This window comes from Sorex fumeus, unplaced genomic scaffold (assembly GCF_029834395.1).
Source record: "Sorex fumeus unplaced genomic scaffold, SorFum_2.1 ptg000034l, whole genome shotgun sequence".
In the NCBI taxonomy this organism is placed as follows: domain Eukaryota; kingdom Metazoa; phylum Chordata; class Mammalia; order Eulipotyphla; family Soricidae; genus Sorex; species Sorex fumeus.
Window position 1 is genome coordinate 29,617,205 of NW_026606091.1, and position 563,972 is coordinate 30,181,176.

The 563,972-nt window shown below is 53.2% G+C and overlaps 2 protein-coding genes and 6 pseudogenes across 2 annotated transcripts; 4 read left to right on the forward strand and 4 right to left on the reverse strand.

Annotated features, from left to right (window-relative positions):
• Window positions 1-10,656: 10,656 nt before the first annotated feature.
• LOC130026620 (polypeptide N-acetylgalactosaminyltransferase 12-like) lies at window positions 10,657-135,305 on the reverse strand. The gene is made up of 13 exons (XM_056117456.1): window positions 135,289-135,305; window positions 131,238-131,407; window positions 130,008-130,188; window positions 128,218-128,403; window positions 125,396-125,513; window positions 123,289-123,465; window positions 122,019-122,150; window positions 120,356-120,469; window positions 115,848-115,987; window positions 115,262-115,277; window positions 75,216-75,323; window positions 33,755-33,862; window positions 10,657-10,710 (listed from the first exon to the last, which is right to left on the reverse strand). Exons 1-13 carry the CDS (start codon window positions 135,303-135,305, stop codon window positions 10,657-10,659), a joined length of 1,521 nt encoding a protein of 506 aa, XP_055973431.1.
• Window positions 55,366-55,446, forward strand: LOC130026780 (uncharacterized; annotated as a pseudogene).
• A 12,806-nt stretch (window positions 135,306-148,111) lies between the features above and the next one.
• LOC130026621 (polypeptide N-acetylgalactosaminyltransferase 12-like) lies at window positions 148,112-350,098 on the reverse strand. Its single transcript, XM_056117457.1, has 11 exons — window positions 350,076-350,098; window positions 349,658-349,827; window positions 348,427-348,607; window positions 346,647-346,832; window positions 343,800-343,917; window positions 341,642-341,818; window positions 340,378-340,509; window positions 338,714-338,827; window positions 334,212-334,351; window positions 333,632-333,647; window positions 148,112-148,165 (listed from the first exon to the last, which is right to left on the reverse strand). Exons 1-11 carry the CDS (start codon window positions 350,096-350,098, stop codon window positions 148,112-148,114), a joined length of 1,311 nt encoding a protein of 436 aa, XP_055973432.1.
• On the forward strand, window positions 205,789-205,869 carry LOC130026672 (uncharacterized; annotated as a pseudogene).
• LOC130026653 (uncharacterized) lies at window positions 270,358-270,438 on the forward strand (annotated as a pseudogene).
• A 45,572-nt stretch (window positions 350,099-395,670) lies between the features above and the next one.
• On the reverse strand, window positions 395,671-458,672 carry LOC130026622 (polypeptide N-acetylgalactosaminyltransferase 12-like; annotated as a pseudogene).
• Window positions 458,673-487,127: 28,455 nt separating this feature from the next.
• On the reverse strand, window positions 487,128-502,201 carry LOC130026623 (polypeptide N-acetylgalactosaminyltransferase 12-like; annotated as a pseudogene).
• A 15,214-nt stretch (window positions 502,202-517,415) lies between these two features.
• LOC130026657 (uncharacterized) lies at window positions 517,416-517,496 on the forward strand (annotated as a pseudogene).
• The last annotated feature ends 46,476 nt before the right edge of the window (window positions 517,497-563,972 follow it).

Consider the following 563,972-nt stretch of genomic DNA (forward strand, 5'->3'; position numbering starts at 1 on the left):
ACTGGTAGGGGGAGGCATCTCTGCTCTCCCATCCCTGGCATCTAGTGATTGGGGGTCATCTCTGGCCCCACCGATCCCTGGCGTCTAGTGGTGAGGGGCATATCTGCCCCCCTGATCAATGGCGTCTAGTGGTGGGGGGGCATGTCTGGCCCCCCCTCGATCAATGGCGTCTAGTGGTGGGGGGAGGCATCTCTGGCCCCCCAGATCCCTGGCGTCTAGTGGTAGGGGGGGTAACTCTGGCCCCCCCAATCCCTCGTGTCTAGTGGTGGGGGGACATCTCTGACCCCCCATCCCTGGCATCTAGTGGTTGGGGTGGCATCTCTGGTCCCCACGATCCCTGGCGTCTAGTGGTGGGGGGGCATCACTGGCCACCCCGATCCCTGGCGTCTAGTGGTGGGGGGGCATCTCTGGCCCCCCAGATCCCTGGCGTCTAGTGGTAGGGGGGGTAACTCTGGCCCCCCCAATCCCTCGTGTCTAGTGGTGGGGGGACATCTCTGACCCCCCATCCCTGGCATCTAGTGGTTGGGGTGGCATCTCTGGTCCCCACGATCCCTGGCGTCTAGTGGTGTGGAGGCATCACTGGCCCCCCCGATCCCTGGCGTCTAGTGGTGGGGGGGCATCTCTGGCCCCCCGATCCCTGGCGTCTAGTGGTGGGGGGGCATCACTGGACCCCCCGATCCCTGGTGTCTAGTGGTGGGGAGGCATCATTGGCCCCCCCATCCCTGGCGTCTAGTGGTGGGGAGGCATCACTGCCCCCCCCCACCCCTGGTGTCTAGTGGTGGGGGGGCATCTCTGGCCCCCCCGATCCCTGGCGTCTAGTGGTGGGGAGGCATCATTGGCCCCCCCATCCCTGGCGTCTAGAGGTGGGGGGGCATCACTGGCCCCCCCGATCCCTGGCGTCTAGTGGTGGGGAGGCATCACTGGCCCCCCCACCCCTGGCGTCTAGTGGTGGGGGGGCATCTCTGGCCCCCCCGATCCCTGGTGTCTAGTGGTGGGGAGGCATCATTGGCCCCCCCATCCCTGGCGTCTAGTGGTGGGGGGGCATCACTGGCCCCCCCGATCCCTGGCGTCTAGTGGTGGGGAGGCATCACTGGCCCCCCCCACCCCTGGCGTCTAGTGGTGGGGGGGCATCACTGGCCCCCCCGATCCCTGGTGTCTAGTGGTGGGGAGGCATCATTGGCCCCCCCATCCCTGGCGTCTAGTGGTGGGGGGGCATCACTGGCCCCCCCGATCCCTGGCGTCTAGTGGTGGGGAGGCATCACTGGCCCCCCCCACCCCTGGTGTCTAGTGGTGGGGAGGCATCACTGGCCCCCCCCACCCCTGGCGTCTAGTGGTGGGGGGGCATCTCTGGCCCCCCCGATCCCTGGTGTCTAGTGGTGGGGAGGCATCATTGGCCCCCCCATCCCTGGCGTCTAGTGGTGGGGGGGCATCACTGGCCCCCCCGATCCCTGGCGTCTAGTGGTGGGGAGGCATCACTGGCCCCCCCCACCCCTGGCGTCTAGTGGTGGGGGGGCATCTCTGGCCCCCCCGATCCCTGGTGTCTAGTGGTGGGGAGGCATCATTGGCCCCCCCATCCCTGGCGTCTAGTGGTGGGGGGGCATCACTGGCCCCCCCGATCCCTGGCGTCTAGTGGTGGGGAGGCATCACTGGCCCCCCCACCCCTGGCGTCTAGTGGTGGGGGGGCATCTCTGGCCCCCCCGATCCCTGGCGTCTAGTGGTGGGGAGGCATCACTGGCCCCCCCCACCCCTGGTGTCTAGTGGTGGGGAGGCATCACTGGCCCCCCCCACCCCTGGCGTCTAGTGGTGGGGGGGCATCACTGGCCCCCCCGATCCCTGGCGTCTAGTGGTGGGGAGGCATCACTGGCCCCCCCCACCCCTGGTGTCTAGTGGTGGGGAGGCATCACTGGCCCCCCCCACCCCTGGCGTCTAGTGGTGGGGGGGCATCTCTGGCCCCCCCGATCCCTGGTGTCTAGTGGTGGGGGGGCATCACTGGCCCCCCCATCCCTGGCATCTAGTGGTGGGGGGGCATCTCTGGCCCCCACGATCCCCGGTGTCTAGTGGTGGGGGGGCATCACTGGCCCCCTGATCCCTGGTGTCTATTGGTGGGGGGGCATCTCTGGCCCCCCCTTGATCCTTGCCCTCTAGTGGGGGGGGGAATCTCTGCCTCCCCCGATCCCTGGCGTCTAGTGATGGCTTGATCCTTGCCCTCTAGTGGGGGGGGAATCTCTGGCCCCCCCTGATCCCTGGTGTCTAGTGGTGGGGGGGGCATCTCTGGCTCCCCCTTGATCCTTGCCCTCTAGTGGGAGCGGAATCTCTGACCCCCACCCGATCCCTGGCGTCTAGTCCTGGGGGGGATCTCTGGCCCCCCCTTGATCCTTGCCCTCTAGTGGGGGGCGGAATCTCTGGCCCCCCCGATCCCTGGCGTCTAGTGGTGGGGGGCCATCTCTGGCACCCCCATTTCCTGGGGTCTAGTGGAGGGGGAAACTGTGCCCCCTGATCCCTGGGGTGCCTTGGGGTGGGGACATTTCTTACCCCACATCTCGGGGTCTAGTGGATGGAGACTTTACTGTCCCCCTGGTCTCCCGTTTCTTGAGATGGAGAATAGTTGTGCCTTTGCCCTGATCCCTGGTCTTGCAGTGAGGGATATCCCTGGTTCTAGTGGAGGGAGAAGAGCAAAGGGCCAAGGCAGAAGGCAGAATTCCGGTGGCGTTGGGAGGACGGGTCTGGGCTAGATCAATTGGGTGAGAGCGGCAGCGTGCGTCGGTGCAATAAAATCGAGGTGTCAGCGGGGTGTCAGGCTGCCAGTGCTGTTCTTGCTGACCAGCTGCGTTTTCTGGATTTTCGGCGGGTCATTACAGGACCTGGGTCCGATGTGGGTGGACTCCTCTTCCTTAAGGACAGCAACAGGAGCGTCTCTGGATCTCACACAGGCCATGGTCCCTGCCCCCTGGGACTTGACTGACTCCTCCAGCTCCTGGACTCTGGCACTCCTCCTGCCTGGCCTCCTGTGCCTCCTCCTTGTCTGTGGCCTCCAGCTCCTCACGTTTTGTGTCCAGGAGCACCTGTGTGATGTTGGTCTCCATGCCAATCCCTTTGGAGTGGATGGGATGTGGGGCAGCATAAGGGTCTCAGCCAAGCAGGGGAGGTGGGGGGCTGGGGGTGGGGCCTCCTGGCTCAGCTCCCCAGTAGCCCCGCCCTCTGACCCACAGGGGCTTCTCCCTGTCACTCACCCTTTTCCGGGACTCCTTTTCACTTTACCAGGTTCTGCAGCTGCTGTTTCTGCTGCTGAGTCCCACAGAAGAGCACCTGGGGTGAAGGCACTAGCTGAGGAGGCAGGTCTAGGGCCTACCTGCCCCAGAGCCCGTGGCCCCTCTCTCACCTGGTCTCCCTCAGCTCCCTGATGGCGGCCTCCTCAGGGCCTGCTGCCTTGGTGGCACCTGCAGCAGCTGGTCTATGGGTTGTTTTTGCCGCAGCATCCGCTGGTACAGCTGCTCCTCCTTGGAGCCCAGGTGACGGGGGGCATCCAGGTGCTCTTGTCGGCAGCTATGTGCATTTCCAAGTACCAGCAGAAAATTCCCCCGGGAAGCCACTGACACTGCACCTTTTCGTCGTGCACTGGCATCTGTGGGAGGTAGGACAGTGTCTGTGAGGACAGGCAGGAGGGCCGACTACATCCCAGCCAGGAGATGCAGGGCTCAGACCCTCAGCCACAGGCCCCCATGGGGTCTTTGTCCCAGAGCCTAGGAGTTGGGTCTCCCTCTGCCTCGGACCCTGACTCCTACCTGGCAACTGCCAACTCCAGACCCCTCTGTGTAGTGTGGGCCAGTCAGTGCCACCACAGCCCTCAGTTAGGGCATTCTGACCTGTCCTTCCTGCCATCACCCAAGACAGGCTCTTGGCCTCACAGGGGGTCTCACCAGCCCATTTCACAGACCAGGAAAGTCACAGCCCAGAAGACTGAATGGTTATGCCCCAAGAATACCCCAGGGTGGAGGGGAGCTGATGGCCAGCAAACCCCTGCACCCTCTCTCAAAACTCTTCGTGTTCGGCAACTTTTCCTGGGCTCGCCGTGAAGACATGTTGGAATGATAGGTGATAATTGGAGATGATAGGAGACTCGCTCAGCTCCAAGACTGGGGAATGTTACCCAGACCCCTTCCCAGACCCAGACTGTTACAGAGACACAACTCGAGCCTGGCCGGGCTCCCGGTCGGCCACCACACAGCCCTCAGACTCCAGGCGGCACTGTGCCCGCTTCTCTCACCCCAGCTCAGTCCCCTCGGCCCCCACTCGCATCCGCAGTTATTCTCCGGGTTCACCCGTTGTTCCTGGAACCTCCTGCCTCCACCTGTCCTTGGAAATGTTGTCAACGATGTGGCTGTTTCAGGGGCACCCAGAGGCCGGTAAACCTGAGAGGAATCAGACAGTCAAGGACCCCAGACCTTCAACCCCACCCAAACTTCATGGTCCACAGCCCCGACTCTTGGTTCCTCCTGCTCATCTCGGGGGCTGCTCATTTCTCACCGCCATCTGCTGCTCCGGGCACCTTACTAAGTAGATTATTTCCTGCTTTGGACCCACTGGAGCCCTCCTGGCAGTGCTGGCAGGGACACGAGGGACAACTAGAAACAAGCGTTCTATGTCCCGGCCCTAGAGCTCTCTGCATTTTCATGGTCGTAACATTCTGGGGAGTGGACAGCTGACCCCATCTCCTCTGGCTGCCCGCGGAGCAGGACACAGGTGCGGAGGGACGGGGAGACTCGCCCAGCTCCTGCTCCCAGCCTGTCTCCCCTGTCACAGTGCCCCATTCACAGGGCCCCTCCCTCAACACTCGAAGTCACTCCTCCCCGCCTTGCCCTCCTCAGACATCACAGGCTTCAAGCTCCTGGTGCTGTGCACCAGCCCATATCACTCTCCCCTAAAGGATGACGCTCTGCCAAGCAATCTTCCGCCTTTATAAGATACACTTGATGTTTTAAAATTATGTTCTTTCAGCTCTTTCTGTCCCAAACAAGAGGGAAGGGGTGTTTTCGCACAGTTAGACCCACTGCCAGGAGGGTCTGTGATGAGGGGTCTGGGAGTCGGGGACCCTGCTTTGACTCCCCAGCTCCTCAGTGCTGCCCTGAGTTCCCACCCCCATTGTTTCCTGAGCTGGGGAGCCAGTGTCCAGCCACCCAGGTCTTTGGACAGCAGGAGCCCAGGAGTTCCTATTCTGGCGACAGGAACGGACAGGTCCTGGAGAGGGGCTCTCTGGGGACTCCCATCCCAGAGTCCCGGGAGACCCTGACGAGGACAGAGGCTGCTGGGGACAAAACTGCCGGAAGACTTGCTGGAAATGGGCCCGGGCTTGATCCTGTGGCCTCGGGGCCATACACTGACCAGTGCAGGACCAACGCAGGGCCTTTTCTTACCGTCCGTTGCGCTCTGCCAATTTCCAACGTTCCCCTAGAGATGACCCCTAGAGGTGACCCGTAGATGACCCGTAGAAGGGTCACCATCTGGAGCTGACCCCTAGATGACCCCTCGAAGGGTCAACAGGGCAAAGGTGTGATGGGGCCACTTCTCCCTCAAGCATCCTTGAGAAAGGGTGCCCCGAGCTTTTTTACAGGCAGGGATGGGGGTGTGGCCTCGGGTCTACAACCCCATTGGCCAGGGAGAAATCTAGAGCTCCAGGGGTAACCTCACAATGAAGGCTGCACCAGCCTCTGCCCTGGTGGGCCTGACGGGCCTCCCCGCCCCCAGCCAGACCCTCTGGCACTGTCCCCTACCGACGATGGTGGCTTGGAACTCTGTGGGCCCCACGGTGGGCCAGGAGCACTGACCCTTTCGGTCTCCCGTAGCTCAGTCCACGACTTTCTCATTCCCAGAGATCACGTCCCCCCATGCCCAGGCTGGGCTGCAGCTGCCAGGATTCGCCCCTGAGCACCCCTAGGTCTGGCCTGGCTGCTGCTGTGGGAGCCCAGCGAGCCTGGCAGAGGGGCTGTCCTGGTGGCTGTCCCCACCGCCCTTCACTCCCCAGGCCCCTCTCCTTTCTCTCCTTGGAGCCCCTGCCCTCCCTGCCCTTCCTCTCTCCTCTCCTCAGGCCCGCAGAGTTCTTGCTCCCTTATCCGGTGTCCACGTTCTCTCTGTCCTGTCTCTGCTTCTTCCCAGACTCGCAGCAGCCACTTTGTGGGGCTTTTGAGCCCGCAGACCCAGTTAGTCCCTGACCAGTTCCCCATGTTGCACAGAGACTTCCCTTTCTGAGCCCTGGAGGGCTCTTAATGACCCCACAGAACCTCCCTATCCCAGCTCTGCCCCTTTCTCTGAGGCTCAGTCTATCCTACTGGGAGCTGGACACCAGACTTGGCCTTGGGGAAGCTGGACACTTCTCTGGTGTTGCTCCGGGCCTGTTCTGGAAATCTCTCTCAATACACACACTCCCACCTAGGGCCGCTCAGCCTGGCCACGCTGCCTTCAGGTGTCCTGCGGCCTGAAAGTGACCCCAACCCCCCCATATCGCCTGTGCCCACTATGGCACCCCGAGTGCCCCTGTTCTCCCTGCCCTGAGCACATTCAGGCCCCAGTGGTCTGCGGCTGTCTCCTGTAGCTCTGACATCTCCCCCTCTCACTTTCGCTGGTCTGAGAATCAAATCCATCCCTGATGGTGGGTCATAGGGTCACTGTGGGCTTGTGCTGTCTGGGGACCCCGTGGGCAGTGAAGGGTTCCACACTGGGCTTAGGCTCTGGGCAGAGAAAGTCCATCCAGTCCTTGAGACGTTTGGGAAATACCTGGAGGTTTGCAGGTTCTTTTCCTGAGGCATGATATGGCCACTAAGGGGACTGGCCCCCAGGAAGCATTGGGGGCAAGGTAGGGGCTCTTCCCGGTGGGCACTGCAGAGGGGGTGTACACGGAATAGGCCCCATGGCATGGGCATGTCATGTCAGGTTCTGATCCATGGGGAGACCCCCACAGGACAGCTCATGCTTCATCAAGAAGCATGAGCCGTTCCCTGGCAGGACCCACACACCCAATGCCACACACCCACACAGGCTGGGATGCATCCATTTGTAGAAACAATCTTGGAAACAGGACAGTGGCTGTCAGGGAGACTGATTCAGTCCTCTCCCCTCTCTCTCCTCTGCCACCAATTCATGATCCCCTAAACCGTCCCAGGTAGTGCCTAGAAATCAGTTGCTGACTGTTCCAGCCTCCATCCTTTTCAGGACTTCCTTTTCCAGAATAGAAAAAGTGCACTGGAGGAGGGGGAGCTCTCGGCTCAGACTTTTGCTTGGTCTGTAGCCCATGAACCAAAGGTTTGAGTGTGGCCTCGTTTTCCCTGGGTCAAGGAGGGGTAGATGGTTGTACCCAAGTGCCGTTTTGAAAATCGGATGCTCTGAATGAGTGTTTCCTCTAAGCACTGAGATCCTTCCAAGTACTGCTTCATTGACCCTCATGGCCTGTGTACATACCTGAGAGGTTTGGGGTTTGTGGGGATCTCTATTTGCTCCAGCCTTTGTGATCAGGAGACCCTGTGGTGCCAGGGAACGTTCTTGACCTCATGCATCCCAAGCCTGTACTGAGTCTCCTGAGATTTCTCTCTGGACTTCTGGACAGAATTTTAACTCAAAAAAGTGGAAAATGCCCTGGACCATGCAAAGACAGCCCACAAACCGGAAATATCTCAACATTTAGGTGGGAAAGCAGGGGTGAGGTGTCATTCTCCACTCCTCTCTCCTGGGATATAGTCTAAGGTGGGGGGTGGGGAGGTGGTCATTTATTATTGCTACTCTTTGAACTATTTCTATGGGGGTGAGTATTTCTGCTCCTGGGACTCCTTATTGTGTAGTGTTGGAGGACATGTCTCCTATCTGAGCTCTGTTCTCTGTTGTGGGATATTTCTTACCCCAGAGCTCTTGTGTCTAGTATTGGAAAACAATTTTCCCCAACATCCCTAGTGTTATTTTCTGGAGGAAATTTCAGCTCTGCTCATCCCTGGTGCCAAGTAATTGTGAACATTTCTCTCCCCGGAACCCTGCTGTCTATTGTTAGGGGAAACCTCTGCACCCCATGTCACTGGTGCCTACTGCTTGGGGCCTGTTTTTGCCTCCCAGACCACTAGTGTCTATTATTGGGGGACATTTGTGCCCCCCACATCCCCGGTGCCCAGTGTTGGGGTAGATTTCTGCCTCCAGATGCACAGTCTTGCCCACACTACCAGCTTGTCCTTCTTGACTGTTACCACCTCCAGCTCCTAGGGCTTTATGATCTCCACTGTGTTCGCCTCCACTTCAGTGCCCTTGGATTGACTGAAACTGGATAGACTGCGGGGCAGCCCCAGGCTCTCAGCCAACCAAGGGAGGTGGAGGGCTCGGGAGCAGGGTCTGCCTGGTTCTGCCCCCAGAGTGTCCTGCCTCTTGACCCCCACTGGGGTCAAGTCCTGGCCAAGTCCTGGCCAAGTCCTGGCCTGAGTCAGGCCACTGTGGAATGTCCAAGTGGACTGTCACTGCTCAGGCAGAGTCACAAGTGGAGGGCCAGTGCTGTCACCCCCTTTCCCTCCCTCACCCCTTCCCACTAGCAGGGAAATCCCTCTTATGGCCTCTAAGAACTTGAGCAATCCTTCCTTAGGGCACTGGGAAAAGGCCGGCCCTGTCTGCTTGCAGCACTTTTCTTTGGGTGCTGGCACCACACCCAGGCTTTACTCCTGACTTAGTTCAGGGACCATACCTATTGGACCTAGGGGGGCCCATTGATCCAACGTCAGCAGTGTGCAAGACGATCACTTTATCTGCTGGACTAATACCCTGCTCCAAGCAGTACTTTTCTTTCAGCTGCTTCCCACCTAAATCTCCTTCCTGTAGAGTTGGGCTCCCTTAAAGATGCCCCACTCCCCCATCTGTCCGGCACAGTGCCCAGGGAGATAGCCCCGTGGAACCCGAAGCTTCCACTCCCAAGCACTTTCAGACTTTTCAAGAATGGGCCCCAGGGATATTGCAGGGTTTAAGGTGCTTGCCTTGATGCAGCCCAGCCCTGTTCAAGTCCTGATACTAGGATCTCCTGAGCCCTGCTGAAGAGGAGAGGGGACCTCTGCCCACATTTCCTGCAGGCTAACTTCAGACAGGCTATCCTGGAGAGCAGGAGCTGCCATGAGGCACAGGGTCTGGGGGAGACGAGACAGCCACGGAAATCACCCGGGATATCCCAGAGGTGGTCTGTCACACTGTTCAACTTAGAAACCTGGGAAAATCCCCCAAATTTTCCTACGTTATTCATATGCTCCAGATCCTTATCTGCACCAAGAAAGCTTGGTCATTTCTTGTTCCATACTCTCCGGTCAGCTGCACGGTAATACCCCGTCGCCCATCAGATCTGCTGTAAAACTGATCTCTCGCCTTGTGCGGTGTTCAGACTTTGGAGCTGTTCATTCCATTAGCACTATTATCTCATCATGTTCTCCCACATTCCAAAATGTGCTTTTTTTTCCTTTACGGGTCACACCCAGCGATGCACAGGGGTTACTCCTGGCTCATGCACTCAGGAATTACTCCTGGTGGTACTCAGGGAACCATATAGGATTCTGGGAATCAAATCCAGGTCAGCCGTGTGCAAGGCAAACACCCTACTCACTGTGCTATCACTCCCGTCCCTGCTGCTTGGTTTTTATTTAGCTTTAGGCAGAAATTTTAGCAAAGTACGTATGTGTTCATAGTCGTTGAAAACTCAAGATTATATTAGTGCTGCAATTCTCATTTGTGAAACAACAAAACTCACTACCAAGCAGGGGAGAAAGGAAGACAAGACCAAAAGGAAAAAGAGCAACACCCAAGCAGTGGCACCTGGTGCACAGGAGGATTTGGCAGAGAGCATGGAGGCTGGGTGGCACTGCCACTCGTCCAGTGGAGACAGCACTACCCCAATAGAGTTGTTAAGGCCAGGCCCCAGCACCTCCAGTGGAGACAGCCCTACCCCAGTGGAGAGTTTAAGGCCATACCCCAGCACCTCCAGTGTGCCCTTGGTCTAGAGGAGGCGAGAACTGGCAGGGCAGACAAGGGGCAGGGAGAAAGAGGGGAGCCGGAGCAGGAGCAGGAGTCAGGGGTGGAGGATGGGGAGGGGCAGAAGGCAGGCCCCAGATCATTGGCCCAGAGGGCCATGCCAAACTGCAGGAGAGAACAAAGTGCCTATATGACAGCAGACAAGCTGTGACCCTCTGTGAATGGGAGTGGCAGACATTCAAAGTTGGGTAGCTTCCAGAAATGTCTACTGACATCAGGACCACTTGGACAGTCTGACAGAGTCACAGGGAGTCCCCAGGCAGGCAGGGAAGGCAGGGTAACTTGGTACCTACACTCCCAAGAAAAGCCTCGTGGAAACGGTCGCCCCATGACCTCCAAGACAGGGCAACATAGGAAGCAGAGCTCGATGAAGGTATCGGATGTGCAGCCCTTCCCTGCTTTTGCTGGGCCTGAGAATCCATGGTCTCAGCAGATGCTGGGGGTTCCATATGGAAAACAAGGTTCTCCCTGTTCCCCACTTTAGTATCTTATTGGTGTTAGAGCTTCCGACAGAGCTAGAAGAGCAAATAAATGTCCACCTTGACACTGTGGATTCCCACTTTGGAAAATACCCTCTCCAGGCGCCCTCTAATGGCAGTATCATGCCCCTCTGCTGGTAAACTCATGCTAGGAGTGAGCCTCCAGAGACAGTGACAATGTCAGGTAGACCGTGAGGTGTGGCTAGGGATAGGGAAAGATACTGCGCAGGTGTGGGAGGCAGGAATAGTGGTGGGATGCAGCTCAACTGGGAGCAACCCATTGGCCTCAGTTGAGAAGTCATGACCTGCGCCGAGTCAGTGTGGTCGGTCCTGCTGGTCACCTTGTGGTACCCAGCCCTTCCACTTTCTTGAGTCTGTTTTCCTCTAGTGCCCAATGATTGACAGGCTTGAACCTCAAAAGATGTGTTTCTCCCTTTGCAAATTGTTCCAGGAAGCAGACCCCCGTTTGCCTTTGGGCCAAAGGATCCAGAGACAGGAGGAATCCTCAGTTAGTGTGGACCCGTTGCCCAAGGATTCAAAAACTCGGCCACCTTCTTCAGGAAGACCCTGGCTCTGGACTTAAGGAAATCCTTGTTGGAGCCCTAGAATGCACCATCCTGCAGTCTGTAGATGATTCAGTCCTAGTGTCAGAAGCCAAGAGGACTGAAAGAGAGCCTCAGAGGCTCTGCTCCAGCTCTTGGTTGAGGCTTGGCACCACACCTCCTGGAAGAATGAGCATTTAGAAGTGAAAAAAAGAAAAATAACCCCAAAAAACCCTTTCTAATCAGCAGTAGGGCCCAGAGGCAAAGAGGTTGATCCTCTTAGTGCCTGAGAAAGGGCACCAGGTTCTAGGTGCCCTGACCCAGAGTAGGGCCATTGGCAGAGGTCTGGGCATACCTGTCTCTGAGGCAGGGGGCTCTGATCTCTCCCTGTGCCACAGAGGTAAACAAACTATCTACCTCCAGGTCCCCATTCAGGAGTGACACTGATGACTAACAAAGGGCCCCAGTGGCTACCAATTGCCCAGATGGCACAGTCCCTGGGATTATGTGAAAATCCACGTCTAACTTTTGCGACTCTAGATTTTGGTGTGAAAACCCACTCTAACGTTCGCGACCCCAGCCTTTCTGCCTATCGGATGGGACCACATCCTCTGACTTGCAAGGAGCAGTGGATTAAATCTCTTGCTCAGAACCACTGAACAGTTCAGGAGCAGTTTCCAAGCTGAGTGGCATCCGGATAAAGACCATAAGAAAGAAGCCCTGAACCCTCTGGAAAGGCTAAGAGGGGCGCGCTCGGGGAGGGATAGGGACAAGCACGAAACATGGTGAGACCCCACGATCTCTATATTTCATATTAAAAATTGAAATTTATTTCTTTGGATTTATTTTTTGATTGGGTTTTTATTTCATGTTTTGAGTTTGTTTCTGCATATATGGATGTGTTGGCGGCGGTGTAACTTTTTTTATCCAAGTATTTTTAAAAATTTTTTTATTAGTGAAACACCATGAGGTACAGTTATAGACTTACAAATTTTTCTGCTTGGTATTCAGTCACACAATGATCAAGTAACCATCCCTCCACCAGCGCCCATCCTCCACCACCACGGGTCCCAGCAACCCTCCCACCCCCCCCATCCCCCCTCCCCACCCTGCCTCTGTGGAAGGGCATTCCCCCTTGTTCTCTTTCTCCTTTTGGGTGCTGTGGTTTGCAAGAGAGGCACTGAGTGGCAATCATGCTTGGTCTATAGTCTACTTTCAGCATGCTTGTCCCACCCTGGGAGGATCCTCCCAACACCCTTTATTTGGTGCTCTCTGCTCTATCTGAGCCTACTTGGAGGCTGTGTAACTTTTTTACATGCAGAGTACGAGTCTCAATGTTGTTCTGTTTGGGTCATCTCGCCACTCCTAGTACGCAGTATTCCTGCCATGGGGGCACGTCTGCAATTGCTTTGTGTAGCCGTAGAGCCTCATAGTCCCATAGCCCCATTCCTCAATGGGAAGGGGCAGAGGAGGGGAGAAGGGAGGGTGCAGGAAGGAGGAGGGGGAGAGGAGAAGGGCGGGAAGGAAGAGGGAAGAAAGACAAGATTGGGGTAGATGAATATGATTTTGACAGGGTAGGTAAAAGACGGAATTACAGGTGAGTAAGAATTCTCTTTGACCCTTTTCAGGGGCATGCAGGTGACAGGCTCTAGACATGGTGAATCTCATGTCAAGGGCCACCCACAATCTAGAAGCAACTGCCAACTGCCGGCAGGACCCACCTCGCCCAATACACATACCCACACGGCCTGGGATGGATCCATTTATTGAAACAGGCTTGGAAATAGGACAGTGACTGTCAGAGAGTGATCCAGCATGCCTCCTTCCTCTCTCCTCTCCTCAATTCATTAGTGCCCAAACAGCCCCCAAAGAGTGTCTAGAACTGGTTGCTCGATGTTTCCAGCTCTCGTTAGCTTCAGGGCTGCCATATGCAGAAACAGGGCTGTGTACTGGGGAGGGAGAGCTCGACCTCAGCCCTTGTTTGGCTTTTGAAGCTATCATGACTGAGGTTGGAGTGTGGCCCAGTTTAAATTTCTGCTCCCAACATCCCTGGTGCCTAGAGGTAGGAGACATTTTTGTCCCACTGATCCCTGCGGTCTAGTGTTGGGGGACCTTTCTGCCCCCTTGATCCCTAGGGTCTAGTGCTGAGGGAAAGTGGAAGAGTGTGGAGGAGGGAGGAAGGAGGAGAGTGGGAAGAACTGGATAAGGGCTAGATTAGTTGGAATTGAAGAACACAGGGTACATCATCAGGGTAGAAAAAGTGGATTAATGGTGAACAAGTTGTCCAGCAGAACTCGAGTGGACGAAATAGATTCTGGTTATTTGGGGGCAGGTCATTACAGTATCCTGATCTGAGGTCTGCGGCCTCCTGTTCCTCACAGACAGGAACAGGAGGGCCTCTCTGGGTTCTTTACACAATCCATGATCCCGCTCCCCGGGTCTGGACGCCAGACCTTAGTCTCAGATGCTTAGTCTTCTCACACGCCACCAGCCTGTCCTTCATGACCATCACCTCGAGTTCCATAGAGGTCATGGTCTCACAAACCTCCACTATGTTCACCTCCAACTCCGTGTTCTTCGACACTGGATTGAATGTGGGGCACTCCAGGGTCTCAGCCAAGCAAGGAAGTTGGATGCATCTCAGGGGTCCCGCCTGGCTCCACCTCCCATATAGCCCCACCTCCAGATCCCCAACAGGCACTTCTCCCTCCTGGAGACTGACCCCACCACTCACCCTCTTCAGGGTACCCTTGGGATTCCAGCAAGGCCTGGGGCTCAGTTGCTCCTGATTTCAGGACTGAGGATCCCCTAAAGATGAAGGCACCTGGTGAGTAGGCAGGTCTAGGACCGGATGTGCCTTCCTGTCCCTGAGCCCCTGCCCACCCCCTCACCTGGGTTTCCCTCAGCTCCCTGAAGGTGTCCTCCATCAGGGCCTGCTGCCTTGTTAGCACCTGCTGCAGCTGGTCCATGATCTGCTTGTGCCTCAGCACCTGCTCAACCTTGGAGCCCAGGTGAGTGGGACATCAAGGTGTGGGGTTGCCGCTGTGTGCTGCTTTTGGTACCAGCAGAAGCATTCCAAGCTGCAGGCACTGCACCTTCTGGTCTTGCATGCACATCTATGTCATGAAAAAGGTCGAAGGCTGTCCAAATCCCAGCCACAACATTCAGGGCCCAGACACTCACACACAGGCCCAAGGAAAACAGCACATCGGGTAACCTGTGCCCTGCACATTCCCCTGGGGGCCTTTCTCCCAAGGCCTTAGAAATGGGGCCTATCCCTACCTCAACCCAGCAGCCTCCCCGCTACTAGGACCCTCTCTGTGCAGTGAGGGCCAGTCCGCACCCCCACAACCCCTCTAGCCTCTTCTAGATTTTGATACATTATAGTGAGTGGCGTCCTGGCCGGTCCTTCCTCCCACCACCCCAGGCGGGCTCCTACCCTCACAGTGGGTCTCCCCCGGCACCTTCTGTCATTTCTCCATATCCACCTTGTCCTGATTCACTCCCCTTGCAGCTGATCTGGAGTTGGCTCTGCAGTAGCACCTGCTCCTCCTCCTGCTCATTCTCAGAGACCGACACTGGTCAGAGGCCACGTCCTACTGCGGGAGGCCGAGATCCCAGTCCTGTTGCTGCCGCAGACACTCACCTGTTTGTCTTGCAGTCCCACCTGTGGGCGCAAGGCTGGGAGTGAGGACAGGCAGCCAGGGCATCCTGCTCTGGGTCCAGGGATGTGGAGGTCAAGTACCGACTGCCAGGCCCAAGGCTGATAGCACTTGGGCAATCTGTCCCCTGTGCAGGCCCCCATGGTATTGCTCCAGGGGCCTAAAAGATGAGATCTCCCTTGACTGGGGACCCTGTCTCCTGTCCTGTGTTCAGGGATCACCCCTAATATTGCTCAAGGATCCATAGGAGGTGCCAGGAATCAACCCAGGATAGAAATATGCAAAGCAGACACCTCACCACCTGTTCTAGCTTTTGATATATTACATTTCCTTGTTTGTTTGCTTATTTGGTTTTGGAACCACAGCAGGGATCAGTCCCAGCCATGCTCAAGGGACTCTATGGGATGCCAGAGATTGAAGTCAGAGAGCCCAAGTGCCCTTCCCGCTCTACTATCTGCCGACCTCTTGTATCTTTTTCAAAATTAAAATTTTAACTTACCGTTGATTTTTCTACATTGCATCCCGAAAGGAATACCAGTTTACAATGGTGCGTGTGAAATTCCCAAATTCTCCAGCGAGTCCCACTGCAATAAGAACCGTCCCTCCCATCTTCCCCCTCCTCTTTTTCGCATACTTGGAGATTTTTGGAGGGACATACCCAGTGTTGCTCAGGCCTCACTCCTGGCTCTGTACTCAGGGACGACTCCTGGTGGGGTTTCGGGATCATATGGGGTGCCCTGGGTCACATCTGGATTGGCTGGTCCACAGGGCAAATGCCCTACCCTCTGGACTACCTCTTTAATCCTGCAAGATAGTTTTCTTGAAAGAAACTTACTCAGTAAGATATGAAGGGAGCACGTGTTCAAAACAGAATCTGGGCTAAAAGAGCTGACCACTCCCCCTAACTTCTAACAGCCAGTAACTGCCTGTACCCCTCATCACTGTTTTGTGTGTGTGTGTGTGTGTGTGTGTGTGTGTGTGTGTAATTTATATTTTTAATTTTTTTTTAATTTTTATTAGAGAGGCATCCTGAGGTACAGTTGTAAACTTACAAACTTTTGTGTTTGGGTTTCAATTATACAATGATCAAATACCCATCCCTCCACCAGTTCCCATTTCCCACCAACACGGATCCCAGTATTCCCCCTACCCCTCATCCCCCACATCCCACCCTGCCTCTGTGGCAGGGCATTCCCTTTGGTTCTCTCTCTCTTATTGGGTGTTGTGGTTTGCAAAAAAGGCAATGGGTGACAATCATGTTCGGTCTATCTACTTTTAGCCTGCTTCTCTCATCCTGGGAGGATCCTCCCAACACCCTTTATTTGGTGTTCCCTTCTCTATCTGAGCTCCCTTTGCCCCTAGCATGTGTGGCTGGCCTCCAAGCCATGGAGTAAAATTCCTGGTACTAATCTTGGCCAATCTTGGATGTTAATCACTTAATCACTTAACTTCCCGTTAGTCGTCGATTTGCTCGAGCGGGCGCCAGTAACGTCTCCATTTGTCCCTGTCGCGTGCTAGTGTAGCCCAATGGCATCTCTTCGCTCCGGGAACATGGAGGGCCTCAAACCGATCGTTCATGACCTTTACAAAGAAGTCTGACCATCTGGTAGGTGGGGGGCCACGCGGTCTCTTGACATCCCGTGGAATCCAATCAGTAACAGCTCTAGTCCAACGGTCGTCTTTAAATCTCATTACGTGACCAGCCCATCTGATTTTCGACACCTTGGCAAATGAGACAGCGTCCCTGATCCTTGATCGTCGACGGATGTCAGAACTCCGGATTCGTTCTCTCATTTGAGTGAAACGTGATATTCCAAGCATAGCTCTTTCTATTCTTCTTTGGGAGACCTGAATGGCGTTCTCATCTTGTTTGCGTAGGGCCCAGGTCTCTGAGGCATATGTTAATGCAGGAAGAACAGTGGAATCAAAGAGATGTGCCCGGAGCCGGAGGTTCTTCGTCCTCTTAGCTATTTCTTCGACGTTCTTGAAGGCGTTCCAAGCCGCTCTCTTCCTCCTGCGCAGCTCGGGTGCCAGGTCATTTGTCATGTTGACCTCTCGACCTAGGTACACATAGCTGTTGCATTCGGAGATGGTCGTTCCATTGAGAGCGAATGGGGTGTCAGGAACAAGGCTGTTTCTCATAAACATTGTCTTCGTAAGATTCAGCTGTAGTCCTACCTTTCCACACTCACGGTCAAAGTCGTCCAGCATTTGTGCCGCTTGGCTGATGTTTGGTGTTATTAAAACAATGTCATCAGCAAAGCGGAGGTGGTGTAGTTGCCGACCATCTATCTTCACTCCCATTCCTTCCCATTCCAGTCGTCGCATGATGTTCTCGAGGGTGGCACTGAAGAGTTTTGGTGAAATGGTATCACCCTGCCGCACCCCTCTCTTGACATCAACGATCACTTCTTTGTAAGAATGGTGAGATCCTGGTAGTGAATCCGCAATACAGCTCACAGAGGATCCTGATGTATTGGGCTTGAATGCCCTGATTGGCTAGGGCTTCAATGACCGCTTCCGTCTCAACAGAATCAAAGGCCTTCTTTAAATCAATGCGGCAGAAGCCGGGAAAAGTATTCGTAACGCCCGCCTGTCCTTCGCCAACTATAAGACCAAGATGACTGCCCTCCGACGTCCTGATCGATCCATCACATCCTCCAGAACGGCAATGGAGAAGATTATCCATGACTTCTACTCAAATCTCTTCGATAGCCATGTCCACTTGCCGACATACCAAATTCCACAGGATGGGTATGTCGTTCCCAACGTTCTCCCTTCCGAAATCCGACACGCCATTTCGTCAGTAAAGAAGCAAACAGCACCCGACCCAGACAAGGTCAGACCTGAACACCTGAAGAACCTGCCGTCAGTACTCATCAATACACTGGCTCGGCTCTTCACTCGCTACCTGTCTGAATGCAAGGTTCCATCTCAATGGAAAACCAGCAGGACCATACTACTGTTCAAGAAGGGAGACATCCATGACATTGGCAACTATCGCCCGATCTGCCTATTGTCTGTCATCTACAAGTTGTTCACTCGAGTCATCCTGAATAGGATTGGCAGAACACTAGATGAAGGACAACCATGTGAGCAAGCAGGGTTCCGCAAAGGATTCAGCACCATCGACCATATCCACACGATAACCAAACTCATTGAGGTTTCTCGGGAGTTCAAGATGCCGCTCTGCTTAACGTTCATTGACTTGGGTGTTAGTCTACTATTTTGTTGCTTTATGTTCCCCAGATGAATGCAATCTTTCTATGTCTATCCCTCTCTTTCTGACTCATTTCACTTAGCGTGATACTTTTCATGTAGTACCACTTGTATGTAAATTTCATGACTTCATCTTTTCTAACAGCTACATAGTACTCCATTGTGTAGATGTACCAAAGTTTCTTTAACCAGTCATCTGTTCCTGGGCACTCAGGTTTCTTCCAGTTTCTGGCTATTGTAGAGTGCTGCAGTGAACAAACAAGTGCAGATGTCATTTCGACTATACTTTATTGCCTCTCTGGGATATATTCCCAGGAGTGGTATTGCTGGGTCAAATGGAAACTCAATTTCTAATTTTTTGAGAATCGTCCATACTGTTTTCCAAAAGGGCTGAACCAGTCGGCATTCCCAACAGCAGTGAAGGAGGGTCCCTTTCTCGCCACATCCGTGCCAGCACCGGTTGCTTTTATTCTTGTGGATATGGGCCAGGCTTTGTGGTGTGAAATGATATCTCATTGTGGTTTTGATCTGCATCTCCCTGATGATTAATGATGTGGAGTATTTTCTCATGTGCCGTTTAGCCATTTGGATTTCTTCTTTGTGAAAGTTTCTATTCATTTAATCTGCCCATTTTTTTTAATGGGGTTGGATGTTTTCTTCTTGTGGAGTTCAACCAGTACTTTGTATATCCTTGATAAATCAACCCCTTATCGGATGCGTATTTGGCAAATATCCTTTCCCATTCTGTAGGCTGTCTTTGTATTTTGGTCACTGTTTCTTTTGAGGTGCAGAAGTTTCTTAGTTTAAGATAGTCCCATTTGTCTATCTCCGCTTTCAATTGCTTGGCCAGTGGCGGGAATGACTAAATTTGACAAGAAACAAATGTGAGGTTTGCTCTGACAAAATGGTGACCAAAACCAAATGGCAACCGGCTGAGTGGACAGCCACATTCCTGGAGTCAGAGATCACCTTGTCCCAGGTGAGGAAGAAAGACTTATCGCCCACCTGATGACAGGAAGCCACCAGGCTGCATTCCAGGTTCCTCACCATTGACTCACGAACAGATGACTAGGACCAGACCAAGACAACTTAAAAGCCCCTTTGGTCTAACCCAGGGCACGGGTGTACCACTGCCTCACCTGAGGTCTGCCCAGGAGGGCCCCCAGTAAGCTACTTCTATTTCCTTAGCTTTATCTGTCTCCGTCCCTCTGTCTGGCCTGGATGGGCTTCCCAAATCTCTCACCGAGCAAGAGAGTAAGGGATAGCAGTTTGCCCGAGCAGGGAGGGATGGAAGAGTCTCACGGGAACGCTCGAACTCTGGAGCTTAGAAACTGGAGTCACCGCTATGGGAGCACCTGAGAGCACTAGGCACCACTGTATGTTAGATGAAAGTTGTTACCACAGAATCGAGGTAGCCTGTAAACAACCTACATAATTATGCTGTGACCTGCTAAAGCCTGTTTGAGGGTAGCTGGATAGAGCCTGCACACGTGGAATACACTGGGATGCTTCCGGCAAACTCTTGGGTGCCACCTGTGTCTGGGTGAGACTCTGTAAGATCCTAAGAGGAAAAACTCCCAAGAGAGTCGTTCAATGGGAGAACAGCTCTCCCCACCGGCAAGGGGTGAGAGGGGTCAAGCTGCTGATCCCCACACTCTCCCAGCTCCCCAAACCTCAAGGCAAACCTGGACTTGGTGTTTCCAGAGCCCAGGGACCCAGAGGCCGGACACGGGGAGCTAAGCCCAGAGCCCCAGTAGAGGCTGCGAGAGGGTGTGCAGGACATGTGTGAGGTGTGCAGAACCGTGAGAGTGAATGGGCGGCCCCAGGTCCATGGTGCAGGTAGAGGGGCAGGGCTATGAACTGGGCACCGAGGGGTAAACCAGGACCTGCCTGTGCCTGCCCTGGCCAGCCTTACCAGGAGTGTGACTCCCAGTAGCAGTGGCAGGAAGGGGCATGGCTGACCAAATTCCTGCAAATGACTGGAACAGGATGGCTCTTCCTTTTGAGGCTTTGCCATCTGATCTGACACATGGACCTGGACGCACGTCTTGTCACCAGTAGCTTGTCACTCAGCCAAGGCTGTCCCACCAGGTCCAGGCGTGCAGGAACAAAGAGGAGTCAGGGCCTGGTTCTCTATTACATGGGGTCTGACCGTGCTGTGATGGTGGCAGTGGGACTTGTATTACGGAACATGATGGTCCACAAAGAAGTGGGGCGCTATTATCAGGGATCAGCTCCGTACAGACTCGGGGACACTAGAAACATGTTCCATCCACGGCCCCATCCTGCTCCACTGATAACACACTGTCTTTCTGCTGGGGTGGGTGCCATCCAGGGGGAGCCTGGCTGAGGGGACAGCATCTTGGACCCACCTGCTGCAGGAGCAATTTCAAGTCTTTTGCCTTGCACGCAGCCAACATGGCCGACCCGAGTTCGATTCCTCCGCCCCTCTCTGAGAGCCCGGCAAGCTACCGAGAGTATCTCGCCCGCACGGCAGAGCCTGGCAAGCTCCCCATGACGTATTCGATATGCCAAACACACTAACAACAGTCTCCAATGGAGACATTACTGGGCCTGCTGGAGCAAATGGATGATCAAGGGGAGGGCCATCCTGAGAAACCTGATGTGGCCACAAGGGGGCAAAGTGGGGTCTGTCCCTGGTGCCACTGCAGAGGGGAATGGGGAAACAGGCTCCAGGGGCAGGGGAGGCCACGGAGGTGCTGCAGTGGAAGGCAGGGCTCTGGGTGCTGCATCCTGCCCTCCCTCCTGGGGACCCATCCGTGATTGAGACCTTCAACCCTTGGGGTGGACTCTCCTGGGGTCATTGACAGGCTTCACACAGGGGCAGGCAGGTGAAGCGTCTTGGCATGGTGACATGGCCAAGGCTTCCCACAATCTAGAAGCAATTGTCAACTACTGGCCAGACCTGCCCCGCCCAGTGACACACACACCCACACAGGCCTGGGATAGATCCATTTATTGCAACAATCGTGAAAATCAGACAGTGGCGGTCAGGGAGAAAGCCCGCCTTCCTCCTTCCCTCTTCTCAGCCAGCAATACAAAGTCCCCAAACAGCCCCAAAGAGTGTGTAGAATCCGGTGACTGTATGGTACCAGCGGCCAAGCTTCAGGGTTGTCATGCACAGAAACAGGACCCCACAATGGGGAGGGGAGAGCTGAGTTGTGACTTCTGACCTCCAAATCATTGTTTGCTAGTGCTGGCGGGATATAACTGCCATCCTGATCCCTCGGATCTTGTGGAGGGGGACATCTCGGCCCCTCCAATACCTGGGGTCTAGTGTGGGGGGACACATCGACACCCCCCGATCCTGGCGTCTAGTGGTGGGGGGCATCTCTGGCCCCCCCGATCCCTGGCATCTAGTGGTGGGGAGGCATCTATGGCCCCCCCGATCCCTGGCGTCTAGTGGTGGGGAGGCATCACTGGCCCCCCCACCCCTGACGTCTAGTGGTGGGGGGGCATCTCTGACCCCCCCATCCCTGGTGTCTAGTGGTGCGGAGGCATCACTGGACCCCCCATCCCTGGCGTCTAATGGGGTGGGGCATCTCTGGCCCCCCAGATCCCTGGTGTCTAGTGGTGGGGAGGCATCACTGGCCCCCCCATCCCTGGCGTCAAGTGGTGGGGGGGCATCTCTGGCCCCCCCGATCCCTGGTGTCTAGTGGTGGGGGGGCATCTATGGACCCCCCTTGATCCTTGCCCTCTAGTGGGGGGGAATCTCTGCCCCCCCGATCCCTGGCGTCTAGTGGGGGGGCATCTCTGGCCTCCCCTTGATCCTTGCCCTCTAGTGGGGGGGGAACTCTGGCCCCCCCCGATTCCTGGCGTCTAGTGGGGGGGCATCTCTGGCCCCCCCCTTGATCCTTGCCCTCTAGTGGTGGGGGGAATCTCTGGCCCCCCCGATACCTGGCGTCTAGTGGGGGGGCATCTCTGGCCCCCCCTTGATCCTTGCCCTCTAGTGGGGGGGGAATCTCTGCCCCCCCGATCCCTGGCGTATAGTGGGGGGGCATATCTGGCCCCCCCTTGATCCTTGCCCTCTAGTGGGGGGGGAATCTCTGCCCCCCCGATCCCTGGCGTATAGTGGGGGGGCATCTCTGGCCCCCCCTTGATCCTTGCCCTCTAGTGGGGGGGGAGTCTCTGGCTCCCCCCAATCCCTGGTGTCTAGTGGTGGGGGGGCATCTCTGGCCCCCCCTTGATCCTTGCCCTCTAGTGGGGGGGGAATCTCTGGCCCCCCCAATCCCTGGCGTCTAGTGGTTGGGGGGCATCTCTGCCCCCCCTTGATCCTTGCCCTCTATTGGGGGGGGAATCTCTGCCCCCCCCGATCCCTGGCGTCTAGTGGGGGGGCATCTCTGGCCCCCCCTTGATCCTTGCCCTGTAGTGGGGGGGAAATCTCTGCCCCCCCCGATCCCTGGTGTCTAGTGGTGGGGGGGCATCTCTGGCCCCCCCTTGATCCTTGCCCTCTAGTGGGGGGGAATCTCTGCCCCCCCGATCCCTGGCGTCTAGTGTGGGGGGCATCTCTGCCCCCCTTGATACTTGCCCTCTAGTGGGGGGGAATCTCTGGCCCCCCCCCCGATCCCTGGCGTCTAGTGCGGGGGGCATCTCTGGCCCCCCCCTTGAAACTTGCCCTCTAGTGGGGGGGGGAATCTCTGGCCCCCCCGATCCCTGGCGTCTAGTGGGGGGGCATCTCTGGCCCCCCCTTGACCCTAGCCCTCTAGTGGGGGGGGAATCTCTGGCCCCCCCCCGATCCCTGGCGTCTAGTGCGGGGGGCATCTCTGGCCCCCCCTTTATCCTTGCCCTCTAGCGGGGGGGGAATCTCTGCCCCCCCGATCCCTGGCGTCTAGTGGGGGGGCATCTCTGGCCCCCCCCTTGATCCTTTCCCTCTAGTGGGGGTAATCTCTGGCCCCCCCCGATCCCTGGCTTCTAGTGGTGGGGAGGCATCACTGCCCCCCCGAATCCTGGCGTCTAGTTGGGGGGCATCTCTGGCACCCCCATTTCCTGGGGTCTAGTCGAGGGGGAAACTGTGCCCCCTGATCCCTGGGGTGCCTTGGGGTGGGGACATTTCTTATCCCACATCTCGGGGTCTAGTGGATGGAGACTTTACTGTCCCCCTGATCTCCCGTTTCTTCAGATGGAGAATAGTTTTGCCTTTGCCCTGATCCCTGCTCTTGCAGGGAGGGATATCCCTGGTTCTAGTGGAGGGAGAAGAGCAAAGGGCAGAGGCAGAAAGCAGAACTCCGGTGGCGTGGGGAGGACGGGGCTGGGCTAGATCAATTGGGTGAGAGCGGCAGGGTGCGTCGGTGCAGTAAAATCGAGGTGTCAGCGGGGTGTCAGGCTGCCAGTGGAGCTCTTGCTGACCAGCTGCATTTTCTGGATTTCCTGCGGGTCATTACAGGACCTGGGTCCGATGTGGGTGGACTCCTCTTCCTTAAGGACAGCAACAGGAGCGTCTCTGGATCTCACACAGGCCATGGTCCCTGCCCCCTAGGACTTGACTGACTCCTCCAGCTCCTGGACTCTGGCACTCCTCCTGCCTGGCCCCCTGCGCGTCCTCCTTCTCCGTGGCCTCCAGCTCCTCACGTTTTGTGTCCAGGAGCACCTGTGTGATGTTCGTCTCCATGCCAATCCCTTTGGAGTGGATGGGATGTGGGGCAGCATAAGGGTCTCAGCCAAGCAGTGGAGGTGGGGGGCTGGGGGTGGGGCCGCCTGGCTCCCCTCCCCAGTAGCCCCGCCCTCTGACCCACAGGGGCTTCTCCCTGTCACTCACCCTTTTCCGGGACTCCTTTTCACTTTACCAGGTTCTGCAGCTGCTGTTTCTGCTGCTGAGTCCCACAGAAGAGCACCTGGGGTGAAGGCACTAGCTGAGGAGGCAGGTCTAGGGCCTTCCTGCCCCAGAGCCCATGGCCCCTCTCTCACCTGGTCTCCCTCAGCTCCCTGATGGCGGCCTCCAGCAGGGCCTGCTGCCTTGGTGGCACCTGCAGCAGCTGGTCTATGGGCTGCTTCTGCCGCAGCATCCGCTGGTTCAGCTGCTCCTCCTTGGAGCCCAGGTGACAGCGGGCATCCAGGTGCTCTTGTCGGCAGCTATGTGCATTTCCAGGTAGCAGCAGAAAATTCCCCCGGGAAGTCACTGGCACTGCACCTTTTCGTCGTGCACTGGCATCTGTGGGAGGTAGCACTGTGTCTGTGAGGACAGGCAGGAGGGCCAACTACTTCCCATCCAGGAGATGCAGGACTCAGACCCTCAGCCACAGGCCCCCTTGGGGTCTTTGTCCCAGAGCCTAGGAGTTGGGTCTCCCTCTGCCTAGGACCCTGACTCCTACCTGGCAACTGCCAACTCCAGACCCCTCTGTGTAGTGTGGGCCAGTCAGTGCCACCACAGCCCTCAGTTAGGGCATTCTGACCTGTCCTTCCTCCCATCACCCAAGGCAGGCTCTTGGCCTCACAGGGGGTCTCACCAGCCCATTTCACAGACCAGGAAAGTCACAGCCCAGAAGACTGAATTGTTATGCCCCAAGAATACCCCAGGGTGGAGGGGAGCTGATGGCCAGCAAACCCCTGCACCCTCTCTCAAAACTCTTCGTGTTCGGCAACTTTTCGTGGGCTCACAGTGAAGACATGTTGGAATGATAGCTGATAATTGGAGATGATAGGAGACTCGTTCAGCTCCAAGACTGGGGAAGGTTACCCAGACCCCTTCCACTGTTACAGAGACACAACTCGAGCCTGGCCGTGCTCCCGGCCAGCCACCCCACAGTCCTCAGACTCCAGGCGGCACTGTGCCCGCTTCTCTCACCCCAGCTCAGTCCCCTCAGCCCCCACTCGCATCCGCAGTTATTCTCCGGGTTCACCCGTTGTTCCTGGAACCTCCTGCCTCCACCTGTCCTTGGAAATGTTGTGAACGATGTGGCTGTTTCAGGGGCACCCAGAGGCCGGTAAACCTGAGAGGAAGCAGACAGTCAAGGACCCCAAACCTTCAACCCCACCCAAACTTCATGGTCCAGAGCCCCGACTCTTGGTTCCTCCTGCTCATCTCGGGGGCTGCTCATTTCTCACCACCATCTGCTGCTTCAGGCCCCTTGCTAAGTAGATTATTTCCTGGTTTGGACCCACTGGAGCCCTCCTGGCAGTGCTGGCAGGGACATGAGGGACAACTAGAAACAAGCGTTCTATGTCCCGGCCCTAGAGCTCTCTGCATTTTCATGGTCGTAACATTCCGGGGAGTGGAGAGCTGACCCCATCTCCTCTGGCTGCCTGCAGAGCAGGACACAGGTGCGGAGGGACGGGGAGACTCGCCCTGCTCCTGCTCCCAGCCTTTCTCCCCTGTCACAGTGCCCCATTCACAGGGCCCCTCCCTCAACACTGGAAGTCACTCCTCCCCACCTTGCAATCCTCAGACATCACAGGCTTCAAGCTCCTGGTGCTGTGCACCAGCCCAAATCACTCTCCCCTAAAGGATGACGCTCTGCCAAGCAATCTTCTGCCTGTATAAGATACACTTGATGTTTTAAAATTCTGTTCTTTCCGGAGGGGCTCTCTTGGGACTCCCATCCCAGAGTCCCGGAGACCCTGACGAGGACAGAGGCTGCTGGGGACAAAACTGTCGGAAGACTTGCTGGAAATGGGCCCAGGCTTGATCCTGTGGCCTCGGGGCCATACACTGACCAGTGGAGGGCCAACGCAGGGCCTTTTCTTACCGTCCGTTGCGCTCTGCCAATTTCCAACGATCCCCTAGAGATGACTCCTAGAGGTGACCAGTAGATGGCCCGTAGAAGGGTAAACATCCGGACGTGACCCCTAGATGACCGCTCCAAGGGTCAACAGGGAGAAGGTGTGTTGGGCCCACTTCTCCCTCAAGCATCCTTGAGAGAGGGTGCCCCGAGGGGCGGGGCCACGAGCTTTTTTTATAGGCAGGGAAGGGCGCGTGCCCTCGGGGTTGCAACCCCATTGGCCAGCGAGAAATCTAGAGCTCCCAGGGGTAACCTCACAATGAAGGCAGCACCAGCCTCTGCCCTGGTGGGCCTGATGGGCCTCCCCACCCCCACCCGGACCCTCGGGCACTGCCCCCTACCAACGATGGTGGCTTGGAACTCTGTGGCCCCACGGTGGGCCAGGAGCACTGACCCTTTCGGTCTCCCATAGCTCAGTCTACGACTTTCTCATTCCCAGAGACCATGTCCCCCCCTGCCCAGGCTGGGGTGCAGCTGCCAGGATTAGCCCCTGAGCACCCCTAGGTCTGGCCTGGCTGCTGCTGTGGGAGCCCAGCGAGCCTGGCAGAGGGGCTGTCCTGGTGGCTGTCCCCACCGCCCCTCACTCCCCAGGCCCCTCTCCTTTCTCTCCTTGGAGCCCCTGCCCTCCCTGCCCTTCCTCTCTCCTCTCCTCAGGCCCGCAGAGTTCTTGCTCCTGCCTTATCCGGTGTCCACGTTCTCTCTGTTTTGTCTCTGCTTCTTCCCAGACTCTCAGCAGCCACTTTGTGGGGCTTTTGAGCCCGCAGACCAGGTCAGTCCCTGACCAGTTCCCCATGTTGCACAGAGACTTCCCTTTCTGAGTCCTGGAGGGCTCTTAATGACCCCACAGAACCTCCCTATCCCAGCTCTGCCCCTTTCTCTGACACTCAGTCCATCCTACTGGGAGCTGGACACCAGACCTGGCCACTCAGCCTGGACACGCTGCCCTCACGAGTCCTGCAGCCTGAAAGGAACCCCAACTCCCCCATATCGCCCGTGCCCACTATGGCACACCAGAGTGCCCCTGTCCTCCCTGCCCTGAGCACATTCAGGCCCCAGTGGTCTGCGGCTGCCTCCTGTAGCTCTGACATCTCCCTCTCTCACTTTCAATGGTCTGAGAATCAAATCTATCTCTGATGGTGGGGCACAGGGTCACTGTGGGCTTGTGCTGTCTGGGGAGCCTGTGGGCAGTGAAGGGTTCCACACTGGGGTGAGGCTCTGGGCAGAGAAAGTCCATCCAGTCCTTGAGAGGTTTGGGAAATACCTGGAGGTTTGCAGGTCCTTTTCCTGAGGCATGATATGGCCACTAAGGGGCCTGGCACCCATGAAGCATTGGGGGCAAGGTAGGGGCTCTTCCCGGTGGGCACTGCAGAGGAGGTGTAGACGCAACAGGCACCATGGCATGGGCATGTCATGTCAGGTTCTGATCCATGGTGAGACCCCACAGGACAGCTCATGCTTCATCAAGAAGCATGAGCCGTTCCCTGGCAGGACCCACCCCACCCGATGCCACACACCCACACAGGCTGGGATGCATCCATTTGTAGAAACAATCTTGGAAACAGGACAGTGGCTGTCAGGGAGACTGATTCAGCCCTCTCCCCTCTCTCTCCTCTGCCACCAATTCATGATCCCCGAAACTGTCCCAGGTAGTGCCTAGAAATCAGTTGCTGACTGTTCCAGCCTCCATCCTTTTCAGGACTTCCTTTTCCAGAATAGAAAAAGTGCACTGGAGGAGGGGGAGCTCTCGGCTCAGACGTTTGCTTGGTCTGTAGCCCATGAACCAAAGGTTTGAGTGTGGCCTCGTTTTCCCTGGGTCAAGGAGGGGTAGATGGTTGTACCCAAGTGCCGTTTTGAAAATCGGATGCTCTGAATGAGTGTTTCCTCTAAGCACTGAGATCCTTCCAAGTACTGCTTCATTGACCCTCATGGCCTGTGTACATACCTGAGAGGTTTGAGGTTTGTGGGGATCTCTATTTGCTCCAGCCTTTGTGATCAGGAGACCCTGTGGTGCCAGGGAACGTTCTTGACCTCATGCATCCCAAGCCTGTACTGAGTCTCCTGAGACTTCTCTCTGGCCTTCTGGACAGATTTTTAACTCAAAAAGTGGAAAATGCCCTGGACCATGCAAGGACAGCCCACAAACCGGAAATATCTGAACATTTAGGTGGGAAAGCAGGGGTGAGAGGCATTCTCCACTCCTCTCTCCTGGGGTATAGTCTAATGTGGGGGGTGGGGAGGTGTTCATTTCTTATTGCTACTCTTTGAACTGTTTCTATGGGGGTGAGTATTTCTGCTCCTGGGACTCCTTATTGTGTAGTGTTGGAGGACACGTCTCCTATCTGAGCTCTGTTCTCTGTTGTGGGATATTTCTTATCCCAGAGCTCTTGTGTCTAGTTTGGAAAACAATTTTCCCCAACATCCCTAGTGTTTTTTTTTTTTTGGAGGAAATTTCAGCTCTGCTCATTCCTGGTGCCGAGTAATTGTGAACATTTCTGTCCTCGGAACCATGCTGTCTATTGTTAGGGGAAACATCTGCACCCCATGTCACTGGTGCCTACTGCTTGGGGCCTTTTTTTGCCTCCCAGACCACTAGTGTCTATTATTGGGGGACATTTCTGCCCCCCCACATCCCCATTGCCCAGTGTTCGGGGACATTTCTGCCTCCAGATGCACGGTCTTCCCCACACCGTCAGCTTGTCCTTCTTGACTGTTACCACCTCCAGCTCCTCTGGCTTTATGATCTCCACTATGTTCGCCTCCAGTTCAGTGCCCTTAGATTGACTGAAACTGGATAGACTGCGGGGCAGCCCCAGGCTCTCAGCCAACCAAGGGAGGTGGAGGGCTCGGGAGCAGGGTCCGCCTGGTTCTGCCCCCCCGGGTGTCCTACCTCTTGACCCCCATGTGGGCTTCTTCCTCCTGAGGACTCTGACACACATTTTCAGGACACTTTTGTGTCAAACCAGCAGCCAAGTCCTGGCCTGAGTCAGGCCACTGTGGACTGTCCAAGTGGACTGTCACTGCTCAGGCAGAGTCACAACTGGAGAGCCAGTGCTGTCACCCCCTTCCCCTCCCTCACCCCTTCCACCTAACAGGGAAATCCCTCTTATGGCCTCTAAGAATTTGAGAAATCCTTCCTTAGGGCACTGGGAAAAGGCCGGCCCTGTCTGCTTGCAGCACTTTTCTTTGGGTGTTAGCACGACACCAAGACATGCACAGGCTTTACTCCTGACTTAGCTCAGGGACCATACCTAGTGGAACTAGGGGGGCCCATTGATCCAACATCAGCAGTGTGCAATACGATCACTTTATCTGCTGGACTAATGCCCTGCTCCAAGCGGTATTTTTTTTTTCAGCTGCTTCCCACCTACATCTCCTTCCTGTAGAGTTGGGCTCCCTTAAAGATGCCTCACTCCCCCTTCTGTACGGCACCGTGCCCAGGGAGACAGCCCCGTGGAACCCGAGGCTTCCACTCCCCAGCACTTTCAGAATTTTCAAGAATGGGCCCCAGGGATATTGCAGGGGAGAAGGTGCTTGCCTTGATGCGGCCCAGCCCTGTTCAAGTCCTGATACTAGGATTTCCTGAGCCCTGCTTTAGAGGAGAGTGCACCTCTACCCACATTTCTCGCAGGCTAATTTCAGACAGGCTACCCTGGGGAGCAGGAGTTGGTACCTACACTCCCAAGAAAAGCCTCGTGGAAACTGTCGCCCCATGACCTCAAGACAGGGCAACATAGGAAGCAGAGTTCGATGAAGGTATCGGAGGTGCAGCCCTTCCCGGCTTTTGCTGGGCCTGAGAATCCATGGTCTCAGCAGATGCTGGGGGTTCCATATGGAAAACAAGGCTCTCCCTGGTCCCCACTTTAGTATCTTATTGGCGTTCGATCTCCCGACAGAGCTAGAAGAGCAAATAAATGTCCACCTTGACACTGTGGATTCCCTCTTTGGAAAATACCCTCTCCAGGCGCCCTCTAATGGCAGTATCATACCCCTCTGCTGGTAAACTCATGCTAGGAGTGAGCCTCCAGAGACAGCCTCAATGTCAGGTAACTCCTGAGGTGTGGGTAGGGATAGGGAAAAATACTGAGCAGGTCTGGGAGGCAGGAATAGTGGTGGGATGCAGCTCAACTGGGAGCAACCCATTGGCCTCAGTTGAGAAGTCATGACCTGCGCCGAGTCAGTGTGGTCGCTCCTGCTGGTCACCTTGTGGTACCCAGCCCTTCCACTCTCTTGAGTCTGTTTTCCTCTAGTGCCCAATGATTGACCGGCCTGAACCTCAAAACATATGCTTCCCCCTTTGTAAATTGTTCCAGGAAGAAGACCCCTGTTTGCCTTTGGGCCAAAGGATCCAGAGACAGGAGGAAACCTCAGTTACTGTGGACCCATTGCCCAAGAATTCAAAAACTCGGCCACCTTCTTCAGGAAGACCCTGGCTCTGGACTTAAGAAAATCCTCGTTGGAGCCCTTGAATGGACCATCCTGCAATCTGTAGATGATAAGGTCTTAGTGTCAGAAGCCCAAGAGGACTGAAAGAGAGCCTCAGACGCACTGCTCCAGCTCTTGGTTGAGGCTGGGCACCAGACCTCCTGGAAGAATGAGCATAGAGAAGTGAAAAAAAGAAAAATAACCCAAAAAAACCCTTTCAAATCAGCAGTAGGGCTCCAGAGGCACAGAGGTTGATCCTCTTAGTGCTTGAGAAAGGGCACCAGGTTCTAGGTGGCCTGACCCAGGATGGGGCCATTGGAAGAGGTCTGAGTATACCTGTCTCTGAGGCAGCGGGCTCTGATCTCTCGCTGTGCCACCGAGGTAAACAATCTACCTACCTCCAGGTCCCCATTCAGGGGTGACACTGATGACTAACAAAGGGCCCCAGTGTCTACCAATTGCCCAGATGGCACAGTCCCTGGGATTATGATGTGAAAACCCACATCTAACTTTTGCAACTCTAGATTAATTCACTAGCCTTTCTGCCTATCGGATGGGACCCCATCCTCTGACTTGCAAGAAGCAGTGGATTACATCTCTTGCTCAGAACTACTGAACAGTTCCGGAACAGTTTCCAACCTGAGTGGCATCTGGGTCAAGATCATAATAAAGAAGCCCTGAATCCCTCTGGAAAGGCTTGGGGGGGAGGGGTGCGCTCGGGGAGGGATAGGGACAAGCGCGAAACATGGTGAGACCCCATGATCTCTTAATTTTCATATTAAAAATTGAAATTTATTTCTTTGGATTTTTTACTGGTTCTTTATTTTAGGTTTTGAGTTTGTTCCTGCACATATGGATGTGTTGGAGGCTGTGTAACTATTTTTTTATTCAATAATTTTTTATTATTTTTTTATTAGTGAAACACCATGAGGTACAGTTGTAGACTTATAAATTTTTTGCTTGGGTTTCAGTCAGACAATGATCAAGTACCCATCCTCCACCAGCGCCCATCCTCCACCACCACGGGTCCCAGCATCCCTCCCACCTCCCTTCCCCCTCCTTTCCCACCCTACCTCTGTGGCAGGGGATTCCCCCTTGTTCTCTTTCTCCCTTTGCGTGCTGTGGTTTGCAAGAGAGGCACTGAGTGGTAGTCATGTTTGGTCTATAGTCTACTTTCAGCATGCTTCTCCCACCCTGGGAGGATCCTCCCAGCACCCTTGATTTGGTGCCCTCTTCTCTAGCTGAGCTTCCTTGGAGACTGTGTAACTTCTTTACTTGCAGAGTACGAGTCTCAATGTTGTTCTGTTTGGGTCATCTTGCCACTCCTAGTATGCAGCATCCCTGCCATGGGGGCACGTCTGCAATTGCTTTGTGTAGCCCCATAGCCTCATAGCCCCATAGCCCCATTCCTCAATGGGAAGGGGCAGAGGAGGGGAGAAGGGAGGGGGCAGGAAGGTGGAAGGGGTAAGAGGGGAAGGGCGGGAAGGAAGAGGCAAGAAAGACAAGGTTGGGGTAGAGGAATATGATTTTAACAGGGTAGGTAAAAGACGGAATTACAGGTGAGTAAGAATTCTGTTTAACCATTTTTGACTCTTGGGGGGAACACATCACTTTCAGGCAGGTCCCTTCGTGCCCTTGGATGGGTGTCTGCAGCCTACTTACCTCACGGGCATCACAGTCTGTCTGATTTTCTGCCAACACAATTTTGTCTTTGACGGGTTGTTGGCTCAGGTCTGTCTTGGATCTGGGTGTGATTTCCACCTCTAGGTGAGAGGGAGGATGGGGTGTGCATGGGGTGTCTTTAGGAAGGACACTGCCTTCTGGTTCTCACAGAACACTTGGGGTTCCGAGGCGGGTGTAGCCCGTAGGATGGCGGGGATCAAACCCAGATCAGCCACGTGCAAAGCAACAACCTACCACTGTACTATCGCTCCAGCCCTTGAATTTCTTCTTGGAGTAAGTTTCTGTTCATTATTCCTCTCTGCATTTGTTTGATGGGGTTGGGAGATAATGTTTTTGTAAAGTTCTACCAATGTGCTATATAACTTGGATATTAGCCTTTCATCAGCTAGGTATTGGGTAAATAATTTTTCCCATTCTGTGAGCTATCTTTGTAGCTTAGACGCCATTGCCTTTTCTGTTTTTTAAAAAAGAGCATTAGATTGGTGTATCTTTGATTTTTCTGTTCTCTTTTCATGCTTTATATTTTGCTGACTTTTTTGCAAATTTTTATATTGTTTTTATAAAGTTGTTTACAATAATTTATTACATTTAATATGCAAACACCAATTCCACCACCATCGTACCTTCCCACCACAGTATTTTGAATGTTACCACTCCAAATCTTAGAGGTACTCTCCTGGGGTCATTGACATTGTACTCAGGGGCATGCAGATGACAGGCTCTAGACATGGTGAATCCCATGGCAAGGGCCACCCACAATCTAGAAGCAACTGCCAACTGCTGGCAGGACACACCTCGCCCGAGACACATACCCACACGGCCTGGGATGGATCCATTTATTGAAACAAGCTTGGAAATAGGACAGTGACTGTCAGAGAGTGACCCAGCATGCCTCCTTCCTCTCTCTTCTCCTCAATTCATTAGTGCCCAACCAGCCCCCAAAGAGTGTCTAGAACTGGTTGCTCTGATGTTTCCAGCCCCCATTAGCTTCAGGGCTGCCATATGGAGAAACGGGACTGTGTACTGGGGAGGGAGAGCTCCCACCTCAAGCCCTTGTTTGGCTTTTGGAGCTATCATGACTGAAGTTTGAGTGTGGCCCAGTTTAAATTTCTGCTCCCAACATCCCTGGTGCCTAGAGGTAGGAGACATTTTTGTCCCACTGATCCCTGCGATCTAGTGTTGGGGGACCTTTCTGCCCCCTTGATCCCTAGGGTCTAGTGCTGAGGGAAAGTGGAAGAGCGGGGAGGAGGGAGGAAGGAGGAGAGTGGGAAGAACTGGATCAGGGCTAGATTAGTTGGAATTGAAGAACACAGGGTACATCATCAGGATAGAAAAAGTGGATTAATGGTGAACAAGCTTGCCAGCTGAACTCAAGCGGAAGAGCTGGATTCTGGTTATTTGGGGGCAGGTCATTACAGGATCCGGATCTGAGGTCTGCGGCCTCCTGTTCCTCACAGACAGGAAAAGGAGGGTCTCTCTGGGTTCTTCACACAATCCATCATCCCGCTCCCCAGGTCTGGACACCAGACCTTAGTCTCAGACCTTAGTCATCCAGATCCTTAGTCTTCTCACACGCCACCAGCCTGTCCTTCATGACCATCACCTCGAGTTCCATAGAGGTCATGGTCTCACAAACCTCCACTATGTTCACCTCCAACTCCGTGTTCTTCGACACTGGATTGACTATGGGGCACTCCAGGGTCTCAGCCAAGCAAGGAAGGTGGAGGCATCTCAGGGGTCCCGCCTGGCTCCACCTCCCATATAGCCCCACCTCCAGATCCCCATCAGGAACTTCTCCCTCCTGGTGACCCACCGCACCACTCACCCTCTTCAGGGTACCCTTGGAATTCCAGAAAGGCCTGGGGCTCAGTTGCTCCTCATTTCAGGACTGAGGATCCCCTAAAGATGAAGGCACCAGGTGAGTAGGCAGGTCTAGGGCCTGATGCGCCTTCCTGTCCCTGAGCCCCTGCCCATCCCCTCACCTGGGTTTCCCTCAGCTCCCGGAAGGTGGCCTCTAGCAGGGCCTGCTGCTTGGTTAGCACCTGCTGCAGCTGGTCCATGAGCGGCTTGTGCCTCAGAACCTGCTCGACCTTGGAGCCCAGGTGAGTGGGACATCCAGGTGTGGGGTTCCAGCTGTGTGCTGCTTTTGATACCGGCAGAAGCATTCCAGGCTGCAGGCACTGCACCTTCTGGTCTTGCATGCACATCTCTGTCATGAGACAGGGCCGAAGGCTGTCCAGATCCCACCACAACATTCAGGGCCCAGACACTCACACACAGGCCCAAGGAAAACAGCACATCAGGTAACCTGTCCCCTGCACATTCCCCTGGGGGTCTTTCTCCAAAGTCCTAAGAGATGGGGCCTACCCCTACCTCGACCCAGCAGCCTTCCCGCTACTAGGACCCTCTCTGTGCAGTGAGGGCCAATCCGCACCCCCAAAACCCCTCTAGCCTCTTCTAGATTTTGATATATTATAGTGGGTGGCGTCCTGGCCTGTCCTTCCTCCCACCACCCCTGACAGGCTCCTACCCTCACAGTGGGTCTCCCCCGGCACCTTCTGTCATTTCTCCATATCCACCTTGTCCTGATTCACTCCCCTTGCAGCCGATCCGGAGCTGGCTCTGCAGTAGCACCTGCTCCTCCTCCTGCTCATTCTCAGAGACCGACACTGGTAAGAGGCCACGTCCTACTGCGGGAGGCCGAGATCCTAGTCCTGTTGCTGCCGCGGACACTCACCTGTTTGTCCTGCAGTCCCACCTTTGGGCGCAAGGCTGGGAGTGAGGACAGGCAGCCAGGGCATCCTACTCTTGGTCCAGGGATGTGGAGGTCAAGCACTGACTCCCAGGCCCAAGGCTGGCAGCGCCTGGGCAATCTGTGCCCTGCACAGGCCCCCATGGTCTTGCTCCAGGGGCCTAAGAGATGAGACCTCCCTTGACTGGGGACCCTGTCTCCTGTCCTGTGCTCAGGGATCACCCCTAATGGTGCTCAAGGATCCATACGAGGTGCCAGGAATCAGCCCAGGATAGAAGTATGCAAGCAGACTCCTCACCACCTGTTCTAGCTTTTGATATATTACATTTCCTTGTTTTTTTGCTTATTTGGTTTTGGAACCACAGCAGGGATCAGTCCCAGCCATGCTCAAGGGATTCTATGGGACGCCAGAAATTGAAGTCAGATAACCCAAGTGCCCTTCCTGCTCTACTATTTCCTGGCCTCTTTGATCTTTTTCAAAATAAAAATTTTAACTTTCCGTTGATTTTTCTACACTGCATCCCGAAAGGAATACCGGTTTACATTGGTGCGTGTGAATTTCCCAAATGCTTCAGTGAGTCCCACTGCAATCAGAACCACCCCTCTAACTCTCCCCCGCTCTCTTTTTGCTATACTTGGACATTTTTGGAGGGACATACCCAGTGTTGCTCAGGCCTTACTCCTAGCTCTGTACTCAGGGACGACTCCTGGTGGGGTTTCAGGGATCATATGCGGTGCCCGGGGTCACATCTGAATTGGCTGGTCCACAAGGCAAATGCCCTTCCCTCTGGACCACCCCTCCAATCCTGCAAGATAGTTTTCTTGAAAAAAACTTACTCAGTGAGATGTGAAGGGAGGACGTGTTCAAAAGAGCATGTGGGCTGAAAGAGCTGACCACTCACCCTAACTTCTAAAGGCCAGTAACTGCCTGTACCTGTCAATCACAAACTGCCACTCAGGAAGGTCCCTTGGGCCTGTCCCTCACCCCCATCTCTGTACCCGAGAGGCCTCTGCAGGTTCCCTGCAGCATTTTCCCACTTCCATATCTAATGCAAATGAAATTTGTTTGCCATTTATAAATGCCCATACAGAGTTTCCCCTTAAAGTAAATGAAATAATCATTTTTAAAAAAGAGATTAAGTAATGACATGTTGAATGGTGCTCAAAGCAGGACACATTTAAATCAACGATCTACTCATCATGCACTGTCTCCAAACTCAAGTCCAGCATCACATCTCCCCAATTCTATAAAGATCCCAGTGCCTCAGCTGAGCTCTGGATTTCACCTCAGAAAATGTACTACACATCTAATTCTATAAATCCAAATATAAGGCATTCTCCTATTAAATTTTTTTTATTAAATCGATGTGAGATAGACCCTTACAAACCTGTTCATGATTAGGCTTCAGTCATCATTGTTCACCCATCCCTCCATCAGTGTACATATCCCACCTCCAAAGTTTCCAGTTTCCCTCCCATCACCCGCCCACCCACCTCTCCACCCAGGCCAGTCTTTTTAAAAAAATTTTTATTAGTGAAACACCATAAGGTACAGTTATAGACTTACAAATTTTTGTGTTTGGATTTCAGTTACACAATGATCGAGTACCCATCCCTCCACCAGTGCCCATTCTCCACCACCACGGATCCCAGTATCCCTCCCACCCCCCATTCCCTCCATCCCACTCTGGCTCTGTGGCAGGGCATTCCCTTTTGTTCTCTCTCTCCTTTTGGGTGCTGTGGTTTGCAAAAGAGGCATTGAGTGGCATTCATGTTTGGTCTATAATCTACTTTCAGCATGCTTCTCCCATCCAGACAGGACCCTCCCAACACCCTTTACTTGGTGCTCCCTTCCCTATCTGAGCTGCCGTTTCCCCCAGCATGTGTGGCTGGCCTCCAAGTCATGGAGCAAACCTCCTGGTACTTACCGAGACTATTCTTGGGTGTTAGTCTCCTATTTTGTTACTTTATATTCTACAGATGAATGCAGTCTTTCTATGTCTGTCCCTCTCTTTCCGACTCATTTCACTTAGCATGGTACTTTCCATGTAGTACCACTTGTATGTACATTTCATGAATTCATCCTTTCTAACAGCTGCTTAGTATTCCATTGTGTAGATGTACCAAAGTTTCTTTAACTGTTGCCTACTGACCAAGTAAAAGAATGCTTGATTTTTCATTCCCCCTTTGTCCTGCTCAAAGCTGGGCAACTTCCCAGGTTTCCAGGCTTTCAGGGATTCCCCACAAAACCCCAAGCAAGGCTGCTATCAATGCGGACAGCCAGGCCATTTCAAAAAGGAATGTCCCAACAACCCCTTGAGGAAGAAGGGGGGATCACCCGGGCTATGTCCCAGATGCAAGTGAGGCAATCACTGGGCAGCCGAGTGTCCCTCCGACCGGATAATTTAGGCAATACACTGCCACAGGGAAACGGCGGGAGGGGCCTGCCTCGGGCCCTGCAAGCCTTCAGGCAGGAGGCCTATCAGACATCCGGTCAAAGTATCAGCCCGCTCCCGATAGCTTCCCTCCCTCTGTCAGGGGCTCCTCAATTCCCAGCTCAGGTCTAGACCTTTATGCCTCTGTCTGGGCGGTACTAACACCATCTATGGGAATTGAAAGTTTGGAGACGGGGGTCTATGGCCCCCTACCACCCGGAACCACTGGCCTCATTCTAGGGTCAGAAAAGGCTCTCCTGCAAGGATTGCAGATATACCCAGGATCTATCACAGAGAGCTACATAGGACAAATTCATGTCTTGGCAGATTCCCCCCGTGGCATTGTGACGATAGAAAAGGGACAGCTGATTGCACGCCTGCTCCTCCTCCCGACATGGCAAGGCCCCACCTCGACGCTCTCGGTCCAGGGTCAGACAAACGGAGACTTCTCAGATAATCCAGCCCAAATATTTTGGATTGCCCATATGGCTTCCCGACCACGCTATGCGCTAAGAATCAACTCAAAGGAATTCTCTGGGCTATTAGATACTGGGGCGGATATCTCAGTGATATCCAGTAAATATTGGCCTGCCAACTGGCCTGCCACAATGGCTACAGCCGTTTTGCAAGGACTTGGCCAAGTCCGACCCAGCCGTAGCACCCAAGTATTGACCTGGGAGGACGCCGAGGGCCATAAGGGCCAGTTCCAGCCTTATATTGTCCCAGACCTCCCCACCAATCTTTGGGGATAAAATATACTCTCAGCTATGGGCGCGGTTCTGGTTACATCACCCAGTCGCTCGCAGACATCGCCAGTCTCCTTTAAGACCATAGCCCATATCACTAGTGACTGCCCATCCTCCAGCATCACATTTCCCGGGCAGGAAAATCCCGTGACTTTAATGCACATTGAGGAACTGGAAGAAACTAGCCCTTTTTAATCGGGGCCACTGTCGAGCGGCCTCCCACCCCAATTACCTGGAAATCAGATGATCCAGTCTGGGTGGAGCAGTGGCCCCTACCTAAAGAGAAATTACAGGCCGCACATGCCCTAGTGTCTGAGCAATTAGAAAAGGGGCACATTACCCCATCCACATCTCCCTGGAATACCCCAATCTTTGTTATAAGGAAAAGGACAGGCGGGTGGAGATTATTGCAAGATCTCAGAGCAGTCAATGCCACCATGCATCCAATGGGGGCCCTGCAGCCAGGGCTCCCCCATCCCTCCGCTATACCAAAGTCCTGGTAATTGTTAGTGATAGATCTTAAAGATTGTTTTTTCAATATTCCATTAGCTCCTAAAGATTGTCAAAGATTTGCCTTCTCTCTACCTTCCCCCAATTTTCAGGAGCCCTATCAGCGCTAGCAATGGGTAGTCCTTCCCCAGGGCATGACTAATAGTCCCACTATGTGTCAGATATATGTTGCAGCGGTTTTAGCGCCAGTCCGGGCTCGTTTCCCCAGTGCACTTTTGATTCATTATATGGATGGCATCTTAGCCGCCTGCCCCACCAAAGACCTGTTACTTCAACTCTATGATCATGTCCGGGTCGCCCTGGAATCAGCAGGCCTTGTAATCTCCCCGGACAAGGTACAGCTCTCCCACCCATACAGATATTTAGGATACACCATTAACAAGGTGGGAATAGTGCCTCAAAAAATATAGTTTGCCACGTCTCATTTAAAGACTCTACACCACTGGCAACAGTTTTTGGGAGAACTCCAATGGCTCCGACCATCCTTCTCCCTGCCCACGGGAGAGCTCAAACCTCTTTTTGAACTATTGAAGGGGGATTCTGACCCCTCCTCACCTTGTCAATTGACCCCAGAGGCACAATTGGCTCTTAGAAAAGCAGAACATGCCTTAGAAGAAATGCAAATACACCATATTGATTACAATCTACCACTACAATTTATAGTGCTTGCTTCAGAGTTTGCCCCAACTGGAGTTTTCTGGCAGATTGGTCCATTATATTGGGTCCACCTCTCAGCTTCCCCCACCCGAACGGTGATTCCCTATCCCACCTTAGTTTCTCAATTACTCTGGAAGGCTAGAACCATAGGGTGTGCACTCTTTGCTAAGGATATGGACATATTGGTCGTTCCCTATTCCAAAGACATGATTAATAATCTGATGCAATATGATGATTCCTGGTGCCTTTTTGTCTGCTCCTTTAAAGGCCAAATTACACAGGCATATCCCAAACATAAACTCCTGCAAAGCTTCAGGATTTGCCCTATTATCTTCCCTCGAATCATAAAGACCACCCCCCTTCCGGGTGCACGGACCCTCTTCACTGATGGCTCTAAGCGCGGTCGAGCCTTAGTGGTTGATGGGCAGGATGTTCACGCCATACAGCTTGCTGAGACCTCGGCACAATTTGCAGAAGTATCTGCTGTATTATTGGCCTTGCAGACATTCCCTAATGAGCCCCTCAATATTTACACTGATAGTGTGTATGTTGCTAATATCTTCCCCCGATTAGAAACAGCACCCCACATAGGTGAGGGTTCGAAAATTTTATCTCAATTACAAACATTGTAATTTTATCTCAATTACAAACTGTTGATTTGGGCCAGAAAGGACCCCCTCTTTGTGGGTCATATTAGAGGACACTCTGGCCTCCCGGGACCCCTTGCAGAAGGCAATGAACGAGCAGATAAAGCTACCCGCTTAATAATGACATCCCTAGAATGTGATAAGGCCATGCAGCTACATAAAAAATTCCACCTTAATTCCCAGTCTCTTCGTTTTCATACGGGTTGTTCCAAAGCTGAGGCTCTCTCCATAACCACTGTCTGTCCCACTTGCGCTCCTTATATACATTCCCCATCCCTGGGAGTCAATCCTAGAGGACTGAGAGCAAATGGTATTTGGCAAATGGATGTGACCCACACTAACTCATTGGGAAACCGGCATTATCTCCATGTCTCGATAGACACACACTCGGGCATGATTTTTGCCTCACTACATGCCGGGGAAAAAACAAAACATGTTATAGATCACCTTACTGCTGCTTTCTCATATATGGGAAATCCCAGGCAAATTAAAACTGACAATGGACTGGCCTATACAAGCCGCGCTTTTCATTCCTTTTGTGAAACGTGGGATATTACATATACAACAGGCATTCCCTATAACCCCCAAGGACAGGCTATCATAGAGCGAGCGCACTGACATCTCAAAACTTACATTTCTAAAACAAAAGAGGGTGAGATCTACCAAGGCTGTCAAGGGCCACAAGCGCTCCTATTTGCAACCTTATTCATTTTGAATTTTTTGCTCCTCGATGATTCAGGCCGCAGTGCAGCCCAACGTCACTTTGCTACTCCGGCTCCCCTTAAAGCAATGGTGAAATGGAAGGATCTGTCCTCAGGAACCTGGCAACCACCGGCAGCAATCCTTGCCAGAGTCAGAGGCGCAGTCTGTGTATATCCAACTAATACAGAAAAACCCATTTCGGTGCCGGAACGCCTGGGCAGGCCAGTACATGAGCCCCCCGATCATTTGTCCCCCACAGCTGGGAAAAATAATGAAACTCACCTCCTGGGTACTTAGCCCTGAGACGAATTTCCTTCTCTTTTTTCCACAGGAACAAAATGACCACAACGACGCTTGTCGCCTGGACCCTCGCTATATTATTAATGAAGGACCCAACTGAAACTCATGCCAATCGACACCAACCATTCAGGCAGACCTGGGTCATAAGGAGTGGAGAGGACTATGAGGTTTGGAGTACCACAAGCTGCGACGCAGCACCCCTTAATCAGTGCTTCCCTGACTTATATTTTTCCCTGGAAGACGCCTACCCCTTTCAGGATGGTTTTGAAAGGTCCGGGGCCAGAGCCTCTATGAGACGCAATGGCTTTTTCACCTGCCCCGGGTTCCGGACAGGCCAATGGAGGAGAACTTGTGGTGGCCCTGAATCTTACTATTGTGCCAGCTGGTCTTGCGTAGATTCTAACGATGGCTATTGGAAATGGTCGGTTGACCACGACCTGGTTAATATTTCTTATGCTGTGCCACTGAGATATGGCTCATATTCTGTACATTACCACCCCCAAATGCTTCTGGTCAAAATCTCCTTCACTGATAAGGGAAGGTCGGAGACCTGATGGGTCAACCGCCTGAATTGGGGACTTATGTGGTATAGCAGGCCATGGCATGGGGTTATCCTGCAGATCCTCTTAAAAATCGAACCCGTGCAGCAGGTTCCTCTAGGCCCTAACCAGGCACTTTAGGCTCCAAAACCCCCTCTTAAGCCCACCATTACTACCATGGCTGGCCCTAAGACGACACAACCTCCTGTTACAGCCGGCCTATCCATCCCAAAACCCAGATTTGGCCCAATCATTAACTCCCTCAGGAGTCTTATCGAAGCCACATATCAGACTCTGAATGCTACTGCCCCAAACCTGACTGAAGCCTGCTGGCTGTGCTATAGCCCCACGCCACCGTTTTATGAGGCTATGGGTATTAACGCCTCATACAATGTTAATTACAGAGCCCCTGGAGAGTGGAAGGCCCGCCCCCTGGGACTAACCATGACCCAAATTAGCGGTCAAGGGACATGTGTAGGTACAGTCCCTCAAAACAAGGAGGAGTTGTGTGCACAGAGTGTGGAGTCCCCGGGATGGAGTAACTCCGCCTGGATCTCACCAAAAATGGGAGCTTGGTGGGCCTGTTCACGTTCAGGATTAACTCCCCACTTGGCAGGCTCAGTATTTAATGTCTCCCAAGAATTTTGTCTTATGGTTATTGTTTTCTCCAAAATTATATACCACCCTGCTGAGGTACTCCTTGACTATTGGTCCAATTCCCCTGATGTCATGCGTAGGAACCGCAGGGAACCCATATCCGCACTAACCATCTCCACTCTGTTTGGCATAGGCCTGGCAGGTGCCAGCACTGACATCGCTGCTCTGGTAACCCAACATTCTGGTCTATCTTCTCTAAGACCAGCTATTGATGAGGACCTGGACCGAATAGAAAAATCTATTAGCCATCTTGAAAAGTCCTTGACCTCCCTGTCGGAAGTAGTCTTGCAAAATAGGAGGGGGCTCGACTTGCTCTTCCTTAAAAATGGAGGGCTGTGTGCAGCGCTGGGAGAAGAGTGCTGCTTTTACGCCGACCACACGGGGGTAGTCGAGATTCCATGGCTAAGCTGAGAGAAGACCTGGACCGGCGTAAGAAGGAGAGAGAGGCTCACGAAGGGTGGTTTGAGTCATGGTTTAATCAATCCCCCTGGTTCACCACCCTGATATCTACTATAGCAGGCCCTCCGATCATACTATTACTGATGCTTACATTCAGGCCCTGCATCCTGAGTCGACTTGTCTCATTTGTCAGAGACCAGATTGGCAGGGTTGATCGGCAAATCACTCAAATTCACTTTATGCAACTGAGAGAAACTAGCAAAGAGCAGCCCTATTCAGAAAGGTATTTCTAATGGGCCTGGGAAGCCTCTTCCTTTCTCTGTTGCAGTGACCTGATCCCGTGGCCGGTACCGGAAAACGCAGGAGGAGAAGGAGTGCGGACCGGACCTGTACAGAACCCCCCCGATCACTGAACGAAGAGATCCCCATCACCCCTCTACCCTACCCCTGCCCCTCTTTTCTGAGCCATGCTCCATTCTGGTCAAGCCACACTGGGTCCTGCCTGGTTTGGTAGAAATGTCATCAATCCTCCCCTGTGCCTCCTCGTGGTTAAGGAAGTATGCCCTTGCCCAGGATACCCAATGACGGGCAACTTCTGTCACCGCCGCGCACACCTAAGACAGGGGCTAAAGCATTCTCCCCAATGACGGGTACCACGGCGGGACGACGGACGACCTAAGACAGGGGTCCGGGCGTGCCATAATTGGAAAAAGGGGTGAGATGTTGCCTACTGACCAAGTAAAAGAATGCTTGATTTTTCATTCCCCCTTTGTCCTGCTCAAAGCTGGGCAACTTCTCAGTATAGGAGGTTTCAGTTTGGGGGACAAAGCTGGGCAGCTTCCCAGTACATGACGTTTCAGTTTGGGGAAAATGCACCCTCGTAAATGATTTGTAAATGATGTACGAGGAACAGCAGTCTCTATGGATATGTCAAAACTGTAACAAAGCAGGCCGCTCCGACCGGTAGCGTTAGGTCGAAAGGGTCACCAGGTGGCTGACCAACGGTGCATGGCTCTGCCCACTGTGACTGACCAACGGTGCATGGCTCTATTCATCGTCCCATCCACTTTCCCACGTCCCATCCCCTTTCCTTTCTTTTGGGTGGGTTGTGGAAACATACTTAAGTCTGTACCTGTGCTCTGAATAAACGCACGCATTCATGCCATCTCCTGAAAGACGGAACCCTGAGTGACTCGAGTGCTGATTTCACCCTGACGGCCCACCCTGGCTCGGCCCCACAGCGCCGGACGCGACATTTAACCAGTCATCCGTTCTCAGGCACTTGGGTTTTTTCCAGATATTTCAGGTCAGCCTTTTTGGAAGATGTTTTTATTATCTCTCTTTCTCTCTGTTTGTTTCTGTCTCTGTCTGTCCCTGTCTCTGCCTTTTCTCTCTCTCTTTTCTCTGTCTCTGTCTCTCTCTCTTTGTCTCCCTTTTTGGGGTTTACAATATAGATACTGAAAGGGTATCAGGAATATCCCTTTACCTACTTTTAACACTCAAGGATTTCAAATTTGGACAAAAAATAGAATTGTTGTTTCAGGCACGTTGGCCAAAGGGAGAACTGGAAATGGTCTCTGCTATGGATTTCCAGGGAACTGCAGATCTGCAATGACTGACCACAGCCTGGGCCCTGCTCTCAGGGTCCAGACAAATCCTGAAGACCAGGAGGTCTCCCAACCTCAGATAGGGATGTGATGGACACATGCCTGCCAGGACACTCCTACAGAAGATGAAGGTCCGAGGCCAACTGGGAACACTAAGCTGGCCTGGTTTCTCATCTTCACAATGGCCAGGCCTGGGTAACCATGACATGACATGACAGGTAAAATACTCATAGTATTATATGTGTGTCTCCTGGGTGGCTCACCACAGTCTTAGAAGAACAGAGTGGGGGTCTGGTGTTCTTTGGGAGGTCAGGAACTGTGCTCAAGGGCCGCTACTTTTTCTAAGCTGCCGGAGGTCAGAGCTGGCACATGTCCAGCACTCCCCTCACCCTGCCACCTTTATGCCCTAAGAGGAGACTTCCACTTACCCCGTGACCTTCAGGAAGTGCAAGATGACATGTATTTCCTAGCCCATGGGGATGTACCTTGTGACCCTGTGGGCTCAGGCACCAAATTTCCAACTGTGGGCTAGTGTTGGGTGAGGACTGGAAGGAAGAAGCCCTCCAAGTGCCCCCTCCCCACCCCAGGAACGGACCCTTTTGCAAGGTCCCTGAACCCCACGGCTCTCACAGCGGCAGGTATCATGCCCTAGACTCACCACACTCAGGAAGACACAGGGGTCCCAGAGAGTGTTGTCAGAAGAGGGGACCTGCTTGGTATCACACTGAGTAGTCAGCCTTGCCCTGGCCGTGTCCCAGGAGCTGCCTGTCAATGCAGTGCAGAGTGTGAGGATCCCATGCGGGCCTCATCGGGTCTCTGCTGTTTCCTAGCCTGTGACTATTTCTCTCTTGCATCTACAATGTGGGGTCCCCGCCAAACTGACTCTGGAATTTTTATGTGGGGTTGAGGGCATTGATTGGTCTAGGATGTTGACTCCCAAGTTCCAGGTAAAGCCCATATGTTTCCTTTGGTATTTGGCATGTGATTCAGTGAGGATGTTGGGAATTTTCTACTGTGAAACTATGTAGACAAAAGAGCATCATTTCCCAGACCAGAATACCAGTGAAATGTTAGTTTTTCTCTCCTTGATGGCCTTGGTATTCTCTTGGGCTCCTGGCAAAGAGACCCCCACACAGACACTGCTTGATGCTTGATGCAGTCACAGGTGGGTTCTGATCTCATCCTGGATATTCGTCTTACTAAAGTTTCAGTTTCCCAGTGATTGTCCTTAATTCAAACATTCTCAAATGTGCATCACGTGGAGGGCCTTGGATGGACCTCAGACATGCGCCAGGTGACCCTGATTTGGACAAGGGAAGGCCTAAGGTCCCACATGTGATATGGTCCAGAGTACAGCATGGGACAGTCTCTGGCCAAAAGAATTGTCAAGGAACCCTTGAGTCTGGGATAGACAAAATAAAACTGGCCCCAGATTTGGAGTCTGGGGAGTAGGAGCAGATGACATGGGCCAGGAAAAGCCAACAGATCTGACCATTCATGCCTGATTTTACATTGAACTAAATTTGAAGCGGCAGATTAAAGGAATCTGTAATTCTCTTACTGAGCTTATGCAAGATGACAGGCAACATTGATGAGAAGCAAATTTCACCATTGTTGTAAACGTTTAACTTAAAGAGGCGAGGAAACAGAAACATCTGCATCAGCAACTTGTTACCATGTCCAAGTGTAGAACCGTGGGTCTTCTGGCAGGGAGAGCTGGAGGCAGACTGGGTGTGAGCAGGGCAAGAAACGCTCGGGCACTGAGGGTCTGCCCCAACGGCACTGCTGCCAGCACCTAGACTAGCCCTGGTCTCCTTGGTCACAAATACTAACAGTAATAGAAATGGGGAGTTGTGCTGAGCCCCCAGGGTCGACTCTCTGGTGCACCGAGCTAACACCATGGATTGCCTGAGGCTGCCAAAGCAGATGCAAACTCTGCAGGTACCTGTAGAGACCAGAGAGGGGAAGGAGACAGTGTCTGGGTGGGTGGCGGTGTGCGGGGCAGGAATCCTGACAAAGGTCACCAGCAAGTGCAGACCAGGGTGCTAGTTTCAACTTGATTGACAGTTGACCCTTGATGAGCATGGAGTCATTGAGAATATACCCTGGTTGGTAGGATCATGACAGGGGTGAGGGGGCAGGGGGAGGATGTGCCTGCTAACTGTGCTCTGCTCTCTTGCCTGAGCAGCCCAGAGGTGAAAAAACATCACCCCATCCCCAGGGCTGATTCTGGTCTCCTCACTGCTCTGTGTGCCCCAGAGGCCAGATGGGGGCTGTGGTGATTGGGAACAGGAAGAGGGTCTCTGACTCAACTAGCCATCCAGGTAGAAAAACACCTTACAGGTCCAGAATGCCATGGGCAGTAAGGGTCCAGAACAAAACAGACTCCCTGGCTGCAGTTGTCTCTTCAATCAATGGGCCCTGGGCCTGCTCAGTGCCTAGCAGGGAGGAAAAGGTGTTTTCTCCAATGAAGACTGAACGCTGCTCTACTCAAACCAGCCAGGAGGGGGAGGGGGCTTTGAGCCAGTTGAAAGAATGAACTTGAGAAGGGCCAGGGAGCTGAAGGCTGGTCAGGCCCAGCCGTGGTCAGGTTTGGCCACTCCTGAGGGCCTCACTGTAGAATGGACATCTCTCAGAGTCAGGCCAGAAATGAGAAAAAATCCCAGAGAGTCACTCATCACTAAGCATCGCCAGAAGATTAACCTGCAGGTGCTAGTTTGTCAGGATCAGCCCAGCGGGGTGAGCTAAGGGACTCGCAAATGACTCTGTCTGCCAAGCCTAAGGGAGAGAACCAAGCAGGAAGCAAGAGGCAGAAGCGAAAAACTAGGCAGGACCTCTGAGAGACCCACTCTAGGAGGTGGAGAAGATGGATGAGTCAGGAATCACCGAATTTGACAAGAATCCAATGTGAGGTTTGCTCTGAAAAAATGGTGACCAGAACCAAATGGCAACCGGCTGAGTGGACAGCAACATTCCTGGAGTCAGAGATCACCTTGTTCCAGGTGAGGAAGACAAGACTTATCGCCCACCCGGTGACAGCAAGCCACCAGGCTTTATTCCAGGTTCCTTACCATTGACCCACGAACAGATGACTAGGACCAGACCAAGACAACTTCATAGCCCCCTTAGTCTAACCAGGGCGCGGGTGTACCACTGCCTCACCTGAGGTTCAGAGAGTCCCCCGGGAGCTCCCCCATTAAGCTACTCCTATTTCCTTAACTTTATTTATATGTCTCTGTCCTTCTGTCTGAACCGGATGGGGTTCCCAAATCTCTCACCTAGCAAGAGAATAAGGGAGAGCAGGTTACCCGAGCAAGGATGGAAGGGGCTCAAGGGAACGCTCGAACACTGAGCGTAGAAACGGGAATCACCACTGTGGGAGCACCTGAGAGCACTAGGCACCACTGCATGTTAGATGAAAGTTGTTACCGCAGAATCAAGGTAGCCTGTAAACAAGTTACATAATTATGCTGTGACCAGCTACTGCCCGTTTGGGGGATAGCTGGGTAGAGCCTGCACACATGGAATACACTAGGATGCTTCCAGCAATTCTTGGTGCCACCTGTCTTGGTGAGACTCTGTATGATCCTAAAAGGAAAAACTCCAAAGACAGTCGTTCAATGGGAGAACAGCTCTCACCACTGGCAAGGGGTGAGAGGGCTCAATCCGCTGATCTCCACAATCTCCCAGGTCCCCAAACCTCAAGGCAAACCTGGACTTGGTGTTTCCAGAGCCCAGGGACGCAGAGGCAGGACTCAGAGAACTAAGCCCAGAGTCCCAGTAGAAGCTTCGAGAGGGTGTGCAGGATATGTGTGAGGTGTGAAGATCCATGAGAGTGCACGGGCAGCCCCAGGTCCATGGTGCAGTTAGAGGGGAAGGGCTATGAACTGGGCACCGATGGGTAAACCGGGACCTGCCTGTGCCTGCCCTGAACAGCCCTACCAGGCTGATCCCTGGTGCCTCCCCGATCCCTGGCTCCCATCCAAGTAGGAATGTGACAGGCAGGAAGGGGCATGGCTGACCAAATTCCTGGAAATGACTGGAACAGGATGGCTCTGCCTTCTGAGGCTTTGCCATCTGGTCTGATACATGAATTTGGACACACTTCTTGTCACCAGTAGAGTGTCACTCAGCCAAGGCTGTCCCAACAGGTCCAGGTGTGCAGGAGCAAAGAGGAGTCGGGGCCTGGTTCTCTATTACATGGGGTCTGACCGTGCTGTGATGGTGGCAGTGGGACTTGTATTAGGGAATCTGATGGTCCACAAAGAAGTGGGGCGCTATTATCAGGGATCAGCTCCGTACAGACTCGGGGACACTAGAAACATGTTCCATTCACAACCCCATCCTGCTCCACTGATAACACACTGTCTTCCTGCTAGGGTGGGTGCCATCAAGGGGGAGCCTGGCTGCGGGGACAGCACCTTGGACCCACCTGCTGCAGGAGCACTTTCAAGTGCTCATCCTGAGAAACCTGATGTGGCCACTAGGGTGCAAATTGGGGTCTGTCCCTGGTGCACTGCAGAGGGGAATGGGGAAACAGGCACCAGGGGCAGGGGAGGCCATGGAGGTGCTGCAGTGGAAGGCAGGGCTCTGGGTGCTGCATCCTGCCCTCCCTCCTGGGGACGCATCCGTGATTGAGACCTTCAACCCTTGGGGTGGACTCTCCTGGGGTCATTGACAGGCTTCACACAGGGGCAGGCAGGTGACGCGTCTTGTTATGGTGACATGGCCAAGGCTTCCCACAATCTAGAAGCAATTGTCAACTACTGGCCAGACCTGCCCCGCCCAGTGACACACACACCCACACAGGCCTGGGATAGATCCATTTATTGCAACAATCGTGAAAATCAGACAGTGGCGGTCAGGGAGAAAGCCCGCCTTCCTCCTTCCCTCTTCTCAGCCAGCAATACAAAGTCCCCAAACAGCCCCAAAGAGTGTGTAGAATCTAGTCACTGTATGGTACCAGCGGCCAAGCTTCAGGGCTGTCATGCGCAGAAACAGGACCCCACAATGGGGAGGGGAGAGCTGAGTTGTGACTTCTGACCTCCAAATCATTGTTTGCTAGTGCTGGGGGGATATATCTGCCATCCTGATCTCTGGGACCTTGTGGAGGGGGACATTTCTTCCCGCCGATCCCTCGGACCATGTGGAGGGGGACATCTCGGCCCCTCTGATCCCTTGGACGTTGTGGAGGGGGAAATCTCGGCCCCCCCCCCGATCCCTGGCGTCTAGTGGTGGAGGGGACATCTCGTCACCTCTGCCCTGGTGGGCCTGACGGGCCTCCCCACCCCCACCCGGACCCTCGGGCACTGCCCCCACCGATGATGGTGGCTTGGAACTCTGTGGGCCCCACGGTGGGCCAGGAGCACTGACCCTTTCGGTCTCCCGTAGCTCAGTCCACGACTTTCTCATTCCCAGAGACCACGTCCCCCCACGCCCAGGCCGGGCTGCAGCTGCCAGGATTAGCCACTGAGCACCCCTAGGTCTGGCCTGGCTGTTGCTGTGGGAGCCCAGCGAGCCTGGCAGAGGGGCTGTCCTGGTCGCTGTCCCCACAGCCCGTCACTCCCCAGGCCCCTCTCCTTTCTCTCCTTGGAGCCCCTACCCTCCCTGCCCTTCCTCTATCCTCTCCTCAGGTCCGCAGAGTTCTTGCTCCCGCCTGATCCGGTGTCCACGTTCTCTCTGTCCTCTCACTGCTTCCTCCCAGACTGGCAGCAGCCAGTTTCTGGGGCCATGAGCCCCCAGACCCAGTCAGTCCCTGAACAATTCCCCCTGTTGCTCAGAGACTTCCCTTTCTGAGTCCTGGAGGGCTCTTAATGACCCCACAGAACCTCCCTATCCCAGCTCTGCCCCTTTCTCTGAGACTCAGTGCATCCTACTGCCAGCTGGACACCAGACTTGGCCTTGGGGAACCTTGATGCTTCTCTGGTGTTGATCCCGGCCTGCTCTGGAAATCCCTCTCAATACACACACTCCCAACTAGGGCCACTAAGCCTGGCCACGCTGCCCTCACGAGTACTGCAGCCTGAAAGGAACCCCAACTCCCCCATAACGCCCGTGCCCACTATGGCATCCACGAATGCACCTGTCCTCCCTGCCTTGAGCACATTCAGGCCCCAGTGGTCTCCGGCTGTCTCCTGTAGCTCTGACATATCCCCCTCCACTTTCACTGGGCTGAGAATCAAATTTATCTCTGATGGTGGGTCACAGGGTCACTGTGGGCTTGTGCTGTCTGGGGAGCCTGTGGGCAGTGAAGGGTTCCACACTGGGGTGAGGCTCTGGGCAGAGAAAGTCCATCCAGTCCTTGAGAGGTTTGGGAAATACAGGAGGTTTGCAGGTCCTTTACCTGAGGTCCTTTACATGATCTGGCCACTAGGGGGCCTGTCACCCAGGAAGCATTGGGGGCAAGGTGGGGGCTCTTCCCGGTGGGCACTACAGAGAGGGTGTAGACGGAACAGGCACCATGGGCATGGGCATGTCATGTCAGGTTCTGATCCATGGGGAGACCCCCACAGGACAGCTCATGCTTCATCAAGAAGCATGAGCCGTTCCCTGGCAGGACCCACCCACCCAATGCCACACACCCACACAGGCTGGGATGCATCCATTTGTAGAAACAATCTTGGAAACAGGACAGTGGCTGTCAGGGAGACTGATTCAGCCCTCTCTCCTCTCTCTCCTCTGCCACCAATTCATGATCCCCGAAACTGTCCCAGGTAGTGCCTAGAACTCAGTTGCTGACTGTTCCAGCCTCCATCCTTTTCAGGACTTCCTTTCCCAGAATAGAAACAGTGCACTGGAGGAGGGGGAGCTCTCGGCTCAGACTTTTGCTTGGTCTGTAGCCCATGAAGCGAAGGTTTGAGTGTTGCCTCGTTTTCCCTCGGCCAAGGAGGGGTAGATGGTTGTAGCCAAGTGCCGTTTTGAAAATCGGATGCTCTGAATGAGTGTTTCCTCTAAGCACGGAGATCCTTCCAGGTACTGCTTCATTGACCCTCATGGCCTGTGTACATACCTGAGAGGTTTGGGGTTTGTGGGGATCTCTATTTGCTCCAGCCTTTGTGTTCAGGAGACCCTGTGGTGCCAGGGAACGTTCTTGACCTCATGCATCCCAAGCCTGTACTGAGTCTCCTGAGACTTCTTTCTGGCCTTCTGCACCGAATTTTAACTCAAAAAGTGGAAAATGCCCTGGACCATGCAAGGACAGCCCACAAACCGGAAATATCTGAACATTTAGGTGGGAAAGCAGGGGTGAGGAGGCATTCTCCACTCCTCTCTCCTGGGATATAGTCTAAGGTGGGGGGTGTGGAGGTGGTCATTTATTATTGCTACTCTTTGGACTATTTCTATGGGGGTGAGTATTTCTGCTCCTGGGACTCCTTATTGTGTAGTGCTGGAGGACATGTCTCCTATCTGAGCTCTGTTCTCTGTTGTGGGATATTTCTTGCCCCAGAGCTCTTGTGTCTAGTTTGGAAAACAATTTTCCCCAACATCCCTAGTGTTTTTTTTTTTTGGAGGAAATTTCAGCTCTGCTCATTCCAGGTGCCTAATAATTGTGAACATTTCTGTTCTCGGAACCCTGCTGTCAATTGTGAGGGTTAACCTCTGCACTCCATGTCACTGGTGCCTACTGCTTGGGGCCTGTTTTTGCCTCCCAGACCACTAGTGTCTATTACTAGGGGACATTTCTGCCCCCCATATCCCCGGTGCCCAGTGTTGGGGGACATTTCTGCCTCCAGATGCACGGTCTTCCCCACACCGCCAGCTTGTCCTTCTTGACTGTTACCACCTCCAGCTCCTCAGGCTTTATGATCTCCACTGTGTTCGCCTCCACTTCAGTGCCCTTAGATTGACTGAAACTGGATAGACTGAGGGGCAGCCCCAGGCTCTCAGCCAACCAAGGGAGCTGGAGGGCTCGAGGGCAGTGTCCGCCTATTTCTGCCCCCAGGTGTCCTACCTCTTGACCCCCACTGGGGGCTTCTTCCTCCTGAGGACCCTGACACACATTTTCAGGACACTTTTGTGTCAAAGCAGCAGCCAAGTCCTGGCCTGAGTCAGGCCACTGTGGACTGTCCAAGTGGACTGTCACTGCTCAGGCAGAGTCACAACTGGAGAGCCACTGCTGTCACCCCCTTCCCCTCCCTCACCCCTTCCACCTAACAGGGAGATCCCTCTTATGGCCTCTAAGAATTTGAGCAATCCTTCCTTAGGGCACTGGGAAAAGGCCGGCCCTGTCTGCTTGCAGCACTTTTCTTTGGGTGTTAGCACCACACCCAGACATGCTCAGGCTTTACCCCGACTTAGCTCAGGGACCATTACTAGTAGAACTAGGGGGGCCCATTGATCCAACGTCAGCAGTGTGCAAGATGATCACTTTATCTGCTGGACTAATGCCCTGCTCCAAGCGGTATTTTTTTTTCAGCTGCTTCCCACCTAAATCTCCTTCCTGTAGAGTTGGGCTCCCTTAAAGATGCCTCACTCCCCCTTCTGTACGGCACCGTGCCCAGGGAGACAGCCCCGTGGAACCCGAAGCTTCCAATCCAAGCACTTTCAGACTTTTCAAGAATGGGCCCCAGGGATATTGCAGGGTTTAAGGTGCTTGCCTTGATGCGGCCCAGCCCTGTTCAAGTCCTGATACTAGGATCTCCTGAGCCCTGCTGAAGAGGAGAGTGCACCTCTACCCACATTTCTCGCAGGCTAATTTCAGACAGGCTACCCTGGAGAGCAGGAGCTGCCATGAGGCACAGGGTCTGGGAGAGACCAGACAGCACGGAAATCACCCGAGATGTCCCAGAGGTGGTCTGTCACACTGTTCAACTTAGAAACCTGGGAAAATCCCCCAAATATTCCTACATTATTGATATGCTCCCGATCCTTCTTGGCACCAAGAAAGCTTGGTCATTTCTTGTTCCATACTTCCTGTCAGCTGCTTGCTAATACCCCGTCGCCCATCAGATCCGCTGTAAAACTGATCTCTCGCCTTGTGCGGTGTTCAGTCTTTGGAGCTGTTCATTCCATTAGCACTATTATCTCATCATGTTCTCCCTCATTCCAAAATGTGCTTTTTTTTCCTTTTATGGGTCACACCAAGCGATGCCCAGTGATTACTCCTGGCTCATGCACTCAGGAATTACTCCAGGTGGTGCTCAGGGAACCATATGAGACTCTGGGAATCAAATCCAGGTCAGCCGTGTGCAAGGCAAACACCCTACTCACTGTGCTATCACTCCCGTCCCTGCTGCTTGGTTTTTAGTTAGCTTTAGGCAGAAATTTTGGCAAAGTTCGTATGAGTTCATAGTCGTTGAAAACTCAAAGTTATATTAGTGCTGCAATTCTCATTTGTGAAATAACAAAACTCACTACCAAGCAGGGGAGAAAGCAAGACAAGACCAAAAGGAAAAAGAGCAACACCCAAGCAGTGGCACCTGGTGCCCAGGAGGAGTTGGCAGAGAGCATGGCAGCTGGGTGGCACTGCCATTCGTCCAGTGGAGACAGCACGACACCAGTCGTGTGGTTAAGGGCAGGCGCCAGCACCTCCAGTGTGCCCTTGGTCTAGAGGCGGCGAGAACTGGCAGGGCAGACAAGGGGCAGGGAGAAAGAGGGGAGCCAGAGCAGGAGCAGGAGTCAGGGGTGGAGGATGCGGAGGGGCAGAAGGCAGGCCCCAGATCATTGCCCCAGAGGGCCATGACATGCTGCAGGAGAGAACAAAGTGCCAATATGACACCAGACAAGCTGTGACCCTCTGTGAAAGGGAGTGGCAGACATTCAAAGTTGGGTAGCTTCCAGAAACGTCTACTGTCACCAGGACCACTAGGACAGTCTGACAGAGTCGCAGGGAGTCCCCAGGCAGGCAGGGAAGGCAGGGTAACTTGGTACCTACACTCCCAAGAAAAGCCTCGTGGAAACGGTCGCCCCATGACCTCAAGACAGGGCAACATAGGAAGAGAGCTCAATGAAGGTATCGGAGGTGCAGCCCTTCCCGGCTTTTGCTGGGCCTGAGAATCCATGGTCTCAGCAGATGCTGGGGGTTCCATATGGAAAACAAGGTTCTCCCTGTTCCCCACTTTAGTATCTTATTGGCGTTCGATCTCCCGACAGAGCTAGAAGAGCAAATAAATGTCCACCTTGACACTGTGGATTCCCCCTTTGGAAAATACCCTCTCCAGGCGCCCTCTAATGGCAGTATCATGCCCCTCTGCTGGTAAACTCATGCTAGGAGTGAGCCTCCAGAGACAGCCACAATGTCAGGTAACCCGTGAGGTGTGGTTAGGGATAGGGAAAGATACTGAGCAGGTCTGAGAGGCAGGAATAGTGGTGAGATGCAGCTCAACTGGGAGCAACCCATTGGCCTCAGTTGAGAAGTCATGATCTGCGCCGAGTCAGTGTGTTCGCTCCTGCTGGTTACCTTGTGGTACCCAGCCCTTCCACCCTCTTGAGTCTGTTTTCCTCTAGTGCCCAATGATTGACCGGCCTGAACCTCAAAAGATGTGTTTCTCCCTTTGCAAATTGTTCCAGGAAGCAGACCCGTTTGCGTTTGGGCCAAAGGATCCAGAGACAGGAGGAAACCTCAGTCACTGTGGACCCGTTGCCCAAGGATTCAAAAAATCGGCCACCTTCTTCAGGAAGACCCTGGCTCTGGACTTAAGAAAATCCTCGTTGGAGCCCTTGAATGGACCATCCTGCACTCTGTAGATGATAAGGTCCTAGTGTCAGAAGCCTAAGAGAACTGAAAGAGAGCCTCAGAGGCTCTGCTCCTGCTCTTGGTTGAGGCTGGGCACCAGACCTCCTGGAAGAATGAGCATTTAGAAGTGAAAAAAAGAAAAACAAATAACCTAAAAAAATCAGCAGTAGGGCTCCAGAGTCATAGAGGTTGATCCACTTAGTGCCTGAGAAAGGGTACCAGGCTCTAGGTGCCCTGACCCAGGGTAGGGCCATTGGCAGAGGTCTGGGCATACCTGTATCTGAGGTAGGGGGCTCTGATCTCTTGCTGTGCCACAAAGGTAAACAAACTATCTCCAGGTCCCCATTCAGGGGTGACAGTGATGAATAACAAAGGGCCCCAGTGGCTACCAATTCCCCAGATGGCACAGTCCCTGGGATTATGATGTGAAAACCCACATCTAAGTTTTGCGACTCTAGATTTTGATGTGAAAACCCACTCTAACTTTCACGACCCGAGCCTTTCTGCTTATCGGATGGGACCCCATCCTCTGACTTGCAAGAAGCAGTGGATGAAATCTCTTGCTCAGAACCACTGAACAGTTCAGGAGCAGTTTCCAACCTGAGTGGCATCCGGATAAACACCATAAGAATGAAGCCCTGAATCCCTCTGGAAAGACTGGGTAGGGGCGGGTGCGCTCGGCGAGGGATAGGGACAAGCACGAAACATGGTGAGACCCCACGATCTCTTAATTTTCATATTAAAAGGTAAAGGTAAAAGGTAAAGGCACTCCCGTTGATCGTCCATTTGCTCAAGCGGGCCCAGTAACGTCTCCATTGGAGACTTTGTTGTTACTATGTTTGGCATATCGAATACTCTCGGTAGCTTGTCGGGCTCTCCAAGAGGGGCGGAGGAATTGAACTCGGGTCGGCCATGTTGGCCGCTTGTAAGGCGAACGCCCTACCACTGTGCTATCACTCCATCCCCCTGAGCTTCTCGGCCTTTTGGCTAAGATCAAGTGTAGTATCTGTTCATATTAAAAATTGAAATTTATTTATTTGGATTTATTTTTTAATTGGGTTATTATTTTATGTTTTGAGTTTGCTCCTGCACATATGGATGTGTTGGAGGCTGTGTACCTTTTTTTTTAATCCAAGAATTTTCTTTTTATTATTTTTTTATTAGTGAAACCCCATGAGGTACAATTGTAGACTTATAAATTTTTGTGCTTGGGTTTCAGTCACACAACGATCAAGTACCCATTCCTCTACCAGCACCCATCCTGCACCACCACGGGTCCCAGCATCCCTCCTACCCCACCAACCCCCTTTCCCACCCTGCCTCTTTGGCAGTGCATTCCCCCTTGTTCTCTCTCTCCCCATTTGGGTGCTGTGGTTTGCAATAGAGGCACTGAGTGGTAGTCATGTTTGGTCTATAGTCTACTTTCAGCATGCTTCTCCCACCCTGGGAGGATCCTCCCAGCACCCTTTATTTGGTGCCCTCTTCTCTACCTGAGCTTCCTTGGAGACTGTGTAACTTCTTTACTTGCAGAGTACGAGTCTCAATGTTGTTCTGTTTGGGTCATCTCGCCACTCCTAGTGTGCAGCATCCCTGTCATGGGGGCACGTCTGCAATTGCTTTGTGTAGCCGCAGAGCCTCATAGTCCCATAGCCCCATTCCTCAATGGTAAGGGGCAGAGGAGGGGAGAAGGGAGGGGGCAGGAAGGAGGAGGGGGAGAGGAGAAGGGCGGGAAGGAAGAGGGAAGAAAGACAAGGTTGGGGTAAATGAATATGATTTTGACAGGGTAGGTAAAAGATGGAATTACAGGTGAGTAAGAATTCTGTTTAAACATTTCTGACTCCTGGGGGGAACACATCACTTTCAGGCAGGTCACTTCATGCCCTGGGCTGGGTGTCTGCAGCCTCCTTACCTCACGGGCATCACAGTCTGTCTGATCTTCTGCCAACACAATTTGTCTTTGACGGGTTGTTGGCTCAGGTCTGTCTTGGATCTGGGTGTGATTTCCACCTCTAGGTGAAAGGGAGGATGGGGTGTGCATGGGGTGCCTTTATGAAGGACACTCCCTTCTGGTTCTCACAGAACACTTGGGGTTCCAAGGCGGGTGTAGCCCGTAGGATGGCGGGGATCAAACCCAGATCAGCCACGTGCAAAGCAACAACCTACCACTGTACTATCGCTCCAGCCCTTGAATTTCTTCTTTGACGAAGTTTCTGTTCATTATTCCTCTCTGCATTTGTTTGATGGGGTTGGGAGTTATTTTTTTTAAAGTTCTACCAATGTGCTATATAACTTGGATATTAGCCTTTCATCAGCTAGATATTGGGTAAATAATTTTTCCCATTCTGTGGGCTATCTTAGTAGCTTAGACACCATTGCTTTTTTTTTTAAAAAAAAACAACGCATTAGAACTGCTTTGTCACCTCTTGATCGATCAACCAGACTCAAGCTTAGCAAGGACATACTTCATTTGAGGGAAACAATGGAAGAAAGGGACTTAGTAGATATATACAGAACACTTCATCCACAAAAAGCTGAATACACATTCTTCTCAAGCGTACATGGAACATTCTCCAAGATAGACCATATGCTGAGCCACAAAACATGCCTCCATAAAATTAAGAAGGTAGAGATTGTATCAACAATCTTCTCAGACCATAATGCGCTGAAATTAGAGGTAAATCACACACAAAAACAGAAAACTATATCAAACACCTGGAAATTAAACAGTGCACTATTGAACAATGAGTGGATTAGACAGGAAATCAAAGAGGAAATCAAAAGATTCCTAGAAACGAATGAAAATGAGAACACGAGTTACCAAAACTTATGGGACATAGCAACGGCTGTGTTAAGAGGAAAGTTTATAGCTCTACAAGCATTCCTCAGAAAGGAGGAGCGAGCACACATAAGTAACCTAACCTCACAGCTTAAGAGCTTGGAGAAGGACCAAAAAAAGGAGCACAACCCGAACAGGAGAAAGGAAATAATAAAACTCAGAGCAGAGATTAATGAGATGGAAACACAAAAAACAATCCGAAAGATCAATGAAACCAAAAGCTGGTTCTTTGAGAAAATTAACAAGATCGATAAGCCTCTAGCAAAACTCACAAAGAAAGGGAGAGAGAAAACCCTAATAAATCGAATCAGAAATGAAAAGGGGGTCATTACAACAGAAACCACAGAAATTCAGAGAATCCTCAGGGAGTACTTTGAGAAGCTTTATGCCACGGAACATCAAAACCTCGAGGAAATGGATAAATTCCTAGACTCCTACAGACTCCCAAGGCTGAACCAAGAAGACCTGGAATACCTGAACAGACCTATCACCGTCAAGGAAATTGAAATGGTAATAAAAAGTCTCCCCCAAGCACAAAAGTCCTGGCCCGGATGGATTCACTAGTGAATTCTTCCAAATCTTTAAAGAGGACTTACTCCCAATGCTCTTTAAGCTTTTCTACGAAATTGGAATATCAAAAACACTTCCGAACAGTTTCTACGAAGCAAATATCACACTGATACCAAAAGCAGACAGAGATACCACAAAGAAAGAGAATTACAGGCCGATATCCCTGATGAACACAGATGCAAAGATCCTCAACAAACTACTAGCAAATAGAATCCAACTACTCATCAAAAAGATCATACACCATGACCAAGTAGGATTCATCCCAGGGATGCAAGGATGGTTTAACATTCGGAAATCAATCAACATAATCCACCATATCAACAAAAGAAAAGATAAAAAGCATATGATCATATCAATAGATGCAGAGAAAGCATTTGATAAGATCCAGCACCGCTTTATGATGAAAACCCTAGCCAAAATGGGTATAGAGGGGACTTTCCTCAACATAATTAAAGACATCTACCACAAGCCTACAGCAAGCATCATCCTCAATGGGGAAAAACTGAGAGCCTTCCCTCTAAGATCAGGGACGAGACAGGGATGCCCACTCTCTCCACTGCTGTTCAATATAGTACTGGAAGTACTTGCAATAGCGATTAGGCAGGAAAAAGATATTAAGGGCATTCAGGTAGGAAAGGAAGAAATCAAGCTCTCACTATTCGCAGATTATATGATACTCTACTTAGAGAACCCAATAACCTCCACCAAAAAACTCCTAGAAACAATAGACCTGTATAGTAAAGTTGCAGGTTATAAAATCAATACCCAAAAGTCCATGGCTTTCCTATACGCAAACAGTGAGAGAGAAGAAAGCAACATGAAAAAAACAATCCCGTTCACAATTGTGCCCCAGAAAATCAAGTACCTAGGAATCAGCTTAACTAAGGAAGTAAAGGAACTGTACAAAGAAAACTACAAAATGCTACTTCAGGAAATAAAAGAGGACATGAGGAAATGGAAAGATATCCCCTGCTCATGGGTCGGGAGACTTAACATTGTCAAAATGGCAATACTACCGAAAGCATTGTATAAATTCAATGCAATCTCTATAAGGATACCCATGACATTCTTCAAAGAAATGGAGCAAACACTCCTGAAATTTATATGGAACAATAAGCCCCCACGAATAGCTAAAGCAATTCTTAGGAAAAATAAAATGGGAGGAATCAACCTCCCTAACTTCAAACTGTACTACAAAGCAGTAATAATTAAAACAGCATGGTACTGGAACAAAGGCAGAACTGCAGACCAATGGAAGAGGGCTGAATACACTGACATCTCCCCTCAATCATATGCTCATCTAATCTTTGATAAAGGTGCAAGTAATGTGAAGTGGAGTAAGGAAAGCCTGTTTAATAAATTGTGTTGGCATCACTGGACGGCAACATGCAAAAAAGTTGGCTCAGAACTCTGCCTAACACTATGTACAAAAGTAAGATCAAAATGGATTAAAGACCTCAACATCAGACCAGAAACCATAAGGTGCATTGAAGATAACGTTGGCAACACCCTCCATGACATTGAAGCTAATGGTATCTTCAAAGATGCCACGCCACTGGCCGAGCAAGTGAAAACAGAGATAGATAAATGGGACTATCTTAAACTAAGAAGCTTCTGCACCTCCAAAGAAACAAATACAAAGACAGTCTACAGAATGGGAAAGGATATTCACCGAATACACATCTGACAAGGGGTTGATATCCAGGATATACAAAATACTGGTTAATCTCCACAAGAAGAAAACATTCAACCCCATCCAAAAATGGGGCAATGAAATGAACAGAAACTTTCTCAAAGAAAAAATCCGAATGGCAAAAAAGCACATGAGAAAATGCTCTACATCATTAATCATCAGGGAGATGCAGATCAAAACCACAATGAGATACCATCTCACACCTCAGAGACTGGCCCACATTCAAAAGAACAAAAGCAACTGATGCTGGCGTGGATGTGGCGAGAAAGGGACACTCCTTCACTGTTGGTGGGAATGTCCACTGGTTCAGCCCTTCTGGAAAACAGTATGGATGATGCTCAAAAAATTAGAAATTGAGCTCCCATTTGACCCAGCAATACCACTCCTGAGAATATATCCCAGAGAGGCAAAAATGTATCGTCGAAGTGACATCTGCACTTGTTTGTTCATTGCAGCACTCTTTACAATAGCCAGAAACTGGAAGAAACCTGAATGCCCACGAACAGATGACTGGTTAAAGAAACTTTGGTACATCTACACAATGGAGTACTATGTAGCTGTTAGAAAAGATGAAGTCATGAAATTTACATACAAGTGGTACAATATGGAAAGTATCATGCTAAGTGAAATGAGTCAGAAAGAGAGGGATAGACATAGAAAGATTGCATTCATCTGGGGGATATGAAGTAACAAAGTATGAGATTAATACCCAAGAATAGGTGAGATCAGCACCAGGAGGATTACTCCATAACGTAAAGGCCAGCCGGGTATCCTAGAGGAAAGGGCAGTTCAGATAGAGAAGGGAGCACCAAATAAAGGATGTTTGGAGGATCCTCCCAGGAGGGGAGATGCATGTTGAAAGTAGACTATGGACTGAACATGTTTGCCAATCAATGCCTCTTTTGCAGACCACAACACCCAAAAGGAGAGAGAGAACACAGGGGATTGCCCTGCCACAGAGACAGGGGGATGGGGGGATGGGGGTGGGAGGGATATTATCCATGGTGGAGGAAAATGGGCACTGGTGGAGGGATGGGTATCTGATCATTGTATAATTGAAACCAAAGCACAAAAAATTGTAAATCTACAACTGTAAAAAAAAATAAAATAAAAAAAACACGTCTAGGGAAAAAAAAACGCATTAGATTGGTGTATCTTTGATTTTTCTGTTCTCTTTTCATGCTTCACATTTTATTGAATTTTTTTGCAAATTTTTATTTTGTTTTCATAAAGTTGTTGACAATAATTTATTACATTTAATATTCAAACACCAATTCCACCACCATCGTACCTTCCCACCACCATATTTTGAATGTTACCACTCCAAATCTTAGAGGTACTCTCCTGGGGTCATTGACATCGTACTCAGGGGTATGCAGATGACAGGCTCTAGACATGGTGAATCCCATGGCAAGGGCCACCCACAATCTAGAAGCAACTGCCAACTGCTGGCAGGACACACCTCGCCCAAGACACATACCCACATGGCCTGGGATGGATCCATTTATTGAAACAAGCTTGGAAATAGGACAGTGACTGTCAGAGAGTGACCCAGCATGCCGCCTTCCTCTCTCTTCTCCTCAATTCATTAGTGCCCAACCAGCCCCCAAAGAGTGTCTAGAACTGGTTGCTCTGATGTTTCTAGCCCCCATTAGCTTCAGGGCTGCCATATGGAGAAACGGGACTGTGTACTGGGGAGGGAGAGCTCCCACCTCAAGCCCTTGTTTGGCTTTTGGAGCTATCATGACTGAGGTTGGAGTGTGGCCCAGTTTAAATTTCTGCTCCCAACATCCCTGGTGCCTAGAGGTAGGAGATATTTTTGTCCCACTGATCCCTGCGGTCTAGTGTTGGGGGACCTTTCTGCCCCCTTGATCCCTAGGGTCTAGTGCTGAGGGAAAGTGGAAGAGCGGGGAAGAGGGAGGAAGGAGGAGGGTGGGAAGAACTGGATCAGGGCTAGATTAGTTGGAATTGAAGAACACAGGGTACATCATCAGGGTAGAAAAGTGGATTAATGGTGAAAAAGCTTGCCAGCTGAACTCAAGCTGACGAGCTGGATTCTGGTTTTTTGGGGGCAGGTCATTACAGGATCCGGATCTGAGGTCTGCGGCCTCCTGTTCCTCACAGACAGGAACAGGAGGGTCTCTCTGGGTTATTCACACAATCCATGATCCCGCTCCCCGGGTCTGGACCCCAGACCGTAGTCTCAGACCTTAGTCATCCAGATCCTTAGTCTTCTCACACGCCACCAGCCTGTCCTTCATGACCATCACTTCGAGTTCCATAGAGGTCATGGTCTCACAAACCTCCACTATGTTCACCTCCAACTCCGTGTTCTTCGACAATGGATTGACTATGGGGCACTCCAGGGTCTCAGCCAAGCAAGGAAGGTGGAGGCATCTCAGGGGTCCCGCCTGGCTCCACCTCCCATATAGCCCCACCTCCAGATCCCCATCAGGAACTTCTCCCTCCTGGAGACCCACCGCACCACTCACCCTCCTCAGGGTACCCTTGGAAATCCAGCAAGGCCTGGGGCTCAGTTGCTCCTGATTTCAGGACTGAGGACCCCTAAAGATGAAGGCACCAGGTGAGTAGGCAGGTCTAGAGCCGGATGCGCCTTCCTGTCACTGAGCCCCTGGCCACCCCCTCACCTGGGTTTCCCTCAGCTCCCTGAAGGTGGCCTCCAGCAGGGCCTGCTGCCTTGTTAGCACCTTTTGCAGCTGGTCCATGAGCTCCTTGTGCCTCAGCACCTGCTCAACCTTGAAGCCCACATGCGGGGGTCATTCAGGTGTGGGGTTGCAGCTGTGTGCTGCTTTTGGTACCAGCAGATGCATTCCAGGCTACAGACACTGCACCTTCTGGTCTTGCGTGCACATCTCTATCATGAGGCAGGGCCGAAGGCTGTCCAGATCCCACCACAACATTCAGGGCCCAGACATTCACACACAGGCCCAAGGAAAACAGCACATGGGGTAACCTGTCCCCTGCACATTCCTCAGGGGGTCATTCTCCCAAGACCTAAAAGAGGGGGCCTCCCCATACCTCGACCCGGCAGCCTCCCCGGTACTAGGACCCTCTGTGTGCAGTGAGGGCCAGTCCGCACCCCCACAACCCCTCTAGCCTCTTCTAGATTTTGATACATTATAGTGGGTGGCGTCCTGGCCTGTCCTTCCTCCCACCACCGCAGGCGGGCTCCAACCCTCACACTGGGTCTCCCCCGGCACCTTCTGTCAGGGTGGGCCTGACGGGCCTCCCTACCCCCACCCGGACCCTCGGGCCTGGCACCCACTAAGCATTGGGGGCAAGGTGGGGGCTCTTCCCGGTGGGCACACAGAGGGGGTGTAGACGCAACAGGCACCATGGGCATGGGCATGTCATGTCAGGTTCTGGTCCTTGGTGAGACCCCCACAGGACAGCTCATGCTTCATCAAGAAGCATGAGCCGTTCCCTGGCAGGACCCACCCACCCAATGCCACACACCCACACAGGCTGGGATGCATCCATTTGTAGAAACAATCTTGGAAACAGGACAGTGGCTGTCAGGGAGACTGATTCAGCCCTCTCCCCTCTCTCTCCTCTGCCACCAATTCATGATCCCCGAAACTGTCCCAGGTAGTGCCTAGAACTCAGTTGCTGACTGTTCCAGCCTCCATCCTTTTCAGGACTTCCTTTCCCAGAATAGAAAATGTGCACTGGAGGAGGGGGAGCTCTCGGCTCAGACTTTTGCTTGGTCTGTAGCCCATGAACCGAAGGTTTGAGTGTTGCCTCGTTTTCCCTGGGCCAGGACGGGTAGATGGTTGTAGCCAAGTGCCGTTTTGAAAATCGGATGCTCTGAATCAGTGTTTCCTCTAAGCACTGAGATCCTTCCAAGTACTGCTTCATTGACCCTCATGGCCTGTGTACATACCTGAGAGGTTTGGGGTTTGTGGGGATCTCTATTTTCTCCAGCCTTTGTGATCAGGAGACCCTGTAGTGCCAGGGAATGTTCTTGACCTCATGCATCCCAAGCCTGTACTGAGTCTCCTGAGACTTCTTTCTGGCCTTCTGGACAGAATTTTAACTCAAAAAGTGGAAAATGCCCTGGACCGTGCAAGGACAGCCCACAAACCGGAAATATCTCAACATTTAGGTAGAAAAGCGGGGGTGAGCAGGCATTCTCCACTCCTCTCTCCTGGGATATAGTCTATGGTGGGGGGTTGGGAGGTGGTCATTTCTTATTGCTACTCTTTGGACTATTTCTATGGGGGTGAGTATTTCTGCTCCTGGGACTCCTTATTGTGTAGTTTTGGAGAACATATCTCCTATCTGAGCTCTGTTCTCTGTTGTGGGACATTTCTCCCCCCAGAGCTAGTGTGTCTAGTATTGGAAAACAATTTTCCCCAACCTCCCTAGTGTTTTTTTCTGGAGGAAATTTCAGCTCTGCTCATCCCTGGTGCCGAGTAATTGTGAACATTTCTGTCCTCGGAACCCTGCTCTCTATAGTTAGGGGTAACCTCTGCACTGCTTGTCACTGGTGCCTACTGCTTGGGGCCTGTTTTTGCCTCCCAGACCACTAGTGTCTATTATTGGGGGACATTTCTGCCCCCCACATCCCCGGTGCCCAGTGATGGGGGACATTTCTGCCTCCAGATGCACAGTCTTCCCCACACCGCCAGCTTGTCCTTCTTGACTGTTACCAGCTCTAGTTCCTCGGGCTTTATGATCTCCACTGTGTTCGCCTCCACTTCAGTGCCCTTAGATTGACTGAAAATGGATAGACTGAGGATCAGCCCCAGGCTCTCAGCCAACCAAGGGAGGTGGATGGCTCGGGGGCAGAGTCCGCCTGGTTCTGCCCCCCGGGTATCCTGCCTCCTGACCCCCATTGGGGGCTTCTCCCTCTTAAGGACCCTGACACTCACATTTTCAGGACACCTTTGTGTCAAAGCAGCAGCCAAGTCCTGGCCTGAGTCAGGCCACTGTGGACTGTCCAAGTGGACTGTCACTGCTCAGGCAGAGTCACCAGTGGAGGGCCAGTGCTGTCACCCCCTTCCCCTCCCTCACCCCTCCACCTAACAGGGAAATCCCTCTTATGTCCACTAAGAACTTGAGCAATCTGTCCTTAGGGCACTGGGAAAAGGCTGGCCCTGTCTGCTTGCAGTACTTTTCTTTGGGTGTTGGCATCACACCCAGACATGCTCAGGCTTTATTCCTGACTTAGCTCAGGGACCATACCTAGTGGAACTAGAGGGGCCCATTGATCCAACGTCAGCAGTGTGCAAGAAGATCACTTTATCTGCTGGACTAATGCCTGCTCAAAGCAGTACTTTTCTTTCAGCTGCTTCCAAACCTAACTCTCCTTCCTGTAGAGTTGGGCTCCCTTAAAGATGCCTCACTCCCCCTTCTGTACGGCACAGTGCCCAGGGAGACAGCCCCGTGGAACCCGAGGCTTCCACTCCCGAGCACTTTCAGACTTTTCAAGAATGGGCCCCAGGGATATTGCTGGGGTTAAAGTGCTTGCCATGATGTGGCTCAACCCTGTTCAAGTCCTGTTACTAGGATCTCCTGAGCCCTGCTGAAGAGGAGAGGGGACCTCTGCCCACATTTCCCGCAAGCTAACTTCAGACAGACTACCCTGGAGAGCAGGAGCTGCCATAAGGCACAGGGTCTGGGAGAGATGAGACAGCACGGAAATCACCTGAGATGTCCCAGAGGTGGTCTGTAACACTGTTCAACTTAGAAAGCTTGGAAAATCCCCCAAATTTTCCTACGTTATTGATATGCTCCAGATCCTTCTTTGCACCCAGAAAGCTTGGTTATTTCTTGTTCCATACTTCCTGTCAGCTGCTTGCTAATACCCCGTCGCCCATCAGATCTGCTGTAAAACTGATCTCTTGCCTTGTGCGGTGTTCAGACTTTGGAGCTGTTCATAACATTAGCACTATTATCTCCTCATGTTCTCCCACATTCCAAAATGTGCCTTTTTTTCCTTTATGGGTCACACCCAGCGATGCACAGGGGTTACTCCTGGCTCATGCACTCAGGAATTACTCCTGGTGGTGCTTAGGGAACCATGTGGGATTCTGGGAATCAAATCCAGGTCAGCCGTGTGCAAGGCAAACACCCTACTCACTGTGCTATCACTCCCGTCCCTGCTGCTTGGTTTTTAGTTAGCTTTAGGCAGAAATTTTGGCAAAGTTCGTATGAGTTCATAGTCGTTGAAAACTCAAAGTTATATTAGTGCTGCAATTCTCATTTGTGAAACAACAAAACTCACTACCAAGCAGGGGAGAAAGCAGCAAGACAAGACCAAAAGTAAAAAGAGCGACACTCAAGCAGTGGCACCAGGGGTACAGGAGGAGTTGGCAGAGAGCATGGCAGCTGGGTGGCACTGCCACTCGTACAGAGGAGATAGCTCTACCCCAGTGGAGTGGTTAGGGCCAGACCCCAGTATCTCTAGTGTGCCCTTGGTCTAGAGGAGGCGAGAACAGGCAGGGAAGACAAGGGCCAGGGAGAAAGAAGGGAGCCAGAGCAGGAGCAGAGGTCAGGGTTGGAGGATGAGGAGGGGCAAAGGGCAGGCCCCAGATCATTGCCCCAGAGAGCCATGACATGCTGCAGGAGATAACAAAGTGCCAATATGACACCAGACCAGCTGTGACCCTCTGTGAATGGGAGTGGCAGACATTCAAAGTTGGGTAGCTTCCAGAAATGTCTACCGACACCAGGACCACTTGGACAGTCTGACAGAGTTACAGGGAGTCTCCAGGCAGGCAGGGAAGGCAGGGTAACTTGGTACCTACACTCCCAAGAAAAGCCTCGTGGAAACGGTCGCCCCATGACCTCCAAGACAGGGCAACATAGGAAGCAGAGCTCGATGAAGGTATCGGATGTGCAGCCCTTCCCTGCTTTTGCTGGGCCCGAGAATCCATGGTCTCAGCAGATTCTGGGGGTTCCACATGGGAAACAAGGTTCTCCCTGTTCCCAACTTTAGTACCTTATTGGCATTAGATCTCCTGACAGAGCTAGAAGCGCAAATAAATGTCCACCTTGACACTGTGGATTCCCCCTTTGGAAAATACCCTCTCCAGGCGCCCTCTAATGGCAGTATCATGCCCCTCTCCTGGTAAACTCATGCTAGGAGTGAGCCTCCAAAGACAGCCTCAATATCTGGTAGCCCATGAGGTGTGGCTAGGGATAGGGAAAGATACTGTGCAGGTCTGGGAGGCAGGAATAGTGGTGGGATGCAGCTCAACTGGGAGCAACCCATTGGCCTCAGTTGAGAAGTCATGACCTGCGCCGAGTCAGTGTGTCGCTCCTGCTGGTCACCTTGTGGTACCCAGCCCTTCCACTCTCTTGAGTCTGTTTTCCTCTAGTGCCCAATGATTGACAGGCCTGAACCTCAAAAGATGTGTTTCTCCCTTTGCAAATTGTTCCAGGAAGCACACCCCTGTTTGCCTTTGGGCCAAAGGATCCAGAGACAGGAGGAAACCTCAGTCACTGTGGACCCGTTGCCCAAGGATTCAAAAACTCGGCCACCTTCTTCAGGAAGACCCTGGCTCTGGACTTAAGAAAATCCTCCTTGGAGCCCTGGAATGGACCATCCTGCAGTCTGTAGATGATAAGGTCCTTGTGTCAGAAGCCTAAGAGGACTGAAGGAGAGCCTCAGAGGCTCTGCTCCAGCTCTTGGTTGAGGCTGGGCACCAGACCTCCTGGAAGAATGAGCATTTAGAAGTGAGAAAAAGAAAAACAAATAACCTAAAGAAATCAGCAGTAGGGCTCCAGAGGCTAACAGGTTGATCCTCTTTGTGCATGTGAAAGGGCATCAGGTTCTAGGTGCCCTGACCCTGAGTAGGGCCATTGGCAGAGGTCTGGGCATACCTGTCTCTGAGGCAGGGGGCTCTGATCTCTCGCTGTGCCACAGAGGTAAACAAACTATCTACCTCCAGGTCCCCATTCAGGGGTGACACTGATGACTAACAAAGGGCCCCAGTGGCTACCAATTGCCCAGATGGCACAGTCCCTGGGATTATGATGTGATAACCCACATCTAACTTTTGCAACTCTAGATTTTGATGTGAAAACCCACTCTAACTTTCGCGACCCCAGCCTTTTTGCTAATCCGATGGGACCCCATCCTCTGACTTGCAAGAAGCAGTGGATGAAATCTCTTGCTCAGAACCACTGAACAGTTCAGGAGCAGTATCCAACTTGAGTGGCATCCAGGTAAAGACCATAAGAAAGAAGCCCTGAATCCCTCTGGAAAGGCTGGAGGGGGGTGCGCTCGCAGAGGGATACGGACAAGCGTGAAACATGGTTAGATCCCATGATCCCTTAATTTTCATATTGAAAATTGAAATTTATTTCTTTGGATATATTTTTTGATTGGGTTTTTATTTTATATTTTGAGTTTGTTCCTGCACATATGGATGTGTTGGAGGCTGTGTACCTTTTTTTTTTAATCCAAGAATTTTCTTTTTATTTTTTTATTAGTGAAACACCATGAGGTGCAATTGTAGACTTATAAATTTTTGTGCCATGGTTTCAGTCACACAATGATCAAGTACCCATTCCTCTACCAGCAGCCATCCTCGACCACCACGGGTCCCAGCATTCCTCCCACCCCCCAACCCCCTTCCCACCCTGCCTTTTTGGCAGTGCATTCCCCCATTTTCTCTCTCTCTCTCTCCATTTGGGTGTTGTGGTTTGCAAGAGAGGCACTGAGTAGTAGTCATGTTTGGTCTATAGTCTACTTTCAGCATGCATCTCCCAACCTGGGAGGATCCACCCAACACCCTTTATTTGTTGCCCTCTTCTCTAGCTGAGTTTCCTTGGAGACTGTGTAACTTCTTTACATGCAGAGTGAGTCTCAATGTTGTTCTGTTTGGGTCAACTCGCCACTCCTAGTACGCAGCATCCCTGCCATGGGGGCACGTCTGCAATTGCTTTGTGTAGCCCCATAGCCTCATAGCCCCATAGCCCATTCCTCAATGGGAAGGGGCAGAGGAGGGGAGAAGGGAGGGTGCAGGAAGGAGGAGGGGGAGAGGAGAAGGGCGGGAAGGAAGAGGGAAGAAAGACAAGGTTGGGGTAGATGAATATGATTTTGACAGGGTAGGTAAATGACAGAATTACAGGTGAGTAAAAATTCTGTTGAACCATTTCTGACTCCTGGGGGGAACACATCACTTTCAGGCAGGTCACTTTGTGCCCTGGGCTGGGTGTCTGCAGCCTCCTTACCTCACGGGCATCACAGTCTGTCTGATCTTCTGCCAACACAAGTTGTCTTTGACGGGTTGTTGGCTCAGGTCTGTCTTGGATCTGGGTGTGATTTCCACCTCTAGGTGAGAGGGAGGATGGGGTGTGCATGGGGTGTCTTTAGGAAGGACACTCCCTTCTGTTTCTCACAGAACACTTGGGGTTCCAAGGCGGGTGTAGCCCGTAGGATGGCGGGGATCAAACCCAGATCAGCCACGTGCAAAGCAACAACCTACCACTGTAGTATCGCTCCAGCCCTTGAATTTCTTCTTGGAGGAAGTTTCTGTTCATTATTCCTCTCTGCATTTGTTTGATGGGGTTGGGAGATATTTTTTTTTGTAAAGTTCTACCAATGTGCTATATAACTTGGATATTAACATTTTATCAGCTAGGTATTGGGTAAATAAATTTTCCCATTCTGTGGGTTATCTTTATAGCTTAGACGCCACTGCTTTTTTTTATTAAAAAAAAGTATTAGATTGGTGTATCTTTGATTTTTCTGTTCTCTTTTCATGCTTTAAATTTTGCTGACATTTTTGCAAATTTTTATTTTGTTTTTATAAAGTTGTTTACAATAATTTATTACATTTAATATTCAAACACCAATTCCACCACCATCGTACCTTCCCACCACCATATTTTGAATGTTACCACTCCAAATCTTAGAGGTACTCTCCTGGGGTCATTAACATCGTACTCAGGGGCATGCAGATGACAGGCTCTAGACATGGTGAATCTCATGGCAAGGGCCACCCACAATCTAGAAGCAACTGCCAACTGCTGGCAGGACACACCTCGCCCAAGACACATACCCACATGGCCTGGGATGGATCCATTTATTGAAACAAGCTTGGAAATAGGACAGTGACTGTCAGAGAGTGACCCAGCATGCCTCCTTCCTCTCTCTTCTCCTCAATTCATTAGTGCCCAACCAGCCCCCAAAGAGTGTCTAGAACTGGTTGCTCTGATGTTTCCAGCCCCCATTAGCTTCAGGGCTGCCATATGGAGAAACGGGACTGTGTACTGGGGAGGGAGAGCACCCACCTCAAGCCCTTGTTTCGCTTTTGGAGCTATCATGTCTGAGGTTGGAGTGTGGCCCAGTTTAAATTTCTGCTCCCAACATCCCTGGTGCCTAGAGGTAGGAGACATTTTTGTCCCACTGATCCCTGCGGTCTAGTGTTGGGGGACCTTTCTGCCCCCTTGATCCCTAGGGTCTAGTGCTGAGGGAAAGTGGAAGAGTGGGGAGGAGGGAGGAAGGAGGAGGGTGGGAAGAACTGTATCAGGGCTAGATTAGTTGAAATTGAAGAACACAGGGTACATCATCAGGGTAGAAAATGTGGATTAATGGTGAACAAGCTTGCCAGCTGAAATCGAGCGGAAGAGCTGGATTCTGGTTATTTGGGGACAGGTCATTACAGGATCCAGATCTGAGATCTGCGGCCTCCTATTCCTCACAGACAGGAACAGGAGGGTCTCTCTGGGTTCTTCACACAATCCATCATCCCGCTCCCCAGGTCTGGACACCAGACCTTAGTCTCAAACCTTAGTCATCCAGATACTTAGACTTCTCCCATGCCACCAGCCTGTCCTTCGTGACCATCACCTCGAGTTCCATAGAGGTCATGGTCTCACAAACCTCCACTATGTTCACCTCCAACTCCGTGTTCTTCGACACTGGATTGACTATTGGGCACTCCAGGGTCTCAGCCAAGCAAGGAAAGTGGAGGCATCTCAGGGGTCCCGCATGGCTCCACCTCCCATATAGCCCCACCTCCAGATCCCCATCAGGAACTTCTCCCTCCTGGAGACCTACCCCACTACTCACCCTCTTCAGGGTACCCTTGGGATTCCAGTAAGGCCTGGGGCTCAGTTGCTCCTGATTTCAGGACTGAGGATCCCCTAAAGATGAAGGCACCAGGTGAGTAGGCAGGTCTAGGGCCTGATGCGCCTTCCTGTCCCTGAGCCCCTGGCCACCCCCTCACCTGGGTTTCCCTCAGCTCCCTGAAGGTGGCCTCCAGCAGGGCCTGCTGCCTTGTTAGCACCTGCTGCAGCGGTTCCATGAGCGAATTGTGCCTCAGCACCTGCTCGACCTTGGAGCCCATGTGAGTGGGGCATTCAGGTGTGGGGTTGCAGCTGTGTGCTACTTTTGGTACCAGCAGAAGCATTCTAGGCTGCAGGCACCCCTACCTCGACCCGGCAGCTTCCCCGCTACTAGGACCCTCTGTGTGTAGTGAGGGCCAGTCCACACACCCACAACCCCTCTAGCCTTTTCTAGATTTTGATATATTATAGTGGGTGGCGTCCTGGCCTGTCCTTCCTCCCACCACCGCAGGCGGGCTCCAACCCTCACAGTGGGTCTCCCCCGGCACCTTCTGTCATTTCTCCATATCCACCTTGTCCTGGTTCACTCCCCTTGCAGCTGATCCGGAGCTGACTCTGCAGTAGCACCTGCTCCTCCTCCTGCTCATTCTGAGAGACCGACACTGGTCAGAGGCCACGTCCTACTGCGGGAAGCCGAGATCCCAGTCCTGTTGCTGCCGCAGACACTCACCTGTTTGTCCTGCAGTCCCACCTGTGGGCACAAGGCTGGGAGTGAGGACAGGCAGCCAGGGCATCCTGCTCTGGGTCGAGGGATGTGGAGGTCAAGCACCGACTCCCAGGCCCAAGGCTGGCAGCGCCTGGGCAATCTGTCCCCTGCACAGGCCCCCATGCTCTTGCTCCAGCGGCCTAAGAGATGAGACCTCCCTTGACTGGGGACCCTGTCTCCTGTCCTGTGCTCAGGGATCACCCCTAATGGTGCTCAAGGATCCATAGTAGGTGCCAGGAATCAATCCAGGATAGAATTATGCAAAGCAGACACCTTACCACCTGTTCTAGCTTTTGATATATTACATTTCTTTGTTTGTTTGCTTCTTTGGTTTTGGAACCACAGCAGGGATCAGTCCCAGCCATGCTCAAAGGACTCTATGGGATGCCACAGATTGAAGTCAGATAGCCCAAGTGCCCTTCCCGCTCTACTATCTCCCAACCTCTTTGATCTTTTTCAAAATACAAATTTTAACTTTCCATTGATTTTGCTATATTGCATCCCAAAAGGAATACCAGTTTACAATGGGGCGTGTGAAATTCCCAAATGCTCCAGTGAGTCCCACTGCAATCAGAACCGCCCGTCCCACTCTTCCCTCTCCTCTTTTTGCTGTACTTGGACATTTATGGAGGGACATACCCAGTGTTGCTCAGGCCTCACTCCTGGCTCTGTACTCAGGGACGACTCCTGGTGGGGCTTCGGGATCATATGCGGTGCCCGGGGTCACATCTGAATTGGCTGTCCACAAGGCAAATGCCCTACCCTCTGGACTACCTTTCCAATCCTGCAAGATAGTTTTCTTGAAAGAAACTTACACAGTAAGATGTGAAGGGAGGACGTGTTCAAAACAGAATGTGAGCTGAAAGAGCTGACCACTCCCCCTAACATCTAATGGCCAGTAACTGCCTGTACCTTTCAATCACAAACTGCCACTAGGGAAGTTCCCTTGGACCTGTCCCCCACCCCCATCTCTGTACCCTGAGAGGCCTCTGCAGGTTCCCTGCAGCATTTTCCCACTTCCACATCTAATGCAAATGAAATTTGTTTGCCATTTATAAATGCCCATACAGAGTTTCCCCTTAAAGTCAATGAAATAATCATTTTTAAAAAAGAAATTAAGTAATGACATGTTGAGTGGTGCTCAAAGCAGGACACATTTGAACCACTGATCTACCTGTCATGGACTCTTTCCAAACTCAAGTCTAGCATCACATCTCCCCAATTCTATAACGATCCCTGCGCCTCAGCTGAGCTCTGGACTTTACCTCAGAAAATGTACTACACATCTAATTCTATAAATCCAAATATAAGCCATTCTCCTATTAAACTTTTTTTTCATTGAATGGATCTGAGATAGACCCTTACAAAGCTGTTCATGATTAGGCTTCAGTCATCATTGTTCACCCATCCCTCCACCAGTGTACATTGCCCACCTCCAATGTTTCCAGTTTCCCTCCCAACACCCGCCCACCCACCTCTCCACCCAGGCCAGCCTTTTTTAAAAAATTTTTATTAGTTTTCTTTGTACAGGTCCTTTACTTCCTTAGTTAAGCTGATTCCTAGGTACTTGATTTTCTGGGGCACAATTGTGAATGGGATTGTTTTTTTCATGTTGCTTTCTTCTCTCTCACTGTTTGCGTATAGGAAAGCCATGGACTTTTGGGTATTGATTTTATAACCTGCAACTTTACTATACGAGTCTATTGTTTCTAAGAGTTTTTTGGTGGAAGTTATTGGGTTCTCTAAGTAGAGTATCATATCATCTGCGAATAGTGAGAGCTTGATTTCTTCCTTTCCTACCTGAATGCCCTTAATATCTTTTTCCTGCCTAATCGCTATTGCAAGTACTTCCAGTACTATATTGAACAGCAGTGGAGAGAGTGGGCATCCCTGTCTCGTCCCTGATCTTAGAGGGAAGGCTCTCAGTTTTTCCCCATTGAGGATGATGCTTGCTGTAGGCTTGTGGTAGATGGCTTTAATTATGTTGAGGAAGGTCCCCTCTATACCCATTTTGGCTAGGGTTTTCATCATAAAGGGGTGCTGGATCTTATCAAATGCTTTCTCTGCATCTATTGATATGATCATATGCTTTTTATCTCCTGGGAATATATCCCAGAGAGGCAAAAATGTATAGTCGAAGTGACATCTGCACTTGTTTGTTCATTGCAGCCCTCTTTACAATAGCCAGAAACTGGAAGAAACCTGAATGCCCAAGAACAGATGACTGGTTAAAGAAACTTTGGTACATCTACACAATGGAGTACTATGTAGCTCTTAGAAAAGATGAAGTCATGAAATTTACATACAAGTGGTACAATATGGAAAGTATCATGCTAAGCGAAATGAGTCAGAAAGAGAGGGATAGACATAGAAAGATTGCATTCATCTGGGGGATATAAAGTAACAAAGTATGAGATTAATACCCAAGAATAGCTGAGATCAGCACCAGGAGGATTACTCCATAACTTAGAGGCCAGCCGGGTATCCTAGAGGAAAGGGCTATTCAGATAGAGAAGGGAGCACCAAATAAAGGATGTTTGGAGGATCCTCCCAGGAGGGGAGATGCATGTCGAAAGTAGACTATGGACTGAACATGTTTGCCACTCAATTCCTCTTTTGCAGACCACAACACCCAAAAGGAGAGAGAGAACACAGGGGATTGCCCTGCCACAGAGACGGGGGGATGGGGGGATGGGGGTGGGAGGGATATTATCCATGGTGGTGGAAAATGGGCACTGGTGGAGGGATGGGTATCTGATCATTGTATAATTGAAACCAAAGCACAAAAAATTGTAAATCTACAACTTTAAAAAAAATAAAATAAAATAAAGGGGAAAAAAAAAAAAAAAAAAAAAAAAAAAAAAAAATTTTTATTAGTGAAACACCATAAGGTACAGTTATAGACTTACAAATTTTTGTGTTTGGATTTCAGTTATACAATGATCGAGACCCATCCCTCCACTAGTGCCCATTCTCCACCACCACGGATCCCAGTATCCTTCCCACCCCCCATTCCCCCCATCCCACTCTGGCTCTGTGGCAGGGCATTCCCTTTTGTTCTCTCTCTCCTTTTGGGTGCTGTGGTTTGCAAAAGAGGCATTGAGTGGCATTCATGTTTGGTCTATAGTCTACTTTCAGCATGCTTCTCCCATCTAGGCAGGACCCTCCCAACACCCTTTACTTGGTGCTCCCTTCCCTATCTGAGCTGCCTTTTCTTCCAGCATGTGTGGCTGACCTCCAAGCCATGGAGCAAACCTCCTGGTACTTATCTCGACTATTCTTGGGTGTTAGTCTCCTATTTTGTTACTTTATATTCTACAGATGAATGCAGTCTTTCTATGTCTGTCCCTCTCTTTCCGACTCATTTCACTTAGCATGGTACTTTCCATGTAGTACCACTTGTATGTAAATTTCATGAATCCATCATCCCGCTCCCCAGGTCTGGACACCAGACCTTAGTCTCAGACCTTAGTCATCCAGATCCTTAGTCTTCTCACACGCCACCAGCCTGTCCTCCATGACCATCACCTCGAGTTCCATAAAGGTCATGGTCTCACAAACCTCCACTATGTTCACCTCCAACTCCGTGTTCTTCGACACTGGATTGACTATGGGGCACTCCAGGGTCTCAGCCAAGCAAGGAAGGTGGAGGCATCTCAGGGGTCCCGCCTGGCTCTACCTCCCATATAGCCCTACCTCCAGATCCCCATCAGGAACTTCTCCCTCCTGGTGACCCACCACACCACTCACCCTCTTCAGGGTACCCTTGGATTTCCAGAAAGGCCTGGGGCTCAGTTGCTCCTGATTTCAGGACTGAGGATCCCCTAAAGATGAAGACCCAGGTGAGTAGGCAGGTCTAGGGCCTGATGCGCCTTCCTGTCCCTGAGCCCCTGCCCATCCCCTCACCTGGGTTTCCCTCAGCTCCCGGAAGGTGGCCTCTAGCAGGGCCTGCTGCTTGGTTAGCACCTGCTGCAGCTGGTCCATGAGCGGCTTGTGCCTCAGAACCTGCTCGACCTTGGAGCCCAGGTGAGTGGGACATCCAGGTGTGGGGTTCCAGCTGTGTGCTGCTTTTGATACCAGCAGAAGCATTCCAGGCTGCAGGCACTGCACCTTCTGTTCTTGCATGCACATTTCTGTCATGAGACAGGGCCGAAGGCTGTCTAGATCCCACCACAACATTCAGGGCCCAGACACTCACACACAGGCCCAAGGAAAACAGCACATCAGGTAACCTGTCCCCTGCACATTCCCCTGGGGGTCTTTCTCCAAAGTCCTAAGAGATGGGGCCTACCCCTACCTCGACCCAGCAGCCTTCCCGCTACTAGGACCCTCTCTGTGCAGTGAGGGCCAATCCGCACCCCCAAAACCCCTCTAGCCTCTTCTAGATTTTGATATATTATAGTAGGTGGCGTCCTGGCCTGTCCTTCCTCCCACCACCCCTGGCAGGCTCCTACCCTCACAGTGGGTCTCCCCCGGCACCTTCTGTCATTTCTCCATATCCACCTTGTCCTGATTCACTCCCCTTGCAGCCGATCTGGAGCTGGCTCTGCAGTAGCACCTGCTCCTCCTCCTGCTCATTCTCAGAGACCGACACTGGTCAGAGGCCACGTCCTACTGCGGGAGGCCGAGATCCTAGTCCTGTTGCTGCCGCGGACACTCACCTGTTTGTCCTGCAGTCCCACCTGTGGGCGCAAGGCTGGGAGTGAGGACAGGCAGCCAGGGCATCCTACTCTTGGTCCAGGGATGTGGAGGTCAAGCACCGACTCCCAGGCCCAAGGCTGGCAGCGCCTGGGCAATCTGTGCCCTGCACAGGCCCCCATGGTCTTGCTCCAGGGGCCTAAGAGATGAGACCTCCCTTGACTGGGGACCCTGTCTCCTGTCCTGTGCTCAGGGATCACCCCTAATGGAGCTCAAGGATCCATACGAGGTGCCAGGAATCAGCCCAGGATAGAAGTATGCAAGCAGACTCCTCACCACCTGTTCTAGCTTTTGATATATTACATTTCCTTGTTTTTTTGCTTATTTGGTTTTGGAACCACAGCAGGGATCAGTCCCAGCCATGCTCAAGGGATTCTATGGGGCGCCAGAGATTGAAGTCAGATAACCCAAGTGCCCTTCCTGCTCTACTATTTCCTGGCCTCTTTGATCTTTTTCAAAATAAAAATTTTAACTTTCCGTTGATTTTTCTACACTGCATCCCGAAAGGAATACCGGTTTACAATGGTGCGTGTGAATTTCCCAAATGCTTCAGTGAGTTCCACTGCAATCAGAACCACCCCTCTAACTCTCCCCCGCTCTCTTTTTGCTATACTTGGACATTTTTGGAGGGACATACCCAGTGTTGCTCAGGCCTTACTCCTAGCTCTGTACTCAGGGACGACTCCTGGTGGGGTTTCAGGGGTCATATGCGGTGCCCGGGGTCACATCTGAATTGGCTGGTCCACAAGGCAAAAGCCCTTCCCTCTGGACCACCCCTCCAATCCTGCAAGATAGTTTTCTTGAAAAAAACTTACTCAGTGAGATGTGAAGGGAGGACGTGTTCAAAAGAGCATGTGGGCTGAAAGAGCTGACCACTCCCCCTAACTTCTAAAGGCCAGTAACTGCCTGTACCTGTCAATCACAAACTGCCACTCGGGAAGGTCCCTTGGGCCTGTCCCTCACCCCCATCTCTGTACCCCGAGAGGCCTCTGCAGGTTCCCTGCAGCATTTTCCCACTTCCATATCTAATGCAAATGAAATTTGTTTGCCATTTATAAATGCCCATACAGAGTTTCCCCTTAAAGTAAATGAAATAATCATTTTTAAAAAAGAGATTAAGTAATGACATGTTGAATGGTGCTCAAAGCAGGACACATTTAAATCAACGATCTACTCATCATGCACTGTCTCCAAACTCAAGTCCAGCATCACATCTCCCCAATTCTATAAAGATCCCAGTGCCTCAGCTGAGCTCTGGATTTCACCTCAGAAAATGTACTACACATCTAATTCTATAAATCCAAATATAAGCCATTCTCCTATTAAACTTTTTTTTCATTGAATGGATCTGAGATAGACCCTTACAAAGCTGTTCATGATTAGGCTTCAGTCATCATTGTTCACCCATCCCTCCACCAATGTACATTTCCCACCTCCAATGTTTCCAGTTTCCCTCCCAACACCCGCCCACCCACCTCTCCACCCAGGCCAGCCTTTTTTAAAAAATTTTTATTAGTGAAACACCATAAGGTACAGTTATAGACTTACAAATTTTTGTGTTTGGATTTCAGTTATACAATGATCGAGACCCATCCCTCCACTAGTGCCCATTCTCCACCACCACGGATCCCAGTATCCTTCCCACCCCCCATTCCCCCCATCCCACTCTGGCTCTGTGGCAGGGCATTCCCTTTTGTTCTCTCTCTCCTTTTGGGTGCTGTGGTTTGCAAAAGAGGCATTGAGTGGCATTCATGTTTGGTCTATAGTCTACTTTCAGCATGCTTCTCCCATCTAGGCAGGACCCTCCCAACACCCTTCCCTATCTGAGCTGCCTTTTCTTCCAGCATGTGTGGCTGACCTCCAAGCCATGGAGCAAACCTCCTGGTACTTATCTCGACTATTCTTGGGTGTTAGTCTCCTATTTTGTTACTTTATATTCTACAGATGAATGCAGTCTTTCTATGTCTGTCCCTCTCTTTCCGACTCATTTCACTTAGCATGGTACTTTCCATGTAGTACCACTTGTATGTAAATTTCATGAATTCATCCTTTCTAACAGCTGCTTAGTATTCCATTGTGTAGATATACCAAAGTTTCTTTAACTGTTGCCTACTGACCAAGTAAAAGAATGCTTGATTTTTCATTCCCCCTTTGTCCTGCTCAAAGCTGGGCAACTTCCCAGGTTTCTGGGCTTTCAGGGATTCCCCACAAAACCCCAAGCAAGGCTGCTATCAATGCGGACAGCCAGGCCATTTCAAAAAGGAATGTCCCAACAACCCCTTGAGGAAGAAGGGGGGATCACCCGGGCTATGTCCCAGATGCAAGAGAGGCAATCACTGGGCAGCCGAGTGTAGCTCCCGACCGAATAACTTAGGCAATCCACTGCCACAGGGAAACGGCGGGAGGGGCCTGCCTCGGGCCCTGCAAGCCTTCAGGCAGGAGGCCTATCAGACATCCGGTCAAAGTATCAGCCCACTCCAGATAGCTTCCCTCCCTCTGTCAGGGGCTCCTCAATTCCCAGCTCAGGTCTAGACCTTTATGCCTCTGTCCGGGCGGTACTAACACCATCTATGGGAATTGAAAGTTTGGAGACGGGGGTCTATGGCCCCCTACCACCCGGAACCACTGGCCTCATTCTAGGGTCAGAAAAGGCTCTCCTGCAAGGATTGCAGATATACCCAGGATCTATCACAGAGAGCTACATAGGACAAATTCATGTCTTGGCAGATTCCCCCCGTGGCATTGTGACGATAGAAAAGGGACAGCTGATTGCACGCCTACTCCTCCTCCCGATGTGGCAAGACCCCACCTCGACGCTCTCGGTCCAGGGTCAGACAAACGAAGACTGCTCAGATAATCCAGCCCAAATATTTTGGATTGCCCATATGGCTTCCAGACCACGCTATGCGCTAAGAATCAACTCAAAGGAATTCTCTGGGCTATTAGATACTGGGGCGGATGTCTCAGTCATATCCAGTAAATATTGGCCTGCCAACTGGCCTGCCACAATGGCTACAGCCGTTTTGCAAGGACTTGGCCAAGTCCGACCCAGCCGTAGCGCCCAAGTATTGACCTGGGAGGACGCCGAGGGCCATAAGGGCCAGTTCCAGCCTTATATTGTCCCAGACCTCCCCACCAATCTTTGGGGACAAGATATACTCTCAGCTATGGGCATGGTTCTGGTTACATCACCCAGTCGCTCGCAGATATCGCCAGTCTCCTTTAAGACCATAGCCCATATCACTAGTGACTGCCCATCCTCCGGGCAGGAAAATCCCGTGACTTTAATGCACATTGAGGAACTGGAAGAAACTAGCCCTTTTTAATCAGGGCCACTGTCGAGCAGCCTCCCACCCCATTTACCTGGAAATCAGATGATCCAGTCTGGGTGGAGCAGTGGCCCCTACCTAAAGAGAAATTACAGGCCGCACATGCCCTAGTGTCTGAGCAATTAGAAAAGGGGCACATTACCCCATCCACATCTCCCTGGAATACCCCAATCTTTGTTATAAGGAAAAGGACAGGCGGGTGGAGATTATTGCAAGATCTCAGAGCAGTCAATGCCACCATGCATCCAATGGGGGCCCTGCAGCCAGGGCTCCCCCATCCCTCCGCTATACCAAAGTCCTGGTAATTGTTAGTGATAGATCTTAAAGATTGTTTTTTCAATATTCCATTAGCTCCTAAAGATTGTCAAAGATTTGCCTTCTCTCTACCTTCCCCCAATTTTCAGGAGCCCTATCAGTGCTAGCAATGGGTAGTCCTTCCCCAGGGCATGACTAATAGTCCCACTATGTGTCAGATATATGTTTCAGCGGTTTTAGCGCCAGTCCGGGCTCGTTTCCCCAGTGCACTTTGGATTCATTATATGGATGGCATCTTAGCCGCCTGCCCCACCAAAGACCTGTTACTTCAACTCTATGATCATGTCCGGGTCGCCCTGGAATCAGCAGGCCTTGTAATCTCCCCGGACAAGGTACAGCTCTCCCACCCATACAGATATTTAGGATACACCATTAACACGGTGGGAATAGTGCCTCAAAAAATATAGTTTGCCACCTCTCATTTAAAGACTCTACACCAGTGGCAACAGTTTTTGGGAGAACTCCAATGGCTCCGACCATCCTTCTCCCTGCCCACGGGAGAGCTCAAGCCTCTTTTTGAACTATTGAAGGGGGATTCTGACCCCTCCTCACCTTGTCAATTGACCCCAGAGGCACAATTGGCTCTTAGAAAAGCAGAGCATGCCTTAGAAGAAATGCAAATACACCATATTGATTACAATCTACCACTACAATTTATAGTGCTTGCTTCAGAGTTTGCCCCAACTGGAGTTTTCTGGCAGATTGGTCCATTATACTGGGTCCACCTCTCAGCTTCCCCCACCTGAACGGTGATTCCCTATCCCACCTTAGTTTCTCAATTACTCTGGAAGGCTAGAACCACAGGGTGTGCACTCTTTGCTAAGGATATGGACATATTGGTCGTTCCCTATTCCAAAGACATGATTAATAATCTGATGCAATATGATGATTCCTGGTGCCTTTTTGTCTGCTCCTTTAAAGGCCAAATTACACAGGCATATCCCAAACATAAACTCCTGCAAAGCTTCAGGATTTGCCCTATTATCTTCCCTCGAATCATAAAGACCACCCCCCTTCCGGGTGCACGGACCCTCTTCACTGATGGCTCTAAGCGCGGTCGAGCCTTAGTGGTTGATGGGCAGGATGTTCACGCCATACAGCTTGCTGAGACCTCGGCACAATTTGCAGAAGTATCTGCTGTATTATTGGCCTTGCAGACATTCCCTAATGAGCCCCTCAATATTTACACTGATAGTGTGTATGTTGCTAATATCTTCCCCCGATTAGAAACAGCACCCCACATAGGTGAGGGCTCGAAAATTTTATCTCAATTACAAACATTGTAATTTTATCTCAATTACAAACTGTTGATTTGGGCCAGAAAGGACCCCCTCTTTGTGGGTCATATTAGAGGACACTCTGGCCTCCCGGGACCCCTTGCAGAAGGCAATGAACGAGCAGATAAAGCTACCCGCTTAATAATGACATCCCTAGAATGTGATAAGGCCATGCAGCTACATAAAAAATTCCACCTTAATTCCCAGTCTCTTCGTTTTCATACGGGTTGTTCCAAAGCTGAGGCTCTCTCCATAACCACTGTCTGTCCCACTTGCGCTCCTTATATACATTCCCCATCCCTGGGAGTCAATCCTAGAGGACTGAGAGCAAATGGTATTTGGCAAATGGATGTGACCCACACTAACTCATTGGGAAACCGGCATTATCTCCATGTCTCGATAGACACACACTCGGGCATGATTTTTGCCTCACTACATGCCGGGGAAAAAACGAAACATGTTATAGATCACCTTACTGCTGCTTTCTCATATATGGGAAATCCCAGGCAAATTAAAACTGACAATGGACCGGCCTATACAAGCCGCGCTTTTCATTCCTTTTGTGAAACCTGGGATATTACACATACAACAGGCATTCCCTATAACCCCCAAGGACAGGCTATCTTAGAGCGAGCGCACTGACATCTCAAAACTTACATTTCTAAAACAAAAGAGGGTGAGATCTACCAAGGCTGTCAAGGGCCACAAGCGCTCCTATCCGCAACCTTATTCATTTTAAATTTTTTGCTCCTCGATGATTCAGGCCGCAGTGCAGCCCAACGTCACTTTGCTACTCCGGCTCCCCTTAAAGCAACGGTGAAATGGAAGGATCTGTCCTCAGGAACCTGGCAACCAATGGCAGCAATCCTTGCCAGAGTCAGAGGCGCAGTCTGTGTATATCCAACTAATACAGAAAAACCCATTTGGGTGCCGGAACGCCTGGTCAGGCCAATACACGAGCCCCCCGATCATTTGTCCCCCACAGCTGGGAAAAATAATGAAACTCACCTCCAGGGTACTTAGCCCTGAGACGAATTTCCTTCTCTTTTTTCCACAGGAACAAAATGACCACAACGACGCTTGTGGCCTGGACCCTCGCTATATTATTAATGAAGGACCCTACCGAAACTCATGCCAATCGACACCAACCATTCAAGCAGACCTGGGTCATAAGGAGTGGAGAGGACTATGAGGTTTGGAGTACCACAAGTGCCCCTCTTTTCTGAGCCATGCTCCATTCTGGTCAAGCCACACTGGGTCCTGCCTGGTTTGGCAGCACCCCTTAATCAGTGCTTCCCTGACTTATATTTTTCCCTGGAAGACGCCTACCCCTTTCAGGATGGTTTTGAAAGGCCCCCGGCCAGAGCCTAAATGAGACGCAATGGCTTTTTCACCTGCCCCGGGTTCCGGACAGGCCAATGGAGGAGAACCTGCGGTGGCCCTGAATCTTACTATTGTGCCAGCTGGTCTTGCGTAGATTCTAATGATGGCTATTGGAAGTGGTCGGTTGACCACGACCTGGTTAATATTTCTTATGCTGTGCCACTGAGATATGGCTCATATTCTGTACAATACCAACCCCAAATGCTTCTGGTCAAAATCTCCTTCACTGATAAGGGAAGGTCGGAGACCCGATGGGTCAACCGCCTGAATTGGGGACTTATGTGGTATAGCATGCCATGGCATGGGGTTATCCTGCAGATCCTCTTAAAAATCGAACCCGTGCAGCAGATTCCGCTAGGCCCTAACCAGGCACTTGAGGCTCCAAAACCCCCTCTTAAGCCCACCATTACTACCATGGCTGGCCCTAAGACGACACCACCTCCTGTTACAGCCGGCCTATCCATCCCAAAACCCAGTTTTGGCCCAATCATTAACCCCCTCAGGAGTCTTATCGAAGCCACATATCAGACTCTGAATGCTACTGCCCCAAACCTGACTGAAGCCTGCTGGCTGTGCTATAGCCCCACGCCACCGTTTTATGAGGCTATGGGTATTAACGCCTCATACAATGTTAATTACAGAGCCCCAGGAGAGTGGAAGGCCCACCCCCAGGGACTAACCATGACCCAAATTAGCGGTCAAGGGACATGTGTAGGTACAGTCCCTCAAAACAAGAAGGAGTTGTGTGCACAGAATGTGGAGTCCCCGGGATGGAGTAACTCCGCCTGGATCTCACCAAAAATGGGAGCTTGGTGGGCCTGTTCACGTTCAGGATTAACTCCCCACTTGGCAGGCTCAGTATTTAATGCCTCCCAAGAATTTTGTCTTATGGTTATAGTTGTCCCAAAAATTATATACCACCCTGCTGAGGTACTCCTTGACTATTGGTCCAATTACCCTGATGTCCTGCGTAGGAACCGCAGGGAACCCATATCCGCACTAACCATCTCCACTCTGGCATAGGCCTGGCAGGTGCCGGCACTGGCATTGCTGCTCTGGTAACCCAACATTCTGGTCTATCTTCTCTAAGAGCAGGTATTGATGAGGACCTGGACCGAATAGAAAAATCTATTGGCCATATTGAAAAGTCCTTGACCTCCATGTAGGAAGTAGTCTTGCAAAATAGGAGGGGGCTCGACTTGCTCTTCCTTAAAAACGGAGGGCTGTGTGCAGTGCTGGGAGAAGAGTGCTGCTTTTACGCTGACCACACGGGGGTAGTCGAGATTCCATGGCTAAGCTGAGAGAAGACCTGGAACGGCGTAAGAAGGACAGAGAGGCTCACGAAGGGTGGTTTGAGTCATGGTTTAATCAATCCCCCTGGTTCACCACCCTGATATCTACTATAGCAGGCCCTCTGATCATACTATTACTGATGCTTACATTCAGGCCCTGCATCCTGAGTCGACTTGTCTCATTTGTCAGAGACCAGATTGGCAGGGTTGATCGGCAAATCACTCAAATTCACTTTATGCAACTGAGAGAAACTAGCAAAGAGCAGCCCTATTCAGAAAGGTATTTCTAATGGGCCTGGGAAGCCTCTTCCTTTCTCTGTTGCAGTGACCTGATCCCGTGGCCGGTACCGGAAAACGCAGGAGGAGAAGGAGTGCGGACCGGACCTGTACAGAACCCCCCCGATCACTGAACGAAGAGATCCCCATCACCCCTCTACCCTACCCCTGCCCCTCTTTTCTGAGCCATGCTCCATTCTGGTCAAGCCACACTGGGTCCTGCCTGGTTTGGTAGAAATGTCATCAATCCTCCCCTGTGCCTCCTCGTGGTTAAGGAAGTATGCCCTTGCCCAGGATACCCAATGACGGGCAACTTCTGTCACCGCTGCGCACACCTAAGACAGGGGCTAAAGCATTCTCCCCAATGACGGGTACCACGGCGGGGCGACGGACGACCTAAGACAGGGGTCCTGGCGTGCCATAATTGGAAAAAGGGGTGAGATGTTGCCTACTGACCAAGTAAAAGAATGCTTGATTTTTCATTCCCCCTTTGTCCTGCTCAAAGCTGGGCAACTTCCCAGTATAGGAGGTTTCAATTTGGGGGACAAAGCTGGGCAGCTTCCCAGTACATGACGTTTCAGTTTGGGGAAAATGCACCCTCGTAAATGATTTGTAAATGATGTACGAGGAACAGCAGTCTCTATGGATATGTCAAAACTGCAACAAAGCAGGCCGCTCCGACCGGTAGCGTTAGGTCGAAAGGGTCACCAGGTGGCTGACCAACGGTGCATGGCTCTGCCCACTGTGACTGACCAACGGTGCATGGCTCTATTCATCGTCCCATCCACTTTCCCACGTCCCATCCCCTTTCCTTTCTTTTGGGTGGCTTGTGGAAACATACTTAAGTCTGTACCTGTGCTCTGAATAAACGCACGCATTCATGCCATCTCCTGAAAGACGGAACCCTGTGTGATTCGAGTGCTGATTTCACCCTGACGGCCCACTCTGGCTCGGCCCCGCAGTGCCTGACGTGACATTTAACCAGTCATCCGTTCTCAGGCACTTGGGTTTTTTCCAGATATTCAGGTCAGCCTTTTTGGAAGATGTTTTTATTATCTCTCTTTCTCTCTGTTTGTTTCTGTCTCTGTCTGTCCCTGTCTCTGCCTTTTCTCTCTCTCTCTTTTTCTCTGTCTCTGTCTCTCTCTCTTTGTCTCCCTTTTTGTGGTTTACAATATAGATACTGAAAGGGTATCAGGAATATCCCTTTACCTACTTTTAACACTCAAGGATTTCAAATTTGGACAAAAAATAGAATTGTTGTTTCAGGCACGTTGGCCAAAGGGAGAACTGGAAATGGTCTCTGCTATGGACAACCAGGGATCTGCAGATCTGCAATGACTGACCACAGCCTGGCCCCTGCTCTCAGGGTCCAGACAAATCCTGAAGACCAGGAGGTCTCCCAACCTCAGATAGGGATGGGATGGACAACTGCCTGCCAGGACACTCCTACAGAAGATGAAGGTCCGAGGCCACCTGGGAACACTAAGCTGGCCTGGTTTCTCATCTTCAGAATGGCCAGGCCTGGGTAACCGTGACATGACATGACAGGTAAAATACTCATAGTATTATATGTGTGTCTCCTGGGTGGCTCACCACAGTCTTGGAAGAACAGAGTGGGGGTCTGGTGTTCTTTGGGAGGTCAGGAACTGCGCTCAAGGGCCACTACATTTCTAAGCTGCCGGAGGTCAGAGCTGGCACATGTCCAGCACGCCCCTCACCCTGCCACCTTTATGCCCTAAGAGGAGCCTTCCACTTACCCCGTGACTTTCAGGAAGTGCAAGATGACATGTATTTCCTAGCCCATGGGGAAGTACCTTGTGACCCTGTGGGCTCAGGCACCAAATTTCCAACTGTGGGCTAGTGTTGGGTGAGGACTGGAAGGAAGAAGCCCTCCAAGTGCCCCCTCCCCCCCACAGGAACGGACCCTTTTGCAAGGTCCCTGAACCCCACGGCTCTCACAGCGGCAGGTATCATGCCCTAGACTCACCACACTCAGGAAGACACAGGGGTCCCAGAGAGTGTTGGCAGAAGAGGGGACCTGCTTGGTATCCCACTGAGCAGTCAGCCTTGCCCTGGCCGTGTCCCAGGAGCTGCCTGTAAATGCAGTGCGGATGTGTGAGGATCCCATGCGGGCCTCATCGGGTCTCTGCTGTTTCCTAGCCTGTGACTATTTCTCTCTTGCATCTACAATGTGGGGTCCCCGCCAAAATGACTCTAGAATTTTTATGTGGGGTTGAGGGCATTGATTGGTCTAGGATGTGGACTCCCAAGTTCCAGGTAAAGCCCATATGTTTCCTTTGGTATTTGGCATGTGGTTCAGTGAGGATGTTGGGAATTTTCTGGTGTGAAACTATGTAGAACGAAGGGCGTTATTTCCCAGACTAGAATATCAGGGAAATGTTAGTTTTTCTCTCCTTGATGGCCTTGGTATTCTCTTGGGCTCCTGGCAAAGAGACCCCCACACAGACACTGCTTGATGCTTGATGCAGTCACAGGTGGGTCTTGATCTCATCCTGGACATTCATCTTACTAAAGCTTCAGTTTCCCCGTGATTGTCCTTCATTCAAACATTCTCAAATGTGCATCACGTGGAGGGCCTTGGATGGACCTCGGACAGGCGCCAGGTGACCCTGATTTGGACAAGGGAAGGCCTCAGGTCCCACATGTGATATGGTCCAGAGTACAGCATGGGACAGTCTCTGGCCAAAAGAATTGTCAAGGAACCCTTGAGTCTGGGATAGACAAAATAAAACTGGCCCCAGATTTGGAGTCTGGGGAGTAGGAGCAGATGACATGGGCCAGGAAAAGCCAACAGATCTGACCTTTCATGCCTGACTTTACATTGAACTAAATTTGAAACAGCAGATTGAAGGAATCTGTAATTCTCTTACTGAGCTTATGCAAGATGACAGGCAACATTGATGAGAAGCAAATTTCACCATTGCTGTAAACGTTTAACTTAAAGAGGTGAGGAAACAGAAACATCTGCATCAGCAACTTGTTACCGTGTCCAAGTGTGGAACCGTGGGTCTTCTGGCAGGGAGAGCTGGAGGCATGCTGGGTGTGAGCAGGGCAAGAAACGCTCGGGCACTGAGGGTCTGCCCCAACGGCACTGCTGCCAGCACCTAGACTAGCCCTGGTCTCCTTGGTCACAAATACTAACAGTAATAGAAATGGGGAGTAGTGCTGAGCCCCCAGGGTCGACTCTCTGGTGCACTGAGCTAACACCATGGATTGCCTGAGGCTGCCAAAGCAGATGCAAACTCTGAAGGTACCTGTAGAGACCAGACAGGGGAAGGAGACAGAGTCTGGGTGGGGAGGCGGGGTGCGGCGCAGGAATCCTGACAAAAGTCACCAGCAAGTGCAGACCAGTTTGCTAGTTTCATCTTGATTGACAGTTGACCCTTGATGAGCATGGAGTCATTGAGAATATACCCTGGATGGTGGGATCCTGACGAGGGTGCGGGGGGGCCAGGGGGGATATACCTGCTAACTGTGCTTTGCTCATTTACCTGAGCAGCCCAGAGGTGAAAACACATCACCCCACCCCCACGGCTGATTCTGGTCTCCTCACTGCTCTGTGTGCCCCAGAGGCCAGATGGGGGCTGTGGTGACTGGGAACAGGCAGAGGGTCTCTAACTCAAGTAGCAACCCAGGTGGAAAAACTCCTTAAGGTCCAGAATGCCATGGGCAGTAAGGGTCCAGAACCAAACTGACTCCCTGGCTGCAGTTGTCTTTTCAATCAATGGGCCCTGGGCCTGCTCAGTGTCCAGTAGGGAGGAAAAGGTGTTTTCTTCAATGACTGAACACTGCTCTACTCAAACCAGTCAGGAGGGGGAGGGGGCTTTGAGCCAGTTGAAAGAATGAACTCGAGAAGGGCCAGTGAGCTGGAGGCTGGTCAGGCCCAGCCGTGGTCAGGTTTGACCACTCCTGAGGGCCTCACTGTAGAATGGACATCTCTCAGAGTCAGGAGAGAAATGGGAAACAATCCCAGACAAACTCATCACTGAGCATCGCCAGAAGATTAACCTGCAGGTGCTAGTTTGTCAGGATCAGCCGCAGCGGGGTGAGCTAAGGGGGGCTCGCAAATGATTCTGTCTGCCAAGCCTAAGGGGAGGGAACCAAGGAGGCAACAAGAGGCAGAAGCGAAAAACTAGGCAGGACCTCTGAGAGACCCGCTCTAGTAGGTGGACAAGATGGATGGGTCAGGAATCACCAAATTTGACAAGAATCCAATGTGAGGTTTGCTCTGACAAAATGGTGACCAGAACCAAATGGCAACCGGCTGAGTGGACAGCAACATTCCTGGAGTCAGAGATCACCTTGTCCCAGGTGAGGAAGACAAGACTTAATGCCCATTTGGTGACAGGAAGCCACCAGGCTTCATTCCAGGTTCCTTACCATTGACCCACGAACAGATGACTAGGACCAGACCAAGACAACTTAAAAGCCCCCTGAGTCTAACCCAGGGCGCAGGTGTACCATTGCCTCACCTGAGGTTCGGAGAGTCCGCCCGGGAGCCCCCCAGTAAGCTACTCCTATTTCCTTAACTTTATTTATATGTCTCTGTCCCTCTGTCTGACCCAGATGGGGTTCCCAAATCTCTCACCGAGCAAGAGACTAAGGGAGAGCAGGTTACCCGAGTAGGATGGAAGGGGCTCACGGGAACGCTCGAACATTGAGCCTAGAAACTGGAGTCACCACTGTGGGAGCACATGAGAGCACTAGGCACCACTGCATGTTAGATGAAAGTTGTTACCACAGAATCAAGGTAGCCTGTAAACAACCTACATAATCATGCTGTTGCCTGCTACTGCCCCTTTGGGGGACAGCTGGGTAGAGCCTGCACACATGGAATACACTAGGATGCTTCCAGCAAATTCTTGGGTGCCACCTGTCTTGGTGAGACTCTGTGTGATCCTAAAAGGAAAAACTCCAAAGACAGTCGTTCAATGGGAGAACAGCTCTCACCACCGGCAAGGGGTGAGAGGGCTCAAGCCGCTGATTCCCACAGTCTCCCAGCTCCCCAAACCTCAAGGCAAACCTGGACTTGGTGTTTCCAGAGCCCAGGGGCCCAGAGGCAGGACACAGAGAACTAAGCCCAGAGCCCCAGTAGAAGCTTCGAGAGGGTGTGCAGGATATGTGTGAGGTGTGAAGATCCATGAGAGTGAACGGGCGGCCCCAGGCCCATGGTGCAGTTAGAGGGGAAGGGCTATGAACTGGGCACCGAGGGGTAAAACGGGACCAGCCTGTGCCTGCCCTGAACAGCCCTACCAGGCTGATCCCTGGTGCCTCCCCGAACCCTGGTTCCAATCCAAGTAGGAATGTGACAGGCAGGAAGGGGCATGGGTGACCAAATTCCTGGAAATGACTGGAACAGTATGGCTCTGCCTTCTGAGGATTTACCATCTGGTCTGATACATGAATCTGGACACACTTCTTGTCACCAGTAGAGTGTCACTCAGCCAAGGCTGTCCCAACAGGTCCAGGTGTGCAGGAGCAAAGAGGAGTCGGGGCCTGGTTCTCTATTACAAGGGGTCTGACCGTGCTGTGATGGTGGCAGTGGGACTTGTATTAGGGAATCTGATGGTCCACAAAGAAGTGTGGCGCTATTATCAGGGATCAGCTCCGTACAGACTCGGGGACACTAGAAACATGTTCCATCCACGGCCCCATCCTGCTCCACTGAAAAACACTGTCTTCCTGCTAGGGTGGATGCCATCCAGGGGGAGCCTGGCTGAGGGGACAGCACCTTGGACCCACCTGCTGCAGGAGCACTTTCAAGTGCTCATCCTGAGAAACCTGATGTGGCCACTAGGGTGCAAATTGGGGTCTGTCCCTGGTGCACTGCAGAGGGGAATGGGGAAACAGGCACCAGGGGCAGGGGAGGCCATGGAGGTGCTGCAGTGGAAGGCAGGGCTCTGGGTGCTGCATCCTGCCCTCCCTCCTGGGGACGCATCCGTGATTGAGACCTTCAACCCTTGGGGTGGACTCTCCTGGGGTCATTGACAGGCTTCACACAGGGGCAGACAGGTGACGCGTCTTGGCATGGTGACATGGCCGAGGCTTCCCACAATCTAGAAGCAATTGTCAACTATTGGCCAGACCTGCCCCGCCCAGTGACACACACACCCACACAGGCCTGGGATAGATCCATTTATTGCAACAATCGTGAAAATCAGACAGTGGCGGTCAGGGAGAAAGCCCGCCTTCCTCCTTCCCTCTTCTCAGCCAGCAATACAAAGTCCCCAAACAGCCCCAAAGAGTGTGTAGAATCCGGTCACTGGATGGTACCAGCGGCCAAGCTTCAGGGCTGTCATGCGCAGAAACAGGACCCCACAATGGGGAGGGGAGAGCTGAATTGTAACTTCTGACCTCCAAATCATTGTTTGCTAGTGCTGGGGGGATATATCTGCCATCCTGATCCCTTGGACCTTGTGGAGGGGGACATTTCTTCCCTCTGATCCCTCGGACCTTGCGGAGGGGGACATCTCGGCACCCCGATCCCTGGCGTCTAGTGGTGGGGAGGGCATCTATGGCCTCCCCGATCAATTGCGTCAAGTGGTGGGGGGGGGCATTTCTGGCCCCCCCATCCCTGGCGTCTAGTAATTGGGGGGCATCTCTGGCCCCCCCAATCCATGGCTTCTATTGGTGGGGGGGCATCTCTGGCCCCCCGATCCCTGGCGTCTCGTGGTGAGGGGGTATCTCTGGCCGACCCAATAACTGGCGTCTAGAGGTTGGGGGGGCATCTCTGGCCCCCCCATCCCTGGCGTCTAGTGGGGGGGGCATATATGGCCCCCCCATCCCTGGCGAATAGTGCTGGGGGGGCATCTCTGCCCCCCCGTTAATCCTTGCCATCTAGTGGGGGGGGAATCTCTGCCCCCCCCAATCCCTGGCGTCTAGTGGGGGGGGCATCTCTGGGCCCCCCTTGATCCATGCCCTCTAGTGGGGGGGAATCTCTGGCCCCCCCTGATCCCTGGCGTGTAGTGGGGGGGGCATCTCTGCCCCCCTGTTAATCCTTGCCATCTAGTGGGGGGGAATCTCTGGCCCCCCCCAATCCCTGCCGTCTAGTGGTGGGGGGGCATCTCTGGCCCCCCCTTTATCCTTGCCCTCTAGTGGGGGGGAATCTCTGGCCCCCCCTGATCCCTGGCGTGTAGTGGTGGGGGGGCATCTCTGCCCCCCGTTAACCCTTGCCATCTAGAGGGGGGGAATCTCTGGCCCCCCCTTGATCCTTGCCCTCTAGTTGGGGGGGAATCCCTGGCCCCACCTGATCCCTGGCGTCTAGTGGTGGGGGGCCATCTCTGCCCCCCCATTAATCCTTGCCATCTAGTGGGGGGGAATCTCTGGCCCCCACTTTTTCCTTGCCCTCTAGTGGGGGGGGGAATCTCTGCCCCCCCCTTGATCCTTCCCATCTAGTTGGGGGGGAATCTCTGGCCCCCCCTTGATCCCTGGCATCTAGTGGGGGGGGGAATCTCTGGCCCCCCCGATCCCTGGCATCTAGTGGTGGGGGGGCATCTCTCCCCCCCTTAATCCTTGCCCTCTAGTGGGGGGGGAATCTCTGGCCCCCCCTTGATGCCTGGCGTCTAGTGGGGGGAGCATCTCTCCCCCCTTAATCCTTGCCATCTAGTGGGGGGGAATCTCTGGCCCCCCCTTGATCCTTGCCCTCTAGTGGGGGGGGGAAATCTCTGGCCCCCCCCTTGATCCTTCCCATCTAGTGGGGGGGGAATCTCTGGCCCCCCCTTGATCCTTCCCATCTAGTGGGGGGGGGAATTTCTGGCCCCCCCTTGATCCTTCCCATCTAGTGGGGGGGGAATCTCTGGCCCCCCCTGATCCCTGGCGTCTAGTGGTGGGGGGGCATCTCTGCCCCCCCTTAATACTTGCCCTCTAGTGGGGGGGGAATCTCTGACCCCCCCGATCCCTGGCGTCTAGTGGGGGGAGCATCTCTGCCCCCCCTTAATCCTTGCCCTCTAGTGGGGGGGAATCTCTGGCCCCCCCTGATCCCTGGCGTCTAGTGGTGGGGGGGCATCTCTGCCCCCCCTTAATTCTTGCCCTCTAGTGGGGGGGGGAATCTCTGGCCCCCCCGATCCCTGGCGTCTAGTGGTGGGGAGGCATCTCTGCCCCCCCCGAATCCTGGCGTCTAGTGGGGGGGGCATCTCTGGCACCCCCATTTCCTGGGGTCTATTGGAGGGGGAAACTGTGCCCCCTGATCCCTGGGGTGTCTAGGGGTGGGGACATTTCTTACCCCACATCTCGGGGTCTAGTGGATGGAGACTTTACTGTCCCCCTGATTTCCCGTTTCTTGAGATGGAGAATAGTTGTGGCTTTGCCCTGATCCCTGGTCTTGCAGTGAGGGATATCCCTGGTTCTAGTGGAGGGAGAAGAGCAAAGGGCAGAGGAAGAAGGCAGAACTCGGGTGGCGTGGGGAGGACGGGGCTGGGCTAGATCAATTGGGTGAGAGCGGCAGGGTGCGTCGGTGCAGTAAAATCGAGGTGTCAGCTGGGTGTCAGGCTGCCAGTGGAGCTCTTGCTGACCAGCTGCGTTTTCTGGATTTTCGGCGGGTCATTACAGGACCTGGGTCCGATGTGGGTGAACTCCTCTTCCTTAAGGACAGCAACAGGAGCGTCTCTGGATCTCACACAGGCCATGGTCCCTGCCCCCTGGGACTTGACTGACTCCTCCAGCTCCTGGACTCTGGCACTCCTCCTGCCTGGCCTCCTGTGCCTCCTCCTTGTCTGTGGCCTCCAGCTCCTCACGTTTTGTGTCCAGGAGCACCTGTGTGTTGCTTGTCTCCACGCCAATCCCTTTGGAGTGGATGGGATGTGGGGCAGCATTAGGGTCTCAGCCAAGCAGGGGAGGTGGGGGGCTGCGGGTGGGGCCGCCTGGCTCCCCTCCCCAGTAGCCCCGCCCTCTGACCCACAGGGGCTTCTCCCTGTCACTCACCCTTTTCCGGGACTCCTCTTCACTTTACCAGGTTCTGCAGCTGCTGTTTCTGCTGCTGAGTCCCACAGAAGAGCACCTGGGGTGAAGGCACTAGCTGAGGAGGCAGGTCTAGGGCCTTCCTGCCCCAGAGCCCGTGGCCCCTCTCTCACCTGGTCTCCCTCAGCTCCCTGATGGCGGCCTCCAGCAGGGCCTGCAGCCTTGGTGGCACCTGCAGCAGCTGGTCTATGGGCTGCTTCTGCCGCAGCATCCGCTGGTACAGCTGCTCCTCCTTGGAGCCCAGGTGACAGCGGGCATCCAGGTGCTCTTGTCGGCAGCTATGTGCATTTCCAGGTACCAGCAGAATCGGCCCCAGGGAGGCCACTGGCACTGCACCTTTTAGTCCTGCCCCGGCATCTGTGGGAGGTAGGACAGTGTCTGTGAGGACAGGCAGGAGGGCCGACTACATCCCAGCCAGGAGATGCAGGGCTCAGACCCTCAGCCACAGGCCCCCATGGCGTCTTTGTCCCAGAGCCTAGGAGTTGGGTCTCCCTCTGCCTCGGACCCTGACTCCTACCTGGCAACTGCCAACTCCAGACCCCTCTGTGTAGTGTGGGCCAGTCAGTGCCACCACAGCCCTCAGGGCATTCTGACCTGTCCTTCCTGCCATCACCCAAGGCAGGCTCTTGGCCTCACAGGGGGTCTCACCAGCCCATTTCACAGACCAGGAAAGTCACAGCCCAGAAGACTGAATGGTTATGCCCCAAGAATACCCCGGGGTGGAGGGGAGCTGATGGCCAGCAAACCCCTGCCCCCTCTCTCAAAACTCTTCGAGTACGGCAACTTTTCGTGGGCTCTCAGTGAAGACATGTTGGAATGATAGGTGATAATTGGAGATGATAGGAGGCTCGTTCAGCTCCAAGACTGCGGAATGTTACCCAGACCCCTTCCACTGTTACAGAGACACAACTCGAGCCTGGCCGGGCTCCCGGCCGGACACCCCACAGCCCTCCGACTCCAGGCGGCGCTGCGCCCGCTTCTCTCACCCCAGCTCAGTCCCCTCGGCCCCCACTCGCATCCGCAGTTGTTCTACGGGTTCACCCGTTGTTCCTGGAACCTCCTGCCTCCACCTGTCCTTCGAAATGTTTTCAACGATGTGGCTGTTTCGGGGGCACCCAGAGGCCGGTAAACCTGAGAGGAAGCAGACAGTCAAGGACCCCAAACCTTCAACCCCACCCAAACTTCATGGTCCACAGCCCCGACTCTTGGTTCCTCCTGCTCATCTCGGGGGCTGCTCATTTCTCACCGCCAGCTGCTGCTCCGGGCACCTTACTAAGTAGATCCTTTCCTGCTTGGACCCACTGGAGCCCTCCTGGCAGTGCTGGCAGGGACACGAGGGACAACTAGAAACAAGCGTTGTATGTTCCGGCCCTAGAGCTCTCTGCATTTTCAGGGTCGTAACATTCTGGGGAGTGGACAGCTGACCCCATTTCCTCTGGCTGCCCCCAGGGCAGGACACAGGTGTGGAGGGACAGGGAGACTCGCCCAGCTCCTGCTCCCAGCCTGTCTCCCCTGTCACAGTGACCCATTCACAGGGCCCCTCCCTCAACACTCGAAGTCACTCCTCCCCGCCTTGCCCTCCTCAGACATCACATGCTTCAAGCTCCTGGTTCTGTGCACCAGCCCGTATCACTCTCCCCTAAAGGATGACGCTCTGCCAAGCAATCTCCCGCCTTTATAAGATACACTTGATGTTTTAAAATTCTGTTATTTCAGCTCTTTCTGTCCCAAACAAGAGGGGAGGGGTGTTTTCGCACAGTTAGACCCACTGCCAGGAGTGTCTGTGATGAGGGGTCTGGGAGTCAGGGACCCTGCTTTGACTCCCCAGCTCCTCAGTGCTGCCCAGAGCTCCCACCCCCATTGTTTCCTGAGCTGGGTGGACCAGTGTCCAGCCACTCAGGTCTTTGGACAGCAGGAGCCCAGGAGATCCTATTCTGGTGGCAGGAGGAAACAGGGCCTGGAGAGAGGGTCTCTGGGGACTCCCATCCCAGAGTTCGGGGAGACCCTGTTGAGGACAGAAGTTGCTGGAGGACAAGACTGCCTGAAAACGTGGCTGTCAATGGGCGGAGGCTTTATCCTGGGCTTCCTGGCCACACACTGACCAGTGCAGAACCAGCGCATGGCCCAGTGTTGGCGGGTTAGCACCGACCTAGCACTTTTTCTTCCCATCTTTTCATGCTCTGCCAATTTCCAATGATCCCCTAGGGAAAGGGTCAACATGCAGAAGGTGCATTGGGGCCACTTCTCCCTTAAGCCTCCTTGAGAGAGGGTGTCCCGAGGGGCGGGGCCACGAGCATTTCTATAGGCAGGGATGTGGCCATGGCCTCAGGACACTCTGGGTGATTCCTCCCTGCCTTGCCCTCCTCAGACATCACAGGCTTCAAACTCCTGGTGCCAAGCACCAGCCCAAATCATTCACCCCTAACGGATGAGGCGCTGCCATGTGACTCTCCGCCTTTACAAGATATATCTGATGTTTTAAAATTCTGTTCTTCCATCTCTTTCTGTCCTAAATGAGACGGGAAGGGTGTGGTCGCACGGTAAGAGGTTTTTGGCAGGAGGGTCTGTGGTGAGGGGTCTGCGCACCCGGGGACCCTGCTTTGACTCCCCAGCGCCACTGAGGCAGCTCCTCAGCATTTCCCTGAGCTCCCACCCCCATTGTTTCCTGAGCTGGGGAGCCAGTGTCCAGCCACCCAGGTCTTTGGACAGCAGGAGCCCAGGAGGTCCTATTCTGGGGACAGGAACGGACAGGTCCTGGAGAGGGGCTCTCTGGGGACTCCCATCCCAGAGTCCCGGGAGACCCTGACGAGGACAGAGGCTGCTGGGGACAAAACTGCCGGAAGTCTCGCTGGAAATGGGCCCGGGCTTGATCCTGTGGCCTCGGGGCCATACACTGACCAGTGCAGGGCCAACGCAGGGCCTTATCTTACCGTCAGTTGCGCTCTGCGAATTTCCAACGATCTCCTAGAGATTACACCTAGAGGTGACCCGTACATGACCCGTGGAAGGGTCACCATCTGGAGGTGACCCCTAGATGACCCCTCGAAGGGTCAACAGGGGGAAGGTGTGATGGGGCCACTTCTCCCTCAAGCATCCTTGAGAGAGGGTGCCCCGAGGGGCGGGGCCACGAGCCTTTTTTATAGGCAGGGATGGGGGCGTGGCCTCGGGGCTGCAACCCCATTGGCCAGGGAGAAATCTAAAGCTCCCAGGGGTAACCTCACAATGAAGGCTGCACCAGCCTCTGCCCTGGTGGGCCTGACGGGCCTCCCCACCCCCACCCGGACCCTTGGGCACTGCCCCCTACCGACGATGGTGGCTTGGAACTCTGTGGGCCCCACGGTGGGCCAGGAGCACTGACCCTTTCGGTCTCCCGTAGCTCAGTCCACGATTTTCTCATTCCCAGAGATCACGTCCCCCCATGCCCAGGCTGGGCTGCAGCTGCCAGGATTCGCCCCTGAGCACCCCTAGGTCTGGCCTGGCTGCTGCTGTGGGAGCCCAGCGAGCCTGGCAGAGGGGCTGTCCTGGTCGCTGTCCCAACTGCCCCTCACTCCAGCCACTCTCCTTTATCTCCTTGGAGCCCCTGCCCCCTGCCCTGCCCCTCTCCTCTCCTGAAGCCCGCAGAGTTCTTGCTCCCACCTTATCCTGTGTCCACGTTCTCTCTGTCCTCTCACTGCTTCCTCCCAGACTGGCAGCAGCCAGTTTCTGGGGCCATGAGCCCCCAGACCCTGTTGGTCCCTGACCAATTCCCCCTGTTGCTCAGAGACTTCCCTTTCTGAGTCCTGGAGGGCTCTTAATGACCCCATAGAACCTCCCCACCCCAGCTCTGCCCCTTTCTCTGAGACTCAGTCTATGCTACTGGGAGCTGGACACCAGACTTGGCCTTGGGGAACCTTGATGCTTCTCTGGTGTTGATCCCGGCCTGCTCTGGAAATCCCTCTCAATACACACACTCCCAACTAGGGCCACTAAGCCTGGCCACGCTGCCCTCACGAGTCCTGCAGCCTGAAAGCAACCCCAAATCCCCCATATCGCCCGTGCCCACTATGGCATCCACGAATGCACCTGTCCTCCCTGCCCTGAGCACATTCAGGCCCCAGTGGTCTCCGGCTGTCTCATGTAGCTCTGACATCTCCCCCTCTCACTTTCGCTGGGCTGAGAATCAAATTTATCTCTGATGGTGGGGCACAGGGTCACTGTGGGCTTGTGCTGTCTGGGGAGCCTGTGGGCAGTGAAGGGTTCCACACTGGGGTGAGGCTCTGGGCAGAGAAATTCCATCCAGTCCTTGAGAGGTTTGGGAAATACCTGGAGGTTTGCAGGTCCTTTACCTGAGACATGATCTGGCCACTAGGGGGCCTGGCACCCACGAAGCATTGGGGGCAAGGTGGGGGCTCTTCCCGGTGGGCACTACAGAGGAGATGTAGACGGAACAGGCACCATGGGCATGGGCATGTCATGTCAGGTTCTGATCCATGGGGAGACCCCCACAGGACAGCTCATGCTTCATCAAGAAGCATGAGCCGTTCCCTGGCAGGACCCACCCACCCAATGCCACACACCCACACAGGCTGGGATGCATCCATTTGTAGAAACAATCTTGGAAACAGGACAGTGGCTGTCAGGGAGACTGATTCAGCCCTCTCCCCTCTCTCTCCTCTGCCACCAATTCATGATCCCCGAAACTGTCCCAGGTAGTGCCTAGAACTCAGTTGCTGACTGTTCCAGCCTCCATCCTTTTCAGGACTTCCTTTTCCAGAATAGAAAAAGTGCACTGGAGGAGGGGGAGCTCTCGGCTCAGACTTTTGCTTGGTCTGTAGCCCATGAACCGAAGGTTTGAGTGTTGCCTCGTTTTCCCTGGGGCAGGACGGGTAGATGGTTGTAGCCAAGTGCCGTTTTGAAAATCGGATGCTCTGAATGAGTGTTTCCTCTAAGCACTGAGATCCTTCCAAGTACTGCTTCATTGACCCTCATGCCCGGTGTACATACCTGAGAGGTTTGGGGTTTGTGGGGATCTCTATTTTCTCCAGCCTTTGTGAACAGGAGACCCTGTGGCGCCAGGGAACGTTCTTGACCTCATGCATCCCAAGCCTGTACTGAGTCTCCTGAGACTTCTCTCTGCCCTTCTGGACAGAATTTTTATTCAAAAAGTGGAAAATGCCCTGGACCATGCAGGGACAACCCACAAACCGGAAATATCTGAACATTTAGGTGGGAAAGCAGGGGTGAGAGGCATTCTCCACTCCTCTCTCCTGGGATATAGTCTAAGGTGGGTGGTGGGGAGGTGGTCATTTCTTATTGCTACTCTTTGAACTATTTCTATGGGGATGAGTATTTCTGCTCCTGGGACTCCTTATTGTGTAGTGTTGGAGGACATGTCTCCTATCTGAGCTCTGTTCTCTGTTGTGGGATATTTCTTACCCCAGAGCTCTTGTGTCTAGTTTGGAAAACAATTTTCCCCAACATCCCTGGTGTGTTTTTTTTGGAGGAAATTTCAGCTTTGCTCATTCCTGGTGTCGAGTAATTGTGAACATTTCTGTCCTCGGAACCCTGCTGTCTATTGTTAGGGGAAACCTCTGCACCCCATGTCACTGGTGCCTACTGCTTGGGGCCTGTTTTTGCCTCCCAGACCACTAGTGTCTATTAGTAGGGGACATTTCTGCCCCCCACATCCCCATTGCCCAGTGTTGGGGGACATTTCTGCCTCCAGATGCACGGTCTTCCCCACACCGCCAGCTTGTCCTTCTTGACTGTTACCACCTCCAGCTCCTCAGGCTTTATGATCTCCACTGTGTTCGCCTCCACTTCAGTGCCCTTGGATTGACTGAAACTGGATAGACTGCGGGGCAGCCCCAGGCTCTCAGCCAACCAAGGGAGGTGGAGGGCTCGGGAGCAGGGTCTGCCTGGTTCTGCCCCCAGAGTGTCCTGCCTCTTGACCCCCACTGGGGGCTTCTTCCTCCTGAGGACCCTGACACACATTTTCAGGACACTTTTCTGTCAAAGCAGCAGCCATGTCCTGCCCTGAGTCAGGCCACTATGGACTGTCCAAGTGGACTGTCACTGCTCAGGCAGAATCACGACTGGAGACCCAGTGCTGTCACCTCCTTCCCCTCCCTCACCCCTAACACCTAACAGGGAAATCCCTCTTATGGCCTCTAAGAATTTGAGCAATCCTTCCTTAGGGCACTGGGAAAAGGCCGGCCCTGTCTGCTTGCAGCACTTTTCTTTGGGTGTTAGTACCACACCCAGACATGCTCAGGCTTTACCCCTGACTTAGCTCAGGGACCATACCTAGTGGAACTAGGGGGGCCCATTGATCCAAAGTCAGCAGTGTGCAAGACGATCATTTTATCTGCTGGACTAATGCCCTGCTCCAAGCGGTATTTTTTTTTCAGTTGCTTCCCACCTAAATCTCCTTCCTGTAGAGTTGGGCTCCCTTAAAGATGCCTCACTTCCCCTTCTGTACGGCACCGTGCCCAGGGAGACAGCCCCGTGGAACCCGAGGCTTCCACTCCCGAGCACTTTCAGACTTTTCAAGAATGGGCCCCAGGGATATTGCAGGGTTTAAGGTGCTTGCCTTGATGCAGCCCAGCCCTGTTCAAGTCCTGATACTAGGATCTCCTGAGCCCTGCTGTAGAGGAGAGTGCACCTCTACCCACATTTCTCGCAGGCTAATTTCAGACAGGCTACCCTGGGGAGCAGGATCTGCAATGAGGCACAGGGTCTGGGAGAGACGAGACAGGCACTGAAATCACCCGGGATGGCCCAGAGGTGGTCTGTCACACTGTTCAACGTAGAAACCTGTGAAAATCCCCCGAATTTTCCTACGTTATTGATATGCTCTAGATCCTTCTCTGCACCAAGAAACCTTGGTCATTTCTTGTTCCATACTCTCCTGTCAGCTGCTTGCTAATACCCCGTCACCCATCAGATCTGCTGTAAAACTGATCTCTTGCCTTGTGCGGTGTTCAGACTTTGGAGCTGTTAATAACATTAGCACTATTATCTCCTCATGTTCTCCCACATTCCAAAATGTGCCGTTTTTTCCTTTATGGGTCACACCCAGCGATGCACAGGGGTTACTCCTGGCTCATGCACTCAGGAATTACTCCTGGTGGTGCTTAGGGAACCATATGGGATTCTGGGAATCAAATCCACGTCAGCCGTGTGCAAGGCAAACACCCTACTCACTGTGCTATCACTCCCGTCCCTGCTGCTTGGTTTTTAGTTAGCTTTAGGCAGAAATTTTGGCAAAGTTCGTATGAGTTCATAGTCGTTGAAAACTCAAAGTTATGTTAGTGCTGAAATTCTCATTTGTGAAACAACAAACTCACTACCAAGCAGGGGAGAAAGCAAGACAAGACCAAAAGGAAAAAGAGCAACACCCAAGCAGTGGCACCTGGTGCCCAGGAGGAGTTGGCAGGTATCATGGCAGCTGGGTGGCACTGCCACTCGTCCAGTGGAGACAGCACTACCCCAGTGAAGTGGTTAAGGCCAGACCCCAGCACCTCCAGTGTGCCCTTGGTCTAGAGGAGGTGAGAACTGGCAGGGCAGACAAGGGGCAGGGAGAAAGAGGGGAGCCAGAGCAGGAGCAGGAGTCAGGGGTGGAGGATGCGGAGGGGCAGAAGGCAGGCCCCAGATCAGACACTCATCTGTTTGTCCTGCAGTCCCACCTGTGGGCGCAAAGCTGGGAGTGAGGACAGGCAGCCAGGGCATCCTGCTCTGGGTCCAGGGATGTGGAGGTCAAGCACCGACTCCCAGGCCCAAGGCTGGCAGCGCCTGGGCAATCTGTGCCCTGCACAGGCCCCCATGGTCTTGCTCCAGGGGCCTAAGAGCTGAGACCTCCCTTGACTGGGGACCCTGTCTCCTGTCCTGCGCTCAGGGATCACCCCTAATGGTGCTCAAGGATCCATACGAGGTGCCAGGAATCAGCCCAGGATAGAAGTATGCAAAGCAGACACCTCACCACCTGTTCTAGCTTTTGATATATTACATTTCCTTGTTTGTTTGCTTCTTTGGTTTTGGAACCACAGCAGGGATCATTCCCAGCCATGCTCAAGGGCCTCTATGGGACGCCAGAGATTGAAGTCAGATAGACTGAAGTCCCACTTCCATATCTAATGCAAATATAATTTGTTTGCCATTTATAAGTGCCCATATAGAGTTTCCCCTTAAAGTAAATGAAATAATTATTTTTAAAAAAGAAATTAAGTAATGACATGTTGAATGGTGCTCAAAGCAGGACACATTTGAACCACTGATCTACTCATCATGGAATGTCTCTAAAGTCAAGTTCAGCATCACACTTCCCCAATTCTATAATGATCGCAGCGACTCAGCTGAGCTCTAGATTTTACCTCAGAAAATGTACTACACGTCTAATTCTATAAATCCAAATATAATCCATTCTCCTCTTAAAAATTTTTTATTGAATCGATGTAAGATAGACCCTTACAAAGCTGTTCATGATTAGGCTTCAGTCATCGTTGTTCACCCATCCCTCCACCAGTGTACATTTCCCACCTCCAATGTTTCCAGTTTCCCTCCCAACACCCTCCACCTCTCCACCTAGGCCAGCCTTTTTTTAAAAAAATTTATTAGTGAAACACCATAAGGTACAGTTATAGACTTACAAATTTTTGTGTTTGGATTTCAGTTATACAATGATCGAGTACCCATCCCTCCACCAGTGCCCATTCTCCAGCACCACGGATCCCAGTATCCTTCCCACCCCCCTTCCCCTCATCTCACCCTGCCTCTGTGGCAGGGCATTCCCTTTTGTTCTCTCTCTCCTTTTGGGTGCTGAAGTTTGCAAAAGAGGCATTGAGTGGCAATCAAGTTTGGTCTATAGTTTATTTCCAGCATGCATCTCCCATCCTGGGAGGATCTTCCCAATACCCTTTACTTGGTGCTCCCTTCCCTATCTGAGCTGCCTTTTCCCCCACCATGTGTGGCTGGCCTCCAAGCCATGGAGCAAACCTCCTGGTACTTATCGTGACTATTCTTGGGTGTTAGTCTCCTATTTTGTTACTTGATATTCTACAGATGAATGCAGTCTTTCTATGTCTGTCCCTCTCTTTCTGACTCATTTCACTTAGCATGGTACTTTCCATGTAGTATCACTTGTATGCAAATTTCATGAATTCATCCTTTCTAACAGCTGCATTGTATTCCATTGTGTAGATATACCAAAGTTTTTTAACCAGTCATCCGTTCTCAGGCACTTGGGTTTTTTTCCAGATATTCAGTTCAGCCTTTTTGGAAGATGTTTTTATTATCTATCTTTCTCTCTGTTTGTTCCTGTCTTTGTCTGTCTCTGTCTCTGCCTTCTCTCTCTCTCTCTCTCTCTCTCTCTCTCTCTCTCTCTCTCTGTCTTCCTTTTTGTGGTTTACAATATAGATACTGAAAGGGTATCGGGAATATCCCTTTACCTACTTTTAACATTCAAGGATTTCAAATTTGGACAAAAAATAAAATTGTTGTTTCAGGCACGTTGGCCAAGGGAGAACTGGAAATGTCTCTGCTATGGACAACCAGGGATCTGCAGATCTGCAATGACTGACCACACCCTGGGCCCTGCTCTCAGTGTCCAGACAAGTCCTGAAGTCCGGGAGGTCTCCCTACCCCAGATCGGAATGGGATGGACACCTGCCTGCCAGGACACTCCTACAGAGGATGAAGTCCTCAGGCCACCTGGGCTCACTAAACTGGCCTGGATTCTCATGTTCACAATAGTCCGGCCTGGGTAACCGTGACATGACATGACAGGTAAAATACTCATAGTATTAGACGTGTATCTCCAGGGTGGCTCACCACAGTCTTGGAAGAACAGAGTGGGGGTCTGGTGTTCTTTGGGAGGTCAGGAACTGTGCTCAAGGGCCGCTACTTTTTCTTAGCTGCCGGACGTCAGGGCTGGCACATGTCCAGCACCCCCCTCACCCTGCCACCTTTCTGCCCTAAGAGGAGCCTTCCACCTACCCCGTGACTTTCAGGAAGTGCAAGATGACATGTATTTCCTAGCCCATGGGGAAGTACCTTGTGACCCTGTGGGCTCAGGCACCAAATTTCCAACTGTGGGCTAGTGTTGGGTGAGGACTGGAAGGATGAAGCCCTCCACGTGCCCCCTCACCTGCCCCAGGAACGGACCCTTTTGCAAGGTCCCTGAACCCCACGGCTCTCACAGCGGCAGGTATCATGCCCTAGACTCACCACACTCAGGAAGACACAGGGGTCCCAGAGAGTGTTGGCAGAAGAGGGGACCTGCTTGGTATCCCACTGAGAAGTCAGCCTTGCCCTGGCCCTGTCCCAGGAGCTGCCTGTCAGCGTAGTGCGGAGTGTGAGGATCCAACACGGGCCTCCTCGGGTCTCTGCTGTTTCCTAGCCTGTGACAATTTCTCTCTTGCATCTACAATGTGGGGTCCCCGCCAAACTGACTCTGGAATTGATCTTTTAATGTGGGGTTGAGGGCATTGTTTGGTCTAGGATGTTGACTCCCAAATTCCAGGTAAAGCCCATAAGTTTCCTTTGGTTTTCGGCATGCGGCTCAGTGAGGATGTTGGGAATTTTCTGGTGTGAAACTATGTAGAACGAAGGGCGTTATTTCCCAGACCAGACTATCAGGGAAATGTTAGTTTTTCTCTCCTTGATGGCCTTGGTATGCTCTTGGGCTCCTGGCAAAGAGACCCCTACACGGACACTGCTTGATGCTTGATGCAGGAGTCACAGGTGGGTCCTGATCTCATCCTGGACATTCATCTTACTAAAGCTTCAGTTTCCCAGTGATTGTCCATGATTCAAACATTCTCAAATGTGCATCGCGTGGAGGGCCTTGGATGGACCTCGAACAGGCGCCAGGTGACCCTTATTTGGACAAGGGAAGGCCGAAGATCCAACATGTGATATGGTCCAGAGTACAGCATGGGACAGTCTCTGGCCAAAAGAATGGTCAAGGACCCCTTGGGTCTGGGATAGGCAAAATAAAACTGGCCCCAGGACTGGAGTCTGGGGAGTAGGAGCAGATGACATGGGCCAGGAAAAGCCAACAGATCTGACCTTTCATGCCTGACTTTACGTTGAGCTAAATTTGAAGCGACAGATTAAAGGAATCTGTAATTCTCTTACTGAGCTTACGCAAGATGACAGGCAACATTGATGAGAAGCAAATTTCACCATTGCTGTAAACGTTTAACTTAAAGAGGTGAGGAAACAGAAACATCTGCATCGGCAACTTGTTACCGTGTCCAACTGTTGAACCGTGGGTCTTCTGGCAGGGAGAGCTGGAGGCATGCTGGGTGTAAGCAGGGCAGGAAACGCTCGGGCACTGAGGGTCTGCCCCAACGACACTGCTGCCAGTACCTAGACTCGCCCTGGTCTCTTTGGTCACAAATACTAACAATAATAGAAATGGGGAGTTGTGCTGAGCCCGCAGGGTCGACTCTCTGGTGCACTGAGCAAACACCATGGATTGCCTGAGGCTGCCAAAGCAGATGCAAACTCTGCAGGTGCCCACAGAGACCAGGCAGGGGAAGGAGACAGAGTCTGGGTGGGTGGCGGGATGCAGGGCAGGAATCCTGACAAAGGTGATCAGGAAGTGCTGACCTGGGCGCTAGTTTCATCTTGATTGACAGTGACCCTTGATGAGTATGGTGTCATTGAGAATATACCCTGGATGGTGGGATCCTGACGAGGGTGGGGGGGGGGGGCCAGGGGGGATATACCTGCTAACTGTGCTTTGCTCATTTACCTGAGCAGCCCAGAGGTGAAAACACATCACCCCACCCCCACGGCTGATTCTGGTCTCCTCACTACTCTGTGTGCCCCAGAGGCCAGATGGGGGCTGTGGTGACTGGGAACAGGCAGAGGGTCTCTAACTCAAGTAGCAACCCAGGTGGAAAAACTCCTTAAGGTCCAGAATGCCATGGGCAGTAAGGGTCCAGAACCAAACTGACTCCCTGGCAGCAGTTGTCTCTTCAATCAATGGGCCCTGGGCCTGCTCAGTGTCCAGCAGGGAGGAAAAGGTGTTTTCTTCAATGACTGAACACTGCTCTACTCAAACCAGTCAGGAGTGGGAGGGGGCTTTGAGCCAGTTGAAAGAATGAACTCGAGAAGGGCCAGTGAGCTGGAGGCTGGTCAGGCCCAGCCGTGGTCAGGTTTGGCCACTCCTGAGGGCCTCACTGTAGAATGGACATCTCTCAGAGTCAGGAGAGAAATGGGAAACAATCCCAGACAAACTCATCACTGAGCATCGCCAGAAGATTAACCTGCAGGTGATAGTTTGTCAGGATCAGCCGCAGCGGGGTGAGCTAAGGGGGGCTCGCAAATGATTCTGTCTGCCAAGCCTAAGGGGAGGGAACCAAGGAGGCAACAAGAGGCAGAAGCGAAAAACTAGGCAGGACCTCTGAGAGACCCGCTCTAGGAGGTGGAAAAGATGGATGGGTCAGGAATCACCAAATTTGACAACAATCAAATGTGAGGTTTGCTCTGACAAAATGGTGACAAGAACCAAATGGCAACTGGCTGAGTGGACAGCAACATTCCTGGAGTCAGAGATCACCTTGTCCCAGGTGAGGAAGACAAGACTTAATGCCCACTTGGTGACAGGAAGCCACCAGGCTTCATTCCATGTTCCTTACCATTGACCCACGAACAGATGACTAGGACCAGACCAAGACAACTTCATAGCCCCCTTAGTCTAACCCAGGGCGCGGGTGTACCATTGCCTCACCTGAGGTTCGGAGAGTCCGCCCGGGAGCACCCCAGTAAGCTACTCCTATTTCCTTAACTTTATTTATATATCTCTGTCCTTCTGTCTGACCCGGATGGGGTTCCCAAATCTCTCACCGAGCAAGAGACTAAGGGAAAGCAGGTTACCCGAGCAGGGATGGAAGGGGCTCACAGGAACGCTCGAACACTGAGCGTAGAAACGGGAATCACCACTGTGGGAGCACCTGAGAGCACTAGGCACCACTGCATGTTAGATGAAAGTTGTTACCGCAGAATCAAGGTAGCCTGTAAACAACCTACATAATTAGGCTGTGACCTGCTACTGCCCGTTTGGGGGATAGCTGGGTAGAGCCTGCACACATGGAATACACTAGGATGCTTCCAGCAAATTCTTGGGTGCCACCTGTCTTGGTGATACTCTGTATGATCCTAAAAGGAAAAACTCCAAAGACAGTCATTCAATGGGAGAACAGCTCTCACCACTGGCAAGGGGTGAGAGGGCTCAAGCTCCTGATCCCCACAGTCTCCCAGCTCCCCAAACCTCTAGGAAAACCTGGACTTGGTGTTTCCAGAGCCCAGGGGCCCAGAGGCAGGACACAGAGAACTAAGCCCAGAGCCCCAGTAGAAGCTTCGAGAGGGTGTGCAGGATATGTGTGAGGTGTGAAGATCCATGAGAGTGAACGGGTGGCCCCAGGCCCATGGTGCAGTTAGAGGGGAAGGGCTATGAACTGGGCACCGAGGGGTAAACCGGGACCTGCCTGTGCCGGCCCTGACCAGCCCTACCAGGCTGATCCCTGGTGCCTCCCCGATCCCTGGTTCCCATCCAAGTAGGAATGTGACAGGCAGGAAGGGGCATGGCTGACCAAATTCCTGGAAATTACTGGAACAGGATGGCTCTGCCTTCTGAGGCTTTGCCATCTGGTCTGATACATGAATCTGGACACACTTCTTGTCACCAGTAGAGTGTCACTCAGCCAAGGCTGTCCCACCAGGTCCAGGCGTGCAGGAACAAAGAGGAGTCAGGGTCTGGTTCTCTATTTCATGGGGTCTGACCGTGCTGTGATGTTGGCAGTGGGACTTGTATTAGGGAATCTGATGGTCCACAAAGAAGTGGGGCGCTATTATCAGGTATCAGCTCCGTACAGACTCGGGGACACTAGAAACATGTTCCATTCACAACCCCATCCTGCTCCACTGATAACACACTGTCTTCCTGCTAGGGTGGGTGCCATCAAGGGGGAGCCTGGCTGAGGGGTCAGCACCTTGGACCCACCTGCTGCAGGAGCACTTTCAAGTCCTCATCCTGAGAAACCTGATGTGGCCACTAGGGGCAAAGTGGGGTCTGTCCCTGGTGCCACTGCAGAGGGGAATGGGGAAACAGGCACCAGGGGCAGGGGAGGCCATGGAGGTGCTGCAGTGGAAGGCAGGGCTCTGGGTGCTGCATCCTGCCCTCCCTCCTGGGGACGCATCCGTGATTGAGACCTTCAACCCTTGGGGTGGACTCTCCTGGGGTCATTGACAGGCTTCACACAGGGGCAGGCAGGTGACGCGTCTTGGCATGGTGACATGTCCAAGGCTTCCCACAATCTAGAAGCAATTGTCAACTACTGGCCAGAACTGCCCCGCCCAGTGACACACACACCCACACAGGCCTGGGATAGATCCATTTATTGCAACAATCGTGAAAATCAGACAGTGGCATTCAGGGAGAAAGCCCGCCTTCCTCCTTCCCCTCTTCTCAGCCAGCAATACAAAGTCCCCAAACAGCCCCAAAGAGTGTGTAGAATCCGGTCACTGGATGGTACCAGCGGCCAAGCTTCAGGGCTGTCATGCGCAGAAACAGGACCCCACAATGGGGAGGGGAGAGCTGAGTTGTGACTTCTGACCTCCAAATCATTGTTTGTTAGTGCTGGGGGGATATATCTGCCATCCTGATCCCTAGGATCTTGTGGAGGGGGACATTTCTTCCCCACTGTTTCCTGGGGCCTAGTGTGGAGGGGGACATCTCGGCCCTTCCGGTCCCTGGGTCCTAGTGGGGGGGACATCTCGGCCCCCCGATCCCTGGCTTCCAGTGGTGGGGGGGCCTCTCTCTCTGGCCCCCACGATCCCTGGCGTCCACTCATGGGGGGGCCTCTCTCTGTGGCCCCCCCCTCCGATCTCAGGCGTCCACTGGTGGGGGGGCCTCTCTCTCTGGCCCCTCCGATCCCTGGCGTCCAGTGGAGGGGGCCTCTCTCTCTGGCCCCCCGATCCCTGGCGCCCAGTGAGGGGGACCTCTGTCTCTGCTCCCCCGATCCCTGGCGTCCAGTGGGGGGGCCTCTCTCTCTGCCCCCCCCCCATCCCTGGCGTCCAGTGGTCGTGGGGGGGGAGTCTCTATCTGTCTCCTCCCAATCCCTGGCGTCCAGCGGTGGGGGGTCCTCTCTCTGGCGTCCCCCGATCTCTGGCGTCCAGTGGGGGTGGGGGGGCCTCTCTTAATGGCACCCCCCAATCCCTGGCTTCCAGTGGTGGGGAGGCCTCTCTCTCTGGCTCCCCCCGATCCCTGGCGTCCAGTGGTGGGGGTGCCTCTCTCTCTGGCTCCCCCGATCCCTGGCGTCCATTGGGGGGGGAGTCTCTATCTGTATCCTCCCAATCCCTGGCGTCCAGTGGTGGGGGGGTCCTCTCTCTGGCGTCCCCCGATCCCTGGCGTCCAGTGGTGGGGGGCCTCTCTTAACGGCACCCCCCCGATCCCTGGCGTCCAGTGGTGGGGGGCCTCTCTCTCTGCCCCCCCGACCCCTGGCGTCCAGTGGTGGGGGTGCCTCTCTCTCTGCCCCCCCGATCCCTGGCGTCCAGTGGTGGGGGTGCCTCTCTCTCTGGCCCCCCAGATCCCTGGCGTCCAGTGTGGGGGCCTCTCTCTCTGGCTCCCCCAGATCCCTGGCGTCCAGTGGGGGCGGGTGCCTCTCTCTCTGCCCCCCCGATCCCTGGCATCTGGTGGGGGGGCCTCTCTCTCTGGCCCTCCCCAATCCCTGGCGTAGAGTGGTGGGGTCTCTCTCTCTGGCCCCCCTGATCCCTGGCGTCCAGTTTGGTGGGGGCCTTTCTGGCCCCCACCCCGATCCCTGGCGTCCCGTGCTGGGGGTGCCTCTCTGCGCCCCCGATCCCTGGCGTCCAGTGGTGGGGGGACCTCTCTGGCCCCCCCGACCCCTGGCGTCCAGTGGTGGGAGGACATCTCTGGCCCCCCCGTTCCCTGCGTCCAGTTTTTGGGGAGACATCTCTGGCCCCCCATCCCTGGTGTCTAGTGAGGGGGGGTCTCTGGCCCCCCTGATCCCTGGCGTCTAGTGGGGGGACATCTCTAGCCCCCGATCCCTGGGGTCTAGGGGGTGAGACATTTCTGTCCCCCTGCTCCCGGGGTCTAGTGGAGGGGAAACTGTGCCCCCTGATCCCTGGGGGACCCAGGGGTGGGGACATTTTTTCCCCGACATCTCTGGGTCTAGTGGAAGGAGATTTTACTGTCCCCCTGATATCCTGTGTCTTGAGATGGAGAATAGTTGTGCCTTTGCCCTGATCCCTGGTCTTGCAGGGAGGGATATCCCTGGTGCTAGTGGAGGGAGAAGAGCAAAGGGCAGAGGAAGAAGGCAGAACTCGGGTGGCGTGGGGAGGATGGGGCTGGGCTAGATCAATTGGGTGAGAGAGGCAGGGTGCTTAGGTGCAGTAAAATCGAGGTGTCAGCTGGGTGTCAGGCTGCCAGTGGAGCTCTTGCTGACCAGCTGCGTTTTCTGGATTTTAAGCGGGTCATTACGGTACCTGGGTCCGATGTGGGTGGACTCCTCTTCCTTAAGGACAGCAACAGGAGCGTCTCCGTATCTCACACAGGTCATGGTCCCTGCCCCCTGGGACTGGACTGTCTCCTCCAGCTCCTGGACTCTGGCACTCCTCCTGCCTGGCCCCCTGCGCCTCCTCCTTCTCTGTGGCCTCCAGCTCCTCACGTTTTGTGTCCAGGAGCACCTGTGTGTTGTTCGTCTCCACGCCAATCCCTTTGGAGTGGATGGGATGTGGGGCAGCATTAGGGTCTCAGCCAAGCAAGGGAGGTGGGGGGCTGGGGGTGGGGCCGCCTGGCTCCCCTCTCCAGTAGCCCCGCCCTCTGACCCACAGGGGCTTCTCCCTGTCACTCACCCTTTTCCGGGTCTCCTTTCCCTTTCACCAGGTTCTGCAGCTGCTGTTTCTCCTGCTGAGTCCCACAGAAGAGCACCTGGGGTGAAGGCACTAGGTGAGGAGGCAGGTCTAGGGCCTTCCTGCCCCAGAGCCCGTGGCCCCTGTCTCACCTGGTCTCCCTCAGCTCCCTGATGGCGGCCTCCAGCAGGGCCTGCTGCCTTGGTGGCACCACAGCAGCTGGTCTATGGGCTGCTTCTGCCGCAGCATACGCTGGTACAGCTGCTCCTCCTTGGAGCCCAGGTGACTGCGGGCATCCAGGTGATCTTGTCGGCAGCTATGTGCATGTCCAGGTACCAGCAGATCGGCCCCAGGGAAGCCACTGGCACTGCACCTATTCGTCCTGCCCTGGCATCTGGGGGAGGTAGGACAGTGTCTGTGAGGACAGGCAGGAGGGCCGACTACATCCCAGCCAGGAGATGCAGGGCTCAGACCCTCAGCCACAGGCCCCCATGGCATCTTTGTCCCAGAGCCTAGGAGTTGGGTCTCCCTATGCCTCGGACCCTGACTCCTACCTGGCAACTGCCAACTCCAGACCCCTCTGTGTAGTGTGGGCCAGTCAGTGCCACCACAGCCCTCAGTTAGGGCATTCTGACCTGTCCTTCCTGCCATCACCCAAGGCAGGCTCTTGGCCTCACAGGGGATCTCACCAGCCCATTTCACAGACCAGGAAAGTCACAGCCCAGAAGACTGAATTGTTATGCCCCAAGAATACCCCAGAGTGGAGGGGAGCTGATGGCCAGCAAACCCCTGCACCCTCTCTCAAAACTCTTCATGTTCGGCAACTTTTCGTGGGCTCGCAGTGAAGACAAGTTGGAATGATAGGTGATAATTGGAGATGATACTCGCCCAGCTCCAAGACTGGGAAATGTTACCCAGACCCCTTCCACTGTTACAGAGACACAACTCGAGCCTGGCCGGGCTCCCGGCCAGCCACCCCACAGCCCTCAGACTCCGGGCAGCACTGTGCCCGCTTCTCTCACCCCAGCTCAGTCCCCTCATCCCCCACTCGCATCCGCAGTTGTTCTCTGGGTTCACCCGTTGTTCCTGGAACCTCCTGCCTCCACCTGTCCTTGGAAATGTTGTCAACGATGTGACTGTTTCGGGGGCACCCAGAGGCCGGTAAACCTGAGAGGAAGCAGACAGTCAAGGACCCCAGACCTTCAACCCCACCCAAACTTCATGGTCCACAGCCCCGACTCTTGGTTCCTCCTGCTCATCTCGGGGTCTGCTCATTTCTCACCGCCATCTGCTCCTCTGGACCCCTTACTAATTGGATTCTTTCCTGGTTTGGACCCACTGGAGCCCTCCTGGCAGTGCTGGCAGGGACACGAGGGACAACTAGAAACAAGCGTTCTATGTCCCGGCCCTAGAGCTCTCTGCATTTTCATGGTCGTAAAATTCTGGGGAGTGGACAGCTGACCCCATTTCCTCTGGCTGCCCGCAGAGCAGGACACAGGTGCGGAGGGACGGGGAGACTCGCCCAGCTCCTGCTCCCAGCCTTTCTCCCCTGTCACAGTGCCCCATTCACAGGGCCCCTCCCTCAACACTCGAAGTCACTCCTCCCCGCCTTGCCCTCCTCAGACATCACAGGCTTCAAGCTCCTGGTGCTGTGCACCAGCCCAAATCACTCTCCCCTAAAGGATGACGCTCTGCCAAGCAATCTTCCGTCTTTATAAGATACACTTGATGTTTTAAAATTCTGTTCTTTCAGCTCTTTCTGTCCCAAACAAGAGGGAAGGGGTGTTTTCGCACAGTTAGACCCACTGCTAGGAGGGACTGTGATGAGGGGTCTGGGAGTCGGGGACCCTGCTTTGACTCCCCAGTTCCTCAGTGCTGCCCTGAGATCCCACCCCCATCATTTCCTGAGCTGGGTGGGCCAGTGTACAGCCACCCAGTTCTTTGATCAGTGGGAACCCAGGAGATCCTATTCTGGTGGCAGGAGGAAACTGGGCCTGGAGAGAGGGTCTCTGGGGACTCCCATCCCAGAGTCCCGAAAGACCCTGTCGAGGGCAGAAGTTGCTGGAGGACAAGAATGCCTGAAAACTTGGCTGGAAATGGCCGGGGGCTTTATCCTGGGCCTCCTGGCCACACACTGACCAGTGCAGAACCAGCGCATGGCCCAGGGCTGGCGGGTTAGCACCGACCTAGCACTTTTTCTTCCCATCTTTTCATGCTCTGCCGATTTCCAATGATCCCCTAGGGAAAGGGTCAACATGCAGAAGGTGCATTGGGGCCACTTCTCCCTTAAGCCTCCTTGAGAGAGGGTGTCCCGAGGGGCGGGGCCACGAGCATTTCTATAGGCAGGGATGTGGCCGTGGCCTCAGGACACTCTGGGTGATTCCCCCCTGCCTTGCCCTCCTCGGACATCACAGGCTTCAAACTCCTGGTGCCAAGCACCAGCCCAAATCATTCACCCCTAACGGATGAGGCGCTGCCATGTGACTCTCCGCCTTTACAAGATATATCTGATGTTTTAAAATTCTGTTCTTCCATCTCTTTCAGTCCTAACTTAGGGGGAAGAGTGTGGTCGCACACTAAGTGGTTTTTGGCAGGAGGGTCTGTGGTGAGGGGTCTGCGCACCCGGGGACCCTACTTTGACTCCCCAGCGCCACTGAGGCAGCTCCTCGGCATTGCCCTGAGCTCCCACCCCCATTGTTTCCTGAGCTGGGGAGCCAGTGTTCAGCCACCCAGGTCTTTGGACAGCAGAAGACCAGGAGGTGCTATTCTGGGGACAGGAACGGACAGGTCCTGGAGAGGGGCTCTCTGGGGACTCCCATCCCAGAGTCCCGGCAGACCCTGACGAGGACAGAGGCTGCTGGGGACAAAACTGCCGGAAGACTTGCTGGAAATGGGCCCGGGCTTGATCCTGTGGCCTCGGGGCCATACAGTGACCAGTGCAGGGCCAACGCAGGGCCTTTTCTTACCGTCCGTTGTGCTCTGCCAATTTCCAAAGATCCCCTAGAGATGACCCCTAGAGGTGACCCGTAGATGACCCGTGGAAGGGTCACCATCTGGAGGTGACCCCTAGATGACCCCTCGAACGGTCAACAGGGGAAGGTGTGTTGGGGCCACTTCCCTCTCAAGCATCCTTGAGAGAGGGTGCCCCGAGGGGCGGGGCCACGAGCTTTTTTTATAGGTAGGGATGGGGGCGTGGCCTCGGGGCTGCAACCCCATTGGCCAGGGGGAAACCTAGAGCTCCCGGGGCAACGTCAGGATGAAGGCTGCACCAGCCTCTGCCCTGGTGGGCCTTACGGGCCTCCCCACCCCCACCCGGACCTTCGGGCACTGCCCCCTACCGACGATGGTGGCTTGGAACTCTGTGGGCCCCATGGTGGGCCAGGAGCACTGACCCTTTCGGTCTCCCATAGCTCAGTCCACGACTTTCTCATTCCCAGAGATCACGTCCCCCCATGCCCAGGCTGGGCTGCAGCTGCCAGGATTAGCCCCTGAGCACCCGTAGGTCTGGCCTGGCTGCTGCTGTGGGAGCCCAGCGAGCCTGGCAGAGGGGCTGTCCTGGTTGCTGTCCTCACCGCCCCTCCCTCCCCAGGCCCCTCTCCTTTCTGTCCTTGGAGCCCCTGCCCTCCCTGCCCTTCCCCTCTCCTCTCCTCAGGCCCGCAGAGTTCTTGCTCCCGCCATATCCGTTGTCCACGTTCGCTCTGTCCTTCTGTCTCTGCTTCCTCCCAGACTGGCAGCAGCCACTTTGTGGGGCCTTTGAGCCCCCAGACCCAATCAGTCCCTGACCAGTTCCCCGTGTTGCACAGAGACTTCCCTTTCTGAGCCCTGGAGGGCTCTTAATGACCCCACAGAATCTCCCCATCCCAGCTCTGCCCCTTTCTCTGAGACTCAGTTCATCCTACTGGGAACTGGACACCAGACTTGGCCTTGGGGAAGCTGGACGCTTCTCTCATGTTGCTCCCGGCCTGTTCTGGAAATCCCGCTCAATACACACACTCCCAACTAGGGCCACTCAGCCTGGCCACGCTGCCCTCACGAGTCCTGCAGCCTGAAAGGAACCCCAACTCCCCCATATCGCCCGTGCCCACTATGGCACCCCCGAGTGCCCCTGTCCTCCCTTCCCTGAGCACATTCAGGCCCCAGTGGTCTGCGGCTGTCTCCTGTAGCTCTGACATCTCCCCCTCTCCCTTTCGCTGGGCGGAGAATCAAATCCATCTCTGATGGTGGGGCACAGGGTCACTGTGGGCTTGTGCTGTCTGGGGAGCTTGTGGGCAGTGAAGGGTTCCACACTGGGGTGAGGCTCTGGGCAGGAAAGGTCCATCCAGTCCTTGAGAGGCTTAGAAAATACCTGGAGGTTTGTAGGTCCTTATCCTGAAACATCGACTGGCCTCTAGGGGTGGGAACTCACATAGCATTGGGGCAAGGTGGGGGGCTCTTCCTGGGGGGCACTGCAGAGGGGGTATAGATGGGATAGGCACCATGGGTGGGCAGTGACAGGCTCTGGACATGGTGAGACCCCATGGCACGGATTCCTCATCATCCAGAAGCACGAGCCATTCCTGGCAGGACCCGCCCCGCCCAATGGCACACACCCACACAGACTATGATGGATCCACTTATTGAAATAGTCGTGGTAACAGGATGGTGGTTGTCATGGAGAGTGGCCCAGTCCTCCTCCTCTCTCTCCTCTGCCACCAATTTATGATTTCCTAAACTTCCCCAAGACATGCCTACCACTCAGTTGCTCTGACTTCTACTGTCTGATGCTACAGTAACTTATTAGTCCTTGTTTCCGGCAATTTTTCAGGTTTTACTGTTATTATTCAATCTCTATTATGTATAATAAAGTTTCTCTTTCTCCTCCTTTTTCCTCTCCCACTCTTTCTCTCTCTCTCTCTGTCTCTCTGTCTCTGTCTCTGTCTCTCTCTCTCTCTCTCTCTCTCTCTCTCTCTCTCTCTCTCTCTATGAGCTTCTTAAAGTTTTCCATTAGCAACCTCTTTTTGTTAGGAAATTTTTTCCGTGGTCCCTGATTTTGAGGTATGTAAAATAAGGATACAAATATTTATTTGATAAATCATAAATAAATTTATTTGATTTTTTCTTTCTTTTTGGGTCACATCCAGCGATGCACAGGGGTTACTCCTGGCTCTGCACTTAGGAATTACTCCTGGCAGTGCTCGATGGACCATATGGGATGCTGGGAATTGAACCTGGGTTGGCCGCCTGAAAGGCAAACACCCTACCTGCTGTGCTATCGCTCCAGACCCCTACGTCATAAATAAATTTAAAGTAAAACAAGTATCTTTTAAGTTATGCAAACCCCGTGTGTAGTCTTGATCTACAGTTTAAGAAGCCAGGCCTGGTGCTCACACAAAGTGCTACCCTTATTTCTACACATATGTGAACAAAAGTGTGCACACATACATGCATACACATAGTCCATCTTCACTTTTACATACACGTGCACACACATAAAAATGCACACTTTTACACATGCACATACAGTACAATCCACACATCTATACACATGCATACACACACCATGTACATACAGTGCCATCCTCACGTCTACACACGAACATAAAAGTCAGACGTATGTTCTCACTGGTGCTGGGGGCCACCAGGGCCATCCCAGTGATGCTTGGGACCTCCAGGGCTGTAAATGGTGAAGTTCAGGAGGGGCCACGTGGGATAAATCCAGGGCTGGGTGTGTGCTTTGGTGACCCCTGTGACCATCTCCCCTTCCGCTCCCCCTGATTCCAGAGCTGGGGAAAATGGGGGTGAGGTTTACAGAAGTAAAACAGTTTCCCCACCACCCCAACCCTCCCCCCGCAGGATCTGCCCTCACATCTGCTTTAAGGAGACCACATTCAAGCAGCAGCAGCAGCAGCAGCAGCCCCCAGGCCGGTCCCAAGCCCCGCCCAGCCCCCAGCAACTCCAAGTGAACAAGAGAAGACAGGCCAAGCATTAGGGATCCTGCAAGACAAAGGCGCCAACAGTTCCCCATCCCACCCCACCCCCATTCCCAGCATGTCCCTTATCACAGCATGCCTGGGGCCTGCTCCTCCCTGAGACTCCCAGGGTCTACTTCAGCCCCAAGATTGACAGCACAGATAACACTGCCCACTCACCTAGCGCAGGAGGAAGTAGTGGTTCTCGGGGACCGGGTTCTGGCAGAGCTCTATGACCAGGCTCTCCCCGCCCGCCTCCACCGCCAAGCACCCCTCGGGCTGGTGGGTGTTGTAGAGGATCTCCTTCTGGGATGTATACTCGAAGAACTGCAAAGGAGCCGTCCGTGGGCAACGGTTACTGTCGGCCATGGAGGAATGGACGGACACCAGGCAGGATCAGAGCACAGAGGCCAGGCAGAGAGCCTGAGTGTCCAGTTTTGAGGGTCTGTGAGTGTCCTGCCAGAGTTCCCCAAGGCCCCCTTCTCATGCTCTGCTTCTTCCCTGAGTGTTTGAGACCCCACGCTGTCCCTACCCTTGAGCTGGCCAGAAAATGGACGGTCTCAGTAGCTGAGTGGGCAACTCTGAGGCCTGAGCTGCCCTTTCTCTTCTCTGGGCTTTTCTGCCTCTTCCCGGCAAACTTGAGGGAGTTTGATCCAAAGCAATGGCACTGTGGAATCACTAAAATGTCCTTTGCAGGCAGGAATTGCACTGCCAGGGAGAGGGCAGGCCTGGGTCACACAGGGAGACAGGGTGCTGGAATCCAGCTTCTCCGGCCAAGTAGGTGCCCTCCTGAGCCGACCCAGATCTGCAGGGTTTTCCTTTTTCTTCCTCTAACTGTAGGTATTGGTGCACAGTTAGTCATAACTGCACAAGCGGGTTTCTCTGAGTCCTATCAGGCACTGCTTGCTTCATTTTCTATTTCCCAGATGTTCTACAATGTCTTGCCTGCACGGGAGAGCCTGGCAAGCTGCCCGTGATGTATTCCATATGCCAAACACAGTAACAATAAAGTCTCCAATGGAGACGTTACTGGGCCCGCTTGAGCAAATCGATGAACAACGGGAGGACCGTGACAGTGAGCTACAATGAGTCTGTATTACCTTTGCAGGCAGAGAATCAGTTCATCTCACCGCTCCAGAATTACATGGTGCAGGGCCAGAGGGATAATACAGTGGAGAGGGTGTTAGCCTTGCTGACCTGAGTTCAATCCCTGGCCTCCCATATGGTCCCCTGAGCACTGCCAGGAGTGATTCCTGAGTACAGAGCCAGGAGTAACCCCTGAGTAACCCCAGGTATGACTCAAAAACAAAAATAAAAACAAAAAAGAACTACATGATGTGAACCACCAGGAGGTCAAAAGGCACAATATTCCCAAAGAAGACATCTGAGCATGTATGGATCATGCAAGAGGAAACAATCAAATATAAACCATAAACATACAATGATGACAATTAGTTAAAACTAATTTTAACTTGTCAACACAAACTTGGCCAAGAGCATTGATTCATTCGAATGCCTAACAACCGGAATTGGACGTTTACATTTGAATGATGTGGCTCACTGCCTGCAGTTTCTATCTTTGTTGTCTATACACCAACATCTCATTATGATGAAAGAGAAATCTAGAAGTTCTACATGGAGCTAGACAAGTTCTATAAAGAAGACCACACCTTCTACAAGATCATTGTGGGTGATTTTAATGCCAAGATAGGACCGAGAAGATCAGCTGAAGAACTTCACATCGGGACCCATGGCCTAGAATGGAACGAACAGGGTGAGAGACTGTCTGAGTTCATCATGTCGACCAAGACCATTCATGGTAACTCACAGTTCCAGAAGGCAGAATCTAAACGATGGACATGGGAGTCTCCCGGTGGACGATTCCACAACGAAATAGACCACATCATATTCAATCGACGGTTTTGCCTGACTGATGTCGCTGTTGTCCCAAAATTTCGAACGGGATTGGACCACCGTCTCCTTCGTGCAAAATTCTACTTCACAGAGCGGGGAGAAAGGGCTGAAAAGTTCAAAAAGAGAACTCCCAGAACGACCACCAACTGGGAACTCTTTGGTACTATTGCGGCAACATGGGAAGATGCCATTGTTGACAACATTGACGAGGAATACGATCGACTGGTTCAGCACCTCCATGAATGTGCGAGGAACGCCAAGAGAGAGATAGCCACAAAAAATCACCTATCTTCAAAAACTCTTGAGCTAATTCGCCAGCGTGGTTTGGCGCGTGCCTCAGGCAACCGCAAGCTAACATCCAAGCTCCCAAAGCAGTGCAGAGATGCAATCAAGGAAGACCTCAAAGAGAAAAGAGCAGAAGTACTGGGAGATGCGGCAGAAGCCGGGAAAAGTATTCATAACGCCCGCCTGTCCTTCGCCAACTACAAGACCAAGATGACTGCCCTCCAATGTCCTGATGGATCCATCACATCCTCCAAAACGGCAATGGAGAAGATTATCTATGACTTCTACTCAAATCTCTTCGACAGCCATGTCCACTTGCCAACATACCAAATTCTACAGGATGGATATGTCGTTCCCAATGTTCTCCCTTCCGAAATCCGACACACCATTTCGTCGGTAAAGAAACAAACAGCACCCGGCCCAGACAAGATCAGACCTGAACACCTGAAAAACCTGCCGTCAGTACTCATCAATACACTGGCTCGGCTCTTCACTCGCTACCTGTCTGAATGCAAGGTTCCGTCCCAATGGAAAACCAGCAGGACCGTACTACTGTTCAAGAAGGGAGACATCCATGACATTGGCAACTATCGCCCAATCTGCCTATTGTCTGTCATCTACAAGTTGTTCACTCGAGTCATCCTAAATAGGATTGGCAGAACACTAGATGAAGGACAACCATGCGAGCAAGCCGGGTTCTGCAAAGGATTCAGCACCATCGACCATATCCACACGATAACCAAGCTCATTGAGGTTTCTCGGGAGTTCAAGATGCCGCTTTGTTTAACATTCATTGATTTAAAGAAGACCTTTGATTCTGTTGAGACGGAAGCAGTCATTGAAGCCCTAGCCAATCAGGGCATTCAAGCCCAATACATCAGGATCCTCCATGAGCTGTATTGCGGATTCACTACCAGGATCTCACCATTCTACAAAGAAGTGATCGTTGATGTCAAGAGAGGGGTGCGGCAGGGTGATACCATTTCACCGAAACTCTTCAGTGCCACCCTCGAGAACATCATGCGACGACTGGAATGGGAAGGAATGGGAGTGAAGATAGATGGTCGGCAACTACACCACCTCCGCTTTGCTGATGACATTGTTTTAGTAACACCAAACATCAGCCAAGCAGCACAAATGCTGGCTGACTTTGACCGTGAGTGTGGAAAGGTAGGACTACAGCTGAATCTTACGAAGACAATGTTTATGAGAAACAGCCTCGTACCTGATGCCCTAATCGCTCTCAATGGAACGACCATCTCCGAATGCAACAGCTATGTGTACCTAGGTCGAGAGATCAACATGACAAATGACCTGGCACCCGAGCTGCGCAGGAGGAAGAGAGCGGCTTGGAACGCCTTCAAGAACGTCGAAGAAATAGCTAAGAGGATGAAGAACCTCCGGCTCCAGGCACATCTCTTTGATTCCACTGTTCTTGCTGCATTAACATATGCCTCAGAGACCTGGGCCCTACGCAAACAGGATGAGAACTCTATTCAGGTCTCCCAAAGAAGAATAGAAAGAGCTATGCTTGGAATATCACGTTTCACTCAAATGAGAGAAAGAATCCGGAGTTCCGACATCCGTCGACGATCAAGAATCAGGGACACTGTCTCATTTGCCAAGGTGTCAAAAATCAGATGGGCTGGTCACGTAATGAGGTTTAAAGACGACCACTGGACTAGAGCTGTTACCGACTGGATTCCACAGGATGTCAAAAGACCGCGTGGCCGCCCACCTACCAGATGGTCAGACTTCTTCGTCAAGATCATGAACAATCGGTTTGAAGCCCTTCATGTTCCTGGAGCGAACAGATGCCATTGGGCTACACTAGCACGCGACAGGGACAAATGGAGACGTTACTGGCGCCCGCTCGAGCAAATCGACGACTAACGGGAAGTTAAGTGATTAAGTGATTAAGTTAAAACACAGAATCCAGAGTCTGTGCATAGAGGAAAGAGGGACAAGAAACTCACCTTCATCCTAAGGCGGTTTCTCCAGGTCCTCTCGGGCACACTTGCTTCACTTTCTAGTTCTCAAATATTTTACAATGAGTCTCTATTACCTTTACAAATTGAAGAGGTCAAATATTCACTTTTTAAAAAACACACATAGAGGTGCTGAAAGTAGATAAAGGACCAAACATAATGGCCTCTCAGTATCTGTATTGCAAACCATAATGCCCAAAAGTAGAGAGAGAGTAAGAAAGAAATTGTCTGCCATAGAGGCAGGGGATGGGGGTGGCAGGAGGGACACTGGGAACATTGGTGGTGGAAAATGAGCACTGGTGGAGGGATGGGTGTCTGATCATTGTATGACTGAAACTCAATCATGAAAGCCCTGTAACTGAATACCACAGTGATTCAACAAAAAAAAAATTAAAATTAAAAAACAACAACACACATAGATCTTCCCCAATTTTCCTCTTTAAGAGGCTCCCAAGACCTTGAACCCAGGGGCCCCTGCTGCCTTTTTCCAGAGAGAAGCGTCACCTACCTGGTTCTGGCCCAGGCCATGACAGGTGTACAAAATGACCTGGTGCCCCACAATCTGGTTTTCATCAGGAGGATTATAGTCAAAGCAGAGTCCTTGCAATCCTTTATTCTGGAGCTACCAAGAAACATAACGGGAGTTTCCAGTTCAGGTTTACACACAACTGAGTCAACCCAGGATGCTGTGGGAGGAGAAACAGGGAGTGAGGAGGGCCCGGCACAAGAGCCAGGCCCAAAAGTAAGAGCTTCTGGGACCTGAGCGATAGTACAGAAGGTCAGATGGCTGGCCTTGCACATGGACAAACCCCAGCAACCCACAGGACCTCCTGAGCACCGCCAAGAGTGATCCCTGAGCACAGAGCCAGGAGTAAATCCCTGAGCACCGCAAGGCATAGACCCCACACCAAAAGTAAACAAATAAATAAATAAGAGCTTCCTTAATTTATTCATTTTGGATTTTTTGGGGGGGATTGAAGGAGGGGAGTATCACATCTAGCAATGCTCAGGGCTTACTTCTGGCTCTGTGCTCAGAGATCACACCTGGTGGTGCTTGGTGGGGAATCCTATGGGGTGCTGGGGATAGTGCCCAGTTTGGTCACGTGCAAAGGCCTGAAGAGCATCATGCCCCATCATCCCCTCCAGGGCTGCACTTGGACAAAAGAGAAATGCAGTGGGACGGGGTGGGGTGGGGATGCAGGAGACAAAGGCAGGGCGAGCAAGAGTGACACACTCCCTGGGGCAGGCAGCCCACGACGGCCTCCTGATCCTCTCGGCACCTCGGGAGACCTGGACACTTCACAGTGGCCAAGGATTCAAACGTGTTCAGAGCCCGCTGGGTGCTGACCAAAGGGCTTCCAGAATGGGGGAAGCAGCGTCGCCCAGCCGTGCAGCCCAGGAGAGGGGAGTCTCTACCTTGGCGTGATTTCTCTCCGGAGTGAATGGCACTGGGGCCGGAGAGGGTCTGGGGGGTGAGGGCACTTGCCAGGCAGGCAACCAAGCCCCAGTCTGATGCCAGCACCATCATGAGTCACCACTGAGCACCACCGGGTGAAGCCCAACCCCAACCCCCACAGCGCAAATACTTCCCATTTGTGTGCAGGGGTTTGGGGGGGAGCAGAACGGGTGTTTAGGCCATACTTCGAGGTACTCAACGGCCACTCCTGACGGTGTTCAGGGGACCACGTCTGGCACCGGGGATCAAACTAGGGTTGGCCACACAGAGGGCAAAGCTTAAACTTAACCCCGGGACTATCTCTCTGCCCCCCCCCCCAAAGATTTCTTTTCTCTTTCTTTTGGTGAACAACAGAAGTGACTCTCCTTTTCCTGCCCCATCCTCCTGTACCCCCCCACTGGTCCCCAAGGACCCCTGCGGTGGGAATGACTAACTGGCCCAGACACTGAGACTCGGGTGTGAAGTGATGTGATGGGTAGAGGTGGTGTGGAGAGTCCAGGCAAGCCTCAGTCTCCTCATGCAGAAAATCACAGGCAGAACCTGACTCTCGTTCACATGCTCCCACGTGAGCGAGCTGAGAGCCAAAGCCAGCCGGGGGAGGGGAAGAGCCGGGGAGAGGGCCGGGGCTGGGGAGCCCAAGGGACCCCATCGAGGACCTGCCTCATGCAGGGCGTGGGGACCCTGCTGGCAGCCCCCCCGGGCGCAGCCCTCTCACCATCCCGAAGCAGCCGGGCCGGTCCTCGGGCACGTGCAGCTCAGGATACACGTTCTCCAGGAACCACCTGAAGTCCTTACACTTGAGCTTCTCACGGAGCTGCCGCCTCTCGGTCACGTCTCCAAAGAACTCCTGAGGGGGTCCATGCGGTCAGCCTGAAGGTCCTCCACAGTCCCCCACTCCACCCCACCCCAGTCCTGGGGCGTGACGATGCCCCCAAGCCCTAGCTGTGCAGGTGTGGGTGGGTGCCTAGGGAGAGAGCTGTGGCAGCCGGGGTACCACGCCCCCCCCACACACACATGCGCGCGCACACACACACAGGGTTCCCCGTTGCCCAGCTCCAGCCTGGGGAGACCCAGTGCACCTCGATGGTCATGAAGCGCCTAGGACATGATGGGAGCCCCAAACCCCAGCCCTGTGGGCATCCCTGGACACACAGCACTTCTTCAATGGGACAGATTGAGGAAGGGTGGCTGAGGTAGACACGCATGCAAAGCCAAGAGACGGGGCTGGGATGAGATGAGATAGCGCACATATGCATGACCCATCCCCGGCACCACACACACACACACACACACACACACACACACACACACACACATACTCTGTGTTGAAGAGATAGCTCAATGGTCAAGAGCACATACAGGAGGCCCAGGTCCGAGTCCCGGCACGGCAGGGAACCCCCAGCACTGAGTCAAGGGTAGAACCCAAGCACCTCCAGGTGGGGGTCATAAGTAAACAGGAACCAGAGAGCTCGTGCAAAGGGCAGGGCGCTTGCCTGGCAGGTGGCCACCCTGCCCTGGTCCCTGCCACCTCATTTGGTTCCCAGAAAAAAAATCACCAGGCATGATCCCTGAGTGCAGAGCCAGGAAGAGGCCCTGGCGACCATGGCATGGGGCCTGACCTCCCCTCCACGACAGAAATACCCACGATCTGAAGATCATGCAGTGGCTGGAGGTAGCTGAAACCCAGCCCTGATTTTCCTAGAAGCAACAAGCTCAGGGTACCCCAACCTGGGGTGGGCAGCATGAGCTGCTTGGTGTGATTCTCAAGGCCGGGTGGGCATCAAGAGACATCAGCAAAGGGTCATCACAACCATGGAGGAATCAAGTAGTTCCCCACTGGCCTCACCAAGGCCCACCGCAGCTTCTCCCTCCGGAAGTGGATGTGCGGGCACGGAGGGTAGAGGGAGGACGGAGGAGGAAGGGGGGGTTAGTTCTGAGGAGGCCTGCAGGGGTGAAGGCAGACGGGGCGGGTGGGAGGAGCTCACCAGGCGTGCGTGGGGGTTGCGGTGGTAGAAGAGCTCCTTGAACTCATCCAGCCACACTTCGGCAGCGCGGACACTGTTGGCCAGAGCCTTTTTGCGTGAGTAGGGAGCTTGCTTGGGGAAGACGTGACCGACGTGTGAGCAGGGGTGCGTTTCCAGGGTCCCGCCGCACTGCCAGATCTGCAGGGCAGAGGAGTGGCTGGGTGAGGGGAGCGGGTCCATCGGCACGGCTGTCCCTTGAGTACAGAGGCCGGGCACCAAGCATCACCCAAAGAGACACTGCCGAGACCACACCCTCCAGGGCATGAAACAGGCGGCCCCCTCCACCCCACTCCTCACCCCACCGCCCATCCCTGCCTCACCCACCCCCATGCACACACGGGCTCCAGAGCGCAGCCAAAGAACAAGGGAGCGGCCCAAGGTCTAGCCACCAGAACCAAGACCACAAGCCCATGCACTGTTTGTTCATGCGTGGGGCTCACCTGGCCCAGAGTGGGCCCGGCCAGGAGCTCGTGGGTGGGTGACAGTCCACACGGGCGGATTACCTGATCTCCTAGCCAGAGAAGAGAGGAAAGCAGCTAGGAAGGAGAGAAGTTGGGAAGGGAGAAAGAGGAACTGCCAGACACAGGAGAAGCAGCCTGGCACCTGGAGGAGAGGCAGAAAGACCATTAAAAGCACACCTCAAAACCCAACGAGGTAGACTCATGCAAGGGCAGAGGGGTGTGAACCACCACACCCCACCACTGGCCCCCAGGATGAACCATCCAGAAAAGCAGCTGAAGGGCTGGAGACACAGTACAATGGGGTTGGGCACCTGCCTTGCATATACCTGACCCAGGTTCAGTTTCTGGCAGCTCCGACGGTCCCCTGAGCACCGCCAGGAGTGAGCCCTGAGTTTGGGTTTCAACCAAATTCAAAAAGAAAATTTTTTTTGAAAAATAAGACCCAAAAGGACAGTACCTTACGATGGGAGAAGGAAAGCCCTGCGTGGAAGATAAAATTTCTATTTGGTTCACTCTTTATGCAAAGCTGGGATGTTCTGTTACTTAAAAAAAAATTCCAGGGGCCAGAACACTAGTACAGCGAGTAGAGCATACTGCCTGGCATGGGGCCAACCCAGGTTCAATCCCCGACATCCCATAGGGTCCCTCGAGCACAGACAGGAGTCATCTCTGAGGGTAGAGCCCAGTGTATCCCCTGAGCCCCACTGTGTGTGGCCCCAAAACAAAACAAGCAATCAGAAAAGATGAAAAAAATTCTCACAAAAATTAAACAGAGGGGCTGGAGCGATAGCACAGTGGGTAGGGCGTTTGCCTTGCACGAGGCTGACCCAAGTTTGATTCCCAGCATCCCATATGGTCCCCCAAGCACCGCCAGGAGTAATTTCTGAGCACAGAGACAGGAGGAACTCCTGAGCATCGCAGGGTGTGACCCAAAAAGCCAAAAAAAAATTAAACAGAAAATTTTAACATCATCAAAAAGCATGACCAATGGCATATGGTCTTGAAATGTAATATGCCAGACACAAGTTCATTGGGAATCCCACGGAAATGGCGGGGGTTCTCACAGAACTGTCACTCAGGGATTCTGAGGGCAGAGGGCGGCCTCAGGGGGTGCGCTCGTTAATGTGACTCTTGCTCCGGCCTGCACGTCCAGCTACTGAACCTGACCCCTTTAACAAGCTCTCCCGAGAATCCTTCTCGGTGTCAGACTCTGAATGTCACCCTGCTACATACATATAGAGGCGACTTCCTAAAGTGCTTAGCAAGCCTGGCGACCAAAGGTGGACCAGGAGGCAGGATGCTGTGTCTGGGGCCAACCTCGGCCCAGGGCAGCAGAGGGGAAGAAAAGAATCAGGGGACCTAGGAGGTTCCTTCCCTGCCTCCTGCTTTTCTAGTTAAAAGCACGTTCTGTGAGAAGGTCAGATGAGAGAAGCACATATATAGGCTGTCCACGTGTCCACTCTCAGGACACTGGACAAAAGGCCAAGGCGGGGAAAAGTCCAACAGGTTTTCATGAAATCCAGAGAGACAGAGGCATGGAGAGAGAGAGAGAGAGAGAGAGAGAGAGAGAGAGAGAGACAAGCACGGCTACAGAAAGAGAGACAGACCCGAAAGGAGAATTCGAGGTTTTCTCCGCCCCAAACTTCCATTCCTGTATCATAAGACCCCAGATACTGAAAATATTTCTTACTCACAGCAAACAGCCCACCAGCCATTGTCGGGGACCTGGAAGAGTTGCAACACCTGCGTCTCAGTGCCAGCCGCAGGAACCCTTACCCAGGCCTGATCTGCCTTCATCAGTCTGGGAGCACTGGTGGTGGGGGGGCTCTGCTGGGAGTCCTAGCTGGGGAAGCTCCCAGACCCCTCCAAATAATCACAGAACTGCGTGTGATGCATGTGCTCTCGAGGGGTCAAGGGCAGGGACAGCTGTTTCCAGGGCGGAGAGGGTACAGGCCCGGGGCGTGTCCAGTATAGAGGAATGAACGGTGCTGGGAAGGCCTCAGCATGGGCAAAGTCTAAGCATGAGAGGACCCCGGCAGCTGCAGATGGACCCGGAGAGAGGGCGGAGAGAGCACATGGCTGGGAGGGTGGCGGGGTGGGCGGTGGTGGTGGTCTCACAGCAGAGCCCAGGCACTCACAGATGCAGCTGGGGTCTGCTGGAGGCCATGAAAGATGATTCTAGCACATTTTCCTGAAGCCCTCGATTCCCCCAACCCCACTGAGCAGGCATGGCATCTTCCCCGGCCCCCAGAGGTGGCTCAGGTCGAAAGCTGGAAGGGAAGCACCCCAGAGTGCAGATGTGGGTGTGGGAAACTGGTGGCAGCCGGGTCCCTGTGGTGGCACTGGGGGGCCCTCCCAGCACTGCAGGCTCAGAGTACACGGGAAAGGTCAGTGGGACTCCTTGGTGGGGGATGGAAGAACAGGAGGGAGGGAAGACCAAGGAAGGGGGAGAAGAGAGAGAAAAGGGAGGGAGAGAAGGAGGGAGGGAGAGAAGGAGGGAGGGAGAGAGAGAGGGAGGGAGAGAGAGACGGAGGAAGGAAGGAAGGAAGGAAGGAAGGAAAGAGGGAGGGAGGGAAAGAAAAAAGGGAGGGAGTGAGGGAGGGAGGGAGGGAAGGAAGGAAGGAAGGAAGGAAGGAAGGAAGGTAGGAAGGAAGGAAGGAGTGGGGGAGGGAAGGAGGGAAAAGGGAGGGAGGGAGGGGTGCCAGCATGAGAGCACATTCACATGGCTTTAGGGTATAAGATTAGGGAACATGGTGACTGAAACATGCAAGAAAGCTGAGATGATGTGTGGAGTTCATGCACAATTCAATCAGCTAATCAGTGGCTGAATAAATAGCAGTACTCCTACATTTAAAAAAAACTGAGATGAGACTGTGGGAGGGGCAGGCAACTGACCATGAAGCTGCTGCATGTGTGCATGTGTGTGGGTTTGTGCAAATGTCTTCATATGTGTGCACTGGAGGAGGGAGTTGGGGGGGAGGGAGTATGTCTCGACATCACAGGCTGCATCTGTGACCTGACACATGATCCCTCCTCCTCTGCCTCAGTCTCTAAATCTGCTGTGTGAGCTGCAATGCCAGCGGCTCCCCAGTGGCCACTCCAGCAATCCGGGTGCCACTCTCAATCCGTCCTTTTTCCCAGATGTCAATCAGCTTCTCCAAATCCCCCCACCGCCCCGGAGGTCCCCCCACCCCCCAGTCTCAGCCTCCGTCTTCTCCTGCGCCCGCATTTCTGACGGGGAAGTCTGCAGAGCCTCCTAACACATGCCTGGTCCCTGCACCCCATCCTGTGCCCACCAGCTCCCTCACCACGAGGCACCAGGAGTAATTCCTGAGTGCAGAGCCAGGAGTAACCCCGAGCCTCAGCAAGTGTGGCCCGAAAACTAAGCCAAACAAATGAAACAGAACGCGAGCAGCCGGGCTCAGACCCAGGCTCACCCACTGACCAACGCTGGCTCTCGGCCGCCCTCACCCTGCACCCTCACCCATCCCCTAACTGGCTTCAGTCCCACAGAGGCCTGCCACTAAGTGCTCAGAGTCGTCACCATGGAGTCCCCACCTGACCCAGAACCCCACGCCCATTTGGACAGCCGGAAGTGGCAGCCAGCCACCTCGGGCCCTGGAGACTGGCACCAGTCCAGGGGGCAGGGCACCTGTGATATCAGTCCTCCCCGGGGCATGGCACACAACTCCTGGAAGGCGGACACACCCACCGGAGGTGAAGGGGCCAACAAAACCGGCCACGTTGACACAAGGCAGAATTATGGGTTCCCAAGGCAAACATCTCGGGACCGGCAAGAAGGCAAACGCGAAGGGACAAAGCGTGGTGGCCTCATTCGCGTGAGGCGTCTGGAAGGGGGAAAGTTTTTGTGGGGGTGTGTTAGAGGCCATGGAGCCGTTAGGGGCTGGGGTTGACACACACCGCCTGACGGTTGGAGAGATTCTGCGTGGTCGAGGGAAAAGCGCGCTTGAGTCTCCCAAGTTATATATTTAAGAACGGTCAGAGCAGTACATTTTAGGATACATACTTCACCCTATTTTTATTTATCTTGTTTTGGCTTTGGCTTTGGGACCACACCCGGCAATGCTCGGGGGCAACTTCTGGCTCTGCACTCAGGAATCACTCCTGGCGGTGCTCGGGAAACCATAACAGGGTGCCTGGGGGATCGAACCCAGGGCAAACTCCTGCAAGGCAAGCGCCCTACCCACTGAACTCTCTCTCCAGCCCCCTCACCTTTGTTTTTAAATAAACAAAATAGGCCAATGAATATGAACCCCACACTTAGAGCGGGGTGGGTGTAGAGTAAAAAAATAATCAGCAGATGCTTTAGAACAAAACCAGGTGGGGCCCCAGCGAAGCATCCCTGCCCTCCCCCCGGGCGTCTGCTGCAGTTGTTGGGGGGGTTGTTACGCTCCCAGCCAGTCCTGACCTGATGACAATGATGGGGGACCGCATCCGCTTCCGCTCCCGCTCAGGGACCACGTGCCACGTGAACACCAGCCACCAGTCAAAGCCACCGATCTGAGGCTCTCCGGAGTTGCCCAGGTACTCAAAAGTGTTCCAGTCAATAACGTCGATCACGGGGCACACCACCGCCGGCTCCTCCTCCCCGATCCTGCAGTGACCACACACACACACACACACACACACACACACACACACACACGCACACACACGCACACATACGCACACCACCCAGATGTGGCCAGGACCGGGGTGACCAGGAACAGCCCCCCCCCTTCCAAGCCATGCTCGCTCCCACTCCACTCAGGGCCAGTGTGTGCCCTCAGGTCCCCTGCTTCTGGACCCTGCATGGCATCGGTCCCCAATGCCACCCTCCAGCCTGGGATTCAGAGGGAGAGCGAGACACGATGATGGCTCTGCTCTCAGCCCCTGGCACTGGCCTGGGCCCCTGGGAGTCCAGCTGCTGGGACCCTCTTTGAAGCTGGGGAAAAGAAAGAAGCCATGAAGGGAGCCAGAGTGGGTGAGGACAGAGATGGGGAGGGCAGAGAGCAGCAGGGTGAGGCTGGGGGCCAGATGATGGACACCCACGCCTGGGAGAGGAGACAGTGGGTGCGTGTGCTCCAGAGGCCAGCTGCGCAGACCCTGAACCCCTCCCCCCGCATCCTTGTCCACGCCACATGGGGGCACAGCCCACCCGGAGGAATCTGGGGGTAGCTGACAATAGTGATGCAGCATCAGGAGGGAGGAAGTGGAGGGAGTAAGGTGGGTCTGGGGGAAGGGCAGCCTGGAGTGGTTCCCCTCCCCCCTGCATTTAAAACCCTTTCAAACAATGATACTTAAAAGCATAGTTTAAGACTACAGGGGTAAGAAGATAAAAAATAACCCAGGCGAGGGCCATCTGCTTCCTGTCCATGATTCTGCTCATGGTTTCCTAGTGACGCTAAGGAAGGTGGGGGCCAGAGACACAGGACCCCAGGGAAGGTGCCTGCCCGACAGGTGGCTGCCCTGGTTCAATCCCCGGCACCCCATGTGGTCCCCTGAACACCACCAGGAGTGATCCCTGAGCAGAGCCAAGAGTAAGCCCTGAGCACTCACGGGTAAGCCCCTTCACACACACAAATCCCCCCCCCCAAAATAAAATGCAGGGGCTGGAGCCATAACACAGTGGGTAGGGCATTTGCCTTCCATGCGGCTGACCCGGGTTTGATTCCCAGAATCCCATATAATACCCTGAGCACCACCAGGAATAATTCCTGAGTGCATGAGCCAGGAGTGACTCCCTGTGCATTGCCGGGTGCGACCCAAAAAAGCAAAAAATAAATAATAAATAAATACATAAGAGAAATTACTGTGAATCACCATTTCTGTGGGTCCCTTCAGGCTTGAGGAGCCCCAGGCAACACAGGTACTGGCTGACCTGGGAAAGTCAGCCCAGCATGAAGGAAAGATGACCAAAATGTGCTGCCTAGGGCTGTGATCTGATAAGATCCACACCATCCTGTTCTTGGCCTCTCTGCCCATGGCAGCACTTTTCGACTCAGGCACCTGACCAGCAGCAGTAAAAGCAAGTCCCCTGCACCAGTAAGCCGTGGGTACAGCAGCGCCTGATGCCCTCGAAGGCTCCCAGACCAGGGTCCCTGATCATGTGACCAGGGATGGAGCCGTGGCCTGAGACTGGGGGACGGGGCACCCAGGCCGAGCCCGAGGCCCACGGAGCTGGGTCTCCCGTGTTCCCACTGGGCACCGCCCACGCACCTCTGCAGCAGCGGCTCCAGCCAGCCCTCGTGGCACTCGCAGTGGCAGTCCAGGAAGGTGAGGATGTCGCCCTTGGCCCCCGAAGCCCTGAGTAACCGGGCGCGCACCAGGCCCTCCTTCTTGGTGGCGCGGATGAGGTGCACCTTGGGCAGGTGGGCTTCCAGGCGCTCCTTCAGGTGCTCTGGGGAGGAGAATGGGGCAGCCGGCTCACTCCCGCCCTGCCCGGGCAAGGGAAGGCTGGGATGGAGAACTCTAGAACCACCAGCAACGTTCCCACGTGCCCCCCTTGGACCCAGACGCCCAGGTCTCAGGACTGTCAGGACTTGGTGCCCAGCTGGCTCTATCGGCATCGCCTCACACTCACCTGCCCTGCACTCTGTCATGGGCAACGCTGAATGACCCCGAATACTCTCTCCACGATTTCCAGCCGAGTACATGGCCACCACCCCAAAGACATCAGTCCCCCAGGTTAAGATGTGTGATCCCAACGCCCCACCTGGTCCTCTGAGCACACCAGGAGTGAGCCCTGAGCACAGTGCCAGGAGCAAGCCCGGAGAACCGCCCAGCGGCCCCCAGAACAAACAAGCGAGACTACAGTCCTGAGCGTCCCCTGTAGCCAGGTGTGGCCAGGTGACTGTTCTTCTGCAGGGTGGGAGGTGAGACCCCCTACTAGGTGCTGCCCAAGTCCCCTGGACACCCTTCAGTACAGGTGGGAGTGAGAGAGAGGGGAGGGGCAAGGCTGGGGCATCCCAGGGAGCACAGCACCCCAAAGAAGGCGAGTGTTCACCCCTGCCCCCACCCCTGGCCCCCACACCTGCCTCCACACCTGCCCTCACACCCTCCCTCACAGTTGGCCCCCAACACCTCTCCCCCACCTCTGTCCCCAAGACCTCTCTCTCACACCCACCCCCCAACACCTGCCCTCTACACCTGTTCCCCCATGCCTATAGCCCATACCTATCCCCCACACCTGTCCCCCACACCTGCTCCCACACCTGCCCTCTACAGCCATACCCCAACTGCAGGGAGACGTTCCCTGTTATCTCCTGTAAATCACTGTTATCTAGAGCCTCACAGAGAACAGCCCAGCACAGCCTTCAATCAGAACCCGTCCACAGCGAGAACCAGACAGAGCTCAGAGGCAAGAGCAGGGGAGGGGAGGGTGGGGGTCAAGGGAGGGCGGGGTGGGGGGAGGGGAGGTCAGGGCAGGGTAGAGGGGAGGCCGGGTACCTCTATCGCTGTAATCATCCACCAGGATGACCTCCTCCAGCAGGATGTCTGGGGACATCTCGAGGACACTGTAAACGGTGCGAAGGAGGGTTGACCAAGCTTCGTTATAAAACGCGATGATCACGGACGTCGTTGGCAGACCTTCATAATTGTACTTCTGCTCTCTGCACCTGCAGAAGCAACACAGCCTCAGGGACGGGGAACACCCTGCACCAGGGCATCCCAGGCCTGGCACGGTGCTTCGAAGGACCTCTGAAGGGAACGTCAGTCATGGTTGAGACCTGCCATAGAATTTGGTCGCATCTTCTAGAAATGCATTGCCCTGGAGCCTCCTGGAAGCCTCGGTAGCTCCCAAGAAAGGTTGTACAACGACACCCAAAAAGCCTGAAGTCACTCTGGTAAGGGCAGGCTGGGTCACCCACGAAGTCGTACTGTTGACATGGCCTCCAGGGACAGATGGCCCAATGATGAACCTGGCTCAGACCCAATGCGACAGGGCCATCCTGGGCCGGGATGGGATCCCCCAGAGCCAAACTTGATGGTGCCCAGGAGGCAGGCAGTGTCCAAGGAGGCACTTGGGTCTTTTCACACGGTCCCCTGACCCTGAGCTCTCTCCCTGCTCTGAGGTTGTGTATTTAAGCTGGGCAGCAACGTTCACAGTTTTGCCACCCAAAACCTAGGCAGGCTCCAAAGACAGGAAGACGGTTCCATCCTCAGGCTGTGCAGGTTTCACCTCTGTCCACTCCCACTTGAACCCCACTGCCCAGCTTCTACTCAGCTCTCTCCTCCTCTGCCTGGCACCCTCCCTGCCCTCCTTCCAGAACCACTTGGAAAAATCCCTGTGTGGAGAACACCTGTCTGGGGTGTCCGCTCCCTCCGACCGTCTCCCGTTCCTGCATACCACAAACTCATGTACCCTCCACTCATCCCCTCCTCCCACGCCCCAAGTCTCCTCACAGACACGTTTGACTCATGCGAGGCTTGGGGCTGGGGCACAAGAATGCTAGGGACACTGGTGGACACCACGGGGCAGCCTTGTGGGGAGAGGAGGTTCGGGAACACGTATGTCTGGCTGAGAATCAAATCCATCTCTGATGGAGGGTCACAGGGTCACTGTGGGCTTGTGCTGTCTGGGGAGCCTGTGGGCAGTGAAGGGTTCCACACTGGGGTGAGGCTCTGGGCAGAGAAATTCCATCCAGTCCTTGAGAGGTTTGGGAAATACCTGGAGGTTTGCAGGTCCTTTACCTGAGGCATGATCTGGCCACTAGGGGGCCTGGCACCCAGGAAGCATTGGGGGCAAGGTTGGGGCTCTTCCCGGTGGACACTGCAGCGGGGGTGTAGACGCAACAGGCACCATGGGCATGTCATGTCAGGTTCTGATCCATGGGGAGACCCCCACAGGACAGCTCATGCTTCATCAAGAAGCATGAGCCGTTCCCTGGCAGGACCCGCCCCACCCAATGCCACACACCCACACAGGCTGGGATGCATCCATTTGTAGAAACAATCTTGGAAACAGGACAGTGGCTGTCAGGGAGAGTGATTCAGCCCTCTCCCCTCTCTCTCTCCTCTGCCACCAATTCATGATCCCCTAAACCGTCCCAGGTAGTGCCTAGAACTCAGTTGCTGACTGTTTCAGCCTCCATCCTTTTCAGGACTTCCTTTCCCAGAATAGAAAAAGTGCACTGGAGGAGGGGGAGCTCTCGGCTCAGACTTTTGCTTGGTCTGTAGCCCATGATTCTGTCTGCCAAGCCTAAGGGGAGGGAACCAAGCAGGCAACAAAAGGCAGAAGCGAAAAACTAGGCAGGACCTCTGAGAGACCCACTCTAGGAGGTGGAGAAGATGGATGAGTCAGGAATCACCGAATTTGACAAGAATCAAATGTGAGGTTTGCTCTGACAAAATGGTGACCAGAACCAAATGGCAACCGGCTGAGTGGACAGCAACATTCCTGGAGTCAGAGATCACCTTGTTCCAGGTGAGGAAGACAAGACTATCGCCCACCTGGTGACAGGAAGCCACCAGCTTCATTCCAGGATCCTTACCATTGACCCACGAAGAGATGACTCGGAGCAGACCAAGACAACTCCAAAGGCCCCTTCATCTAACCCAGGGGGCGGGTGTACCATTGCCTCACCTGAGGTTCGGAGGGTCCACCCGGGAGCGCCCCCAGCAAGCTACTCCTATTTCCTTAACTTTATTTATATGTCTCTGTCCCTCTGTATGACCCGGACGGGGTTCCCAAATCTCTCACCGAGGAATAGAGTGAGAGCAGTTTGCCCGAGCAGGAATGGAAGAGGCTCACGGGAACGCTCAAACAATGGAGCTTAGAAACTGGAGTCACTACTGTGGGAGCACCTGAGAGCAGTAGGCACCACTGTTTGTTAGATGAAAGTTGTTACTGCAGAATCGAGGTAGCCTGTTAACAACCTACATAATTATGCTCTGACCTGCTAATGCCCGTTTGGGGGTAGCTGGATAGAGCCTGCACACATGGAATACACTGGGATGCTTCTGGCAAACTCTTGGGTGCCACCTGCGTCTGGGTGAGACTCTGTCAGATTCTAAGAGGAAAAACTCCCAAGACAGTCGTTCAATGGGAGAACAGCTCTCCCCACCGGCAAGCGTGGATAGGGGAGAGCCTCTGATCCCCACAGTCTCTCAGCTCCCCAAACCTCAAGGCAAACCTGACTTGGTGTTTCCAGAGCCCAGGGACCCAGAGGCAGGACACGGGGAGCTAAGCCCAGAGCCCCATAGAGGCTGCGAGAGGGTGTGCAGGACATGTGTGAGGTGTGCAGAACTGTGAGAGTGAATGGGCGACCCCAGGCCCATGGTGCAGGTAGAGGGGCAGGGCTATGAACTGGGCACCGAGGGGTAAACAAGGAGCTGCCTGTGCCTGCCCTGGGCTGCCTTACCAGGAGTGTGACTCCCAGTAGAAATGTGACTGGCAGGAAGGGGCATGGCTGACCAAATTCCTGGAAATGACTGGAAAAGGATGGCTCTTCCTTCTGAGGCTTTGCCATCTGGTCTGACACATGGATCTGGACACAATTCTTGTCACCAGTAGAGTGTCACTCAGCCAAGGCTGTCCCATCAGGTCCAGGCGTGCAGGAACAAAGAGGAGTCAGGGTCTGGTTCTCTATTTCATGGGGTCTGACCGTGCTGTGATGGTGGCAGTGGGACTTGTATTAGGGAACCTGATGGTCCACACAGAAGTGGGGCGCTATTATCAGGGATCAGCTCTGTACAGACTCGGGGACACTAGAAACATGTTCCATCCACGGCCCCATCCTGCTCCACTGATAACACACTGTCTTCCTGCCAGGGCAGTTGCCATGGAGAGGGACCCTGGCTGAGGGGACAGCACCTTGGACCCACCTGCTGCAGGAGCACTTTCAAGTCCTCATCCTGAGAAACCTGATGTGGCCACTAGGGGGCAAAGTGGGGTCTGTCCCTGGTGCCACTGCAGAGGGGAATGGGGAAACAGGCACCAGGGGCAGGGGAGGCCATGGAGGTGCTGCAGTGGAAGGCAGGGCTCTGGGTGCTGCATCCTGCCCTCCCTCCTGGGGACTCATCCGTGATTGAGACCTTCAACCCTTGGGGTGGACTCTCCTGGCGTCATTGACAGGCTTCACACAGGGGCAGGCAGGTGAAGCGTCTTGGCATGGTGACATGGCCAAGGCTTCCCACGATCTAGAAGCAATTGTCAACTACTGGCCAGACCTGCCCCACCCAGTGACACACACACCCACACAGGTATGGGATAGATCCATTTATTGTAACAATCGTGAAAATCAGACAGTGGCAGTCAGGGAGAAAGCCCGCCTTCCTCCTTCCCCTCTTCTCAGCCAGCAATACAAAGTCCCCAAACAGCCCCAAAGAGTGTGTAGAATCCGGTGACTGGATGGTACCAGTGCCCAAGCTTCAGGGCTGTCATGCGCAGAAACAGGACCCCACAATGGGGAGGGGAGAGCTGAGTTGTAACTTCTGACCTCCAAATCATTGTTTGCTAGTGCTGGCGGGATATAACTGCCATCCTGATCCCTCTGACCTTGTGGAGGGTGACATCTCGGCCCCTCTAATACCTGGGGTCTAGTGTAAGGGGACACATCGGCACCCCCGATCCTGGCGTCTAGTGGTGGGGGGCATCTCTGGCCCCACTGATCCCTGGCGTCTAGTGGTGGGGGGCATATCTGCCCCCCGATCAATGGCGTCTAGAGGTGGGGGGCATGTCTGGCCCCCCTCGATCAATAGCTCTAGTGGTGGGGGGAGGCATCTCTGGCCCCCCCGATCCCTGGCGTCTAGTGGTTGGGGGGGCAACTCTGGCCCCCCCAATCCCTCGTGTCTAGTGGTGGGGGGCATCTCTGACCCCCCCATCCCTGGCATCTAGTGGTTGGGGGGGCATCTCTGGTCCCCACGATCCCTGGCATCTAGTGGTGTGGAGCCATCACTGGCCCCCCCGATCCCTGGCGTCTAGTGGTGGGGGGCATCTCTAGCCCCCCGATCCCTGGCGTCTAGTGGTGGGGAGGCATCACTTGCCCCCCCATCCCTGGCGTCTAGTGGTGGGGGGGCATCTCTGGACCCCCCGATCCCTGGTGTCTATTGGTGGGAAGGCATCACTGCCCCCCCCATCCCTGGCGTCTAGTGGTGGGGAGGCATCTCTGGCCCCCCCATCCCTGGCGTCTAGTGGTGGGGGGGCATCTCTGCCCCCCCGATCCCTGGTGTCTAGTGGGGGGGGGCATCACTGGCCCCCCGATCCCTGGTGTCTAGTGGTGGGGGGGCATCTCTGGCCCCCCCTTGATCCTTGCCCTCTAGTGGGGGGGGGAATCTCTGCCTCCCCCGATCCCTTGCGTCTAGTGATGGGGGCATATTTGCCCCCCCTTGATCCTTGCCCTCTAGTGGGGGGGGAATCTCTGGCCCTCCCGATCCATGGCGTCTAGTGGTGGGGGGGCATCTCTGGCTCCCCCTTGATCCTTGCCCTCTTGTGGGGGGGAATCTCTGGCCCCCCCCCGATCCCTGGACTCTAGTGGGGGGGCATATCTGGCCCCCCCTTGATCCTTGCCCTCTAGTGGGGGGGGGAAATCTCTGGCCTCCCCCGATCCCTGGCGTCTAGTGGTGGGGGGCACCTCTGGCCCCCCCTTGAACCTTGCCCTCTAGTGGGGGCAGAATCTCTGCCCCCCCACCCGATCCCTGGCGTCTAGTGCTTGGGGGGATCTCTGGCCCCCCCTTGATCCTTGCCCTCTAGTGGGGGGGAATCTCTGGCCCCCCCGATCCCTGGCGTCTAGTGGTGGGGGGCCATCTCTGGCACCCCCATTTTCTGGCGTCTAGTGGAGGGGGAAACTGTGCCCCCTGATCCCTGGGGTGCCTTGGGATGGGGACATTTCTTACCCCACATCTCGGGGTCTAGTGGATGGAGACTTTACTGTCCCCCTGATCTCCCGTTTCTTGAGATGGAGAATAGTTTTGCCTTTGCCCTGATCCCTGGTCTTGCAGTGAGGGATATCCCTGGTTCTAGTGGAGGGAGAAGAGCAAAGGGCCAAGGCGGAAGGCAGAACTCAGGTGGCGTGGGGAGGACGGGTATGGGCTAGATCAATTGGGTGAGAGCGGCAGCGTGCGTCGGTGCAGTAAAATCGAGGTGTCAGCGGGGTGTCAGGCTGCCAGTGCAGTTCTTGCTGACGAGCTGCATTTTCTGGATTTTTGGCGGGTCGTTACAGGACCTGGGTCCGATGTGGGTGGACTCCTCTTCCTTAAGGACAGCAACAGGAGCGTCTCTGGATCTCACACAGGCCATGGTCCCTGCCCCCTGGGACTTTGACTCCTCCAGCTCCTGGACTCTGGCACTCCTCCTGCCTGGCCTCCTGTGCCTCCTCCTTCTCTGTGGCCGCCAGCTCCTCACGTTTTGTGTCCAGGAGCACCTGTGTGTTGTTCGTCTCCACACCAATCCCTTTGGAGTGGATGGGATGTGGGGCAGCATAAGGGTCTCAGCCAAGCAGGGGAGGTGGGGGGCTGGGGGTGGGGCCGCCTGGCTCCCCTCCCCAGTAGCCCCGCCCTCTGACCCACAGGGGCTTCTCCCTGTCACTCACCCTTTTCCGGGACTCCTTTTCACTTTACCAGGTTCTGCAGCTGCTGTTTCTGCTGCTGAGTCCCACAGAAGAGCACCTGGGGTGAAGGCACTAGCTGAGGAGGCAGGTCTAGGCTCTTCCTGCCCCAGAGCCCGTGGCCCCTCTCTCACCTGGTCTCCCTCAGCTCCCTGATGGCGGCCTCCTCAGGGCCTGCTGCCTTGGTGGCACCTGCAGCAGCTGGTCTATGGGCTGTTTTTGCCGCAGCATCCGCTGGTACAGTTGCTCCTCCTTGGAGCCCAGGTGACAGCGGGCATCCAGGTGCTCTTGTCGGCAGCTATGTGCATTTCCAGGTATCAGCAGAAAATTCCCCCGGGAAGCCACTGGCACTGCACCTTTTCGTCGTGCACCGGCATCTGTGGGAGGTAGGACAGTGTCTGTGAGGACAGGCAGCAGGGCCGACTACATCCCAGCCAGGAGATGCAGGGCTCAGACCCTCAGCCACAGGCCCCCATGGGGTCTTTGTCCCAGAGCCTAGGAGTTGGGTCTCCCTCTGCCTCGGACCCTGACTCCTACCTGGCAACTGCCAACTCCAGACCGCTCTGTGTAGTGTGGGCCAGTCAGTGCCACCACAGCCCTCAGTTAGGGCATTCTGACCTGTCCTTCCTGCCATCACCCAAGGCAGGCTCTTGGCCTCACAGGGGGTCTCACCAGCCCATTTCACAGAGCAGGAAAGTGACAGCCCAGAAGACTGAATTGTTATGCCCCAAGAATACCCCAGGGTGGAGGGGAGCTGATGGCCAGCAAACCCCTGCACCCTCTCTCAAAACTCTTCGTGTACGGCAACTTTTCGTGGGCTCACAGTGAAGACATGTTGGAATGATAGGTGATAATTGGAGATGATAGGAGACTCGCTCAGCTCCAAGACTGGGGAATGTTACCCAGACCCCTTCCACTGTTACAGAGACACAACTCGAGCCTGGCCGGGCTCCCGGCCAGCCACCCCACAGCCCTCAGACTCCAGGTGGCGCTGCGCCCGCTTCTCTCACCCCAGCTCAGTCCCCTCAGCCCCCACTCGCATCCGCAGTTGTTCTCCGGGTTCACCTGTTGTTTCTGGAACCTCCTGCCTCCACCTGTCCTTGGAAATGTTTTCAAGGATGTGGCTGTTTCAGGGGCACCCAGAGGCCGGTAAACCTAAGAGGAAGCAGACAGTCAAGGACCCCAGACCTTCAACCCCACCCAAACTTCATGGTCCACAGCCCCGACTCTTGGTTCCTCCTGCTCATCTCGGGGGCTGCTCATTTCTCACCGCCATCTGCTGCTCCGGGCCGCTTGCTAAGTAGATTCTTTCCTGCTTTGGACCCACTGGAGCCCTCCTGGCAGTGCTGGCAGGGACACGAGGGACAACTAGAAACAAGCGTTCTATGTCCCGGCCCTAGAGCTCTCTGCATTTTCATGGTCGTAACATTCTGGGGAGTGGACAGCAGACCCCATCTCCTCTGGCTGCCCGCAGAGCAGGACACAGGTGCGAAGGGACGGGGAGACTCGCCCAGCTCCTGCTCCCAGCCTGTCTCCCCTGTCACAGTGACCCATTCACAGGGCCCCTCCCTCAACACTCGAAGTCACTCCTCCCCGCCTTGCCCTCCTCAGACATCACATGCTTCAAGCTCCTGGTGCTGTGCACCAGCCCAAATCACTCTCCCCTAAAAGATGACGCTTTGCCAAGCAATCTTCCGCCTTTATAAGATACACTTGATGTTTTAAAATTATGTTCTTTCAGCTCTTTCTGTCCCAAAAAAGAGGGGAGGGGTGTTTTCGCACAGTTAGACCCACTGCCAGGAGGGTCTGTGATGAGGGGTCTGGGAGTCGGGGACCCTGCTTTGACTCCCCAGCTCCTCAGTGCTGCCCTGAGCTCCCACCCCCATTGTTTCCTGAGCTGGGTGGACCAGTGTCCAGCCACTCAGGTCTTTGGACAGCAGGAGCCCAGGAGGTCCTATTCTGGGGACAGGAACGGACAGGTCCTGGAGAGGGGCTCTCTGGGGACTCCCATCCCAGAGTCCCGGGAGACCCTGACGAAGACAGAGGCTGCTGGGGACAAAACTGCCGGAAGTCTTGCTGGAAATGGGCCCGGGCTTGATCCTGTGCCCTCGGGGCCATACACTGACCAGTGCAGGACCAACGCAGGGCCTTTTCTTACCGTCCGTTGTGCTCTGCCAATTTCCAACGTTCCCCTAGAGATGACCCCTAGAAGTGACCCATAGATGACCCGTAGAAGGGTCACCATCTAGAGGTGACCCCTAGATGACCCCTCGAAGGGTCAACGGCAAAGGTGTGATGGGGCCACTCCTCCCTCAAGCATCCTTGATAAATGGTGCCCCGAGGGTCAGGGCCAGGAGCTTTTTTTATAGGCAGGGATGGGGGTGTGGCCTCGGGGCTGCAACCCCATTGGCCAGGGAGAAATCTAGAGCTCCAGGGGTAACCTCACAGTGAAGGCTGCACCAGCCTCTGCCCTGGTGGGCCTGACGGGCCTCCCCACCCCCAGCCGGACCCTCGGGCACTGCCCCCTACCGACGATGGTGGCTTGGAACTCTGTGGGCCCCACGGTGGGCCAGGAGCACTGACCTTTTCGGTCTCCCGTAGCTCAGTCCACGACGTTCTCATTCCCAGAGACCACGTCCCCCCATGCCCAGGCTGGGCTGCAGCTGCCAGGATTCGCCCCTGAACACCCCTAGGTCTGGCCTGGCTGCTGCTGTGGGAGCCCAGCGAGCCTGGCAGAGGGGCTGTCCTGGTCGCTGTCCCCACCGCCCTTCACTCCCCAGGCCCCTCTCCTTTCTCTCCTTGGAGCCCCTGCCCTCCCTGCCCTTCCTCTCTCCTCTCCTCAGGCCCGCAGAGTTCTTGCTCCCGCCTTATCCGGTGTCCACGTTCTCTCTGTCCTGTCTCTGCTTCTTCCCAGACTCGCAGCAGCCACTTTGTGGGGCTTCTGAGCCCGCAGACCCAGTCAGTCCCTGACCAGTTCCCCATGTTGCACAGAGACTTCCCTTTCTGAGCCCTGGAGGGCTCTTAATGACCCCACAGAACCTCCCTATCCCAGCTCTGCCCCTTTCTCTGACACTCAGTCCATCCTATTGGGAGCTGGACACCAGACTTGGCCTTGGGGAAGCTGGACGCTTCTCTGGTGTTGCTCCCGGCCTGTTCTGGAAATCCCTCTCAATACACACACTCCCAACTAGGGCCACTCAGCCTGGCCACGCTGCCCTCACGAGTCCTGCAGCCTAAAATGAACCCCAACTCCCCCATATCGCCCGTGCCCACTATGGCACCCCAGAGTGCCACTGTTCTCCCTGCCCTGAGCACATTCAGGCCCCAGTGGTCTCCAGCTGTCTCCTGTAGCTCTGACATCTCCCCCTCTCACTTTCAATGGTCTGAGAATCAAATCCATCTCTGATGGTGGGGCATAGGGTCACTGTGGGCTTGTGCTGTCTGGGGACCCTGTGGGCAGTGAAGGGTTCCACACTGGGGTGAGCTCTGGGCAGAGAAAGTCCATCCAGTCCTTGAGACGATTGGGAAATACCTGGAGGTTTGCAGGTTCTTTTCCTGAGGCATGATATGGCCACTAAGGGGCCTGGCCCCCAGGAAGCATTGGGGGCAAGGTAGGGGCTCTTCCCGGTGGGCACTGCAGAGGGGGTGTACACGGAATAGGCCCCATGGCATGGGCATGTCATGTCAGGTTCTGATCCATGGTGAGACCCCCACAGGACAGCTCATGCTTCAGCAAGAAGCATGAGCCGTTCCCTGACAGGACCCGCCCCACCCAATGCCACACACCCACACAGGTTGGGATGCATCCATTTGTAGAAACAATCTTGGAAACAGGACAGTGGCTGTCAGGGAGACTGATTCAGCCCTCTCCCCTCTCTCTCCTCTGCCACCAATTCATGATCCCCTAAACTGTCCCAGGTAGTGCCTAGAACTCAGTTGCTGACTGTTCCAGCCTCCATCCTTTTCAGGACTTCCTTTTCCAGAATAGAAAAAGTGCACAGGAGGACGGTGAGCTCTCGGCTCAGACTTTTGCTTGGTCTGTAGCCCATGAACCAAAGGTTTGAGTGTGGCCTCGTTTTCCCTGGGTCAAGTAGGGGTAGATGGTTGTACCCAAGTGCTGTTTTGAAAATCAGATGCTCTGAATGAGTGTTTCCTCTAAGCACCGAGATCCTTCCAAGTACTGCTTCATTGACCCTCATGGCCTGTGTACATACCTGAGAGGTTTGGGGTTAGTGGGGATCTCTATTTGCTCCAGCCTTTGTGATCAGGAGACCCTGTGGTGCCAGGGAACGTTCTTGACCTCATGCATCCCAAGCCTGTACTGAGTCTCCTGAGATTTCTCTCTGGCCTTCTGGACAGAATTTTAACTCAAAAAAGTGGAAAATGCCCTGGACCATGCAAGGACAGCGCACAAACCGGAAATATCTGAACATTTAGGTGGGAAAGCAGGGGTGAGGAGGCATTCTCCACTCCTCTCTCCTGGGATATAGTCTAAGGTAGAGGGTGGGGAGGTGTTCATTTCTTTTTGCTATTCTTTGGACTACTTCTATGGGGGTGAGTATTTCTGCTCTGGGGACTTCTAATTGTGTAGTGTTGGAGGACATGTCTCCTATCTGAGCTCTGTTCTCTGTTGTGGGACATTTCTCCCCCCAGAGCTCTTGTGTCTAGTATTGGAAAACAATTTTCCCCAACATCCCTAGTGTTATTTTCTGGAGGAAATTTCAGCTCTGCTCATCCCTGGTGCCAAGTAATTGTGAACATTTCTGTCCCTGGAACCCTGCTGTCTATTGTTAGGGGAAACCTCTGCACCCCATGTCACTGGTGCCTACTGCTTCGTGCCTGTTTTTGCCTCCCAGACCACTAGTGTCTATTATTGGGGGACATTTCTGCCCCCCACATCCCCGGTGCCCAGTGTTGGGGGAGATTTCTGCCTCCAGATGCACAGTCTTGCCCACACTACCAGCTTGTCCTTCTTGACTGTTACCACCTCCAGCTCCTCAGGCTTTATGATCTCCACTGTGTTTGCCTCCACTTCAGTGTCCTTAGATTGACTGAAACTGGATAGACTGCGGGGCAGCCCCAGGCTCTCAGCCAACCAAGGGAGGTGGAGGGCTCGGGGGCAGAGTCAGCCTGGTTCCGACCCCCCGGGTGTCCTGCCTCCTGACCCCATTGGGGGCTTCTCCCTCCTGAGGACCCTGACACACATTTTCAGGACACTTTTGTGTCAAAGCAGCAGCCAAGTCCTGGCCTGAGTCAGGCCACTGTGGAATGTCCAAGTGGACTGTCACTGCTCAGGCAGAGTCACAAGTGGAGGGCCAGTGCTGTCACCCCCTTTCCCTCCCTCACCCCTTCCCACTAGCAAGGAAATCCCTCTTATGGCCTCTAAGAACTTGAGCAATCCTTCCTTAGGGCACTGGGAAAAGGCCGGCCCTGTCTGCTTGCAGCACTTTTCTTTGGGTGCTGGCACCACACCCAGGCTTTACTCCTGACTTAGTTCAGGGACCATACCTAGTGGACCTAGGGGGGCTCATTGATCCAACGTCAGCAGTGTGCAAGACTATCACTTTACCTGCTGTACTAATACCCTGCTCCAAGCAGTACTTTTCATTCAGCTGCTTCCCACCTAAATCTCCTTCCTGTAGAGTTGGGCTCCCTTAAAGATGCCCCACTCCCCCATCTGTCCGGCACAGTGCCCAGGGAGATAGCCCCGTGGAACCCGAAGCTTCCACTCCCAAGCACTTTCAGACTTTTCAAGAATGGGCCCCAGGGATATTGCAGGGTTTAAGGTGCTTGCCTTGATGCAGCCCAGCCCTGTTCAAGTCCTGATACTAGGATCTCCTGAGCCCTGCTGAAGAGGAGAGGGGACCTCTGCCCACATTTCCTGCAGGCTAACTTCAGACAGGCTATCCTGGAGAGCAGGAGCTGCCATGAGGCACAGGGTCTGGGAGAGACGAGACAGCCACGAAAATCACCCGGGATGTTCCAGAGGTGGTCTGTCACACTGTTCAACTTAGAAACCTGGGAAAATCCCCCAAATTTTCCTACGTTATTGATATGCTCCAGATCCTTATCTGCACCAAGAAAGCTTGGTCATTTCTTGTTCCATACTCTCCGGTCAGCTGCTCGGTAATACCCCGTCGCCCATCAGATCTGCTGTAAAACTGATCTCTCGCCTTGTGCGGTGTTCAGACTTTGGAGCTGTTCATTCCATTACCACTATTATCTCATCATGTTCTCCCACTTGCCAAAATGTGCTTTTTTTTTTCCCTTTATGGGTCACACCCAGCGATGCACAGGGGTTACTCCTGGCTCATGCACTCAGGAATTACTCCTGGTGGTACTCAGGAAACCATATGGGATTCTGGGAATCAAATCCAGGTCAGCCCCGTGCAAGGCAAACACCCTACTCACTGTGCTATCACTGCAGTCCCTGCTGCTTGGTTTTTAGTTAGCTTTATGCAGAAATTTTGGCAAAGTTCGTATGTGTTCATACTCGTTGAAAACTCAAGGTTATATTAGTGCTGCAATTCTCACTTGTGAAACAACAAAACTCACTACCAAGCAGGGGAGAAAGCAAGACAAGACCAAAAGGAAAAAGAGCAACACCTAAGCAGTGGCACCTAGTGCACAGGAGGAGTTGGCAGAGAGCATGGCAGCTGGGTGGCACTGCCACTCGTCCAATGGAGACAGCACTACCCCAGTAGAGTTGTTAAGGCCAGACCCGAGCACCTCCAGTGTGCCCTTGGTCTAGAGGCGGCGAGAACTGGCAGGGCAGACAAGGGGCAAGGAGAAAGAGGGGAGCCAGAGCAGGAGCCGGACTCAGGGGTGGAGCATGGGGAGGGGCAGAAGGCAGGCCCCAGATCATTGGCCCAGAGGGCCATGCCAAACTGCAGGAGAGAACAAAGTGCCAATATGACAGCAGACAAGCTGTGACCCTCTGTGAATGGGAGTGGCAGACATTCAAAGTTGGGTAGCTTCCAGAAATGTTTACTGACACCAGGACCACTTGGACAGTCTGACAGAGTCACAGGGAGTCCCAAGGCAGGCAGGGAAGGCAGGGTAACTTGGTACCTACACTCCCAAGAAAAGCCTCGTGAAAACGTTCGACCCATGACCCCCAAGACAGGGCAACATAGGAAGCAGAGGTCGTTGAAGGTATCGGAGGTGCAGCCCTTCCCTGCTTTTGCTGGACACGAGAATCCATGGTCTCAGCAGATGCTGGGGGTTCCATATGGAAAACAAGGTTCTCCCTGTTCCCCACTTTAGTATCTTATTGGTGTTAGAGCTTCCGACAGAGCTAGAAGCACAAATAAATGTCCACCTTGACACTGTGTATTCCCACTTTGGAAAATACCCTCTCCAGGCGCCCTCTAATGGCAGTATCATGCCCCTCTGCTGGTAAACTCATGGTAGGAGTGAGCCTCTAGAGACAGCCTCAATGTCAGGTAACTCATGAGGTGTGGCTAGGGATAGGGAAAGATACTGCGCAGGTCTGGGAGGCAGGAATAGTGGTGGGATGCAGCTCAACTGGGAGCAACCCATTGGCCTCAGTTGAGAAGTCATGACCTGCGCCGAGTCAGTGTGGTCGGTCCTGCTGGTCACCTTGTGGTACCCATACCTTGCACTCTCTCAAGTCTGTTTTCCTCTAGTGCCCAATGACTGACAGGCTTGAACCTCAAAAGATGTGTTTCTCCCTTTGCAAATTGTTCCAGGAAGCAGACCCCCGTTTGCCTTTGGGCCAAAGGATCCAGAGACAGGAGGAATCCTCAGTTAGTGTGGACCCGTTGCCCAAGGATTCAAAAACTTGGCCACCTTCTTCAGGAAGACCCTGGCTCTGGACTTAAGGAAATCCTTGTTGGAGGCCTGGAATGCACCATCCTGCAGTCTGTAGATGATTCGGTCCTAGTGTCAGAAGCCAAGAGGACTGAAAGAGAGCCTCAGAGGCTCTGCTCCAGCTCTTGGTTGAGGCTGGGCACCAGACCTCCTGGAAGAATGAGCATTTAGAAGTGAAAAAAAGAAAAACAAATAACCTAAAAGAAGCCCTCTCAAATCAGCAGTAGGGCTCCAGAGGCATTGAGGTTGATCCTCTTAGTGCCTGAGAAAGGGCACCAGGCTCTAGGTGCCCTGACCCTGAGTAGGGCCATTGGCAGAGGTCTGGGCATACCTGTCTCTGAGGCAGGGGGCTCTGATCTCTCGCTGTGCCACAGAGGTAAACAAACTATCTACCTCCAGGTCCCCATTCAGGGGTGAAACTGATGACTAACAAAGGGCCCCAGTGGCTACCAATTGCCCAGATGGCACAGTCCCTGGGATTATGTGAAAATCCACATCTAACTTTTGCGACTCTAGATTTTGGTGTGAAAACCCACTGTAACGTTCGCGACCCCAGCCTTTCTGCCTATCGGATGGGACCCCATCCTCTGACTTGCAAGAAGCAGTGGATTAAATCTCTTGCTCAGAACCACTGAACAGTTCAGGAGCAGTTTCCAAGCTGAGTGGCATCCGTATAAAGACCATAAGAAAGAAGCCCTGAACCCTCTGGAAAGGCTAAGAGGGGCGCGCTCGGGGAGGGATAGGGAAAAGCGCGAAACATGGTGAGACCCCACGATCTCTATATTTCATATTAAAAATTGAAATTTATTTCTTTGGATTTATTTTTTGATTGGGTTTTTATTTCATGTTTTGAGTTTGTTTCTGCATATATGGATGTGTTGGCGGCTGTGTAACTTTTTTTATCCAAGTATTTTTTTAAATTTTTTTATTAGTGAAACACCATGAGGTACAGTTATAGACTTACAAATTTTTCTGCTTGGTATTCAGTCACACAACGATCAAGTAACCATCCCTCCACCAGCACCCATCCTCCACCACCACGGGTCCCAGCATCCCTCCCACCCCCCACCCCCCCTCCCCACCCTGCCTCTGTGGAAGGGCATTCCCACTTGTTCTCTTTCTCCTTTTGCGTGCTGTGGTTTGCAAGAGAGTCACTGAGTGGCAATCATGCTTGGTCTATAGTCTACTTTCAGCATGCTTCTCCCACCCTGGGAGGATCCTCCCAACACCCTTTATTTGGTGCTCTCTGCTCTATCTGAGCCTCTTTGGAGGCTGTGTAACTTTTTTACATGCAGAGTACGAGTCTCAATGTTGTTCTGTTTGGGTCATCTCGCCACTCCTAGTACGCAGCATCCCTGCCATGGGGGCACGTCTGCAATTGCTTTGTGTAGCCGCAGAGCCTCATAGTCCCATAGCCCCATTCCTCAATGGGAAGGGGCAGAGGAGGGGAGAAGGGAGGGGGCAGGAAGGAGGAGGGGGAGAGGAGAATGGCGGGAAGGAAGAGGGAAGAAAGACAAGATTGGGGTAGATGAATATGATTTTGACAGGGTAGGTAAAAGACGGAGTTACAGGTGAGTAAGAATTCTGTTTGACCCTTTTCAGGGGCATGCAGGTGACAGGCTCTAGACATGGTGAATCTCATGACAAGGGAAACCCACAATCTAGAAGCAACTGCCAACTGCCGGCAGGACCCATCTCGCCCAAGACACATACCCACACGGCCTAGGATGGATCCATTTATTGAAACAAGCTTGGAAATAGGACAGTGACTGTCAGAGAGTGATCCAGCATGCCTCCTTCCTCTCTCCTCTCCTCAATTCATTAGTGCCCAAACAGCCCCCAAAGAGTGTCTAGAACTGGTTGCTCGATGTTTCCAGCTCCCATTAGCTTCAGGGCTGCCATATGCAGAAACGGGGCTGTGTACTGGGGAGGGAGAGCTCCCACCTCAGCCCTTGTTTGGCTTTTGAAGCTATCATGACTGAGGTTGGAGTGTGGCCCAGTTTAAATTTCTGCTCCCAACATCCCTGGTGCCTAGAGGTAGGAGACATTTTTGTCCCACTGATCCCTGCGGTCTAGTGTTGGGGGACCTTTCTGCCCCCTTGATCCCTAGGGTCTAGTGCTGAGGGAAAGTGGAAGAGTGGGGAGGAGGGAGGAAGGAGGAGGGTGGGAAGAACTGGATCAGGGCTAGATTAGTTGGAATTGAAGAACACAGGGTACATCATCAGGGTAGAAAAAGTGGATTAATGGTGAACAAGTTGTCCAGCAGAACTCGAGTGGACGAACTGGATTCTGGTTATTTGGGGGCAGGTCATTACAGGACCCGGGTCTGAGGTCTGCGGCCTCCTGTTCCTCACAGACAGGAACAGGAGGGCCTCTCTGGGTTCTTCACACAATCCATGATCCTGCTCCCCGGGTCTGGACGCCAGACCTTAATCTCAGACCTTAGTCATCCAGATGCTTAGTCTTCTCACACGCCACCAGCCTGTCCTTCATGACCATCACCTCGAGTTCCATAGAGGTCATGGTCTCACAAACCTCCACTATGTTCACCTCCAACTCCGTGTTCTTCGACACTGGATTGAATGTGGGGCACTCCAGGGTCTCAGCCAAGCAAGGAAGTTGGATGCATCTCAGGGGTCCCGCCTGGCTCCACCTCCCTATAGCCCCACCTCCAGATCCCCAACAGGCACTTCTCCCTCCTGCAGACTGACCCCACCACTCACCCTCTTCAGGGTACCCTTGGGATTCCAGCAAGGCCTGGGGCTCAGTTGCTCCTGATTTCAGGACTGAGGATCCCCTAAAGATGAAGGCACCTGGTGAGTAGGCAGGTCTAGGACCGGATGTGCCTTCTTGTCCCTGAGCCCCTGCCCACCCCCTCACCAGGGATTCCCTCAGCTCCCTGAAGGTGGCCTCCAGCAGGGCCTGCTGCCTTGTTAGCACCTGCTACAGCTGGTCCATGATCTGCTTGTGCCTCAGCACCTGCTCAACCTTGGAGCCCTGTTGAGTGGGACATCAAGGTGTGGGGTTGCCGCTGTGTGCTGCTTTTGGTACCAGCAGAAGCATTCCAGGCTGCAGGCACTGCACCTTCTGGTCTTGCATGCACATCTATGTCATGAAAAAGGTCGAAGCCTGTCCAAATCCCAGCCACAACATTCAGGGCCCAGACACTCACACACAGGCCCAAGGAAAACAGCACATCGGGTAACCTGTGCCCTGCACATTCCCCTGGGGGCCTTTCTCCCAAGGCTTTAGAGATGGGGCCTACCCCTACCTCGACCCAGCAGCCTTCCCGCTACTAGGACCCTCTCTGTGCAGTGAGGGCCAGTCCGCACCCCCACAACCCCTCTAGCCTCTTCTAGATTTTGATACATTATAGTGGGCGGCGTCCTGGCCTGTCCTTCCTCCCACCACCCCAGGCGGGCTCCTACCCTCACAGTGGGTCTCCCCCGGCACCTTCTGTCATTTCTCCATATCCACCTTGTCCTGATTCACTCCCCTTGCAGCTGATCTGGAGTTGGCTCTGCAGTCGCACCTGCTCCTCCTCCTGCTCATTCTCAGAGACCAACACTGGTCAGAGGCCACGTCCTACTGCGGGAGGCCGAGAACCTACTCCTGTTGCTGCCGCAGACACTCACCTGTTTGTCCTGCAGTCCCACCTGTGGGCGCAAGGCTGGAAGTGAGGACAGGCAGCCAGGACATCCTGCTCTGGGTCCAGGGATGTGGAGGTCAAGTACCGACTGCCAGGCCCAAGGCTGACAGCACTTGGGCAATCTGTCCCCTGTGCAGGCCCCCATGGTATTGCTCCAGTGGCCTAAAAGATGAGACCTCCCTTGACTGGGGACCCTGTCTCCTGTCCTGTGTTCAGGGATCACCCCTAATGGTGCTCAAGGATCCATAGGAGGTGCCAGGAATCAACCCAGGATAGAAATATGCAAAGCAGACACCTCACCACCTGTTCTAGCTTTTGATATATTACATTTCCTTGTTTGTTTGCTTCTTTGGTTTTGGAACCACAGCAGGGATCAGTCCCAGCCATGCTCAAGGGACTCTATGGGATGCCAGAGATTGAAGTCAGAGAGCCCAAGTGCCCTTCCCGCTCTACTATCTGCCGACCTCTTGTATCTTTTTCAAAATTAAAATTTTAACTTACCGTTGATTTTTCTACATTGCATCCCGAAAGGAATACCAGTTTACAATGGTGCGTGTGAAATTCCCAAATTCTCCAGCGAGTCCCACTGCAATAAGAACCGTCCCTCCCATCTTCCCCCTCCTCTTTTTCGCATACTTGGAGATTTTTGGAGGGACATACCCAGTGTTGCTCAGGCCTCACTCCTGGCTCTGTACTCAGGGACGACTCCTGGTGGGGTTTCGGGATCATATGGGGTGCCCTGGGTCACATCTGGATTGGCTGGTCCACAGGGCAAATGCCCTACCCTCTGGACTACCTCTCTAATCCTGCAAGATAGTTTTCTTGAAAGAAACTTACTCAGTAAGATATGAAGGGATCACGTGTTCAAAACAGAATCTGGGCTGAAAGAGCTGACCACTCCCCCTAACTTCTAACAGCCAGTAACTGCCTGTACCCCTCATCACTGTTTCTTGTGTGTGTGTGTGTGTGTGTGTGTGTGTGTGTAATTTATATTTTTAATTTTTTTTTATTTTTATTAGAGAGGCATCCTGAGGTACAGTTGTAAACTTACAAACTTTTGTGTTTGGGTTTCAATTTTACAATGATCAAATACCCATCCCTCCACCAGTTCCCATTTCCCACCAACACGGATCCCAGTATTCCCCCTACCCCTCATCCCCCACATCCCACCCTGCCTCTGTGGCAGGGCATTCCCTTTGGTTCTCTCTCTCTTATTGGGTGTTGTGGTTTGCAAAAAAGGCAATGGGTGACAATCATGTTCGGTCTATCTACTTTTAGCCTGCTTCTCTCATCCTGGGAGGATCCTCCCAACACCCTTTATTTGGTGTTCCCTTCTCTATCTGAGCTCCCTTTGCCCCTAGCATGTGTGGCTGGCCTCCAAGCCATGGAGTAAAATTCCTGGTACTAATCTTGGCCAATCTTGGGTGTTAGTCTACTATTTTGTTGCTTTATGTTCCCCAGATGAATGCAATCTTTCTATGTCTATCCCTCTCTTTCTGACTCATTTCACTTAGCGTGATACTTTTCATGTAGTACCACTTGTATGTAAATTTCATGACTTCATCTTTTCTAACAGCTACATGGTACTCCATTGTGTAGATGTACCAAAGTTTCTTTAACCAGTCATCTGTTCCTGGGCACTCAGGTTTCTTCCAGTTTCTGGCTATTGTAGAGTGCTGCAGTGAACAAACAAGTGCAGATGTCATTTCGACTATACTTTATTGCCTCTCTGGGATATATTCCCAGGAGTGGTATTGCTGGGTCAAATGGAAACTCAATTTCTAATTTTTTGAGAATCGTCCATACTGTTTTCCAAAAGGGCTGAACCAGTCGGCATTCCCAACAGCAGTGAAGGAGGGTCCCTTTCTCGCCACATCCGTGCCAGCACCGGTTGCTTTTATTCTTGTGGATATGGGCCAGGCTTTGTGGTGTGAAATGATATCTCATTGTGGTTTTGATCTGCATCTCCCTGATGATTAATGATGTGGAGTATTTTCTCATGTGCCGTTTAGCCATTTGGATTTCTTCTTTGTGAAAGTTTCTATTCATTTAATCTGCCCATTTTTTTTAATGGGGTTGGATGTTTTCTTCTTGTGGAGTTCAACCAGTACTTTGTATATCCTTGATAAATCAACCCCTTATCGGATGCGTATTTGGCAAATATCCTTTCCCATTCTGTAGGCTGTCTTTGTATTTTGGTCACTGTTTCTTTTGAGGTGCAGAAGTTTCTTAGTTTAAGATAGTCCCATTTGTCTATCTCCGCTTTCAATTGCTTGGCCAGTGGCAGGAATGACTAAATTTGACAAGAAACAAATGTGAGGTTTGCTCTGACAAAATGGTGACCAAAACCAAATAGCAACCAGCTGAGTGGACAGCCACATTCCTGGAGTCAGAGATCACCTTGTCCCAGGTGAGGAAGAAAGACTTATCGCCCACCTGGTGACAGGAAGCCACCAGGCTGCATTCCAGGTTCCTCACCATTGACTCATGAACAGATGACTAGGACCAGACCAAGACAACTTAAAAGCCCCTTTGGTCTAACCCAGGGCACGGGTGTACCACTGCCTCACCTGAGGTCCGCCAAGGAGGGCCCCCAGTAAGCTACTTCTATTTCCGTAGCTTTATCTGTCTCCTTCGCTCTGTCTGGCCTGGATGGGCTTCCCAAATCTCTCACCGAGCAAGAGTGTAAGGGAGAGCAGTTTGCCCGAGCAGGGATGGAAGAGGCTCACGGGAACGCTCGAACACTGGAGCTTAGAAACTGGAGTCACCGCTGTGGGAGCACCTGAGAGCACTAGGCACCACTGTATGTTAGATGAAAGTTGTTACCACAGAATCGAGGTAGCCTGTAAACAACCTACATAATTATGCTGTGACCTGCTAATGCCCGTTTGGGGGTAGCTGGATAGAGCCTGCACACATGGAATACACTAGGATGCTTCCAGCAAATTCTTGGGTGGCACCTGTGTCTGGGTGAGACTCTGTAAGATCCTAAGTGGAAAAACTCCCAAGAGAGTCATTCAATGGGAGAACAGCTCTCCCACCGGCAAGGGGTGAGAGGGGTCAAGCTGCTGATCCCCACACTCTCCCAGCTCCCCAAACCTCAAGGCAAACCTAGACTTGGTGTTTCCAGAGCCCAGGGACCCAGAGGCCGGACACGGGGAGCTAAGCCCAGAGCCCCAGTAGAGGCTGCGAGAGGGTGTGCAGGACATGTGTGAGGTGTGCAGAACCGTGAGAGTGAATGGGCGGCCCCAGGTCCATGGTGCAGGTAGAGGGGCAGGGCTATGAACTGGGCACCGAGGGGTAAACAAGGAGCTGCCTGTGCCTGCCCTGGCCAGCCTTACCAGGAGTGTGACTCCCAGTAGAAATGTGACTGTCAGGAAGGGGCATGGCTGACCAAATTCGTGGAAATGATTGAAACAGGATGGCTCTTCCCTTTGAGTCTTTGCCATCTGGTCTGACACATGGACCTGGACGCACTTCTTGTCACCAGTAGCGTGTCACTCAGCCAAGGCTGTCCCACCAGGTCCAGGCGTGCAGGAACAAAGAGGAGTCAGGGCCTGGTTCTCTATTACATGGGGTCTGACCGTGCTGTGATGGTGGCAGTGGGACTTGTATTACGGAACATGATGGTCCACAAAGAAGTGGGGCGCTATTATCAGGGATCAGCTCCGTACAGACTCGGGGACACTAGAAACATGTTCCATCCATGGCCCCATTCTGCTCCACTGATAACACACTGTCTTTCTGCTGGGGTGGATGCCATCCAGGGGGAGCCTGGCTGAGGGGACAGCATCTTGGACCCACCTGCTGCAGGAGCAATTTCAAGTCTTTTGCCTTGCACGCAGCCAACATGGCCGACCCGAGTTCGATTCCTCCGTCCCTCTCTGAGAGCCCGGCAAGCTACCGAGGTATCTCGCCCGCACGGCAGAGCCTGGCAAGCTCCCCATGACGTATTCGATATGCCAAACACAGTAACAACAGTCTCCAATGGAGACATTACTGGGCTTGCTGGAGCAAATGGATGATCAAGGGGAGGGCCATCCTGAGAAACCTGATGTGGCCACTAGGGGGCAAAGTGGGGTCTGTCCCTGGTGCCACTGCAGAGGGGAATGGGGAAACAGGCTCCAGGGGCAGGGGAGGCCACGGAGGTGCTGCAGTGGAAGGCAGGGCTCTGGGTGCTGCATCCTGCCCTCCCTCCTGGGGACGCATCCGTGATTGAGACCTTCAACCCTTGGGGTGGACTCTCCTGGGGTCATTGACAGGCTTCACACAGGGGCAGGCAGGTGAAGTGTCTTGGCATGGTGACATGGCAGAGGCTTCCCACAATCTAGAAGCAATTGTCAACTACTGGCCAGACCTGCCCCGCCCAGTGACACACACACCCACACAGGCCTGGGATAGATCCATTTATTGCAACAATCGTGAAAATCAGACAGTGGCAGTCAGGGAGAAAGCCCGCCTTCCTCCTTCCCCTCTTCTCAGCCAGCAATACAAAGTCCCCAAACAGCCCCAAAGAGTGTGTAGAATCCGGTCACTGTATGGAACCAGTGCCCAAGCTTCAGGGCTGTCATGCGCAGAAACAGGACCCCACAATGGGGAGGGGAGAGCTGAGTTGTGACTTCTGACCTCCAAATCATTGTTTGCTAGTGCTGGCGGGATATAACTGCCATCCTGATCCCTCAGATCTTGTGGAGGGGGACATCTCGGCCCCTCCAATACCTGGGGTCTAGTGTGAGGGGACACATCGGCACCCCCCGATCCTGGCGTCTAGTGGTGGGGGGCATCTCTGGCCCCCCCGATCCCAGGCGTCTAGTGGTGGGGAGGTATCTCTGGCCCCCCCGATCCCTGGCGTCTAGTGGTGGGGAGGCATCACTGGCCTCCCCACCCCTGGCGTCTAGTGCTGGGGGGGCATCTCTGGCCCCCCCGATCCCTGGTGTCTAGTGGTGCGGAGGCATCACTGGACCCCCCATCCCGGGCGTCTAGTGGGGGGGCATCTCTGGCCCCCCCTTGATCCTTGCCCTCTAGTGGGGGGGAATCTCTGGCCCACCCCCGATCCCTGGCGTCTAGTGGGGGGACATCTCTGGCCCCCCCTTGATCCTTGCCCTCTAGTGGGGGGGGAATCTCTGGCCCCTCCCGATCCCTGGCGTCTAGTGGGGGGGCATCTCTGGCCCCCCGTTGATCCATGCCCTCTAGTGGGGGGGGGAATCTCTGGCCCCCCCCGATCCCTGGTGTCTAGTGGAGGGGGGGCATCTCTGGCCCCCCCTTGATCCTTGCCCTCTAGTGGGGGAGGGAATCTCTGGCCCCCCCCAATCCCTGGCGTCTAGTGGTGGGGGGGCATCTCTGGCCCCCCCTTGATCCTTGCCCTCTAGTGCGGGGGGAATCTCTGGCCCCCCCCGATCCCTGGCGTCTAGTGGGGGGGCATCTCTGGCCCTCCCTTGATCCTTGCCCTCTAGTGCGGGGGGAATCTCTGGCCCCCCCGATCCCTGGCGTCTAGTGGGGGGGCATCTCTGGCCCCCCCTTGATCCTTGCCCGCTAGTGGGGGAGGGAATCTCTGGCCCCCCCAATCCCTGGCGTCTAGTGGTGGGGGGGCATCTCTGGCCCCCCCTTGATCCTTGCCCTCTAGTGCGGGGGGAATCTCTGGCCCCCCCCGATCCCTGGCGTCTAGTGGGGGGGCATCTCTGGCCCTCCCTTGATCCTTGCCCTCTAGTGGGGGGGGGGGAAACTCTGGCCCCACCTGATCCCTGGCGTCTAGTGGGGGGGCATCTCTGGCCCCCCCTTGATCCTTGCCCTCTAGTGGGGGAGGGAATCTCTGGCCCCCCCGTTCCCTGGCGTCTAGTGGGGGGGCATCTTTGGCACCCCCATTTCCTGGGGTCTAGTGGAGGGGGAAAATGTGCCCCCTGATCCCTGGGGTGCCTTGGGGTGGGGACATTTCTTACCCCACATCTCGGGGTCTAGTGGATGGAGACTTTACTGTCCCCCTGATCTCCAGTTTCTTGAGATGGAGAATAGTTGTGCCTTTGCCCTGATCCCTGGTCTTGCAGTGAGGGATATCCCTGGTTCTAGTGGAGGGAGAAGAGCAAAGGGCCAAGGCGGAAGGCAGAACTCGGGTGGCATGGGGAGGACGGGGCTGGGCTAGATCAATTGGGTGAGAGCGGCAGGGTGCGTCGGTGCAGTAAAATCGAGGTGTCAGCTGGGTGTCAGGCTGCCAGTGGAGCTCTTGCTGACCAGCTGCGTTTTCTGGATTTTCGGCGGGTCATTACAGGACCTGGGTCCGATGACGGTGGACTCCTCTTCCTTAAGGACAGCAACAGGAGTGTCTCTGGATCTCACACAGGCCATGGTCCCTGCCCCCTGGGACTTGACTGACTCCTCCAGTTCCTGGACTCTGGCACTCCTCCTGCCTGGCCTCCTGTGCCTCCTCCTTGTCTGTGGCCTCCAGCTCCTCACGTTTTGTGTCCAGGAGCACCTGTGTGTTGTTCGTCTCCACGCCAATCCCTTTGGAGTGGATGGGATGTGGGGCAGCATAAGGGTCTCAGCCAAGCAGGGGAGGTGGGGGGCTGGGGGTGGGGCCACCTGGCTCCCCTCCCCAGTAGCCCCGCCCTCTGACCCACAGGGGCTTCTCCCTGTCACTCACCCTTTTCCGGGACTCCTTTCTAGTTTACCAGGTTCCGCAGCTGCTGTTTCTGCTGCTGAGTCCCACAGAAGAGCACCTGGGGTGAAGGCACTAGTTGAGGAGGCAGGTCTAGGGCCTTGCTGCCCCAGAGCCCATGGACCCTCTCTCACCTGGTCTCCCTCAGCTCCCTGATGGTGGCCTCCAGCAGGGCCTGCTGCCTTGGTGGCACCTGCAGCAGCTGGTCTACGGGCTGTTTTTGCCGCAGCATCTGCTGGTACAGTTGCTTCTCCTTGGAGCCCAGGTGACAGCGGGCATCCAGGTGCTCTTTTCGGCAGCTATGTGCATTTCCAGGTACCAGAAGAATCGGCCCCAGTGAGGCCACTGGCACTGCACCTTTTCGTCGTGCACCGGCATCTGTGGGAGGTAGGACAGTGTCTGTGAGGACAGGCAGGAGGACCGACTACATCCCAGCCAGGAGATGCAGGGCTCAGACCCTCACCCACAGGCCCCCATGGCGTCTTTGTCCCAGAGCCTAGGAGTTGGGTCTCCCTCTGCCTCGGACCCTGACTCCTACCTGGCAACTGCCAACTCCAGACCCCTCTGTGTAGTGTGGGCCAGTCAGTGCCACCACAGCCATCAGGGCATTCTGACCTGTCCTTCCTGCCATCACCCAAGGCAGGCTCTTGGCCTCACAGGGGGTCTCACCAGCCCATTTCACAGAGCAGGAAAGTCACAGCCAAGAAGACTGGATTATTATGCCCCAAGAATACCCCAGGGTGGAGGGGAGCTGATGGCCAGCAAACCCCTGCACCCTCTCTCCAAACTCTTCGTGTTCGGCAACTTTTCGTGGGCTCGCAGTGAAGACAAGTTGGAATGATAGGTGATAATTGGAGATGATAGGAGACTCGCTCAGCTCCAAGACTGGGGAATGTTACCCAGACCCCTTCCACTGTTACAGAGACACAACTCGAGCCTGGCCGGGCTCCCGGCCGGACACCCCACAGCCCTCAGACTCCAGGCGGCGCTGCGCCCGCTTCTCTCACCCCAGCTCAGTCCCCTCAGCCCCCACTCGCATCCGCAGTTGTTCTCTGGGTTCACCTGTTGTTCCTGGAACCTCCTGCCTCCACCTGTCCTTGGAAATGTTGTAACGATGTGGCTGTTTCGGGGGCACCCAGAGGCCGGTAAACCTGAGAGGAAGCAGACAGTCAAGGACCCCAGACCTTCAACCCCACCCAAACTTCATGGTCCACAGCCCCGACTCTTGGTTCCTCCTGCTCATCTCGGGGGCTGCTCATTTCTCACCGCCATCTGCTGCTCCGGGCACCTTACTAAGTAGATTCTTTCCTGCTTTGGACCCACTGGAGCCCTCCTGGCAGTGCTGGCAGGGACACGAGGGACAACTAGAAACAAGCGTTCTATGTCCCGGCCCTAGAGCTCTCTGCATTTTCATGGTCGTAACATTCTGGGGAGTGGACAGCAGACCCCATTTCCTATGGCTGCCCACAGAGCAGGACACAGGTGTGGAGGGACGGGGAGACTCGCCCAGCTCCTGCTCCCTGCCTGTCTCCCCTGTCACAGTGCCCCATTCACAGGGCCCCTCCCTCAACACTCGAAGTCACTCCTCCCCGCCTTGCAATCCTCAGACATCACAGGCTTCAAGCTCCTGGTGCTGTGCACCAGCCCAAATCACTGTCCCCTAAAAAATGACGCTTTGCCAAGCAATCTTCCGCCTTTATAAGATACACTTGATGTTTTAAAATTCTGTTCTTTCCGGAGGGGCTCTCTGAGGACTCCCATCCCAGAGTCCTGGAGACCCTGACGAGGACAGAGGCTGCTGGGGACAAAACTGCCGGAAGACTTGCTGGAAATGGGCCCGGGCTTGATCCTGTGGCCTAGGGGCCATACGCTGACCAGTGCAGGGCCAACGCAGGGCCTTTTCTTACCGTCCGTTGCGCTCTGCGAATTTCGAACGATCCCCTAGAGATGACCCCTAGAGGTGACCCGTAGATGGCCTGTAGAAAGGTCAACATCCGGACGTGACCCCTAGATGACCCCTCGAAGGGTCAACAGGGGAAGGTGTGATGGGGCCACTTCTCCCTCAAGCATCCTTGAGAGAGGGTCCCCGAGGGGCGGGGCCACGAGCTTTTTTTATAGGCAGGGAAGGGGGCGTGGCCTCGGGGCTGCAACCCCATTGGCCAGGGAAATCTAGAGCTCCCGGGGCAACCTCAGGATGAAGGCTGCACCAGCCTCTGCCCTGGTGGGCCTGACGGGCCTCCCCACCCCCACCCGGACCCTCGGGCACTGCCCCCTACCGACGATGGTGGCTTGGAACTCTGTGGGCCTCACGGTGGGCCAGGAGCACTGACCCTTTTCGGTCTCCCGTAGCTCAGTCCACGACTTTCTCATTCCCAGAGACCACGTCCCCCCACGCCCAGGCTGGGCTGCAGCTGCCAGGATTAGCCCCTGAGCACCCCTAGGTCTGGCCTGGCTGCTGCTGTGGGAGCCCAGCGAGCCTGGCAGAGGGGCTGTTCTGGTCGCTGTCCCCACCGCCCCTCACTTCCCAGGCCCCTCTCCTTTCTCTCCTTGGAGCCCCTGCCCTCCCTGCCCTTCCTCTCTCCTCTCCTCAGGCCCGCAGAGTTCTTGCTCCCGCCTTATCCGGTGTCCACGTTCTCTCTGTCCTGTCTCTGCTTCTTCCCAGACTCGCAGCAGCCACTTTGTGGGGCTTTTGAGCCCGCAGACCCAGTCAGTCCCTGACCAGTTTCCCATGTTGCACAAAGACTTCCCTTTCTGAGCCCTGAAGGGCTCTTAATGACCCCACAGAACCTCCCCATCCCAGCTCTGCCCCTTTCTCTGACACTCAGTCCATCCTATTGGGAGCTGGACACCAGACTTGGCCTTGGGGAAGCTGGACGCTTCTCTCATGTTGCTCCCGGCCTGTTCTGGAAATACCTCTCAATACACACACTCCCAACTAGGGCCACTCAGCCTGGCCACGCTGCCCTCACGAGTCCTGCAGCCTGAAAGGAACCCCAACTCCCCCATATCGCCCGTGCCCACTATGGCACCCCAGAGTGCCCCTGTCCTCCCTGCCCTGAGCACATTCAGGCCCCAGTGGTCTGCCTCCTGTAGCTCTGACATCTCCCCCTCTCACTTTCAATGGTCTGAGAATCAAATCCATCTCTGATGGTGGGGCATAGGGTCACTGTGGGCTTGTGCTGTCTGGGGACCCTGTGGGCAGTGAAGGGTTCCACACTGGGGTGAGGCTCTGGGCAGCAAAGTCCATCCAGTCCTTGAGACGTTTGGGAAATACCTGGAGGTTTGCAGGGTCTTTTCCTGAGGCATGATATGGCCACTAAGGGGCCTGGCACCCATGAAGCATTGGGGGCAAGGTAGGGGCTCTTCCCGGTGGGCACTGCAGAGGGGGTGTAGACACAACAGGCACCATGGCATGGGCATGTCATGTCAGGTTCTGATCCATGGTGAGACCCCCACAGGACAGCTCATGCTTCATCAAGAAGCATGAGCCGTTCCCTGGCAGGACCCACCCACCCAATGCCACACACCCACACAGGCTGGGATGCATCCATTTGTAGAAACAATCTTGGAAACAGGACAGTGGCTGTCAGGGAGACTGATTCAGCCCTCTCCCCTCTCTCTCTTCTGCCACCAATTCATGATCCCCTAAACTGTCCCAGGTAGTGCCTAGAACTCAGTTGCTGACTGTTCCAGCCTCCATCCTTTTCAGGACTTCCTTTCCCAGAATAGAAAAAGTGCACAGGAGGACGGGGAGCTCTCGGCTCAGACTTTTGCTTGGTCTGTAGCCCATGAACCAAAGGTTTGAGTGTGGCCTCGGTTTCCCTGGGTTAAGGAGGGGTAGATGGTTGTACCCAAGTGCCGTTTTGAAAATCGGATGCTCTGAATGAGTGTTTCCACTAAGCACTGAGATCCTTCCACGTACTGCTTCATTGACCCTCATGGCCTGTGTACATACCTGAGAGGTTTGGGGTTTGTGGGGATCTCTATTTGCTCCAGCCCTTGTGATCAGGAGACCCTGTGGTGCCAGGGAACGTTCTTGACCTCATGCATCCCAAGCCTGTACTGAGTCTCCTGAGACTTCTCTCTGGCCTTCTGAACAGAATTTTTACTCAAAAAGTGGAAAATGCCCTGGACCATGCAAGGACAGCGCACAAACCGGACATATCTGAATATTTAGGTGGGAAAGCAGGGGTGAGGAGGCATTCTCCACTCCTCTCTCCTGGGATATAGTCTAAGGTGGAGGGTGGGGAGGTGGTCATTTATTATTGCTACTCTTTGAACTATTTCTATGGGGGTGAGTATATCTGCTCCTGGGACTCCTTATTGTGTAGTGTTGGAGGACATGTCTCCTATCTGAGCTCTGTTCTCTGTTGTGGGATATTTCTTATCCCAGAGCTCTTGTGTCTAGTTTGGAAAACAATTTTCCCCAACATCCGTAGTGTTTTTTTTTTTTTGGAGGAAATTTCAGCTCTGCTCATTCCTGGTGCCGAGTAATTGTGAACATTTCTGTCCTCGGAACCATGCTGTCTATTGTTAGGGGAAACATCTGCACCCCATGTCACTGGTGCCTACTGCTTGGGGCCTTTTTTTGCCTCCCATACCAGTAGTGTCTATTATTGGGGGACATTTCTGCCCCCCACATCCCCATTGCCCAGTGTTCGGGGACATTTCTGCCTCCAGATGCATGGTCTTCCCCAAACCGTCAGCTTGTCCTTCTTGACTGTTACCACCTCCAGCTCCTCTGGCTTTATGATCTCCACTATGTTCGCCTCCAGTTCAGTGCCCTTAGATTGACTGAAACTGGATAGACTGCGGGGCAGCCCCAGGCTCTCAGCCAACCAAGGGAGGTGGAGGGCTCGGGAGCAGGGTCCGCCTGGTTCTGCCCCCCCCCCCCCCGGGTGTCCTGCCTCTTGACCCCCACTGTGGGCTTCTTCCTCCTGAGGACTCTGACACACATTTTCAGGACACTTTTGTGTCAAATCAGCAGCCAAGTCCTGGCCTGAGTCAGGCCACTGTGGACTGTCCAAGTGGACTGTCACTGCTCAGGCAGAGTCACAACTGGAGAGCCAGTGCTGTCACCCCCTTCCCCTCCCTCACCCCTTCCACCTAACAGGGAAATCCCTCTTATGGCCTCTAAGAATTTGAGCAATCCTTCCTTAGGGCACTGGGAAAAGGCCGGCCCTGTCTGCTTGCAGCACTTTTCTTTGAGTGTTAGCACGACACCAAGACATGCACAGGCTTTACTCCTGACTTAGCTCAGGGACCATACCTAGTGGAACTAGGGGGGCCCATTGATCCAACATCAGCAGTGTGCAAGACAATCACTTTATCTGCTGGACTAATGCCCTGCTCCAAGTGGTATTTTTTTTTCAGCTGCTTCCTACCTAAATCTCCTTCCTGTAGAGTTGGGCTCCCTTAAAGATACCTCACTCCCCCTTCTGTACGGCACAGTGCCCACGGAGACAGCCCCGTGGAACCCGAGGCTTCCACTCCCCAGCACTTTCAGAATTTTCAAGAATGGGCCCCAGGGATATTGCAGGGGTGAAGGTGCTTGCCTTGATGCGGCCCAGCCCTGTTCAAGTGCTGATACTAGGATCTCCTGAGCCTTGCTGAAGAGGAGAGTGCACCTCTACCCACATTTCTCGCAGGCTAATTTCAGACAGGCTACCCTGGGGAGCAGGAGTTGGTACCTACACTCCCAAGAAAAGCCTCGTGGAAACTGTCGCCCCATGACCTCAAGACAGGGCAACATAGGAAGCAGAGTTCGATGAAGGTATCGGAGGTGCAGCCCTTCCCGGCTTTTGCTGGGCCTGAGAATCCATGGTCTCAGCAGATGCTGGGGGTTCCATATGGAAAACAAGGCTCTCCCTGTTCCCCACTTTAGTAATTTATTGGCGTTCGATCTCCCGACAGAGCTAGAAGAGCAAATAAATGTCCACCTTGACACTGTGGATTCCCCCTTTGGAAAATACCCTCTCCAGGCGCCCTCTAATGGCAGTATCATGCCCCTCTGCTGGTAAACTCATGCTAGGAGTGAGCCTCCAGAGACAGCCGCAATGTCTGGTAGCCCGTGAGGTGTGGCTAGGGATAGGGAAAGATACTGCGCAGGTGTGGGAGGCAGGAATAGTGTTGGGGTGCAGCTCAACTGGGAGCAACCCATTGGCCTCAGTTGAGAAGTCATGACCTGCGTCGAGTCAGTGTGGTCGCTCCTGCTGGTCAACTTGTGGTACCCAGCCCTTCCACTCTCTTGAGTCTGTTTTCCTCTAGTGCCCAATGATTGACCGGCCTGAACCTCAAAAGATGTGTTTCCCCCTTTGCAAATTGTTCCAGGAAGCAGACCCCTGTTTGCCTTTGGGCCAAAGGATCCAGAGACAGGAGGAAACCTCAGTTACTGTGGACTCATTGCCCAAGAATTCAAAAACTCGGCCACCTTCTTCAGGAAGACCCTGGCTCTGGACTTAAGAAAATCCTCGTTGGAGCCCTGGAATGGACCATCCTGCAATCTGTAGATGATAAGGTCTTAGTGTCAGAAGCCCAAGAGGACTGAAAGAGAGCCTCAGACGCACTGCTCCAGCTCTTGGTTGAGGCTGGGCACCAGACCTCCTGGAAGAGGTCTGGGTATACCTGTCTCTGAGGCAGGGGGCTCTGATCTCTCACTGTGCCACCGAGGTAAACAATCTACCTTTCTCCAGGTCCCCATTCAGGGTTGACACTGATGACTAACTAAGGGCCCCAGTGTCTACCAATTTCCCAGATGGCACAGTCCCTGGGATTATGATGTGAAAACCCACATCTAACTCTTGTAACTCTAGATTAATCCCCTAGTGTTTCTGCCTATCGGATGGGACCCCATCCTCTGACTTGCAAGAAGCAGTGGATTACATCTCTTGCTCAGAACCACTGAACAGTTCAGGAACAGTTTCCAACCTGAGTGGCATCTGGGTCAACATAATAATAAAGAAGCCCTGATTCCCTCTGGAAAGGCTTGGGGGGGAGGGGTGCGCTCGGGGAGGGATAGGGACAAGCGCGAAACATGGTGAGACCCCATGATCTCTTAATTTTCATATTAAAAATTGAAATTTATTTCTTTGGATTTTTTACTGGTTCTTTATTTTATGTTTTGAGTTTGTTCCTGCACATATGGATGTGTTGGAGGCTGTGTAACTATTTTTTTATTCAAGAATTTTTTTATTATTTTTTTATTAGTGAAACACCATGAGGTACAGTTTTAGACTTATAAATTTTTTGTTTGGGTTTCAGTCACACAATGATCAAGTACCCATCCTCCAACAGCGCCCATCCTCCACCACCACGGGTCCCAGCATCCCTCCCACCTCCCTTCCCCCTCCTTTCCCACCCTACCTCTGTGGCAGGGGATTCCCCCTTGTTATCTTTCTCCCTTTGGGTGCTGTGGTTTGCAAGAGAGGCACTGAGTGGTAGTCATGTTTGGTCTATAGTCTACTTTCAGCATGCTTCTCCCACCCTGGGAGGATCCTCCCAGCACCCGTGATTTAGTGCCCTCTTCTCTAGCTGAGCTTCCTTGGAGACTGTGTAACTTCTTTACTTGCAGAGTACAAGTCTCAATGTTGTTCTGTTTGGGTCATCTCGCCACTCCTAGTACGCAGCATCCCTGCCATGGGGGCATGTCTGAAATTGCTTTGTGTAGCCCCATAGCCTCACAGCCCCATAGCCCCATTCCTCAATGGGAAGGGGCAGAGGAGGGGAGAAGGGAGGGGGCAGGAAGGAGGAGGGGGGAAGAGGGGAAGGGCGGGAAGGAAGAGGGAAGAAAGACAAGGTTGGGGTAGAGGAATATGATTTTGACTGGGTAGAAAAAGACGAATTACAGTTGAGTAAGAATTCTGTTTAGCCATTTCTGACTATTGGGGGGAACACATCACTTTCAGGCAGGTCACTTCGTGCCCTGGGATGGGTGTCTGCAGCCTCCTTACCTCACGGGCATCACAGTCTGTCTGATCTTCTGCCAACACAATTTGTCTTTGACGGGTTGTTGGCTCAGGTCTGTCTTGGATCTGGGTGTGATTTCCACCTCTAGGTGAGAGGGAGGATGGGGTGTGCATGGGGTGTCTTTAGGAAGGACACTGCCTTCTGGTTCTCACAGAACACTTGGGGTTCCAAGGCGGGTGTAGCCCGTAGGATGGTGGGGATCAAACCCAGATCAGCCACATGCAAAGCAACAACCTACCACTGTAGCTCCAGCCCTTGAATTTCTTCTTGGAGGAAGTTTCTGTTCATTATTCCTCTCTGCATTTGTTTGATGGGGTTGGGAGATATTGTTTTTGTAAAGTTCTACCAATGTGCTATATAACTTGGATATTAGCCTTTCATCAGCTAGGTATTGGGTAAATAATTTTTCCCATTCTGAGAGCTCTCTTTGTAGCTTAGACGCCATTGCCTTTTTTGTTTTTTAAAAAAAAAGCATTAGATTGGTGTATCTTTGATTTCTCTGTTCTCTTTTCATGCTTTATATTTTGCTGACTTTTTTGCAAATTTTTATTTTGTTTTTATAAAGTTGTTTACAATAATTTATTACATTTAATATTCAGACACCAATTCCACCACCATCGTACCTTCCCACCACAGTATTTTGAATGTTACCACTCCAAATCTTAGAGGTACTCTCCTGGGGTCATTGACATTGTACTCAGGGGCATGCAGATGACAGGCTCTAGACATGGTGAATCCCATGGCAAGGGCCACCCACAATCTAGAAGCAACTGCCAACTGCTAGCAGGACACACCTCGCCCAAGACACATACCCACACGGCCTGGGATGGATCCATTCATTGAAACAAGCTTGGAAATAGGACAGTGACTGTCAGAGAGTGACCCAGCATGCCTTCTTCCTCTCTCTTCTCCTCAATTCATTAGTGCCCAACCAGCCCCCAAAGAGTGTCTAGAACTGGTTGCTCTGATGTTTCCAGCCCCCATTAGCTTCAGGGCTGCCATATGGAGAAATGGGACTGTGTACTGGGGAGGGAGAGCTCCCACCTCAAGCCCTTGTTTGGCTTTTGGAGCTATCATGACTGAAGTTTGAGTGTGGCCCAGTTTAAATTTCTGCTCCCAACATCCCTGGTGCCTAGAGGTAGGAGACATTTTTGTCCCACTGATCCCTGCGGTCTAGTGTTGGGGGACCTTTCTGTCCCCTTGATCCCTAGGGTCTAGTGCTGAGGGAAAGTGGAAGATCGGGAAGGAGGGAGGAAGGAGGAGAGTGGGAAGAACTGGATCAGGGCTAGATTAGTTGGAATTGAAGAACACAGGGTACATCATCAGAGTAGAAAAAGTGGATTAATGGTGAACAGGCTTGCCAGCTGAACTCAAGCGGACGAGCTGGATTCTGGTTATTTGGGGGCAGGTCATTACAGGATCCGGATCTGAGGTCTGCGGCCTCCTGTTCCTCACAGACAGGAACAGGAGGGTCTCTCTGGGTTCTTCACACAATCCATCATCCCGCTCCCCAGGTCTGGACACCAGACCTTAGTCTCAGACCTTAGTCATCCAGATCCTTAGTCTTCTCACACGCCACCAGCCTGTCCTTCATGACCATCACCTCGAGTTCCATAGAGGTCATGGTCTCACAAACCTCCACTATGTTCACCTCCAACTCCGTGTTCTTCGACACTGGATTGACTATGGGGCACTCCAGTGTCTCAGCCAAGCAAGGAAGGTGGAGGCACCTCAGGGGTCCCGCCTGGCTCCACCTCCCATATAGCCCCACCTCCAGATCCCCATCAGGAACTTCTCCCTCCTGGAGACCCACCGCACCACTCACCCTCTTCAGGGTACCCTTGGAATTCCAGCAAGGCCTGGGGCTCAGATGCTCCTGATTTTAGGACTGAGAATCCCCTAACGATGAAGGCACCATGTGAGTAGGCAGGTCTAGAGCCTGATGCGCCTTCCTTCCTGTCCCTGAGCCCCTGGCCACCCCCTCACCTGGGTTTCCCTCAGCTCCCTGAAGGTGGCCTCCAGCAGGGCCTGCTGCTTGGTTAGCACCTGCTGCAGCTGGTCCATGAGCGGCTTGTGCCTCAGAACCTGCTCGACCTTGGAGCCCAGGTGAGTGGGACATCCATGTGTGGGGTTACACCTGTGTGCTGCTTTTGATACCAGCAGAAGCATTCCAGGCTGCAGGCACTGCACCTTCTGATCTTGCATGCACATCTCTGTCATGAGACAGGGCCGAAGGCTGTCCAGATCCCACCACAACATTCAGGGCCCAGACACTCACACACAGGCCCAAGGAAAACAGCACATCAGGTATCCTGTCCCCTGCACATTCCCCTGGGGGTCTTTCTCCAAAGTCCTAAGAGATGGGGCCTACCCCTAACTCGACCCAGCAGCCTCCCCGCTTCTAGGACCCTCTCTGTGCAGTGAGGGCAAATCCGCACCCCCAAAACCCCTCTAGCCTCTTCTAGATTTTGATATATTATAGTGGGTGGCGTCCTGGCCTGTCCTTCCTCCCACCACCCCAGGCGGGCTCCTACCCTCACAGTGGGTCTCCCCCGGCACCTTCTGTCATTTCTCCATATCCACCTTGTCCTGGTTCACTCCCCTTGCAGCCAATCCGGAGGTGGCTCTGCAGTAGCACCTGCTCCTCCTCCTGCTCATTCTCAGAGACCGACACTGATCAGAGGCCACGTCCTACTGCGGGAGGCCAAGAACCTACTCCTTTTGCTGCTGCAGACACTCACCTGTTTGTCCTGCAGTCCCACCTGTGGGCGCAAGGCTGGGAGTGAGGACAGGCAGCCAGGGTATCCTGCTCTGGGTCCAGGGATGTGGAGGTCAAGCACCGACTCCCAGGCCCAAGGCTGGCAGCGCCTGGGCAATCTGTGCCCTGCACAGGCCCCCATGGTCTTGTTCCAGGAGCCTAAGAGCTGAGACCTCCCTTGACTGGGGACCCTGTCTCCTGTCCTGTGCTCAGGGATCACCCCTAATGGTGCTCAAAGATCCATACGAGGTGCCAGGAATCAGCACAGGATAGAAGTATGCAAGCAGACTCCTCACCACCTGTTCTAGCTTTTGATATATTACATTTCCTTGTTTGTTTGCTTCTTTGGTTTTGGAACCACAGCAGGGATCAGTCCCAGCCATGCTCAAGGGATTCTATGGGACGCCAGAGATTGAAGTCAGATAACTCCAGTGCCCTTCCTGCTCTACTATCTCCTGGCCTCTTTTATCTTTTTCAAAATAAAAATTTTAACTTTCCGTTGATTTTTCTACACTGCATCCCGAAAGGAATACCAGTTTACAATGGTGCGTGTGAAATTCCCAAATGCTCCAGTGAGTCCCACTGCAATCAGAACCACCCCTCTAACTCTCCCCTGCTCTCTTTTTGCTATACTTGGACATTTTTGGAGGGACATACCCAGTGTTGCTCAGGCCTTACTCCTAGCTCTGTACTCAGGGACGACTCCTGGTGGGGTTTCGGGGATCAAATGCGGTGCCCGGGGTCACATCTGAATTGGCTGGTCCACAAGGCAAATGCCCTTCCCTCTGGACCACCCCTCCAATCCTGCAAGATAGTTTTCTTGAAAAAAACTTACTCAGTGAGATGTGAAGGGAGGACGTGTTCAAAAGAGCATGTGGGCTGAAAGAGCTGACCACTCCCCCTAACTTCTAAAGGCCAGTAACTGCCTGTACCTGTCAATCACAAACTGCCACTCGGGAAGGTCCCTTGGGCCTGTCCCTCACCCCCATCTCTGTACCCCGAGAGGCCTCTGCAGGTCCCCTGCAGCATTTTCCCACTTCCATATCTAATGCAAATGAAATTTGTTTGCCATTTATAAATGCCCATACAGAGTTTCCCCTTAAAGTAAATGAAATAATCATTTGTAAAAAAGAGATTAAGTAATGACATGTTGAATGGTGCTCAAAGCAGGACACATTTGAACCACTGATCTACTCATCATGCACTGTCTCCAAACTCAAGTCCAGCATCACATTTCCACAATTCTATAAAGATCCCAGTGCCTCAGCTGAGCTCTGGATTTAACCTCAGAAAATGTACTACACATCTAATTCTATAAATCCAAATATAAGGCATTCTCCTATTAAATTTTTTTTATTGAATCGATGTGAGATAGACCATTACAAACCTGTTCATGATTAGGCTTCAGTCATCATTGTTCACCCATCCCTCCACCAGTGTACATATCCCACCTCCAAAGTTTCCAGTTTCCCTCCCATCACCCGCCCACCCACCTCTCCACCCCGGCCAGCCTTTTTTTAAAAATTTTTATTAGTGAAACACCATAAGGTACAGTTATAGACTTACAAATTTTTGTGTTTGGATTTCAGTTACACGATGATCGAGTACCCATCCCTCCACCAGTGCCCATTCTCCACCACCACGGATCCCAGTATCCCTTCCACACCCCATTCCCTCCATCCCTCTCTGGCTCTGTGGCAGGGCATTCCCTTTTGTTCTCTCTCTCCTTTTGGGTGCTGTGGTTTGCAAAAGAGGCATTGAGTGGCATTCATGTTTGGTCTATAGTCTACTTTCAGCATGCTTCACCCATCCAGGCAGGACCCTCCCAACACCCTTTACTTGGTGCTCCCTTCCCTATCTGAGCTGCCTTTTCCCCCAGCATGTGTGGCTGGCCTCCAAGCCATGGAGCAAACCTCCTGGTACTTATCGAGACTATTCTTGGGTGTTAGTCTCCTATTTTGTTACTTTATATTCTACAGATGAATGCAATATTTCTATGTCTGTCCCTCTCTTTCTGACTCATTTCACTTAGCATGGTACTTTCCATGTAGTACCACTTGTATGTACATTTCATGAATTCATCCTTTCTAACAGCTGCTTAGTATTCCATTGTGTAGATGTACCAAAGTTTCTTTAACTGTTGCCTACTGACCAAGTAAAAGAATGCTTGATTTTTCATTCCCCCTTTGTCCTGCTCAAAGCTGGGCAACTTCCCAGGTTTCCAGGCTTTCAGGGATTCCCCACAAAAACCCAAGCAAAGCTGCTATCAATGCGGACAGCCAGGCCATTTCAAAAAGGAATGTCCCAACAACCCCTTGCGGAAGAAGGGGGGATCACCCGGGGTATGTCCCAGATGCAAGAGAGGCAATCACTGGGCAGCCGAGTGTCGCTCCAGACGGGATAACTTAGGCAATCCACTGCCGCAGGGAAACGGCGGGAGGGGCCTGCCTCGGGCCCTGCAAGCCTTCAGGCAGGAGGCCTATCAGAAATTAGGTCAAAGTATCAGCCTGCTCCCTATAGCTTCCCTCCCTCTGTCAGGGGCTCCTCAATTCCCAGCTCAGGTCTAGACCTTTATGCCTCTGTCCGGGCGGTACTAACACCATCTATGGGAATTGAAAGTTTGGAGACGGGGGTCTATGGCCCCCTACCGCCCGGAACCACTGGCCTCATTCTAGGGTCAGAAAAGGCTCTCCTGCAAGGATTGCAGATATACCCAGGATCTATCACAGAGAGCTACATAGGACAAATTCATGTCTTGGCAGATTCCCCCCGTGGCATTGTGACGATAGAAAAGGGACAGCTGATTGCACGCCTGCTCCTCCTCCCAACGTGGCAAGGCCCCACCTAGATGCTCTCGGTCCAGGGTCAGACAAACGGAGGCTGCTCAGATAATCCAGCCCAAATATTTTGGATTACCCATATGGCTTCCTGACCACGCTATGCGCTAAGAATCAACTCAAAGGAATTCTCTGGGCTATTAGATACTGGGGCGGATGTCTCAGTGATATCCAGTAAATATTGGCCTGCCAACTGGCCTGCCACAATGGCTACAGCCGTTTTGCAAGGACTTGGCCAAGTCCGACCCAGCCGTAGCACCCAAGTATTGACCTGGGAGGACGCCGAGGGCCATAAGGGCCAGTTCCAGCCTTATATTGTCCCAGACCTCTCCACCAATCTTTGGGGACGAGATATACTCTCAGCTATGGGCGCGGTTCTGGTTACATCACCCAGTCGCTCGCAGACATCGCCAGTCTCCTTTAAGACCATAGTCCATATCACTAGTGACTGCCCATCCTCCGGGCAGGAAAATCCCGTGACTTTAATGCCCGTTGAGGAACTGGAAGAAACTAGCCCTTTTTAATCGGGGCCACTGTCGAGCGGCCTCCCACCCCAATTACCTGGAAATCAGATGATCCAGTCTGGGTGGAGCAGTGGCCCCTACCTAAAGAGAAATTACAGGCCGCACATGCCCTAGTGTCTGAGCAATTAGAAAAGGGGCACATTACCCCATCCACATCTCCCTGGAATACCCCAATCTTTGTTATAAGGAAAAGGACAGGCGGGTGGAGATTATTGCAAGATCTCAGAGCAGTCAATGCCACCATGCATCCAATGGGGGCCCTGCAGCCAGGGCTCCCCCATCCCTCCGCTATACCAAAGTCCTGGTAATTGTTAGTGATAGATCTTAAAGATTGTTTTTTCAATATTCCATTAGCTCCTAAAGATTGTCAAAGATTTGCCTTCTCTCTACCTTCCCCCAATTTTCAGGAGCCCTATCAGCGCTAGCAATGGGTAGTCCTTCCCCAGGGCATGACTAATAGTCCCACTATGTGTCAGATATATGTTGCAGCGGTTTTAGCGCCAGTCCGGGCTCGTTTCCCCAGTGCACTTTTGATTCATTATATGGATGGCATCTTAGCCGCCTGCCCCACCAAAGACCTGTTACTTCAACTCTATGATCATGTCCGGGTCGCCCTGGAATCAGCAGGCCTTGTAATCTCCCCGGACAAGGTACAGCTCTCCCACCCATACAGATATTTAGGATACACCATTAACAAGGTGGGAATAGTGCCTCAAAAAATATAGTTTGCCACGTCTCATTTAAAGACTCTACACCACTGGCAACAGTTTTTGGGAGAACTCCAATGGCTCCGACCATCCTTCTCCCTGCCCACGGGAGAGCTCAAACCTCTTTTTGAACTATTGAAGGGGGATTCTGACCCCTCCTCACCTTGTCAATTGACCCCAGAGGCACAATTGGCTCTTAGAAAAGCAGAACATGCCTTAGAAGAAATGCAAATACACCATATTGATTACAATCTACCACTACAATTTATAGTGCTTGCTTCAGAGTTTGCCCCAACTGGAGTTTTCTGGCAGATTGGTCCATTATATTGGGTCCACCTCTCAGCTTCCCCCACCCGAACGGTGATTCCCTATCCCACCTTAGTTTCTCAATTACTCTGGAAGGCTAGAACCATAGGGTGTGCACTCTTTGCTAAGGATATGGACATATTGGTCGTTCCCTATTCCAAAGACATGATTAATAATCTGATGCAATATGATGATTCCTGGTGCCTTTTTGTCTGCTCCTTTAAAGGCCAAATTACACAGGCATATCCCAAACATAAACTCCTGCAAAGCTTCAGGATTTGCCCTATTATCTTCCCTCGAATCATAAAGACCACCCTCCTTCCGGGTGCACGGACCCTCTTCACTGATGGCTCTAAGCGCGGTCGAGCCTTAGTGGTTGATGGGCAGGATGTTCACGCCATACAGCTTGCTGAGACCTCGGCACAATTTGCAGAAGTATCTGCTGTATTATTGGCCTTGCAGACATTCCCTAATGAGCCCCTCAATATTTACACTGATAGTGTGTATGTTGCTAATATCTTCCCCCGATTAGAAACAGCACCCCACATAGGTGAGGGCTCGAAAATTTTATCTCAATTACAAACATTGTAATTTTATCTCAATTACAAACTGTTGATTTGGGCCAGAAAGGACCCCCTCTTTGTGGGTCATATTAGAGGACACTCTGGCCTCCCGGGACCCCTTGCAGAAGGCAATGAACGAGCAGATAAAGCTACCCGCTTAATAATGACATCCCTAGAATGTGATAAGGCCATGCAGCTACATAAAAAATTCCACCTTAATTCCCAGTCTCTTCGTTTTCATACGGGTTGTTCCAAAGCTGAGGCTCTCTCCATAACCACTGTCTGTCCCACTTGCGCTCCTTATATACATTCCCCATCCCTGGGAGTCAATCCTAGAGGACTGAGAGCAAATGGTATTTGGCAAATGGATGTGACCCACACTAACTCATTGGGAAACCGGCATTATCTCCATGTCTCGATAGACACACACTCGGGCATGATTTTTGCCTCACTACATGCCGGGGAAAAAACGAAACATGTTATAGATCACCTTACTGCTGCTTTCTCATATATGGGAAATCCCAGGCAAATTAAAACTGACAATGGACTGGCCTATACAAGCCGCGCTTTTCATTCCTTTTGTGAAACGTGGGATATTACATATACAACAGGCATTCCCTATAACCCCCAAGGACAGGCTATCATAGAGCGAGCGCACTGACATCTCAAAACTTACATTTCTAAAACAAAAGAGGGTGAGATCTACCAAGGCTGTCAAGGGCCACAAGCGCTCCTATTTGCAACCTTATTCATTTTGAATTTTTTGCTCCTCGATGATTCAGGCCGCAGTGCAGCCCAACGTCACTTTGCTACTCCGGCTCCCCTTAAAGCAATGGTGAAATGGAAGGATCTGTCCTCAGGAACCTGGCAACCAACGGCAGCAATCCTTGCCAGAGTCAGAGGCGCAGTCTGTGTATATCCAACTAATACAGAAAAACCCATTTGGGTGCCGGAATGCCTGGTCAGGCCAATACACGAGCCCCCCGATCATTTGTCCCCCACAGCTGGGAAAAATAATGAAACTCACCTCCAGGGTACTTAGCCCTGAGACGAATTTCCTTCTCTTTTTGCCACAGGAACAAAATGACCACAACGACGCTTGTGGCCTGGACCCTCGCTATATTATTAATGAAGGACCCTACCGAAACTCATGCCAATCGACACCAACCATTCAATCAGACCTTGGTCATAAGGAGTGGAGAGGACTATGAGGTTGGGAGTACCACAAGTGCCCCTCTTTTCTGAGCCATGCTCCATTCTGGTCAAGCCACACTGGGTCCTGCCTGGTTTGGCAGCACCCCTTAATCAGTGCTTCCCTGACTTATATTTTTCCCTGGAAGACGCCTACCCCTTTCAGGATGGTTTTGAAAGGCCCCCGGCCAGAGCCTAAATGAGACGCAATGGCTTTTTCACCTGCCCCGGGTTCCGGACAGGCCAATGGAGGAGAACCTGCGGTGGCCCTGAATCTTACTATTGTGCCAGCTGGTCTTGCGTAGATTCTAATGATGGCTATTGGAAGTGGTCGGTTGACCACGACCTGGTTAATATTTCTTATGCTGTGCCACTGAGATATGGCTCATATTCTGTACAATACCACCCCCAAATGCTTCTGGTCAAAATCTCCTTCACTGATAAGGGAAGGTTTGAGACCCGATGGGTCAACCGCCTGAATTGGGGACTTATGTGGTATAGCAGGCCATGGCATGGGGTTATCCTGCAGATCCTCTTAAAAATCGAACCCGTGCAGCAGATTCTGCTAGGCCCTAACCAGGCACTTGAGGCTCTAAAACCCCCTCTTAAGCCCACCATTACTACCATGGCTGGCCCTAAGAGGACACCACCTCCTGTTACAGCCGGCCTATCCATCCCAAAACCCAGTTTTGGCCCAATCATTAACCCCCTCAGGAGTCTTATCGAAGCCACATATCAGACTCTGAATGCTACTGCCCCAAACCTGACTGAAGCCCCACGCCACCGTTTTATGAGGCTATGGGTATTAACGCCTCATACAATGTTAATTACAGAGCCCCAGGAGAGTGGAAGGCCCACCCCCAGGGACTAACCATGACCCAAATTAGCGGTCAAGGGACATGTGTAGGTACAGTCACTCAAAACAAGAAGGAGTTGTGTGCACAGAATGTGGAGTCCCCGGGATGGAGTAACTCCGCCTGGATCTCACCAAAAATGGGAGCTTGGTGGGCCTGTTCATGTTCAGGATTAACTCCCCACTTGGCAGGCTCAGTATTTAATGCCTCCCAAGAATTTTGTCTTATGGTTATTGTTGTCCCAAAAATTATATACCACCCTGCTGAGGTACTCCTTGACTATTGGTGCAATTCCCCTGATGTCCTGCGTAGGAACCGCAGGGAACCCATATCCGCACTAACCATCGCCACTCTGTTTGGCATAGGCCTGGCAGGTGCCGGCACTGGCATCGCTGCTCTGGTAACCCAATATTCTGGTCTAACTTCTCTAAGAGCAGCTATTGATGAGGACCTGGACCGAATAGAAAAATCTATTAGCCATCTTGAAAACTCCTTGACCTCCCTGTCGGAAGTAGTCTTGCAAAATAGGAGGGGGCTCGACTTGCTCTTCCTTAAAAACGGAGGGCTGTGTGCAGCGCTGGGAGAAGAGTGCTGCTTTTACGCCGACCACACGGGGGTAGTCGAGATTCCATGGCTAAGCTGAGAGAAGACCTGGAACGGCGTAAGAAGGAGAGAGAGGCTCACGAAGGGTGGTTTGAGTCATGGTTTAATCAATCCCCCTGGTTCACCACCCTGATATCTACTATAGCAGGCCCTCTGATCATACTATTACTGATGCTTACATTCGGGCCCTGCATCCTGAGTCGACTTGTCTCATTTGTCAGAGACCAGATTGGCAGGGTTGATCGGCAAATCACTCAAATTCACTTTATGCAACTGAGAGAAACTAGCAAAGAGCAGCCCTATTCAGAAAGGTATTTCTAATGGGCCTGGGAAGCCTCTTCCTTTATCTGTTGCAGTGACCTGATCCCGTGGCCGGTACCGGAAAACGCAGGAGGAGAAGGAGTGCGGACCGGACCTGTACAGAACCCCCCCGATCACTGAACGAAGAGATCCCCATCACCCCTCTACCCTACCCCTGCCCCTCTTTTCTGAGCCATGCTCCATTCTGGTCAAGCCACACTGGGTCCTGCCTGGTTTGGTAGAAATGTCATCAATTCTCCCCTGTGCCTCCTCGTGGTTAAGGAAGTATGCCCTTGCCCAGGATACCCAATGACGGGCAACTTCTGTCACCGCCGCGCACACCTAAGACAGGGGCTAAAGCATTCTCCCCAATGACGGGTACCACGGCGGGGCGACGGACGACCTAAGACAGGGGTCCTGGCGTGCCATAATTGGAAAAAGGGGTGAGATGTTGCCTACTGACCAAGTAAAAGAATGCTTGATTTTTCATTCCCCCTTTGTCCTGCTCAAAGCTGGGCAACTTCCCAGTATAGGAGGTTTCAGTTTGGGGGACAAAGCTGGGCAGCTTCCCAGTACATGACGTTTCAGTTTGGGGAAAATGCACCCTCGTAAATGATTTGTAAATGTACGAGGAACAGCAGTCTCTATGGATATGTCAAAACTGCAACAAAGCAGGCCGCTCCGACCGGTAGCGTTAGGTCGAAAGGGTCACCAGGTGGCTGACCAACGGTGCATGGCTCTGCCCACTGTGACTGACCAACGGTGCATGGCTCTATTCATCGTCCCATCCACTTTCCCACGTCCCATCCCCTTTCCTTTCTTTTGGGTGGGTTGTGGAAACATACTTAAGTCTGTACCTGTGCTCTGAATAAACGCACGCATTCATGCCATCTCCTGAAAGACGGAACCCTGTGTGACTCGAGTGCTGATTTCACCCTGACGGCCCACCCTGGCTCGGCCCCGCAGTGCCGGACGTGACATTTAACCAGTCATCCGTTCTCAGGCACTTGGGTTTTTTCCAGATATTCAGGTCAGCCTTTTTGGAAGATGTTTTTATTATCTCTCTTTCTCTCTGTTTGTTTCTGTCTCTGTCTGTCCCTGTCTCTGCCTTTTCTCTCTCTCTCTTTTTCTCTGTCTCTGTCTCTCTCTCTTTGTCTCCCTTTTTGTGGTTTACAATATAGATACTGAAAGGGTATCAGGAATATCCCTTTACCTACTTTTAACACTCAAGGATTTCAAATTTGGACAAAAAATAGAATTGTTGTTTCAGGCACATTGGCCAAAGGGAGAACTGGAAATGGTCTCTGCTATGGACAACCAGGGATCTGCAGATCTGCAATGACTGACCACAGCCTGGCCCCTGCTCTCAGGTTCCAGACAAATCCTGAAGACCAGGAGGTCTCCCAACCCCAGATAGGGATGGGATGGACAACTGCCTGCCAGGACACTCCTACAGAAGATGAAGGTCCGAGGCCACCTGGGAACACTAAGCTGGCCTGGTTTCTCATCTTCAGAATGGCCAGGCCTGGGTAACCGTGACATGACATGACAGGTAAAATACTCATAGTATTATATGTGTGTCTCCTGGGTGGCTCACCACAGTCTGGGAAGAACAGAGTGGGGGTCTGGTGTTCTTTGGGAGGTCAGGAACTGCGCTCGAGGGCCACTATATTTCTAAGCTGCCGGAGGTCAGAGCTGGCACATGTCCAGCACGCCCCTCACCCTGCCACCTTTATGCCCTAAGAGGAGCCTTCCACTTACCCCGTGACTTTCAGGAAGTGCAAGATGACATGTATTTCCTAGCCCACGGGGAAGTACCTTGTGACCCTGTGGGCTCAGGCACCAAATTTCCAACTGTGGGCTAGTGTTGGGTAAGGACTGGAAGGAAGAAGCCCTCCAAGTGCCCCCTCCCTGCCCCAGGAACGGACCCTTTTGCAAGGTCCCTGAACCCCACGGCTCTCACAGCGGCAGGTATCATGCCCTAGACTCACCACACTCAGGAAGACACAGGGGTCCCAGAGAGTGTTGGCAGAAGAGGGGACCTGCTTGGTATCCCACTGAGCAGTCAGCCTTGCCCTGGCCGTGTCCCAGGAGCTGCCTGTAAATGCAGTGCAGAGTGTGAGGATCCCATGCGCGCCTCATCGGGTCTCTGCTGTTTCCTAGCCTGTGACTATTTCTCTCTTGCATCTACAATGTGGGGTCCCCGCCAAAATGACTCTAGAATTTATATGTGGGGTTGAGGGCATTGATTGGTCTAGGATGTGGACTCCCAAGTTCCAGGTAAAGCCCATATGTTTCCTTTGGTATTTGGCATGTGGTTCAGTGAGGATGTTGGGAATTTTCTACTGTGAAACTATGTAGACAAAAGGGCATCATTTTCCAGACCAGACTACCAGTGAAATGTTAGTTTTTCTCTCCTTGATGGCCTTGGTATTCTCTTGGGCTCCTGGCAAAGAGACCCCCACACAGACACTGCTTGATGCTTGATGCAGTCACAGGTGGGTCTTGATCTCATCCTGGACATTCATCTTACTAAAGCTTCAGTTTCCCAGTGATTGTCCTTGATTCAAACATTCTCAAATGTGCATCACGTGGAGGGCCTTGGTTGGACCTCGGACAGGCGCCAGGTGACCCTGATTTGGACAAGGGAAGGCCTAAGGTCCCACATGTGATATGGTCCAGAGTACAGCATGGGAGAGTCTCTGGCCAAAAGAATTGTCAAGGAACCCTTGAGTCTGGGATAGACAAAATAAAACTGGCCCCAGATTTGGAGTCTGGGGAGTAGGAGCAGATGACAAGGGCCAGGAAAAGCCAACAGATCTGACCTTTCATGCCTGACTTTACATTGAACTAAATTTGAAGCAGCAGATTGAAGGAATCTGTAATTCTCTTACTGAGCTTATGGAAGATGACAGGCAACATTGATGAGAAGCAAATTTCACCATTGCTGTAAACGTTTAACTTAAAGAGGTGAGGAAACAGAAACATCTGCATCAGCAAATGTTACCGTGTCCAAGTGTAGAACCGTGGGTCTTCTGGCAGGGAGAGCTGGAGGCATGCTGTGTGTGAGCAGGGCAGGAAACGCTCGGGCACTGAGGGTCTGCCCCAATGGCACTGCTGCCAGCACCTAGACTAGCCCTGGTCTCCTTGGTCACAAATACTAACAGTAATAGAAATGGGGAGTAGTGCTGAGCCCCCAGGGTCGACTCTCTGGTGCACTGAGCTAACACCATGGATTGCCTGAGGCTGCCAAAGCAGATGTAAACTCTGAAGGTACCTGTAGAGACCAGACAGGGGAAGGAGACAGAGTCTGGGTGGGGAGGCGGGGTGCGGGGCAGGAATCCTGACAAAGGTCACCAGCAAGTGCAGACCAGGGTGCTAGTTTCATCTTGATTGACAGTTGACCCTTGATGAGCATGGAGTCATTGAGAATATACCCTGGATGGTAGGATCATGACAGGGGTGAGGGGGCAGGGGGTGGGATGTGCCTGCTAACTGTGCTCTGCTCCTTTGCCTGAGCAGCCCAGAGGTGAAAAAACATCACCCCATCCCCAGGGCTGATTCTGGTCTCCTCACTGCTCTGTGTGCCCCAGAGGCCAGATGGGGGCTGTGGTGATTGGGAACAGGAAGAGGGTCTCTGACTCAACTGGCCACCCAGGTAGAAAAACACCTTACAGGTCCAGAATGCCATGGGCAGTAAGGGTCCAGAACCAAACAGACTCCCTGGCAGCAGTTGTCTCTTCAATCAATGGGCCCTGGGCCTGCTCAGTGCCCAGCAGGGAGGAAAAGCTGTTTTCTCCAATGAGGACTGAACGCTGCTCTACTGAAACCAGTCAGGAGGGGGAGGGGGCTTTGAGCCAGTTGAAAGAATGAACTCGAGAAAGGCCAGGGAGCTGGAGGCTGGTCAGGCCCAGCCGTGGTCAGGTTTGGCCACTCCTGAGGGCCTCACTGTAGAATGGACATCTCTCAGAGTCAGGCCAGAAATGAGAAACAATCCCAGAGAGTCACTCATCACTAAGCATCGCCAGAAGATTAACCTGCAGGTGCTAGTTTGTCAGGATCAGCCGCAGCGGGGTGAGCTAAGGGACTCGCAAATGACTCTGTCTGCCAAGCCTAAGGGAGAGAACCAAGCACGAAGCAAGAGGCAGAAGCGAAAAACTAGGCAGGACCTCTGAGAGACCCACTCTAGGAGGTGGAGAAGATGGATGAGTCAGGAATCACCGAATTTGACAAGAATCCAATGTGAGGTTTGCTCTGACAAAATGGTGACCAGAACCAAATGGCAACCGGCTGAGTGGACAGCAACATTCCTGGAGTCAGAGATCACCTTGTCCCAGGTGAGGAAGACAAGACTTAATGCCCACTTGGTGACAGGAAGCCACCAGGCTTCATTCCAGGTTCCTTACCATTGACCCACGAACAGATGACTAGGACCAGACCAAGACAACTTAAAAGCCCCCTGAGTCTAACCCAGGGCGCAGGTGTACCATTGCCTCACCTGAGGTTCGGAGAGTCCGCCCGGGAGCCCCCCAGTAAGCTACTCCTATTTCCTTAACTTTATTTATATGTCTCTGTCCCTCTGTCTGACCCAGATGGGGTTCCCAAATCTCTCACCGAGCAAGAGACTAAGGGGAAGCAGGTTACCCGAGTAGGATGGAAGGGGCTCACGGGAACGCTCGAACATTGAGTGTAGAAACTGGAGTCACCACTGTGGGAGCACATGAGAGCACTAGGCACCACTGCATGTTAGATGAAAGTTGGTACCGCAGAATCAAGGTAGCCTGTATACAACCTACATAATCATGCTGTGGCCTGCTACTGCCCCTTTGGGGGATAGCTGGGTAGAGCCTGCACACATGGAATACACTAGGATGCTTCCAGCAAATTCTTGGGTGCCACCTGTCTTGGTGAGACTCTGTATGATCCTAAAAGGAAAAACTCCAAAGACAGTCGTTCAATGGGAGAACAGCTTTCACCACCGGCAAGGGGTGAGAGGGCTCAAGCCGCTGATTCCCACAGTCTCCCAGCTCCCCAAACCTCAAGGCAAACCTGGACTTGGTGTTTCCAGAGCCCAGGGGCCCAGAGGCAGGACACAGAGAACTAAGCCCAGAGCCCCAGTAGAAGCTTCGAGAGGGTGTGCAGGATATGTGTGAGGTGTGAAGATCCATGAGAGTGAACGGGCGGCCCCAGGCCCATAGTGCAGTTAGAGGGGAAGGGCTATGAACTGGGCACCCAGGGGTAAACCGGGACCTGCCTGTGCCTGCCCTGAACAGCCCTACCAGGCTGATCCCTGTTGCCTCCCTGATCCCTGGTTCCCATCCAAGTAGGAATGTGACAGGCAGGAAGGGGCATGGCTGACCAAATTCCTGGAAATGACTGGAACAGGATGGCTGTGCCTTCTGAGGCTTTGCCATCTGGTCTGACACATGGATCTGGACACACTTCTTGTCACCAGTAGAGTGTCACTCAGCCAAGGCTGTCCCAACAGGTCCAGGTGTGCAGGAGCAAAGAGGAGTCGGGGCCTGGTTCTCTATTATATGGGGTCTGACCGTGCTGTGATGGTGGCAGTGGGACTTGTATTAGGGAATCTGATGGTCCACAAAGAAGTGGGGCGCTATTATCAGGGATCAGCTCCGTACAGACTCGGGGACACTAGAAACATGTTCCATCCACGGCCCCATCCTGCTCCACTGAAAAACACTGTCTTCCTGCTAGGGTGGGTGCCATCCAGGGGGAGCCTGGCTGTGGGGACAGCACCTTGGACCCACCTGCTGCAGGAGCACTTTCAAGTGCTCATCCTGAGAAACCTGATGTGGCCACTAGGGGGCAAAGTGGGGTCTGTCCCTGGTGCACTGCAGAGGGGAATGGGGAAACAGGCACCAGGGGCAGGGGAGGCCATGGAGGTGCTGCAGTGGAAGGCAGGGCTCTGGGTGCTGCATCCTGCCCTCCCTCCTGGGGACGCATCCGTGATTGAGACCTTCAACCCTTGGGGTGGACTCTCCTGGGGTCATTGACAGGCTTCACACAGGGGCAGGCAGGTGACGCGTCTTGGCATGGTGACATGGCCGAGGCTTCCCACAATCTAGAAGCAATTGTCAACTACTGGCCAGACCTGCCCCGCCCAGTGACACACACACCCACACAGGCCTGGGATAGATCCATTTATTGCAACAATCGTGAAAATCAGACAGTGGCGGTCAGGGACAAAGTCCGCCTTCCTCCTTCCCTCTTCTCAGCCAGCAATACAAAGTCCCCAAACAGCCCCAAAGAGTGTGTAGAATCCGGTGACTGGATGGTACCAGCGGCCAAGCTTCAGGGCTGTCATGCGCAGAAACAGGACCCCACAATGGGGAGGGGAGAGCTGAGTTGTAACTTCTGACCTCCAAATCATTGTTTGCTAGTGCTTGGGGGATATATCTGCCATCCTGATCCCTTGGACCTTGTGGAGGGGGACATTTCTTCCCGCCGATCCCTCGGACCTTGTGGAAGGGGACATCTCGGCCCCTCTGATCCCTCGGACCTTGCGGCGGGGGACATCTCGGCACCCCGATCCCTGGCGTCTAGTGGTGGGGAGGGCATCTCTGGCCTCCCCGATCAATCGCGTCAAGTGGTGGGGGGGCATTTCTGGCCCCCCCCATCCCTGGCGTCTAGTAATTGGGGGGCATCTCTGGCCCCCCCAATCCATGGCTTCTACTGGTGGGGGGGCATCTCTGGCCGCCCCCGATCCCTGGCGTCTAGTGGTTGGGGGGTATCTCTGGCCCCCCGATCCCTGGCGTCTCGTGGTGAGGGGGTATCTCTGGCCACCCCAATAACTGGCGTCTAGTGGTTGGGGGGGCATCTCTTGCCCCCCATCCCTGGCATCTAGTGGGGGGACATATATGGCCACCCCATCCCTGGCGTCTAGTGGTGGGCGGGCATCTCTGCCCCCCCGTTAATCCTTGCCATCTAGTGGGGGGGAATCTCTGGCCCCCCCAATCCCTGGCGTCTAGTGGGGGGGCGTTCCTGGCCCCCCCTTGATCCTTGCCCTCTAGTGGGGGGGAATCTCTGCCCCCCCCGATCCCTGGCGTGTAGTGGGGGGGGCATAACTGCCCCCCTGTTAATACTTGCCATCTAGTGGGGGGGGAATCTCTGGCCCCCCCCAATCCCTGCCGTCTAGTGGTGGGGGGGCATCTCTGGCCCCCCCTTGATCCTTGCCCTCTAGTGGGGGGAAATCTCTGGCCCCCCCGATCCCCGGCGTGTAGTGGTCGGGAGGCATCTCTGCCCCCCCGTTAACCCTTGCCATCTAGAGGGGGGGGGAATCTCTGGCCGCCCCTTGATCCTTGACCTCTACTGGGGGGGGGAATCTCTGGCCCCCCCCCGAACCCTGGGGTTTAGTGGTGGGGGGGCATCAATGCCCCCCCGTTAATCCTTGCCATCTAGTGGGGGGGAATCTCTGGCCCCCCCTTGATCCTTGCCCTCTAGTGGGGGGGGAATCTCTGGCCCCCCCTTGATCCTTCCCATCTAGTGGGGGGGGAATCTCTGGCCCCCCCTTGATCCTTGCCCTCTAGTGGGGGGGGAATCTCCCCCCCCCCAATCCCTGCCGTCTAGTGGTGGGGGGGCATCTCTGGCCCCCCCTTGATCCTTCCCATCTAGTGGGGGGGGGAAATCTCTGGCCCCCCCTTGATCCTTGCCCTCTAGTGGGGGGGAATCTCTGGCCCCCCCCAATCCCTGCCGTCTAGTGGTGGGGGAGCATCTCTGGCCCCCCCTTGATCCTTGCCCTCTAGTGGGGGGGGAATCTCTGGCCCCCCCCTTGATCCTTCCCATCTAGTGGGGGGGGGAATCTCTGGCCCCCCCTTGATCCTTGCCCTCTAGTGGGGGGGAATCTCTGGCCCCCCCTGATCCCTGGCGTCTAGTGGTGGGGGGGCATCTCTGCCCCCCCTTAATACTTGCCCTCTAGTGGGGGGGGAATCTCTGGCCCCCCCCGATCCCTGGCGTCTAGTGGGGGGGAGCATCTCTGCCCCCCCTTAATCCATGCCCTCTAGTGGGGGGGAATCTCTGCCCCCCCGATCCCTGGCGTCTAGTGGTGGGGAGGCATCTCTGCCCCCCCGAATCCTGGCGTCTAGTGGGGGGGGCATCTCTGGCACCCCCATTTCCTGGGGTCTATTTGAGGGGGAAACTGTGACCCCTGATCCCTGGGGTGTCTAGGGGTGGGGACATTTCTTACCCCACATCTCGGGGTCTAGTGGATGGAGACTTTACTGTCCCCCTGATTTCCCGTTTCTTGAGATGGAGAATAGTTGTGGCTTTGCCCTGATCCCTGGTCTTGCAGTGAGGGATATCCCTGGTTCTAGTGGAGGGAGAAGGGCAAAGGGCAGAGGAAGAAGGCAGAACTCGGGTGGCATGGGGAGGACGGGGCTGGGCTAGGTCAATTGGGTGAGAGCGGCAGGGTGCGTCGGTGCAGTAAAATCGAGGTGTCAGCTGGGTGTCAGGCTGCCAGTGGAGCTCTTGCTGACCAGCTGCGTTTTCTGGATTTTCGGCGGGTCATTACAGGACCTGGGTCCGATGACGGTGGACTCCTCTTCCTTAAGGACAGCAACAGGAGCGTCTCTGGATCTCACAAAGGCCATGGTCCCTGCCCCCTCGGACTTGACTGACTCCTCCAGCTCCTGGACTCTGGCACTCCTCCTGCCTGGCCTCCTGTGCCTCCTCCTTCTCTGTGGCTTCCAGCTCCTCACGTTTTGTGTCCAGGAGCACCTGTGTCTTGTTCGTCTCCACGCCAATCCCTTTGGAGTGGATGGGATGTGGGGCAGCATAAGGGTCTCAACCAAGGAAGGGAGGTGGGGGGCTGGGGGTGGGGCCGCCTGGCTCCCCTCCCCAGTAGCCCCGCCCTCTGACCCACAGGGGCTTCTCCCTGTCACTCACCCTTTTCCGGGACTCCTTTTCACTTTACCAGGTTCTGCAGCTGCTGTTTCTGCTGCTGAGTCCCACAGAAGAGCACCTGGGGTGAAGGCACTTGCTGAGGAGGCAGGTCTAGGGCCTTCCTGCCCCAGAGCCCATGGACCCTCTCTCACCTGGTCTCCCTCAGCTCCCTGATGGCGGCCTCCAGCAGGGCCTGCTGCCTTGGTGGCACCTGCAGCAGCTGGTCTATGGGCTGCTTCTGCCGCAGCATCCGCTGGTTCAGCTGCTCCTCCTTGGAGCCCAGGTGACAGCGGGCATCCAGGTTCTCTTGTCGGCAGCTATGTGCATTTCCAGGTACCAGCAGAATCGGCCCCAGGAGGCCACTGGCACTGCACCTTTTCGTCCTGCCCTGGCATCTGTGGGAGGTAGGACAGTGTCTGTGAGGACAGGCAGGAGGACCGACTACATCCCAGCCAGGAGATGCAGGGCTCAGACCCTCAGCCACAGGCCCCCATGGCGTCTTTGTCCCAGAGCCTAGGAGTTGGGTCTCCCTCTGCCTCGGACCCTGACTCCTACCTGGCAACTGCCAACTCCAGACCCCTCTGTGTAGTGTGGGCCGGTCAGTGCCACCACAGCCCTCAGGGCATTCTGACCTGTCCTTCCTGCCATCACCCAAGGCAGGCTCTTGGCCTCACAGGGGGTCTCACCAGCCCATTTCACAGACCAGGAAAGTCACAGCCCAGAAGACTGAATGGCTATGCCCCAAGAATACCCTAGGGTGGAGGGGAGCTGATGGCCAGCAAACCCCTGCCCCCTCTCTCAAAACTCTTCGAGTACGGCAACTTTTCGTGGGCTCGCAGTGAAGACATGTTGGAATGATAGGTGATAATTGGAGATGATAGGAGACTCGTTCAGCTCCAAGACTGGGGAATGTTACCCAGACCCCTTCCACTGTTACAGAGACACAACTCGAGCCTGGCCGGGCTCCCGGCCGGCCACCCCACAGCCCTCAGACTCCAGGCGACGCTGCACCCGCTTCTCTCACCCCAGCTCAGTCCCCTCGGCCCCCACTCACATCCGCAGTTGTTCTCCGGGTTCACCCGTTGTTCCTGGAACCTCCTGCCTCCACCTGTCCTTCGAAATGTTTTCAACGATGTGGCTGTTTCGGGGGCACCCAGAGGCCGGTAAACCTGAGAGGAAGCAGACAGTCAAGGACCCCAGACAACTAGAAACAAGCGTTGTATGTCCCGGCCCTAGAGCTCTCTGCATTTTCAGGGTCGTAACATTCTGGGGAGTGGACAGCTGACCCCATTTCCTCTGGCTGCCCGCAGAGCAGGACACAGGTGTGGAGGGACAGGGAGACTCGCCCAGCTCCTGCTCCCAGCCGGTCTCCCGTGTCACAATGCCCCATTCACAGGACCCCTCCCTGGAAACTCGAAGTCAGTCCTCCCCGACTTGCCCTCCTCGGACATCACAGACTTCAAGCTCCTGGTGCTGTGCACCAGCCCAAATCACTCAACCCTTAAGGATGACGCTCTAAATTGCAAACTTCTGCCTTTATCAGATACACTTGATGTTTTAAAATTCTTTTCTTTCAGCTCTTTCTGTCCCAAACAAGAGGGGAAGCGTGTTTTTGCACAGTTAAACCCACTGCCAGGAGGGTCTGTGGTGAGGTTTCTGGGAGTCAGGGACCCTGCTTTGACTCCCCAGCTCCTCAGTGATGCCCTGAGCTCCCACCCCCATTGTTTCCTGAGTCGGGTGGGCCAGTGTCCAGCCACCCAGGTCTTTGGTCAGCGGGAGCCCAGGAGATCCTATTCTGGTGGCAGGAGGAAACAGGGCCTGGAGAGAGTGTCTCTGGGGACTCCCATCCCAGAGTCCCGGGAGACCCTGGCGAGGACAGAAGTTGCTGGAGGACAAGACTGCCTGAAAACGTGGCTGTCAATGGGCGGAGGCTTTATCCTGGGCCTCCTGGCCACACACTGACCAGTGCAGAACCAGCGCATGGCCCAGTGTTGGCGGGTTAGCACCGACCTAGCACTTTTTCTTCCCATCTTTTCATGCTCTGCCAATTTCCAATGATCCCCTAGGGAAAGGGTCAACATGCAGAAGGTGCATTGGGGCCACTTCTCCCTTAAGCCTCCTTGAGAGAGGGTGTCCCGAGGGGCGGGGCCACGAGCATTTCTATAGGCAGGGATGTGGCCGTGGCCTCAGGACACTCTGGGTGATTCCTCCCTGCCTTGCCCTCCTCAGACATCACAGGCTTCAAACTCCTGGTGCCAAGCACCAGCCCAAATCATTCACCCCTAACGGATGAGGCGCTGCCATGTGACCCTCCGCCTTTACAAGATATATCTGATGTTTTAAAATTCTGTTCTTCCATCTCTTTCTGTCCTAAATGAGACGGGAAGGGTGTGGTCGCACGGTAAGAGGTTTTTGGCAGGAGGGTCTGTGGTGAGGGGTCTGCGCACCCGGGGACCCTGCTTTGACTCCCCAGCGCCACTGAGGCAGCTCCTCAGCATTTCCCTGAGCTCCCACCCCCATTGTTTCCTGAGCTGGGGAGCCAGTGTCCAGCCACCCAGGTCTTTGGACAGCAGGAGCCCAGGAGGTCCTATTCTGGGGACAGGAACAGACAGGTCCTGGAGAGGGGCTCTCTGGGGACTCCCATCCCAGAGTCCCGGGAGACCCGGACGAGTACAGAGGCTGCTGGGGACAAAACTGCCGGAAGTCTTGCTGGAAATGGGCCCGGGCTTGATCCTGTGGCCTCGGGGCCATACGCTGACCAGTGCAGGGCCAACGCAGGGCCTTTTCTTACCGTCCGTTGCGCTCTGCGAATTTCCAACGATCTCCTAGAGATGACACCTAGAGGTGACCCGTAGATGACCCGTGGAAGGGTCACCATCTGGAGGTGACCCCTAGATGACCCCTCGAAGGGTCAACAGGGGGAAGGTGTGATGGGGCCACTTCTCCCTCAAGCATCCTTGAGAGAGGGTCCCCGAGGGGCGGGGCCACGAGCTTTTTTTATAGGCAGGTAAGGGGGCGTGGCCTCGGGGCTGCAACCCCATTGGCCAGGGAGAAATCTAGAGCTCCCAGGGGCAACCTCACAATGAAAGCTGCACCAGCCTCTGCCCTGGTGGGCCTGACGGGCCTCCCCACCCCACCCGGACCCTCGGGCACTGCCCCCTACCGACGATGGTGGCTTGGAACTCTGTGGGCCTCACGGTGGGCCAGGAGCACTGACCCTTTCGGTCTCCCGTAGCTCAGTCCACGACTTTCTCATTCCCAGAGATCACGTCCCCCCATGCCCAGGCTGGGCTGCAGCTGCCAGGATTCGCCCCTGAGCACCCCTAGGTCTGGCCTGGCTGCTGCTGTGGGAGCCCAGCGAGCCTGGCAGAGGGGCTGTCCTGGTCGCTGTCCCAACTGCCCCTCACTCCAGCCCCTCTCCTTTATCTTCTTGGAGCCCCTGCCCCCTGCCCTGCCCCTCTCCTCTCCTGAAGCCCGCAGAGTTCTTGCTCCCACCTTATCCTGTGTCCACGTTCTCTCTGTCCTTCTGTCTCTGCTTCCTCCCTGACGTGCAGCAGCCAGTTTGTGGGGCCATGAGCCTCCAGACCCAGTCAGTCCCTGACCAATTCCCCCTGTTGCTCAGAGACTTCCCTTTCTGAGTCCTGGAGGGCTCTTAATGACCCCATAGAACCTCCCCACCCCAGCTCTGCCCCTTTCTCTGAGACTCAGTCTATGCTACTGGGAGCTGGACACCAGACTGGGCCTTGGGGAACCTTGATGCTTCTCTGGTGTTGATCCCGGCGTGCTCTGGAAATCCCTCTCAATACACACACTCCCAACTAGGGCCACTAAGCCTGGCCACGCTGCCCTCACGAGTCCTGCAGCCTGAAAGCAACCCCAACTCCCCCATATCGCCCGTGCCCACTATGGCATCCACGAATGCACCTGTCCTCCCTGCCCTGAGCACATTCAGGCCCCAGTGGTCTCCGGCTGTCTCCTGTAGCTCTGACATCTCCCCCTCTCACTTTCGCTGGGCTGAGAATCAAATTTATCTCTGATGGTGGGGCACAGGGTCACTGTGGGCTTGTGCTGTCTGGGGAGCCTGTGGGCAGTGAAGGGTTCCACACTGGGGTGAGGCTCTGGGCAGAGAAATTCCATCCAGTCCTTGAGAGGTTTGGGAAATACCTGGAGGTTTGCAGGTCCTTTACCTGAGACATGATCTGGCCACTAGGGGGCCTGGCACCCACGAAGCATTGGGGGCAAGGTGGGGGCTCTTCCCGGTGGGCACTACAGAGGAGGTGTAGACGGAACAGGCACCATGGGCATGGGCATGTCATGTCAGGTTCTGATCCATGGGGAGACCCCACAGGACAGCTCATGCTTCATCAAGAAGCATGAGCCGTTCCCTGGCAGGACCCACCCACCCAATGCCACACACCCACACAGGCTGGGATGCATCCATTTGTAGAAACAATCTTGGAAACAGGACAGTGGCTGTCAGGGAGACTGATTCAGCCCTCTCCCCTCTCTCTCCTCTGCCACCAATTCATGATCCCCTAAACTGTCCCAGGTAGTGCCTAGAACTCAGTTGCTGACTGTTCCAGCCTCCATCCTTTTCAGGACTTCCTTTCCCAGAATAGAAACAGTGCACTGGAGGAGGGGGAGCTCTCGGCTCAGACTTTTGCTTGGTCTGTAGCCCATGAACCGAAGGTTTGAGTGTTGCCTCGTTTTCCGTGGGCCAGGACGGGTAGATGGTTGTAGCCAAGTGCCGTTTTGAAAATCGGATGCTCTGAATGAGTGTTTCCTCTAAGCACTGAGATCCTTCCAAGTACTGCTTCATTGACCCTCATGGCCTGTGTACATACCTGAGAGGTTTGGGGTTTGTGGGGATCTCTACTTGCTCCAGCCTTTGTGATCAGGAGACCCTGTGGTGCCAGGGAACGTTCTTGACCTCATGCATCCCAAGCCTGTACTGAGTCTCCTGAGACTTCTCTCTGGCCTTCTGGACAGAATTTTTACTCAAAAAGTGGAAAATGCCCTGGACCATGCAAGGACAGCCCACAAACCGGAAATATCTCAACATTTAGGTGGGAAAGCAGGGGTGAGGAGTCATTCTCCACTCCTCTCTCCTGGGATATAGTCTAAGGTGGGGGGTGGGGAGGTGGTCATTTATTATTGCTACTCTTTGAACTATTTCTATGGGGGTGAGTATTTCTGCTCCTGGGACTCCTTATTGTGTAGTGTTGGAGGACATGTCTCCTATCTGAGCTCTGTTCTCTCTTGTGGGATATTTCTTACCCCAGAGCTCTTGTGTCTAGTTTGGAAAACAATTTTCCCCAACATCCCTGGTGTGTTTTTTTTGGAGGAAATTTCAGCTCTGCTCATTCCTGGTGTCGAGTAATTGTGAACATTTCTGTCCTCGGAACCCTGCTGTCTATTGTTAGGGGAAACCTCTGCACCCCATGTCACTGGTGCCTACTGCTTGGGGCCTGTTTTTGCCTCCCAGACCACTAGAGTCTATTACTAGGGGACATTTCTGCCCCCCACATCCCCATTGCCCAGTGTTGGGGGACATTTCTGCCTCCAGATGCACGGTCTTCCCCACACCGCCAGCTTGTCCTTCTTGACTGTTACCACCTCCAGCTCCTCAGGCTTTATGATCTCCACTGTGTTCGCCTCCACTTCAGTGCCCTTGGATTGACTGAAACTGGATAGACTGCTGGGCAGCCCCAGGCTCTCAGCCAACCAAGGGAGGTGGAGGGCTCGGGAGCAGGGTCTGCCTGGTTCTGCCCCCCCCCCCCCCGGGTGTCCTGCCTCTTGACCCCCACTGTGGGCTTCTTCCTCCTGAGGACTCTGACACACATTTTCAGGACACTTTTCTGTCAAAGCAGCAGCCAAGTCCTGCCCTGAGTCAGGCCACTATGGACTGTCCAAGTGGACTGTCACTGCTCAGGCAGAGTCACGACTGGAGACCCAGTGCTGTCACCTCCTTCCCCTCCCTCACCCCTACCACCTAACAGGGAAATCCCTCTTATGGCCTCTAAGAATTTGAGCAGTCCTTCCTTAGGACACTGGGAAAAGGCCGGCCCTGTCTGCTTGCAGCACTTTTCTTTGGGTGTTAGCACCACACCCAGACATGCTCAGGCTTTACCCCTGACTTAGCTCAGGGACCATACCTAGTGGAACTAGGGGGGCCCATTGATCCAACGTCAGCAGTGTGCAAGACGATCACTTTATCTGCTGGACTAATGCCCTGCTCCGAGCGGTATTTTTTTTTCAGCTGCTTCCCACCTAAATCTCCTTCCTGTAGAGTTGGGCTCCCTTAAAGATGCCTCACTCCCCCTTCTGTACGGCACCGTGCCCAGGGAGACAGCCCCGTGGAACCCGAGGCTTCCACTCCCGAGCACTTTCAGACTTTTCAAGAATGGGCCCCAGGGATATTGCAGGGTTTAAGGTGCTTGCCTTGATGCGGCCCAGCCCTGTTCAAGTCCTGATACTAGGATCTCCTGAGCCCTGCTGTAGAGGAGAGTGCACCTCTACCCACATTTCTCGCAGGCTAATTTCAGACAGGCTACCCTGGGGAGCAGGATCTGCAATGATTCACAGGGTCTGGGAGAGACGAGACAGGCACTGAAATCACCCGGGATGGCCCAGAGGTGGTCTGTCACACTGTTCAACGTAGAAACCTGGGAAAATCCCCCGAATTTTCCTACGTTATTGATATGCTCCAGATCCTTCTCTGCACCAAGAAAGCTTGGTCATTTCTTGTTCCATACTCTCCTGTCAGCTGCTTGCTAATACCCCGTCGCCCATCAGATCTGCTGTAAAACTGATCTCTCGCCTTGTGCGGTGTTCAGACTTTGGAGCTGTTCATTCTATTAGCACTATTATCTCATCATGTTCTCCCACATTCCAAAATGTGCTTTTTTTTCCTTTACGGGTCACACCCAGCGATGCACAGGGGTTACTCCTGGCTCATGCACTCAGGAATTACTCCTGGTGGTACTCAGGGAACCATATAGGATTCTGGGAATCAAATCCAGGTCAGCCGTGTGCAAGGCAAACACCCTACTCACTGTGCTATCACTCCAGTCCCTGCTGCTTGGTTTTTAGTTAGCTTCAGGCAGAAATTTTGGCAAAGTTCGTATGAGTTCATAGTCGTTGAAAATTCAAAGTTATATTAGTGCTACAATTCTCATTTGTGAAACAATAAAACTCACTACCAAGCAGGGGAGAAAGCAAGACAAGACCAAAAGGAAAAAGAGCAACACCCAAGCAGTGGCACCTGGTGCCCAGGAGGAGTTGGCAGAGATCAGGGCAGCTGGGTGGCACTGCCACTCGTCCAGTGGAGACAGCACTACCCCAGTGAAGTGGTTAAGGCCAGACCCCAGCACCTCCAGTGTGCCCTTGGTCTAGAGGAGGTGAGAACTGGCAGGGCAGACAAGGGGCAGGGAGAAAGAGGGGAGCCAGAGCAGGAGCAGGAGTCAGGGGTGGAGGATGCGGAGGGGCAGAAGGCAGGCCCCAGATCATTGCCCCAGAGGGCCATGACATGCTGCAGGAGAGAACAAAGTGCCAATATGACACCAGACAAGCTGTGACCCTCTGTGAATGGGAGTGGCAGACATTAAATGTTGGGTAGCTTCCAGAAATGTCTACTGACACCAGGACCACTAGGACAGTCTGACAGAGTCACAGGGAGTCCCCAGGCAGGCAGGGAAGGCAGGGTAACTTGGTACCTACACTCCCAAGAAGAGCCTCGTGGAAACGGTCGCCCCATGACCTCAAGACAGGGCAACATAGGAAGCAGAGCTCGATGAAGGTATCGGAGGTGCAGCCCTTCCCGGCTTTTGCTGGGCCTGAGAATCCATGGTCTCAGCAGATGCTGGGGGTTCCATATGGAAAACAAGGCTCTCCCGGTTCCCCACTTTAGTATCTTATTGGCGTTCGATCTCCCGGCAGAGCTAGAAGAGCAAATAAATGTCCACCTTGACACTGTGGATTCCCCCTTTGGAAAATACCCTCTCCAGGCGCTCTCTAATGGCAGTATCATGCCCCTCTGCTGGTAAACTCATGCTAGGAGTGAGCCTCCAAAGACAGCCGCAATATCTGGTAGCCCATGAGGTGTGGCTAGGGATAGGGAAAGATACTGCGCAGGTCTGGGAGGCAGGAATAGTGGTGGGATGCAGCTCAACTGGGAGCAACCCATTGGCCTCAGTTGAGAAGTCATGACCAGCGCCGAGTCAGTGTGGTCGCTCCTGCTGGTCACCTTGTGGTACCCAGCCCTTCCACTCTCTTGAGTCTGTTTTCCTCTAGTGCCCAATGATTGACCGGCCTGAACCTCAAAAGATGTGTTTCCCCCTTTGCAAATTGTTCCAGGAAGCAGACCCCTGTTTGCGTTTGGGCCAAAGGATCCAGAGACAGGAGGAAACCTCAGTTACTGTGGACCCATTGCCCAAGGATTCAAAAACTCGACCACCTTCTTCAGGAAGACCCTGGCTCTGGACTTAAGAAAATCTTCGTTGGGGCCCTGGAATGGACCATCCTGCAATCTGTAGATGATAAGGTCTTAGTGTCAGAAGCCCAAGAAGACTGAAAGAGAGCCTCAGAGGCACTGCTCCAGCTCTTGGTTGAGGCTGGGCACCAGACCTCCTGGAAGAATGAGCATTTAGAAGTGAAAAAAAGAAAAATAACCCCAAAAAACCCTTTCTAATCAGCAGTAGGGCCCAGAGGCAAAGAGGTTGATCCTCTTAGTGCCTGAGAAAGGGCACCAGGTTCTAGGTGCCCTGACCCAGGGTAGGGCCATTGGCAGAGGTCTGGGCATACCTGTCTCTGAGGCAGGGGGCTCTGTTCTCTCGCTGTGCCACAGAGGTAAACAAACTATCTACCTCCAGGTCCCCATTCAGGGGTGACACTCATGACTAACAAAGGGCCCCAGTGGCTACCAATTGCCCAGATGGCACAGTCCTTGGGATTATGATGTGAAAACCCACATCTAACTTTTGCAACTCTAGATTAATCCCCTAGCCTTTCTGCCTGTCGGATGGGACCCCATCCTCTGACTTGCAAGAAGCAGTTGATTACATCTCTTGCTCAGAACCACTGATCAGTTCAGGAACAGTTTCCAACCTGAGTGGCATCTGGGTAAAGACCATAATAAAGAAGCCCTGAATCCCTCTGGAAAGGCTGGGGGGGAGGGGTGCGCTCGGGGAGGGATAGGGACAAGCGTGAAACATGGTGAGACCCCATGATCTCTTAATTTTCATATTAAAAATTGAAATTTATTTCTTTGGATTTTTTACTGGTTCTTTATTTTATGTTTGAGTTTGTTCCTGCACATATGGATGTGTTGGAGGCTGTGTAACTATTTTTTTATTCAATAATTTTTTAATTATTTTTTTATTAGTGAAACACCATGAGGTACAGTTGTAGACATAAATTTTTTGCTTGGGTTTCAGTCACACAATGATCAAGTACCCATCCTCCACCACCACGGGTCCCAGCATCCCTCCCACCTCCCTTCCCCCTCCTTTCCCACCCTACCTCTGTGGCAGGGGATTCCCCCTTGTTCTCTCTCTCCTTTTGGGTGCTGTGGTTTGCAAGAGAGAAACTGAGTGGTAGTCATGTTTGGTCTATAGTCTACTTTCAGCATGCTTCTCCCACCCTGGGAGGATCCTCCCAGCATCCTTTATTTGGTGCCCTCTTCTCTAGCTGAGCTTCCTTGGAGACTGTGTAACTTCTTTAATTGCAGAGTACGAGTCTCAATGTTGTTCTGTTTGGGTCATCTCGCCACTCCTAGCACGCAGCATCCCTGCCATGGGGGCACGTCTGCAATTGCTTTGTGTAGCCGCATAGCCTCATAGTCCCATAGCCCCATTCCTCAATGGGAAGGGGCAGAGGAGGGGAGAAGGGAGGGGGCAGGAAGGAGGAGGGGGAGAGGAGAAGGGCGGGAAGGAAGAGGGAAGAAAGACAAGGTTGGGGTAAATGAATATGATTTTGACAGGGTAGGTAAAAGACGGAATTACAGGTGAGTAAGAATTCTGTTGAACCATTTCTGACTCTTGGGGGGAACACATCACTTTCAGGCAGGTCACTTTGTGCCCTGGGCTGGGTGTCTGCAGCCTCCTTACCTCACGGGCATCACAGTCTGTCTGATCTTCTGCCAACACCATTTGTCTTTGACGGGTTGTTGGCTCAGGTCTGTCTTGGATCTGGGTGTGATTTCCACCTCTAGGTGAAAGGGAGGATGGGGTGTGCATGGGGTGTCTTTAGGAAGGACACTGCCTTCTGGTTCTCACAGAACACTTGGGGTTCCAAGGCGGGTGTAGCCCGTAGGATGGCGGGGATCAAACCCAGATCAGCCACGTGCAAAGCAACAACCTACCACTGTACTATCGCTCCAGCCCTTGAATTTCTTCTTGGAGGAAGTTTCTGTTCATTATTCCTCTCTGCATTTGTTTGATGGGGTTGGGAGATATTTTTTTGGTAAAGTTCTACCAATGTGCTATATAACTTGGATATTAGCCTTTCATCAGCTAGGTATTGGGTAAATAATTTTTCCCATTCTGTGGGCTATCTTAGTAGCTTAGACGCCATTGCTTTTTTTTTTTAAATAAAAGTTTTATATTGGTGCATCTTTGATTTTTCTGTTCTCTTTTCATGCTTTATATTTTGCTGACTTTTTTGCAAATTTTTATTTTGTCTTTATAAAGTTGTTTACAATAATTTATTACATTTAATATGCAAACACCAATTCCACCACCATCGTACCTTCCCACCACAGTATTTTGAATGTTACCACTCCAAATCTTAGAGGTACTCTCCTGGGGTCATTGACATTGTACTCAGGGGCATGCAGATGACAGGCTCTAGACATGGTGAATCCCATGGCAAGGGCCACCCACAATCTAGAAGCAACTGCCAACTGCTGGCAGGACACACCTCGCCCGAGACACATACCCACACGGCCTGGGATGGATCCATTTATTGAAACAAGCTTGGAAATAGGACAGTGACTGTCAGAGAGTGACCCAGCATGCCTCCTTCCTCTCTCTTCTCCTCAATTCATTAGTGCCCAACCAGCCCCCAAAGAGTGTCTAGAACTGGTTGCTCTGATGTTTCCAGCCCCCATTAGCTTCAGGGCTGCCATATGGAGAAACGGGACTGTGTACTGGGGAGGGAGAGCTCCCACCTCAAGCCCTTGTTTGGCTTTTGGAGCTATCATGACTGAAGTTTGAGTGTGGCCCAGTTTAAATTTCTGCTCCCAACATCCCTGGTGCCTAGAGGTAGGAGACATTTTTGTCCCACTGATCCCTGCGGTCTAGTGTTGGGGGACCTTTCTGCCCCCTTGATCCCTAGGGTCTAGTGCTGAGGGAAAGTGGAAGAGTGGGGAGGAGGGAGGAAGGAGGAGGGTGGGAAGAACTGGATCAGGGCTAGATTAGTTGGAATTGAAGAACACAGAGTACATCATCAGGGTAGAAAAAGTGGATTAATGGTGAACAAGCTTGCCAGCTGAACTCAAGCGGACGAGCTGGATTCTGGTTATTTGGGGGCAGGTCATTACAGGATCCGGATCTGAGGTCTGCGGCTGGGTTCTTCACACAATCCATCATCCCGCTCCCCAGGTCTGGACACCAGACCTTAGTCTCAGACCTTAGTCATCCAGATCCTTAGTCTTCTCACACGCCACCAGTCTGTCCTTCATGACCATCACCTCGAGTTCCATAGAGGTCATGGTCTCACAAACCTCCACTATGTTCACCTCCAACTCCGTGTTCTTCGACACTGGATTGACTATGGGGCACTCCAGTGTCTCAGCCAAGCAAGGAAGGTGGAGGCATCTCAGGGGTCCCGCCTGGCTCCACCTCCCATATAGCCCCACCTCCAGATCCCCATCAGGAACTTCTCCCTCCTGGAGACCCACCGCACCACTCACCCTCTTCAGGGTACCCTTGGAATTCCAGCAAGGCCTGGGGCTCAGTTGCTCCTGATTTCAGGACTGAGGACCCCTAAAGATGAAGGCACCAGGTGAGTAGGCAGGTCTAGGTCCTGATGCGCCTTCCTGTCCCTGAGCCCCTGGCCACCCCCTCACCTGGGTTTCCCTCAGCTCCCTGAAGGTGGCCTCCAGCAGGGCCTGCTGCCTTGTTAGCACCTGCTGCAGCTGGTCCATGAGCTCCTTGTGCCTCAGAACCTGCTCGACCTTGGAGCCCATGTGAGTGGGCCATTCAGGTGTGGGGTTGCAGCTGTGTGCTGCTTTTGGCACCAGCAGAAGCATTCCAGGCTGCAGGCACTGCACCTTCTGGTCTTGCATGCACATCTCTGTCATGAGACAGGGTCGAAGGCTTTCCAGATCCCAGCCACAACATTCAGGGCCCAGACACACACACACAGGCCCAAGGAAAACAGCACATGGGGTTACCTGTCCCCTGCACATTCCGCTGGGGGTCTTTCTCCCAAGACCTAAGAGAGGGGGCCTCCCTATACCTCGACCCCGCAGCCTCCCTGCTACTAGGACCCTCTCTGTTCAGTGAGGGCCAATCCACACCCCCACAACCCCTCTAGCCTTTTCTAGATTTTGATATATTATAGTGGGTGGCGTCCTGGCCTGTCCTTCCTCCCACCAACCCAGGCGGGCTCCTACCCTCACAGTGGGTCTCCCCCGGCACCTTCTGTCATTTCTCCATATCCACCTTGTCCTGATTCACTCCCCTTGCAGCTGATCCGGAGCTGACTCTGCAGTAGCACCTGCTCCTCCTCCTGCTTATTCTCAGAGACCGACACTGGTCAGAGGCCACGTCCTACTGCGGGAGGCCGAGATCCCAGTCTTGTTGCTGCCGCAGACACTCACCTGTTTGTCCTGCAGTCCCACCTGTGGGCACAAGGCTGGGAGTGAGGACAGGCAGCCAGGGCATCCTGCTCTGGGTCCAGGGATGTGGAGGTCAAGCACCGACTCCCAGGCCCAAGGCTGGCAGCGCCTGGGCAATCTGTGCCCTGCACAGGCCCCCATGGTCTTGCTCCAGGGGCCTAAGAGATGAGACCTCCCTTGACTGGGGACCCTGTCTCCTGTCCTGTGCTCAGGGATCACCCCTAATGGTGCTCAAGGATCCATACGAGGTGCCAGAAATCAGCCCAGGATAGAAGTATGCAAAGCAGACACCTCACCACCTGTTCTAGCTTTTGATATATTACATTTCCTTGTTTGTTTGCTTCTTTGGTTTTGGAACCACAGCAGGGATCATTCCCAGCCATGCTCAAGGGCCTCTATGGGACGCCAGAGATTGAAGTCAGATAGACTGAAGTCACTTCCATATCTAATGCAAATATAATTTGTTTGCCATTTATAAGTGCCCATATAGAGTTTCCCCTTAAAGTAAATGAAATAATTATTTTTAAAAAAGAAATTAAGTAATGACATGTTGAATGGTGCTCAAAGCAGGACACATTTGAACCACTGATCTACTCATCATGGAATGTCTCTAAAGTCAAGTTCAGCATCACACTTCCCCAATTCTATAATGATCGCAGCGACTCAGCTGAGCTCTAGATTTTACCTCAGAAAATGTACTACACGTCTAATTCTATAAATCCAAATATAACCCATTCTCCTCTTAAAATTTTTTTATTGAATCGATGTAAGATAGACCCTTACAAAGCTGTTCATGATTAGGCTTCAGTCATCGTTGTTCACCCATCCCTCCACCAGTGTACATTTCCCACCTCCAATGTTTCCAGTTTCCCTCCCAACACCCTCCACCTCTCCACCTAGGCCAGCCTTTTTTTAAAAAAATTTATTAGTGAAACACCATAAGGTACAGTTATAGACTTACAAATTTTTGTGTTTGGATTTCAGTTATACAATGATCGAGTACCCAGTTTTTTAACCAGTCATCCGTTCTCAGGCACTTGGGTTTTTTTCCAGATACTCAGTTCAGCCTTTTTGGAAGATGTTTTTATTATCTATCTTTCTCTCTGTTTGTTCCTGTCTTTGTCTGTCTCTGTCTCTGCCTTCTCTCTCTCTCTCTCTCTCTCTCTCTCTCTCTCTCTCTCTCTCTCTCTGTCTTCCTTTTTGTGGTTTACAATATAGATACTGAAAGGGTATCAGGAATATCCCTTTACCTACTTTTAACATTCAAGGATTTCAAATTTGGCCAAAAAATAAAATTGTTGTTTCAGGCACGTTGGCCAAGGGAGAACTGGAAATGTCTCTGCTATGGACAACCAGGGATCTGCAGATCTGCAATGACTGACCACACCCTGGGCCCTGCTCTCAGTGTCCAGACAAGTCCTGAAGTCCGGGAGGTCTCCCTACCCCAGATCGGAATGGGATGGACACCTGCCTGCCAGGACACTCCTACAGAGGATGAAGTCCTCAGGCCACCTGGGCTCACTAAACTGGCCTGGATTCTCATCTTCACAATAGCCCGGCCTGGGTAACTGTGACATGACATGACAGGTAAAACACTCATAGTATTAGACGTGTATCTCCAGGGTGGCTCACCACAGTCTTGGAAGAACAGAGTGGGGGTCTGGTGTTCTTTGGGAGGTCAGGAACTGTGCTCAAGGGCCGCTACTTTTTCTTAGCTGCCGGACGTCAGGGCTGGCACATGTCCAGCACCCCCCTCACCCTGCCACCTTTCTGCCCTAAGAGGAGCCTTCCACCTACCCCGTGACTTTCAGGAAGTGCAAGATGACATGTATTTCCTAGCCCTGGGGAAATACCATGTGACCTTCGGGGCTCAGGCACCAAATTTCCAACTGTGGGCTAGTGTTGGGTGAGGACTGGAAGGATGAAGCCCTCCAAGTGCCCCCTCCCCACCCCAGGAACGGACCCTTTTGCAAGGTCCCTGAACCCCACGGCTCTCACAGCGGCAGGTATCATGCCCTAGACTCACCACACTCAGGAAGACACAGGGGTCCCAGAGAGTGTTGGCAGAAGAGGGGACCTGCTTGGTATCCCACTGAGAAGTCAGCCTTGCCCTGGCCGTGTCCCAGGAGCTGCCTGTCAGCGTAGTGCGGAGTGTGAGGATCCAACACGGGCCTCCTCGGGTCTCTGCTGTTTCCTAGCCTGTGACAATTTCTCTCTTGCATCTACAATGTGGGGTCCCCGCCAAACTGACTCTGGAATTGATCTTTTAATGTGGGGTTGAGGGCATTGTTTGGTCTAGGATGTTGACTCCCAAATTCCAGGTAAAGCCCATAAGTTTCCTTTGGTTTTCGGCATGCGGCTCAGTGAGGATGTTGGGAATTTTCTGGTGTGAAACTATGTAGAACGAAGGGCGTTATTTCCCAGACCAGACTATCAGGGAAATGTTAGTTTTTCTCTCCTTGATGGCCTTGGTATGCTCTTGGGCTCCTGGCAAAGAGACCCTTGCACAGACACTGCTTGATGCTTGATGCAGGAGTCACAGGTGGGTCCTGATCTCATCCTGGACATTCATCTTACGAAAGCTTCAGTTTCCCAGTGATTGTCCATGATTCAAACATTCTCAAATGTGCATCGTGTGGAGGGCCTTGGATGGACTTCGGACAGGCGCCAGGTGACCCTTATTTGGACAAGGGAAGGCCGAAGATCCAACATGTGATATCGTCCAGAGTACAGCATGGGACAGTCTCTGGCCAAAAGAATGGTCAAGGACCCCTTGGGTCTGGGATAGGCAAAATAAAACTGGCCCCAGGACTGGAGTCTGGGGAGTAGGAGCAGATGACATGGGCCAGGAAAAGCCAACAGATCTGACCTTTCATGCCTGACTTTACGTTGAGCTAAATTTGAAGCGACAGATTAAAGGAATCTGTAATTCTCTTACTGAGCTTACGCAAGATGACAGGCAACATTGATGAGAAGCAAATTTCACCATTGCTGTAAACGTTTAACTTAAAGAGGTGAGGAAACAGAAACATCTGCATCGGCAACTTGTTACCGTGTCCAACTGTTGAACCGTGGGTCTTCTGGCAGGGAGAGCTGGAGGCATGCTGGGTGTGAGCAGGGCAGGAAACGCTCGGGCACTGAGGGTCTGCCCCAATGGCACTGCTGCCAGTACCTAGACTAGCCCTGGTCTCTTTGGTCACAAATACTAACAATAATAGAAATGGGGAGTTGTGCTGAGCCCGCAGGGTCGACTCTCTGGTGCACTGAGCAAACACCATGGATTGCCTGAGGCTGCCAAAGCAGATGCAAACTCTGCAGGTGCCCACAGAGACCAGGCAGGGGAAGGAGACAGAGTCTGGGTGGGTGGCGGGATGCAGGGCAGGAATCCTGACAAAGGTGGTCAGGAAGTGCTGACCTGGGCGCTAGTTTCATCTTGATTGACAGTGACCCTTGATGAGTATGGTGTCATTGAGAATATACCCTGGATGGTGGGATCCTGACGAGGGTGGGGGGGGGGGGGCCAGGGGGGATATACCTGCTAACTGTGCTTTGCTCATTTACCTGAGCAGCCCAGAGGTGAAAACACATCACCCCACCCCCACGGCTGATTCTGGTCTCCTCACTACTCTGTGTGCCCCAGAGGCCAGATGGGGGCTGTGGTGACTGGGAACAGGCAGAGGGTCTCTAACTCAAGTAGCAACCCAGGTGGAAAAACTCCTTAAGGTCCAGAATGCCATGGGCAGTAAGGGTCCAGAACCAAACTGACTCCCTGGCTGCAGTTGTCTTTTCAATCAATGGGCCCTGGGCCTGCTCAGTGTCCAGTAGGGAGGAAAAGGTGTTTTCTTCAATGACTGAACACTGCTCTACTCAAACCAGTCAGGAGGGGGAGGGGGCTTTGAGCCAGTTGAAAGAATGAACTCGAGAAGGGCCAGTGAGCTGGAGGCTGGTCAGGCCCAGCCGTGGTCAGGTTTGGCCACTCCTGAGGGCCTCACTGTAGAATGGACATCTCTCAGAGTCAGGAGAGAAAAGGGAAACAATCCCAGACAAACTCATCACTGAGCATCGCCAGAAGATTAACCTGCAGGTGATAGTTTGTCAGGATCAGCCGCAGCGGGGTGAGCTAAGGGGGGCTCGCAAATGATTCTGTCTGCCAAGCCTAAGGGGAGAGAACCAAGGAGGCAACAAGAGGCAGAAGCGAAAAACTAGGCAGGACCTCTGAGAGACCCGCTCTAGGAGGTGGACAAGATGGATGGGTCAGGAATCACCAAATTTGACAAGAATCAAATGTGAGGTTTGCTCTGACAAAATGGTGACTAGAACCAAATGGCAACCGGCTGAGTGGACAGCAACATTCCTGGAGTCAGAGATCACCTTGTCCCAGGTGAGGAAGACAAGACTTAATGCCCACTTGGTGACAGGAAGCCACCAGGCTTCATTCCATGTTCCTTAACATTGACCCACGAACAGATGACTAGGACCAGACCAAGACAACTTCATAGCCCCCTTAGTCTAACCCAGGGCGCGGGTGTACCATTGCCTCACCTGAGGTTCGGAGAGTCCGCCCGGGAGCGCCCCCAGTAAGCTACTCCTATTTCCTTAACTTTATTTATATATCTCTGTCCTTCTGTCTGACCCGGATGGGGTTCCCAAATCTCTCACCGAGCAAGAGACTAAGGGGAAGCAGGTTACCCGAGCAGGGATGGAAGGGGCTCACAGGAACGCTCGAACACTGAGCGTAGAAACGGGAATCACCACTGTGGGAGCACCTGAGAGCACTAGGCACCACTGCATGTTAGATGAAAGTTGTTACCGCAGAATCAAGGTAGCCTGTAAACAACCTACATAATTATGCTGTGACCTGCTACTGCCCGTTTGGGGGATAGCTGGGTAGAGCCTGCACATATGGAATACACTAGGATGCTTCCAGCAAATTCTTGGGTGCCACCTGTCTTGGTGATACTCTGTATGATCCTAAAAGGAAAAACTCCAAAGACAGTCGTTCAATGGGAGAACAGCTCTCACCACTGGCAAGGGGTGAGAGGGCTCAAGCCCCTGATCCCCACAGTCTCCCAGCTCCCCAAACCTCTAGGAAAACCTGGACTTGGTGTTTCCAGAGCCCAGGGGCCCAGAGGCAGGACACAGAGAACTAAGCCCAGAGCCCCAGTAGAAGCTTCGAGAGGGTGTGCAGGATATGTGTGAGGTGTGAAGATCCATGAGAGTGAACGGGCGGCCCCAGGCCCATGGTGCAGTTAGAGGGGAAGGGCTATGAACTGGGCACCGAGGGGTAAACCGGGACCAGCCTGTGCCTGCCCTGAACAGCCCTACCAGGCTGATCCCTGGTGGCTCCCCGAACCCTGGTTCCAATCCAAGTAGGAATGTAACAGGCAGGAAGGGGCATGGCTGACCAAATTCCTGGAAATTACTGGAACAGGATGGCTCTGCCTTCTGAGGATTTACCATCTGGTCTGATACATGAATCTGGACACACTTCTTGTCACCAGTAGAGTGTCACTCAGCCAAGGCTGTCCCAACAGGTCCAGGTGTGCAGGAGCAAAGAGGAGTCGGGGCCTGGTTCTCTATTACATGGGGTCTGACCGTGCTGTGATGGTGGCAGTGGGACTTGTATTAGGGAATCTGATGGTCCACAAAGAAGTAGGGCACTATTATCAGGGATCAGCTCCGTACAGACTCGGGGACACTAGAAACATGTTCCATCCACGGCCCCATCCTGCTCCACTGATAACACACTGTCTTCCTGCTAGGGTGGGTGCCATCCAGGGGGAGCCTGGCTGAGGGGACAGCACCTTGGACCCACCTGCTGCAGGAGCACTTTCAAGTGCTCATCCTGAGAAAACTGATGTGGCCACTAGGGGGCAAAGTGGGGTCTGTCCCTGGTGCACTGCAGAGGGGAATGAGGAAACAGGCACCAGGGGCAGGGGAGGCCATGGAGGTGCTGCAGTGGAAGGCAGGGCTCTGGGTGCTGCATCCTGCCCTCCCTCCTGGGGACGCATCCGTGATTGAGACCTTCAACCCTTGGGGTGGACTCTCCTGGGGTCATTGACAGGCTTCACACAGGGGCAGGCAGGTGACGCGTCTTGGCATGGTGACATGGCCGAGGCTTCCCACAATCTAGAAGCAATTGTCAACTACTGGCCAGACCTGCCCCGCCCAGTGACACACACACCCACACAGGCCTGGGATAGATCCATTTATTGCAACAATCGTGAAAATCAGACAGTGGCGGTCAGGGACAAAGCCCGCCTTCCTCCTTCCCCTCTTCTCAGGCAGCAATACAAAGTCCCCAAACAGCCCCAAAGAGTGTGTAGAATCCGGTGACTGGATGGTACCAGCGGCCAAGCTTCAGGGCTGTCATGCGCAGAAACAGGACCCCACAATGGGGAGGGGAGAGCTGAGTTGTGACTTCTGACCTCCAAATCATTGTTTGCTAGTGCTTGGGGGATATATCTGCCATCCTGATCCCTTGGACCTTGTGGAGGGGGACATTTCTTCCCGCCGATCCCTCGGACCTTGTGGAGGGGGACATCTCGGCCCCTCTGATCCCTCGGACCTTGCGGAGGGGGACATCTCGGCACCCCGATCCCTGGCGTCTAGTGGTGGGGGGGCATCTCTGGCTTCCCCGATCAATCGCGTCAAGTGGGGGGGGGCATTTCTGGCCCCCCCATCCCTGGCGTCTAGTAATTGGGGGGCATCTCTGGCCCCCCCAATTCATGGCTTCTATTGGTGGGGGGGCATCTCTGGCCGCCCCCGATCCCTGGCGTCTAGTGGTTGGGGGGTATCTCTGGCCCCCCGATCCCTGGCGTCTCGTGGTGAGGGAGTATCTCTGGCCACCCCAATAACTGGCGTCTAGTGGTTGGGGGAGCATCTCTGGCCCCCCCATCCCTGGCGTCTAGTGATGGGGGGCATATCTCCCAGCCCTGTTCAAGTCCTGATGCTAGGATCTCCTGAGCCCTGCTGTAGAGGAGAGTGCACCTCTACCCACATTTCTCGCAGGCTAATTTCAGACAGGCTACCCTGGGGAGCAGGATCTGCAATGAGGCACAGGGTCTGGGAGAGACGAGACAGGCACTGAAATCACCCGGGATGGCCCAGAGGTGGTCTGTCACACTGTTCAACGTAGAAACCTGGGAAAATCCCCCGAATTTTCCTACGTTATTGATATGCTCCAGATCCTTCTCTGCAACAAGAAAGCTTGGTCATTTCTTGTTCCATACTCTCCGGTCAGCTGCTTGCTGATACCCCATCGCCCATCAGATCTGCTGTAAAACTGATCTCTCGCCTTGTGCGGTGTTCAGACTTTGGAGCTGTTCATTCCATTAGCACTATTATCTCATCATGTTCTACCACATTCCAAAATGTGCTTTTTTTTTTCTTTATGGGTCACACCCAGCGATGCACAGGGGTTACTCCTGGATCATGCACTCAGAAATTACTCCTGGTGGTACTCAGGAAAACATATGGGGTTCTGGGAATCAAATCCAGGTCAGCCGTGTGCAAGGCAAACACCCTACTCACTGTGCTATCACTCCCGTCCCTGCTGCTTGGTTTTTAGTTAGCTTTAGGCAGAAATTTTGGCAAAGTTCGTATGAGTTCATAGTCGTTGAAAACTCAAAGTTATATTAGTGCTGCAATTCTCATTTGTGAAACAACAAAACTCACTACCAAGCAGGGGAGAAAGCAGCAAGACAAGACCAAAAGTAAAAAGAGCGACACTCAAGCAGTGGCACCAGGGGTACAGGAGGAGTTGGCAGAGAGCATGGCAGCTGGGTGGCACTGCCACTCGTACAGAGGAGATAGCTCTACCCCAGTGGAGTGGTTAAGGCCAAACCCCAGTATCTCTAGTTTGCCCTTGGTCTAGAGGAGGCGAGACCTGGCATGGCAGACACGGGGCAGGGAGAAAGAGGGGAGCCAGAGCAGGAGCAGGAGTCAGGGGTGGAGGATGCGGAGGGGCAGAAGCCAGGCCCCAGATCATTGCCCCAGGGGGCCATGACATGCTGCAGGAGAGAACAAAGTGCCAATATCACACCAGACAAGCTGTGACCCTCTGTGAATGGGAGTGGCAGACATTCAAAGTTGGGTAGCTTCCAGAAATGTCTACTGACATCAGGACCACTTGGAAAGTCTGACAGAGTCACAGGGAGTCCCCAGGCAGGCAGGGAAGGCAGGGTAACTTGGTATCTACACTCCCAAGAAAAGCCTCGTGGAAACAGTGGGCCCCATGACCCCCAAGATAGGGCAACATAGGAAGCAGAGCTCGTTGAAGGTACCGGAGGTGCAGCCCTTCCCTGCTTTTGCTGGACACGAGAATCCATGGTCTCAGCAGATGCTGGGGGTTCCATATGGAAAACAAGGTTCTCCCTGTTCCTCACTTTAGTATCTTATTGGCATTAGATCTCCAGACAGAGCTAGAAGCGCTAATAAATGTCCACCTTGACACTGTGTATTCCCACTTTGGAAAATACACTCTCCAGGCGCCCTCTAATGGCAGTATCATGCCCCTCTGCTGGTAAACTCATGCTAGGAGTGAGCCTCCAGAAACATCCACAATGTCAGGTAGACCTTGAGGTGTGGCTAGGGATAGGGAATGATACTGCGCAGGTCTGGGAGGCAGGAATAGTGGTGGGATGCAGCTCAACTGGGAGCAACCCATTGGCCTCAGTTGTGAACTCATGATCTGCGCCGAGTCAGTGTGGTCGCTCCTGCTGGTCACCTTGTGGTACCCAGCCCTTCCACTCTCTTGAGTCTGTTTTCCTCTAGTGCCCAATGATTGACTGGCCTGAACCTCAAAACATATGCTTCCCCCTTTGTAAATTGTTCCAGGAAGCAGACCCGTTTGCCTTTGGGCCAAAGGATCCAGAGACAGGAGGAAACCTCAGTCACTGTGGACCCGTTGCCCAAGGATTCAAAAACTCGGCCACCTTCTTCAGGAAGACCCTGGCTCTGGACTTAAGAAAATCCTCGTTGGAGCCCTTGAATGGACCATCCTGCAGTCTGTAGATGATAAGGTCCTAGTGTCAGAAGCCTAAGAGAACTGAAAGAGAGCCTCAGAGGCACTGCTCCAGCTCTTGGTTGAGGCTGGGCACCAGACCTCCTGGAAGAATGAGCATTTAGAAGTGAGAAAAAGAAAAACAAATAACCTAAAAAAATCAGCAGTAGGGCTCCAGAGGCATAGAGGTTGATCCTCTTAGTGCCTGAGAAAGGGCACCAGGCTCTAGGTGCCCTGACCCAGGGTAGGGCCATTGGCAGAGGTCTGGGCATACCTGTCTCTGAGGCAGGGGGCTCAGATCTCTCGCTGTGCCACAGAGGTAAACAAACTATCTACCTCCAGGTCCCCATTCAGGGGTGACAGTGATGACTAACAAAGGGCCCCAGTGGCTACCAATTGCCCAGATGGCACAGTCCCTGGGATTATGATGTGAAAACCCACATCTAAGTTTTGCGACTCTAGATTTTGATGTGAAAACCCACTCTAACTTTCACGACCCCAGCCTTTCTGCTTATCGGATGGGACCCCATCCGCTGACTTGCAAGAAGCAGTGGACTAAATCTCTTGCTCAGAACCACTGAACAGTTCAGGAGCAGTTTCCAACCTGAGTGGCATCCGGATAAACACCATAAGAATGAAGCCCTGAATCCCTCTGGAAAGACTGGGTAGGGGCGGGTGCGCTCGGCGAGGGATAGGGACAAGCACGAAACATGGTGAGACCCCATGATCTCTTAATTTTCATATTAAAAGGTAAAGATAAAAGGTAAAGGCACTCCCGTTGATCGTCGATTTGCTCAAGCGGGCCCAGTAACGTCTCCATTGGAGACTTTGTTGTTACTATGTTTGGCATATCGAATACTCTCGGTAGCTTGTCGGGCTCTCCAAGAGGGGAGGAGGAATTGAACTCGGGTTGGCCATGTTGGCCGCTTGTAAGGCGAACGCCCTACCACTGTGCTATCACTCCATCCCCCTGAGCTTCTCGGCCTTTTGGCTAATATCAAGTGTAGTATCTGTTCATATTAAAAATTGAAATTTATTTATTTGGATTTATTTTTTAATTGGGTTATTATTTTATGTTTTGAGTTTGCTCCTGCACATATGGATGTGTTGGAGGCTGTGTACCTTTTTTTTTAATCCAAGAATTTTCTTTTTATTATTTTTTATTAGTGAAACCCCATGAGGTACAATTGTAGACTTATAAATTTTTGTGCTTGGGTTTCAGTCACACAATGATCAAGTACCCATTCCTCTACCAGCACCCATCCTGCACCACCACGGGTCCCAGCATCCCTCCTACCCCACCAACCCCCTTTCCCACCCTGCCTCTTTGGCAGTGCATTCCCCCTTGTTCTCTCTCTCCCCATTTGGGTGCTGTGGTTTGCAATAGAGGCACTGAGTGGTAGTCATGTTTGGTCTATAGTCTACTTTCAGCATGCATCTCCCACCCTGGGAGGATCCTCCCAGCACCCTTGATTTGGTGCCCTCTTCTCTAGCTGAGCTTCCCTGGAGACTGTGTAACTTCTTTACTTGCAGAGTACGAGTCTCAATGTTGTTCTGTTTGGGTCATCTCGCCACTCCTAGTACGCAGCATCCCTGCCATGGGGGCACATCTGCAATTGCTTTGTGTAGCCGCATAGCCTCATAGTCCCATAGCCCCATTCCTCAATGGGAAGGGGCAGAGGAGGGGAGAAGGGAGGGGGCAGGAAGGTGGAGGGGGGAAGAGGGGAAGGGCGGGAAGGAAGAGGGAAGAAAGACAAGGTTGGGGTAGATGAATATGATTTTAACAGGGTAGGTAAAAGACGGAATTACAGGTGAGTAAGAATTCTGTTTAAACATTTCTGACTCCTGGGGGGAACACATCACTTTCAGGCAGGTCACTTCGTGCCCTGGGCTGGGTGTCTGCAGCCTCCTTACCTCACGGGCATCACAGTCTGTCTGATCTTCTGCCAACATAATTTGTCTTTGACGGGTTGTTGGCTCAGGTCTGTCTTGGATCTGGGTGTGATTTCCACCTCTAGGTGAGAGGGAGGATGGGGTGTGCATGGGGTGTCTTTAGGAAGGACACTCCCTTCTGGTTCTCACAGAACACTTGGGGTTCCAAGGCGGGTGTAGCCCGTCGGATGGCGGGATCAAACCCAGATCAGCCACGTGCAAAGCAACAACCTACCACTGTACTATCGCTCCAGCCCTTGAATTTCTTCTTTGACGAAGTTTCTGTTCATTATTCCTCTCTGCATTTGTTTGATGGGGTTGGGAGATATTTTTTTTAAAGTTCTACCAATGTGTTATATAACTTGGATATTAGCCTTTCATCAGCTAGATATTGGGTAAATAATTTTTCCCATTCTGTGGGCTATCTTAGTAGCTTAGACGCCATTGCTTTTTTTTTTTTTATAAAAACAACGCATTAGAACTGCTTTGTCACCTCTTGATCGATCAACCAGACTCAAGCTTAGCAAGGACATACTTCATTTGAGGGAAACAATGGAAGAAAGGGACTTAGTAGATATATACAGGACACTTCATCCACAAAAAGCTGAATACACATTCTTCTCAAGCGTACATGGAACATTCTCCAAGATAGACCATATGCTGAGCCACAAAACATGCCTCCATAAAATTAAGAAGGTAGAGATTGTATCAACAATCTTCTCAGACCATAATGCGCTGAAATTAGAAGTAAATCACACACAAAAACAGAAAACTATATCAAACACCTGGAAATTAAACAGTGCACTATTGAACAACGAGTGGATTAGACAGGAAATCAAAGAGGAAATCAAAAGATTCCTAGAAACGAATGAAAATGAGAACACGAGTTACCAAAACTTATGGGACATAGCAACGGCTGTGTTAAGAGGAAAGTTTATAGCTCTACAAGCATTCCTCAGAAAGGAGGAGCGAGCACACATAAGTAACCTAACCTCACAGCTTAAGAGCTTGGAGAAGGACCAAAAAAAGGAGCACAACCCGAACAGGAGAAAGGAAATAATAAAACTCAGAGCAGAGATTAATGAGATGGAAACACAAAAAACAATCTGAAAGATCAATGAAACCAAAAGCTGGTTCTTTGAGAAAATTAACAAGATCGATAAGCCTCTAGCAAAACTCACAAAGAAAGGGAGAGAGAAAACCCTAATAAATCGAATCAGAAATGAAAAGGGGGTCATTACAACAGAAACCAGAGAAATTCAGAGAATCCTCAGGGAGTACTTTGAGAAGCTTTATGCCACGGAACATCAAAACCTCGAGGAAATGGATAAATTCCTAGACTCCTACAGACTCCCAAGGCTGAACCAAGAAGACCTGGAATACCTGAACAGACCTATCACCGTCAAGGAAATTGAAATGGTAATAAAAAGTCTCCCCCAAGCACAAAAGTCCTGGCCCGGATGGATTCACTAGTGAATTCTTCCAAATCTTTAAAGAGGACTTACTCCCAATGCTCTTTAAGCTTTTCTACGAAATTGGAATATCAAAAACACTTCCGAACAGTTTCTACGAAGCAAATGTCACACTGATACCAAAAGCAGACAGAGATACCACAAAGAAAGAGAATTACAGGCCGATATCCCTGATGAACACAGATGCAAAGATCCTCAACAAACTACTAGCAAATAGAATCCAACTACTCATCAAAAAGATCATACACCATGACCAAGTAGGATTCATCCCAGGGATGCAAGGATGGTTTAACATTCGGAAATCAATCAACATAATCCACCATATCAACAAAAGAAAAGATAAAAAGCATATGATCATATCAATAGATGCAGAGAAAGCATTTGATAAGATCCAGCACCCCTTTATGATGAAAACCCTAGCCAAAATGGGTATAGAGGGGACTTTCCTCAACATAATTAAAGACATCTACCACAAGCCTACAGCAAGCATCATCCTCAATGGGGAAAAACTGAGAGCCTTCCCTCTAAGATCAGGGACGAGACAGGGATGCCCACTCTCTCCACTGCTGTTCAATATAGTACTGGAAGTACTTGCAATAGCGATTAGGCAGGAAAAAGATATTAAGGGCATTCAGGTAGGAAAGGAAGAAATCAAGCTCTCACTATTCGCAGATTATATGATACTCTACTTAGAGAACTCAATAACCTCCACCAAAAAACTCCTAGAAACAATAGACCTGTATAGTAAAGTTGCAGGTTATAAAATCAATACCCAAAAGTCCATGGCTTTCCTATACGCAAACAGTGAGAGAGAAGAAAGCAACATGAAAAAAACAATCCCGTTCACAATTGTGCCCCAGAAAATCAAGTACCTAGGAATCAGCTTAACTAAGGAAGTAAAGGACCTGTACAAAGAAAACTACAAAACGCTACTTCAGGAAATAAAAGAGGACATGAGGAAATGGAAAGATATCCCCTGCTCATGGGTTGGGAGACTTAACATTGTCAAAATGGCAATACTACCGAAAGCATTGCATAAATTCAATGCAATCCCTATAAGAATACCCATGACATTCTTCAAAGAAATGGAGCAAACACTCTTGAAATTTATATGGAACAATAAGCCCCCACGAATAGCTAAAGCAATTCTTGGGAAAAAGAAAATGGGAGGAATCAACCTCCCGAACTTCAAACTGTACTACAAAGCAGTAATAATTAAAACAGCATGGTACTGGAACAAAGGCAGAACTGCAGACCAATGGAACAGGGTTGAATACACTGACATCTCTCCTCAATCATATGCTCATCTAATCTTTGATAAAGGTGCAAGTAATGTGAAGTGGAGTAAGGAAAGCCTCTTTAATAAATTGTGTTGGCATCACTGGACGGCTACATGCAAAAAAATAGGCTCAGAACTCTGCCTAACACCATGTACAAAAGTAAGATCAAAATGGATTAAAGACCTCAACATCAGACCAGAAACCATAAGGTACATTGAAGATAAAGTTGGCAAAACCCTCCATGACATTGAAGCTAATGGTATCTTCAAAGATGCCACGCCACTGGCCGAGCAAGTGAAAACAGAGATAGATAAATGGGACTATCTTAAACTAAGAAGCTTCTGCACCTCCAAAGAAACAGTGACCAAAATACAAAGACAGTCTACAGAATGGGAAAGGATATTCACCGAATACACATCTGACAAGGGGTTGATAACAAGGATATACAAAATACTGGTGGAACTCCACAGGAAGGAAACATCCAACCCCATCCAAAAATGGGGCAATGAAATGAACAGAAATTTTCTCAAAGAAGAAATCCGAATGGCAAAAAAGCACATGAGAAAATGCTCTACATCATTAATCATCAGGGAGATGCAGATCAAAACCACAATGAGATACCATCTCACACCTCAGAGACTGGCCCAAATTCAAAAGAACAAAAGCAACCGATGCTGGCGTGGATGTGGCGAGAAAGGGACACTCCTTCACTGTTGGTGGGAATGTCCACTGGTTCAGCCCTTCTGGAAAGCAGTATGGACGATTCTCAAAAAATTAGAAATTGAGCTCCCGTTTGACCCAGCAATACCACTCCTGGGAATATATCCCAGAGAGGCAAAAGTGTATAGTCGAAGTGACATCTGCACTTGTTTGTTCATTGCAGCCCTCTTTACAATAGCCAGAAACTGGAAGAAACCTGAATGCCCAAGAACAGATGACTGGTTAAAGAAACTTTGGTACATCTACACAATGGAGTACTATGTAGCTCTTAGAAAAGATGAAGTCATGAAATTTACATACAAGTGGTACAATATGGAAAGTATCATGCTAAGCGAAATGAGTCAGAAAGAGAGGGATAGACATAGAAAGATTGCATTCATCTGGGGGATATAAAGTAACAAAGTATGAGATTAATACCCAAGAATAGCTGAGATCAGCACCAGGAGGATTACTCCATAACTTAGAGGCCAGCCGGGTATCCTAGAGGAAAGGGCTATTCAGATAGAGAAGGGAGCACCAAATAAAGGATGTTTGGAGGATCCTCCCAGGAGGGGAGATGCATGTCGAAAGTAGACTATGGACTGAACATGTTTGCCACTCAATGCCTCTTTTGCAGACCACAACACCCAAAAGGAGAGAGAGGACACAGGGGATTGCCCTGCCACAGAGACGGGGGGATGGGGGGATGGGGGTGGGAGGGATATTATCCATGGTGGTGGAAAATGGGCACTGGTGGAGGGATGGGTATCTGATCATTGTATAATTGAAACCAAAGCACAAAAAATTGTAAATCTACAACTTTAAAAAAAATAAAATAAAATAAAGGGGGAAAAAAAAAAAAAAAAAAAACAGCATGGTACTGGAACAAAGGCAGAACTGCAGACCAATGGAAGAGGGCTGAATACACTGACATCTCCCCTCAATCATATGATCATCTAATCTTTGATAAAGGTGCAAGTAATGTGAAGTGGAGTAAGGAAAGCCTGTTTAATAAATTGTGTTGGCATCACTGGACGGCAACATGCAAAAAAATAGGCTCAGAACTCTGCCTAACACTATGTACAAAAGTAAGATCAAAATGGATTAAAGACCTCAACATCAGACCAGAAACCATAAATAAGGTGCATTGAAGATAACGTTGGCAAAACCCTCCATGACATTGAAGCTAATGGTATCTTCAAAGATGCCACGCCACTGGCCAAGCAAGTGAAAACAGAGATAGATAAATGGGACTATCTTAAACTAAGAAGCTTCTGCACCTCCAAAGAAACAAATACAAAGACAGTCTACAGAATGGGAAAGGATATTCACCAAATACACATCTGACAAGGGGTTGATATCCAGGATATACAAAATACTGGTTAAACTCCACAAGAAGAAAACATTCAACCCCATCCAAAAATGGGGCAATGAAATGAACAGAAACTTTCTCAAAGAAAAAATCCGAATGGCAAAAAAGCACATGAGAAAATGCTCTACATCATTAATCATCAGGGAGATGCAGATCAAAACCACAATGAGATACCATCTCACACCTCAGAGACTGGCCCACATTCAAAAGAACAAAAGCAACTGATGCTGGCGTGGATGTGGCGAGAAAGGGACACTCCTTCACTGTTGGTGGGAATGTCCACTGGTTCAGCCCTTCTGGAAAACAGTATGGATGATGCTCAAAAAATTAGAAATTGAGCTCCCATTTGACCCAGCAATACCACTCCTGGGAATATATCCCAGAGAGGCAAAAATGTATCGTCGAAGTGACATCTGCACTTGTTTGTTCATTGCAGCACTCTTGACAATAGCCAGAAACTGGAAGAAACCTGAATGCCCACGAACAGATGACTGGTTAAAGAAACTTTGGTACATCTACACAATGGAGTACTATGTAGCTGTTAGAAAAGATGAAATCATGAAATTTACATACAAGTGGTACAATATGGAAAGTATCATGCTAAGTGAAATGAGTCAGAAAGAGAGGGATAGACATAGAAAGATTGCATTCATCTGGGGGATATGAAGTAACAAAGTATGAGATTAATACCCAAGAATAGGTGAGATCAGCACCAGGAGGATTACTCCATAACGTAGAGGCCAGCCGGGTATCCTAGAGGAAAGGGCAGTTCAGATAGAGAAGGGAGCACCAAATAAAGGATGTTTGGAGGATCCTCCCAGGAGGGGAGATGCATGTTGAAAGTAGACTATGGACTGAACATGTTTGCCACTCAATGCCTCTTTTGCAGACCACAACACCCAAAAGGAGAGAGAGAACACAGGGGATTGCCCTGCCACAGAGACAGGGGGATGGGGGGATGGGGGTGGGAGGGATATTATCCATGGTGGTGGAAAATGGGCACTGGTGGAGGGATGAGTATCTGATCATTGTATAATTGAAACCAAAGCACAAAAAATTGTAAATCTACAACTGTAAAAAAAAATAAAATAAAAAAAAACACGTCTAGGGAAAAAAAAACGCATTAGATTGGTGTATCTTTGATTTTTCTGTTCTCTTTTCATGCTTCACATTTTATTGAATTTTTTTCAAATTTTTATTTTGTTTTCATAAAGTTGTTGACAATAATTTATTACATTTAATATTCAAACACCAATTCCACCACCATCGTACCTTCCCACCACCATATTTTGAATGTTACCACTCCAAATCTTAGAGGTACTCTCCTGGGGTCATTAACATCGTACTCAGGGGCATGCAGATGACAGGCTCTAAACATGGTGAATCCCATGGAAAGGGCCACCCACAATCTAGAAGCAACTGCCAACTGCTGGCAGGACACACCTCGCCCAAGACACATACCCACACGGCCTGGGATGGATCCATTTATTGAAACAAGCTTGGAAATAGGACAGTGACTGTCAGAGAGTGACCCAGCATGCCTCCTTCCTCTCTCTTCTCCTCAAATCATCAGTGCCCAACCAGCCCCCAAAGAGTGTCTAGAACTGGTTGCTCTGATGTTTCCAGACCCCATTAGCTTCAGGGCTGCCATATGGAGAATCGGGACTGTATACTGGGGAGGGAGAGCTCCCACCACAAGCCCTTGTTTGGCTTTTGGAGCTATCATGACTGAGGTTGGAGTGTGGCCCAGTTTAAATTTCTGCTCCCAACATGCCTGGTGCCTAGAGGTAGGAGACATTTTTGTCCCACTGATCCCTGCGGTCTAGTGTTGGGGGACCTTTCTGTCCCCTTGACCCCTAGGATCTAGTGCTGAGGGAAAGTGGATGAGCGCGAAGGAGGGAGGAAGGAGGAGGGTGGGAAGAACTGGATCAGGGCTAGATTAGTTGGAATTGAAGAACACAGGGTACATCATCAGGGTAGAAAAAGTGGATTAATGGTGAACAAGCTTGCCAGCTGAACTCAAGCGGACGAGCTGGATTCTGGTTATTTGGGGGCAGGTCATTACAGGATCCGGATCTGAGGTCTGCAGCCTCCTGTTCCTCACAGACAGGAACAGGAGGGTCCCTCTGGGTTCTTCACACAATCCATCATCCCGCTGCCCAGGTCTGGACACCAGACCTTAGTCTCAGACCTTAGTCATCCAGATCCTTAGTCTTCTCACATGCCACCAGCCTGTCTTTCATGAACATCATCTCGAGTTCCATAGAGGTCATGGTCTCACAAACTCCACTATGTTCACCTCCAACTCCGTGTTCTTCGACACTGGATTGACTATTGGGAACTCCAGGGTCTCAGCCAAGCAAGGAAGGTGGAGGCATCTCAGGGGTCCCGCCTGGCTCTACCTCCCATATAGCCCCACCTCCAGATCCCCATCAGGAACTTCTCCCTCCTGGAGACCCACCACACTCTCACCCTCTTCAGGGTACCCTTGGAATTCCAGCAAGGCCTGGGGCTCAGTTGCTCCTGATTTCAGGACTGAGGATTCCCTAAAGATGAAGGCACCAGGTCAGTAGGCAGGTCTAGGGCCGGATGCGCCTTCCTGTCCCTGAGTCCCTGCCCATCCACTCACCTGGGTTTCCCTCAGCTCCCTGAAGGTGGCCTCCAGCAGTGCCTGCTGCCTTGTTAGCACCTTCTGCAGCTGGTCCATGAGCGGCTTGTGCCTCAGAACCTGCTCGACCTTGGAGCCCAGGTGAGTGGGACATCCAGGTATGGGGTTGCAGCTGTGTGCTGCTTTTGATACCATTAGGAGCATTCCAGGCTGCAGGCACTGCACCTTCTAGTCTTGCATGCACATCTCTGTCATGAGACAGGGCCGAAGTCTGTCCAGATCCCACCACAACATTCAGGGCCCAGACACTCACACACAGGCCCAAGCAAAACAGCACATGGGGTAACCTGTCCCCTGCACATTCCCCTGGGGGTCTTTCTCCAAAGGCCTAAGAGATGGGGCCTCCCCCTACCTCGACCCAGCAGCCTCCCTGCTACTAGTACCCTCTCTGTGCAGTGAGGGCCAATCCGCACCCCCAAAATCCCTCTAGTCTCTTCTAGATTTTGATACATTATAGTGGGTGGCGTCCTGGCCTGTCCTTCCTCCCACCACCCCAGGCGGGCTCCTACCCTCACAGTGGGTCTCCCCCGGCACCTTCTGTCATTTCTCCATATCCACCTTGTCCTGATTCACTCCCCTTGCAGCTGATCTGGAGCTGGCTCTGCAGTAGCACCTGCTCCTCCTCCTGCTCATTCTCAGAGACCGACACTGGTCAGAGGCCACGTCCTACTGCGGGAGGCCAAGAACCTACTCCTTTTGCTGCTGCAGACACTCACCTGTTTGTCCTGCAGTCCCACCTGTGGGCGCAAGGCTGGGAGTGAGGACAGGCAGCCAGGGTATCCTGCTCTGGGTCCAGGGATGTGGAGGTCAAGCACCGACTCCCAGGCCCAAGGCTTGCAGCGCCTGGGCAATCTGTCCCCTGCACAGGCCCCCATGGTCTTGCTCCAGGGGCCTAAGAGCTGAGACCTCCCTTGACTGGGGACCCTGTCACCTGTCCTGTGCTCAGGGATCACCCCTAATGGTGCTCAAGGATCCATAGGAGGTGCCAGGAATCATCAGCCCAGGATAGAAGTATGCAAATCAGACACCTCACCACCTGTTCTAGCTTTTAATATATTACATTTCCTTGTTTGCTTATGTGGTTTTGGAACCACAGCAGGGATTAGTCCCAGCCATGCTCAAGGGACTCTATGGGACGCCAGAGATTGAAGTCAGATAACCCAAGTGCCCTTCCCGCTCTACTATCTCCCGGCCTCTTTTATCTTTTTCAAAATAAAAATTTTAATTTTCCGTTGATTTTTCTACACTGCATCCCGAAAGGAATACCAGTTTACAATGGTGCGTGTGAAATTCCCAAATGATCCAGTGAGTTCCACTGCAATCAGAACCACCCCTCTAACTCTCCCCTGCTCTCTTTTTGCTATACTTGGACATTTTTGGAGGGACATACCCAGTGTTGCTCAGGCCTCACTCCTGGCTCTGTACTCAGGGACGACTCCTGGTGGGGTTTCAGGGATCAAATGCGGTGCCCGGGGTCACATCTGAATTGGATGGTCCACAAGGCAAATGCCCTTCCCTCTGGACCACCCCTCCAATCCTGCAAGATAGTTTTCTTGAAAAAAAAACTTACTCAGTAAGATGTGAAGGGAGGACGTGTTCAAAAGAGCATGTGGGCTGAAAGAGCTGACCACTCACCCTAACTTCTAAAGGCCAGTAACTGCCTGTACCTGTCAATCACAAACTGCCACTCGGGAAGGTCCCTTGGGCCTGTCCCCCATCCCCATCTCTGTACCCCGAGAGGCCTCTGAAGGTCCCCTGCAGCATTTTCCCACTTCCATATCTAATGCAAATGAAATTTGTTTGCCATTCATAAATGCCCATACAGAGTTTCCTCTTAAAGTAAATGAAATAATCATTTTTTAAAAAGAGATTAAGTAATGACATGTTGAATGGTGCTCAAAGCAGGACACATTTGAACCACTGATCTACTCATCATGCACTGTCTCCAAACTCAAGTCCAGCATCACATTTCCACAATTCTATAAAGACCCCAGTGCCTCAGCTGAGCTCTGGATTTCACCTCAGAAAATGTACTACACATCTAATTCTATAAATCCAAATATAAGCTATTCTCCTATTAAATTCTATTTTCATTGAATCGATGTGAGATAGACCCTTACAAACCTGTTCATGATTAGGATTCAGTCATCGTTGTTCACCCATCCTTCCACCAGTGTACATTTCCCACCTCCAATGTTTCCAGTTTCCCTCCCATCACCGCCCACCCACCTCTGCACCCAGGCCAGCCTTTTTTTAAAATTTTTATTAGTGAAACACCATAAGGTACAGTTATAGACTTACAAATTTTTGTGTTTGGATTTCAGTTATACAGTGATCGAGACCCATCCCTCCACCAGTGTCCATTTTCCACCACCACGGATCCCAGTATCCCTCCCACCCCCATTCCCTCCATCCCACTCTGGCTCTGTGGCAGGGCATTCCCTTTTGTTCTCTCTCTCCTTTTGGGTGCTGTGGTTTGCAAAAGAGGCATTGAGTGGCATTCATGTTTGGTCTATAGTCTACTTTCAGCATGCTTCTCCCATCCAGGCAGGACCCTCCCAACACCCTTTACTTGGTGCTCCCTTCCCTATCTGAGCTGCCTTTTCCCCCAGCATGTGTGGCTGGCCTCCAAGCCATGGAGCAAACCTCCTGGTACTTATCGCGACTATTCTTGGTTGTTAGTCTCCTATTTTGTTACTTTATACTCTACAGATGAATGCAGTCTTTCTATGTCTGTCCCTCTCTTTCCGACTCATTTCACTTAGCATGGTACTTTCCATGTAGTACCACTTGTATGTAAATTTCATGAATTCATCCTTTCTAACAGCTGCTTAGTATTCCATTGTGTAGATGTACCAAAGTTTCTTTAACTGTTGCCTACTGACCAAGTAAAAGAATGCTTGATTTTTCATTCCCCCTTTGTCCTGCTCAAAGCTGGGCAACTTCCCAGGTTTCCGGGCTTTCAGGGATTCCCCACAAAAACCCAAGCAAGGCTGCTATCAATGCGGACAGCCAGGCCATTTCAAAAAGGAATGTCCCAACAACCCCTTGAGGAAGAAGGGGGGATCACCCGGGCTATGTCCCAGATGCAAGAGAGGCAATCACTGGGCAGCCGAGTGTCGCTCCAGACCGGATAACTTAGGCAATCCACTGCCGCAGGGAAACGGCGGGAGGGGCCTGCCTCGGACCCTGCAAGCCTTCAGGCAGGAGGCCGATCAGACATCGGGTCAAAGTATCAGCCCGCTCCCGATAGCTTCCCTCCCTCTCTCAGGGGTTCCTCAATTCCCAGCTCAGGTCTAGACCTTTATGCCTCTGTCCGGGCGGTACTAACACCATCTATGGGAATTGAAAGTTTGGAGACGGGGGTCTATGGCCCCCTACCGCCCGGAACCACTGGCCTCATTCTAGGGTCAGAAAAGGCTCTCCTGCAAGGATTGCAGATATACCCAGGATCTATCACAGAGAGCTACATAGGACAAATTCATGTCTTGGCAGATTCCCCCCGTGGCATTGTGACGATAGAAAAGGGACAGCTGATTGCACGCCTGCTCCTCCCACCGACGTGGCAAGGCCCCACCTCGACGCTCTCGTTCCAGGGTCAGACAAACGGAGACTGCTCAGATAATCCAGCCCAAATATTTTGGATTGCCCATATGGCTTCCCGACCACGCTATGTGCTAAGAATCAACTCAAAGGAATTCTCTGGGCTATTAGATACTGGAATCAAAGAGATGTGCCTGGAGCTGGAGGTTCTTTGTCCTCTTAACTATTTCTTCGATGTTCTTGAAGGCGTTCCAAGCCGCTTTCTTCCTCCTGCGCAGCTCGGGTGCCAGGTCATTTGTTATGTTGACCTCTCGACCTAGGTACACATAGCTGTTGCATTCGGAGATGGTCGTTCCATTGAGAGCGAATGGGGCGTCAGGAACAAGGCTGTTTCTCATAAACATTGTTCTTCCTGCATTAACATATGCCTCAGAGACCTGGGCCCTACGCAAACAAGATGAGAACGCTATTCAGGTCTCCCAAAGAAGAATAGAAAGAGCTATGCTTGGAATATCACGTTTCACTCAAATGAGAGAAAGAATCCGGAGTTCTGACATTCATTGAGGATCAAGGATCAGGGACGCTGTCTCATTTGCCAAGGTGTCGAAAATCAGATGGGCTGGTCACGTAATGAGATTTAAAGACGACCGTTGGACTAGAGCTGTTACTGATTGGATTCCACGGGATGTCAAGAGACCGCGTGGCCGCTCACCTACCAGATGGTCAGACTTCTTCGTCAAGATCATGAACGATCGGTTTGAGGCCCTTCATGTTCCCGGAGCGAACAGATGCCATTGGGCTACACTAGCACGCGACAGGGACAAATGGAGACGTTACTGGCGCCCGCTCGAGCAAATCGAGGACTAACGGGAAGTTAAGTGATTAAGTGATTAGATACTGGGGCAGATGTCTCAGTGATATCCAGTAAATATTGGCCTGCCAACTGGCCTGCCACAATGGCTACAGCCGTTTTGCAAGGACTTGGCCAAGTCCGACCCAGCCGTAGCGCCCAAGTATTGACCTGGGAGGACGCCGAGGGCCATAAGGGCCAGTTCCAGCCTTATATTGTCCCAGACCTCCCCACCAATCTTTGGGGACAAGATATACTCTCAGCTATGGGTGCGGTTCTGGTTACATCACCCAGTCGCTCGCAGACATCGCCAGTCTCCTTTAAGACCATAGCCCATATCACTAGTGACTGCCCATCCTCCGGGCAGGAAAATCCCGTGACTTTAATGCCCGTTGAGGAACTGGAAGAAACTAGCCCTTTTTAATCGGGGCCACTGTCGAGCGGCCTCCCACCCCAATTACCTGGAAATCAGATGATCCAGTCTGGGTGGAGCAGTGGCCCCTACCTAAAGAGAAATTACAGGCCGCACATGCCCTAGTGTCTGAGCAATTAGAAAAGGGGCACATTACCCCATCCACATCTCCCTGGAATACCCCAATCTTTGTTATAAGGAAAAGGACAGGCGGGTGGGGATTATTGCAAGATCTCAGAGCAGTCAATGCCACCATGCATCCAATGGGGGCCCTGCAGCCAAGGCTCCCCCATCCCTCCACTATACCAAAGTCCTGGCAATTGTTAGTGATAGATCTTAAAGATTGTTTTTTCAATATTCCATTAGCTCCTAAAGATTGTCAAAGATTTGCCTTCTCTCTACCTTCCCCCAATTTTCAGGAACCCTATCAGCGCTACCAATGGGTAGTCCTTCCCCAGGGCATGACTAATAGTCCCACTATGTGTCAGGTATATGTTGCAGCGGTTTTAGCGCCAGTCCGGGATCGTTTCCCCAACGCACTTTTGATCCATTATATGGATGACATCTTAGCCGCCTGCCCCACCAAAGACCTGTTACTTCAACTCTATGATCATGTCCGGGTCGCCCTGGAATCAGCAGGCCTTGTAATCTCCCCGGACAAGGTACAGCTCTCCCACCCATACAGATATTTAGGATACACCATAAACAAGGTGGGAATAGTGCGTCAAAAAATACAGTTTGCCACCTCCCATTTAAAGACTCTACACCAATGGCAACAGTTTTTGGGAGAACTCCAATGGCTCCGACCATCCTTCTCCCTGCCCACGGGAGAGCTCAAACCTCTTTTTGAACTATTGAAGGGGGATTCTGACCCCTCCTCACCTTGTCAATTGACCCCAGAGGCACAATTGCCTCTTAGAAAAGCAGAACATGCCTTAGAAGAAATGCAAATACACCATATTGATTACAATCTACCACTACAATTTATAGTGCTTGCTTCAGAGTTTGCCCCAACTGGAGTTTTCTGGCAGATTGGTCCATTATATTGGGTCCACCTCTCAGCTTCCCCCACCCGAACGGTGATTCCCTATCCCACCTTAGTTTCTCAATTACTCTGGAAGGCCAGAACCATAGGGTGTGCACTCTTTGCTAAGGATATGGACATATTGGTCGTTCCCTATTCCAAAGACATGATTAATAATCTGATGCAATATGATGATTCCTGGTGCCTTTTTGTCTGCTCCTTTAAAGGCCAAATTACACAGGCATATCCCAAACATAAACTCCTGCAAAGCTTCAGGATTTGCCCTATTATCTTCCCTCGAATCATAAAGACCACCCCCCTTCCGGGTGCACGGACCCTCTTCACTGATGGCTCTAAGAGCGGTCGAGCCGTAGTGGTTGATGGGCAGGATGTTCACGCCATACAGCTTGCTGAGACCTCGGCGCAATTTGCAGAAGTAACTGCTGTATTATTGGCCTTGCAGACATTCCATAATGAGCCCCTCAATATTTACACTGATAGTGTGTATTCTGCTAATATCTTCCCCCGATTAGAAACAGCACCCCACATAGGTGAGGGCTCGAAAATTTTATCTCAATTACAAACATTGCAACTGTTGATTTGGGCCAGAAAGGACCCCCTCTTTGTGGGTCATATTAGAGGACACTCTGGCCTCCCGGGACCCCTTGCAGAAGGCAATGAACGAGCAGATAAAGCTACCCGCTTTATAATGACATCCCTAGAATGTGATAAGGCCATGCAGCTACATAAAAAATTCCACCTTAATGCCCAGTCTCTTCGTTTTCATACGGGTTGTTCCAAAGCTGAGGCTCTCTCCATAACCACTGTCTGTCCCGCTTGCGCTCCTTATATACATTCCCCATCCCTGGGAGTCAATCCTAGAGGACTGAGAGCAAATGATATTTGGCAAATGGATGTGACCCACACTAACTCATTGGGTAACCGGCATTATCTCCATGTCTCGATAGACACACACTCGGGCATGATTTTTGCCTCACTACATGCCGGGGAAAAAACGAAACATGTTATAGATCACCTTACTGCTGCTTTCTCATATATGGGAAATCCCAGGCAAATTAAAACTGACAATGGACTGGCCTATACAAGCCGCGCTTTTCATTCCTTTTGTGAAACCTGGGATATTACACATACAACAGGCATTCCCTATAACCCCCAAGGATAGGCTATCATAGAGCGAGCGCACTGACATCTCAAAACTTACATTTCTAAAACAAAAGAGGGTGAGATCTACCAAGGCTGTCAAGGGCCACAAGCGCTCCTATCCGCAACCTTATTCATTTTAAATTTTTTGCTCCTCGATGATTCAGGCCGCAGTGCAGCCCAACGTCACTTTGCTACTCCGGCTCCCCTTAAAGCAATGGTGAAATGGAAGGATCTGTCCTCAGGAACCTGGCAACCACCGGCAGCAATCCTTGCCAGAGTCAGAGGCGCAGTCTGTGTATATCCAACTAATACAGAAAAACCCATTTGGGTGCCGGAACGCCTGGTCAGGCCAATACATGAGCCCCCCGATCATTTGTCCCCCACAGCTGGGAAAAATAATGAAACTCACCTCCAGGGTACTTAGCCCTGAGACGAATTTCCTTCTCTTTTTTTCCACAGGAACAAAATGACCACAATGACGCTTGTCGCCTGGACCCTCGCTATATTATTAATGAAGGACCCTACCGAAACTCATGGCAATCGACAACAACCATTCAGGCAGACCTGGGTCATAAGGAGTGGAGAGGACTATGAGGTTTGGAGTACCACAAGTGCCCCTCTTTTCTGAGCCATGCCCCATTCTGGTCAAGCCACACTGGGTCCTGCCTGGTTTGGCAGCACCCCTTAATCAGTGCTTCCCTGACTTATATTTTTCCCTGGAAGATGCCTACCCCTTTCAGGATGGTTTTGAAAGGTCCGGGGCCAGAGCCTCTATGAGACGCAATGGCTTTTTCACCTGCCCCGGGTTCCGGACAGGCCAAGGGAGGAGAACCTGCGGTGGACCTGAATCTTACTATTGTGCCAGCTGGTCTTGCGTAGATTCTAACGATGGCTATTGGAAATGGTCGGTTGACCACGACCTGCTTAATATTTCTTATGCTGTGCCACTGAGATATGGCTCATATTCTGTACAATACCACCCCCAAATGCTTCTGGTCAAAATCTCCTTCACTGATAAGGGAAGGTCGGAGACCCGATGGGTCAACCGCCTGAATTGGGGACTTATGTGGTATAGCAGGCCATGGCATGGGGTTATCCTGCAGATCCTCTTAAAAATCGAACCCGTGTGCTGGGAGAAGAGTGCTGCTTTACGCCGACCACACGGGGGTTGTCGAGATTCCATGGCTAAGCTGAGAGAAGACCTGGAACGGCGTACGAAGGAGAGAGAGGCTCAGGAAGGGTGGTTTGAGTCATGATTTAATCAATCCCCCTGGTTCACCACCCTGATATCTACTATAGCAGGCCCTCTGATCATACTATTACTGATGCTTACATTCGGGCCCTGCATCCTGAGTCGACTTGTCTCATTTGTCAGAGACCAGATTGGCAGGGTTGATCGGCAAATCACTCAAATTCACTTTATGCAACTGAGAGAAACTAGCAAAGAGCAGCCCTATTCAGAAAGGTATTTCTAATGGGCCTGGGAAGCCTCTTCCTTTATCTGTTGCAGTGACCTGATCCCGTGGCCGGTACCGGAAAACGCAGGAGGAGAAGGAGTGCGGACCGGACCTGTACAGAACCCCCCCGATCACTGAACGAAGACATCCCCATCACCCCTCTACCCTACCCCTGCCCCTCTTTTCTGAGCCATGCTCCATTCTGGTCAAGCCACACTGGGTCCTGCCTGGTTTGGCAGAAATGTCATCAATCCTCCCCTGTGCCTCCTCGTGGTTAAGGAAGGATGCCCTTGCCCAGGATACCCAATGACGGGCAACTTCTGTCACCGCCGCGCACACCTAAGACAGGGGCTAAAGCATTCTCCCCAATGACGGGTACCACGGCGGGGCGACGGACGACCTAAGACAGGGGTCCTGGCGTGCCATAATTGGAAAAATGGGGTGAGATTGTTGCCTACTGACCAAGTAAAAGAATGCTTGATTTTTCATTCCCCCTTTGTCCTGCTCAAAGCTGGGCAACTTCCCAGTATAGGAGGTTTCAGTTTGGGGGACAAAGCTGGGCAGCTTCCCAGTACATGACGTTTCAGTTTGGGGAAAATGCACCCTCATAAATGATTTGTAAATGATGTACGAGGAACAGCAGTCTCTATGGATATGTCAAAACTGCAACAAAGCAGGCCGCTCCGACCGGTAGCGTTAGGTCGAAAGGGTCACCAGGTGGCTGACCAACGGTACATGGCTCTGCCCACTGTGACTGACCAACGGTGCATGGCTCTATTCATCGTCCCATCCACTTTCCCACGTCCCATCCCCTTTCCTTTCTTTTGGGTGGGTTGTGGAAACATACTTAAGTCTGTACCTGTGCTCTGAATAAACGCACGCATTCATGCCATCTCCTGAAAGACGGAACCCTGTGTGACTCGAGTGCTGATTTCACCCTGATGGCCCACCCTGGCTCGGCCCCGCAGCGCCGGACGCGACATTTAACCAGTCATCCGTTCTCAGGCACTTGGGTTTTTTCCAGATATTCAGGTCAGCCTTTTTGGAAGAGGTTTTTATTATCTATCTTTCTCTCTGTTTGTTCCTGTCTTTGTCTGTCTCTATTTCTGCCTTCTCTCTCTCTCTCTCTCTCTCTCTCTCTCTCTCTCTGTCTCTCTCTCTTTGTCTCCCTTTTTGTGGTTTACAATATAGATACTGAAAGGGTATCAGGAATATCCCTTTACCTAATTTTAACACTCAAGGATTTCAAATTTGGACAAAAAACAGAATTGTTGTTTCAGGCACGTTGGCCAGAGGGAGAACTGGAAATGGTCTCTGCTATGGATAACCAGGGAACTGCAGAAATGCAATGACTGACCACAGCCTGGGCCCTGCTCTCAGGGTCCAGACAAGTCCTGAAGATCGGGAGGTCTCCCAACCCCAGATAGGGATGGGCTGGACACCTGCCTGCCAGGACACTCCTACGGAAGATGAAGGTCCGAGGCCACCTGGGGTCACTAAGCTGGCCTGGTTTCTCATCTTCACAATGGCCAGGCCTGGGTAACCGTGACATGACATGACAGGTAAAATACTCATAGTATTATATGTGTGTCTCCTGGGTGGCTCACCACAGTCTTGGAAGAACAGAGTGGGGGTCTGGTGTTCTTTGGGAGGTCAGGAACTGTGCTCAAGGGCCGCTACTTTTTCTAAGCTGCCGGAGGTCAGAGCTGGCACATGTCCAGCACTCCCCTCACCCTGCCACCTTTATGCCCTAAGAGGAGTCTTCCACCTACCCCGTGACTTTCAGGAATTACAAGATGACATGTATTTCCTAGCCCCTGGGGAAGTACCTTGTGACCCTGGGGGCTCAGGCACCAAATTTCCAACTGTGGGCTAGTGTTGGGTGAGGACTAGAAGGAAGAAGCCCTCCACGTGCTCCCTCCCCTGCCCCAGGAACAGACCCTTTTGCAAGGTACCTGAATCCCATGGCTCTCACAGCGGCAGGTGTCATGCCCTAGACTCAACACACTCAGGAAGACACAGGGGACCCAGAGAGTGTTGGCAGAAGAGGGGACCTGCTTGGTATCCCACTGAGCAGTCAGCCTTGCCCTGGCCGTGTCCCAGGAGCTGCCTGTCAGCGTAGTGCGGAGTGTGAGGATCCAACACGGGCCTCCTCGGGTCTCTGCTGTTTCCTAGCCTGTGAGTATTTCTCTCTTGCATCTACAATGTGGGGTCCCCGCCAAACTGACTCTGGAATTGATCTTTTAATGTGGGGTTGAGGGCATTGATTGGTCTAGGATGTTGACTCCCAAGTTCCAGGTAAAGCCCATATGTTTCCTTTGGTATTTGGCATGTGGTTCAGTGAGGATGTTGGGAATTTTCTACTGTGAAACTATGTAGACAGAAGGGCATCATTTCCCAGACCAGACTACCAGTGAAATGTTAGTTTTTCTCTCCTTGATGGCCTTGGTATTCTCTTGGGCTCCTGGCAAAGAGACCCCCACACAGACACTGCTTGATGCTTGATGCAGTCACAGGTGGGTCCTGATCTCATCCTGGACATTCATCTTACTAAAGCTTCAGTTTCCCAGTGATTGTCCTTGATTCAAACATTCTCAAATGTGCATCACGTGGAGGGCCTTGGTTGGACCTAGGACAGGCGCCAGGTGACCCTGATTTGGACAAGGGAAGGCCTAAGGTCCCACATGAGATATGGTCCAGAGTACATCATGGGACAGTCTCTGGCCAAAAGAATGGTCACAGACCCCTTGAGTCTGGGATAGACAAAATAAAACTGGCCCCAGGTTTGGAGTCTGGGGAGTAGGAGCAGATGACATGGGCCAGGAAAAGCCAACAGATCTGACCTTACATGCCTGACTTTACATTGAACTAAATTTGAAGGGGCAGATTAAAGGAATCTGTAATTCTCTTACCGAGCTTATGCAAGACGACAGGCAACATTGATGAGAAGAAAATTTCACCATTGCTGTAAACGTTTAACTTAAAGAGGTGAGGAAACAGAAACATCTGCATCAGCAACTTCTAACCGTGTCCAAATGTAGAACCGTGGGTCTTCTGGCAGGGAGAGCTGGAGGCATGCTGGGTGTGAGCAGGGCAAGAAACGCTCGGGTACTGAGGGTCTGCCCCAACGGCACTGTTGCCAGCACCTAGACTAGCCTTGGTCTCCTTGGTCACAAATACTAACAGTAATAGAAATGGGGAGTTGTGCTGAGCCCCCAGGGTCGACTCTCTGGTGCACTGAGCTAAGACCATGCATTGCCTGAGGCTGCCAAAGCAGATGCAAACTCTGCTGGTACCTGTAGAGACCAGACAGGGGAAGGAGACAGAGTCTGGTTGGGGAGGCGGGGCACGGGGCAGGAATCCTGACAAAGGTCACCAGCAAGAGCAGACCTGGGTGCTAGTTTCATCTTGATTGACAGTTGACCCTTGATGAGCATGGAGTCATTGAGAATATACCCTGGATGGTAGGATCATGGCGGGGGGGGGGGGGCAGGGGGAGGATGTGCCTGCTAACTGTGCTCTGCTCCTTTGCCTGAGCAGCCCAGAGGTGAAGAAACATCACCCCATCCCCAGGGCTGATTCTGGTCTCCTCACTGCTCTGTGTGCCCCAGAGGCCAGATGGGGGCTGTGGTGATTGAGAACAGGAAGAGGGTCTCTGAATCAACTGGCCACCCAGGTAGAAAAACGCCTTACAGGTCCAGAATGCAATGGGCATTAAGGGTCCAGAACTAAAATGACTCCCTGGCTGCAGTTGCCTTTTCAATCAATGGGCCCTGGGCCTGCTCAGTGCCCAGCAGGGAGGAAAAGCTGTTTTCTCCAATGAGGAATGAACGCTGCTCTACTCAAACCAGTCAGGAGGGGGAGGGGGCTTTGAGCCAGTTGAAAGAATGAACTCGAGAAGGGCCAGGGAGCTGGAGGCTGGTCAGGCCCAGCCGTGGTCAGATTTGGCCACTGCTGAGGGCCTCACTGTAGAATGGACATCTCTCAGAGTCAGGCCATTAATGAGAAACAATCCCAGAGAGTCACTCATCACTAAGCATCGCCAGAAGATTAACCGGCAGGTGCTAGTTTGTCAGGATCAGCCGCAGCGGGGTGAGCTAAGGGACTCGCAAATGATTCTGTCTGCCATGCCTAAGGGAGGGACCCAAGCAGGAAGCAAGAGGCAGAAGCGAAAAACTAGGCAGGACCTCTGAGAGACCCACTCTAGGAGGTGGAGAAGATGGATGAGTCAGGAATCACCGAATTTGACAAGAATCAAATGTGAGGTTTGCTCTGACAAAATGGTGACCAGAACCAAATGGCAACCGGCTGAGTGGACAGCAACATTCCTGGTGTCAGAGATCACCTTGTCCCAGGTGAGGAAGACAAGACTTAATGCCCACTTGGTGACAGGAAGCCACCAGGCTTCATTCCATGTTCCTTACCATTGACCCACGAACAGATGACTAGGACCAGACCAAGACAACTTAAAAGCCCCCTGAGTCTAACCCAGGGCGCGGGTGTACCATTGCCTCACCTGAGGTTCGGAGAGTCCGCCCGGGAGCCCCCCAGTAAGCTACTCCTATTTCCTTAACTTTATTTATATGTCTCTGTGCCTCTGTCTGACCCAGATGGGGTTCCCAAATCTCTCACCGAGCAAGAGACTAAGGGAGAGCAGGTTACCCGAGTAGGATGGAAGGGGCTCACGGCAACGCTCGAACATTGAGCGTAGAAACTGGAGTCACCACTGTGGGAGCACCAGAGAGCAGTAGGCACCACTGCATGTTAGATGAAAGTTGTTACCGCAAAATCAAGGTAGCCTGTAAACAACCTACATAATCATGCTGTGGCCTGCTACTGCCCCTTTGGGGGATAGCTGGGTAGAGCCTGCACACATGGAATACACTAGGATGCTTCCAGCAAATTCTTAGGTGCCACCTGTCTTGGTGAGACTCTGTATGATCCTAAAAGGAAAAACTCCAAAGACAGTCGTTCAATGGGAGAACAGCTCTCACCACCGGCAAGGGGTGAGAGGGCTCAAGCCGCTGATTCCCACAGTCTCCCAGCTCCCCAAACCTCAAGGCAAACCTGGACTTGGTGTTTCCAGAGCCCAGGGGCCCAGAGGCAGGACAAAGAGAACTAAGCCCAGAGCCCCAGTAGAAGCTTCGAGAGGGTGTGCAGGATATGTGTGAGGTGTGAAGATCCATTAGAGTGAACAGGCGGACCCAGGCCCATGGTGCAGTTAGAGGGGAAGGGCTATGAACTGGGCACAGAGGGGTAAACCGGGACCAGCCTGTGCCTGCCCTGAATAGCCCTACCAGGCTGATCCCTGGTGCCTCCCCGAACCAGGGTTCCAGGGTTCCAATCCAAGTAGGAATGTGACAGGCAGGAAGGGGCATGGCTGACCAAATTCCTGGAAATTACTGGAACAGGATGGCTCTGCCTTCTGAGGCTTTACCATCTGGTCTGATACATGAATCTGGACACACTTCTTGTCACCAGTAGAGTGTCACTCAGCCAAGGCTGTCCCAACAGGTCCAGGTGTGCAGGAGCAAAGAGGAGTCGGGGCCTGGTTCTCTATTACATGGGGTCTGACCGTGCTGTGATGGTGGCAGTGGGACTTGTATTAGGGAATCTGATGGTCCACAAAGAAGTGGGGCGCTATTATCAGGGATCAGCTCCGTACAGACTCGGGGACACTAGAAACATGTTCCATCCACGGCCCCATCCTGCTCCACTGATAACACACTGTCTTCCTGCTGGGGTGGGTGCCATCCAGGGGGAGCATGGCTGAGGGGACAGCACCTTGGACCCACCTGTTGCATGAGCACTTTCAAGTGCTCATCCTGAGAAACCTGATGTGGCCACTAGGAGGCAAAGTGGGGTCTGTCCCTGGTGCACTGCAGAGGGGAATGGGGAAACAGGCACCAGGGGCAGGGGAGGCCATGGAGGTGCTGCAGTGGAAGGCAGGGCTCTGGGTGCTGCATCCTGCCCTCCCTCCTGGGGACGCATCCGTGATTGAGACCTTCAACCCTTGGGGTGGACTCTCCTGGGGTCATTGACAGGCTTCACACAGGGGCAGGCAGGTGACGCGTCTTGGCATGGTGACATGTCCAAGGCTTCCCACAATCTAGAAGCAATTGTCAACTACTGGCCAGACCTGCCCCGCCCAGTGACACACACACCCACACAGGCCTGGGATAGATCCATTTATTGCAACAATCGTGAAAATCAGACAGTGGCAGTCAGGGAGAAAGCCCACCTTCCTCCTTCCCTCTTCTCAGCCAGCAATACAAAGTCCCCAAACAGCCCCAAAGAGTGTGTAGAATCCGGTCACTGTATGGTATCAGCGGCCAAGCTTCAGGGCTGTCATGCGCAGAAACAGGACCCCACCATGGGGAGGGGAGAGCTGAGTTGTGACTTCTGACCTCCAAATCATTGTTTGCTAGTGCTGGGGGGATATATCTGCCATCCTGATCCCTTGGACCTTGTGGAGGGGGACATTTCTTCCCTCCGATCCCTCGGACCTTGTGGAGGGGGACATCTCGGCCCCTCTGATCCCTCGGACCTTGCGGAGGGGGACATCTCGGCACCCCGATCCCTGGCGTCTAGTGGTGGGGGGGCATCTCTGGCTTCCCCGATCAATCGTGTCAAGTGGTGGGGGGGGGCATTTCTGGCCCCCCCCATCCCTGGCGTCTAGTAATTGGGGGGCATCTCTGGCCCCCCCAATCCATGGCTTCTATTGGTGGGGGGGGCATCTCTGGCCGCCCCCGATCCCTGGCGTCTAGTGGTTGGGGGGTATCTCTGGCCACCCCAATAACTGGCGTCTAGTGGTTGGGGGGGCATCTCTGGCCCCCCCATCCCTGGTGTCTAGTGGGGGGGCATATATGGCCCCCCATCCCTTTCGTCTAGTGGTGGGGGGGCATCTCTGCCCCGCCGTTAATCCTTGCCATCTAGTGGGGGGGGAATCTCTGGCCCCCCCAATCCCTGGCGTCTAGTGGGGGGGCATATCTGGCCCCCCCTTGATCCTTGCCCTCTAGTGGGGGGGAATCTCTGCCCCCCCGATCCCTGGCGTGTAGTGGGGGGAGCATCTCTGCCCCCCTGTTAATCCTTGCCATCTAGTGGGGGGGGAATCTCTGCCCCCCCCAATCCCTGCCGTCTAGTGGTGGGGGGGCATCTCTGGCCCCCCCTTGATCCTTTCCCTCTACTGGGGGGGGGAAATCTCTGGCACCCCCCGATCCCTGGAGTTTAGTGGTGGGGGGGCATCTCTGCCCCCCCGTTAATCCTTGCCATCTAGTGGGGGGGAATCTTTGGCCCCCCCCGATCCCTTGCGTGTAGTGGTGGGGGGGCATCTCTGCCCCCCCATTAACCCTTGCCATCTAGAGGGGGGGAATCTCTGGCCCCCCCTTGATCCTTGCCCTCTACTGGGGGGGAAATCTCTGCCCCCCCCCCCGATCCCTGGAGTTTAGTGGTGGGGGGGCATCTCTGCCCCCCCGTTAATCCTTGCCATCTAGTGGGGAGGAATCTCTGGCCCCCCCTTGATCCTTGCCCTCTAGTGGGGGGGGAATCTCTGGCCCCCCCTTGATCCTTCCCATCTAGTGGGGGGGGAATCTCTGGCCCCCCCTTGATCCTTGCCCTCTAGTGGGGGGGAATCTCTGGCCCCCCCTTATCCCTGGCGTCTAGTGGTGGGGGGCATCTCTGCCCCCCCTGAATACTTGCCCTCTAGTGGGGGGGGAATCTCTGGCCCCCCCGATCCCTGGCGTCTAGTGGGGGGAGAATCTCTGCCCCCACTTAATCCTTGCCCTCTAGTGGGGGGGAATCTCTGCCCCCCCCGATCCCTGGCGTCTAGTGGTGGGGAGGCATCTCTGCCCACCCCGAATCCTGGCGTCTAGTGGGGGGGCATCTCTGGCACCCCCATTTCCTGGGGTCTATTGGAGGGGGAAACTGTGCCCCCTGATCCCTGGGGTGTCTAGGGGTGGGGACATTTCTTACCCCACATCTCGGGGTCTAGTGGATGGAGACTTTACTGTCCCCCTGATTTCCCGTTTCTTGAGATGGAGAATAGTTGTGGCTTTGCCCTGATCCCTGGTCTTGCAGTGAGGGATATCCCTGGTTCTAGTGGAGGGAGAAGAGCAAAGGGCAGAGGAAGAAGGCAGAACTCGGGTGGCGTGGGGAGGACGGGGCTGGGCTAGATCAATTGGGTGAGAGCGGCAGGGTGCGTCGGTGCAGTAAAATCGAGGTGTCAGCGGGGTGTCAGGCTGCCAGTGGAGCTCTTGCTGACCAGCTGCGTTTTTTGGATTTTCGGCGGGTCATTACAGGACCTGGGTCCGATGACGGTGGACTCCTCTTCCTTAAGGACAGCAACAGGAGCGTCTCTGGATCTCACACAGGCCATGGTCCCTGCCCCCTGGGACTTGACTGACTCCTCCAGCTCCTGGACTCTGGCACTCCTCCTGCCTGGCCTCCTGTGCCTCCTCCTTCTCTGTGGCCTCCAGCTCCTCACGTTTTGTGTCCAGGAGCACCTGTGTGTTGTTCGTCTCCACGCCAATCCCATTGGAGTGGATGGGATGTGGGGCAGCATAAGGGTCTCAACCAAGGAAGGGAGGTGGGGGGCTGGGGGTGGGGCCGCCTGGCTCCCCTCCCCAGTAGCCCCGCCCTCTGACCCACAGGGGCTTCTCCCTGTCACTCACCCTTTTCCGGGACTCCTCTCCACTTTACCAGGTTCTGCAGCTGCTGTTTCTGCTGCTGAGTCCCACAGAAGAGCACCTGGGGTGAAGGCACTAGCTGAGGAGGCAGGTCTAGGGCCCTCCTGCCCCAGAGCCCATGGCCCCTCCCTCACCTGGTCTCCCTCAGCTCCCTGATGGCGGCCTCCAGCAGGGCCTGCTGCCTTGGTGGCACCTGCAGCAGCTGGTCTATGGGCTGCTTCTGCCGCAGCATCCGCTGGTTCAGCTGCTCCTCCTTGGAGCCCAAGTGACAGCGGGCATCCAGGTGCTCTTGTCGGCAGCTATTGTGCATTTCCAGGTACCAGCAGAATCGGCCCCAGGGAGGCCACTGGCACTGCACCTTTTCGTCCTGCCCTGGCATCTGTGGGAGGTAGGACAGTGTCTGTGAGGACAGGCAGGAGGACCGACTACATCCCAGCCAGGAGATGCAGGGCTCAGACCCTCAGCCACAGGCCCCCATGGCGTCTTTGTCCTAGAGCCTAGGAGTTGGGTCTCCCTCTGCCTCGGACCCTGACTCCTACCTGGCAACTGCCAACTCCAGACCCCTCTGTGTAGTGTGGGCCAGTCAGTGCCACCACAGCCCTCAGGGCATTCTGACCTGTCCTTCCTGCCATCACCCAAGGCAGGCTCTTGGCCTCACTGGTGGTCTCACCAGCCCATTTCACAGACCAGGAAAGTCACAGCCCAGAAGACTGAATGGTTATGCCCCAAGAATACCCCAGGGTGGAGGGGAGCTGATGGCCAGCAAACCCCTGCCCCCTCTCTCAAAACTCTTCGAGTACGGCAACTTTTCGTGGGCTCGCAGTGAAGACATGTTGGAATGATAGGTGATAATTGGAGATGATAGGAGACTCGTTCAGCTCCAAGACTGCGGAATGTTACCCAGACCCCTTCCACTGTTACAGAGACACAACTCGAGCCTGGCCGGGCTCCCGGCCGGCCACCACACAGCCCTCAGACTCCAGGCGGCGCTGCGCCCGCTGCTCTCACCCCAGCTCAGTCCCCTCGGCCCCCACTCGCATCCGCAGTTGTTCTCCGGGTTCACCCGTTGTTCCTGGAACCTCCTGCCTCCACCTGTCCTTCGAAATGTTTTCAACGATGTGGCTGTTTCGGGGGCACCGAGAGGCCGGTAAACCTGAGAGGAAGCAGACAGTCAAGGACCCCAGACCTTCAACCCCACCCAAACTTCATGGTCCACAGCCCCGACTCTTGGTTCCTCCTGCTCATCTCGGGGGCTGCTCATTTCTCACCGCCATCTGCTGCTCCGGGCACCTTACTAAGTAGATTCTTTCCTGCTTTGGACCCACTGGAGCCCTCCTGGCAGTGCTGGCAGGGACACGAGGGACAACTAGAAACAAGCGTTCTATGTCCCGGCCCTAGAGCTCTCTGCATTTTCAGGGTTGTAACATTCTGGGGAGTGGACAGCTGACCCCATTTCCTCTGGCTGCCCGCAGAGCAGGACACAGGTGTGAAGGGACAGAGAGACTCGCCCAGCTCCTGCTCCCAGCCGGTCTCCCGTGTCACAATGCCCCATTCACAGGACCCCTCCCTGGAATCTCGAAGTCAGTCCTCCCCGACTTGCCCTCCTCGGACATCACAGATTTCAAGCTCCTGGTGCTGTGCACCAGCCCAAATCATTCAACCCTTAAGGATGACGCTCTGCATTGCAAAATTCTGCCTTTATCAGATACACTTGATGTTTTAAAATTCTGTTCCTTCAGCTCTTTCTGTCCCAAACAATAGGGGAAGGGTGTTTTTGCACAGTTAAACCCACTGCCAGGAGGGTCTGTGGTGAGGTTTCTGGGAGTCGGGACCCTGCTTTGACTCCCCAGCTCCTCAGTGATGCCCTGAGCTCCCACCCCCATTGTTTCCTGAGCTGGGTGGGCCAGCGTCCAGCCACCCAGGTCTTTGGTCAGCAGGAGCCCAGGAGATCCTATTCTGGTGGCAGGAGGAAACAGGGCCTGGAGAGAGGGTCTCTGGGGACTCCCATCCCAGAGTCCCGGGAGACCCTGGCGAGGACAGAAGTTGCTGGAGGACAAGACTGCCTGAAAACGTGGCTGTCAATGGGCGGAGGCTTTATCCTGGGCCTCCTGGCCACACACTGACCAGTGCAGAACCAGCGCATGGCCCAGGGCTGGCGGGTTAGCACCGACCTAGCACTTTTTCTTACCATCTTTTCATGCTCTGCCAATTTCCAATGATCCCCTAGGGAAAGGGTCAACATGCAGAAGGTGCATTGGGGCCACTTCTCCCTTAAGCCTCCTTGAGAGAGTGTGTCCCGAGGGGCGGGGCCACGAGCATTTCTATAGGCAGGGATGTGGCCGTGGCCTCAGGACACTCTGGGTGATTCCTCCCTGCCTTGCCCTCCTCAGACATCACAGGCTTCAAACTCCTGGTGCCAAGCACCAGCCCAAATCATTCACCCTAACGGATGAGGCACTGCCACGTGACTCTCCGCCTTTACAAGATATATCTGATGTTTTAAAATTCTGTTCTTCCATCTCTTTCTGTCCTAAATGAGACGGGAAGGGTGTGGTCGCACGGTAAGAGGTTTTTGGCAGGAGGGTCTGTGGTGAGGGGTCTGTGTACCCGGTGACCCTGCTTTGACTCCCCAGCGCCACTGAGGCAGCTCCTCAGCATTTCCCTGAGCTCCCACCGCCATTGTTTCCTGAGCTGGGGAGCCAGTGTCCAGCCACCCAGGTCTTTGGACAGCAGGAGCCCAGGAGGTCCTATTCTGGGGACAGGAACGGACAGGTCCTGGAGAGGGGCTCTCTGGGGACTCCCATCCCAGAGTCCCGGGAGACCCTGACCAGGACAGAGGCTGCTGGGGACAAAACTGCCGGAAGACTTGCTGGAAATGGGCCCGGGCTTGATCCTGTGGCCTCGGGGCCATACGCTGACCAGTGCAGGGCCAATGCAGGGCCTTTTCTTACCGTCCGTTGCGCTCTGCGAATTTCCAACGATCTCCTAGAGATGACACCTAGAGGTGACCCGTAGATGACCCGTGGAAGGGTCAACATCTGGAGGTGAACCCTAGATGACCCCTCGAAGGGTCAACAGGGGGAAGGTGTGATGGGGCCACTCCCCTCTCAAGCATCCTTGAGAGAGGGTCCCCGAGGGGCGGGGTCACGAGCTTTTTTATAGGCAGGGAAGGGGCGTGGCCTCGGGGCTGCAACCCCATTGGCCAGGGAGAAATCTAGAGCTCCCAGGGGCAACCTCACAATGAAGGCTGCACCAGCCTCTGCCCTGGTGGGCCTGACGGGCCTCCCCACCCCCACCCGGACCCTCGGGCACTGCCCTCTACCGACGATGGTGGCTTGGAACTCTGTGGGCCCCACGGTGGGCCAGGAGCACTGACCCTTTCGGTCTCCCGTAGCTCAGTCCACGACTTTCTCATTCCCAGAGATCACGTCCCCCCATGCCCAGGCTGGGGTGCAGCTGCCAGGATTAGCCCCTGAGCAACCCTAGGTCTGGCCTGGCTGCTGCTGTGGGAGCCCAGTTAGCCTGGCAGAGGGGCTGTCCTGGTTGCTGTCCCAACCGCCCCTCACTCCCTGCCCCTCTCCTTTAACTGCTTGGAGCCCCTGCCCCCTGCCCTGCCCCTCTCCTCTCCTGAAGCCCGCAGAGTTCTTGCTCCCGCCTTATCCGGTGTCCATGTTCTCTCTGTCCTTCTGTCTCTGCTTCCTCCCAGACTGGCAGCAGCGAGTTTGTGGGGCCTTTGAGCCCCCAGACCCAGTCAGTCCCTGACCAATTCACCCTGTTGCTCAGAGACTTCCCTTTCTGAGTCCTGGAGGACTTTTAATGACCCCATAGAACCTCCCCACCCCAGCTCTGCCCCTTTCTCTGAGACTCAGTCCATCCTACTGGGAGCTGGACACCAGACTTGGCCTTGGGGAACCTTGATGCTTCTCTGCTGTTGATCCCGGCCTGCTCTGGAAATCCCTCTCAATACACACACTCCCAACTAGGGCCACTAAGTCTGGCCACGCTGCCCTCACGAGTCCTGCAGCCTGAAAGCAACCCCAACTCCCCCATATCGCCCGTGCCCACTATGTCATCCACGAATGCACCTGTCCTCCCTGCCCTGACCACATTCAGGCCCCAGTGGTCTCCGGCTGTGTCCTGTAGCTCTGACATCTCCCCCTCTCACTTTCACTGGGCTGAGAATCAAATTTATCTCTGATGGTGTGTCACAGGGTCACTGTGGGCTTGTGCTGTCTGGGGAGCCTGTGGGAAGTGAAGGGTTCCACACTGGGGTGAGGCTCTGGGCAGAGAAAGTCCATCCAGTCCTTGAGAGGTTTGGGAAATACCTGGAGGTTTGCAGGTCCTTTACCAGAGGCATGATCTGGCCACTAGGGGGCCAAGCACCCAGGAAGCATTGGGGGCAAGGTGGGGGCTCTTCCCGGTGGGCACTGCAGAGGGGCTGTAGACGGAACAGGCACCATGGGCATGGGCATGTCATGTCAGGTTCTGATCCATGGGGAGACCCCCACAGGACAGCTCATGCTTCATCAAGAAGCATGAGCCGTTCACTGGCAGGACCCACCCACCCAATGCCACACACCCACACAGGCTGGGATGCATCCATTTGTAGAAACAATCTTGGAAACAGGACAGTGGCTGTCAGGGAGACTGATTCAGCCCTCTCCCCTCTCTCTCCTCTGCCACCAATTCATGATCCCCGAAACTGTCCCAGGTAGTGCCTAGAACTCAGTTGCTGACTGTTCCAGCCTCTATCCTTTTCAGGGCTTCCTTTCCCAGAATAGAAAACGTGCACTGGAGGAGGGGGAGCTCTCGGCTCAGACTTTTGCTTGGTCTGTAGCCCGTGAACCGAAGGTTTGAGTGTTGCCTCATTTTCCCTTGGCCAAGGAGGGGTAGATGGTTGTAGCCAAGTGCCGTTTTGAAAATCGGATGCTCTGAATGAGTGTTTCCTCTAAGCACTGAGATCCTTCCAAGTACTGCTTCATTGACCCTCATGGCCTGTGTACATACCTGAGAGGTTTGGGGTTTGTGGGGATCTCTATTTGCTCCAGCCTTTGTGATCAGGAGACCCTGCAGTGCCAGGGAACATTCTTGACCTCATGCATCCCAAGCCTGTACTGAGTCTCCTGAGACTTCTCTCTGGCCTTCTGGACAGAATTTTAACTCAAAAAGTGGAAAATGCCATGGACCATGCAAGGACAGCCCACAAACCGGAAATATCTCAACATTTAGGTGGGAAAGCAGGGGTGAGGAGGCATTCTCCACTCCTCTCTCCGGGGGTATAGTCTAAGGTGGAGGGTGGGGAGGTGGTCATTTCTTATTGCTACTCTTTGGACTATTTCTATGGGGGCGAGTATTTCTGCTCCTGGGACTCCTTATTGTGTAGTGTTGGAGGACATGTCTCCTATCTGAGCTCTGTTCTCTGTTGTGGGACATTTCTCCCCCCAGAGCTCTTGTTTCTAGTTTGGAAAACAATTTTCTCCAACATCCCTAGTGTTTTTTTCTGGAGGAAATTTCAGCTCTGCTCATCCCTGGTGCCGAGTAATTGTGAACATTTCTGTCCTCGGAACCCTGCTGTCTATTGTGAGGGGTAACCTCTGCACTCCATGTCACTGGTGCCTACTGCTTGGGGCCTTTTTTACCTCCCAGACCACTAGTGTCTATTATTGGGGGATATTTCTGCCCCCCACATCCCCGGTGCCCAGTGTTGGGGGACATTTCTGCCTCCAGATGCACACTCTTCCCCACACCGCCAGCTTGTCCTTCTTGACTGTTACCACCTCCAGCTCCTCAGGCTTTATGATCTCCACTGTGTTCGCCTCCACTTCAGTGCCCTTGGATTGACTGAAACTGGATAGACTGCGGGGCAGCCCCAGGCTCTCAGCCAACCAAGGGAGGTGGAGGGCTCGGGAGCAGGGTCCGCCTGGTTCTGCCCCCCCGGGTGTCCTGCCTCTTGACCCCCACTGTGGGCTTCTTCCTCCTGAGGACTCTGACACACATTTTCAGGACACTTTTCTGTCAAAGCAGCAGCCAAGTCCTGCCCTGAGTCAGGCCACTGTGGACTGTCCAAGTGGACTGTCACTGCTCAGGCAGAGTCACGACTGGAGACCCAGTGCTGTCACCTCCTTCCCCTCCCTCACCCCTACCACCTAACAGGGAAATCCCTCTTATGGCCTCTAAGAATTTGAGCAGTCCTTCCTTAGGGCACTGGGAAAAGGCCGGCCCTGTCTGCTTGCAGCACTTTTCTTTGGGTGTTAGCACCACACCCAGACATGCTCAGGCTTTACCCCTGACTTAGCTCAGGGACCATACCTAGTGGAACTAGGGGGGCCCATTGATCCAACGTCAGCAGTGTGCAAGACGATCACTTTATCTGCTGGACTAATGCCCTGCTCCAAGAGGTATTTTTTTTTTCAGCTGCTTCCCACCTAAATCTCCTTCCTGTAGAGTTGGGCTCCCTTAAAGATGCCTCACTCCCCCTTCTGTACGGCACCGTGCCCAGGGAGACAGCCCCGTGGAACCCGAGGCTTCCACTCCCGAGCACTTTCAGACTTTTCAAGAATGGGCCCCAGGGATATTGCAGGGTTTAAGGTGCTTGCCTTGATGCGGCCCAGCCCTGTTCAAGTCCTGATACTAGGATCTCCTGAGCCCTGCTGTAGAGGAGAGTGCACCTCTACCCACATTTCTCGCAGGCTAATTTCAGACAGGCTACCCTGGGGAGCAGGATCTGCAATGAGGCACAGGGTCTGGGAGAGACGAGACAGGCACTGAAATCACCCGGGATGGCCCAGAGGTGGTCTGTCACACTGTTCAACGTAGAAACCTGGGAAAATCCCCCGAATTTTCCTACGTTATTGATATGCTCCAGATCGTTCTCTGCACCAAGAAAGCTTGGTCATTTCTTGTTCCATACTCTCCTGTCAGCTGCTTGCTAATACCCCGTCGCCCATCAGATCTGCTGTAAAACTGATCCCTCGCCTTGTGCGGTGTTCAGACTTTGGAGCTGTTCATTCCATTACCACTATTATCTCATCATGTTCTCCCACATTCCAAAATGTGCTTTTTTTTCCTTTATGGGTCACACCCAGCGATGCACAGGGGTTACTCCTGGCTCATGCACTCAGGAATTACTCCTGGTGGTACTCAGGGAACTATATAGGATTCTGGGAATCAAATCCAGGTCAGCCGTGTGCAAGGCAAACACCCTACTCACTGTGCTATCACTCCAGTCCCTGCTGCTTGGTTTTTAGTTAGCTTCAGGCAGAAATTTTGGCAAAGTTCGTATGAGTTCATAGTCGTTGAAAATTCAAAGTTATATTAGTGCTACAATTCTCATTTGTGAAACAACAAAACTCACTACCAAGCAGGGGAGAAAGCAAGACAAGACCAAAAGGAAAAAGAGCAACACCCAAGCAGTGGCACCTGGTGCCCAGGAGGAGTTGGCAGAGATCAGGGCAGCTGGGTGGCACTGCCACTCGTCCAGTGGAGACAGCACTACCCCAGTGAAGTGGTTAAGGCCAGACCCAAGCACCTCCAGTGTGCCCTTGGTCTAGAGGAGGTGAGAACTGGCAGGGCAGACAAGGGGCAGGGAGAAAGAGGGGAGCCAGAGCAGGAGCAGGAGTCAGGGGTGGAGGATGCGGAGGGGCAGAAGGCAGGCCCCAGATCATTGCCCCAGAGGGCCATGACATGCTGCAGGAGAGAACAAAGTGCCAATATGACACCAGACAAACTGTGCCCCTCTGTGAATGGGAGTGGCAGACATTAAATGTTGGGTAGCTTCCAGAAATGTCTACTGACACCAGGACCACTAGGACAGTCTGACAGAGTCACAGGAAGTCCCCAGGCAGGCAGGGAAGGCAGAGTAACTTGGTACCTACACTCCCAAGAAGAGCCTCGTGGAAACGGTCGCCCCATGACCTCAAGACAGGGAAACATAGGAAGCAGAGCTCGATGAAGGTATCGGAGGTGCAGCCCTTCCCGGCTTTTGCTGGGCCTGAGAATCCACGGTCTCAGGAGATGCTGGGGGTTCCATATGGAAAACAAGGCTCTCCCTGTTCCCCACTTTAGTATCTCATTGGCGTTCGATCTCCCGACAGAGCTAGAAGAGCAAATAAATGTCCACCTTGACACTGTGGATTCCCCCTTTGGAAAATACCCTCTCCAGGCGCTCTCTAATTGCAGTATCATGCCCCTCTGCTGGTAAACTCATGCTAGGAGTGAGCCTCCAAAGACAGCCGCAATATCTGGTAGCCCATGAGTTGTGGCTAGGGATAGGGAAAGATACTGCGCAGGTCTGGGAGGCAGGAATAGTGGTGGGATGCAGCTCAACTGGGAGCAACCCATTGGCCTCAGTTGAGAAGTCATGACCAGCGCCGAGTCAGTGTGTTCGCTCCTGCTGGTCACCTTGTGGTACCCAGCCCTTCCACTCTCTTGAGTCTGTTTTCCTCTAGTGCCCAATGATTGACCGGCCTGAACCTCAAAAGATGTGTTTCCCCCTTTGCAAATTGTTCCAGGAAGCAGACCCCTGTTTGCGTTTGGGCCAAAGGATCCAGAGACAGGAGGAAACCTCAGTTACTGTGGACCCATTGCCCAAGGATTCAAAAACTCGACCACCTTCTTCAGGAAGACCCTAGCTCTGGACTTAAGAAAATCCTCGTTGGGGCCCTGGAATGGACCATCCTGCAATCTGTAGATGATAAGGTCTTAGTGTCAGAAGCCCAAGAGGACTGAAAGAGAGCCTCAGAGGCACTGCTCCAGCTCTTGGTTGAGGCTGGGCACCAGACCTCCTGGAAGAATGAGCATTTAGAAGTGAAAAAAAGAAAAATAACCCCAAAAAACCCTTTCTAATCAGCAGTAGGGCCCAGAGGCAAAGAGGTTGATCCTCTTAGTGCCTGAGAAAGGGCACCAGGTTCTAGGTGCCCTGACCCAGGGTAGGGCCATTGGCAGAGGTCTGGGAATACCTGTCTCTGAGGCAGGGGGCTCTGATCTCTCGCTGTGCCACAGAGGTAAACAAACTATCTACCTCCAGGTCCCCATTCAGGGGTGACACTCATGACTAACAAAGGGCCCCAGTGGCTACCAATTGCCCAGATGGCACAGTCCCTGGGATTATGATGTGAAAACCCACATCTAACTTTTGCAACTCTAGATTAATCCCCTAGCCTTTCTGCCTACCGGATGGGACCCCATCCTCTGACTTGCAAGAAGCAGTGGATTACATCTCTTGCTCAGAACCACTGAACAGTTCAGGAACAGTTTCCAACCTGAGTGGCATCTGGGTAAAGACCATAATAAAGAAGCCCTGAATCCCTCTGGAAAGGCTGGGGGGGAGGGGTGCGCTCCGAGAGGGATAGGGACAAGCGCGAAACATGGTGAGACCCCATGATCTCTTAATTTTCATATTAAAAATTGAAATTTATTTCTTTGGATTTTTTACTGGTTCTTTATTTTATGTTTGAGTTTGTTCCTGCACATATGGATGTGTTGGAGGCTGTGTAACTATTTTTTTATTAAAGAATTTTTTTTATTATTTTTTTATTAGTGAAACACCATGAGGTACAGTTGTAGACATAAATTTTTTGCTTGGGTTTCAGTCACACAATGATCAAGTACCCATCCTCCACCACCACGGGTCCCAGCATCCCTCCCACCTCCCTTCCCCCTCCTTTCCCAACCTACCTCTGTGGCAGGGGATTCCCCCTTGTTCTCTCTCTCCTTTTGGGTGCTGTGGTTTGCAAGAGAGGAACTGAGTGGTAGTCATGTTTGGTCTACAGTCTACTTTCAGCATGCTTCTCCCACCCTGGGAGGATCCTCCCAGCACCCTTGATTTGGTGCCCTCTTCTCTAGCTGAGCTTCCTTGGAGACTGTGTAACTTCTTTACTTGCAGAGTACGAGTCTCAATGTTGTTCTGTTTGGGTCATCTCGCCACTCCTAGTACGCAGCATCCCTGCCATGGGGGCACATCTGCAATTGCATTGTGTAGCCCCATAGCCTCATAGTCCCGTAGTCCCATTCCTCAATGGGAAGGGGCAGAGGAGGGGAGAAGGGAGGGGGCAGGAAGGAGGAGGGGGAGAGGAGAAGAGCGGGAAGGAAGAGGGAAGAAAGATAAGGTTGGGGTAGATGAATATGATTTTGACAGGGTAGGTAAAAGACGGAATTACAGGTGAGTAAGAATTCTGTTGAAACATTTCTGACTCTTGGGGGGAACACATCACTTTCAGGCAGGTCACTTCGAGCCCTGGGATGGGTGTCTGCAGCCTCCTTACCTCACGGGCATCACAGTCTGTCTGATCTTCTGCCAACACAATTTGTCTTTGACGGGTTGTTGGCTCAGGTCTGTCTTGGATCTGGGTGTGATTTCCACCTCTAGTTGAGAGGGAGGATGGGGTGTGCATGGGGTGTCTTTAGGAAGGACACTGCCTTCTGGTTCTCACAGAACACTTGGGGTTCCAAGGCGGGTGTAGCCCGTAGGATGGCGGGGATCAAACCCAGATCAGCCACGTGCAAAGCAACAACCTACCACTGTACTATCGCTCAAGCCCTTGAATTTCTTCTTGGAGGAAGTTTCTGTTCATTATTCCTCTCTGCATTTGTTTGATGGGGTTGGGAGATATTTTTTTTGTAAAGTTCTACCAATGTGCTATATAACTTGTATATTAGCCTTTTCTCAGCTAGGTATTGGGTAAATAAATTTTCCCATTCTGTGAGCTATCTTTGTAGCTTAGACGCCATTGCTTTTTATTTTTTTTTAAAAAAAGCATTAGATTGGTGTATCTTTGATTTTTCTGTTCTCTTTTCATGCTTGATGTTTTGCTGACTTTTTTCAAAATTTTTATTTTATTTTTATAAAGTTGTTTACAATAATTTATTACATTTAATATTCAAACACCAATTCCACCAGCATCGTACCTTCCCACCACCATATTTTGAATGTTACCACTCCAAATCTTAGAGGTACTCTCCTGGGGTCATTAACATCGTACTCAGGGGCATGCAGATGACAGGCTCTAGACATGGTGAATCCCATGGAAAGGGCCACCCACAATCTAGAAGCAACTGCCAACTGCTGGCAGGACACACCTCGCCCAAGACACATACCCACACGGCCTGGGATGGATCCATTCATTGAAACAAGCTTGGAAATAGGACAGTGACTGTCAGAGAGTGACCCAGCATGCCTCCTTCCTCTCTCTTCTCCTCAAATCATCAGTGCCCAACCAGCCCCCAAAGAGTGTCTAGAACTGGTTGCTCTGATGTTTCCAGCCCCCATTAGCTTCAGGGCTGCCATATGGAGAAACGGGACTGTGTACTGGGGAGGGAGAGCTCTCACCTCAAGCCCTTGTTTGGCTTTTGGAGCTATCATGACTGAGGTTGGAGTGTGGCCCAGTTTAAATTTCTGCTCCCAACATGCCTGGTGCCTAGAGGTAGGAGACATTTTTGTCCCACTGATCCCTGCGGTCTAGTGTTGGGGGACCTTTCTGCCCCCTTGATCCCTAGGGTCTAGTGCTGAGGGAAAGTGGAAGAGTGGGGAGGAGGGAGGAAGGAGGAGGGTGGGAAGAACTGGATCAGGGCTAGATTAGTTGGAATTGAAGAACACAGGGTACATCATCAGGGTAGAAAAAGTGGATTAATGGTGAACAAGCTTGCCAGCTGAACTCAAGCGGACGAGCTGGATTCTGGTTATTTGGGGGCAGGTCATTACAGGATCCGGATCTGAGGTCTGCAGCCTCCTGTTCCTCACAGACAGGAACAGGAGGGTCCCTCTGGGTTCTTCACACAATCCATCATCCCGCTCCCCAGGTCTGGACACCAGACCTTAGTCTCAGACCTTAGTCATCCAGATCCTTAGTCTTCTCACATGCCACCAGCCTGTCTTTCATGAACATCATCTCGAGTTCCATAGAGGTCATGGTCTCACAAACTCCACTATGTTCACCTCCAACTCCGTGTTCTTCGACACTGGATTGACTATTGGGAACTCCAGGGTCTCAGCCAAGCAAGGAAGGTGGATGCATCTCAGTGGTCCCGCCTGGCTCCACCTCCCATATAGCCCCACCTCCAGATCCCCATCAGGAACTTCTCCCTCCTGGAGACCCACCACACTCTCACCCTCTTCAGGGTACCCTTGGAATTCCAGCAAGGCCTGGGGCTCAGTTGCTCCTGATTTCAGGACTGAGGATTCCCTAAAGATGAAGGCACCAGGTGAGTATGCAGGTCTAGGGCCGGATGCGCCTTCCTGTCCCTGAGCCCCTGCCCACCCCCTCACCTTGGTTTCCCTCAGCTCCCTGAAGGTGGCCTCCAGCAGGGCCTGCTGCTTGGTTAGCACCTTCTGCAGCTGGTCCATGAGCGGCTGGTGCCTCAGAACCTGCTCGACCTTGGAGCCCAGGTGAGTGGGACATCCAGGTATGGGGTTGCAGCTGTGTGCTGCTTTTGATACCATTAGGAGCATTCCAGGCTGCAGGCACTGCACCTTCTAGTCTTGCATGCACATCTCTGTCATGAGACAGGGCCGAAGGCTGTCCAGATCCCACCACAACATTCAGGGCCCAGACAATCACACACAGGCCCAAGGAAAACAGCACATGGGGTAACCTGTCCCCTGCACATTCCCCTGGGGGTCTTTCTCCAAAGGCCTAAGAGATGGGGCCTCCCCCTACCTCGACCCAGCAGCCTCCCCGCTACTAGTACCCTCTCTGTGCAGTGAGGGCCAATCCGCACCCCCAAAATCCCTCTAGCCTCTTCTAGATTTTGATACATTATAGTGGGTGGCGTCCTGGCCTGTCCTTCCTCCCACCACCGCAGGCGGGCTCCAACCCTCACAGTGGGTTTCCCCCGGCACCTTCTGTCATTTCTCCATATCCACCTTGTCCTGGTTCACTCCCCTTGCAGCCGATCCGGAGGTGGCTCTGCAGTAGCACCTGCTCCTCCTCCTGCTCATTCTCAGAGACCGACACTGGTCAGAGGCCACGTCCTACTGCGGGAGGCCAAGAACCTACTCCTTTTGCTGCTGCAGACACTCACCTGTTTGTCCTGCAGTCCCACCTGTGGGCGCAAGGCTGGGAGTGAGGACAGGCAGCCAGGGTATCCTGCTCTGGGTCCAGGGATGTGGAGGTCAAGCACCGACTCCCAGGCCCAAGGCTGGCAGCGCCTGGGCAATCTGTGCCCTGCACAGGCCCCCATGGTCTTGCTCCAGGGGCCTAAGAGATGAGACCTCCCTTGACTGGGGACCCTGTCACCTGTCCTGTGCTCAGGGATCACCCCTAATGGTGCTCCAGGATCCATAGGAGGTGCCAGGAATCATCAGCCCAGGATAGAAGTATGCAAATCAGACACCTCACCACCTGTTCTAGCTTTTAATATATTACATTTCCTTGTTTCCTTTTTGGTTTTGGAACCACAGCAGGGATTAGTCCCAGCCATGCTCAAGGGACTCTATGGGACGCCAGAGATTGAAGTCAGATAACCCAAGTGCCCTTCCTGCTCTACTATCTCCCGGCCTCTTTTATCTTTTTCAAAATAAAAATTTTAACTTTCCGTTGATTTTTCTACACTGCATCCCGAAAGGAATACCAGTTTACAATGGTGCGTGTGAAATTCCCAAATGCTCCAGTGAGTCCCACTGCAATCAGAACCACCCCTCTAACTCTCCCACGCTCTCTTTTTGCTATACTTGGACATTTTTGGAGGGACATACCCAGTGTTGCTCAGGCCTCACTCCTGGCTCTGTACTCAGGGACGACTCCTGGTGGGGTTTCGGGGATCAAATGCGGTGCCCGGGGTCACATCTGAATTGGATGGTCCACAAGGCAAATGCCCTTCCCTCTGGACCACCCCTCCAATCCTGCAAGATAGTTTTCTTGAAAAAAAAACTTACTCAGTAAGATGTGAAGGGAGGACGTGTTCAAAAGAGCATGTGGGCTGAAAGAGCTGACCACTCACCCTAACTTCTAAAGGCCAGTAACTGCCTGTACCTGTCAATCACAAACTGCCACTCGGGAAGTTCCCTTGGGCCTGTCCCCCACCCCCATCTCTGTACCCCGAGAGGCCTCTGAAGGTCCCCTGCAGCATTTTCCCACTTCCATATCTAATGCAAATGAAATTTGTTTGCCATTCATAAATGCCCATACAGAGTTTCCTCTTAAAGTAAATGAAACAATCATTTTTAAAAAAGAGATTAAGTAATGACATGTTGAATGGTGCTCAAAGCAGGACACATTTGAACCACTGATCTACTCATCATGCACTGTCTCCAAACTCAAGTCCAGCATCACATTTCCACAATTCTATAAAGATCCCAGTGCCTCAGCTGAGCTCTGGATTTCAACTCAGAAAATGTACTACACATCTAATTCTATAAATCCAAATATAAGCCATTCTCCTATTAAATTCTATTTTCATTGAATCGATGTGAGATAGACCCTTACAAACCTGTTCATGATTAGGATTCAGTCATCGTTGTTCACCCATCCCTCCACCAGTGTACATTTCCCACCTCCAATGTTTCCAGTTTCCCTCCCATCACCGCCCACCCACCTCTTGCACCCAGGCCAGCCTTTTTTTAAAATTTTTATTAGTGAAACACCATAAGGTACAGTTATAGACTTACAAATTTTTGTGTTTGGATTTCAGTTATACAGTGATCGAGACCCATCCCTCCACCAGTGTCCATTTTCCACCACCACGGATCCCAGTATCCCTCCCACCCCCATTCCCTCCATCCCACTCTGGCTCTGTGGCAGGGCATTCCCTTTTGTTCTCTCTCTCCTTTTGGGTGCTGTGGTTTGCAAAAGAGGCATTGAGTGGCATTCATGTTTGGTCTATAGTCTACTTTCAGCATGCTTCTCCCATCCAGGCAGGACCCTCCCAACACCCTTTACTTGGTGCTCCCTTCCCTATCTGAGCTGCCTTTTCCCCCAGCATGTGTGGCTGGCCTCCAAGCCATGGAGCAAACCTCCTGGTACTTATCGCGACTATTCTTGGTTGTTAGTCTCCTATTTTGTTACTTTATATTCTACAGATGAATGCAGTCTTTCTATGTCTGTCCCTCTCTTTCCGACTCATTTCACTTAGCATGGTACTTTCCATGTAGTACCACTTGTATGTAAATTTCATGAATTCATCCTTTCTAACAGCTGCTTAGTATTCCATTGTGTAGATGTACCAAAGTTTCTTTAACTGTTGCCTACTGACCAGGTAAAAGAATGCTTGATTTTTCATTCCCCCTTTGTCCTGCTCAAAGCTGGGCAACTTCCCAGGTTTCCGGGCTTTCAGGGATTCCCCACAAAAACCCAAGCAAGGCTGCTATCAATGCGGACAGCCAGGCCATTTCAAAAAGGAATGTCCCAACAACCCCTTGAGGAAGAAGGGGGGATCACCCGGGCTATGTCCCAGATGCAAGAGAGGCAATCACTGGGCAGCCGAGTGTCGCTCCAGACCGGATAACTTAGGCAATCCACTGCTGCAGGGAAACGGCGGGAGGGGCCTGCCTCGGACCCTGCAAGCCTTCAGGCAGGAGGCCGATCAGACATCGGGTCAAAGTATCAGCCCGCTCCCGATAGCTTCCCTCCCTCTCTCAGGGGTTCCTCAATTCCCAGCTCAGGTCTAGACCTTTATGCCTCTGTCCGGGCGGTACTAACACCATCTATGGGAATTGAAAGTTTGGAGACGGGGGTCTATGGCCCCCTACCGCCCGGAACCACTGGCCTCATTCTAGGGTCAGAAAAGGCTCTCCTGCAAGGATTGCAGATATACCCAGGATCTATCACAGAGAGCTACATAGGACAAATTCATGTCTTGGCAGATTCCCCCCGTGGCATTGTGATGATAGAAAAGGGACAGCTGATTGCACGCCTGCTCCTCCCACCGACGTGGCAAGGCCCCACCTCGACGCTCTCGTTCCAGGGTCAGACAAACGGAGACTGCTCAGATAATCCAGCCCAAATATTTTGGATTGCCCATATATCTTCCCGACCACGCTATGTGCTAAGAATCAACTCAAAGGAATTCTCTGGGCTATTAGATACTGGAATCAAAGAGATGTGCCTGGAGCTGGAGGTTCTTCGTCCTCTTAACTATTTCTTCGACGTTCTTGAAGGAGTTCCAAGCCGCTTTCTTCCTCCTGCGCAGCTCGGGTGCCAGGTCATTTGTCATGTTGACCTCTCGACCTAGGTACACATAGCTGTTGCATTCGGAGATGGTCGTTCCATTGAGAGCGAATGGGGCGTCAGGAACAAGGCTGTTTCTCATAAACATTGTACTTCCTGCATTAACATATGCCTCAGAGACCTGTGCCCTACGCAAACAAGATGAGAACGCTATTCAGGTCTCCCAAAGAAGAATAGAAAGAGCTATGCTTGGAATATCACGTTTCACTCAAATGAGAGAACCAATCCGGAGTTCTGACATTCATCGAGGATCAAGGATCAGGGACGCTGTCTCATTTGCCAAGGTGTCGAAAATCAGATGGGCTGGTCACGTAATGAGATTTAAAGACGACCGTTGGACTAGAGCTGTTACTGATTGGATTCCACGGGATGTCAAGAGACCGCGTGGCCGCTCACCTACCAGATGGTCAGACTTCTTCGTCAAGATCATGAACGATCGTTTTGAGGCCCTTCATGTTCCCGGAGCGAACAGATGCCATTGGGCTACACTAGCACGCGACAGGGACAAATGGAGACGTTACTGGCGCCCGCTCGAGCAAATCGAGGACTAACGGGAAGTTAAGTGATTAAGTGATTAGATACTGGGGCAGATGTCTCAGTGATATCCAGTAAATATTGGCCTGCCAACTGGCCTGCCACAATGGCTACAGCCGTTTTGCAAGGACTTGGCCAAGTCCGACCCAGCCGTAGCGCCCAAGTATTGACCTGGGAGGACGCCGAGGGCCATAAGGGCCAGTTCCAGCCTTGCATTGTCCCAGACCTCCCCACCAATCTTTGGGGACAAGATATACTCTCAGCTATGGGCGCGGTTCTGGTTACATCACCCAGTCGCTCGCAGACATCGCCAGTCTCCTTTAAGACCATAGCCCATATCACTAGTGACTGCCCATCCTCCGGGCAGGAAAATCCCGTGACTTTAATGCCCGTTGAGGAACTGGAAGAAACTAGCCCTTTTTAATCGGGGCCACTGTCGAGCGGCCTCCCACCCCAATTACCTGGAAATCAGATGATCCAGTCTGGGTGGAGCAGTGGCCCCTACCTAAAGAGAAATTACAGGCCGCACATGGCCTAGTGTCTGAGCAATTAGAAAAGGGGCACATTACCCCATCCACATCTCCCTGGAATACCCCAATCTTTGTTATAAGGAAAAGGACCGGCGGGTGGAGATTATTGCAAGATCTCAGAGCAGTCAATGCCACCATGCATCCAATGGGGGCCCTGCAGCCAAGGCTCCCCCAACCCTCCACTATACCAAAGTCCTGGCAATTGTTAGTGATAGATCTTAAAGATTGTTTTTTCAATATTCCATTAGCTCCTAAAGATTGTCAAAGATTTGCCTTCTCTCTACCCTCCCCCAATTTTCAGGAACCCTATCAGCGCTACCAAAGGGTAGTCCTTCCCCAGGGCATGACTAATAGTCCCACTATGTGTCAGATATATGTTTCAGCGGTTTTAGCGCCAGTCCGGGATCGTTTCCCCAACGCACTTTTGATCCATTATATGGATGACATCTTAGCCGCCTGCCCCACCAAAGACCTGTTACTTCAACTCTATGATCATGTCCGGGTCGCCCTGGAATCAGCAGGCCTTGTAATCTCCCCGGACAAGGTACAGCTCTCCCACCCATACAGATATTTAGGATACACCATAAACAAGGTGGGAATAGTGCGTCAAAAAATACAGTTTGCCACCTCCCATTTAAAGACTCTACACCAATGGCAACAGTTTTTGGGAGAACTCCAATGGCTCCGACCATCCTTCTCCCTGCCCACGGGAGAGCTCAAACCTCTTTTTGAACTATTGAAGGGGGATTCTGACCCCTCCTCGCCTTGTCAATTGACCCCAGAGGAACAATTGGCTCTTAGAAAAGCAGAGCATGCCTTAGAAGAAATGCAAATACACCATATTGATTACAATCTACCACTACAATTTATAGTGCTTGCTTCAGAGTTTGCCCCAACTGGAGTTTTCTGGCAGATTGGTCCATTATATTGGGTCCACCTCTCAGCTTCCCCCACCCGAACGGTGATTCCCTATCCCACCTTAGTTTCTCAATTACTCTGGAAGGCCAGAACCATAGGGTGTGCACTCTTTGCTAAGGATATGGACATATTGGTCGTTCCCTATTCCAAAGACATGATTAATAATCTGATGCAATATGATGATTCCTGGTGCCTTTTTGTCTGCTCCTTTAAAGGCCAAATTACACAGGCATATCCCAAACATAAACTCCTGCAAAGCTTCAGGATTTGCCCTATTATCTTCCCTCGAATCATAAAGACCACCCCCCTTCCGGGTGCACGGACCCTCTTCACTGATGGCTCTAAGAGCGGTCGAGCCGTAGTGGTTGATGGGCAGGATGTTCACGCCATACAGCTTGCTGAGACCTCGGCGCGATTTGCAGAAGTAACTGCTGTATTATTGGCCTTGCAGACATTCCATAATGAGCCCCTCAATATTTACACTGATAGTGTGTATGTTGCTAATATCTTCCCCCGATTAGAAACAGCACCCCACATAGGTGAGGGCTCGAAAATTTTATCTCAATTACAAACATTGCAACTGTTGATTTGGGCCAGAAAGGACCCCCTCTGTGTGGGTCATATTAGAGGACACTCTGGCCTCCCGGGACCCCTTGCAGAAGGCAATGAACGAGCAGATAAAGCTACCCGCTTTATAATGACATCCCTAGAATGTGATAAGGCCATGCAGCTACATAAAAAATTCCACCTTAATGCCCAGTCTCTTCGTTTTCATACGGGTTGTTCCAAAGCTGAGGCTCTCTCCATAACCACTGTCTGTCCCGCTTGCGCTCCTTATATACATTCCCCATCCCTGGGAGTCAATCCTAGAGGACTGAGAGCAAATGCTATTTGGCAAATGGATGTGACCCACACTAACTCATTGGGTAACCGGCATTATCTCCATGTCTCGATAGACACACACTCGGGCATGATTTTTGCCTCACTACATGCCGGGGAAAAAACGAAACATGTTATAGATCACCTTAATGCTGCTTTCTCATATATGGGAAATCCCAGGCAAATTAAAACTGACAATGGACCGGCCTATACAAGCCGCGCTTTTCATTCCTTTTGTGAAACCTGGGATATTACACATACAACAGGCATTCCCTATAACCCCCAAGGACAGGCTATCATAGAGCGAGCGCACTGACATCTCAAAACTTACATTTCTAAAACAAAAGAGGGTGAGATCTACCAAGGCTGTCAAGGGCCACAAGCGCTCCTATCCACAACCTTATTCATTTTAAATTTTTTGCTCCTCGATGATTCAGGCCGCAGTGCAGCCCAACGTCACTTTGCTACTCCGGCTCCCCTTAAAGCAATGGTGAAATGGAAGGATCTGTCCTCAGGAACCTGGCAACCACCGGCAGCAATCCTTGCCAGAGTCAGAGGCACAGTCTGTGTATATCCAACTAATACAGAAAAACCCATTTGGGTGCCGGAACGCCTGGTCAGGCCAATACATGAGCCCCCCGATCATTTGTCCCCCACAGCTGGGAAAAATAATGAAACTCACCTCCAGGGTACTTAGCCCTGAGACGAATTTCCTTCTCTTTTTTCCACAGGAACAAAATGACCACAATGACGCTTGTCGCCTGGACCCTCGCTATATTATTAATGAAGGACCCTACCGAAACTCATGGCAATCGACACCAACCATTCAGGCAGACCTGGGTCATAAGGAGTGGAGAGGACTATGAGGTTTGGAGTACCACAAGTGCCCCTCTTTTCTGAGCCATGCTCCATTCTGGTCAAGCCACACTGGGTCCTGCCTGGTTTGGCAGCACCCCTTAATCATTGCTTCCCTGACTTATATTTTTCCCTGGAAGACGCCTACCCCTTTCAGGATGGTTTTGAAAGGTCCGGGGCCAGAGCCTCTATGAGACGCAATGGCTTTTTCACCTGCCCCGGGTTCCGGACAGGCCAAGGGAGGAGAACCTGCGGTGGACCTGAATCTTACTATTGTGCCAGCTGGTCTTGCGTAGATTCTAACGATGGCTATTGGAAATGGTCGGTTGACCACGACCTGGTTAATATTTCTTATGCTGTGCCACTGAGATATGGCTCATATTCTGTACAATACCACCCCCAAATGCTTCTGGTCAAAATCTCCTTCACTGATAAGGGAAGGTCGGAGACCCAATGGGTTAACCGCCTGAATTGAGGACTTATGTGGTATAGCAGGCCATGGCATGGGGTTATCCTGCAGATCCTCTTAAAAATCGAACCCGTGTGCTGGGAGAAGAGTGCTGCTTTTACGCCGACCACACGGGGGTAGTCGAGATTCCATGGCTAAGCTGAGAGAAGACCTGGAACGGCGTAAGAAGGAGAGAGAGGCTCAGGAAGGGTGGTTTGAGTCATGGTTTAATCAATCCCCCTGGTTCACCACCCTGATATCTACTATAGCAGGCCCTCTGATCATACTATTACTGATGCTTACATTCGGGCCCTGCATCCTGAGTCGACTTGTCTCATTTGTCAGAGACCAGATTGGCAGGGTTGATCGGCAAATCACTCAAATTCACTTTATGCAACTGAGAGAAACTAGCAAAGAGCAGCCCTATTCAGAAAGGTATTTCTAATGGGCCTGGGAAGCCTCTTCCTTTATCTGTTGCAGTGACCTGATCCCGTGGCCGGTACCGGAAAACGCAGGAGGAGAAGGAGTGCGGACCGGACCTGTACAGAACCCCCCCGATCACTGAACGAAGAGATCCCCATCACCCCTCTACCCTACCCCTGCCCCTCTTTTCTGAGCCATGCTCCATTCTGGTCAAGCCACACTGGGTCCTGCCTGGTTTGGCAGAAATGTCATCAATCCTCCCCTGTGCCTCCTCGTGGTTAAGGAAGTATGCCCTTGCCCAGGATACCCAATGACGGGCAACTTCTGTCACCGCCGCGCACACCTAAGACAGGGGCTAAAGCATTCTCCCCAATGACGGGTACCACGGCGGGGCGACGGACGACCTAAGACAGGGGTCCTGGCGTGCCATAATTGGAAAAAAGGGGTGAGATGTTGCCTACTGACCAAGTAAAAGAATGCTTGATTTTTCATTCCCCCTTTGTCCTGCTCAAAGCTGGGCAACTTCCCAGTATAGGAGGTTTCAGTTTGGGGGACAAAGCTGGGCAGCTTCCCAGTACATGACGTTTCAGTTTGGGGAAAATGCACCCTCGTAAATGATTTGTAAATGATGTACGAGGAACAGCAGTCTCTATGGATATGTCAAAACTGTAACAAAGCAGGCCGCTCCGACCGGTAGCGTTAGGTCGAAAGGGTCACCAGGTGGCTGACCAACGGTGCATGGCTCTGCCCACTGTGACTGACCAACGGTGCATGGCTCTATTCATCGTCCCATTCCCTTTCCCACGTCCCATCCCCTTTCCTTTCTTTTGGGTGGGTTGTGGAAACATACTTAAGTCTGTACCTGTGCTCTGAATAAACGCACGCATTCATGCCATCTCCTGAAAGACGGAACCCTGTGTGACTCTAGTGTTGATTTCACCCTGATGGCCCACCCTGGCTCGGCCCCACAGCGCCGGACGCGACATTTAACCAGTCATCCGTTCTCAGGCACTTGGGTTTTTTCCAGATATTCAGGTCAGCCTTTTTGGAAGAGGTTTTTATTATCTATCTTTCTCTCTGTTTGTTTCTGTCTCTGTCTGTCCCTGTCTCTGCCTTTTCTCTCTCTCTCTCTCTCTCTCTCTCTCTCTCTCTCTCTCTCTTTCTCTGTCTCTATCTCTCTCTCTCTCTTTGTCTCCCTTTTTGTGGTTTACAATATAGATACTGAAAGGGTATCAGGAATATCCCTTTACCTAATTTTAACACTCAAGGATTTCAAATTTGGACAAAAAACAGAATTGTTTTTTCAGGCACGTTGGCCAGAGGGAGAACTGGAAATGGTCTCTGCTATGGATAACCAGGGAACTGCAGAAATGCAATGACTGACCACAGCCTGGGCCCTGCTCTCAGGGTCCAGACAAGTCCTGAAGATCGGGAGGTCTCCCAACCCCAGATAGGGATGGGATGGACACCTGCCTGCCAGGACACTCCTACGGAAGATGAAGGTCCGAGGCCACCTGGGGTCACTAAGCTGGCCTGGTTTCTCATCTTCACAATGGCCAGGCCTGGGTAACCGTGACATGACATGACAGGTAAAATACTCATAGTATTATATGTGTGTCTCCTGGGTGGCTCACCACAGTCTTGGAAGAACAGAATGGGGGTCTGGTGTTCTTTGGGAGGTCAGGAACTGTGCTCAAGGGCCGATACTTTTTCTAAGCTGCCGGAGGTCAGAGCTGGCACATGTCCAGCACTCCCCTCACCCTGCCACCTTTATGCCCTAAGAGGAGTCTTCCACCTACCCCGTGACTTTCAGGAATTACAAGATGACATGTATTTCCTAGCCCCTGGGGAAGTACCTTGTGACCCTGGGGGCTCAGGCACCAAATTTCCAACTGTGGGCTAGTGTTGGGTAAGGACTGGAAGGAAGAAGCCCTCCAAGTGCCCCCTCCCCTGCCCCAGGAACAGACCCTTTTGCAAGGTACCTGAATCCCATGGCTCTCACAGCGGCAGGTGTCATGCCCTAGACTCACCACACTCAGGAAGACACAGGGGACCCAGAGAGTGTTGGCAGAAGAGGGGACCTGCTTGGTATCCCACTGAGCAGTCAGCCTTGCCCTGGCCGTGTCCCAGGAGCTGCCTGTCAGCGTAGTGCGGAGTGTGAGGATCCAACACGGGCCTCCTCGGGTCTCTGCTGTTTCCTAGCCTGTGAGTATTTCTCTCTTGCATCTACAATGTGGGGTCCCCGCCAAACTGACTCTGGAATTGATCTTTTAATGTGGGGTTGAGGGCATTGATTGGTCTAGGATGTTGACTCCCAAGTTCCAGGTAAAGCCCATATGTTTCCTTTGGTATTTGGCATGTGGTTCAGTGAGGATGTTGGGAATTTTCTACTGTGAAACTATGTAGACAGAAGGGCATCATTTCCCAGACCAGACTACCAGTGAAATGTTAGTTTTTCTCTCCTTGATGGCCTTGGTATTCTCTTGGGCTCCTGGCAAAGAGACCCCCACACAGACACTGCTTGATGCTTGATGCAGTCACAGGTGGGTCCTGATCTCATCCTGGACATTCATCTTACTAAAGCTTCAGTTTCCCAGTGATTGTCCTTGATTCAAACATTCTCAAATGTGCATCACGTGGAGGGCCTTGGATGGACCTCGGACAGGCGCCAGGTGACCCTGATTTGGACAAGGGAAGGCCTAAGGTCCCACATGAGATATGGTCCAGATTACATCATGGGACAGTCTCTGGCCAAAAGAATGGTCACAGACCCCTTGAGTCTGGGATAGACAAAATAAAACTGGCCCCTGGTTTGGAGTCTGGGGAGTAGGAGCAGATGACATGGGCCAGGAAAAGCCAACAGATCTGACCTTACATGCCTGACTTTACATTGAACTAAATTTGAAGGGGCAGATTAAAGGAATCTGTAATTCTCTTACTGAGCTTATGCAAGACGACAGGCAACATTGATGAGAAGAAAATTTCACCATTGCTGTAAACGTTTAACTTAAAGAGGTGAGGAAACAGAAACATCTGCATCAGCAACTTGTTACCGTGTCCAAATGTAGAACCGTGGGTCTTCTGGCAGGGAGAGCTGGAGGCATGCTGGGTGTGAGCAGGGCAAGAAACGCTCGGGTACTGAGGGTCTGCCCCAACGGCACTGTTGCCAGCACCTAGACTAGCCTTGGTCTCCTTGATCACAAATACTAACAGTAATAGAAATGGGGAGTTGTGCTGAGCCCCCAGGGTCCACTCTCTGGTGCACTGAGCTAACACCATGGATTGCCTGAGGCTGCCAAAGCAGATGCAAACTCTGCTGGTACCTGTAGAGACCAGACAGGGGAAGGAGACAGAGTCTGGTTGGGGAGGCGGTGTGCGGGGCAGGAATCCTGACAAAGGTCACCAGCAAGTGCAGACCTGGGTTCTAGTTTCATCTTGATTGACAGTTGACCCTTGATGAGCATGGAGTCATTGTGAATATACCCTGGATGGTAGGATCATGGCGGGGGGGGGGGGCAGGGGGAGGATGTGCCTGCTAACTGTGCTCTGCTCCTTTGCCTGAGCAGCCCAGAGGTGAAAAAACATCACCCCATCCCCAGGGCTGATTCTGGTCTCCTCACTGCTCTGTGTGCCCCAGAGGCCAGATGGGGGCTGTGGTGATTGCGAACAGGAAGAGGGTCTCTGACTCAACTGGCCACCCAGGTAGAAAAACGCCTTACAGGTCCAGAATGCAATGGGCATTAAGGGTCCAGAACTAAAATGACTCCCTGGCTGCAGTTGCCTTTTCAATCAATGGGCCCTGGGCCTGCTCAGTGCCCAGCAGGGAGGAAAAGCTGTTTTCTCCAATGAGGAATGAACGCTGCTCTACTCAAACCAGTCAGGAGGGGGAGGGGGCTTTGAGCCAGTTGAAAGAATGAACTCGAGAAGGGCCAGGGAGCTGGAGGCTGGTCAGGCCCAACTTTGGTCAGATTTGGCCACTCCTGAGGGCCTCACTGTAGAATGGACATCTCTCAGAGTCAGGCCAGAAATGAGAAACAATCCCAGAGAGTCACTCATCACTAAGCATCGCCAGAAGATTAACCTGCAGGTGCTAGTTTGTCAGGATCAGCCGCAGCGGGGTGAGCTAAGGGACTCGCAAATGATTCTGTCTGCCAAGCCTAAGGGAGGGAAACAAGCAGGAAGCAAGAGGCAGAAGCGAAAAACTAGGCAGGACCTCTGAGAGACCCACTCTAGGAGGTGGAGAAGATGGATGAGTCAGGAATCACCGAATTTGACAAGAATCAAATGTGAGGTTTGCTCTGACAAAATGGTGACCAGAACCAAATGGCAACCGGCTGAGTGGACAGCAACATTCCTGGTGTCAGAGATCACCTTGTCCCAGGTGAGGAAGACAAGACTTAATGCCCACTTGGTGACAGGAAGCCACCAGGCTTCATTCCATGTTCCTTACCATTGACCCACGAACAGATGACTAGGACCAGACCAAGACAACTTAAAAGCCCCCTTCATCTAACCCAGGGCGCGGGTGTACCATTGCCTCACCTGAGGTTCGGAGAGTCCGCCTGGGAGCCCCCCAGTAAGCTACTCCTATTTCCTTAACTTTATTTATATGTCTCTGTCCCTCTGTCTGACCCAGATGGGGTTCCCAAATCTCTCACCGAGCAAGAGACTAATGGAGAGCAGGTTACCCGAGTAGGATGGAAGGGGCTCACGGCAACGCTCGAACATTGAGCGTAGAAACTGGAGTCACCACTGTGGGAGCACCAGAGAGCAGTAGGCACCACTGCATGTTAGATGAAAGTTGGTACCGCAGAATCAAGGTAGCCTGTAAACAACCTACATAATCATGCTGTGGCCTGCTACTGCCCCTTTGGGGGATAGCTGGTTAGAGCCTGCACACATGGAATACACTAGGATGCTTCCAGCAAATTCTTGGGTGCCACCTGTCTTGGTGAGACTCTGTATGATCCTAAAAGGAAAAACTCCAAAGACAGTCGTTCAATGGGAGAACAGCTCTCACCACCGGCAAGGGGTGAGAGGGCTCAAGCCCCTGATCCCCACAGTCTCCCAGCTCCCCAAACCTCTAGGAAAACCTGGACTTGGTGTTTCCAGAGCCCAGGGGCCCAGAGGCAGGACACAGAGAACTAAGCCCAGAGCCCCAGTAGAAGCTTCGAGAGGGTGTGCAGGATATGTGTGAGGTGTGAAGATCCATGAGAGTGAACGGGCAGCCCCAGGCCCATGGTGCAGTTAGAGGGGAAGGGCTATGAACTGGGCACAGAGGGGTAAACCGGGACCAGCCTGTGCCTGCCCTGAACAGCCCTACCAGGCTGATCCCTGGTGCCTCCCCGAACCCTGGTTCCAATCCAAGTAGGAATGTGACAGGCAGGAAGGGGCATGGCTGACCAAATTCCTGGAAATTACTGGAACAGGATGGCTCTGCCTTCTGAGGCTTTGCCATCTGGTCTGATACATGAATCTGGACACACTTCTTGTCACCAGTAGAGTGTCACTCAGCCAAGGCTGTCCCAACAGGTCCAGGTGTGCAGGAGCAAAGAGAGTCGGGGCCTGGTTCTCTATTACGTGGGGTCTGACCGTGCTGTGATGGTGGCAGTGGGACTTGTATTAGGGAATCTGATGGTCCACAAAGAAGTGGGGCGCTATTATCAGGGATCAGCTCCGTACAGACTCGGGGACACTAGAAACATGTTCCATCCACGGCCCCATCCTGCTCCACTGATAACACACTGTCTTCCTGCTAGGGTGGGTGCCATCCAGGGGGAGCCTGGCTGAGGGGACAGCACCTTGGACCCACCTGCTGCAGGAGCACTTTCAAGTGCTCATCCTGAGAAACCTGATGTGGCCACTAGGGGGCAAAGTGGGGTCTGTCCCTGCTGCCACTGCAGAGAGGAATGGGGCACCAGGCACCGGGGGTGAGGGGAGGCCACGGAGGTGCTGCAGTGGAAGGCAGGGCTCTGGGTGCTGCATCCTGCCCTCCCTCCTGGGGACGCATCCGTGATTGAGACCTTCAACCCTTGGGGTGGACTCTCCTGGGGTCATTGACAGGCTTCACACAGGGGCAGGCAGGTGACGCGTCTTGGCATGGTGACATGGCCGAGGCTTCCCACAATCTAGAAGCAATTGTCAACTACTGGCCAGACCTGCCCGGTCCAGTGACACACACACCCACACAGGCCTGGGATAGATCCATTTATTGCAACAATCGTGAAAATCAGACAGTGGCGGTCAGGGAGAAAGCCCGCCTTCGTCCTTCCCTCTTCTCAGCCAGCAATACAAAGTCCCCAAACAGCCCCAAAGAGTGTGTAGAATCCGGTGACTGGATGGTACCAGCGGCCAAGCTTCAGGGCTGTCATGCGCAGAAACAGGACCCCACAATGGGGAGGGGAGAGCTGAGTTGTAACTTCTGACCTCCAAATCATTGTTTGCTAGTGCTTGGGGGATATATCTGCCATCCTGATCCCTTGGACCTTGTGGAGGGGGACATTTCTTCCCTCTGATCCCTCGGACCTTGCAGAGGGGGACATCTCGGCACCCCGATCCCTGGCGTCTCGTGGTGGGGGGGCATCTCTGGCCTCCCCGATCAATCGCGTCAAGTGGTGGGGGGGCATTTCTGGCCCCCCATCCCTGGCGTCTAGTAATTGGGGGGCATCTCTGGCCCCCCCAATCCATGGCTTCTATTGGTGGGGGGGCATCTCTTGCCGCCCCCGATCCCTGGCGTCTAGTGGTTGGGGGGTATCTCTGGCCCCCCGATCCCTGGCGTCTCGTGGTGAGGGGTATCTCTGGCCACCCCAATAACTGGCATCTAGTGGTTGGGGGGGCATCTCTGGCCCCCCATCCCTGGCGTCTAGTGGGGGGGCATATATGGCCCCCCCATCCCTGGCGTCTAGCGGTGGGGGGGCATCTCTGCCCCCCCCTTGATCCTTGCCCTCTAGTGGGGGGGAATCTCTGCCCCCCCCGATCCCTGGCGTGTAGTGGGGGGGGCATCTCTGCCCCCCTGTTAATCCTTGCCATCTAGTGGGGGGGGGATCTCTGCCCCCCCCCAATCCCTGCCGTCTAGTGGTGGGGGGGCATCTCTGGCCCCCCCTTGATCCTTGCCCTCTACTGGGGGGGGAATCTCTGCCCCCCCCGATCCCTGGAGTTTAGTGGTGGGGGGGCATCTCTGCCCCCCCGTTAATCCTTGCCATCTAGTGGGGGGAATCTCTGGCCCTACCGATCCCTGGCGTGTAGTGGTGGGGGGGCATCTCTGCCCCCCCGTTAACCCTTGCCATCTAGAGGGGGGGAATCTCTGGCCCCCCCTTGATCCTTGCCCTCTACTGGGGGGGGAATCTCTGGCCCCCCCCCCGATCCCTGGAGTTTAGTGGTGGGGGGGCATCTCTGCCCCCCCGTTAATCCTTGCCATCTAGTGGGGGGGAATCTCTGGCCCCACCTTGATCCTTGCCCTCTAGTGGGGGGGGAATCTCTGGCCCCCCCTTGATCCTTCCCATCTAGTGGGGGGGAATCTCTGGCCCCCCCTTGATCCTTCCCATCTAGTGGGGGGGAATCTCTGGCCCCCCCTTGATCCTTGCCCTCTAGTGGGGGGGTAATCTCTGGCCCCTCCTGATCCCTGGCGTCTAGTGGTGGGGGGGCATCTCTGCCCCCCCTTAATACTTGCCCTCTAGAGGGGGGGGAATCTCTGCCCCCCCCGATCCCTGGCGTCTAGTGGGGGGAGCATCTCTGCCCCCCCCATAATCCTTGCCCTCTAGTGGGGGGGAATCTCTGCCCCCCCGAATCCTGGCGTCTAGTGGGGGGGCATCTCTGGCACCCCCATTTCCTGGGGTCTATTGGAGGGGGAAACAGTGCCCCTTGATCCCTGGGGTGTCTAGGGGTGGGGACATTTCTTACCCCACATCTCGGGGTCTAGTGGATGGAGACTTTACTGTCCCCCTGATCTCCCGTTTCTTAAGATGGAGAATAGTTGTGGCTTTGCCCTGATCCCTGGTCTTGCAGTGAGGGATATCCCTGGTTCTAGTGGAGGGAGAAGAGCAAAGGGCAGAGGAAGAAGGCAGAACTCGGGTGGCGTGGGGAGGACGGGCCTGGGCTAGATCAATTGGGTGAGAGCGGCAGGGTGCGTCGGTGCAGTAAAATCGAGGTGTCAGCTGGGTGTCAGGCTGCCAGTGGAGCTCTTGCTGACCAGCTGCGTTTTCTGGATTTTCGGCGGGTCATTACAGGACCTGGGTCCGATGACGGTGGACTCCTCTTCCTTAAGGACAGCAACAGGAGCGTCTCTGGATCTCACACAGGCCATGGTCCCTGCCCCCTGGGACTTGACTGACTCCTCCAGCTCCTGGACTCTGGCACTCCTCCTGCCTGGCCTCCTGTGCCTCCTCCTTGTCTGTGGCCTCCAGCTCCTCACGTTTTGTGTCCAGAAGCACCTGTGTGTTGTTTGTCTCCACGCCAATCCCTTTGGAGTGGATGGGATGTGGGGCAGCATAAGGGTCTCAACCACGGAAGGGAGGTGGGGGGCTGGGGGTGGGGCCGCCTGTCTCCCCTCCCCAGTAGCCCCGCCCTCTGACCCACAGGGGCTTCTTCCTGTCACTCACCCTTTTCCGGGACTCCTTTTCACTTTACCAGGTTCTGCAGCTGCTGTTTCTGCTGCTGAGTCCCACAGAAGAGCACCTGGGGTGAAGGCACTAGCTGAGGAGGCAGGTCTAGGGCCTTCCTGCCCCAGAGCCCGTGGCCCCTCTCTCACCTGGTCTCCCTCAGCTCCCTGATGGCGGCCTCCAGCAGGGCCTGCTGCCTTGGTGGCACCTGCAGCAGCTGGTCTATGGGCTGCTTCTGCCGCAGCATCCGCTGGTTCAGCTGCTCCTCCTTGGAGCCCAGGTGACAGCGGGCATCCAGGTGCTCTTGTCGGCAGCTGTGTGCATTTCCAGGTACCAGCAGAATCGGCCCCAGGGAGGCCATTGGCACTGCACCTTTTGGTCGTGCACCGGGATCTGTGGGAGGTAGGACAGTGTCTGTGAGGACAGGCAGGAGGGCCGACTACTTCCCAGCCAGGAGATGCAGGGCTCAGACCCTTAGCCACTGGCCCCCATGGTGTCTTTGTCCCAGAGCCTAGGAGTTGGGTCTCCCTCTGCCTCGGACCCTGACTCCTACCTGGCAACTGCCAACTCCAGACCCCTCTGTGTAGTGTGGGCTAGTCAGTGCCACCACAGCCCTCAGGGCATTCTGACCTGTCCTTCCTGCCATCACCCAAGGCAGGCTCTTGGCCTCACTGGTGGTCTCACCAGCCCATTTCACAGACCAGGAAAGTCACAGCCCAGAAGACTGAATGGTTATGCCCCAAGAATACCCCAGGGTGGAGGGGAGCTGATGGCCAGCAAACCCCTGCCCCCTCTCTCAAAACTCTTCGAGTACGGCAACTTTTCGTGGGCTCGCAGTGAAGACATGTTGGAATGATAGGTGATAATTGGAGATGATAGGAGACTCGTTCAGCTCCAAGACTGCGGAATGTTACCCAGACCTCTTCCACTGTTACAGGGACACAACTCGAGCCTGGCCCGGCTCCCGGCCGGCCACCCCACAGCCCTCAGACTCCAGGCGGCGCTGCGCCCGCTGCTCTCACCCCAGCTCAGTCCCCTCGGCCCCCAGTCGCATCCGCAGTTGTTCTCCGGGTTCACCTGTTGTTCCTGGAACCTCCTGCCTCCACCTGTCCTTCGAAATGTTTTCAACGATGTGGCTGTTTCGGGGGCACCCAGAGGCCCGTAAACCTGAGAGGAAGCAGACAGTCAAGGACCCCAGACCTTCAACCCCACCCAAACTTCATGGTCCACAGCCCCGACTCTTGGTTCCTCCTGCTCATCTCGGGGGCTGCTCATTTCTCACCGCCATCTGCTGCTCCGGGCACCTTACTAAGTAGATTCTTTCCTGCTTTGGACCCACTGGAGCCCTCCTGGCAGTGCTGGCAGGGACACGAGGGACAACTAGAAACAAGCGTTCTATGTCCCGGCCCTAGAGCTCTCTGCATTTTCAGGGTTGTAACATTCTGGGGAGTGGACAGCTGACCCCATTTCCTCTGGCTGCCCGCAGAGCAGGACACAGGTGTGAAGGGACAGGGAGACTCGCCCAGCTCCTGCTCCCAGCCGGTCTCCCGTGTCACAATGCCCCATTCACAGGACCCCTCCCTGGAAACTCGAAGTCAGTCCTCCCCGACTTGCCCTCCTCGGACATCACAGATTTCAAGCTCCTGGTGCTGTGCACCAGCCCAAATCATTCAACCCTTAAGGATGACGCTCTGCATTGCAAAATTCTGCCTTTATCAGATACACTTGATGTTTTAAAATTCTGTACTTTCAGCTCTTTCTGTCCCAAACAAGAGGGGAAGGGTGTTTTTGCACAGTTAAACCCACTGCCAGGTGGGTCTGTGGTGAGGTTTCTGGGAGTCAGGGACCCTGCTTTGACTCCCCAGCTCCTCAGTGATGCCCTGAGCTCCCACCCCCATTGTTTCCTGAGTTGGGTGGGCCAGCGTCCAGCCACCCAGGTCTTTGGTCAGCGGGAGGCCAGGAGATCCTATTCTGGTGGCAGGAGGAAACAGGGCCTGGAGAGAGGGTCTCTGGGGACTCCCATCCCAGAGTCCCGGGAGACCCTGGCGAGGACAGAAGTTGCTGGAGGACAAGACTGCCTGAAAACGTGGCTGTCAATGGGCGGAGGCTTTCTCCTGGGCCTCCTGGCCACACACTGACCAGTGCAGAACCAGCGCATGGCCCAGGGCTGGCGGGTTAGCACCGACCTAGCACTTTTTCTTACCATCTTTTCATGCTCTGCCAATTTCCAATGATCCCCTAGGGAACGGGTCAACATGCAGAAGGTGCATTGGGGCCACTTCTCCCTTAAGCCTCCTTGAGAGAGGGTGTCCCGAGGGGCGGGGCCACGAGCATTTCTATAGGCAGGGATGTGGCCGTGGCCTCAGGACACTCTGGGTGATTCCTCTCTGCCTTGCCCTCCTCAGACATCACAGGCTTCAAACTCCTGGTGCCAAGCACCAGCCCAAATCATTCACCCTAACGGATGAGGCACTGCCACGTGACTCTCCGCCTTTACAAGATATATCTGATGTTTTAAAATTCTGTTCTTCCATCTCTTTCTGTCCTAAATTAGACGGGAAGGGTGTGGTCGCACGGTAAGAGGTTTTTGGCAGGAGGGTCTGTGGTGAGGGGTCTGTGTACCCGGGGACCCTGCTTTGACTCCCCAGCGCCACTGAGGCAGCTCCTCAGCATTTCCCTGAGCTCCTGAGCTGGGGAGCCAGTGTCCAGCCACCCAGGTCTTTGGACAGCAGGAGCCCAGGAGGTCCTATTCTGGGGACAGGAACGGACAGGTCCTGGAGAGGGGCTCTCTGGGGACTCCCATCCCAGAGTCCCGGGAGACCCGGACGAGGACAGAGGCTGCTGGGGACAAAACTGCCGGAAGTCTTGCTGGAAATGGGCCCGGGCTTGATCCTGTGGCCTCGGGGCCATACGCTGACCAGTGCAGGGCCAACGCAGGGCCTTTTCTTACCGTCCGTTGCGCTCTGCGAATTTCCAACGATCTCCTAGAGATGACACCTAGAGGTGACCCGTAGATGACCCGTGGAAGGGTCACCATCTGGAGGTGACCCCTAGATGACCCCTCGAAGGGTCAACAGGGGGAAGGTGTGATGGGGCCACTTCTCCCTCAAGCATCCTTGAGAGAGGGTCCCCGAGTGGCGGGGCCACGAGCTTTTTTTATAGGCAGGGAAGGGGGCGTGGCCTCGGGGCTGCAACCCCATTGGCCAGGGAGAAATCTAGAGCTCCCAGGGGTAACCTCACAAAGAAGGCTGCACCAGCCTCTGCCCTGGTGGGCCTGACGGGCCTCCCCACCCCCACCCGGACCCTCGGGCACTGCCCCCTACCGACGATGGTGGCTTGGAACTCTGTGGGCCTCACGGTGGGCCAGGAGCACTGACCCTTTCGGTCTCCCGTAGCTCAGTCCACGACTTTCTCATTCCCAGAGATCACGTCCCCCCATGCCCAGGCTGGGCTGCAGCTGCCAGGATTCGCCCCTGAGCACCCCTAGGTCTGGCCTGGCTGCTGCTGTGGGAGCCCAGCGAGCCTGGCAGAGGGGCTGTCCTGGTCGCTGTCCCAACTGCCCCTCACTCCAGCCCCTCTCCTTTATCTTCTTGGAGCCCCTGCCCCCTGCCCTGCCCCTCTCCTCTCCTGAAGCCCGCAGAGTTCTTGCTCCCACCTTATCCTGTGTCCACGTTCTCTCTGTCCTTCTGTCTCTGCTTCCTCCCTGACGTGCAGCAGCCAGTTTGTGGGGCCATGAGCCCGCAGACCCAGTCAGTCCCTGACCAATTCCCCCTGTTGCTCAGAGACTTCCCTTTCTGAGTCCTGGAGGGCTCTTAATGACCCCATAGAACCTCCCCACCCCAGCTCTGCCCCTTTCTCTGAGACTCAGTCTATGCTACTGGGAGCTGGACACCAGACTTGGCCTTGGGGAACCTTGATGCTTCTCTGGTGTTGATCCCGGCGAGCTCTGGAAATCCCTCTCAATACACACACTCCCAACTAGGGCCACTAAGCCTGGCCACGCTGCCCTCACGAGTCCTGCAGCCTGAAAGCAACCCCAACTCCCCCATATCGCCCGTGCCCACTATGGCATCCACGAATGCACCTGTCCTCCCTGCCCTGAGCACATTCAGGCCCCAGTGGTCTCCGGCTGTCTCCTGTAGCTCTGACATCTCCCCCTCTCACTTTCGCTGGGCTGAGAATCAAATTTATCTCTGATGGTGGGGCACAGGGTCACTGTGGGCTTGTGCTGTCTGGGGAGCCTGTGGGCAGTGAAGGGTTCCACACTGGGGTGAGGCTCTGGGCAGAGAAATTCCATCCAGTCCTTGAGAGGTTTGGGAAATACCTGGAGGTTTGCAGGTCCTTTACCTGAGACATGATCTGGCCACTAGGGGGCCTGGCACCCACGAAGCATTGGGGGCAAGGTGGGGGCTCTTCCCGGTGGGCACTACAGAGGAGGTGTAGACGGAACAGGCACCATGGGCATGGGCATGTCATGTCAGGTTCTGATCCATGGGGAGACCCCCACAGGACAGCTCATGCTTCATCAAGAAGCATGAGCCGTTCCCTGGCAGGACCCACCCACCCAATGCCACACACCCACACAGGCTGGGATGCATCCATTTGTAGAAACAATCTTGGAAACAGGACAGTGGCTGTCAGGGAGACTGATTCAGCCCTCTCCCCTCTCTCTCCTCTGCCACCAATTCATGATCCCCTAAAATGTCCCAGGTAGTGCCTAGAACTCAGTTGCTGACTTTTCCAGCCTCCATCCTTTTCAGGACTTCCTTTCCCAGAATAGAAACAGTGCACTGGAGGAGGGGGAGCTCTCGGCTCAGACTTTTGCTTGGTCTGTAGCCCATGAACCGAAGGTTTGAGTGTTGCCTCGTTTTCCCTCGGCCAAGGAGGGGTAGATGGTTGTAGCCAAGTGCTGTTTTGAAAATCGGATGCTCTGAATGAGTGTTTCCTCTAAGCACTGAGATCCTTCCAAGTACTGCTTCATTGACCCTCATGGCCTGTGTACATACCTGAGAGGTTTGGGGTTTGTGGGGATCTCTATTTGCTCCAGCCTTTTTGATCAGGAGACCCTGTGGTGCCAGGGAACATTCTTGACCTCATGCATCCCAAGCCTGTACTGAGTCTCCTGAGACTTCTCTCTGGCCTTCTGCACCGAATTTTAACTCAGAAAGTGGAAAATGCCCTGGACCATGCAAGGACAGCCCACAAACCGGAAATATCTGAACATTTAGGTGGGAAAGCAGGGGTGAGGAGGCATTCTCCACTCCTCTCTCCTGGGATATAGTCTAAGGTGGGGGGTGCGGAGGTGGTCATTTATTATTGCTACTATTTGGACTATTTCTATGGGGGTGAGTATTTCTGCTCCTGGGACTCCTTATTGTGTAGTGCTGGAGGACATGTCTCCTATCTGAGCTCTGTTCTCTATTGTGGGATATTTCTTGCCCCAGAGCTCTAGTGTGTAGTTTGGAAAACAATTTTCCCCAACATCCCTAGTGTTTTTTTTTTTTTTGGAGGAAATTTCAGCTCTGCTCATTCCTGGTGCCTAATAATTTTGAACATTTCTGTCCTCGGAACCCTGCTGTCTATTGTTAGGGGAAACCTTTGCACCCCATGTCACTGGTGCCTACTGCTTGGGGCCTGTTTTTGCCTCCCAGACCAGTAGTGTCTATTACTAGGGGACATTTCTGCCCCCCACATCCCCGGTGCCCAGTGTTGGGGGACATTTCTGCCTCCAGATGTACGGTCTTCCCCACACCGCCAGCTTGTCCTTCTTGACTGTTACCACCTCCAGCTCCTCAGGCTTTATGATCTCCACTGTGTTCGGCTCCACTTCAGTGCCCTTAGATTGACTGAAACTGGATAGACTGAGGGGCAGCCCCAGGCTCTCAGCCAACCAAGGGAGCTGGAGGGCTCGGGGGCAGTTTCCGCCTATTTCTGCCCCCAGGTGTCCTACCTCTTGACCCCCACTGGGGGCTTCTTCCTCCTGAGGACCCTGACACACATTTTCAGGACACTTTTGTGTCAAAGCAGCAGCCAAGTCCTGGCCTGAGTCAGGCCACTGTGGACTGTCCAAGTGGACTGTCACTGCTCAGGCAGAGTCACAACTGGAGAGCCAGTGCTGTCACCCCCTTCCCCTCCCTCACCCCTTCCACCTAACAGGGAAATCCCTCTTATGGCCTCTAAGAATTTGAGCAATCCTTCCTTAGGGCACTGGGAAAAGGCCGGCCCTGTCTGCTTGCAGCACTTTTCTTTGGGTGTTAGCACCACACCCAGACATGCTCAGGCTTTACCCCGACTTAGCTCAGGGACCATTCCCAGTAGAACTAGGGGGCCCATTGATCCAACGTCAGCAGTGTGCAAGATGATCACTTTATCTGCTGAACTAATGCCCTGCTCCAAGCAGTATTTTTTTTCAGCTGCTTCCCACCTAAATCTCCTTCCTGTAGAGTTGGGCTCCCTTAAAGATGCCTCACTCCCCCTTCTGTACGGCACCGTGCCCAGGGAGACAGCCCCGTGGAACCCGAAGCTTCCAATCCAAGCACTTTCAGACTTTTCAAGAATGGGCCCCAGGGATATTGCTGGGGTGAAGGTGCTTGCCCTGATGCAGCCCAGCCCTGTTCAAGTCCTGATACTAGGATCTCCTGAGCCCTGCTGAAGAGGAGAGTGCACCTCTACCCACATTTCTTGCAGGCTAATTTCAGACAGGCTACCCTGGAGAGCAGGAGCTGCCATGAGGCACAGGGTCTGGGAGAGACCAGACAGCACGGAAATCACCCGAGATGTCCCAGAGTTGGTCTGTCACACTGTTCAACTTAGAAACCTGGGAAAATCCCCCAAATATTCCTACATTATTGATATGCTCCCGATCCTTCTTGGCACCAAGAAAGCTTGGTCATTTCTTGTTCCATACTTCCTGTCAGCTGCTTGCTAATACCCCGTCGCCCATCAGATCCGCTGTAAAACTGATCTCTCGCCTTGTGCGGTGTTCAGTCTTTGGAGCTGTTCATTCCATTAGCACTGTTATCTCATCATGTTCTCCCACATTCCAAAATGTGCTTTTTTTTCCTTTTATGGGTCACACCAAGCGATGCCCAGGGATTACTCCTGGATCATGCACTCAGGAATTACTCCTGGTGGTGCTCAGGGAACCATATGGGATTCTGGGAATCAAATCCAGGTCAGCCGTGTGCAAGGCAAACACCCTACTAACTGTGCTATCACTCCAGTCCCTGATGCTTGGTTTTTAGTTAGCTTTAGGCAGAAATTTTGGCAAAGTTCGTATGAGTTCATAGTCGTTGAAAACTCAAAGTTATATTAGTGCTGCAATTCTCATTTGTGAAACAACAAAACTCACTACCAAGCAGGGGAGAAAGCAAGACAAGACCAAAAGGAAAAAGAGCAACACCCAAGCAGTGGCACCTGGTGCCCAGGAGGAGTTGGCAGAGAGCATGGCAGCTGGGTGGCACTGCCATTCGTCCAGTGGAGACAGCACGACACCAGTCGTGTGGTTAAGGGCAGGCGCCAGCACCTCCAGTGTGCCCTTGGTCTAGAGGCGGCGAGAACTGGCAGGGCAGACAAGGGGCAGGGAGAAAGAGGGGAGCCAGAGCAGGAGCAGGAGTCAGGGGTGGAGGATGCGGAGGGGCAGAAGGCAGGCCCCAGATCATTGCCCCAGAGGGCCATGACATGCTGCAGGAGAGAACAAAGTGCCAATATGACACCAGACAAGCTGTGACCCTCTGTGAAAGGGAGTGGCAGACATTCAAAGTTGGGTAGCTTCCAGAAACGTCTACTGACACCAGGACCACTTGGACAGTCTGACAGAGTCGCAGGGAGTCCCCAGGCAGGCAGGGAAGGCAGGGTAACTTGGTACCTACACTCCCAAGAAAAGCCTCGTGGAAATGGTTGCCCCATGACCTCAAGACAGGGCAACATAGGAAGAGAGCTCAATGAAGGTATCGGAGGTGCAGCCCTTCCCGGCTTTTGCTGGGCCTGAGAATCTATGGTCTCAGCAGATGCTGGGGGTTCCATATGGAAAACAAGGCTCTCCCTGTTCCCCACTTTAGTATCTTATTGGCGTTCGATCTCCAGACAGAGCTAGAAGCGCAAATAAATGTCCACCTTGACACTGTATATTCCCCCTTTGGAAAATACCCTCTCCAGGCGCCCTCTAATGGCAGTATCATGCCCCTCTCCTGGTAAACTCATGCTAGGAGTGAGCCTCCAGAGACAGCCACAATGTCAGGTAACCCGTGAGGTGTGGTTCGGGATAGGGAAAGATACTGCGCAGGTCTGAGAGGCAGGAATACTGGTGAGATGCAGCTCAACTGGGAGCAACCCATTGGCCTCAGTTGAGAAGTCATGATCTGCGCCGAGTCAGTGTGGTCGCTCCTGCTGGTCACCTTGTGGTACCCAGCCCTTCCACTCTCTTGAGTCTGTTTTCCTCTAGTGCCCAATGATTGACCGGCCTGAACCTCAAAACATATGCTTCCCCCTTTGTAAATTGTTCCAGGAAGCAGACCCGTTTGCCTTTGGGCCAAAGGATCCAGAGACAGGAGGAAACCTCAGTCACTGTGGACCCGTTGCCCAAGGATTCAAAAACTCGGCCACCTTCTTCAGGAAGACCCTGGCTCTGGACTTAAGAAAATCCTCGTTGGAGCCCTTGAATGGACCATCCTGCAGTCTGTAGATGATAAGGTCCTAGTGTCAGAAGCCTAAGAGAACTGAAAGAGAGCCTCAGAGGCTCTGCTCCAGCTCTTGGTTGAGGCTGGGCACCAGACCTCCTGGAAGAATGAGCATTTAGAAGTGAGAAAAAGAAAAACAAATAACCTAAAAAAATCAGCAGTAGGGCTCCAGAGGCATAGAGGTTGATCCTCTTAGTGCCTGAGAAAGGGCACCAGGCTCTAGGTGCCCTGACCCAGGGTAGGGCCATTGGCAGAGGTCTGGGCATACCTGTATCTGAGGTAGGGGGCTCTGATCTCTCGCTGTGCCACAAAGGTAAACAAACTACCTCCAGGTCCCCATTCAGGGGTGATAGTGATGACTAACAAAGGGCCCCAGTGGCTACCAATTGCCCAGATGGCACAGTCCCTGGGATTATGATGTGAAAACCCACATCTAAGTTTTGCGACTCTAGATTTTGATGTGAAAACCCACTCTAACTTTCGCGACCCCAGCCTTTCTGCTTATCGGATGGGACCCCATCCTCTGACTTGCAAGAAGCAGTGGACTAAATCTCTTGCTCAGAACCACTGAACAGTTCAGGAGCAGTTTCCAACCTGAGTGGCATCCGGATAAAAACCATAAGAATGAAGCCCTGAATCCCTCTGGAAAGACTGGGTAGGGGCGGGTGCGCTCGGCGAGGGATAGTGACAAGCACGAAACATGGTGAGACCCCACGATCTCTTAATTTTCATATTAAAAGGTAAAGGTAAAAGGTAAAGGCACTCCCGTTGATCGTCGATTTGCTCAAGCGTGCCCAGTAACGTCTCCATTGGAGACTTTGTTGTTACTATGTTTGGCATATCGAATACTCTCGGTAGCTTGCCGGGCTCTCCAAGAGGGGCGGAAGAATTGAACTCGGGTCGGCCATGTTGGCCGCTTGTAAGGCGAACGCCCTACCACTGTGCTATCACTCCATCCCCCGGAGCTTCTCGGCCTTTTGGCTAAGATCAAGTGTAGTATCTGTTCATATTAAAAATTGAAATTTATTTATTTGGATTTATTTTTTAATTGGGTTATTATTTTATGTTTTGAGTTTGCTCCTGCACATATGGATGTGTTGGAGGCTGTGTACCTTTTTTTTAATCCAAGAATTTTCTTTTTATTATTTTTTTATTAGTTAAACCCCATGAGGTACAATTGTAGACTTATAAATTTTTGTGCTTGGGTTTCAGTCACACAATGATCAAGTACCCATTCCTCTACCAGCACCCATCCTGCACCACCACGGGTCCCAGCATCCCTCCTACCCCACCAACCCCCTTTCCCACCCTGTCTCTTTGGCAGTGCATTCCCCCTTGTTCTCTCTCTCCCCATTTGGGTGCTGTGGTTTGCAAGAGAGAAACTGAGTGGTAGTCATGTTTGGTCTATAGTCTACTTTCAGCATGCATCTCCCACCCTGGGAGGATCCTCCCAGCACCCTTGATTTGGTGCCCTCTTCTCTACCTGAGCTTACTTGGAGACTGTGTAACTTCTTTACTTGCAGAGTACGAGTCTCAATGTTGTTCTGTTTGGGTCATCTCGCCACTCCTAGTGCGTAGCATCCCTGTCATGGGGGCACGTCTGCAATTGCTTTGTGTAGCCGCAGAGCCTCATAGTCCCATAGCCCCATTCCTCAATGGGAAGGGGCAGAGGAGGGGAGAAGGGAGGGGGCAGGAAGGAGGAGGGGGAGAGGAGAAGGGCGGGAAGGAAGAGGGAAGAAAGACAAGGTTGGGGTAAATGAATATGATTTTGACAGGGTAGGTAAAAGATGGAATTACAGGTGAGTAAGAATTCTGTTTAAACATTTCTGACTCCTGGGGGGAACACATCACTTTCAGGCAGGTCACTTCGTGCCCTGGGATGGGTGTCTGCAGCCTCCTTACCTCACGGGCATCACAGTCTGTCTGATCTTCTGCCAACACAATTTGTCTTTGACGGGTTGTTGGCTCAGGTCTGTCTTGGATCTGGGTGTGATTTCCACCTCTAGGTGAAAGGGAGGATGGGGTGTGCATGGGGTGTCTTTAGGAAGGACACTCCCTTCTGGTTCTCACAGAACACTTGGGGTTCCAAGGCGGGTGTAGCCCGTAGGATGGCGGGGATCAAACCCAGATCAGCCACGTGCAAAGCAACAACCTACCACTGTACTATCGCTCCAGCCCTTGAATTTCTTCTTTGACGAAGTTTCTGTTCATTATTCCTCTCTGCATTTGTTTGATGGGGTTGGGAGATATTTTTTTTTAAAGTTCTACCAATGTGCTATATAACTTGGATATTAGCCTTTCATCAGCTAGATATTGGGTAAATAATTTTTTCCATTCTGTGGGCTATCTTAGTAGCTTAGACGCCATTTCTTTTTTTTTTTTTAAAAAAACAACGCATTAGAACTGCTTTGTCACCTCTTGATCGATCAACCAGACTCAAGCTTAGCAAGGACATACTTCATTTGAGGGAAACAATGGAAGAAAGGGGCTTAGTAGATATATACAGGACACTTCATCCACAAAAAGCTGAATACACATTCTTCTCAAGCGTACATGGAACATTCTCCAAGATAGACCATATGCTGAGCCACAAAACATGCCTCCATAAAATAAAGAAGGTAGAGATTGTATCAACAATCTTCTCAGACCATAATGCGCTGAAATTAGAAGTAAATCACACACAAAAACAGAAAACTATATCAAACACCTGGAAATTAAACAGTGCACTATTGAACAATGAGTGGATTAGACAGGAAATCAAAGAGGAAATCAAAAGATTCCTAGAAACGAATGAAAATGAGAACACGGGTTACCAAAACTTATGGGACATAGAAACGGCTGTGTTAAGAGGAAAGTTTATAGCTCTACAAGCATTCCTCAGAAAGGAGGAGCGAGCACATATAAGTAACCTAACCTCACAGCTTAAGAGCTTGGAGAAGGACCAAAAAAAGGAGCACAACCCGAACAGGAGAAAGGAAATAATAAAACTCAGAGCAGAGATTAACGAGATGGAAACACAAAAAACAATCTGAAAGATCAATGAAACCAAAAGCTGGTTCTTTGAGAAAATTAACAAGATCGATAAGCCTCTAGCAAAACTCACAATGAAAGGGAGAGAGAAAACCCTAATAAATCGAATCAGAAATGAAAAGGGGGTCATTACAACAGAAACCACAGAAATTCAGAGAATCCTCAGGGAGTACTTTGAGAAGCTTTATGCCACGGAACATCAAAACCTCGAGGAAATGGATAAATTCCTAGACTCCTACAGACTCCCAAGGCTGAACCAAGAAGACCTGGAATACCTGAACAGACCTATCACCGTCAAGGAAATTGAAATGGTAATAAAAAGTCTCCCCCAAGCACAAAAGTCCTGGCCCGGATGGATTCACTAGTGAATTCTTCCAAATCTTTAAAGAGGACTTACTCCCAATGCTCTTTAAGCTTTTCTACGAAATTGGAATATCAAAAACACTTCCGAACAGTTTCTACGAAGCAAATGTCACACTGATACCAAAAGCAGACAGAGATACCACAAAGAAAGAGAATTACAGGCCGATATCCCTGATGAACACAGATGCAAAGATCCTCAACAAACTACTAGCAAATAGAATCCAACTACTCATCAAAAAGATCATACACCATGACCAAGTAGGATTCATCCCAGGGATGCAAGGATGGTTTAACATTCGGAAATCAATCAACATAATCCACCATATCAACAAAAGAAAAGATAAAAAGCATATGATCATATCAATAGATGCAGAGAAAGCATTTGATAAGATCCAGCACCGCTTTATGATGAAAACCCTAGCCAAAATGGGTATAGAGGGGACTTTCCTCAACATAATTAAAGACATCTACCACAAGCCTACAGCAAGCATCATCCTCAATGGGGAAAAACTGAGAGCCTTCGCTCTAAGATCAGGGACGAGACAGGGATGCCCACTCTCTCCACTGCTGTTCAATATAGTACTGGAAGTACTTGCAATAGCGATTAGGCAGGAAAAAGATATTAAGGGCATTCAGGTAGGAAAGGAAGAAATCAAGCTCTCACTATTCGCAGATTATATGATACTCTACTTAGAGAACCCAATAACCTCCACCAAAAAACTCCTAGAAACAATAGACCTGTATAGTAAAGTTGCAGGTTATAAAATCAATACCCAAAAGTCCATGGCTTTCCTATACGCAAACAGTGAGAGAGAAGAAAGCAACATGAAAAAAACAATCCCGTTCACAATTGTGCCCCAGAAAATCAAGTACCTAGGAATCAGCATAACTAAGGAAGTAAAGGAACTGTACAAAGAAAACTACAAAATGCTACTTCAGGAAATAAAAGAGGACATGAGGAAATGGAAAGATATCCCCTGCTCATGGGTCGGGAGACTTAACATTGTCAAAATGGCAATACTACCGAAAGCATTGTATAAATTCAATGCAATCTCTATAAGGATACCCATGACATTCTTCAAAGAAATGGAGCAAACACTCCTGAAATTTATATGGAACAATAAGCCCCCACGAATAGCTAAAGCAATTCTTAGGAAAAATAAAATGGGAGGAATCAACCTCCCTAACTTCAAACTGTACTACAAAGCAGTAATAATTAAAACAGCATGGTACTGGAACAAAGGCAGAACTGCAGACCAATGGAAGAGGGCTGAATACACTGACATCTCCCCTCAATCATATGCTCATCTAATCTTTGATAAAGGTGCAAGTAATGTGAAGTGGAGTAAGGAAAGCCTGTTTAATAAATTGTGTTGGCATCACTGGACGGCAACATGCAAATAAGTAGGCTCAGAACTCTGCCTAACACTATGTACAAAAGTAAGATCAAAATGGATTAAAGACCTCAACATCAGACCAGAAACCATAAGGTGCATTGAAGATAACGTTGGCAACACCCTCCATGACATTGAAGCTAATGGTATCTTCAAAGATGCCACGCCACTGGCCGAGCAAGTGAAAACAGAGATAGATAAATGGGACTATCTTAAACTAAGAAGCTTCTGCACCTCCAAAGAAACAAATACAAAGACAGTCTACAGAATGGGAAAGGATATTCACTGAATACACATCTGACAAGGGGTTGATATCCAGGATATACAAAATACTGGTTAAACTCCACAAGAAGAAAACATTCAACCCCATCCAAAAATGGGGCAATGAAATGAACAGAAACTTTCTCAAAGAAAAAATCCGAATGGCAAAAAAGCACATGAGAAAATGCTCTACATCATTAATCATCAGGGAGATGCAGATCAAAACCACAATGAGATACCATCTCACACCTCAGAGACTGGCCCACATTCAAAAGAACAAAAGCAACTGATGCTGGCGTGGATGTGGCGAGAAAGGGACACTCCTTCACTGTTGGTGGGAATGTCCACTGGTTCAGCCCTTCTGGAAAACAGTATGGATGATGCTCAAAAAATTAGAAATTGAGCTCCCATTTGACCCAGCAATACCACTCCTGGGAATATATCCCAGAGAGGCAAAAATGTATCGTCGAAGTGACATCTGCACTTGTTTGTTCATTGCAGCACTCTTGACAATAGCCAGAAACTGGAAGAAACCTGAATGCCCACGAACAGATGACTGGTTAAAGAAACTTTGGTACATCTACACAATGGAGTACTATGTAGCTGTTAGAAAAGATGAAGTCATGAAATTTACATACAAGTGGTACAATATGGAAAGTATCATGCTAAGTGAAATGAGTCAGAAAGAGAGGGATAGACATAGAAAGATTGCATTCATCTGGGGGATATGAAGTAACAAAGTATGAGATTAATACCCAAGAATAGGTGAGATCAGCACCAGGAGGATTACTCCATAACGTAGAGGCCAGCCGGGTATCCTAGAGGAAAGGGCAGTTCAGATAGAGAAGGGAGCACCAAATAAAGGATGTTTGGAGGATCCTCCCAGGAGGGGAGATGCATGTTGAAAGTAGACTATGGACTGAACATGTTTGCCACTCAATGCCTCTTTTGCAGACCACAACACCCAAAAGGAGAGAGAGAACACAGGGGATTGCCCTGCCACAGAGACAGGGGGATGGGGGGATGGGGGTGGGAGGGATATTATCCATGGTGGTGGAAAATGGGCACTGGTGGAGGGATGGGTATCTGATCATTGTATAATTGAAACCAAAGCACAAAAAATTGTAAATCTACAACTGTAAAAAAAAATAAAATAAAAAAAACACGTCTAGGGAAAATTTTTCTGTTCTCTTTTCATGCTTCACATTTTATTGAATTTTTTGCAAATTTTTATTTTGTTTTCATAAAGTTGTTGACAATAATTTATTACATTTAATATTCAAACACCAATTCCACCACCATCGTACCTTCCCACCACCATATTTTGAATGTTACCACTCCAAATCTTAGAGGTACTCTCCTGGGGTCATTGACATCGTACTCAGGGGTATCCAGATGACAGGCTCTAAACATGGTGAATCCCATGGCAAGGGCCACCCACAATCTAGAAGCAACTGCCAACTGCTGGCAGGACACACCTCGCCCAAGACACATACCCACACGGCCTGGGATGGATCCATTTATTGAAACAAGCTTGGAAATAGGACAGTGACTGTCAGAGAGTGACCCAGCATGCCTCCTTCCTCTCTCTTCTCCTCAATTCATTAGTGCCCAACCAGCCCCCAAAGAGTGTCTAGAACTGGTTGCTCTGATGTTTCTAGCCCCCATTAGCTTCAGGGCTGCCATATGGAGAAACGGCACTGTGTACTGGGGAGGGAGAGCTCCCACCTCAAGCCCTTGTTTGGCTTTTGGAGCTATCATGACTGAGGTTGGAGTGTGGCCCAGTTTAAATTTCTGCTCCCAACATCCCTGGTGCCTAGAGGTAGGAGACATTTTTGTCCCACTGATCCCTGCGGTCTGGTGTTGGGGGACCTTTCTGCCCCCTTGGTCCCTAGGGTCTAGTGCTGAGGGAAAGTGGAAGAGCGGTGAAGAGGGAGGAAGGAGCAGGGTGGGAAGAACTGGATCAGGGCTAGATTAGATGGAATTGAAGAACACAGGGTACATCATCAGGGTAGAAAAAGTGGATTAATGGTGAACAAGCTTGCCAGCTGAACTCAAGCGGACGAGCTGGATTCTGGTTTTTTGGGGGCAGGTCATTACAGGATCCAGATCTGAGGTCTGCGGCCTCCTGTTCCTCACAGACAGGAACAGGAGGGTCTCTCTGGGTTATTCACACAATCCATGATCCCGCTCCCCGGGTCTGGACCCCAGACCTTAGTCTAAGACCTTAGTCATCCAGATCCTTAGTCTTCTCACACGCCACCAGCCTGTCCTTCATGACCATCACCTGGAGTTCCATAGAGGTCATGGTCTCACAAACCTCCACTATGTTCACCTCCAACTCCGTGTTCTTCGACACTGGATTGACTATGGGGCACTCCAGGGTCTCAGCCAAGCAAGGAAGGTGGAGGCATCTCAGGGGTCCCGCATGGCTCCACCTCCCATATAGCCCCACCTCCAGATCCCCATCAGGAACTTCTCCCTCCTGGAGACCCACCGCACCACTCACCCTCTTCAGGGTACCCTTGGAATTCCAGCAAGGTCTGGGGCTCAGTTGCTCCTGATTTCAGGACTGAGGACCCCTAAAGATGAAGGCACCAGGTGAGTAGGCAGGTCTAGAGCCGGATGCGCCTTCCTGTCCCTGAGCCCCTGGCCACCCCCTCACCTGGGTTTCCCTCAGCTCCCTGAAGGTGGCCTCCAGCAGGGCCTGCTGCCTTGTTAGCACCTGTTGCAGCTGGTCCATGAGCTCCTTGTGCCTCAGCACCTGCTCAACCTTGAAGCCCACATGAGGGGGTCATTCAGGTGTGGGGTTGCACCTGTGTGCTGCTTTTGGTACCAGCAGAAGCATTCCAGGCTAGAGACACTGCACCTTCTGGTCTTGCGTGCACATCTCTATCATGAGACAGGGCCTAAGGCTGTTCAGATCCCACCACAACATTCAGGGCCCAGACATTCACACACAGGCCCAAGGAAAACAGCACATGGGGTAACCTGTCCCCTGCACATTCCTCAGGGGGTCTTTCTCCCAAGACCTAAAAGAGGGTGCCTCCTCATACCTCGACCCGGCAGCCTCCCCGGTACTAGGACCCTCTGTGTGCAGTGAGGGCCAGTCCGCACCCCCACAACCCCTCTAGCCTCTTCTAGATTTTGACACATTATAATGGGTGGCGTCCTGGCCTGTCCTTCCTCCCACCACCACAGGCGGGCTCCTACCCTCACAGTGGGTCTCCCCCGGCACCTTCTGTCAGGGTGGGCCTGACGGGCCTCCCCACCCCCACCCGGACCCTCGGGCCTGGCACCCACTAAGCATTGGGGGCAAGGTGGGGGCTCTTCCCGGTGGGCACTACAGAGGAGGTGTAGACGGAACAGGCACCATGGGCATGGGCATGTCATGTCAGGTTCTGATCCATGGGGAGACCCCCACAGGACAGCTCATGCTTCATCAAGAAGCATGAGCCGTTCCCTGGCAGGACCCACACACCCAATGCCACACACCCACACAGGCTGGGATGCATCCATTTGTAGAAACAATCTTGGAAACAGGACAGTGGCTGTCAGGGAGACTGATTCAGCCCTCTCCCCTCTCTCTCCTCTGCCACCAATTCATGATCCCCGAAACTGTCCCAGGTAGTGCCTAGAACTCAGTTGCTGACTGTTCCAGCCTCCATCCTTTTCAGGACTTCCTTTCCCAGAATAGAAAAAGTGCACTGGAGGAGGGGGAGCTCTCGGCTCAGACTTTTGCTTGGTCTGTAGCCCATGAACCAAAGGTTTGAGTGTGGCCTCGTTTTCCCTGGGTCAAGGAGGGGTAGATGGTTGTACCCAAGTGCTGTTTTGAAAATCGGATGCTCTGAATGAGTGTTTCCTCTAAGCACTGAGATTCTTCCAAGTACTGCTTCATTGACCCTCATGGCCTATGTACATACCTGAGAGGTTTGGGGTTTGTGGGGATCTCTATTTTCTCCAGCCTTTGTGATCAGGAGACCCTGTAGTGCCAGGGAACGTTCTTGACCTCATGCATCCCAAGCCTGTACTGAGTCTCCTGAGACTTCTTTCTGGCCTTCTGGACAGAATTTTAACTCAAAAAGTGGAAAATGCCCTGGACCGTGCAAGGACAGCCCACAAACCGGAAATATGTCAACATTTAGGTGGGAAAGCAGGGGTGAGCAGGCATTCTCCACTCCTCTCTCCTGGGATATAGTCTAAGTTGGGGGGTGGGGAGGTGGTCATTTCTTATTGCTACTCTTTGGACTATTTCTATGGGGGTGAGTATTTCTGCTCCTGGGACTCCCTATTGTGTAGTGTTGGAGAACATATCTCCTATCTGAGCTCTGTTCTCTGTTGTGGGACATTTCTCCCCCCAGAGCTAGTGTGTCTAGTATTGGAAAACAATTTTCCCCAACATCCCTAGTGTTTTTTTCTGGAGGAAATTTCAGCTCTGCTCATCCCTGGTGCCGAGTAATTGTGAACATTTCTGTCCTCGGAACCCTGCTCTCTATAGTTAGGGGTAACCTCTGTACCCCATGTCACTGGTGCCTACTGCTTGGGGCCTGTTTTTGCCTCCCAGACCACTAGTGTCTATTATTGGGGGACATTTCTGCCCCCCACTTCCCCGGTGCCCAGTGTTGGGGGACATTTCTGCCTCCAGATGCACAGTCTTCCCCACACCGCCAGCTTGTCCTTCTTGACTGTTACCACCTCCATCTCCTAGGGCTTTATGATCTCCACTGTGTTCGCCTCCACTTCAGTGCCCTTAGATTGACTGAAAATGGATAGACTGAGGATCAGCCCCAGGCTCTCAGCCAATCAAGGGAGGTGGAGGGCTCGGGGGCAGAGTTCGCCTGGTTCTGCCCCCCCCGGGTATCCTGCCTCCTGACCCCCATTGGGGGCTTCTCCCTCTTAAGGACCCTGACACTCACATTTTCAGGACACCTTTCTGCCAAAGCAGCAGCCAAGTCCTGGCCTGAGTCAGGCCACTGTGGACTGTCCAAGTGGACTGTCACTGCTCAGGCAGAGTCACCAGTGGAGGGCCAGTACTGTCACCCCCTTCCCCTCCCTCACCCCTCCACCTAACAGGGAAATCCCTCTTATGTCCACTAAGAACTTGAGCAATCTGTCCTTAGGGCACTGGGAAAAGGCTGGCCCTGTCTGCTTGCAGTACTTTTCTTTGGGTGTTGGCATCACACCCAGACATGCTCAGGCTTTATTCCTGACTTAGCTCAGGGACCATACCTAGTGGAACTAGAGGGGCCCATTGATCCAACGTCAGCAGTGTGCAAGAAGATCACTTTATCTGCTGGACTAATGCCTGCTCAAAGCAGTACTTTTCTTTCAGCTGCTTCCAAACCTAACTCTCCTTCCTGTAGAGTTGGGCTCCCTTAAAGATGCCTCACTCCCCCTTCTGTACGGCACAGTGCCCAGGGAGACAGCCCCGTGGAACCCAAGGCTTCCACTCCCGAGCACTTTCAGACTTTTCAAGAATGGGCCCCAGGGATATTGCTGGGGTTAAAGTGCTTGCCATGATGTGGCCCAACCCTGTTCAAGTCCTGTTACTAGGATCTCCTGAGCCCTGCTGAAGAGGAGAGGGGACCTCTGCCCACATTTCCCGCAAGCTAACTTCAGACAGACTACCCTGGAGAGCAGGAGCTGCCATGAGGCACAGAGTCTGGGAGAGATGAGACAGCACGGAAATCACCTGAGATGTCCCAGAGGTGGTCTGTAACACTGTTCAACTTAGAAAGCTTGGAAAATCCCCCAAATTTTCCTACGTTATTGATATGCTCCAGATCCTTCTTTGCACCCAGAAAGCTTGGTTATTTCTTGTTCCATACTTCCTGTCAGCTGCTTGCTAATACCCCGTCGCCCATCAGATCTGCTGTAAAACTGATCTCTTGCCTTGTGCGGTGTTCAGACTTTGGAGCTGTTCATTCCATTAGCACTGTTATCTCATCATGTTCTCCCTCATTCCAAAATGTGCCCTTTTTTCTTTTTTTTTTTTTTCAATTTTTTTTTTTATTTATTGAATCACCTTGGGAAAGGTTACAAAGCTTTCAGGTTTAGGTCTCAGTCATGCAAATATCAAACACATTTCCCTTTACCAATACTTTTTTTTTTACCATGAAGAACCCCAATAAAACCCCACCCTCCACCCCTCCCAGTCCCTGTGGGGCAGATGAATTCTAGTTAACACTCTATCTGCTTTGATTAGATTCATTGTTTCAATAAAAGATTCACCACTATAATTTAGAGTTTACCCCCCCCCCCCAAATCAGACATGCTGAAAAAGCATTGTGACGTGATTTGCTTTCTACAGCTGGGTTCAAGAATTAAATGTTGGTTTTGGATTTCTGCTATTTTACTTATTGACCCTGGAAGTATTTATACTGAAAGTCAGATAGTTAAGAAATTGGTTTCTGTGTTCTGGAGTCGTGGCCGTGCTGGAGAGCCGCTAGTGGGGGGCAACTGGTGGCCTCGGTAGGGCGTGAAGGGCGGACCGAAACGCCCCCTTCCCATGAGGTTTTAGTCGCCCCGCCACTCCCCCGGCTCATACCTGCTGTCCACAAGGCTCCCATGCGGCCGCCATCTTTCTTTCCAGAGAGGAGAAGGCGACTGGGGCAACACCCTTTCCCTTCCGGACAGACATGATGGCCTGGATTAACGCATAGTCCGTTCACTTTTCTGCTCCAAGCTGCCGGGTTCTGCATTAAGTCCCTGTGCTTCTGGGGCTGTGGCCGTGCTGGAGAGCCGCTCGCGGGGGGCAACTGGTGACCTCAGTAGGGCGTGAAGGATGGACCGGAACGCCCCCCTTCCCATGAGGTTTTAGTCGCCCCCACACCCCCGGCTCATACCTGCTGTCCACAAGGCTCCCATGCGGCCGCCATCCTTCTTTCCAGAGAAGAGAGGGCGAATGGGGCAACACCCTTTCCCCTCTGGCAGACTTGATGGCCTGGATTAACGCATAGTCCGTTCACTTTTCTGCTCCAAGCTGCTGGGTTCTGCATTAAGTCATTGTGCTTCTGGGGCTGTGGCCGTGCTGGAGAGCCGCTCGTGGGGGGCAACTGGTGACCTCGGTAGGGCGTGAAGGACGGACCGGAACGCCCCCCTTCCCATGAGGTTTTAGTCGCCCCCACACCCCCGGCTCATACCTGCTGTCCACAAGGCTCCCATGCGGCCGCCATCCTTCTTTCCAGAGAAGAGAGGGCGAATGGGGCAACACCCTTTCCCCTCTGGCAGACTTGATGGCCTGGATTAACGCATAGTCCGTTCACTTTTCTGCTCCAAGCTGCTGGGTTCTGCATTAAGTCCTTGTGCTTCTGGGGCTGTGGCCGTGCTGGAGAGCCGCTCGTGGGGGGCAACTGGTGGCCTCGGTAGGGTGTGAAGGACGGACCGGAACGCCCCCCTTCCCATGAGGTTTTAGTCACCCCCGCTCCCCCGGCTCATGCCTGCTGTCCACAAGGCTCCCATGTGGCCGCCATCTTTCTTTCCAGAGAGGAGAGGGCGAATGGGGCAACACCCTTTCCCCTCCAGCAGATTTGATGGCCTGGATTAACGCATAGTCCGTTCACTTTTCTGCTCCAAGCTGTTGGGTTCTGCATTAAATCCTTGTGCTTCTGGGGCTGTGGCCGTGCTGGAGAGCCGCTCGTGGGGGGCAACTGGTGGCCTCGGTAGGGCGTGAAGGAAGGACCGGAACGCCCCCCTTCCCATGAGGTTTTAGTCGCCCCCACACCCCTGGCTCATACCTGCTGTCCACAAGGCTCCCATGTGGCCGCCACCTTTCTTTCCAGAGGGAGGAGGGCGGAAGGGACCAACACCCTTTCCCCTCCGGGCAGACATGATGGCCTGGATTAACGCATAGTCCTTTCACTTTTCTGCTCCAAGCTGCTGGGTTCTGCATTAAGTCCTTGTGCTTCTGGGGCTGTGGCCGTGCTGGAGAGCCGCTCGTGGTGGCCTCGGTAGGGCGTGAAGGACGGACCGGAACGCCCCCCTTCCCATGAGGTTTTAGTCGCCCCCGCTCCCCCGGCTCATGCCTGCTGTCCACAAGGCTCCCATGTGGCCGCCATCTTTCTTTCCAGAGAGGAGAGGGCGAATGGGGCAACACCCTTTCCCCTCCAGCAGATTTGATGGCCTGGATTAACGCATAGTCCGTTCACTTTTCTGCTCCAAGCTGTTGGGTTCTGCATTAAGTCCTTGTGCTTCTGGGGCTGTGGCCGTGCTGGAGAGCTGCTCGTGGGGGGCAACTGGTGGCCTCGGTAGGGCATGAAGGAAGGACCGGAACGCCCCCCTTCCCATGAGGTTTTAGTCGCCCCCACACCCCCGGCTCATACCTGCTGTCCACAAGGCTCCCATGTGGCCGCCACCTTTCTTTCCAGAGGGGGGAGGGCGGAAGGGACCAACACCCTTTCCCCTCTGGCAGACTTGATGGCCTGGGTTAACACATAACCCGTTCACTTTTCTGCTCCAAGCTACTGGGTTATGCATTAAGTACTTGTGTTTCTGGGGCTGTGGCCGTGCTCAAAGCTTAACTATGATTTTCAGAGAGAAACGTTAGGTGGTTTACTTCCCATGGATCACTTTGTATATAGAGAGATGTCACGCGGCCGCATAAGCGGCCGCGCGGTTTTGAGGAAAAGTCCTAGTTCCCGCATACTCGAGCTGTGCTTGTAGAGGTTTCTGGTCACCGGGGTTCCATCTGGGGGAGGCGGAATGCGGTACCTACTCCATCTGGGACTTCCCGATGATCTCGGCTCTTTTTGGAACCTGTTTTTTTTTTTTTTTTCCTTCGGGATCTGTGGATCCCGCCCTCCATGTTGTCCTTCTCTTCGGCTAAATGCTGTCAAGATGGCGCTGGGGGGCGGGCTGTGGGCGTGACTTCCGGAATCTGAGGTTACCTGGGAGGTGTAGTCCCGGCATTTTTGAGGAAAAGTCCTAGTTCCCGCATACTCGAGCTGTGCTTGTAGAGGTTTCTGGTCACCGGGGTTCCATGTGGGGGAGGCGGGATGCGGTACCTACCCCATCTGGGACTTCCCGATGATCTCGGCTCTTTTTGGAACCTGTTTTTTTTTTTTTTCCTTCGGGATCTGTGGATCCCGCCCTCCATGTTGTCCTTCTCTTCGGCTAAATGCTGTCAAGATGGCCGCCCTTTTTTCCTTTATGGGTCACACCCAGCGATGCCCAGGGGTTACTCTTGGCTGATGCACTCAGGAATTACTCCTGGTGGTGCTCAGGGAACCATATGGGACTCTGGGAATCAAATCCAGGTCAGCCGTGTGCAAGGCAAACACCCTACTCACTGTGCTATCACTCCCGTCCCTGCTGCTTGGTTTTTAGTTAGCTTTAGGCAGAAATTTTGGCAAAGTTCGTATGAGTTCATAGTCGTTGAAAACTCAAAGTTATATTAGTGCTGCAATTCTCATTTGTGAAACAACAAAACTCACTACCAAGCAGGGGAGAAAGCAGCAAGACAAGACCAAAAGTAAAAAGAGCAACACTCAAGCAGTGGCACCAGGGGTACAGGAGGAGTTGGCAGAGAGCATGGCAGCTGGGTGGCACTGCCACTCGTACAGTGGAGATAGCTCTACCCCAGTGGAGTGGTTAAGGCCAGACCCCAGTATCTCTAGTGTGCCCTTGGTCTAGAGGAGGCGAGAACAGGCAGGGAAGACAAGGGCCAGGGAGAAAGAAGGGAGCCAGAGCAGGAGCAGGGGTCAGGGTTGGAAGATGAGGAGGGGCAGAGGGCAGGCCCCAGATCATTGCCCCAGAGAGCCATGACATGCTGCAGGAGATAACAAAGTGCCAATATGACACCAGACCAGCTGTGACCCTCTGTGAATGGGAGTGGCAGACATTCAAAGTTGGGTAGCTTCCAGAAATGTCTACCGACACCAGGACCACTTGGACAGTCTGACAGAGTCACAGGAAGTCTCCAGGCAGGCAGGGAAGGCAGGGTAGCTTTGTACCTACACTCCCAAGAAAAGCCTCGTGGAAACGGTCGCCCTATGACCCCCAAGACAGGGCAACATAGGAAGGAGATCTCGATGAAGGTATCGGAGGTGCAGCCCTTCCCTGCTTTTGCTGGGCCCGAGAATCCATGGTCTCAGCAGATTCTGGGGGTTCCACATGGGAAACAAGGTTCTCCCTGTTCCCAACTTTAGTATCTTATTGGCATTAGATCTCCTGACAGAGCTAGAAGCGCAAATAAATGTCCACCTTGACACTGTGGATTCCCCCTTTGGAAAATACCCTCTCCAGGCGCCCTCTAATGGCAGTATCATGCCCCTCTGCTGGTAATCTCATGCTAGGAGTGAGCCTCCAAAGACAGCCGCAATATCTGGTAGCCCATGAGGTGTGGCTAGGGATAGGGAAAGATACTGCGCAGGTCTGGGAGGCAGGAATAGTGGTGGGATGCAGCTCAACTGGGAGCAACCCATTGGCCTCAGTTGAGAAGTCATGACCTGTGCCGGGTCAGTGTGGTCGCTCCTGCTGGTCACATTGTGGTACCCAGCCCTTCCACTCTCTTGAGTCTGTTTTGCTCTAGTGCCCAATGATTGACCGGCCTGAACCTCAAAAGATGTGTTTCTCCCTTTGCAAATTGTTCCAGGAAGCACACCCCTGTTTGCGTTTGGGCTAAAGGATCCAGAGACAGGAGGAAACCTCAGTCACTGTGGACCCGTTGCCCAAGGATTCAAAAACTCGGCCACCTTCTTCAGGAAGACCCTGGCTCTGGACTTAAGAAAATCCTCCTTGGAGCCCTGGAATGGACCATCCTGCAGTCTGTAGATGATAAGGTCCTTGTGTCAGAAGCCTAAGAGGACTGAAAGAGAGCCTCAGAGGCTCTGCTCCAGCTCTTGGTTGAGACTGGGCACCAGACCTCCTGGAAGAATGAGCATTTAGAAGTGAGAAAAAGAAAAACAAATAACCTAAAGAAATCAGCAGTAGGGCTCCAGAGGCTAACAGGTTGATCCTCTTTGTGCATGTGAAAGGGCATCAGGTTCTAGGTGCCCTGACCCAGAGTAGGGCCATTGGCATAGTTCTGGGCATACCTGTCTCTGAGACAGGGGGCTCAGATCTCTCGCTGTGCCACAGAGGTAAACAAACTATCTACCTCCAGGTCCCCATTCAGGGGTGACACTCATGACTAACAAAGGGCCCCAGTGGCTACCAATTGCCCAGATGGCACAGTCCCTGGGATTATGATGTGATAACCCACATCTAACTTTTGCAACTCTAGATTTTGATGTGAAAACCCACTCTAACTTTCGCGACCCCAGCCTTTTTGCTAATCCGATGGGACCCCATCCTCTGACTTGCAAGAAGCAGTGGATGAAATCTCTTGCTCAGAACCACTGAACAGTTCAGGAGCAGTATCCAACTTGAGTGGCATCCAGGTAAAGACCATAAGAAAGAAGCCCTGAATCCCTCTGGAAAGGCTGGAGGGGGGTGCGCTCGCAGAGGGATACGGACAAGCGTGAAACATGGTTAGATCCCATGATCCCTTAATTTTCATATTGAAAATTGAAATTTATTTCTTTGGATATATTTTTTGATTAGGTTTTTATTTTATGTTTTGAGTTTGTTCCTGCACATATGGATGTGTTGGAGGCTGTGTACCTTTTTTTTTTATCCAAGAATTTTCTTTTTATTTTTTTATTAGTGAAACACCATGAGGTGCAATTGTAGACTTATAAATTTTTGTGCCATGGTTTCAGTCACACAATGATCAAGTACCCATTCCTCTACCAGCAGCCATCCTCGACCACCACGGGTCCCAGCATCCCTCCCACCCCCCAAACCCTTCCCACCCTGCCTCTTTGGCAGTGCATTCCCCCATTTTCTCTCTCTCTCTCTCCATTTGGGTGCTGTGGTTTGCAAGAGAGGCACTGAGTGGTAGTCATGTTTGGTCTATAGTCTACTTTCAGCATGCATCTCCCACCCTGGGAGGATCCACCCAACACCCTTTATTTGTTGCCCTCTTCTCTAGCTGAGTTTCCTTGGAGACTGTGTAACTTCTTTACATGCAGAGTGAGTCTCAATGTTGTTCTGTTTGGGTCAACTCGCCACTCCTAGTACGCAGCATCCCTGCCATGGGGGCACGTCTGCAATTGCTTTGCGTAGCCCCATAGCCTCATAGCCCCATAGCCCATTCCTCAATGGGAAGGGGCAGAGGAGGGGAGAAGGGAGGGGGCAGGAAGGAGGAGGGGGAGAGGAGAATGGCGGGAAGGAAGAGGGAAGAAAGACAAGGTTGGGGTAGATGAATATGATTTTGACAGGATAGGTAAATGACAGAATTACAGGTGAGTAAAAATTCTGTTGAACCATTTCTGACTCCTGGGGGGAACACATCACTTTCAGGCAGGTCACTTTGTGCCCTGGGATGGGTGTCTGCAGCCTCCTTACCTCACGGGCATCACAGTCTGTCTGATCTTCTGCCAACACCATTTGTCTTTGACGGGTTGTTGGCTCAGGTCTGTCTTGGATCTGGGTGTGATTTCCACCTCTAGGTGAAAGGGAGGATGGGGTGTGCATGGGGTGTCTTTAGGAAGGACACTCCCTTCTGGTTCTCACAGAACACTTGGGGTTCCAAGGCGGGTGTAGCCCGTAGGATGGCGGGGATCAAACCCAGATCAGCCACGTGCAAAGCAACAACCTACCACTGTACTATCGCTCCAGCCCTTGAATTTCTTCTTGGAGGAAGTTTCTGTTCATTATTCCTCTCTGCATTTGTTTGATGGGGTTGGGAGATATTTTTTTTTGTAAAGTTCTACCAATGTGCTATATAACTTGGATATTAACATTTTATCAGCTAGGTATTGGGTAAATAATTTTTCCCATTCTGTGGGTTATCTTTATAGCTTAGACGCCACTGCTTTTTTTATTAAAAAAAAGTATTAGATTGGTGTATCTTTGATTTTTCTGTTCTCTTTTCATGCTTTAAATTTTGCTGACATTTTTGCAAATTTTTATTTTGTTTTTATAAAGTTGTTTACAATAATTTATTACATTTAATATTCAAACACCAATTCCACCACCATCGTACCTTCCCACCACCATATTTTGAATGTTACCACTCCAAATCTTAGAGGTACTCTCCTGGGGTCATTAACATCGTACTCAGGGGCATGCAGATGACAGGCTCTAGACATGGTGAATCTCATGGCAAGGGCCACCCACAATCTAGAAGCAACTGCCAACTGCTGGCAGGACACACCTCGCCCAAGACACATACCCACACGGCCTGGGATGGATCCATTTATTGAAACAAGCTTGGAAATAGGACAGTGACTGTCAGAGAGTGACCCAGCATGCCTCCTTCCTCTCTCTTCTCCTCAATTCATTAGTGCCCAACCAGCCCCCAAAGAGTGTCTAGAACTGGTTGCTCTGATGTTTCCAGCCCCCATTAGCTTCAGGGCGGCCATATGGAGAAACGGGACTGTGTACTGGGGAGGGAGAGCTCCCACCTCAAGCCATTGTTTTGCTTTTGGAGCTATCATAACTGAGGTTTGAGTGTGGCCCAGTTTAAATTTCTGCTCCCAACATGCCTGGTGCCTAGAGGTAGGAGACATTTTTGTCCCACTGATCCCTGCGGTCTAGTGTTGGGGGACCTTTCTGCCCCCTTGATCCCTAGGGTCTAGTGCTGAGGGAAAGTGGAAGAGTGGGGAGGAGGGAGGAAGGAGGAGGGTGGGAAGAACTGTATCAGGGCTAGATTAGTTGGAATTGAAGAACACAGGGTACATCATCAGGGTAGAAAATGTGGATTAATGGTGAACAAGCTTGCCAGCTGAAATCGAGCGGAAGAGCTGGATTCTGGTTATTTGGGGACAGGTCATTACAGGATCCAGATCTGAGGTCTGCGGCCTCCTGTTCCTCACAGACAGGAACAGGAGGGTCTCTCTGGGTTCTTCACACAATCCATCATCCCGCTCCCCAGGTCTGGACACCAGACCTTAGTCTCAAACCTTAGTCATCCAGATACTTAGACTTCTTCCATGCCACCAGCCTGTCCTTCGTGACAATCACCTGGAGTTCCATAGAGGTCATGGTCTCACAAACCTCCACTATGTTCACCTCCAACTCAATGTTCTTCGACACTGGATTGACTATTGGGCACTCCAGGGTCTCAGCCAAGCAAGGAAAGTGGAGGCATCTCAGGGGTCCCGCCTGACTACACCTCCCATATAGCCCCACCTCCAGATCCCCATCAGGCACTTCTCTCTCCTGGAGACCTACCCCACTATTCACCCTCTTCAGGGTACCCTTGGGATTCCAGTAAGGCCTGGGTCTCAGTTGCTCCTGATTTCAGGACTGAGGATCCCCTAAAGATGAAGGCACCAGGTGAGTAGGCAGGTCTAGGGCCTGATGCGCCTTCCTGTCCCTGAGCCCCTGGCCACCCCCTCACCTGGGTTTCCCTCAGCTCCCTGAAGGTGGCCTCCAGTATGGCCTGCTGCTTTGTTAGCACCTGCTGCAGCGGTTCCATGAGCTCCTTGTGCCTCAGCACCTGCTCGACCTTGGAGCCCACGTGAGTGGGGCATTCAGGTGTGGGGTTGCAGCTGTGTGCTACTTTTGGTACCAGCAGAAGCATTCTAGGCTGCAGGCACCCCTACCTCGACCCGGCAGCTTCCCCGCTACTAGGACCCTCTGTGTGTAGTGAGGGCCAGTCCACACACCCACAACCCCTCTAGCCTGTTTTAGATTTTGTTATATTATAGAGGGTGGCGTCCTGGCCTGTCCTTCCTCCCACCACCACAGGCGGGCTCCTACCCTCACAGTGGGTCTCCCCCGGCACCTTCTGTCATTTCTCCATATCCACCTTGTCCTGATTCACTCCCCTTGCAGCTGATCCGGAGCTGACTCTGCGTAGCACCTGCTCCTCCTCCTGCTCATTCTGAGAGACCGACACTGGTCAGAGGCCACGTCCTACTGCGGGAAGCCGAGATCCCAGTCCTGTTGCTGCCGCAGACACTCACCTGTTTGTCCTGCAGTCCCACCTGTGGGCACAAGGCTGGGAGTGAGGACAGGCAGCCAGGGCATCCTGCTCTGGGTCGAGGGATGTGGAGGTCAAGCACCGACACCCAGGCCCAAGGCTGGCAGCGCCTGGGCAATCTGTCCCCTGCACAGGCCCCCATGGTCTTGCTCCAGCGGCCTAAGAGATGAGACCTCCCTTGACTGGGGACCCTGTCTCCTGTCCTGTGCTCAGGGATCACCCCTAATGGTGCTCACGGATCCATAGGAGGTGCCAGGAATCAATCCAGGTTAGAATTATGCAAAGCAGACACCTTACCACCTGTTCTAGCTTTTGATATATTACATTTCCTTGTTTGTTTGCTTCTTTGGTTTTGGAACCACAGCAGGGATCAGTCCCAGCCATGCTCAAAGGACTCTATGGGATGCCACAGATTGAAGTCAGATAGCCCAAGTGCCCTTCCCGCTCTACTATCTCCCAACCTCTTTGATCTTTTTCAAAATACAAATTTTAACTTTCCATTGATTTTGCTATATTGCATCCCAAAAGGAATACCAGTTTACAATGGGGCGTGTGAAATTCCCAAATGCTCCAGTGAGTCCCACTGCAATCAGAACCGCCCGTCCCACTCTTCCCTCTCCTCTTTTTGCTGTACTTGGACATTTATGGAGGGACATACCCAGTGTTGCTCAGGCCTCACTCCTGGCTCTGTACTCAGGGACGACTCCTGCTGGGGCTTTGCGATCATATGCGGTGCCCGGGGTCACATCTGAATTGGCTGTCCACAAGGCAAATGCCCTACCCTCTGGACTACCTTTCCAATCCTGCAAGATACTTTTCTTGAAAGAAACTCACACAGTAAGATGTGAAGGGAGGACGTGTTCAAAACAGAATGTGAGCTGAAAGAGCTGACCACTCCCCCTAACTTCTAATGGCCAGTAACTGCCTGTACCTTTCAATCACAAACTGCCACTAGGGAAGTTCCCTTGGACCTGTCCCCCACCCCCATCTCTGTACTCTGAGAGGCCTCTGCAGGTTCCCTGCAGCATTTTCCCACTTCCATATCTAATGCAAATGAAATTTGTTTGCCATTTATAAATGCCCATACAGAGTTTCCCCTTAAAGTCAATGAAATAATCATTTTTAAAAAAGAAATTAAGTAATGACATGTTGAATGGTGCTCAAAGCAGGACACATTTGAACCACTGATCTACCTGTCATGGACTCTTTCCAAACTCAAGTCTAGCATCACATCTCCCCAATTCTATAACGATCCCTGCGCCTCAGCTGAGCTCTGGACTTTACCTCAGAAAATGTACTACACATCTAATTCTATAAATCCAAATATAAGCCATTCTCCTATTAAACTTTTTTTTCATTGAATGGATCTGAGATAGACCCTTACAAAGCTGTTCATGATTAGGCTTCAGTCATCATTGTTCACCCATCCCTCCACCAGTGTACATTTCCCACCTCCAATGTTTCCAGTTTCCCTCCCAACACCCGCCCACCCACCTCTCCACCCAGGCCAGCCTTTTTTAAAAAATTTTTATTAGTGAAACACCATAAGGTACAGTTATAGACTTACAAATTTTTGTGTTTGGATTTCAGTTATACAGTGATCGAGACCCATCCCTCCACCAGTGTCCATTTTCCACCACCACGGATCCCAGTATCCCTCCCACCCCCATTCCCTCCATCCCACTCTGGCTCTGTGGCAGGGCATTCCCTTTTGTTCTCTCTCTCCTTTTGGGTGCTGTGGTTTGCAAAAGAGGCATTGAGTGGCATTCATGTTTGGTCTATAGTCTACTTTCAGCATGCTTCTCCCATCTAGGCAGGACCCTCCCAACACCCTTTACTTGGTGCTCCCTTCCCTATCTGAGCTGCCTTTTCTTCCAGCATGTGTGGCTGACCTCCAAGCCATGGAGCAAACCTCCTGGTACTTATCGAGACTATTCTTGGGTGTTAGTCTCCTATTTTGTTACTTTATACTCTACAGATGAATGCAGTCTTTCTATGTCTGTCCCTCTCTTTCCGACTCATTTCACTTAGCATGGTACTTTCCATGTAGTACCACTTGTATGTAAATTTCATGAATTCATCCTTTCTAACAGCTGCTTAGTATTCCATTGTGTAGATATACCAAAGTTTCTTTAACTGTTGCCTACTGACCAAGTAAAAGAATGCTTGATTTTTCATTCCCCCTTTGTCCTGCTCAAAGCTGGGCAACTTCCCAGGTTTCCGGGCTTTCAGGGATTCCCCACAAAACCCCAAGCAAGGCTGCTATCAATGCGGACAGCCAGGCCATTTCAAAAAGGAATGTCCCAACAACCCCTTGAGGAAGAAGGGGGGATCACCCGGGCTATGTCCCAGATGCAAGAGAGGCAATCACTGGGCAGCCGAGTGTCACTCCCGACCGAATAACTTAGGCAATCCACTGCCGCATGGAAACGGTGGGAGGGGCCTGCCTCAGGCCCTGCAAGCCTTCAGGCAGGAGGCCTATCAGACATCAGGTCAAAGTATCAGCCTGCTCCGGATAGCTTCCCTCCCTCTCTCAGGGGCTCCTCAATTCCCAGCTCAGGTCTAGACCTTTATGCCTCTGTCCGGGCGGTACTAACACCACCTATGGGAATTGAAAGTTTGGAGACGGGGGTCTATGGCCCCCTACCGCCCGGAACCACTGGCCTCATTCTAGGGTCAGAAAAGGCTCTCCTGCAAGGATTGCAGATATACCCAGGATCTATCACAGAGAGCTACATAGGACAAATTCATGTCTTGGCAGATTCCCCCCGTGGCATTGTGACGATAGAAAAGGGACAGCTGATTGCACGCCTGCTCCTCCTCCCGACGTGGCAAGACCCCACCTCGACGCTCTCGGTCCAGGGTCAGACAAACGGAGACTTCTCAGATAATCCAGCCCAAATATTTTGGATTGCCCATATGGCTTCCAGACCACGCTATGCGCTAAGAATCAACTCAAAGGAATTCTCTGGGCTATTAGATACTGGGGCGGATGTCTCAGTCATATCCAGTAAATATTGGCCTGCCAACTGGCCTGCCACAATGGCTACAGCCGTTTTGCAAGGACTTGGCCAAGTCCGACCCAGCCGTAGCGCCCAAGTATTGACCTGGGAGGACGCCGAGGGCCATAAGGGCCAGTTCCAGCCTTATATTGTCCCAGACCTCCCCACCAATCTTTGGGGACAAGATATACTCTCAGCTATGGGCACGGTTCTGGTTACATCACCCAGTCGCTCGCAGATATCGCCAGTCTCCTTTAAGACCATAGCCCATATCACTAGTGACTGCCCATCCTCCGGGCAGGAAAATCCCATGACTTTAATGCCCATTGAGGAACTGGAAGAAACTAGCCCTTTTTAATCGGGGCCACTGTCGAGCGGTCTCCCACCCCATTTACCTGGAAATCAGATGATCCAGTCTAGGTGGAGCAGTGGCCCCTACCTAAAGAGAAATTACAGGCCGCACATGCCCTAGTGCCCGAGCAATTAGAAAAGGGGCACATTACCCCATCCACATCTCCCTGGAATACCCCAATCTTTGTTATAAGGAAAAGGACAGGCGGGTGGAGATTATTGCAAGATCTCAGAGCAGTCAATGCCACCATGCATCCAATGGGGGCCCTGCAGCCAGGGCTCCCCCATCCCTCCGCTATACCAAAGTCCTGGTAATTGTTAGTGATAGATCTTTAAGATTGTTTTTTCAATATTCCATTAGCTCCTAAAGATTGTCAAAGATTTGCCTTCTCTCTACCTTCCCCCAATTTTCAGGAGCCCTATCAGCGCTAGCAATGGGTAGTCCTTCCCCAGGGCATGACTAATAGTCCCACTATGTGTCAGATATATGTTTCAGCGGTTTTAGCACCAGTCCGGGCTCGTTTCCCCAATGCACTTTTGATTCATGGATGGCATCTTAGCCGCCTGCCCCACCAAAGACCTGTTACTTCAACTCTATGATCATGTCCGGGTCGCCCTGGAATCAGCAGGCCTTGTAATCTCCCCGGACAAGGTACAGCTCTCCCACCCATACAGATATTTAGGATACACCATTAACAAGGTGGGAATAGTGCCTCAAAAAATATAGTTTGCCACCTCTCATTTAAAGACTCTACACCACTGGCAACAGTTTTTGGGAGAACTCCAATGGCTCCGACCATCCTTCTCCCTGCCCACGGGAGAGCTCAAACCTCTTTTTGAACTATTGAAGGGGGATTCTGACCCCTCCTCACCTTGTCAATTGACCCCAGAGGCACAATTGGCTCTTAGAAAAGCAGAACATGCCTTAGAAGAAATGCAAATACACCATATTGATTACAATCTACCACTACAATTTATAGTGCTTGCTTCAGAGTTTGCCCCAACTGGAGTTTTCTGGCAGATTGGTCCATTATACTGGGTCCACCTCTCAGCTTCCCCCACCTGAACGGTGATTCCCTATCCCACCTTAGTTTCTCAATTACTATGGAAGGCTAGAACCACAGGGTGTGCACTCTTTGCTAAGGATATGGACATATTGGTCGTTCCCTATTCCAAAGACATGATTAATAATCTGATGCAATATGATGATTCCTGGTGCCTTTCTGTCTGCTCCTTTAAAGGCCAAATTACACAGGCATATCCCAAACATAAACTCCTGCAAAGCTTCAGGATTTGCCCTATTATCTTCCCTCGAATCATAAAGACCACCCCCCTTCCGGGTGCACGGACCCTCTTCACTGATGGCTCTAAGAGCGGTCGAGCCTTAGTGGTTGATGGGCAGGATGTTCACGCCATACAGCCTGCTGAGACCTCGGCACAATTTGCAGAAGTATCTGCTGTATTATTGGCCTTGCAGACATTCCCTAATGAGCCCCTCAATATTTACACTGATAGTGTGTATGTTGCTAATATCTTCCCCCGATTAGAAACAGCACCCCACATAGGTGAGGGCTCGAAAATTTTATCTCAATTACAAACATTGTAATTTTATCTCAATTACAAACTGTTGATTTGGGCCAGAAAGGACCCCCTCTTTGTGGGTCATATTAGAGGACACTCTGGCCTCCCGGGACCCCTTGCAGAAGGCAATGAACGAGCAGATAAAGCTACCCGCTTAATAATGACATCCCTAGAATGTGATAAGGCCATGCAGCTACATAAAAAATTCCACCTTAATTCCCAGTCTCTTCGTTTTCATACGGGTTGTTCCAAAGCTGAGGCTCTCTCCATAACCACTGTCTGTCCCACTTGCGCTCCTTATATACATTCCCCATCCCTGGGAGTCAATCCTAGAGGACTGAGAGCAAATGGTATTTGGCAAATGGATGTGACCCACACTAACTCATTGGGAAACCGGCATTATCTCCATGTCTCGATAGACACACACTCGGGCATGATTTTTGCCTCACTACATGCCGGGGAAAAAACGAAACATGTTATAGATCACCTTACTGCTGCTTTCTCATATATGGGAAATCCTAGGCAAATTAAAACTGACAATGGACCGGCCTATACAAGCCGCGCTTTTCATTCCTTTTGTGAAACCTGGGATATTACACATACAACAGGCATTCCCTATAACCCCCAAGGACAGGCTATCAAAGAGCGAGCGCACTGACATCTCAAAACTTACATTTCTAAAACAAAAGAGGGTGAGATCTACCAAGGCTGTCAAGGGCCACAAGCGCTCCTATTTGCAACCTTATTCATTTTGAATTTTTTGCTCCTCGATGATTCAGGCCGCAGTGCAGCCCAACGTCACTTTGCTACTCCGGCTCCCCTTAAAGCAATGGTGAAATGGAAGGATCTGTCCTCAGGAACCTGGCAACCACCGGCAGCAATCCTTGCCAGAGTCAGAGGCGCAGTCTGTGTATATCCAACTAATACAGAAAAACCCATTTGGGTGCCTGAATGCCTGGTCAGGCCAATACACGAGCCCCCCGATCATTTGTCCCCCACAGCTGGGAAAAATAATGAAACTCACCTCCAGGGTACTTAGCCCTGAGACGAATTTCCTTCTCTTTTTTCCACAGGAACAAAATGACCACAACGACGCTTGTGGCCTGGACCCTCGCTATATTATTAATGAAGGACCCTACCGAAACTCATGCCAATCGACACCAACCGTTCAAGCAGACCTGGGTCATAAGGAGTGGAGAGGACTATGAGGTTTGGAGTACCACAAGTGCCCCTCTTTTCTGAGCCATGCTCCATTCTGGTCAAGCCACACTGGGTCCTGCCTGGTTTGGCAGCACCCCTTAATCAGTGCTTCCCTGACTTATATTTTTCCCTGGAAGACGCCTACCCCTTTCAGGATGGTTTTGAAAGGCCCCCGGCCAGAGCCTAAATGAGACGCAATGGCTTTTTCACCTGCCCCGGGTTCCGGACAGGCCAATGGAGGAGAACCTGCGGTGGCCCTGAATCTTACTATTGTGCCAGCTGGTCTTGCGTAGATTCTAATGATGGCTATTGGAAGTGGTCGGTTGACCACGACCTGGTTAATATTTCTTATGCTGTGCCACTGAGATATGGCTCATATTCTGTACAATACCACCCCCAAATGCTTCTGGTCAAAATCTCCTTCACTGATAAGGGAAGGTTTGAGACCCGATGGGTCAACCGCCTGAATTGGGGACTTATGTGGTATAGCAGGCCATGGCATGGGGTTATCCTGCAGATCCTCTTAAAAATCGAACCCGTGCAGCAGATTCTGCTAGGCCCTAACCAGGCACTTGAGGCTCCAAAACCCCCTCTTAAGCCCACCATTACTACCATGGCTGGCCCTAAGAGGACACCACCTCCTGTTACAGCCGGCCTATCCATCCCAAAACCCAGTTTTGGCCCAATCATTAACCCCCTCAGGAGTCTTATCGAAGCCACATATCAGACTCTGAATGCTACTGCCCCAAACCTGACTGAAGCCCCACGCCACCGTTTTATGAGGCTATGGGTATTAACGCCTCATACAATGTTAATTACAGAGCCCCAGGAGAGTGGAAGGCCCACCCCCAGGGACTAACCATGACCCAAATTAGCGGTCAAGGGACATGTGTAGGTACAGTCCCTCAAAACAAGAAGGAGTTGTGTGCACAGAATGTGGAGTCCCCGGGATGGAGTAACTCCGCCTGGATCTCACCAAAAATGGGAGCTTGGTGGGACTGTTCACGTTCAGGATTAACTCCCCACTTGGCAGGCTCAGTATTTAATGCCTCCCAAGAATTTTGTCTTATGGTTATTGTTGTCCCAAAAATTATATACCACCCTGCTGAGGTACTCCTTGACTATTGGTGCAATTCCCCTGATGTCCTGCGTAGGAACCGCAGGGAACCCATATCCGCACTAACCATCGCCACTCTGTTTGGCATAGGCCTGGCAGGTGCCGGCACTGGCATCGCTGCTCTGGTAACCCAATATTCTGGTCTAACTTCTCTAAGAGCAGCTATTGATGAGGACCTGGACCGAATAGAAAAATCTATTAGCCATCTTGAAAAGTCCTTGACCTCCCTGTCGGAAGTAGTCTTGCAAAATAGGAGGGGGCTCGACTTGCTCTTCCTTAAAAATGGAGGGCTGTGTGCAGCGCTGGGAGAAGAGTGCTGCTTTTACGCCGACCACACGGGGGTAGTCGAGATTCCATGGCTAAGCTGAGAGAAGACCTGGAACGGCGTAAGAAGGAGAGAGAGGCTCACGAAGGGTGGTTTGAGTCATGGTTTAATCAATCCCCCTGGTTCACCACCCTGATATCTACTATAGCAGGCCCTCTGATCATACTATTACTGATGCTTACATTCGGGCCCTGCATCCTGAGTCGACTTGTCTCATTTGTCAGAGACCAGATTGGCAGGGTTGATCGGCAAATCACTCAAATTCACTTTATGCAACTGAGAGAAACTAGCAAAGAGCAGCCCTATTCAGAAAGGTATTTCTAATGGGCCTGGGAAGCCTCTTCCTTTATCTGTTGCAGTGACCTGATCCCGTGGCCGGTACCGGAAAACGCAGGAGGAGAAGGAGTGCGGACCGGACCTGTACAGAACCCCCCCGATCACTGAACGAAGAGATCCCCATCACCCCTCTACCCTACCCCTGCCCCTCTTTTCTGAGCCATGCTCCATTCTGGTCAAGCCACACTGGGTCCTGCCTGGTTTGGCAGAAATGTCATCAATCCTCCCCTGTGCCTCCTCGTGGTTAAGGAAGTATGCCCTTGCCCAGGATACCCAATGACGGGCAACTTCTGTCACCGCCGCGCACACCTAAGACAGGGGCTAAAGCATTCTCCCCAATGACGGGTACCACGGCGAGGCGACGGACGACCTAAGACAGGGGTCCTGGCGTGCCATAAATGGAAAAAGGGGTGAGATGTGGCCTACTGACCAAGTAAAAGAATGCTTGATTTTTCATTCCCCCTTTGTCCTGCTCAAAGCTGGGCAACTTCCCAGTATAGGAGGTTTCAGTTTGGGGGACAAAGCTGGGCAGCTTCCCAGTACATGACGTTTCAGTTTGGGGAAAATGCACCCTCGTAAATGATTTGTAAATGATGTACGAGGAACAGCAGTCTCTATGGATATGTCAAAACTGCAACAAAGCAGGCCGCTCCGACCGGTAGCGTTAGGTCGAAAGGGTCACCAGGTGGCTGACCAACGGTGCATGGCTCTGCCCACTGTGACTGACCAACGGTGCATGGCTCTATTCATCGTCCCATCCACTTTCCCACTTCCCATCCCCTTTCCTTTCTTTTGGGTGGCTTGTGGAAACATACTTAAGTCTGTACCTGTGCTCTGAATAAACGCACGCATTCATGCCATCTCCTGAAAGACGGAACCCTGTGTGACTCGAGTGCTGATTTCACCCTGACGGCCCACCCTGGCTCGGCCCCGCAGTGCCGGACGTGACATTTAACCAGTCATCCGTTCTCAGGCACTTGGGTTTTTTCCAGATATTCAGGTCAGCCTTTTTGGAAGATGTTTTTATTATCTCTCTTTCTCTCTGTTTGTTTCTGTCTCTGTCTGTCCCTGTCTCTGCCTTTTCTCTCTCTCTCTTTTTCTCTGTCTCTGTCTCTCTCTCTTTGTCTCCCTTTTTGTGGTTTACAATATAGATACTGAAAGGGTATCAGGAATATCCCTTTACCTACTTTTAACACTCAAGGATTTCAAATTTGGACAAAAAATAGAATTGTTGTTTCAGGCACGTTGGCCAAAGGGAGAACTGGAAATGGTCTCTGCTATGGACAACCAGGGATCTGCAGATCTGCAATGACTGACCACAGCCTGGCCCCTGCTCTCAGGTTCCAGACAAATCCTGAAGACCAGGAGGTCTCCCAACCCCAGATAGGGATGGGATGGACAACTGCCTGCCAGGACACTCCTACAGAAGATGAAGGTCCGAGGCCACCTGGGAACACTAAGCTGGCCTGGTTTCTCATCTTCAGAATGGCCAGGCCTGGGTAACCGTGACATGACATGACAGGTAAAATACTCATAGTATTATATGTGTGTCTCCTGGGTGGCTCACCACAGTCTGGGAAGAACAGAGTGGGGGTCTGGTGTTCTTTGGGAGGTCAGGAACTGCGCTCGAGGGCCACTATATTTCTAAGCTGCCGGAGGTCAGAGCTGGCACATGTCCAGCACGCCCCTCACCCTGCCACCTTTATGCCCTAAGAGGAGCCTTCCACTTACCCCGTGACTTTCAGGAAGTGCAAGATGACATGTATTTCCTAGCCCACGGGGAAGTACCTTGTGACCCTGTGGGCTCAGGCACCAAATTTCCAACTGTGGGCTAGTGTTGGGTAAGGACTGGAAGGAAGAAGCCCTCCAAGTGCCCCCTCCCTGCCCCAGGAACGGACCCTTTTGCAAGGTCCCTGAACCCCACGGCTCTCACAGCGGCAGGTATCATGCCCTAGACTCACCACACTCAGGAAGACACAGGGGTCCCAGAGAGTGTTGGCAGAAGAGGGGACCTGCTTGGTATCCCACTGAGCAGTCAGCCTTGCCCTGGCCGTGTCCCAGGAGCTGCCTGTAAATGCAGTGCAGAGTGTGAGGATCCCATGCGCGCCTCATCGGGTCTCTGCTGTTTCCTAGCCTGTGACTATTTCTCTCTTGCATCTACAATGTGGGGTCCCCGCCAAAATGACTCTAGAATTTTTATGTGGGGTTGAGGGCATTGATTGGTCTAGGATGTGGACTCCCAAGTTCCAGGTAAAGCCCATATGTTTCCTTTGGTATTTGGCATGTGGTTCAGTGAGGATGTTGGGAATTTTCTACTGTGAAACTATGTAGACAAAAGGGCATCATTTTCCAGACCAGACTACCAGTGAAATGTTAGTTTTTCTCTCCTTGATGGCCTTGGTATTCTCTTGGGCTCCTGGCAAAGAGACCCCCACTGCTTGATGCTTGATGCAGTCACAGGTGGGTCTTGATCTCATCCTGGACATTCATCTTACTAAAGCTTCATTTTCCCAGTGATTGTCCTTGATTCAAACATTCTCAAATGTGCATCACGTGGAGGGCCTTGGTTGGACCTCGGACAGGCGCCAGGTGACCCTGATTTGGACAAGGGAAGGCCTAAGGTCCCACATGTGATATGGTCCAGAGTACAGCATGGGAGAGTCTCTGGCCAAAAGAATTGTCAAGGAACCCTTGAGTCTGGGATAGACAAAATAAAACTGGCCCCAGATTTGGAGTCTGGGGAGTAGGAGCAGATGACAAGGGCCAGGAAAAGCCAACAGATCTGACCTTTCATGCCTGACTTTACATTGAACTAAATTTGAAGCAGCAGATTGAAGGAATCTGTAATTCTCTTACTGAGCTTATGCAAGATGACAGGCAACATTGATGAGAAGCAAATTTCACCATTGCTGTAAACGTTTAACTTAAAGAGGTGAGGAAACAGAAACATCTGCATCAGCAACTTGTTACCGTGTCCAAGTGTAGAACCGTGGGTCTTCTGGCAGGGAGAGCTGGAGGCATGCTGTGTGTGAGCAGGGCAGGAAACGCTCGGGCACTGAGGGTCTGCCCCAACGGCACTGCTGCCAGCACCTAGACTAGCCCTGGTCTCCTTGGTCACAAATACTAACAGTAATAGAAATGGGGAGTAGTGCTGAGCCCCCAGGGTCGACTCTCTGGTGCACTGAGCTAACACCATGGATTGCCTGAGGCTGCCAAAGCAGATGTAAACTCTGAAGGTACCTGTAGAGACCAGACAGGGGAAGGAGACAGAGTCTGGGTGGGGAGGCGGGGTGCGGGGCAGGAATCCTGACAAAGGTCACCAGCAAGTGCAGACCAGGGTGCTAGTTTCATCTTGATTGACAGTTGACCCTTGATGAGCATGGAGTCATTGAGAATATACCCTGGATGGTAGGATCATGACAGGGGTGAGGGGGCAGGGGGTGGGATGTGCCTGCTAACTGTGCTCTGCTCCTTTGCCTGAGCAGCCCAGAGGTGAAAAAACATCACCCCATCCCCAGGGCTGATTCTGGTCTCCTCACTGCTCTGTGTGCCCCAGAGGCCAGATGGGGGCTGTGGTGATTGGGAACAGGAAGAGGGTCTCTGACTCAACTGGCCACCCAGGTAGAAAAACACCTTACAGGTCCAGAATGCCATGGGCAGTAAGGGTCCAGAACCAAACAGACTCCCTGGCAGCAGTTGTCTCTTCAATCAATGGGCCCTGGGCCTGCTCAGTGCCCAGCAGGGAGGAAAAGGTGTTTTCTCCAATGAGGACTGAACGCTGCTCTACTGAAACCAGTCAGGAGGGGGAGGGGGCTTTGAGCCAGTTGAAAGAATGAACTCGAGAAAGGCCAGGGAGCTGGAGGCTGGTCAGGCCCAGCCGTGGTCAGGTTTGGCCACTCCTGAGGGCCTCACTGTAGAATGGACATCTCTCAGAGTCAGGCCAGAAATGAGAAACAATCCCAGAGAGTCACTCATCACTAAGCATCGCCAGAAGATTAACCTGCAGGTGCTAGTTTGTCAGGATCAGCCGCAACGGGGTGAGCTAAGGGACTCGCAAATGACTCTGTCTGCCAAGCCTAAGGGAGAGAACCAAGCAGGAAGCAAGAGGCAGAAGCGAAAAACTAGGCAGGACCTCTGAGAGACCCACTCTAGGAGGTGGAGAAGATGGATGAGTCAGGAATCACCGAATTTGACAAGAATCCAATGTGAGGTTTGCTCTGACAAAATGGTGACCAGAACCAAATGGCAACCGGCTGAGTGGACAGCAACATTCCTGGAGTCAGAGATCACCTTGTCCTAGGTGAGGAAGACAAGACTTAATGCCCACTTGGTGACAGGAAGCCACCAGGCTTCATTCCAGGTTCCTTACCATTGACCCACGAACAGATGACTAGGACCAGACCAAGACAACTTAAAAGCCCCCTGAGTCTAACCCAGGGCGCAGGTGTACCATTGCCTCACCTGAGGTTCAGAGAGTCCGCCTGGGAGCCCCCCAGTAAGCTACTCCTATTTCCTTAACTTTATTTATATGTCTCTGTCCCTCTGTCTGACCCAGATGGGGTTCCCAAATCTCTCACCGAGCAAGAGACTAAGGGGAAGCAGGTTACCCGAGTAGGATGGAAGGGGCTCACGGGAACGCTCGAACATTGAGCGTAGAAACTGGAGTCACCACTGTGGGATCACCAGAGAGCACTAGGCACCACTGCATGTTAGATGAAAGTTGTTACCGCAGAATCAAGGTAGCCTGTAAACAACCTACATAATTAGGCTGTGACCTGCTACTGCCCCTTTGGGGGATAGCTGGGTAGAGCCTGCACACATGGAATACACTAGGATGCTTCCAGCAAATTCTTGGGTGCCACCTGTCTTGGTGAGACTCTGTATGATCCTAAAAGGAAAAACTCCAAAGACAGTCGTTCAATGGGAGAACAGCTCTCACCACCGGCAAGGGGTGAGAGGGCTCAAGCCGCTGATTCCCACAGTCTCCCAGCTCCCCAAACCTCAAGGCAAACCTGGACTTGGTGTTTCCAGAGCCCAGGGGCCCAGAGGCAGGACACAGAGAACTAAGCCCAGAGCCCCAGTAGAAGCTTCGAGAGGGTGTGCAGGATATGTGTGAGGTGCGAAGATCCATGAGAGTGAACGGGCGGCCCCAGGCCCATAGTGCAGTTAGAGGGGAAGGGCTATGAACTGGGCACCCAGGGGTAAACCGGGACCTGCCTGTGCCTGCCCTGAACAGCCCTACCAGGCTGATCCCTGGTGCCTCCCTGATCCCTGGTTCCCATCCAAGTAGGAATGTGACAGGCAGGAAGGGGCATGGCTGACCAAATTCCTGGAAATGACTGGAACAGGATGGCTCTGCCTTCTGAGGCTTTGCCATCTGGTCTGACACATGGATCTGGACACACTTCTTGTCACCAGTAGAGTGTCACTCAGCCAAGGCTGTCCCAACAGGTCCAGGTTTGCAGGAGCAAAGAGGAGTCGGGGCCTGGTTCTCTATTATATGGGGTCTGACCGTGCTGTGATGGTGGCAGTGGGACTTGTATTAGGGAATCTGATGGTCCACAAAGAAGTGGGGCGCTATTATCAGGGATCAGCTCCGTACAGACTCGGGGACACTAGAAACATGTTCCATCCACGGCCCCATCCTGCTCCACTGAAAAACACTGTCTTCCTGCTAGGGTGGGTGCCATCCAGGGGGAGCCTGGCTGAGGGGACAGCACCTTGGACCCACCTGCTGCAGGAGCACTTTCAAGTTCTCATCCTGAGAAACCTGATGTGGCCACTAGGGAGCAAAGTGGGGTCTGTCCCTGGTGCCACTGCAGAGCGGAATGGGGAAACAGGCACCAGGGGCAGGGGAGGCCATGGAGGTGCTGCAGTGGAAGGCAGGGCTCTGGGTGCTGCATCCTGCCCTCCCTCCTGGGGACGCATCCGTGATTGAGACCTTCAACCCTTGGGGTGGACTCTCCTGGGGTCATTGACAGGCTTCACACAGGGGCAGGCAGGTGACGCGTCTTGGCATGGTGACATGGCAGAGGCTTCTCACAATCTAGAAGCAATTGTCAACTACTGGCCAGACCTGCCCCGCCCAGTGACACACACACCCACACAGGCCTGGGATAGATCCATTTATTGCAACAATCGTGAAAATCAGACAGTGGCAGTCAGGGAGAAAGCCCACCTTCCTCCTTCCCTCTTCTCAGCCAGCAATACAAAGTCCCCAAACAGCCCCAAAGAGTGTGTAGAATCCGGTCACTGTATGGTATCAGCGGCCAAGCTTCAGGGCTGTCATGCGCAGAAACAGGACCCCACCATGGGGAGGGGAGAGCTGAGTTGTGACTTCTGACCTCCAAATCATTGTTTGCTAGTGCTGGGGGGATATATCTGCCATCCTGATCCCTTGGACCTTGTGGAGGGGGACATTTCTTCCCTCCGATCCCTCGGACCTTGTGGAGGGGGACATCTCGGCCCCTCTGATCCCTCGGACCTTGCGGAGGGGGACATCTCGGCACCCCGATCCCTGGCGTCTAGTGGTGGGGGGGCATCTCTGGCTTCCCCGATCAATCGTGTCAAGTGGTGGGGGGGGCATTTCTGGCCCCCCCCATCCCTGGCGTCTAGTAATTGGGGGGCATCTCTGGCCCCCCCAATCCATGGCTTCTATTGGTGGGGGGGGCATCTCTGGCCGCCCCCGATCCCTGGCGTCTAGTGGTTGGGGGGTATCTCTGGCCACCCCAATAACTGGCGTCTAGTGGTTGGGGGGGCATCTCTGGCCCCCCCATCCCTGGTGTCTAGTGGGGGGGCATATATGGCCCCCCATCCCTTTCGTCTAGTGGTGGGGGGGCATCTCTGCCCCGCCGTTAATCCTTGCCATCTAGTGGGGGGGGAATCTCTGGCCCCCCCAATCCCTGGCGTCTAGTGGGGGGGCATATCTGGCCCCCCCTTGATCCTTGCCCTCTAGTGGGGGGGAATCTCTGCCCCCCCGATCCCTGGCGTGTAGTGGGGGGAGCATCTCTGCCCCCCTGTTAATCCTTGCCATCTAGTGGGGGGGGAATCTCTGCCCCCCCCAATCCCTGCCGTCTAGTGGTGGGGGGGCATCTCTGGCCCCCCCTTGATCCTTTCCCTCTACTGGGGGGGGGAAATCTCTGGCACCCCCCGATCCCTGGAGTTTAGTGGTGGGGGGGCATCTCTGCCCCCCCGTTAATCCTTGCCATCTAGTGGGGGGGAATCTTTGGCCCCCCCCGATCCCTTGCGTGTAGTGGTGGGGGGGCATCTCTGCCCCCCCATTAACCCTTGCCATCTAGAGGGGGGGAATCTCTGGCCCCCCCTTGATCCTTGCCCTCTACTGGGGGGGAAATCTCTGGCCCCCCCCCCCGATCCCTGGAGTTTAGTGGTGGGGGGGCATCTCTGCCCCCCCGTTAATCCTTGCCATCTAGTGGGGAGGAATCTCTGGCCCCCCCTTGATCCTTGCCCTCTAGTGGGGGGGGAATCTCTGGCCCCCCCTTGATCCTTCCCATCTAGTGGGGGGGGAATCTCTGGCCCCCCCTTGATCCTTGCCCTCTAGTGGGGGGGAATCTCTGGCCCCCCCTTATCCCTGGCGTCTAGTGGTGGGGGGCATCTCTGCCCCCCCTGAATACTTGCCCTCTAGTGGGGGGGGAATCTCTGGCCCCCCCGATCCCTGGCGTCTAGTGGGGGGAGAATCTCTGCCCCCACTTAATCCTTGCCCTCTAGTGGGGGGGAATCTCTGCCCCCCCCGATCCCTGGCGTCTAGTGGTGGGGAGGCATCTCTGCCCACCCCGAATCCTGGCGTCTAGTGGGGGGGCATCTCTGGCACCCCCATTTCCTGGGGTCTATTGGAGGGGGAAACTGTGCCCCCTGATCCCTGGGGTGTCTAGGGGTGGGGACATTTCTTACCCCACATCTCGGGGTCTAGTGGATGGAGACTTTACTGTCCCCCTGATTTCCCGTTTCTTGAGATGGAGAATAGTTGTGGCTTTGCCCTGATCCCTGGTCTTGCAGTGAGGGATATCCCTGGTTCTAGTGGAGGGAGAAGAGCAAAGGGCAGAGGAAGAAGGCAGAACTCGGGTGGCGTGGGGAGGACGGGGCTGGGCTAGATCAATTGGGTGAGAGCGGCAGGGTGCGTCGGTGCAGTAAAATCGAGGTGTCAGCGGGGTGTCAGGCTGCCAGTGGAGCTCTTGCTGACCAGCTGCGTTTTTTGGATTTTCGGCGGGTCATTACAGGACCTGGGTCCGATGACGGTGGACTCCTCTTCCTTAAGGACAGCAACAGGAGCGTCTCTGGATCTCACACAGGCCATGGTCCCTGCCCCCTGGGACTTGACTGACTCCTCCAGCTCCTGGACTCTGGCACTCCTCCTGCCTGGCCTCCTGTGCCTCCTCCTTCTCTGTGGCCTCCAGCTCCTCACGTTTTGTGTCCAGGAGCACCTGTGTGTTGTTCGTCTCCACGCCAATCCCATTGGAGTGGATGGGATGTGGGGCAGCATAAGGGTCTCAACCAAGGAAGGGAGGTGGGGGGCTGGGGGTGGGGCCGCCTGGCTCCCCTCCCCAGTAGCCCCGCCCTCTGACCCACAGGGGCTTCTCCCTGTCACTCACCCTTTTCCGGGACTCCTCTCCACTTTACCAGGTTCTGCAGCTGCTGTTTCTGCTGCTGAGTCCCACAGAAGAGCACCTGGGGTGAAGGCACTAGCTGAGGAGGCAGGTCTAGGGCCCTCCTGCCCCAGAGCCCATGGCCCCTCCCTCACCTGGTCTCCCTCAGCTCCCTGATGGCGGCCTCCAGCAGGGCCTGCTGCCTTGGTGGCACCTGCAGCAGCTGGTCTATGGGCTGCTTCTGCCGCAGCATCCGCTGGTTCAGCTGCTCCTCCTTGGAGCCCAAGTGACAGCGGGCATCCAGGTGCTCTTGTCGGCAGCTATTGTGCATTTCCAGGTACCAGCAGAATCGGCCCCAGGGAGGCCACTGGCACTGCACCTTTTCGTCCTGCCCTGGCATCTGTGGGAGGTAGGACAGTGTCTGTGAGGACAGGCAGGAGGACCGACTACATCCCAGCCAGGAGATGCAGGGCTCAGACCCTCAGCCACAGGCCCCCATGGCGTCTTTGTCCTAGAGCCTAGGAGTTGGGTCTCCCTCTGCCTCGGACCCTGACTCCTACCTGGCAACTGCCAACTCCAGACCCCTCTGTGTAGTGTGGGCCAGTCAGTGCCACCACAGCCCTCAGGGCATTCTGACCTGTCCTTCCTGCCATCACCCAAGGCAGGCTCTTGGCCTCACTGGTGGTCTCACCAGCCCATTTCACAGACCAGGAAAGTCACAGCCCAGAAGACTGAATGGTTATGCCCCAAGAATACCCCAGGGTGGAGGGGAGCTGATGGCCAGCAAACCCCTGCCCCCTCTCTCAAAACTCTTCGAGTACGGCAACTTTTCGTGGGCTCGCAGTGAAGACATGTTGGAATGATAGGTGATAATTGGAGATGATAGGAGACTCGTTCAGCTCCAAGACTGCGGAATGTTACCCAGACCCCTTCCACTGTTACAGAGACACAACTCGAGCCTGGCCGGGCTCCCGGCCGGCCACCACACAGCCCTCAGACTCCAGGCGGCGCTGCGCCCGCTGCTCTCACCCCAGCTCAGTCCCCTCGGCCCCCACTCGCATCCGCAGTTGTTCTCCGGGTTCACCCGTTGTTCCTGGAACCTCCTGCCTCCACCTGTCCTTCGAAATGTTTTCAACGATGTGGCTGTTTCGGGGGCACCGAGAGGCCGGTAAACCTGAGAGGAAGCAGACAGTCAAGGACCCCAGACCTTCAACCCCACCCAAACTTCATGGTCCACAGCCCCGACTCTTGGTTCCTCCTGCTCATCTCGGGGGCTGCTCATTTCTCACCGCCATCTGCTGCTCCGGGCACCTTACTAAGTAGATTCTTTCCTGCTTTGGACCCACTGGAGCCCTCCTGGCAGTGCTGGCAGGGACACGAGGGACAACTAGAAACAAGCGTTCTATGTCCCGGCCCTAGAGCTCTCTGCATTTTCAGGGTTGTAACATTCTGGGGAGTGGACAGCTGACCCCATTTCCTCTGGCTGCCCGCAGAGCAGGACACAGGTGTGAAGGGACAGAGAGACTCGCCCAGCTCCTGCTCCCAGCCGGTCTCCCGTGTCACAATGCCCCATTCACAGGACCCCTCCCTGGAATCTCGAAGTCAGTCCTCCCCGACTTGCCCTCCTCGGACATCACAGATTTCAAGCTCCTGGTGCTGTGCACCAGCCCAAATCATTCAACCCTTAAGGATGACGCTCTGCATTGCAAAATTCTGCCTTTATCAGATACACTTGATGTTTTAAAATTCTGTTCCTTCAGCTCTTTCTGTCCCAAACAATAGGGGAAGGGTGTTTTTGCACAGTTAAACCCACTGCCAGGAGGGTCTGTGGTGAGGTTTCTGGGAGTCGGGACCCTGCTTTGACTCCCCAGCTCCTCAGTGATGCCCTGAGCTCCCACCCCCATTGTTTCCTGAGCTGGGTGGGCCAGCGTCCAGCCACCCAGGTCTTTGGTCAGCAGGAGCCCAGGAGATCCTATTCTGGTGGCAGGAGGAAACAGGGCCTGGAGAGAGGGTCTCTGGGGACTCCCATCCCAGAGTCCCGGGAGACCCTGGCGAGGACAGAAGTTGCTGGAGGACAAGACTGCCTGAAAACGTGGCTGTCAATGGGCGGAGGCTTTATCCTGGGCCTCCTGGCCACACACTGACCAGTGCAGAACCAGCGCATGGCCCAGGGCTGGCGGGTTAGCACCGACCTAGCACTTTTTCTTACCATCTTTTCATGCTCTGCCAATTTCCAATGATCCCCTAGGGAAAGGGTCAACATGCAGAAGGTGCATTGGGGCCACTTCTCCCTTAAGCCTCCTTGAGAGAGTGTGTCCCGAGGGGCGGGGCCACGAGCATTTCTATAGGCAGGGATGTGGCCGTGGCCTCAGGACACTCTGGGTGATTCCTCCCTGCCTTGCCCTCCTCAGACATCACAGGCTTCAAACTCCTGGTGCCAAGCACCAGCCCAAATCATTCACCCTAACGGATGAGGCACTGCCACGTGACTCTCCGCCTTTACAAGATATATCTGATGTTTTAAAATTCTGTTCTTCCATCTCTTTCTGTCCTAAATGAGACGGGAAGGGTGTGGTCGCACGGTAAGAGGTTTTTGGCAGGAGGGTCTGTGGTGAGGGGTCTGTGTACCCGGTGACCCTGCTTTGACTCCCCAGCGCCACTGAGGCAGCTCCTCAGCATTTCCCTGAGCTCCCACCGCCATTGTTTCCTGAGCTGGGGAGCCAGTGTCCAGCCACCCAGGTCTTTGGACAGCAGGAGCCCAGGAGGTCCTATTCTGGGGACAGGAACGGACAGGTCCTGGAGAGGGGCTCTCTGGGGACTCCCATCCCAGAGTCCCGGGAGACCCTGACCAGGACAGAGGCTGCTGGGGACAAAACTGCCGGAAGACTTGCTGGAAATGGGCCCGGGCTTGATCCTGTGGCCTCGGGGCCATACGCTGACCAGTGCAGGGCCAATGCAGGGCCTTTTCTTACCGTCCGTTGCGCTCTGCGAATTTCCAACGATCTCCTAGAGATGACACCTAGAGGTGACCCGTAGATGACCCGTGGAAGGGTCAACATCTGGAGGTGAACCCTAGATGACCCCTCGAAGGGTCAACAGGGGGAAGGTGTGATGGGGCCACTCCCCTCTCAAGCATCCTTGAGAGAGGGTCCCCGAGGGGCGGGGTCACGAGCTTTTTTATAGGCAGGGAAGGGGCGTGGCCTCGGGGCTGCAACCCCATTGGCCAGGGAGAAATCTAGAGCTCCCAGGGGCAACCTCACAATGAAGGCTGCACCAGCCTCTGCCCTGGTGGGCCTGACGGGCCTCCCCACCCCCACCCGGACCCTCGGGCACTGCCCTCTACCGACGATGGTGGCTTGGAACTCTGTGGGCCCCACGGTGGGCCAGGAGCACTGACCCTTTCGGTCTCCCGTAGCTCAGTCCACGACTTTCTCATTCCCAGAGATCACGTCCCCCCATGCCCAGGCTGGGGTGCAGCTGCCAGGATTAGCCCCTGAGCAACCCTAGGTCTGGCCTGGCTGCTGCTGTGGGAGCCCAGTTAGCCTGGCAGAGGGGCTGTCCTGGTTGCTGTCCCAACCGCCCCTCACTCCCTGCCCCTCTCCTTTAACTGCTTGGAGCCCCTGCCCCCTGCCCTGCCCCTCTCCTCTCCTGAAGCCCGCAGAGTTCTTGCTCCCGCCTTATCCGGTGTCCATGTTCTCTCTGTCCTTCTGTCTCTGCTTCCTCCCAGACTGGCAGCAGCGAGTTTGTGGGGCCTTTGAGCCCCCAGACCCAGTCAGTCCCTGACCAATTCACCCTGTTGCTCAGAGACTTCCCTTTCTGAGTCCTGGAGGACTTTTAATGACCCCATAGAACCTCCCCACCCCAGCTCTGCCCCTTTCTCTGAGACTCAGTCCATCCTACTGGGAGCTGGACACCAGACTTGGCCTTGGGGAACCTTGATGCTTCTCTGCTGTTGATCCCGGCCTGCTCTGGAAATCCCTCTCAATACACACACTCCCAACTAGGGCCACTAAGTCTGGCCACGCTGCCCTCACGAGTCCTGCAGCCTGAAAGCAACCCCAACTCCCCCATATCGCCCGTGCCCACTATGTCATCCACGAATGCACCTGTCCTCCCTGCCCTGACCACATTCAGGCCCCAGTGGTCTCCGGCTGTGTCCTGTAGCTCTGACATCTCCCCCTCTCACTTTCACTGGGCTGAGAATCAAATTTATCTCTGATGGTGTGTCACAGGGTCACTGTGGGCTTGTGCTGTCTGGGGAGCCTGTGGGAAGTGAAGGGTTCCACACTGGGGTGAGGCTCTGGGCAGAGAAAGTCCATCCAGTCCTTGAGAGGTTTGGGAAATACCTGGAGGTTTGCAGGTCCTTTACCAGAGGCATGATCTGGCCACTAGGGGGCCAAGCACCCAGGAAGCATTGGGGGCAAGGTGGGGGCTCTTCCCGGTGGGCACTGCAGAGGGGCTGTAGACGGAACAGGCACCATGGGCATGGGCATGTCATGTCAGGTTCTGATCCATGGGGAGACCCCCACAGGACAGCTCATGCTTCATCAAGAAGCATGAGCCGTTCACTGGCAGGACCCACCCACCCAATGCCACACACCCACACAGGCTGGGATGCATCCATTTGTAGAAACAATCTTGGAAACAGGACAGTGGCTGTCAGGGAGACTGATTCAGCCCTCTCCCCTCTCTCTCCTCTGCCACCAATTCATGATCCCCGAAACTGTCCCAGGTAGTGCCTAGAACTCAGTTGCTGACTGTTCCAGCCTCTATCCTTTTCAGGGCTTCCTTTCCCAGAATAGAAAACGTGCACTGGAGGAGGGGGAGCTCTCGGCTCAGACTTTTGCTTGGTCTGTAGCCCGTGAACCGAAGGTTTGAGTGTTGCCTCATTTTCCCTTGGCCAAGGAGGGGTAGATGGTTGTAGCCAAGTGCCGTTTTGAAAATCGGATGCTCTGAATGAGTGTTTCCTCTAAGCACTGAGATCCTTCCAAGTACTGCTTCATTGACCCTCATGGCCTGTGTACATACCTGAGAGGTTTGGGGTTTGTGGGGATCTCTATTTGCTCCAGCCTTTGTGATCAGGAGACCCTGCAGTGCCAGGGAACATTCTTGACCTCATGCATCCCAAGCCTGTACTGAGTCTCCTGAGACTTCTCTCTGGCCTTCTGGACAGAATTTTAACTCAAAAAGTGGAAAATGCCATGGACCATGCAAGGACAGCCCACAAACCGGAAATATCTCAACATTTAGGTGGGAAAGCAGGGGTGAGGAGGCATTCTCCACTCCTCTCTCCGGGGGTATAGTCTAAGGTGGAGGGTGGGGAGGTGGTCATTTCTTATTGCTACTCTTTGGACTATTTCTATGGGGGCGAGTATTTCTGCTCCTGGGACTCCTTATTGTGTAGTGTTGGAGGACATGTCTCCTATCTGAGCTCTGTTCTCTGTTGTGGGACATTTCTCCCCCCAGAGCTCTTGTTTCTAGTTTGGAAAACAATTTTCTCCAACATCCCTAGTGTTTTTTTCTGGAGGAAATTTCAGCTCTGCTCATCCCTGGTGCCGAGTAATTGTGAACATTTCTGTCCTCGGAACCCTGCTGTCTATTGTGAGGGGTAACCTCTGCACTCCATGTCACTGGTGCCTACTGCTTGGGGCCTTTTTTACCTCCCAGACCACTAGTGTCTATTATTGGGGGATATTTCTGCCCCCCACATCCCCGGTGCCCAGTGTTGGGGGACATTTCTGCCTCCAGATGCACACTCTTCCCCACACCGCCAGCTTGTCCTTCTTGAGTGTTACCACCTCTAGCTCCTCGGGCTTTATGATCTCCACTATGTTCGCCTCCACTTCAGTGCCCTTGGATTGACTGAAACTGGATAGACTGCGGGGCAGCCCCAGGCTCTCAGCCAACCAAGGGAGGTGGAGGGCTCGGGAGCAGGGTCCGCCTGGTTCTGCCCCCCCGGGTGTCCTGCCTCTTGACCCCCACTGTGGGCTTCTTCCTCCTGAGGACTCTGACACACATTTTCAGGACACTTTTCTGTCAAAGCAGCAGCCAAGTCCTGCCCTGAGTCAGGCCACTATGGACTGTCCAAGTGGACTGTCACTGCTCAGGCAGAGTCACGACTGGAGACCCAGTGCTGTCACCTCCTTCCCCTCCCTCACCCCTACCACCTAACAGGGAAATCCCTCTTATGGCCTCTAAGAATTTGAGCAGTCCTTCCTTAGGGCACTGGGAAAAGGCCGGCCCTGTCTGCTTGCAGCACTTTTCTTTGGGTGTTAGCACCACACCCAGACATGCTCAGGCTTTACCCCTGACTTAGCTCAGGGACCATACCTAGTGGAACTAGGGGGGCCCATTGATCCAACGTCAGCAGTGTGCAAGACGATCACTTTATCTGCTGGACTAATGCCCTGCTCCGAGCGGTATTTTTTTTTTCAGCTGCTTCCCACCTAAATCTCCTTCCTGTAGAGTTGGGCTCCCTTAAAGATCGCTCACTCCCCCTTCTGTACGGCACCGTGCCCAGGGAGACAGCCCCGTGGAACCCGAGGCTTCCACTCCCGAGCACTTTCAGACTTTTCAAGAATGGGCCCCAGGGATATTGCAGGGTTTAAGGTGCTTGCCTTGATGCGGCCCAGCCCTGTTCAAGTCCTGATACTAGGATCTCCTGAGCCCTGCTGTAGAGGAGAGTGCACCTCTACCCACATTTCTCGCAGGCTAATTTCAGACAGGCTACCCTGGGGAGCAGGATCTGCAATGAGGCACAGGGTCTGGGAGAGACGAGACAGGCACTGAAATCACCCGGGATGGCCCAGAGGTGGTCTGTCACACTGTTCAACGTAGAAACCTGGGAAAATCCCCCGAATTTTCCTACGTTATTGATATGCTCCAGATCCTTCTCTGCACCAAGAAAGCTTGGTCATTTCCTGTTCCATACTCTCCTGTCAGCTGCTTGCTAATACCCCGTCGCCCATCAGATCTGCTGTAAAACTGATCCCTCGCCTTGTGCGGTGTTCAGACTTTGGAGCTGTTCATTCCATTACCACTATTATCTCATCATGTTCTCCCACATTCCAAAATGTGCTTTTTTTTCCTTTATGGGTCACACCCAGCGATGCACAGGGGTTACTCCTGGCTCATGCACTCAGGAATTACTCCTGGTGGTACTCAGGGAACCATATAGGATTCTGGGAATCAAATCCAGGTCAGCCGTGTGCAAGGCAAACACCCTACTCACTGTGCTATCACTCCAGTCCCTGCTGCTTGGTTTTTAGTTAGCTTCAGGCAGAAATTTTGGCAAAGTTCGTATGAGTTCATAGTCGTTGAAAATTCAAAGTTATATTAGTGCTACAATTCTCATTTGTGAAACAATAAAACTCACTACCAAGCAGGGGAGAAAGCAAGACAAGACCAAAAGGAAAAAGAGCAACACCCAAGCAGTGGCACCTGGTGCCCAGGAGGAGTTGGCAGAGATTAGGGCAGCTGGGTGGCACTGCCACTCGTCCAGTGGAGACAGCACTACCCCAGTGAAGTGGTTAAGGCCAGACCCCAGCACCTCCAGTGTGCCCTTGGTCTAGAGGAGGTGAGAACTGGCAGGGCAGACAAGGGGCAGGGAGAAAGAGGGGAGCCAGAGCAGGAGCAGGAGTCAGGGGTGGAGGATGCGGAGGGGCAGAAGGCAGGCCCCAGATCATTGCCCCAGAGGGCCATGACATGCTGCAGGAGAGAACAAAGTGCCAATATGACACCAGACAAGCTGTGACCCTCTGTGAATGGGAGTGGCAGACATTAAATGTTGGGTAGCTTCCAGAAATGTCTACTGACACCAGGACCACTAGGACAGTCTGACAGAGTCACAGGGAGTCCCCAGGCAGGCAGGGAAGGCAGGGTAACTTGGTACCTACACTCCCAAGAAGAGCCTCGTGGAAACGGTCGCCCCATGACCTCAAGACAGGGCAACATAGGAAGCAGAGCTCGATGAAGGTATCGGAGGTGCAGCCTTTCCCGGCTTTTGCTGGGCCTGAGATTCCATGGTCTAAGCAGATGCTGGGGGTTCCATATGGAAAACAAGGCTCTCCCTGTTCCCCACTTTAGTATCTTATTGTCGTTCGATCTCCCGACAGAGCTAGAAGAGCAAATAAATGTCCACCTTGACACTGTGGATTCCCCCTTTGGAAAATACCCTCTCCAGGCGCCCTCTAATGGCAGTATCATGCCCCTCTGCTGGTAAACTCATGCTAGGAGTGAGCCTCCAAAGACAGCCGCAATATCTGGTAGCCCATGAGGTGTGGCTAGGGATAGGGAAAGATACTGCGCAGGTCTGGGAGGCAGGAATAGTGGTGGGATGCAGCTCAACTGGGAGCAACCCATTGGCCTCAGTTGAGAAGTCATGACCAGCGCCGAGTCAGTGTGGTCGCTCCTGCTGGTCACCTTGTGGTACTCAGCCCTTCCACTCTCTTGAGTCTGTTTTCCTCTAGTGCCCAATGATTGACCGGCCTGAACCTCAAAAGATGTGTTTCCCCCTTTGCAAATTGTTCCAGGAAGCAGACCCCTGTTTGCGTTTGGGCCAAAGGATCCAGAGACAGGAGGAAACCTCAGTTACTGTGGACCCATTGCCCAAGGATTCAAAAACTCGACCACCTTCTTCAGGAAGACCCTGGCTCTGGACTTAAGAAAATCCTCGTTGGGGCCCTGGAATGGACCATCCTGCAATCTGTAGATGATAAGGTCTTAGTGTCAGAAGCCCAAGAGGACTGAAAGAGAGCCTCAGAGGCACTGCTCCAGCTCTTGGTTGAGGCTGGGCACCAGACCTCCTGGAAGAATGAGCATTTAGAAGTGAAAAAAAGAAAAATAACCCCAAAAAACCCTTTCTAATCAGCAGTAGGGCCCAGAGGCAAAGAGGTTGATCCTCTTAGTGCCTGAGAAAGGGCACCAGGTTCTAGGTGCCCTGACCCAGGTTAGGGCCATTGGCAGAGGTCTGGGCATACCTGTCTCTGAGGCAGGGGGCTCTGATCTCTCGCTGTGCCACAGAGGTAAACAAACTATCTACATCCAGGTCCCCATTCAGGGGTGACACTCATGACTAACAAAGGGCCCCAGTGGCTACCAATTGCCCAGATGGCACAGTCCCTGGGATTATGATGTGAAAACCCACATCTAACTTTTGCAACTCTAGATTAATCCCCTAGCCTTTCTGCCTGTCGGATGGGACCCCATCCTCTGACTTGCAAGAAGCAGTGGATTACATCTCTTGCTCAGAACCACTGAACGTTTCAGGAACAGTTTCCAACCTGAGTGGCATCTGGGTAAAGACCATAATAAAGAAGCCCTGAATCACTCTGGAAAGGCTGGGGGGGAGGGGTGCGCTCAGGGAGGGATAGGGACAAGCGTGAAACATGGTGAGACCCCATGATCTCTTAATTTTCATATTAAAATTGAAATTTATTTCTTTGGATTTTTTACTGGTTCTTTATTTTATGTTTGAGTTTGTTCCTGCACATATGGATGTGTTGGAGGCTGTGTAACTATTTTTTTATTCAATAATTTTTTTATTATTTTCTTATTAGTGAAACACCATGAGGTACAGTTGTAGACATAAATTTTTTGCTTGGGTTTCAGTCACACAATGATCAAGTACCCATCCTCCACCACCATGGGTCCCAGCATCCCTCCCACCTCCCTTCCCCCTCCTTTCCCACCCTACCTCTGTGGCAGGGGATTCCCCCTTGTTCTCTCTCTCCTTTTGGGTGCTGTGGTTTGCAAGAGAGAAACTGAGTGGTAGTCATGTTTGGTCTATAGTCTACTTTCAGCATGCTTCTCCCACCCTGGGAGGATCCTCCCAGCACCCTTTATTTGGTGCCCTCTTCTCTAGCTGAGCTTCCTTGGAGACAGTGTAACTTCTTTAATTGCAGAGTACGAGTCTCAATGTTGTTCTGTTTGGGTCATCTCGCCACTCCTAGTACGCAGCATCCCTGCCATGGGGGCACATCTGCAATTGCTTTGTGTAGCCGCATAGCCTCATAGTCCCATAGCCCCATTCCTCAATGGGAAGGGGCAGAGGAGGGGAGAAGGGAGGGGGCAGGAAGGAGGAGGGGGAGAGGAGAAGGGCGGGAAGGAAGAGGGAAGAAAGACAAGGTTGGGGTAAATGAATATGATTTTGACAGGGTAGGTAAAAGACGGAATTACAGGTGAGTAAGAATTCTGTTGAACCATTTCTGACTCTTGGGGGGAACACATCACTTTCAGGCAGGTCACTTTGTTCCCTGGGATGGGTGTCTGCAGCCTCCTTACCTCACGGGCATCACAGTCTGTCTGATCTTCTGCCAACACAATTTGTCTTTGACGGGTTGTTGGCTCAGGTCTGTCTTGGATCTGGGTGTGATTTCCACCTCTAGGTGAAAGGGAGGATGGGGTGTGCATGGGGTGTCTTTAGGAAGGACACTGCCTTCTGGTTCTCACAGAACACTTGGGGTTCCAAGGCGGGTGTAGCCCGTAGGATGGCGGGGATCAAACCCAGATCAGCCACGTGCAAAGCAACAACCTACCACTGTATTATCGCTCCAGCCCTTGAATTTCTTCTTGGAGGAAGTTTCTGTTCATTATTCCTCTCTGCATTTGTTTGATGGGGTTGGGAGATATTTTTTTGGTAAAGTTCTACCAATGTGCTATATAACTTGGATATTAGCCTTTCATCAGCTAGGTATTGGGTAAATAATTTTTCCCATTCTGTGGGCTATCTTAGTAGCTTAGACGCCATTGCTTTTTTTTTTTAAATAAAAGTTTTATATTGGTGTATCTTTGATTTTTCTGTTCTCTTTTCATGCTTCACATTTTATTGAATTTTTTGCAAATTTTTATTTTGTTTTCATAAAGTTGTTGACAATAATTTATTACATTTAATATGCAAACACCAATTCCACCACCATCGTACCTTCCCACCACAGTATTTTGAATGGTACCACTCCAAATCTTAGAGGTACTCTCCTGGGGTCATTGACATTGTACTCAGGGGCATGCAGATGACAGGCTCTAGACATGGTGAATCCCATGGCAAGGGCCACCCACAATCTAGAAGCAACTGCCAACTGCTGGCAGGACACACCTCGCCCGAGACACATACCCACACGGCCTGGGATGGATCCATTTATTGAAACAAGCTTGGAAATAGGACAGTGACTGTCAGAGAGTGACCCAGCATGCCTCCTTCCTCTCTCTTCTCCTCAATTCATTAGTGCCCAACCAGCCCCCAAAGAGTGTCTAGAACTGGTTGCTCTGATGTTTCCAGCCCCCATTAGCTTCAGGGCTGCCATATGGAGAAACGGGACTGTGTACTGGGGAGGGAGAGCTCCCACCTCAAGCCCTTGTTTGGCTTTTAGAGCTATCATGACTGAAGTTTGAGTGTGGCCCAGTTTAAATTTCTGCTCCCAACATCCCTGGTGCCCAGAGGTAGGAGACATTTTTGTCCCACTGATCCCTGCGGTCTAGTGTTGGGGGACCTTTCTGCCCCCTTGATCCCTAGGGTCTAGTGCTGAGGGAAAGTGGAAGAGTGGGGAGGAGGGAGGAAGGAGGAGGGTGGGAAGAACTGGATCAGGGCTAGATTAGTTGGAATTGAAGAACACAGAGTACATCATCAGGGTAGAAAAAGTGGATTAATGGTGAACAAGCTTGCCAGCTGAACTCAAGCGGACAAGCTGGATTCTGGTTATTTGTGGGCAGGTCATTACAGGATCCGGATCTGAGGTCTGCGGCCTCCTGTTCCTCACAGACAGGAACAGGAGGGTCTCTCTGGGTTCTTCACACAATCCATCATCCCGCTCCCCAGGTCTGGACACCAGACCTTAGTCTCAGACCTTAGTCATCCAGATCCTTAGTCTTCTCACACGCCACCAGTCTGTCCTTCATGACCATCACCTCGAGTTCCATAGAGGTCATGGTCTCACAAACCTCCACTATGTTCACCTCCAACTCCGTGTTCTTCGACACTGGATTGACTATGGGGCACTCCAGTGTCTCAGCCAAGCAAGGAAGGTGGAGGCATCTCAGGGGTCCCGCATGGCTCCACCTCCCATATAGCCCCACCTCCAGATCCCCATCAGGAACTTCTCCCTCCTGGAGACCCACCGCACCACTCACCCTCTTCAGGGTACCCTTGGAATTCCAGCAAGGCCTGGGGCTCAGTTGCTCCTGATTTCAGGACTGAGGACCCCTAAAGATGAAGGCACCAGGTGAGTAGGCAGGTCTAGGTCCTGATGCGCCTTCCTGTCCCTGAGCCCCTTCCCATCCCCTCACCTGGGTTTCCCTCAGCTCCCTGAAGGTGGCCTCCAGCAGGGCCTGCTGCCTTGTTAGCACCTGCTGCAGCTGGTCCATGAGCTCCTTGTGCCTCAGAACCTGCTCGACCTTGGAGCCCATGTGAGTGGGCCATTCAGGTGTGGGGTTGCAGCTGTGTGCTGCTTTTGGCACCAGCAGAAGCATTCCAGGCTGCAGGCACTGCACCTTCTCGTCTTGCATGCACATCTCTGTCATGAGACAGGGTCGAAGGCTGTCCAGATCCCACCACAACATTCAGGGCCCAGACACACACACACAGGCCCAAGGAAAACAGCACATGGGGTTACCTGTCCCCTGCACATTCCCCTGGGGGTCTTTCTCCCAAGACCTAAGAGAGGGGGCCTCCCTATACCTCGACCCCGCAGCCTCCCTGCTACTAGGACCCTCTCTGTTCAGTGAGGGCCAATCCACACCCCCACAACCCCTCTAGCCTTTTCTAGATTTTGATATATTATAGTGGGTGGTGTCCTGGCCTGTCCTTCCTCCCACCAACCCAGGCGGGCTCCTACCCTCACAGTGGGTCTCCCCCGGCACCTTCTGTCATTTCTCCATATCCACCTTGTCCTGATTCACTCCCCTTGCAGCTGATCCGGAGCTGACTCTGCAGTAGCACCTGCTCCTCCTCCTGCTTATTCTCAGAGACCGACACTGGTCAGAGGCCACGTCCTACTGCGGGAGGCCGAGATCCAGGCTTGTTGCTGCCGCAGACACTCACCTGTTTGTCCTGCAGTCCCACCTGTGGGCACAAGGCTGGGAGTGAGGACAGGCAGCCAGGGCATCCTGCTCTGGGTCCAGGGATGTGGAGGTCTAGCACCGACTCCCAGGCCCAAGGCTGGCAGCGCCTGGGCAATCTTTGCCCTGCACAGGCCCCCATGGTCTTGCTCCAGGGGCCTAAGAGATGAGACCTCCCTTGACTGGGGACCCTGTCTCCTGTCCTGTGCTCAGGGATCACCCCTAATGGTGCTCAAGGATCCATAGGAGGTGCCAGGAATCAGCCCAGGATAGCAGTATGCAAAGCAGACACCTCACCACCTGTTCTAGCTTTTGATATATTACATTTCCTTGTTTGTTTGCTTCTTTGGTTTTGGAACCACAGCAGGGATCATTCCCAGCCATGCTCAAGGGCCTCTATGGGACGCCAGAGATTGAAGTCAGATAGACTGAAGTCCCACTTCCATATCTAATGCAAATATAATTTGTTTGCCATTTATAAGTGCCCATATAGAGTTTCCCCTTAAAGTAAATGAAATAATTATTTTTAAAAAAGAAATTAAGTAATGACATGTTGAATGGTGCTCAAAGCAGGACACATTTGAACCACTGATCTACTCATCATGGAATGTCTCTAAAGTCAAGTTCAGCATCACACTTCCCCAATTCTATAATGATCGCAGCGACTCAGCTGAGCTCTAGATTTTACCTCAGAAAATGTACTACACGTCTAATTCTATAAATCCAAATATAACCCATTCTCCTCTTAAATATTTTTTATTGAATCGATGTAAGATAGACCCTTACAAAGCTGTTCATGATTAGGCTTCAGTCATCGTTGTTCACCCATCCCTCCACCAGTGTACATTTCCCACCTCCAATGTTTCCAGTTTCCCTCCCAACACCCTCCACCTCTCCACCTAGGCCAGCCTTTTTTTAAAAAAATTTATTAGTGAAACACCATAAGGTACAGTTATAGACTTACAAATTTTTGTGTTTGGATTTCAGTTATACAATGATCGAGTACCCATCCCTCCACCAGTGCCCATTCTCCAGCACCACGGATCCCAGTATCCTTCCCACCCCCCTTCCCCTCATCTCACCCTGCCTCTGTGGCAGGGCATTCCCTTTTGTTCTCTCTCTCCTTTTGGGTGCTGAAGTTTGCAAAAGAGGCATTGGGTGGCAATCAAGTTTGGTCTATAGTTTATTTCCAGCATGCATCTCCCATCCTGGGAGGATCTTCCCAATACCCTTTACTTGGTGCTCCCTTCCCTATCTGAGCTGCCTTTTCCCCCACCATGTGTGGCTGGCCTCCAAGCCATGGAGCAAACCTCCTGGTACTTATCGTGACTATTCTTGGGTGTTAGTCTCCTATTTTGTTACTTGATAGTCTACAGATGAATGCAGTCTTTCTATGTCTGTCCCTCTCTTTCTGACTCATTTCACTTAGCATGGTACTTTCCATGTAGTATCACTTGTATGCAAATTTCATGATTTCATCCTTTCTAACAGCTGCATTGTATTCCATTGTGTAGATATACCAAAGTTTTTTAACCAGTCATCCGTTCTCAGGCACTTGGGTTTTTTTCCAGATATTCAGTTCAGCCTTTTTGGAAGATGTTTTTATTATCTATCTTTCTCTCTGTTTGTTCCTGTCTTTGTCTGTCTCTGTCTCTGCCTTCTCTCTCTCTCTCTCTCTCTCTCTCTCTCTCTCTCTCTCTCTCTCTGTCTTCCTTTTTGTGGTTTACAATATAGATACTGAAAGGGTATCAGGAATATCCCTTTACCTACTTTTAACATTCAAGGATTTCAAATTTGGCCAAAAAATAAAATTGTTGTTTCAGGCACGTTGGCCAAGGGAGAACTGGAAATGTCTCTGCTATGGACAACCAGGGATCTGCAGATCTGCAATGACTGACCACACCCTGGGCCCTGCTCTCAGTGTCCAGACAAGTCCTGAAGTCCGGGAGGTCTCCCTACCCCAGATCGGAATGGGATGGACACCTGCCTGCCAGGACACTCCTACAGAGGATGAAGTCCTCAGGCCACCTGGGCTCACTAAACTGGCCTGGATTCTCATCTTCAGAATAGCCCGGCCTGCGTAACCGTGACATGACATGACAGGTAAAATACTCATAGTATTATACATGTATCTCCAGGGTGGCTCACCACAGTCTTGGAAGAACAGAGTGGGGGTCTGGTGTTCTTTGGGAGGTCAGGAACTGTGCTCAAGGGCCGCTACTTTTTCTTAGCTGCCGGACGTCAGGGCTGGCACATGTCCAGCACCCCCCTCACCCTGCCACCTTTCTGCCCTAAGAGGAGCCTTCCACCTACCCCGTGACTTTCAGGAAGTGCAAGATGACATGTATTTCCTAGCCCTGGGGAAATACCATGTGACCTTCGGGGCTCAGGCACCAAATTTCCAACTGTGGGCTAGTGTTGGGTGAGGACTGGAAGGATGAAGCCCTCCAAGTGCCCCCTCCCCACCCCAGGAACGGACCCTTTTGCAAGGTCCCTGAACCCCACGGCTCTCACAGCGGCAGGTATCATGCCCTAGACTCACCACACTCAGGAAGACACAGGGGTCCCAGAGAGTGTTGGCAGAAGAGGGGACCTGCTTGGTATCCCACTGAGAAGTCAGCCTTGCCCTGGCCGTGTCCCAGGAGCTGCCTGTCAGCGTAGTGCGGAGTGTGAGGATCCAACACGGGCCTCCTCGGGTCTCTGCTGTTTCCTAGCCTGTGAGTATTTCTCTCTTGCATCTACAATGTGGGGTCCCCGCCAAACTGACTCTGGAATTGATCTTTTAATGTGGGGTTGAGGGCATTGTTTGGTCTAGGATGTTGACTCCCAAATTCCAGGTAAAGCCCATAAGTTTCCTTTGGTTTTCGGCATGCGGCTCAGTGAGGATGTTGGGAATTTTCTGGTGTGAAACTATGTAGAACGAAGGGCGTTATTTCCCAGACCAGACTATCAGGGAAATGTTAGTTTTTCTCTCCTTGATGGCCTTGGTATGCTCTTGGGCTCCTGGCAAAGAGACCCTTGCACAGACACTGCTTGATGCTTGATGCAGGAGTCACAGGTGGGTCCTGATCTCATCCTGGACATTCATCTTACGAAAGCTTCAGTTTCCCAGTGATTGTCCATGATTCAAACATTCTCAAATGTGCATCGCGTGGAGGGCCTTGGATGGACCTCGGACAGGCGCCAGGTGACCCTTATTTGGACAAGGGAAGGCCGAAGATCCAACATGTGATATGGTCCAGAGTACAGCATGGGACAGTCTCTGGCCAAAAGAATGGTCAAGGACCCCTTGGGTCTGGGATAGGCAAAATAAAACTGGCCCCAGGACTGGAGTCTGGGGAGTAGGAGCAGATGACATGGGCCAGGAAAAGCCAACAGATCTGACCTTTCATGCCTGACTTTACGTTGAGCTAAATTTGAAGCGACAGATTAAAGGAATCTGTAATTCTCTTACTGAGCTTACGCAAGATGACAGGCAACATTGATGAGAAGCAAATTTCACCATTGCTGTAAACGTTTAACTTAAAGAGGTGAGGAAACAGAAACATCTGCATCGGCAACTTGTTACCGTGTCCAACTGTTGAACCGTGGGTCTTCTGGCAGGGAGAGCTGGAGGCATGCTGGGTGTGAGCAGGGCAGGAAACGCTCGGGCACTGAGGGTCTGCCCCAACGGCACTGCTGCCAGTACCTAGACTAGCCCTGGTCTCTTTGGTCACAAATACTAACAATAATAGAAATGGGGAGTTGTGCAGAGCCCGCAGGGTCGACTCTCTGGTGCACTGAGCAAACACCATGGATTGCCTGAGGCTGCCAAAGCAGATGCAAACTCTGCAGGTGCCCACAGAGACCAGGCAGGGGAAGGAGACAGAGTCTGGGTGGGTGGCGGGATGCAGGGCAGGAATCCTGACAAAGGTGGTCAGGAAGTGCTGACCTGGGCGCTAGTTTCATCTTGATTGACAGTGACCCTTGATGAGTATGGTGTCATTGAGAATATACCCTGGATGGTGGGATCCTGACGAGGGGGGGGGGCGCCAGGGGGGATATACCTGCTAACTGTGCTTTGCTCATTTACCTGAGCAGCCCAGAGGTGAAAACACATCACCCCACCCCCACGGCTGATTCTGGTCTCCTCACTACTCTGTGTGCCCCAGAGGCCAGATGGGGGCTGTGGTGACTGGGAACAGGCAGAGGGTCTCTAACTCAAGTAGCAACCCAGGTGGAAAAACTCCTTAAGGTCCAGAATGCCATGGGCAGTAAGGGTCCAGAACCAAACTGACTCCCTGGCTGCAGTTGTCTTTTCAATCAATGGGCCCTGGGCCTGCTCAGTGTCCAGTAGGGAGGAAAAGGTGTTTTCTTCAATGACTGAACACTGCTCTACTCAAACCAGTCAGGAGGGGGAGGGGGCTTTGAGCCAGTTGAAAGAATGAACTCGAGAAGGGCCAGTGAGCTGGAGGCTGGTCAGGCCCAGCCGTGGTCAGGTTTGGCCACTCCTGAGGGCCTCACTGTAGAATGGACATCTCTCAGAGTCAGGAGAGAAATGGGAAACAATCCCAGACAAACTCATCACTGAGCATCGCCAGAAGATTAACCTGCAGGTGATAGTTTGTCAGGATCAGCCGCACCGGGGTGAGCTAAGGGGGGCTCGCAAATGATTCTGTCTGCCAAGCCTCAGGGGAGGGAACCAAGGAGGCAACAAGAGGCAGAAGCGAAAAACTAGGCAGGACCTCTGAGAGACCCGCTCTAGGAGGTGGACAAGATGGATGGGTCAGGAATCACCAAATTTGACAAGAATCAAATGTGAGGTTTGCTCTGACAAAATGGTGACCAGAACCAAATGGCAACCGGCTGAGTGGACAGCAACATTCCTGGAGTCATAGAACACCTTGTCCCAGGTGAGGAAGACAAGACTTAATGCCCACTTGGTGACAGGAAGCCACCAGGCTTCATTCCATGTTCCTTAACATTGACCCACGAACAGATGACTAGGACCAGACCAAGACCACTTCATAGCCCCCTTAGTCTAACCCAGGGCGCGGGTGTACCATTGCCTCACCTGAGGTTCGGAGAGTCCGCCCGGGAGCGCCCCCAGTAAGCTACTCCTATTTCCTTAACTTTATTTATATATCTCTGTCCTTCTGTCTGACCCGCATGGGGTTCCCAAATCTCTCACCGAGCAAGAGACTAAGGGAAAGCAGGTTACCCGAGCAGGGATGGAAGGGGCTCACAGGAACGCTCGAACACTGAGCGTAGAAACGGGAATCACCACTGTGGGAGCACCTGAGAGCACTAGGCACCACTGCATGTTAGATGAAAGTTGTTACCGCAGAATCAAGGTAGCAGGTAAACAACCTACATAATTATGCTGTGACCTGCTACTGCCCGTTTGGGGGATAGCTGGGTAGAGCCTGCACACATGGAATACACTAGGATGCTTCCAGCAAATTCTTGGGTGCCACCTGTCTTGGTGATACTCTGTATGATCCTAAAAGGAAAAACTCCAAAGACAGTCGTTCAATGGGAGAACAGCTCTCACCACTGGCAAGGGGTGAGAGGGCTCAAGCCCCTGATCCCCACAGTCTCCCAGCTCCCCAAACCTCTAGGAAAACCTGGACTTGGTGTTTCCAGAGCCCAGGGGCCCAGAGGCAGGACACAGAGAACTAAGCCCAGAGCCCCAGTAGAAGCTTCGAGAGTGTGTGCAGGATATGTGTGAGGTGTGAAGATCCATGAGAGTGAACGGGCGGCCCCAGGCCCATAGTGCAGTTAGAGGGGAAGGGCTATGAACTGGGCACCGAGGGGTAAACCGGGACCTGCCTGTGCCTGCCCTGAACAGCCCTACCAGGCTGATCCCTGGTGCCTCCCCGATCCCTGGTTCCCATCCAAGTAGGAATGTGATAGGCAGGAAGGAGCATGGCTGACCAATTTCCTGGAAATTACTGGAACAGGATGGCTCTGCCTTCTGAGGCTTTGCCATCTGGTCTGATACATGAATCTGGACACACTTCTTGTCACCAGTAGAGTGTCACTCAGCCAAGGGTGTCCCAACAGGTCCAGGTGTGCAGGAGCAAAGAGGAGTCGGGGCCTGGTTCTCTATTACATGGGGTCTGACCGTGCTGTGATGTTGGCAGTGGGACTTGTATTAGGGAATCTGATGGTCCACAAAGAAGTGGGGCGCTATTATCAGGGATCAGCTCCGTACAGACTCGGGGACACTAGAAACATGTTCCATTCACGGCCCCATCCTGCTCCACTGATAACACACTGTCTTCCTGCTGGGGTGGGTGCCATTCCAGGGGAGCCTGGCTGAGGGGACAGCACCTTGGACCCACCTGCTGCAGGAGCACTTTCAAGTCCTCATCCTGAGAAACCTGATGTGGCCACTAGGGGGCAAAGTGGGGTCTGTCCCTGGTGCCACTGCAGAGGGGAATGGGGAAACAGGCACCAGGGGCAGGGGAGGCCACGGAGGTGCTGCAGTGGAAGGCAGGGTTCTGGGTGCTGCATCCTGCCCTCCCTCCTGGGGACGCATCCGTGATTGAGACCTTCAACCCTTGGGGTGAACTCTCCTGGGGTCATTGACAGGCTTCACACAGGGGCAGGCAGGTGACGCGTCTTGGCATGGTGACATGGCCGAGGCTTCCCACAATCTAGAAGCAATTGTCAACTACTGGCCAGACCTGCCCCGCCCAGTGACACACACACCCACACAGGCCTGGGATAGATCCATTTATTGCAACAATCGTGAAAATCAGACAGTGGCGGTCAGGGAGAAAGCCTGCCTTCCTCCTTCCCTCTTCTCAGCCAGCAATACAAAGTCCCCAAACAGCCCCAAAGAGTGTGTAGAATCCGGTCACTGGATGGTACCAGCGGCCAAGCTTCAGGGCTGTCATGCGCAGAAACAGGACCCCACAATGGGGAGGGGAGAGCTGAGTTGTGACTTCTGACCTCCAAATCATTGTTTGCTAGTGCTGGGGGGATATATCTGCCATCCTGATCCCTCGGATCTTGTGGAGGGGGACATTTCTTCCCCACTGTTTCCTGGGGCCTAGTGTGGAGGGGGACATCTCGGCCCTTCCGGTCCCTGGGGCCTAGTAGGGGGGACATCTCGGCCCCCACGATCCCTGGCTTCCAGTGGTGGGGGGGCCTCTCTCTCTGGCCCCCACGATCCCTGGCGTCCACTCATGGGGGGGCCTCTCTCTGTGGCCCCCCCCCGATCTCAGGCGTCCACTGGTGGGGGGGCCTCTGTCTCTGGCCCCTCCGATCCCTGGCGTCCAGTGGTGGGGGGGCCTCTCTCTCTGGCCCCCCGATCCCTGGCGCCCAGTGGGGGGGACTTCTCTCTCTGCTCCCCCGATCCCTGGCGTCCAGTGAGGGGGCCTCTCTCTCTGCACCCCCCATCCCTGGCGTCCAGTGGTCGTGTGGGGGGAGTCTCTATCTGTCTCCTCCCAATCCCTGGCGTCCAGTGGTGGGGGGGCCTCTCTTAATGGCACCCCCCGATCCCTGGCGTCCAGTGGTGGGGGGGCCTCTCTCTCTGGCTCCCCCGATCCCTGGCATCCAGTGGTGGGGGGGCCTCTCTCTGCCCCCCCGATCCCTGGCGTCCATTGGGGGCGGAGTCTCTATCTGTATCCTCCCAATCCCTGGCGTCCAGTGGTGGGGGGGTCCTCTCTCTGGCGTTCCCCGATCCCTGGCGTCCAGTGGTGGGGGGCCTCTCTTAATGGCACCCCCCCCGATCCCTGGCGTCCAGTGGTGGGGGGCCTCTCTCTGCCCCCCCCGATCCCTGGCGTCCAGTGGTGGGGGTGCCTCTCTCTCTGCCCCCCCGATCCCTGGCGTCCAGTGGTGGGGGTGCCTCTCTCTCTGGCCCCCCAGATCCCTGGCGTCCAGTGTGGGGGCCTCTCTCTCTGGCTCCCCCAGATCCCTGGCGTCCAGTGGGGGGGGTGCCTCTCTCTCTGCCCCCCCGATCCCTGGCATCTAGTGGGGGGGCCTCTCTCTCTGGCCCTCCCCAATCCCTGGCGTAGAGTGGGGGGGTCTCTCTCTCTGGCCCCCCTGATCCCTGGCGTCCAGTTTGGTGGGGGCCTTTCTGGCCCCCACCCCGATCCCTGGCGTCCTGTGCTGGGGGTGCCTCTCTGCGCCCCCGATCCCTGGCGTCCAGTGGTGGGGGGACCTCTCTGGCCCCCCCGACCCCTGGCGTCCAGTGGTGGGGGGACATCTCTGGCCCCCCCGTTCCCTGGTGTCCAGTTTTGGGGAGACATCTCTGGCCCCCCATCCCTGGTGTCTAGTGAGGGGGGGTCTCTGGCCCCCCTGATCCCTGGCGTCTAGTGGGGGGGACATCTCTAGCCCCCGATCCCTGGGGTCTAGGGGGGGAGACATTTCTGTCCCCCTGCTCCCGGGGTCTAGTGGAGGGGAAACTGTGCCCCCTGATCCCTGGGGGACCCAGGGGTGGGGACATTTTTTCCCCGACATCTCTGGGTCTAGTGGAAGGAGATTTTACTGTCCCCCTGATATCCTGTGTCTTGAGATGGAGAATAGTTGTGCCTTTGCCCTGATCCCTGGTCTTGCAGGGAGGGATATCCCTGGTTCTAGTGGAGGGAGAAGAGCAAAGGGCCAAGGCGGAAGGCAGAACTCGGGTGGCGTGGGGAGGACAGGGCTGGGCTAGATCAATTGGGTGAGAGCGGCAGCGTGCGTCGGTGCAGTAAAATCGAGGTGTCAGCGGGGTGTCAGGCTGCCAGTGGAGCTCTTGCTGACCAGCTGCGTTTTCTGGATTTTAGGCGGGTCATTACGGTACCTGGGTCCGATGTCGGTGGACTCCTCTTCCTTAAGGACAGCAACAGGAGCGTCTCTGGATCTCACACAGGCCATGGTCCCTGCCCCCTGGGACTTGACTGACTCCTCCAGCTCCTGGACTCTGGCACTCCTCCTGCCTGGCCCCCTGCGCCTCCTCCTTCTCTGTGGCCTCCAGCTCCTCACGTTTTGTGTCCAGGAGCACCTGTGTGTTGTTCGTCTCCACGCCAATCCCTTTGGAGTGGATGGGATGTGGGGCAGCATTAGGGTCTCAGCCAAGCAAGGGAGGTGGGGGGCTGGGGGTGGGGCCGCCTGGCTCCCCTCTCCAGTAGCCCCGCCCTCTGACCCACAGGGGCTTCTCCCTGTCACTCACCCTTTTCCGGGTCTCCTTTCCCTTTCACCAGGTTCTGCAGCTGCTGTTTCTGCTGCTGAGTCCCACAGAAGAGCACCTGGGGTGAAGGCACTAGCTGAGGAGGCAGGTCTAGGGCCTTCCTGCCCCAGAGCCCGTGGCCCCTCTCTCACCTGATCTCCCTCAGCTCCCTGATGGCGGCCTCCAGCAGGGCCTGCTGCCTTGGTGGCACCTGCAGCAGCTGGTCTATGGGCTGCTTCTGCCGCAGCATCCGCTGGTTCAGCTGCTCCTCCTTGGAGCCCAGGTGACAGCGGGCATCCAGGTGCTCTTGTCGGCAGCTATGTGCATGTCCAGGTACCAGCAGATCGGCCCCAGGGAAGCCACTGGCACTGCACCTATTCGTCCTGCCCTGGCATCTGGGGGAGGTAGGACAGTGTCTGTGAGGACAGCCAGGAGGGCCGACTAGATCCCAGCCAGGAGATGCAGGGCTCAGACCCTCAGCCACAGGCCCCCATGGCATCTTTGTCCCAGAGCCTAGGACTTGGGTCTCCCTATGCCTCGGACCCTGACTCCTACCTGGCAACTGCCAACTCCAGACCCCTCTGTGTAGTGTGGGCCAGTCAGTGCCACCACAGCCCTCAGTTAGGGCATTCTGACCTGTCCTTCCTCCCATCACCCAAGGCAGGCTCTTGGCCTCACAGGGGGTCTCACCAGCCCATTTCACAGACCAGGAAAGTCACAGCCCAGAAGGCTGAAGGGTTATGCCCAAAAAATACCCTAGGGTGGAGGAGAGCTGATGGCCAGCAAATCCTGCACCCTCTCACAAAACTCTTGGTGTACAGCAACTTTTCGTCGGCTCGCAGTGAAGACATGTTGGAATGATAGGTGATAATTGGAGATGATAGGAGACTCGCCCAGCTCCAAGACTGGGGAATGTTACCCAGACCCCTTCCACTGTTGCTGAGACACAACTCAATCCTGGCCGGGCTCCCGGCTGGCCACCCCTCAGCCCTCAGACTCCAGGCGGTGCTGCGCCCGCTTCTCTCACCCTCGGCCCCCACTCGCATCCGCAGTTGTTTACTGGGTTCACCCGTTGTTCCTGGAACCTCCTGCCTCCACCTGTCCTTGGAAATGTTGTCAACGATGTGACTGTTTCGGGGGCACCCAGAGGCCGGTAAACCTGAGAGGAAGCAGACAGTCAAGGACCCCAGACCTTCAACCGCACCCAAACTTCATGGTCCACAGCCCCGACTCTTGGTTCCTCCTGCTCATCTCGGGGGCTGCTCATTTCTCACCGCCATCTGTTGCTCTGGGCCCCTTACAAATTGGATTCTTTCCTGGTTTGGACCCACTGGAGCCCTCCTGGCAGTGCTGGCAGGGACACGAGGGACAACTAGAAACAAGCGTTCTATGTCCCGGCCCTAGAGCTCTCTGCATTTTCATGGTCGTAACATTCTGGGGAGTGGACAGCTGACCCCATTTCCTCTGGCTGCCCGCAGAGCAGGACACAGGTGCGGAGGGACGGGGAGACTCGCCCAGCTCCTGCTCCCAGCCTGTCTCCCCTGTCACAGTGCCCCATTCACAGGGCCCCTCCCTCAACACTCGAAGTCACTCCTCCCCGCCTTGCCCTCCTCAGACATCACAGGCTTCAAGCTCCTGGTGCTGTGCACCAGCCCAAATCACTCTCCCCTAAAGGATGACGCTCTGCCAAGCAATCTTCCGTCTTTATAAGATACACTTGATGTTTTAAAATTCTGTTCTTTCAGCTCTTTCTGTCCCAAACAAGAGGGAAGGGGTGTTTTCGCACAGTTAGACCCACTGCTAGGAGGGACTGTGATGAGGGGTCTGGGAGTCGGGGACCCTGCTTTGACTCCCCAGTTCCTCAGTGCTGCCCTGAGATCCCACCCCCATCATTTCCTGAGCTGGGTGGGCCAGTGTACAGCCACCCAGTTCTTTGATCAGTGGGAACCCAGGAGATCCTATTCTGGTGGCAGGAGGAAACTGGGCCTGGAGAGAGGGTCTCTGGGGACTCCCATCCCAGAGTCCCGAGAGACCCTGTCGAGGGCAGAAGTTACTGGAGGACAAGAATGCCTGAAAACTTGGCTGGAAATGGCCGGGGGCTTTATCCTGGGCCTCCTGGCCACACACTGACCAGTGCAGAACCAGCGCATGGCCCAGTGTTGGCGGGTTAGCACCGACCTAGCACTTTTTCTTCCCATCTTTTCATGCTCTGCCGATTTCCAATGATCCCCTAGGGAAAGGGTCAACATGCGGAAGGTGCATTGGGGCCACTTCTCCCTTAAGCCTCCTTGAGAGAGGGTGTCCCGAGGGGCGGGGACATGAGCATTTCTATAGGCAGGGATGTGGCCGTGGCCTCAGGACACTCTGGGTGATTCCTCCCTGCCTTGCCCTCCTCAGACATCACAGGCTTCAAACTCCTGGTGCCAAGCACCAGCCCAAATCATTCACCCCTAACGGATGAGGCGCTGCCATGTGACTCTCCGCCTTTACAAGATATATCTGATGTTTTAAAATTCTGTTCTTCCATCTCTTTCTGTCCTAAATTAGACGGGAAGGGTGTGGTCGCACGGTAGGAGATTTTTGGCAGGAGGGTCTGTGGTGAGGGGTCTGTGTACCCGGGGACCCTGCTTTGACTCCCCAGCGCCACTGAGGCAGCTCCTCAGCATTGCCCTGAGCTCCCACCCCCATTGTTTCCTGAGCTGGGGAGCCAGTGTCCAGCCACCCAGGTCTTTGGACAGCAGGAGCCCAGGAGGTCCTATTCTGGGGACAGGAACGGACAGGTCCTGGAGAGGGGCTCTCTGGGGACTCCCATCCCAGAGTCCCGGGAGACCCTGACGAGGACAGAGGCTGCTGGGGACAAAACTGCCGGAAGACTTGCTGGAAATGGGCCCGGGCTTGATCCTGTGGCCTCGGGGCCATACAGTGACCAGTGCAGGGCCAACGCAGGGCCTTTTCTTACCGTCCGTTGTGCTCTGCCAATTTCCTAAGATCCCCTAGAGATGACCCCTAGAGGTGACCCGTAGATGACCCGTAGAAGGGTCACCATCTGGAGGTGACCCCTAGATGACCCCTCGAACGGTCAACAGGGGGAAGGTGTGTTGGGGCCACTTCCCTCTCAAGCATCCTTGAGAGAGGGTGCCCCGAGGGGCGGGGCCACGAGCTTTTTTTATAGGTAGGGATGGGGGCGTGGCCTCGGGGCTGCAACCCCATTGGCCAGGGGGAAACCTAGAGCTCCCGGGGCAACCTCAGGATGAAGGCTGCACCAGCCTCTGCCCTGGTGGGCCTGACGGGCCTCCCCACCCCCACCCGGACCCTCGGGCACTGCCCCCTACCGACGATGGTGGCTTGGAACTCTGTGGACCCCACGGTGGGCCAGGAGCACTGACCCTTTCGGTCTCCCGTAGCTCAGTCCACGACTTTCTCATTCCCAGAGATCACGTCCCCCCGTGCCCAGGCTGAGCTGCAGCTGCCAGGATTAGCCCCTGAGCACCCCTAGGTCTGGCCTGGCTGCTGCTGTGGGAGCCCAGCGAGCCTGGCAGAGGGGCTGTCCTGGTTGCTGTCCTCACCGCCCCTCCCTCCCCAGGCCCCTCTCCTTTCTGTCCTTGGAGCCCCTGCCCTCCCTGCCCTTCCCCTCTCCTCTCCTCAGGCCCGCAGAGTTCTTGCTCCCGCCATATCCGTTGTCCACGTTCGCTCTGTCCTTCTGTCTCTGCTTCCTCCCAGACTGGCAGCAGCCAGTTTGTGGGGCCTTTGAGCCCCCAGACCCAGTCAGTCCCTGACCAGTTCCCCGTGTTGCACAGAGACTTCCCTTTCTGAGCCCTGGAGGGCTCTTAATGACCCCACAGAATCTCCCCATCCCAGCTCTGCCCCTTTCTCTGAGACTCAGTCCATCCTATTGGGAGCTGGACACCAGACTTGGCCTTGCGGAAGCTGGACGCTTCTCTCATGTTGCTCCCAGCCTGTTCTGGAAATCCCTCTCAATACACACACTCCCAACTAGGGCCACTCAGCCTGGCCACGCTGCCCTCACGAGTCCTGCAACCTGAAAGGAACCCCAACTCCCCCATATCGCCCGTGCCCACTATGGCACCCCCGAGTGCCCCTGTCCTCCCTTCCCTGAGCACATTCAGGCCCCAGTGGTCTGCGGCTGTCTCCTGTAGCTCTGACATCTCCCCCTCTCACTTTCGCTGGGCTGAGAATCAAATCCATCTCTGATGGTGGGGCACAGGGTCACTGTGGGCTTGTGCTGTCTGGGGAGCTTGTGGGCAGTGAAGGGTTCCACACTGGGGTGAGGCTCTGGGCAGAAAATGTCCATCCAGTCCTTGAGAGGCTTAGAAAATACCTGGAGGTTTGTAGGTCCTTATCCTGAAACATCGACTGGCCACTAGGGGTGGGAACTCACATAGCATTGGGGCAAGGTGGGGGGCTCTTCCTGGGGGGCACTGCAGAGGGGGTATAGATGGGATAGGCACCATGGGTGGGCAGTGACAGGCTCTGGACATGGTGAGACCCCATGGCACGGATTCCTCATCATCCAGAAGCACGAGCCATTCCTGGCAGGACCCGCCCCGCCCAATGGCACACACCCACACAGACTATGATGGATCCACTTATTGAAATAGTCGTGGTAACAGGATGGTGGTTGTCAGGGAGAGTGGCCCAGTCCTCCTCCTCTCTCTCCTCTGCCACCAATTTATGATTTCCTAAACTTCCCCAAGACATGCCTACCACTCAGTTGCTCTGACTTCTACTGTCTGATGCTACAGTAACTTATTAGTCCTTGTTTCTGGCAATTTTTCAGGTTTTACTGTCATTATTTAATCTCTATTATGTATAATAAAGTTTCTCTTTCTCCTCCTTCTTCCTCTCCCACTCTTTCTCTCTCTCTCTCTCTGTCTCTCTGTCTCTCTCTCTCTCTCTCTCTCTCTCTATGAGCTTCTTAAAGTTTTCCATTAGCAACCTCTTTTTGTTAGGAAATTTTTTCTGTGATCCCTGATTTTGAGGTATGTAAAATAAGGATACAAATATTTATTTGATAAATCATAAATAAATTTATTTGATTTTTTCTTTCTTTTTGGGTCACATCCAGCGATGCACAGGGGTTACTCCTGGCTCTGCACTTAGGAATTACTCCTGGCAATGCTCGAGGGACCATATGGGATGCTGGGAATTGAACCTGGGTTGGCCGCCTGAAAGGCAAACACCCTACCTGCTGTGCTATCGCTCCAGATCCCTACGTCATAAATAAATTTAAAGTAAAACAAGTATCTTTTAAGTTATGCAAACCCCGTGTGTAGTCTTGATCTACAGTTTAAGAAGCCAGGCCTGGTGCTCACACAAAGTGCTACCCTTATTTCTACACATATGTGAACAAAAGTGTGCACACATACATGCATACACATAGTCCATCTTCACTTTTACATACACGTGCACACACATAAAAATGCACACTTTTACACATGCACATACAGTACAATCCACACATCTATACACATGCATACACACACCATGTACATACAGTGCCATCCTCACGTCTACACACGAACATAAATGTCAGACGTATGTTCTCACTGGTGCTGGGGGCCACCAGGGCCATCCCAGTGATGCTTGGGACCTCCAGGGCTGTAAATGGTGAAGTTCAGGAGGGGCCACGTGGGATAAATCCAGGGCTGGGTGTGTGCTTTGGTGACCCCTGTGACCATCTCCCCTTCCGCTCCCCCTGATTCCAGAGCTGGGGAAAATGGGGGTGAGGTTTACAGAAGTAAAACAGTTTCCCCACCACCCCAACCCTCCCCCCGCAGGATCTGCCCTCACATCTGCTTTAAGGAGACCACATTCAAGCAGCAGCAGCAGCAGCCCCCAGGCCGGTCCCAAGCCCCGCCCAGCCCCCAGCAACTCCAAGTGAACTAGAGAAGACAGGCCAAGCATTAGGGATCCTGCAAGACAAAGGCGCCAACAGTTCCCCATCCCACCCCACCCCCATTCCCAGCATGTCCCTTATCACAGCATGCCTGGGGCCTGCTCCTCCCTGAGACTCCCGGGGTCTACTTCAGCCCCAAGATTGACAGCACAGATGACACTGCGCACTCACCTAGTGCAGGAGGAAGTAGTGGTTCTCGGGGACCGGGTTCTGGCAGAGCTCTATGACCAGGCTCTCCCCGTCCGCCTCCACCGCCAAGCACCCCTCGGGCTGGTGGGTGTTGTAGCGGATCTCCTTCCGGGATGTATACTCGAAGAACTGCAAAGGAGCCGTCCGTGGGCAACGGTTACTGTCGGCCATGGAGAAATGGACAGACACCAGGCGGGATCAGAGCGCAGGGGCCAGGCAGAGAGCCTGAGTGTCCAGTTTTGAGGGTCTGTGAGTGTCTGGCCAGAGTTCCCCAAGGCCCCCTTCTCATGCTCTGCTTCTTCCCTGAGTGTTTGAGACCCCACGCTGTCCCTACCCTTGAGCTGGCCAGAAAATGGACGGTCTCAGTAGCTGAGTGGGCAACTCTGAGGCCTGAGCTGCCCTTTCTCTTCTCTGGGCTTTTCTGCCTCTTCCCGGCAAACTTGAGGGAGTTTGATCCAAAGCAATGGCACTGTGGAATCACTAAAATGTCCTTTGCAGGCAGGAATTGCACTGCCAGGGAGAGGGCAGGCCTGGGTCACACAGGGAGACAGGGTGCTGGAATCCAGCTTCTCCGGCCAAGTAGGTGCCCTCCTGAGCCGACCCAGATCTGCAGGGTTTTCCTTTTTCTTCCTCTAACTGTAGGTATTGGTGCACAGTTAGTCATAACTGCACAAACGGGTTTCTCTGAGTCCTATCGGGCACTGCTTGCTTCATTTTCTATTTCCCAGATGTTCTACAATGTCTTGCCTGCACGGGAGAGCCTGGCAAGCTCCCCGTGACGTATTCGATATGCCAGACACAGTAACAATAAAGTCTCCAATGGAGACGTTACTGGGCCCGCTTGAGCAAATCGATGAACAACGGGAGGACCGTGACCGTGAGCTACAATGAGTCTGTATTACCTTTGCAGGCAGAGAATCAGTTCATCTCACCGCTCCAGAATTACATGGTGCAGGGCCAGAGGGATAATACAGTGGAGAGGGTGTTAGCCTTGCTGACCTGAGTTCAATCCCTGGCCTCCCATATGGTCCCCTGAGCACTGCCAGGAGTGATTCCTGAGTACAGAGCCAGGAGTAACCCCTGAGTAACCCCAGGTATGACTCAAAAACAAAAATAAAAACAAAAAAAGAACTACATGATGTGAACCACCAGGAGGTCAAAAGGCACAATATTCCCAAAGAAGACATCTGAGCATGTATGGATCATGCAAGAGGAAACAATCAAATATAAACCATAAACTTACAATGATGACAATTAGTTAAAACTAATTTTAACTTGTCAACACAAACTTGGCCAAGAGCATTGATTCATTCGAATGCCTAACAACCGGAATTGGACGTTTACATTTGAATGATGTGGCTCACTGCCTGCAGTTTCTATCTTTGTTGTCTATGCACCAACATCTCATTATGATGAAAGAGAAATCGAGAAGTTCTACATGGAGCTAGAGAAGTTCTATAAAGAAGACCACACCTTCTACAAGATCATTGTGGGTGATTTTAATGCCAAGATAGGACCGAGAAGATCAGCTGAAGAACTTCACATCGGGACCCATGGCCTAGAATGGAACGAACAGGGTGAGAGACTGTCTGAGTTCATCATGTCGACCAAGACCATTCATGGTAACTCACAGTTCCAGAAGGCAGAATCTAAACGATGGACATGGGAGTCTCCCGGTGGATGATTCCACAACGAAATAGACCACATCATATTCAATCGACGGTTTTGCCTGACTGATGTCGCTGTTGTCCCAAAATTTCGAACGGGATTGGACCACCGTCTCCTTCGTGCAAAATTCTACTTCACAGAGCGGGGAGAAAGGGCTGCAAAGTTCAAAAAGAGAACTCCCAGAATGACCACCAACTGGGAACTCTTTGGTACTATTGCGGCAACATGGGAAGATGCCATTGTTGACAACATTGACGAGGAATACGATCGACTGGTTCAGCACCTCCATGAATGTGCGAGGAACGCCAAGAGAGAGATAGCCACAAAAAATCACCTATCTTCAAAAACTCTTGAGCTAATTCGCCAGCGTGGTTTGGCGCGTGCCTCAGGCAACCGCAAGCTAACGTCCAAGCTCCCAAAGCAGTGCAGAGATGCAATCAAGGAAGACCTCAAAGAGAAAAGAGCAGAAGTACTGGGAGATGCGGCAGAAGCCGGGAAAAGTATTCATAACGCCCGCCTGTCCTTCGCCAACTACAAGACCAAGATGACTGCCCTCCAATGTCCTGATGGATCCATCACATCCTCCAAAACGGCAATGGAGAAGATTATCTATGACTTCTACTCAAATCTCTTCGACAGCCATGTCCACTTGCCAACATACCAAATTCTACAGGATGGATATGTCGTTCCCAATGTTCTCCCTTCCGAAATCCGACACACCATTTCGTCGGTAAAGAAACAAACAGCACCCGGCCCAGACAAGGTCAGACCTGAACACCTGAAAAACCTGCCGTCAGTACTCATCAATACACTGGCTCGGCTCTTCACTCACTACCTGTCTGAATGCAAGGTTCCGTCCCAATGGAAAACCAGCAGGACCGTACTACTGTTCAAGAAGGGAGACATCCATGACATTGGCAACTATCGCCCGATCTGCCTATTGTCTGTCATCTACAAGTTGTTCACTCGAGTCATCCTAAATAGGATTGGCAGAACACTAGATGAAGGACAACCATGCGAGCAAGCCGGGTTCCGCAAAGGATTCAGCACCATCGACCATATCCACACGATAACCAAGCTCATTGAGGTTTCTCGGGAGTTCAAGATGCCGCTTTGTTTAACGTTCATTGATTTAAAGAAGACCTTTGATTCTGTTGAGACGGAAGCAGTCATTGAAGCCCTAGCCAATCAGGGCATTCAAGCCCAATACATCAGGATCCTCCATGAGCTGTATTGCGGATTCACTACCAGGATCTCACCATTCTACAAAGAAGTGATCGTTGATGTCAAGAGAGGGGTGCGGCAGGCTGATACCATTTCACCGAAACTCTTCAGTGCCACCCTCGAGAACATCATGCGACGACTGGAATGGGAAGGAATGGGAGTGAAGATAGATGGTCGGCAACTACACCACCTCCGCTGTGCTGATGACATTGTTTTAGTAACACCAAACATCAGCCAAGCAGCACAAATGCTGGCTGACTTTGACCGTGAGTGTGGAAAGGTAGGACTACAGCTGAATCTTACGAAGACAATGTTTATGAGAAACAGCCTCGTACCTGATGCCCTAATCGCTCTCAATGGAACGACCATCTCCGAATGCAACAGCTATGTGTACCTAGGTCGAGAGATCAACATGACAAATGACCTGGCACCCGAGCTGCGCAGGAGGAAGAGAGCGGCTTGGAACGCCTTCAAGAACGTCGAAGAAATAGCTAAGAGGATGAAGAACCTCCGGCTCCAGGCACATCTCTTTGATTCCACTGTTCTTCCTGCATTAACATATGCCTCAGAGACCTGGGCCCTACGCAAACAGGATGAGAACTCTATTCAGGTCTCCCAAAGAAGAATAGAAAGAGCTATGCTTGGAATATCACGTTTCACTCAAATGAGAGAAAGAATCCGGAGTTCCGACATCCGTCGACGATCAAGAATCAGGGACACTGTCTCATTTGCCAAGGTGTCAAAAATCAGATGGGCTGGTCACGTAATGAGGTTTAAAGACGACCACTGGACTAGAGCTGTTACCGACTGGATTCCACAGGATGTCAAAAGACCGCGTGGCCGCCCACCTACCAGATGGTCAGACTTCTTCGTCAAGATCATGAACAATCGGTTTGAAGCCCTTCATGTTCCTGGAGCGAACAGATGCCATTGGGCTACACTAGCACGCGACAGGGACAAATGGAGACGTTACTGGCGCCCGCTCGAGCAAATCGACGACTAACGGGAAGTTAAGTGATTAAGTGATTAAGTTAAAACACAGAATCCAGAGTCTGTGCATAGAGGAAAGAGGGACAAGAAACTCACCTTCATCCTAAGGCGGTTTCTCCAGGTCCTCTCGGGCACACTTGCTTCACTTTCTAGTTCTCAAATATTTTACAATGAGTCTCTATTACCTTTACAAATTGAAGAGGTCAAATATTCACTTTTTAAAAAACACACATAGAGGTGCTGAAAGTAGATAAAGGACCAAACATAATGGCCTCTCAGTATCTGTATTGCAAACCATAATGCCCAAAAGTAGAGAGAGAGTAAGAAAGAAATTGTCTGCCGTAGAGGCAGGGGATGGGGGTGGCAGGAGGGACACTGGGAACATTGGTGGTGGAAAATGAGCACTGGTGGAGGGATGGGTGTCTGATCATTGTATGACTGAAACTCAATCATGAAAGCCCTGTAACTGTATACCACAGTGATTCAATAAAAAAAAATTAAAAAACAACAACACACATAGATTTTCCCCAATTTCCCTCTTTAAGAGGCTCCCAAGACCTTGAATCCAGGGGCCCCTGCTGCCTTTTTCCAGAGAGAAGCGTCACCTACCTGGCTCTGGCCCAGGCCATGACAGGTGTACAAAATGACCTGGTGCCCCACAATCTGGTTTTCATCAGGAGGATTATAGTCAAAGCAGAGTCCTTGCAATCCTTTATTCTGGAGCTACCAAGAAACATAACGGGAGTTTCCAGTTCAGGTTTACACACAACTGAGTCAACCCAGGATGCTGTGGGAGGAGAAACAGCGAGTGAGGAGGGCCCGGCACAAGAGCCAGGCCCAAAAGTAAGAGCTTCTGGGACCTGAGCGATAGTACAGAAGGTCAGATGGCTGGCCTTGCACATGGACAAACCCCAGCAACCCACAGGACCTCCTGAGCACCGCCAAGAGTGATCCCTGAGCACAGAGCCAGGAGTAAATCCCTGAGCACCGCAAGGCATGGACCCCACACCAAAAGTAAACAAATAAATAAATAAGAGCTTCCTTAATTTATTCATTTTGGATTTTTTGGGGGGGATTGAAGGAGGGGAGTATCACATCTAGCAATGCTCAGGGCTTACTTCTGGCTCTGTGCTCAGAGATCACACCTGGTGGTGCTTGGTGGGGAATCCTATGGGGTGCTGGGGATAGTGCCCAGTTTGGTCACGTGCAAAGGCCTGAAGAGCATCATGCCCCATCATCCCCTCCAGGGCTGCACTTGGACAAAAGAGAAATGCAGTGGGACGGGGTGGGGTGGGGATGCAGGAGACAAAGGCAGGGCGAGCAAGAGTGACACACTCCCTGGGGCAGGCAGCCCACGACGGCCTCCTGATCCTCTCCGCACCTCGGGAGACCTGGACACTTCACAGTGGCCAAGGATTCAAACGTGTTCAGAGCCCGCTGGGTGCTGACCAAAGGGCTTCCAGAATGGGGGAAGCAGCGTCGCCCAGCCGTGCAGCCCAGGAGAGGGGAGTCTCTACCTTGGCGTGATTTCTCTCCAGAGTGAATGGCACTGGGGCCAGAGAGGGTCTGGGGGGTGAGGGCACTTGCCAGGCAGGCAACCAAGCCCCAGTCTGATGCCAGCACCATCATGAGTCACCACTGAGCACCACCGGGTGAAGCCCAACCCCAACCCCCACAGCCCAAATACTTCCCATTTGTGTGCAGGGGTTTGGAGGGGGTGCGGAACGGGTGTTTAGGCCATACTTCGAGGTACTCAAGGGCCACTCCTGACGGTGTTCAGGGGACCACGTCTGGCACCGGGGATCAAACTAGGGTTGGCCACACAGAGGGCAAAGCTTAAACTTAACCCCGGGACTATCTCTCTGCCCCCCCCCCCAAAGATTTCTTTTCTCTTTCTTTTGGTGAACAACAGAAGTGACTCTCCTTTTCCTGCCCCATCCTCCTGTACCCCCCCACTGGTCCCCAAGGACCCCTGCGGTGGGAATGACTAACTGGCCCAGACACTGAGACTCGGGTGTGAAGTGATGTGATGGGTAGAGGTGGTGTGGAGAGTCCAGGCAAGCCTCAGTCTCCTCATGCACAAAATCACAGGCAGAACCTGACTCTCGTTCACATGCTCCCACGTGAGCGAGCTGAGAGCCAAAGCCAGCCGGGGGAGGGGAAGAGCCGGGGAGAGGGCCGGGGCTGGGGAGCCCAAGGGACCCCATCGAGGACCTGCCTCATGCAGGGCGTGGGGACCCTGCTGGCAGCCCCCCCGGGCGCAGCCCTCTCACCATCCCGAAGCAGCCGGGCCGGTCCTCGGGCACGTGCAGCTCAGGATACACGTTCTCCAGGAACCACCTGAAGTCCTTACACTTGAGCTTCTCACGGAGCTGCCGCCTCTCGGTCACGTCTCCAAAGGACTCCTAAGGGGGGTCCATGCGGTCAGCCTGAAGGTCCTCCACAGTCCCCCACTCCACCCCACCCCAGTCCTGGGGCGTGATGATGCCCCCAAGCCCTAGCTGTGCAGGTGTGGGTGGGTGCCTAGGGAGAGAGCTGTGGCAGCCGGGGTACCACCCCCCCCCCACACACACACATGCGCGCGCACACACACACAGGGTTCCCCATTGCCCAGCTCCAGCCTGGGGAGACCCAGTGCACCTCGATGGTCATGAAGCGCCTAGGACATGATGGGAGCCCCAAACCCCAGCCCTGTGGGCATCCCTGGACACACAGCACTTCTTCAATGGGACAGATTGAGGAAGGCTGGCTGAGGTAGACACGCATGCAAAGCCAAGAGACGGGGCTGGGATGAGATGAGATAGCGCACATATGCATGACCCATCCCCGGCACCACACACACACACACACACACACACACACACACATACTCTGCGTTGAAGATATAGCTCAATGGTCAAGAGCACATACAGGAGGCCCAGGTCCGAGTCCCGGCACGGCAGGGAACCCCCAGCACTGAGTCAAGGGTAGAACCCAAGCACCTCCAGGTGGGGGTCATAAGTAAACAGGAACCAGAGAGCTCGTGCAAAGGGCAGGGCGCTTGCCTGGCAGGTAGCCACCCTGCCCTGGTCCCTGCCACCTCATTTGGTTCCCAGAAAAAAAATCACCAGGCATGATCCCTGAGTGCAGAGCCAGGAAGAGGCCCTGGCGACCATGGCATGGGGCCTGACCTCCCCTCCACGACAGAAATACCCACGATCTGAAGAACATGCAGTGGCTGGAGGTAGCTGAAACCCAGCCCTGATTTTCCTAGAAGCAACAAGCTCAGGGTCCCCCAACCTGGGGTGGGCAGCATGAGCGGCTGGCTGTGATTCTCAAGGCCGGGTGGGCATCAAGAGACATCAGCAGAGGGTCATCACAACCATGGAGGAATCAAGCAGTCCCCCACTGGCCTCACCAAGGCCCACCTCAGCTTCTCCCTCCGGAAGTGGATGTGCGGGCACGGAGGGTGGAGGGAGGAGGGAGGAGGAAGGGGGGGGTTGGTTCTGAGGCGGCCTGCAGGGGTGAAGGCAGACAGGGCGGGTGGGAGGAGCTCACCAGGCTTGCGTGGGGGTTGCGGTGGTAGAAGAGCTCCTTGAACTCATCCAGCCACACTTCGGCAGCGCGGACACTGTTGGCCAGAGCCTTTTTGCGTGAGTAGGGAGCTTGCTTGGGGAAGACGTGGCCGACGTGTGAGCAGGGGTGCGTTTCCAGGGTCCCGCCGCACTGCCAGATCTGCAGGGCAGAGGAGTGGCTGGGTGAGGGGAGCGGGTCCATCGGCACGGCTGTCCCTTGAGTACAGAGGCCGGGCACCAAGCATCACCCAAAGAGACACTGCCGAGACCGCACCCTCCAGGGCATGAAACAGGCGGCCCCCTCCACCCCACTCCTCACCCCACCGCCCATCCCTGCCTCACCCACCCCCATGCACACACGGGCTCCAGAGCGCAGCCAAAGAACAAGGGAGCGGCCCAAGGTCTAGCCACCAGAACCAAGACCACAAGCCCATGCACTGTTTGTTCATGCGTGGGGCTCACAGGGCCCAGAGTGGGCCCGGCCAGGAGCTCGTGGGTGGGTGACAGTCCACACGGGCGGATTACCTGATCTCCTAGCCAGAGAAGAGAGGAAAGCAGCTAGGAAGGAGAGAAGTTGGGAAGGGAGAAAGAGGAACTGCCAGACACAGGAAGAGCAGCCTGGCACCTGGAGGAGAGGCAGAAAGACCATTAAAAGCACACCTCAAAACCCAACGAGGTAGACTCATGCAAGGGCAGAGGGGTGTGAACCACCACACCCCACCACTGGCCCCCAGGATGAACCATCCAGAAAAGCAGCTGAAGGGCTGGAGACACAGTACAATGGGGTTGGGCACCTGCCTTGCATGTACCTGACCCAGGTTCAGTTTCTGGCAGCTCCGACGGTCCCCTGAGCACCGCCAGGAGTGAGCCCTGAGTTTGGGTTTCAACCAAATTCAAAAAGAAAATTTTTTTTGAAAAATAAGACCCAAAAGGACAGTACCTTACGATGGGAGAAGGAAAGCCCTGCGTGGAAGATAAAATTTCTATTTGGTTCACTCTTTATGCAAAGCTGGGATGTTCTGTTACTTAAAAAAAAATTCCAGGGGCCAGAACACTAGTACAGCGAGTAGAGCATACTGCCTGGCATGGGGCCAACCCAGGTTCAATCCCCGACATCCCATAGGGTCCCTCGAGCACAGACAGGAGTCATCTCTGAGGGTAGAGCCCGGTGTATCCCCTGAGCCCCACTGTGTGTGGCCCCAAAACAAAACAAGCAATCAGAAAAGATGAAAAAATTCTCACAAAAATTAAACAGAGGGGCTGGAGCGATAGCACAGTGGGTAGGGCGTTTGCCTTGCACGAGGCTGACCCAAGTTTGATTCCCAGCATCCCATATGGTCCCCCAAGCACCGCCAGGAGTAATTTCTGAGCACAGAGACAGGAGGAACTCCTGAGCATCGCAGGGTGTGACCCAAAAAGCCAAAAAAAAAAATTAAACAGAAAATTTTAACATCATCAAAAAGCATGACCAATGGCATATGGTCTTGAAATGTAATATGCCAGACACAAGTTCATTGGGAATCCCACGGAAATGGCGGGGGTTCTCACAGAACTGTCACTCGGGGATTCTGAGGGCAGAGGGCGGCCTCAGGGGGTTCACTCGTTTAGAATGTGACTCTTGCTCCTGCCTGCACGTCCAGCCACTGAACCTGACCCCTTTAACAAGCTCTCCCGAGAATTCTTCTCGGTGTCAAACTCTGAATGTCACCCTGCTATCTACATACAGAGACGACTTCCTAAAGAGATCAGCAAGCCTGGCGACCAAAGGTGGACCAGGAGGCAGGATGCTGTGTCTGGGGCCAACCTCGGCCCAGGGCAGCAGAGGGAAAGAAAAGAATCAGGGGACCTAGGAGGTTCCTTCCCTGCCTCCTGCTTTTCTAGTTAAAAGCACGTTCTGTGAGAAGGTCAGATGAGAGAAGCACATATATAGGCTGTCCACGTGTCCACTCTCAGGACACTGGACAAAAGGCCAAGGCGGGGAAAAGTCCAACAGGTTTTCATGAAATCCAGAGAGACAGAGGCATGGAGAGAGAGAGAGAGAGAGAGAGAGAGAGAGAGAGAGAGAGAGAGAGAGAGAGAGAGAGAGAGAGAGAAGAGAGAGAGAGAGACAGACAAGCACGGCTACAGAAAGAGAGACAGACCCAAAAGGAGAATTCGAGGTTTTCTCCGCCCCAAACTTCCATTCCTGTATCATAAGACCCCGGATACTGAAAATATTTCTTACTCACAGCAAACAGCCCACCAGCCATTGTCGGGGACCTGGAAGAGTTGCAACACCTACGTCTCAGTGCCAGCCGCAGGAACCCTTACCCAGGCCTGATCTGCCTTCATCAGTCTGGGAGCACTGGTGGTGGGGGGGCTCTGCTGGGAGTCCTAGCTGGGGAAGCTCCCAGACCCCTCCAAATAATCACAGAACTGGTGTGATGCATGTGCTCTCGAGGGGTCAAGGGCAGGGACAGCTGTTTCCAGGGCGGAGAGGGTACAGGCCCGGGGCGTGTCCAGTACAGAGGAATGAACGGTGCTGGGAAGGCCTCAGCATGGGCAAAGTCTAAGCATGAGAGGACCCCGGCAGCTGCAGATGGACCCGGAGAGAGGGCGGAGAGAGCACATGGCTGGGAGGGTGGCGGGGTGGGCGTTGGTGGTGGTCTCACAGCAGAGCCCAGGCACTCACAGATGCAGCTGGGGTCTGCTGGAGGCCAAGAAAGATGATTCTAGCACATTTTCCTGAAGCCCTCGATTCCCCCAACCCCACTGAGCAGGCATGGCATCTTCCCCGGCCCCCAGAGGTGGCTCAGGTCGAAAGCTGGAAGGGAAACACCCCAGAGTGCAGATGTGGGTGTGGGAAACTGGTGGCAGCCGGGTCCCTGTGGTGGCACTGGGGGGCCCTCCCAGCACTGCAGGCTCAGAGTACACGGTAAAGGTCAGTGGGACTCCTTGGTAGGGGATGGAAGAACAGGAGGGAGGGAAGACCAAGGAAGGGAGAGAAGAGAGAGAAAAGGGAGGGAGAGAAGGAGGGAGGGAGAGAAGGAGGGAGGGAGAGAGAGAGGGAGGGAGAGAGAGACGGAGGAAGGAAGGAAGGAAGGAAGGAAGGAAGGAAGGAAGGAAGGAAAGAGGGAGGGAGGGAGGGTAAGAAAAAAGGGAGGGAGTGAGGGAGGGAGGGAGGGAAGTAAGGAAGGAAGGAAGGAAGGAAGGAAGGAAGGAAGGAAGGAAGGAAGGAGTGGGGGAGGGAAAGAGGGAAAAGGGAGGGAGGGAGGGGTGCCAGCATGAGAGCACATTCACATGGCTTTAGGGTATAAGATTAGGGAACATGGTGACTGAAACATGCAAGAAAGCTGAGATGATGTGTGGAGTTCATGCACAATTCAATCAGCTAATCAGTGGCTGAATAAATAGCAGTACTCCTACATTTAAAAAAAACTGAGATGAGACTGTGGGAGGGGCAGGCAACTGACCATGAAGCTGCTGCATGTGTGCATGTGTGTGGGTTTGTGCAAATGTCTTCATATGTGTGCACTGGAGGAGGGAGTTGGGGGGGAGGGAGTATGTCTCAACATCACAGGCTGCATCTGTGACCTGACACATGATCCCTCCTCCTCTGCCTCAGTCTCTAAATCTGCTGTGTGAGGGGCAATGCCAGCGGCCCCCCAGTGGCCACTCCAGCAATCCGGGTGTCACCCTCAATCCGTCCTTTTTCCCAGATGTCAATCAGGTTCTCCAAATCCCCCCACCGCCCCTGAGGTCCCCCCACCCCCCAGTCTCAGCCTCCGTCTTCTCCTTCGCCCGCATTTCTGACGGGGAAGTCTGCAGAGCCTCCTAACACATGCCTGGTCCCTGCACCCCATCCTGTGCCCACCAGCTCCCTCACCAGGAGGCACCAGGAGTAATTCCTGAGTGCAGAGCCAGGAGTAACCCCGAGCCTCAGCAAGTGTGGCCCGAAAACTAAGCCAAACAAATGAAACAGAACGCGAGCAGCCGGGCTCAGACCCAGGCTCACCCACTGACCAACGCTGGCTCTCGGCCGCCCTCACCCTGCGCCCTCACCCATCCCCTAACTGGCTTCAGTCCCACAGAGGCCTGCCACTAAGGGCTCAGAGTCGTCACCATGGAGTCGCCACCTGACCCAGAACCCCACGCCCACTTGGACAGCCGGAAGTGGCAGCCAGCCACCTCGGGCCCTGGAGACTGGCACCAGTCCAGGGGGCAGGGCACCTGTGATATCAGTCCTCCCCGGGGCATGGCACACAACTCCTGGACGGCGGACACACCCACCGGAGGTGAAGGGGCCAACAAAACCGGCCACGTTGACACAAGGCAGAATTATGGGTTCCCAAGGCAAACATCTCGGGACCGGCAAGAAGGCAAACGCGAAGGGACAAAGCGTGGTGGCCTCATTCGCGTGAGGCGTCTGGAAGGGGGAAAGTTTTTGTGGGGGTGTGTTAGAGGCCATGGAGCCATTAGGGGCTGGGGTTGACACACACCGCCTGACGGTTGGAGAGATTCTGCGAGGTCGAGGGAAAAGCGCGCTTGAGTCTCCCAAGTTATATATTTAAGAACGGTCAGAGCAGTACATTTTAGGATACATACTTCACCCTATTTTTATTTATCTTGTTTTGGCTTTGGCTTTGGGACCACACCCGGCAATGCTCGGGGGCAACTTCTGGCTCTGCACTCAGGAATCACTCCTGGCGGTGCTCGGGAAACCATAACAGGGTGCCTGGGGGATCGAACCCAGGGCAAACTCCTGCAAGGCAAGCGCCCTACCCACTGAACTCTCTCTCCAGCCCCCTCACCTTTGTTTTTAAATAAACAAAATAGGCCAATGAATATGAACCCCACACTTAGAGCGGGGTGGGTGTAGAGTAAAAAAATAATCAGCAGATGCTTTAGAACAAAACCAGGTGGGGCCCCAGCGAAGCATCCCTGCCCTCCTCCCGGGCGTCTGCTGCAGTTGTTGGGGGGGGGGTGTTACGCTCCCAGCCAGTCCTGACCTGATGACATCAATGGGGGACCGCATCCGCTTCCGCTCCCGCTCAGGGACCACGTGCCACGTGAACACCAGCCGCCAGTGAAAGCCACCGATCTGAGGCTCTCCGGAGTTGCCCAGGTACTCAAAAGTGTTCCAGTCAATAACGTCGATCACGGGGCACACCACCGCCGTCTCCTCCTCCCCGATCCTGCAGTGACCACACACACACACACACACACACACACACACACGCACACACACGCACACATACGCACACCACCCAGATGTGGCCAGGACCGGGGTGACCAGGAACAGCCCCCCCATCCAAGCCGTGCTCGCTCCCACTCCACTCAGGGCCAGTGTGTGCCCTCAGGTCCCCTGCTTCTGGACCCTGCATGGCATCAGTCCCCAATGCCACCCTCCAGCCTGGGATTCAGAGGGAGAGCGAGACACGATGATGGCTCTGCTCTCAGCCCCTGGCACTGGCCTGGGCCCCTGGGAGTCCAGCTGCCGGGACCCTCTTTGAAGCTGAGGAAGAGAAAGAAGCCATGAAGGGAGCCAGAGTGGGTGAGGACAGAGATGGGGAGGGCAGAGAGCAGCAGGGTGAGGCTGGGGGCCAGATGATGGACACCCACGCCTGGGAGAGGAGACAGTGGGTGCCTGTGCTCCAGAGGCCAGCTGCGCAGACCCTGAACCCCTCCCCCCGCATCCTTGTCCACGCCATATGGGGGCACAGCCCACCCGGAGGAATCTGGGGGTAGCTGACAATAGTGATGCAGCATCAGGAGGGAGGAAGTGGAGGGAGTAAGGTGGGTCTGGGGGAAGGGCAGCCTGGAGTGGTTCCCCTTCCCCCTGCATTTAAAACCCTTTCAAAGAATGATACTTAAAAGCGTAGTTTAAGACTACAGGTGTAAGAAGATAAAAAATAACCCAGGCGAGGGCCATCTGCTTCCTGTCCATGATTCTGCTCATGGTTTCCTAGTGACGCTAAGGAAGGTGGGGGCCAGAGACACAGGACCCCAGGGAAGGTGCCTGCCCGACAGGTGGCTGCCCTGGTTCAATCCCCGGCACCCCATGTGGTCCCCTGAACACCACCAGGAGTGATCCCTGAGCAGAGCCAAGAGTAAGCCCTGAGCACTCACGGGTAAGCCCCTTCACACACACAAATCCCCCCCCCCAAAATAAAATGCAGGGGCTGGAGCCATAACACAGTGGGTAGGGCATTTGCCTTCCACGCGGCTGACCCGGGTTTGATTCCCAGAATCCCATATAATACCCTGAGCACCACCAGGAATAATTCCTGAGTGCATGAGCCAGGAGTGACTCCCTGTGCATTGCCGGGTGCGACCCAAAAAAGCAAAAAATAAATAATAAATAAATACATAAGAGAAATTACTGTGAATCACCATTTCTGTGGGTCCCTTCAGACTTGAGGAGCCCCAGGCAACACAGGTACTGGATGACCTGGGAAAGTCAGCCCAGCATGAAGGAAAGACGACCAAAATGTGCTGCCTAGGGCTGTGATCTGATAAGATCCACACCATCCTGTTCTTGGCCTCTCTGCCCAAGGCAGCACTTTTCGACTCAGGCACCTGACCAGCGGCAGTAAAAGCAACTCCCCTGCACAAGTAAGCCGTGGGTACAGCAGCGCCTGATGCCCTCGAAGGCTCCCAGACCAGGGTCCCTGATCATGTGACCAGGGATGGAGCCGTGGCCTGAGACTGGGGGACGGGGCACCCAGGCCGAGCCCGAGGCCCACGGAGCTGGGTCTCCCGTGTTCCCACTGGGCACCGCCCACGCACCTCTGCAGCAGCGGCTCCAGCCAGCCCTCGTGGCACTCGCAGTGGCAGTCCAGGAAGGTGAGGATGTCGCCCTTGGCCCCCGAAGCCCCGGGCAACCGGGCGCACACCAGGCCCTCCCTCTTGGTGGTGTGGATTAGGTGCACCTTGGGCAGGTGGGCTTCCAGGCGCTCCTTCAGGTGCTCTGGGGAGGAGAATGGGGCAGCCGGCTCACTCCCGCCCTGCCCGGGCAAGGGAAGGCTGGGATGGAGAACTCTAGAACCACCAGCAACGTTCCCACGTGCCCCTCTTGGACCCAGACGCCCAGGTCTCAGGACTGTCAGGACTTGGTGCCCAGCTGGCTCTATCAGCATCGCCTCACGCTCACCTGCCCTGCACTCTGTCATGGGCAACACTGAATGACCCCGAATACTCTCTCCACGATTTCCAGCCGAGTACATGGCCACCACCCCAAAGACATCAGTCCCCCAGGTTAAGATGTTTGATCCCAACGCCCCACCTGGTCCTCTGAGCACACCAGGAGTGAGCCCTGAGCACAGTGCCAGGAGCAAGCCCGGAGAACCGCCCAGCAGGCCCCAGAACAAACAAGCGAGACTACAGTCCTGAGCGCCCCCTGCAGCCAGGTGTGGCCAGGTGACTGTTCTTCTGCAGGGTAGGAGGTGAGACCCCCTACTAGGTGCTGCCCAAGTACCCTGGACAACCTTCAGGACAGGTGGGAGTGAGAGAGAGAGGGGAGGGGCAAGGCTGGGGAAGGCAAGGAGCACAGCACCCCAAAGAAGGCGAGTGTTCACCCCTGCCCCCACCCCTGGCCCCCACACCTGCCTCCACACCTGCCCTCACACCCTCCCTCACAGTTGGCCCCCAACACCTCTCCCCCACCTCTGTCCCCAAGACCTCTCTCTCACACCCACCCCCCAACACCTGCCCTCTACACCTGTGCCCCCATGCCTATAGCCCATACCTATCCCCCACACCTGTCCCCCACACCTGCTCCCACACCTGCCCTCTACAGCCATACCCCAACTGCGAGGAGACGTTCCCTGTTGTCTCCTGTAAATCACTGTTATCTAGAGCCTCGCAGAGAACAGCCCAGCACAGCCTTCAATCAGAACCCGTCCACAGCGAGAACCAGACAGAGCTCAGAGGCAAGAGCAGGGGAGGGGAGGATGGGGGTCAAGGGAGGGCGGGGTGGGGGGAGGGGAGGCCAGGGGAGGGAAGAGGGGAGGCCGGGCACCTCTATCGCTGTAGTCATCCACCAGGATGACCTCCTCCAGCAGGATGTCTGGGGACGTCTCAAGGACACAGTAAATGTTGCGAATTAGGGTTGACCAGGCTTCGTTATAAAACGCGATGATCACGGACGTCGTTGGCAGACTTTCATAATTGTACTTCTGCTCTCTGCACCTGCAGAAGCAACACAGCCTCAGGGACGGGGAACACCCTGCACCGGGGCATCCCAGGCCTGGCACGGTGCTTCGAAGGACCTCTGAAGGGAACGTCAATCATGGTTGAGACCTGCCATACAATTTGGCCGCATCTTCTAGAAATGCTTTGCCCTGGAGCCTCCTGGAAGCCTCGGTAGCTCCCAAGAAAGGTTGTACAACGACACCCAAAAAGCCTGAAGTCACTCTGGTAAGGGCAGGCTGGGTCACCCACGAAGTCGTACTGTTGACATGGCCTCCAGGGCCAGATGGCCCAATGATGAACCTGGCTCAGATCCAATGCTTCAGGGCCATCCCTGGGTCGGGATGGGATCCTCCAGAGCCAAACTTGATGGTGCCCAGGGGGCAGGCAGTGTCCAGGGAGGCACTTGGGTCTTTTCACACGGTCCCCTGACCCTGAGCTCTCTCCCTGCTCTGAGGTTGTGTATTTAAGCTGGGCAGCAACGTTCACAGTTTTGCCACCCAAAACCTAGGCTGGCTCCAAAGACAGGAAGACGGTTCCATCCTCAGGCTGTGCAGGTTTCACCTCTGTCCACTCCCACTTCAACCCCACTGCCCAGCTTCTACTCAGCTCTCTCCTCCTCTGCCTGGCACCCTCCCTGCCCTCCTTCCAGAACCACCTGGAAAAAGCCCTGTGTGGAGAACACCTGTCTGGGGTGGCCGCTCCCTCTGGCCGTCGCCCGTTCCTGCATACCAAAAACTCATGTCCCCTCCACTCATCCCCTCCTCCCGTGGCCCAAGTTTCCTCACAGACATGTTTGACTCATGCGAGGCTTGGGGCTGGGGCACAGGAATGCTAGGGACACTGGTGGACACCACGGGGCAGCCTTGTGGGGAGAGGAGGTTCGGGAACATGTATGTCTGACTGACAATCAAATCCATCTCTGATGGTGGGGCACAGGGTCACTGTGGGCTTGTGCTGTCTGGGGAGCCTGTGGGCAGTGAAGGGTTCCACACTGGGGTGAGGCTCTGGGCAGAGAAAGTCCATCCAGTCCTTGAGAGGTTTGGGAAATACCTGGAGGTTTGCAGGTCCTTTACCTGAGGCATGATCTGGCCACTAGGGGGCCTGGCACCCAGGAAGCATTGGGGGCAAGGTTGGGGCTCTTCCCGGTGGACACTGCAGAGGGGGTGTAGACACAACAGGCACCATGGGCATGGGCATGACATGTCAGGTTCTGATCCATGGTGAGACCCCACAGGACAGCTCATGCTTCATCAAGAAGTATGAGCTGTTCCCTGGCAGGACCCGCCACACCCAATGCCACACACCCACACAGGCTGGGATGCATCCATTTGTAGAAACAATCTTGGAAACAGGACAGTGGCTGTCAGAGAGAATGATTCAGCCCTCTCCCCTGTCTCTCCTCTGCCACCAATTCATGATCCCTTAAACCGTCCCAGGTAGTGCCTAGAACTCAGTTGCTGACTGTTCCAGCCTCCATCCTTTTCAGGACTTCCTTTGCCAGAATAGAAAAAGTGCACTGGAGGAGGGGGAGCTCTCGGCTCAGACTTTTGCTTGGTCTGTAGCCCATGATTCTGTCTGCCAAGCCTAAGGGGAGGGAACCAAGCAGGCAACAAGAGCCAGAAGCGAAATACTAGGCAGGACCTCTGAGAGACCCAGGTCTAGGAGGTGGACAAGATGGATGGGTCAGGAATCACCAAATTTGACAAGAATCAAATGTGAGGTTTGCTCTGACAAAATGGTGCCCAAAACCAAATGGCAACCGGCTGAGTGGACAGCCACATTCCTGGAGTCAGAGATCACCTTGTCCCAGGTGAGGAAGACAAGACTTATCGCCCACCTGGTGACAGGAAGCCACCAGGCTTCATTCCAGGTTCCTTACCATTGACCCACGAACAGATGACTAGGACCAGACCAAGACAACTTCAAAGCCCCCTTCATCTAACCCAGGGCGCGGGTGTACCATTGCCTCACCTGAGGTTCGGAGAGTCCGCCCGGGAGCGCCCCCAGTAAGTTACTCCTATTTCCTTAACTTTATTTATATGTCTCTGTCCCTCTGTACGACCCAGATGGGGTTCCCAAATCTCTCACCGAGGAAGAGAGTGAGAGCAGTTTGCCCGAGCAGGGATGGAAGAGGCTCACGGGAACCCTCAAACAATGGAGCTTAGAAACTGGAGTCACCACTGTGGGAGCACCTGAGAGCAGTAGGCACCAATGTATGTTAGATGAAAGCTGTTACCACAGAATTGAGGTAGCCTGTAAACAACCTACATTATTATGCTGTCACCTGCTAATGCCCGTTTGGGGGTAGCTGGATAGAGCCTGCACACATGGAATACACTGGGATGCTTCCGGCAAACTCTTGGGTGCCACCTGTGTCTGGGTGAGACTCTGTAAGATTCTCAGAGAAAAAACTCCCAAGACAGTCGTTCAATGGGAGAACAGCTCTCCCCACCGGCAAGGGGTGAGCGGGGTCAAGCTGCTGATCCCCACAGTCTCCCAGCTCCCCAAACCTCAAGGCAAACCTGGACTGGGTGTTTCCAGAGTCCAGGGACCCAGAGGCCGGACACGGGGAGCTAAGCCCAGAGCCCCAGTAGAGGCTGCGAGAGGGTGTGCAGGACATGTGTGAGGTGTGCAGAACCGTGAGAGTGAATGGGCGACCCCAGGCCCATGGTGCAGGTAGAGGGGCAGGGCTATGAACTGGGCACTGAGGGGTAAACCAGGAGCTGCCTGTTCCTGCCCTGGCCAGCCTTACCAGGAGTGTGACTCCCAGTAGCAGTGTGACTGGCAGGAAGGGGCATGGCTGACCAAATTCCTGCAAATGACTAGAACAGGATGACTCTTCCTTCTGAGGCTTTGCCATCTGGTCTGACACATGGATCCGGACACACTTCCTGTCACCAGTAGCATGTCACTCAGCCAAGGCTGTCCCACCAGGTCCAGGTGTGCAGGAACAAAGAGGAGTCAGGGCCTGGTTCTCAATTACACGGGGTCTGAAGGTGCTGTGATGGTGGCAGTGGGACTTGTATTAGGGAACCTGATCGTCCACACAGAAGTGGGGCGCTATTATCAGGGATCAGCTCTGTACAGCTCGGGGACACTAGAAACATGTACCATCTCACAGCCCCATCCTGCTCCACTGACAACACACTGTCTTCCTGCCAGGGCAGGTGCCATGGAGAGGAACCCTGGCTGAGGGGTCAGCACCTTGGACCCACCTGCTGCAGGAGCACTTTCAAGTCCTCATCCTGAGAAACCTGATGTGGCCACTAGGGGGCAAAGTGGGGTCTGTCCCTGGTGCCACTGCAGAGGGGAATGGGGAAACAGGCACCAGGGGCAGGGGAGGCCATGGATGTGCTGCCGTGGAAGGCAGGGCTCTGGGTGCTGCATCCTGCCCTCCCTCCTGGGGACGCATCCGTGATTGAGACCTTCAACCCTTGGGGTGGACTCTCCTGGGGTCATTGACAGGCTTCACACAGGGGCAGGCAGGTGACGCGTCTTGCCATGGTGACATGGCAGAGGCTTCTCACAATCTAGAAGCAATTGTCAACTACTGGCCAGACCTGACCCGCCCAGTGACACACACACCCACACAGGCCTGGGATAGATCCATTTATTGCAACAATCGTGAAAATCAGACAGTGACAGTCAGGGAGAAAGCCCGCCTTCCTCCTTCCCCTCTTCTCAGCCAGCAATACAAAGTCCCCAAACAGCCCCAAAGAGTGTGTAGAATCCGGTCACTGTATGGTACCAGGGGCCAAGCTTCAGGGCTGTCATGCGCAGAAACAGGACCCCACAATGGGGAGGGGAGAGCTGAGTTGTGACTTCTGACCTCGTAATCATTGTTTGCTAGTGCTGGGGGGATATATCTGCCATCATGAGAGGTTTGGGGTTTGTGGGGATCTCTATTTGCTCCAGCCTTTGTGTTCAGGAGACCCTGTGGCGCCAGGGAACGTTCTTGACCTCATGCACCCCAAGCCTGTACTGAGTTTCCTGAGACTTCTCTCTGGCCTTCTGGACAGAATTTTTACTCAAAAAGTGGAAAATGCCCTGGACCATGGAAGGACAACCCACAAACCGGAAATATCTCAACATTTAGGTGGGAAAGCAGGGGTGAGAGGCATTCTCCACTCCTCTCTCCTGGGATATAGTCTAAGGTGGGGGGTGGGGAGGTGGTCATTTATTATTGCTACTCTTTGAACTATTTCTATGGGGGTGAGTATTTCTGCTCCTGGGACTCCTTATTGTGTAGTGTTGGAGGACATGTCTCCCATCTGAGCTCTGTTCTCTGTTGTGGGATATTTCCTACCCCAGAGCTCTTGTGTCTAGTTTGGAAAACAATTTTCCCCAACATCCCTGGTGTGTTTTTTTTGGAGGAAATTTCAGCTTTGCTCATTCCTGGTGTCGAGTAATTGTGACATTTCTGTCCTCGGAACCCTGCTGTCTATTGTTAGGGGAAACCTCTGCACCCCATGTCACTGGTGCCTACTGCTTGGGGCCTGTTTTTGCCTCCCAGACCACTAGAGTCTATTACTAGGGGACATTTCTGCCCCCCACATCCCCATAGCCCAGTGTTGGGGGACATTTATGCCTCCAGATGCACAGTCTTCCCCACACCACCAGCTTGTCTTTCTTGACTGTTACCACCTCCAGCTCCTCTGGCTTTATGATCTCCACTGTGTTCGCCTCCACTTCAGTGCCTTTGGATTGACTGAAACTGGATAGACTGCGGGGCAGCCCCAGGCTCTCAGCCAACCAAGGGAGGTGGAGGGCTCGGGAGCAGGGTCCGCCTGGTTCTGCCCCCAGGGTATCCTGCCTCTTGACCCCCACTGTGGGCTTCTTCCTCCTGAGGACCCTGACACACATTTTCAGGACACTTTTCTGTCAAAGCAGCAGCCAAGTCCTGCCCTGAGTCAGGCCACTATGGACTATCCAAGTGGACTGTCACTGCTCAGGCAGAGTCACGACTGGAGACCCAGTGCTGTCACCTCCTTCCCCTCCCTCACCCCTACCACCTAACAGGGAAATCCCTCTTATGGCCTCTAAGAATTTGAGCAGTCCTTCCTTAGGGCACTGGGAAAAGGCCGGCCCTGTCTGCTTGCAGCACTTTTCTTTGGGTGTTAGCACCACACCCAGACATGCTCAGGCTTTACCCCTGACTTAGCTCAGGGACCATACCTAGTGGAACTAGGGGGGCCCATTGATCCAACGTCAGCAGTGCGCAAGACGATCACTTTATCTGCTGGACTAATGTCCTGCTCCAAGCAGTACATTTCTTTCAGCTGCTTCCCACCTAACTCTCCTTCCTGTAGAGTTGGGCTCCCTTAAAGATGCCTCACTCCCCCTTCTGTACGGCACCGTGCCCAGGGAGACAGCCCCGTGGAACCCGAGGCTTCCACTCCCGAGCACTTTCAGACTTTTCAAGAATGGGCCCCAGGGATATTGCAGGGTTTAAGGTGCTTGCCTTGATGCGGCCCAGCCCTGTTCAAGTCCTGATACTAGGATCTCCTGAGCCCTGCTGTAGAGGAGAGTGCACCTCTACCCACATTTCTCGCAGGCTAATTTCAGACAGGCTACCCTGGGGAGCAGGATCTGCAATGAGGCACAGGGTCTGGGAGAGACGAGACAGGCACTGAAATCACCCGGGATGGCCCAGAGGTGGTCTGTCACACTGTTCAACTTAGAAACCTGGGAAAATCCCCCGAATTTTCCTACATTATTGATATGCTCCAGATCCTAATCTGCACCAAGAAAGCTTGGTCATTTCTTGTTCCATACTCTCCTGTCAGCTGCTTGCTGATACCCCGTCGCCCATCAGATCTGCTGTAAAACTGATCTCTCGCCTTGTGCGGTGTTCAGACTTTGGAGCTGTTCATTCCATTAGCACTATTATCTCATCATGTTCTCCCACATTCCAAAATGTGCTTTTTTTTCCTTTACGGGTCACACCCAGCGATGCACAGGGGTTACTCCTGGCTCATGCACTCAGGAATTACTCCTGGTGGTACTCAGGGAACCATATAGGATTCTGGGAATCAAATCCAGGTCAGCCGTGTGCAAGGCAAACACCCTACTCACTGTGCTATCACTCCAGTCCCTGCTGCTTGGTTTTTAGTTAGCTTCAGGCAGAAATTTTGGCAAAGTTCGCATGAGTTCATAGTCGTTGAAAATTCAAAGTAATATTAGTGCTACAATTCTCATTTGTGAAACAACAAAACTCACTACCAAGCAGGGGAGAAAGCAAGACAAGACCAAAAGGAAAAAGAGCAACACCCAAGCAGTGGCACCTGGTGCACAGGAGGAGTTGGCAGAGATCATGGCAGCTGGATGGCACTGCCACTCATCCAGTAGAGACAGCACTACCCCAGTGGAGTGGTTAAGGCCAGACCCCAGCACCTCCAGTGTGCCCTTGGTCTAGAGGAGGTGAGAACTGGCAGGGCAGACAAGGGGCAGGGAGAAAGAGGGGAGCCAGAGCAGGAGCAGGGGTCAGGGGTGGAGGATGCGGAGGGGCAGAAGGCAGGCCCCAGATCATTGCCCCAGAGGGCCATGACATGCTGCAGGAGAGAACAAAGTTCCAATATGACACCAGACAAGCTGTGACCCTCTGTGAATGGGAGTGGCAGACATTAAATGTTGCGTAGTTTCCAGAAATGTCTACTGACACCAGGACCACTAGGACAGTCTGACAGAGTCACAGGGAGTCCCCAGGCAGGCAGGGAAGGCAGGGTAACTTGGTACCTACACTCCCAAGAAGAGCCTCGTGGAAACGGTCGCCCCATGACCTCAAGACAGGGCAACATAGGAAGCAGAGTTTGATGAAGGTATCGGAGGTGCAGCCCTTCCCAGCTTTTGCTGGGCCTGAGAATCCATGGTCTCAGCAGATGCTGGGGGTTCCATATGGAAAACAAGGCTCTCCCTGTTCCCCACTTTAGTATCTTATTGGCGTTCGATCTCCCGACAGAGCTAGAAGAGCAAATAAATGTCCACCTTGACACTGTGTATTCCCCCTTTGGAAAATACCCTCTCCAGGCGCCCTCTAATGGCAGTATCATGCCCCTCTGCTGGTAAACTCATGCTAGGAGTGAGCCTCCAGAGACAGCCTCAATGTCAGGTAACTTGTGAGGTGTGGCTAGGGATAGGGAAAGATACTGCGCAGGTCTGGGAGGCAGGAATAGTGGTGGGATGTAGCTCAACTGGGAGCAACCCATTGGCCTCAGTTGAGAAGTCATGACCAGCGCCGAGTCAGTGTGGTCGCTCCTGCTGGTCACCTTGTGGTACCCAGCCCTTCCACTCTCTTGAGTCTGTTTTCCTCTAGTGCCCAATGATTGACCGGCCTGAACCTCAAAAGACGTGTTTCCCCCTTTGCAAATTGTTCCAGGAAGCAGACCCCTGTTTGCGTTTGGGCCAAAGGATCCAGAGACAGGAGGAAACCTCAGTTACTGTGGACCCATTGCCCAAGGATTCAAAAACTCGGCCACCTTCTTCAGGAAGACCCTGGCTCTGGACTTAAGAAAATCCTCGTTGGGGCCCTGGAATGGACCATCCTGCAATCTGTAGATGATAAGGTCTTAGTGTCAGAAGCCCAAGAGGACTGAAAGAGAGCCTCAGAGGCACTGCTCCAGCTCTTGGTTGAGGCTGGGCACCAGACCTTCTGGAAGAATGAGCATTTAGAAGTGAAAAAAAGAAAAATAACACAAAAAAACCCTTTCAAATCAGCAGTAGGGCTCCAGAGGCACAGAGGTTGATCCTCTTAGTGCTTGAGAAAGGGCACCAGGTTCTAGGGGCCCTGACCCAGGTTAGGGCCATTGGCAGAGGTCTGGGCATACCTGTCTCTGAGGCAGGGGGCTCTGATCTCTCGCTGTGCCACAGAGGTAAACAATCTACCTACCTCCAGGTCCCCATTCAGGGGTGACACTGATGACTAACAAAGGACCCCAGTGGCTACAAATTGCCCAGATGGCACAGTCTCTGGGATTATGATGTGAAAACCCACATCTAACTTTTGCAACTCTAGATTAATTCCCTAGCCTTTCTGCCTATCGGATGGGACCCCATCCTCTGACTTGCAAGAAGCAGTGGATTACATCTCTTGCTCAGAACCACTGAACAGTTCCGGAACAGTTTCCAACCTGAGTGGCATCTGGGTCAAGATCATAATAAAGAAGCCCTGAATCCCTCTGGAAAGGCTGGGGGGGAGGGGTGCGCTCGGGGAGGGATAGGGACAAGCGCGAAACATGGTGAGACCCCATGATCTCTTAATTTTCATATAAAAAATTGAAATTTATTTCTTTGGGTTTTTTACTGGTTCTTTATTTTATGTTTTGAGTTTGTTCCTGCACATATGGATGTGTTGGAGGCTGTGTAACTATTTTTTTATTCAAGAATTTTTTTATTATTTTTTTATTAGTGAAACACCATGAGGTACAGTTGTAGACTTATAAATTTTTTCCTTGGGTTTCAGTCACACAATGATCAAATACCCATCCTCCACCAGCGCCCATCCTCCACCACCACGGGTCCCAGCATCCCTCCCACCTCCCTTCCCCCTCCTTTCCCACCCTACCTCTGTGGCAGGGGATTCCCCCTTGTTCTCTTTCTCCATTTGGGTGCTGTGGTTTGCAAGAGAGGCCCTGAGTGGTAGTCATGTTTGGTCTATAGTCTACTTTCAGCATGCTTCTCCCACCCTGGGAGGATCCTCCCAGCACCCTTTATTTGGTGCCCTCTTCACTAGCTGAGCTTCCTTGGAGACTGTGTAACTTCTTTACATGCAGAGTGAGTCTCAATGTTGTTCTGTTTGGGTCAACTCACCACTCCTAGTACGCAGCATCCCTGCCATGGGGGCACGTCTGCAATTGCTTTGTGTAGCCCCATAGCCTCATAGCCCCATAGCCCCATTCCTCAATGAAAAAGGGGCAGAGGAGGGGAGAAGGAAGGGGGCAGGAAGGTGGAGGGGGGAAGAGGGGAAGGGGGGGAAGGAAGAGGGAAGTAAGACAAGGTTGGGGTAGATGAATATGATTTTGACAGGGTAGGTAAAAGACGGAATTACAGGTGAGTAAGAATTCTGTTGAACCATTTCTGACTCTTGGGGGGAACACATCACTTTCAGGCAGGTCACTTTGTGCCCTGGGCTGGATGTCTGCAGCCTCCTTACCTCATGGGCATCACAGTCTGTCTGATCTTCTGCCAACACCATTTGTCTTTGACGGGTTGTTGGCTCAGGTCTGTCTTGGATCTGGGTGTGATTTCCACCTCTAGGTGAAAGGGAGGATGGGGTGTGCATGGGGTGTCTTTAGGAAGGACACTGCCTTCTGGTTCTCACAGAACACTTGGGGTTCCAAGGCGGGTGTAGCCCGTAGGATGGCGGGGATCAAACCCAGATGAGCCATGTGCAAAGCAACAACCTACCACTGTCCTATCGGTCCAGCCCTTGAATTTCTTCTTGGAGGAAGTTTCTGTTCATTATTCCTCTCTGCATTTGTTTAATGGGGTTGGGAGATATTTTTTTTGTAAAGTTCTACCAATGTGCTATATAACTTGGATATTAGCCTTTTCTAAGCTAGTTATTGGGTAAATAATTTTTCCCATTCTGTGGGCTATCTTAGTAGCTTAGACACCATTGCTTTTTTTTTTTTTTTAAGATTGGTGTATCTTTGATTTTTCTGTTTTCTTTCCATGCTTTATAATTTGCTGACTACTTTGCAAATTTTTATTTTGTTTTTATAGAATTCTTTACAATAATTTATCACATTTAATATACAAACACAAATTCCACCACCATCGTGCCTTCCCACCACCATATTTTGAATGTTAACACTCCAAATCTTAGAGGTACTCTCCTGGGGTCATTAACAGCATACTCAGGGGCATGCAGATGACAGGCTCTAGACATGGTGAATCCCATGGCAAGGGCCACCCACAATCTAGAAGCAACTGCCAACTGCTGGCAGGACACACCTCGCCCAAGACACATACCCACATGGCCTGGGATGGATCCATTTATTGAAACAAGCTTGGAAATAGGACAGTGACTGTCAGAGAGTGACCCAACTTGCCTCCTTCCTCTCTCTTCTCCTCAATTCATTAGTGCCCAACCAGTCCCCAAAGAGTGTCTAGAACTGGTAGCTCTGATGTTTCCAGCCCCCATTAGCTTCAGGGCTGCCATATGGAGAAACGGGACTGTGTACTGGGGAGGGAGAGCTCCCACCTCAAGCCCTTGTTTGGCTTTTGGAGCTATCATGACTGAGGTTGGAGTGTGGCCCAGTTTAAATTTCTGCTCCCAACATCCCTGGTGCCTAGAGGTAGGAGACATTTTTGTCCCACTGATCCCTGCGGTCTAGTGTTGGGGGAACTTCTGTCCCCTTGATCCCTAGGGTCTAGTGCTGAGGGAAAGTGGAAGAGCGGGGAGGAGGGAGGAAGGAGGAGGGTGGGAAGAACTGGATCAGGGCTAGATTAGTTGGAATTGAAGAACACAGGGTACATCATCAGGGTAGAAAAAGTGGATTAATGGTGAACAAGCTTGCCAGCTGAACTCAAGCGGACAAGCTGGATTCTGGTTATTTGTGGGCAGGTCATTACAGGATCCGGATCTGAGGTCTGCGGCCTCCTGTTCCTCACAGACAGGAACAGGAGGGTCTCTCTGGGTTCTTCACACAATCCATCATCCCGCTCCCCAGTTCTGGACACCAGACCTTAGTCTCAGACCTTAGTCATCCAGATCCTTAGTCTTCTCACACGCCACCAGCCTGTCCTTCATGACCATCACCTCGAGTTCCATAGAGGTCATGGTCTCACAAACCTCCACTATGTTCACCTCCAACTCCGTGTTCTTCGACACTGGATTGACTATGGGGCACTCCAGGGTCTCAGCCAAGCATGGAAGGTGGAGGCATCTCAGGGGTCCCGCCTGGCTCCACCTCCCATGTAGCCCCACCTCCAGATCCCCATCAGGAACTTCTCCCTCCTGGAGACCCACCGCACCACTCACCCTCTTCAGGGTACCCTTGGAATTCCAGCAAGGCCTGGGGCTCAGTTGCTCCTGATTTCAGGACTGAGAATCCCCTAAAGATGAAGCCACCAGGTGAGTAGGCAGGTCTAGGGCCTGATGCGCCTTCCTGTCCCTGAGCCCCTGGCCACCCCCTCACCTGGGTTTCCCTCAGCTCCCTGAAGGTGGCCTCCAGCAGGGCCTGCTGCTTGGTTAGCACCTGCTGCAGCTGGTCCATGAGCGGCTTGTGCCTCAGAACCTGCTCGAACTTGGAGCCCAGGTGAGTGGGACATCCAGGTGTGGGGTTGCAGCTGTGTGCTGCTTTTGATACCATTAGGAGCATTCCAGGCTGCAGGCACTGCACCTTCTCGTCTTGCATGCACATCTCTGTCATGAGACAGGGCCGAAGGCTGTCCAGATCCCACCACAACATTCAGGGCCCAGACACACACACACAGGCCCAAGGAAAACAGCACATGTGGTAACCTGTCCCCTGCACATTCCTCAGGGGGTCTTTCTCCCAAGACCTAAGAGATGGGCCTCCCCCTACCTCGACCCGGCAGCCTCCCCGCTACTAGGACCCTCTGTGTGCAGTGAAGGCCAGTCCGCACCCCCACAACCCCTCTAGCCTCTTCTAGATTTTGATATATTATAGTGGGTGGCGTCCTGGCCTGTCCTTCCTCCCACCAACCCAGGCGGGCTCCTTCCCTCACAGTGGGTCTCCCCCGGCACCTTCTGTCATTTCTCCATATCCACCTTGTCCTGGTTCACTCCCCTTGCAGCCGATCCGGAGCTGGCTCTGCAGTAGCACCTGCTCTTCCTCCTGCTCATTCTCAGAGACCGACACTGGTCAGAGGCCACGTCCTACTGCGGGAGGCCGAGAACCTACTCCTGTTGCTCCCGCAGACACTCACCTGTTTGTCCTGCAGTCCCACCAGTGGGCACAAGGCTGGAGTGAGGACAGGCAGCCAGGGCATCCTGCTCTGGGTCCAGGGATGTGGAGGTCCAGCACCGACTCCCAGGCCCAAGGCGGGCAGCGCCTGGGCAATCTGTCCCCTGCACAGGCCCCCATGGTCTTGCTCCAGGGGCCTAAGAGATGAGACCTCCCTTGACTGGGGACCCTGTCTCCTGTCCTGTGCTCAGGGATCACCCGTAATGGTGCTCAAGGATCCATAGGAGGTGCCAGGGATCAACCCAGGATAGAAGTATGCAAAGCAGACACCTCACCACCTGTTCTAGCTTTTGATATATTACATTTCCTTGTTTGTTTGCTTCTTTGGTTTTGGAACCACAGCAGGGATCAGTCCCAGCCATGCTCAAGGGCCTCTATGGGACGCCAGATATTGAAGTCAGATAGCCCAAGTGCCCTTCCCGCTCTACTATCTCCGGGCCTCTTTCATCAATTTCAAAATAAAATTTTAACTTACCGTTGATTTTTTAATATTGCATCCCAAAAGGAATTCCACTTTACAATGGTGCGTGTGAAATTCCCAAATGCTCCAGTGAGTCCCACTGCAATCAGAACCGCCCCTCCCACTCTCCCCCCTCCTCTTTTTGCCATACTTGGACATTTTTGGAGGGACATACCCAGTGTTGCTCAGGCATCACTCCTGGCTCTGTACTCAGGGACGACTCCTGCTGGGGCTTCGGGATCATATGGGGTGCCCGGGGTCACATCTGGATTGGCTGGTCAACAAGGCAAATGCCCTACCCTTTGGACTACCTCTCCAATCCTGCAAGATACTTTTCTTGAAAGAAATTTACTCAGTAAGATGTGAAGGGAGGACGTGTTCAAAACAGAATGTGAGCTGAAAGAGCTGACCACTCCCCCTAACTTATAATGGCCAGTAACTGCCTGTACCTGTCAATCACAAACTGCCACTAGGGAAGGTCCCTTGGGCCTGTCCCCCACCCCCATCTCTGTACCCCAAAAGGCCTCTGCAGTTTCCCTGCAGCATTTTCCCACTTCCATATCTAATGCAAATGAAATTTTTTTGCCATTTATAAATGCCCATACAGAGTTTCCCCTTAAAGTAAATGAAATAATCATTTTTACAAAAGAGATTAAGTAATGACATGTTGAATGGTGCTCAAAGCAGGACACATTTGAACCACTGATCTACTCGTCATGGACTCTTTCCAAACTCAAGTCTAGCATCACATTTCCCCAATTCTATAATGATGCCAGCGCCTCAGCTGAGCTCTGGATTTTAACTCAGAAAATGTACTACACATCTAATTCTATAAATCGAAATATAAGCCATTCTCCTCTTAAAATTTATTTTTATTGAATCGATGTGAGATAGACCCTTATAAAGCTGTTCATGATTAGGCTTCAGTCATCGTTGTTCACCCATCCCTCCACCAGTGTACATTTCCCACCTCCAATGTTTCCAGTTTCCCTCCCAACACCCGCCCCCCCTCCCACATCTCCACCCAGGCCAGCCTTTTTTTTTAATGTTTATTAGTGAAACACCATAAGGTACAGTTATAGACTTACAAATTTTTTGTTTGGATTTCAGTTATACAATGACCGAGACCCATCCCTCCACCAGTGCCCATTCTCCACCACCACTGATCCCAGTATCCCTCCCACCCCCCTTCCCCCCACCCCACCCTGGCTCTGTGGCAGGGCATTCACTTTTGTTCTCTCTTATTGGGTGTTGTGGTTTGCAAAAGAGGCATTGAGTGTTAATTATGTTCGGTCTATAGTCTACTTTCTGCATGTATCTCCCATCCTGGGAGGACCCTCCCAACAACGTTTACTTAGTGCTCCCTTCTCTATCTGAGCTGCCTTTTCCTCCAGCATGTGTGGCTGGCCTCCAAGTAATGGGGCAAACTTCCTGGTACTTATCGCGACTTGGGTGTTAGTCTCCTATTTTGTTTCTTAATATTCTACAGATGAATGCAATCTTTCTATGTCTGTCCTTCTCTTCCTGACTCATTTCACTTAGCATGGTACTTTCCATGTAGTATCACTTGTATGCAAATTTCATGAATTCATCCTTTCTAACAGCTGCATTGTATTCCATTGTGTAGATATACCAAAGTTTTTTAACCAGTCCTCCGTTCTCAGGAACTTGGGTTTTCTCCAGATATTCAGGTCAGCCTTTTTGGAAGATGTTTTTATTATCTATCTTTCTCTCTGTTTGTTTCTGTCCCTGTCTGTCTCTGTCTCTGCCTTTTTTCTCTCTCTCTCTTTCTCTGTCTCTGTCTCTGTTTATCTTTCTCTGTCTCCCTTTTTGTGGTTTACAATACAGATACTGAAAGGGTATCAGGAATATCCCTTTACCTACTTTTAACACTCAAGGATTTCAAATTTGGACAAAAAATAGAATTGTTCTTCCAGGCACGTTGGCCAAAGGGAGAACTGGAAATGGTCTCTGCTATGGACAACCAGGGATCTGCAGATCTGCAATGACTGACCACAGCCTGGGCCCTGCTCTCAGTGTCCAGACAAGTCCTGAAGACCGGGAGGTCTCCAAACGCCAGATAGGGATGGGATGGACACCTGCCTACCAGGAACTCCTACAGAAGATGAAGGCCTCAGGCCACCTGGGCTCACTAAACTGGCCTGGTTTCTCATCTTCAAAATGGCCAGGCCTGGGTATCCGTGACATGATATACAGGTAAATTACTCATAGTATTATACGTGTATCTCCTGGGTGGCTCACCACAGTCTTGGAAGAACAGAGTGGGAGTCTGGTGTTCTTTGGGAGGTCAGGAACTGCGCTCAAGGGCCGCTACTTTTCCTTAGCTGCCGGAGGGCAGGGCTGGCACACGTCCAGCACTCCCCTCACCCTGCCACCTTTATGCCCTAAGAGAAGCCTTCCACCTACCCCGTGACTTTCAGGAAGTGCAAGATGACATGTATTTACTAGCCTCTGGGAAAGTGCCTTGTGACCCTGGGGGCTCAGGCACCAAATTTCCAACTGTGGGCAAGTGTTGGGTAAGGACTGGAAGGAAGAAGCCCTCCACATGCCCCCTCCCCTGCCCCAGGAACGGACCCTTTTGCAAGGCCCCTGAACCCCACGGCTCTCACAGCGGCAGGTGTCATGCCCTAGACTCACCACACTCAGGAAGACACAGGGGTCCCAGAGAGTGTTGGCAGAAGAGGGGACCTGCTTGGTATCCCACTGAGCAGTCAGCCTCGCCCTGGCCGTGTCCCAGGAGCTGCCTGTCAGTGCAGTGCGGGAGCATGAGGATCCCACGCGGGCCTTATCGGGTCTCTGCTGTTTCCTAGCCTGTGACTATTTCTCTCTTGCATCTACAATGTGGGGTCCCCGCCAAACTGACTTTGGAATTGATCTTTTTATGTGCGGTTGAAGGCATTGATTGGTCTAGGATGTTGACTCCCAAGTTCCAGGTAAAGCCCATATGTTTCCTTTGGTTTTCGGCATGTGGCTCAGTGAGGATGTTGGGAATTTTCTGGTGTGAAACTATGTAGACCGAAGGGCGTCATTTCCCAGACCAGACTATCAGGGAAATGTTAGTTTTTCTCTCCTTGATGGCCTTGGTATGCTCTTGGGCTCCTGGCAAAGAGACCCCCACACAGACACTGCTTGATGCTTGATACAGTCACAGGTGGGTCCTGATCTCATCCTGGACATTCATCTTACTAAAGCTTCAGTTTCCCAGTGATTGTCCTTGATTCAAACATTCCCAAATGTGCATTGCGTGGAGGGCCTTGAATGGACCTCGGACAGGCGCCAGACGACCCTGATTTGGACAAGGGAAGGCCTAAGGTCCCACATGTGAGATGATCCAGAGTACATCATGGGACAGTCTCTGGCCAAAAGAATGGACACAGACCCCTTGGGTCTGGGATAGACAAAATAAAACTGTCCCCAGGACTGGAGTCTGGGGAGTAGGAGAATAAGACATGGGCCAGAAAAAGCCAACAGATCTGACCTTTCATGCCTGACTTTACATTGAACGAAATTTGAAGCGGCAGATTAAAGGAATCTGTAATTCTCTTACTGAGCTTATGAAAGATGACAGGCAACATTGATGAGAAGCAAATTTCACCATTGCTGTAAACGTTTAACATAAAGAGGTGAGGAAACAGAAAGTGTAGAACCGTGGGTCTTCTGGCAGGGAACGCTGGAGGCATGCTGGGGGTGAGCAGGGTAGGAAACGCTCGGGCACTGAGGGTCTGCCCCAACGGCACTGCTGCCAGCACCTAGAGTAGCCCTGGTCTCCTTGGTCACAAATACTAACAGTAATAGAAATGGGGAGTTGTGCTGAGCCCCCAGGGTCGACTCTCTGGTGCACTGAGCAAACACCATGGATTGCCTGAGGCTTCCAAAGCAGATGCAAACTCTGCAGGTGCCCGCAGAGACCAGGCAGGGGAAGGAGACAGAGTCTGGGTGGTTGGTGGGGTGCGGTACAGGAATCCTGACAAAGGTCACCAGCAAGTGCAGACCTGGGTGCTAGTTTCATCTTGATTGACAGTTGACCTTGATGAACATGGAGTCATTGAGAATATACCCTGGATGGTGGGATCATGACGCGGGGGGCGGGGGGCAGGGGGTGGGATGTGCCTGCGAACTGTGCTCTGCTCCTTTGCCTGAGCAGCCCAGAGGTGAAAAAACATCACCCCATCCCCAGGGCTGATTCTGGTCTCCTCACTGCTCTGCCCCAGAGGCCAGATGGGGGCTGTGGTGATTGGGAACAGGAAATGGGTCTCTGACTCAACTGGCCACCCAGGTAGAAAAACACCTTACACGTCCAGAATGCCATGGGCAGTAAGGGTCCAGAACCAAACTGACTCCCTGGCTGCAGTTGTCTTTCCAATCAATGGGCCCTGGGCCTGCTCAGTGCCCAGCAGGTAGGAAAAGGTGTTTTCTCCAATGAGGACTGAACGCTGCTCTACTCAAACCAGTCAGGAGGGGGAGGGGGCTTTGAGCCAGTTGAAAGAATGAACTCGAGAAGGGCCAGGGAGCTGGAGGCTGGTCAGGCCCAGCCGTGGTCGGGTTTGGCCACTCCTGAGGGCCTCACTGTAGAATGGACATCTCTCAGAGTCAGGAGAGAAATGGGAAACAATCCCAGACAAACTCATCACTGAGCATCGCCAGAAGATTAACCTGCAGGTGCTAGTTTGTCAGGATCAGCTGCAGCGGGGTGAGCTAAGGGGGGCTCGCAAATGATTCTGTCTGCCAAGCCTAAGGGGAGGGAACCAAGCAGGCAACAAGAGGCAGAAGCGAAAAACTAGGCAGGACCTCTGAGAGACCCAGTCTAGGAGGTGGAGAAGATGGATGAGTCAGGAATCACCAAATTTGACAAGAATCAAATGTGAGGTTTGCTCTGACAAAATGGTGACCAGAACCAAATGGCAACCGGCTGAGTGGACAGCATCATTCCTGAGTCAGAGATCACCTTGTCCCAGGTGAGGAAGACAAGACTTAATGCCCACTTGGTGACAGGAAGCCACCAGGCTTCATTCCATGTTCCTTACCATTGACCCACGAACAGATGACTAGGACCAGACCAAGACAACTTAAAAGCCCCCTGAGTCTAACCTAGGGCACGGGTGTACCATTGCCTCACCTGAGGTTCAGAGAGTCCGCGCCGGAGCCCCCCAGTAAGCTACTCCTATTTCCTTAACTTTATTTATATGTCTCTGTCCCTCTGTCTGACCCAGATGGGGTTCCCAAATCTCTCACTGAGCAAGAGACTAAGGGAGAGCAGGTTACCCGAGCAGGGATGGAAGGGGCTCACGGGAACGCTCGAACATTGAGCGTAGAAACTGGAGTCACCACTGTGGGATCACCAGAGAGCACTAGGCACCACTGCATGTTAGATGAAAGTTGTTACCGCAGAATCAAGGTAGCCTGTAAACAACCTACATAATTAGGCTGTGACCTGCTACTGCCCCTTTGGGGGATAGCTGGGTAGAGCCTGCACACATGGAATACACTAGGATGCTTCCAGCAAATTCTTGGGTGCCACCTGTCTTGGTGAGACTCTGTATGATCCTAAACGGAAAAACTCCAAAGACAGTCGTTCAATGGGAGAACAGCTCTCACCACTGGCAAGGGGTGAGAGGGCTCAAGCCGCTGATCCCCACAGTCTCCCAGCTCCCCAAACCTCAAGGCAAACCTGGACTTGGCATTTCCAGAGCCCAGGGGCCCAGAGGCAGGACACAGAGAACTAAGCCCAGAGCCCCAGTAGAAGCTTCGAGAGGGTGTACAAGATATGTGTGAGGTGTGAAGATCCATCAGAGTGAATGGGCGGCCCCAGGCCCATGGTGCAGTTAGAGGGGAAGGGCTATGAACTGGGCACCCAGGGGTAAACTGGGACCTGCCTGTGCCTGCCCGGAACAGCCCTACCAGGCTGATCCCTGGTGCCTCCCCGATCCCTGGTTCCCATCCAAGTAGGAATGTGACAGGCAGGAAGGGGCATGGCTGACCAAATTCCTGGAAATTACTGGAACAGGATGGCTCTGCCTTCTGAGGCTTTGCCATCTGGTCTGATACATGAATCTGGACACACTTCTTGTCACCAGTAGAGTGTCACTCAGCCAAGGCTGTCCCACCAGGTCCAGGTGTGCAGGAGCAAAGAGGAGTCAGGGCCTGGTTCTCTATTACATGGGGTGTGACCGTGCTGTGATGGTGGCAGTGGGACTTGTATTAGGGAATCTGATGGTCCACAAAGAAGTGGGGCGCTATTATCAGGTATCAGCTCCGTACAGACTCGGGGACGCTAGAAACATGTTCCATTCACGGCCCCATCCTGTTCCACTGATAACACACTGTCTTCCTGCTGGGGTGGGTGCCATAGAGAGGGACCCTGGTTAAGGGGACAGCACCTTGGACCCACCTGCTGCAGGAGCACTTTCAAGTTCTCATCCTGAGAAACCTGATGTGGCCACTAGGGGGCAAAGTGGGGTCTGTCCCTGGTGCACTGCAGAGGGGAATGGGGAAACAGGCACCAGGGGCAGGGGAGGCCATGGAGGTGCTGCAGTGGAAGGCAGGGCTCTGGGTGCTGCATCCTGCCCTCCCTCCTGGGGACGCATCCGTGATTGAGACCTTCAACCCTTGGGGTGGACTCTCCTGGGGTCATTGACAGGCTTCACACAGGGGCAGGCAGGTGACGCGTCTTGGCATGGTGACATGGCCGAGGCTTCCCACAATCTAGAAGCAATTGTCAACTACTGGCCAGACCTGCCCCGCCCAGTGACACACACATCCACACAGGCCTCGGATAGATCCATTTATTGCAACAATCATGAAAATCAGACAGTGGCAGTCAGGGAGAAAGCCCGCCTTCCTCCTTCCCCCCTTCTCAGCCAGCAATACAAAGTCCCCAAACAGCCCCAAAGAATGTGTAGAATCCGGTCACTGTATGGTACCAGCGGCCAAGCTTCAGGGCCGTCATGCGCAGAAACAGGACCCCACAATGGGGAGGGGAGAACTGAGTTGTGACTTCTGACCTCCGAATCATTGTTTGCTAGTGCTTGGGGGATATATCTGCCATCCTGATCCCTTGGACCTTGTGGAGGGGGACATTTCTTCCCTGCGATCCCTCGGACCTTTTGGACGGGGACACCTTGACCCCTCTGAGACCTCGGACCTTGTGGAGGGGGACATCTCGGCCTCCCCGATCCCTGGCGTCTAGTGGTGGAGGGGACATCTCGTCACCCCCCAATCCTGGCGTCTAGTGGTGGGGGGGCATTTCTGGCCCCCCCATCCCTGGCGTCCAGTGGTGGTGGAGGCATCTCTGGCACCCTCATCCCTGGCGTCTAGTAGTTGGAGGGCATCTCTGGCCCCCCCAATCCATGCCGTCTAGTGGTGGGGGGGCATCTCTGGCTGCCCCCGATCCCTGGCGTCTAGTGGTGAGGGGGCATCTCTGGCACCCCCGATCCCTGGCGTCTAGTGGTTGGGGGACATCTCTGGCCCCCCCGATCCCTGGCGTCTAGTGGTGAGGGGGCATCTCTGGCCCCCCCCGATCCCTGGCGTCTAGTGGGGGGGGGCATCTCTGGCCCCCCGATCCCTGGCGTCTAGTGGTGGGGGGGCATCACTGGCCCCCCCCGATCCCTGGCGTCTAGTGGTAGGGGGGCATCTCTGGCACCCCCATCCCTGGCGTCTAGTGGTTGGGGGGGCATCTCTGGCCCCCCGATCCCTGGTGTATAGTGCTGAGGGGGCATCTCTGTCCCCCCCAATACCTGGCGTCTAGTGGTTGAGGGGGCATCTCTGGCCCCCCCGATCCCTGGCGTCTAGTGGTCGGGGGGCATCAATGGCCCCCCCGATCCCTGGCGTCTAGTGGTGGGGGGGCATCTCTGGCCCCCCCATCCCTGGCGTCTAGTGGGGGAGGGCATATATGGCCTGCCCATCCCTGGCGTCTAGTGGTGGGGGGCATCTCTGGCCCCCCTTGATACTTGCCCTCTAGTGGGGGGGAATCTGTGACCCCCCCCAATCCCGGGCGTCTAGTGGTGTGGGGGCATATCTGGCCCCCCCTTGATCCTTGCCCTCTAGTGTGGGGGGAATCTCTGGCCCCCCCCAGTTCCCTGGCGTCTAGTGGTGGGGGGCATCTCTGGCCCCCCCTTGATCCTTGCCCTCTAGTGGGGGAGGAATCTCTGGCCTCCCCGATCCCTGGCGTCTAGTGGTGGGGGGGCATTTCTGCCCCCCCTTAATCCTTGCCATCTAGTGGGGGGAATCTCTGCCCCCCCCGATCCCTGGCGTCTAGTGGTGGGGGGCATCTCTGCCCCCCCTCAATACTTGCCCTCTAGTGGGGGGGAATCTCTGCCCCCCCCGATCGCTGGCGTCTAGTGGTGGGGGGCATCTCTGCCCCCCCTTAATCCTTGCCCTCTAGTGGGGGGGGAATCTCTGGCACCCCCTGATCCCTGGCGTCTAGTGGAGGGGGAATTGTGCCCCCTGATCCCTGGGGTTCCTAGGGGTGGGGACATTTCTTACCCCACATCTCGGGGTCTAGTGGATCGAGACTTTACTGTCCCCCTGATCTCCCGTTTCTTGAGATGGAGAATAGTTGTGGCTATGCCCTGATCCCTGGTCTTGCAGTGAGGGATATCCCTGGTTCTAGTGGAGGGAGAAGAGCAAAGGGCAGAGGAAGAAGGCAGAACTCGGGTGGCCTGGGGAGGACGGGGCTGGGCTAGATCAATTAGGTGAGAGAGGCAGGTTGCGTCAGTGCAGTAAAATCGAGGTGTCAGCGGGCTGTCAGGCTGCCAGTGGAGCTCTTGCTGACCAGCTGCATTTTGTGGATTTTCGGCAGGTCATTACAGGACCTGGGTCCGATGACGGTGGACTCCTCTTCCTTAAGGACAGCAACAGGAGCGTCTCTGGATCTCACACAGGCCATGGTCCCTGTCCCTTGGGACTTGACTGTCTCTTCCAGCTCCTGGACTCTGGCACTCCTCCTGCCTGGCCTCCTGTGCCTCCTCCTTGTCTGTGGCCTCCAGCTCCTCACGTTTTGTGTCCAGAAGCACCTGTGTGTTGTTCGTCTCCACGCCAATCCCTTTGGAGTGGATGGGATGTGGGGCAGCATTAGGGTCTCAGCCAAGCAAGGGAGGTGGGGGGTTGGGGGTGGGGCCACCTGGCTCCCCTCCCCAGTAGCCCCGCCCTCTGACCCACAGGGGCTTCTCCCTGTTACTCACCCTTTTCCGGGTCTCCTTTCCACTGTACCAGGTTCTGCAGCTGCTGTTTCTGCTGCTGAGTCCCACAGAAGAGCACCTGGGGTGAAGGCACTAGCTGAGGAGGCAGGTCTAGGGCCCTCCTGCCCCAGAGCCCGTGGCCCCTCTCTCACCTGGTCTCCCTCAGCTCCCTGATGGCGGCCTCCAGAAGGGCCTGCTGCCTTGGTGGCACCTGCAGCAGCTGGTCTATGGGCTGCTTCTGCCGCAGCATCCGCTGGTACAGCTGCTCCTCCTTGGAGCCCAGGTGACAGCGGGCATTCAGGTGCTCTTGTCGGCAGCTATGTGCATGTCCAGGTACCAGCAGATCGGCCCCAGGGAAGCCATTGGCACTCCACCTTTTCGTCCTGCCCTTGCATCTGGGGGAGGTAGGACAGTGTCTGTGAGAACAGGCAGGAGGGCCAACTAGATTCCAGCCAGGAGATGCTGGGCTCAGACCCTCACCCACAGGCCTCCATGGGGTCTTTGTCCCAGAGCCTAGGAGTTGGGTCTCCCTCTGCCTCGGATCCTGACTCCTACCTGGCAACTGCCAACTCCAGACCCCTCTGTGTAGTGTGGGCCAGTCAGTGCCACTATAGCCCTCAGGGCATTCTGACCTGTCCTTCCTGCCATCACCCAAGGCAGACTCTTGGCCTCACAGGGGGTCTCACCAGCCCATTTCACAGAGCAAGAAAGTCACAGCCCAGAAGACTGAATTGTTATGCCCCAAGAATACCCCAGGGTGGAGGGGAGCTGATGGCCAGCAAACCCCTGCACCCTCTCTCAAAACTCTTCGAGTACGGTAACTTTTCGTGGGCTCACAGTGAAGTCATGTTGGAATGATAGGTGATAATTGGAGATGATAGGAGACTCGTTCAGCTCCAAGACTGGGGAATGTTACCCAGACCCCTTCCACTGTTACAGAGACACAACTCGAGCCTGGCCAGGCTCCCGGCCTGCCACCCCACAGCCCTCAGACTCCAGGCGGCGCTGCGCCCGCTTCTCTCACCCCAGCTCAGTCCCCTCGGCCCCCACTCGCATCCGCAGTTGTTCTCCGTGTTCACCCATTGTTCCTGGAACCTCCTGCCTCCACCTGTCCTTCGAAATGTTTTCAACGATGTGGCTGTTTCGGGGGCACCCAGAGGCCGGTAGACCTGAGAGGAAGCAGACAGTCTAGGACCCCAGACCTTCAACCCCACCCAAACTTCATGGTCCACAGCCCGGACTCTTGGTTCCTCCTGCTTATCTCGGAGGCTGCTCATTTCTCACCGCCATCTGCTCCTCTGGACCCCTTAAAAAGTGGATTCTTTCCTGCTTTGGACCCACTGGAGCCCTCCTGGCAGTGCTGGCAGGGACACGAGGGACAACGAGAAACAAGCGTTCTATGTCCCGGCCCTAGAGCTCTCTGCATTTTCAGGGTCGTAACATTCTGGGGAGTGGACAGCTGACCCCATTTCCTCTGGCTGCCCGCAGAGCAGGACACAGGTGTGGAGGGACAGGGAGACTCGCCCAGCTCCTGCTCCCAGCCTGTCTCCCGTGTCACAATGCCCCATTCACAGGGCCCCTCCCTGGAAACTCGAAGTCAGTCCTCCCCGACTTGCCCTCCTCAGACATCACAGACTTCAAGCTCCTGGTGCTGTGCACCAGCCCAAATCACTCAACCCTTAAGGATGACGCTCTGCATTGCAAACTTCTGCCTTTATCAGATACACTTGATGTTTTAAAATTCTGTTCTTTCAGCTCTTTCTGTCCCAAGCAAGAGGGGAAGGGTGTTTTTGCACAGTTAAACCCACTGCCAAAAGGGTCTGTGGTGAGGTTTCTGGGAGTCGGGGACCCTGCTTTGACTCCCCAGCTCCTCAGTGATGCCCTGAGCTCCCACCCCCATTGTTTCCTGAGTTGGGTGGGCCAGTGTCCAGCCACCCAGGTCTTTGGTCAGCGGGAGCCCAGGAGATCCTATTCTGGTGGCAGGAGGAAACAGGGCCTGGAGAGAGGGTCTCTCGGGACTCCCATCTCAGAGTCCCGGGAGACCCTGGCGAGGACAGAAGTTGCTGGAGGACAAGACTGCCTGAAAACGTGGCTGTCAATGGGCGGAGGCTTTCTCCTGGGACTCCAGGCCACACACTGACCAGTGCAGAACCAGCGCATGGCCCAGTGTTGGCGGGTTACCACCGACCTAGCACTTTTTCTTCCCATCTTTTCATGCTCTGCCAATTTCCAATGATCCCCTAGGGAAAGGGTCAACATGCAGAAGGTGCATTGCGGCCACTTCTCCCATAAGCCTCCTTGAGAGAGGGTGTCCTGAGGGGCGGGGCCACGAGCATTTCTATAGGCAGGGATGTGGCCGTGGCCTCAGGACACTCTGGGTGATTCCTCCCTGCCTTGCCCTCCTCAGACATCACAGGCTTCAAACTTCTGCTGCCAAGCACCAGCCCAAATCATTCACCCCTAACGGATGAGGCGCTGCCATGTGACTCTCCGCCTTTACAAGATATATCTGATGTTTTAAAATTCTGTTCTTCCATCTCTTTCTGTCCTAAATTAGACGAGAAGGGTGTGGTCGCACGGTAGGAGGTTTTTGGCAGGAGGGTCTGTGGTGAGGGGTCTGTGTACCCGGGGACCTTGCTTTGACTCCTCAGCGCCACTGAGGCAGCTCCTCACCATTGCCCTGAGCTCCCACCCCCATTGTTTCCTGAGCTGGGGAGCCAGTGTCCAGCCACCCAGGTTTTAGACAGCAGGAGCCCAGGAGGTCCTCTTCTGGGGACAGGAACGGACAGGTCCTGGAGAGGGGCTCTCTGGGGACTCCCATCCCAGAGTCCCGGGAGACCCTGACGAGGACAGAGGCTGCTGGGGACAAAACTGCCGGAAGACTTGCTGGAAATGGGCCAGGGCTTGATCCTGTGGCCTCGGGACCATACACCGACCAGTGCAGGGCCAACGCAGGGCCTTTTCTTACCGTCCGTTGCGCTCTGGCAATTTCGAACGATCCCCTAGAGATGACCCCTACAGGTGACCCGTAGATGACCCGTAGAAGGGTCACCATCTGGAGGTGACCCCTAGATGACCCCTCGAAGGGTCAACAGGGGGAAGGTGTGTTGGGGCCACTTCTCCCTCAAGCATCCTTGAGAGAGGGTGCCCCGAGGGTTGGGGCCACGAGCTTTTTTTATAGGCAGGGATGGGGGCGTGGCCTCGGGGCTGCAACCCCATTGGCCAGGGATTAATCTATAACTCCCAGGGGTAACCTCACAATGAAGGCTGCACCAGCCTCTGCCCTGGTGGGCCTGACGGGCCTCCCCACCCCACCCGGACCCTCGGGCACTGCCCCCTACCGACGATGGTCGGTTGGAACTCTGTGGGCCCCACGGTGGGCCAGGAGCACTGACAACCTTTGGGTGTCCTGTAGCTCAGTCCACGACTTTCTCATTCCCAGAGATCACGTCCCCCCATGCCCAGGCTGGGCTGAGGTGCCAGGATTAGCCCTGAGGACCCCTAGGTCTGGCCTGGCTGCCCCTGCCCACCCCCTCACCTTGGTTTCCCTCAGCTCCCTGAAGGTGGCCTCCAGCAGGGCCTGCTGCTTGGTTAGCACCTGGTGCAGCTGGTCCATGAGCTCCTTGTGCCTCAGAACCTGCTCGAACTTGGAGCCCAGGTGAGTGGGACATCCAGGTATGGGGTTGCAGCTGTGTGCTGTTTTTGATACCATTAGGAGCATTCCAGGCTGCAGGCACTGCACCTTCTAGTCTTGCATGCACATCTCTGTCATGAGACAGGGCCGAAGGCTCTCCAGATCCCACCACAACATTCAGGGCCCAGACACTCACACACAGGCCCAAGGAAAACAGCACATGGGGTAACCTGTCCCCTGCACATTCCCCTGGGGGTCTTTCTCCAAAGGCCTAAGAGATGGGACCTACCCCTAACTCGACCCAGCAGCCTCCCCGGTACTAGGACCCTCTCTGTGGAGTGAGGGCCAATTCGCACCCCCAAAACTCCTCTAGCCGCTTCTAGATTTTGATACATTATAGTGGGTGGCGTCCTGGCCTGTCCTTCCTCCCACCACCCCAGGCGGGCTCCTACCCTCACAGTGGGTCTCCCCCGGCACCTTCTGTTATTTCTCCATATCCACCTTGTAATGATTCACTCCCCTTGCAGCCGATCCGGAGCTGGCTCTGCAGTAGCACCTGCTTCTCCTCCTGCTCATTCTCAGAGACCGACACTGGTCAGAGGCCACGTCCTACTGCGGGAAGCCGAGATCCCAGTCCTGTTGCTGCTGCAGACACTCACCTGTTTGTCCTGCAGTCCCACCTGTGGGCACAAGGCTGGGAGTGAGGACAGGCAGCCAGGGCATCCTGCTCTGGTTCCAGGGATGTGGAGGTCAAGCACCGACTCCCAGGCCCAAAGCTGGCAGCGCCTGGGCAATCTGTGCCCTGCACAGGCCCCCATGGTCTTGCTCCAGGGGCCTAAGAGATGAGACCTCCCTTGACTGGGGACCCTGTCACCTGTCCTGTGCTCAGGGATCACCCCTAATGGTGCTCAAGGATCCATACGAGGTGCCAGGAATCAGCCCAGGATAGAAGTATGCAAAGCAGACACCTTACCAGCTGTTCTAGCTTTTGATATATTACATTTCCTTGTTTGTTTGCTTCTTTGGTTTTGGAACCACAGCAGGGATCAGTCCCAGTCATGCTCAAGGGCCTCTATGGGACGCCAGAGATTGAAGTCAGATAGCCCAAGTGCCCTTCCCGCTCTACTATCTCCCGGCCTCTTTTGTCTTTTTCAAAATAAAAATTTTAACTTTACGTTGATTTTTCTACACTGCATCCCGAAAGGAATACCAGTTTACAATGGTGCATGTGAAATTCCCAAATGCTCCAGCGAGTCCCACTGCAATCAGAACCACCCCTCTAACTATCCCCCGCTCTCTTTTTGCTATACTTGGACATTTTTGGAGGGACATACCCAGTGTTGCTCAGGCCTCACTCCTGGCTCTGTACTCAGGGACGACTCCTGGTGGGGTTTCGGGGATCATATGCGGTGCCCGGGGTCACATCTGAATTGGCTGGTCCACAAGACACATGCCCTTCCCTCTGGACCACCCCTCCAATCCTGCAAGATAGTTTTCTTGAAAAAAACTTACTCAGTAAGATGTGAAGGGAGGACGTGTTCAAAAGAGCATGTGGGCTGAAAGAGCTGACCACTCACCCTAACTTCTAAAGGCCAGTAACTGCCTGTACCTGTCAATCACAAACTGCCACTAGGGAAGGTCCCGTGGGCCTGTCCCCCAACCCCATCTATGTACCCCGAGAGGCCTCTGCAGGTCCCCTGCAGCATTTTCCCACTTCCATATCTAATGCAAATGAAATTTGTTTGCCATTTATAAATGCCCATACAGAGTTTCCCCTTAAAGTAAATGAAGTAATCATTTGTAAAAAAGAGATTAAGTAATGACATGTTGAATGGTGCTCAAAGCAGGACACATTTGAACCACTGATCTACTCATCATGCACTGTCTACAAACTCAAGTCCAGCATCACATTTCCACAATTCTATAAAGATCCCAGTGCCTCAGCTGAGCTCTGGATTTTACCTCAGAAAATGTACTACACATCTAATTCTATAAATCCAAATATAAGCCATTCTCCTATTAAATTTTTTTTATTGAATCGATGTGAGATAGACCCTTACAAAGCTGTTCATGATTAGGCTTCAGTCATCATTGTTCACCCATCCCTTCACCAGTGTACATTTCCCACCTCCAATGTCTCCAGTTTCCCTCCCATCACCCGCCCACCCACCTCTCCACCCAGGCCAGTCTTTTTTTAAAAATTTTTATTAGTGAAACACCATAAGGTACAGTTATAGACTTACAAATTTTTGTGTTTGGATTTCAGTTATACAATGATCGAGACCCATCCCTCCTCCAGTGTCCATTCTCCACCACCACGGATCCCAATATCCCTCCCACCCCCACTCCCCCATGCCACTCTGGCTCTGTGGCAGGGCATTCCCTTTTGTTCTCTCTCTCCTTTTGGGTGCTGTGGTTTGCAAAAGAGGCATTGAGTGGCATTCATGTTTGGTCTATAGTCTACTTTCAGCATGCTTCTCCCATCCAGGCAGGACCCTCCCAACACCCTTTACTTGGTGCTCCCTTTCCTATCTGAGCTGCCTTTTCCCCCAGCATGTGTGGCTGGCCTCCAAGCCATGGAGCAAACCTCCTGGTACTTATCGCGACTATTCTTGGGTGTTACTCTCCTATTTTGTTACTTTATATTCTACAGATGAATGCAGTCTTTCTATGTCTGTCCCTCTTTTTCCGACTCATTTCACTTAGCTTGGTACTTTCCATGTAGTACAACTTGTATGTAAATTTCATGAATTCATCCTTTCTAACAGCTGCTTAGTATTCCATTGTGTAGATGTACCAAAGTTTCTTTAACTATTGCCTACTGACCAAGTAAAAGAATGCTTGATTTTTCATTCCCCCTTTGTCCTGCTCAAAGCTGGGCAACTTCCCAGGTTTCCAGGCTTTCAGGGATTCCCCACAAAACCCCAAGCAAGGCTGCTATCAATGCAGAAAGCCAGGCCATTTCAAAAAGGAATGTCCCAACAACCCCTTGCGGAAGAAGGGGGGATCACCCGGGCTATGTCCCAGATGCAAGAGAGGCAATCACTGGGCAGCCAAGTGTCGCTCCCGACCGAATAACTTAGGCAATCCACTGCCACAGGGAAAAGGCGGGAGGGGCCTGCCTCGGGCCCTGCAAGCCTTCAGGCAGGAGGCCTATCAGACATCGGGTCAAAGTATCAGCCAGCTCCCCTGTGGAGCTTCCCTCAGTCTGTCAGGGGTTCCTCAATTCCCAGCTCAGGTCTAGACCTTTATGCCTCTGTCCGGGCGGTACTAACACCACCTAAGGGAATTGAAAGTTTGGAGACGGGGGTCTATGGCCCCCTACCGCCCGGAACCACTGGCCTCATTCTAGGGTCAGAAAAGGCTCTCCTGCAAGGATTGCAGATATACCCAGGATCTATCACAGAGAGCTACATAGGACAAATTCATGTCTTGGCAGATTCCCCCCGTGGCATTGTGACGATAGAAAAGGGACAGCTGATTGCACGCCTGCTCCTCCTCCCGACGTGGCAAGGCCCCACCTCGACGCTCTCGTTCCAGGGTCAGACAAACGGAGACTGCTCAGATAATCCAGCCCAAATATTTTGGATTGCCCATATGGCTTCCCGACCACGCTATGCGCTAAGAATCAACTCAAACGAATTCTCTGGGCTATTAGATACTGGGGCGGATGTCTCAGTCATATCCAGTAAATATTGGCCTGCCAACTGGCCTGCCACAATGGCTACAGCCATTTTGCAAGGACTTGGCCAAGTCCGACCCAGCCGTAGCGCCCAAGTATTGATCTGGGAGGACGCCGAGGGCCATAAGGGCCAGTTCCAGCCTTATATTGTCCCAGAACTCCCCACCAATCTTTGGGGACGAGATATACTCTCAGCTATGGGCGTGGTTCTGGTTACATCACCCAGTCTCTCGCAGACATGCCAGTCTCCTTTAAGACCATAGCCCATATTACTAGTGACTGCCCATCCTCCGGGCAGGAAAATCCCGTGATTTTAATGCCCATTGAGGAACTGGAAGAAACTAGCCCTTTTTAATCAGGGCCACTGTCGAGCAGCCTCCCACCCCAATTACCTGGAAATCAGATGATCCAGTCTGGGTGGAGCAGTGGCCCCTACCTAAAGAGAAATTACAGGCCGCACATGCCCTAGTGTCTGAGCAATTAGAAAAGGGGCACATTACCCCATCCACATCTCCCTGGAATACCCCAATCTTTGTCATAAGGAAAAGGACAGGCGGGTGGAGATTATTGCAAGATCTCAGAGCAGTCAATGCCACCATGCATCCAATGGGGGCCCTGCAGCCAGGGCTCCCCCATCCCTCCGCTATACCAAAATCCTGGCAATTGTTAGTGATAGATCTTAAAGACTGTTTTTTCAATATTCCATTAGCTCCTAAAGATTGTCAAAGATTTGCCTTCTCTCTACCTTCCTCCAATTTTCAGGAACCCTATCAGCGCTACCAATGGGCAGTCCTTCCCCAGGGCATGACTAATAGTCCCACTATGTGTCAGATATATGTTGCAGCGGTTTTAGCATCAGTCCGGGCTCATTTCCCCAATGCACTTTTGATCCATTATATGGATGACATCTTAGCAGCCTGCCCCACCAAAGACCTGTTACTTCAACTCTATGATCATGTCCGGGTCGCCTTGGAATCAGCAGGCCTTGTAATCTCCCCGGAAAAGGTACAGCTCTCCCACCCATACAGATATTTAGGATACACCATAAACAAGGTGGGAATAGTGCCTCAAAAAATACAGTTTGCCACTTCTCATTTAAAGACTCTACACCAGTGGCAACAGTTTTTGGGAGAATTCCAATGGCTCCGACCATCCTTCTCCCTGCCCACAGGAGAGCTCAAACCTCTTTTTGAACTATTGAAGGGGGATTCTGACCCCTCCTCGCCTTGTCAATTGACCCCAGAGGCACAATTGGCTCTTAGAAAAGCAGAGCATGCCTTAGAAGAAATGCAAATACACCATATTGATTACAATCTACCACTACAATTTATAGTGCTTGCTTCAGAGTTTGCCCCAACTGGAGTTTTCTGGCAGATTGGTCCATTATATTGGGTCCACCTCTCAGCTTCCCCCACCTGAACGGTGATTCCCTATCCCACCTTAGTTTCTCAATTACTCTGGAAGGCCAGAACCATAGGGTGTGCACTCTTTGCTAAGGATATGGACATATTGGTCATTCCCTATTCCAAAGACATGATTAATAATCTGATGCAATATGATGATTCCTGGTGCCTTTTTGTCTGCTCCTTTAAAGGCCAAATTACACAGGCATATCCCAAACATAAACTCCTGCAAAGCTTCAGGGTTTGCCCTATTATCTTCCCTCGAATCATAAAGACCACGCCCCTTCCGGGTGCACGGACCCTCTTCACTGATGGCTCTAAGTGCGGTCGAGCCATAGTGGTTGATGGGCAGGATGTTCACGCCATACAGCTTGCTGAGACCTCGGCGCAATTAGCAGAAGTAACTGCTGTATTATTGGCCTTGCAGACATTCCATAATGAGCCCCTCAATATTTACACTGATAGTGTGTATGTTGCTAATATCTTCCCCCAATTAGAAACAGCACCCCACATAGGTGAGGGCTCGAAAATTTTATCTCAATTACAAACATTGCAACTGTTGATTTGGGCCAGAAAGGACCCCCTCTTTGTGGGTCATATTAGAGGACACTCTGGCCTCCCGGGACCCCTTGCAGAAGGCAATGAACGAGCAGATAAAGCTACCCGCTTAATAATGACATCCCTAGAATGTGATAAGGCCATGCAGCTACATAAAAAATTCCACCTTAATGCCCAGTCTCTTCGTTTTCATTCGGGTTGTTCCAAAGCTGAGGCTCTCTCCATAACCACTGTCTGTCCCGCTTGCGCTCCTTATATACATTCCCCGTCCCTGGGAGTCAATCCTAGAGGACTGAGAGCAAATGATATTTGGCAAATGGATGTGACCCACACTAACTCATTGGGTAACAGGCATTATCTCCATGTCTCGATAGACACACACTCGGGCATGATTTTTGCCTCACTACATGCCGGGGAAAAAATGAAACATGTTATAGATCACCTTACTGCTGCTTTCTCATATATGGGAAATCCCAGGCAAATTAAAACTGACAATGGACCGGCCTATACAAGCCGCACTTTTCATTCCTTTTGTGAAACCTGGGATATTACACATACAACAGGCATTCTCTATAACCCCCAAGGACAGGCTATCTTAGAGCGAGCGCAATGACATCTCAAAACTTACATTTCTAAAACAAAAGAGGGTGAGATCTACCAAGGTTGTCAAGGGCCACAAGCGCTCCTATCCACAACCTTATTCATTTTAAATTTTTTGCTCCTCGATGATTCAGGCCGCAGTGCAGCCCAACGTCACTTTGCTACTCCGGCTCCCCTTAAAGCAATGGTGAAATGGAAGGATCTGTCCTCAGGAACCTGGCAACCACCGGCAGCAATCCTTGCCAGAGTCAGAGGCGCAGTCTGTGTATATCCAACTAATACAGAAAAACCCATTTGGGTGCCGGAACGCCTGGTCAGGCCAATACATGAGCCCCACGATCATTTGTCCCCCACAGCTGGGAAAAATAATGAAACTCACCTCCAGGGTACTTAGCCCTGAGACGAATTTCCTTCTCTTTTTCCACAGGAACAAAATCACCACAATGACGCTTGTCGCCTGGACCCTCGCTATATTATTAATGAAGGACCCTACCAAAACTCATGCCAATCGACACCAACCATTCAAGCAGACCTGGGTCATAAGGAGTGGAGAGGACCATGAGGATTGGAGTACCACAAGCTGTGACGCAGCACCCCTTAATCAGTGCTTCCCTGACTTATATTTTTCCCTGGAAGACGCCTACCCCTTTCAGGATGGTTTTGAAAGGTCCGGGGCCAGAGCCTCTATGAGATGCAATGGCTTTTTCACCTGCCCCGGGTTCCAGACAGACCAATGGAGGAGAACTTGCGGTGGCCCTGAATCTTACTATTGTGCCAGCTGGTCTTGCGTAGATTCTAACGATGGCTATTGGAAATAGTCGGTTGACCACGACCTGGTTAATATTTCTTATGCTGTGCCACTGAGGTATGGCTCATATTCTGTACAATACCACCCCCAAATGCTTCTGGTCAAAATCTCCTTCACTGATAAGGGAAGGTCGGAGACCCGATGGGTCAACCGCCTGAATTGGGGACTTATGTGGTATAGCAGGCCATGGCATGGGGTTATCCTGCAGATCCTCTTAAAAATCGAACCCGTGCAGCAGATTCCGCTAGGCCCTAACCAGGCACTTGAGGCTCCAAAACCCCCTCTTAAGCCCACCATTACTACCATGGCTGGCCCTAAGACGACACCACCTCCTGTTACAGCCGGCCTATCCATCCCAAAACCCAGTTTTGGCCCAATCATTAACCCCCTCAGGAGTCTTATCGAAGCCACATATCAGACTCTGAATGCTACTGCCCCAAACCTGACTGAAGCCCCACGCCACCGTTTTATGAGGCTATGGGTATTAACGCCTCATACAATGTTAATTACAGAGCCCCTGGAGAGTGGAAGGCCCACCCCCAGGGACTAACCATGACCCAAATTAGCGGTCAAGGGACATGTGTAGGTACAGTCCCTCAAAACAAGAAGGAGTTGTGTGCACAGAATGTGGAGTCCCCGGGATGGAGTAACTCCGCCTGGATCTCACCAAAAATGGGAGCTTGGTGGGCCTGTTCACGTTCAGGATTAACTCCCCACTTGGCAGGCTCAGTATTTAATGCCTTCCAAGAATTTTGTCTTATGGTTATTGTTGTCCCAAAAATTATATACCACCCTGCTGAGGTACTCCTTGACTATTGGTCCAATTCCCCTGATGTCCTGCGTAGGAACCGCAGGGAACCCATATCCGCACTAACCATCACCACTCTGTTTGGCATAGGCCTGGCAGGTGCCGGCACTGGCATCGCTGCTCTGGTAACCCAACATTCTGGTCTATCTTCTCTAAGAGCAGCTATTGATGAGGACGTGAACCGAATAGAAAAATCTATTAGCCATCTTCAATACTCCTTGACCTCCCTGTCGGAAGTAGTCTTGCAAAATAGGAGGGGGCTCGACTTGCTCTTCCTTAAAAATTGAGGGCTGTGTGCAGCGCTGGGAGAAGAGTGCTGCTTTTACGCCGACCACACGGAGGGTAGTCGAGATTCCATGGCTAAGCTGAGAGAAGACCTGGAATGGCGTAAGAAGGAGAGAGAGGCTCAGGAAGGGTGGTTTGAGTCATGGTTTAATCAATCCCCCTGGTTCACCACCCTGATATCTACTATAGCAGGCCCTCTGATCATACTATTACTGATGCTTACATTCGGGCCCTGCATCCTGAGTCGACTTGTCTCATTTGTCAGAGACCAGATTGGCAGGGTTGATCGGCAAATCACTCAAATTCAATTTATGCAACTGAGAGAAACTAGCAAAGAGTAGCCCTATTCAGAAAGGTATTCCTAATGGGCCTGGGAAGCCTCTTCCTTTATCTGTTGCAGTGACCTGATCCCATGGCCGGTACCGGAAAACGCAGGAGGAGAAGGAGTGCGGACCGGACCTGTACAGAACCCCCCCGATCACTGAACGAAGAGATCCCCATCACCCCTCTACCCTACCCCTGCCCCTCTTTTCTGAGCCATGCTCCATTCTGGTCAAGCCACACTGGGTCCTGCCTGGTTTGGTAGAAATGTCATCAATCCTCCCCTGTGCCTCCTCGTGGTTAAGGAAGTATGCCCTTGCCCAGGATACTCAATGACGGGCAACTTCTGTCACCTCCGCGCACACCTAAGACAGGGGCTAAAGCATTCTCCCCAATGACGGGTACCACAGCGGGGCGAGGTACGACCTAAGACAGGGGTCCTGGCGTGCCATAATTGGAAAAAAGGGGTGAGATGTTGCCTACTGACCAAGTAAAAGAATGCTTGATTTTTCATTCCCCCTTTGTCCTGCTCAAAGCTGGGCAACTTCCCAGTATAGGAGGTTTCAGTTTGGGGGACAAAGCTGGGCAGCTTCCCAGTACATGACGTTTCAGTTTGGGGAAAATGCACCCTCGTAAATGATTTGTAAATGATGTACGAGGAACAGCAGTCTCTATGGATATGTCAAAACTGTAACAAAGCAGGCCGCTCCGACCGGTAGCGTTAGGTCGAAAGGGTCACCAGGTGGCTGACCGACTGTGCATGGCTCTGCCCACTGTGACTGACCAACGGTGCATGGCTCTGTTCATCGTCCCATCCACTTTCCCACGTCCCATCCCCTTTCCTTTCTTTTGGGTGGCTTGTGGAAACATACTTAAGTCTGTACCTGTGCTCTGAATAAACGCACGCATTCATGCCATCTCCTGAAAGACGGAACCCTGTGTGACTTGAGTGCTGATTTCACCCTGACGGCCCACCCTGGCTCGGCCCTGCAGCGCCGGACGTGACATTTAACCAGTCATCCGTTGTCAGGCACTTGGGTTTTTCCCAGATATTCAGGTCAGCCTTTTGGGAAGATGTTTTTATTATCTATCTTTCTCTCTGTTTGTTTCTGTCTCTGTCTGTCCCTGTCTCTGCCTTTTCTCTCTCTCTCTCTTTCTCTGTCTCTGTCTCTCTCTCTTTGTCTCCCTTTTTGTGGTTTACAATATAGATACTGAAAGGGTATCAGGAATATCCCTTTACCTACTTTTAACACTCAAGGATTTCAAATTTGGACAAAAAATAGAATTGTTCTTCCAGGCACGTTGGCCAAAGGGAGAACTGGAAATGGTCTCTGCTATGGATAACCAGGGAACTGCAGATCTGCAATGACTGACCACAGCCTGGGACCTGCTCTCAGGGTCCAGACAAATCCTGAAGACCGGGAGGTCTCCCAACCCCAGATAGGGATGGGATGGACAACTGACGGCCAGGACACTCCTACAGAAGATGAAGGTCCGAGGCCACCTGGGAACACTAAGCTGGCCTGGTTTCTCATCTTCACAATGGCCAGGCCTGGGTAACTGTGACATGACATGACAGGTAAAATACTCATAGTATTATATGTGTGTCTCCTGGGTGGCTCACCACAGTCTCTGAAGAACAGAGTGGGGGTCTGGTGTTCTTTGGGAGGTCAGGAACTGTGCTCAAGGGCCGCTACTTTTTCTAAGCTGCCGGAGGTCAGAGCTGGCACATGTCCAGCACTCCCCTCACCCTGCCACCTTTATGCCCTAAGAGGAGTCTTCCACCTACCCTGTGACTTTCAGGAAGTGCAAGATGACATGTATTTCCTAGCCCCTGGGGAAGTACCTTGTGACCCTGGGGGCTCAGGCACCAAATTTCCAACTGTGGGCTAGTGTTGGGTGAGGACTAGAAGGAAGAAGCCCTCCACGTGCTCCCTCCCCTGCCCCAGGAACAGACCCTTTTGCAAGGTCCCTGAATCCCACGGCTCTCACAGCGGCAGGTGTCATGCCCTAGACTCACCACACTCAGGAAGACACAGGGGTCCCAGAGAGTGTTGGCAGAAGAGGGGACCTGCTTGGTATCCCACTGAGCAGTCAGCCTTGCCCTGGCCATGTCCCAGGAGCTGCCTGTCAGTGCAGTGCGGGAGCATGAGGATCCCACGCGGGCCTTATCGGGTCTCTGCTGTTTCCTAGCCTGTGACTATTTCTCTCTTGCATCTACAATGTGGGGTCCCCGCCAAACTGACTCTGGAATTTTTATGTGGGGTTGAGGGCATTGATTGGTCTAGGATGTTGACTCCCAAGTTCCAGGTAAAGCCCATATGTTTCCTTTGGTATTTGGCATGTGGTTCAGTGAGGATGTTGGGAATTTTCTACTGTGAAACTATGTAGACAGAAGGGCGTCATTTCCCAGACCAGACTGCCAGTGAAATGTTAGTTTTTCTCTCCTTGATGACTTTGGTATTCTCTTGGGCTCCTGGCAAAGAGACCCCCACACAGACACTGCTTGATGCTTCATGCAGTCACAGGTGGGTCCTGATCTCATCCTGGACATTCATTCTTACTAAAGCTTCAGTTTCCCAGTGATTGTCCTTGATTCAAACATTCTCAAATGTGCTTCACGTGGAGGGCCTTGGATGGACCTCGGACAGGCGCCAGGTGACCCTGATTTGGACAAGGGAAGGCCTAAGGTCCCACATGTGATATGGTCCAGAGTACATCATGGGACAGTCTCTGGCCAAAAGAATGGTCACAGACCCCTTGGGTCTGGGATAGACAAAATAAAACTGGACCCAGATTTGGAGTCTGGGGAGTAGGAGCAGAAGACATGGGCCAGGAAAAGCCAACAGATCTGACCTTTCATGCCTTACTTTACATTGAAATAAATTTGAAGCGGCAGATTAAAGGAATCTGTAATTCTCTTACTGAGCTTATGCAAGATGACAGGCAACATTGATGAGAAGCAAATTTCACCATTGCTGTAAACGTTTAACTTAAAGAGGTGAGGAAACAGAAACATCTGCATCAGCAACTTCTAACCGTGTCCAAGTGTAGAACCGTGGGTCTTCTGGCAGGGAGAGCTGGAGGCATGCTGGGTGTGAGCAGGGCAAGGAACGCTCGGGCACTGAGGGTCTGCCCCAACGGCACTGCTGCCAGCACCTAGACTAGCCCTGGTCTCCTTGGTCACAAATACTAACAGTAATAGAAATGGGGAGTTGTGCTGAGCCCCCAGGGTCGACTCTCTGGTGCACTGAGCTAACACCATGGATTGCCTGAGGCTGCCAAAGCAGATGCAAACTCTGCAGGTACCTGTAGAGCCCAGACAGGGGAAGGAGACAGAGTCTGGGTGGGGAGGCGGGGTGTGGGGCAGGAATCCTGACAAAGGTCACCAGCAAGTGCAGACCAGGGTGTTAGTTTCATCTTGATTGAAAGTTGACCCTTGATGACCATGGAGTCATTGAGAATATACCCTGGATGGTGGGATCATGACGCGGGGGGCGAGGGGCAGGGGGTGGGATGTGCCTGCTAACTGTGCTCTGCTCCTTTGCCTGAGCAGCCCAGAGGTGAAAAAACATCACCCCATCCCCAGGACTGATTTTGGTCTCCTCACTGCTCTGTGTGCCCCAGAGGCCAGATGGGGGCTGTGGTGATTGGGAACAGGAAGAGGGTCTCTGACTCAACTGGCCACCCAGGTAGAAAAATACCTTACAGGTCCAGAATGCCATGGACAGTAAGGGTCCAGAACCAAACTGACTCCCTGGCTGCAGTTGTCTCTTCAATCAATGGGCCCTGGGCCTGCTCAGTGCCCAGCAGGGAGGAAAAGCTGTTTTCTCCAATGAGGACTGAACACTGCTCTACTCAAACCAGTCAGGAGGGGGAGGGGGCTTTGAGCGAGTTGAAAGAATGAACTCGAGAAGGGCCAGGGAGCTGGAGGCTGGTCAGGCCCAGCCGTGGTCAGGTTTGGCCACTCCTGAGGGCCTTACTGTAGAATGGACATCTCTCAGAGTCAGGCCAGAAATGAGAAAAAATCCCAGAGAGTCACTCATCATTAAGCATCGCCAGAAGATTAACCTGCAGGTGCTAGTTTGTCAGGATCAGCTGCAGCGGGATGAGCTAAGGAGGGGCTCGCAAATGATTCTGTCTGCCAAGCCTAAGGGGAGGGAACCAAGGAGGCCACAAGAGGCAGAAGCGAAAAACTAGGCAGGACCTCTGAGAGACCCACTCTAGGAGGAGGAGAAGATGAATGAGTCAGGAATCACCAAATTTGACAAGAATCAAATGTGAGGTTTGCTCTGACAAAATGGTGACCAGAACCAAATGGCAACCGGCTGAGTGGACAGCAACATTCCTGGAGTCAGAGATCACCTTGTCCCAGGTGAGGAAGACAAGACTTAATGCCCACTTGGTGACAGGAAGCCACCAGGCTTCATTCCATGTTCCTGCAGCTGCCAGGATTAGCCACTGAGCACCCCTAGGTCTGGCCTGGCTGCTTCTGTGGGAGACCAGCGAGCCTGGCAGAGGGGTTGTCGTGGTCGCTGGCCCCACCGCCCCTCCCTCCCCAGGCCTCTCTCTCTCCTTTCTGTCCTTGGAGCCCCTGCCCTCCCTGCCCATCCCCTCTCCTCTCCTCAGGCCCGCAGAGTTCTTGCTCCCGCCTTATCTGGTGTCCACGTTCTCTCTGTCCTTCTGTCTCTGCTTCCTCCCAGACTGGCAGCAGCCACTTTGTGGGGCCTTTGAGACCGCAGACCCAGTCAGTCCCTGATTAGTTCCCCGTGTTGCACAGAGACTTCCCTTTCTGAGTCCTGGAGGGCTCTTAATGATCCCACAGAATCTCCCCATCCCAGCTCTGCCCCTTTCTCTGAGACTCAGTCCATCCTACTGGGAGCTGGACACAAGACTTGGCCTTGGGGAAGCTGGACGCTTCTCTGGTGTTGATCCCGGCCTGTTCTGGAAATCCCTCTCAATACACACACTCCCAACTCGGGCCACTCAGCTTGGCCACGCTGCCCTCATGAGTCCTGCAGCCTTAAAGGAACCCCAGCTCCCCCATATCGCCCGTGCCCACTATGGCACCCCCGAGTGCCCCTGTCCTCCCTGCCCTGAGCACATTCAGGCCCCAGTGGTCTGCGGCTGTCTCTTGTAGCTCTGACATCTCCCCCTCTCACTTTCGCTGTGCTGAGAATCAAATCCATCTCCGATGCTGGGGCACAGGGTCAGTGTGGGCTTTTGCTGTCTGGGGAGCCTGTGGGAAGTGAAGGGTTCCACACTGGGGTGAGGTTCTGGGCAGCAAAGCTCCATCCAGTCCTTGAGAGGCTTAGAAAATACCTGGAGGTTTGTAGGTCCTTATCCTGAGACATGGTCTGGCCACTATGGGTGGGAACCCACGTAGCATTGGAGCAAGGTGGGGGGCTCTCCCTGGGGGGCACTGCAGAGGGTGTATAGACAGGATAGGCACCATGGGTGGGCAGTGACAGGCTCTGGACATGGTGAGACTCCACGGCACGGATTCCTCATCATCCAGAAGCAGGAGCCATTTCCTTGCAGGACCCGCCCCGCCCAATGCCACACACCCACACAGCCTAGGATGGATCCACTTATTGAATTAGTCGTGGTAACAGGAAGGTGGTTGTCAGGGAGAGTGGCCCAGTCCTCCTCCTCTCTCTCCTCTGCCACCGATTTATGATTTCATAAACTGCCCCGATACATGCCTACCACTCAGTTGCTCTGACTTCTAATGTCTGCTGCTACAGTAACTTATTAGTCCTTGTTTCTGGCAATTTTTCAGGTTTTACTGTTATTATTCAATCTATTATGTATAATAAAGTTTCTCTTTCTCCTCCTTCTTCCTCTCCCTCTCTTTCTCTCTTTCTCTCTCTCTCTCTCTCTCTCTCTCTCTCTCTATCTCTCTCTCTCTGTCTCTCTCTCTCTCTGAGCTTCTTAAAGTTTTCCATTAGCAACCCCTTTTTGTTAGGAAATTTTTTCCGTGGCCCCTGATTTTGAGGTATGTAAAATAAGGATACAAATATTTATTTGATAAATCATAAATAAATTTATTTGATTTTTTCTTTCTTTTTGGGTCACATCCAGCGATGTACAGGGGTTACTCCTGGCTCTGCACTTAGGAATTACTCCTGGCAGTGCTCGAGGGACCCTATGGGATGCTGGAAATTGAACCTGGGTTGGCCGCCTGCAAGGCAAACACCCTACCTGCTGTGCTATCACTCCAGACCCCTACATCATAAATAAATTTAAAGTAAAACGAGTATCTTTTAAGTTATGCAAACCCCGTGTGTAGTCTTCATCTACAGTTTAAGAAGCCAGACCTGGTGCACACATAACCTGCTACCCTTATTTCTACACATATGTGAACAAAAGTGTGCACACATACATGCATACACATAGTCCATCTTCACTTTTACATACAAGTGCACACACATAAACATGCCCACTTATACACATGCACATACAGTACAATCCACACGTCTATACACATGCATACACACACCATGTACATACAGTGCCATCCTCACCTCTACACACGAACGTAAGAGTGAGACTTCGGGCAGGAAATGCAGGTCAGGGATGGGGCCGTTGCCTTCCAGGTGTAACACCCTAGATTCGATCCCCCGTACTGAAGGGAAAATTGCAAGTTTGATAGAATGCTGTTGGAATATAGCTCCAAATATTTTAGGCTTAACATTGGTTTGCCCTTTCCCCTTTGCCATGAGGAACTCCGGTTTATTACAGTGCTCGTAAGGCACTTCCATTCCACTGTTTTTATCTGTAAATTCTCCTTATGCTCTCCTCCCCAACCAGTTAATCAGCTTTTCCCCCCTAATCAGTATCTGTTCCTTTGTAAGTTCAGATCCTTCTAGACACTGAAATTGTATTGTAAGTTAATATTGCCTTTCTCCTCTCCTTATGCCTTATGAACAGTTTACTTTAAAGCAATGCCCTTTTTGTATAGATACAGGAAGACGGTTAACATTATGCTTTGTAATTTAGGATTTAATTGGCTTTGAATATTATTCACTGCCGGGCATCTGCTTTCTTGACTTACGCCTCAGTTGCCCTTAGTTCCTAACACCCCAAAAGCAGGGTCCCGATGAGGGACTGAATGGACCCAGGGCAAGTGGTGAGCTACCCTGGCATCAAAATGGGCCAGGCCAAAGTGCCACGATTCTTAACTATAAGAGTTTGATCATAGACAAATGCTGTCATGATCCAAAAGTAACGATGAGACTAGGATCCTGGTAGAGGTGGGAAAGACTATCTGGGCTGAGCACTGTAGTCTGAGATCGAGATGGTCCTCGGAGGGCAATTCTATAAGTTTAAGGTATTTCTCACTGTATCCATACAAAATTATTTATATTATATATGCTAATATGCTTGTTGGGCAAGGAGAGGAGAAACACACCCATGGGATTCCGCTCGAGGGTGGGTCGTCCTGCTGAGAGAGGATCTGTCCTAAGAGCGGCTTTCCCTGAGGGAAAGAATTCTACCCCTATTGATTGTGACCACACCTATGTGTAATTATTATCCCAATCCCTCATCCTGGGTGATATAATGAGACTGTAGAATGAGCAAGGGGAGGCAGAGGAGAGAGAGACCGGAGTGGATGGAGAGAGGACTGGAATAAACTATAACTAAGACCAACCAGACTGGCCCTTGTTTCCTTCCTTCGCCTGCCCATCGCCATCGACCTCCCCAGGGTGGGGGAAGCAGGGTGAGACTACCGAACGCGGGCGGCGGGAGAGACAGAGCCGCCACCGCAGCTGTGCCCTTTTTGAGTTCACACATCTGGCGTTTCTGGGTGGGCCCGAACCACCAACCTTTCGGTTAATAGCCGAAGCTGTGCCCTTTTTGAGTTTACACAGAATGCTGCATGAGAACTCACTCCTCAGCAGACTGGAGCAGGGCAGTGTCCAGCCCTGGGCCCAGTATACACTGTGACTCAGACACAACAAGGCAAGTGGCAAAGCTTTTAGAGACTTTTTCTCAAGAGGGGTCATTTACTCTATTTGTTTCTCCTTTTACTTCACCAGGGGGTGCTGAGGACTCACAGCTGACTCTGCACTCAAGGGTTCTCTCCTGGTGGCTCCAGGGATCAAATGGGGTATGGAGATCAAACACTCATCAACCGCATGCAAGGCAAAAACCTTACCCACTGGACTGTCTCTCTGGCCCTGAGGTGAGTAGCTTGACTTTAAAGTCTAGTCCAGTGCCATAGAGGAAAGGGGGATTTCCCATGGAGACAGCTGACAGCACCCTTTAAGTAGAGCACATGCTGGTTATTTTAGAATCCAGATCCCTAACCCATGTGGAGGATGCTAACTAGGAGGAAGCTGTCTCAACCTTGCTCTGGTATTTCAGGCCAACTCCCTTCCCTTGCTGGCCTCCCGCTGATCACGCCAGCTACACCAGCACAGGTTTCTGGTGCCTTCCAGATCTGAATCCCTGGGCCTAGGATTCAGAGGAATTTTCTGCCAATAGGTTTGAGGGGCCAGAGCGATAGCACAGCGGGTAGGGTGTTTGCCTTGCAAGTGTCCGACCCGGGTTCAATTCCTCTGTCCCTCTCAAGAGCCTAGCAAGCTACCAAGAGTATCCCTCCTGCACGGCAGAGCCTGGCAAGCTCCCATGGCATATTCAATATGCCAAAAACAGTAACAGCAAGTCTCACAATGGAGACGTTACTGGTGCCCACTCCAGCAAATCAATGAACAATGGGAGGACAGTGCTACAGTGCTACAGATTTGATGGCTAAGGGGATCAGGTTTCCTAGGGGGACAGCACCATCTCGTGGGCACGTCAGAGTAATACAGTAGGGACTGGTCAGACCCAGGGTTGATGCCTCTCCCTTAGTCCCACAGGAATATGCTGTTCCTCAAACACCATCCCTGGTCCATGAGATTGGCACCACCTGGAGCTCGTGAGGTGGCAGCATCTCCCCTCCTGGGCCTGATCCTGCCTCTTCACAAGGTACAGGTAAGTCTGTGCACATTGTAATAAGCCTGAAAATAACTGCTTTGCCGAAGGAGAAAAAGGACGCCAATGAATTGGGAATGTAATGTTTCATCCATATTCGACCATCAAGAAACATGTAAGGTAAAGGTAAAGGCCCTCCCGTTGATCGTCGATTTGCTCGAGCGGGCCCAGTAACGTCTCCATTGGAGACTTTGTTGTTACTGTGTCTGGCATATCGAATACTCTCGGTCGCTTGCCGGGCTCTCCGAGAGGGGCGGAGGAATCGAACTCGGGTCGGCCATGTTGGCCGCGTGTAAGGCAAACGCCCTACTCGCTGTGCTATCGCTCCAGCCCAAGAAACATGTAAGTAGCCCATTTAAATAAAATGAATCCTGCCCAGCTGACACAAAGGGGCTTGTCCAGCAACAAAGGTTCAGTTTCCTGGGAGACTGAGAACCTGCTTTGCATGAAGGTTGGTCCCAACATCCCTGGGAGCAACCCCTCAATAAAGAGATGGGAGCAACCCCCAAGCACTACCGGGAATGGTTCTGTACCCTCAGTCTCCGAAAATGTTCTTGGGAATTGATAGTTTTTTTTCTTTTTGGATCACACCCAGGAATGCTCAGGGGTTACTCCTGGCTTTGCACTCAGAAATTATTCCTGGCGGTGCTTGGGGGACCATATGGGATGCTGGGGATCAACCCGGGTCGGCCACGTGCAAGGCAAACATCCTACCCACTGTGCTATCACTCTGGTTCCGGGAATTGTTACAGGTTTTTAAAAGGGAATCTTTTCACCTGGTAAGCAGGCATCTTTCAGAGAGATGGGCACCTCTGAAACCAGTTCCAAACACACCTGCATCATTTATAATATTAGTCAAATAACCCACTGGACCAGAGAAAGCAAAATAACAGGCTAATCTGCAGAATTCCTGTGTCCTGGCCCCCATAGTCCCCTCCCCTCGAGAGTGAGCAGAACCTGGAAGATAGTGGAATAACATTTTAAAAAAACAAATTTTGTAGGATGGCATTAAGGCCGCTAATCATTTAACTTTTAAGTTTTTTAATGTTAAATGAAGTTGACTTTTTAACCTCATCAGCTGACTCTGAACTTAAGTCTCAATTTAACTTTTAACTTAAAACTTAAATCTTTTTCAACAAAGGAAATTATACTGGGTAGACCTCATTTAATTCAGTGAACACTAAAAAAGAAATAATACCATTTAGCAACAGACCCTCTCCTACTGGCTGAATCAGCAGCAAACTCATGCTAATGGAGAGGGGTGAAAAACAACCAATGGGCTTTTAGAGTTGTTTTAAGTTGCTGAATCATAAAATCTTTCAAAGCTGTTATTAATATATTCTGAGAACTAAGGAAATCTGTTCAAAGGATTAATGGAACATGTGTTAACATTAAATCAATATATTGGGGATCTCAGCAGAGAAACAGACATCATCAGATGTTTGAAGAACCAGAGAGATATTTGGAGTTGAAAGTACTGTAAATGAAATTTAAGACCAAAAAAACTCACAAAGCTTCATGATGTCAACAGGTTTGAGATGGCAGAAGATGTGAAATGAAAAGATTACTCATTAGACATTATCTAACTTAAAGAACAGAGAAAGGAGCAGCAAAAGCTAAGACGAAGACCATCCCATATTGACTTTTTAAAGCTCTTTTTCTCAAAATCTCAGTGAATCCCAAGGATGATAAACACAAATCCACTACACCTAGACATCTATTCTTTTTTGTTTTGTTGTTTTGGGGCCACATCAAGAGATGCTCAGGGGTTATTTCTGGTTCTGCACTTAGGAATCAATCACTCTCGGTGGGGCTTGGGGGACCATCTAGGATGTCAGGAGATGAACCCAGGTCGACTGTGTGCAAGGCAGTGCCCTTCCCGCTGTGCTATCACTCTATGTTTACACCAAGAGACATCCTAAACTGTTAACACACACACACACACACACACACACACAGAAAAATCTCAAAGCAGCAAGAGAAAAATGACTCGCTACATATAGGCAAATGGCACATATATGGGTAATATAAGAGAATGTGGGGCTGGAGTGATAGCATGGTAGGTAGAGCATTTGCCTTGCATGTAGCCAACCTGGGTTCAATCCCTGGCACCCCATATGGTCCCCTGAGCACTGCCAGGAGTGATTCCTGAGTACAGAGCCAGGAGTAAGTCCTAAGAACTGCGGGAAGTGGCCCCAAAACAACAACAAAAAAAGTAAGCAAAATAAAAAAGATAGTCCATGATATCACAGTGGGGGCGGTAGGGTTACAATTCTACTGATGCAAATGTGCTGTCTTTTACTGGAAATAACAGGAAGAAGTTGAAAAGAGTGTGATAAGTTCAGAAAGCATATTATGGGAACCCCTGCAAAACATGGCTATGAAATCCACAGAAAACATTCTCTTCTCCACGAGACTGACAAAGTAGTGGGTGTGGCCTCCACCAAAATAAATAACTAAATAGAATTTTTTTTTCTTTTCGGGTCACACCTGGCAATGTACAGGGGTTACTACTGGCTCTGCACTCAGGAATTACCCCTGGTGGTGCTCAGGAGACCATATGGAATGCTGGGAATCGAACCCGGGTTGGCCGCGTGCAAGGCAAACGCCCTACCCTCTGTGCTATCGCTTCAGCCCCACTAAATAGCCTTTTTATTAAATACGTAAATACATCAGTAATCTCTCAATGCCCAGAAGGAATCAATGCCAGATTCCTAGATTTTACCTATCTACAGGGAGGAAACACCCAACCCAGCCTGTGAGGTAGTACCAAGGGGTGCAAAGTACATGCTGTGAGTCTGATTTCCTGGGAACTCTTGCAGACATGCCCTGGGAACTACTGCAAATACCAACTTGAATTATATACCTCTTTTCTAGAGGAAATAAAACAACACAATAAGAAAAAATAATAGAAAAATATTTGAAAATTTTAATTCCCTGAAAACCACGAGTGATCATTTGATGGTTACCCTTTGAAAACGGGGGTATTTGGGAACGGTGGCAAATGTTTCCAAACCAGTACCAAGTGCATTCACATTATGCACCGAATCCCATCCCACCTTAACCTTCGGCATCGGAGGCAGGCAGCTGAGTGGGCGCTCTGTCGGGGAGCCCGGCCCCTCTCTGCTGGGCCCAGGGGCTAGGGCCCTCACTTCCGGTGTGCTCCCGCCTGTCATAGCATCTGTTCCTGGAAGAACCACTGCTGACGGCTTGAGAGGGTGCAGTCCCGTAAGAGTGGGACAAACTTGTCGTTGGATTCCTTCTCGGCCTGAACACATTTCTTCGACTGTTCGTGAAACAAAGAACCATCCTAGGAAAGATCACAGGCAATTTCAGAGAATGAGAAGTGATTCCTCACAGGATTTTTCCTGAAAATGTGTTCTTGCAGGACTGGATCAATAGTACAGCAGGTAGAGCATTTGCCTTGCACATGGCTGAACCGGGTTCGATCCCTGGCATCCCATATGGTCCCCCAAGCACTGCCAGGAGTCGTTCCTGATTGCAGAGCCAGGAGTAACCCCTGAGCATTGCCAGGTGTGGCCCCCAAACAATAAAAATAAAATTTGAAAATTATTTTTTAAAAAATGTGTTCTTGAGCCTGTGGATCTTTTTTTTGTCCTTTCAGAAATATATATATAGAAATATCTGGACTGGGTGAAGGAACCCAGAAGGTCTGGGGCACGGAGGTACAGCCTGTCATACAGCCTCCCTCTGACCCAAGAATCATCACCCTTCCAGACTCCACTTCTCATTCCTAACTGTAACATATTTCTACCAGAAAATGTCCTCTACTTTCTTCTCATACATAGAATGAACCCTTTGTAAGTATGACAGAAGAATCTTCCCATCCCTGGGGCCAGGCTGAGAATGAATCCAAGGAAAGAGGACAGGTTTTTTGTTTTTTGTTTGGGGTTTTTTTTTTCCTTTTTCATTCTTATTATTTGTCTCCTCTTCAGTGCTCCAACTGTGCTTGAATGAGCCAAAGCTACAGCCGAATTACAAATCTCCTCAAGCGTCCACAGCATAGGGGGTCGCAGCATGAGGAACCTAGTACCTCTTGGGCCTGCATCCACTGCCCGCTCCAAATCCATGGTGATGGAGAACAGACCCCAGTGGGGGTAGTGTACACTGCAAGGAACATTTCTGTGGGGGGTGGGATGCTTGGGTCCTCAGGGGTCACTTCTAGAGGGGCCTGGGTACTAGAGGTGGTGCCAGGGATTGAACCAGGGATGGCTGCCCACAGGACAAGCACCTTAGGAAATCCCTGCCTGGCCCTGTGCTACAAGTGACCACTCAGCGCCCCTGCCTGGGCTTGACAGCTTCCAAGGAAGCTGCCGGCTATCCACCGAGTCCTTCCTAGAGTTGGCCAAAGCTATGGGTACTGCCCTCGTTTTATTTGGTTCACCTCTTAAGTTATTTATTTACTGGAGGGGGTCCTCCAGAGCACTCTTGGGATAGAAAACCCTGGGGATTTGGGCCAAGCAGGCCATCTGCTTGAATGCTAAGACCTGAGGAGGTGATGCTTAGGTCCTGCAGTGCTGGGGGCCACCAGGGCCATCCCAGTGATGCTCGGGACCTCCAGGGCTGGAAATGGTGAAGCTCAGGAGGGGCCACATGGTATAAATCCAGGGCTGGGTGTGTGCTTTGGTGACCCCTGTAACTATCTCCCCTTCCGCTCCCCCTGATTCCAGAGCTGGGGAAAATGCAGGTGAGGTTTACAGAAGTAGAACAGTTTCCCCACCACCCCAACCCTCCCCCTGCAGGATCTGCCCTCACATCTGCTTCAAGGAGACCCCATTCCCACAGCAGCAGCAGCAGCCCCCAGGCTGGTCTCAAGCCCCGCCCAGCCCCTAGCAACTTCAAGTGAACAAGAGAAGACAGACCAAGCATTAGGGATCCTGCAAGAAAAAGGCCCCAACAGTTCCCCATCCCACCCCACCCCCATTCCCAGCATGTCCCTTATCCCAGCATGCCTGGGGCCCGCTCCTCCCTGAGACTTCCAGGGTCTACTACAGCCCCAAGACTGACAGCATGGATGACACTGCCCACTCACCGGGCGCAGGAGGAAGTAGTGGTTCTCGGGGACCGGGTCCTGGCAGAGCTCCATGACCAGGCTCTCCCCGCCCGCCTCCACCGCCACGCACCCCTCGGGCTGGTGGGTGTTGTAGCTGTTGGAGTACACGGAGCTTGGGTTTATCAGATTGTACTCATCACAGTGCTCCCGAGTCACTCCCATTACTTTGTCTGCTTGTAACCACTTCTATCCTCTCTTCCCCTACCAATTTGTAAGGTCTCATCCTTCTTAGACACTGAAGCTGTACTGTAAGTTAATATTGTCTTTCTCCTCTCCTTATGTCTTTTGAGCAGTTTACTTTAATGCAATGTCCTTTTGCATAGATACAGGAAGACAATTAATTAATATGCTCCGTAACTTAGGAATTCATTGGCTTTGAATATTATTCACTCCTGGGCATCTGCCTTCTCAACTTAAGCCTCAGTTGCCCTTACTTCCTAGCACTCCAAGGGCAGGGTCCCGACGTGGGACTGGATGGAACCAGGGCAAGCCGGTAAGTTATGTGCTACCCTGGCATCGTGATGGGCCAGGCCAAGGTGCCACGATTCTTAACTATAAGTTAAGAGTTTGATCATAGGCAAATGATGTCATGATCCAAAAGTAACGACAAGACTAGGGCCCTGCTGCTAGGAATAGGAAAGATATCTGGCCTGAGCACTGCAGTCTGAGATTGAGATGGCCCTAGGAGAGCAATTCTATAAGTTCAAAGTATTTCTTACTGTGTCCATACGAAATGATTAATATTATGTATGCTTATATGTTGGTTGGACAAGGAGAGGAGAAACACGTCCTAGAAGCAGTTTCCTGTGTGTCCTGACTAGCTTGGATGAGACTGCTTTTTTGGAGATGTAGATTCCAAGCTCTAGCAGACTGGTCTTTGTTGTGCTAATCTAAGTGCTTGTAGCTTGTGAAAAGGTGAGGCCAGGATTACTGGCCTGCAGATGTAAGGAAACAATGTATGTTTGCTTCCTCAATGTTCTTTCTGTATCTCCTTTTGATGACATCATTATATTGCGCCCTTTAGAGGTACTATGATCTATATAAGGGAGATTTCAGGGCTCTCTGGGGGGACACATGCATCAGAGAACCTGGGAAGATGGGGCTGAGGACAGAAGCGGAGAGAACAAAGGCGCACGTGCTCGAGGATTCCTGAGGCCTCCATGACATACGTCTCTTCCATGTAATAAACGGCTACTAAGACCAACTAGCTTAGCCTCGTTTCCTTCCTTCGCCTGACCATCGCCATCGACCTCCCTGGAGTGGGGAAACGGCCAGACCGCCGGCCGTTTTATTTTTTGTGTGTTTACACAGTAGCGGATCTCCTTCCGGGATGTATACTCGAAGAACTGCAAAGGAGCCGTTTGTGGGCAACGGTTACTGTCGGCCATGGAGAAATGGACGGACACCAGGCGGGATCAGAGGTCAGGGGCCAGGCAGAGAGCCTGAGTGTCCAGTCTTGAGGGTCTGTGAGTGCCTGGCCAGAGTTCCCCAAGGCCCCCTTCTCATGCTCTGCTTCTTCCCTGGGTGTTTGAGACCCCACACTGTCCCTACCCTTGAGTTGGCCAGAAAATGGACGGTCTCAGTAGCCAAGTGGGCAACTCTGAGGCCTGAGCTGCCCTTTCTCTTCTCTGGGCTTTTCTGCCTCTTCCCGGCAAACTTGAGGGAGTTTGATCCAAGCAATGGCACCGTGGAATCACTAAAATGTCCTGTGCAGGCAGGAACTGCACTTCCAGGGAGAGAGCAGGCCTGGGTCACACAGGGAGACAGGGTGCTGGAATCCAGCCTCTCCGGCCAAGTAGGTGCCCTCCTGAGCCAACCCAGATCTGCAGGGTTTTCCTTTTTCTTCCTCTAACTGTAGGTATTGGTGCACGGTTAGTCATAACTGCACAAACAGGTTTCTCTGGGTCCTATTGGGCACTGCTTGCTCCGTTTTCTATTTCCCAGATGTTCTACAATGAGTCTGTATTACCTTTGCAGGCAGAGAATCAGTTCATCTCACCCCTCGAGAATTACATGGTGCAGGGCCAGAGGGATAATACAGTGGAGAGGGTGTTAGCCTTGCTGACCTGAGTTCAATCCCTGGCATCCCATATGGTCCCCTGAGCACTGCCAGGAGTGATTCCTGAGTGCAGAGCCAGGAGTAACCCCTGAGTATTGCCAGGTGTGACTCAAAAACAAAAATAAAAACAAAGAACTACATGATGTGAACCACCAAGAGGCCAAAAGGCACAATATTCCCAAAAAAGACATCTGAGCATGCATGGATCATGCAAGAGGAAACAATCAAATATAAACCATAAACATACAATGATGACAATTAGTTAAAAAACAGAAGCCAGAGTCTCTGCATAGGAGAAAGAGGGACAAGAAACTCATCTTCATCCTAAGGCGTTTCTCCAGTTCCTCTCGGGCACACTTGCTTCACTTTCTATTTCTCAAATATTTACAATGAGTCTCTATTACCTTCATAAATTGAAGAGGTCAAATATTCACTTTTTAAAAAACACACATAGATGTGCTGAAAGTAGATAAAGGACCAAACATAATGGCCTCTCAGTATCTGTACTGCAAACCACAATGCCCAAAAGTAGAGAGAGAGTAAGAAGGAAATTGTCTGCCATAGAGGCAGGGGATGGGGGTGGCGGGAGGGACACTGGGAACATTGGTGGTGGAAAATGAGCACTGGTGGAGGGATGGGTGTTTGATCATTGTATGACTGAAACTCAATCATGAAAGCCTGTAACTGTATACCACAGTGATTCAATAAAAAAAATAAAAATTAAAAAACAATAACACACATAGATTTTCTCCAATTTCCCTCTTTAAGAGGCTCCCAAGACCTTGAACCCAGGGCCCCCTGCTGCCTTTTTCCAGAGAGAAGCGTCACCTACCTGGTTCTGGCCCAGGCCATGACAGGTGTACAAAATGACCTGGTGCCCCACAATCTGGTTTTCATCAGGAGGATTATAGTCAAAGCAGAGTCCTTGCAGTCCTTTATTCTGGAGCTACCAAGAAACATAAGGGGAGTTTCCAGTTCAGGTTTACACACAACTGAGTCCAACCAGGATGCTGAGGGAGGGGAAACAGGAAGTGAGGAGGGCCTGGCACAAGAACCAGGCCCAAAAGTAAGAGCTTCTGGGACCTGAGCGACAGTACAGCAGGTCAGATGGCTGGCCTTGCACATGGACAAACCCCAGCACCCCACAGGACCTCCTGAGCACCGCCAGGAGTAAATCCCTGAGCACCGCCAGGCATGGCCCCCAAACCAAAAATAAACAAATAAATAAGAGCTTCTGATATTTTTACCTATTATTAACTTATTCATTTTGGATTTTTTTTTGGGGGGGAAGGAGGGGAGCATCACATCTAGCAATGCTCAGGGCTTACTTCTGGCTCTGTGCTCAGAGATCACACCTGGTGGTGCTTGGTGGGGAATCCTATGGGGTGCTGGGGATAGTGCCCAGTTTGGTCACGTGCAAAGGCCTGAAGAGCATCATGCCCCATCATCCCCTCCAGGGCTGCGCTTGGACAAAAGAGAAATGCAGTGGGACGGGGTGGGGTGGGGATGCAGGAGACAGAGGCAGGGCGAGCAAGAGTGACACACTCCCTGGGGCAGGCAGCCCACGACGGCCTCCTGATCCTCTCGGCACCTCGGGAGACCTGGACACTTCACAGTGGCCAAGGATTTGATCGTATTCAAAGCCCGCTGGGCTCTGACCAAAGGGCTTCCAGAATGGGGGAAGCAGCGTCGCCCAGCCGTGCAGCCCAGGAGAGGGGAGTCTCTACCTTGGCGTGATTTCTCTCCAGAGTGAATGGCACTGGGGCCGGAGAGGGTCTGGGGGGTGAGGGCACTTGCCAGGTAGGCAACCAAGCCCCAGTCTGACGCCAACACCATCATGAGTGACCCCTGAGCACCACCGGGTGAAGCCCAACCCCAACCCCCACAGCCCAAATACGTCCCATTTGTGTGCAGGGGTTTGGAGGGGGTGCGGAACGGGTGTTTAGGCCATACTTCGAGGTACTCAAGGGCCACTCCTGACGGTGTTCAGGGGACCACGTCTGGCACCGGGGATCAAACTAGGGTTGGCCACACAGAGGGCAAAGCTTAAACTTAACCCCGGGACTATCTCTCTGCCCCCCCCCCAAAGATTTCTTTTCTCTTTCTTTTGGTGAACAACAGAAGTGACTCTCCTTTTCCTGCCCCATCCTCCTGTACCCCCCACTGGTCCCCAAGGACCCCTGAGGTGGGAATGACTGACTGGCCCAGACACTGAGACTAGGGTGAGAAGTGATGTGATGGGTAGAGGTGGTGTGGAGAGTCCAGGCAAGCCTCAGTCTCCTCATGCACAAAATCACAGGCAGAACCTGACTCTCTTTCACATGCTTCCACGTGAGCGAGCTGAGAGCCAAACCCAGCCGGGGGAGGGGAAGAGCCAGGGGATACAACAGGGGAGGGCCGGGGCTGGGGAGCCCAAGGGACCCCATCGAGGACCTGCCCCATGCAGGGGTTGGGGATCCTGCCGGCAGCCCCCCCGGGCGCAGCCCTCTCACCATCCCGAAGCAGCCGGGCCGGTCCTCGGGCACGTGCAGCTCAGGATACACGTTCTCCAGGAACCACCTGAAGTCCTTACACTTGAGCTTCTCACGGAGCTGCTGCCTCTCGGTCACGTCGCCAAAGGACTCCTGAGGGGGGTCCATGCGGTCAGCCTGAAGGTCCTCCACTGCCCCTCAATCCACCCCACCCCACCCCAGTCCTGGGATGTGATGATGCCCCCAAGCCCCAGCTGTGCAGGTGTGGGTGGGTGCCCAGGGAGAGAGCTGTGGCAGCCTGGGTACCAACCCCCCCGCCCCCCCCCCACACACACACATGCGCGCGCGCACACACACAGGGTTCCCCGTTGCCCAGCTCCAGCCTGGAGAGACCCAGTGCACCTCGATGGTCATGAAGCACCTAGGACATGATGGGAGCCCCAAACCCCAGCCCTGTGGGCATCCCTGGACACACAGCACTTCTTCAATGGGACAGATTGAGGAAGGCTGGGTGAGGTAGACACGCATGCAAAGCCAAGAGACGGGGCTGGGATGAGATGAGATAGCGCACATATGCATGACCCATCCCTGGCACCACACACACACACACACACACACACACACACACACACACACACACACATACTCTGCGTTGAAGAGATAGCTCAATGGTCAAGAGCATATACAGGAGGCCCAGGTCCGAGTCCCGGCACGGCAGGGAACCCCCAGCACTGAGTCAAGGGTAGACCCCAAGCACCTCCAGGTGGGGGTCATAAGTAAACAGGAACCAGAGAGCTCGTGCAAAGGGCAGGGCGCTTGCCTGGCAGGTAGCCACCCTGCCCTGGTCCCTGCCACCTCATTTGGTTCCCAGAAAAAAAATCACCAGGCATGATCCCTGAGTGCAGAGCCAGGAAGAGGCCCTGGCGACCATGGCATGGGGCCTGACCTCCCCTCCACGACAGAAATACCCACGATCTGAAGAACATGCAGTGGCTGGAGGTAGCTGAAACCCAGCCCTGATTTTCCTAGAAGCAACAAGCTCAGGGTCCCCCAACCTGGGGTGGGCAGCATGAGCTGCTGGGTGTGATTCTCAAGGCCGGGTGGGCATCAAGAGACATCAGCAGAGGGTCATCACAACCATGGAGGAATCAAGTAGTCCCCCACTGGCCTCACCAAGGCCCACCGCAGCTTCTCCCTCCGGAAGTGGATGTGCGGGCACGGAGGGTGGAGGGAGGAGGGAGGAGGAAGGGGGGGTTGGTTCTGAGGCGGCCTGCAGGGGTGAAAGCAGACGGGGCGGGCTGGAGGAGCTCACCAGGCGTGCGTGGGGGTTGCGGTGGTAGAAGAGCTCCTTGAACTCATCCAGCCACACTTCAGCAGCGCGGACACTGTTGGCCAGAGCCTTTTTGCGTGAGTAGGGAGCTTGCTTGGGGAAGACGTGGCTGATGTGTGAGCAGGGGTGCGTCTCCAGGGTCCCGCCACACTGCCAGATCTGCAGGGCAGCGGAGTGGCTGGGTGAGGGGAGCGGGTCCATCGGCACGGCTGTCCCTTGAGGACAGAGGCCGGGCACCAAGCATCACCCAAAAAGACACTGCCGAGACCGCACCCTCCAGGCCATGAAACTGGCGACCCCCGCCCACCCCACTCCTCACCCCACCGCCCATCCCTGCCTCACCCACCCCCATGCACACGCGGGCTCCAGAACGCAGCCAAAGAACAAGGGAGCGGCCCCAAGGTCTAGCCACCAGAACCAAGACCACAAGCCCATGCACTGCTTGCTCATGCGTGGGGCTCACAGGGCCCAGAGTGGGCCCGGCCAGGAGCTCGTGGGTGGGTGACAGTCCACACGGGCGGATTACCTGATCTCCTAGCCAGAGAAGAGAGGAAAGCAGCTAGGAAGGAGAGAATTGGGAAGGGAGAAAGAGGAACTGCCAGACACAGGAAGAGCAGGCTGGCACCTGGAGGAGAGGCAGAAAGACCATTAAAAGCACACCTCAAAACCCAACAAGGTAGACTCATGCAAGGGCAAGAGAGGTGTGAACCATCACACCCCACCACTGGTCCCCAGGATGAACCATCCAGAAAAGCAGCTGAAGCGCTGGAGACACAGTACAATGGGGTTGGGCACCTGCCTTGCATGTACCTGACACAGGTTCAGTTTCTGGCAGCTCCCACGGTCCCCTGAGCACCGCCAGGAGTGAGCCCTGAGTTTGGATTTCAACCAAATTCAAAAAGAAAATTTTTTTGAAAAAAAAAGACCCAAAAGGACAGTACCTTACGATGGGAGAAGGAAAGCCCTGCGTGGAAGATAAAATTTCTATTTGGTTCACTCTTTATGCAAAGCTGGGATGTTCTATTACTTAAAAAAAAAATTCCAGGGGCCAGAACACTAGTACAGCGAGTAGAGCATACTGCCTGGCATGGGGCCAACCCAGGTTCAATCCCCGGCATCCCATATGGTCCCCCGAGCACAGATAGGAGTCATCTCTGAGGGTAGAGCCCAGTGTAACCCCTAAGCACCACTGTGTGTGGCCCCAAAACAAAACAAGCAAGCAGAAAAGATGAAAAAATTTCTCACAAAAATTAAACAGAGGGGCTGGAGCGATAGCACAGTGGGTAGGGCGTTTGCCTTGCACGCGACTGACCCAAGTTTGATTCCCAGCATCCCATATGGTCCCCCAAGCACCGCCAGGAGTAATTTCTGAGCACAGAGACAGGAGGAACTCCTGAGCATCGCAGGGTGTGACCCAAAAAGCCAAAAAAAAAAATTAAACAGAAAATTTTAACATCATCAAAAAGCATGACCAATGGCATATGGTCTTGAAATGTAATATGCCAGACACAAGTTCATTGGGAATCCCACGGAAATGGCGGGGGTTCTCACAGAACTGTCACTCGGGGATTCTGAGGGCAGAGGGCGGCCTCAGGGGGTTCACTCGTTTAGAATGTGACTCTTGCTCCTGCCTGCACGTCCAGCCACTGAACCTGACCCCTTTAACAAGCTCTCCCGAGAATTCTTCTCGGTGTCAAACTCTGAATGTCACCCTGCTATCTACATACAGAGATGACTTCCTAAAGAGCTCAGCAAGCCTGGCGACCAAAGGTGGACCTGGAGGCAGGATGCTGTGTCTGGGGCCAACCTCGGCCCAGGGCAGCAGAGGGAAAGAAAAGAATCAGGGGACCTAGGAGGTTCCTTCCCTGCCTCCTGCTTTTCTAGTTAAAAGCACGTTCTGTGAGAAGGTCAGATGAGAGAAGCACATATATAGGCTGTCCACGTGTCCACTCTCAGGACACTGGACAAAAGGCCAAGGCGGGGGAAAGCCCAACAGGTTTTCATGAAATCCAGAGAGACAGAGGCATGGGGAGAGAGAGAGAGAGAGAGAGAGAGAGAGAGAGAGAGAGAGAGAGAGAGAGAGAAAGAGAGAGAGAGAGACAGACAAGCACGGCTACAGAAAGAGAGACAGACCCGAAAGGAGAATTCGAGGTTTTCTCCGCCCCAAACTTCCATTCCTGTATCATAAGACCCCAGATACTGAAAATATTTCTTACTCACAGCAAACAGCCCACCAGCCATTGTCGGGGACCTGGAAGAGTTGCAACACCTGCGTCTCAGTGCCAGCCGCAGGAACCCTTACCCAGGCCTGATCTGCCTTCATCAGTCTGGGAGCACTGGTGGTGGGGGGGCTCTGCTGGGAGTCCTAGCCGGGGAAGCTCCCAGACCCCTCCAAATAATCACAGAACTGCGTGTGATGCATGTGCTCTCGAGGGGTCAAGGGCAGGGACAGCTGTTTCCAGGGCGGAGAGGGTACAGGCCCGGGGCGTGTCCAGTATAGAGGAATGAACGGTGCTGGGAAGGCCTCAGCATGGGCAAAGTCTAAGCATGAGAGGACCCCGGCAGCTGCAGATGGACCCGGAGAGAGGGCGGAGAGAGCACATGGCTGGGAGGGTGGCGGGGTGGGCGGTGGTGGTGGTCTCACAGCAGAGCCCAGGCACTCACAGATGCAGCTGGGGGCTGCTGGAGGGCATGAAAGATGATTCTAGCACATTTCCCTGAAGCCCTCGATTCTGGCGTCTTCCCCGGCCCCCAGAGGTGGCTCAGGTCGAAAGCTGGAAGGGAAGCACCCCAGAGTGCAGATGTGGGTGTAGGAAACTGGTGGCAGCCGGGTCTCTGTGGTGGCACTGGGGGGCCCTCCCAGCACTGCAGGCTCAGAGTACACGGGGAAAGGTCAGTGGGACTCCTTGGTGGGGGATGGAAGAACAGGAGGGAGGGAAGACCAAGGAAGGGAGAGAAGAGAGAGAAAAGGGAGGGAGAGAAGGAGGGAGGGAGAGAAGGAGGGAGGGAGAGAAGGAGGGAGGGAGAGAGAGAGGAAGGGAGGGAGAGACGGAGGAAGGAAGGAAGGAAGGAAGGAAGGAAGGAAGGAAGGAAGGAAAGAGGGAGGGAGGGAAAGAAAAAAGGGAGAGAGTGAGGGAGGGAGGGAAGGAAGGAAGGAAGGAAGGAAGGAAGGAAGGAAGGAAGGAAGGAAGGAGTGGGGGAGGGAAGGAGGGAAAAGGGAGGGAGGGAGGGGTGCCAGCATGAGAGCACATTCACATGGCTTTAGGGTATAAGATTAGGGAACATGGTGACTGAAACATGCAAGAAAGCTGAGATCATGTGTGGAGTTCATGCACAATTCAATCAGCTAATCAGTGACTGAATAAATAGCAGTACTCCTACATTAAAAAAAAACTGAGATGAGACTGTGGGAGGGGCAGGCAACCGACCATGAAGCTGCTGCATGTGTGCATGTGTGTGGGTTTGTGCACATGTCTTCATATGTGTGCACTGGAGGAGGGAGTTGGGGGGGAGGGAGTATGTCTCGACATCACAGGCTGCATCTGTGACCTGACACATGATCCCTCCTCCTCTGCCTCAGTCTCTAAATCTGCTGTGTGAGGGGCAATGCCAGCGGCCCCCCAGTGGCCACTCCAGCAATCCGGGTGCCACCCTCAATCCGTCCTTTTTCCCAGATGTCAATCAGCTTCTCCAAATCCCCCCACCGCCCCGGAGGTCCCCCCACCCCCAGTCTCAGCCTCCGTCTTCTCCTGCGCCCGCATTTCTGACGGGGAAGTCTGCAGAGCCTCCTAACACATGCCTGGTCCCTGCACCCCATCCTGTGCCCACCAGCTCCCTCACCACGAGGCACCAGGAGTAATTCCGGAGTGCAGAGCCAGGAGTAACCCCGAGCCTCAGCAAGTGTGGCCCGAAAACTAAGCCAAACAAATGAAACAGAACACGAGCAGCCGGGCTCAGACCCAGGCTCACCCACTGACCAACGCTGACTCTCGGCCGCCCTCACCCTGCGCCCTCACCCATCCCCTAACTGGCTTCAGTCCCACAGAGGCCTGCCACTAAGTGCTCAGAGTCGTCACCATGGAGTCGCCACCTGACCCAGAACCCCACGCCCACTTGGACAGCCGGAAGTGGCAGCCAGCCACCTCGGGCCCTGGAGACTGGCACCAGTCCAGGGGGCAGGGCACCTGTGATATCAGTCCTCCCCGGGGCATGGCACACAACTCCTGGACGGCGGACACACCCACCGGAGGTGAAGGGGCCAACAAAACCGGCCACGTTGACACAAGGCAGAATTATGGGTTCCCAAGGCAAACATCTCGGGACCGGCAAGAAGGCAAACGCGAAGGGACAAAGCGTGGTGGCCTCATTCGCGTGAGGCGTCTGGAAGGGGGAAAGTTTTTGTGGGGGTGTGTTAGAGGCCATGGAGCCGTTAGGGGCTGGGGTTGACACACACCGCCTGACGGTTGGAGAGATTCTGCGAGGTCGAGGGAGAAGCGCGCTTGAGTCTCCCAAGTTATATATTTAAGAACGGTCAGAGCAGTACATTTTAGGATACATACTTCACCCTATTTTTATTTATCTTGTTTTGACTTTGGCTTTGGCTTTGGGACCACACCCGGCAATGCTCGGGAGCAACTTCTGGCTCTGCACTCAGGAATCACTCCTGGCGGTGCTCGGGAAACCATAACAGGGTGCCTGGGGGATCGAACCCAGGGCAAACTCCTGCAAGGCAAGCGCCCTACCCATGAACTATCTCTCCAGCCCCCTCACCTTTGTTTTTAAATAAACAAAATAGGCCAATGAATATGAACCCCACACTTAGAGCGGGGTGGGTGTAGAGTAAAAAAATAATCAGCAGATGCTTTAGAACAAAACCAGGTGGGGCCCCAGCGAAGCATCCCTGCCCTCCCCCCGGGCGTCTGCTGCAGTTGTTGGGGGGGGGGGGTGTTACGCTCCCAGCCAGTCCTGACCTGATGACATCGATGGGGGACTGCATCCGCTTCCGCTCCCGCTCAGGGACCACGTGCCACGTGAACACCAGCCGCCAGTCAAAGCCACCGATCTGAGGCTCTCCGGAGTTGCCCAGGTACTCAAAAGTGTTCCAGTCAATAACGTCGATCACGGGGCACACCACCGCCGTCTCCTCATCCCCGATCCTGCAGTGACCACACACACACACACACACACACACACACACACACACACACACACACCCAGATATGGCCAGGACCGGAGTGACCGGGAACGCCCGCGCCCCTTCCAAGCCATGCTCGCTCCCACTGAGGCCCAGTGTGTACCCTCAGGTCCCCTGCTTCTGGACCCTGCCTGGCATCGGTCCCCAATGCCACCCTCCAGCCTGGGATTCAGAGGGAGAGCGAGACACGATGATGGCTCTGCTCTCAGCCCCTGGCACTGGCCTGGGCCCCTGGGAGTCCAGCTGCCGGGACCCTCTTTGAAGCTGAGGAAGAGAAAGAAGCCATGAAGGGAGCCAGAGTGGGTGAGGACAGAGATGGGGAGGGTAGAGAGCAGCAGGGTGAGGCTGGGGGCCAGATGATGGACACCCACGCCTGGGAGAGAAGACAGTGGGTGCGTGTGCTCCAGAGGCCAGCTGCGCAGACCCTGAACCCCTCCCCCCGCATCCTTGTCCACGCCACATGGGGGCACAGCCCACCTGGAGAAGTCTGGGGGTGGCCGACAACAGTGATGCAGCATCAGGAGGGAGGAAGTGGAGGGAGTAAGGTGGGTCTGGGGGAAGGGCAGCCTGGAGTGGTTCCCCTCCCACCTGCATTTAAAACCCTTTCAAAGAATGATACTTAAAAGCATAGTTTAAGACTACAGGGGTAAGAAGATAAAAGTAACCCAGGCGAGGGCCATCTGCTTCCTGTCCATGATTCTGCTCATGGTTTCCTAGTGAGGCTAAGGAAGGTGGACGCCAGAGACACAGGACCCCAGGGAAGGTGCCTGCCCGACCGGTGGCTGCCCTGGTTCAATCCCCGGCACCCCATGTGGTCCCCTGAACACCACCAGGAGTGATCCCTGAATACAGAACCAAGAGTAAGCCCTGAGCACTCACGGGTAAGCCCCTTCACACACACAACTCCCCCCCCCCAAAAAATACAGGGGCTGGAGCCATAACACAGTGGGTAGGGCTTTTGCCTTCCACGCGGCTGACCCGGGTTTGATTCCCAGCATCCCACAGAATCCCCTGAGCACCACCAGGAATAATTCCTGAGTGCATGAGCCAGGAGTGACCCCCTGTGATTGCCGGGTGCGACCCATAAAAGCAAAACAGCGGGTAGGGCGTTCGCCTTACAAGCGGCCAACATGGCCGACCCGAGTTCGATTCCTCTGCCCCTCTTGGAGAGGCCGGCAAGCTACCGAGAGTATTGAATATGCCAGACACAGTAACAACAAAGTCTCCAATGGAGACGTTACTGGGCCCGCTCGAGCAAATCGACGATCAACGGGAGGGCCTTTACCTTACCTTACCTAATAAATAAATACATAAGAGAAATTACTGTGAATCACCATTTCTGTGGGTCCCTTCAGACTTGAGGAGCCCCAGGCAACACAGGTACTGGATGACCTGGGAAAGTCAGATCCACACCATCCTGTTCTTGGCCTCTCTGCCCATGGCAGCACTTTTCGACTCAGGCACCTGACCAGCGGCAGTAAAAGCAACTCCCCTATACCAGCAAGCCGTGGGTACAGCAGCGCCTGATACCCTCGAAGGTTCCCAGACCAGGGTCCCTGATCATGTGACCAGGGATGGAGCCGTGGCCTGAGACTGGGGGACAGGGCACCCAGGCCGAGCCCGAGGCCCACGGAGCTGGGTCTCCCGTGTTCCCACTGGGCACCGCCCACGCACCTCTGCAGCAGCGGCTCCAGCCAGCCCTCGTGGCACTCGCAGTGGCAGTCCAGGAAGGTGAGGATGTCGCCCTTGGCCCCCGAAGCCCTGAGCAACCTGGGCGCGCACCAGGCCCTCCCTCTTGGTGGCGCGGATGAGGCGCACCTTGGTCAGGTGGGCCAGCTCGGCTCCCAGGCGCTCCTTCAGGTGCTCTGGGGAGGAGAATGGGGCAGCCGGCTCACTCCCGCCCTGCCCGGGCAAGGGAAGGCTGGGACGGAGAACTCTAGAACCACCAGCAACGTTCCCACGTGCCCCCCTTGGACCCAGGCGCCCAGGTCTCAGGACTGTCAGGACTTGGTGCCCAGGTGGCTCTATCGGCATCGCCTCACGCTCACCTGCCCTGCACTCTGTCATGGGCAACGCTGTCATGGGCAACGCTGAATGACCCCGAATTCTCTCTCCACGATTTCCAGCCGAGTACATGGCCACCACCCAAAAGACATCAGTCCCCCAGGTTAAGATGTGTGATCCCAACGCCCCACCTGGTCCTCTGAGCACACCAGGAGTGAGCCCTGAGCACAGTGCCAGGAGCAAGCCCGGAGAACCGCCCAGCGGCCCCCAGAACAAACAAGCGAGACTACAGTCCTGAGCGTCCCCTGCAGCCAGGTGTGGCCAGGTGACTGTTCTTCTGCAGGGTGGGAGGTGAGACCCCCTACTAGGTGCTGCCCAAGTCCCCTGGACACCCTTCAGTACAGGTGGGAGTGAGAGAGAGAGGGGAGGGGCAAGGCTGGGGCAGCCCAGGGAGCACAGCACCCCAAAGAAGGCGAGTGTTCACCCCTGCCCCCACCCCTGGCCCCCACACCTGCCTCCACACCTGCCCTCACACCCTCCCTCACAGTTGGCCCCCAACACCTCTCCCCCACCTCTGTCCCCAAGACCTCTCTCTCACACCCACCCCCCAACACCTGCCCTCTACACCTGTTCCCCCATGCCTATAGCCCATACCTATCCCCCACACCTGTCCCCCACACCTGCTCCCACACCTGCCCTCTACAGCCATACCACAACTGCAGGGAGACGTTCCCTGTTATCTCCTGTAAATCACTGTTATCTAGAGCCTCGCAGAGAACAGCCCAGCACAGCTTTCAATCAGAACCCGTCCACAGCGAGAACCAGACAGAGCTCAGAGGCAAGAGCAGGGGAGGGGAGGATGGGGGTCAAGGGAGGGCAGGGTGGGGGGAGGGGAGGTCAGGGCAGGGTAGAGGGGAGGCCGGGTACCTCTACCGCTGAAATCATCCACCAGGATGACCTCCTCCAGCAGGATGTCTGGGGACATCTCGAGGACACTGTAAACGGTGCGAAGGAGGGTTGACCAAGCTTCGTTATAAAACGCGATGATCACGGACGTCGTTGGCAGACCTTCATAACTGTACTTCTGCTCTCTGCACCTGCAGAAGCAACACAGCCTCAGGGACGGGGAACACCCTGCACCAGGGCATCCCAGGCCTGGCACGGTGCTTCGAAGGACCTCTGAAGGGAACGTCAATCATGGTTGAGACCTGCCATACAATTTGGCCGCATCTTCTAGAAATGCTTTGCCCTGGAGCCTCCTGGAAGCCTCGGTAGCTCCCAAGAAAGGTTGTACAACGACACCCAAAAAGCCTGAAGTCATTCTGGTAAGGGCAGGCTGGGTCACCCACGAAGTCGTACTGTTGACATGGCCTCTAGGGACAGATGGCCCAGTGATGAACCTGGCTCAGATCCAATGCTACAGGGCCATCCCTGGGCCGGGATGGGATCCTCCAGAGCCAAACCTGATGGTGCCCAGGGGGCAGGCAGTGTCCAGGGAGGCACTTGGGTCTTTTCACACGGTCCCCTGACACTGAGCTCTCTCCCTGGTCTGAGGTTGTGTATTTAAGCTGGGCAGCAACGTTCACAGTTTTGCCACCCAAAACCTAGGCAGGCTCCAAAGACAGGAAGACGGTTCCATCCTCAGGCTGTGCAGGTTTCACCTCTGTCCACTCCCACTTCAACCCCACTGCCCAGCTTCTACTCAGCTCTCTCCTCCTCTGCCTGGCACCCTCCCTGCCCTCCTTCCAGAACCACCTGGAAAAAGCCCTGTGTGGAGAACACCTGTCTGGGGTGGCCGCTCCCTCCGGCCGTCGCCCGTTCCTGCATACCAAAAACTCATGTCCCCTCCACTCATCCCCTCCTCCCATTGCCCAAGTCTCCTCACAGACATGTTTGACTCATGCGAGGCTTGGGGCTGGGGCACAGGAATGCTAGGGACACTGGTGGACACCACGGGGCAGCCTTGTGGGGAGAGGAGGTTCGGGAACATGTATGTCTGACTGACAATCAAATCCATCTCTGATGGTGGGGCACAGGGTCACTGTGGGCTTGTGCTGTCTGGGGAGCCTGTGGGCAGTGAAGGGTTCCACACTGGGGTGAGGCTCTGGGCAGAGAAAGTCCATCCAGTCCTTGAGAGGTTTGGGAAATACCTGGAGGTTTGCAGGTCCTTTACCTGAGGCATGATCTGGCCACTAGGGGGCCTGGCACCCAGGAAGCATTGGGGGCAAGGTTGGGGCTCTTCCCGGTGGACACTGCAGTGGGGGTGTAGACACAACAGGCACCATGGGCATGGGCATGACATATCAGGTTCTGATCCATGGTGAGACCCCACAGGACAGCTCATGCTTCATTAAGAAGTATGAGCAGTTCCCTGGCAGGACCCGCCACACCCAATGCCACACACCCACACAGGCTGGGATGCATCCATTTGTAGAAACAATCTTGGAAACAGGACAGTGGCTGTCAGAGAGAATGATTCAGCCCTCTCCCCTGTCTCTCCTCTGCCACCAATTCATGATCCCCTAAACCGTCCCAGGTAGTGCCTAGAACTCAGTTGCTGACTGTTCCAGCCTCCATCCTTTTCAGGACTTCCTTTGCCAGAATAGAAAAAGTGCACTGGAGGAGGGGGAGCTCTCGGCTCAGACTTTTGCTTGGTCTGTAGCCCATGATTCTGTCTGCCAAGCCTAAGGGGAGGGAACCAAGCAGGCAACAAGAGGCAGAAGCGAAAAACTAGGCAGGACCTCTGAGAGACCCAGTCTAGGAGGTGGAGAAGATGGATGAGTCAGGAATCACCAAATTTGACAAGAATCAAATGTGAGGTTTGCTCTGACAAAATGGTGACCAGAACCAAATGGCAACCGGCTGAGTGGACAGCCACATTCCTGGAGTCAGAGATCACCTTGTTCCAGGTGAGGAAGACAAGACTTAATGCCCACCTGGTGACAGGAAGCCACCAGGCTTCATTCCAGGTTCCTTACCATTGACCCACGAACAGATGACTAGGAGCAGACCAAGACAACTCCAAAGGCCCCTTCATCTAACCCAGGGGGCGGGTGTACCATTGCCTCACCTGAGGTTCCGAGAGTCCGCGCGGGAGCGCCCCCAGTAAGCTACTCCTATTTCCATAACTTTATTTATATGTCTCTGTCCCTCTGTATGACCCGGACGGGGTTCCCAAATCTCTCACCGAGCAAGAGAGTGAGAGCAGTTTTCCCGAGCAGGGATGGAAGAGGCTCACAGGAACGCTCAAACAACGGAGCTTAGAAACTGGAGTCACTACTGTGGGAGCACCTGAGAGCAGTAGGCACCAATGTATGTTAGATGAAAGTTGTTACCGCAGAATCGAGGTAGCCTGTAAACAACCTACATAATTATGCTCTGACCTGCTAATGCCCGTTTGGGGGTAGCTGGGTAGAGCCTGCACACATGGAATACACTGGGATGCTTCCGGCAAACTCTTGGGTGCCACCTGTGTCTGGGTGAGACTCTGCAAGATCCTAAGAGAAAAAACTCCCAAGACAGTCGTTCAATGGGAGAACAGCTCTCCCCACCGGCAAGGGGTGAGAGGGGTCAAGCTGCTGATCCCCACAGTCTCCCAGCTCCCCAAACCTCAAGGCAAACCTGGACTTGGTGTTTCCAGAGCCCAGGGACCCAGAGGCCGGACACGGGGAGCTAAGCCCAGAGCCCCAGTAGAGGCTGCGAGAGGGTGTGCAGAACATGTGTGAGGTGTGCAGAACCGTGAGAGTGAATGGGCGACCCCAGGCCCATGGTGCAGGTAGAGGGGCAGGGCTATGAACTGGGCACCGAGGGGTAAACCAGGAGCTGCCTGTGACTGCCCTGGGCTGCCTTACCAGGAGTGTGACTCCCAGTAGAAATGTGACTGGCAGGAAGGGGCATGGCTGACCAAATTCCTGGAAATGACTGGAACAGGATGGCTCTTCCTTCTGAGGCTTTGCCATCTGGTCTGACACACGGATCTGGACACAATTCTTGTCACCAGTAGAGTGTCACTCAGCCAAGGCTGTCCCACCAGGTCCAGGCGTGCAGGAACAAAGAGGAGTCAGGGTCTGGTTCTCTATTTCATGGGGTCTGACCGTGCTGTGATGGTGGCAGTGGGACTTGTATTAGGGAACCTGATGGTCCACACAGAAGTGGGGCGCTATTCTCAGGGATCAGCTCTGTACAGACTCGGGGACACTAGAAACATGTTCCATCCACGGCCCCATCCTGCTCCACTGATAACAAACTGTCTTCCTGCCAGGGCAGTTGCCATGGAGAGGGACCCTGGCTGAGGGGACAGCACCTTGGACCCACCTGCTGCAGGAGCACTTTCAAGTCCTCATCCTGAGAAACCTGATGTGGCCACTAGGGGGCAAAGTGGGGTCTGTCCCTGGTGCCACTGCAGAGGGGAAAGGGGAAACAGGCACCAGGGACAGGGGAGGCCATGGAGGTGCTGCAGTGGAAGGCAGGGCTCTGGGTGCTGCATCCTGCCCTCCCTCCTGGGGACGCATCCGGGATTGAGACCTTCAACCCTTGGGGTGGACTCTCCTGGGGTCATTGACAGGCTTCACACAGGGGCAGGCAGGTGAAGCGTCTTGGCATGGTGACATGGCCAAGGCTTCCCACAATCTAGAAGCAATTGTCAACTACTGGCCAGACCTGCCCCGCCCAGTGACACACACACATGCCTTGGATAGATCCATTTATTGCAACAATCGTGAAAATCAGACAGTGGCAGTCAGGGAGAAAGCCCGCCTTCCTCCTTCCCCTCTTCTCAGCCAGCAATACAAAGTCCCCAAACAGCCCCAAAGAGTGTGTTGAATCCGGTGACTGTATGGTACCAGCGGCCAAGCTTCAGGGCTGTCATGCGCAGAAACAGGACCCCACAATGGGGAGGGGAGAGCTGAGTTGTAACTTCTGACCTCCAAATCATTGTTTGCTAGTGCTGGCGGGATATAACTGCCATCCTGATCCCTCGGATCTTGTGGAGGGGGACATCTCGGCCCCTCCAATACCTGGGGTCTAGTGTGGGGGGACACATCGGCACCCCCGATCCTGGCGTCTAGTGGTGGGAGGCATCTCTGGCCCCCCCTCGATCAATGGCGTCTACTGGTAGGGGGAGGCATCTCTGCTCCCCCATCCCTGGCATCTAGTGATTGGGGGTCATCTCTGGCCCCACCGATCCCTGGCGTCTAGTGGTGAGGGGCATATCTGCCCCCCTGATCAATGGCGTCTAGTGGTGGGGGGGCATGTCTGGCCCCCCCTCGATCAATGGCGTCTAGTGGTGGGGGGAGGCATCTCTGGCCCCCCAGATCCCTGGCGTCTAGTGGTAGGGGGGGTAACTCTGGCCCCCCCAATCCCTCGTGTCTAGTGGTGGGGGGACATCTCTGACCCCCCATCCCTGGCATCTAGTGGTTGGGGTGGCATCTCTGGTCCCCACGATCCCTGGCGTCTAGTGGTGTGGAGGCATCACTGGCCCCCCCGATCCCTGGCGTCTAGTGGTGGGGGGGCATCTCTGGCCCCCCGATCCCTGGCGTCTAGTGGTGGGGAGGCATCACTGGCCCCCCCATCCCTGGCGTCTAGTGGTGGGGGGGGCATCACTGGACCCCCCGATCCCTGGTGTCTAGTGGTGGGGATGCATCACTGGCCCCCCCATCCCTGGCGTCTAGTGGTGGGGGGGCATCACTGGACCCCCCGATCCCTGGTGTCTAGTGGTGGGGAGGCATCACTGGCCCCCCCACCCCTGGCGTCTAGTGGTGGGGGGGCATCTCTGGCCCCCCCGATCCCTGGTGTCTATTGGTGGGAAGGCATCACTGGCCCTCCCCATCCCTGGCGTCTAGTGGTGGGGGGGCATCTCTGGCCCCCCCGATCCCTGGTGTCTATTGGTGGGAAGGCATCACTGGCCCCCCCCACCCCTGGCATCTAGTGGTGAGGGGGCATCTCTGGCCCCCCCGATCCCTGGTGTCTAGTGGTGGGGAGGCATCATTGGCCCCCCCATCCCTGGCGTCTAGTGGTGGGGGGGCATCACTGGCCCCCCCGATCCCTGGTGTCTAGTGGTGGGGGGGCATCTCTGGCCCCCCGATCCCTGGCGTCTAGTGGTGGGGAGGCATCACTGGCCCCCCCATCCCTGGCATCTAGTGGTGGGGGGGCATCTCTGGCCCCCACGATCCCCGGTGTCTAGTGGTGGGGGGGCATCACTGGCCCCCTGATCCCTGGTGTCTATTGGTGGGGGGCATCTCTGGCCCCCCCTTGATCCTTGCCCTCTAGTGGGGGGGGGGAATCTCTGCCTCCCCCGATCCCTGGCGTCTAGTGATGGCTTGATCCTTGCCCTCTAGTGGGGGGGGAATCTCTGGCCCCCCCTGATCCCTGGTGTCTAGTGGGGGGGGGGCATCTCTGACCCCCCTTGATCCTTGCCCTCTAGTGGGGGGAAATCTCTGCCCCACCGATCCCTGGAAACTAGTGGGGGGGCATCTCTGGCCCCCCCTTGATCCTTGCCCTCTAGTGGGGGGGGAAATCTCTGGCCCCCCGATCCCTGGCGTCTAGTGGTGGAGGGGCATCTCTGGCTCCCCCTTGATCCTTGCCATCTAGTGGGAGCGGAATCTCTGACCCCCACCCGATCCCTGGCGTCTAGTGCTGGGGGGGATCTCTGGCCCCCCCTTGATCCTTGCCCTCTAGTGGGGGGCAGAATCTCTGGCCCCACCGATCCCTGGCGTCTAGTGGTGGGGGGCCATCTCTGGCACCCCCATTTCCTGGGGTCTAGTCGAGGGGGAAACTGTGCCCCCTGATTCCTGGGGTGCCTTGGGGTGGGGACATTTCTTACCCCACATCTCGGGGTCTAGTGGATGGAGACTTTACTGTCCCCCTGATATCCTGTGTATTGAGATGGAGAATAGTTGTGCCTTTGCCCTGATCCCTGGTCTTGCAGTGAGGGATATCCCTGGTTCTAGTGGAGGGAGAAGAGCAAAGGGCCAAGGCAGAAGGCAGAACTCCGGTGGCGTTGGGAGGACGGGTCTGGGCGAGATCAATTGGGTGAGAGCGGCAGGGTGCATAGGTGCAGTAAAATCGAGGTGTCAGCTGGGTGTCAGGCTGCCAGTGCTGTTCTTGCTGACCAGCTGCGTTTTCTGGATTTTAGGCGGGTCATTACAGGACCTGGGTCTGATGTGGGTGGACTCCTCTTCCTTAAGGACAGCAACAGGAGCGTCTCTGGATCTCACACAGGCCATGTTCCCTGCCCCCTGGGACTTGACTGACTCCTCCAGCTCCTGGACTCTGGCACTCCTCCTGCCTGGCCCCCTGTGCCTCCTCCTTGTCTGTGGCCTCCAGCTCCTCACGTTTTGTGTCCAGGAGCACCTGTGTGTTGTTCGTCTCCACGCCAATCCCTTTGGAGTGGATGGGATGTGGCGCAGCATAAGGGTCTCAGCCAAGCAGGGGAGGTGGGGGGCTGGGGGTGGGGCCGCCTGGCTCCCCTCCCCAGTAGCCCCGACCTCTGACCCACAGGGGCTGTCACTCACCCTTTTCCAGGACTCCTCTCCACTTTACCAGGTTCTGCAGCTGCTGTTTCTGCTGCTGAGTCCCACAGAAGAGCACCTGGGGTGAAGGCACTAGCTGAGGAGGCAGGTCTAGGGCCTTCCTGCCCCAGAGCCCATGGCCCCTCTCTCACCTGGTCTCCCTCAGCTCCCTGATGGCGGCCTCCAGCAGGGCCTGCTGTCTTGGTGGCACCTGCAGCAGCTGGTCTATGGGTTGTTTTTGCCGCAGCATCCGCTGGTACAGCTGCTCCTCCTTGGAGCCCAGGTGACGGCGGGCATCCAGGTGCTCTTGTCGGCAGCTGTGTGCATTTCCAGGTACCAGCAGAAAATTCCCCCGGGAAGCCACTGACACTGCACCTTTTCGTCGTGCACCGGCATCTGTGGGAGGTAGGACAGTGTCTGTGAGGACAGGCAGGAGGGCCGACTACTTCCCAGCCAGGAGATGCAGGGCTCAGACCCTCAACCACAGGCCCCCATGGGGTCTTTGTCCCAGAGCCTAGGAGTTGGGTCTCCCTCTGCCTCGGACCCTGACTCCTACCTGGCAACTGCCAACTCCAGACCCCTCTGTGTAGTGTGGGCCAGTCAGTGCCACCACAGCCCTCAGTTAGGGCATTCTGACCTGTCCTTCCTGCCATCACCCAAGACAGGCTCTTGGCCTCACAGGGGGTCTCACCAGCCCATTTCACAGACCAGGAAAGTCACAGCCCAGAAGACTGAATTGTTATGCCCCAAGAATACCCCAGGGTGGAGGGGAGCTGATGGCCAGCAAACCCCTGCACCCTCTCTCAAAACTCTTCGTGTTCGGCAACTTTTCCTGGGCTCGCCGTGAAGACATGTTGGAATGATAGGTGATAATTGGAGATGATAGGAGACTCGCTCAGCTCCAAGACTGGGGAATGTTACCCAGACCCCTTCCCAGACCCAGACTGTTACAGAGACACAGCTCGAGCCTGGCCGGGCTCCCGGTCGGCCACCACACAGCCCTCAGACTCCAGGCGGCACTGTGCCCGCTTCTCTCACCCCAGCTCAGTCCCCTCAGCCCCCACTCGCATCCGCAGTTGTTCTCCGGGTTCACCCGTTGTTCCTGGAACCTCCTGCCTCCACCTGTCCTTGGAAATGTTGTCAACGATGTGGCTGTTTCAGGGGCACCCAGAGGCCGATAAATCTGAGAGGAAGCAGTCAGTCAAGGACCCCAGAACTTCAACCCCACCCAAACTTCATGGTCCACAGCCCCGACTCTTGGTTCCTCCTGCTCATCTCGGGGGCTGCTCATTTCTTACCGCCATCTGCTGCTCCGGGCACCTTACTAAGTAGATTATTTCCTGCTTTGGACCCACTGAAGCCCTCCTGGCAGTGCTGGCAGGGACACGAGGGACAACTAGAAACAAGCGTTCTATGTCCCGGCCCTAGAGCTCTCTGCATTTTCATGGTCGTAACATTCTGGGGAGTGGACAGCAGACCCCATCTCCTCTGGCTGCCCGCGGAGCAGGACACAGGTGCGGAGGGACGGGGAGACTCGCCCAGCTCCTGCTCCCAGCCTGTCTCCCCTGTCACAGTTCCCCATTCACAGGGCCCCTCCCTCAACACTCGAAGTCAGTCCTCCCCGCCTTGCCCTCCTCAGACATCACATGCTTCAAGCTCCTGGTGCTGTGCACCAGACCAAATCACTCTCCCCTAAAGGATGACGCTCTGCCAAGCAATCTTCCGCCTTTATAAGATACACTTGATGTTTTAAAATTCTGTTCTTTCAGCTCTTTCTGTCCCAAACAAGAGGGAAGGGGTGTTTTCGCACAGTTAGACCCACTGCCAGGAGGGTCTGTGATGAGGGGTCTGGGAGTCGGGGACCCTGCTTTGACTCCCCAGCTCCTCAGTGCTGCCCTGAGTTCCCACCCCCATTGTTTCCTGAGCTGGGGAGCCAGTGTCCAGCCACCCAGGTCTTTGGACAGCAGGAGCCCAGGAGTTCCTATTCTGGCGACAGGAACGGACAGGTCCTGGAGAGGGGCTCTCTGGGGACTCCCATCCCAGAGTCCCGGGAGACCCTGAGGAGGACAGAGGCTGCTGGGGACAAAACTGCCGGAAGACTTGCTGGAAATGGGCCCGGGCTTGATCCTGTGCCCTTGGGGCCATACACTGACCAGTGCAGGACCAACGCAGGGCCTTTTCTTACCGTCCGTTGCGCTCTGCCAATTTCCAACGTTCCCCTAGAGATGACCCCTAGAGGTGACCCGTAGATGACCCGTAGAAGGGTCACCATCTGGAGCTGACCCCTAGATGACCCCTCTGAAGGGTCAACAGGGCAAAGGTGTGATGGGGCCACTTCTCCCTCAAGCATCCTTGAGAAAGGGTGCCCCGAGGGTCGGGGCCACGAGCATTTTTTACAGGCAGGGATGGGGGTGTGGCCTCGGGGCTGCAACCCCATTGGCCAGGGAGAAATCTAGAGCTCCAGGGGTAACCTCACAATGAAGGCTGCACCAGCCTCTGCCCTGGTGGGCCTGACGGGCCTCCCCGCCCCCAGTCAGACCCTCTGGCACTGTCCCCTACCGACGATGGTGGCTTGGAACTCTGTGGGCCCCACGGTGGGCCAGGAGCACTGACCTTTTCGGTCTCCCGTAGCTCAGTCCACGACGTTCTCATTCCCAGAGACCACGTTCCCCCCTGCCCAGGCTGGGGTGCAGCTGCCAGGATTCGCCCCTGAGCACCCCTAGGTCTGGCCTGGCTGCTGCTGTGGGAGCCCAGCGAGCCTGGCAGAGGGGCTGTCCTGGTCGCTGTCCCCACCGCCCTTCACTCCCCAGGCCCCTCTCCTTTCTCTCCTTGGAGCCCCTGCCCTCCCTGCCCTTCCTCTCTCCTCTCCTCAGGCCCGCAGAGTTCTTGCTCCCGCCTTATCCGGTGTCCACGTTCTCTCTGTCCTGTCTCTGCTTCTTCCCAGACTCGCAGCAGCCACTTTGTGGGGCTTTTGAGCCCGCAGACCCAGTTAGTCCCTTACCAGTTCCCCATGTTGCACAGAGACTTCCCTTTCTGAGCCCTGGAGGGCTCTTAATGACCCCACAGAACCTCCCTATCCCAGCTCTGCCCCTTTCTCTGAGACACAGTCCATCCTATTGGGAGCTGGACACCAGAGTTGGCCTTGGGGAAGCTGGACGCTTCTCTCATGTTGCTCCCGGCCTGTTCTGGAAATCCCTCTCAATACACACACTCCCACCTAGGGCCGCTCAGCCTGGCCACGCTGCCCTCACGAGTCCTGCATCCTGAAAGGAACCCCAACTCCCCCATATCGCCCGTGCCCACTATGGCACCCCCGAGTGCCCCTGTTCTCCCTGCCCTGAGCACATTCAGGCCCCAGTGGTCTGCGGCTGTCTCCTGTAGCTCTGACATCTCCCCCTCTCACTTTTGCTGGTCTGAGAATCAAATCCATCCCTGATGGTGGGGCATAGGGTCACTGTGGGCTTGTGCTGTCTGGGGACCCCGTGGGCAGTGAAGGGTTCCACACTGGGCTTAGGCTCTGGGCAGAGAAAGTCCATCCAGTCCTTGAGACGTTTGGGAAATACCTGGAGGTTTGCAGGTTCTTTTCCTGAGGCATGATATGGCCACTAAGGGGCCTGGCCCCCAGGAAGCATTGGGGGCAAGGTAGGGGCTCTTCCCGGTGGGCACTGCAGAGGGGGTGTACACGGAATAGGCCCCATGGCATGGGCATGTCATGTCAGGTTCTGATCCATGGTGAGACCCCCACAGGACAGCTCATGCTTCATCAAGAAGCATGAGCCGTTCCCTGGCAGGACCCACACACCCAATGCCACACACCCACACTGGCTGGGATGCATCCATTTGTAGAAACAATCTTGGAAACAGGACAGTGGCTGTCAGGGAGACTGATTCAGCCCTCTCCCCTCTCTCTCCTCTGCCACCAATTCATGATCCCCTAAACTGTCCCAGGTAGTGCCTAGAACTCAGTTGCTGACTGTTCCAGCCTCCATCCTTTTCAGGACTTCCTTTCCCAGAATAGAAAAAGTGGACTGGAGGAGGGGGAGCTCTCGGCTCAGACTTTTGCTTGGTCTGTAGCCCATGAACCAAAGGTTTGAGTGTGGCCTCGTTTTCCCTGGGTCAAGGAGGGGTAGATGGTTGTACCCAAGTGCTGTTTTGAAAATCAGATGCTCTGAATGAGTGTTTCCTCTAAGCACTGAGATCCTTCCAAGTACTGCTTCATTGACCCTCATGGCCTGTGTACATACCTGAGAGGTTTGGGGTTTGTGGGGATCTCTATTTGCTCCAGCCTTTGTGATCAGGAGACCCTGTGGTGCCAGGGAACGTTCTTGACCTCATGCATCCCAAGCCTGTACTGAGTCTCCTGAGATTTCTCTCTGGCCTTCTGGACAGAATTTTAACTCAAAAAAGTGGAAAATGCCCTGGACCATGCAAGGACAGCCCACAAACCGGAAATATCTCAACATTTAGGTGGGAAAGCAGGGGTGAGGTGTCATCCTCCACTCCTCTCTCCTGGGATGTAGTCTAAGGTGGGGGGTGGGGAGGTGGTCATTTATTATTGCTACTCTTTGAACTATTTCTATGGCGGTGAGTATTTCTGCTCCTGGGACTCCTTATTGTGTAGTGTTGGAGGACATGTCTCCTATCTGAGCTCTGTTCTCTGTTGTGGGATATTTCTTACCCCAGAGCTCTTGTGTCTAGTATTGGAAAACAATTTTCCCCAACATCCCTAGTGTTATTTTCTGGAGGAAATTTCAGCTCTGCTCATCCCTGGTGCCAAGTAATTGTGAACATTTCTCTCCCCGGAACCCTGCTGTCTATTGTTAGGGGAAACCTCTGCACCCCATGTCACTGGTGCCTACTGCTTGGGGCCTGTTTTTGCCTCCCAGACCACTAGTGTCTATTATTGGGGGACATTTGTGCCCCCCACATCCCCGGTGCCCAGTGTTGGGGGAGATTTCTGCCTCCAGATGCACAGTCTTGCCCACACTACGAGCTTGTCCTTCTTGACTGTTACCACCTCCATCTCCTAGGGCTTTATGATCTCCACTGTGTTCGCCTCTACTTCAGTGCCCTTGGATTGACTGAAACTGGATAGACTGCGGGGCAGCCCCAGGCTCTCAGCCAACCAAGGGAGGTGGAGGGCTCGGGAGCAGGGTCTGCCTGGTTCTGCCCCCAGAGTGTCCTGCCTCTTGACCCCCACTGGGGTCAAGTCCTGGCCAAGTCCTGGCCAAGTCCTGGTCTGAGTCAGGCCACTGTGGAATGTCCAAGTGGACTGTCACTGCTCAGGCAGAGTCACAAGTGGAGGGCCAGTGCTGTCACCCCCTTTCCCTCCCTCACCCCTTCCCACTAGCAGGGAAATCCCTCTTATGGCCTCTAAGAACTTGAGCAATCCTTCCTTAGGGCACTGGGAAAAGGCCGGCCCTGTCTGCTTGCAGCACTTTTCTTTGGGTGCTGGCACCACACCCAGGCTTTACTCCTGACTTAGTTCAGGGACCATACCTAGTGGACCTAGGGGGGCCCATTGATCCAACGTCAGCAGTGTGCAAGACGATCACTTTATCTGCTGGACTAATACCCTGCTCCAAGCAGTACTTTTCTTTCAGCTGCTTCCCACCTAAATCTCCTTCCTGTAGAGATGGGCTCCCTTAAAGATACCCCACTCCCCCATCTGTCCGGCACAGTGCCCAGGGAGATAGCCCCGTGGAACCCGAAGCTTCCACTCCCAAGCACTTTCAGACTTTTCAAGAATGGGCCCCAGGGATATTGCAGGGTTTAAGGTGCTTGCCTTGATGCAGCCCAGCCCTGTTCAAGTCCTGATACTAGGATCTCCTGAGCCCTGCTGAAGAGGAGAGGGGACCTCTGCCCACATTTCCTGCAGGCTAACTTCAGACAGGCTATCCTGGAGAGCAGGAGCTGCAATGAGGCACAGGGTCTGGGGGAGACGAGACAGCCACGGAAATCACCCGGGATGTCCCAGAGGTGGTCTGTCACACTGTTCAACTTAGAAACCTGGGAAAATCCCCCAAATTTTCCTACGTTATTCATATGCTCCAGATCCTTATCTGCACCAAGAAAGCTTGGTCATTTCTTGTTCCATACTCTCCGGTCAGCTGCTCGGTAATACCCTGTCGCCCATCAGATCTGCTGTAAAACTGATCTCTCGCCTTGTGCGGTGTTCAGACTTTGGAGCTGTTCATTCCATTAGCACTATTATCTCATCATGTTCTCCCACTTGCCAAAATGTGCTTTTTTTTTTCCTTTATGGGTCACACCTAGCGATGCACAGGGGTTACTCCTGGCTCATGCACTTAGGAATTACTCCTGGTGGTACTCAGGAAACCATATGGGATTCTGGGAATCAAATCCAGGTCAGCCCCGTGCAAGACAAACACCCTACTCACTGTGCTATCACTCCAGTCCCTGCTGCTTGGTTTTTAGTTAGCTTTAGGCAGAAATTTTAGCAAAGTACGTATGTGTTCATAGTCGTTGAAAACTCAAGATTATATTAGTGCTGCAATTCTCATTTGTGAAACAACAAAACTCACTACCAAGCAGGGGAGAAAGCAAGACAAGACCAAAAGGAAAAAGAGCAACAACCAAGCAGTGGCACCTGGTGCACAGGAGGATTTGGCAGAGAGCATGGAGGCTGGGTGGCACTGCCACTCGTCCAGTGGAGACAGCACTACCCCAATAGAGTTGTTAAGGCCAGGCCCCAGCACCTCCAGTGGAGACAGCACTACCCCAGTGGAGAGGTTAAGGCCATACCCCAGCACCTCCAGTGTGCCCTTGGTCTAGAGGAGGCGAGAACTGGCAGGGCAGACAAGGGGCAGGGAGAAAGAGGGGAGCCGGAGCAGGAGCAGGAGTCAGGGGTGGAGGATCGGGAGGGGCAGAAGGCAGGCCCCAGATCATTGGCCCAGAGGGCCATGCCAAACTGCAGGAGAGAACAAAGTGCCTATATGACAGCAGACAAGCTGTGACCCTCTGTGAATGGGAGTGGCAGACATTCAAAGTTGGGTAGCTTCCAGAAATGTCTACTGACATCAGGACCACTTGGACAGTCTGACAGAGTCACAGGGAGTCCCCAGGCAGGCAGGGAAGGCAGGGTAACTTGGTACCTACACTCCCAAGAAAAGCCTCGTGGAAACGGTCGCCCCATGACCTCCAAGACAGGGCAACATAGGAAGCAGAGCTCGATGAAGGTATCGGATGTGCAGCCCTTCCCTGCTTTTGCTGGGCCTGAGAATCCATGGTCTCAGCAGATGCTGGGGGTTCCATATGGAAAACAAGGTTCTCCCTGTTCCCCACTTTAGTATCTTACTGGTGTTAGAGCTTCCGACAGAGCTAGAAGCACAAATAAATGTCCACCTTAACACTGTGTATTCCCACTTTGGAAAATACCCTCTCCAGGCGCCCTCTAATGGCAGTATCATGCCCCTCTGCTGGTAAACTCATGCTAGGAGTGAGCCTCCAGAGACAGCTGCAATGTCCGGTAGCCCGTGAGGTGTGCCTAGGGATAGGGAAAGATACTGCGCAGGTGTGGGAGGCAGGAATAGTGGTGGGATGCAGCTCAACTGGGAGCAACCCATTGGCCTCAGTTGAGAAGTCATGACCTGCGCCGAGTCAGTGTGGTCGGTCCTGCTGGTCACCTTGTGGTACCCAGCCCTTCCACTCTCTTGAGTCTGTTTTCCTCTAGTGCCCAATGATTGACAGGCTTGAACCTCAAAAGATGTGTTTCTCCCTTTGCAAATTGTTCCAGGAAGCAGACCCCCGTTTGCCTTTGGGCCAAAGGATCCAGAGACAGGAGGAATCCTCAGTTAGTGTGGACCCGTTGCCCAAGGATTCAAAAACTCGGACACCTTCTTCAGGAAGACCCTGGCTCTGGACTTAAGGAAATCCTTGTTGGAGCCCTAGAATGCACCATCCTGCAGTCTGTAGATGATTCAGTCCTAGTGTCAGAAGCCAAGAGGACTGAAAGAGAGCCTCAGAGGCTCTGCTCCAGCTCTTGGTTGAGGCTGGGCACCACACCTCCTGGAAGAATGAGCATTTAGAAGTGAAAAAAAGAAAAATAACCCCAAAAAACCCTTTCTAATCAGCAGTAGGGCGCAGAGGCAAAGAGGTTGATCCTCTTAGTGCCTGAGAAAGGGCACCAGGTTCTAGGTGCCCTGACCCAGGGTAGGGCCATTGGCAGAGGTCTGGGCATACCTGTCTCTGAGGCAGGGGGCTCTGATCTCTCCCTGTGCCACAGAGGTAAACAAACTATCTACCTCCAGGTCCCCATTCAGGGGTGACACTGATGACTAACAAAGGGCCCCAGTGGCTACCAATTGCCCAGATGGCACAGTCCCTGGGATTATGTGAAAATCCACGTCTAACTTTTGCGACTCTAGATTTTGGTGTGAAAACCCACTCTAACGTTCGCGACCCCAGCCTTTCTGCCTATCGGATGGGACCACATCCTCTGACTTGCAAGGAGCAGTGGATTAAATCTCTTGCTCAGAACCACTGAACAGTTCAGGAGCAGTTTCCAAGCTGAGTGGCATCCGGATAAAGACCATAAGAAAGAAGCCCTGAACCCTCTGGAAAGGCTAAGAGGGGCGCGCTCGGGGAGGGATAGGGACAAGCACGAAACATGGTGAGACCCCACGATCTCTATATTTCATATTAAAAATTGAAATTTATTTCTTTGGATTTATTTTTTGATTGGGTTTTTATTTCATGTTTTGAGTTTGTTTCTGCATATATGGATGTGTTGGCGGCGGTGTAACTTTTTTTATCCAAGTATTTTTAAAAATTTTTTTATTAGTGAAACACCATGAGGTACAGTTATAGACTTACAAATTTTTCTGCTTGGTATTCAGTCACACAACGATCAAGTAACCATCCCTCCACCAGCGCCCATCCTCCACCACCACGGGTCCCAGCATCCCTCCCACCCCCCCCCCATCCCCCCTCCCCACCCTGCCTCTGTGGAAGGGCATTCCCCCTTGTTCTCTTTCTCCTTTTGGGTGCTGTGGTTTGCAAGAGAGGCACTGAGTGGCAATCATGCTTGGTCTATAGTCTACTTTCAGCATGCTTGTCCCACCCTGGGAGGATCCTCCCAACACCCATTATTTGGTGCTCTCTGCTCTATCTGAGCCTCCTTGGAGGCTGTGTAACTTTTTTACATGCAGAGTACGAGTCTCAATGTTGTTCTGTTTGGGTCATCCCGCCACTCCTAGTACGCAGTATCCCTGCCATGGGGGCACGTCTGCAATTGCTTTGTGTAGCCGTAGAGCCTCATAGTCCCATAGCCCCATTCCTCAATGGGAAGGGGCAGAGGAGGGGAGAAGGGAGGGGGCAGGAAGGAGGAGGGGGAGAGGAGAAGGGCGGGAAGGAAGAGGGAAGAAAGACAAGATTGGGGTAGATGAATATGATTTTGACAGGGTAGGTAAAAGACGGAATTACAGGTGAGTAAGAATTCTCTTTGACCCTTTTCAGGGGCATGCAGGTGACAGGCTCTAGACATGGTGAATCTCATGTCAAGGGCCACCCACAATCTAGAAGCAACTGCCAACTGCCGGCAGGACCCACCTCGCCCAATACACATACCCACACGGCCTGGGATGGATCCATTTATTGAAACAGGCTTGGAAATAGGACAGTGACTGTCAGAGAGTGATCCAGCATGCCTCCTTCCTCTCTCCTCTCCTCAATTCATTAGTGCCCAAACAGCCCCCAAAGAGTGTCTAGAACTGGTTGCTCGATGTTTCCAGCTCCCGTTAGCTTCAGGGCTGCCATATGCAGAAACGGGGCTGTGTACTGGGGAGGGAGAGCTCGACCTCAGCCCTTGTTTGGCTTTTGGAGCTATCATGACTGAGGTTGGAGTGTGGCCCAGTTTAAATTTCTGCTCCCAACATCCCTGGTGCCTAGAGGTAGGAGACATTTTTGTCCCACTGATCCCTGCGGTCTAGTGTTGGGGGACCTTTCTGCCCCCTTGATCCCTAGGGTCTAGTGCTGAGGGAAAGTGGAAGAGTGGGGAGGAGGGAGGAAGGAGGAGAGTGGGAAGAACTGGATCAGGGCTAGATTAGTTGGAATTGAAGAACACAGGGTACATCATCAGGGTAGAAAAAGTGGATTAATGGTGAACAAGCTGTCCAGCAGAACTCGAGTGGACGAAATAGATTCTGGTTATTTGGGGGCAGGTCATTACAGGATCCGGATCTGAGGTCTGCGGCCTCCTGTTCCTCACAGACAGGAACAGGAGGGCCTCTCTGGGTTCTTCACACAATCCATGATCCCGCTCCCCGGGTCTGGACGCCAGACCTTAGTCTCAGATGCTTAGTCTTCTCACATGCCACCAGCCTGTCCTTCATGACCATCACCTCGAGTTCCATAGAGGTCATGGTCTCACAAACCTCCACTATGTTCACCTCCAACTCCGTGTTCTTCGACACTGGATTGAATGTGGGGCACTCCAGGGTCTCAGCCAAGCAAGGAAGTTGGATGCATCTCAGGGGTCCCGCCTGGCTCCACCTCCCATATAGCCCCACCTCCAGATCCCCAACAGGCACTTCTCCCTCCTGGAGACTGACCCCCACTCACCCTCTTCAGGGTACCCTTGGGATTCCAGCAAGGCCTGGGGCTCAGTTGCTCCTGATTTCAGGACTGAGGATCCCCTAAAGATGAAGGCACCTGGTGAGTAGGCAGGTCTAGGACCGGATGTGCCTTCCTGTCCCTGAGCCCCTGCCCACCCCCTCACCTGGGTTTCCCTCAGCTCCCTGAAGGTGTCCTCCATCAGGGCCTGCTGCCTTGTTAGCACCTGCTGCAGCTGGTCCATGATCTGCTTGTGCCTCAGCACCTGCTCAACCTTGGAGCCCAGGTGAGTGGGACATCAAGGTGTGGGGTTGCCGCTGTGTGCTGCTTTTGGTACCAGCAGAAGCATTCCAAGCTGCAGGCACTGCACCTTCTGGTCTTGCATGCACATCTATGTCATGAAAAAGGTCGAAGGCTGTCCAAATCCCAGCCACAACATTCAGGGCCCAGACACTCACACACAGGCCCAAGGAAAACAGCACATCGGGTAACCTGTGCCCTGCACATTCCCCTGGGGGCCTTTCTCCCAAGGCCTTAGAAATGGGGCCTATCCCTACCTCAACCCAGCAGCCTCCCCGCTACTAGGACCCTCTCTGTGCAGTGAGGGCCAGTCCGCACCCCCACAACCCCTCTAGCCTCTTCTAGATTTTGATACATTATAGTGAGTGGCGTCCTGGCCGGTCCTTCCTCCCACCACCCCAGGCGGGCTCCTACCCTCACAGTGGGTCTCCCTCGGCACCTTCTGTCATTTCTCCATATCCACCTTGTCCTGATTCACTCCCCTTGCAGCTGATCTGGAGTTGGCTCTGCAGTAGCACCTGCTCCTCCTCCTGCTCATTCTCAGAGACCGACACTGGTCAGAGGCCACGTCCTACTGCGGGAGGCCGAGATCCCAGTCCTGTTGCTGCCGCAGACACTCACCTGTTTGTCCTGCAGTCCCACCTGTGGGCGCAAGGCTGGGAATGAGGACAGGCAGCCAGGGCATCCTGCTCTGGGTCCAGGGATGTGGAGGTCAAGTACCGACTGCCAGGCCCAAGGCTGACAGCACTTGGGCAATCTGTCCCCTGTGCAGGCCCCCATGGTATTGCTCCAGGGGCCTAAAAGATGAGACCTCCCTTGACTGGGGACCCTGTCTCCTGTCCTGTGTTCAGGGATCACCCCTAATGTTGCTCAAGGATCCTTAGGAGGTGCCAGGAATCAACCCAGGATAGAAATATGCAAAGCAGACACCTCACCACCTGTTCTAGCTTTTGATATATTACATTTCCTTGTTTTTTTGCTTATTTGGTTTTGGAACCACAGCAGGGATCAGTCCCAGCCATGCTCAAGGGACTCTATGGGATGCCAGAGATTGAAGTCAGAGAGCCCAAGTGCCCTTCCCGCTCTACTATCTGCCGACCTCTTGTATCTTTTTCAAAATTAAAATTTTAACTTACCGTTGATTTTTCTACATTGCATCCCGAAAGGAATACCAGTTTACAATGGTGCGTGTGAAATTCCCAAATTCTCCAGCGCGTCCCACTGCAATAAGAACCGTCCCTCCCATCTTCCCCCTCCTCTTTTTCGCATACTTGGAGATTTTTGGAGGGACATACCCAGTGTTGCTCAGGCCTCACTCCTGGCTCTGTACTCAGGGACGACTCCTGGTGGGGTTTCGGGATCATATGGGGTGCCCTGGGTCACATGTGGATTGGCTGGTCCACAGGGCAAATGCCCTACCCTCTGGACTACCTCTCTAATCCTGCAAGATAGTTTTCTTGAAAGAAACTTACTCAGTAAGATATGAAGGGAGCACGTGTTCAAAACAGAATCTGGGCTGAAAGAGCTGACCACTCCCCCTAACTTCTAACAGCCAGTAACTGCCTGTACCCCTCATCACTGTTTCTTGTGTGTGTGTGTGTGTGTGTGTGTGTAATTTATATTTTTAATTTTTTTTTATTTTTATTAGAGAGGCATCCTGAGGTACAGTTGTAAACTTACAAACTTTTGTGTTTGGGTTTCAATTATACAATGATCAAATACCCATCCCTCCACCAGTTCCCATTTCCCAGCAACACGGATCCCAGTATTCCCCCTACCCCTGATCCCCCACATCCCACCCTGCCTCTGTGGCAGGGCATTCCCTTTGGTTCTCTCTCTCTTATTGGGTGTTGTGGTTTGCAAAAAAGGCAATGGGTGACAATCATGTTCGGTCTATCTACTTTTAGCCTGCTTCTCTCATCCTGGGAGGATCCTCCCAACACCCTTTATTTGGTGTTCCCTTCTCTATCTGAGCTCCCTTTGCCCCTAGCATGTGTGGCTGGCCTCCAAGCCATGGAGTAAAATTCCTGGTACTAATCTTGGCCAATCTTGGGTGTTAGTCTACTATTTTGTTGCTTTATGTTCCCCAGATGAATGCAATCTTTCTATGTCTATCCCTCTCTTTCTGACTCATTTCACTTAGCGTGATACTTTTCATGTAGTACCACTTGTATGTAAATTTCATGACTTCATCTTTTCTAACAGCTACATAGTACTCCATGGTGTAGATGTACCAAAGTTTCTTTAACCAGTCATCTGTTCCTGGGCACTCAGGTTTCTTCCAGTTTCTGGCTATTGTAGAGTGCTGCAGTGAACAAACAAGTGCAGATGTCATTTCGACTATACTTTATTGCCTCTCTGGGATATATTCCCAGGAGTGGTATTGCTGGGTCAAATGGAAACTCAATTTCTAATTTTTTGAGAATCGTCCATACTGTTTTCCAAAAGGGCTGAACCAGTCGGCATTCCCAACAGCAGTGAAGGAGGGTCCCTTTCTCGCCACATCCGTGCCAGCACCGGTTGCTTTTATTCTTGTGGATATGGGCCAGGCTTTGTGGTGTGAAATGATATCTCATTGTGGTTTTGATCTGCATCTCCCTGATGATTAATGATGTGGAGTATTTTCTCATGTGCCGTTTAGCCATTTGGATTTCTTCTTTGTGAAAGTTTCTATTCATTTAATCTGCCCATTTTTTTTAATGGGGTTGGATGTTTTCTTCTTGTGGAGTTCAACCAGTACTTTGTATATCCTTGATAAATCAACCCCTTATCGGATGCGTATTTGGCAAATATCCTTTCCCATTCTGTAGGCTGTCTTTGTATTTTGGTCACTGTTTCTTTTGAGGTGCAGAAGTTTCTTAGTTTAAGATAGTCCCATTTGTCTATCTCCGCTTTCAATTGCTTGGCCAGTGGCGGGAATGACTAAATTTGACAAGAAACAAATGTGAGGTTTGCTCTGACAAAATGGTGACCAAAACCAAATGGCAACCGGCTGAGTGGACAGCCACATTCCTGGAGTCAGAGATCACCTTGTCCCAGGTGAGGAAGAAAGACTTATCGCCCACCTGATGACAGGAAGCCACCAGGCTGCATTCCAGGTTCCTCACCATTGACTCACGAACAGATGACTAGGACCAGACCAAGACAACTTAAAAGCCCCTTTGGTCTAACCCAGGGCACGGGTGTACCACTGCCTCACCTGAGGTCTGCCCAGGAGGGCCCCCAGTAAGCTACTTCTATTTCCTTAGCTTTATCTGTCTCCGTCCCTCTGTCTGGCCTGGATGGGCTTCCCAAATCTCTCACCGAGCAAGAGAGTAAGGGATAGCAGTTTGCCCGAGCAGGGAGGGATGGAAGAGTCTCACGGGAACGCTCGAACTCTGGAGCTTAGAAACTGGAGTCACCGCTATGGGAGCACCTGAGAGCACTAGGCACCACTGTATGTTAGATGAAAGTTGTTACCACAGAATCGAGGTAGCCTGTAAACAACCTACATAATTATGCTGTGACCTGCTAAAGCCTGTTTGAGGGTAGCTGGATAGAGCCTGCACACGTGGAATACACTGGGATGCTTCCGGCAAACTCTTGGGTGCCACCTGTGTCTGGGTGAGACTCTGTAAGATCCTAAGAGGAAAAACTCCCAAGAGAGTCGTTCAATGGGAGAACAGCTCTCCCCACCGGCAAGGGGTGAGAGGGGTCAAGCTGCTGATCCCCACACTCTCCCAGCTCCCCAAACCTCAAGGCAAACCTGGACTTGGTGTTTCCAGAGCCCAGGGACCCAGAGGCCGGACACGGGGAGCTAAGCCCAGAGCCCCAGTAGAGGCTGCGAGAGGGTGTGCAGGACATGTGTGAGGTGTGCAGAACCGTGAGAGTGAATGGGCGGCCCCAGGTCCATGGTGCAGGTAGAGGGGCAGGGCTATGAACTGGGCACCGAGGGGTAAACCAGGACCTGCCTGTGCCTGCCCTGGCCAGCCTTACCAGGAGTGTGACTCCCAGTAGCAGTGGCAGGAAGGGGCATGGCTGACCAAATTCCTGCAAATGACTGGAACAGGATGGCTCTTCCTTTTGAGGCTTTGCCATCTGATCTGACACATGGACCTGGACGCACGTCTTGTCACCAGTAGCTTGTCACTCAGCCAAGGCTGTCCCACCAGGTCCAGGCGTGCAGGAACAAAGAGGAGTCAGGGCCTGGTTCTCTATTACATGGGGTCTGACCGTGCTGTGATGGTGGCAGTGGGACTTGTATTACGGAACATGATGGTCCACAAAGAAGTGGGGCGCTATTATCAGGGATCAGCTCCGTACAGACTCGGGGACACTAGAAACATGTTCCATCCACGGCCCCATCCTGCTCCACTGATAACACACTGTCTTTCTGCTGGGGTGGGTGCCATCCAGGGGGAGCCTGGCTGAGGGGACAGCATCTTGGACCCACCTGCTGCAGGAGCAATTTCAAGTCTTTTGCCTTGCACGCAGCCAACATGGCCGACCCGAGTTCGATTCCTCCGCCCCTCTCTGAGAGCCCGGCAAGCTACCGAGAGTATCTCGCCCGCACGGCAGAGCCTGGCAAGCTCCCCATGACGTATTCGATATGCCAAACACACTAACAACAGTCTCCAATGGAGACATTACTGGGCCTGCTGGAGCAAATGGATGATCAAGGGGAGGGCCATCCTGAGAAACCTGATGTGGCCACAAGGGGGCAAAGTGGGGTCTGTCCCTGGTGCCACTGCAGAGGGGAATGGGGAAACAGGCTCCAGGGGCAGGGGAGGCCACGGAGGTGCTGCAGTGGAAGGCAGGGCTCTGGGTGCTGCATCCTGCCCTCCCTCCTGGGGACCCATCCGTGATTGAGACCTTCAACCCTTGGGGTGGACTCTCCTGGGGTCATTGACAGGCTTCACACAGGGGCAGGCAGGTGAAGCGTCTTGGCATGGTGACATGGCCAAGGCTTCCCACAATCTAGAAGCAATTGTCAACTACTGGCCAGACCTGCCCCGCCCAGTGACACACACACCCACACAGGCCTGGGATAGATCCATTTATTGCAACAATCGTGAAAATCAGACAGTGGCGGTCAGGGAGAAAGCCCGCCTTCCTCCTTCCCTCTTCTCAGCCAGCAATACAAAGTCCCCAAACAGCCCCAAAGAGTGTGTAGAATCCGGTGACTGTATGGTACCAGCGGCCAAGCTTCAGGGTTGTCATGCACAGAAACAGGACCCCACAATGGGGAGGGGAGAGCTGAGTTGTGACTTCTGACCTCCAAATCATTGTTTGCTAGTGCTGGCGGGATATAACTGCCATCCTGATCCCTCGGATCTTGTGGAGGGGGACATCTCGGCCCCTCCAATACCTGGGGTCTAGTGTGGGGGGACACATCGACACCCCCCGATCCTGGCGTCTAGTGGTGGGGGGCATCTCTGGCCCCCCCGATCCCTGGCATCTAGTGGTGGGGAGGCATCTATGGCCCCCCCGATCCCTGGCGTCTAGTGGTGGGGAGGCATCACTGGCCCCCCCACCCCTGACGTCTAGTGGTGGGGGGGCATCTCTGACCCCCCCATCCCTGGTGTCTAGTGGTGCGGAGGCATCACTGGACCCCCCATCCCTGGCGTCTAATGGGGTGGGGCATCTCTGGCCCCCCAGATCCCTGGTGTCTAGTGGTGGGGAGGCATCACTGGCCCCCCCATCCCTGGCGTCAAGTGGTGGGGGGGCATCTCTGGCCCCCCCGATCCCTGGTGTCTAGTGGTGGGGGGGCATCTATGGACCCCCCTTGATCCTTGCCCTCTAGTGGGGGGGAATCTCTGCCCCCCCGATCCCTGGCGTCTAGTGGGGGGGCATCTCTGGCCTCCCCTTGATCCTTGCCCTCTAGTGGGGGGGGAACTCTGGCCCCCCCCGATTCCTGGCGTCTAGTGGGGGGGCATCTCTGGCCCCCCCCTTGATCCTTGCCCTCTAGTGGTGGGGGGAATCTCTGGCCCCCCTGATACCTGGCGTCTAGTGGGGGGGCATCTCTGGCCCCCCCTTGATCCTTGCCCTCTAGTGGGGGGGGAATCTCTGCCCCCCCGATCCCTGGCGTATAGTGGGGGGGCATATCTGGCCCCCCCTTGATCCTTGCCCTCTAGTGGGGGGGGAATCTCTGCCCCCCCGATCCCTGGCGTATAGTGGGGGGGCATCTCTGGCCCCCCCTTGATCCTTGCCCTCTAGTGGGGGGGGAGTCTCTGGCTCCCCCCAATCCCTGGTGTCTAGTGGTGGGGGGGCATCTCTGGCCCCCCCTTGATCCTTGCCCTCTAGTGGGGGGGGAATCTCTGGCCCCCCCAATCCCTGGCGTCTAGTGGTTGGGGGGCATCTCTGCCCCCCCTTGATCCTTGCCCTCTATTGGGGGGGGAATCTCTGCCCCCCCCGATCCCTGGCGTCTAGTGGGGGGGCATCTCTGGCCCCCCCTTGATCCTTGCCCTGTAGTGGGGGGGAAATCTCTGCCCCCCCCGATCCCTGGTGTCTAGTGGTGGGGGGGCATCTCTGGCCCCCCCTTGATCCTTGCCCTCTAGTGGGGGGGAATCTCTGCCCCCCCGATCCCTGGCGTCTAGTGTGGGGGGCATCTCTGCCCCCCTTGATACTTGCCCTCTAGTGGGGGGGAATCTCTGGCCCCCCCCCCGATCCCTGGCGTCTAGTGCGGGGGGCATCTCTGGCCCCCCCCTTGAAACTTGCCCTCTAGTGGGGGGGGGAATCTCTGGCCCCCCCGATCCCTGGCGTCTAGTGGGGGGGCATCTCTGGCCCCCCCTTGACCCTAGCCCTCTAGTGGGGGGGGAATCTCTGGCCCCCCCCCGATCCCTGGCGTCTAGTGCGGGGGGCATCTCTGGCCCCCCCTTTATCCTTGCCCTCTAGCGGGGGGGGAATCTCTGCCCCCCCGATCCCTGGCGTCTAGTGGGGGGGCATCTCTGGCCCCCCCCTTGATCCTTTCCCTCTAGTGGGGGTAATCTCTGGCCCCCCCCGATCCCTGGCTTCTAGTGGTGGGGAGGCATCACTGCCCCCCCGAATCCTGGCGTCTAGTTGGGGGGCATCTCTGGCACCCCCATTTCCTGGGGTCTAGTCGAGGGGGAAACTGTGCCCCCTGATCCCTGGGGTGCCTTGGGGTGGGGACATTTCTTATCCCACATCTCGGGGTCTAGTGGATGGAGACTTTACTGTCCCCCTGATCTCCCGTTTCTTCAGATGGAGAATAGTTTTGCCTTTGCCCTGATCCCTGCTCTTGCAGGGAGGGATATCCCTGGTTCTAGTGGAGGGAGAAGAGCAAAGGGCAGAGGCAGAAAGCAGAACTCCGGTGGCGTGGGGAGGACGGGGCTGGGCTAGATCAATTGGGTGAGAGCGGCAGGGTGCGTCGGTGCAGTAAAATCGAGGTGTCAGCGGGGTGTCAGGCTGCCAGTGGAGCTCTTGCTGACCAGCTGCATTTTCTGGATTTCCTGCGGGTCATTACAGGACCTGGGTCCGATGTGGGTGGACTCCTCTTCCTTAAGGACAGCAACAGGAGCGTCTCTGGATCTCACACAGGCCATGGTCCCTGCCCCCTAGGACTTGACTGACTCCTCCAGCTCCTGGACTCTGGCACTCCTCCTGCCTGGCCCCCTGCGCGTCCTCCTTCTCCGTGGCCTCCAGCTCCTCACGTTTTGTGTCCAGGAGCACCTGTGTGATGTTCGTCTCCATGCCAATCCCTTTGGAGTGGATGGGATGTGGGGCAGCATAAGGGTCTCAGCCAAGCAGTGGAGGTGGGGGGCTGGGGGTGGGGCCGCCTGGCTCCCCTCCCCAGTAGCCCCGCCCTCTGACCCACAGGGGCTTCTCCCTGTCACTCACCCTTTTCCGGGACTCCTTTTCACTTTACCAGGTTCTGCAGCTGCTGTTTCTGCTGCTGAGTCCCACAGAAGAGCACCTGGGGTGAAGGCACTAGCTGAGGAGGCAGGTCTAGGGCCTTCCTGCCCCAGAGCCCATGGCCCCTCTCTCACCTGGTCTCCCTCAGCTCCCTGATGGCGGCCTCCAGCAGGGCCTGCTGCCTTGGTGGCACCTGCAGCAGCTGGTCTATGGGCTGCTTCTGCCGCAGCATCCGCTGGTTCAGCTGCTCCTCCTTGGAGCCCAGGTGACAGCGGGCATCCAGGTGCTCTTGTCGGCAGCTATGTGCATTTCCAGGTAGCAGCAGAAAATTCCCCCGGGAAGTCACTGGCACTGCACCTTTTCGTCGTGCACTGGCATCTGTGGGAGGTAGCACTGTGTCTGTGAGGACAGGCAGGAGGGCCAACTACTTCCCATCCAGGAGATGCAGGACTCAGACCCTCAGCCACAGGCCCCCTTGGGGTCTTTGTCCCAGAGCCTAGGAGTTGGGTCTCCCTCTGCCTAGGACCCTGACTCCTACCTGGCAACTGCCAACTCCAGACCCCTCTGTGTAGTGTGGGCCAGTCAGTGCCACCACAGCCCTCAGTTAGGGCATTCTGACCTGTCCTTCCTCCCATCACCCAAGGCAGGCTCTTGGCCTCACAGGGGGTCTCACCAGCCCATTTCACAGACCAGGAAAGTCACAGCCCAGAAGACTGAATTGTTATGCCCCAAGAATACCCCAGGGTGGAGGGGAGCTGATGGCCAGCAAACCCCTGCACCCTCTCTCAAAACTCTTCGTGTTCGGCAACTTTTCGTGGGCTCACAGTGAAGACATGTTGGAATGATAGCTGATAATTGGAGATGATAGGAGACTCGTTCAGCTCCAAGACTGGGGAAGGTTACCCAGACCCCTTCCACTGTTACAGAGACACAACTCGAGCCTGGCCGTGCTCCCGGCCAGCCACCCCACAGTCCTCAGACTCCAGGCGGCACTGTGCCCGCTTCTCTCACCCCAGCTCAGTCCCCTCAGCCCCCACTCGCATCCGCAGTTATTCTCCGGGTTCACCCGTTGTTCCTGGAACCTCCTGCCTCCACCTGTCCTTGGAAATGTTGTGAACGATGTGGCTGTTTCAGGGGCACCCAGAGGCCGGTAAACCTGAGAGGAAGCAGACAGTCAAGGACCCCAAACCTTCAACCCCACCCAAACTTCATGGTCCAGAGCCCCGACTCTTGGTTCCTCCTGCTCATCTCGGGGGCTGCTCATTTCTCACCACCATCTGCTGCTTCAGGCCCCTTGCTAAGTAGATTATTTCCTGGTTTGGACCCACTGGAGCCCTCCTGGCAGTGCTGGCAGGGACATGAGGGACAACTAGAAACAAGCGTTCTATGTCCCGGCCCTAGAGCTCTCTGCATTTTCATGGTCGTAACATTCCGGGGAGTGGAGAGCTGACCCCATCTCCTCTGGCTGCCTGCAGAGCAGGACACAGGTGCGGAGGGACGGGGAGACTCGCCCTGCTCCTGCTCCCAGCCTTTCTCCCCTGTCACAGTGCCCCATTCACAGGGCCCCTCCCTCAACACTGGAAGTCACTCCTCCCCACCTTGCAATCCTCAGACATCACAGGCTTCAAGCTCCTGGTGCTGTGCACCAGCCCAAATCACTCTCCCCTAAAGGATGACGCTCTGCCAAGCAATCTTCTGCCTGTATAAGATACACTTGATGTTTTAAAATTCTGTTCTTTCCGGAGGGGCTCTCTTGGGACTCCCATCCCAGAGTCCCGGAGACCCTGACGAGGACAGAGGCTGCTGGGGACAAAACTGTCGGAAGACTTGCTGGAAATGGGCCCAGGCTTGATCCTGTGGCCTCGGGGCCATACACTGACCAGTGGAGGGCCAACGCAGGGCCTTTTCTTACCGTCCGTTGCGCTCTGCCAATTTCCAACGATCCCCTAGAGATGACTCCTAGAGGTGACCAGTAGATGGCCCGTAGAAGGGTAAACATCCGGACGTGACCCCTAGATGACCGCTCCAAGGGTCAACAGGGAGAAGGTGTGTTGGGCCCACTTCTCCCTCAAGCATCCTTGAGAGAGGGTGCCCCGAGGGGCGGGGCCACGAGCTTTTTTTATAGGCAGGGAAGGGCGCGTGCCCTCGGGGTTGCAACCCCATTGGCCAGCGAGAAATCTAGAGCTCCCAGGGGTAACCTCACAATGAAGGCAGCACCAGCCTCTGCCCTGGTGGGCCTGATGGGCCTCCCCACCCCCACCCGGACCCTCGGGCACTGCCCCCTACCAACGATGGTGGCTTGGAACTCTGTGGCCCCACGGTGGGCCAGGAGCACTGACCCTTTCGGTCTCCCATAGCTCAGTCTACGACTTTCTCATTCCCAGAGACCATGTCCCCCCCTGCCCAGGCTGGGGTGCAGCTGCCAGGATTCGCCCCTGAGCACCCCTAGGTCTGGCCTGGCTGCTGCTGTGGGAGCCCAGCGAGCCTGGCAGAGGGGCTGTCCTGGTGGCTGTCCCCACCGCCCCTCACTCCCCAGGCCCCTCTCCTTTCTCTCCTTGGAGCCCCTGCCCTCCCTGCCCTTCCTCTCTCCTCTCCTCAGGCCCGCAGAGTTCTTGCTCCCGCCTTATCCGGTGTCCACGTTCTCTCTGTTTTGTCTCTGCTTCTTCCCAGACTCTCAGCAGCCACTTTGTGGGGCTTTTGAGCCCGCAGACCAGGTCAGTCCCTGACCAGTTCCCCATGTTGCACAGAGACTTCCCTTTCTGAGTCCTGGAGGGCTCTTAATGACCCCACAGAACCTCCCTATCCCAGCTCTGCCCCTTTCTCTGAGACTCAGTCCATCCTACTGGGAGCTGGACACCAGACCTGGCCACTCAGCCTGGACACGCTGCCCTCACGAGTCCTGCAGCCTGAAAGGAACCTCAACTCCCCCATATCGCCCGTGCCCACTATGGCACCCCAGAGTGCCCCTGTCCTCCCTGCCCTGAGCACATTCAGGCCCCAGTGGTCTGCGGCTGCCTCCTGTAGCTCTGACATCTCCCTCTCTCACTTTCAATGGTCTGAGAATCAAATCTATCTCTGATGGTGGGGCACAGGGTCACTGTGGGCTTGTGCTGTCTGGGGAGCCTGTGGGCAGTGAAGGGTTCCACACTGGGGTGAGGCTCTGGGCAGAGAAAGTCCATCCAGTCCTTGAGACGTTTGGGAAATACCTGGAGGTTTGCAGGTCCTTTTCCTGAGGCATGATATGGCCACTAAGGGGCCTGGCACCCATGAAGCATTGGGGGCAAGGTAGGGGCTCTTCCCGGTGGGCACTGCAGAGGGGGTGTAGACGCAACAGGCACCATGGCATGGGCATGTCATGTCAGGTTCTGATCCATGGTGAGACCCCCACAGGACAGCTCATGCTTCATCAAGAAGCATGAGCCGTTCCCTGGCAGGACCCGCCCCACCCGATGCCACACACCCACACAGGCTGGGATGCATCCATTTGTAGAAACAATCTTGGAAACAGGACAGTGGCTGTCAGGGAGACTGATTCAGCCCTCTCCCCTCTCTCTCCTCTGCCACCAATTCATGATCCCTGAAACTGTCCCAGGTAGTGCCTAGAAATCAGTTGCTGACTGTTCCAGCCTCCATCCTTTTCAGGACTTCCTTTTCCAGAATAGAAAAAGTGCACTGGAGGAGGGGGAGCTCTCGGCTCAGACTTTTGCTTGGTCTGTAGCCCATGAACCAAAGGTTTGAGTGTGGCCTCGTTTTCCCTGGGTCAAGGAGGGGTAGATGGTTGTACCCAAGTGCCGTTTTGAAAATCGGATGCTCTGAATGAGTGTTTCCTCTAAGCACTGAGATCCTTCCAAGTACTGCTTCATTGACCCTCATGGCCTGTGTACATACCTGAGAGGTTTGGGGTTTGTGGGGATCTCTATTTGCTCCAGCCTTTGTGATCAGGAGACCCCGTGGTGCCAGGGAACGTTCTTGACCTCATGCATCCCAAGCCTGTACTGAGTCTCCTGAGATTTCTCTCTGGCCTTCTGGACAGATTTTTAACTCAAAAAGTGGAAAATGCCCTGGACCATGCAAGGACAGCCCACAAACCGGAAATATATGAACATTTAGGTGGGAAAGCAGGGGTGAGAGGCATTCTCCACTCCTCTCTCCTGGGATATAGTCTAAGGTGGGGGTGGGGAGGTGGTCATTTCTTATTGCTACTCTTTGAACTGTTTCTATGGGGGTGAGTATTTCTGCTCCTGGGACTCCTTATTGTGTAGTGTTGGAGGACATGTCTCCTATCTGAGCTCTGTTCTCTGTTGTGGGATATTTCTTATCCCAGAGCTCTTGTGTCTAGTTTGGAAAACAATTTTCCCCAACATTCCTAGTGTTTTTTTTTTTGGAGGAAATTTCAGCTCTGCTCATTCCTGGTGCCGAGTAATTGTGAACATTTCTGTCCTCGGAACCATGCTGTCTATTGTTAGGGGAAACATCTGCACCCCATGTCACTGGTGCCTACTGCTTGGGGCCTTTTTTTGCCTCCCAGACCACTAGTGTCTATTATTGGGAGACATTTCTGCCCCCCCACATCCCCATTGCCCAGTGTTCGGGGACATTTCTGCCTCCAGATGCACGGTCTTCCCCACACCGTCAGCTTGTCCTTCTTGACTGTTACCACCTCCAGCTCCTCTGGCTTTATGATCTCCACTATGTTCGCCTCCAGTTCAGTGCCCTTAGATTGACTGAAACTGGATAGACTGCGGGGCAGCCCCAGGCTCTCAGCCAACCAAGGGAGGTGGAGGGCTCGGGAGCAGGGTCCACCTGGTTCTGCCCCCCGGGTGTCCTGCCTCTTGACCCCCACTGGGGGCTTCTTCCTCCTGAGGACCCTGACACACATTTTCAGGACACTTTTGTGTCAAACCAGCAGCCAAGTCCTGGTCTGAGTCAGGCCACTGTGGACTGTCCAAGTGGACTGTCACTGCTCAGGCAGAGTCACAAGTGGAGGGCCAGTGCTGTCACCCCCTTTCCCTCTCTCACCCCTTCCACCTGACAGGGAAATCCCTCTTATGGCCTCTAAGAATTTGAGAAATCCTTCCTTAGGGCACTGGGAAAAGGCCGGCCCTGTCTGCTTGCAGCACTTTTCTTTGGGTGTTAGCACGACACCAAGACATGCACAGGCTTTACTCCTGACTTAGCTCAGGGACCATACCTAGTGGAACTAGGGGGGCCCATTGATCCAACATCAGCAGTGTGCAATACGATCACTTTATCTGCTGGACTAATGCCCTGCTCCAAGCGGTATTTTTTTTTTTCAGCTGCTTCCCACCTAAATCTCCTTCCTGTAGAGTTAGGCTCCCTTAAAGATGCCTCACTCCCCCTTCTGTACGGCACCGTGCCCAGGGAGACAGCCCCGTGGAACCCGAGGCTTCCACTCCCCAGCACTTTCAGAATTTTCAAGAATGGGCCCCAGGGATATTGCAGGGGTGAAGGTGCTTGCCTTGATGCGGCCCAGCCCTGTTCAAGTCCTGATACTAGGATTTCCTGAGCCCTGCTGTAGAGGAGAGTGCACCTCTACCCACATTTCTCGCAGGCTAATTTCAGACAGGCTACCCTGGGGAGCAGGAGTTGGTACCTACACTCCCAAGAAAAGCCTCGTGGAAACTGTCGCCCCATGACCTCAAGACAGGGCAACATAGGAAGCAGAGTTCGATGAAGGTATCGGAGGTGCAGCCCTTCCCGGCTTTTGCTGGGCCTGAGAATCCATGGTCTCAGCAGATGCTGGGGGTTCCATATGGAAAACAAGGCTCTCCCTGTTCCCCACTTTAGTATCTTATTGGCGTTCGATCTCCCGACAGAGCTAGAAGAGCAAATAAATGTCCACCTTGACACTGTGGATTCCCTCTTTGGAAAATACCCTCTCCAGGCGCCCTCTAATGGCAGTATCATACCCCTCTGCTGGTAAACTCATGCTAGGAGTGAGCCTCCAGAGACAGCCTCAATGTCAGGTAACTCCTGAGGTGTGGGTAGGGATAGGGAAAGATACTGCGCAGGTCTGGGAGGCAGGAATAGTGGTGGGATGCAGCTCAACTGGGAGCAACCCATTGGCCTCAGTTGAGAAGTCATGACCAGCGCCGAGTCAGTGTGGTCGCTCCTGCTGGTCACCTTGTGGTACCCAGCCCTTCCACTCTCTTGAGTCTGTTTTCCTCTAGTGCCCAATGATTGACCGGCCTGAACCTCAAAAGATGTGTTTCCCCCTTTGCAAATTGTTCCAGGAAGAAGACCCCTGTTTGCCTTTGGGCCAAAGGATCCAGAGACAGGAGGAAACCTCAGTTACTGTGGACCCATTGCCCAAGAATTCAAAAACTCGGCCACCTTCTTCAGGAAGACCCTGGCTCTGGACTTAAGAAAATCCTCGTTGGAGCCCTTGAATGGACCATCCTGCAATCTGTAGATGATAAGGTCTTAGTGTCAGAAGCCCAAGAGGACTGAAAGAGAGCCTCAGAGGCACTGCTCCAGCTCTTGGTTGAGGCTGGGCACCAGACCTCCTGGAAGAATGAGCATTGAGAAGTGAAAAAAAGAAAAATAACCCAAAAAAACCCTTTCAAATCAGCAGTAGGGCTCCAGAGGCACAGAGGTTGATCCTCTTAGTGCTTGAGAAAGGGCACCAGGTTCTAGGTGGCCTGACCCAGGATGGGGCCATTGGAAGAGGTCTGGGTATACCTGTCTCTGAGGCAGGGGGCTCTGATCTCTCGCTGTGCCACCGAGGTAAACAATCTACCTACCTCCAGGTCCCCATTCAGGGGTGACACTGATGACTAACAAAGGGCCCCAGTGTCTACCAATTTCCCAGATGGCACAGTCCCTGGGATTATGATGTGAAAACCCACATCTAACTTTTGCAACTCTAGATTGATTCCCTAGCCTTTCTGCCTATCGGATGGGACCCCATCCTCTGACTTGCAAGAAGCAGTGGATTACATCTCTTGCTCAGAACCACTGAACAGTTCAGGAACAGTTTCCAACCTGAGTGGCATCTGAGTCAAGATCATAATAAAGAAGCCCTGAATTCCTCTGGAAAGGCTTGGGGGGGAGGGGTGCGCTCGGGGAGGGATAGGGACAAGCGCGAAACATGGTGAGACCCCATGATCTCTTAATTTTCATATTAAAAATTGAAATTTATTTCTTTGGATTTTTTACTGGTTCTTTATTTTAGGTTTTGAGTTTGTTCCTGCACATATGGATGTGTTGGAGGCTGTGTAACTATTTTTTTATTCAATAATTTTTTTATTATTTTTTTATTAGTGAAACACCATGAGGTACAGTTGTAGACTTATAAATTTTTTGCTTGGGTTTCAGTCAGACAATGATCAAGTACCCATCCTCCACCAGCGCCCATCCTCCACCACCACGGGTCCCAGCATCCCTCCCACCTCCCTTCCCCCTCCTTTCCCACCCTACCTCTGTGGCAGGGGATTCCCCCTTGTTCTCTTTCTCCCTTTGCGTGCTGTGGTTTGCAAGAGAGGCACTGAGTGGTAGTCATGTTTGGTCTATAGTCTACTTTCAGCATGCTTCTCCCACCCTGGGAGGATCCTCCCAGCACCCTTTATTTGCTGCCCTCTTCTCTAGCTGAGCTTCCTTGGAGACTGTGTAACTTCTTTACTTGCAGAGTACGAGTCTCAATGTTGTTCTGTTTGGGTCAACTCGCCACTCCTAGTACGCAGCATCCCTGCCATGGGGGCACGTCTGCAATTGCTTTGTGTAGCCCCATAGCCTCATAGCCCCATAGCCCCATTCCTCAATGGGAAGGGGCAGAGGAGGGGAGAAGGGAGGGGGTAGGAAGGTGGAAGGGGGAAGAGGGGAAGGGCGGGAAGGAAGAGGGAAGAAAGACAAGGTTGGGGTAGAGGAATATGATTTTAACAGGGTAGGTAAAAGACGGAATTACAGGTGAGTAAGCATTCTGTTTAACCATTTTTGACTCTTGGGGGGAACACATCACTTTCAGGCAGGTCCCTTCGTGCCCTGGGATGGGTGTCTGCAGCCTCCTTACCTCACGGGCATCACAGTCTGTCTGATCTTCTGCCAACACAATTTGTCTTTGACGGGTTGTTGGCTCAGGTCTGTCTTGGATCTGGGTGTGATTTCCACCTCTAGGTGAGAGGGAGGATGGGGTGTGCATGGGGTGTCTTTAGGAAGGACACTCCCTTCTGGTTCTCACAGAACACTTGGGGTTCCAAGGCGGGTGTAGCCCGTAGGATGGCGGTGATCAAACCCAGATCAGCCACGTGCAAAGCAACAACCTACCACTGTAGTATCGCTCCAGCCCTTGAATTTCTTCTTGGAGTAAGTTTCTGTTCATTATTCCTCTCTGCATTTGTTTGATGGGGTTGGGAGATAATGTTTTTGTAAAGTTCTACCAATGTGCTATATAACTTGGATATTAGCCTTTCATCAGCTAGGTATTGGGTAAATAATTTTTCCCATTCTGTGAGCTATCTTTGTAGCTTAGACGCCATTGCCTTTTCTGTTTTTTAAAAAAAAGCATTAGATTGGTGTATCTTTGATTTTTCTGTTCTCTTTTCATGCTTTATATTTTGCTGACTTTTTTGCAAATTTTTATTTTGTTTTTATAAAGTTGTTTACAATAATTTATTACATTTAATATTCAGACACCAATTCCACCACCATCGTACCTTCAAACCACCATATTTTGAATGTTACCACTCCAAATCTTAGAGGTACTCTCCTGGGCTCATTAACATCGTACTCAGTGGCATGCAGATGACAGGCTCTAGACATGGTGAATCCCATGGCAAGGGCCACCCACAATCTAGAAGCAACTGCCAACTGCTAGCAGGACACACCTCGCCCGAGACACATACCCACATGGCCTGGGATGGATCCATTTATTGAAACAAGCTTGGAAATAGGACAGTGACTGTCAGAGAGTGACCCAGCATGCCTCCTTCCTCTCTCTTCTCCTCAATTCATTAGTGCCCAACCAGCCCCCAAAGAGTGTCTAGAACTGGTTGCTCTGATGTTTCCAGCCCCCATTAGCTTCAGGGCTGCCATATGGAGAAACGGGACTGTGTACTGGGAAGGGAGAGCTCCCACCTCAAGCCCTTGTTTGGCTTTTGGAGCTATCATGACTGAAGTTTGAGTGTGGCCCAGTTTAAATTTCTGCTCCCAACATCCCTGGTGCCTAGAGGTAGGAGACATTTTTGTCCCACTGATCCCTGCGGTCTAGTGTTGGGGGACCTTTCTGCCCCCTTGATCCCTAGGGTCTAGTGCTGAGGGAAAGTGGAAGAGCGGGGAAGAGGGAGGAAGGAGGAGGGTGGGAAGAACTGGATCAGGGCTAGATTAGTTGGAATTGAAGAACACAGGGTACATCATCAGGGTAGAAAAGTGGATTAATGGTGAAAAAGCTTGCCAGCTGAACTTAAGCGGACGAGCTGGATTCTGGTTTTTTGGGGGCAGGTCATTACAGGATCCGGATCTGAGGTCTGCGGCCTCCTGTTCCTCACAGACAGGAACAGGAGGGTCTCTCTGGGTTATTCACACAATCCATGATCCCGCTCCCCGGGTCTGGACCCCAGACCTTAGTCTCAGACCTTAGTCATCCAGATCCTTAGTCTTCTCACACGCCACCAGCCTGTCCTTCATGACCATCACCTCGAGTTCCATAGAGGTCATGGTCTCACAAACCTCCACTATGTTCACCTCCAACTCCGTGTTCTTCGACACTGGATTGACTATGGGGCACTCCAGGGTCTCAGCCAAGCAAGGAAGGTGGAGGCATCTCAGGGGTCCCGCCTGGCTCCACCTCCCATATAGCCCCACCTCCAGATCCCCATCAGGAACTTCTCCCTCCTGGAGACCCACCGCACCACTCACCCTCTTCAGGGTACCCTTGGAAATCCAGCAAGGCCTGGGGCTCAGTTGCTCCTGATTTCAGGACTGAGGACCCCTAAAGATGAAGGCACCAGGTGAGTAGGCAGGTCTAGAGCCGGATGCGCCTTCCTGTCCCTGAGCCCCTGGCCACCCCCTCACCTGGGTTTCCCTCAGCTCCCTGAAGGTGGCCTCCAGCAGGGCCTGCTGCCTTGTTAGCACCTGTTGCAGCTGGTCCATGAGCTCCTTGTGCCTCAGCACCTGCTCAACCTTGAAGCCCACATGCGGGGGTCATTCAGGTGTGGGGTTGCAGCTGTGTGCTGCTTTTGGTACCAGCAGAAGCATTCCAGGCTACAGACACTGCACCTTCTGGTCTTGCGTGCACATCTCTATGATGAGGCAGGGCCGAAGGCTGTCCAGATCCCACCACAACATTCAGGGCCCAGACATTCACACACAGGCCCAAGGAAAACAGCACATGGGGTAACCTGTCCCCTGCACATTCCTCAGGGGGTCTTTCTCCCAAGACCTAAAAGAGGGGGCCTCCCCATACCTCGACCCGGCAGCCTCCCTGGTACTAGGACCCTCTGTGTGCAGTGAGGGCCAGTCCGCACCCCCACAACCCCTCTAGCCTCTTCTAGATTTTGATACATTATAGAGGGTGGCGTCCTGGCCTGTGTTTCCTCCCACCACCGCAGGCGGGCTCCTACCCTCACAGTGGGTCTCCCCCGGCACCTTCTGTCAGGGTGGGCCTGACGGGCCTCCCCACCCCCACCCGAACCCTCGGGCCTGGCACCCACTAAGCATTGGGGGCAAGTTGGGGGCTCTTCCCGGTGGGCACACAGAGGGGGTGTAGACGCAACAGGCACCATGGGCATGGGCATGTCATGTCAGGTTCTGATCCATGGGGAGACCCCCACAGGACAGCTCATGCTTCATCAAGAAGCATGAGCCGTTCCCTGGCAGGACCCACCCACCCAATGCCACACACCCACACAGGCTGGGATGCATCCATTTGTAGAAACAATCTTGGAAACAGGACAGTGGCTGTCAGGGAGACTGATTCAGCCCTCTCCCCTCTCTCTCCTCTGCCACCAATTCATGATCCCTGAAACTGTCCCAGGTAGTGCCTAGAACTCAGTTGCTGACTGTTCCAGCCTCCATCCTTTTCAGGACTTCCTTTCCCAGAATAGAAAATGTGCACTGGAGGAGGGGGAGCTCTCGGCTCAGACTTTTGCTTGGTCTGTAGCCCATGAACCGAAGGTTTGAGTGTTGCCTCGTTTTCCCTGGGCCAGGACGGGTAGATGGTTGTAGCCAAGTGCCGTTTTGAAAATCGGATGCTCTGAATCAGTGTTTCCTCTAAGCACTGAGATCCTTCCAAGTACTGCTTCATTGACCCTCATGGCCTGTGTACATACCTGAGAGGTTTGGGGCTTGTCGGGATCTCTATTTTCTCCAGCCTTTGTGATCAGGAGACCCTGTAGTGCCAGGGAATGTTCTTGACCTCATGCATCCCAAGCCTGTACTGAGTCTCCTTAGACTTCTTTCTGGCCTTCTGGACAGAATTTTAACTCAAAAAGTGGAAAATGCCCTGGACCGTGCAAGGAAAGCCCACAAACCGGAAATATCTCAACATTTAGGTAGAAAAGCGGGGGTGAGCAGCCATTCTCCACTCCTCTCTCCTGGGGTAGAGTCTAAGGTGGAGGGTGGGGAGGTGTTCATTTCTTATTGCTACTCTTTGGACTATTTCTACGGGGGTGAGTATTTCTGCTCCTGGGACTCCTTATTGTGTAGTGTTGGAGAACATATCTCCTATCTGAGCTCTGTTCTCTGTTGTGGGACATTTTTCCCCCCAGAGCTAGTGTGTCTAGTATTGGAAAACAATTTTCCCCAACATCCCTAGTGTTTTTTTCTGCAGGAAATTTCAGCTCTGCTCATCCCTGGTGCCGAGTAATTGTGAACATTTCTGTCCTCGGAACCCTGCTCTCTATAGTTAGGGGTAACCTCTGCACTGCATGTCACTGGTGCCTACTGCTTGGGGCCTGTTTTTGCCTCCCAGACCACTAGTGTCTATTATTGGGGGACATTTCTGCCCCCCACATCCCCGGTGCCCAGTGTTGGGGACATTTCTGCCTCCAGATGCACAGTCTTCCCCACACCGCCAGCTTGTCCTTCTTGACTGTTACCACCTCTAGTTCCTCTGGCTTTATGATCTCCACTGTGTTCGCCTCCACTTCAGTGCCCTTAGATTGACTGAAAATGGATAGACTGAGGATCAGCCCCAGGCTCTCAGCCAACCAAGGGAGGTGGAGGGCTCGGGGGCAGAGTCCGCCTGGTTCTGCCCCCCTGGGTATCCTGCCTCCTGACCCCCATTGGGGGCTTCTCCCTCTTAAGGACACTGACACTCACATTTTCAGGACACCTTTGTTTCAAAGCAGCAGCCAAGTCCTGGCCTGAGTCAGGCCACTGTGGACTGTCCAAGTGGACTGTCACTGCTCAGGCAGAGTCACCAGTGGAGGGCCAGTACTGTCACCCCCTTCCCCTCCCTCACCCCTCCACCTAACAGGGAAATCCCTCTTATGTCCACTAAGAACTTGAGCAATCTGTCCTTAGGGAACTGGGAAAAGGCTGGCCCTGTCTGCTTGCAGTACTTTTCTTTGGGTGTTGGCATCACACCCAGACATGCTCAGGCTTTATTCCTGACTTAGCTCAGGGACCATACCTAGTGGAACTAGAGGGGCCCATTGATCCAACGTCAGCAGTGTGCAAGAAGATCACTTTATCTGCTGGACTAATGCCTGCTCAAAGCAGTACTTTTCTTTCAGCTGCTTCCAAACCTAACTCTCCTTCCTGTAGAGTTGGGCTCCCTTAAAGATGCCTCACTCCCTCTTCTGTACGGCACAGTGCCCAGGGAGACAGCCCCGTGGAACCCGAGGCTTCCACTCCCGAGCACTTTCAGACTTTTCAAGAATGGGCCCCAGGGATATTGCTGGGGTTAAAGTGCTTGCCATGATGTGGCCCAACCCTGTTCAAGTCCTGTTACTAGGATCTCCTGAGCCCTGCTGAAGAGGAGAGGGGACCTCTGCCCACATTTCCCGCAAGCTAACTTCAGACAGACTACCCTGGAGAGCAGGAGCTGCCATGAGGCACAGGGTCTGGGAGAGATGAGACAGCACGGAAATCACCTGAGATGTCCCAGAGGTGGTCTGTAACACTGTTCAACTTAGAAAGCTTGGAAAATCCCCCAAATTTTCCTACGTTATTGATATGCTCCAGATCCTTCTTTGCACCCAGAAAGCTTGGTTATTTCTTGTTCCATACTTCCTGTCAGCTGCTTGCTAATACCCCGTCGCCCATCAGATCTGCTGTAAAACTGATCTCTTGCCTTGTGCGGTGTTCAGACTTTGGAGCTGTTCATAACATTAGCACTATTATCTCCTCATGTTCTCCCACATTCCAAAATGTGCCCTTTTTTCCTTTATGGGTCACACCCAGCGATGCACAGGGGTTACTCCTGGATCATGCACTCAGGAATTACTCCTGGTGGTGCTTAGGGAACCATGTGGGATTCTGGGAATCAAATCCAGGTCAGCCGTGTGCAAGGCAAACACCCTACTCACTGTGCTATCACTCCCGTCCCTGCTGCTTGGTTTTTAGTTAGCTTTAGGCAGAAATTTTGGCAAAGTTCGTATGAGTTCATAGTCGTTGAAAACTCAAAGTTATATTAGTGCTGCAATTCTCATTTGTGAAATAACAAAACTCACTACCAAGCAGGGGAGAAAGCAGCAAGACAAGACCAAAAGTAAAAATATCGACACTCAAGCAGTGGCACCAGGGGTACAGGAGGAGTTGGCAGAGAGCATGGCAGCTGGGTGGCACTGCCACTCGTACAGTGGAGATAGCTCTACCCCAGTGGAGTGGTTAAGGCCAGACCCCAGTATCTCTAGTGTGCCCTTGGTCTAGAGGAGGCGAGAACAGGCAGGGAAGACAAGGGCCAGGGAGAAAGAAGGGAGCCAGAGCAGGAGCAGAGGTCAGGGTTGGAGGATGAGGAGGGGCAGAGGGCAGGCCCCAGATCATTGCCCCAGAGAGCCATGACATGCTGCAGGAGATAACAAAGTGCCAATATGACACCAGACCAGCTGTGACCCTCTGTGAATGGGAGTGGCAGACATTCAAAGTTGGGTAGCTTCCAGAAATGTCTACCGACACCAGGACCACTTGGACAGTCTGACAGAGTTACAGGGAGTCTCCAGGCAGGCAGGGAAGGCAGGGTATCTTTGTACCTACACTCCCAAGAAAAGCCTTGTGGAAACGGTTGCCCTATGACACCCAAGACAGGGCAACATAGGAAGCAGATCTCGATGAAGGTATCGGAGGTGCAGCCCTTCCCTGCTTTTGCTGGGCCCGAGAATCCATGGTCTCAGCAGATTCTGGGGGTTCCACATGGGAAACAAGGTTCTCCCTGTTCCCAACTTTAGTACCTTATTGGCATTAGATCTCCTGACAGAGCTAGAAGCGCAAATAAATGTCCACCTTGACATGTGGATTCCCCCTTTGGAAAATACCCTCTCCAGGCGCCCTCTAATGGCAGTATCATGCCCCTCTCCTGGTAAACTCATGCTAGGAGTGAGCCTCCAAAGACAGCCGCAATATCTGGTAGCCCATGAGGTGTGGCTAGGGATAGGGAAAGATACTGTGCAGGTCTGGGAGGCAGGAATAGTGGTGAGATGCAGCTCAACTGGGAGCAACCCATTGGCCTCAGTTGAGAAGTCATGACCTGCGCCGGGTCAGTGTGGTCGCTCCTGCTGGTCACCTTGTGGTACCCAGCCCTTCCACTCTCTTGAGTCTGTTTTGCTCTAGTGCCCAATGATTGACCGGCCTGAACCTCAAAAGATGTGTTTCTCCCTTTGCAAATTGTTCCAGGAAGCACACCCCTGTTTGCCTTTGGGCCAAAGGATCCAGAGACAGGAGGAAACCTCAGTCACTGTGGACCCGTTGCCCAAGGATTCAAAAACTCGGCACCTTCTTCAGGAAGACCCTGGCTCTGGACTTAAGAAAATCCTCCTTGGAGCCCTGGAATGGACCATCCTGCAGTCTGTAGATGATAAGGTCCTTGTGTCAGAAGCCTAAGAGGACTGAAAGAGAGCCTCAGAGGCTCTGCTCCAGCTCTTGGTTGAGACTGGGCACCAGACCTCCTGGAAGAATGAGCATTTAGAAGTGAGAAAAAGAAAAACAAATAACCTAAAGAAATCAGCAGTAGGGCTCCACAGGCTAAGAGGTTGATCCTCTTTGTGCATGTGAAAGGGCATCAGGTTCTAGGTGCCCTGACCCAGAGTAGGGCCATTGGCAGAGGTCTGGGCATACCTATCTCTGAGACAGGGGGCTCAGATCTCTCACTGTGCCACAGAGGTAAACAAACTATCTACCTCCAGGTCCCCATTCAGGGGTGACACTGATGACTAACAAAGGGCCCCAGTGGCTACCAATTGCCCAGATGGCACAGTCCCTGGGATTATGATGTGATAACCCACATCTAACTTTTGCGACTCTAGATTTTGATGTGAAAACCCACTCTAACTTTCGCGACCCCAGCCTTTTTGCTAATCCGATGGGACCCCATCCTCTGACTTGCAAGAAGCAGTGGATGAAATCTCTTGCTCAGAACCACTGAACAGTTCAGGAGCAGTATCCAACTTGAGTGGTATCCAGGTAAAGACCATAAGAAAGAAGCCCTGAATCCCTCTGGAAAGGCTGGAGGGGGGTGCGCTCGCAGAGGGATACGGACAAGCGTGAAACATGGTTAGATCCCATGATCCCTTAATTTTCATATTGAAAATTGAAATTTATTTCTTTGGATATATTTTTTGATTGGGTTTTTATTTTATATTTTGAGTTTGTTCCTGCACATATGGATGTGTTGGAGGCTGTGTACCTTTTTTTTTTAATCCAAGAATTTTCTTTTTATTTTTTTATTAGTGAAACACCATGAGGTGCAATTGTAGACTTATAAATTTTTGTGCCATGGTTTCAGTCACACAATGATCAAGTACCCATTCCTCTACCAGCAGCCATCCTCGACCACCACGGGTCCCAGCATCCCTCCCACCCCCCAACCCCCTTCCCACCCTGCCTTTTTGGCAGTGCATTCCCCCATTTTCTCTCTCTCTCTCTCCATTTGGGTGCTGTGGTTTGCAAGAGAGGCACTGAGTAGTAGTCATGTTTGGTCTATAGTCTACTTTCAGCATGCATCTCCCACCCTGGGAGGATCCACCCAACACCCTTTATTTGTTGCCCTCTTCTCTAGCTGAGTTTCCTTGGAGACTGTGTAACTTCTTTACATGCAGAGTGAGTCTCAATGTTGTTCTGTTTGGGTCAACTCGCCACTCCTAGTACGCAGCATCCCTGCCATGGGGGCACGTCTGCAATTGCTTTGTGTATCCCCATAGCGTCATAGCCCCATAGCCCATTCCTCAATGGGAAGGGGCAGAGGAGGGGAGAAGGGAGGGGGCAGGAAGGAGGAGGGGGAGAGGAGAAGGGCGGGAAGGAAGAGGGAAGAAAGACAAGGTTGGGGTAGATGAATATGATTTTGACAGGGTAGGTAAATGACAGAATTACAGGTGAGTAAAAATTCTGTTGAACCATTTCTGACTCCTGGGGGGAACACATCACTTTCAGGCAGGTCACTTCGTGCCCTGGGATGGGTGTCTGCAGCCTCCTTACCTCACGGGCATCACAGTCTGTCTGATCTTCTGCCAACACAATTTGTCTTTGACGGGTTGTTGGCTCAGGTCTGTCTTGGATCTGGGTGTGATTTCCACCTCTAGGTGCAAGGGAGGATGGGGTGTGCATGGGGTGTCTTTAGGAAGGACACTCCCTTCTGGTTCTCACAGAACACTTGGGGTTCCAAGGCGGGTGTAGCCCGTAGGATGGCGGGGATCAAACCCAGATCAGCCACGTGCAAAGCAACAACCTACCACTGTAGTATCGCTCCAGCCCTTGAATTTCTTCTTCGAGGAAGTTTCTGTTCAGTATTCCTCTCTGCATTTGTTTGATGGGGTTGGGAGATATTTTTTTTAAAGTTCTACCAATGTGCTATATAACTTGGATATTAACATTTTATCAGCTAGGTATTGGGTAAATAATTTTTCCCATTCTGTGGGTTATCTTTATAGCTTAGACGCCACTGCTTTTTTTATTAAAAAAAAGTATTAGATTGGTGTATCTTTGATTTTTCTGTTCTCTTTTCATGCTTTAAATTTTGCTGACATTTTTGCAAATTTTTATTTTGTTTTTATAAAGTTGTTTACAATAATTTATTACATTTAATATTCAAACACCAATTCCACCACCATCGTACCTTCCCACCACCATATTTTGAATGTTACCACTCCAAATCTTAGAGGTACTCTCCTGGGGTCATTAACATCGTACTCAGGGGCATGCAGATGACAGGCTCTAGACATGGTGAATCTCATGGCAAGGGCCACCCACAATCTAGAAGCAACTGCCAACTGCTGGCAGGACACACTTCGCCCAAGACACATACCCACATGGCCTGGGATGGATCCATTTATTGAAACAAGCTTGGAAATAGGACAGTGACTGTCAGAGAGTGACCCAGCATGCCTCCTTCCTCTCTCTTCTCCTCAATTCATTAGTGCCCAACCAGCCCCCAAAGAGTGTCTAGAACTGGTTGCTCTGATGTTTCCAGCCCCCATTAGCTTCAGGGCTGCCATATGGAGAAACGGGACTGTGTACTGGGGAGGGAGAGCACCCACCTCAAGCCCTTGTTTGGCTTTTGGAGCTATCATGACTGAGGTTGGAGTGTGGCCCAGTTTAAATTTCTGCTCCCAACATCCCTGGTGCCTAGAGGTAGGAGACATTTTTGTCCCACTGATCCCTGCGGTCTAGTGTTGGGGGACCTTTCTGCCCCCTTGATCCCTAGGGTCTAGTGCTGAGGGAAAGTGGAAGAGTGGGGAGGAGGGAGGAAGGAGGAGGGTGGGAAGAACTGTATCAGGGCTAGATTAGTTGGAATTGAAGAACACAGGGTACATCATCAGGGTAGAAAATGTGGATTAATGGTGAACAAGCTTGCCAGCTGAAATCGAGCGGAAGAGCTGGATTCTGGTTATTTGGGGACAGGTCATTACAGGATCCAGATCTGAGATCTGCGGCCTCCTGTTCCTCACAGACAGGAACAGGAGGGTCTCTCTGGGTTCTTCACACAATCCATCATCCCGCTACCCAGGTCTGGACACCAGACCTTAGTCTCAAACCTTAGTCATCCAGATACTTAGACTTCTCCCATGCCACCAGCCTGTCCTTCGTGACCATCACCTCGAGTTCCATAGAGGTCATGGTCTCACAAACCTCCACTATGTTCACCTCCAACTCCGTGTTCTTCGACACTGGATTGACTATTGGGCACTTCAGGGTCTCAAGCAAGCAAGGAAAGTGGAGGCATCTCAGGGGTCCCGCATGGCTCCACCTCCCATATAGCCCCACCTCCAGATCCCCATCAGGAACTTCTCCCTCCTGGAGACCTACCCCACTACTCACCCTCTTCAGGGTACCCTTAGGATTCCAGTAAGGCCTGGGGCTCAGTTGCTCCTGATTTCAGGACTGAGGATCCCCTAAAAATGAAGGCACCAGGTGAGTAGGCAAGTCTAGGGCCTGATGCGCCTTCCTGTCCCTGAGCCCCTGGCCACCCCCTCACCTGGGTTTCCCTCAGCTCCCTGAAGGTGGCCTCCAGCAGGGCCTGCTGCCTTGTTAGCACCTGCTGCAGCGGTTCCATGGGCGAATTGTGCCTCAGCACCTGCTCGACCTTGGAGCCCATGTGAGTGGGGCATTCAGGTGTGGGGTTGCAGCTGTGTGCTACTTTTGGTACCAGCAGAAGCATTCTAGGCTGCAGGCACCCCTACCTCGACCCGGCAGCTTCCCCGCTACTAGGACCCTCTGTGTGTAGTGAGGGACAGTCCACACACCCACAACCCCTCTAGCCTTTTCTAGATTTTGATATATTATAGTGGGTGGCGTCCTGGCCTGTCCTTCCTCCCACCACCGCAGGCGGGCTCCAACCCTCACAGTGGGTCTCCCCCGGCACCTTCTGTCATTTCTCCATATCCACCTTGTCCTGGTTCACTCCCCTTGCAGCTGATCCGGAGCTGACTCTGCAGTAGCACCTGCTCCTATTCCTGCTCATTCTGAGAGACCGACACTGGTCAGAGGCCACGTCCTACTGCGGGAAGCCGAGATCCCAGTCCTGTTGCTGCCGCAGACACTCACCTGTTTGTCCTGCAGTCCCACCTGTGAGCACAAGGCTGGGAGTGAGGACAGGCAGACAGGGCATCCTGCTCTGGGTCGAGGGATGTGGAGGTCAAGCACCGACTCCCAGGCCCAAGGCTGGCAGCGCCTGGGCAATCTGTCCCCTGCACAGGCCCCCATGGTCTTGCTCCAGCGGCCTAAGAGATGAGACCTCCCTTGACTGGGGACCCTGTCTCCTGTCCTGTGCTCAGGGATCACCCCTAATGGTGCTCAAGGATCCATAGTAGGTGCCAGGAATCAATCCAGGATAGAATTATGCAAAGCAGACACCTTACCACCTGTTCTAGCTTTTGATATATTACATTTCCTTGTTTGTTTGCTTCTTTGGTTTTGGAACCACAGCAGGGATCAGTCCCAGCCATGCTCAAAGGACTCTATGGGATGCCACAGATTGAAGTCAGATAGCCCAAGTGCCCTTCCCGCTCTACTATCTCCCAACCTCTTTGATCTTTTTCAAAATACAAATTTTAACTTTCCATTGATTTTGCTATATTGCATCCCAAAAGGAATACCAGTTTACAATGGGGTGTGTGAAATTCCCAAATGCTCCAGTGAGTCCCACTGCAATCAGAACCGCCCGTCCCACTCATCCCTCTCCTCTTTTTGCTGTACTTGGACATTTATGGAGGGACATACCCAGTGTTGCTCAGGCCTCACTCCTGGCTCTGTACTCAGGGACGACTCCTGGTGGGGCTTCGGGATCATATGCGGTGCCCGGGGTCACATCTGAATTGGCTGTCCACAAGGCAAATGCCCTACCCTCTGGACTACCTTTCCAATCCTGCAAGATAGTTTTCTTGAAAGAAACTTACACAGTAAGATGTGAAGGGAGGACGTGTTCAAAACAGAATGTGAGCTGAAAGAGCTGACCACTCCCCCTAACTTCTAATGGCCAGTAACTGCCTGTACCTTTCAATCACAAACTGCCACTAGGGAAGTTCCCTTGGACCTGTCCCCCACCCCAATCTCTGTACCCTGAGAGGCCTCTGCAGGTTCCCTGCAGCATTTTCCCACTTCCACATCTAATGCAAATGAAATTTGTTTGCCATTTATAAATGCCCATACAGAGTTTCCCCTTAAAGTCAATGAAATAATCATTTTTAAAAAAGAAATTAAGTAATGACATGTTGAGTGGTGCTCAAAGCAGGACACATTTGAACCACTGATCTACCTGTCATGGACTCTTTCCAAACTCAAGTCTAGCATCACATCTCCCCAATTCTATAACGATCCCTGCGCCTCAGCTGAGCTCTGGACTTTACCTCAGAAAATGTACTACACATCTAATTCTATAAATCCAAATATAAGCCATTCTCCTATTAAACTTTTTTTTCATTGAATGGATCTGAGATAGACCCTTACAAAGCTGTTCATGATTAGGCTTCAGTCATCATTGTTCACCCATCCCTCCACCAGTGTACATTTCCCACCTCCAAAGTTTCCAGTTTCCCTCCCAACACCCGCCCACCCACCTCTCCACCCAGGCCAGCCTTTTTTAAAAAATTTTTATTAGTGAAACACCATAAGGTACAGTTATAGACTTACAAATTTTTGTGTTTGGATTTCAGTTATACAATGATCGAGACCCATCCCTCCACTAGTGCCCATTCTCCACCACCACGGATCCCAGTATCCTTCCCACCCCCCATTCCCCCCATCCCACTCTGGCTCTGTGGCAGGGCATTCCCTTTTGTTCTCTCTCTCCTTTTGGGTGCTGTGGTTTGCAAAAGAGGCATTGAGTGGCATTCATGTTTGGTCTATAGTCTACTTTCAGCATGCTTCTCCCATCTAGGCAGGACCCTCCCAACACCCTTTACTTGGTGCTCCCTTCCCTATCTGAGCTGCCTTTTCTTCCAGCATGTGTGGCTGACCTCCAAGCCATGGAGCAAACCTCCTGGTACTTATCTCGACTATTCTTGGGTGTTAGTCTCCTATTTTGTTACTTTATATTCTACAGATGAATGCAGTCTTTCTATGTCTGTCCCTCTCTTTCCGACTCATTTCACTTAGCATGGTACTTTCCATGTAGTACCACTTGTATGTAAATTTCATGAATCCATCATCCCGCTCCCCAGGTCTGGACACCAGACCTTAGTCTCAGACCTTAGTCATCCAGATCCTTAGTCTTCTCACACGCCACCAGCCTGTCCTCCATGACCATCACCTCGAGTTCCATAAAGGTCATGGTCTCACAAACCTCCACTATGTTCACCTCCAACTCCGTGTTCTTCGACACTGGATTGACTATGGGGCACTCCAGGGTCTCAGCCAAGCAAGGAAGGTGGAGGCATCTCAGGGGTCCCGCCTGGCTCTACCTCCCATATAGCCCCACCTCCAGATCCCCATCAGGAACTTCTCCCTCCTGGAGACCCACCGCACCACTCACCCTCTTCAGGGTACCCTTGGATTTCCAGAAAGGCCTGGGGCTCAGTTGCTCCTGATTTCAGGACTGAGGATCCCCTAAAGATGAAGACCCAGGTGAGTAGGCAGGTCTAGGGCCTGATGCGCCTTCCTGTCCCTGAGCCCCTGCCCATCCCCTCACCTGGGTTTCCCTCAGCTCCCGGAAGGTGGCCTCTAGCAGGGCCTGCTGCTTGGTTAGCACCTGCTGCAGCTGGTCCATGAGCGGCTTGTGCCTCAGAACCTGCTCGACCTTGGAGCCCAGGTGAGTGGGACATCCAGGTGTGGGGTTCCAGCTGTGTGCTGCTTTTGATACCAGCAGAAGCATTCCAGGCTGCAGGCACTGCACCTTCTGTTCTTGCATGCACATTTCTGTCATGAGACAGGGCCGAAGGCTGTCTAGATCCCACCACAACATTCAGGGCCCAGACACTCACACACAGGCCCAAGGAAAACAGCACATCAGGTAACCTGTCCCCTGCACATTCCCCTGGGGGTCTTTCTCCAAAGTCCTAAGAGATGGGGCCTACCCCTACCTCGACCCAGCAGCCTTCCCGCTACTAGGACCCTCTCTGTGCAGTGAGGGCCAATCCGCACCCCCAAAACCCCTCTAGCCTCTTCTAGATTTTGATATATTATAGTAGGTGGCGTCCTGGCCTGTCCTTCCTCCCACCACCCCTGGCAGGCTCCTACCCTCACAGTGGGTCTCCCCCGGCACCTTCTGTCATTTCTCCATATCCACCTTGTCCTGATTCACTCCCCTTGCAGCCGATCTGGAGCTGGCTCTGCAGTAGCACCTGCTCCTCCTCCTGCTCATTCTCAGAGACCGACACTGGTCAGAGGCCACGTCCTACTGCGGGAGGCCGAGATCCTAGTCCTGTTGCTGCCGCGGACACTCACCTGTTTGTCCTGCAGTCCCACCTGTGGGCGCAAGGCTGGGAGTGAGGACAGGCAGCCAGGGCATCCTACTCTTGGTCCAGGGATGTGGAGGTCAAGCACCGACTCCCAGGCCCAAGGCTGGCAGCGCCTGGGCAATCTGTGCCCTGCACAGGCCCCCATGGTCTTGCTCCAGGGGCCTAAGAGATGAGACCTCCCTTGACTGGGGACCCTGTCTCCTGTCCTGTGCTCAGGGATCACCCCTAATGGAGCTCAAGGATCCATACGAGGTGCCAGGAATCAGCCCAGGATAGAAGTATGCAAGCAGACTCCTCACCACCTGTTCTAGCTTTTGATATATTACATTTCCTTGTTTTTTTGCTTATTTGGTTTTGGAACCACAGCAGGGATCAGTCCCAGCCATGCTCAAGGGATTCTATGGGGCGCCAGAGATTGAAGTCAGATAACCCAAGTGCCCTTCCTGCTCTACTATTTCCTGGCCTCTTTGATCTTTTTCAAAATAAAAATTTTAACTTTCCGTTGATTTTTCTACACTGCATCCCGAAAGGAATACCGGTTTACAATGGTGCGTGTGAATTTCCCAAATGCTTCAGTGAGTTCCACTGCAATCAGAACCACCCCTCTAACTCTCCCCCGCTCTCTTTTTGCTATACTTGGACATTTTTGGAGGGACATACCCAGTGTTGCTCAGGCCTTACTCCTAGCTCTGTACTCAGGGACGACTCCTGGTGGGGTTTCAGGGGTCATATGCGGTGCCCGGGGTCACATCTGAATTGGCTGGTCCACAAGGCAAATGCCCTTCCCTCTGGACCACCCCTCCAATCCTGCAAGATAGTTTTCTTGAAAAAAACTTACTCAGTGAGATGTGAAGGGAGGACGTGTTCAAAAGAGCATGTGGGCTGAAAGAGCTGACCACTCCCCCTAACTTCTAAAGGCCAGTAACTGCCTGTACCTGTCAATCACAAACTGCCACTCGGGAAGGTCCCTTGGGCCTGTCCCTCACCCCCATCTCTGTACCCCGAGAGGCCTCTGCAGGTTCCCTGCAGCATTTTCCCACTTCCATATCTAATGCAAATGAAATTTGTTTGCCATTTATAAATGCCCATACAGAGTTTCCCCTTAAAGTAAATGAAATAATCATTTTTAAAAAAGAGATTAAGTAATGACATGTTGAATGGTGCTCAAAGCAGGACACATTTAAATCAACGATCTACTCATCATGCACTGTCTCCAAACTCAAGTCCAGCATCACATCTCCCCAATTCTATAAAGATCCCAGTGCCTCAGCTGAGCTCTGGATTTCACCTCAGAAAATGTACTACACATCTAATTCTATAAATCCAAATATAAGCCATTCTCCTATTAAACTTTTTTTTCATTGAATGGATCTGAGATAGACCCTTACAAAGCTGTTCATGATTAGGCTTCAGTCATCATTGTTCACCCATCCCTCCACCAATGTACATTTCCCACCTCCAATGTTTCCAGTTTCCCTCCCAACACCCGCCCACCCACCTCTCCACCCAGGCCAGCCTTTTTTAAAAAATTTTTATTAGTGAAACACCATAAGGTACAGTTATAGACTTACAAATTTTTGTGTTTGGATTTCAGTTATACAATGATCGAGACCCATCCCTCCACTAGTGCCCATTCTCCACCACCACGGATCCCAGTATCCTTCCCACCCCCCATTCCCCCCATCCCACTCTGGCTCTGTGGCAGGGCATTCCCTTTTGTTCTCTCTCTCCTTTTGGGTGCTGTGGTTTGCAAAAGAGGCATTGAGTGGCATTCATGTTTGGTCTATAGTCTACTTTCAGCATGCTTCTCCCATCCAGGCAGGACCCTCCCAACACCCTTTACTTGGTGCTCCCTTCCCTATCTGAGCTGCCTTTTCTTCCAGCATGTGTGGCTGACCTCCAAGCCATGGAGCAAACCTCCTGGTACTTATCTCGACTATTCTTGGGTGTTAGTCTCCTATTTTGTTACTTTATATTCTACAGATGAATGCAGTCTTTCTATGTCTGTCCCTCTCTTTCCGACTCATTTCACTTAGCATGGTACTTTCCATGTAGTACCACTTGTATGTAAATTTCATGAATTCATCCTTTCTAACAGCTGCTTAGTATTCCATTGTGTAGATATACCAAAGTTTCTTTAACTGTTGCCTACTGACCAAGTAAAAGAATGCTTGATTTTTCATTCCCCCTTTGTCCTGCTCAAAGCTGGGCAACTTCCCAGGTTTCTGGGCTTTCAGGGATTCCCCACAAAACCCCAAGCAAGGCTGCTATCAATGCGGACAGCCAGGCCATTTCAAAAAGGAATGTCCCAACAACCCCTTGAGGAAGAAGGGGGGATCACCCGGGCTATGTCCCAGATGCAAGAGAGGCAATCACTGGGCAGCTGAGTGTCGCTCCCGACCGAATAACTTAGGCAATCCACTGCCACAGGGAAACGGCGGGAGGGGCCTGCCTCGGGCCCTGCAAGCCTTCAGGCAGGAGGCCTATCAGACATCCGGTCAAAGTATCAGCCCACTCCAGATAGCTTCCCTCCCTCTGTCAGGGGCTCCTCAATTCCCAGCTCAGGTCTAGACCTTTATGCCTCTGTCCGGGCGGTACTAACACCATCTATGGGAATTGAAAGTTTGGAGACGGGGGTCTATGGCCCCCTACCACCCGGAACCACTGGCCTCATTCTAGGGTCAGAAAAGGCTCTCCTGCAAGGATTGCAGATATACCCAGGATCTATCACAGAGAGCTACATAGGACAAATTCATGTCTTGGCAGATTCCCCCCGTGGCATTGTGACGATAGAAAAGGGACAGCTGATTGCACGCCTGCTCCTCCTCCCGACGTGGCAAGACCCCACCTCGACGCTCTCGGTCCAGGGTCAGACAAACGAAGACTGCTCAGATAATCCAGCCCAAATATTTTGGATTGCCCATATGGCTTCCAGACCACGCTATGCGCTAAGAATCAACTCAAAGGAATTCTCTGGGCTATTAGATACTGGGGCGGATGTCTCAGTCATATCCAGTAAATATTGGCCTGCCAACTGGCCTGCCACAATGGCTACAGCCGTTTTGCAAGGACTTGGCCAAGTCCGACCCAGCCGTAGCGCCCAAGTATTGACCTGGGAGGACGCCGAGGGCCATAAGGGCCAGTTCCAGCCTTATATTGTCCCAGACCTCCCCACCAATCTTTGGGGACGAGATATACTCTCAGCTATGGGCATGGTTCTGGTTACATCACCCAGTCGCTCGCAGATATCGCCAGTCTCCTTTAAGACCATAGCCCATATCACTAGTGACTGCCCATCCTCCGGGCAGGAAAATCCCGTGACTTTAATGCCCATTGAGGAACTGGAAGAAACTAGCCCTTTTTAATCGGGGCCACTGTCGAGCGGCCTCCCACCCCATTTACCTGGAAATCAGATGATCCAGTCTGGGTGGAGCAGTGGCCCCTACCTAAAGAGAAATTACAGGCCGCACATGCCCTAGTGTCTGAGCAATTAGAAAAGGGGCACATTACCCCATCCACATCTCCCTGGAATACCCCAATCTTTGTTATAAGGAAAAGGACAGGTGGGTGGAGATTATTGCAAGATCTCAGAGCAGTCAATGCCACCATGCATCCAATGGGGGCCCTGCCGCCAGGGCTCCCCCATCCCTCCGCTATACCAAAGTCCTGGTAATTGTTAGTGATAGATCTTAAAGATTGTTTTTTCAATATTCCATTAGCTCCTAAAGATTGTCAAAGATTTGCCTTCTCTCTACCTTCCCCCAATTTTCAGGAGCCCTATCAGTGCTAGCAATGGGTAGTCCTTCCCCAGGGCATGACTAATAGTCCCACTATGTGTCAGATATATGTTTCAGCGGTTTTAGCGCCAGTCCGGGCTCGTTTCCCCAGTGCACTTTTGATTCATTATATGGATGGCATCTTAGCCGCCTGCCCCACCAAAGACCTGTTACTTCAACTCTATGATCATGTCCGGGTCGCCCTGGAATCAGCAGGCCTTGTAATCTCCCCGGACAAGGTACAGCTCTCCCACCCATACAGATATTTAGGATACACCATTAACAAGGTGGGAATAGTGCCTCAAAAATATAGTTTGCCACCTCTCATTTAAAGACTCTACACCAGTGGCAACAGTTTTTGGGAGAACTCCAATGGCTCCGACCATCCTTCTCCCTGCCCACGGGAGAGCTCAAACCTCTTTTTGAACTATTGAAGGGGGATTCTGACCCCTCCTCACCTTGTCAATTGACCCCAGAGGCACAATTGCCTCTTAGAAAAGCAGAACATGCCTTAGAAGAAATGCAAATACACCATATTGATTACAATCTACCACTACAATTTATAGTGCTTGCTTCAGAGTTTGCCCCAACTGGAGTTTTCTGGCAGATTGGTCCATTATACTGGGTCCACCTCTCAGCTTCCCCCACCTGAACGGTGATTCCCTATCCCACCTTAGTTTCTCAATTACTCTGGAAGGCTAGAACCATAGGGTGTGCACTCTTTGCTAAGGATATGGACATATTGGTCGTTCCCTATTCCAAAGACATGATTAATAATCTGATGCAATATGATGATTCCTGGTGCCTTTTTGTCTGCTCCTTTAAAGGCCAAATTACACAGGCATATCCCAAACATAAACTCCTGCAAAGCTTCAGGATTTTCCCTATTGTCTTCCCTCGAATCATAAAGACCACCCCCCTTCCGGGTGCACGGACCCTCTTTACTGATGGCTCTAAGAGCGGTCGAGCCTTAGTGGTTGATGGGCAGGATGTTCACGCCATACAGCTTGCTGAGACCTCGGCACAATTTGCAGAAGTATCTGCTGTATTATTGGCCTTGCAGACATTCCCTAATGAGCCCCTCAATATTTACACTGATGGTGTGTATGTTGTTAATATCTTCCCCCGATTAGAAACAGCACCCCACATAGGTGAGGGCTCGAAAATTTTATCTCAATTACAAACATTGCAACTGTTGATTTGGGCCAGAAAGGACCCCCTCTTTGTGGGTCATATTAGAGGACACTCTGGCCTCCCGGGACCCCTTGCAGAAGGCAATGAACGAGCAGATAAAGCTACCCGCTTAATAATGACATCCCTAGAATGTGATAAGGCCATGCAGCTACATAAAAAATTCCACCTTAATTCCCAGTCTCTTCGTTTTCATACAGGTTGTTCCAAAGCTGAGGCTCTCTCCATAAGCACTGTCTGTCCCGCTTGCGCTCCTTATATACATTCCCCATCCCTGGGAGTCAATCCTAGAGGACTGAGAGCAAATGATATTTGGCAAATGGATGTGACCCACACTAAGTCATTGGGTAACCGGCATTATCTCCATGTCTCGATAGACACACACTCGGGCATGATTTTTACCTCACTACATGCCGGGGAAAAAACGAAACATGTTATAGATCACCTTACTGCTGCTTTCTCATATATGGGAAATCCCAGGCAAATTAAAACTGACAATGGACTGGCCTATACAAGCCGCGCTTTTCATTCCTTTTGTGAAACCTGGGATATTACACATACAACAGGCATTCCCTATAACCCCCAAGGACAGGCTATCATAGAGCGAGCGCACTGACATCTCAAAACTTACATTTCTAAAACAAAAGAGGGTGAGATCTACCAAGGCTGTCAAGGGCCACAAGCGCTCCTATCCGCAAACTTATTCATTTTAAATTTTTTGCTCCTCGATGATTCAGGCCGCAGTGCAGCCCAACGTCACTTTGCTACTCCGGCTCCCCTTAAAGCAATGGTGAAATGGAAGGATCTGTCCTCAGGAACCTGGCAACCACCGGCAGCAATCCTTGCCAGAGTCAGAGGCGCAGTCTGTGTATATCCAACTAATACAGAAAAACCCATTTGGGTGCCGGAATGCCTGGTAAGGCCAATACACGAGCCCCCCGATCATTTGTCCCCCACAGCTGGGAAAAATAATGAAACTCACCTCCAGGGTACTTAGCCCTGAGACGAATTTCCTTCTCTTTTTGCCACAGGAACAAAATGACCACAACGACGCTTGTGGCCTGGACCCTCGCTATATTATTAATGAAGGACCCTACCGAAACTCATGCCAATCGACACCAACCATTCAAGCAGACCTGGGTCATAAGGAGTGGAGAGGACTATGAGGTTTGGAGTACCACAAGTGCCCCTCTTTTCTGAGCCATGCTCCATTCTGGTCAAGCCACACTGGGTCCTGCCTGGTTTGGCAGCACCCCTTAATCAGTGCTTCCCTGACTTATATTTTTCCCTGGAAGACGCCTACCCCTTTCAGGATGGTTTTGAAAGGCCCCCGGCCAGAGCCTAAATGAGACGCAATGGCTTTTTCACCTGCCCCGGGTTCCGGACAGGCCAATGGAGGAGAACCTGCGGTGGCCCTGAATCTTACTATTGTGCCAGCTGGTCTTGCGTAGATTCTAATGATGGCTATTGGAAGTGGTCGGTTGACCACGACCTGGTTAATATTTCTTATGCTGTGCCACTGAGATATGGCTCATATTCTGTACAATACCACCCCCAAATGCTTCTGGTCAAAATCTCCTTCACTGATAAGGGAAGGTCGGAGACCCGATGGGTCAACCGCCTGAATTGGGGACTTATGTGGTATAGCAGGCCATGGCATGGGGTTATCCTGCAGATCCTCTTAAAAATCGAACCCGTGCAGCAGATTCCGCTAGGCCCTAACCAGGCACTTGAGGCTCCAAAACCCCCTCTTAAGCCCACCATTACTACCATGGCTGGCCCTAAGACGACACCACCTCCTGTTACAGCCGGCCTATCCATCCCAAAACCCAGTTTTGGCCCAATCATTAACCCCCTCAGGAGTCTTATCGAAGCCACATATCAGACTCTGAATGCTACTGCCCCAAACCTGACTGAAGCCCCACGCCACCGTTTTATGAGGCTATGGGTATTAACGCCTCATACAATGTTAATTACAGAGCCCCAGGAGAGTGGAAGGCCCACCCCCAGGGACTAACCATGACCCAAATTAGCGGTCAAGGGACATGTGTAGGTACAGTCCCTCAAAACAAGAAGGAGTTGTGTGCACAGAATGTGGAGTCCCCGGGATGGAGTAACTCTGCCTGGATCTCACCAAAAATGGGAGCTTGGTGGGCCTGTTCACGTTCAGGATTAACTCCCCACTTGGCAGGCTCAGTATTTATTGCCTCCCAAGAATTTTGTCTTATGGTTATAGTTGTCCCAAAAATTATATACCACCCTGCTGAGGTACTCCTTGACTATTGGTCCAATTACCCTGATGTCCTGCGTAGGAACCGCAGGGAACCCATACCCGCACTAACCATCTCCACTCTGGCATAGGCCTGGCAGGTGCCGGCACTGGCATTGCTGCTCTGGTAACCCAACATTCTGGTCTATCTTCTCTAAGAGCAGCTATTGATGAGGACCTGGACCGAATAGAAAAATCTATTAGCCATCTTGAAAAGTCCTTGACCTCCCTGTCAGAAGTAGTCTTGCAAAATAGGAGGGGGCTCGACTTGCTCTTCCTTAAAAATGGAGGGCTGTGTGCAGCGCTGGGAGAAGAGTGCTGCTTTTACGCTGACCACACGGGGGTAGTCGAGATTCCATGGCTAAGCTGAGAGAAGACCTGGAACGGCGTAAGAAGGAGAGAGAGGCTCAGGAAGGGTGGTTTGAGTCATGGTTTAATCAATCCCCCTGGTTCACCACCCTGATATCTACTATAGCAGGCCCTCTGATCATACTATTACTGATGCTTACATTCAGGCCCTGCATCCTGAGTCGACTTGTCTCATTTGTCAGAGACCAGATTGGCAGGGTTGATCGGCAAATCACTCAAATTCACTTTATGCAACTGAGAGAAACTAGCAAAGAGCAGCCCTATTCAGAAAGGTATTTCTAATGGGCCTGGGAAGCCTCTTCCTTTCTCTGTTGCAGTGACCTGATCCCGTGGCCGGTACCGGAAAACGCAGGAGGAGAAGGAGTGCGGACCGGACCTGTACAGAACCCCCCCTGATCACTGAACGAAGAGATCCCCATCACCCCTCTAACCTACCCCTGCCCCTCTTTTCTGAGCCATGCTCCATTCTGGTCAAGCCACACTGGGTCCTGCCTGGTTTGGTAGAAATGTCATCAATCCTCCCCTGTGCCTCCTCGTGGTTAAGGAAGTATGCCCTTGCCCAGGATACCCAATGACGGGCAACTTCTGTCACCGCCGCGCACACCTAAGACAGGGGCTAAAGCATTCTCCCCAATGACGGGTACCACGGCGGGGCGACGGACGACCTAAGACAGGGGTCCTGGCGTGCCATAATTGGAAAAAGGGGTGAGATGTTGCCTACTGACCAAGTAAAAGAATGCTTGATTTTTCATTCCCCCTTTGTCCTGCTCAAAGCTGGGCAACTTCCCAGTATAGGAGGTTTCAGTTTGGGGGACAAAGCTGGGCAGCTTCCCAGTACATGACGTTTCAGTTTGGGGAAAATGCACCCTCGTAAATGATTTGTAAATGATGTACGAGGAACAGCAGTCTCTATGGATATGTCAAAACTGCAACAAAGCAGGCCGCTCCGACCGGTAGCGTTAGGTCGAAAGGGTCACCAGGTGGCTGACCAACGGTGCATGGCTCTGCCCACTGTGACTGACCAACGGTGCATGGCTCTATTCATCGTCCCATCCACTTTCCCACTTCCCATCCCCTTTCCTTTCTTTTGGGTGGCTTGTGGAAACATACTTAAGTCTGTACCTGTGCTCTGAATAAACGCACGCATTCATGCCATCTCCTGAAAGACGGAACCCTGTGTGACTCGAGTGCTGATTTCACCCTGACGGCCCACCCTGGCTCGGCCCCGCAGTGCCGGACGTGACATTTAACCAGTCATCCGTTCTCAGGCACTTGGGTTTTTTCCAGATATTCAGGTCAGCCTTTTTGGAAGATGTTTTTATTATCTCTCTTTCTCTCTGTTTGTTTCTGTCTCTGTCTGTCCCTGTCTCTGCCTTTTCTCTCTCTCTCTTTTTCTCTGTCTCTGTCTCTCTCTCTTTGTCTCCCTTTTTGTGGTTTACAATATAGATACTGAAAGGGTATCAGGAATATCCCTTTACCTACTTTTAACACTCAAGGATTTCAAATTTGGACAAAAAATAGAATTGTTGTTTCAGGCACGTTGGCCAAAGGGAGAACTGGAAATGGTCTCTGCTATGGACAACCAGGGATCTGCAGATCTGCAATGACTGACCACAGCCTGGCCCCTGCTCTCAGGGTCCAGACAAATCCTGAAGACCAGGAGGTCTCCCAACCCCAGATAGGGATGGGATGGACAACTGCCTGCCAGGACACTCCTACAGAAGATGAAGGTCCGAGGCCACCTGGGAACACTAAGCTGGCCTGGTTTCTCATCTTCAGAATGGCCAGGCCTGGGTAACCGTGACATGACATGACAGGTAAAATACTCATAGTATTATATGTGTGTCTCCTGGGTGGCTCACCACAGTCTTGGAAGAACAGAGTGGGGGTCTGGTGTTCTTTGGGAGGTCAGGAACTGTGCTCAAGGGCCACTACATTTCTAAGCTGCCGGAGGTCAGAGCTGGCACATGTCCAGCACTCCCCTCATCCTGCCACCTTTATGCCCTAAGAGGAGCCTTCCACTTACCCCGTGACTTTCAGGAAGTGCAAGATGACATGTATTTCCTAGCCCATGGGGAAGTACCTTGTGACCCTGTGGGCTCAGGCACCAAATTTCCAACTGTGGGCTAGTGTTGGGTGAGGACTGGAAGGAAGAAGCCCTCCAAGTGCCCCCTCCCCGCCACAGGAACGGACCCTTTTGCAAGGTCCCTGAACCCCACGGCTCTCACAGCGGCAGGTATCATGCCCTAGACTCACCACACTCAGGAAGACACAGGGGTCCCAGAGAGTGTTGGCAGAAGAGGGGACCTGCTTGGTATCCCACTGAGCAGTCAGCCTCGCCCTGGCCGTGTCCCAGGAGCTGCCTGTAAATGCAGTGCGGAGTGTGAGGATCCCATGCGGGCCTCATCGGGTCTCTGCTGTTTCCTAGCCTGTGACTATTTCTCTCTTGCATCTACAATGTGGGGTCCCCGCCAAAATGAGTCTAGAATTTTTATGTGGGGTTGAGGGCATTGATTGGTCTAGGATGTGGACTCCCAAGTTCCAGGTAAAGCCCATATGTTTCCTTTGGTATTTGGCATGTGGTTCAGTGAGGATGTTGGGAATTTTCTACTGTGAAACTATGTAGACAAAAGGGCATCATTTTCCAGACCAGACTACCAGTGAAATGTTAGTTTTTCTCTCCTTGATGGCCTTGGTATTCTCTTGGGCTCCTGGCAAAGAGACCCCCACACAGACACTGCTTGATGCTTGATGCAGTCACAGGTGGGTCTTGATCTCATCCTGGACATTCATCTTACTAAAGCTTCAGTTTCCCAGTGATTGTCCTTCATTCAAACATTCTCAAATGTGCATCACGTGGAGGGCCTTGGTTGGACCTCGGACAGGCGCCAGGTGACCCTGATTTGGACAAGGGAAGGCCTCAGGTCCCATATGTGATATGGTCCAGAGTACAGCATGGGGCAGTCTCTGGCCAAAAGAATTGTCAAGGAACCCTTGAGTCTGGGATAGACAAAATAAAACTGGCCCCAGATTTGGAGTCTGGGGAGTAGGAGCAGATGACATGGGCCAGGAAAAGCCCATGATCTGACCTTTCATGCATGACTTTACATTGAACTAAATTTGAAGCAGCAGATTGAAGGAATCTGTAATTCTCTTACTGAGCTTATGCAAGATGACAGGCAACATTGATGAGAAGCAAATTTCACCATTGCTGTAAACGTTTAACTTAAAGAGGTGAGGAAACAGAAACATCTGCATCAGCAACTTGTTACCGTGTCCAAGTGTAGAACCGTGGGTCTTCTGGCAGGGAGAGCTGGAGGCATGCTGGGTGTGAGCAGGGCAAGAAACGCTCGGGCACTGAGGGTCTGCCCCAACGGCACTGCTGCCAGCACCTAGACTAGCCCTGGTCTCCTTGGTCACAAATACTAACAGTAATAGAAATGGGGAGTAGTGCTGAGCCCCCAGGGTCGACTCTCTGGTGCACTGAGCTAACACCATGGATTGCCTGAGGCTGCCAAAGCAGATGCAAACTCTGAAGGTACCTGTAGAGACCAGACAGGGGAAGGAGACAGAGTCTGGGTGGGGAGGCGGGGTGCGGGGCAGGAATCCTGACAAAGGTCACCAGCAAGTGCAGACCAGGGTGCTAGTTTCATCTTGATTGACAGTTGACCCTTGATGAGCATGGAGTCATTGAGAATATACCCTGGATGGTGGGATCCTGACAGGGTGGGGGGGGGGCAGGGGGAATATACCTGCTAACTGTGCTTTGCTCATTTACCTGAGCAGCCCAGAGGTGAAAACACATCACCCCACCCCCACGGCTGATTCTGGTCTCCTCACTACTCTGTGTGCCCCAGAGGCCAGATGGGGGCTGTGGTGACTGGGAACAGGCAGAGGGTCTCTAACTCAAGTAGCAACCCAGGTGGAAAAACTCCTTAAGGTCCAGAATGCCATGGGCAGTAAGGGTCCAGAACCAAACTGACTCCCTGGCTGCAGTTGTCTTTTCAATCAATGGGCCCTGGGCCTGCTCAGTGTCCAGTAGGGAGGAAAAGGTGTTTTCTTCAATGACTGAACACTGCTCTACTCAAACCAGTCAGGAGGGGGAGGGGGCTTTGAGCCAGTTGAAAGAATGAACTCGAGAAGGGCCAGTGAGCTGGAGGCTGGTCAGGCCCAGCCGTGGTCAGGTTTGGCCACTCCTGAGGGCCTCACTGTAGAATGGACATCTCTCAGAGTCAGGAGAGAAATGGGAAACAATCCCAGACAAACTCATCACTGAGCATCGCCAGAAGATTAACCTGCAGGTGATAGTTTGTCAGGATCAGCCGCAGCGGGGTGAGCTAAGGGGGGCTCGCAAATGATTCAGTCTGCCAAGCCTAAGGGGAGGGAACCAAGGAGGCAACAAGAGGCAGAAGCGAAAAACTAGGCAGGACCTCTGAGAGACCCGCTCTAGGAGGTGGACAAGATGGATGGGTCAGGAATCACCAAATTTGACAAGAATCCAATGTGAGGTTTGCTCTGACAAAATGGTGACCAGAACCAAATGGCAACCGGCTGAGTGGACAGCAACATTCCTGGAGTCAGAGATCACCTTGTCCCAGGTGAGGAAGACAAGACTTAATGCCCATTTGGTGACAGGAAGCCACCAGGCTTCATTCCAGGTTCCTTACCATTGACCCACGAACAGATGACTAGGACCAGACCAAGACAACTTAAAAGCCCCCTGAGTCTAACCCAGGGCGCAGGTGTACCATTGCCTCACCTGAGGTTCGGAGAGTCCGCCCGGGAGACCCCAGTAAGCTACTCCTATTTCCTTAACTTTATTTATATGTCTCTGTCCCTCTGTCTGACCCAGATGGGGTTCCCAAATCTCTCACCGAGCAAGAGACTAAGGGAGAGCAGGTTACCCGAGTAGGATGGAAGGGGCTCACGGGAACGCTCGAACATTGAGCGTAGAAACTGGAGTCACCGCTGTGGGAGCACATGAGAGCACTAGGCACCACTGCATGTTAGATGAAATTTGTTACCACAGAATCAAGGTAGCCTGTAAACAACATACATAATCATGCTGTGGCCTGCTACTGCCCCTTTGGGGGATAGCTGGGTAGAGCCTGCACACATGGAATACACTAGGATGCTAACAGCAAATTCTTGGGTGCCACCTGTCTTGGTGAGACTCTGTATGATCCTAAAAGGAAAAACTCCAAAGACAGTCGTTCAATGGGAGAACAGCTCTCACCACCGGCAAGGGGTGAGAGGGCTCAAGCCGCTGATTCCCACAGTCTCCCAGCTCCCCATACCTCAAGGCAAACCTGGACTTGGTGTTTCCAGAGCCCAGGGGCCCAGAGGCAGGACACAGAGAACTAAGCCCAGAGCCCCAGTAGAAGCTTCGAGAGGGTGTGCAGGATATGTGTGAGGTGTGAAGATCCATGAGAGTGAACGGGCGGCCCCAGGCCCATGGTGCAGTTAGAGGGGAAGGGCTATGAACTGGGCACCGAGGGGTAAACCGGGACCAGCCTGTGCCTGCCCTGAACAGCCCTACCAGGCTGATCCCTGGTGCCTCCCCGAACCCTGGTTCCAATCCAAGTAGGAATGTGACAGGCAGGAAGGGGCATGGCTGACCAAATTCCTGGAAATGACTGGAACAGGATGGCTCTGCCTTCTGAGGATTTACCATCTGGTCTGATACATGAATCTGGACACACTTCTTGTCACCAGTAGAGTGTCACTCAGCCAAGGCTGTCCCAACAGGTCCAGGTGTGCAGGAGCAAAGAGGAGTCGGGGCCTGGTTCTCTATTACATGGGGTCTGACCGTGCTCTGATGGTGGCAGTGGGACTTGTATTAGGGAATCTGATGGTTCACAAAGAAGTGGGGCGCTATTCTCAGGGATCAGCTCCGTACAGACTCGGGGACACTAGAAACATGTTCCATCCACGGCCCCATCCTGCTCCACTGAAAAACACTGTCTTCCTGCTAGGGTGGGTGCCATCCAGGGGGAGCCTGGCTGAGGGGACAGCACCTTGGACCCACCTGCTGCAGGAGCACTTTCAAGTGCTCATCCTGAGAAACCTGATGTGGCCACTAGGGGGCAAAGTGGGGTCTGTCCCTGGTGCACTGCAGAGGGGAATGGGGAAACAGGCACCAGGGGCAGGGGAGGCCATGGAGGTGCTGCAGTGGAAGGCAGGGCTCTGGGTGCTGCATCCTGCCCTCCCTCCTGGGGACCCATCCGTGATTGAGACCTTCAACCCTTGGGGTGGACTCTCCTGGGGTCATTGACAGGCTTCACACAGGGGCAGGCAGGTGACGCGTCTTGGCATGGTGACATGGCCGAGGCTTCCCACAATCTAGAAGCAATTGTCAACTACTGGCCAGACCTGCCCCGCCCAGTGACACACACACCCACACAGGCCTGGGATAGATCCATTTATTGCAACAATCGTGAAAATCAGACAGTGGCGGTCAGGGAGAAAGCCCGCCTTCCTCCTTCCCTCTTCTCAGCCAGCAATACAAAGTCCCCAAACAGCCCCAAAGAGTGTGTAGAATCCGGTGACTGTATGGTACCAGCGGCCAAGCTTCAGGGCTGTCATGCGCAGAAACAGGACCCCACAATGGGGAGGGGAGAGCTGAGTTGTAACTTCTGACCTCCAAATCATTGTTTGCTAGTGCTGGGGGGATATATCTGCCATCCTGATCCCTTGGACCTTGTGGAGGGGGACATTTCTTCCCTCTGATCCCTCGGACCTTGCGGAGGGGGACATCTCGGCACCCCGATCCCTGGCGTCTAGTGGTGGGGAGGGCATCTATGGCCTCCCCGATCAATCGCGTCAAGTGGTGGGGGGGCATTTCTGGCCCCCCCATCCCTGGCGTCTAGTAATTGGGGGGCATCTCTGGCCCCCCCAATCCATGGCTTCTATTGGTGGGGGGGCATCTCTGGCCCCCCGATCTCTGGCGTCTCGTGGTGAGGGGGTATCTCTGGCCGCCCCAATAACTGGCATCTAGAGGTTGGGGGGGCATCTCTGGCCCCCCCATCCCTGGCGTCTAGTGGGGGGGGCATATATGGCCCCCCCATCCTGGTGACTAGTGGTGGGGGGGCATCTCTGCCCCCCCGTTAATCCTTGCCATCTAGTGGGGGGGGAATCTCTGCCCCCCCAATCCCTGGCGTCTAGTGGGGGGGGGCATCTCTGGGCCCCCCTTGATCCATGCCCTCTAGTGGGGGGGAATATCTGGCCCCCCCTGATCCCTGGCGTGTAGTGGGGGGGCATCTCTGCCCCCCTGTTAATCCTTGCCATCTAGTGGGGGGGAATCTCTGGCCCCCCCCAATCCCTGCCGTCTAGTGGGGGGGGGGCATCTCTGGCCCCCCCTTTATCCTTGCCCTCTAGTGGGGGGGAATCTCTGGCCCCCCCTGATCCCTGGCGTGTAGTGGTGGTGGGGCATCTCTGCCCCCCCGTTAACCCTTGCCATCTAGAGGGGGGGAATCTCTGGCCCCCCCTTGATCCTTGCCCTCTAGTCGGGGGGAAATCCCTGGCCCCACCCGATCCCTGGCGTCTAGTGGTGGGGGCCCATCTCTGCCCCCCCGTTAATCCTTGCCATCTAGTGGGGGGGAAATCTCTGGCCCCCACTTTTTCCTTGCCCTCTAGTGGGGGGGGGAATCTCTGCCCCCCCCTTGATCCTTCCCATCTAGTTGGGGGGGAATCTCTGGCCCCCCCTTGATCCCTGGCATCTAGTGGGGGGGGGAATCTCTGGCCCCCCCGATCCCTGGCATCTAGTGGTGGGGGGGCATCTCTCCCCCCCCTTAATCCTTGCCCTCTAGTGGGGGGGGAATCTCTGGCCCCCCCTTGATGCCTGGCATCTAGTGGGGGGAGCATCTCTCCCCCCTTAATCCTTGCCATCTAGTGGGGGGGAATCTCTGACCCCCCCTTCATCCTTGCCCTCTAGTGGGGGGGGAATTTCTGGCCCCGCCTTGATCCTTCCCATCTAGTGGGGGGGGAATTTCTGGCCCCCCCTTGATCCTTCCCATCTAGTGGGGGGAGCATCTCTGCCCCCCCTTAATCCTTGCCCTCTAGTGGGGGGGGAATCTCTGGCCCCCCCGATCCCTGGCGTCTAGTGGGGGGAGCATCTCTGCCCCCCCTTAATCCTTGCCCTCTAGTGGGGGGGAATCTCTGCCCCCCCCGATCCCTGGCTTCTAGTGGTGGGGAGGCATCTCTGCCCCCCCCGAATCCTGGCGTCTAGTGGGGGGGCATCTCTGGCACCCCCATTTCCTGGGGTCTAGTGGAGGGGGAAACTGTGCCCCCTGATCCCTGGGGTGCCATGGGATGGGGACATTTCTTACCCCACATCTCGGGGTCTAGTGGATGGAGACTTTACTGTCCCCCTGATCTCCCGTTTCTTGAGATGGAGAATAGTTTTGCCTTTGCCCTGATCCCTGGTCTTGCAGTGAGGGATATCCCTGGTTCTAGTGGAGGGAGAAGAGCAAAGGGCAGAGGAAGAAGGCAGAACTCGGGTGGCGTGGGGAGGACGGGGCTGGGCTAGATCAATTGGGTGAGAGCGGCAGGGTGCTTAGGTGCAGTAAAATCGAGGTGTCAGCTGGGTGTCAGGCTGCCAGTGGAGCTCTTGCTGACCAGCTGCGTTTTCTGGATTTTCGGCGGGTCATTACAGGACCTGGGTCCGATGTGGGTGGACTCCTCTTCCTTAAGGACAGCAACAGGAGCGTCTCTGGATCTCACACAGGCCATGGTCCCTGCCCCCTGGGACTTGACTGACTCCTCCAGCTCCTGGACTCTGGCACTCCTCCTGCCTGGCCTCCTGTGCCTCCTCCTTGTCTGTGTCCTCCAGCTCCTCACGTTTTGTGTCCAGGAGCACCTGTGTGTTGTTTGTCTCCACGCCAATCCCTTTGGAGTGGATGGGATGTGGGGCAGCATAAGGGTCTCAACCAAGGAAGGGAGGTGGGGGGCTGGGGGTGGGGCCGCCTGGCTCCCCTCCCCAGTAGCCCCGCCCTCTGACCCACAGGGGCTTCTCCCTGTCACTCACCCTTTTCCGGGACTCCTTTTCACTTTACCAGGTTCTGCAGCTGCTGTTTCTGCTGCTGAGTCCCACAGAAGAGCACCTGGGGTGAAGGCACTACCTGAGGAGGCAGGTCTAGGGCCTTCCTGCCCCAGAGCCCGTGGCCCCTCTCTCACCTGGTCTCCCTCAGCTCCCTGATGGCGGCCTCCAGCAGGGCCTGCTGCCTTGGTGGCACCTGCAGCAGCTGGTCTATGGGCTGCTTCTGCCGCAGCATCCGCTGGTTCAGCTGCTCCTCCTTGGAGCCCAGGTGACTACGGGCATCCAGGTGCTCTTGTCGGCAGCTATGTGCATTTCCAGGTACCAGCAGAAAATTCCCCCGGGAAGCCACTGGCACTGCACCTTTTCGTCGTGCACCGGCATCTGTGGGAGGTAGGACAGTGTCTGTGAGGACAGGCAGGAGGACCGACTACATCCCAGCCAGGAGATGCAGGGCTCAGACCCTCAGCCACAGGCCCCCATGGCGTCTTTGTCCCAGAGCCTAGGAGTTGGGTCTCCCTCTGCCTCGGACCCTGACTCCTACCTGGCAACTGCCAACTCCAGACCCCTCTGTGTAGTGTGGGCCAGTCAGTGCCACCACAGCCCTCAGGGCATTCTGACCTGTCCTTCCTGCCATCACCCAAGGCAGGCTCTTGGCCTCACAGGGGGTCTCACCAGCCCATTTCACAGACCAGGAAAGTAACAGCCCAGAAGACTGAATGGTTATGCCCCAAGAATACCCCAGGGTGGAGGGGAGCTGATGGCCAGCAAACCCCTGCCCCCTCTCTCAAAACTCTTCGAGTACGGCAACTTTTCGTGGGCTCGCAGTGAAGACATGTTGGAATGATAGGTGATAATTGGAGATGATAGGAGACTCGTTCAGCTCCAAGACTGGGGAATGTTACCCAGACCCCTTCCACTGTTACAGAGACACAACTCGAGCCTGGCCGGGCTCCCGGCCGGCCACCCCACAGCCCTCAGACTCCAGGCGGCGCTGCGCCCGCTTCTCTCACCCTAGCTCAGTCCTGTCGGCCCCCACTCGCATCCGCAGTTGTTCTCCGGGTTCACCCGTTGTTCCTGGAACCTCCTGCCTCCACCTGTCCTTCGAAATGTTTTCAACGATGTGGCTGTTTCGGGGGCACCCAGAGGCCGGTAAACCTGAGAGGAAGCAGACAGTCAAGGACCCCAGACCTTCAACCCCACCCAAACTTCATGGTCCACAGCCCCGACTCTTGGTTCCTCCTGCTCATCTCGGGGGCTGCTCATTTCTCATCGGCATCTGCTGCTCCGGACACCTTACTAAGTAGATCCTTTCCTGCTTTGGACCCACTGGAGCCCTCCTGGCAGTGCTGGCAGGGACACGAGGGACAACTAGAAACAAGCGTTCTATGTCCCGGCCCTAGAGCTCTCTGCATTTTCAGGGTCGTAACATTCTGGGGAGTGGCCAGCTGACCCCATTTCCTTTGGCTGCCCCCAGGGCAGGACACAGGTGTGGAGGGACAGGGAGACTCGCCCAGCTCCTGCTCCCAGCCTGTCTCCCCTGTCACAGTGACCCATTCACAGGGCCCCTCCCTCAACACTCGAAGTCACTCCTCCCCGCCTTGCCCTCCTCAGACATCACATGCTTCAAGCTCCTGGTGCTGTGCACCAGCCCATATCACTCTCTCCTAAAGGATGACGCTCTGCCAAGCAATCTCCCGCCTTTATAAGATACACTTGATGTTTTAAAATTATGTTCTTTCAGCTCTTTCTGTCCCAAAAAAGAGGGGAGGGGTGTTTTCGCACAGTTAGACCCACTGCCAGGAGGGTCTGTGATGAGGGGTCTGGGAGTCAGGGACCCTGCTTTGACTCCCCAGCTCCTCAGTGCTGCCCTGAGCTCCCATCCACATTGTTTCCTGAGTTGGGTGGGCCAGTGTCCAGCCACCCAGTTCTTTGGTCAGCGGGAGCCCAGGAGATCCTATTCTGGTGGCAGGAGGAAACAGGGCCTGGAGAGAGGGTCTCTGGGGACTCCCATCCCAGAGTTCCGGGAGACCCTGGCGAGGACAGAAGTTGCTGGAGGACAAGACTGCCTGAAAACGTGGCTGTCAATGGGCGGAGGCTTTATCCTGGGCCTCCTGGCCACACACTGACCAGTGCAGAACCAGCGCATGGCCCAGTGTTGGCGGGTTAGCACCGACCTAGCACTTTTTCTTCCCATCTTTTCATGCTCTGCCAATTTCCAATGATCCCCTAGGGAAAGGGTCAACATGCAGAAGGTGCATTGGGGCCACTTCTCCATTAAGCCTCCTTGAGAGAGGGTGTCCCGAGGGGCAGGGTCACGAGCATTTCTATAGGCAGGGATGTGGCCGTGGCCTCAGGACACTCTGGGTGATTCCTCCCTGCCTTGCCCTCCTCAGACATCACAGGCTTCAAACTCCTGGTGCCAAGCACCAGCCCAAATCATTCACCCCTAACGGATGAGGCGCTGCCATGTGACTCTCCGCCTTTACAAGATATATCTGATGTTTTAAAATTCTGTTCTTCCATCTCTTTCTGTCTTAAATTAGACGGGAAGGGTGTGGTCGCACGGTAAGAGGTTTTTGGCAGGAGGGTCTGTGGTGAGGGGTCTGCGCACCCGGGGACCCTGCTTTGACTCCCCAGTGCCACTTGGGCAGCTCCTCAGCATTTCCCTGAGCTCCCACCCCCATTCTTTCCTGAGCTGGGGAGCCAGTGTCCAGCCACCCAGGTCTTAGACAGCAGGAGCCCAGGAGGTCCTATTCTGGGGACAGGAACCGACAGGTCCTGGAGAGGGGCTCTCTGAGGACTCCCATCCCAGAGTCCCGGGAGACCCTGACGAGGACAGAGGCTGCTGGGGACAAAACTGCCGGAAGACTTGCTGGAAATGGGCCAGGGCTTGATCCTGTGGCCTCGGGGCCATACAGTGACCAGTGCAGGCCCAACGCAGGGCCTTTTCTTACCGTCCGTTGAGCTCTGCCGATTTCCAAAGATCCCCTAGAGATGACCCCTAGAGGTGACCCGTAGATGACCCGTAGAAGGGTCACCATCTGGAGGTGACCCCTACATGACCCCTCGAAGGGTCAACAGGGGGAAGGTGTGTTGGGGACACTTCTCTCTGAAGCATCCTTGAGAGAGGGTGCCCCGAGGGGCGGGGTCACGAGCTTTTTTTATAGGCAGGGATTGGGGCGTGGCCTCGGGGCTGCAACCCCATTGGCCAGGGGGAAACCTAGAGCTCCCGGGGCAACCTCAGGATGAAGGCTGCACCAGCCTCTGCCCTGGTGGGCCTGACGGGCCTCCCCACCCCCACCCGGACCCTCGGGCACTGCCCCCTACCGACGATGGTGGCTTGGAACTCTGTGAGCCCCACGGTGGGCCAGGAGCACTGACCCTTTCGGTCTCCCATAGCTCAGTCCACGACTTTCTCATTCCCAGAGATCACGTCCCCCCATGCCCAGGCTGGGCTGCAGCTGCCAGGATTAGCCCCTGAGCACCCCTAGGTCTGGCCTGGCTGCTGCTGTGGGAGCCCAGCGAGCCTGGCAGAGGGGCTGTCCTGATCACTGTCCCCACCGCCCCTCCCTCCCTAGGCCCCTCTCCTTTCTGTCCTTGGAGCCCCTGCCCTCCCTGCCCTTCCCCTCTACTCTCATCAGGCCCGCAGAGTTCTTGCTCCCGCCTTATCCGGTGTGCACGTTCTCTCTGTCCTTCTGTCTCTGCTTCCTCCCAGACTGGCAGCAGCCAGTTTGTGGGGCCTTTGAGCCCCCAGACCCAGTCAGTCCCTGACCAGTTCCCCGTGTTGCACAGAGACTTCCTTTTCTGAGTCCTGGAGGGCTCTTAATGACCCCACAGCAACTCCCCACCCCAGCTCTGCCCCTTTCTCTGAGACTCAGTCCATCCTACTGGGAGCTGGACACCAGACTTGGCCTTGCGGAAGCTGGACACTTCTCTGGTGTTGCTCCGGGCCTGTTCTGGAAATCCCTCTCAATACATATACTCCCACCTAGGGCCGCTCAGCCTGGCCACGCTGCCTTCAGGTGTCCTGTGGCCTGAAAGGAACCCCAGCTCCCCCATATCGCCCGTGCCCTCTATGGCACCCCCAAGTGCCCCTGTCCTCCCTGCCCTGAGCACATTCAGGCCCCAGTGGTCTGCGGCTGTCTCCTGTAGCTCTGACATCTCCCCCTCTCACTTTTGCTGGGCGGAGAATCAAATCCATCTCTGATGGTGGGGCACAGGGTCACTGTGGGCTTGTGCTGTCTGGGGAGCTTGTGGGCAGTGAAGGGTTCCACACTGGGGTATGGCTCTGGGCAGGAAAAGTCCATCCAGTCCTTGAGAGGCTTAGAAAATACCTGGAGGTTTGTAGGTCCTTATCCTGAGACATGGCCTGGCCACTAGGGGTGGGAACCCACGTAGCATTGGGGCAAGGTGGGGGGGCTCTCCCTGGGGGGCACTGCAGAGGGGGTATAGACAGGATAGGCACCATAGGTGGGCAGTGACAGGCTGTGGACATGGTGAGACCCCACGGCACGGATTCCTCATCATCCAGAAGCAGGAGCCATTTCCTGGCAGGAACCGCCCCGCCCAATGCCACACACCCACACAACCTAGGATGGATCCACTTATTGAAATAGTCGTGGTAACAGGACGGTGGTTGTCAGGGAGAGTGGCCCAGTCCTCCTCCTCTCTCTCCTCTGCCACCAATTTATGATTTCCTAAACTGCCCCGAGACATGCCTACCACTCAGTTGCTCTGACTTCTACTGTCTGCTGCTACAGTAACTTATTAGTCCTTGTTTCTGGCAATATTTCAGGTTTTACTGTTATTATTCAATCTCTATTATGTATCATAAAGTTTCTCTTTCTCCTCCTTCTTCCTCTCCCTCTCTTTCTCTCTCTCTCTCTTTCTCTCTCTGAGCTTCTTAAAGTTTTCCATTAGCAACCCCTTTTTGTTAGGAAAATTTTTCAGTGGCCCCTAATTTTGAGGTATGTACTATAAGGATACAAATATTTATTTTATAAATCATAAATAAATTTATTTGATTTTTTCTTTCTTTTTGGGTCACATCCAGCGATGCACAGGGGTTACTCCTGGCTCTGCACTTAGGAATTACTCCTGGCAGTGCTCGGGGGACCATATGGGATGCTGGGAATTGAACTTGGGTTGGCCGCCTGCATGGCAAACACCCTACCTGCTGTGCTATCACTCCAGACCCCTACATCATAAATAAATTTAAAGTAAAACAAGTATCTTTTAAGTTATGCAAACCCCGTGTGTAGTCTTGATCTACAGTTTAAGAAGCCAGGCCTCGTGCACACACAAAGTGATACCCTTATTTCTACACATATGTGAACAAAAGTGTGCACACATACATGCATACACATAGTCCATCTTCACTTTTACATACACGTGCACACACATAAACATGCACACTTATACACATGCACACACAGTACAATCCACACGTGTATACACATGCATACACACACCATGTACATACAGTGCCATCCTCACGTCTACACACGAACGTAAGAGTGAGACTTCGGGCAGGAAACGCAGGTCAGGGATGGGGCCGTTGCCTTCCAGGTGTGACACCCTAGATTCGATCCCCCGTACTGAAGGGAAAATTGTAAGTTTGATAGAATGCTGGTGGAATATAGCTCCAAATATTTTAGGCTTAACATTGGTTTGCCCTTTCCCCTTTGCCACGAGGATCTCCGGTTTATTACAGTGCTTGTAAGGCATTTCCATTCCATTGTGTTTATCTATAAATTCTTCCCTATGCTCTCCTCCCCAACCAGTTAATCAGCTTTTCCCCCCTAATCAGTATCTGTTCCTTTGTAAGGTCAGATCCTTCTAGACTCTGAAATTGTATTGTAAGTTAATATTGCCTTTCTCCTCTCCTTATGCCTTATGAACAGTTTACTTTAAAGCAATGCCCTTTTTGTATAGATACAGGAAGACCGTTAACATTATGCTTTGTAATTTAGGATTTAATTGGCTTTGAATATTATTCACTGCCGGGCATCTGCTTTCTTGACTTAAGCCTCAGTTGCCCTTAGTTCCTAACACCCCAAAAGCAGGGTCCCGATGAGGGACTGAATGGACTCAGGGTGAGCTACCCTGGCATCAAAATGGGCCAGGCCAAAGTGCCACGATTCTTAACTATAAGAGTTTGATCATAGACAAATGCTGTCATGATCCAAAAGTAACGACGAGACTAGGATCCTGGTAGAGGTGGGAAAGACTATCTGGGCTGAGCACTGTAGTCTGAGATCGAGATGGTCCTCGGAGGGCAATTCTATAAGTTTAAGGTATTTCTCACTGTATCCATACAAAATTATTTATATTATATATGCTAATATGCTTGTTGGACAAGGAGAGGAGAAACACACCCATGGGATTCCGCTCGAGGGTGGGTCGTCCTGCTGAGAGAGGATCTGTCCTAGGAGCGTCTTTCCCTGAGGGAAAGAATTCTACCCCTATTGATTGTGACCACACCTTTGTGTAATTGTTATCCCAATCCCTCATCCTGGGTGATATAATGAGACTGTAGAATGAGCAAGGGGAGGCAGAGGAGAGAGAGACCGGAGTGGATGGAGAGAGGACTGGAATAAACTATAACTAAGACCAACCAGACTGGCCCTCGTTTCCTTCCTTCGCCTGCCCATCGCCATCGACCTCCCCAGGGTGGGGGAAGCAGGGTGAGACTACCAAACGCGGGCGGCGGAAGAGACAGAGCCGCCACCGCAGCTGTGCCCTTTTTGAGTTACACATCTCGCGTCCCTGGTTGGGCCCGAACCACCAACCTTTCGGTTAATAGCCGAAGCTGTGCCCTTTTTGAGTTTACACAGAATGCTGCATGAGAACTCACTCCTCAGCAGACTGGAGCAGGGCAGTGTCCAGCCCTGGGCCCAGTATACACTGTGACTCAGACACAACAAGGCAAGTGGCAAAGCCTTTAGAGGCTTTTTCTCAAGAGGGGTCATTTACTCTATTTGTTTCTCCTTTTGTTTCACCAGGGGGTGCTGAGGACTCACAGCTGACTCTGCACTCAAGCATTCTCTCCTGGAGGCTCCAGGGATCAAATGGGGTATGGAGATCAAACACTCATCAACCGCATGCAAGGCAAAAACCTTACCCACTGGACTGTCTCTCTGGGCCTGAGGTGAGTAGCTTGACTTTAAAGTCTAGTCCAGTGCCATAGAGGAAAGGGGGATTTCCCATGGAGACAGCTGACGGCACCCTTTAAGTAGAGCACATGCTGGTTATTTTAGAATCCAGGCCCCTAACCCATGTGGAGGATGCTAACTAGGAGGAAGCTGTCTCAACTTTGCTCTGGTATTTCAGGCCAACTCCCTTCCCTCGCTGGCCTCCCGCTGATCACGCCAGCTACACCAGCACAGGTTTCTGGTGCCTTCCAGATCTGAATCCCTGGGCCTAGGATTCAGAGGAATTTTCTGCCAATAGGTTTGAGGGGCCAGAGCGATAGCAGAGCGGGTAGGGTGTTTGCCTTGCAAGTGTCCGACCCGGGTTCAATTCCTCTGTCCCTCTCGAGAGCCTAGCAAGCTACCGAGAGTATCCCTCCCGCACGGCAGAGCCTGGCAAGCTACCATGGCATATTCAATATGCCAAAAACAGTAACAGCAAGTCTCACAATGGAGACGTTACTGGTGCCCACTCCAGCAAATCAATGAACAATGGGAGGACAGTGCTACAGTGCTACAGATTTGATGGTGAAGGGGATTAGGTTTCCTAGGTGGACAGCACCGTCTCGTGGGCACGTCAGAGTAATACAGTAGGGACTGGTCAGACCCAGGGTTGATGCCTCTTCCTTAGTTCCACAGGAATATGCTGTTCCTCAAACACCATCCCTGGTCCATGAGATTGGCACCACCTGGAGCTCGTGAGGTGGCAGCACCTCCCCTCCTGGGCCGGATCCTGCCTCTTCACAAGGTACAGGTAAGTCTGTGCACATCGTAATAAGCCTGAAAATAACTGCTTTGCCGACGGAGAAAAAGGACGCCAATGAATTGGGAATGTAATGTTTCATCCATATTCGATCATCAAGAAACATGTAAGTAAAGGTAAAAGGCCCTCCCGTTGATCGTCGATTTGCTCGAGCGGGGCCCAGTAACGTCTCCATTAGAGACTTTGTTGTTACTGTGTCTGGCATATCGAATACTCTCGGTAGCTTGCGGGGCTCTCCGAGAGGGGCGGAGGAATTGAACTCGGGTCGGCCATGTTGGCTGCTTGCAAGGCAGATGCCCTACCGCTGTGCTATCGCTCCAGTCCAAGAAACATGTAAGTAGCCCATTTAAATAAAATAAATCCTGCCCAGCTGACACAAAGGGGCTTGTCCAGCAACAAAGGTTCAGTTTCCTGGGAGACTGAGCACCTGCTTTGCATGAAGGTTGGTCCCAATATCCCTGGGAGCAACGCCTCAATAAAGAGATGGGAGCAACCCCCAAGCACTACCGGGAATGGTTCCATACCCTCAGTCTCCGAAAATGTTCTTGGGAATTGATAGTTTTTTTTTCTTTTTGGGTCACACTCAGGAATGCTCAGGAGTTACTCCTGGCTTTGCACTCAGAAATTATTCCTGGCGGTGCTTAGGGGACCATATGGGATGCTGGGGATCGAACCCGGGTCGGCCACGTGCAAGGCAAACATCCTACCCACTGTGCTATCACTCTGGCCCCGAGAATTGTTACAGGTTTTTAATAGGGAATCTTTTCACCTGGTAAGCAGGCATCTTCCAGAGAGAGGGGCACCTCTGAAACCAGTTCCAAACGCACCTGCATCATTTACAATATTAGTCAAATAACCCACTGGACCAGGGAAAGTAAAATTCCAGGCCAATCTGCAGAATTCTTGTGTCCTGGCCCCCATAGTCCCCTCCCCTTGAGAGTGAGCAGAACCTGGAAGATAGTGGGATAACATTTTAAAAAAACAAATTTTGTAGGATGGCATTAAGGCCGCTAATCAGTTAACTTTTAAGTTTTTTTAATGTCAAATGAAGTTGACTTTTTAACCTCATCAGCTGACTCTGAACTTAAGTCTCAGTTTAACTTTTAACTTAAAACTTAAATCTTTTTCAACAAAGGAAATTATACTGGGTAGACCTCATTTAATTCAGTGAACCCTAAAAAAGAAATAATATCATTTAGCAACAGACCCTCTCCTACTGGCTGAATCAGCAGCAAACTCATGCTAATGGAGAGGGGTGAAAAACAACCAATGGCCTTTTAGAGTTGTTTTAAGTTGCTGAATCATAAAATCTTTCAAAGCTGTTATTAATATATTCTGAGAACTAATGAAATCTTTTCAAAGGTTTAATGGAACATGTGTTAACATTAAATCAATATATTGGGGATCTCAGCAGAGAAACAGACATCATCAAATGTTTGAAGAACCAGAGAGATATTTGGAGTTGAAAGTACTGTAACTGAAATTTATGACCAAAAAAACTCACAAAGCTTCATGATGTCAACAGGTTTGAGATGGCTGAAGATGTGAAATGAAAAGATTACTCATTAGACATTATCTAACTTAAAGAACAGAGAAAGGAGCAGCAAAAGTTAAGATGAAGACCATCCCATATTGACTTTTTAAAGCTCTTTATCTCAAAATCTCAGTGAATCCCAAGGATGATAAACAAAAATCCACTACACCTAGACATCTATTCTTTTCTGTTTTGTTGTTTTGGGGCCACATCAAGAGATGCCCAGGGGTTATTTCTGGTTCTGCACTTAGGAATCCATCACTCTCGGTGGGGCTTGGGGGACCATCTAGGATGTCAGGAGATGAACCCAGGTCGCCTGTGTGCAAGGCAGTGCCCTTCCCGCTGTGCTATCACTCTATGTTTACACCAAGAGACATCCTAAACTGTTAAAACACACACACACACACACACACACACACACACACACACAGAAAAATCTCAAAGCAGCAAGAGAAAAATGACTCGCTACATATAGGCAAATGGCACATATATGGGTAATATAAGAGAATGTGGGGCTGGAGTGATAGCATGGTAGGTAGAGCATTTGCCTTGCATGTAGCCAACCTGGGTTCAATCCCTGGCACCCCATATGGTCCCCTGAGCACTGCCAGGAGTGATTCCTGAGTACAGAGCCAGGAGTAAGTCCTAAGAACTGCGGGAAGTGGCCCCAAAACAACAAAAAAAAAAAGTAAGCAAAATAAAAAAGATATTCCATGATATCACAGTGGGGGCGGTAGGGTTACAATTCTACTGATGCAAATGTGCTGTCTTTTACTGGAAATAACAGGAAGAAGTTGAAAAGAGTGTGGTAAGTTCAGAAAGCATATTATGGGAACCTCTGAAAAACATGGCAATGAAATCTACAGAAAACATTCTCTTCTCCAGGAGACTGACAAAGAAGTGGGTGTGGCCTCCACCAAAATAAATAACTAAATAGCCTTTTTTTTTTCTTTTCGGGTCACACCTGGCACAGGGGTTACTACTGGCTCTGCACTCAGAAATTACCCCTGGCGGTGCTCAGGAGACCATATAGGATGCTGGGAATCGAACCCGGATCGGCCGCGTGCAAGGCAAACGCCCTACCCTCTGTGCTATCGCTTCAGCCCCACTAAATAGTCTTTTTATTAAATACGTAAATACGTGAGTAATCTCTCAATGCCCAGAAGGAACTAATGCCAGATTCCTAGATTTTACCTATCTACAGGGAGGAAACACCCAACCCAGCGTGTGAGGTAGTACCAAGGGATGCAAAGTACAAGCCGTGAGTCTGATTTCCTGGGAACTCATGCAGACATGCCCTGGGAACTACTGCAAATACCAACTTGAATTATATACCTCTTTTCTAGAGGAAATAAAACACACTATAAGAAAAATAATAGAAAAATATTTGAAAATTTTAATTCCCTGAAAACCACGAGTGAACATTTGATGGTTACTGAAAACGGGGGTATTTGGGAACCGTGGCAAGTGTTTCCAAACCAGTACCAAGTGCATTCACGTTATGCACCGAATCCCACCCCACCTTAACCTACGGCATCGGAGGAAGGCAGGTGAGTGGGCGCTCTGTCGGGGAGCCCGGCCCCTCTCTGCTGGGCACAGGGGCTAGGGCCCTCACTTCCGGTGTGCTCCCGCCTGTCATAGCATCTGTTCCTGGAAGAACCACTGCTGACGGCTTGAGAGGCTGCAGTCCCGTAAGAGTGGGACAAACTTGTCGTTGGATTCCTTCTCGGCCTGAACACATTTCTTCGACTGTTCGTGAAACAAAGAACCATCCTAGGAAAGATCACAGGCAATCTCAGAGAATGACAAGTGATTGCTCACAGGATTTTTCCTGAAAATGTGTTCTTGCAGGGCTGGATCAATAGTACAGCAGGTAGAGCATTTGCCTTGCACACGGCTGAACCGGGTTCGATCTCTGGCATCCCATATGGTCCCCCAAGCACTGCCAGGAGTCGTTCCTGATTGCAGAGCCAGGAGTAACCCCTGAGCATCGCCAGGTGTGGCCCCCAAACAAAAAAAATAAAATTTGAAAATAATTTTTTTAAAAATGTGTTCTTAAGCCTGTAGATCTTTTTTTTGTCCTTTCAGAAATATATATATTTAGAAATGTCTGCACTGGGTGAAGGAACCCAGAAGGTCTGGGGCACGGAGGTACAGCCTGTCATACAGCCTCCCTCTGACCCAAGAATCATCACCCTTCCAGACTCCACTTCTCATTCCTAACTGTAACATTTTTCTACCAGAAAATGTCCTCTACTTTCTTCTCATACATAGAATGAACCCTTTGTAAGTATGACAGAAGAATCTTCCCATCCCTGGGGCCAGGCTGAGAACGAATCCAAGGAAAGAGGACAGGTTTTTTGTTTTTTTTTGTTTTTTTTTTTTCCTTTTTCATTCTTATTATTTGTCTCCTCTTCAGTGCTTAAACCGTGCTTGAATGAGCCAAAGGTACAGCCGAATTACAAATCTCCTCAAGAGTCCATAGCAGAGGGGGTCACAGCCTGAGGGACCTAGTGCCTCTTGGGCCTGCATCCACTGCCCGCTCCAAATCTACGGTGATGGAGAACAGACCCCAGCGGGGGTAGTGTACACTGCAAGGAAAATTTCTGTGGGGGGTGGGATGCTCGGGTCCTCAGGGGTCACTTCTAGAGGGGCCTGGGTACCAGAGGTGGTGCCAGGGATTGAACCAGGGATGGCTGCCCACAGGACAAGCACCTTAGGAAATCCCTGCCTGGCCCTGTGCTACAAGTGACCACTCAGCGCCCCTGCCTGGGCTTGACAGCTTCCAAGGAAGCTGCCGGCTATCCACCGAGTCCTTCCTAGAGTTGGCCAAAGCTATGGGTACTGCCCTTGTTTTATTTGGTTCACCTCTTAAGTTATTTATTTACTGGAGGGTGTCCTCTAGACCACTCTTGGGATAGAAAACCGTGGAGATTTGGGCCAAGCAGGCCATCTTCTTGAATGCTAAGACCTGAGGAGGTGATGCTTAGGTCCTACAGTGCTGGGGCCACCAGGGCCATCCCAGTGATGCTCAGGACCTCCAGGGCTGCAAATGGTGAAGCTCAGGAGGGGCCACGTGGGATAAATCCAGGGCTGGGTGTGTGCTTTGGTGACCCCTGTAACCATCTCCCTGCCGCTCCCCCTGATTCCAGAGCTGGGGAAAATGGGGGTGAGGTTTATAGAAGTAGAACAGTTTCCCCACCACCCCAACCCTCCCCCTGCAGGATCTGCCCTCACATCTGCTTTAAGGAGACCCCATTCCCGCAGCAGCAGCAGCAGCCCCAGGCTGGTCTCAAGCCCCGCCCAGCCCCCAGCAACTTCAAGTGAACAAGAGAAGACAGGCAAAGCATTAGGGATCCTGCAAGTCAAAGGCCCCAACAGTTCCCCATCCCACCCCACCCCCATTCCCAGCGTGTCCCTTATCACAGCATGCCTGGGGCCTGCTCCTCCCTGAGACTCCCGGGGTCTACTACAGCCCCAAGATTGACAGCACAGATGACACTGCCCACTCACCACTCACAGAGCGCAGGAGGAAGTAGTGGTTCTCGGGGACCAGGTCCTGGCAGAGCTCCATGTCCAGGCTCTCCCCGCCCGCCTCCACCGCCACGCACCCCTCGGTCTGGTGGGTGTTGTAGCAGATCTCCTTCTGGGATGTATACTCGAAGAACTGCAAAGGAGCCGTTCGTGGGCAACGGTTACTGTCGGCCATGGAGAAATGGACGGACACCAGGCTGGATCAGAGCGCAGGGGCCAGGCAGAGAGCCTGAGTGTCCAGTCTTGAGGGTCTGTGAGTGCCTGGCCAGAGTTCCCCAAGGCCCCCTTCTCATGCTCTGCTTCTTCCCTGGGTGTTTGAGACCCCACACAGTCCCTACCCTTGAGCTGGCCAGAAAATGGACAGTCTCAGTAGCCGAGTGGGCAACTCTGAGGCCTGAGATGCCCTTTCTCTTCTCTGGGCTTTTCTGCCTCTTCCCGGCAAACTTGAGGGAGTTTGATTCAAGGCAATGGTACCGTGGAATCACTAAAATGTCCTGTGCAGGCAGGAACTGCACTGCCACGGAGAGGGCAGGCCTGGGTCACACAGGGAGACAGGGTGCTGGAATCCAGCCTCTCCGGCCAAGTAGGTGCCCTCCTGAGCCGACCCAGATCTGCAGGGTTTTCCTTTTTCTTCCTCCAACTGTAGGTATTGGTGCACGGTTAGTCATAACTGCACAAACGGGTTTCTCTGGGTCCTATCAGGCACTGCTTGATCCGTTTTCTATTTCCCAGATGTTCTACAATGAGTCTGTATTACCTTTGCAGGCAGAGAATCAGTTCATCTCACCCCTCCAGAATTACATGGTGCAGGGCCAGAGGGATAATACAGTGGAGAGGGTGTTAGCCTTGCTGACCTGAGTTCAATCCCTGGCATCCCATATGGTCCCCTGAGCACTGCCAGGAGTGATGCCTGAGTGCAGAGCCAGGAGGAACCCCTGAGTAACCCCAGGTGTGACTCAAAAACAAAAATAAAAACAAACAAAGAACTACATGATGTGAACCACCAAGAGGCCAAAAGGCACAATATTCCCAAAAAAGACATCGGAGCATGCATGGATCATGCAAGAGGAAATCATCAAATATAAACCATAAACATTCAATGATGACAATTAGTTAAAACACAGAAGCCAGAGTCTGTGCATAGGAGAAAGAGGGACAAGAAACTCATCTTCATCCGAAGGCGGATTCTCCAGATCCTCTCAGGCACATTTGCTTCACTTTCTATTTCTCAAATATTTTACAGTGAGTCTCTATTACCTTTATAAATTGAAGAGGTCAAATATTCACTTTTTTAAAAACACACATAGAGGTGCTGAAAGTAGATAAAGGACCAAACATAATGGACTCTGAGTATCTGTATTGCAAACCATAATGCCCAAAAGCAGAGAGAGAGTAAGAAAGAAATTGTCTGCCATAGAGGCAGGGGATGGGGGTGGCAGGAGGGACACTGGGAACATTGGTGGTGGAAAATGAGCACTGGCGGAGGGATGGGTGTTTGATCATTGTATGACTGAAACTCAATCATGAAAGCCCTGTAACTGAATACCACAGTGATTCAATAAAAAAAAATAAAAATTATAAAACAACAACACACATAGATTTTCCCCAATTTCCCTCTTTAAGAGGCTCCCAAGACCTTGAACCCAGGGGCCCTTGCTGCCTTTTTCCAGAGAGAAGCGTCACCTACCTGGTTCTGGCCCAGGCCGTGACAGGTGTACAGAATGACCTGGTGCCCCACAATCTGGTTTTCATCAGGAGGATTATAGTCAAAGCAGAGTCCTTGCAATCCTTTATTGTGGAGCTACCAAGAAACATAAGGGGAGTTTCCAGTTCAGGTTTACACACAACTGAGTCAACCCAGGATGCTGCGGGAGGAGAAACAGCGAGTGAGGAGGGCCCGGCACAAGAGCCAGGCCCAAAAGTAAGAGCTTCTGGGACCTGAGCGATAGTACAGAAGGTCAGATGGCTGGCCTTGCACATGGACAAACCCCAGCAACCCACAGGACCTCCTAAGCACCGCCAAGAGTGATCCCTGAGCACAGAGCCAGGAGTAAATCCCTGAGCACCGCAAGGCATGGACCCCACACCAAAAGTAAACAAATAAATAAATAAGAGCTTCCTTAATTTATTCATTTTGGATTTTTTGGGGGGGATTGAAGGAGGGGAGTATCACATCTAGCAATGCTCAGGGCTTACTTCTGGCTCTGTGCTCAGAGATCACACCTGGTGGTGCTTGGTGGGGAATCCTATGGGGTGCTGGGGATAGTGCCCAGTTTGGTCACGTGCAAAGGCCTGAAGAGCATCATGTCCCATGATCCCCTCCAGGGCTGCGCTTGGACAAAAGAGAAATGCAGTGGGACGGGGTGGGGTGGGGATGCAGGAGACAGAGGCAGGGCGAGCAAGAGTGACACACTCCCTGGGGCAGGCAGCCCACAACGGCCTCCTGATCCTCTCGGCACCTCGGGAGACCTGGACACTTCACAGTGGCCAAGGATTTGAACGTGTTCAGAGCCCGCTGGGTGCTGACCAAAGGGCTTCCAGATTGGGGGAAGCAGCTTCGCCCAGCCGTGCAGCCCAGGAGAGGGGAGTCTCTACCTTGGCGTGATTTCTCTCCAGAGTGAATGGCGCACTGGGGCCAGAGAGACAGTCTGGGGGGGGGGGGGGTTGGGCGGTGAGAGCACTTGCCAGGCAGGCAACCAAGCCCCAGTCTGACGCCAACACCATCATGAGTGACCCCTGAGCACCACCGGGTGAAGCCCAATCCCAACCCCCACAGCCCAAATACTTCCCATTTGTGTGCAGGGGTTTGGAGGGGGTGCGGAACGGGTTTTTAGGCCATACTTCGAGGTACTCAAGGGCCACTCCTGACGGTGTTCAGGGGACCACGTCTGGCACCGGGGATCAAACTAGGGTTGGCCACACAGAGGGCAAAGATTAACATTAACCCCGGGACTATCTCTCTGCCCCCCACCCCAAAGATTTCTTTTCTCTTTCTTTTGGTGAAAAACAGAAGTGACTCTCCTTTTCCTGCCCCATCCTCCTCTACCCCCCCCTCCGGTCCCCAGGACCCCTGAGGTGGGAATGACTGACTGGCCCAGACACTGAGACTCGGGTGTGAAGTGATGTGATGGGTAGAGGTGGTGTGGAGAGTCCAGGCAAGCCTCAGTCTCCTCATGCACAAAATATCAGGAAGAACCTGAGTCACGTTCACAAGTTCCCACGTGAGCGAGCTGAGAGCCAAACCCAGCCGGGGGAGGGGAAGAGCCAGGGGATACAACAGGGGAGGGCCGGGGCTGGGGAGCCCAAGGGACCGCATCGAGGACCTGCCCCATGCAGGGCGTGGGGACCCTGCCGGCAGCCCCCCCGGGCGCAGCCCTCTCACCATCCCGAAGCAGCCGGGCCGGTCCTCGGGCACGTGCAGCTCAGGATACACGTTCTCCAGGAACCACCTGAAGTCCTTACACTTGAGCTTCTCACGGAGCTGCTGCCTCTCGGTCACGTCGCCAAAGGACTCCTAAGGGGGGTCCATGCGGTCAGCCTGAAGGTCCTCCAGAGCCCCCCCAACTCCACCCCACCCCAGTCCTGGGGCGTGATGATGCCCCCAAGCCTCAGCTATGCGGGTGTGGGTGGGTGCCCAGGGAGAGAGCTGTGGCAGCCGGGGTACCACCCCCCCCACACACTCACACATGCGCGCGCACACACACACAGGGTTCCCCGTTGCCCAGCTCCAGCCTGGGGAGACCCAGTGCACCTCGATGGTCATGAAGCGCCTAGGACATGATGGGAGCCCCAAACCCCAGCCCTGTGGGCATCCCTGGACACACAGCACTTCTTCAATGGGACAGATTGAGGAAGGCTGGCTGAGGTAGACACGCATGCAAAGACAAGAGATGGGGCTGGGATGAGATGAGATAGCGCACATATGCATGACCCATCCCCGGCACCACACACACACACACACACACACACACACACACACACACACACTCACACACACATACATACTCTGTGTTGAAGAGATAGCTCAATGGTCAAGAGCACATACAGGAGGCCCAGGTCCGAGTCCCGGCACGGCAGGGAACCCCCAGCACTGAGTCAAGGGTAGAACCCAAGCACCTCCAGGTGGGGGTCATAAGTAAACAGGAACCAGAGAGCTTGTGCAAAGGGCAGGGCGCTTGCCTGGCAGGTGGCCACCCTGCCCTGGTCCCTGCCACCTCATTTGGTTCCCAGAAAAAAAATCACCAGGCATGATCCCTGAGTGCAGAGCCAGGAAGAGGCCCTGGCGACCATGGCATGGGGCCTGACCTCCCCTCCACGACAGAAATACCCACGATCTGAAGAAAATGCAGTGGCTGGAGGTAGCTGAAACCCAGCCCTGATTTTCCTAGAAGCAACAAGCTCAGGGTCCCCCAACCTGGGGTGGGCAGCATGAGCTGCTGGCTGTGATTCTCAAAGCCGGGTGGGCATCAAGAGACATCAGCAAAGGGTCATCACAACCATGGAGGAATCAAGTAATCCCCCACTGGCCTCACCAAGGCCCACCGCAGCTTCTCCCTCCGGAAGTGGATGTGCGGGCATGGAGGGTGGAGGGAGGAGGGGGGAGGAAGGGGGGGTTGGTTCTGAGGAGGCCTGCAGGGGTGAAGGCAGACGGGGCGGGCAGGAGGAGCTCACCAGGCGTGCGTGGGGGTTGCGGTGGTAGAAGAGCTCCTTGAACTCATCCAGCCACACTTCGGCAGCGCGGACACTGTTGGCCAGAGTCTTTTTGCGTGAGTAGGGAGCTTGCTTGGGGAAGACGTGGCCGACGTGTGAGCAGGGGTGCGTCTCCAGGGTCCCGCCGCACTGGCAGATCTGCAGGGCAGGGGAGTGGCTGGGTGAGGGGAACGGGTCCATCAGCACGGCTGTCCCTTGAGTACAGAGGCCGGGCACCAAGCATCACCCAAAGAGACACTGCCGAGACCGTACCCTCCAGGGCATGAAACAGGCGACCCCCCCCCACCCCACTCCTCACCCCACCGCCCATCCCCACCTCACCCACCCCCATGCACATGCGGGCTCCAGAGCGCAGCCAAAGAACAAGGGAGCGGCCCCAAGGTCTAGAAACCAGAACCAAGACCACAAGCCCATGCACTGCTTGCTCATGCGCGGGGCTCACAGGGCCCAGAGTGGGCCCGGCCAGGAGCCCGTGGGTGGGTGACAGTCCACACGGGCGGATTACCTGATCTCCTAGCCAGAGAAGAGAGGAAAGCAGCTAGGAAGGAGAGAATTGGGAAGGGAGAAAGAGGAACTGCCAGACACAGGAAGAGTAGCCTGGCACCTGGAGGAGAGGCAGAAAGACCATTAAAAGCACACCTCAAAACCCAACGAGGTAGACTCGTGCAAGGGCAAGAGAGGTGTGAACCATCACACACCACCACTGGCCCCCAAGATGAACCATCCAGAAAAGCAGCTGAAGCGCTGGAGACACAGTACAATGGGGTTGGGCACCTGCCTTGCATGTACCTGACCCAGGTTCAGTTTCTGACAGCTCCCACGGTCCCCTGAGCACCGCCAGGAGTGAGCCCTGAGTTTGGGTTTCAACCAAATTCAAAGAGAAAATTTTTTTTGAAAAAAAAGACCCAAAAGGACAGTACCTTACGATGGGAGAAGGAAAGCCCTGCGTGGAAGATAAAATTTCTATTTGGTTCACTCTTTATGCAAAGCTGGGATGTTCTATTACTTAAAAAAAAAAAATTCCAGGGGCCAGAACACTAGTACCGCGAGTAGAGCATACTGCCTGGCATGGGGCCAACCCAGGTTCAATCCCCGGCATCTCATATGGTCCCCCGAGCACAGGAGTCACCTCTGAGGGTAGAGCGCGGCATAACCTCTGAGCCCCACTGTGTGTGGCCCCAAAATAAAACAAGCAATCAGAAAAGATGAAAAAATTTCTCACAAAAATTAAACAGAGGGGCTGGAGCGATAGCAGAGTGGGTAGGGCATTTGCCTTACACTCGGCTGACCCAAGTTTGATTCCCAGCATCCCATATGGTCCCCCAAGCACCGCCAGGAGTAATTTCTGAGCACAGAGCCAGGAGGAACTCCTGAGCATCGCAGGGTGTGACCCAAATAACCCCCCCCCAAAAAAATTAAACAGTAATTTTTAACATCATCAAAAAGCACGACCAATGGCATATGGTCTTGAAATGTAATATGCCAGACACAAGTTCATTGGGAATCCCACGGAAATGGCGGGGGTTCTCACAGAACTGTCCCTCGGGGATTCTGAGGGCAGAGGGCGGCCTCAGGGGGTGACTCTTGCTCCTGCCTGCACGTCAAGCCACTGAACCTGACCCCTTTAACAAGCTCTCCCGAGAATCCTTCTCGGTGTCAGACTCTGAAAGTCACCCTGCTACATACATACAGAGGCGACTTCCTAAAGAGCTCAGCAAGCCTGGCGACCAAAGGTGGACCTGGAGGCAGGATGCTGTGTCTGGGGCCAACCTCAGCCCAGGGCAGCAGAGGGAAAGAAAAGAATCAGGGGACCTAGGAGGTTCCTTCCCTGCCTCCTGCTTTTCTAGTTAAAAGCACGTTCTGTGAGAAGGTCAGATGAGAGAAGCACATATATAGGCTGTCCACGTGTCCACTCTCAGGACACTGGACAAAAGGCCAAGGCGGGGGAAAGTCTAACAGGTTTTCATGAAATCCAGAGAGACAGAGGCATGGAGAGAGAGAGAGAGAGTGAGAGAGAGAGAGAGACAGACAGACAGACAGACAGACAGACAAGCACGGCTACAGAAAGACAGAGACAGACCCGAAAGGAGAATTCGAGGTTTTCTCTGCCCCAAACTTCCATTCCTGTATCATAAGACCCCAGATACTGAAAATAGTTCTTACTCACAGCAAACAGCCCACCAGCCATTGTCGGGGACCTGGAAGAGTTGCAACACCTGCGTCTCAGTGCCAGCCACAGGAACCCTTACCCAGGCCTGATCTGCCTTCACCAGTCTGGGAGCACTGGTGGTGGGGGGGGCTCTGCTGGGAGTCCTAGCTGGGGAAGCTCCCAGACCCCTCCAGATAATCAGAGAACTGCGTGTGATGCATGTGCTCACGAGGGGTCAAGGGCAGGGACAGCTGTTTCCAGGGCGGAGAGGGTACAGGACCGGGGCGTGTCCAGTACAGAGGAATGAAGGGTGCTGGGAAGGCCTCAGCATGGGCAAAGTCTAAGCATGAGAGGACCCCGGCAGCTGCAGATGGACCCGGAGAGAGGGCGGAGAGAGCACATGGCTGGGAGGGTGGTGGGGTGGGCGGTGGTGGTGGTCTCACAGCAGAGCCCAGGCACTCACAGATGCAGCGGGGGGCTGCTGGAGGCCATGAAAGATGATTCTAGCACATTTCCCTGAAGCCCTCGATTCTGGCGTCTTCCCCAGCCCCCAGAGTTGGCTCAGGTCGAAAGCTGGAAGGGAAGCACCCCAGAGTGCAGATGTGGGTGTGGGAAACTGGTGGCAGCCGGGTCCCTCTGGTGGCACGGGGGGGTCCTCCCAGCACTGCTGGCTCAGAGTACACGGGAAAAGGCCAGTGGGACTCCTTGGTGGGGGATGGAAGAACAGGAGGGAGGGAAGACCAAGGAAGGGAGAGAAGAGAGAGAAAAGGGAGGGAGAGAAGGAGGGAGGGAGAGAAAGAGGGAGGGAGAGAGAGACGAAGGAAGGAAGGAAGGAAGGAAGGAAGGAAGGAAGGAAGGAAGGAAGGAAGGACAGAAGGAGGGAGGGAAAGAAGGAGGGAGGGAAAGAAGGAAGGAAGGAAGGAAGGAAGGAAGGACAGAAGGAGGGAGGGAAAGAAGGAGGGAGGGAAAGAAGGAAGGAAGGAAGGAAGGAAGGAAGGAAGGAAGGAAGGAAGGAAGGAGGGAGGGAGGCAAAGAAAAAAGGGAGGAAGGAAGGAAGGAAGGAAGGAAGGAGTGGGGGAGGGAAGGAGGGAAAAGGGAGGGAGGGAGGGAGGGAGGGAGGGAGGGAGGGGTGCCAGCATGAGAGCATTTTCACAAGGCTTTAGGGTATAAGTCTAGGGAACAGGGTGACTGAAACACGCAAGAAAGCTGAGATGATGTGTGGAGTTCATGCACAATTCAATCAGCTAATCAGTGGCTGAATAAATAGCAGTACTCCTACATTTAAAAAAAAATGAGATGAGACTGTGGGAGGGGCAGGCAACTGACCATGAAGCTGCTGCATTTGTCCATGTGTGTGGGTGTGTGCACATGTCTTCATATGTGTGCACTGGGGGAGGGGGTTGGGGGGGAGGGAGTATGTCTCCACATCACAGGCTGCATCTGTGACCTGACACATGATCCCTCCTCCTCTGCCTCAGTCTCTAAATCTGCTGTGTGAGGGGCAATGCCAGCGGCCCCCCAGTGGCCACTCCAGCAATCCGGGTGTCACCCTCAATCCGTCCTTTTCCCCAGATGTCAATCAGCTTCTCCAAATCCCCCCACCGCCCCTGAGGTCCCCCAAACCCCCAGTCTCAGCCTCCATCTTCTCCTGCGCCCGCATTTCTGATGGGGAAGTCTGCAGAGCCTCCTAACACATGCCTGGTCCCTGCACCCCATCCTGTGCCCACCAGCTCCCTCACCACGAGGCACCAGGAGTAATTCCTGAGTGCAGAGCCAGGAGTAACCCCGAGCCTCAGCAAGTGTGGCCCGAAAACTAAGCCAAACAAATGAAACAGAACGCGAGCAGCCGGGCTCAGACCCAGGCTCACCCACTGACCAACGCTGGCTCTCGGCCGCCCTCACCCTGCGCCCTCACCCATCCCCTAACTGGCTTTAGTCCCACAGAGGCCTGCCACTAAGTGCTCAGAGTCGTCACCATGGAGTCGCCACCTGACCCAGAACCCCACGCCCACTTGGACAGCCGGAAGTGGCAGCCAGCCACCTCGGGCCCTGGAGACTGGCATCAGTCCAGGGGGCAGGGCACCTGTGATATCAGTCCTCCCCGGGGCATGGCACACAACTCCTGGACGGCGGACACACCCACCGGAGGTGAAGGGGCCAACAAAACCGGCCACGTTGACACAAGGCAGAATTATGGGTTCCCAAGGCAAACATCTCGGGACCGGCAAGAAGGCAAACGCGAAGGGACAAAGCGTGGTGGCGTCATTCGCGTGAGGCGTCTGGAAGGGGGAAAGTTTTTGTCGGGGTGTGTTAGAGGCCATGGAGCCGTTAGGGGCTGGGGTTGACACACACCGCCTGACGGTTGGAGAGATTCTGCGAGGTCGAGGGAAAAGCGCGCTTCAGTCTCCCAAGTTATATATTTAAGAACGGTCAGAGCAGTACATTTTAGGATACATACTTCACCCTATTTTTATTTATCTTGTTTTGACTTTGGCTTTGGCTTTGGGACCACACCCGGCAATGCTCGGGAGCAACTTCTGGCTCTGCACTCAGGAATCACTCCTGGCGGTGCTCGGGAAACCATAACAGGGTGCCTGGGGGATCGAACCCAGGGCAAACTCCTGCAAGGCAAGCGCCCTACCCACTGAACTATCTCTCCAGCCCCCTCACCTTTGTTTTTAAATAAACAAAATAGGTCAATGAATATGAACCCCACACTTAGAGCGGGGTGGGTGTAGAGTAAAAAAATAATCAGCAGATGCTTTAGAACAAAACCAGGTGGGGCCCCAGCGAAGCATCCCTGCCCTCCCCCCGGGCGTCTGCTACAGTTGGGGGGGGGTGTTATGCTCCCAGCCAGTCCTGACCTGATGACATCGATGGGGGACCGCATCCACTTCCGCTCCCGCTCAGGGACCACGTGCCACGTGAACACCAGCCGCCAGTCAAAGCCACGGATCTGAGGCTCTCCGGAGTTACCCAGGTACTCAAAAGTGTTCCAGTCAATCATGTCGATCACGGGGCACACCACCGCCGTCTCCTCCTCCCCGATCCTGCAGTGACCACACACACACACACACACACACACAAACACACACACACACTCACACACCACCCAGATATGGCCAGGACCGGAGTGACCGGGAACGCCCGCGCCCCTTCCAAGCCGTGCTCGCTCCCACTGAGGCCCAGTGTGTGCCCTCAGGTCCCCTGCTTCTGGACCCTGCATGGCATCGGTCCCCAATGCCACCCTCCAGCCTGGGATTCAGAGGGAGAGCGAGACACGACGATGGCTCTGCTCTCAGCCCCTGGCACTGGCCTGGGCCCCTGGGAGTCCAGCTGCTGGTACCCTCTTTGAAGTTGGGGAAGAGAAAGAAGCCATGAAGGAAGCCAGAGTGGGTGAGGACAGGGATGGGGAGGGCAGAGAGCAGCAGGGTGAGGCTGGGGGCCGGATGATGGACACCCACACCTGGGAGAGGAGACAGTGGGTGCGTGTGCTTCCAGAGGCCAGCTACGCAGACCCTGAACCCCCCCCGCATCCTTGTCCACGCCACATGGGGGCACAGCCCACCTGGAGAAGTCTGGGGGTGGCCGACAACAGTGATGCAGCATCAGGAGGGAGGAAGTAGAGGGAGTAAGTTGGGTCTGGGGGAAGGGCAGCCTGGAGTGGTTCCCCTCCCCCCTGCATTTAAAACCCTTTCAAAGAATGATACTTAAAAGCATAGTTTAAGACTACAGGGGTAAGAAAATAAAAATAACCCAGGCGAGGGCCATCTGCTTCCTGTCCATGATTCTGGTCATGGTTTCCTAGTGACGCTAAGGAAGGTGGACGCCAGAGACACAGGACCCCAGGGAAGGTGCCTGCCCGACAGGTGGCTGCCCTGGTTCAATCCCCGGCACCCCATGTGGTCCCCTGAACACCACCAGAGTGATCCCTGAGCAGAGGCAAGAGTAAGCCCTGAGCACTCACGGGTAAGCCCCTTCACACACACAACTCCCCCCCAAAAAATTCAGGGGCTGGAGCCATAACACAGTGGGTAGGGCTTTTGCCTTCCACGCGGCTGACCCGGGTTTGATTCCCAGCATCCATAGAATCCCCTGAGCACCACCAGGAGTAATTCCTGAGTGCATGAGCCAGGAGTGACCCCCTGTGCATTGCCGGGTGCGACCCATAAAAGCAAAAAATAAATAATAAATAAATACATAAGAGAAATTACTGTGAATCACCATTTCTGTGGGTCCCTTCAGACTTGACGAGCCCCAGGCAACACAGGTACTGGCTGACCTGGGAAAGTCAGCCCAGCATGAAGGAAAGACGACCAAAATGTGCTGCCTAGGGCTGTGATTTGATAAGATCCACACCATCCTGTTCTTGGCCTCTCTGCCCACGGCAGCACTTTTCGATTCAGGCACCTGACCAGCGTCAGTGAAAGCAACTCCCCTGTACCAGCAAGCCGTGGGTACAGCAGCGCCTGATGCCCTCGAAGGCTCCCAGACCAGGGTCCCTGATCATGTGACCAGGGATGGAGCCGTGGCCTGAGACTGGGTGACGGGGCACCCAGGCTGAGCCCGAGGCCCACGGAGCTGGGTCTCCCATGTTCCCACTGGGCACCGCCCACGCACCTCTGCAGCAGCGGCTCCGCCAGCCCTCGTGGCACTCGCAGTGGCAGTCCAGGAAGGTGAGGACGTCGCCCTTGGCCCCCGAAGCCCCGAGCAACCGGGCGCGCACCAGGCCCTCCCTCTTGGTGGCGCGGATGAGGCGCACCTTGGGCAGGTGGGCCAGCTTGGCTTCCAGGCGCTCCTTCAGGTGCTCTGGGGAGGAGAATGGGGCAGCCGGCTCACTCCCGCCCTGCCCGGGCAAGGGAAGGCTGGGATGGAGAACTCTAGAACCACCAGCAACGTTCCCACGTGCCCCCCTTGGACCCAGACGCCCAGGTCTCAGGACTGTCAGGACTTGGTGCCCAGCTGGCTCTATCGGCATCGCCTCATGCTCACCTGCCCTGCACTCTGTCATGGGCAACGCTGTCATGGGCAACGCTAAATGACCCTGAATACTCTTCCCACGATTTCCAGCCGAGCACATGGCCACCACCCCAAAGACATCAGTCCCCCAGGTTAAGATGTGTGATCCCCAACGCCCCACCTGGTCCTCTGAGCACACCAGGAGTGAGCCCTGAGCACAGGGCCAGGAGCAAGCCCGGAGAACCGCCCAGCGGGCCCCAGAACAAACAAGCGAGACTACAGTCCTGAGCATCCCCTGCAGCCAGGTGTGGCCAGGTGACTGTTCTTCTGCAGGGTGGGAGATGAGACCCCTACTAGGTGCTGCCTGAGTCCCCTGGACACCCTTCAGGACAGGTGGGAGTGAGAGAGAGAGGGGAGGGGCCAGGCTGGGGCAGTTCAGGGAGGACAGCACCCCAAAGAAGGCGAGTGTTCACCCCTGCCCCCCCCCCTGGCCCCCACACCTGCCTCCACACCTGCCCTCACACCCTCCCTCACAGTTGGCCCCCAACACCTCTCCCCCACCTCTGTCCCCAAGACCTCTCTCTCACACCCACCCCCCAACACCTGCCCTCTACACCTGTGCCCCCATGCCTAGAGCCCATACCTATCCCCCACACCTGTCCCCCACACGTGCTCCCACACCTGCCCTCTACAGCCATACCCCAACTGCGAGGAGACGTTCCCTGTTGTCTCCTGTAAATCACTGTTATCTAGAGCCTCCCAGAGAACAGCCCAGCACAGCCTTCAATCAGAACCCGTCCACAGCGAGAACCAGACAGAGCTCAGAGGCAAGAGCAGGGGAGGGGAGGATGGGGGTCAAGGGAGGGCGGGGTGGGGAAAGGGGAGGTCAGGGGAGGGTAGAGGGGAGGCCGGGTACCTCTATCGCTGTAATCATCCACCAGGATGACCTCCTCCGGCAGGATGTCTGGGGACATCTCGAGGACACTGTAAACGGTGCGAAGGAGGGTTGACCAAGCTTCGTTATAAAACGCGATGATCACGGACGTCGTGGGCAGACCTTCATAACTGTACTTCTGCTCTCTGCACCTGCAGAAGCAACACAGCCTCAGGGACGGGGAACACCCTGCACCAGGGCATCCCAGGCCTGGCACGGTGCTTCGAAGGACCTCTGAAGGGAACGTCAATCATGGTTGAGACCTGCCATAGAATTTGGCCGCATCTTCTAGAAATGCTTTGCCCTGGAGCCTCCTGGAAGCCTCAGTAGCTCCCAAGAAAGGTTGTACAACGACACCCAAAAAGCCTGAAGTCACTCTGGTAAGGGCAGGCTGGGTCACCCACGAAGTCGTACTGTTGACATGGCCTCCAGGGACAGATGGCCCAATGATGAACCTGGCTCAGACCCAATGCGACAGGGCCATCCCTGGGATGGGATGGGATCCTCCAGAGCTAAAGTTGATGGTGCCCAGGGGGCAGGCAGTGTCCAGGGAGGCACCTGTGTCTTTGCACACGGTCCCCTGACCCTGAGCTCTCTCCCTGGTCTGAGGTTGTGTATTTAAGCTGGGCAGCAACGTTCACAGTTTTGCCACCCAAAACCTAGGCAGGCTCCAAAGACAGGAAGACGGTTCCATCCTCAGGCTGAGCAGGTTTTACCTCTGTCCACTTCCACTTCAACCGCACTGCCCAGCTTCTACTCAGCTCTCTCCCCCTCTGCCTGGCACCCTCCCTACCCTCCTTCCAGAACCACCTGGAAAAAGCCCTGTGTGGAGAACACCTGTCTGGGGTGGCCGCTCCCTCCGACCGTCTCCCGTTCCTGCATACCACAAACTCATGTCCCCTCCACTCATCCCCTCCTCCCACGCCCCAAGTCTCCTCACAGACACGTTTGACTCATGCAAGGCTTGGGGCTGGGGCACAGGAATGCTAGGGACACTGGTGGACACCACAGGGCAGCCTTGTGGGGAGAGGAGGTTCGGGAACACGTATGTCTGGCTGAGAATCAAATCCATCTCTGATGGTGGGGCACAGGGTCACTGTGGGCTTGTGCTGTCTGGGGAGCCTGTGGGCAGTGAAGGGTTCCACACTGGGGTGAGGCTCTGGGCAGAGAAATTCCATCCAGTCCTTGAGAGGTTTGGGAAATACAGGAGGTTTGCAGGTCCTTTACCTGAGACATGATCTGGCCACTAGGGGGCCTGGCACCCAGGAAGCATTGGGGGCAAGGTGGGGGCTCTTCCCGGTGGGCACTACAGAGGGGGTGTAGACTGAACAGGCACCATGGACATGGGCATGTCATGTCAGGTTCTGATCCATGGGGAGACCCCCACAGGACAGCTCATGCTTCATCAAGAAGCATGAGCCGTTCCCTGGCAGGACCCACCCACCCAATGCCACACACCCACACAGGCTGGGATGCATCCATTTGTAGAAACAATCTTGGAAACAGGACAGTGGCTGTCAGGGAGACTGATTCAGCCCTCTCCCCTCTCTCTCCTCTGCCACCAATTCATGATCCCCTAAACTGTCCCAGGTAGTGCCTAGAACTCAGTTGCTGACTGTTCAGCCTCCATCCTTTTCAGGACTTCCTTTGCCAGAATAGAAAAAGTGCACTGGAGGAGGGGGAGCTCTCGGCTCAGACTTTTGCTTGGTCTGTAGCCCATGATTCTGTCTGCCAAGCCTAAGGGGAGGGAACCAAGCAGGCAACAAGAGGCAGAAGTGAAAAACTAGGCAGGACCTCTGAGAGACCCACTCTAGGAGGTGGACAAGATGGATGGGTCAGGAATCACCAAATTTGACAAGAATCAAATGTGAGATTTGCTCTGACAAAATGGTGACCAAAACCAAATGGCAACCGGCTGAGTGGACAGCAACATTCCTGGAGTCAGAGATCACCTTGTTCCAGGTGAGGAAGACAAGACTTATCGCCCACCTGGTGACAGGAAGCCACCAGGCTTCATTCGAGGTTCCTTACCATTGACCCACGAACAGATGAGTAGGAACAGACCAAGACAACTTAAAAGCCCCCTTAGTCTAACCCAGGGAGCGGGTGTACCATTGCCTCACCTGAGGTTTGGAAAGTCCGCCCGAGAGCACCCCCAGTAAGCTACTCCTATTTCTTTAACTTTATTTATATGTCTCTGTCCTTCTGTCTGACCCGGATAGGGTTCCCAAATCTCTCACCGAGGAAGAGAGTGAGAGCAGTTTGCCCGAGCAGTCAGGGAGAAAGCCCGCCTTCCTCCTTCCTCTCTTCTCAGCCAGGAATACAAAGTCCCCAAACAGCCCCAAAGAGTGTGTAGAATCCGGTCACTGTATGGTACCAGCGGCCAAGCTTCAGGGCTGTCATGCGCAGAAACAGGACCCCACAATGGGGAGGGGAGAGCTGAGTTGTAACTTCTGACCTCCAAATCATTGTTTGCTAGTGCTGGCGCGATATATCTGCCATCCTGATCCCTTGGACCTTGTGGAGGGGGACATTTCTTCCCCAATGTTTCCTTGGACCTAGTGGGGGGGCACATCTCGGCCCCCCCGATCCCTGGCATCCAGTGGTAGGAGGGACCTCTCTGGCCCCCCCCGATCCCTGGCGTCCTCTGGTGGGGGGTCATCTCTGTCCCCCATCCCTGGAGTCTAGTTGGGGGGCATCTCTGGCCCCCCTGATCCCTGGCGTCTAGTGGCGGTGGACATCTCTGGCACCCCGATCCTTCGGGTCTAGGGGGGGAGACATTTCTGCAGTTTGCCTGAGCAGGGATGGAAGAGGCTCACGGGAACGCTCAAACAATGGAGCTTAGAAACTGGAGTCACCACTGTGGGAGCACCTGAGAGCAGTAGGCACCACTGTATCTTAGATGAAAGTTGTTACCGCAGAATCGAGGTAGCCTGAAAACAACCTACATAATTAGGCTGTCACCTGCTAATGCCCATTTGGGGGTAGCTGGATAGAGCCTGCACACATGGAATACACTGGGATGCTTCCGGCAAACTCTTGGGTGCCACCTGTGTCTTGGTGAGACTCTGTAAGATTGATTCTAAGAGGAAAAACTCCCAAGAGAGTTGTTCAATGGGAGAACAACTCTCCCCACCGGCAAGAGGGTGAGAGGGGTCAAGCTGCTGATCCCCACAGTCTCCCAGCTCCCCAAACCTCAAGGCAAATCTGGACTTGGTGTTTCCAGAGTCCAGGGACCCAGAGGCAGGACACGGGGAGCTAAGCCCAGAGTCCCAGTAGAGGCTGCGAGAGGGTGTGAAGGACATGTGTGAGGTGTGCAGAACCGTGAGAGTGAATGGGCGACCCCAGGCCCATGGTGCACGTAGAGGGGCAGGGCTATGAACTGGGCACCAAGGGGCAAACCAGGAGCTGCCTGTGCCTGCCCTGGGCTGCCTTACCAGGAGTGTGACTCCCAGAAGAAATGTGACTGGCAGGAAGGGGCGTGGCTGACCAAATTCCTGGAAATGACTGGAACAGGATGGCTCTTCCTTCTGAGGCTTTGCCATCTGGTCTGACACATGGATCTGGACACACTTCTTGTCAGCAGTAGAGTGTCACTCAGCCAAGGCTGTCCCACCAGGTCCAGGCGTGCAGGAACAAAGAGGAGTCAGAGCCTGGTTCTCTACTTCATGGGGTCTGACCGTGCTGTGATGGTGGCAATGGGACTTGTATTAGGTAACCTGATGGTCCACACAGAAGAGGGGCGCTATTATCAGGGATCAGCTCTGTACAGCTCGGGGACACTAGAAACATGTTTCATCCACAGCCCGATCCTGCTCCACTGATAACACACTGTCTTCCTGCCAGGGCAGGTGCCATGGAGAGGGACCCTGAGTGAGGGGTCAGCACCTTGGACCCACCTGCTGCAGGAGCACTTTCAAGTCCTCATCCTGAGAAACCTGATGTGGCCACTAGGGGCAAAGTGGGGTCTGTCCCTGGTGCACTGCAGAGGGGAATGGGGAAACAGGCACCAGGGGCAGGGGAGGCCATGGAGGTGCTGCAGTGGAAGGCAGGGCTCTGGGTGCTGCATCCTGCCCTCCCTCCTGGGGACGCATCCGTGATTGAGACCTTCAACCCTTGGGGTGGACTCTCCTGGGGTCATTGACAGGCTTCACACAGGGGCAGGCAGGTGAAGCATCTTGGCATGGTGACATGGCCGAGGCTTCCCACAATCTAGAAGCAATTGTCAACTACTGGCCAGACCTGCCCCGCCCAGTGACACACACACCCACACAGGCCTGGGATAGATCCATTTATTGCAACAATCGTGAAAATCAGACAGTGGCAGTCAGGGAGAAAGCCCGCCTTCCTCCTTTCCCCCTTCTCAGCCAGCAATACAAAGTCCCCAAACAGCCCCAAAGAGTGTGTAGAATCCGGTTACTGTATGGTACCAGCGGCCAAGCTTCAGGGCTGTCATTTGCAGAAACAGGACCCCACAATGGGGAGGGGAGAGCTGAGTTGTGACTTCTGACCTCCAAATCATTGTTTGCTAGTGCTGGGGGGATATATCTGCCATCCTTATACCTTGGATCTTGTGGAGGGGGACATTACTTCCCCACTGTTTCCTGGGGCCTAGTGGGGGGGGGGGGAATATCTCGGCCCTTCTGATCCCTGGGGCCTAGTGCGGGGGACATCTCGGCCCCCCTGATCCCTGGCGTCCAGTGGTGGGGGGCCTCTATCTGGCCCCCCCGATCCCTGGCGTCCAGTGGTGGGGGGGCCTCTCTCTCTGGCCCCCCCGATCCCTGGCGTCCAGTGGTGGGGGGGCCTCTCTCTCTGCCCCCCCCCGATCCCTGGTGTCCTGTGGTGGGGGTGCCTCTCTCTCTGGCCCCCCCCGATCCCTGGCGTCCTGTGGTGGGGGAGGCCTCTCTTTCTGGCCCCCCCGTTCCCTGGCGTCCAGTGGTAGGGGGGCCTCTCTCTGCCCCCCCGATCCCTGGCGTCCACTGGTGGGGGGGCCTCCCTCTCTGGTCCCCCCGATCCCTGGCGTCCAGTGGTGGGGGGCCTCTCTCTCTGGCCCCTCCCGATCCCTGGCGTCCAGTGGTGGGGGGGCCTCTCTCTCTTGCCCCCTGATCCCTGGCGTCCAGTGGGGGGGGGCCTCTCTCTCTGGCCCCCCTGATCCCTGGCGTCCCGTGGTTGGGGGGTCTCTCTGGCTCCCCCCGATCCCTGGCCTCTAGTGTTGGGGGGAAGGCATCTCTGCCCACCCTGATCCCTGGCGTCTAGTGGTTGGGGGAGGCATCTCTGCCCCCCCCCGATCCCTGGCACTAGTGGTGGGGGGAGGCATCTCTGCCCCCCCCAATCTCTGGCATCTAGTGGGGGGGCTTCTCTGGCCGCCCTCGATCCCTGGCCTCTAGTGGTGGGGGCAGGCATCTCTGGCCCCCCCTATACCTGGGTTCTAGTGGGGGGGCATCTCTGGCGCCCCCGACCCCTGGGGTCCAGTGGTGGGGGGGCCTCTCTCTGGCCCCACCCGATATCTGGCATCCAGTGGGGAGGCTGGGGGGATATATCTGCCATCCTGATCCCTCGGATCTTGTGGAGGGGGACATTTCTTCCCCACTGTTTCCTGGGGCCTAGTGGGGGGGTGGACATCTCCGCCCTTGTGATCCCTGGGGTCTAGTGGGGGGGACATCTCGGCCCCCCCGATCCCTGGGGTCCAGTGGTGGGGGGGCCTCTCTCTGGCCCCCCCGATCCCTGGAGTACAGAGGTGGGGGGGCCTCTCTCTGGCCCCACCCGATACCTGGCATCCAGTGGGGGGGGCCTCTATCTGCCCCCCCTAATCCCTGGCGTCCAGTGGTGGGGGCCTCTCTCTCTCTCTGGCCCCCCCGATCCCTGGCGTCCTGTGGTGGGGGGGCCTCTGTCTCTGGCCCCCCCGATCCCTGGCGTCCAGCGGTGTGGGGGGCCTGTCTCGATGGCCCTCCCCGATCCCTGGCGTCCACTGGTGGGGGGGCCTCTCTCTCTGGCCCCCCCGATCCCTGGCGTCCAGTGGTGGGGGACCTCTCTCTCTGGCCCCCCCCGATCCCTGGCGTCCAGTGGTGGGGGGGCCTCTCTCTCTTGCCCCCTGATCCCTGGCGTCCAGTGGTGTGGGGGCCTCTCTTTCTGGCCCCCCCGATCCCTGGCGTCCCGCGTTGGGGGGGCCTCTCTGCTGCCCCCGATCCCTGGCATCTAGTGGTAAGGGGATGCATCTCTGTCCCCCCCATCCCTGGCGTCTAGTGGGGGGGGACATCTCTGCCCCCTGATCCCGTGGTCTAGTAGAGGGGGAAACTGTGCCCCCTGATCCCTGGGGGGCCCAGGGGTGGGGACATTTCTTCCCGCACATCTCTGGGTCTAGTGGAAGGAGATTTTACTGTCCCCCTGATATCCTGTGTATTGAGATGGAGATTAGTTGTGGCTTTGCCCTGATTCCTGGTCTTGCAGTGAGGGATATCCCTGGTTCTAGTGGAGGGAGAAGAGCAAAGGGCAGAGGAAGAAGGCAGAACTCGGGTGGCGTGGGGAGGACGGGGATGGGCGAGATCAATTGGGTGAGAGAGGCAGGGTGCTTAGGTGCAGTAAAATCGAGGTGTCAGCTGGGTGTCAGGCTGCTAGTGGAGCTCTTGCTGACCAGCTGCATTTTCTGGATTTTCGGCGGGTCATTACAGGACCTGGGTTCGATGTCGGTGGACTCCTCTTCCTTAAGGACAGCAACAGGAGCGTCTCCGGATCTCACACAGGCCATGGTCCCTGCCCCCTGGGACTTGACTGTCTCCTCCAGCTCCTGGACTCTGGCACTCCTCCTGCCTGGCCCCCTGCGCCTCCTCCTTCTCTGTGGCCTCCAGCTCCTCACGTTTTGTGTCCAGGAGCACCTGTGTGTTGTTCGTCTCCACGCCAATCCCTTTGGAGTGGATGGGATGTGGGGCAGCATTAGGGTCTCAACCAAGCAAGGGAGGTGGGGGGCTGGGGGTGGGGCCGCCTGGCTCCCCTCCCCAGTAACCCCGCCCTCTGACCCACAGGGGCTTCTCCCGGCCCCAGAGCTCCTGGCCCCTCTCTCACCTGGTCTCCCTCAGCTCCCTGATGGCGGCCTCCAGCAGGGCCTGCTGCCTTGGTGGCACCTGCAGCAGCTAGTCTATGGGCTGCTTCTGCCACAGCATCTGCTGGTACAGCTGCTCCTCCTTGGAGCCCAGGTGACTGCGGGCATCCAAGTGCTCTTGTCGGCAGCTATGTGCATTTCCAGGTACCAGCAGATCGGCCCAAGGGAAGCCACTGGCACTGCACCTTTTCGTCCTGCCCTGGCAACTGTGGGAGGTAGGACAGTGTCTGTGAGGACAGGCAGGAGGGCCGACTAGATCCCAGCCAGGAGATGCAGGGCTGACACACTCACCCACAGGCCCCCATGGGGTCTTTGTCCCAGAGCCTAGGTGTTGGGTCTCCCTCTGCCTCGGACCCTGACTCCTACCTGGCAACTGCCAACTCCAGACCCCTCTGTGTAGTGTGGGCCAGTCAGTGCCACCACAGCCCTCATTTAGGGCATTCTGACCTGTCCTTCCTCCCATCACCCAAGGCAGGCTCTTGGCCTCACAGGGGGTCTCACCAACCCATTTCACAGACTAGGAAATTCACAGCCCAGAAGTCTGAAGTGTTATGCCCCCAAAATACCCCAGGGTGGAGGGGAGCTGATGGCCGGCAAACCCTGCACCCTCTCACAAAACTCTTGGTGTACAGCAACTTTTCGTGGGCTCGCGGTGAAGACATGTTGGAAAGATAGGTGATAATTGGAGATGATAGGAGACTCGCCCAGCTCCAAGACTGGGGAATGTTACCCAGACCCCTTCCACTGTTGCTGAGACACAACTCAATCCTGGCTGGGCTCCCGGCTGGCCACCCCTCAGCCCTCAGACTCCAGGCGGCGCTGCGCCCGCTTCTCTCACCCCAGCTCAGTCCCCTTGGCCCCCACTCGCATCCGCAGTTGTGCTCTGGGTTCACCCGTTGTTCCTGGAATCTCCTGCCTCCACCTGTCCTTGCAAATGTTGTCAACGATGTGGCTGTTTCGGGCGCACCCAGAGGCCGGTAAACCTGAGAGGAAGCAGACAGTCAAGGACCCCAGACCTTCAACCGCACCCAAACTTCATGGTCCACAGCCCCGACTCTTGGTTCCTCCTGCTCATCTCGGGGGCTGCTCATTTCTCACCGCCATCTGCTGCTCTGGGCCCCTTACAAATTGGATTCTTTCCTGCTTTGGACCCACTGGAGCCCTCCTGGCAGTGCTGGCAGGGACACGAGGGACAACTAGAAACAAGCGTTCTATGTCCCGGCCCTAGAGCTCTCTGCATTTTCATGGTCGTAACATTCTGGGGAGTGGACAGCTGACCCCATTTCCTCTGGCTGCCCGCAGAGCAGGACACAGGTGCGGAGGGACGTGGAGACTCGCCCAGCTCCTGCTCCCAGCCTGTCTCCCCTGTCACAGTGCCCCATTCACAGGGCCCCTCCCTGAACACTCGAAGTCACTCCTCCCCGCCTTGCCCTCCTCAGACATCACAGGTTTCTAGCTCCTGGTGCTATGCACCAGCCCAAATCACTCTCCACTAAAAGATGACGCTCTGCCAAGCAATCTTGCGCCTTTATAAGATACACTTGATGTTTTAAAATTCTGTTCTTTCAGGAGGGGCTCTCTGGGGACTCCCATCCCAGAGTCCTGGGAGACCCTGACGAGGAGAGAGGCTGCTGGGGACAAAACTGCTGGAAGTCTTGCTGGAAATGGGCACGGGCTTGATCCTGTGGCCTCGGGGCCATACACTGACCAGTGCAGGGCCAACGCAGGGCCTTTTCTTACAGTCCATTGCGCTCGGCCAATTTCCAAAGATCCCCTAGAGATGATACCTAGAGGTGACCCGTAGATGTCCCGTAGAAGGGTCACCATCTGGAGGTGACCCCTAGATGAACCCTCGAAGGGTCAACAGGGGGAAGGTGTGATGGGGCCACTTCTCCCTCAAGCATCCTTGAGAGAGGGTGCCCCGAGGGGCGGGGCCACGAGCTTTTTTTATAGGTAGGGAAGGGGGCGTGGCCTCGGGGCTGCAACCCCATTGGCCAGGGAGAAATCTAGAGCTCCCAGGGGTAACCTCACTATGAAGGCTGCACCAGCCTCTGCCCTGGTGGGCCTGACGGTCCTCCCCAACCCCACCCGGACCCTTGGGCACTGCCCCCTACCGACAATGGTGGCTTGGAACTCTGTGGGCCCCACGGTGAGCCAGGAGCACTGACCCATTCAGTCTCCCATAGCTCAGTCCACGACTTTCTCTTTCCCAGAGATCACGCCCAGGCTGGGGTGCAGCTGCCAGGATTAGCCCCTGAGCAACCCTAGGTCTGGCCTGGCTGCTGCTGTGGGAGCTCAGTTAGCCTGGCAGAGGGGCTGTCCTGGTCGCTGTCCCCACCACCCCTCACTGCCCAGGCCTCTCTCTCTCCTTTCTGTCCTTGGAGCCCCTACCCTCCCTGCCCTTCCCCTCTCCTCTCCTCAGACCCGCAGAGTTCTTGCTCCCGCCTTATCCGGTGTCCACGTACTCTCTGTCCTTCTGTCTCTGCTTCCTGCCAGACTGGCAGCAGCCAGTTTGTGAGGCCTTTGAGCCCCCAGACCCAGTCAGTCCTGACCAGTTCCCCCTGTTGCACAGAGACTTCCCTTTCTGAGTCCTGGAGAGCTCTTAATGACCCCATAGAACCTCCCCACCCCAGCTCTGCCCCTTTCTCTGAGGCTCAGTCTATCCTACTGGGAGCTGGACACCAGACTTGGCCTTGGGGAAGCTGGACACTTCTCTGGTGTTGCTCCCGGCCTGTTCTGGAAATCCCTCTCAATACACACACTCCCAACTAGGGCCACTCAGCCTGGCCACGCTGCCCTCACGAGTCCTGCAGCCTGAAAGGAATCCCAACTCCCCCATATCGCCTGTGCCCACTATGGCACCCCAGAGTGCCCCTGTCCTCCCTGCCCTGAGCACATTCAGCCCCAGTGGTCTGTGGCTGTCTCCTGTAGCTCTGACATCTCCCTCTCTCACTTTCGCTGGGCTGAGATTCAAATCCATCTCTGATGGTGGGGCATAGGGTCACTGTGGGCTTGTGCTGTCTGGGGAGCCTGTGGGCAGTGAAGGGTTCCACACTGGGGTGAGGCTCTGGGCAGAGAAAGTCCATCCAGTCCTTGAGAGGTTTGGGAAATACCTGGAAGTTTGCAGGTCCTTTACCTGAGGCATGATCTTGCCACTAGGGGGCCTGGCACCCAGGAAGCATTGGGGGCAAGGTGGGGGCTCTTCCCGGTGGGCACTGCAGAGGGGGTGTAGACGCAACAGGTACCATGGGCATGGGCATGTCATGTCAGGTTCTGATCCATGGGGAGACCCCCACAGGACAGCTCATGCTTCATCAAGAAGCATGAGCCGTTCCCTGGCAGGACCCGCCCCATCCGATGCCACACACCCACACAGGCTGGGATGCATCCATTTGTAGAAACAATCTTGGAAACAGGACAGTGTCTGTCAGGGAGATTGATTCAGCCCTCTCCCCTCTCTCTCCTCTGCCACCAATTCATGATCCCCTAAACTGTCCCAGGTAGTGCCTAGAACTCAGTTGCTGACTATTCAGCCTCCATCCTTTTCAGGACTTCCTTTCCCAGAATAGAAACAGTGCACTGGAGGAGGGGGAGCTCTCGGCTCAGACTTTTGCTTGGTCTGTAGCCCAAGAACCGAAGGTTTGAGTGTTGCCTCGTTTTCTCTGGGCCAAGGAGGAGTAGATGGTTGTACCCAAGTGCCGTTTTGAAAATCAGATGATCTGAATGAGTGTTTGCTCTAAGCACTGAGATACTTCCAAGTACTGCTTCATTGACCCTCATGGCCTGTGTACATACCTGAGAGGTTTGGGGTTTGTGGGGATCTCTATTTGCTCCAGCCTTTGTGATCAGGAGACCCTGTGGTGCCAGGGGACGTTCTTGACCTCATGCATCCCAAGCCTGTACTGAGTCTCCTGAGCCTTCTCTCTGGCCTTCTGGACAGAATTTTAACTCAAAAAGTGGAAAATGCCCTGGACCATGCAAGGACAACCCACAAACCGGAAATATCTCAACATTTAGGTGGGAAAGCAGGGGTGAGAGGCATTCTCCACTCCTCTCTCCTGGGATATAGTCTAAGGTGGGGGTGGGGAGGTGGTCATTTATTATTGCTACTCTTTGAACTATTTCTATGGGGGTGAGTATTTCTGCTCCTGGGACTCCTTATTGTGTAGTGCTGGAGGACATGTCTCCTATCTGAGCTCTGTTCTCTGTTGTGGGTTATTTCTCCCCCCAGAGCTCTTGTGTTTAGTATTGGAAAACAATTTTCCCCAACATCGCTAGTGTTATTTTCTGGAGGAAATTTCAGCTCTGCTCATCCCTGGTGCCAAGTAATTGTGAACATTTCTGTCCCCGGAACCCTGCTGTCTATTGTTAGGGGAAACCTCTGCACCCCATGTCACTGGTGCCTACTGCTTGGGGCCTGTTTTTGCCTCCCAGACCACTAGTGTCTATTATTGGGGGACATTTCTGCCCTCCACATCCCCGGTGCCCAGTGTTGGGGGACATTTCTGCCTCCAGATGCACAGTCTTGCCCACACTACCAGCTTGTCCTTCTTGACTGTTACCACCTCCAGCTCCTCGGGCTTTATGATCTCCACTGTGTTCGCCTCCACTTCAGTGCCCTTAGATTGACTGAAACTGGATAGACTGCGGGGCAGCCCCAGGCTCTCACCCAACCAAGGGAGGTGGAGGGCTCGGGGGCAGAGTCAGCCTGGTTCCGACCCCCAGGGTGTCCTGCCTCCTGACCCCCATTGGGGGCTTCTCCCTCCTGAGGACCCTGACACACATTTTCAGGACACTTTTGTGTCAAAGCAGCAGCCAAGTCCTGGCCTGAATCAGGCCACTGTGGAATGTCCAAGTGGACTGTCACTGCTCAGGCAGAGTCACAAGTGGAGGGCCAGTGCTGTCACCCCCTTTCCCTCCCTCACCCCTTCCCACTAGCAGGGAAATCCCTCTTATGGCCTCTAAGAACTTGAGCAATCCTTCCTTAGGGCACTGCGAAAAGGCCGGCCCTGTCTGCTTGCAGCACTTTTCTTTGGGTGCTGGCACCACACCCAGACATTCTCAGGCTTTACTCCTGACTTAGCTCAGGGACCATACCTAGTGGAACTAGGAGGGCCCATTGATCCAACGTCAGCAGTGTGCAAGACGATCACTTTATCTGCTGGACTAATGCCCTGCTCCAAGCAGTACTTTTCTTTCAGCTGCTTCCCACCTAAATCTCCTTCCTGTAGAGTTGGGCACCATTAAAGATGCCTCACTCCCCCTTCTGTACGGCACAGTGCCCAGGGAGACAGCCCCGTGGAACCCGAGGCTTCCACTCCTGAGCACTTTCAGACTTTTCAAGAATGGGCCCCAGGGATATTGCAGGGGTTAAGGTGCTTGCCATGATACGGCCCAGCACTGTTCAAGTCCTGATACTAGGATCTCCTGAGCCCTGCTGAAGAGGAGAGGGGACCTCTGCCCACACTTCCCGCAGGCTAACGTCAGACAGAGCAGGAGCTGCCATGAGGCACAGGGTCTGGGAGAGACAAAGACAGGCACGGAAATCACTCGGGATGGCCCAGAGGTGGTCTGTCACTCTGTTCAACTTAGAAACCAGGGAAAATCTCCCAAATTTTCCTACGTTATTGATATGCTCCAGATCTTCTCTGCACCAAGAAAGCTTGGTCATTTCTTGTTCCATACTCTCCTGTCAGCTGCTTACTAATACCCCGACGCCCATCAGATCTGCTGTAAAACGGATCTCTCGCCTTGTGCGGTGTTCAGACTTTGGAACTATTCATTCCATTAGCACTATTATCTCATCATGTTCTCCCACTTGCCAAAATGTGCCTTTTTTTCCTTTATGGGTCACACCCAGAGATGCACAGGAGTTACTCATGGCTCATGCACTCAGAATTACTCCTGGTGGTACTCAGGAAACCATATGGGATTCTGGGAATCAAATCCAGGTGAGCCGTGTGCAAGGCAAACACCCTACTCACTGTGCTATCACTCCAGTCCCAGCTTCTTGATTTTTAGTTAGCTTTAGGCAGAAATTTTGGCAAAGTACGTATGTGTTCATAGTCGTTAAAAACTCAAAGTTATATTAGTGCTGCAATTCTCATTTGTGAAACAACAAAACTCACTACCAAGCAGGGGAGAAAGCAAGACAAGACCAAAAGGAAAAAGAGCAACACCCAAGCAGTGGCACCTGGTGCACAGGAGGAGTTGGCAGAGAGCATGGCAGCTGGGTGGCACTGCCACTCATCCAGTGGAGACAGCACTAACACAGTGGAGTGGTTAAGGCCAGGCCCCAGCACCTCCAGTGGAGACAGCACTACCCCAGTGGAGTGGTTAAGGCCAGGCCCCAGCACCTCCATTGGAGACAGCACTACCCCGGTGGAGTGGTTAAGGCCAGACCCCAGCACCTCCAGTATGCCCTTGGTCTAGAGGAGGCGCGAACTGGCAGGGCAGACAAGGGGCGAGGAGTAAGAGGGGAGCCGGAGCAGGAGCAGGGGTCAGGGGTGGAGGATGCGGAAGGGCAGAAGGCAGGCCCCAGATCATTGCCCCAGAGGGCCATGACATGCTGCAGGAGAGAACAAAGTGCCAATATGACACCAGGCAAGTTGTGACCCTCTATGAATGGGAGTGGCAGACATTCAAAGTTGGGTAGCTTCCAGAAATGTCTACTGACATCAGGACCACTTGGACAGTCTGACAGAGTCACAGGGAGTCCCCAGGCAGGCAGGGAAGGCAGGGTAACTTTGTACCTACACTCCCAAGAAAAGCCTCGTGGAAACCGTCGCCCCATGACCCCCAAGACAGGGCAACATAGGAAGCAGAGCTCATTGAAGGTATCGGAGGTGCAGCGCTTCCCTGCTTTTACTGGACACGAGAATCCATGGTCTCAGCAGATGCTGGGGGTTCCATATGGAAAACAAGGTTCTCTCTGTTCCTCATTTTAGTATCTTATTGGCATTAGATCTCCAGACAGAGCTAGAAGCGCAAATAAATGTCCACTTTGACACTGTGTATTCCCACTTTGGATAATACCCTCTCCAGGCGCTCTCTAATGGCAGTATCATGCCCCTCTGCTGGTAAACTCATGCTAGGAGTGAGCCTCCAGAGACAGCGACAATGTCAGGTAGACCGTGAGGTGTGGCTAGGGATAGGGAAAGATACTGCACAGGTGTGGGAGGCAGGAATAGTGGTGGGATGCAGCTCAACTGGGAGCAACCCATTGGCCTCAGTTGAGAAGTCATGACCTGCGCCGAGTAAGTGTGGTCGGTCCTGCTGGTCACATTGTGGTACCCAGCCCTTCCACTCTCTTGAGTCTGTTTTCCTCTAGTGCCCAATGATTGACTGGCCTGAACCTCAAAAGATATGCTTCCCCCTTTGTAAATTGTTCCAGGAAGCAGACCCCTGTTTGCCTTTGGGCCAAAGGATCCAGAGACAGGAGGAAACCTCCGTCACTGTGGACCCGTTGCCCAAGGATTCAAAAACTCAGCCACCTTCTTCAGGAAGACCCTGGCTCTGGACTTAAGAAAATCCTCGTTGGAGCCCTGGAATGGACCATCCTGCAATCTGTAGATGATAAGGTCCTAGTGTCAGAAGCCTAAAAGGACTGAAAGAGAGCCTCAGAGGCTCTGCTGCAGCTCTTGGTTGAGGCTGAGCACCAGACCTCCTGGAAGAATGAGCATTTAGAAGTGAAAAAAAGAAAAACAAATAACCCAAAAAATCCCTTTCAAATCAGCAGTAGGGCTCTAGAGGCATAGAGGTTGATCCTCTTAGTGCCTGAGAAAGGGCACCAGGCTCTAGGTGCCCTGACCCAGGGTAGGGCCATTGGCAGAGGTCTGGGCATACCTGTCTCTGAGGCAGGGGGCTCTGATCTCTCGCTGTGCCACAGAGGTAAACAAACTATCTACCTCCAGGTCCCCATTCAGGGGTGACACTGATGACTAACAAAGGGCCCCAGTGGCTACCAATTGCCCAGATGGCACAGTCCCTGGGATTATGATGTGAAAACCCACATCTAACTTTTGCGACTCTAGATTTTGATGTGAAAACCCACTCTAACTTTCGCGACCCCAGCCTTTCTGCTTATTGGATGGGACCCCATCCTCTGACTTGCAAGAAGCAGTGGACTAAATCTCTTGCTCAGAACCACTGTACAGTTCAGGAGCAGTTTCCAACATGAGTGGCATCCGGATAAAGACCATAAGAATGAAGCCCTGAATCCCTCTGGAAAGACTGGGGGGGGGGGGGGCGCTCGGGGAGGGATAGGGACAAGCACGAAACATGGTGAGACCCCACGATCTCTTAATTTTCATATTAAAAGGTAAAGGTAAAAGGTAAAGGCACTCCCGTTGATCGTCGATTTGCTCAAGCGGGCCCAGTATCGTCTCCATTGGAGACTTTGTTGTTACTGTGACTGGCATATCGAATACTCTCGGAAGCTTGCCGGGCTCTCCGAGAGGGGCGGAGGAATCGAACTCGGGTCGACCATGTTGACCGCTTGTAAGGCGACCGCCCTACCACTGTGCTATCGCTCTAGCCCCCGGAGCTTCTTGGCCTTTTGGCTAAGATCAAGTGTAGTATCTGTTCATATTAAAAATTGAAATTTATTTCTTTGGATTTATTTTTTGATTGGGTTATTATTTTATGTTTTGAGTTTGTTCCTGCACATATGGATGTGTTGGAGGCTGTGTACCTTTTTTTTTAATCCAAGAATTTTCTTTTTATTATTTTTTTATCGATTGTAGCCTGCCCACAGGGCAGAGTCTGGCAAACTCCCGTGGTGTACCAAATATGCCAACTACCAGTAACAATGATGGGTATCATTCTCCTAAGTAGCCTTGAATATAATCTCAGGGCTAGGATGAAAGAGACGTTACTGAGACCTGCTCGAGTCAATCGACAAATAACAGGATGGCCCTCCCGTTGATCGTCGATTTGCTCGAGCGGGCCCAGTAACGTCTCCATTGGAGACTTTGTTGTTACTGTGTCTGGCATATCGCTGGAGCGATAGCACAGCGGGTAGGGCATTTGCCTTGCAATAACAGGATGATGAAATGAAAAATGAAAAATTTTTTTATTAGTGAAACACCATGAGGTACGATTGTAGACTTATAAATTTTTGTGCTTGGGTTTCAGTCACACAATGATCAAGTACCCATTCCTCTACCAGCACCCATCCTCCACCACCACGGGTCCCAGCATCCCTCCCACTCCCCAACCCCCTTACCACCCTGCCTCTTTGGCAGTGCATTCCCCCTTGTTCTCTCTCTCTCCAATTGGGTGCTGTGGTTTGCAATAGAGGCACTGAGTGGTAGTCATGTTTGGTCTATAGTCTACTTTCAGCATGCATCTCCAACCCTGGGAGGATCCTCCCAACACCCTTTATTTGGCGCTCTCTGCTCTATCTGAGCCTCCTTGGAGGCTGTGTAACTTCTTTACATGCAGAGTACGAGTCTCAATGTTGTTCTGTTTGGGTCATCTTGCCACTCCTAGTACGCAGCATCCCTGCCATGGGGGCACGTCTGCAATTGCTTTGTGTAGCCCCATAGCCTCATAGCCCCATAGCCCATTCCTCAATGGGAAGGGGCAGAGGAGGGGAGAAGGGAGGGGGCAGGAAGGAGGAGGGGGAGAGGAGAAGGGCGGGAAGGAAGAGGGAAGAAAGACAAGGTTGGGGTAGATGAATATGATTTTGACAGGGTAGGTAAAAGACGGAATTACAGGTGAGTAAGAATTCTGTTGAACCATTTCTGACTCCTGGGGGGAACACATCACTTTCAGGCAGGTCACTTCGTGCCCTGGGATGGGTGTCTGCAGCCTCCTTACCTCACGGGCATCACAGTCTGTCTGAACTTCTGTCAACACAATTTGTCTTTGACGGGTTGTTGGCTCAGGTCTGTCTTGGATCTGGGTGTGATTTCCACCTCTAGGTGAGAGGGAGCATGGGGTGTGCATGGGGTGTCTTTAGGAAGGACACTGCCTTCTGGTTCTCACAGAACACTTGGGGTTCCAAGGCGGGTGTAGCCCGTAGGATGGCGGGGATCAAACCCAGATCAGCCACGTGCAAAGCAACAACCTACCACTGTAGTATCGCTCCAGCCCTTGAATTTCTTCTTCAAGGAAGTTTCTGTTCAGTATTCCTCTCTGCATTTGTTTGATGGGGTTGGGAGATATTTTTTTGGTAAAGTTCTACCAATGTGCTATATAACTTGGATATTAGCCTTTCATCAGCTAGGTATTGGGTAAATAATTTTTCCCAATCTGTGGGCTAACATAGTAGCTTAGACGCCATTGCGTTTTTTTTTTAGAAAAAGCATTAGATTGGTGTATCTTTGATTTTTCTGTTCTCTTTTCAAGCTTTATATTTTGCTGACATTTTTGCAAATTTTTATTTTGTTTTTATAAAGTTGTTTACAATAATTCATTACATTTATTATTCAAACACCAATTCCACCACCATCTCACCTTCCCACCACCACATTTTGAAGGTTACCACTCCAAATCTTACAGGTACTCTCTTGGGGTCATTGACAGCATACTCAGGGGCATGCAGATGACAGGCTCTAGACATGGTGAATCTCATGGCAAGGGCCACCCACAATCTAGAAGCAACTGCCAACTGCTGGCAGGACACACCTCGCCCAAGACACATACCCACATGGGCTGGGATGGATCCATTTATTGAAACAAGCTTGGAAATAGGACAGTGACTGTCAGAGAGTGACCCAGCATGCCTCCTTCCTCTCTCTTCTCCTCAATTCATTAGTGCCCAACCAGCCCCCAAAGAGTGTCTAGAACTGGTTGCTCTGATGTTTCCAGCCCCCATTAGCTTCAGGGCTGCCATATGGAGAAACGGGACTGTGTACTGGGGAGGGAGAGCTCCCACCTCAAGCCCTTGTTTGGCTTTTGGAGCTATCATGACTGAGGTTGGAGTGTGGCCCAGTTTAAATTTCTGCTCCCAACATCCCTGGGGCCTAGAGGTAGGAGACATTTTTGTCCCACTGATCCCTGCGGTCAAGTGTTGGGGGACCTTTCTGCCCCCTTGATCCCTAGGGTCTAGTGCTGAGGGAAAGTGGAAGAGTGGGGAGGAGGGAGGAAGGAAGAGGTTGGGAAGAACTGAATCAGGGCTAGATTAGTTGGAATTGAAGAACACAGGGTACATAATCAGGGTAGAAAAAGTGGATTAATGGTGAACAAGCTTGCCAGCTGAACTCAAGCGGACGAGCTGGATTCTGGTTATTTGGGGGCAGGTCATTACAGGATCCGGATCTGAGGTCTGCGGCCTCCTGTTCCTCACAGACAGGAACAGGAGGATCCCTCTGGGTTCTTCACAGAATCCATCATCCCGCTCCCCAGGTCTGGACACCAGACCTTAGTCTCAGACCTTAGTCATCGAGATCCTTAGGCTTCTCACACGCCACCAGCCTGTCCTTCATGACCATCACCTCGAGTTCCATAGAGGTCATGGTCTCACAAACCTCCACTATGTTCACCTCCAACTCTGTGTTCTTCGACACTGGATTGACTATGGGGCACTCCAGGGTCTCAGCCAAGCAAGGAAGGTGGATGCATCTCAGGGTTCCCGCCTGGCTCCACCTCCCATAGAGCCCCACCTCCAGATCCCCATCAGGAACTTCTCCCTCCTGGAGACCCACCACACCACTCACCCTCTCCAGGGTACCCTTGGAATTCCAGCAAGGCCTGGGGCACAGTTGCTCCTGATTTCAGGACTGAGAATCCCCTAAAGATGAAGGCACCAGGTGAGTAGGCAGGTCTAGGGCCTGATGCGCCTTCCTGTCCCTGAGCCCCTGCCCACCCCCTCACCTGGGTTTCCCTCAGCTCCCTGAAGGTGGCCTCTAGCAGGGCCTGCTGCCTTGTTAGCACCTGCTGCAGCTGGTCCATGAGCTCCTTGTGCCTCAGCACCTGCTCAACCTTGGAGCCCACGTGAGTGGGGCATTCAGGTGTGGGGTTGCAGCTGTGTGCTACTTTTGGTACCAGCAGAAGCATTCCAGGCTGCAGGCACTGCACCTTCTGGTCTTGCATGCACATCTATGTCATGAGACAGGGCCGAAGGCTGTCCAGATCCCACCACAACATTCAGGGCCCAGACACACACACACAGGCCCAAGGAAAACAGCACATGTGGTAACCTGTCCCGAGCACATTCCTCAGGGGGTCTTTCTCCCAAGACCTAAGAGATGGGCCTCCCCTACCTCAACCCGGCAGCCTCCCCGCTACTAGGACCGTCTGTGTGCAGTGAGGGCCAGTCCGCACCCCCACAACCCCTCTAGCCTGTTCTAGATTTTGTTATATTATAGAGGGTGGCATCCTGGCCTCTCCTTCCTCCCACCAAACCAGACGGGCTCCTACCCTCACAGTGGGTCTCCCCCGGCACCTTCTGTCATTTCTCCATATCCACCTTGTCCTGATTCACTCCCCTTGCAGCTGATCCGGAGCTGACTCTGCAGTAGCACCTGCTCCTCCTCCTGCTCATTCTCAGAGACCGACACTGGTCAGAGGCCATGTCCTACGGCGGGAGGCCGAGATACTAGTCCTGTTGCTGCCGCAGGCACTCACCTGTTTGTCCTGCAGTCCCACCTGTGGGCGCAAGGCTGGGAGTGCGGACAGGCAGCCAGGGCATCCTGCTCTGGGTCCAGGGATGTGGAGGTCAAGCACCGACTCCCAGGCCCAAGGCTGGCAGCGCCTGGGCAATCTGTGCCCTGCACAGGCCCCCATGGTCTTGCTCCAGGGGCCTAAGAGATGAGACCTCCCTTGACTGGGGACCCTGTCTCCTGTCCTGTGCTCAGGGATCACCCCTAATGTTGCTCAAGGATCCATAGGAGGTGCCAGGAATCCACCCAGGATAGAAGTATGCAAAACAGACACCTTACCAGCTGTTCGAGCTTTTGATATATTACATTTCCTTGTTTGTTTGCTTCTTTGTTTTTGGTACCACAGCAGGGATTAGTCCAAGCCATGCTCAAGGGACTCTATGGGACGCCAGAGATTGAAGTCAGATAGCCCAAGTGCTCTTCCTTCTCTACTATATCCCGGCCTCTTTTATCGTTTTCAAAATAAAATTTTAACTTACCGTTGATTTTGCTATATTGCATCCCATTAGGAATACCACTTTACAATGGTGCGTGTGAAATTCCCAAATGCTCCAGTGAGTCCCACTGCAATCAGAACCGCCCGTCCCACTCTTCCCCCTCCTCTTTTTGCTATACTTGGACATTTATGGAGGGACATACCCAGTGTTGCTCAGGCCTCACTCCTGGCTCTGTACTCAGTGACGACTCCTGCTGGGGCTTCGGGATCATATGGGGTGCCCGGGGTCACATCTGGATTGGCTGGTCAACAAGGCAAATGCCCTACCCTTTGGACTACCTCTCCAATCCTGCAAGATACTTTTCTTGAAAGAAACTTACTCAGTAAGATGTGAAGGGATGACGTGTTCAAAAGAGAATGTGAGCTGAAAGAGCTGACCACTCCCCCTAATTTCTAATGGCCAGTAACTGCCGGTACCTTTCAATCACAAACTGCCACTAGGGAAGGTCCCTTGGACCTGTCCCCCACCCCCATCTCTGTACCCTGAGAGGCCTCTGCAGGTTCCCTGCAGCATTTTCCCACTTCCATCTAATGCAAATGAAATTTCGTTGCCACTTATAAATGCCCATACAGATTTTCCTCTTAAAGTAAATGAAATAATCATTTTTACAAAAGAAATTAAGTAATGACATGTTGAATGGTGCTCAAAGCAGGACACATTTGAACCACTGATCTACTCGTCATGGACTCTTTCCAAACTCAAGTCTAGCATCACATCTCCCCAATTCTATAATGTTCCCAGCGCCTCAGCTGAGCTCTGGACTTTACCTCAGAAAATGTACTACACATCTAATTCTATAAATCCAAATATAAGCCATTCTCCTCTTAAAATTTATTTTTATTAAATCGATGTGAGATAGAACCTTACAAAGCTGTTCATGATTAGGCTCCAGTCATCGTTGTTCACCCATCCCTCCACCAGTGTACATTTCCCACCTCCAATGTCTCCAGTGTCCCTCCCAACACCCGACCCCCCCCCCACCTCTCCACCCAGGCCAGCCTTTTTTTTTAATGTTTATTAGTGAAACACCATAAGGTACAGTTATAGACTTACAAATTTTTTGTTTGGATTTCAGTTATACAATGACCGAGACCCATCCCTCCACCAGTGCCCATTTTACACCACCACAGATCCCAGTATCCCTCCCACCCCCCTTCCCCCCACCCCACCCTGGCTCTGTGGCAGGGCATTCACTTTTGTTCTCTCTTATTGGGTGTTGTGGTTTGCAAAAGAGGCATTGAGTGTTAATCATGTTCGGTCTATAGTCTACTTTCTGCATGTATCTCCCATCCTGGGAGGATCCTCCCAACACCCTTTACTTGGTGCTCCCTTCTCTATCTGAGCTGCCTTTTCCTCCAGCATGTGTGGCTGGCCTCCAAGTCATGGAGCAAACTTCCTGGTACTTATCGCGACTATTCTTGGGTGTTAGTCTCCTATTTTGTTTCTTGATATTCTACAGATGAAGGCAATCTTTCTATGTCTGTCCCTCTCTTTCTGACTCATTTCACTTAGCATGGTACTTTCCATGTAGTACCACTTGTATGTAAATTTCATGAATTCATACTTTCTAACAGCTGCTTAGTATTCCATTGTGTAGATGTACCAAAGTTTTTTAATCAGTCATCCGTTCTCAGGCTCTTGGGTTTTCTCCAGATATTCAGGTCAGCCTTTTTGGAAGATGTTTTTATTATCTATCTTTCTCTCTGTTTGTTTCTGTCTCTGTCTGTCTCTGTCTCTGCCTTTTTTCTCTCTCTCTCTCTCTTTCTCTGTCTCTCTCTCTGTTTATCTTTCTCTGTCTCCCTTTTTGTAGTTTACAATACAGATACTGAAAGGGTATCATGAATATCCCTTTACCTACTTTTAACACTCAAGGATTTCAAATTTGGACAAAAAATAGAAATGTTGTTTCAGGCACGTTGGCCAAAGGGAGAACTGGAAATGGTCTCTGCTATGGACAAGCAGGGATCTGTAGATCTGCAATGACTGACCACAGCCTGGGCCCTGCTCTCAGTGTCCAGACAAGTCCTGAAGACCGGGAGGTCTCCAAACGCCAGATAGGGATGGGATGGACACCTGCCTGCCAGGAACTCCTACAGAAGATGAAGGCCTCAGGCCACCTGGGTTCACTAAACTGGCCTGGTTTCTCATCTTCAAAATGGCCAGGCCTGGTTATCCGTGACATGACATGACAGGTAAAATACTCATAGTATTATACGTGTATCTCCTGGGTGGCTCACCACAGTCTTGGAAGAAGAGAGTGGGAGTCTGGTGTTCTTTGGGAGGTCAGGAACTGCGCTCAAGGGCCGCTACTTTTCCTTAGCTGCCGGAGGGCAGGGCTGGCACATGTCCAGCACTCCCCTCACCCTGCCACCTTTCTGCCCTAAGAGGAGTCTTCCACCTACCCCGAGACTTTCAGGAAGTGCAAGATGACATGTATTTCCTAGCCCATGGGGAAGTACCTTGTGACCCTGGGGGCTCAGGCACCAAATTTCCAACTGTGGGCTAGTGTTGGGTAAGGACTGGAAGGAAGAAGCCCTCCACATGCCCCCTCCCCTGCCCCAGGAACGGACCCTTTTGCAAGCTCCCTGAACCCCACGGCTCTCACAGCGGCAGGTATCATGCCCTAGACTCACCACACTCAGGAAGACACAGGGGTCCCAGAGAGTGTTGGCAGAAGAGGGGACCTGCTTGGTATCCCACTGAGCAGTCAGCCTCGCCCTGGCGGTGTCCCAGGAGCTGCCTGTCAGCGCAGTGCGGAGTGTGAGGATCCCATGCGGGCCTCATCGGGTCTCTGCTGTTTCCTAGCCTGTGACTATTTCTCTCTTGCATCTACAATGTGGGGTCCCTCCAAAATGACTCTGGAATTGATCTTTTTATGTGGGGTTGAGGGCATTGATTGGTCTAGGATGTTGACTCCCAAATTCCAGGTAAAGCCCATATGTTTCCTTTGGTTTTCGGCATGTGGCTCAGTGAGGATGTTGGGAATTTTCTGCTGTGAAACTATGTAGACCGAAGGGCGTCATTTCCCAGACCAGACTATCAGGGAAATGTTAGTTTTTCTCTCCTTGATGGCCTTGTTACGCTCTTGAGCTCCTGGCAAAAGGACCCCTAAACAGACACTGCTTGATGCTTGATGCAGTCACAGGTGGGTCCTGATCTCATCCTGGACATTCATCTTACTAAAGCTTCAGTTTCCCAGTAATTGTCCTTGATTCAAACATTCCCAAATGTGCATCACTTGGAGGGACTTGGATGGACCTCGGACAGGCGCCAGGCAACCCTGATTTGGACAAGGGAAGGCCTAAGGTCCCACATGTGAGATGATCCACAGTACATCAAGGGACAGTCTCTGGCCAAAAGAATGGTCACAGACCCCTTGGGTCTGGGATAGACAAAATAAAACTGGCCCCAGGTTTGGAGTCTGGGGAGTAGGAGCAGATGACATGGGCCAGGAAAAGCCAACAGATCTGACCTTTCGTGCCAGACTTTACATTGAACTAAATTTGAAGCAGCAGATTGAAGGAATCTGTAATTCTCTTACTGAGCTTATGCAAGATGACAGGCAACATTGATGAGAAGCAAATTTCACCATTGCTGTAAACGTTTAACTTAAAGAGGTGAGGAAACAGAAAGTGTAGAACCGTGGGTCTTCTGGCAGGGAAATCTGGAAGCATGCTGGGGGTGAGCAGGGTAGGAAACGCTCGGGCACTGAGGGTCTGCCCCAACGGCACTGCTGCCAGCACCTAGAGTAGCCCTGGTCTCCTTGGTCACAAATACTACCAGTAATAGAAATGGGGAGTTGTGCTGAGCCCCCAGGGTCGACTCTCTGGTGCACTGAGCTAACACCATGGATTGCCTGAGGCTGCCAAAGCAGATGCAAACTCTGCAGGCGCCCGCAGAGACCAGACAGGGGAAGGAGACAGAGTCTGGGTGGGTGGCGGGGTGCGGGGCAGGAATCCTGACAAAGGTCACCAGCAAGTGCAGACCTGGGTGCTAGTTTCATCTTGATTGACAGTTGACCCTTGATGAACATGGAGTCATTGAGAATATACCCTGGATGGTGGGATCATGACGAGGGGGGCGGGGGACAGGGGGTGGAATGTGCCTGTTAACTGTGCTCTGCTCATTTGCCTGAGCAGCCCAGAGGTGAAAAAACATCACCCCAAACCCAGGGCTGATACTGGTCTCCTCACTGCTCTGTGTGCCCCAGAGGCCAGATGGGGGCTGTGGTGATTGGGAACAGGAAATGGGTCTCTAACTCAACTGGCCACTCAGGTAGAAAAACACCTTACAGGTCCAGAATGCCATGGGCAGTAAGGGTCCAGAACCAAACTGACTCCCTGGCTGCAGTTGTCTTTCCAATCAATGGGCCCTGGGCCTGCTCAGTGCCCAGCAGGGAGGAAAAGGTGTTTTCTCCAATGAGGACTGAACGCTGCTCTACTCAAACCAGTCAGGAGGGGGAGGGGGCTTTGAGCCAGTTGAAAGAATGAACTCGAGAAGGGCCAGGGAGCTGGAGGCTGGTCAGGCCCAGCCGTGGTCAGGTTTGGCCACTCCTGAGGGCCTCACTGTCGAATGCACATCTCTCAGAGTCAGGCCAGAAATGAGAAACAATCCCAGAGAGTCACTCATCACTAAGCATCGCCAGAAGATTAACCTGCAGGTGCTAGTTAGTCAGGATCAGCCGCAGCGGGGTGAGCTAAGGGGGGCTCACAAATGATTCTGTCTGCCAAGCCTAAGGGAGGGAACCAAGCAGGAAGCAAGAGGCAGAAGTGAAAAACTAGGCAGGACCTCTGAGAGACCCACTCTAGGAGGTGGAGAAGATGGATGGGTCAGGAATCACCGAATTTGACAAGAATCCAATATGAGGTTTGCTCTGACAAAATGGTGACCAGAACCAAATGGCAACCGGCTGAGTGGACAGCAACATTCCTGGAGTCAGAGATCAACTTGTCCCAGGTGAGGAAGAAAAGACTTAATGCCCACTTGGTGACAGGAAGCCACCAGGTTTCATTCCATGTTCCTTATCATTGACCCACGAACAGATGACTAGGACCAGACCAAGACAACTTAAAAGCCCCCTGAGTCTAACCCAGGGCGCGGGTGTACCACTGTCTCACCTGAGGTTCGGAGAGTCTGCCCGGGAGCGCCCCCAGTAAGCTACTTCTATTTCCTTAACTTTATTTATATGTCTCTGTCCTTCTGTCTGACCCGGATGGGGTTCCCAAATCTCTCACCGAGCAAGAGACTAACGGAGAGCAGGTTACCCGAGCAGGGATGGAAGTGGCTCCGGGAACGCTCAAACACTGAGCATAGAAACGGGAATCACCATTGTGGGAGCACCTGAGAGCAGTAGGCACCACTGCATGTTAGATGAAAGTTGTTACCGCAGAATCAAGGTAGCCTGTAAACAACCTACATAATTAGGCTGTGACCTGCTACTGCCTCTTTGGGGGATAGCTGGGTAGAGCCTGCACACATGGAATACACTAGGATGCTTCCAGCAAATTCTTGGGTGCCACCTGTCTTGGTGAGACTCTGTATGATCCTAAAAGGAAAAACTCCAAAGAAAGTCGTTCAATGGGAGAACAGCTCTCACCACCGGCAAGGGGTGAGAGGGCTCAAGCCGCTGATCCCCACAGTCTCTCAGCTCCCCAAACCTCAAGGAAAACCTGGACTTGGTGTTTCCAGAGCCCAGGGGCCCAGAGGCAGGACACAGAGAACTAAGCCCAGAGCCCCAGTAGAAGCTTCGAGAGGGTGTGCAGGATATGTGTGAGGTGTGAAGATCCATGAGAGTGAACGGGCGGCCCCAGGCCCATGGTGCAGTTAGAGGGGAAGGGCTATGAACTGGGCACCCAGGGGTAAACCGGGACCTGCCTGTGCCTGCCCTGAACAGCCCTACCAGGCTGATCCCTGGTGCCTCCCCGATCCCTGGTTCCCATCCAAGTAGGAATGTGACAGGCAGGAAGGGGCATGGCTGACCAAATTCCTGGAAATGACTGGAACAGGATGGCTCTGCCTTCTGAGGCTTTGCCATCTGGTCTGATACATGAATCTGGACACACTTCTTGTCACCAGTAGAGTGTCACTCAGCCAAGGCTGTCCCACCAGGTCCAGGTGTGCAGGAGCAAAGAGGAGTCAGGGCCTGGTTCTCAATTACATGGGGTCTGACCGTGCTGTGATGGTGGCAGTGGGACTTGTATTAGGGAATCTGATGGTCCACAAAGAAGTGGGGTGCTATTATCAGGGATCAGCTCCGTACAGACTCAGGGACACTAGAAACATGTTCCATCCACGGCCCCATCCTGCTCCACTGATAACACACTGTCTTCCTGCTAGGGTGGGTGCCATCCAGGGGGAGCCTGGCTGAGGGGACAGCACCTTGGACCCACCTGCTGCAGGAGCACTTTCAAGTGCTCATCCTGAGAAACCTGATGTGGCCACTAGGGGGCAAAGTGGGGTCTGTCCCTGGTGCCACTGCAGAGGGGAATGGGGAAACAGGCACCAGGGGCAGGGGAGGCCATGGAGGTGCTGCAGTGGAAGGCAGGGCTCTGGGTGCTGCATCCTGCCCTCCCTCCTGGGGACGCATCCGTGATTGAGACCTTCAACCCTTGGGGTGGACTCTCCTGGGGTCATTGACAGGCTTCACACAGGGGCAGGCAGGTGACGCATCTTGGCATGGTGACATGGCCGAGGCTTCCCACAATCTAGAAGCAATTGTCAACTACTGGCCAGACCTGCCCCGCCCAGTGACACACACACCCACACAGGCCTGGGATAGATCCATTTATTGCAACAATCGTGAAAATCAGACAGTGGCAGTCAGGGAGAAAGCCCGCCTTCCTCCTTCCCCTCTTCTCAGCCAGCAATACAAAGTCCCCAAACAGCCCCAAAGAGTGTGTAGAATCCGGTCACTGTATGGTACCAGCGGCCAAGCTTCAGGGCTGTCATGCGCAGAAACAGGACCCCACAATGGGGAGGGGAGAGCTGAGTTGTGACTTCTGACCTCCAAATCATTGTTTGCTAGTGCTGGGGGGATATATCTGCCATCCTGATCCCTGGGACCTTGTGGAGAGGGACATTTCTTCCCTCCGATCCCTCGGACCTTGTGGAGGGGGACATCTCGGCCCCTCTGATCCCTCGGACCTTGCGGATGGGGACATCTCGCCCCCCCCCGATCCCTGGCGTCTAGTGGTGGGGGGGACATCTCGTCACCCCCCAATCCTGGCGTCTAGTGGTGGGGGGGCATCTCTGGCCTCCCTGTCAATCGCGTAAAGTTGTGGGGGGGCATCTCTGGCCGCCCCAATACCTGGTGTCTAGTGGTTGGGGGGGCATCTCTGGCCCCTCGATCCCTGGCGTCTAGTGGTCGGGGGGCATCTCTGGCCCCCCCAATCCCTGCCGTCTAGTGGTGGGGGGGCATGTCTGGCCCCCCCGATCCCTAATGTCTAGTGGTTGGGGGGCATCTCTGGCCCCCCATCCCTGGCGTATAGTGGGGGGGCATTTAAGGCCCCCCCATCCCTGGCGTCTAGTGGTGGGGGGGCATCTCTGGCCCCCCGTTAATCCTTGCCATCTAGTGGGGGGGAATCTCTGCCCCCCCCAATCCCTGGCGTCTCGTGGTGAGGGGGCATCTCTGGCCGCCCCAATACCTGGTGACTAGTGGTTGGGGGTGCATCTCTGGCCCCCTCGATCCCTGGCGTCTAGTGGTCGGGGGGCATCTCTGGCCCCCCCGATCCCTGCCGTCTAGTGGTGGGGGGGCATCTCTGGCCCCCCCGATCCCTAACATCTAGTGGTTGGGGGGCATCTCTGGCCCCCCATCCCTGGCGTCTAGTGGGGGGGGTATCTCTGGCCCCCCGTTAATCCTTGCCATCTAGTGGGGGGGAATCTCTGGAACCCCCCAATCCCTGGCGTCTAGTGGGGGGGAATCTCTGGCCCCCCCAGATCCCTGGCGTCTAGTGGTGGGCGGGCATCTCTGCCCCCCCGTTAATCATTGCCATCTAGTGGGGGGGCAATCTCTGGCCCCCCCGATCCCTGGCGTCTAGTGGGGGGGCCATCTCTGCCCCTCCTTAATCCTTGCCCTCTAGTGGGGGGGGAACTCTGGTCCCCCCGATCCCTGGCGTCTAGTGGTGGGGAGGCATCTCTGCCCCCCCCGAATCCTGGCGTCTAGTTGGGGGGGCATCTCTGGCACCCCAATTTCCTGGGGTCTATTGGAGGGGGAAAATGTGCCCCCTGATCCCTGGGGTGTCTAGGGGTGGGGACATTTCTTACCCCACATCTCGGGGTCTAGTGGATGGAGACTTTACTGTCCCCCTGATCTCCAGTTTCTTGAGATGGAGATTAGTTGTGGCTTTGCCCTGATCCCTGGTCTTGCAGTGAGGGATATCCCTGGTTCTAGTGGAGGGAGAAGAGCAAAGGGCCAAGGTGGAAGGCAGAACTCGGGTGGCGTGGGGAGGACGGGGCTGGGCTAGATCAATTGGGTGAGAGCGGCAGCGTGCGTCGGTGCAGTACAATCGAGGTGTCAGCGGGGTGTCAGGCTGCCAGTGGAGCTCTTGCTGACCAGCTGCGTTTTCTGGATTTTCGGCGGGTCATTACAGGACCTGGGTCCGATGACGGTGGACGCCTCTTCCTTAAGGACAGCAACAGGAGCGTCTCTGGATCTCACACAGGCCATGGTCCCTGCCCCCTGGGACTTGACTGACTCCTCCAGCTCCTGGATTCTGGCACTCCTCCTGCCTGGCCCCCTGTGCCTCCTCCTTCTCTGTGGCCTCCAACTCCTCACGTTTTGTGTCCAGGAGCACCTGTGTGTTGTTCGTCTCCACGCCAATCCCTTTGGAGTGGATGGGATGTGGGGCAGCATTAGGGTCTCAGCCAAGCAAGGGAGGTGGGGGGCTGGGGCCGCCTGGCTCCCCTCCCCAGTAGCCCCGCCCTCTGACCCACAGGGGCTTCTCCCTGTCACTCACCCTTTTCCAGGACTCCTTTTCACTTTACCAGGTTCTGCAGCTGCTGTTTCCGCTGCTGAGTCCCACAGAAGAGCACCTGGGGTGAAGGCACTAGGTGAGGAGGCAGGTCTAGGGCCTTCCTGCCCCAGAGCCCGTGGTCCCTCTCTCACCTGGTCTCCCTCAGCTCCCTGATGGCGGCCTCCAGCAGGGCCTGCTGCCTTGGTGGCACCTGCAGCAGCTGGTCTATGGGCTGCTTCTGCCGCAGCATCCGCTGGTACAGCTGCTCCTCCTTGGAGCCCAGGTGACAGCGGGCATCCAGGTGCTCTTGTCGGCAGCTATGTGCATTTCCAGGTACCAGCAGAATCGGCCCCAGGGAGGCCACTGGCACTGCACCATTTAGTCCTGCCCTGGCATCTGTGGGAGGTAGGACAGTGTCTGTGAGGACAGGCAGAAGGACCGACTACATCCCAGCCAGGAGATGCAGGGCTCAGACCCTCAGCCACAGGCCCCCATGGGGTCTTTGTCCCAGAGCCTAGGAGTTGGGTCTCCCTCTGCCTCAGACCCTGACTCCTACCTGGCAACTGCCAACTCCAGACCCCTCTGTGTAGTGTGGGCCAGTCAGTGCCACCACAGCCCTCAGTTAGGGCATTCTCACCTTTCATTCCTGCCATCACCCAAGGCAGGCTCTTGGCCTCACAGGGGGTATCACCAGCCCATTTCACAGAGCAAGAAAGTCACAGCACAGAAGACTGAATTGTTATGCCCCAAGAATACCCCAGGGTGGAGGGGAGCTGATGGCCAGCAAACCCCTGCACCCTCTCTCAAAACTTTTCGAGTACGGCAACTTTTCGTGGGCTCGCAGTGAAGACATGTTGGAATGATAGGTGATAATTGGAGATGATAGGAGACTCGTTCAGCGCCAAGACTGGGGAATGTTACCCAGACCCCTTCCATTGTTACAGAGACACAACTCGAGCCTGGCCGGGCTCCCGGCCGGCCACCCCACAGCCCTCAGACTCCAGGCAGTGCTGCGCCCCCTTCTCTCACCCCAGCTCAGTCCCCTCGGCCCCCACTCGCATCCGCAGTTGTTCTCAGAGTTCACCCGTTGTTCCTGGAACCTCCTGCCTCCACCTGTCCTTTGAAATGTTTTCAACGATGTGGCTGTTCCGGGGGCACCCAGAGGCAGGTAAACCTGAGAGGAAGCAGACAGTCAAGGACCCCAGACCTTCAACCCCACCCAAACTTCATGGTCCACAGCCCCGACTCTTGGTTCCTCCTGCTCATCTCGGGGGCTGCTCATTTCTCACCGCCATCTGCTGCTCGGGGCCCCTTAAAAAGTGGATTCTTTCCTGCTTTGGACCCACTGGAGCCCTCCTGGCAGTGCTGGCAGGGACACGAGGGACAACTAGAAACAAGCGTTCTATGTCCCGGCCCTAGAGCTCTCTGCATTTTCAGGGTCGTAACATTCTGGGGAGTGGACAGCTGACCCCATTTCCTCTGGCTGCCCGCAGAGCAGGACACAGGTGTGGAGGGACAGGGAGACTCGCCCAGCTCCTGCTCCCAGCCGGTCTCCCGTGTCACAATGCCCCATTCAAAGGACCCCTCCCTGGAAACTCGAAGTCAGTCCTCCCCGACTTGCCCTCCTCAGACATCACAGACTTCAAGCTCCTGGTGCTGTGCACCAACACAAATCACTCAACCCTTAAGGATGACACTCTGCATTGCAAACTTCTGCCTTTATCAGATACACTTGATGTTTTAAAATTCTGTTCTTTCAGCTCTTTCTGTCCCAAACAAGAGGGGAAGGGTGTTTTTGCACAGTTAAACCCACTGCCAGGAGGGTCTGTGGTGAGGTTTCTGGGAGTCGGGGACCCTGCTTTGACTCCCCAGCTCCTCAGTGATGCCCTGAGCTCCCACCCCCATTGTTTCCTGAGTTGGGTGGGCCAGTGTCCAGCCACCCAGGTCTTTGGTCAGCGGGAGCCCAGGAAATCCTATTCTGGTGGCAGGAGGAAACAGGGCCTGGAGAGAGGGTCTCTGGGGACTCCCATCCCAGAGTCCTGGGAGACCCTGGCGAGGACAGAAGTTGCTGGAGGACAAGACTGCCTGAAAACGTGGCTGTCAATGGCCATAGGCTTTATCCTGGGCCTCCTGGCCACACACTGACCAGTGCAGAACCAGCGCATGGCCCAGGCTTGGCGGGTTAGCACCGACCTAGCACTTTTTCTTCCCATCTTTTCATGCTCTGCCAATTTCCAATGATCCCCTAGGGAAAGGGTCAACATGCAGAAGGTGCATTGGGGCCACTTCTCCCTTAAGCCTCCTTGAGAGAGGGTGTCCCGAGGGGCGGGGCCACGAGCATTTCTATAGGCAGGGATGTGGCCGTGGCCTCGGGACACTCTGAGTGATTCACCCTGCCTTGCCCTCCTCAGACATCACAGGCTTCAAACTCCTGGTGCCAAGCACCAGCCCAAATCATTCACCCCTAACGGATGAGGCGCTGCCATGTGACTCTCCGCCTTTACAAGATATATCTGATGTTTTAAAATTCTGTTCTTCCATCTCTTTCTGTCCTAAATTAGACGGGAAGGGTGTGGTCGCACGGTAGGAGATTTTTGGCAGGAGGGTCTGTGGTGAGGGGTCTGTGTACCCGGGGACCCTGCTTTGACTCCCCAGCGCCACTGAGGCAGCTCCTCAGCATTGCCCTGAGCTCCCACCCCCATTGTTTCCTGAGCTGGGGAGCCAGTGTCCAGCCACCCAGGTCTTAGAGAGCAGGAGCCCAGGAGGTCCTATTCTGGGGACAGGAACGGACAGGTCCTGGAGAGGGGCTCTCTGGGTACTACCATCCCAGAGTCCCTGGAGAACCTGACCAGGACAGAGGCTGCTGGGGACAAAACTGCCGGAAGACTTGCTGGAAATGGGCCCGGGCTTGATCCTGTGGCCTCGGGGCCATACACTGACCAGTGCAGGGCCAACGAAGGGCCTTTTCTTACCGTCCGTTGCGCTCTGCCAATTTCGAAAGATGCCCTAGAGATGACCCCTAGAGGTTACCCGTAGATGACCCGTAGAAGGGTCACCATCTGGAAGTGACCCCTAGATGACCCCTCAAAGGGTCAACAGGGGGAAGGTGTGATGGGGCCACTTCTCCCTCAAGCATCCTTGAGAGAGGGTGCCCCGAGGGGCGGGGCCACGAGCCTTTTTTATAGGCAGGGAAGGGGGCGTGGCCTCGGGGCTGCAACCCCATTGGCCAGGGAGAAGTCTAGAGCTCCCAGGGGTAACCTCACAAAGAAGGCTGCACCAGCCTCTGCCCTGCTGGGCCTGACGGGCCTCCCCGACCCCAGCCGGACCCTCGGGCACTGCCTCCTACCGACGATGGTGGCTTGGAACTCTGTGGGCCCCACGGTGGGCCAGGAGCACTGACCCTTTGGGTCTCCCGTAGCTCAGTCCACGACTTTCTCATTCCCAGAGATCACGTCCCCCCATGCCCAGGCTGGGCAGCAGCTGCCAGGATTCGCCCCTGAGCACCCCTACGTCTGGCCTGGCTGCTGCTGTGGGAGCCCAGCGAGCCTGGCAGAGGGGCTGTCCTGGTCGCTGTCCCAACCGCCACTCACTCCCTGCCCCTCTCCTTTGACTCCTTGGAACCCCTGCCCCGCTGCCCTGCCCCTCTCCTCTCCTGAAGCCCGCAGAGTTCTTGCTCCCGCCTTATCCGGTGTCCACGTTCTCTCTGTCCTTCTGTCTCTGCTTCTTCCCAGACTGGCAGCAGCCAGTTTGTGTGGCCTTTGAGCCCCCAGACCCAGTCAGTCCCTGACCAATTCCCCCTGTTGCTCAGAGACTTCCCTTTCTGAGTCCTGGAGGGCTCTTAATGACCCCACAGAACCTCCCCACCCCAGCTCTGCCCCTTTCTCTGAGACTCGGTCCATCCTACTGGGAGCTGGACACCAGAATTGGCCTTGGGGTACCTTGATGCTTCTCTGGTATTGATCCCGGCCTGCTCTGGAAATCCCTCTCAATACACACACTCCCAACTAGGGCCACTAAGCCTGGCCACGCTGCCCTCACGAGTCCTGCAGCCTGAAAGGAACCTCAACTCCCCCATATCGCCCGTGCCCACTATGGCATCTACGAATGCACCTGTCCTCCCTGCCCTGAGCACATTCAGGCCCCAGTGGTCTGCGACTGTCTCCTGTAGCTCTGACATCTCCCCCTCTCACTTTCGCTGGGCTGAGAATCAAATTTATCTCTGATGGTGGGGCACAGGGTCACTGTGGGCTTGTGCTGTCTGGGGAGCCTGTGGGCAGTGAAGGGTTCCACACTGGGGTGAGGCTCTGGGCAGAGAAAGTCCATCCAGTCCTTGAGACGTTTGGGAAATACCTGGAGGTTTGCAGGTCCTTTACCTGAGACATAATCTGGCCACTAGGGGGCCTGGCACCCACTAAGCATTGGGGGAAGATGGGGGCTCTTCCCGGTGGGCACTACAGAGGGGGTGTAGACGGAACAGGCACCATGGGCATGGGCATGTCATGTCAGGTTCTGATCCATGGGGAGACCCCCAGAGGATAGCTCATGCTTCCTCAAGAAGCATGAGCCGTTCCCTGGCAGGACCCACCCACCCAATGCCACACACCCACACAGGCTGGGATGCATCCATTTGTAGAAACAATCTTGGAAACAGGACAGTGGCTGTCAGGGAGACTGATTCAGCCCTCTCCCCTCTCTCTCCTCTGTCACCAATTCATGATCCCCGAAACTGTCCCAGGTAGTGCCTAGAACTCAGTTGCTGACTGTTCCAGCCTCCATCCTTTTCAGGACTTCCTTTCCCAGAATAGAAACAGTGCACTGGAGGAGGGGGAGCTCTCGGCTCAGACTTTTGCTTGGTCTGTAGCCCATGAACCGAAGGTTTGAGTGTTGCCTCGTTTCCCCTGGGCCAGGACGGGTAGATGGTTGTAGCCAAGTGCCGTTTTGAAAATCGGATGCTCTGAATGAGTGTTTCCTCTAAGCACTGATATCCTTCCAAGTACTGCTTCATTGACCTTCATGGCATGTGTACATACCTGAGAGGTTTGGGGCTTGTGGGGATCTCTATTTTCTCCAGCCTTTGTGATCAGGAGACCCTGTAGTGCCAGGGAACGTTCTTGACCTCATGCATCCCAAGCCTGTACTGAGTCTCCTGAGACTTCTTTCTGGCCTTCTGGACAGAATTTTAACTCAAAAAGTGGAAAATGCCCTGGACCATGCAAGGACAGCCCACAAACCGGAAATATCTCTACATTTAGGTAGAAAAGCGGGTGTGAGCAGGCATTTTCCACTCCTCTCTCCTGGGGTATAGTCTAAGGTGGGCGGTGGGGAGGTGGTCATTTCTTATTGCTACTCTTTGGACTATTTCTATGGGGGTGAGTATTTCTGCTCCTGGGACTCCTTATTGTGTAGTGTTGGAGGACATGTCTCCTATCTGAGCTCTGTTCTCTGTTGTGGGACATTTCTCCCCCCAGAGATCGTGTGTCTAGTATTGGAAAACAATTTTCCTCAACATCCCTAGTGTTTTTTTCTGGAGGAAATTTCAGCTCTGCTCATCCCTGGTGCCGAGTAATTGTGAACATTTCTGTCCTCGGAACCCTGCTCTCTATAGTTAGGGGTAACCTCTGCACTGCATGTCACTGGTGCCTACTGCTTGGGGCCTGTTTTTGCCTCCCAGACCACTAGTGTCTATTATTGGGGGACATTTCTGCCCCCCACATCCCCGGTGCCCAGTGTTGGGGGACATTTCTGCCTCCAGATGCACAGTCTTCCCCACACCGCCAGCTTGTCCTTCTTGACTGTTACCACCTCTAGTTCCTCGGGCTTTATGATCTCCACTGTGTTCGCCTCCACTTCAGTGCCCTTAGATTGACTGAAAATGGATAGACTGAGGATCAGCCCCAGGCTCTCAGCCAACCAAGGGAGGTGGAGGGCTCGGGGGCAGAGTCCGCCTGGTTCTGCCCCCCCCGGGTATCCTGCCTCCTGACCCCCATTGGGGGCTTCTCCCTCTTAAGGACGCTGACACTCACATTTTCAGGACACCTTTGTGTCAAATCAGCAGCCAAGTCCTGGCCTGAGGCAGGCCACTGTGGACTGTCCAAGTGGACTGTCACTGCTCAGGCAGAGTCACCAGTGGAGGGCCAGTACTGTCACCCCCTTCCCCTCCCTCACCCCTCCACCTAACAGGGAAATCCCTCTTATGTCCACTAAGAACTTGAGCAATCTGTCCTTAGGGCACTGGGAAAAGGCTGGCCCTGTCTGCTTGCAGTACTTTTCTTTGGGTGTTGGCATCACAGCCAGACATGCTCAGGCTTTATTCCTGACTTAGCTCAGGGACCATACCTAGTGGAACTAGAGGGGCCCATTGATCCAACGTCAGCAGTGTGCAAGAAGATCACTTTATCTGCTGGACTAATGCCTGCTCAAAGCAGTACTTTTCTTTCAGCTGCTTCCAAACCTAACTCTCCTTCCTGTAGAGTTGGGCTCCCTTAAAGATGCCTCACTCCCCCTTCTGTACGGCACAGTGCCCAGGGAGACAGCCCCGTGGAACCCGAGGCTTCCACTCCCGAGCACTTTCAGACTTTTCAAGAATGGGCCCCAGGGATATTGCTGGGGTTAAAGTGCTTGCCATGATGTGGCCCAACCCTGTTCAAGTCCTGTTACTAGGATCTCCTGAGCCCTGCTGAAGAGGAGAGGGGACCTCTGCCCACATTTCCCGCAAGCTAACTTCAGACAGACTACCCTGGAGAGCAGGAGCTGCCATGAGGCACAGGGTCTGGGAGAGACGAGACAGTCACGGAAATCACCCGGTATGTCCCAGAGGTGGTCTGTAACACTGTTCAACTTAGAAAGCTTGGAAAATCCCCCAAATTTTCCTACGTTATTGATATGCTCCAGATCCTTCTTTGCACCAAGAAAGCTTGGTTATTTCTTGTTCCATACTTCCTGTCAGCTGCTTGCTAATACCCCGTCGCCCATCAGATCTGCTGTAAAACTGATCTCTTGCCTTGTGCGGTGTTCAGACTTTGGAGCTGTTCATTCCATTAGCACTGTTAACTCATCATGTTCTCCCTCATTCCAAAATGTGCCTTTTTTTCCTTTATGGGTCACACCCAGCGATGCCAAGGGGTTACTCCTGGCTCATGCACTCAGGAATTACTCCTGGTGGTGCTCAGGGAACCATATGGGATTCTGGGAATCAAATCCAGGTCAGCCGTGTGCAAGGCAAACACCCTACTCACTGTGCTATCACTCCCGTCCCTGCTGCTTGGTTTTTAGTTACCTTTAGGCAGAAATTTTGGCAAAGTTCGTATGAGTTCATAGTCGTTGAAAACTCAAAGTTATATTAGTGCTGCAATTCTCATTTGTGAAACAACAAAACTCACTACCAAGCAGGGGAGAAAGCAGCAAGACAAGACCAAAAGTAAAAAGAGCGACACTCAAGCAGTGGCACCTGGGGTACAGGAGGAGTTGGCAGAGAGCATGGCAGCTGGGTGGCACTGCCACTCGTTCAGTGGAGATAGCTCTACCCCAGTGGAGTGGTTAAGGCCAGACCCCAGTATCTCTAGTGTGCCCTTGGTCTAGAGGAGGCAAGAACAGGCAGGGAAGACAAGGGCCAGGGAGAAAGAAGGGAGCCAGAGCAGGAGCAGGGGTCAGGGTTGGAGGATGAGGAGGGGCAGAGGGCAGGCCCCAGAGCATTGCCCCAGAGAGCCATGACATGCTGCAGGAGAGAACAAAGTGCCAATATGACACCAGACCAGCTGTGACCCTCTGTGAATGGGAGTGGCAGACATTCAAAGTTGGGTAGCTTCCAGAAATGTCTACCGACACCAGGACCACTTGGACAGTCTGACAGAGTCACAGGGAGTCTCCAGGCAGGCAGGGAAGGCAGGGTATCTTTGTACCTACACTCCCAAGAAAAGCCTCGTGGAAACGGTCGCCCTATGACCCCCAAGACAGGGCAACATAGGAAGCAGATCTCGATGAAGGTATCGGATGTGCAGCCCTTACCTGCTTTTGCTGGGCCCGAGAATCCATGGTCTCAGCAGATTCTGGGGGTTCCACATGGGAAACAAGGTTCTCCCTGTTCCCAACTTTAGTATCTTATTGGCATTAGATCTCCTGACAGAGCTAGAAGCGCAAATAAATGTCCACCTTGACATGTGGATTCCCACTTTGGAAAATACCCTCTCCAGGCGCCCTCTAATGGCAGTATCATGCCCCTCTGCTGGTAAACTCATGCTAGGAGTGAGCCTCCAAAGACAGCCGCAATATCTGGTAGCCCATGAGGTGTGGCTAGGGATAGGGAAAGATACTGCGCAGGTCTGGGAGGCAGGAATAGTGGTGGGATGCAGCTCAACTGGGAGCAACCCATTGGCCTCAGTTGAGAAGTCATGACCTGCGCCGAGTCACTGTGGTCGCTCCTGCTGGTCACCTTGTGGTACCCAGCCCTTCCACTCTCTTGAGTCTGTTTTCCTCTAGTGCCCAATGATTGACCGGCCTGAAATTCAAAAGATGTGTTTCTCCCTTTGCAAATTGTTCCAGGAAGCACACCCCTGTTTGCCTTTGGGCCAAAGGATCCAGAGACAGGAGGAAACCTCAGTCACTGTGGACCCGTTGCCCAAGGATTCAAAAACTCGGCCACCTTCTTCAGGAAGACCCTGGCTCTGGACTTAAGAAAATCCTCCTTGGAGCCCTGGAATGGACCATCCTGCAGTCTGTAGATGATAAGGTCCTAGTTTCAGAAGCCTAAGAGGACTGAAAGAGAGCCTCAGAGGCTCTGCTCCAGCTCTTGGTTGAGGCTGGGCACCAGACCTCCTGGAAGAATGAGCATTTAGAAGTGAGAAAAAGAAAAACAAATAACCTAAAGAAATCAGCAGTAGGGCTCCAGAGGCTAAGAGGTTGATCCTCTTTGTGCATGTGAAAGGGCATCAGGTTCTAGGTGCCCTGACCCAGAGTAGGGCCATTGGCATAGTTCTGGGCATACCTATCTCTGAGACAGGGGGCTCAGATCTCTCGCTGTGCCACAGAGGTAAACAAACTATCTACCTCCAGGTCCCCATTCAGGGGTGACACTGATGACTAACAAAGGGCCCCAGTGGCTACCAATTGCCCAGATGGCACAGTCCCTGGGATTATGATGTGATAACCCACATCTAACTTTTGCAACTCTAGATTTTGATGTGAAAACCCACTCTAACTTTCGCGACCCCAGCCTTTTTGCTAATCCGATGGGACCCCATCCTCTGACTTGCAAGAAGCAGTGGATGAAATCTCTTGCTCAGAACCACTGAACAGTTCAGGAGCAGTATCCAACTTGAGTGGCATCCAGGTAAAGACCATAAGAAAGAAGCCCTGAATCCCTCTGGAAAGGCTGGAGGGGGGTGCGCTCGCAGAGGGATACAGACAAGCGTGAAACATGGTTAGATCCCATGATCCCTTAATTTTCATATTGAAAATTGAAATTTATTTCTTTGGATATATTTTTTGATTGGGTTTTTATTTTATATTTTGAGTTTGTTCCTGCACATATGGATGTGTTGGAGGCTGTGTACCTTTTTTTTTTATCCAAGAATTTTCTTTTTATTTTTTTATTAGTGAAACACCATGAGGTGCAATTGTAGACTTATAAATTTTTGTGCCATGGTTTCAGTCACACAATGATCAAGTACCCATTCCTCTACCAGCAGCCATCCTCGACCACCACGGGTCCCAGCATCCCTCCCACCCCCCAACCCCCTTCCCACCCTGCCTCTTTGGCAGTGCATTCCCCCATTTTCTCTCTCTCTCTCTCTCCATTTGGGTGCTGTGGTTTGCAAGAGAGGCACTGAGTGGTAGTCATGTTTGGTCTATAGTCTACTTTCAGCATGCATCTCCCACCCTGGGAGGATCCACCCAACACCCTTTATTTGTTGCCCTCTTCTCTAGCTGAGTTTCCTTGGAGACTGTGTAACTTCTTTACATGCAGAGTGAGTCTCAATGTTGTTCTGTTTGGGTCAACTCGCCACTCCTAGTACGCAGCATCCCTGCCATGGGGGCACGTCTGCAATTGCTTTGTGTAGCCCCATAGCCTCATAGCCCCATAGCCCCATTCCTCAATGGGAAGGGGCAGAGGAGGGGAGAAGGGAGGGGGCAGGAAGGAGGAGGGGGAGAGGAGAAGGGCGGGAAGGAAGAGGGAAGAAAGACAAGGTTGGGGTAGATGAATATGATTTTGACAGGGTAGGTAAATGACAGAATTACAGGTGAGTAAAAATTCTGTTGAACCATTTCTGACTCCTGGGGGGAACACATCACTTTCAGGCAGGTCACTTTGTGCCCTGGGCTGGGTGTCTGCAGCCTCCTTACCTCACGGGCATCACAGTCTGTCTGATCTTCTGCCAACACAATTTGTCTTTGACGGGTTGTTGGCTCAGGTCTGTCTTGGATCTGGGTGTGATTTCCACCTCTAGGTGAGAGGGAGGATGGGGAGTGCATGGGGTGTCTTTAGGAAGGACACTCCCTTCTGGTTCTCACAGAACACTTGGGGTTCCAAGGCGGGTGTAGCCCGTAGGATGGCGGGGATCAAACCCAGATCAGCCACGTGCAAAGCAACAACCTACCACTGTAGTATCGCTCCAGCCCTTGAATTTCTTCTTGGAGGAAGTTTCTGTTCATTATTCCTCTCTGCATTTGTTTGATGGGGTTGGGAGATATTTTTTTTTGTAAAGTTCTACCAATGTGCTATATAACTTGGATATTAACATTTTATCAGCTAGGTATTGGGTAAATAAATTTTCCCATTCTGTGGGTTATCTTTATAGCTTAGACGCCACTGCTTTTTTTAATTAAAAAAAAGTATTAGATTGGTGTATCTTTGATTTTTCTGTTCTCTTTTCATGCTTTAAATTTTGCTGACATTTTTGCAAATTTTTATTTTGTTTTTATAAAGTTGTTTACAATAATTTATTACATTTAATATTCAAACACCAATTCCACCACCATCGTACCTTCCCACCACCATATTTTGAATGTTACCACTCCAAATCTTAGAGGTACTCTCCTGGGGTCATTAACATCGTACTCAGGGGCATGCAGATGACAGGCTCTAGACATGGTGAATCTCATGGCAAGGGCCACCCACAATCTAGAAGCAACTGCCAACTGCTGGCAGGACACACCTCGCCCAAGACACATACCCACATGGCCTGGGATGGATCCATTTATTGAAACAAGCTTGGAAATAGGACAGTGTCTGTCAGAGAGTGACCCAGCATGCCTCCTTCCTCTCTCTTCTCCTCAATTCATTAGTGCCCAACCAGCCCCCAAAGAGTGTCTAGAACTGGTTGCTCTGATGTTTCCAGCCCCCATTAGCTTCAGGGCTGCCATATGGAGAAACGGGACTGTGTACTGGGGAGGGAGAGCTCCCACCTCAAGCCCTTGTTTCGCTTTTGGAGCTATCATGTCTGAGGTTGGAGTGTGGCCCAGTTTAAATTTCTGCTCCCAACATCCCTGGTGCCTAGAGGTAGGAGACATTTTTGTCCCACTGATCCCTGCGGTCTAGTGTTGGGGGACCTTTCTGCCCCCTTGATCCCTAGGGTCTAGTGCTGAGGGAAAGTGGAAGAGTGGGGAGGAGGGAGGAAGGAGGAGGGTGGGAAGAACTGTATCAGGGCTAGATTAGTTGAAATTGAAGAACACAGGGTACATCATCAGGGTAGAAAATGTGGATTAATGGTGAACAAGCTTGCCAGCTGAAATCGAGCGGAAGAGCTGGATTCTGGTTATATGGGGACAGGTCATTACAGGATCCAGATCTGAGATCTGCGGCCTCCTATTCCTCACAGACAGGAACAGGAGGGTCTCTCTGGGTTCTTCACACAATCCATCATCCCGCTCCCCAGGTCTGGACACCAGACCTTAGTCTCAAACCTTAGTCATCCAGATACTTAGACTTCTCCCATGCCACCAGCCTGTCCTTCGTGACCATCACCTCGAGTTCCATAGAGGTCATGGTCTCACAAACCTCCACTATGTTCACCTCCAACTCCGTGTTCTTCGACACTGGATTGACTATTGGGCACTCCAGGGTCTCAGCCAAGCAAGGAAAGTGGAGGCATCTCAGGGGTCCCGCATGGCTCCACCTCCCATATAGCCCCACCTCCAGATCCCCATCAGGAACTTCTCCCTCCTGGAGACCTACCCCACTACTCACCCTCTTCAGGGTACCCTTGGGATTCCAGTAAGGCCTGGGGCTCAGTTGCTCCTGATTTCAGGACTGAGGATCCCCTAAAGATGAAGGCACCAGGTGAGTAGGCAGGTCTAGGGCCTGATGCGCCTTCCTGTCCCTGAGCCCCTGGCCACCCCCTCACCTGGGTTTCCCTCAGCTCCCTGAAGGTGGCCTCCAGCAGGGCCTGCTGCCTTGTTAGCACCTGCTGCAGCGGTTCCATGAGCGAATTGTGCCTCAGCACCTGCTCGACCTTGGAGCCCATGTGAGTGGGGCATTCAGGTGTGGGGTTGCAGCTGTGTGCTACTTTTGGTACCAGCAGAAGCATTCTAGGCTGCAGGCACCCCTACCTTGACCCGGCAGCTTCCCCGCTACTAGGACCCTCTGTGTGTAGTGAGGGCCAGTCCACACACCCACAACCCCTCTAGCCTTTTCTAGATTTTGATATATTATAGTGGGTGGCGTCCTGGCCTGTCCTTCCTCCCACCACCGCAGGCGGGCTCCAACCCTCACAGTGGGTCTCCCCCGGCACCTTCTGTCATTTCTCCATATCCACCTTGTCCTGGTTCACTCCCCTTGCAGCTGATCCGGAGCTGACTCTGCAGTAGCACCTGCTCCTCCTCCTGCTCATTCTGAGAGACCGACACTGGTCAGAGGCCACGTCCTACTGCGGGAAGCCGAGATCCCAGTCCTGTTGCTGCCGCAGACACTCACCTGTTTGTCCTGCAGTCCCACCTGTGGGCACAAGGCTGGGAGTGAGGACAGGCAGCCAGGGCATCCTGCTCTGGGTCGAGGGATGTGGAGGTCAAGCACCGACTCCCAGGCCCAAGGCTGGCAGCGCCTGGGCAATCTGTCCCCTGCACAGGCCCCCATGGTCTTGCTCCAGCGGCCTAAGAGATGAGACCTCCCTTGACTGGGGACCCTGTCTCCTGTCCTGTGCTCAGGGATCACCCCTAATGGTGCTCAAGGATCCATAGTAGGTGCCAGGAATCAATCCAGGATAGAATTATGCAAAGCAGACACCTTACCACCTGTTCTAGCTTTTGATATATTACATTTCTTTGTTTGTTTGCTTCTTTGGTTTTGGAACCACAGCAGGGATCAGTCCCAGCCATGCTCAAAGGACTCTATGGGATGCCACAGATTGAAGTCAGATAGCCCAAGTGCCCTTCCCGCTCTACTATCTCCCAACCTCTTTGATCTTTTTCAAAATACAAATTTTAACTTTCCATTGATTTTGCTATATTGCATCCCAAAAGGAATACCAGTTTACAATGGGGCGTGTGAAATTCCCAAATGCTCCAGTGAGTCCCACTGCAATCAGAACCGCCCGTCCCACTCTTCCCTCTCCTCTTTTTGCTGTACTTGGACATTTATGGAGGGACATACCCAGTGTTGCTCAGGCCTCACTCCTGGCTCTGTACTCAGGGACGACTCCTGGTGGGGCTTCGGGATCATATGCGGTGCCCGGGGTCACATCTGAATTGGCTGTCCACAAGGCAAATGCCCTACCCTCTGGACTACCTTTCCAATCCTGCAAGATAGTTTTCTTGAAAGAAACTTACACAGTAAGATGTGAAGGGAGGACGTGTTCAAAACAGAATGTGAGCTGAAAGAGCTGACCACTCCCCCTAACTTCTAATGGCCAGTAACTGCCTGTACCTTTCAATCACAAACTGCCACTAGGGAAGTTCCCTTGGACCTGTCCCCCACCCCCATCTCTGTACCCTGAGAGGCCTCTGCAGGTTCCCTGCAGCATTTTCCCACTTCCACATCTAATGCAAATGAAATTTGTTTGCCATTTATAAATGCCCATACAGAGTTTCCCCTTAAAGTCAATGAAATAATCATTTTTAAAAAAGAAATTAAGTAATGACATGTTGAGTGGTGCTCAAAGCAGGACACATTTGAACCACTGATCTACCTGTCATGGACTCTTTCCAAACTCAAGTCTAGCATCACATCTCCCCAATTCTATAACGATCCCTGCGCCTCAGCTGAGCTCTGGACTTTACCTCAGAAAATGTACTACACATCTAATTCTATAAATCCAAATATAAGCCATTCTCCTATTAAACTTTTTTTTCATTGAATGGATCTGAGATAGACCCTTACAAAGCTGTTCATGATTAGGCTTCAGTCATCATTGTTCACCCATCCCTCCACCAGTGTACATTTCCCACCTCCAAAGTTTCCAGTTTCCCTCCCAACACCCGCCCACCCACCTCTCCACCCAGGCCAGCCTTTTTTAAAAAATTTTTATTAGTGAAACACCATAAGGTACAGTTATAGACTTACAAATTTTTGTGTTTGGATTTCAGTTATACAATGATCGAGACCCATCCCTCCACTAGTGCCCATTCTCCACCACCACGGATCCCAGTATCCTTCCCACCCCCCATTCCCCCCATCCCACTCTGGCTCTGTGGCAGGGCATTCCCTTTTGTTCTCTCTCTCCTTTTGGGTGCTGTGGTTTGCAAAAGAGGCATTGAGTGGCATTCATGTTTGGTCTATAGTCTACTTTCAGCATGCTTCTCCCATCTAGGCAGGACCCTCCCAACACCCTTTACTTGGTGCTCCCTTCCCTATCTGAGCTGCCTTTTCTTCCAGCATGTGTGGCTGACCTCCAAGCCATGGAGCAAACCTCCTGGTACTTATCTCGACTATTCTTGGGTGTTAGTCTCCTATTTTGTTACTTTATATTCTACAGATGAATGCAGTCTTTCTATGTCTGTCCCTCTCTTTCCGACTCATTTCACTTAGCATGGTACTTTCCATGTAGTACCACTTGTATGTAAATTTCATGAATTCATCCTTTCTAACAGCTGCTTAGTATTCCATTGTGTAGATATACCAAAGTTTCGTTAACTGTTGCCTACTGACCAAGTAAAAGAATGCTTGATTTTTCATTCCCCCTTTGTCCTGCTCAAAGCTGGGCAACTTCCCAGGTTTCTGGGCTTTCAGGGATTCCCCACAAAACCCCAAGCAAGGCTGCTATCAATGCGGACAGCCAGGCCATTTCAAAAAGGAATGTCCCAACAACCCCTTGAGGAAGAAGGGGGGAATCACCCGGGCTATGTCCCAGATGCAAGAGAGGCAATCACTGGGCAGCCGAGTGTAGCTCCCGACCGAATAACTTAGGCAATCCACTGCCACAGGGAAACGGCGGGAGGGGCCTGCCTCGGGCCCTGCAAGCCTTCAGGCAGGAGGCCTATCAGACATCCGGTCAAAGTATCAGCCCACTCCAGATAGCTTCCCTCCCTCTGTCAGGGGCTCCTCAATTCCCAGCTCAGGTCTAGACCTTTATGCCTCTGTCCGGGCGGTACTAACACCATCTATGGGAATTGAAAGTTTGGAGACGGGGGTCTATGGCCCCCTACCACCCGGAACCACTGGCCTCATTCTAGGGTCAGAAAAGGCTCTCCTGCAAGGATTGCAGATATACCCAGGATCTATCACAGAGAGCTACATAGGACAAATTCATGTCTTGGCAGATTCCCCCCGTGGCATTGTGACGATAGAAAAGGGACAGCTGATTGCACGCCTGCTCCTCCTCCCGACGTGGCAAGACCCCACCTCGACGCTCTCGGTCCAGGGTCAGACAAACGAAGACTGCTCAGATAATCCAGCCCAAATATTTTGGATTGCCCATATGGCTTCCAGACCACGCTATGCGCTAAGAATCAACTCAAAGGAATTCTCTGGGCTATTAGATACTGGTGCGGATGTCTCAGTCATATCCAGTAAATATTGGCCTGCCAACTGGCCTGCCACAATGGCTACAGCCGTTTTGCAAGGACTTGGCCAAGTCCGACCCAGCCGTAGCGCCCAAGTATTGACCTGGGAGGACGCCGAGGGCCATAAGGGCCAGTTCCAGCCTTATATTGTCCCAGACCTCCCCACCAATCTTTGGGGACAAGATATACTCTCAGCTATGGGCATGGTTCTGGTTACATCACCCAGTCGCTCGCAGATATCGCCAGTCTCCTTTAAGACCATAGCCCATATCACTAGTGACTGCCCATCCTCCGGGCAGGAAAATCCCGTGACTTTAATGCACATTGAGGAACTGGAAGAAACTAGCCCTTTTTAATCAGGGCCACTGTCGAGCAGCCTCCCACCCCATTTACCTGGAAATCAGATGATCCAGTCTGGGTGGAGCAGTGGCCCCTACCTAAAGAGAAATTACAGGCCGCACATGCCCTAGTGTCTGAGCAATTAGAAAAGGGGCACATTACCCCATCCACATCTCCCTGGAATACCCCAATCTTTGTTATAAGGAAAAGGACAGGCGGGTGGAGATTATTGCAAGATCTCAGAGCAGTCAATGCCACCATGCATCCAATGGGGGCCCTGCAGCCAGGGCTCCCCCATCCCTCCGCTATACCAAAGTCCTGGTAATTGTTAGTGATAGATCTTAAAGATTGTTTTTTCAATATTCCATTAGCTCCTAAAGATTGTCAAAGATTTGCCTTCTCTCTACCTTCCCCCAATTTTCAGGAGCCCTATCAGTGCTAGCAATGGGTAGTCCTTCCCCAGGGCATGACTAATAGTCCCACTATGTGTCAGATATATGTTTCAGCGGTTTTAGCGCCAGTCCGGGCTCGTTTCCCCAGTGCACTTTTGATTCATTATATGGATGGCATCTTAGCCGCCTGCCCCACCAAAGACCTGTTACTTCAACTCTATGATCATGTCCGGGTCGCCCTGGAATCAGCAGGCCTTGTAATCTCCCCGGACAAGGTACAGCTCTCCCACCCATACAGATATTTAGGATACACCATTAACAAGGTGGGAATAGTGCCTCAAAAAATATAGTTTGCCACCTCTCATTTAAAGACTCTACACCAGTGGCAACAGTTTTTGGGAGAACTCCAATGGCTCCGACCATCCTTCTCCCTGCCCACGGGAGAGCTCAAGCCTCTTTTTGAACTATTGAAGGGGGATTCTGACCCCTCCTCACCTTGTCAATTGACCCCAGAGGCACAATTGGCTCTTAGAAAAGCAGAGCATGCCTTAGAAGAAATGCAAATACACCATATTGATTACAATCTACCACTACAATTTATAGTGCTTGCTTCAGAGTTTGCCCCAACTGGAGTTTTCTGGCAGATTGGTCCATTATACTGGGTCCACCTCTCAGCTTCCCCCACCTGAACGGTGATTCCCTATCCCACCTTAGTTTCTCAATTACTCTGGAAGGCTAGAACCATAGGGTGTGCACTCTTTGCTAAGGATATGGACATATTGGTCGTTCCCTATTCCAAAGACATGATTAATAATCTGATGCAATATGATGATTCCTGGTGCCTTTTTGTCTGCTCCTTTAAAGGCCAAATTACACAGGCATATCCCAAACATAAACTCCTGCAAAGCTTCAGGATTTGCCCTATTATCTTCCCTCGAATCATAAAGACCACCCCCCTTCCGGGTGCACGGACCCTCTTCACTGATGGCTCTAAGCGCGGTCGAGCCTTAGTGGTTGATGGGAAGGATGTTCACGCCATACAGCTTGCTGAGACCTCGGCACAATTTGCAGAAGTATCTGCTGTATTATTGGCCTTGCAGACATTCCCTAATGAGCCCCTCAATATTTACACTGATAGTGTGTATGTTGCTAATATCTTCCCCCGATTAGAAACAGCACCCCACATAGGTGAGGGCTCGAAAATTTTATCTCAATTACAAACATTGTAATTTTATCTCAATTACAAACTGTTGATTTGGGCCAGAAAGGACCCCCTCTTTGTGGGTCATATTAGAGGACACTCTGGCCTCCCGGGACCCCTTGCAGAAGGCAATGAACGAGCAGATAAAGCTACCCGCTTAATAATGACATCCCTAGAATGTGATAAGGCCATGCAGCTACATAAAAAATTCCACCTTAATTCCCAGTCTCTTCGTTTTCATACGGGTTGTTCCAAAGCTGAGGCTCTCTCCATAACCACTGTCTGTCCCACTAGCGCTCCTTATATACATTCCCCATCCCTGGGAGTCAATCCTAGAGGACTGAGAGCAAATGGTATTTGGCAAATGGATGTGACCCACACTAACTCATTGGGAAACCGGCATTATCTCCATGTCTCGATAGACACACACTCGGGCATGATTTTTGCCTCACTACATGCCGGGGAAAAAACGAAACATGTTATAGATCACCTTACTGCTGCTTTCTCATATATGGGAAATCCCAGGCAAATTAAAACTGACAATGGACCGGCCTATACAAGCCGCGCTTTTCATTCCTTTTGTGAAACCTGGGATATTACACATACAACAGGCATTCCCTATAACCCCCAAGGACAGGCTATCATAGAGCGAGCGCACTGACATCTCAAAACTTACATTTCTAAAACAAAAGAGGGTGAGATCTACCAAGGCTGTCAAGGGCCACAAGCGCTCCTATCCGCAACCTTATTCATTTTAAATTTTTTGCTCCTCGATGATTCAGGCCGCAGTGCAGCCCAACGTCACTTTGCTACTCCGGCTCCCCTTAAAGCAATGGTGAAATGGAAGGATCTGTCCTCAGGAACCTGGCAACCAATGGCAGCAATCCTTGCCAGAGTCAGAGGCGCAGTCTGTGTATATCCAACTAATACAGAAAAACCCATTTGGGTGCCGGAACGCCTGGTCAGGCCAATACACGAGCCCCCCGATCATTTGTCCCCCACAGCTGGGAAAAATAATGAAACTCACCTCCAGGGTACTTAGCCCTGAGACGAATTTCCTTCTCTTTTTTCCACAGGAACAAAATGACCACAACGACGCTTGTGGCCTGGACCCTCGCTATATTATTAATGAAGGACCCTACCGAAACTCATGCCAATCGACACCAACCATTCAAGCAGACCTGGGTCATAAGGAGTGGAGAGGACTATGAGGTTTGGAGTACCACAAGTGCCCCTCTTTTCTGAGCCATGCTCCATTCTGGTCAAGCCACACTGGGTCCTGCCTGGTTTGGCAGCACCCCTTAATCAGTGCTTCCCTGACTTATATTTTTCCCTGGAAGACGCCTACCCCTTTCAGGATGGTTTTGAAAGGCCCCCGGCCAGAGCCTAAATGAGACGCAATGGCTTTTTCACCTGCCCCGGGTTCCGGACAGGCCAATGGAGGAGAACCTGCGGTGGCCCTGAATCTTACTATTGTGCCAGCTGGTCTTGCGTAGATTCTAATGATGGCTATTGGAAGTGGTCGGTTGACCACGACCTGGTTAATATTTCTTATGCTGTGCCACTGAGATATGGCTCATATTCTGTACAATACCACCCCCAAATGCTTCTGGTCAAAATCTCCTTCACTGATAAGGGAAGGTCGGAGACCCGATGGGTCAACCGCCTGAATTGGGGACTTATGTGGTATAGCAGGCCATGGCATGGGGTTATCCTGCAGATCCTCTTAAAAATCGAACCCGTGCAGCAGATTCCGCTAGGCCCTAACCAGGCACTTGAGGCTCCAAAACCCCCTCTTAAGCCCACCATTACTACCATGGCTGGCCCTAAGACGACACCACCTCCTGTTACAGCCGGCCTATCCATCCCAAAACCCAGTTTTGGCCCAATCATTAACCCCCTCAGGAGTCTTATCGAAGCCACATATCAGACTCTGAATGCTACTGCCCCAAACCTGACTGAAGCCCCACGCCACCGTTTTATGAGGCTATGGGTATTAACGCCTCATACAATGTTAATTACAGAGCCCCTGGAGAGTGGAAGGCCCACCCCCAGGGACTAACCATGACCCAAATTAGCGGTCAAGGGACATGTGTAGGTACAGTCCCTCAAAACAAGAAGGAGTTGTGTGCACAGAATGTGGAGTCCCCGGGATGGAGTAACTCCGCCTGGATCTCACCAAAAATGGGAGCTTGGTGGGCCTGTTCACGTTCAGGATTAACTCCCCACTTGGCAGGCTCAGTATTTAATGCCTCCCAAGAATTTTGTCTTATGGTTATAGTTGTCCCAAAAATTATATACCACCCTGCTGAGGTACTCCTTGACTATTGGTCCAATTACCCTGATGTCCTGCGTAGGAACCGCAGGGAACCCATATCCGCACTAACCATCTCCACTCTGGCATAGGCCTGGCAGGTGCCGGCACTGGCATTGCTGCTCTGGTAACCCAACATTCTGGTCTATCTTCTCTAAGAGCAGCTATTGATGAGGACCTGGACCGAATAGAAAAATCTATTGGCCATCTTGAAAAGTCCTTGACCTCCATGTCGGAAGTAGTCTTGCAAAATAGGAGGGGGCTCGACTTGCTCTTCCTTAAAAACGGAGGGCTGTGTGCAGTGCTGGGAGAAGAGTGCTGCTTTTACGCTGACCACACGGGGGTAGTCGAGATTCCATGGCTAAGCTGAGAGAAGACCTGGAACGGCGTAAGAAGGACAGAGAGGCTCACGAAGGGTGGTTTGAGTCATGGTTTAATCAATCCCCCTGGTTCACCACCCTGATATCTACTATAGCAGGCCCTCTGATCATACTATTACTGATGCTTACATTCAGGCCCTGCATCCTGAGTCGACTTGTCTCATTTGTCAGAGACCAGATTGGCAGGGTTGATCGGCAAATCACTCAAATTCACTTTATGCAACTGAGAGAAACTAGCAAAGAGCAGCCCTATTCAGAAAGGTATTTCTAATGGGCCTGGGAAGCCTCTTCCTTTCTCTGTTGCAGTGACCTGATCCCGTGGCCGGTACCGGAAAACGCAGGAGGAGAAGGAGTGCGGACCGGACCTGTACAGAACCCCCCCGATCACTGAACGAAGAGATCCCCATCACCCCTCTACCCTACCCCTGCCCCTCTTTTCTGAGCCATGCTCCATTCTGGTCAAGCCACACTGGGTCCTGCCTGGTTTGGTAGAAATGTCATCAATCCTCCCCTGTGCCTCCTCGTGGTTAAGGAAGTATGCCCTTGCCCAGGATACCCAATGACGGGCAACTTCTGTCACCGCTGCGCACACCTAAGACAGGGGCTAAAGCATTCTCCCCAATGACGGGTACCACGGCGGGGCGACGGACGACCTACGACAGGGGTCCTGGCGTGCCATAATTGGAAAAAGGGGTGAGATGTTGCCTACTGACCAAGTAAAAGAATGCTTGATTTTTCATTCCCCCTTTGTCCTGCTCAAAGCTGGGCAACTTCCCAGTATAGGAGGTTTCAATTTGGGGGACAAAGCTGGGCAGCTTCCCAGTACATGACGTTTCAGTTTGGGGAAAATGCACCCTCGTAAATGATTTGTAAATGTACGAGGAACAGCAGTCTCTATGGATATGTCAAAACTGCAACAAAGCAGGCCGCTCCGACCGGTAGCGTTAGGTCGAAAGGGTCACCAGGTGGCTGACCAACGGTGCATGGCTCTGCCCACTGTGACTGACCAACGGTGCATGGCTCTATTCATCGTCCCATCCACTTTCCCACGTCCCATCCCCTTTCCTTTCTTTTGGGTGGCTTGTGGAAACATACTTAAGTCTGTACCTGTGCTCTGAATAAACGCACGCATTCATGCCATCTCCTGAAAGACGGAACCCTGTGTGACTCGAGTGCTGATTTCACCCTGATGGCCCACCCTGGCTCGGCCCCGCAGCGCCGGACGAGACATTTAACCAGTCATCCGTTCTCAGGCACTTGGGTTTTTTCCAGATATTCAGGTCAGCCTTTTTGGAAGATGTTTTTATTATCTCTCTTTCTCTCTGTTTGTTTCTGTCTCTGTCTGTCCCTGTCTCTGCCTTTTCTCTCTCTCTCTTTTTCTCTGTCTCTGTCTCTCTCTCTTTGTCTCCCTTTTTGTGGTTTACAATATAGATACTGACAGGCTATCAGGAATATCCCTTTACCTACTTTTAACACTCAAGGATTTCAAATTTGGACAAAAAATAGAATTGTTGTTTCAGGCACGTTGGCCAAAGGGAGAACTGGAAATGGTCTCTGCTATGGACAACCAGGGATCTGCAGATCTGCAATGACTGACCACAGCCTGGCCCCTGCTCTCAGGGTCCAGACAAATCCTGAAGACCAGGAGGTCTCCCAACCTCAGATAGGGATGGGATGGACAACTGCCTGCCAGGACACTCCTACAGAAGATGAAGGTCCGAGGCCACCTGGGAACACTAAGCTGGCCTGGTTTCTCATCTTCAGAATGGCCAGGCCTGGGTAACCGTGACATGACATGACAGGTAAAATATTCATAGTATTATATGTGTGTCTCCTGGGTGGCTCACCACAGTCTTGGAAGAACAGAGTGGGGGTCTGGTGTTCTTTGGGAGATCAGGAACTGCGCTGAAGGGCCACTATATTTCTAAGCTGCCGGAGGTCAGAGCTGGCACATGTCCAGCACGCCCCTCACCCTGCCACCTTTATGCCCTAAGAGGAGCCTTCCACTTACCCCGTGACTTTCAGGAAGTGCAAGATGACATGTATTTCCTAGCCCCTGGGGAAGTACCTTGTGACCCTGTGGGCTCAGGCACCAAATTTCCAACTGTGGGCTAGTGTTGGGTGAGGACTGGAAGGAAGAAGCCCTCCAAGTGCCCCCTCCCCCCCCACAGGAACGGACCCTTTTGCAAGGTCCCTGAACCCCACGGCTCTCACAGCGGCAGGTATCATGCCCTAGACTCACCACACTCAGGAAGACACAGGGGTCCCAGAGAGTGTTGGCAGAAGAGGGGACCTGCTTGGTATCCCACTGAGCAGTCAGCCTTGCCCTGGCCGTGTCCCAGGAGCTGCCTGTAAATGCAGTGCGGATGTGTGAGGATCCCATGCGGGCCTCATCGGGTCTCTGCTGTTTCCTAGCCTGTGACTATTTCTCTCTTGCATCTACAATGTGGGGTCCCCGCCAAAATGACTCTGGAATTGATCTTTTAATGTGGGGTTGAGGGCATTGATTGGTCTAGGAGGTGGACTCCCAAGTTCCAGGTAAAGCCCATATGTTTCCTTTGGTATTTGGCATGTGGTTCAGTGAGGATGTTGGGAATTTTCTGGTGTGAAACTATGTAGAACGAAGGGCGTTATTTCCCAGACTAGAATATCAGGGAAATGTTAGTTTTTCTCTCCTTGATGGCCTTGGTATTCTCTTGGGCTCCTTGCAAAGAGACCCCCACACAGAGACTGCTTGATGCTTGATGCAGTCACAGGTGGGTCTTGATCTCATCCTGGACATTCATCTTACTAAAGCTTCAGTTTCCCCGTGATTGTCCTTCATTCAAACATTCTCAAATGTGCATCACGTGGAGGGCCTTGGATGGACCTCGGACAGGCGCCAGGTGACCCTGATTTGGACAAGGGAAGGCCTCAGGTCCCACATGTGATATGGTCCAGAGTACAGCATGGGACAGTCTCTGGCCAAAAGAATTGTCAAGGAACCCTTGAGTCTGGGATAGACAAAATAAAACTGGCCCCAGATTTGGAGTCTGGGGAGTAGGAGCAGATGACATGGGCCAGGAAAAGCCAACAGATCTGACCTTTCATGCCTGACTTTACATTGAACTAAATTTGAAGCAGCAGATTGAAGGAATCTGTAATTCTCTTACTGAGCTTATGCAAGATGACAGGCAACATTGATGAGAAGCAAATTTCACCATTGCTGTAAACGTTTAACTTAAAGAGGTGAGGAAATAGAAACATCTGCATCAGCAACTTGTTACCGTGTCCAAGTGTAGAACCGTGGGTCTTCTGGCAGGGAGAGCTGGAGGCATGCTGGGTGTGAGCAGGGCAAGAAACGCTCGGGCACTGAGGGTCTGCCCCAACGGCACTGCTGCCAGCACCTAGACTAGCCCTGGTCTCCTTGGTCACAAATACTAACAGTAATAGAAATGGGGAGTAGTGCTGAGCCCCCAGGGTCGACTCTCTGGTGCACTGAGCTAACACCATGGATTGCCTGAGGCTGCCAAAGCAGATGCAAACTCTGAAGGTACCTGTAGAGACCAGACAGGGGAAGGAGACAGAGTCTGGGTGGGGAGGCGGGGTGCGGCGCAGGAATCCTGACAAAAGTCACCAGCAAGTGCAGACCAGTTTGCTAGTTTCATCTTGATTGACAGTTGACCCTTGATGAGCATGGAGTCATTGAGAATATACCCTGGATGGTGGGATCCTGACGAGGGTGCGGGGGGGCCAGGGGGGATATACCTGCTAACTGTGCTTTGCTCATTTACCTGAGCAGCCCAGAGGTGAAAACACATCACCCCACCCCCACGGCTGATTCTGGTCTCCTCACTGCTCTGTGTGCCCCAGAGGCCAGATGGGGGCTGTGGTGACTGGGAACAGGCAGAGGGTCTCTAACTCAAGTAGCAACCCAGGTGGAAAAACTCCTTAAGGTCCAGAATGCCATGGGCAGTAAGGGTCCAGAACCAAACTGACTCCCTGGCTGCAGTTGTCTTTTCAATCAATGGGCCCTGGGCCTGCTCAGTGTCCAGTAGGGAGGAAAAGGTGTTTTCTTCAATGACTGAACACTGCTCTACTCAAACCAGTCAGGAGGGGGAGGGGGCTTTGAGCCAGTTGAAAGAATGAACTCGAGAAGGGCCAGTGAGCTGGAGGCTGGTCAGGCCCAGCCGTGGTCAGGTTTGACCACTCCTGAGGGCCTCACTGTAGAATGGACATCTCTCAGAGTCAGGAGAGAAATGGGAAACAATCCCAGACAAACTCATCACTGAGCATCGCCAGAAGATTAACCTGCAGGTGCTAGTTTGTCAGGATCAGCCGCAGCGGGGTGAGCTAAGGGGGGCTCGCAAATGATTCTGTCTGCCAAGCCTAAGGGGAGGGAACCAAGGAGGCAACAAGAGGCAGAAGCGAAAAACTAGGCAGGACCTCTGAGAGACCCGCTCTAGGAGGTGGACAAGATGGATGGGTCAGGAATCACCAAATTTGACAAGAATCCAATGTGAGGTTTGCTCTGACAAAATGGTGACCAGAACCAAATGGCAACCGGCTGAGTGGACAGCAACATTCCTGGAGTCAGAGATCACCTTGTCCCAGGTGAGGAAGACAAGACTTAATGCCCATTTGGTGACAGGAAGCCACCAGGCTTCATTCCAGGTTCCTTACCATTGACCCACGAACAGATGACTAGGACCAGACCAAGACAACTTAAAAGCCCCCTGAGTCTAACCCAGGGCGCAGGTGTACCATTGCCTCACCTGAGGTTCGGAGAGTCCGCCCGGGAGACCCCAGTAAGCTACTCCTATTTCCTTAACTTTATTTATATGTCTCTGTCCCTCTGTCTGACCCAGATGGGGTTCCCAAATCTCTCACCGAGCAAGAGACTAAGGGAGAGCAGGTTACCCGAGTAGGATGGAAGGGGCTCACGGGAACGCTCGAACATTGAGCGTAGAAACTGGAGTCACCACTGTGGGAGCACATGAGAGCACTAGGCACCACTGCATGTTAGATGAAAGTTGTTACCACAGAATCAAGGTAGCCTGTAAACAACCTACATAATCATGCTGTTGCCTGCTACTGCCCCTTTGGGGGACAGCTGGGTAGAGCCTGCACACATGGAATACACTAGGATGCTTCCAGCAAATTCTTGGGTGCCACCTGTCTTGGTGAGACTCTGTGTGATCCTAAAAGGAAAAACTCCAAAGACAGTCGTTCAATGGGAGAACAGCTCTCACCACTGGCAAGGGGTGAGAGGGCTCAAGCCGCTGATTCCCACAGTCTCCCAGCTCCCCAAACCTCAAGGCAAACCTGGACTTGGTGTTTCCAGAGCCCAGGGGCCCAGAGGCCCAGAGGCAGGACACAGAGAACTAAGCCCAGAGCCCCAGTAGAAGCTTCGAGAGGGTGTGCAGGATATGTGTGAGGTGTGAAGATCCATGAGAGTGAACGGGCAGCCCCAGGCCCATGGTGCAGTTAGAGGGGAAGGGCTATGAACTGGGCACCGAGGGGTAAACCGGGACCAGCCTGTGCCTGCCCTGAACAGCCCTACCAGGCTGATCCCTGGTGCCTCCCCGAACCCTGGTTCCAATCCAAGTAGGAATGTGACAGGCAGGAAGGGGCATGGCTGACCAAATTCCTGGAAATGACTGGAACAGGATGGCTCTGCCTTCTGAGGATTTACCATCTGGTCTGATACATGAATCTGGACACACTTCTTGTCACCAGTAGAGTGTCACTCAGCCAAGGCTGTCCCAACAGGTCCAGGTGTGCAGGAGCAAAGAGGAGTCGGGGCCTGGTTCTCTATTACAAGGGGTCTGACCGTGCTGTGATGGTGGCAGTGGGACTTGTATTAGGGAATCTGATGGTCCACAAAGAAGTGTGGCGCTATTATCAGGGATCAGCTCCGTACAGACTCGGGGACACTAGAAACATGTTCCATCCACGGCCCCATCCTGCTCCACTGAAAAACACTGTCTTCCTGCTAGGGTGGGTGCCATCCAGGGGGAGCCTGGCTGAGGGGACAGCACCTTGGACCCACCTGCTGCAGGAGCACTTTCAAGTGCTCATCCTGAGAAACCTGATGTGGCCACTAGGTTGCAAATTGGGGTCTGTCCCTGGTGCACTGCAGAGGGGAATGGGGAAACAGGCACCAGGGGCAGGGGAGGCCATGGAGGTGCTGCAGTGGAAGGCAGGGCTCTGGGTGCTGCATCCTGCCCTCCCTCCTGGGGACGCATCCGTGATTGAGACCTTCAACCCTTGGGGTGGACTCTCCTGGGGTCATTGACAGGCTTCACACAGGGGCAGACAGGTGACGCGTCTTGGCATGGTGACATGGCCGAGGCTTCCCACAATCTAGAAGCAATTGTCAACTATTGGCCAGACCTGCCCCGCCCAGTGACACACACACCCACACAGGCCTGGGATAGATCCATTTATTGCAACAATCGTGAAAATCAGACAGTGGCGGTCAGGGAGAAAGCCCGCCTTCCTCCTTCCCTCTTCTCAGCCAGCAATACAAAGTCCCCAAACAGCCCCAAAGAGTGTGTAGAATCCGGTCACTGGATGGTACCAGCGGCCAAGCTTCAGGGCTGTCATGCGCAGAAACAGGACCCCACAATGGGGAGGGGAGAGCTGAATTGTAACTTCTGACCTCCAAATCATTGTTTGCTAGTGCTGGGGGGATATATCTGCCATCCTGATCCCTTGGACCTTGTGGAGGGGGACATTTCTTCCCTCTGATCCCTCGGACCTTGCGGAGGGGGACATCTCGGCACCCCGATCCCTGGCGTCTAGTGGTGGGGAGGGCATCTATGGCCTCCCCGATCAATTGCGTCAAGTGGTGGGGGGGGGCATTTCTGGCCCCCCCATCCCTGGCGTCTAGTAATTGGGGGGCATCTCTGGCCCCCCCAATCCATGGCTTCTATTGGTGGGGGGGCATCTCTGGCCCCCCGATCCCTGGCGTCTCGTGGTGAGGGGGTATCTCTGGCCGACCCAATAACTGGCGTCTAGAGGTTGGGGGGGCATCTCTGGCCCCCCCATCCCTGGCGTCTAGTGGGGGGGGCATATATGGCCCCCCCATCCCTGGCGAATAGTGCTGGCGGGGCATCTCTGCCCCCCCGTTAATCCTTGCCATCTAGTGGGGGGGGAATCTCTGCCCCCCCAATCCCTGGCGTCTAGTGGGGGGGGCATCTCTGGGCCCCCCTTGATCCATGCCCTCTAGTGGGGGGGAATCTCTGGCCCCCCCTGATCCCTGGCGTGTAGTGGGGGGGCATCTCTGCCCCCCTGTTAATCCTTGCCATCTAGTGGGGGGGAATCTCTGGCCCCCCCCAATCCCTGCCGTCTAGTGGTGGGGGGGCATCTCTGGCCCCCCCTTTATCCTTGCCCTCTAGTGGGGGGGAATCTCTGGCCCCCCCTGATCCCTGGCGTGTAGTGGTGGGGGGGCATCTCTGCCCCCCGTTAACCCTTGCCATCTAGAGGGGGGGAATCTCTGGCCCCCCCTTGATCCTTGCCCTCTAGTTGGGGGGGAATCCCTGGCCCCACCTGATCCCTGGCGTCTAGTGGTGGGGGGCCATCTCTGCCCCCCCGTTAATCCTTGCCATCTAGTGGGGGGGAATCTCTGGCCCCCACTTTTTCCTTGCCCTCTAGTGGGGGGGGGAATCTCTGCCCCCCCCTTGATCCTTCCCATCTAGTTGGGGGGGAATCTCTGGCCCCCCCTTGATCCCTGGCATCTAGTGGGGGGGGGAATCTCTGGCCCCCCCGATCCCTGGCATCTAGTGGTGGGGGGGCATCTCTCCCCCCCTTAATCCTTGCCCTCTAGTGGGGGGGGAATCTCTGGCCCCCCCTTGATGCCTGGCGTCTAGTGGGGGGAGCATCTCTCCCCCCTTAATCCTTGCCATCTAGTGGGGGGGAATCTCTGGCCCCCCCTTGATCCTTGCCCTCTAGTGGGGGGGGGAAATCTCTGGCCCCCCCCCTTGATCCTTCCCATCTAGTGGGGGGGGAATCTCTGGCCCCCCCTTGATCCTTCCCATCTAGTGTGGGGGGGGGAATTTCTGGCCCCCCCTTGATCCTTCCCATCTAGTGGGGGGGGAATCTCTGACCCCCCCTGATCCCTGGCGTCTAGTGGTGGGGGGGCATCTCTGCCCCCCCTTAATACTTGCCCTCTAGTGGGGGGGGGAATCTCTGGCCTCCCCGATCCCTGGCGTCTAGTGGGGGGAACATCTCTGCCCCCCCCTTAATCCTTGCCCTCTAGTGGGGGGGGAATCTCTGGCCCCCCCTGATCCCTGGCGTCTAGTGGTGGGGGGGCATCTCTGCCCCCCCTTAATTCTTGCCCTCTAGTGGGGGGGGGAATCTCTGGCCCCCCCGATCCCTGGCGTCTAGTGGTGGGGAGGCATCTCTGCCCCCCCCGAATCCTGGCGTCTAGTGGGGGGGGCATCTCTGGCACCCCCATTTCCTGGGGTCTATTGGAGGGGGAAACTGTGCCCCCTGATCCCTGGGGTGTCTAGGGGTGGGGACATTTCTTACCCCACATCTCGGGGTCTAGTGGATGGAGACTTTACTGTCCCCCTGATTTCCCGTTTCTTGAGATGGAGAATAGTTGTGGCTTTGCCCTGATCCCTGGTCTTGCAGTGAGGGATATCCCTGGTTCTAGTGGAGGGAGAAGAGCAAAGGGCAGAGGAAGAAGGCAGAACTCGGGTGGCGTGGGGAGTACGGGGCTGGGCTAGATCAATTGGGTGAGAGCGGCAGGGTGCTTAGGTGCAGTAAAATCGAGGTGTCAGCTGGGTGTCAGGCTGCCAGTGGAGCTCTTGCTGACCAGCTGCGTTTTCTGGATTTTCGGCGGGTCATTACAGGACCTGGGTCCGATGTGGGTGGACTCCTCTTCCTTAAGGACAGCAACAGGAGCGTCTCTGGATCTCACACAGGCCATGGTCCCTGCCCCCTGGGACTTGACTGACTCCTCCAGCTCCTGGACTCTGGCACTCCTCCTGCCTGGCCTCCTGTGCCTCCTCCTTGTCTGTGGCCTCCAGCTCCTCACGTTTTGTGTCCAGGAGCACCTGTGTGTTGCTCGTCTCCACGCCAATCCCTTTGGAGTGGATGGGATGTGGGGCAGCATTAGGGTCTCAGCCAAGCAGGGGAGGTGGGGGGCTGCGGGTGGGGCCGCCTGGCTCCCCTCCCCAGTAGCCCCGCCCTCTGACCCACAGGGGCTTCTCCCTGTCACTCACCCTTTTCCGGGACTCCTCTTCACTTTACCAGGTTCTGCAGCTGCTGTTTCTGCTGCTGAGTCCCACAGAAGAGCACCTGGGGTGAAGGCACTAGCTGAGGAGGCAGGTCTAGGGCCTCTCTGCCCCAGAGCCCGTGGCCCCTCTCTCACCTGGTCTCCCTCAGCTCCCTGATGGCGGCCTCCAGCAGGGCCTGCAGCCTTGGTGGCACCTGCAGCAGCTGGTCTATGGGCTGCTTCTGCCGCAGCATCCGCTGGTACAGCTGCTCCTCCTTGGAGCCCAGGTGACAGCGGGCATCCAGGTGCTCTTGTCGGCAGCTATGTGCATTTCCAGGTACCAGCAGAATCGGCCCCAGGGAGGCCACTGGCACTGCACCTTTTAGTCCTGCCCCGGCATCTGTGGGAGGTAGGACAGTGTCTGTGAGGACAGGCAGGAGGGCCAACTACATCCCAGCCAGGAGATGCAGGGCTCAGACCCTCAGCCACAGGCCCCCATGGCGTCTTTGTCCCAGAGCCTAGGAGTTGGGTCTCCCTCTGCCTCGGACCCTGACTCCTACCTGGCAACTGCCAACTCCAGACCCCTCTGTGTAGTGTGGGCCAGTCAGTGCCACCACAGCCCTCAGGGCATTCTGACCTGTCCTTCCTGCCATCACCCAAGGCAGGCTCTTGGCCTCACAGGGGGTCTCACCAGCCCATTTCACAGACCAGGAAAGTCACAGCCCAGAAGACTGAATGGTTATGCCCCAAGAATACCCCGGGGTGGAGGGGAGCTGATGGCCAGCAAACCCCTGCCCCCTCTCTCAAAACTCTTCGAGTACGGCAACTTTTCGTGGGCTCTCAGTGAAGACATGTTGGAATGATAGGTGATAATTGGAGATGATAGGAGACTCGTTCAGCTCCAAGACTGCGGAATGTTACCCAGACCCCTTCCACTGTTACAGAGACACAACTCGAGCCTGGCCGGGCTCCCGGCCGGCCACCCCACAGCCCTCAGACTCCAGGCGGCGCTGCGCCCGCTTCTCTCACCCCAGCTCAGTGGCCTCGGCCCCCACTCGCATCCGCAGTTGTTCTCCGGGTTCACCCGTTGTTCCTGGAACCTCCTGCCTCCACCTGTCCTTCGAAATGTTTTCAACGATGTGGCTGTTTCGGGGGCACCCAGAGGCCGGTAAACCTGAGAGGAAGCAGACAGTCAAGGACCCCAAACCTTCAACCCCACCCAAACCCCACCGAAACTGTCCCAGGTAGTGCCTAGAACTCAGTTGCTGACTGTTCCAGCCTCCATCCTTTTCAGGACTTCCTTTTCCAGAATAGAAAAAGTGCACTGGAGGAGGGGGAGCTCTCTGCTCAGACTTTTGCTTGGTCTGTAGCCCATGAACCGAAGGTTTGAGTGTTGCCTCGTTTTCCCTGGGGCAGGACGGGTAGATGGTTGTAGCCAAGTGCCGTTTTGAAAATCGGATGCTCTGAATGAGTGTTTCCTCTAAGCACTGAGATCCTTCCAAGTACTGCTTCATTGACCCTCATGCCCGGTGTACATACCTGAGAGGTTTGGGGTTTGTGGGGATCTCTATTTTCTCCAGCCTTTGTGAACAGGAGACCCTGTGGCGCCAGGGAACGTTCTTGACCTCATGCATCCCAAGCCTGTACTGAGTCTCCTGAGACTTCTCTCTGCCCTTCTGGACAGAATTTTTATTCAAAAAGTGGAAAATGCCCTGGACCATGCAGGGACAACCCACAAACCGGAAATATCTGAACATTTAGGTGGGAAAGCAGGGGTGAGAGGCATTCTCCACTCCTCTCTCCTGGGATATAGTCTAAGGTGGGTGGTGGGGAGGTGGTCATTTCTTATTGCTACTCTTTGAACTATTTCTATGGGGATGAGTATTTCTGCTCCTGGGACTCCTTATTGTGTAGTGTTGGAGGACATGTCTCCTATCTGAGCTCTGTTCTCTGTTGTGGGATATTTCTTACCCCAGAGCTCTTGTGTCTAGTTTGGAAAACAATTTTCCCCAACATCCCTGGTGTGTTTTTTTTGGAGGAAATTTCAGCTTTGCTCATTCCTGGTGTCGAGTAATTGTGAACATTTCTGTCCTCGGAACCCTGCTGTCTATTGTTAGGGGAAACCTCTGCACCCCATGTCACTGGTGCCTACTGCTTGGGGCCTGTTTTTGCCTCCCAGACCACTAGTGTCTATTACAAGGGGACATTTCTGCCCCCCACATCCCCATTGCCCAGTGTTGGGGGACATTTCTGCCTCCAGATGCACGGTCTTCCCCACACCGCCAGCTTGTCCTTCTTGACTGTTACCACCTCCAGCTCCTCAGGCTTTATGATCTCCACTGTGTTCGCCTCCACTTCAGTGCCCTTGGATTGACTGAAACTGGATAGACTGCGGGGCAGCCCCAGGCTCTCAGCCAACCAAGGGAGGTGGAGGGCTCGGGAGCAGGGTCTGCCTGGTTCTGCCCCCAGAGTGTCCTGCCTCTTGACCCCCACTGGGGGCTTCTTCCTCCTGAGGACCCTGACACACATTTTCAGGACACTTTTCTGTCAAAGCAGCAGCCAAGTCCTGCCCTGAGTCAGGCCACTATGGACTGTCCAAGTGGACTGTCACTGCTCAGGCAGAATCACGACTGGAGACCCAGTGCTGTCACCTCCTTCCCCTCCCTCACCCCTAACACCTAACAGGGAAATCCCTCTTATGGCCTCTAAGAATTTGAGCAATCCTTCCTTAGGGCACTGGGAAAAGGCCGGCCCTGTCTGCTTGCAGCACTTTTCTTTGGGTGTTAGTACCACACCCAGACATGCTCAGGCTTTACCCCTGACTTAGCTCAGGGACCATACCTAGTGGAACTAGGGGGGCCCATTGATTCAAAGTCAGCAGTGTGCAAGACGATCATTTTATCTGCTGGACTAATGCCCTGCTCCAAGCGGTATTTTTTTTTCAGTTGCTTCCCACCTAAATCTCCTTCCTGTAGAGTTGGGCTCCCTTAAAGATGCCTCACTTCCCCTTCTGTACGGCACCGTGCCCAGGGAGACAGCCCCGTGGAACCCGAGGCTTCCACTCCCGAGCACTTTCAGACTTTTCAAGAATGGGCCCCAGGGATATTGCAGGGTTTAAGGTGCTTGGCTTGATGCAGCCCAGCCCTGTTCAAGTCCTGATACTAGGATCTCCTGAGCCCTGCTGTAGAGGAGAGTGCACCTCTACCCACATTTCTCGCAGGCTAATTTCAGACAGGCTACCCTGGGGAGCAGGATCTGCAATGAGGCACAGGGTCTGGGAG

Bases quoted from the DNA above. Each gene is read 5' to 3' on its own strand.
- LOC130026620 (XM_056117456.1), bottom strand. The intron at 130,189-131,237 runs GTACCCGGCCTC...TCTCCTCCCCAG, and splicing joins GGATGATTACAGCGATAGAG to AGCACCTGAAGGAGCGCCTG. The intron at 33,863-75,215 runs GTGAGGGGATGG...CTGGGCTCCAAG, and splicing joins GGGAGCTGAGGGAAACCCAG to GTCGAGCAGGTTCTGAGGCA.
- LOC130026621 (XM_056117457.1), bottom strand. From the start codon at position 350,098: ATGTCAACAGTACGACTTCGTGG. The intron at 349,828-350,075 runs GTGACCCAGCCT...TTGCTTCTGCAG, and splicing joins TCAACAGTACGACTTCGTGG to GTGCAGAGAGCAGAAGTACA. The intron at 343,918-346,646 runs GTCAGGACTGGC...CAACTCTTCCAG, and splicing joins TCCCCCATTGATGTCATCAG to GTCCCCGACAATGGCTGGTG.